Source organism: Paroedura picta, chromosome 2 (assembly GCF_049243985.1).
Source record: "Paroedura picta isolate Pp20150507F chromosome 2, Ppicta_v3.0, whole genome shotgun sequence".
Classification (NCBI taxonomy): Eukaryota; Metazoa; Chordata; class Lepidosauria; order Squamata; family Gekkonidae; genus Paroedura; species Paroedura picta.
This window is the reverse complement of record NC_135370.1, coordinates 145,072,681-145,501,620: the sequence shown is the minus strand read 5'-3', so window position 1 is coordinate 145,501,620 and position 428,940 is coordinate 145,072,681. Positions and strand designations below refer to the sequence as shown.

The window sequence follows — 428,940 nt, the reverse complement described above, 5'->3', positions numbered from 1 at the left end:
CCTCAGAAGGTGAGGTTCTCCTGTCTGGCACCCAATGCAAATTTTTGCCCAGGTCCATTCCCAGAATAGCTCTGGACTCTATTACAGGGAGTATTCAACTCAATTGGCCAGTCCACACCACATGCCTACACCACAGCTGCAAAAGCATTCCTTGCCTTCTCCACCAGCTTAGGAGATCAAGTATTTGGCTGGTATCAGAGAGCATGGTCCTACAATATCTGTCCTCTGCGAGGGACCAGGCCTTTGCTGGCAAAACAATGACAGGCCCCCTAGTGGCTATTTCCTTTCTGCTCAAGGCTACCTGGACCCATGAGCCTCTTTCATTGCTCACAGGGCCACTGAAGGTTGGCAAATGCTTTCTCCTAGGGTAGCGATCCCCAACCTGTGGGCCGCGGACCACATGTGGTCCATCAACCAATTGGAGGTGGGTCGCGAAGGACGCCTTCTACCCCCCCCCGGCCCTTTACTTCATCCCCTCCGGCCCTTTACAACACACTTCGGGTGTCATTGTCTCCCATCACTCCCAGATGGGACTATCTCGTTACAGAGAAACAAGCTCAGGGTTCCCATTGATTTGTCATTGTCATGAGTTAAAATTTCCATGAAAATAAAATGTTCCTTATGTTCATTGTTGTGGCGTGTCTGAAGGGATGTTTAAACATTACCATAGCGATCAGAGAGCGTTAGGGCAGTGGCTGAGAGTAGAGGAGTAAACTACCCCCCCCACTGGGCCTCAGTAAAATTGTCAAGCACTGAGTGGTCCCCAGTGATAAAAAGGTTGGGGACCACTGTCCTAGGGGACCAGATGTCAGAGACCTGTGACTATCACCATTCTGTCTTGACTAATTCGGCTTCTGTGCAAACTTTTGCGGGTTTGCATTCAAGGCAAAATTATTCAAAGCTGCCTTTGTCCTTGCCTTTTTTTTTTTTTTTTTTGAGTCAGAGGGGGGGGATTGGCCCTCATCTCCTGGGAGGACTGCTCTAACTATGTGCTGATGTTTCAGATATAAGCATTGGAGACTCTGACGTGTGCCTTCTGGGAGACCGCAGAAGGATGGGGAACTGGCACAATGCCAGTGTGGACTCTTTCGGCCTACTTGGCTGTTGGACCTTGCTATCAGGGTTTCCCTTTTATATGACCATTCCTCACTAGGCTTTAGTTCTCCAGCATCCTGATGGCTGGCTTGGTGGGTCTGGGCCTCTCCCCTCCACCAGGGAGTTCAGAGATCACTCATTTAGATTGGGGCAGCCACCACTGTTGCTGGACTGAGGCTTTCTCCATCTCTTATACAGCCAGATGGAAGTCAGCTGCTTACAAGACATACATTCACCCAGGTCAGAAGTCTGTATCGATTTGCAGGCACAGCATCATCCACTGGGCTGGGATCAACATGCTCTTCTCAGGCTGGGGCAGCACAGGAGGGATTCTTGTAAGTCACCTGAATTGGAACCAGAGGGATGTGCTGGGAGTCACTCTCATTGGTTTCTCTGCCATGGGCCATCAAACACACTGGTTATCCAGCTGGGGGGGAGATTACTCAAATTCCCACAAGGGTCAGGGCTAGGTACAGACATCCATTGTGGACTTGTGGACTCTCAGCAACCCAGCACCACCTTTTTTGGGTCTGACTTGTAAGAGAGGCAGTTTTGGTGGGGGGCCGCTGCCCAGGCAAAGTGGATGTGGCGAGACATAACGTCATTCCTGTGATGGGCAAGGTGGTCATGACCTTGAAGTGTTGCCAGGTTTACCATATGGACCTCTCCTTTTGTCAGGAGCATTATTCAGGCTGGATGGAGTGCACCTGTCTGAGAGGGTCAGGACATGTGTTTATAGGATTGGCTGTAGTTCTAGGAGCTTTGATGAGAGCTGAACAAGATCCCTGGGTTCCTATCCAACTCTTGTGGAGGTGTCAGCATGGCGCTTGATCCATTTCAGAGGAAATTCTACCTGTATGTGCCTGTCCCCCCCCCTCCCATCTTTGGGGATCCCCTTTATTGGAATTGCAGTCAGCAAATAATTTGGTGATGTCACCCTTGAAGGGCTGTTGTTAAGCCATGTAAGTAGCTGAGGTGTACCTGTGTGCTCTCTAGTGGCATCAAGTGGTAATTGGAGAGATTGCCGGGAATTCTGAGCCATGTACTCTGCAGATTCCCTTGCTTATCGTGGGCAGTTTTGTCCCAACTAACAGTTCTGTTCTTATTTCACATTTGGTACATCTGCCTCAGTGCCTTCCTGCCCTACCCTCAGAGCTGTGTCCACACATGCATTCTTTGTTTCTTTTAATTAAAATAAATTAGAGTGGCCCTGGAAAGACCAGCTAGCCTGATGCAAACATATGGTCCTGGGATCTTGATTCCCTAAATGGTTGTCATATTAATCTCTTAATCAACTGCTCCCAGTGTCTGATTCTGTGCTTACCTAAAAAGTTCTCAAACTTCAGAAGCTGCAATCATAATAACCTTGTTTTTAGTTATGAGAGTTAGAACCACTGAATGTCATTAATTGTTTAGTGTTACTCTTCATGGCTTTTCAACTTTGAAAGGTCTCAAATCAACCTGCAAAATGGAAGCATTCATATTAATTAGTGTTCTGAACAGTCTCTGGTGGAATTCAGACATTCAGACTACCCTCCCAACTTCTCTGGAGGACAGAAGAACTCGAGGTACATTAAGTGCTTTTGTGTACCTGTAGGTAAGGTTTATTAATACTTATGCTACTTAAGAAGAGCCTCTTGTGGCGCAAAGAGCCTCTTGTGGCGCAGAGTGGTAAGGCAGCCGTCTGAAAGCTTTGCCCATAAGGCTGGGAGTTCGATCCCAGCAGCCGGCTCAAGGCTGACTCAGCCTTCCATCCTTCCGAGGTCGGTAAAATGAGTACCCAGCTTGCTGCTGGGGGGTAAATGGTCATGACTGGGGAAGGCACTGGCAAACCACCCCGTATTGAGTCTGCCATGAAAACGCTGGAGGGCGTCACCCCAAGGGTCAGACATGACTCGGTGCTTGCACAGGGGATACCTTTACCTTTACCTTTTATGCTACTTAAGAACCTTAATCATTGTCATGGCTGTTCTAGAGTTAGCATCTATTCATGGCAATATTTCCTACCGTGTCCCAGGACTGATTTTTTCAGAAGACAACAGTGGATAGAGATGTCTAAAGCAGGGGTAGTCAAACTGTGGCCCTCCAGATGTCCATGGACTACAATTCCCATGAGCCCCTGCCAGCGTTTGCTGGCAGGGGCTCATGGGAATTGTAGTCCATGGACATCTGGAGGGCCGCAGTTTGACTACCCCTGGTCTAGAGGAACAATGCCGATGAGGATTCATTCTTATGAGCGGTGTCTCCCATCAAGTGAGAAACATCACAACTGGGAACAAGAGGACTGATGACATCACAGATAAATGCTAGGTTACTTCAGCATCCTTCTCTCTAAGATCATCTTTTGCTGGGAAGTGAGCCTGAATGTTCGGTGACTCTTCCTTCCAAGAAAGTATGCTTTGGGTGAGATCATATCCTTGTGGGTTTAGGAGGGAGGGGCCACAAAGTCAAATTAATTATTAGGGCACCAGTTATAAACTATCTCCCAGCTAGTGTCGACAAGGAACAATGGCAACGGTGTGAGGGCAATTCAGATGAACCTATCGCTCTCTCTGCTGTGGGCGGGCTTGAAACGGCCAGAAAGGTTGCATTTGCACAGGTGAAATGTCTCACAAGGACTGTTTATGCACTGGGAGCTTCACCGCCCCAGCTCTCATGCAGGAGAACAAAGTGGGGGTGGATGAAGTGCACTGGGCCAAATGCTCCCCCGTGTGGGTGCAGGAAAAGGTGGGGCAACCTGCCACGACTAAAACTCCAACCTGCAGCCCATTATGAAGCCTTCAGTGCATAAACGGTCAGGGTGGAGCACAGATAAAATATTTACATTGAAATGGACAATGATACCTGCTTAAAAAAAAAAAAAACACCGTGTCACTTGTTGTTTATTTCCAGAGTCTGTCCAGACCAATATAATGTTGATTGGAAAAACTGCAGCATGCTGAACAAAAGCAGAAGGTTGAAAGCAGTTGGCAAACCCTGCTCTTTCACCAGATTCTTTAAAAGCCCACAGCCTAATAGTATAGCAATTGCCACAGCAGGAGCATCTGTAAGGCTGCAGTCCTAAAGCCATTTCCTCACATCAAGCTTGCCTTACAATAAACAGCCTCAGGATTGTGCCCCCAAAAGGAAGAGCATTACAAATTCCATGGGCAATTCAGAAAAGCAAGGCCTGCGGGAAACCGGTGGGGCACTGCTGTGTCCTAAACACACCGAGTTGGATCTCACAACTGCCTTCTGCCGAGCAACACATCTCGCCTGTAGGGAGAACTCATGCTCCAGAGGAAGGATCGAAAATAGATGTGCCCCAAGTAATGATAGCAAGGCAGGGCCCCCCTCGCTCATGCTCACTCCCATCTTTAGACACATTTAGTGTTCACCCTTCACATGTTGGGTGCAAGAAGAAACAGAGATTATTAATACTTTTTAACTTTTATTCCCTCTCGCACACACTACCAACCTCTATGAGGTTGCTTCCAACAATAAAAATATAAACAAAATACAACTTGCAAACAATAATGTGTAGTATGTAAACATAGTATGGCAAGAACTAGTTAAAATGTTGTGATGATAAACAGGGCCATCAGAAGAAGGAGGGATAATACGTAAGTAGAAGGTATAAACAAACAGAAATGTTATTGCCTGTTGCCTAGGATTTCACAAACTTGTTGGTGTACAAATCATCATAGGAAGGGAGCTCCATAATTAATGTGTCACCACTGAAAAGGTCTTTCTTTGTTGGGTCTGAGCAGACCTCATGGAAATTGGGATTGGGGGGGGGCAGGACCCTGGCAGCAGCCTAGGTTGGCCAATGGCACTGTAGCTAACCCGATGGACAGAACTCAAGTTGGGCCTAGAGCCCAGCTTTGGTCCACCTCTTCCTTATTTGTAAAAGCTGCCACCTGGGCCTCGCATTCAGTTCTCGCTCTCCCTCCCACTCACCCTCATTTTTGGTGGTCATGGGTTGTGTTTTGGTTTACTAGTTCTTTATATTGACCAGTATGCCCAGCATTTGGTTGGCTCTCACTACCAGGTGGCAAGGGAACCGCGGAATGGCTGACATCCATGCAGAACTATGAACTATGAACTCTACAGGCTCCCCCTCAGCAGGTGGCCTGTTGGGGCGGGATTTATTGGGCAGCAAGCAAATCACCTGGTATAGAATCTGCCTTTGCTTTGATAATGTTCCTGCAATCGTGTTCAATTAAAACTGTGGTTAAATGTTTCCCAAATTGGTTTTGTGATGTTATCTCTCCTCCTTTATCTTGCCCTTGCTCCCTGCCTTGCCCCTGGGATAGCAAGGTCCAATAGAGGCTGTGGCTTCTGCGGGGATCACCAAGCACACCCGCCACCTCTGCTTCGCGCCTTCCGATTGGGCCCTCACCCAGACCGGCCCCGCCCACTCTCCGCCCCCCAGACCCTTAGCGAAATATGATACTGTTCACTGAGTGGTTAAAGATAGCAGTTTGAAGTGGTTGCCGGAGCAAGACTTTCAATACAGTCAGGATGTGTTCCCAGAATTCACGCTGGCAAATGATCTACCATTTTGCACTGATTACAGTTCCAAGCAGCCATTAGAGGAAGTCCCACACTAACACATGGCAGTAATCAAGACATCCCAGGGTGTAAATACATGTGGCCAGGAAGGGTTGCAGCAAGGGAACAAGGCAAACGGGTCTAGGGTGCTCTATTCCACAAGGGAGGTCTGAACAGAGGTGGATCTCTGCAGAGGTGGATCTAGCTGCATCCCCAAGCTGTGAACCTGCTCTCAAGTTAGATCCCTTCCACAGCATTCCAGTCACATCTGGACTCAGTTCCTAAGTACTGAAGAGGAGGAAGAAGAGGTTTTATATCCCACTTTCCTCTATTTTAAGAAGTCTCTAAGCAGCTTACAATCTCCTTTCCCTTCCTCTTCCCACAACCCGCAACTTGTCAAGTAGGAGGGGCTGAGAGAATTCTGAGAGAACTGTGACTGGCCCAAGGTCACCCAGCAGTCTTCATGGGGAGGAACATCGAATCAAACTCAGTTCTTCAGACCGGTGTCTACCACTCTTAGCCACTAAGCTGCACTGGCTCCCCTTCTGGTCTTCATCCCACCCACTTTCATCTCCAGGCACTTTTTGAGGGCATCTTTCCACTCATCTGAGCAGGCACACCCATTTGCTACATAAAGACCCATTATGCACGGGGGTTTTAGCGCACATTCGGGGTGGAATGGCGGCGACTAAAATCACTGATAACGCACGGAGCCGGCTGCAACCGGCCGCAGCTTCGGTGCATGCCGCCGAAAAAGCCGCGTCAGTGAAACGCGGAAGAAAGCGCAGCTACCGGGTGACCGGGGCGCAACCAGAAGCAGCGCCCGGATCGCCGCGTGCATAATCGGTTACTCTGGGTTTTGCCGCCGTCGTGCCCTGCCCCGTACATAACCGGTATGCGTCGCGTCTTCCCCCTCCGCGTTTTCCATGTGACCCGAAATCGCCGTTTCGGCGGCCGTGCATAATGGGCCAGATATCTTTCCTAGTCAAGGTTTACAATGACGGAGCTTATAATACATGATTCCTAGCTAAATGACCACTGTCCAAGATGTTTAATGGTTTCTCGTGAAGCATATAAGATGAGCTCCTTCTGATCTAGGAGTTTGTAATGTGGATAACGTGTTTCATCTGAATGGGACATAATAGATTTATTAATTTCTTAACTTTATATTCCACCCTGCCTCGAGTGACATTGAGGAGGAAGGAACTCGGAAGTTCAGCTGTACAATAAAATAATGTAAAAATGGTCATTATTTATTGTAGTGCACAATTAAAAACAGAATAAAAACTGCATAAAAACTATACTGAACTAACTGCACATATGACCAAATGCGTTTCGACCCTACTGGGTCTTCCTCAGTGGTCAGAATTGTAACAATACACTCTATATAAAATGTCTAAACTCATTATAAAGTGTAGCTGAGTGGTTGAATGGGATCTGTACATTATGGCTCCAACCAATATATGTAAATTTTTGACTTTTTGGAGACCACCTCCTATGGCATATGCCTAGGCTCACCACTCTTCGCTATTATATAATTCTGTGCTGAGAGTGGATCTCATGTGCATCAGGAAAAAAGCTACAATAAATAATTACCATTTTTACATTATTTTATTGTACAGCTCAGCTTCTGAGTTTCTACCTGTAAAGGTTGGGTTGTGTTCCTTTTTGGGTTTTTGTTTTGAAATCGAGTGACATTGAACCATTATTATGAAAAGTGCAGAGTACTGAGAAACTATTCTCTCTCTCTTTCTCTCTCTCTCTCTCTCTCTCTCTCTCTCGTGCACATACACACAGACTTAAGGTTAACTTATAATAGGTTCAGATCAAAATTCTTCACATAGCATATCATTCATTTAACAATTCAGCTTGCATAGACAACTGTCTAAAAGGATTAGACAAAGACACAAATATCTATTGCCATTTTCCACAAATTGCAGAAATGAAAGCCCCATAAGAAAAAACTTTGTGCTGCCAATTATAAGAAGTCTCCCAGTTCTTGTACCTGAAATTCTTTTGGAAAACAGGCACCAACACCAGGTTGGTGTTCTTTCCTTCCAAGGGACACCTGAGCTCCTGCAAAGGAACATGTTTCCAATACTGTCTGTTAGGACTATTCTTTGTTGACAGATCCCTTCTCTTAATGTGGTCTTTGAAGCCACCTAGGCCAGAAGCCATCAAACCTGTTGTATAGTAACAAATTCTGTAACTTCATTAAGTACAATGGGAAGAATTGGTTTCTTTTTTGTTCTGCTGTCAATCATTGGGTGATCTTGAGTTTTAGTGCTACAAAAGAAGATTAAAATTCTCTCTCTCTCTCTCTCTCTCTCTCTCTCTCTCTCTCTCTCTCTCTCTCTGTACCTTCAAATGGTTGTATGAAGTACTACATGTGGCTAAAAAAATGTGGCTTTCTAGCATGGCCTTGGGTTTTTGTGAAGGAGCCCCCAAGTCCCACAGACTCAGCAATGACCCAAAGTTATCCAGAATGGATTTGACATGAGCCACAAACTGGTTGCTCATCTTCCAAATGTTTGCCATAAGACAGTCTTTCTACCTATAATAAAAGTTTCACTTGCAGTCCTTGAAATGAATCATTCAGTAAAAGCAATTAGCAGTGGAAAGGCACTAGACACTTGTAATTATCTAAATGCTTTCCCATTAACCATGTGTGGGAATAAATCTCCACAATCAAATTTGTTGGTGAATGCTAATTGCAATCTAGTGAATAACATTTTCTCTCATTTGATTAGGTACGAGAATTCCACTCTTTCACAATTAGATTGCAGCAGATAGCTTACATTTGTTTTTGTTTCTTTTTTAAAGATTTTGATCACAGAGAAAATGAATTGTGACACCGAGACAGAGGGAAAAGCAGCTTTCTTTCCGACAGGAGAGGGTTACTCGGGAAAGCGGCTCAGTTTGTGCATGTGTAATAGCACCATCTGTCGTGCCACAGTGGAACTACAGCACAAATCCTCCTGGTCAACCTGTTCTATTAAATGATCGTCAGAAAACTGCTAGCTCTGAAACATAACGGTTAACAGCTCCAATAACAAGTCAGTTGGCTTGAGAATTTCAGGCTTTCAAACTTTTGGGGGGAGCAGGATTTTGTGAGCCAGGTTCCAGAGATAATTAGCACTCTCTGGGGAGATGTTTCATATATTCTCCTTCTGCTGGCTCATTATATAAGGAATGCAGCATTGTGATGTTATTTTGCACAGATGTGACAGACATCCATCTCTCCATTCCATTATGTTCTCATCTTTCTGAGAATGCAAATCCATGCCACGTCACTTCCACACTTCCAAGCTCTCGGTGGACACGCAGGCCATTGCCCCAGCACAAAGTTTGCTGAGTCAACCTGCAAGAAGTCCGGCCTCCCAGTGCCTGGAGGATGGGGAGGACTCTTCCCACATGTTCCGTAGCCTGGGAAGTGATTAGTTGTCTCGGGTCGCTCAGCTGGGGTGGTATCTGCAAGTGTTGGCAGGAGTGGGAAGGCTGCACCGAACAGAGCCCAGGAAGGGCAGAGCAGGGCCAGACACCACCGGAGATGCTGCCCACATGCATGCACCCCTCGGCCTCACTGCCTCCCCTCAACAGAGCGAAGGTGACGAAGGAAGGGAGGGAAGGGAAAGTATGGGGGGAGGGAACAAACCAAAAAAAATAATGGCCCGGCATCAAAGGGGAAAAACAGGGGGAAAGGGAGGGGGAAGGGTCATAGAAAAAGAAGGGAGGGGACAAAAGAAGGGCAGTCTTCAGGTTAAATTGCTGTGTTGGCACTTGTGATAAATAAGTGGGTTTTGGGTTGTAGTTTGGGGACTTGGTCTCTAAAAGGTTCTCCATCATTGCTCTCACCCATTACCTTCTATGTCCCACCCCACCGAACCCTAAAAGGGTTAAAAGTCTACTTGCTGCCTAGCAGCAGCATCCAAAAATCTTCATGGCACAAGGCCATGTACTTCCGCTTGTGTTTGGACAATTTAAAAAAATTTAATTGTATTTTATTTAGGTGCTGTCAAATACTCCTTTGTTGTATCCCTTAAGCACAAAATAGTTCAAGAATACGTACATATTTTCAAAAACAAGCATCAAATGTCAACAAGTCTGTCTTTCTGCCATTTTCATCTCCAGCAATTCTTTGCCATTTTATGAAACTTTTTCATTACTTGTCTTTCGTTTTCTAATGTATTTCTTTGAAGCTGTGTTCCTTCCCTTCCTCTCCAGGGCAGAAGAACACATCTCCAGCTTTAAAGAAAATGCAGAAATTGCACTCTCTGCAACTAAATTACCCCCACCCCCACATGAGGACCGAATCTCATCTACCCCCCACCCCTACACACACAACACCTTAAGGCATCCATGGGAGCTCCGAGAAGCTGCTTCACTCTGTGTTGTCTTTTACACTGTGTAGTCATAATTCTGTGAAGGTTCATGTCAATACTACAGAGCTATTCTTTTATTTACAGCCTAATGAATCTAAAGTTATATATATATATATATATTTAGCAAATACACAACATTTATAAGAAAGGAATAATCCAACACGAATAATGGACATTTAGATAATTTAAGCTGCCTAACAGTACTCCATAGTTTGCCTAACAGTACTCCATGGGGTTTGAGTGAGTAACTTGCAGGAAGTAGGTGAGAGTTTCTGTGGGAGACCAATGACCAGCCATATTATTCTGCCTATCAAATGAATTGGGGAGCCAGTGAGTGTACTGGTTAAGAGTGATGGACTCCAGAACTAGGTTGGATTCCTCACTCCTTCGCCAGCAGCCAGGTGGATGACCTTGGGCCAGTCACAGCTTCCTAAGAGCTGTTGTCACAGAGCAGTTCCCTTAGAGCCTCTCTCAGCCTCACCAACTTGACAGGGTGTCTGTTGTGGGGAGAGGAAGGGAAAGGTGTTGGTAAGCCGCTTCGGGACTACTTTCAGTAGTGAATTGCGGGATATAAAATCCCAGCTCTTCTTCTTGGTTTTGAATAGATTGGCTTGAGCCTGTCCTTTAACATGATACAACCATATAAAGCTACAATCATGGGATCATCTCTGGGAGAATTCAGGCTGATGTGAACACAGAGTCTATATGTACTAACTGTATCGATCTAGGCTCTCTACTAGTGATTGGCAAGGTCAACCCAAGAGTTTCTGATAACCCAGACAATTATGAGATTTGATCCCTCCCTCCCCCCCCCCTTTACCAGACAGAAAAGTGACTAGGATAGTCCAGTTCCTCTCTTTCACTATAAATGACCTCTCAAGACTGTTGTGAAGATGAAAAGAATTATATATGTTGCATTGTGTCCCTGCCCTTGCTGCCTTTGCATTGTGCCCCTGCCCTTGCTGCCTTTCTTCTCTTCATTCATTCTCTTAAGCCTCTCCCTTGACGGACCAAGCCTCCCAGGAGTACTCCGTGGGGCTGAGTCTGTCCTTGAGGCATTCCTTTCCTCTCCCACCTCACAAAAGACGAGGCTGGTGACTGGGGGGCTTTTCCCTAGAGCAACAAAGTGTGCCCACCCTTTCTCCTTTGCAGCCAATGTGAACTAGATCCAGGTGAGGAGCCAGCTCTCCTTGGACTGGGGAGGGAAAGGGGGGCACAAAATCCAGCTCCTCTTGGGAACTCCATGGCAAAAGACAGGGAAAGGGCCCATGTTGGAAGACATAAGTTGCCCAATACCTAGCTGCAGTTATGATGCACCGCCTAGGGCTGCTACTTGACACCCTTCCAGGGCCCAGGTAGAAGCCCAGTGGAACCAGCACAGTGTTTAGGGGGGGTGTAGGTTTGCCAAATCCAGGTTGGGAAACTCCTGGAGATTTGGCGATAGAGGCTGGGGAGGACAGTGGGGCATAATGCCATTAAGTCCATTCTCTAAAGCAAGGGTAGTCGGCCTGTGGTCCTCCAGATGTTCATGGACTACAATTCCCATGAGCCCCTGCCAGCAAATGCTGGCAGGGGCTCATGGGAATTGTACTCCATGGACATCTGGAGGACCACAGGTTGACTACCCCTGCTCTAAAGCATCCATTTTCAGTAAGGGAATTGATCTCTGTAGTTGGGAGATGAATTCCTGGAAATCCCCAGGTCCCAGGAAGAATTTCGATTTATATATAAGTTGGTCTGAACAACTGTAATAAAGTTTGACTGACTGACAAAAAGAATGGTGGAAGTAGGCACCATTTTGCAAAAAATAAATTGGAAAAAGGGGAAGGGAGCAAAGCATCATGGAAGACTGCTGCCCTCCGACTCTCCATGTGGAAAACGTGGTGAATTTTTATTCTGGGAAATGAGGGGAGGAAAGCCCAAATGTGGAAAGCAAAGTGTCAACTTGCAGTATCTAATGGAATTCCATTCTACAGTTGTGGTTTTCTCCTGTCTGTTCGTGGCTTGCATTTTCCACTTCCATTCCGCCTTGCCTCCCTTAAAAAAAAAGAAATCCGAACATGTACAATATCATAATGGCAACCTAATGTAACAAAACCAGGAAATTGCCCCCTTTCACCCCCCCCCACTTGTTCTCGCATCTTGCTCTTATTGTCATCCGCCTCTGTTCCCCCAGCCCTCTCAGGAGCAATGCAAATTCAAAGACAGCTTGGGAAGAATGGTGCCTGCTTGAACCTTTGTCTTAAGTGTGCCAATTCAGGCAAGCATTTTGTGCCATCTATTGCTTCCTCCCCCCGCCTCCATATTATTTTTTTTAACTCAGTTGTTTTGTTAGGATGTTTATTTTATTCATTTATTTATCATACTTCTATACCGCCCTCCCCGGAGGCTCATGGCGGTTTACATTATAACAGAGAACCATACATGTACATCGATAACCAACAATTGCAACCAAACACAACACAGTATAACAGTAAACAATTGTAGTACAAACAGGTCCAGAGCTTGTTGATGGGATTCTGAGTGGGGGGGGAGCAGGGGCCCTTGGTCGCTGTAGATTACGTCTGGTCTCGGCCAAATGCCTGGTGGAGGAGCTCCTTTTTGCAGGCCCTGCGGAACTGTTTAGGCTCCGTCAGGGTCCTGATCTATGTTCCTATGTACTACCCTATCTATGTACTATGTTCCTGCATAGTAACACAAGTTACTATGTGCTTAGAGAAAGTTGTGGGAGGCTGCTGAATGAAATTAGCAAGGCTCCTAGCCTCCCTGCATGAAATTGACCAAGGCTCTGTTTCTCTACATGAAATTTACAAAAAGTGTATTGCTGAACTGTCAGTCTTGCTGGAGATTGAGACAGGGAGGCAGTGTGTGCTGTGCTCGTGCTACTTTGGAACTGCATTGTAATGCAATCATATTCAAAAATGTTTTAAATACAGTGGGGAGTGGTGGATGGTGAGCAGAGACATAGCATTGGTCAGATCTCATCATTATTTTGAGGTGGGAAACAGTGCAGGAAGCCATTGTGACTTTTAAGCTTCCACTTTCAAAGGTCAAGGTAAAGGTATCCCCTGTGCAAGCACCAAGTCATGTCCGATCCTTGGGGTGACGCCCTCCAGCGTTTTCATGGCAGACTCAATACAGTTACTGCAAATTCCCTCCCAAGGAAAGTCGGGAAATTGTGTTTTCTTGGGATTCACAGAATGCATGACAGGCATGGAGCGTGTTCGGCACTGTGCCTGAATTGTGAGATTTTAGTGTAAAAGTAATGAAATTCCACGGAGATTTATGAGTGCTGCTGTGAAGCTTTTAGTGACTGCGGAAATACTTGGGTAGTACTTCTCTTCACACTACATCAAAAACTCCTACATAGTGTACCTAATGTTTCTGTTGTGCTAAGCATCCTTCTCATACTTCTAGTGTCAGTGGCAAGTGCTAAACACAGCTTCTCAAAGCTCAAACTTATAAAAACATCCATACACTCAACAATGCTGCAAAAGAGACTAGCTGGTCTGGCAACTATATCAATTGAACTTATCCGAGCATCGGCACTTGACCTGAAAGAATTGGTGTCAAAATTTGGGAAGGAAAAGGCATGCAAAAGATTTTGATATGCCTGAAATTGAAACATTCAATACATTTAAACGTTAACATCACAATGCATGGAATTATTCAAAATTATTTATGAATTGTGTGCTAAAACTAGTTTTAATTGGAGAAAGAAAGTCAAAGATTGTTGTATTATTTATTATCACAATTTTGAAAAAATAGCAATTTCAAATTTTGTGCTTTTCACTCTTTTAGGAAATTGGTAAGTGTGTGTGTGGGGGGGGGCACAAGTAGTTAGCCTTGTCTAGGGTGCAAAAAAAAAGAGCTTCTTGTGGCACAGAGTGGTAAGGCAGTGACATGCTGTCTGAAGCTGTTTGCCCATGAGGCTGGGAGTTCGATCCCAGCAGCCGGGTCAAGGTTGACTCAGCCTTCCATCCTTCCGAGGTGGGTAAAATGAGTACCCAGCTTGCTGGGGGGTAAACGGTAATGACTGGGGAAGGCACTGGCAAACCACCCCGTATTGAGTCTGCCATGAAAATGTTAGAAGGTCAGACATGACCTGGTGCTTGCACAGGGTTTACCTTTACCTTTACCTTTTTAGGGTGCAAAAATGCCTGGCAGTTACCCTGTACACAACTCATAGGCTGCCACAAACATCCATGCCCCCAGTTATTTTTTTTAACATCCAACCTGATGAAGAATTCTGGAGAACTCCAAACCTTGCACACATTTTAGGGTTCCCATGCTTGTATTTTTTTTTGTTTACAAGCAGAAGAGACCTTGCATTGAATAAAATACACTGGGTACTTTTTAAAAAGGACTTTCTCTTCTGTCTAGGTGCCCTGACTCTAACATTTGCCCTAAAAATATTCCTCACAAACTGAAATATCAGGTTCCTATTCTCAGCATTCCCTCTTGAACCCTAGCTGGACATTCTCTCCCCCCTCCCCACATACACACACACACACACACACACACAATAATCGACACACCATGGGCATGAGGGAGAAGGACATATGAAGTTGACTTATCCTGTTCCCCTGTTTGTTGACCTGCATAGCCCTCCAGATTAACTGGGAGGACAGAGTTAACAGATCTCCACAGGGATAATTAGGTGGATCTCAGGAGGTAACAGCCGGGGGACCCCTCTGGTAAATTAGAAGCGCCATGGCAGCACTCCTAGATAGCTCTTTCTATTAGAGTGGAAAATCAAGAAATTCATCCACTAATTCTTTTGCTCATAGAAGCGGCACGAGAACATTTCATCTTCCCATGTAGCCTCTTTTCAGTGCTCAAGGATCAGACTGATTTCAAATTCTCTCTCAGTTGTTGCAGGGTACTTTGAGTCAATACTGAGATATGGTTTCTGGAGAACAGTGGTACTAAAAATTGAGGTATCAGCCTGCTCAGTGGTTTTCAGGGTGTGTTTTTTTCCTTTTTAAACAGACACCAACTGCTCAAGCAAAAGTTCCATTTCCTACTCAAAGTTAAGAGTTTTCATCTGAAACCTTGTTGTCTGTTAACTTTAGATAAAAGGCAGATGGATAGTGACAGAAGTACTGCATGCCTTGGAAAGCCAAAGCTTTCATAAAATCTGACATAACAAATGAATTATGGCTAGCCGGGCAGAGCTATTTTTAGAATTACACAGACTTTCTTTCCAGTTATAAAAAAGACTGACCTGGATTATTTGGAAAAAGGAAGAGCATCTGTCTAACAAACTCTGTTTGCTAAAGTACAGATTACCATGTAGTTTAACTAAATATCAAACAAAAATGGCCTTTTAATGTATGTATACATGTTGTAAGGGTTTTCTTCCTCACTTTAGTGCCTTCAGATGTCTGGCTGCATCTGTACTGAAATAAGAACATGAAGATGAAGTGCAACTAATGGAGAAATGCCCTGCTCCTTGAACAGAATCTTAATGGAATGTCATTTACTAGGTGATGGTATTCTATGAAAGGAAAGGACATATTTCTCCAAGCTTGTTGCCAACTCTACAGTATTCAGCAATCTGTTAACACAGGATCTCTTTAAATAGTAATTGGTACCTTTAAATGTAGATAGGACACCTGGGGAAAACAGCCCAAGATTTAGGCTGTTTCCACATTGATCATTTACACCAAGTTCAGTGCTGTTGAGAATTCCCTCCTCCCTCCCCCCACATACACCTGTTTCCTACAATATATTTGACCACCAGCCAGGGCATCCCCATATCTTTGCAGTAAAGTTCTGGGAAGCCCAGATTGCTGCCATGTGGATGACAAACTCTGGATTTTCCCAGCATTCCCTTCCCTTCCCATCCATGTTTGTTGCAATTATTGCAGCTATTTCCTTTACCTGCCACCAGGAGGCGTTCTAAAAAACTACAATTGAATATTGCTGGAATGATCTATTAACCATTTCCACACAGTAAGCCTCTATTAAAGGGGTAATTCTCCCCACAATCCAGATGGCAACCCTATAAACCACAGCTATTGATTGCATTCATCTGGAAATAAAATCCCAGGAGCAGAATATGAAGCCAATTGTTGTTGTTGTTGTTGTTATGTGCGAAGTCGTGTCCGACCCATCGCGACCCCATGGACAATGATCCTCCAGGCCTTCCTGTCCTCTACCATTCCCCGGAGTCCATTTAAGTTTGCACCTACTGCTTCAGTGACTCCATCCAGCCACCTCATTCTCTGTCGTCCCCTTCTTCTTTTGCCCTCGATCGCTCCCAGCATTAGGCTCTTCTCCAGGGAGTCCTTCCTTCTCATGAGGTGGCCAAAATATTTGAGTTTCATCTTCAGGATCTGGCCTTCTAAAGAGCAGTCAGGGCTGATCTCCTCTAGGACTGACCGGTTTGTTCGCCTTGCAGTCCAAGGGACTCGCAAGAGTCTTCTCCAGCACCAGAGTTCAAAAGCCTCAATTCTTTGACGCTCGGCCTTCCTTATGGTCCAACTTTCGCAGCCATACATTGCAACTGGGAAGACCATAGCCTTGACTAAACGCACTTTTGTTGGCAGGGTGATGTCTCTGCTTTTTAGGATGCTGTCTAGATTTGCCATAGCTTTCCTCCCCAGGAGCAAGCGTCTTTTAATTTCTTTGCTGCAGTCCCCATCTGCAGTGATCTTGGAGCCCAGGAAAATAAAATCTGTCACTATCTCCATTTCTTCCCCTTCTATTTGCCAGGAATTGAGAGGGCCGGATGCCATGATCTTTGTTTTCTTGATGTTGAGTTTCAAGCCAACTTTTGCACTCTCCTCCTTCACCCGCATCAACAGGCTCTTTAGTTCCTCTTCACTTTCTGCCATTAGAGTGGTATCATCTGCATATCTGAGGTTGTTGATATTTCTCCCTGCAATCTTGATCCCAATATGTGACTCCTCTAATCCCGCATTTCTCATGATGTGCTCTGCATAAAAGTTAAATAGGCAAGGCGACAGTATACAGCCTTGCCGAACTCCTTTCTCAATTTTGAACCAGTCAGTGATTCCATGTTCAGTTCTCACTGTTGCTTCTTGACCAGCATATAAATTTCTCAAGAGACAAATAAGATGCTCTGGTATTCCCATCTCTTTAAGAACTTGCCACAATTTGTTGTGCTCCACACAATCAAAGGCTTTAGCATAGTCAATGAAGCAGAAGTAGACGTTCTTCTGGTACTCCCTAGCTTTCTCCATGATCCAGCGTATGTTGGCAATTTGATCTCTAGTTCCTCTGCCTCTTCGAAATCCTGCCTGTACTTCTGGAAGTTCTCGGTCCACATATTGCTGGAGCCTAGCTTGTAGGATTTTGAGCATAACTTTGCTAGCATGAGAAATTAGTGCAATGGTGCGGTAGTTTGAACATTCTTTGGCATTGCCCTTCTTTGGGATTGGAATGTAAACTGACCTTTTCCAATCCTGTGGCCATTGTTGAGTTTTCCAAATTTGCTGGCATATTGAGTGTAGCACTTTTACTGCATCGTCCTTTAAGATTTTGAATAGTTCAACTGGAATGCTGTCACTACCACTAGCTTTATTGTTGCTCAGACTTCCTAAGGCCCATTTGACTTCACATTCCAGGATGTCTGGCTCCAGGTCAGTAACTACCTCATTGTGGTCATCAGGGATGTTAAGCTCGCTCTTGTATAGATCTTCTGTATAATTTTGCCACCTTTGTTTAATCTCTTCTGCTTCTGTGAGGTCCCTACCATTTTGGTCCCTTATCATACCCATCTTTGCATGAAACGTTCTCTTCATATCTCCAATTTTCTTGAAAAGATCTCTGGTCCTCCCGATTCTATTGTTTTCTTCTATTTGTTTGCACTGTTCATTTAAGAAGGCATTCTTATCTCTTCTAGCTTTTCTCTGGAATTCTGCATTCAATTGGGTGTATCTTTCTCTTTCTCCCTTGCCTTTCACTTCCCTTCTCTCCTTAGCTATTTGTAAAGCTTCCTCAGACAGCCATTTTGATTTCTTGCATTTCTTTTTCTTTGGGATGGTTTTAGTTGCTACCTCTTGTACAATGTTGCGAACCTCCGTCCATAGTTCTTCAGGCACTCTGTCTATCAGATCTAATTCCTTAAATCTATTTGTCACCTCCACTGTGTATTCGTCGGGGATATGATTTAGTTCATACCTGAGTGGCCTAGTGCTTTTCCCTACTTTCTTCAATTTAAGCCTAAATTTTGCAACAAGAAGCTCATGATCTGAACCACAATCAGCTCCTGGTCTTGTTTTTATTGACTGGATAGAACTTTTCCATCTTTGGCTGCAGAGCACATAGTCAATCTGATTTCTGTGTTGACCGTCTGGTGATGTCCATGTGTAGAGTCGTCTCTTGGGTTGCTGGAAAAGAGTGTTTGCTATGACCATTGTATTCTCTTGACAAAATTCTACCAGCCTGTGTCCTGCTTCATTTTGTACTCCAAGGCCAAACTTGCCTGTTATCCCGGTTATCTTTTGGCTTCCTACTTTAGCATTCCAATCCCCCATGATGATAAGCACATCATTTTTGGGCGTTGCTTCTAGAAGGTGTTGTAGGGCTTCATAGAACTGATCAACTTCATCCTCTTCAGCAGCAGTGGTTGGGGCGTAGACCTGGATCACTGTGATGTTGAATGGTTTGCCTTGGATTCGAACTGAGATCATTCTGTCATTTTGGGGATTGTATCCCAAGACTGCTTTTCCTACTCTCTTATTGATTATGAAGGCTACTCCATTTCTTCTGCGAGATTCTTGTCCACAGTAGTATACCTGATGGTCATCTGAATTAAATTCACCCATTCCTGTCCATTTTAGTTCACTGATTCCTAAAATGTCGATGTTCAGTCTTCTCATTTCTTGTTTAACCACATCCAGCTTGCCTTGATTCATGGATCTGACGTTCCAGGTTCCTATGGAATAAAAATCTTTACAGCATCGGACTGTCTTTTCGCCACCAGTTACTTCCACAACTGAGCGTCCTTTCGGCTTTGGCCCAGCCGCTTCATTCATTCTGGCGCTACTCGTACTAGCCGTCTGCTCATCCCCAGTAGCATATTGGACACCTTCCGACCTGAGGGGCTCATCTTCCAGCGTCATATCGTTATGCCTATTGGAACTGTCCATAGAGTTTTCATGGCAAAGATACTGGAGTGGTTTGCCATTTCCTTCTCCAGTGGATCACCTTTTGTCAGAGCTCTCAGCTATGACCTGTCCGTCTTGGGTGGCCCTGCACGGTATAGCTCATAGCTTCACTGAACTACGCAAGCCCCCTTGCCACAACAAGGAAGCGATCCTTGAAGGGGGATGAAGCCAATGGTTATATTCAAATCCAATAATAATAATAATAATAACAGCAACTACTACTACTACTACTACTACTACTACTACTACTACTACTACTACTACTACTATATTTTTATAGCCTGCCCTTCCGGGTTGGATCAGGATGGGTAACAACAAGGCACATACAAGTAGTAAAGTTACATTGATAACAATTAATATTCTAAAATGAAAATATTAAATTATATTATTAAACCACCTTCATTCAATCCTTTTAAAGGGGAACTTCATTTCTGCTGGGCGGTGATTGTTTTGTGGATAGCACTCTGCTGTTTTGTGAGGAAGGAGGCCAGCATTTTCTCAGTGTTAATTTCCTGGTCTCAACCATGGAACAACTTTGTCTTCCAAGCCCTCCAGAACTGTTGAAGGTTCTGAAGGGCTCTGAGATTATCAGGGAGAGTGTCCCACTAAGACCTCTTCCACATGACCAATTAGGCTCAGATCACGAGTTGTTTGCATGTGTCTTTCCCCCCCCCCCAGGTATGTATGAAATAGGGCCCCTTCCAGCAGGATCCCAGGCCCGTCCGAGCTTGGTCCCTCAGTTGCCCCGCAGCAAGGGAACGTGGAGAAATTGACTTTTCCTTTTTTGCCATGGGATCCAACAAGGTATATGTTGGGGCTGGGCCATGCGTAAGCGGGAAAGGTCAGGTTTCCCCAGTTGGCTGCCATTATTCCCACCCCCCTATAGCATCACTCATGTCATCCTCTCCTGCAACCTCCCCCTGCCCTTTCTTTTTTAAAGCATACTACAGGGTGGGATGGGTGATAAGCACTCACGCATCTCTCCACGCCACCTCAGTCCTTTTTTGCCATGGGGTCCAATGGGATGTATGTCAGGGCTGAGCCATGCATAAGCGAGAAAAGGAGTTTTTCCCCAGTTGGCTGCCATTGTTCGTACCCCCTGTACCATCACTTCTATCATCCTTCCCCGCAACCTGCCCCCCCTTTTCTTTTTTAAAGCACGTGAGGCTGCTACAGGATGGGTGCTCACAGGTCTCGTTGGGCTGCCTTGCTCCTTCCCCCTGTTTGAAAATTTTTTTAGCAAGTATTATTGCATAACTAGGGGCAAAGCCCGTTGTATTCAAGAATACAACGGGCACTAGAGCTTGGCAGTGGGAAGAGGAAGGGGAGGAGTTGTCCAGTCTGTAAGGGCATGGGGTTGAATGTGTGTCTTGTGGGGGGGGGGTTGTGGTGGCAAATGAGGCCATGGGTGTGGAGATATGGGTGTCAAGAACCTGTGGTGTGGAATGTTCGTTGAGTGTGGGAGAGGACTGACCTTTGGGAATTTTGGCATAGTGGTTACAGATGAGCTTTCCAGAGCCATGTCCTCAGATATGTGAAGGGAAAATCAGACTGGAGACTCTTCTTAGGGGAAGATTACATGGCAACCAATTCCTCCCAGTTCTGCGTCATTTCCCTTCTTGTGTGAATTAGGCCACATTCACCGAAATGCCCCTCTGCCCTAATACACATGGGGTAGTCACAGTACACAGGTGTCCACCCTTTTCCTTTTTTCCCATTTTTTCTGTTGGTAAAATGTTATGTGCCCACATGCTTCTTTCATGGTTGCTCCTTAGAAGAACGGATTTTTGTACCCTATTGCTTACTACCCAAAGGAGTCTCAAAGTGGTTTACAAACACCTTTTCCATTCATCTCTCCACAACAGTCAACCTGTGAGGTGTATGGGGTTGTGAGAGATCTGAGAGAACTGGGAATGGGCCGCAGTGACCCAGCAGGCCTCAGGTGTCTCAAAGCATTTTCCAATCGTCTTCCCTTTCTCTCCCCATAGCAGACTCCCCATGAGGGAGGTGGGGTAGTGAGCCTCACAGGGAAGATGGCAACCCTAAGAGGAAGACTCTCTGTGCACAGCAGTCTTGACCTTAGTAATTTGGATTTTGAAATCCCACCTCCAAACCTCCAGGAATATTTCCATCCCAGGGGTAGCCAACCTCAGGGTGGGGCCTGGAGAGCTCCTGGAATTACAGCTCACCTGCAGAGTATAAAGATCTGCTCCCCATGCAGAAAGGGCTACTTTGGACAGGGTTGTAGTAGAGAAGAAACATTTAAGGCTTCCCACACAGGTTGAATTGAAAGACTTGAGGCCTACTGCACAGGGTTGTTGTGCAGATGAAACAGGAGACAAAAGAGCCAGTTTCTTCTGCAGAATAATGCTGTGCAGTGACCTCAAATCTGCAGAGAGTTGCAAAGAAGAAAGACACATGGCTTGGCTGTATCTAACCCCCGGGCAGAACAGTATTTTAAGTGAGAGGGGGCTTTTCTGTGGCCTCCCTGTCAGGCAACTGTTTGGCCGAAGGGGAAAGTCCCCCCCCTCAAAAGGAAGGCCCTCAGGCTCCCCTACATTGCTCTCTGAAAGAAAATGCCTCCCTGCCCTCAGTCAGGGCCTGTCAGAGGCTGCTTCACAAAAGGCCTGAAGGGGGGGGGAGGGCGAGGGGACCACTCTGCAGCCTCCTGCCAGCTCTGTCAGGATTCTGAGGCAATTTGCAGTTGGACTTGACAGTTAGGACAGTCTTGGGGTGGAAAGGGCTGGTGCAGCCTCTGTTCTCATTCCCCTTGGCAGCCCTGCTGACCTCCTCACCCTGCGGTGGTCAGGAGCAGACTGGCAGCCAGACTGGGCTGGGTGAATGGAATTTTGGTCTGTCCTGGTAAGGGGCCGATTGGAAGGCACTTCGCGTGCCTCCCCATTGGCCACTTGGTCCTTGAGTGGCACTTGGAAGGGCGAATCAGGAGCCGCTTTGCGGCTCCTGATTCGCCCCTCCGAGTTTTTATCACGGACAGAGCCCGCCCTAACTCCTCCCCAATAGCCCTTAGGGCTTTATTTAACCGCAGGAGCGGTTAAAGATAATGCAATAACAGTGTTTAAAAAAAATATTTAATGCTCCCCGTGGCTCCCTCACAGCTCCACTGCATGACTCCACCTTGCCAACCTGGAGCTGTGCTCTGGATCTGTGGGAGAGCCATGGGGAGCCAGTTTTTAAAAATCCTCCCCCCTCCCTGCTGCCACTTGAAGTGATAGCAGGCAGTGTGAGCTTGGAGTCTGGGAACCCCTGCCCTCACCAGGGGTTTGGCAGCTCTATTTGGTAACCATGTTCACAAGTTATGGTGAACACACATACAATCCATGTACACTCTATTCTGATTTATAATGCGTTGGCTGTTTCCTATAGACAAATATATGCACATACACACAGGTTGCTTGTTAAATTGCTACAGTGTCATAATGTAATAACCTTTTAATTTTTTTAAAGATTTCAGACTTGGACAAAAAAATTTTAAGGGCGGGAACTTTTCACTTCTTGTCCCTTAGGCATTGCATGTTATTTTATCTGATGTTATCTGCCCTGAGTCTATCTGAGAAGGGCGGGTTACAAAAATAATTGTTATTGTTGTTGTTATCACAAAGCCATATCCCTTTTGTTACTGTTTATTTGGTCTACTACAATTGCTCATGTTTTAAAACTCTCCTTCAAAAGTATGGCAATAAAGGAAAGGAAATAGGATTGCCAACCTCCAGGTAGAGTCTGGAGATCTCCTAGGATTCCAGCTGGTCTCTAGGCAATATAGATCTGTTTACTTGGATAATATGGCTACTTTGGAAGGTAGATTCTATGAAATTATATCCCACTGAAGTACCTCCCCTCCCCTAAACCCTACAATCTTCATACCCTACCTCTCAAATCTCCAGATAATTCCCAACCTGGAGCTGACAATCCAAAAAGGAGAAATGGTTCACCCTGAGCCAAGCAGAATGTATACATTGGCTAAATTGTCATATTAATTAAATTTATTCCATACAGCTTCTTGACTTTTGGGTCACAGACTTTTAGATGCAAAATTTCAGATTGTTTAGTGCAGAATTCCAAATCCTTTTAGATATTGTGAATATAATGATGTGAAAAGCTAAAAAGACTATATTCATGAATTAGAACTTTGCTGCCAGTGCAGATTTGCTGGTTTTTCCCCTTCCTGGATTGCCTATAAAACAACCTACCATCAAGGCTGGCTGAATCACAGGACACTTTCAGGCCAAAGTTAAGCTGTCCCTGATTCAATTCAAAAACTGAAATCCATGGGACTTGCAAACACAACCTCAACTATGTCCAGTAATTTTATAATTTGCAAAATTTACTCCATACAAAATAGGAGCAGCAGAATCTTTCCTGTGAAATATAACAAGCCTAGACTGTGTCTGATTTTCTCTTTGCAATGGAATAAGCCAAGAGCATGACTGAAGCGAAGTGGCTTTCTTATAAAATATTTCCCAGTGTAATAAATCATCCTCAGCCTCAGTAAACATTAATATACCTCTACTTAATGGGGTCTTACAGTTTCCACCCGTGAAACTCACACATGGTAATTTCTTAGAAGGTACCTATTTCAGCTGACGCAATATTGCTTTTCGGTTTTTATTTCCTTTTTCTATACTGAACCCATTCATTATCCACTCCTACACATGCAGCCAGCTAGGTGACCTTGGGGGTCATGCCATCAGCCTGGCGGGGCAGGCCTTCCAGCAGGTTCTGCAACATGAGGGTGATTTTTCCTCTCTGCCTTGAAGCTTGCCTGATAGCTCCCCAGTTGGGCCTCTGCATTGTTGTCCCTCTGCTCTCTCTGCCCACGCTTGGGAAAAGCCCTCATTTTGCTCCCTAATATGCAACTCTGGTTCTGTGGGAATGAATCTGGGCAGGCAATTTCCAGAAGAGAGAGGGTGTCTGGAAAGCACCCACATTGCACTGTGTGTGGGCTGGTGTGGGATCTCATGCTTTGATGTATATTTATTGGCTTGTACATTTCGGTGGTGATTGATGTTATACCTGACAAACTGTTTCTATATACTCTGGTTTGCAGGGGGATGGTTGTGTTTATTTAAACTGCCTTGCTTTGAAGATCTAAGGGGATAACCCTATTGTGGAGAGTCCCTGGATAGTGAGAATACTGTTCAACTGACATGCTGAGTGTGGCTGTCTGGAAAGGTGTCAACACAGCCCCAGAGTGTTTGGTCATCTTGTTAATTTGCTCAAGAATGAGACGCCTCATTGAGCTGTTGCAAGTTAAGAGTCTTATTTGAAAACTCATCTCCAAGTTTAGCCTGGAATGTCCAGCCTGGAGAAAAATGTAAACATATGAATTTCCACTTATTTGCTGCTGCCCTTGGTTAACTGTATTCCTGTTGTTTAAGAAGTTATTTTCCATTCCTTCATGCTTGAATTAGTTGCTGAAGTTTAGTGCCAATGATTATTTGTAAAGACATCTGTGCTAGTACTCTGCTTGCTTTTGAACATGTAGTTTTTGATCGGGTAAGGGGGGACATAGTTGTTTTGTCCTGGAAGCATTGTGTAACAAATAATAGTTTGCTGTGATGTAAACCACACATATCTGCATAGTTGGTGCAAACTGGAAAACCACACCTTAGCCATGCCCATTTAGTGATGCCACTCCAATGCATTTACCAGTCACAATTCTCTCAGAACTCTCTCAGCCTTACCTACCTCACAGGGTGACTAGTAGATTTGACCAGTAGATTTCCTCACTGGGGGCCATTTCGCACGGCTTCAAAGTAGCACAATGGTTGCTATTTGGAAACGCTACTAATTTGCCATAACCCACGACGTCGTAGACAATCTGCAACAATCCTGAAACCAATCAGCAAAAAGCGCTTCGTTGTGGCGCTTTCAGGGGAATCCAGAAAAGTGGATTCACCCTCCGGATAGCGATACACTCCTGCAACCAATCTGCAACAGTAGCGCTAAAGACCTGTGCGTTACCATTGTTGCTGGTTCTTCAAAGTCCCTCCCCCTGGCTCTCTCCTCCAAACTTCCGGCGAAGCGATCGCCATTTTTTTTTCTCCGAGCGAGCGGGGATAAACGCACCGGCGAGCCTCTTTCTGTTTAGAGGCTTCCCTGGCTTCAGTCCTTCAACTTTAGTCACTAAGCACAAACCACTGAAAAGCCCGTTTGCTGAAATAAAGTCCCTTTATTTTTTACAAATAAATTCAGCCGAAAATCGGGCCCGTGAGAGGGGGGGGGATTTTTTTTTTATCACTCGAGGCAGCGTGCAAACGATCATACAATCAAACGACAGCTCACATTAGGCAGCTGGATGGGTCTCTCCGTAGCAACGAATCTACCTAGATTCGTTGCTATGGGTCGTTTTTTTTTTTAAACCTTTCTTAAAGGGAAAGGGGCTGTTTGGGAGCATGCTAACGGCTGCCCATTGGCTGCTTGACGGCCAGGGGCGGGACGAGCTTGGCAATAGCGCTTCCTTTCTAGCGATTTCTGCCGAGACCGGAAGCCTGTGGGAAACGCTAAAAAACGCAACTGATTCCACTACAAAGGCAGGTATGCATAACGACGAATTCCACTATTTTAAATGGCGATTTTTCATTCCGCAAACAATTTGCAACAAAGATCCCTGTGCGAAAAGGCCCTGGTTTTTGATGTTGACAGGCAGCGCTCCAGCCAAAGGAGATCAAACATGTTGAGCCACATGTTTTTCCTTTGGGCTGCATTTCCCTCTTTTTCCAGTAAAATCAGAGCCCAGTAGCACCTTTAAGACCAACAAAGATTTATTCAGGGCGTAGTCTGAGAAAGAGTGCTTGCACTCGAAAGCTCATGTCTTGAATAAATCTTTGTTGGTCTTAAAGGTGCTACTGGGCTCTTGTTTTATTGTGCTACTTCAGACCAACCCAGAAACCCATTTGATTCTATCCTCTTTCCCCAGGTTCTGCATCAATACCCACTGGCTTTTCTAAATAATTGGCTGGGGGTTCAGAGCTCGATTAACTGTGCAGCTGAGTCCTTTGGCTAAATTTGGACGACTGGAGTCACAATCCAGTTTTCTGAGAATGGATCTAAGTGAGGAATACTGTACTGTATGGAGCTAATTCATTGTTATAGCTAGAAATGGGGAATTGAAATTTTTCTGAAAGTGAAAATTTTCTCATCCTTTAATTTTCCATGATTTTTTTTTCATTTCTAAACATTGTGCAATGAATGTAATTGATAATATGCTTGGGCAAATGTAGTAGTTGTTAAACTGGAAATCTTCAGGTGATTATCGCTGGGATTTGAGAGAGAAAGTACATGAATGTTTTATTGATCTGTAAACAGAGGTGGTGGGCAGAAACCCTGTATCCCTGTTTACCTATATTGTCCCCATACCATAATCATTTCCAGACTTACTCCAATATAAACCTATTGACTTTGACGGGTTTAGACTGGATTCAAATGTGTAGCCATGTTGGTCTGAAGTAGCACAATAAAAAGCTCACGCCCTGAATAAATCTTTGTTGATCTTAAAGGTGCTACTGGACATTGGTTTAGACTGGAGTAACTGTTCAGCCCATTTCGCACCTAGCGATCCTGGGAAAAATGGTTGAAAGAGCTGCCGTTGGAAACCTGCCTGGGATGGATCTAGGACTGAAACATCTTCCAACCTGGCCATGGGGTAGAAACAATTCTAGTCGCCCTGACAGACTGCCTCCCTCAACAGTTGGACCAAGGTGGGTCAGTGCTGCTTGTATAATTAGACCTTTCAGCAGCATTCGACACAGGCATCATGTGCTTCTAACTCACCATCTCATGATGGATGGCAGCCCTGATTCTCCCCCAGAAACATTAACCAGCTGCCTGGAAGCAGTGACGAGGTGGTACAAGCAGAGTCATCTGAAGCACAATCCTTTTAAGATGGAGGTCCTATGGCTGCGCAGGAAAGGAAGCAGGTTTGCCCAACCTGGACGGTGTGCAGTCATAAGCCGCTGACTTCATCACCAATCTGGGTGTGATCCTGGATGCTTCCCTCTCAATGGAGGCCCAGGTCACAAGAGCAGCGTGGCTGGCTTTCTACCACCGGCACCAAGCCAAATTACTAGCACCTTACTTGGCCTCGGAACATCTAGACACAGTGATCCCCGCAATGGTCACCTCTAGGCTAGACTTCTGCAACTCGTTCTATGCAGGCCTACCCTTAATTTTGATCTGGAAACTACAGCTGGTGCAGAACGTACCAGCTAGGGTCTCACAGCAACACCATGGAAGTCCCAAATCCAGCCTGTTCTCCAACAGGTGCACTGGTTACCAGTCGAATTACAGAAAAGGCTTAAGGTTCTGATAATTACTTTCAAGGCTATACACAGTCTGGGTTCCCCCAGTGTACCTGAGGGAACCACCTTTTTGCTCACGCCCCTCAAAGAGCTCTGCACTCCACCATCTCCAACCAGCTAGCAATCCCTGACCCCAAGGAAGTCCACTTGTCCTCAACCCCCACCTGGTGGAAAAAACTCCCAGAGATCAGGGCCCTAACAGAACTAAAATAGTTCTGCAGGGCCTGAAAAAGAGAGCTCCTCTACCAGGCATTTGGTTGAGGTAGACTGCAGCTAACAACATCTATGGGACCCCGAAACCTCCCTTCCTCTAACCCATACAACTGAACTGACCAACCATGGATGTTAGATTGTTTATTCTGTTACAATGTTATCTTTTTTGCTTATTATTATTATTATTAGTGTTGCCTTTCGTTCCTTGTAATCACAGAGTTTGATGTATTGTTCTTGTTTACGTGTCATGTTTACAGCCCTGAGCCTTAGCAGAAGGGGTATATAAATGTAATAAATAAATAAAGTAAAATCTCCAGTGGATGAGACATGGCGGTATATTTAGAACCTTTATTTGGTCTATTTTAATTGAGCCAAGAGGAATGATGGAGTAGAAGTATTTTAATAAATACTTCTAACTTAATAAATACTTTAATAAATAAATTTCACAATAGCACTTTCGCCTGAGTATAATTTTTTAAAAGTAAAATATAGGTTGGGGATCGGCAGTGGCAGCTCTGCGGGTTTATCAGTTTATGTACATAGAGGCTGAAAGTGACATGGCACTTCCCTAGGCAGAAAGAGGAAACACATATAAATATGTGTTTAAATAGCCAAAACTATGCAAAATGCAAAAACTGTGTTTGGAATAGGCTACTAAAAATGATCTAAAAAACTGATTGAAGCAAATCTTCAAAATAATCTTCTTACTCATGACTGGTTTGCAGAGGGAGCATTTTATTCTTTCATTTTACATTATGACAAGTACATCGGTTATGAATTTGTTTCATTTCACTTTATCAGATACAGACATATATTCCTCTAGACCCAAGTCTTACGCAGCACACACAATTTCAATATAATTTCAAATATACATTTAAAATGCCCCTTCATTTATTAAACTATATTGTAAAAAGCCCACTAGGTGTCACTGCAGATGTTTAGCAAGTCAACTATCCTTTGAGGAAGTCTTTCCAACAGGAGGGATTCCCCATTCTTTAGACTTTAATGAAAGCTTTGGGCGACCAGGGTCACATTGGGGGGGGGGGGGGCCTCTGGTCCAGAGGCTATTGGGAGCCCGTTTTTTTCCCCATTTCCCCACAGCACTGTGGTGCTTCCATGCACCACCCTGTAGGGAAGTGGAAGTTTGGGTCTTCCCAGCCCACTCACAGTAGTGCTCACTCACAGTAGACTCCCTTCCTCCAGTCCCCTTCATCAGTCATTTTGTCCTAGCCACCAGAGTGCTAATTAAAAAAAAGTAATTGGGTAGCATTATCTGTAAACCGTGTTCCACGGTATAAATAAAAAGCTAAGGGGTGTGGGGGTGAGCTCTGTCCGGGATGGGGGGGGGGCAATGATTGGCCCCTTGGCCCCAGACTGACAAGTGGAGTGGCCAACTGCGGCGGGCCTGCTCCAAGGGACACACTGAAGCCAGGGACTCACAGGGGAGGGGGATGGGAGGGGGATGGGAGGGGGATGGGAGGGGGGGGGCTTCGGCATTGCCCTGGGAGCAGCCTCCAAGGCCCGCGCTGAAACTGGGGACTTGTGGGGGAGGGGGGTGGGCAGGGGAGGATTCGGGGGTGAGGGCTGCCCCGGCCCCTTCAAAGCCCATCCTTATGGTGGCTATCGTTTTCTAGCAGCATTCCCATAGGATTAACATCTGTATTAAATTTAACAAGAAATTATTCACCTGTGACATTTGTTTGTTTTTTAGCTGACATGGCAACCAACACAATTAAAAAAAGAAAATAGCCTCAGCAAGTGAACAAAGTGGGAGTGTAGTGGCACCTTTAAGAGCAACAACATTTTATTTGTTTATGAGTTTTCGTGTGCTTGCACACCTCTTCAACACAGCTACCCACCAGAATCTACCCTAATAGGTGCAATTCTAAGCAGAGCTACACCCAGAGATTTCAATATGGCATATTTACTCTGTCCTTAGTACACACGCATAAGGCCTAGTTTATACATCAAGCAAAAAAATAAATGGTGGACTCCTGACATTGGTCAGCGGACAGTAACAAATTCAGATTTTTGTCAAGGTGCTATTTTTAATACTTCCCCATTTTTAAAAAATCTCCCTGCAAGAAAAAGGCAGATCAGAGAGAAAAACTCCAGCTTGCTATGCTAGTTTCTACTTGCAGGGTGGAGTTTACCCTTTCCTCACCTTACATAGTGAAACACTCAAATCACTTACTTTCACTTGCAGTAAGGACCTTACGTTTTTACTCCACCGTCCATGGGTGGCCAAACTGTGGCTTTCCAGATGGCATGTGCTGGCAGGGGCTCATGGGAATTGTAGTCCATGGACATCTGGACAGTCACATTTAGGTCACCCCTGCGTGACACTCTTCCACCTCCTTCTGTGGACCTAGGTACAACAGGTCTGAAAATTTAGTTCAGGATTTCCCACAAAAAAGCTGAGTGCATCTATAGTTCCATTCCATTTGAGTTCAGTGACACCTTTAAGACCAAGAAAGTTTTTAAGCTTTTGTGTGCATGCTCACTTTGTATTTTTGGTATCTGATGAAGTGCAAGTGCACAGGGAAACTTATACCTTGAATACAATTCTGTTGGTCTTAAGTGCCATTGGACTCAAGCTCTGTACCCACCCGTGTCTTAAGAGTCACCACCCATTCTGCTACCTCAGAAATGTAATACCTACAGATGAGAACCAGTCCTCCATGGCTGTGCATGGGGGAGGAATCCCCTTTGACGTTTTACCAAATGCAAGGCCATACCCGCCACCCCACCCGTCTGAATGTGCAGCCCGATCCCCCCCCCCCCGGGACATTTTGGGCACCGAAAGCACTCCAAGGCAGGAAGGGAATTCCCAAGAAGGGCCGCGGTGGCCTTGAAAGGGCTTGGCCGTGCGCAGGCGAGCAGCTCAGGCGTTGGAAGGGGAGCCGCTTCAGTGCCTGCGCGCAGTCCAAAGTACTTTCCCTTCTGTGGAAAAAGCCCGAAGTTTCCAGCGAGTGACTGGGAATTCCTCAGCGCCAGGCCGGGCTCCCTCCAGGGCAGGACCAGACTCGCTCGCGCCCTCTCTGTTTGACTGCGCTGGGAAATTCCCAGGCGCCCCAAGCTCCGCCCCGCGCAGAAATCCCCCGCGGCCGAGGCGGTATAGGGCAGCGCCGCCCGGCAGCGCCTCTCACCACACGTCGCGCACAGCAGCAGCAGCCGCCGGAGAGCAGCGCCGGGACCTTGTCGCTCGCCTGGGCTCGCTCGCTCTAGTCTCGCGCAAACCGACGGTGCCATGTTTACCGCCCGCGCCGTGGATTATCCGATGGATTACACCATGGAGGGTCACCCTCGGGATCTGCTCAAGAAGGACCGGCAGCTCAGTCTGGTCCAGGACGATCGCCACGACAGCGGCTTGGACTCCATGAAGGACGATGAGTACGACCAGCTCGTCCGGGACCTGGAAGACATTCGCGTCCAGCCCAAGGAAGCCTGCACGGCCCTGCAGAGCGCTCCCTGCCCGCCGGCCCAGGCCTGGAAGCAGCAAGTGACCGAAGACGGAGACACGTAAGTCGTCCGCACCCGGCTGCTGCCACTGGCCTCGCCGAGGCTGGCGGCACCTCGTTTCTCTCGGGCGCCGAGTTGGGCGATGGATGGGGAAAGGAGGTCGCTTGCATTTGGAAAAGACGCCATCCCATTTTAAAACGGGGGCGGTGGTGGTTGCATTTTAGCTCTTAAAATGGATTTTTTTTTTTAAAGTTAGCAGTCCTGAGGTTGTGTGCAGGAAAAAGAAATGCAAACAAATCCCCCTGGGAACTTTTTTGCGCGTAGCAACGTCTGCAGGAAATTCAGTCTGGCCTTGGCCGTTGCGCCGTCAGAGTCTTGAGTAGCCGTTTAGCAGCCAAACTCGATTTTTAAAAACGGTTATTGGCTATTTTAAAAGGTTGCAGGCTTCACAGGAGCTTCTTCAGGCCTAATTGGAACCATAGTTGGGTTTCGGGACCATCCCAGATAAAATCTGAACCAAGTTCGAGTCTGGTGGCACCTTTAAGGCCAACACGGCTGCACACCTGGATCCACCGATGGGGAAGGCGACGCGCTGCCGACTGACAGGCAACCCCGAGAATTAATGGCCTCCCAGACATTGGGCTCAGACTGAAGGAGCCCTGCCTAGGATCGCCGTGGTCCATTATTTGCAAACCTTCCCCCAACGAATTGAGAGGGGCGGGTGGTAGATAACAAGAGGGGAGAAAAATTAAGATATTAAATAAAAATACAACCGTCAGCGCTTTGCGGGGTTGCTGGGGGAGGGAAGGTGGACGGGGGGGGGGAGGGCTTTGATGGCGGGTTACATAAAGCCCGGGGATTTTTGCAGCGCTGGGTTTTTCCCTCCTCCCCCTTGGGCGGGCTGCCAGGGCGAGGGGCCGGGTGTGCTGGCGGGGGGCGGGGCCTGGGGGTGTGCGGCGCCGAGCAGGGCGGAGGGGGAAGCGCGCTGGAAAGTCCCGGGCGCCGTGCCAGGAACACTCAGCCTAGAACAACACGGCGGAAAATACCAGGCGGCGGCAGCACGCGGCCTCGAAAACTCCAGGCTTTCGAAATCGCTTCTGGCTGATGCACCAGTTCCTCCGCCCTGACTCCTCGGGAACAAAGGGTGCTGGGCGAGGGGTGTTTTTTCCCCTGCTGGTCATCATAATCATCGTTGGGTTTTCCCATTTCTTTTCTTTTGCAGATTTCTCCATCTGGCTATTATTCATGAAGAAAAGCCCTTGAGTTTGGAAATCATTCGCCAGGCAGGATGTGACAAAGTCTTCCTGAATTTCCAGAATAAGCTAGGCCAGGTACTTAAATGAGATTTAAAAAAATGTTTGGGTCACTTGAGCTTGCCTGAGGTGAGGTGTAGACTGAATGTCAAACACAGACTTGAGAACTTCCTCAAACCAACATTTAAGGATGGTTTATAAATTCAGGACTGTATTTAATGCAAGAACTGCAAGCACTCCACAGCATTGTTTCTTAACATTAGCCCATTTCTGCCATGTGATTGTCTGCTGTTATGGCTGTGCCCCTTCACTCGCCTTTGTATGGCTGGACTTCTAACAGAATCTGTTGGGGGTCTGCTTCTTGGCCTTTAGTAGCCTGAAACCAGGCACTGTGGTATTCAGAAGTGAGATTCTGCATAGCTGCCCAAGTTTGAGCATTGGCCAGCAACCCCCCTCCAAACCAACAAAGATAATATGGATGCTGGATTCTCTTGGCGGTGGCCTCCTGAGGAGCAGGGATGCAGCATGTGAAAATCCTCAGTTTTGGACAAGCACAGCAGCCTAATATATTGGAGCCAGCTCTGTGGCTTGATAAATTCTGGTTGTTAGGAATGTTTAGGGCATGCAATAAAGCAGCTAGCCCTGCATACGTATACAAATGAACACCTGTAGAAGCAGCGAGGAGGAAGGAAGTCAGGAAGTGACTGAAAGAGGGCTCTTGGGTTCAGATCTATGTCTAAAGGGGATTTCCTTGCTTGCCTCACAAATGACAATTCTTTCTCTCTTTCAATTTGTAGACACCAATTCACTTGGCCCTGATCACAGATCAGCCGGAAATTGCTGAGGCTCTTTTGAAAGCCGGATGTAACCCAGAGATCAGGGACTTCCGAGGAAACACACCTCTGCATATTGCCTGTGAACAGGGATCTCTGAGAGGGGTTGGTGTTCTCACACAGCACTCTCCTCATCACCACCTCTGCTCCCTCCTCCACTTGCGCAACTACAATGGTAAGCACAGCCTCTGCCTTGAGAAATTGCATGTTACGGTTAGGGCAGACTTCTGCCAGCTCATGGGGTGCTCCAGCTGGTGGCCTTGCCCTGTGGCCTTGTTTGTCAGTGAGCTGGTTGGCTGCTTGCTTATGTGGAAGGATGACCATAGCACAGGTTCAGCCAGGAGTAGTTTTCCTTTGCATTAAATGATGAAATGTTTCTGCAGAGTATTAATTTTCTTGGTGTTGTATTTGCTTCACAGGGCACACGTGTCTTCATTTGGCATCTATTCAAGGGTACCTGGCCATTGTTGAATGTCTCCTGTCCTTAGGAGTGGATGTCGATGCTAAGGTAGGCATTGGTAGTTGCTAATAAGCAAATTGTGCTTGTGGGATACAGAAAAGGAACCACTGTACCATCTGCCAGCACTAACCAATGTCCCTTTTTTTGCCCCCTCGATAAATAGGAACCATGCAATGGTAGAACTGCCTTGCATTTGGCTGTGGATCTGCAGAACGAAGCACTGGTGTCACTCCTGTTAAAACATGGTGCAGATGCAAACAAAGTCACCTATCAGGGCTATTCTCCGTACCAGCTAACTTGGGGGAGAAACAACTCTGTCATACAAGAACTGCTGAGACAATTTACCACAGTAGACCTACAGATGCTGCCTGAAAGTGAAGACGAAGATAGCTGTGAATCAGAATCGGAGTTCATTGAGGATGAAGTAAGTAATTGGCTCTTCTCTCTGAATGATGAGAGGCCAACTTCTACTTTCATTTGTGGGCCTGTAAGTGCCATTGATTTGCTAGGAAACAAGCCTAAGACAGAACATCCTTTGGAATATATAGGGAGAGTGCCTTTTATTTTTTGAAAACACACCAGTTAACAGAGTTAATGCCTATCACTCACAGACCTAGGAACGGAAGACTCTCAAATCAAAGGAAATGTGGTCAATCAGTACAAGTTAATCTAGCATTTCCTTCAAAGGAAAATTGGCTTGCCTAAACTCTAGTAAGGAAATTTTCTAACCATTTAAAACTATGTGCAAATTAAAAATGTATGTGAAAAATTGATTTCAAAGGAAGCAGATTCTGTGCTAGTTTTTTTACCTAATAAATGAGGAAGCAGAAGATCACACACCTTGCTTAAACCCCCAAGAAGGTTTAGCAAAGTGTGTTGTCTTCTCATTTTTAAGGGGCTTTTATTGTCTTTGGAAATACCTAAGACTAAAATGAATGCTTGAACAGGAGTAGGGTTTCTTCCCTAATCACTGTCTAAACCCTGAAATGAACTAGGGGCTCTTGGTCATTTAAAATTCAAACACTGATGTTAAAATGTTCTAATATAAGTAATTAATACACTGATATCCAAAATATAATCTGAATGTGGCTGAAGTTAATAAGATTATTGCTGCTTGGTGTGTTTTTTCCAAGCCACTTGCTAACTTTTTTTTTTTTTCTCCTCCTTTTCTAGCTCCTGTATGACGACTGCATTATTGGAGGACAAGTTGTGCCTTGTTAGAGCAGAAGAGTTGCAAACAAAATGTGAACAATTACTGAACTATCACACTGCACAGTGTAGAGCGTGTTGTTATAACAACAGGTATCACAGTTCGAGCATGAATTGTGGTTGTCAGGCACCTGGAGAAATCGGGGCTCATTTGCACCAGAGAGTTGATTGTCCAAATAGACGAGCAGAATGAGAACCAGAGAGTCCAGCCGCATACATGCTCAGTGCTCCGCAGAAGGGCTGGCCAAATTCTCACCGTCCTTGGGGAAAACATTCCGTATGCATCTGGCAGGCTGATGAATTGCATCCCAGAGACTGAGCTCAGGTGTGCTTTGTCCTGCACAGCAGGCAAAGGCATATTGTGGCCCAAAGGATAACCTGTTGTCCACCCACAGGAATAATATCGTACTGACTGTATATGGTCAGATTTTATGCCTTACAATATGTATATTGTGTATATATTGTAAATATTGTGAATAGTTTTTGGTATTTGCAATATGTATATTTATTTTTAAAAAATGAACAATGCACTGGATTGGTGGAAATCTTTCAGCTGAATCGTCTGTTCATTTTTTCCTCTTGGCAGTCCAATTAGAGAAAAACACCATCATTCTCATATTTTCAGGAAAGCTCCTGAATTAATTGTCCAGGGCAGGGGCCGGAGGTGGGACAACCATATAACCATTTGTATGAGAATCTCCACCCCCCCCTTCAAACCCCTATGTGTGTTTGAAAATTACGCATGCAATGTGTTAGGGTCTGAGGGTATCATCCAACCAACTGAAGCATTAGCATTTCCCTCTCAGTGGGGGAAAAATAAGGCATGTGCTGAAGTCCTTTGTTAACACCAGTGGGGCTTTGGGAAGTTTATATTTCATTTGCTCTCAAAAGAAATGGCAATAGTAATCCCTGATGCCTTGTAAGTGCTAGTTTCACAAAATCGGGGTGGTGCTGGATCAGATTATTGGGTGCTAAGGACAGCTGACTGATTTGAATTATAAAACATGAAGTATCTTTCACACAACCAAAACCTCCTCACATGAGGTCTTTCCCACAGTTTTAGTAAATGGGGTGTCATCAGCTTAAAACTAGGACTTTGAAATATCCGTCATGAGCACTTGAACAAGATCTCCTAACTTAGAACTTATTCATAGAAATCCCATATGGAAGTGTAGTAGAAACTAAATATACACATTTAATGTAAATCAGGCCTAATTATCAGTTATTCTGTGATTGTTACAATATAAATCTAATGCTCTAAACCAGTGGTCCCCAACCTTTTTATCACTGGCGACTGGTCAATGCTTGACAATTTAACTGAGGCCCGGGGGTGGGGGTAGTCTTTTGCCGAGGGATGTCGCTGCTTGAGTCCCTGCTCCACTTGCTTTCCCACCGGTGCCCCTGACTTTCCACCGCCCGCTGGGGGGCACTCCCAGCAGCAGCTGCACAGTGCAATGCCAAGGGGGAGCCCCAGCTATGGCGGCCGCTGGAGAGCACCAAAGGTGAGCCGTCAGCATAGTGGCAAGGCGGCCCCTGAGGCAGCAGCCGGGGAGGAGGACGATGAGCCATGGCCAGTTACCGGTCCCCGGACCGGGGGTTGGGGACCACTTCTCTAAACCACCCTGAGCCCTTGGGGAAGAAATTGAATAAGTAAATAATGAGTTACTGTCAGCCAAGACTTCCAAGCCACTGATTTGTAGTTGTATTTGAAAATACAATGACAATGGATTGTCTCTCAGGCCAATTCTGGATGATGGTGACCACACTGGGCTGCCATCAGTGTGTCCCCACAGGGACACAATTCAGCAGAACATCTGATCCCCTACTGAAATATTTCCCCCCAGGAAACACAGTTGCGGCAGACAGATTTCGCTGTGCAGGGGGGTTATTTTGCAGGAAGGTGGGATTATGTTCCACATACCTGTGAGAGCCTGGGTGTCACTATTTTAGCTTTCTTATTCATGTGGTAGCTTGCCCAGAACTGTTGCCAAGGATCACTTGGTCTTCAGGGCCACCTTTTTAGGTGGCACAAGCAACCAAAGAGCAGAGAGGACAGGAAGGATCTGTAATCCAAGCAGAGTTCATTCTTCGAATCCAATTTAGTGCCTGACTAAAGCACAGGAAACGGCAAACACCATCTTGAAACCATTGCACTTGGAAGAGAAAGGATAATAACTACCCCTCATTCAAGTTGTCTCCCAGCACAATGGCTGATCGTGTCCATACCTTTCATGTAGGAATGAGAGCTTCTTCATTGGACCTTTTGGCAGAAGTGTTTCAAATCAACTCCCAAGTCATAAGTACAATAGATAACAGGAACACTGGCCAGAAGCATAGGCCTGGCCACTCCATGAATATAGTGACATGTGCCCTGTCAGACAAGACATCCCTTGAGTTGAGCACATTGTTTCACACAGTGGTCAACCCATTAATCTTGAGGTAGAGTCCAAGGTCTGTTATGTTGGTTTTTCAAAGGGTTGCTTCCTCTGGCTATAGAGGTTCCCTTTATCACCAGTACAGATTTTTGCCCCATGAGTTTTCCTAACCCACTTTAACTCACTGCTTCCACTAGCATTGAATTCCACATGGACTCTGCTGCTTTTCCCCTGACACAGCTTTAGTAATCCATCTTCTGGCTCACTACAGAGAGAAGAGCTGGTTTGTTGTACCCCACTTTTTACTACTCAAAGGAGTCAGTGGCTTACGATTGCCTTCTCTTCCTCTCCCCACAACAGACACCCTGTGGGGTAGGTGAGGCTGAGAGAGCTGTGGCCAGCCCAAGGTCACCCAGCTAGCTGTATGTGGAGGAGTAGGGAATGAAACACGGTTATCTAGATTAGAGGGTGCTGCTCTTAACCCCTACGTCAAACTGGCTCTCTTTGTATTGTTGGTGCCCAAACACCCTTAAACTGACCTTCATTGCCAATCTGCTCAATAAAATCAAAGGTAAGCTGATAACATATTTAGTTTTCACTCTTTCATACATGCTAAATAATGCACTTTAAAACTGGACTTTATTTGTGCATGAGAAAAAACAACTTGCAAACAATCTCTACAGTGGATTAAAAATACTTTAGTAAAGCGGTGGAAGCACATGGTGGAATTTCCCTGTTGATTGTAGTCATGGTTGTAATGCTTCCTGTAGGGGTTCTTAGTTAAGGAGCCATCTGATAGAAGATAACTTGTTTGGGCTGCTCCTTTAGCAAAGACTCATGGTGTCAGTGCAATTTGTTAGGGGGGGGAGCAGTTCTAGTCAGATCCATATCCTGGAAGTGTCTTTGAAGATATGCAAAATGATTGAATCAAGAGTTTGTAATGCTAGCCTTTAAAAGGGCTTGTCATAGTTTTCAAGGGAAATGTTCTTGGACTCCAGCCACAATTGCTTTGAATGTAGAATGCTGAATCAGAAGACTTGTCCATGTTACTTTGCAGTGGATCTTGACTTTATGGAAATGATCACAGACATTGTCATTCTGAGTCAGGGGTTATTCCCTGTCCTCCCTTTCTTGTTTGCCAGCATCATCAGAAGTCATGCTTCCATACTTCCTGGTGGCAACCATGGATGTTAATCCGCTGAATTTGTCATTCACGTTTTTAGTTAGTTCACTTTTATACTTCCATTCCCTGACCTCAAAGAGTTCAGGGTGGTGCATATCCTTCTCCATTTTATTCTTACAACAACTTTGTGAGGTGGGTAAGGATGACAGAGAACGAGTGACTGGTTAGTGTCCAAGTGGGGATCTGGACCTGGGTTTCCCAGATCCTAATTCAGCATATCACCCACACAATTCTGCGGATTCCAAAAAGAAGCAATTTTGCTGCCCTCATGCAAATAAACTCACTGTGCATAAAGTTGCTGAAATAGAATACTTTGTTTTGAGTCTTGTATTTCCAACTTTGAAAAACTGGGAATGTATTGCATGAAACGGTGCAGCAAGAAGAAATAAAAATATAAACCATTTATATTCCTATTCAAGTATAAGCCAAAAAGGCAAACCACAAAATAGAGGAAGTGAAGCCTGGACTCTCCCTAGAGGCTATCATACTTTGGTCATATTATGAGAAGATAAGATTATGAGAAGATTATGAGAAGAAAAGAATAATGCTAGGGAAAGATGAAATCAGGGGGCGAAAAGGAAAGCCCAACATGAGTTGGATTGACTTAATAAAGGAAGCTGTGGCCCTCAGTTTGGAAGACCTGGGCAAGGCTGTCAACGATAGGATGCTTGGGAGTTAATTAGGTCCATCCTAAATCAGAAGCAATTTGAACACGCTTAATAAACACACACAAACACACAAGTATAATAATTTCAAATATATCCTGACTCTAAAAAGTAAAACCCAGAATCATTTTAGCCTTTCCTACCTGCCTTGTTTCCTATGCTAAACTCCAACAGATAATCTGAAGACCCTGTGCCTATTGACAGGGCACCAAAATGGGGAATTGCACAAGCAAGGGTTTCTACACACTCAAGGATTCTCCAGATCCAGACATACAGAAAAATATTATTTTATAAATTAAAAGAAAGGAAACGGTCTGATAAGTATTCAGCAAGCTCATAACGCTTCAGGAAGCATGTTGAGGGCAGTCTAGCATCAAAGGGTGAACTGGAAAGAAGAGAGGGACATCGTCCTGTTCGGGGATTATAGCACCCTTTTACAACCTTTTGACAGTAGAGAGCCCCTGAAATAATTTTTCATGTTTCAAGGACCCCCGAATATGATGTCATCTGGTCACACCTCCGTGTTACACCTCCTAGAAGGTACATGTCATCAGAGGTGACATTATCACCTGTGTTAAGAGATAGCTTGAGGAGGACTGGGCGGGCAGAGCAACAGAGTATAGTTTAAGGTAGGAGTAGATGTGGAGGAGAGCCTCTTGTGGCGCAGAGTGGTAAGGCAGCAGACATGCAGTCTGAAAGCCCTGCCTATGAGTCTGGGAGTTCGATCCCAGCAGCCAGCTCAAGGTTGACTCAGCCTTCCATCTTTCCGAGGTGGGTAAAATGAGTACCCAGCTTGCTGGGGGGTAAACGGTAATGACTGGGGAAGGCACTGGCAAACCACCCCGTATTGAGTCTGCCATGAAAACGCTGAAGGGCATCACCCCAAGGGTCAGGCATGACCCGGTGCTTCCACAGGGGATACCTTTACCTTAAGATGTGGAGAGATGTCCCTCTCTCAGGCACTGAAACCACAAGAGAACTCACACCTGGGAGGGGGAGCAATGGAAGCAGCCAGTTTCCTAGCTTGTGGCTGAATCTGTTAAGGCAGGAGGGGAAATGCCACTGACCCCTGGCCAAGTTTCCCTGGAGGGCCTTGGACCTCTAGGTGGGAATCCCTGGCTTTTAGTATCCTAAAGAAGAGGCATACATCCTTCATCTTCAAACACTTTCATACAACATAGGAAGAGAAGATAAAAATATTTGTGTACCCAAGTTCAGGGCTGGATGAACAGCTTCCTATCCACTCCAAATCTCATTGCACTACAACATAAGACTACTAGATTCATAGTTAGCTATAAACTTAGTCTTATCATATTGCTATGATAATTTCAAAATTTATCAACCCAGTACCCAAGAAATATTCTAACCAAGTTTACATGAGGAATTTGCCCCTGGACAACCTCTCCTTGTTTACGGGTTTTAGTGCAGCTTCCAGCACTGCTTCCAGTGACGTCTGAAGTAACCCAGAACTCTCTAGTTAGTAGCACGAGTTTTTGTCTAGTTTGCTCCACAATCAGGGAGATTGCAAAATCGCGATTTCCCTCCTTTTGTCATGCTGGAAGTCAGGACGCAAACAGGAGCAAACCTGTCTGGAGGGAGAAATGTGCAACAGTCTTGGTAGTGTTTTTGCCTGTCTTCACACCTGCTCTACTCTCTCTATTTCCTGATTGAAATTGTGATGCAGCAGCCCTCTCCCTATTAGATTGGTGTCAGTGTTCTTTGTTTTAAATCATTATTGTTAACACACAATCGTTGGGGTCCAATTACCATGGCCAGCCTATCACAAATCTACCCAACCATTATACAAAGAATTCCGAAAAGGGATTTAAGGAAATGTTATTATTGTGGTATAATCCCAAAGCAACACAGAGTGCAAGTTTCTTCTTTAAAAAAATGTTTTACTGTTGTGGCATTTCCCCACAGGGGACTTGTGGGGAGAAGAAAGTTTAAGTCCCCAAAAGAACCCCTGTGAAGGGATTGGTGGCTTTCATTGATTGACAACATGCACAGTGCCTGCACACACACCTGCCGTGTGTGTGTGTGTGTGTGTGCATTCGTGCACACATGCTCTGCTAATCTGACAGCGCAATGCTAAAAACACTGCAGTAAGTACCACTAAACAGACTTGAGAAAGATTCAGTGTAGACCAATTTAGGTAGGATTGAGCCTTTGAATCTGTATGAATGGATCGAATCAATGGCTGAAGTGTGCATCTTCCCTCCCTCTTCCTTGAATTAGTGCACATGCCTACATTATTTCCTAATTATTTCAATCATAGAAACATAGAGTTGGAAGGGACCTCCAGGGTCATCAAGTCCAACCCCCTGCACAATGCAGGAACTCACAATTACCTGCCTACCCACAGTGACCCCAATTCCATGATCACCCACCCCCACCAAAAATCTCCAGAATCCAGCCTGGCCTGGAGGAAATTCAACTACCATCCCACAGTGACGATCAGCAATTCCCAGGGTATGCAAGGAAATGCCTCAAGAGACAAACACTGACACATCCCTTCCTGCCCACCCACTCACAATCTGCCTCCTTTCCTAGTCTCCCAGGTTCATCAATAGGGAGGTAGAACAAAAGGAGAGCAGGAACAGCCTCTTGGCCCCTCTGGGAAGCTTATACCCTGAAAGGATTGTTGGTCTCGAAGGCGCTACTAGTCTCAGGGCTGCTAGATCCCTGATGGCCACTGGCGGACAACAGGATTGCTAGCTCCAGGCTGGGAAATTCCTTTAGATGGGGGAGGGGCTGGGGAGGACAGGAGCGTAAAATGCTACAGAGTACATCCTCCAAATCATCAATTTTCTCCAGAGGAACCAATCTCTGTTGTCTGGAGCTACACTGTAATTCTGGGAGATCCCCAGGCTCCACCTAGAAGCTGGCATTCCCAGATGGACTTGAACCTAACTGTTCCACTGCAGACCAACACGGTTACCCTTCAAAACATGACCCCTCAGTACTTTCCCAAATCATTTGGTAGCACAGGATGTCATCCACAGAAATCCCCCTAGAGTTTTAACAACTGATGTGCACAAAATACCTTTGATCACTGCAAGAAAATGGAAATGAGAATAGCAAGGACGTAAGATGTTTCTTGGCCATGTGTTGCTAGGAAGCCATGAGTAAGGACTTTGGGGGAAGTTTCTGCAAAGTTTTTCATCCGTCAGTGTTTCACGCTGACAGATTCTGTTGCAATGCCGTTAGATCCTTCCTTTTCTCAGGAAAGGTAAGGAGGAGAAAAGAAACAAGTTTTGTTTTTAAACACACAAGAGAATCTGGTAAAGGAAAGATTTACAACTGTGTGTTTGTAAGAACCAGTAAATACCTTTGACATACAGAGGGGAAAAGAGGAAATTGGGAAAAGAAAGCGCCGTTCTTAGGAAGTTGGGAAATCCCCACTGCCTCTGTTCCGAGTTTAAACTATGAGGAAGCCTTCTATGAAACTTCAGTCTGGGCCTCTGGCGTGGCAAAACTCACAACTTCTTGATTCAAAAAGCCACATGTGGTGGTGTTCTACACGTGCACAGGGCTTCCCCCTACTGAGGGAACAGCTTGTACCATTATTCATTTAAAACATTTATAAGCCTGTCTTTCTCCCAGATAACTGGAGCCTAAGGTGGAGAAACACTCTCTCTCTCTCTCTCTCTCTCTCTCTCTCTCTCTCTCTCTCTCTTTCTCTCTCTCTCTCCCCCCCTCCTTCCCTCTGGTCCCTGAGGGACCCTGCTTCCAGGGGGATTGAGGAAAGAGCTTCAATCCACAATACAATATTTAAATAATCATGCAATACTGCATGCTAGCCTTTGCTGTGGTCTGTCTGATAGATTTGGGTTGTGGTATACTAAACAACCACTAGTTTAAGTTGCTTCCTGCAGACTTTTTTGCACGTTCTCAGAACTGTGTAGGCCGGGTACAGAGAATAGGCAGCCCTACTCCTCTTAGAAATTAAGTCCAGAATATTGTTGTTGTTGCTTCTTTCTTCTTAGCCCAGATTTTTTCTAGATAACCATGTCTGCTGATGTGCCTGTTCTTCAAGAATCCCCATTTTGGCATTCATCTGTGAAGCTTTGAGTATCACTGCGGTCCTATTCAAAGATCTGTTGACTTAGTGCTGCATTGCAAGAGCAGCCAAAGTTGAAGCCAAAAAGCTTCATGTTCTGCTTAAGCAAATACCTACCCCTTGCTCTCAAATTTTTTGGTGTCTTGTTAGGCTGGATTTTCCAGTGAAAAATGGGAAGAAGGCTGGTGATTTCCCCACAGTCTACTTGTTTTCCAGTTTAGACAGCTCTGTAGCAGTTGCTACACACAAATGGCTTGCAATCATGCACATACTTCCCCCCACCACACACTCCCGTTTTCTTGGATTACAGTGTACTATTTGTTTGGTGATCAACAGCTTACATTACTGTTGTTGTATAACTATCATGAGACTGCCCATGATTGCCCTGTTCTTGGGCCTTGTTGACATGTGTTTATGCTATCAGCCTCACTATTCATGCCTTACTCCTTTCCTATCATAGGAGGATCTGGTTGCAATCAGCACAGTGGGTGGTGAGTTATCTGGAGTGCCTTGCTTTGATATTTGTCACTCCCAGGCATGGGATCACATTTGTCTTCAGGAAGTAACTTCTTCTCAGTACAAGGTATAATCTGAAGCCCATCATCCAGGGAAGATACAAACCAAGAAATTGTGAAAACGCTTATGCTAAGGAGACAAGTTAATGCGTTTGTCACACATTTGTAGTATTTTATTTACTCATCATCATTATAAGAATACTAGCAAGAAAGCCCATTGGAAGCAAGAATGCAATGGGCACTAGGACCCAGGGGACACCAGGAGGTGTAGATCTCTCTCTCTGTCTCTGTCTCTCTCTCCCTCTCCCTCTGTGTCTCTTGGTGTGCCTTGCAGCAGAAGGCATAGCAGGTAACTAGGGCTCATTCTTAGGAGGGAAGGAGGGCTGGTATGCAGTTTGGGGCAGCTCTCTCTTTCTATCTCTCCTTCTCTCGCTCCGCCGCAGCAGGGACAGCTCTCTCTGTGTCTCTGTCAGCGGCTTGGGGCAGCTCTGTCTGTGTCTCTCTCTGCCTCCCTCGCAGCAAGGGCAATAGGAGGGAATGAGGGCTTGTGTTCAGGCTGGCAGGGCTCTGTGTGTCTCTGTCTCTGGTGTGTCTGAAATCTGGTCACCTTACTCTTTGTATATGGTCTGATTCAGAGCCTAGGACCTTAGAAATCACAGGCAAATGTTAAAAATCATGTTAGCAAATACAGTGGTACAGTACAGTACAGGAATGTGGCTAGCGTCCAGGGAGGGAGGGTGGGAGCTGTAGGGGCAGGGCCCTATTCCAATTTGGACAGCCAGACACATTCCACTTCCAAGGCTGTTTCACAAATATATAGAGAAACCATGGATAAGGATCTATCTATCTGAGCCTCTTGTGGCACAGAGTGGTAAGGCAGCAGATATGCAGTCTGAAAGCTCTGCCCATGAGGCTGAGAGTTCAATCCCAGCAGCCGGCTCAAGGCTGACTCAGCCTTCCATCCTTCCGAGGTCGGTAAAATGAGTACCCAGCTTGCTGAGGGGTAAACGGTAATGACTGGGGAAGGGAATGGCAAACCACCCCGTATTGAGTCTGCCATGAAAATGCTGGAGGGCGTCACCCCAAGGGTCAGACATGACCTGGTGCTTGCACAGGGGACAACTTTACCTTTCTATCTTTCTATCTTTCTGTCTGTCTGTCTGTCTATCCATCATCACCCACCATTCCCAGACTGGCCGGCTCATGGCGGTAAAAAAAGTAAAAAATCCCCACAATAAAAATCCCTACAAGTAAAAAATCCCCACAATAAAACATAAGAACCTCCAAACCTTAAAAGCAACAAGAGTGGCAGCAAATCCAGTCCCCCTGCCCTTATAGAATCATAGAATCACACACATCCTGTGCTTGGGGGGGGGGGAATAAGTGGGGAGCTTGATGTACAGCTTATTACCAAATGGAGATCTAAGCAGCTATGAAGATTTTTAAAAAATATATTTTAGTGAAAGTTGCTACTACAGTGTTGGTTTTATCTCTCACACCTTCTCTCTCTTTTTTCCCCTCAATTTACTCCACTTCTCCCATATGCTTGAACCTCTCCTGTGGATGCATGTGAGGGTGTGGGTGTCTTCGCATTCTGCAACAGCCATTTTGCAGTCAGTTCCATCTCCTGTAGCAGCCTTTTTGTAGTTTCACCCACCATCTTGTAACAGAATTCTGTGTCTATGTAGACCCCTGTTTTAGGGCATGACCAGGCAGGAGCTCCCTGTGCATAGGCATGGTAGCAAGGCTACTTAGGAAATCAAAACTGTATGTCCTGTTAGCCCCGACCTTCATTCTGTCATGTTTGTGGACTTGTGATAGGTCAAGGCAGGATGAAACACTCTCATATCTAGTCTGGGATGTGGGTGTGTGTCAAAACTGCTGACACCAGCTGATCCAGTCCTCCAAATCAGAGCTATCTGTATATGCCCGGAGTCAAATTAGGAAGCAGTCTTTGTGAAGTCTCACATTCAAGTTCATGGCAGCGACTTCTGATTCCAAATCTAGCTGAAGACTATTGTAATAGTTAAGCTATTATAGCCTTTCTAGGCCTCAAATTATTTCCAGATTGACCTCTGACAGATTTACTTCAGCCTAGATTTGCCAAGTTCTCCCTGGCCACTGGTGGAGGATAGGGAAGGGTTGAGAAATTCCTGGGGATGGGGCCTGAAGAGGACAGGGACTTCAATAGCCTACAATGCCATAAAGCAGTTGTTTCCTCCAGGACTGTTTCCACACCCACAAAAAACGGTGCAATGACCACCCTAATATTCCGTGGAATCACAAGCACTTTAGCACAGAAATCTTGCTATTCAGGTGCAGCTCTGAATAAATTCCCTGTTTGCTGTGCAGTTTGCAAATGTTGTTAAATCCGGATTCCTCCCCTGGGAGGGGATTCTTGTTGACATAGTAAAGTGGAAGCTCAACAGAGTCGAGTTGGTTTCCTCCTCCCTTTCCCACCTCAAATGATGACATATCAAATACAACCAATGTTCTGCCTCTCCTCCTGCCCTCTCCCCTCCCCTCCTCTCCAGTGTTTGGTTGCCTTAAGTCAAGAGCTGTCAGATTTCCCCAAAAGGAATACCTGTGACAGTATCTGTATGAAACAAAGCACAAGAGCCTGATTTCTAATTAGAAAATCTCAGAGGGAAGATAGGATCAGATTCACCTAAAAGGGGGAGTCCTTCCTTGACCAGTGCAATAGCGATTTTATTTATTCGTTTCATCCTTAATATACATGAAAAATAAATTAGAGAACTATCTGAGAGGAAGCATTTTATTCTGGTGTGTCATCCCCCCCACCCCCACATACTGTATCTTCAAGACAGGGTGGAAAGCACAGTCCTCTAATTATTCTAGATGGCCCAGCAATTATAAGCCCATCAGCTGTGGTGTGCAGTACACTCTCTCTGCCTCATAACAGTTCACTGAGTGCACATAAAGGGAAGGATGTTGCTCAAGGATAATTGCACACGAGACACTATACTGTACTGTACCACTGAATGATAGCATTTGCTAACATGATTTTTAACATTTGCCTGTGATTTCTAAGGTCCTAGGCTCTGGATCAGACCATATACAGAGTAAGGTGACCAGATTTTAACATTGGTAAAGCGGGACACCATTGACCAGGAGGGGGGGGGGGTTCTTGATTAAAAATTTAGTCTATATGGAGCAACAAAAAGTTTCATAGAAGGCATAGAATGCAAAAATAGTATTGTAATATATATATATTTTAATTTCAATATAAGTACAATTTGCCAGGTGCCCCCAGATGCCCCTCCAAAAGGGGAACAATCTGGTCACCTTAACAAAGAGGGCATGAAGCTAGGAGTTGTCAGTTGCTCCACTGTTTTCCCAAGGGAGCTGAACCAGGTTTCCTTCCGCATTCACAATGCAAATGACATACCAGCAAATCAGATACTGTTTCCGTTGCCTCTCTTGCTCTCTTACGTTCAAAAAGTGCTGCATCGGCAGTCTGCAGTTAATCATTCCTTTCCCCTCCTTTTAAAAAAGAAACACAATAAGTTCTAAAGTAATGGACAAATTTTTTTTTTCATGGGGGTGGTGGAAAATACATTTTAATCTTCTGCACTGAATTGTTAGATGCCTAGGCTCACTGGTGTTTCCCAGGCCTATCCATTCCACCCACTTACCATCTGTACTATAATACTGCCTCCCACACAGTCGCCCAGAAGTTTCCTAAAGATAGTGAGTTTCTCAAATACAAAGTTTGCCTGACTTATATTGCACGGCGTAAGTCAGCACATGACTCTACCCCACACAGTTTATGAAATCCAGGACAGTTATTTCAATAAATGAACTCCTCTCTAGCTGCAAGGAAAGCTATTTCATAAGACTCAAAGCTAAGCAAGGCTTCATTGTACCAGCTGAGTCAGGACATGTAGGTTTCTAATTCTGAGACCTAGATTTCTCTCACATGATGTGCCAGGGGAGGAGGACTATGGTGAGTGCCTACCCATGCTTGATGGCCCATCTCAGGTTGGCTTTCTCCAGTCACATGTCTCTGATGCCTCACAGGGAACTTCTGCAGGGTACCGCCTGCTTCTGTACCCTGCTCCTGTCTTTACACACAACTCCAAATGTTCTGCGTTCAAAATTCACATCCTGGGGAAAGAGTTGATTGGTGTCCTTTCTGGAAGAATCCTTTTGTAGATAGCCTCCCTCCTCTCTGATCAAAGACTGATCAAAGACGGTCCCTCTCATGGTGAAAATTTTGCTGGATGCTTTATTATTTTTACATGTATTGAAGTTACAATTAAAACAGACAATCAGTTCTATTATGTCAGCATAAAACAGCTCAGGGTCAGATTAACCTTGATTGACCTAAATAAATAACTCTCAGGGGAAACTAAAGTCAGCGAAATGAAACAGGAAGGGAATAGAATTATTCAATAAAATATCTAAGAAAGTATTAATTGTATGAGATTTTTTTGCTATGCTTATTTTCCCTTGGACAGCTAATACACATACATTGGAAATACTGTTTCATGCATTGGCAAATCATTAGATTCCCAGAGCCAGACTGGTATAGTGATTAGGAATGTGGACTTTTTTTACCATTGAGAAACCCTGAAACATTCCTCAGGCTTTGAGAAACCCTAGACGTGGAATATGCGGAATATGGTTGGGGAGCATAGCGGTGTACACACCCACCCAGGGACCCTCCCACCCCCTCCAGCCCCATCACTGGCCATTTTGGGAGGGGGATCGACATGACCATATATGGTCATATCCTCGGGTAAAAGTTTTAACAACATTTTAAAAGATATATATAAAAATTAACTCCCACCCATTCGGGAAACTCTTCCAGAGCCATCAGGAAATCCCAAGGTTTCACAAAACCCCGTTTCAGAAAGGCTGGGCTAGCAAGAAGAGGCCTTGGACTCTTGCAACGCAGGCATAGAAGACAATGACAAAGGAGGGGAATGAAATACAGAATTTAGGAAACCTGAGATGGGAAAACCTGGTAAGTTTTAAGTTAGACAGAAATTGTACTTTCATTTTGTTTCTTAATTTCCATTTGTTCCCCTTCCTTTGTGTAACTTTACGATAGGTTTTGAAAAATCTAATCCTGGCCCTGTGAGACTTGGTAAACTCATTTTCTCCCACAGCAGCTCCATTCCTGCTAATATATGGGAACGGTGGAGGAGGAAATGGCAGCTGCCTTACTAGAGACAAGGAACTTGTCTGGTTCTCGTTCCTGGGTTGGGAAGGGACTTTCCCTGTCGCCCATACACCCTTGCTGCTGAAATTCAGGATTGTTCTGTAGCAGTCTGGGAACAGGACAAAGAGCGACCCCCTCCTCCCTGATGCTGGCAGTTCTTCTTAATATCAGAAGATCTGGCCATCACAGCTGAAGTTATTCCAGACTCAAGGTCCCCCAGCTGGCTTCATGTGGGGGAGCGGGGAATCCAACCTGGTTTGCCAGATTAGAAGTCTACACTCCTAACCACTACACCAAGCACATGGAGCAGTGAGGGAGATGGTCAACACCCACCTAGCTAGCCAGATCAGTCAAATCAACCCTAGTGATCAGATGTCACAGTCAGATCCAATAATCTTCTGTGTCAAGAGGATTCCATTTTTACAAGTGAAAATCAGAAGGAATAAATGGACCTTGAAAGGTAACCATGGAGACGAAAATAACCAATAAAAACCAGGATACTGAATATAATAAAGAAGTATATGTACTTGTATATGTAAATTTGCAGACACATTAAAATATGAATAAAATCCAGTCAACATTGAAGTAAAACATCAGATTCCATGTGCTGGCAGAGGCTCAAGGGAATTTTAGTCCTTGAACACCTGGAGAGCCACAGTTTGGCCACCCCTGGCATAGGTTACTTCTGTGTAGGGGTAATTTCCTGTTTTTCTCTGATAGCCATTGTGAATGTCTGTACTGTGGCAGAGATCTTCTCTGCTTTCCCTCCTACCTGCCCTCCCCAGCACCCTTGTCCCAGGCAGGTTTTTGCCTTACAAAAAAATATTGTAGGAAGTGTGGTCCTATAGAGATAAAACATTCCAGTGGGTACATTTCTGAAAGACTAAATTGGTATACTAACTACCAGGACTTTTAAAATAGAACAAAATCCCCCCCTTGTGGGGAGTAGCAGATGAGAGAGGAAGTGCCACTGGGTGTAGTACAGGATGTGTGTGGGGAGGTCACACCTTCTGCTCCATGCTTTCCTAAATCCACCTTGCAGACAATCATCCATACTAAGCAGGCTCAGTGGAAAAAAATCAAATTGGTGCTGACGATCATTGACAGAAGCATAAGAATGCTGTGCATATGCCAGAATCAAATTTACTATAACTAGGGGTAATGTGGAGCATGACTTCCATGTGGAAGCAACTACAATTTCCAAGATACTTCACAGAAGTTAATGTTCAACTACAATCTGGTAGGTAAGGGTGAACGGACTGGAGCTTTAATTGGTAGAACTTGCATTTCCAGTTTATTCACACGGATCCTATTGTGACCGCTGACTAAAGAAGGGGAAAAACGAACATTCATTCCAGTTGGATTCGGTGACTCAACCAGGGAATCTCCTCCAATTTCCCTTGTGAGGCAAAAGAAATTTCAAGTGAAGAAAGGTCATGCGAACAAGGGGAAATCCAGAGGACTGCTATGTTCATGGCACTGGACTTTGATCCCAGACAGTTGCCGCCTGTGCAACCAAGACTTTGTGGCTCATTTTCCCCAAGTGAGATCTGACAACATCTCATATGACTACATCTCTAGTTTTGTCAGGCAGATTTCAGTGGCCAAAGGTTATGCTGCTATGTAGATGACACAGTCTGTGGTTTTAAATTGTATTGTTTGAGAGGTATTTTTTCCTTGCCAAATTAAGTTGCTAAGATCTAGTTTTACATTTTTGATTGTTTTATGATGTTCTGCTCAATTACTGAGCAGGGAAAATATGAGTTCAAACCAAAGACTGAAATTCTCCCCACTAATATATTCAGGAAAATCCCACACAGGGACTTACCCTTGCATAACTGTAGGCAGTACAATAGTCGAAATAATTCTGTAGAGTAAATAAATAGCTGTTTGGAGATTTGAAAGTCTCAGATGCCAGGAGAAGTATTCACAAAGTTTGGAGTTTTGAATAAGGTGACCAAATAGTCCCATTTTTGGAAGGACATCTGGGGGCAAATTGTAATGTAAAATTTTTGTTGCTCCATATAGACCAAATTTGTAATCAATAACCCCCCGGTCAATGGTGTCCTGCTTTACCAATGTTAAAATCTGGTCACCTTAGTTTTGAAGATCTTCCTCAGCCTAGCCTCAACCAAATGCCTGGTGGAAGACCTCCATCTTACAGGCTCTTCAGAACTGAAACAACTCTGACAGGACCATTAGCTGCTTGGAGTTCTGAAAGTCTGGCTATGACAAAGGGAAGTATTCAAAAAGAGAAAATATTATTTGTATATCTCTGTACAACTATAGAACTATGCCCCAAGATGAATTTTAAGGTCTTTTAATTCTACCATGTTGGTGGTCTCCAGCCTGAAAGGAGTGCATCTGGCTTCAACCAGGGCCAGGGCCTTTTCAGCTGTGGCACCAGCCTGGTGGAATGAGCCTGCAAAAGGACACTCTCCCACCAGGCCTTTGGTTGAGACCAGAGTAAACTAGTACCCAATAAAATCTGCAGGCCCCCCTCTATTCATTCCTCCACCAAGTCAGAACCCAGTTAAAAGATCATACTGTCCATGAAACAGTCTAGGAGGCAGATCAACAAATCAATGAGGGAAAGAAATGGAGAACCACAAGTTTTTAATTATATCCCGGATCCTGGCTTGGGGCAGTTAACAACATATAAGTTTACAATGAAATATTATCAGTTAAAACAAACAGTGAAAACAGTTAACAGTGAAAAATATAAAGTGCTGATAAAATCCTTAGGAATCCATAACCACTGGCCCCTGCTTACTTGTGAATAATGCTTCATTCTTTCTTATTGGCTCTTGTAGGAAGGGGCCAGTTCAATGATGTTCTATAGTTCATTGGTCCCAACGAAATGCCTGACAGAAGTGCTCCATTTTACAGGCCGTTCAGAACTGCGAAAGCTCTTGAAGAGTCTGCAGTTCATCTGGTAACTAATTACACTACGTTGGGGCCAGGACCCTGGCCTTGGTTGAGGCCAAACGTACATCTTGGGGGCTGGGGATCACCAGCTGGATCGAACTGGCAGAGCACAAAGCTCTATGCAGTAGCTGTAGTGATATAATTACCAGAATTGCTGACAGATTTAATTATTTAAATGAATTACAATTTAATCAAAAGCCTGTAACTTTCACATCAAGTACAAGCAGATCTGAAAGTTGATAAACCTATCTATTTTTCTTTGTTGAAAGCATTACCCCCAAAAAACCTTCTTTGCTATATGGCTCATTTTCACCCATAAGGATACAGAATCTATGGCTTACTTCTCACTAGTCACAAGTGAGGCCATTTCTGCATGAGGAATCTGTTCCTGGACAGCCTTCAAATGTTGGTGGGTTTTAGAGTCCCCTTCACATGACATCGTCTGCATCCCAAGGCTGTCCAGTAGCTGGGTTGAGTTTTGAGCATTTTTAACTCGTGATTTTGGGAATCTGGAAAACTGGATTTGCATCCCATTGCTGAGCAACCAGTGAGCAACCAGTGATAAGATGGTATGGAGGGGGAAACACACAATAGTCTTGGCAGCTTTGTCCCACCTTTGCACCCTCCCTCTCCTCTCCATTTCCTGATCTGAGTAATTTTTTTAAATGGCGCAGTCCACGTTGCAGTGCAAACACAAACATACATTGTCAAAGGTAAAATAAAATCTTCTTCGAAGTGTCCACAATCTTTCTGGGATCAGGCAGGCAAAACACAGACCCTTTTCTGTTTTCTGGGGGTGGGAAATAAGCTGGGAAATAAGCTGGGAAATAGGGGTGGGTGGGTGGGTGGGTGATCAATCATTCTTCTCCCAATCAAACAGGGGTCTGAGCACCTTGTTTTTAAGCCAATTATTAACACAAAATGTCTTTTGGGGCTCAAAGGACTATGCTGAGCATTTCAGAAATCCACCCAGACAGAAATAAAGTCCCAAAGAACAGGAATCCCAAAAGGAGGGGGGAATGCTGTATAATTCTGGCATTTCTCCATAACTATGTGGCAGTGCTGCTTTTTATTTAAAATGCATCTGTGTTGTGGCATTACCATATAGCAACACAGAAATGCCTTTCAAAAAAATTAATTTCAGGTCTCAGGGAAGGGGAGAATTGCTGTGCTGTAATTGGCGGTTTTCTTTGACAATCCAAGGAGCAAGGGAGAAGTTTGACTTGTTTTCCCTTGCAGCCTCATTAAGAGGCAAAAAGCCATGACAGGTCAGAGGGACAATGTGGGAGGGGTCTCCCCATGAGGAGGGCCGCAAACACGAGATTTACCATCCCGCATTTGAAAGCCTCCATGCAGAAATGGTCCCTGTGTCAGAGCTGTACTGCCTTATATTACAGCAGGTGGCTTTGATAACTGAATGTGCTTTCCTGTAACATAGTTTAAATAGTTATTTTCCATATTTTCTGAGTATATAAACAAAGCAGCTTGTAAGACCTTAGTTAAAGCAGTTTAAAACCAATAGAAAGGAGCATCAGCACTAAAAATATTAACATCATCATGTACACCCTAAAAAAGCAGCCATAATGCAGTCCAGACTGAATCTGTCAAAAGAGCAAGTTTAAAGTGGGTGAACTGTTCAAATTATCTACATGAAGGAAACATCATCTAGAAAACTAGATGTAAGGGATAAAAACTCAAGCCTAGATTTCTGTTTGACATATTATTGATTTTAAGCCACTCTGAACATCAGAGAGAGTGGCATATGCCCTTTTAATGTGTGCATATATCTTTACCTCTCTACATGCAGGGAGTTCTTCTTGTATTCTGAAATGATACCACTCAGATTCACTCTCTCTTGGGTTGTCATTGTGAGGGCCAAAACTATACATCACACAGTCCTTGGGACTGCTATCAATGGGAGCTATTCATCAAACACACATTGTGAGTTCCATACTGGAAACCAGTTCTCAGGTATGCAGGGGCCCAATTTGGCTATGGACTATGGTGCACAGGGAGAGAGTGCACATGCCTTTCCTTTCACATCATTTTAATGACCCAAAATGAATCTGGAGGCCCTGGTTGTCCCATTTACTGACAGGGCACACATAGGTTCCCCTGGTGAGGCAAATGATGGTTTCTCTGTGGGGCTGCATCAGGTCAGGGAAAATTGCACAGACGGGGACGGCTGAAGCACCCTTTCTCTTAATGCCATGGTTCTAACCCAAGTAGGGTCTCCACATGACTAGGAACGGAGTTCCAAGTACAGACTGAAATATCTTGTGGTGGATTTGAATACAACTTGAGGACTTTGTAACCTATAGTTGGTCTCTGAGAAGTCAACCAAGTGAGGAAAATGCTTTGCATAACCGAAGCACAGTTATACTGTGACGCATAGTTTCTAGTTAGTACAAAGGCCAACAAGCACATGATTTTCTGGCTTTGTATTGTCTGTTCTTGTAAATGGCCAGGTGGATGAAATTCTGACAGGAACCAGGAGATCATAACTTTCAGGGAAAGCCAGGCTGAAATCATTCAAACTGTTGATCGAGAGGAAACCAGAGACTGGAGAATTATCTGTTTGCTGGGCTGCACAGAAAGTCCTAACTCACAGAATGTGCATAAATCGACCTGGGAAGGCCTGTGTTACTGGGCTGCAGGAGCCACCTTACTGTCTCCTGAGTTGCCAAGCAAAAGAGTTCCAACAAAGCAGTAGTGGTGGCACCAAAGAAAGTTTACCTCTACCATTATAGCATCAGCTATTTCACAGCCAGCCAGTTGTCAAAGGTAGCTCAGCATCTGCTGATGCATAAATCAAAACCTTTACTGTCCCAGGCACAGACAACTATGATACCTTTGTCAAGTTTTTTACTAGTAAAATATTGAGAATACATGCTGATGTGGATGTCAGCTGTATCAGACGCTGCCTGGTCTATTCATAGATCAGGTTTCCAGGATGTATGTTGACAAGGTCCTGGGATCTGGGAAGGCCCTTTTTGTTCCCCTGCCCATCCTAGCTGGTAAAATCATGTAAGACCCACATCAACCCTCCCTCCCTTAGCATCTGTTATAAACCAGTCACTAAGGGCACCCTCCCTCAGGCTATCAATACTTATGCTATGCTTCAGTTCTGTCTTTAAGATTTCTGTTTGGGTTCAGACTTCTACAATCCTGGTTTATTGACTCATGTTCCATTTTGTTGATTATACTGACTCACTCCGCAATCCACCTTGAGTCCCTGTGAGAAAGGTATAAATAGATAAGTGTCTTCCTTTATTCCATTCCCCCCATACAATTTTAGAGGTAGGAAATACCAATTAGGATGGAATCTGTTTCTTGCCCTTGGCATAAAATGCTGGCTTTTCAAAAGAGGAACTGAATAAGTTGAACAGTGGAGCACTGCTGTACTGTGTTTGAAAGGAATTACCCTTAGGCCATCAATTTCCTGACAAAAACAAGCCATGTTATTCTCTGGGAACAGTTGCAACAACTTATTATGTGTCATCCTACACAGAGTTATAGCCTTTTAAATCCATTGAAATCAAAGGGCTTTAGGATGCCACTGCAAGTTTTTCCTTCTTCTTTCTAAACTTTAAAGCATCGCATTAATCAATGGTGGCCCATTTGTTCCTTTGTGGAATGGTATGGTTAGGTATAGCTTGATTCCATCAGATCTCAGAAACTGAGCGAACTGTATTTGGGTGATGCTGCTTCCAGACATTCAAGGTATTTGCTGAGAACATCAGACCCCACCCTACTGTTTTGCTCCATGAAGGGTGCAGTACAAGGCAACCTCTGCCAGCGTTAGGGATTTTCCTGCCAGCATTCCTCACTGCCCTTAGCTGAATGGAGTGAGAAGATACAACCCATACTCGGGAGAGGCTATAATGTGGGTTGATTTGTAGCACCATGGAGACTAAGGGTGTGGAACAGGAACTGGAATGCTATGGTAGCTTCTTTCTCTCCTTTCAGGAGCCTTTTGCTTCCACCTATATTTGGGTTATTGAGGTTGAGTAAGTTTCCAGATAGTTTTGTAGAGCTAGATAATCAGAGGCAACTGGCAGATGCAGCAATAAAACCTCACTCTCTCATCCACAGTTGATATCTAACACATTTTGCTGGATGCTTTATTATTTTTACATGTATTGAAGTTACAATTAAAACAGACAGTCTGTTCTATTATGTCAGCATAAAACAGCTCAGGGTCAGATTAACCTTGGTTGACCTAAATAAATAACTCTCAGGGGAAACTAAAGTTAGCAAAATTATATCCCGGATCCTGGCTTGGGGCAGTTAACATATAAGTTTACAATGAAATATTATCAGTTAAAACAGTTAGCAGTTAAAAATATAAAGTTCCATTTTTAAAGGGGGCTGTTTTCAGGTATGGTTTTGTGGATAGCTGCTCCTCACTCCTACTTGTTTCTCACCTCAGATGTCTTCAGGGGGGGCTGTCACATGGGGGGGAGTTGGTTATGTTACATGAAAAGAGGGGCAAGGCAGCCTGAGTGATAACAGGAGTGTTGGGAAAACAGCAACAGGTATGCCTGAGCACCTCAGTGAATATGATGGAGGCATGGCTGGAGGATTCAAAGCAGGCAGGGCAGGATGGAAGGCATCCTTGGGCATGACTGAATCAAATAGTTACCTGTCAAAGCAAATATGCTAGGCATTCTGATTGGCTATAGTGCTACTCTGATTCAGGCCTGTGTGTACGGTTCTTCTCAGGCCTTAACTTAGCTCGCTTCCACATAGAGCTTTTGCTCTGGTTGGCAGCCAAACTGGATATGTTCCCCCCACTCCCAGCATTGTTTGTCTACTTTCCAGATTTCCCCCTCCTTTGCTTCATTCTTTCTCAAACCCGCTGTGCTATTAGATAACCTTCAAAGAAGGTATGCAGACATCTTGATGGAAAGATGTACCCGGTCAAACTGCCAGCCCATTTCATTGCCATTTCATTGCCATTACCACCTTGTTCTTGCTATTATGCTACACTCCAACAGAGGGCTTTTAAAAAACTCAATACTTGCTATAATGTTATAACTCTACAAAGATTAAGCAAATATCATTTTTAAAAAAAGCTCTCCAAGGGTATGAGGGGCATGGTGGGCTCACAGAGATGACCAAGGAAAACAGAGGCCTGCCTTCCCCAATTCAGATTCTCTATGGCTGCTGTGAAAGCAGAGGCATAATGACAGCACGCCTGGTAATTGTTGCTGTGTGGAAGTTACCCTAGGAATGTCTTATTCTTAATTACTGTTTTCATGACAAAAGTCGTAAACAGATAACCATCAGACACTAAAAGGTTTCATGACCTGAGTGATAATGTGATTTTACTACAGTCACCAAAATTTAGCCACCCACAAAGATACTTGTTTGTCTTTATCTCTTAGTAATCAAAAATTAGCTTCTAGATAGACAGAGTCCTGCTTAATGGAGGAAAAATCAACTCAACTTTCAAATTTGAAAATTCAGAGCAACCCAAAAATAATATGATCTATAGCAGTGGTCCCCAACCTTTTTATCACCGGGGACCAGTCAGCGCTTGACAATTTTACCGAGGCCTGGGGGGGGCAGTCTTTTGCTGAGGAATGTTGCCGCTGCCACCGCCTGAGCCCCTGCTCCACTTGCTTTCCCACTGGCGCCTGACTTCCTGCTGCCCTCTTGGGGGCACTGCCAGGAGCAGCTGCGCAGTGCCGCACCGAGGGGGAGCCCCAGCCATGGCGGCCACTGAAGAGCATCAAAGGTGAGCCGGCGGCAGAGTGGCAGGGCAGCCCCCGAGGCAGCAGCTGGAGAGGAGGACAAGGAGGAGCCGCGGCCCGGTACCGACTGATATACGAACCGGGACCGGGGGTTGGGGACCACTGATCTATAGCATCAATTGGGCGTAGCTAAATATGTAGCTAGGAATTGTCTTGGGACCACTTGTAAGCCAATCCCTATGTACACAAAGCATCTTAAGTATTGGTCTATATGGTTGGGAACTGTGAATCCTAATCCATGTGACTGGTGGAAGATGTGTCAGTATGTCACAAGGAAGTCCATGTAAGACTGGGCATTTCCAAACATCAGAAAAAATAGTGTTACACTAGCTGAATGGTGTAGTGCTAAATATTATCGCACATCTCATCCTCTCCTCACCTTTTCTCTGTCTCTCTCTTGTCTGCCACCTTTTCGCGCTTCTCACCCTCCACAACTGCTGCTGGAAATGGCGGAAGAGAGCAACGTGCTTTATACACAACTCTCTTCCACCTGTCAATCAATCCAGGCAACCAATCCCCTTTCTCCATGTTTTAAAGGTCTCACGATGCTCGCTTTTTAAAAATTCATACTTCTCAGTTTAAATGCCTATGCATCTAATCATAGATGCATAGTACTTTTGAATGCCACCCCTTATGGAATCACAAGTCTTGATACTTTAAAAAATGAATCTTGTTCCTGATTTGGGGGGAGGACTTTTGAGAGGCATACTTTGTATTACAACTTTGGGGATAAATTATTTCTGGCATTGCCTACATGCTTGTCTGCCTATTCATTCCTCCAGTAAATTAGCCATTTTAAAAAAGATATTCCCATCCCCAAGAACAAGGGAGAGGGAGGTGGGTGTGAGGTCAGGACGAGGCAGGTGCCTTTAGTGCATTTGAGCTTCCATACCTTCCCTCTGCTGGTTACTCTCCCATAGCTAGCGCTAAATAGGCTGGGGAATCCATGCGATTCCCCAACTGGCACTTTAAAATGGAGGATGTAGCCAGCCAGTTACTGCCCAGAAGCTGGAAGTTAATGACATCATATAGAGGGGCCAAGACTATAACCACTATGTACCTTAAGCATTTCACTACATTTAACGGGTGCGAAAATCTCCCGTACCATTTCAGCTTGGGTAATTATTGGTCTGTAATTTGAGACGGTTGGATTCTAGTCCAACTGCTGCTCTATTTTTTGATTTAAGATTATCATTGCTGGGATGACAGAAGTAGCAAATAGGAATAGTTGCAGCACATCTCAGGAAAGGAACTCAAGCCCACCCCACATTTCCCAGTGCATTATTGTCCCTCACTGAGTCAGACAGGTCACCATACCACCTTCTGTGGCCTGATTATCCTGGCTTCCATTCTGCTTTGCCAACACAGTCCATATCTATCTCTTCTACAATACAATACAATACAATACAATACAATACAATACAATACAATACAATACAATACAATACAATACAATACAATACAATACAGTGTTCCCATCAGATAAGACACCAGATCTGCTGTGTGCAGCTGGATGAACACTACGAGTGGGGCTTAAGCCCTACTATTGAGAGTTTGTGGGTTCTTCTGATCACAGAGTTTAAAAAGTGATGCTAAAATGTGGGTTCTTCTGGGTGGTCTGTCTGTGCATGGTGTGTGGGAGGGGATATTGGATGTGTTCCATGACGTCCACTCAGCAGTGGGTGTAGGAATGTGGCACTTTCCTGACAGCCCCTAAAGTCATTTTATTCTCCACCTGACACTTCTGTATTTCTTTTTGTTTCAGAGAAATCCCCATTCATCACTCAAGCAATGCCTCTCTCCCATCAGTCTTACTTCTGTAGGACATTAAATGTATGTTGGGGGATTTTATCACAGAGTCATATGACTGGTTCACAGCTGTCAAGCAACAACTGACTCACCTTTGCCCACTTTATAAAAAGGAAATGCAGATTAATAATGCTAGACTGAGTTAGTCTGAAGTTCACAAAATGCCTTCCTGCTTCCTCCTCATTACTTAAAGTCAAAAAAGATCACTTTGCTAGATTTAATTAACTGAAGGACAGATGGTGGCATAAAATTGTTACTACTTCTTGAGTGATTTTTTAAAATTAGAACGTTGAACACCAAGCAATTATTTATTTGTGGTCTGGGACCTGCATATCTGAGGGATCATCTCTCTATATATGTCCCTGAGAGAATGCTTTGATTGGCTACAGCTAACCAATTTGTGTTCCCCAGCCCCAAAGAACTATGGCTGGCCTCGACTAGGGCCAGGGCTTTTTTGGGCCTGGGTGTATTATGCTTCGTGGAAAACTTGCAAAAAGACTACCAAAAACGATGTCTTATTTTCCAGTTCTTAACGTGGCACTATTTTCGCAGCGCAAAACCCATTGTGTTATTTTTCTTTTTGTATTGCAAATGCTGGCCACCATTCTGGCAGCATTTTATGTCACTGCATTTATCTCACTGCCTCTGGCAGTGAGGCTTCTGAAACTAGTTGATGGTGATTTTTCTTGTGTAATGACACTGAGAATGGTCTTTTTGGATGCATAAATGTCAGCATATTTTTGGTCTTCTCCCCTTTGCTGCTCGCAGCCCTTCATCTACCAATGGGAGCTCCAACGCCTGCCGCTGGTACTCTGCCTTTGTCAGCGATCACATGAACCTGCCATTTGCCCTGGCAACCAAGATGACTGTATTGCTATGTATATTAGTAGAAATTACCCTGTGGTATTTATGGCAGTTCCTCCTTCCATGAACGCTCCTGAGACTACAAAGCTCTACCTCTGATCAGTGACTGGGGGGGGGGGGGCTTGAGGTTCCTGCTGCTGATTTCTGCTTCCTCAATGTCAGTGATCATGTGAACATGCAATTTGATTCAGTCTCCTATTGCCCATAATAGCCCAAGGATAGTCTGGTGTTCTGCGTGGCTTTTTCTTAGGAAGGAAGGATCTTTACCTTAATTCCAGGTGGCTCTCTGGCAGCCACTTTAGAGCAATTTCCCCCCAAAAGCAGTCCCTGGTAGTTGGATTTCTGCAGACCAAAGGTCTCTCTCTTAAAGATACTGGCTTGAATTGAAATTGTGGACAAACTAGTTGGAATGTTAATGATGTTGCTTAGCAACATAATTCCCTCCTCAAACTCTCATTCCCCTACCGTAGAAACTTTTAAAGGTTCACAATCACTGAAAAAAAACAAATGCAGTATCACAGCACATGCATAAACGGGAATGTTTTTAAAACATTTATTAAAAGGACAATTTAAAAGGGTTGGTGAACTGACTGCGTTGAAAAGTGATACATGCATAATAGGCCCTGGCCTCTGCCTGGTGGAACAAGCTTCCAAAGAACATCATGTAGAACTACCAAAGTTCTGCAGGGCCTGCAAGATGGAGCTCTTCAACCAAACTTTCAATTGAGGCCAGCACACATGAGGGGGGGTGGGAAATAACATCACATAGGTCTCCCTTGTTGGCACACCATCTCCTGCTCCTTTGTATAAACATTAATTAATTTATTAATGACTGTGAGCTGCCAGTTTACCCTAAATATATTTGAATATTTTATAAAATTTTAAACTATTTATTGTTTGATTTTATACTGTATTGTTCTTGTCATGATATACCCTGCCCCAGGATGCCAAGACAAAGAGTGACAGGCTATAAACTCACCCTGAATTTGTCATACAACTCAGAGCGATCGAAAGAGATATCATTATTAATCCAATATTTAAATAGATCCACTGAAATTATTTTAAACAATTCCGTTTTACTGAGCTGAATGAAAAGGATTTCCATTTAATGCCAGGAGGATGATTTGGAAAACCAATCCTTTCTTTAGAAAGGGGACATTTTTACATTGTTGCCCAAATTGTTCATGGAATTATGAAATCTTGCAAGCTCCAAAATGAACTGGCATCCTTAAATCTATGGCATACTCCAAATTAGATTATTATTTAGGATGTTTTCATTTATTTTGTTTCCTTTAACACATGGCAAGATGGCAGGCCTCAGGGTGGCTGTCTTTGGTATAAATGGAAGGGCTCATCTCCAAGGAGCTATTTTAGGCTAACACAAATATAGTGTGATTAAAAAAAAAACGTTTTAAAGGTGGAATAGCAGTTCACCTAGCCATACTGCAAATTGCTTCTGAAACTCCCCATAATTTGCTTCTGAAACTCCCCATAATCTAGTCAGGTGGGTCTATTGAGAAAGAGGCTAAAATGTTTAAGGAATTAATGGTTAATATTAAAAAGGAAGGTTTATGGATTTTTCCCATTTAGTAAAAAAATGGCAGCCAAGAGGAGCATCATTGATGTCTATAAAATCATAATAGCTTGGAAACTATGAACAGGAAAGAGTCACTTTTGAAGGGGAAAAAACCCCTCAGAGTCATGTGTTAAAACTAATAGGCAGAAGGTTGAAAACAGTTAAAAGGTTTATACACCATGAAAAATAACTTATGGATGTCTTTGCCAGAGGAGTTTTGGTGGGCACCAAAGCAAATACCTGTGCTGACAGACAGAGTGATGGAAAGAGAGAGAGAGGAGGTAGAACTAGATCAACACACTGGCAAGAGATGTGACCAGGCAAGGGACAGAGAGGAACATTGTTTTGCATGAATAAACAAGGAAGTAGATACGGTTCCTGCAATGTGAGGCAGTGTGTCCTATTTCATACAAAGACCAGTTGATCAGACAAAAAGCTGCATCCACAAAATGCCTTAGGCAGCTGGTTTTACTAACTGATATAACATCAGAGGGAGGTGAAGTTGGTGTGCAGTCAGATATCAGGGCCATTCCGCACCGGGATCCATGTAGCAAATTGTTTGCTGAACGAAAAATCGCCATTTTAAATAATGGAATTCGTCGTTATGCATACCTGCCTTTGTAGTGGAATCCAGTTGCGTTTCTATCGTTTCCCATAGGTCTCGGCAAAAATCGCTAGAAAGGAAGCGCTATTGCTGATCTGTGTCCCGCCCCTGGCCGTCAACCAGCCAATGGGCGGCCATTATCATGCTCCCAAACAGCCTCTTTCCCTTTAAGGAAGGTTTAAAAAAAACACACACACACACAGAGACACCCGTTGCAACGAATATGCGTTGATTCGTTGCAACGGAGAGACCCATCCAGCTAGCAGGTGATGTTTGACCTACCGTTTCATCGTTGTCACGCTCCCCCCCGAGTGAAAAAAAAAATCCCCCCCCCTCATGGGCACGATTTTTGGCCAAAAACAGTGTGAAAAATAAAGTGAAAATAAACCAGCAAACGGGCCTCTGCGATGCTTGTGCTTGGTGACTTTAAACAGAGGGACTGCAGCCGGGGAAGCCTCACTGGGTAAACAAAGGCTTGCCGGTGCGTTGTTCTTCGCTCGCTCGGAGAAAAAAAAAATGGCGATCGCTTCGCCGGAAGATCAAAGGAGAGAGCCAGGGGGAGGGACTTTGCAGAAACCGCAACAATGGTAACGCACAGAACTTTCCCGCTAGTGTTGCAGATTGGTTGCAGGAGTGTAGTGCTTTCCGGAGGGTGAATCCACTTTTTGGGATTTCCCTGAAAGCGCTACAACAAAGCGCTTTTTGCGGATCGGTTTCAGGAGTGTTGCAGATTGTCAACGACATTGTGCATAATGGCAAAACTGTAGCGATTTCAATTAGTAACCATTGTGCTATTTTGGACGAATGCGGAACGGCCCTTAGAGTGTTCTCCTAGTTCAATGAAACTGAGGGAGAAGGAGAGCTCGAAGCGAGCCTTGGATCAACTCACCTGTCTGGCTATTAATGCAAAAACCTGGCTTGCAGCTTCTCTTGTGTCATTTTAAGCAGAGAAATAGAGGAGGAAAGCCACTCCTTGTGCAACCTCTACGTTCTTTGTTCCCCTCACACACACAAGATTGCAGCCCCTTCCTCCAGTGGCTTTTTTTTCAAGTCTCAGAGGGCAGCCTTGTTGATATTCAGTGGAGCAATGGTGTAATATTTCTCCCTGAAAATACCATGAGAATTACTCAAAGCACATATTGAAAAGAAAAAGAAAAAGAGTATAGCGTTTATGGTAACTTGTGAACAGGGTTACTGTTTTATATGATATACTAGGGGCAAAGCCCGTTGTCTCCAAGAATACAACGGGCGCTAGAGCTTGGCAGTGGGAAGAGGAAGGGGAGGAGTTGTCCAGTCTGTAAGGGCATGGGGTTGTCATGTGTGTTGTGTGGGAGGTTGTGGTGGCATGGTGGCAAATGAGGCCATGGGTGTGGAGATATGGGTGTCAAGAACCTGTGGTGTGGAATGTTCGTTGATTGTGGGAGAGGACTGACCTTTGGGAATTGTGGCATAGTGGTTACAGATGAGCTTTCCAGAGCCATGTCCTCAGATATGTGAAGGGAAAATCAGACTGGAGACTCTTCTTAGGGGGAGATTACATGGCAACCAATTCCCCCTAGTTCTGTGTCATTTCCCTTCTTGTGTGAATTAGGCCACATTCACCGAAATGCCCCTCTGCCCTAATACACTTAGGATAGTCACAGTACACAGGTGTCCACCCTGTTCCTTCTGTCTCCCATATTTTCACTGTTGGTAAAATGTTATGTGCCCACATGCTTCTTTCATGGTTGCTCCTTAGAAGAACAGATTTTTGTACCCTATTGATTACTACCCGAAGGAATCTCAAAGCGGTTTACAAACACCTTTTCCATTTGTCTCTCCACAATAGTCAACCTGTGAGGTATGTAGGGTTGTGAGAGATCTGAGAGAACTGGGAATGGGCCGCAGTGACCCAGCAGGCCTCAGGTGTCTCAAAGCATTTTCCAATTGTCTTCCCCTTCTCTCCCCATAGCAGACTCCCCATGAGGGAGGTGGGGTAGCGAGCCTCACAGGGAAGCTGGCAACCCTAAGAGGAAGACTGTCTGTGCACAGCAGTCTTGACCTTAGTAAGGTTTTTAATACTGTTTTTTAATTTGCCAGGCCAAGGTTATTTGCCAGTTACTATTTCAGTTACAATGTGTCTCCAGACATTTACTTGTTCTCTATTTAGTTTCAGGCTGTAAATATTTATTTAGATCTCCCTGCACTTTCCAGACTCACAGGACTGATGTTGGTCTGCCTGTCTGCGCCCCAGAATACAAACAGTTGCTGATAAGGGCTGGCCATAACCCATAGGCCAGGAGGGACACTCCTGCACCACTCCCTACCAACTGCAGGCAAAAATGGCTCATTTGAAGGCTGGACTCTGAGGCATTGTACGATTTTGAAGTCCCACCTCCAAACCTCCAGGAATATTTCCAACCCAGGGGTAGCCAACCTACAGGTGTGGCCTGAGGAGCTCCTGGAATTACAGCTCACCTGCAGAGTATAAAGATCAGCTCCCCAGGCAGAAAGGGCTACTTTGGACAGGGTTGTGGTAGAGAAGAAACATTGAAGGCTTCCCACACAGGTTGTTGTTGAATTGAAAGACTTGAGGCCTACTGCCCAGGGTTGTTGTGCAGAAGAAACAGGAGACAAAAGAGCCAGCTTCCTCTGCAGAATAACGCTGTGCAGTGGCCTCAAATCTGCAGAGAGTTGCAAAGAAGAAAGACACATGGCTTGGCTGTGTCTAACCCCCGGCCAGAGCAGTATTTTAAGTGAGAAGGGGCTTTTCTGTGGCCTCCCTGTCAGCCAACTGTTTGGCCGAAGGGGAAAGTCCCCACCCCCTCACAAGGAAGGCCCTCAGTCTCCCCTGTGTTGCTCTTGGAAAGGCCTCCTTCCCTCAGTCAGGGCCTGTCAGAGGCTCCTTCGCAGCAGGCCTGAAGGGGGGAGGGGGAGCACTCTGCAGCCTCCGGCCAGCTCTGTCAGGGTTCTGAGGCAATTTGCAGTTGGACATGGCAGTTAGGACAGCCTTGGGGCGAAAAGGGCTGGCACAGCTTGTCCAAGCCTCTGTTCTCATCCCCATTGGCAGCCCTACTGACCTTGTCTCCCTTTGGTGGTCAGGAGCAGACTGGCAGCCAGACTGGGCTGGGTGAATGGAATTTTGGTCTGTCCTGGTGAGGGGCCAATAGGAAGGCACTTTGCGCGCCTTCCCATTGGCTGCTTGGCCCTGGATGGACACTCGGAGGGCCCAATCAGGAGCCGCTTCGCGGCTCCTGATTGGGCCCTCTGAGTTTTTATCCTGGACAGGGCCCGCCCTAACTCCTCCCCAGGTGGCCTTACTCTTTTATTTAATAGGACCCTGTCCTATTTAAAGATATGTTTTAGTTTTAATTTTTTAATAGAGCTTTAACTGTTAGCCAACTTAGTGACCCCTCTTATGGGGCGGAAAGGCAACCTACTATTTTTGTCAATAACTGAAACTGCTGATTATTTATCTGTCCTCTAATTTTTAAAAAATACAAAATATATTTGCAAGACCTATGATTTATAGCAGCTATCAACTGCTTTGCCTTGTGCTACAGAAAAAATATATAGTTACCCAATAATTATTGTCAACAGGAATAAAGTTGTAGGATTATGATTTGCAGCAGGAAAAGAGAATGAAATCTGATGTTTAGTATCAGGTTTACAGTCTTTACTTCACCCCCATCCCCATCTCCCATTACATGCTAAGCTATGTTTGAGGAAGGCTCAATACCTCCCAGCAGTTGGTCTTAGAGATCAGTGGAGTTTCTACTATTTCCTTGCAAAGAATTACTTTTTGCCGCCCTTCCCTTCCAAGGGAGAAACTGCCTTGTCAGACAGCTGCCAACTCATCCCTTCGTATAATTTTAAAGTTGTCTGCCAGCCTCCAGCTACCATAATTAGCATGTTGGCTCCTCAATAAGTCTATTGATTTGTTTCCCACAGTGAGACCTGGGATCAGGAAAGAATGGGAACTGCCTTCATTATTTGCTTTTACCATCCACTGGCATCTATACAGGCATCCCATTCTAAAATGCTCCATTACGAAATATACCTCTGGGTTTCCGGAACTCTTCAGTAGGAAAACTCCATTTCTGGTCCTGAAGAACCAAAGATTCAGGTTTCCAAATATCATCATGGATGTTCCAATCAGGAGATCTGCCTGTCATGATGTGACCTCAATGTCAACAATGAGCATGTGTGAGAATATATATAAGGTGCTCTTCATCTAAATGAACTAAAATAAATTGGACTGTCTAGCAGTAGTTCCTCAAGACTAACTAGCTCAAGGCCACCCAGCTGGCTGCATGAGAGGAGGAGTGGGGAATCAAATCCGGTTCTTCAGATTACAGGCCGCTGCTCTTAACCACTGCACACACTGGGGAGTGTCATCAGAGCAATAGTGTGATATGGTCCTTATGTCATAAGGCGGCAACAATAAACTTATTTCCTTACTTACACTTCCAGGGCGAACCTAAGAGGGAAGTCATTGCATCAATATGATGCCCTAGTATTCACCAGAAATGGTTTTGTTTTTTCCCTTCTGGTTTTAACTGAGTTTTTGGTGGATCCTAGAACATTGCGTTGACACAATGATATCATTTCCAGATTCACTCAGGGAGAAATGTCACACCATCACTCCACCAATTATTCGGGAAGGAATCCCCTCTCCCCCCCCCCCCACACACACACTGTCCTACTGAGTGGTGGTTGGGGCTGCTGTTGGGAGGTCTCCCACTGTAGCAGGAAACCTGGCAGCCCTATGGAAGAATTAAATGGAAGATAGAAGCACCATGTCACCCTGAGCTCCTTGAAGGAAGGGAAGGATAAAAATGTGACAGAGACTGATAGGTGAGCTGCAGAGGAGCTGGGCCAGCAGGAAGGGATCTAGGGCTACAAAGTTCTGGGGTCACCTGGAGGCTGGGAAGAATATTGCTTCAAAATACCAGGCACGTGGGCTGCTGAATGTGAGGAGTATGGTCTGTGTAATGGGAGACAGAAGAGATCTTTGTCTGGGGGCCTATGGTAGCTCTCAGTAACCCTTTGAGGTAGTACTTTGCCCCAAAGTCACCCAAATATTTGAACTTGGTCTTCCTTAGCCATTGCTACACTTTCTTTGACATGCCACACCATGGGTGCTCTTACTTCCCAGGGTTGGCTCCATGGAAGAGTCCACCCATAAGCCATGTAAATTGCACCACATCATAAGAAAGCCCAAGTCACATGTAAACATGAAGCTGCTTGCTATTGAGGCTTACCATAGTTTATTTTGTATACTCTGGCCAGCAGAGAGTCTCAGGTCTTTTACATTACCTGACTGATCTGCTTGACAAAACATGCTGGCTACTGAACCTGGGGCTTTTGTCATACTGAGCAGATGCCCAGCCACTGATTCAAGACCTCTGCCCAATGATGCAGCTAGAGAAAAACATGTTAATATGTTTTGAGAAGCATCAGGTGGTGTTTTTTACTTAAAGAAAGCTACAATAATATTTTGAACACTCAGACTTGACACTTGTATGAAAACCATCTGCTCTGAAGCAACACACAGAAAAGTCTGCTGGAATTCTCTGGATGACTGCCAGGATGCTCAGAGCTTACAGACTGGAGCCAAGCATTTTCAGAGGTTGAGCATGGTTGTAAGGAAGAACCTGCTGGGGTAGCCGCTTTGGACTAGTGGCGGCTGGAAAGATAGGATCAGCTTTCGTTCTGCCCAAAGGAGAGCCAAGGATGGGATTGTGCAGGTCAGGCCAGCTGCACAGCTGGCAAAAGAGGAAATCCCAGGCAAGCTGTCTCACAGATACCTTATAGAAGACATCAACAGGAAGTCACGTGAGCTTCCCAAGGAGAGTGGGAAGCAAATCCTGGGAACTGTGCCAGCAGAGACCAGGGACCTGGATTGCCGGAGGAAACAGAGACACACAAACAACTCTCGGTAGTCTTTTATAATGTTGGGGGTCCTGAGGTATTACTTTTCTGGGAGCAGGTTTTTAATTGAAATTGGAAGTAGTTTTTAAAAGTGGTGGTAAATGTAGGGTCTGCCCCCATGCTGTCCCTAGAGAAAATATGAAATTTTGCATGGTCATGATTTGATTGATGTGCCAAAGCCCTAGGCCAGGGGTAGTCAAATTGCAGCCCTCCATATGTCCATGAACTACAATGCTGGCAGGGGCTCATGGGAATTGTAGTCCATGGACATTTGGAGGGCCGCAGTTTGACTACCCCTGGCCTAGGCTGTGTCAAGGTAAAGCAATGCCACAGCATTGCAAAAAAAAACAGTAATTGGATATGTATATTTAGAAGCCCCTCATAATTGGAGGTCCTAAGCTATTTATGGACATGATTTGGACCAGCTCTGTTCCCAGTACCTTTTTGACATGCTATATGCATTTAATAAATGCTGAAAACCACACAAGGGGTCTGCTTGTATTAGTCATGTTAGTCTGCAGCAGAAGAACGAAATCAGAACACCTTATTAAAATGACATTTTCCAGCTTTAAGTTTCCTTTGTCACACCTGCTGGGAATCTGGATTTTTATATGGGTTAAGATTTACCTCCCATTACTTTATCTCATGAACCTTTAAGGGTGGGTTTTAATATCCATCCATTGTGTATTGCATGCAATCCTATGCTCATTTACTCAGAAGTAAGTCCTACTTCATTCCTGGGGATCTACTCCCAGGTGAGCATGCATTAAGCTGCAGCCTTGGCTTGCTGAGAAAAGTTCATGCTGTATCAAAGTAGTTGGCTTTTCCAGCTCCCACAGCTTCAGGCATCCATTTTTACTATCGATCCAACGAGCTGGCTTCTCATGAAAAGAGTCTTCATATTTGTTCCAATGAGTCTCAGCTTGCACGATTGCATCAATCAAGCCCGTCAATTAAAGAAATAAAAGCAAGCTTCTGATTGAAATCTGTTCCCGTGGCTACACGGAATGTGTTCCTCCCTCTTGGGAACATACTTTGGAGCAGAGGAATGAAACATAAGCCAGCTGTTTACAGAGAGACGATGTCATTAGATCCAAAACCGTTAATGTTGGGAATTTCCAAGACTTCTCACAACAAATTGTCCCCTTCCTTTCCTCTTTGTTCTTGAAAGAGTCCTAAATGCACCCAGTCCCTGCAGCAAGACGCCAATGCATACACAACTGTCTGAGCAGCACGCTTTTCTTCTTTGGTACAAACATTTAGGGCCTGAAGTGGGTGGTTGTGATTTTCCAGACCACTTGCAGAATAGAACAGGTGTGTGGAGAGGGCAAATCACCTGGGGCCTTCCTGACAGCAGTGTTGTTCAGCATTTAACTCATCATGAAAGTGGCTCCTAACCGAGCACTTTGGGGATGGGTGTTCCCCATGAGGTGTAGTACCCAGCACCATTGCCATGTGTGTCCCACTGCCTATTTTATTCACCTCCCCAACTCGACTGTGCATTTTCCTTTTGCACAGTATCATTATGCTGGGATAGCATCAGCAAGCAACAATTAAGGAAAGCCCCTTCCTCCTCCTCTGCAGCCTTCACACACTTAATAATGTACTTTTAATGCACTGGTTATTTACAAGTGGATTTTGCCATTTCACAAATTATAGCACAAAGTCCATGATTCAACAGACACTATTCAGTATATATGTATGTCTCTGTACTGATTTGATGACTCCGTTCCTGCCTGCCCATGCAGTCTTCTATTGATATTTCTCTGTTTGTGCTCTTTTTTTTAAGTGGCTGATTTTTAAAAAGTTTAGGCACCCCAAAATGGCACAGAATGTGTGTGTGTGTGCGTGCATGTGTGTGCGCGTGTTGTGGGGGTGACATATGGACATGGAACAAATCTTCCATAAGGGGGGGGAGAAGTGCAATGAAAGAGTTTTTGAAGAAAACTTTAGTTCAAAGACGGTTTGCAAACCTCCAAGGAAAACCAGGCATAGATATGTAATTGAAATTAAACAGTGCAGAAGCTTGCAAACGAAAAAGAATTTGGTTTGAACCAGAACCACGGCAATAAGGCCATCTGGAAAACATCATGAGGAAGGCTGTATCCTTTGACAAAGAATTATGAAGGAATTACTTTTCAGGACAACACATAGCGGGGTAATTGTCAGGAAGTTAAGATGCGTAGCAGCCAGTATAATATCCATAATTTCATAGTCTGTGCTTAAAATAGTAACAACAGGGAGGGAAATATTCAAATAATTTGATGTGAATAAAACCCTAGTTGGAATGCCTCAAGCAAACTTGCGTACAATTAGTTCAGTCCTACGCCTTCCCTCGTCTGTATTCCCTGAGAGATCAAGGCCCACTTCTTGCCTTATAGGATTGAAGTTCAGTTGCCTCCTTGTTCCTCCTGTGGAAATAGACAGGATGGAGCATTCTCTCTTTCCCAAGTTCCACCTTCTCTGATTTATTTATTTATTTTCAAATTTTTAGACCGCCACTCCCAGAAACAACCGGCTCATAACAGCTGGCAGAACTTCAGTATAAGTACAAAACATGCCAGTGCAAAAAGTTGAGTTTGGAAGTGCTTAGTAAGGAGAGGGAGAGAAAGGTACTGAGGAAGATCTATCAGGAAGGCTGAAATCCTGACTTGGAAACACTGACCTTGTTTTTAAGAACTGTGTGCAGACTGGTTTAGCTTGCTCCGTAATGAGCGTACATTCCACGTGTGCTTAGAACTCTCTCTTTTAGTGTTATACAACCTGTTGCAAAGTCAACCTGCAGCACTTCAGATAGACTCTTGGGAACCCTGACTAACACTGGGTCAGGCATTGCACGTTTGGCATTTAGGAATAAGGAGAGCTTGCGTCATTGGTTTACGTTTCATTTAGACTGCTGAAACAAACCCGCTGTATCCCCAAACTCCAAACTGTGGCTTGAATTTGCATCGCTCCGGGCTTACTGGGAGTGTCCCCCTTGATGTTATTTTCAAGGCCAAGGAGAAATGGTATTTTATGTATCCATTTGGACACTCACACTCTGAGATGTTGGATTCCCCATGAATACAGACTGGACTCGTGACATCACACGGAAGTAATGGACCAATAAGTACACTCAACTGGCATTGTAGCTTGGCTTCACTTGACTGTTTCCCCAGACTGGGAAATTTCTGCCTGCCGAATGTGACTTTTTCACTTCCTTGCTTCTGTTGCAGTCCATGGAAACAATGTAGTGAATCAACCACTATACTTTGACTCTTTCTTTTTGCTTTCAAAAAATCAGCTATATTGTAAAACAAAAACATTCTATCCAGACATCCCATTGCATATCAACAAAACCAAAAAAATTTATTCTCTTCAGTCATTGTTTTTTTCTGGAGCTTTCCCACTTAAATATTTCTGTTTTCTGTTGTATAGAAAGCACCTACCCACCACCACCACCACCAGCAAGTTTATCATCCAGGAGCCCTCAGCTTCAGAGTCCTGTCCCTTCATTCTGGATCTCAACCATTGAAAAATTAGCCACACCATACAGGGAAACAGCCTGCCAGCCCAGCCCTTGAAGCTCTTGGGATATCTATTGTCATGGGCCTGACTTGGATGCCTTGTGCCAACACAAACTCCTACCAGCTGATGCCTGTGAATGTTTCACTCTCCTCCTAAAGATTTAAACAAATCAATTTCACCCAAAATCACTGATGGAAGCAGCATACAACAATATCAGTCCAACCACACTTTGTTCTAACTCAGTCCAGTCCCCCCACACTCAGGGAGCAGTTCTTGAAACATTTCTTTGGTTTGGGCAGATATCAGAATTGGAGTAGCATCAGGTATTATTGTATTCTGGACACAGAAGAAGTGTGTGTCCCAACACAAGTGCAGGACAGTAAAATGCAAATGTGTCTTGAAGAGGAGTGCAAGGATAATGACACATAAACACATACAAAGCACACACATTCCACAACAGTCCCATCCAGTCCAAAATGCTCCATCCACCATGCTGGAGTAACAGAAAGAACCATAGAAATCCGGGGAACAAACCAGACAGTGAAGTGACGGTTAACCCACAGACTTGCATTTTTTCTTCACCATTCTTGCTAGTGGGCAGCCCCCACAGTCATAATGGAGGGGCCCTCCTTATACACTGTAGAGAAAACATTTTTAACACATGCTGCACATACTAGGTGAAAGGTACAAAACTACAGCTTGGACATGGACAGCCAGTTATAATTTATTTGAAACAAACACCCTCCAAACAGGGCGAGACGGTTTGCACAGCTGGAACACAAGCTCAAAATGACACACCCATCCTCGTGGAGCAAGCTAAAAGAGAGAGATAACTGATAGGAGAAACAGTGCGAATGCCCCTACTGTTAAAAGTGTCTGTTTTGCATTACTGCTGCCTGACCCTGATAGGAAGTCAGCCCTCTCTTCCTTCTTGGGGAAAAGACATAGGGAAAGAAGGCTGTTGGGAAAGTCCCTGGGAAATGTGCACATAAGGGTACAAAGACAATGGCCACAGTGCACAGCCTGGGGAGATGAAAACACTTTCATACAGAAACTCACAATTCTTTGCTCATTGTTTCCTCGCATCTCAGTTCAGGGGAGGGGGGACTCAGATGATTAATTCTTCTGTCTTAAAGCTTGAAGGTTCTTTTACTGGGTAAATGGCATTCCACCAGGACTTAAGCACCTGTTGTTAGCAATATGGTCTCCATGGGTAATGACTGGAAAGTAGAGTCACCTGAAATAGACCTATCTCCTGATGGGGGAATTAGCAATTATAGGAGACTATATGCTTTTGCAAGAGGAAAGCAAAGCCAAAAACATGCAGAGGAGCCACCTGAATAGGTGTTTAATTACAGATGGGAGCTTGACATTGCTGGGGTAGGCTTGGATGGGAATTTGAACCAGGTATATTTGTATATTTGGTGAAGAGGAACTAAAGAGCCTCTTGATGCGGGTGAAGGAGGAGAGTGCAAAAGTTGGCTTGAAACTCAACATCAAGAAAACAAAGATCATGGCATCCAGACCTCTCAGTTCCTGGCAAATAGATAGGGAACAAATTGAGATAGTGACAGATTTTATTTTCCTGGGCTCCAAGATCACTGCAGATGGGGACTGCAGCAAAGAAATTAAAAGATCCTTGATCCTGGGGAGGAAAGCTATGGCAAATCTAGACAGCATCCTAAAAAGCAGAGATATCACCCTGCCAACTAAAGTGCGTCTAGTCAAGGCTATGGTATTCCCAGTTGCACTGTATTGCTGTGAAAGTTGGACCATAAGGAAGGCCGAGTATCAAAGAATTGAGGCTTTTGAACTCTGGTGCTGGAGAAGACTCTTGTAAGTCCCTTGGACTGCAAGGCGAACAAACCGGTCAGTCCTAGAGGAGATCAGCCCTGACTGCCCCTTAGAAGGCCAGATCCTGAAGATGAAACTCAAATACTTTGGCCACCTCATGAGAAGGAAGGACTCCCTGGAGAAGAGCCTAATGCTGGGAGCGATTGAGGGCAAAAGAAGAAGGGGACGACAGAATGAGGTGGCTGGATGGAGTCACTGAAGCAGTTGGTGCAAACTTAAATGGACTCCGTGGAATGGTAGAGGACAGTAAAGCCTGGAGGGTCATTGTCCATGGGGTCGCGACGGGTCGGACACGACTTCGCACCTAAAAACAACATATTTGCTTTGGGTAGAGCATGAAGGAAAAGATGGGATTACAAGACCTTCTAGGGCCAGCCATAGTCTTGGTGTGTTGGGAAAGAGAAAGATTAGCAATCAGGGCCCCTGCCCAAGTCAGCTGCAATGTTACCTGCTGGACAGAATGGATCCTGGATGAAGTATACTTTTTCCCCATGACTGCTTGCATGCAAGTATTGGTACTCAGTCTCTTGGGCTGAAACTGACACATCCTTATCCATCCATTGTTCCTATTAATATTTGTGAAACATCCCTGGGGGTGGCTGTCCGAGATGGAATAGGGCCAATCAGGGTGCAAACAGTGAAGCTGGCCGCATCCTGATTGAACCTCCCTCTCCAGCTCCCGCCCTCCTTGCCTAGACACTAGCCACTTTGCTCTCAGATGCCTGAGAGAGAGACACACACTTGACACGTTGCAATGGAGAGACCCATCTAGCTGGCAGGTGGTGTATGAGCTGGCGATTCATCGTTGCCACACTCCCCCGAGTGAAAAAAAAATCCCCCCCCTCTGCATGGGCACGATTTTTGGCTGAAAATAAAGGGAACTTGCAAACGGGGCTGTGTTGTGCTTGGTGACTTAAAGCAGCTCTGTGGAGGGACTGCAGCCAGAGAAGCCTCGCTGGGTGAATGAAGGCTCACCGGTTCGTTGCTCTCCGCTCGCTCCGAGAAAAAAAATGATGATCGCTTCCCCGGAAGATCAGAGGAGAGAGCCAGGGGGAGGGACTTTGCTGAAACCACAACAATGGGAATGCACAGGTCTTTTTCGGAACTGTTGCAGATTACTTGCAAGAGTGTAGCGCTTTTTGGAGGGTGAATCCACTTTTGGGGATTTCCCTTTAAGCGCTACAACGAAGCGCTTTTTGCTAATTGTTTTCAGGAGTGTGGCAGATTGTGTGTGATGTCGTGCATAACTGCAAATTAGTAGCATTTACAATTTGCCACATTCCTGCTACATTTAACCTGTGCGGAATGGGCCTGAGCATCCACTCACCAGTTATTTCCTCCTGCACAGCCATGCATTTGGTGGTGGCATGGGGCCAAGAAAGGGGGGAGCCAGTGCCCAGCAGTGGCCTTTAAGTGCTGGCTGGAGTCACTGCTGGGCAGATCATCAAAGGGAGGGCAGGAAGTGATGCCTGGCTCTTGTGGCTCATTCTGCCTTTGGCGGCTGGTATCCCTCCCTTTCCTAAACTCCACCTTCCCCAGGCTCAACCCCCAAATGTCCAGGAATTTCCCAACCCAAACCTGGAAACCCTATAAAATGAACTGAAATAGAAGCTGTAGAGCACAGAAGCAAATTATACAATTTTTCTTCAGATTCTTACGAAGTCTAAAGGGGTGGGGGGAGAGTCTCTGTACACAGAGACATCTGCTTCTCTGTATCTTTAATCTGTGGTTCATAAGCGGCAATTCCTATACCATCCAATAGAACAGGCATGCATTCATTACTTCTCCCACTAAAGACATAGACTGGGGAGATCTCATTTAACTGTACAGAGAGATCACTATCTGTTGTCACAAAGTAGGAAAGATAGCACTAAAATAGAAGCAAGCAATGTCTGTAGTAAAACTGTTGCACAAATTGCGGGTTTGCAGAATTGGCTAGAATATCTTATGTAATAATCTGGAATGTCTATTTTTGGTGTTTCCTGCATCTCAGACACTTGAGGAAAGTGTGGGTCAGAGGGCTGAAGAAGTGAAGACAATGAACTTGTGGTTGCAGAACAGGGAGTAATTGTAATGTCACCCCTTTTGAACCTCCAGCCCCCAGACTACACAACTGTTCCTCAGTGTGGGTCCTTTGACCGACCGCAGGAATAGCAAGATGTTGTGAAAAAAATTATGTAATCTTTGGTCAGATTATTCAGTACCAGTTTGTAAATTACATTTCCCCCCCTTTTTTGTGGGGCAGCTCACATGGCCATAACAGAGGAGCCTTTCTTTATGTGTGAAAGAAGCTTTTTATATTTATGGCAGGACATTTCAGGTGAAAGGTGTGATATTTAGCTCTGAACTGAACACACTGTTAGAGTTTCTGATGTTTTACCTTTGTTTGAGAGAGGAGGAGAGGCAAAGAAGTACATTGGGGAAATAACTGACTGGATAAAGATCTGCAACATTCCTCATGACTGCTTGCTTTTTGATATTGTCTCACTTAGGTCTGCTTTATACATCAGTTTTCACTTTGATAGACTCAGCTGGAAAATGCTTCCTCTGTGATTGCTCTGTGTGGGGATCATGACCATTAGCTCCAGTTAAAAGCCAAGCCATGGAGCTTATGAATTGATTTTTAGGGGAGACCAACTTACATTCCTCTGGTCTCTATATTACTGTGGCATGAATCCAGATGGCTGGGTCAGCCATGAGCTAAGCTGAGTTAGTCAAAAGCCTTTTTTTGTCTGTACTCAGAATGAGGTTGTCAACGCTAGCAGAGCTAAGTCCTCCATCCTGGCCTGAAGCCAAAGAGAAGTCTAAGGCAGGTGAATTATCCAGGAGGACTTGAAGCTGACTCACTGCCACTGTCTCAGTCACTTTGCCCAGAAAGGGTAGATTAGAGGCTAGGCAACAATGTGCCACATAATTTTTCTGCAGCGATGGTTTTTAAAATAGCAGATGAAGAACTGCCTCTTCGAATGGCCAAGAAGAGATGCCCTTACTGTCTGATTTATAAGAGACACTAAGGATTTAATGAGGTGGTTGGTCTTACATTATTTTACCAGCCAGACTGAGCAAAGATCCAGGGTACAAATAGTGACCTTCACAAATCCTAGGATTTTGTCCATACCCAGCATGGAAACTGAGTCAAAATGATCCATAAATGGCCCATGCAGTGTATTAGGTCTTTCTTCTGCTATACAAGTACCAGATCATAGCATATTCTTGATATTTTATCCACTAAGAACTTGGCAAAAGTATCACAGTAGAGTAACTTTCCCAGGAAGGTGAGCCTACCCCCCCCCCACACACACACTTTTGTTGACAAAAGTACAACTGGGAAATACACACCATACCAGGTCTATGGGATAAAAGATCTAAAACGTTTTAATGGGATCTAAAAAGATAATAATTTTAACTTTTTATTATATTAAGGGATCCATCTGATTTGGTGGAATATAATAGAACATAATATAATACAATGGTAATATAACAAGAATTATTATTATTATTATTATTATTATTATTATTATTATTTAATTTATATCCCGCCTCCCCCCGGAGGCTCGAGGTGGGTCACATAAAAACCAATCCTCTAAAACAATAAAAGTACAATGAAACATAATACAATTAATACAAAAGTTAAGACAAGAATGGCAGCAAAATTCAATATAACTAACCCAATTCCACACCCACTAAGAAGAGAAAGGGAGGGGGCAGATGACAGACGCAACCGTCACATTTGTGAGGGGGGGCTAGATCTTCTTGCTGCCCGGCCTCAACCGAAAGCCTGGCGGAAGAGCTCCATCTTGCAGGCCCTGCAGAATGACGACAATTCCCGCAGGGCCCGCAGCTCTTCCAGGAGCTCATTCCACCAGGTTGGGGCCAGGACCGAAAAGGCCCTGTCCCTGGTCGAGGCCAGGCGAGCTTCCTTGGGACCGGGAATGACCAATAAGTTAGCCCCTGCAGAGCGTAAGGCCCTGAATGGCTGATTCAGAGCAAGCAATTTTTGAGAAACTAAGCACACACTTCATATTAATTAGTATGCATTCTTTGTTGCCAAAGGAAATAAAGTTGCCAGAGGAAATAAATATATTTCTGGAAACATGTCATTTCAATGTAACCCTATGCAGAATTACTCTGGTCTATGCCCATAGCTCACAAGTGTTTCTGTGCAAGACTTTTGCCTCTGTGTGTGTGTGTGTGTGTGCATGTGCGCTAAGTGTCATCAACTCACTTCTAATTTATGTCAACCCTATGAATTCACACTCTCCAAAATGCCTTGTCTTTAACAGCCTTGCTCAGGTCTTGAACTCAATTAAATCAGTCTATCTCATCTTGAGTCTTCCTCTGGTTTGGAAAGGTAAGTGTTCAGTCATATGAGCTCCCATATTTAGTCTGAAGTGACAAAACCTACAAATCCCCCCCACACACACACACACACATCTGATAATTGTGAGATGGTGGCCAAAGCAGGGAAGTTCCAGGCCACAACATCCTTCCTTGAGAATCAGAGTTGCATAGCGGTTAAGAGCAGAGGACTTTAATCTAGAGACCTACAGTTGATTTCTCACTCCTCCACATGCGGCCAGCTGGGTGACCTTGAGCCAGTCACAGTTCTCTTAGAGCTCTCTCAGCTCCACCTCCTTCACAGGGTGCATTTTTTTGTGGGGAAAGGAAGGGGAAGGTGTTTGTAGGCCACTTTGGGACTCCTTCAGAAATTTAAGATAAAGTTATCTAAAGCCACTGAATCCATAACCAAATATTTCCTCAGTTTACCTGTTGAGTAGTAAGTTCACTGATTCTCGTTAGACTATTCTCTGTGACATCAAAGGAGCTAGAGAAACAGTGAAGCCTTGAATCTGCATGACGCTCTCTGATGCTCAAACAGGTTTTTCATGCTTAGGACCAAACAGCCAGCAAATGTGAATAACCCAGACTTGTTATAGCATCAGAGCGGATCCACCAATGGCTTCAAGAGAGCCAGGACAAGTAGACAGGGCATAGGTAGAGGAGGAAACAGTAAATGTGAGCACTTGATTTATGTCTCCCTCTTATTTTGTTTTGTCAATAGAAGGCCCTTGCCTAAAAGGTAAAGGTATCCCCTGTGCAAGCACTGAGTCATGTCTGACCCTTGGGGTGACGTCCTCTAGCGTTTTCATGGCAGACTCAATACGGGGTGGTTTGCCAGTGCCTTCCCCAGTCATTACCATTTACCTCCCAGCAAGCTGGGTACTCATTTTACCGACCTCGGAAGGATGGAAGGCGGAGTCAACCTTGAGCCAGCTGCTGGGATTGAACTCCCAGCCTCATGGGCAAAGCTTTCAGATGGCTGCCTTACCACTCTGCGCCACAAGAGGCTAGTTCTCCATTAAAAAGTTAGAAATATTCTAACTTTTGGACTATTTCCTGTGAATCTGGACATCTAAAAAATACCAGTAATTCATACAACTTGTTCTACATTGGGATAGTATGAGTTGTAGCTGGATTACAAACAAAAGAAAAGGGGGAAACAGTTAACAAGACTGCTCTTGTGCAAGATGCCTGAGCAATGACCTAGTCTGGTGAAACCTTTCCATATATCTGTTGAAATCGTTCCTAAGGGTTACACCAGAACTGGTCCTGAGGTGGGGGGGGGAGAGACCTAAATAGAGCAATGGAAACTCTGGGAGACACCTGTGAAACCTGGGACATTCGTACCAGGACAGGACAGTACTTAGTTTTTAAGGCCACCTTAGAACACAACAAGCTGATGAGTTATGTTTCATTTAAAACCTGCTGGTGTATACGATAGTATCTTCTGTGACATCATGCGCATCCTGTTCCCTTTCTGTGTCTTTATATTCTAGTGGTTTGTAAACTATAATGTAAAAAACTAAAGCAATTAGAAGGCTGCCACTTAACCCAGTCTTAATACACGTGTTGGATTCAAGGAGAATATAAACAAGGAAACAGACATGCACTTAGAGATTTTTTTAATTGCTCTTTTGTTTTTATTCTTGTACTTGTAAAGTAGGGCAGAAAACAGAAGACACACATAGAGAGATGAGCGTGAAACAGGTCATATATTATGACTTGTCATAAAGAAGGCGGAGACAGCAGCTGTTGCTGACTGCCCAGATTCTAACAGGACACACCAACCATCCTGACTGCTTGATAACCCTGGAAGGAGTAGCGTCTGCCCAGATGGTTCATTCCCACAGCCTCTTGTCTGTTTCTCCATTTGGGGGAGCTGCTCTGCTTTGTAAGTGGCCAGGGCCATCTGTCAATATACCTGCCCGATGTTAAATGATCCATCTGGGATTAGCAACAAACTTCCAGTCGCTTATGAGGAGGAAGACAAAAGCCCACACTATCTGTCTGTAGCACATGAAGGAAACCCCTGGCTTCAGAATCTCTTCAGCTGCACTGAGACTGCTGGATCAGGCAACATATGACCATTTCTATTTTGCTTCTTTAATCTGCTTCCTTTCCATCCTGATCTCAGCCTGGTGGAATGAGCTCCCAGAGGAGATCAGGGCCCTGACGGAACTTGAGCAGTTCTGCAGGGCCTGCAAAAGGGAGCTCCTCCGCCAGGCATTTGGTTGAGGTCGACCAGAACCACCACTTCCAATTGCCCCCTCCCCCCAAGCCTCCCTCCTACAACCATCACTGCAGACTTGCCCACCCCACTGGGCCATCAGTAAGCATTGACTTATTGTTCTCCCCAATGTTATATTGTTCATAATGTTGTTATTGTTATTATTGTGTTATTATAAATTGAGTTGTTTGTATTGTTCCTGTTTGATGTAAACCAGCGGTTCTCAACCTGGGGGTCCCGACCTCCAGAGGGGTCAATCCACCCCTTCAGGGGGGTTCTGGCGGCAGCCTCAGCGATCCAAAGGGGAAGAGGTTGAGAACCGCATTCTCCTGAGAGCGTGGGCTGTCTTGGAGGACTGGTGGCAGCAGTGCAGCAGATGGGGCTTGGCACTGAGCCTAGCCAGCTGCTGCTGCCACTGCCACTTGTTTCCAAGGCCGCCCATGCTCTCCTGAAGGTGGGGGCGGCCATCTACTGGCACAGTCCCTGGGGGCGGGACTATGGACGTCATGTCCATAGACATCTGTTTGAGGGGCCATGCCATCAGATATTTCCAGATCGAAAAGGTTGATTCCTTCCTCCTTCAAAGCAAGGGACGCTATGGTCACAACTTTCAACACCTAATCACAAGAAAACCTGCTCAGTTGTCCATTAGCCACAGCAGCCTCCATGAAACCAGGCCAACTAACCCTACTACTATTCTGTCTTGCAACCCAGTTAAATACTGCTTCTGTTTCTCCAGATTAATTACTGTGCACACATATGATTTAAACATAGTAGTTTATTGCAGTATAAGCAGAGCCTAACCAGGTGATGGTACAGTTATGATCACATAGGGAGAAGGGCACTGTGAAGAGGGAACTATGGGAAAAACTCACTCCACTAACTCTGCTTTCTTTGCAGTTGTTGAGATCAAAGCCAATATGGTTAAGATAGCTTAAAGTAAGAAAAGACTCCTTGATCATTTGAACACATGAAAACACATTTTATCAGTAGTTATGATTCCCCCATATGGCAGTTCAATATTACTGGTGTTTTGATTGATGACTATAAGTAATCCTGAAGTATAAACAGGTTCCTTTTATGTAGTAAGAGAAAAAGTGCCACACAGGATACCAAATATGGATAGAAAATTCCTCTCTTATTCAGTTGCAAATCTTAAATTTTAATTAAATAATTTTGTATTACATGATTAACTGTACCCGCTCTTTGAGCGGTATCATATTTGGTTAAAGGCCATAGAGGCGGAGAGTGGGTGGGGCTGGTCTGGGTGAGGCCCCTCAGCCGGGAGTCCCCCCCCCACAGGGAGCGGTGGCCACAAACCAGTAAGCTGCTGCCTCCATGGTGGGGGGCTGGGGAGGGCTTCCCCGGGCCCGCGGAGCACAGAGGCAGCGGGTGCGCTCCGAGGGCCCAGGGGAAGATGCAGCTTCAGTGGGGGGAAGGGGGCTGAGGAGGGCTTCCCTGGACCCTTGCAGAGGCAGAGGGTGTGCTCTGCAGGCCCAGGGGAAGCCGCGGGTGGCGGGCCCAGGGGAAGCAATGGCTTCGGTGGGGCAGGAGGGGCTGTGGGTGGCTTCCCTGGGCCCGCAAAGTGCACCCGCTGCCTCCCTGGGGCGCTGGGTGTGCTTAGCGCCAGGGTGGGCATTTCAAAGCCCATTCTTACGAACGGGCTTTGAAACCTAGTGTTAATATATTTAAGTAGATACTTTTTAAATGAATTAGATCTGTGAGCTATAGCTTAACTAACCTACAAAGGGAACATTTAGGACACTGACTAGTAATTTCCTCCAGGCCATATACCTAAATTTACCAAATGTGCAAAATTATCGTTATATAGATGTGCCAACAAATGCAAAATTTTATTCAAATGCAAAACTCTAGAGGTTTTTTTATGGGATATTTGTTCCCCATGGTTTCTAACATGACTTCTCCACAGTGCATATTCTTTGTAAGCAACGAAACTACTTTGAGCAAGAGAAGTAAACTGGCCCATGGCCACAAGTGTAGCTTTAATTCCTACATGCTTGAAACTAACACTAGAGAAACTGGCTTGGCAGCAATACTGCTTAATTGCTCTTTGTATATCCTGGGCAGCAGCCAAAAAGAGAAAAGATAGCACAAAGTTACACATATTTCAGGTTGGAGTATTGCCAGTGGAATACAAGGGCAGCACCATATATGTGCTTTCTTAGGATACAGGAGAAGGAACAAAACGAGCCTGAATTTCTTGGAGGAAATGCACAATACCCCCACCCTCTGTAATTAACAAGAAAAACACAGAGAGTATGACATTAGCTAACTTTAAGACTACCCATGTTGATCTGTTCCAATAATAAATTATTCAAATGGCAGGACAGAAAAATTGTTGTGAATATTTTTTTTATTCAGAGAGGAGAAAAAGAAATACTACACATTACATATTCCAGAACTATTTGAAGAAAAGATAAGCATAAAGCTGGCATTTGACAATACATATCTTGTTCTTTTTTATCACCTTAATGGCTTTTTTTCCAGAATTTGTATTTTCCCCAAAGTTAGTGTATACAGTCTAAAAATTGATTATTTCTTTTCAGCTCCGTATCTACAGTACAATATAATCTTATATAATCTTATATTAGACTCCATTTGCTTCTGAATTCCAGTGTTGGTTTATTGTGCATCAAATATATAAGTTTTTTCATTGTACCATATTCTATCATTTTCTTTAACGAGTTTGTAATGTCTGGTAACGAGTTTGTAATGACTTTAACAAGTTTGTAATGTCTCTTTTTTCCATCTTGATACATAAAAAGATCCTAGAAGCTGTTACCATATATTTAACAACCTCATTATACATTTTAATATTATTTGGTACCATATTAAATGACATTTGGAATCTAGCACAATTTAACGTTCAATATCTTTTGCATCTCATCATGAATCATGATCCAATATTTACTTGCTTTCTGGAAGGCCTACCACATATGATGATGCATTTCTATTCTGACATTTCCAACATTTGCTATTATAACTCTTAGTGCTTCTTGCTATATCTTGTGGGGCAATATACCATCTTAAAAACATTTTATACTAGTTTTCTTTTAGCATTTGACAATCAGTAAATTTCAACTCATTAGCCCACAATCATTCCCATTGATATTTATATTTTCTTCAATGTTTTGAGCCCATTTTATCGTATGATCATACTTATTCTGTTTCAGACTTATACTACATTAACAATTCGTAGATTTTGTCTAAAAGACGTTTCATATCACCCATCACCAGTTTTTTTATAAGCAGTTTTTTGTCTCATCTGACCATCTTCTTTCCTACATTATCCTTTCCTACATTATCCTTTTCAGACTGTTAATACTAAATTAGCCAAAGTACATTCTTTCCTTCTTTCTTGGCAATTTGCCTTTCTTTTATTTTTTCTTGTTGGTCCATCATGGTCAATTATCTTTCTTGAACTTACATAGTAATGAAGCATGTCAGAAAATTAAAGCATGGGGCTTTAAGCAAATAAAATATTTTCCATGTTTCTTGACATCTTAAGGGAATAATATATTGTGAAATTTGTTAATTAACATGGAATATGTTAAGATATTTTGGAGGTTTGTGAATCCAAATATACCCCCCTTTTGATCCAATAAAATCTAAGACATTTTGAAAATTCCTTTTCCACCTTTATTAAGATTTATGGATTGATTCCAATAAATCTTAAAATAAAAATGCCTTCCAGAGAGTTAATGAGTTAGGTCTGAGCTGTAGCTCAACCAGTCTACAAACGAAGTGCACATTTAGGGCTCTGCCTAGAAATTTCCTCTAGGCTGGAAACTGGAAATCATATTAACAGAATGGTTATAGCAGACCTAGAAAAGCCCAATAGCTATGTTGTACTTGCTTGGTAACACCGTCATAATTAGGCATAGACCAACTATTAATAGTAGGCATAGACCAACTATTAAAAGAGTTACTTCTTTAAAGCATTTCATTGTGTTCATAGGAGTATGCTGCTCTGTGTTTTTGTACTTCGTTCATCTATGATTTATACATATAAAGTAATTAACTTTTATTATTTAACACCCCATCAGCAACAAAAGCCTAGCAGGGAAACAGATATTTTCCCCTTGATTAAACCGCACATAAAGCACAAGCACCCAGGTGGATCAGACCAGAGGTCTATCTAGTCCAGCGTCCTGTCACACCATGGCCAACTTGTTCCTCTGTAGGGCCAACAACAGGGGATAGACCAGCCTTTTTCAACCGTTTGACCACGGAGGAACCCCTGACTATGGAAGAATCCCGGACAGACCCCGGTTGGGAATCCCCAGCATAAACGGTGAGCCCATCCCTTGATGTTGCCTCCTGGCATACAGGTATTGGGAAACTGACTACCTCTGGACATGGGGATCCTATGGCTAGTAGCCACTGATAGACTCATCTCCCATGAATCTATCTAATCCAATCCCTTTTTAAAGCTGTCTATGTTTATGTCCATCACTGCATACCAAGAGAAAAGTGTGCCCTTTTCTTAGGCAACTTAATGAATCTTAAAATTGTAGGAACATGATAAAATTATGGTATGTCACCTAGTATAAGTAGACTTGTGTTAGATTAAAAGGTACTTTTTGTTCCCATATAATAACCCTCCAGAAGTTGTATTCTGGAACACTGCTGACCCCCCCCCCCCGACCCCCCAAGAGCATGGGAGGCTACAGAGTGAGGGCGAAATTGTTCATATATTCAGGAAGTTTGGGGGTGACAAATTTGGATGAGTAAGAAAATTTCTTAAGATTCCCAGTTTCAAGAAAATTATATAATCCCCTAACAACATAGGAAGAGGGTACGGATCATTCAGACATTTCAAAAACAGAACAAGAAATGGGGCAAGAAACCTGTCCTAGCAAATTAGTTTAATACCAGCTCCCCAAGTAGCCAATTTGCATCAACTGTTCTTCAAAGCAGGAATCACTTTCAGTTCAGTTGAATCACTGCAGAATAAAAGCACCCCTGTATTAGGAGCAAAGTTTACAATGCAGCAAGTTCTCAAATCATGTAGAAGGCTTCCTCAGGCTGAATAGCCAAAGAAGTATTTAAAGGGAAGATCATCATTGTGAGGACAGCGTTAAGCCTTTAATTCAGTTGGTTTCAGTCCTCATAGTAATGGAGATTCAATCGTACCACCTCACATAAGAGGATGCTGTACTGTTTCCTCCTGAGAGGAGATAGATGGAGCATGATAGCAGGGTCCGAGTTAATTGAATTCAGCATTCCAGAGGTAAGAAGGGTACATCTGCCCATCAGTCTCCAATTCTGATATATTTATTTCCTTTACTATATTTCTCACTGGAATTAACCCTAAACAAATGCTGAGTATACAAACTAAGCTTATTGTTCCAGTTTGGTCCTTGTAAACACTTTTATTATGCTATATGCTAATTTGCTGCTCCCCTCTGCCTATATGAATGGACTGGTAACTTCCATTTCAGTGTATATGAAGAATTGTGCATGCGCAAGAAAACTTATGCCTTGAATAAAGCTTTGTTGGTCTTAAAGGTGCCCCTGGACTCGAATAATGGAGAAAGTTCTTGCAGACTAATTGAGAATATAGAATCATAGAGTTCGAAGGTACCTCCAGGGTCATCTAGTCCGACCCCCTGCACAATGCAGGAAACAACTACAACTACATGCCTTGTGCAAACTCTTCAGCTACACAGAAACTTGCTTTGAGAAAAAACAAATGGGGAACACTCTAGCACCTTGCCAAATCAGTGACAAACAAGAGCTCAAAGTAAAATGCAAAAATTTCAAAACGCAATTTGAGTCGTTGTAACACAGCCCTCAATCTGTCATGTAGACAGCACTCTTAATGCTTGTTTGAGGGAGGGAAGGATCCATTATTTCTTGCAGCCCAACATGTCCTTCCATAGCAATGGAAAGAAGTTCAGGGAACTTCAGAAGGAATTTAATTTTTTTGTCACTTTCATGTTATCTCTGAATACTAATAAAATTAGAACCAGGATATCAAAAAGAGCTGTTATCCATGAAGAACGTTGAACTTGAACTTGGGGACAGGATTCAGATGCCCACTTTGTTATCAGGCACAGCCTTGGGCCAATCACTTTGTTTCAACTTAACCCACCTCACAGGATTATGAGGAGGATAAGTGGGAAAGAACACATATCTGGAAGGAGGCAAGATTTTTTTTAAGTGATTTAAATTGTGATAGACAGGCTAGGTTCCACCTCTCTCCAAAAGCAAACAATGAGAGGTGATGGAACAAAAGGGGGGAGACTTTAAATCAGCAGTTAAAAAAAAAGTTAGGGGTGAACAATAGCCCAGCAGACAGCTAAAGGGCTGAGGTGAAAAGAGGATTTTTCTGATTGAGGGAGATTGTATAGAAGAGCTCCCTGGAACAGGCCGAAAATAGTAAGTGTGAAACTTAAAGGTCTCACTTGTAGGAATAGGATCTTAGCTTAAAAGTTAATGGAAGAAAAACATTACTTGTTTAATGAATTATTTAAAAATCACTTAGAATGGTGAACCCCTTCTTTGGACACTCTTTTCATTATTATAATAGACTAGCTTCAAAGCCCATTTAAAAATAAATGGGTTTTGAAAGGGGACGGGGCCCGGGGGGGAAGGAGGGTGGCTTTGAAGGGGGCGGGCCACCCTGCCCCCGCCAAGTTGCCTGGTTCCTTGCGGGGCTCGGAGTCAGCCCCAAGGCCTGCGGGAAGTCTTTCCCAGCCACCCCCTTCCGTGGTGTAACCCGGGGGGCCAGGGGAAGGCTCCCCCGGCCACCCCACTCCCCAGCATTGGGCCAGGCTCGGCGCGGACCTCGGAGCAGGCACTGCTCCCCAGACCACTGCCATCTCCACGACTCGGGTGGCTTACCTGCCGTGGCCGGCGGGGTTTCTGCAGATTGGGATTATGGTGAATGGCAGAGAGGTCAATCGGAAGGTGTGCTGCGCATACCTCCCAATTGGCCCTGGACTGACAAGTGGAGGGGCCAATCGGAAGGTGCGAAGCGCCTTCCGTTCTGCACCTCCGCTTGTCAGTCAGGGGCCAAGGGCCCAATCCACGGAGTTCGATTCCAGACTGAGCCCTCCCTGACCCCCATTTTATTTAATACCGCAGAGCGGTTACAGATACAAACAGGATCATGCCTGATATGTATATTAATATTGTAGTACAATAATTTTTTTTAAGTGATCCTAAATGGCCAGTGAACAATTACCCAATTACCCTCCTTTCAATCATGAGTAAACTCTAAGTAAGGCATTTGCTGGATAAGCTTATTGCCTGAATGCCTGATCAAAACCTTTTGGTCCTTGAAACAACTGGTTTCTGCCCTGGTTAATCTACCCTGGATCACTGTGTTACCCTCACTCAGAAATAGAGTGGTTGGGTAGGGGAAAATATTCTCTGCTTTCTTGAATCTGAAGGGTGCCTTCAATTCTATACCTAAGAATCCTCTGTGAAATAAGTTGAATGTGATCAGAATACTTTTGCTTGTCCACAAATTACATTCTTCCACCAGCAAATTCAGTATAATCCTCTGAGTAATTTAACACATAAGATTATTTCAAACTGGAGAGTTGAAACAATTTGGATTTTGGCTCCTTATTCCATTTTTGAATGATCTAGCTCCTACTCTGCAAAGTGGTGGATGGATGATTTCCTAAAATTGGTCCTCGGTCTAGTTATTATTACTATACATAAATGCCATCTTGCTCCTAGAGGGATCTTAAGCATGTTTCATGTGCATTTGTATCCTATTGTGAGACCAACTTACACCATCTATTAATTTTGAAAAATCAAATATTGTGTCAATTCAAGTAATGATCTGCACTGAATTTTAGAGGTCTCAAAATTGTAATTGATACAGCCATATGTTTGGAGATAGGGCAATGTCTTTTAGAGACCAGAGCTTGGCTCCTAATCCTGAAATTTTGGCTACAACTCCGTTATGGTTCTAGAATCCTGTTTTTCATACTTAACATCACAATTACATCACGCCCCCAAGACTTGATGCTCACCCCACAGCAGATATTTAGAAGAGCTGTAAATGTTCCTTATTGTAAAAGACTTTGTCCATGCACGGTCAGAAATCCCATCTTTTGCTTTATTGTGACTCCAGTGTTAAACTGCAGGATTCTTTAATTCTGCATAACCTTCATGGATATCCTGATGAGAGGCTTATTTTCTATCTTCCGTCAAACCAGTGCTATTCTATTAGTTACTTTGGAGAATGGTATTACCTAAGGAGAAGCATAAGGTAAAATTCATGGAGAACTTCTCCCTTTGTAATGCTAAAATCATACTTGTTTTCTTTCATTTGTTATAATTTATGCCAGTAAATCTACTGAACTGAACCATTGTTTCTTAGACTACTTTCCTCGCTGTTTTATTCTTAGTTTTGATTAACCCTGTGGGCTGCTTGTCTAAGGGAAAGAAACACACACAATTTAATCTCTTAGTCTATACACATTACAGGATATGTTAAAGTAATGGCTTTAACCAACATGTACAATGATACTGGTTAGATATCAGGGGGGAAATGTTAACTGACAAGTGTTGTTCAGCAGTGGAATTGGCTCCCTAAGGAAGTAGTGAGCTCCCCATCACTGGTGGTCTTCAAGCAATGGCTGGACAGATACTTATGCTGGATGCTTTAGGCTGATCCTGCATTGAGCAGTGGGTTGGACTAGATGGCCTTTATGGCACCTTCCGTCTTTGATTCTATGAATGAATGGTGGCAGAGTTATTGGAATAATATTTAAGTTCCAAGCCCAAAAGCTATGTATGAGGGCTGACTATAAAAGTGGGTTGGGCTACCCTGTCTGTGGATGTCTCTGGGAGAGAGAAGACCTGATATGTGAGAAGGTCATGAATCTCTGTAGATTTTAAGTGTGGCAAATATGATGCCCTGACCTACATATAACCCATAACCTGAAGAGAGGCGGTCTAAGGTGGGTAGGAACTCTGTGGATAAAGAAGGAGCATCACATAAATATTCACCAGATTATGATTACAAATTAAGCAGATGTGATTCAGAAGATGTGGCATGCTGTTAAAATTGAGAATAGAATCTGCAGTCTAATTTGAAAGAACAGTAATTAACCCATTATTTTTCTACATTCATCATTAAGAATCTTCTGGTTTAAAGATGGCAGTAAATTCATTTCAAGTTATCTCTGGAAGTATATTTTGAAAACTGCTTTTGCAAGAATGTTCATTGCCAACATAACACTGAAATCTGGTCACAAAATCACTGAAATGTTAAATAATTCAACAACGGGCAACAAAAAAGGACAAAGTTTTCCAAAACCTCTGTTTTATTGTACAGAGTAAAATACATCATTTATAGCCCATAATCCAGATCCATTAACCAAGTTCGTTTTCACCAAACTTTGTGGCCTGAAGTCACATAATTAGGAATTCTAAACAGAGCTAATCTCTCTCTGCTAGAGCAACAAGGTGTGTATCAATCTCTGCTTCTGTAAGGATCCTAAAAGAGGGGGAAACATAAATAAGTTTATTCCTAAACTCAAGTATCTGCACAGTTAGGAAATTCACTTAAGTGTTAATATAGGTGATACTAAAAAGGATGAGATTCTCCAGATGGGGTGTGTAAGGGGGAAATCACCAGCAATCACAAAATCTGGCCAGCTACCAAGGACAGGCAAAATTTGAGATTCCTATTTCAAAGCAATTATCAATTCCTTGCTTCTGTATGTAACAGACATGCCTTGTAACAACCTAATAATACAGTAATTCTAAACTTAACTTGTGATTAAAACCACTATGAAGAAGTTGCCCACCCTCTAGCTCAGTCCTGTAACACAAGAAGCAGTTCTCAGATCTTTTCCAAAATTTGCTAATTTGTAAATGCTTTACTGGAGATGCCAAGGACTGAATCAGGGACATTATTCAACAAAGTATGTGCTTCCTGCAAGGATTATGGAGAAAACCTATGGTTTACTGAAGATGCAGAAGAGCACAGGTTTAATCTGTGGCACATCTGCTAAAGCAGTGGTCCCCAACCTGCGGGCCGCGGCCCGGCGCCGGGCCGCAAAGGCCATGGCGCCGGGCCGCGGCTCCCTCTCCTCGCCCCCCCCGCAGTAAAAAACTTCCCAGGCCGCAAGCTTGCGGCCCGGGAAGCTACTTACTGCGGGAGGGCGGGGAGGGAATCAGGGCCGGGCCGCGCCCGTGCAGGCCGCGCCTGCTCGGCCCGATCCGCGGGCGCGGCCCGCGGGTGCGGCCCGATCCGTGGGTGGGGCCCGCGGGCGCGGCTGGGCGCGGCTCGTGTGTGCGGCCCGCGGGCGCGGCCGGGTGCGGCTCGTGGGTGCGGCCCGCGGGCGCGGCCGGGTGCGGCTCGCGGGCGCGGCCCGAAGCATGGGCGTGGCCCGCGCGGGCGCGGTCCCTGCGGGCGCGACCCGATGCCCTGCCGGTCCCCAGCCTAATAAAGGTTGGGGACCACTGTGCTAAAGGATATATGGTCACAGATGCTATACTAGACCCTGGAGCAGAAAATACTCAGCAAGATGTAGTAGTGCTGTGATTCAGAACAGAGCAGCTCTATCTGTTTGCGCATTCATTTGAACTGCAGCCCATTCCCACCATCATGTCATGGGAGTCTTAACAATATGTACCAATTTGTAAAACTTGTATAGTATGATAAGTAGCTTTGACTACTTTTATCTGGTCACTTTCGTCTCCTCTATTAACTCCTCCTTCCCCACCTTCAGAACACTTATTACATGAAATGCTACAGAATAGCACCAGAGAGTGAGGAAACACCACTGGGTAGGATCAAGTCAATTTTAAAACTGTTACAGCCCCTGTCTCACATGGCTTTTGCGCATAAGCACAAAATCACCAGCAGAGCCTTTTCCAGCAGCAGAAAACCCTCACTGGATCCCACTAGCTGAAATTGTATCTGAACTATTTCCAGGAAAGTGGGAATCAAAGTGAATCTTTACCTGAATTTAGGATTTTCAACTGTGACAACTCCTACTTCTATTTCAGAAGGTTTGAAGTCAATGGACAATACAGTAGAGAGACACGTTATTGCTGTCTAGAAATAAAAGTATACAGGGGAAAAATATTAGGAAACACGAAGTCACATTTAATGTATAGATATTTCTCAGACTTTGTGAATTTTAACATGATATTCTGTTCGTTAATTTAGGTTCACATTTCAACCCAACCAAAGATGCAACAGAAACAGTAAACATTTCTTCCTCTTGTTCACCTCTATAATTGCCCTGCTAGAAGTTCTTTAAGACATAGGAATTTATTGTCGGCTTCTTCTGTGCCAAAAATCATCCAGGGCTCTGTTAATATATTTAAAAGGGCTTCCCAAAAGTATTACATCTCATACCATCATTCCCCTATATTATAAAGACAGTAGCATAAATACAGGCTAATTATCTCCTACAACAAATTGTAACAGATTAATCCTAACCACTAAGATGGATTTTGATGAATTCTGCCGATCATATGAGCATGATCACATCTACAATTAAAAACATCTAGATAATTATTCAAACATAAGCAAGCTGTAACACAGCCCAATAAGAGCTAGCCTTAGTTTTACAGGAGTAGCAAGATTCCATTGGAAATCATGCTTTTTGTAATTACTCATTACAATTAAAAGTGGGATCTGTAAAGCCAATTTTACATGTTCAACATCAGCAGAAACAAATTCCAATAATAAATGAGAGGTGACTGGTTTTTTTTTTTAAGATGGAGAAACATTCCCACAAGGCTTTTCATGTTGGCACTTAGCTCTGGCAATCCAGAACATAAGAAGCTACTGACAAGTATGAACAAGAGGAAAGTTCACTAACTATCCCACCAGCATTGCCCAGGAGCACCAGCACACATGTGAAATAGGGTAAAACATAAGGCTTAATTATTTTGGTGAAAATCTGCATAACAGCCACAGGGCTACAAGGATAACTGCAGGTTAATGTTGGCTGCTTCTGTTGCCAAGTCTTCTTCAGTTTCATAGAAATGAAGGCCAGAACATTTTGCTATGACTTCATATTCTTCTTCAGTAACCCCTGATCAAAATGAATCCACTGTAACAGGGGTCCCCAACCTTTACGCACGCAGGGGCCACATTAGCGTGTCCAGTGCCTAAAGAGGGCCGCGTCTTAAACAAAAATGTAACAAAATTATTAACATACTTATTTAGATTAAACATTCAAAGAAGACATGTTAACTTTAATGCAATCGATTTTGGAAAAATATTTTACTGTAGAATCCTTTTATTTAGCTACACATGCTTACATAGGTATAAACTGCACAGAGCTTTTATTCCAGTCCCAGGTCGATTCAGTCCCTGCCCTCTACACAGAATGCGATTTCCGTTTTGATTTGGGGCGATTTAAATTTTCCTTCTGCAGCAAGGAGGATTGATCCGGAGCAACCCTACCATTATTGTACGATATCTTAGAGTGCTTTTAATGCTCAATATATTTTAAAATCGCATTGTTTTAAATCTGGGCTCCCCTCCGTGGTAGAGAACCCATGATTGGCCACAGGTGGTCATGAGACAAACTTGCCTTAAAGGAGAAGCCCCTAATTTCTCTCAACTTCTGTCGGTCTTGGATATTTTTCTGCCTTCTTCAATCCTCTTCCCCCCCCCCCCTTCAAGAAAAGAAAGGATTTTTTCCACCCTCCTCTGACTTCTTGGATCCTCTCCCCCCCATCAAGAAAACAAAGAAAGAGTCTCCATTTGCCCCCCCCCCTTCTGAGCCTCCCTAACCACATGCAGAACACTTTCCTGTTTCAATGGGAAGGGGGGGAGAGGAAGACTCGAGTTCAAATCGATCTGAATTCAACAGGATTGACAATGGAATAAACAAAGTAAGAGCAGACTGCCATAGTTAGTGTGATTTTTGTTGCAAAAACATTGATTTTTAAAGAGTTTATCTTGTTCGCTCACACCTCTCCTTGATATATTGAGTAGCTCTTGTGACAGGATTCAAAGTGCCTTTTAATATTGTACTCCTTTAATACTGAGACAGTTTCAAGACATATCAGGCAAACTGCGTTCTCCTTGTTTAAAACAAAGAAGTACTCAGTAGTCCATTTGTCAATAAAGACACTGTGCTCAACTGCATTTTTTCGTTTCTTTGAAACAGAACTCCCTTTTACAGACATCTTACAGTGTTTTTAGTAGAGCAGCAGTTACAGAATTTCTGTGTTATCCTTGAATAAATAAAAATATGAGTAGTATAATTTTAGGGGCCTAACACCTCCCTTTTCCATTAAATCCACTTGACTCTAGCTGCTATTAGCTGAAGAGTTTCAATTCAACCATGACAAAGAAGAGAAGAGACCCCTGCTCCCCCTATCTACTACAGCAGCGGTCCCCAACCTGCGGGCTGCGAAGGCCATGGCGCCGGGCCGCAGCTCCCTCTCCCCGCCCCCCCCCCGCAGTAAAAAACTTCCCAGGCCGCAAGCTTGTGGCCCGGGAAGCTTCTTACTGTGGCAGGGCGGGGAGAGGGAATCGGGGCCGGGCCGCGCCCATGCTGGTGCGGCCCGCGGGCGCGGCCCGATGCACGGGCATGGCCCGCGGGCGCAGCTGATGCGTGGGCATGGCCCGCACAGGCGCGGGCCGTGCCCCAATGCCCTGCCGGTCCCCAACCTCAGAAAGGTTGGGGACCACTGTACTACAGTTCTCAGAAGCACTGGGCTATATATACAGGCTAAGGACAATTTTTTAAAAATGTATTGTGAATCTGGCCTACCAGATGGCAGAGTTGCAATCCTAAGTACATTGAATACAATGAGATTTATTTCTTAATAAACACAGTCCCTTGTAGTTTAAATATATACCTACTAATGCATTTTAATGTGTTAAAAATTGGGGGCCTCCAAAAAGGGGCAAGTAAACAGAAAGAGTGAATGAGGGCAGCCTTCCACCTGAAACAGGGGGTATATCATTAAGCTGGCTTCAAATTATATGCAGGGTACAGATACTCATCAATGCTTGCCAGCCAAGCCTCAATCATGAGAAGTAAAATGGCAGCCAGAGGGAGGGGAACTTGATTGGAGGAAGATGTGAGAAGGAGAATGCCATACGCTTTCCTGCTAAAAGAGTACTCAGGAGCCACTTACTGGTTCCTGCAATCACATCACAGATATATAAAAAGACTCCTAGCTGGAGTGAGGAAGGGAGGAGAGGCAGAAGTAAGCAAGGCCAGAAGTGAGAGCAACTACTGCTTGTGGAAGGAAGAATGCTTTTGCTTGCTGCAGCAAACTCACCAGGAACTTTAGAAGCCACTTGCTTTGATGGGTGGAGCCTCTAGAAATGTTCAGTATGTAAAACACTTTGTATCCTTTTTTTTGCAAAAATATCAGGCCTTTTACTGTCCTTTTCCCGTCTTTTTTTGCAAAAACAAACCTGACGTCTCCTGAACCCATTCACACAGCGACTACCTTCCTTATATAAATACGTAGCATCAACATGGTAAGGAAGCGCATTTACCCACCCTGGCAGGGGCACATCTTACCATCGCGTCCCAGGCCAGAAACTTGGGTGTGACCATTGATGCCTCCCTGACAATGGAGGCGCAGGTCAGGAAAGTAGCCGGCCAGGCATTTTTCCATCTTCGCCAAGCTCAGCTACTAGCGCCCTACCTGTCCCCCGAACACCTGGCCACTGTGATCGATGCAACGGTCACCTCCAGATTAGATTTCTGTAACTCGCTGTACGCGGGCCTACCCGTCTCTGATCTGGAAACTCCAGCTAGTAGAAAATGCAGCTGCTAGGGTCCTCACCGGCACACCTTGGAGGGCCCACATGCAGCCTGTGCTGAGGCAGCTGCACTGGTTACCAATTGCTGTCCGGATCCGGTTCAAGGTTCTGGTTCTAACCTTTAAGGCTTTACGCGGGCTGGGACCCACATACCTGAGGGACCGCCTAGCGCCCTATGCCTCCCGCAGGGCTCTGTGCACTGCGAGTGAGAATCTTCTGGTCGTTCCCGGCCCTAGGGAAGCACGCCTAGCCTCGACCAGGGCCAGGGCCTTTTCGGTCCTGGTGGAATGATCTCCCGGGAGAGCTGTGGGCCCTGCGGGCCCTTTCAACGTTCCACAGGGCCTGCAAGATGGAGCTCTTCCGCCAGGTCTATGGTTGAGGCTGGGGCTGCTGTGGTACATCGACTGCTTTCCCCCAGGCTTTTTCTTGAACATCGTTCACCTCCTTCTCCTCCACCCCCCCTTTTTTAGGAAGGGGGGTAGGAAGGGGATCTTATTATTGTGCCGCCATGTTGTGACATTTTAAAGTCTTTTAATGGGAGTTTTAATGGGGTTTTAAGACACTGTAACCCGCCATGAGCCATTTGGGAGTGGCGGGAAATAAATCAAAATAATAATAATAATAATAATAATAATAATAATAATAATATTCAAGGAGAGGGGAAGTTATTCAAGGAGAGGGGAAGTTAAAAAGCTAAGTGGTATGGGTGCCTGACATTTGCAGGCTAGCAAAGCACTTAGAATGGCCAAAATGCTATTATGAAGGATAAGAACAAGAGGGGGCTGACTGAAGAAAGCATGGAGACCAAAACAAACAATGTTGCTATTGTCTTTTTTGCAAGAAAGGGACAGGATGAGCAGCAGTAGATGGTGCCACTTGAGGCAGGAAGAACAGTATGGGTCTGAGGGAAAATGCCCTGCGGGTGATAGTAGCAGACAAGCAGGTTGAGGGCCTCACAGAAAGAGGTTGGGGGCCACATGCAGCCAGTGGGCCTCAGGTTGGGACCCCTAATCTAAACATTCTATGTCCAGGAAGGTGTTCAGAAAAGGTGTGTGAAGAGGGAAAAAGAGCTACTTTCTGGGACTGAGTCAGTACAAACCTCTTCATAGTAACTCTGACTGTCTTCTACAGCAGATGAAGAATTTAACAGACCACGCCTATAGGTAGCCCCAATGTGTTCAAAGTATATGTAAAGTTGCAAAACAAGTCTGATACACTTCTATTCACTTACCTCCACTGTCTGTTCAAATGTCCAGTCCAATTTTTTCTTCACTTTCTTCTCCAGGAAGCTAGTGGATTCTGTCTGTTTGACTCCTGCAGCCGTAGCTTTAAACCCACAGTAATAGCCCGCTGGATCACACTTGTACACTTGAGGATTGTTCTCTTCATCAACACCAATCAAAATCATGCCTTTGACAAAGAAACACACTGGTGTTTTTTTCCAGAATAAATTGTAAGCAAATATTTCAGATGTTTAGGGAATACCTGCATTTAAACCACATACTTCTCTCCTACCTGGGGGTGGGTGCAGAGGTGATTCTAGAAACTGTCTTGCATATATTCTATTATATCCTATCATAAATATCAGGCAAAGGGGCACAACACAGGCCACTTGATGATACACTGTTGAATGTGCACCCCACCCAAACACGACATATGTGTCAGGAAATAGAAACACTGACTTTTCTAGACCTAATTTTCACAACGTCAGTTACAAAAGTGAAACAATTCTCAATTTTCAAATCATTTGTATAGTCCAGGCTTTCTCAATCAGGGTTTTGTGAAACCCCTGGGGTTTCCTCATAGCCCTGGAAAAGTTTCCTGAATAGGTGGGAGTCAATTAATTTTTATTGTATTTTTAAAATTTGCTAAACATTTATTGGGTGATATGACCATATATGGGCATGTTGACCTGTCCGCAACCCCAATGGCCAATGAGGGGCCTGGAGGGGACGTGAAAGGGAGGAGTCTTTGGTAGGCATTTACACAGCTATGCTTCCCAACCACATTCCGCATGATAGTGCCACTTCTGGGGTTGCTTTAAGCCTGAAGAATGTTTCAGGAGTTTCTCAATGGTAAAGAAGTTGAGAAAAGCTGTTATAGTCTCCTTTTTCCCAAAATCTGGATTTCTTAAAAAGCCAATATTCAAATTTAGAAGAAAGGTGAAACCTAAAATACATTTGAAAACATCTAGTATTTTAAAAGTATATGGATTTGCAACAATTTTTTAGGCAATGGAACTCCCTAGGAAATGCTACTTTTCTTTCTTCTATTGCACATCCTGCAAACTTAAATGGATAAAATCAGATTTTTAGAACTCTTCTTTCTAAATCGCATATTGTAGATCTACCTCCCTACAACACAGAGGCTCTTCATTCAAAGTCCAAGAATAAGCATGCTTTTCAGTTTAAGTCAAACATAGCATAGTTCTTATATTTGTATGCTGCCGCTCTTAGCACAGCCAGCTCATGGTGGCTCATAACAAGATTGATTACAAATTTAAAATATACAACTTAAAGTAGTAACCCTCCCATATGCACCCACTCCCCTAACTCTCCCCCCCAGATGACCACCGACAACCCAAGACAACATGGTGTTTCCATTGGAGAGTAACAGAGGAGGGACCTAAGATCTTCCTTAATCGACGACCTGGCCTCAACCAAAAATCTGATGGAAATGTTCCATTTCACAGGTCCGGCAGGACCCACAGTTCTTCTGGGAGCTCATTCCACCAGACACTGGATAAGGCCAAAAAGGCCCTAGCCAAGGCCAGGGGGATTCTGCACGGGCCAGGGATCACTAATCTATTAGTACTTGCAGAGCGCAAGGCCCTGTGTGGGGCATAGGGAGTTAAGCGGTCCCTAAGATACACTGGGCCCAGACTGCGAATGGCCTTAAAGGCCAGTACCAAAACCTTGAACTTGATTCAGAATCCAACAAGCAACCAAAGCAGCTGGCTCAATGCAGGCTGGATATGGGCTCTCCATATTGTTCTGGTGAGAAACTTAGCAGCTGCATTTTGCACCCATTGCAATTTCTGGATCAAGGACAAGGGAAGGCCTATGTAGAGTGAGTAGCAAAAAACTAATCTGGAGATGACCACTGCATGGATCACTGTGGCCAGGTGTTCTGGAGTTAGGAAGGGTGATAGTAACTGTTCTTGGGATAGATGGCAAAACACCAGCTGGGCTACCTTTGTGACCTGTGCCTCCATTGATGGGGGGGCATCTATGATTCCTGGCTGAGTGCAAGATCTTCAATTGCACTCCATGCAAGTTAAAGACTTGCAAGTTCGGGAAACCTTGAATTAAGCTTCAGTTCACTGTGATAGCCAAATACAGATAGCCTGCCTCTCCCACTGAAAACCCTGAAGCTTGACTCAAACCATTCCAAACCTTTCACTCAGTGTGCAATGAGAGGAGGCAGGCAAGCAATTAACTACAGTAATAATCTATGCTGGTGCCAGTCATAGGCAAGCCTGAATACTGTGATTTCAATCAGACTTTTCCCCGAGGCAGGCTACTGTCTGGTTGGGTGGGAGGTGGGGTTTATCTCCACTAGGATATTTGGTCTTCATTGCTCTTGGGTTTTAATGGGGGTATTATCAGGGAATAATGAAAGCTGTTACCCACCATGAACTGTTTGCTGGAGTGGTGGGCTAGAAATCAAATAAATAAATAAATAAATATGCACAGCAGCCCTATCTTCCCAAAATTTCAAATTATTTTTAACATATTTTACTATACTTACAACAACCAAGAGGCCTCATTTCAGCATTCTGTGTGTAGACTTGAGAAATATCTGCAATCCGCTTACACAGCATATCCACTGGAATATCATAGCTGTACTTGTATTTCCAGTTTGCAGCCTCATAGCGGGCTCTCTGCACCTGGGACCTGCTGTCCGCTGACACCAAGAAAAGGAACTGAAGTCATTTCCATGCTTCATTCAACAAATTATTAAAAATAAATGCAATTAAACCTGAATATAAAGGTGGGGAACTGCAGAAAGTACATTGCCATGCCCAATACAATTAATAAATCTACATTTTAAATCCCACTCTTTCAAGAAACTCAATGAAGCTGATCTCCAGTATAGAAACTAGCTAGAAACATGCCTATTTAGCTTCAGACAGAAATACATTTAGTGCCTCCAGACTTTCCCCTTGTCTGTGTGATTTTAAAATATTTTAGTACACAGCTCAGAAATATCAAAGCATTTTGCCATTTTTGCTACCACTGTAGGTGATTTTAGTACCTGTCATGCCTGTCATTACACATCCAATATTTTCAGTTATTCTGAATAAGTGAGTTACTGTGCTAGAATCCAGCAGCTTGTCCTAAGGGATGAAACAGAAAAATAATATTAAATGGCACATAATATGGAACTAGCCTTGTTGATAGGGCTTGCTTACTTATATATCAGCCATTGCAATAATAAAAATAACCAATACCAGAAATAGATTGGGTTGGAACCAGCATGCATTATTTGTTAGACTAGAGCCTTTTTGTAACCAGAAACATGCCAACAAGACCATACTGCCACCTTTTTGTATCCGAATTTGCATTACTCCTCATGCAAGGCTTTGCACAAGAAAGTACTTGAGAAAAGGGCTCAACAAGTACTGCAGAATACCTAACACTATTACTTGCACAAGTGTAACTGTGCTGAGATCCTATTCGTGCATCAATGGATCCAACCAATTGGGAGAACAATAAAAGAGGGAGAGAACAATTCTATAGAAGTCCGGGAAGTTCCATTCCCTTCCTCTCCTCGGCATAACCACATTACTATTAATCCAAAGTGATCCTGAGACATTGGGAATCAGTTTTCCTGGCGGTTTAGGCTGATCCTGCACTGAGCAGGGGGTTGGACTAGATAACTACATGGCCCCTTGCGACTCTGATTCTATGACTACTGATGGAGAAGAGAAGTAGAGGACGCATCTCAATCCTTGCACCCACTCCAATAACTAAAAAAGTTTTGGCAAGTTATAAATGTGTTTCTCCAAAACGTACGAGTTCCAAAGAACTCTATTTCCAATCCAAAAGTATAGAACATGGCAGATAATAATTAACAATAGGAATAGGCTGCCTAAGGAGGTGGTGAGCTCCCCCTCACTGGCAGTCTTCAAGCAAAGGTTGGATACACGCTTTTCTTGGATGCTTTAGGATGCTTTGGGCTGATCCTGCGTTGAGAAGGGGGTTGGACTAGATGACCTATATGGCCCCTTCCAACTTTATGTTTCTGTAATTCTGTGAACAATCAGGATTACCACAAAGGAGAAATTAGGTGTTCACATTTAGGGATGGCCACGAACCTAAAAACCAAGTTCAGGGCACCCCTCAAACCGACCCAAAGTTCTCTACTTCAAAGTGTGTGGGGGGGAGGGGGAGCAAAACCAACATATTTAATGGCTTGCAGACCTGACAGGCAGTAGCTGTTTCACCAGTTGGCCTAGCTTCCCCTCGCTCACAGCCATTTCTTTCTCATCTGCAGAACCCATACCACTTACCTGTAACGTTTTAATGGTCTTGAAGAGCTGAACCAAGCCAGTAAATGTTCAGGGAAGGCATTGTGCAAGAAGCACAGGCTCTGAGACTCCAAGATGGTCCAAGTTCATGCTGAATTTTGGTTTGGGAGTTGGTTCATGCCCATTCCTATTCACATTATGGGTATTGCCATGATATTGCTACTTACAGGTACTTTCTTCTGTGTGACAACAACCGCGCAGTCCTTCCCACGAACTGCTACAGATGTAAGGCCACCCTGGTTTATGGCCTTAAAAGCATACTCTAAATGGTATATTGAAAACAGTCACTGGTTTGGCAATAATGCTAAGATAACAATAACATCTACAAATTGAGAGCTGATTACTGATGCACATAGCAACACTTGGAGAACTATCTACACTGTTAGACAACTTGAAAGCAGTGCTTAAAAACAGCCAATGTATCACAAACTGTTTTTTAAAAATATTTCTCTGTTGTAGCATTTATGACATTCAGACTACCATCATTTTCACTTTTCCCACATTAACAGAATTTATTTGCTAATTTAGCAGTAATTGCCTATGAAGGATTTAATGAAGACTGATATATTTTCCATCTGCACACTGAAAAGGCCTCAATACTTAATCAGATCACTTGGAGGTAAATGCTTATTTAAATTTATCTCCTATTATACACAACTCATTTAGATTTCATTTTTGTTTACTTGGGTTATTAAGAGTCTATCTTTCTCACTGAAACTCAAGGCAGATTATACAGAGTCAGTACAATCAACAGGATGGGAGATTCATAAGAAACTGAATGGAAGCAAAGCGTAAAAATACAGAAATCACAGTGTAGGATTCTATTTACAGCAAGCTACACACAGTAGTAGAGACGACATCTCTATCCAAGTAATATTGTAAATTGTTCTATGCCATGCGAGCCTATTACCTGTTCAAATAATTCAGTTTTGCAGTTTGCAGAAAGCTAGGAAAGTGGGAGCCTTCCCGACCTCCTCAGGCACCCCATTCCATAAGGTGGGGACAACAACAGAGAAAGCATCTATACAAGCAGTTGCTGATTTTGCCCATTTGCAGGTTGGCAGCCAAAGAAGCCCCTGCTCAAATGAGCAAAGCTGTTCTAACAGAACACAGGGAGAGTGGGGGTCCTGCAGATAAGAGGGTATAAGGCCATGAAGGGCTCTGCATGTGCGGCCAGTACCTTAAACTGAGTCTGGTAACAAATGGGCAACCAACAGAATGACAGAATGGGACTAGTGTGCATGCTCTGTCTAGCTTCCGCTAACAGATGGCATTCTGCACCAACTGGAATTTCCTAATTGATTTTAAGGGAAGCCCAATGTTCAGCGCATCACAGCAATTCAGTCTTGAGGTTACTGTGGTATGAATCCAGGTGGCCCGATCTGCCATGACAAGGTAAGGGGCCATCATATGGGCTAGGCAGTTGCATTACTTTGTTTCTCCAGCAATAATGATGGATCTAGTATTAAGGCTTTTTACCAAACCAGCATGGATTAGGTAAACTCTGTCAAAAGTGGGAGCAAAATCCCCTTCAAGAGCTCAACCTTATCACCAAGCATTGTCACCAACTTTCCAGGGTTTTGTTTCACTTTGTTTTATCTTAGTTAACCACAGCAGCCAGGCAGCTATTCAGATCTCTACTGCATCACCAAGACGGTTGGATAAGAACACACAGAACTGGGTATTGTCAGCAACAAACTCCCAAACTATGAATCATTTGACCTAGGAGCTTTGTGCAAAGATTAAAACATATGAGGGACAGAGCTGAACTCTCTGGAATCCCACAGGATAGACCCCATCAAGAGGATAACTGGTTTCTATCAGCAACACTTTAAACCCAATCTGTGAGGAATGGTTTAATCAGTTCCACGCTCATCCCCAATATCTACTTCTGTAAGCAAATGTCTCAGCAAAACAGCATAACTACTATATGGAAGACTGTAGAGACATCCAACAAGAATGACAAGAAAGCCACTCAGATGGAGGCCATTGCTTTTTCTTCAAAGATGCCACATATGTAGGTGCTTTAAAGTCTGTCCAAATTTTTTATAGACTCAAGTGGGTATCATGTTTGTCTGAACCCGCAGAACCAATTTAGAGCCCAGTGGCACCTTTAAGACCCACAAAGTTTTATTCAAGGTACTAGCAGAATAGCCTGTTGTAATTTAAAATACAATGAACAGTAGGCTTTTCTCCCCCCACCCTGGGCAGGCCTGCTGAGGCCTAGAGGCTGCAGTGGGCCTTCTCAGGGTGGTGAGGGGGGAGAGCGCTGGCAGGGACTTATCTCCTCCCTTTCCCCGTGCCCTGGACAGGCCCATGGAAGCTTGGAGAGGCCGTGGTGGGTCTTTTTGGGCCGGGGGAGCACAGCCTTCCCGACCCCCCACTGGCAAGGCTCCCAGGCCCTCCCAGGCCCGGCTGTGGTTCCAGGTCCTCCCCCATCCTCTCAGCTCGTGCTTGGTATCTGCTTTACCTCTTGAGGGCAGTTGAGTAGAGTGGGCTGGCAGTGGAACGGGATGTGGCCAGGAGTGGGACAGCCTGCATGATTGGCTATTTCTTGGATGGCCAGCCAATCAGGTACACAATGAGTCCCTTCTCCCACTATCCCTGTCTGGCTTTATTTATGGTACAGATGAGCTTTCGTGAGCATGCACAATTCCTCATATACAATATTGTATCCAAGGAAGTGTGCATGCACATGAAAGTTCAGACCTTGAATAAAACTTTGTTGGTCTTAAAAGTGCCACTGGATTCTAAATTTGTTCTCATATTTTTAGATAGCCAGCTTGGTGTAGTAGTTAGGAACGTGGACTTCTAATCTGGCGAGCCGGGTTTGATTCCACACTCCCCCACTTGCAGCCAGATGGGTGACCTTGGGTTCACCAAAGCACTGATAAAGCTGTTCCGACCGAGCAGTAATATCAGGGCTCTCTCAGCCTCACCTACCTTACAGGGTGTCTGTTGTGGGGAGAGGAAAGAGAAGGCAAATATAAGCTGCTTTGAGACTCCTTCGGGTAGAGAAAAGTGGCATATAAGAACTAACTCTTCATCTTCATATTATTAATGCAAACCAATGTAATATCATGGCTGAGATAAGTGAGTGGCAAAAGTATTTTATCATAAATCCTATTATCTTTTTACTTGAAAAGTTTCTTTGAAATCTATCAACAGGCACACAAATCTGTTTCGCTTATACCAAATATACCTTGGTGCCACACCAAGGTAAAGCTTCAGAAAAATGCCTTGGAATACACACCAAATTTTCATGGTCTCGGACAATTAAGTATACAGAATATTTCTAACCTTACTCCAAAAGTCATACATGTAACATAAATTAAACATATTCAAATCATACTGGGTATTTCTATGCTCCTATTTACTAATTATGGTAGACTATAATTTAGAGAATGAACTATATATGGTAAACTTCCCATAACCCCAAGGCAGGGACTAGTCTGGATTGGGTGAAGGGGGGATTTTTTACCGCTGCTGGAGCTTGTTGAATTTCATTGTATTGCAGTTTTAATGGGGTTTATTGGACACAATGTTATTACCCACCACAAGCAGCTTGCAGAAGTGGTGGACTAGAAATTAAAGAATAAAATACAGTTTTAATGACAATGTCAGGAGTTTATTTGCAAAGCCCTTTCAGTGCTATATTTCAGATGTTATGAGGAAGAGCTTCATCTCAAAATGCAACATGAGGTCTTTAAAACTGCTGAAATAAACAGAATAAGATCAGACCTAGTAGGCACTTTGCACAAAAGCTGAATATTTTAAAGTACTACCAGATGTTTTGGAAAACCAACTGACTACTTATGGAATAACCAAACACCTACTGTTGTTCTCAGCTTTATCCAAGTGCTAAAACTGAGAATGCCTGGTTAAAAGTTAAAAGCCACACAAAAGCTGTCCAGTGAATGCCACCGGTTACCTCAACCTCTTAATATATTCCTCTGAGACAAATTAGTTCATCTGAGGAAAGCTCTACATAGGTGCCATCTTGCAAACAGTAACATCAACAGCCACTTGTACTGAAGCATTCTCTATGGTCACTATTTTGTGAAATGATCACCTGACGAAGCCAGAAATTGTTCAGGAAAGCAGCTTTTGTAAGAGGAGCAGAATGACAACAAAAAAGGGGGAGGGAATATTAAGTTAAAAAGAAATTTTATTATGTTATTCTACTCTTTTTACTGCAGCAGTTTCTAATTCTGTAATTTAGTTTTCATGCACTGATTGCTGTATGTACTACATTGCCCTGATACTCAACCAAAATGGTGCACTATAAGTAACAGTCTCAAACTCTTTACCTTGAGAACATTAATATAAGTAAGAGTCTGACACTACTGCGAGTACTGTCATTAAATTTTGGGAAAAACAAAAGTGAAAGGCATAGAGTAAGTACTACTTTGAAAAGTTATTAATGTTAAGAGATTACAGTGCCCATGTTCTCCCTAGCATCTAATGGCGTCAGCATATGCCCAACAGAGATGGATGTTTCACTTTCGCTTTTGAGTTTAGATAGCATTCCCGTTAAGCGTTGCATTGCGATTTTTGACAACGAGGGGATCTAACTTGCATGCGTGGCGCTATTACTGCTCCCCACCACCACCACAGCGGTATGCTGCACCTCAGATGCTGCCTCTCGAGACACAGAGGCGCCGTTGCCACGGTGTTTCCAAGCACCGCAGAGGAGCAGGAGCATCCTCCCCTCTCTCTGCACCCATGCCCGAGCACAGCGGCCCTGCACCATGACTGGGCGGTTCTTCTTCCCAGACACTCACCGACTTGGTACAGGCGTCCCTCGGGGGAAAAAATAGTGATATGCCGGTCAAAGCCGGCACTTGAACCTCGGGACATGGCGACACAGAAAAAGGGAGGAAACAACGAGAGAAAAATATACAGTCCGCGGACACGCCGGGTAGAGAATCCACCGCCACCAACCGAACTGTGATTAATGGAGAAATACTTCCGGGGTCACAAGCCCCTCACGCAGGCGCATTCGGCAACTATCGTCCTAAGGAGCGAATGAGTCGCAGCTTCATTTCCGGCTCGCTTCGCTCCTTAGTCATTGTGTATAATGCGCAGGCGCAAAAGCGAGCTCCCGTGCTGTTTAGCAGTCGTTACTTTCTGAGCATGCGCATTCCCCAGTTTCTCGAGGTTCCAGACGCTTGATTCAAAGTGCCAGCATCTGTTTTATCAATGGCGCATGCGCGAGTCTTACTTTCTACCCAGCCGGAGAAACATAGAGAAAAAAAATGATTTTAACACTTTGTAAGATTTATTTGAGCATGACTGTCAATCTGTTATTGTTTTTGCTATACAGCTAACCTCCCTGGAATTTCTTTCGTCAGCCAAAATGTAATCAAAGCACTCCCTTCTGTTTTGTCCCTTTTGTTTTTTGCAAGGACACCCTTTTGGGGGCAGCGATTAGTGTTGATAGGTCCCTTCTTGGCACTGGCAGGGGTCGGGGGAGGTAAGATTGCCAGATCTAGATTGGGAAACTCCAGGAGATTTGGGGACGGAGCCTGGGGACGACAGGGATTTCAGTAGTCCAATGAAGTAAAATCTACCCTCCAAATAATCCATTTTCTTCCGGATAACTGATCTCAATATTCTGGAGATGAACTGTAATTCTGACCGATCCCCAGATCCTACCTGGAGGCTGGCATCCCTAGCAGTGATAAGCAGAAATTAAACAGGCTTGGTTCCTGCTGCAGCATCCTCACACTGGGAAAAAGTTCTGTGCAAGATCTACTGTGCAGGTACCAAAGGCACTAGGTGTGCTGCCAGAACAGAGGGTAAAATTCTAGTTCAGTGGCACCTTTAAGGCCAACAAAGTTTTACTCAAGATGTACGCCTTCATGTGCAAGCACACTTCATTTTTATTGAGACAGTAGTTTCCAGTCCATACGTATAGATATGGTAGCATACAACATAATGAAGATGTTTAACAAGGGAGTGCTTATTACATATGAAGATAATACAAAACTGGGAAGGGTAGCAAAGCTGGAAAATTGGGTTAAAATGTATTTCGTTGTAAATGTAAAGTTCTGTATTTAGGTAGGAAAAAACATGCATCATTATAGGATGGGGGAGACCTGACTTGGCAGTAGTATGCGTGAAAGGGATCTATGTAGACCAGTGGTCCCCAACCTTTTTCAGGCTGGGGATCAGGGAAGGGGAGAGGGAGGTGAGCCAGCACCCGGAAACCAGCAGGCGCTCCTCCCCCCCGCCCCCACAGCGCAGCGCTTGCTGCGCCGGGAGTGATCGGCTGCCTCCTGGCGCAGCGAGTGCCGCTCTGCGGGGGGGGGGGGGAGGTGCCTGTGGCCACCCCCCCCCCCGGTGCCCATAAACTCCCTGGCTGCAGAGGAAAGTGGTTCTGCAGCACCCTGCCAGCCCGCCACTCCGGCGGCCTGCCAGCCCAGCCAGTTGCCAGGAATGTTACCCACACTGCAGCCAGGTAGGCCGCGGAGGCCACCAGTCCTGCAATGCCCTGACCAGCTGCAGATGAGAGTGGTTTTGCAGCAGGTTTTGTTTATATTGTTTATACTGTTATATTGTTATATGGTTACAACTATTTGTTATTATTATTGTATGGTTATTCACATGTTATAGACTGTTTCATGTACTGTTCTTATGTTCTTATGTAAACCACCCTGAGCCTCCAGGGAGGGCGATATATAAATATAATAAATAAATAAATCTCTGACAGCAGTGTGTACATATTACTCTTGTATGGCTGCAGCAATCTTCAATGCTCTAGCCATCAAATCATCTAAAACTACAGAGCCTCTCTTCCAGGTTCATGCTGTTTTTCTTGGCACACTACCACCTGACCCTCTACAAGGGGTGTTGCAATAAGCCAATCTCCTTAAAGGTAAAGGTATCCCCTGTGCAAGCACCAGGTCATGTCTGACCCTTGGGGTGACGCCCTCTAGCGTTTTCATGGCAGACTCAATACGGGGTGGTTTGCCAGTGCCTTCCCCAGTCATGACCGTTTACCCCCCAGCAAGCTGGGTACTCATTTTACCGACCTCGGAAGGATGGAAGGCTGAGTCAACCTTGAGCCGGCTGCTGGGATTGAACTCCCAGCCTCATGGGCAAAGCTTTCAGACGGCTGCCTTACCACTCTGCGCCACAAGAGGCTCTTACCAATCTCCTTATTTTATGCAAATAATCAGGAATATGTTGTGAGGCTGGATGTTTTCAATGTTCCACGTATTTATTCCTGTAAGAAGAGATGTATGCTGAATACCTGAAACTCTGAACAGGAAAGACTAGAGGTCTTTGAAACATCAAGTACTCCCTGCTTCTCAGCACCATGATTAGAACTGTCTATGCCATTATGGAAGGCAGAATGTATATATTGCCTATATGTTTGTGTGTTCTGTTGGATGCAGCTGGGGACACCTGCCCAATACCCCTAGAGAGTCTGGGGAGAGGATCCAGTTAAGCACCACCCCAATCTTCCAGCTCATTTACTATTTCCTACATAAGGAAATTCAGGTGGGGAACAGGCTGAAATACTAGAACAAAGTTTGAGTCTATTGGCACCTTTTAAGGTATTTTTTTTCCAAATACCAATACTTTTTAAGCTGTCCTTCTAATAATGTCACTTCATTTTTTCATGTCACATCATTTTGTGATTATCACAAATCACTGGTAGACATACAGAAAAATGGATCCCCCATTATATAGTAATAGCCATTGTGTTGAGGGACTGCAGTGAGAATGAAGAAAGAGGAGAAATCACTACCTTCTTCCTCTTCCATAAGTAGAATTCCCATTTATGCAAGAGTCAGATCAAAAGGATTTTGCTCCCACCCCACTGCAGCCACCAACCGGTGTAAATAGTAGTCCACTTAGGAGAAGGGAAAATTCAGAAAGATTGATCACCGTCAGTCCCTTCTGCTGAGGGTTTGTGTGACAAAGGCCTTTTGTACTAGATCCAGTGTTGGCCTAACCATTAAAGGACTGCACCAGAAGCTAGATCTGTATTCAAATATTCCCTCCGTCCTGAAGTTCGCTGGGTGACCCTGAGCCCATCACTATCTATCAGCTCTAACTAACTCATAGGCTTGCCACAAGGAGAAAAACTGGAAGGGAGAACCATGTATGCTACTTGGAGATGCCTGGAGGAAAGATGTAATACAAAATGTAATAGAGAGGTGGAAAATGAATGGATGTACAGTGTCTGGCTTGTTTAAAATAACAGAGCTGCAACACACACCATGTCAGTTTAGAAAAATGGATTGTTTATTTCAGTTGAAGACAAAGCCATTTTGTTGGCACTTCATAAGAAGATCTTTCCAAAAGACAGTCATCATATGGAATATGCCATGTGCTACCTGTAGTCTGCACAATGGTATCGTATTTCAGTACAGGCTGGGAAATATAAAGAAAGATTTATGTTTTTTTTACTTTATATAACAATCCAAACAATACATATTTCCTAGAATATATCTCCCCTCTTTTCAAATACTAAAAAAAGGATAATTTCATTTAGAAAAATTTTAAAGTTTTATGCCACTTCTCCAGACCTGCTCAACAAATTATATGGTTTGATAAATAAATCTGTTATTAAAGGAATAAAACTGATGACTTTGAAGGGGGTCAGTCAATAAAACTTTATTCCATATTATCAACTCAACCCTTTTAAAGTTAAAAAAAATTCTTCAACACTTGATGATGCCCTTTTCTTTGGAGGTCTGAACTGAGCAAAACTTCACCTTGAGTTTTAAAAGTTTTTCTCTCTTACAGAGTACAAGCAGGAGGGGAAAAGTCAATTGATTGCCAGCCTCACCCACCACAGCTTCACAAATGTACATGGTAGGCCTGGCTAGACACAATGAGATAGTCAAATCTCTCTCTCTCACACACACACACCCCTCTAACTAGACAGGTATAATCTTAAAGGGAACAGAATTTTGGAGGGTGGAAACCCTAGGGAAAAGAAGCTTTCAGGAAAAGCTTCTTTGACTCAGCCAGGAGAAGGAGAAAGAGATGATAAAGTGCCTGGGACTGAGAGGGAGGGGCATTTTAGTGTTCATTCCATCAAGGTGGACAGAACTCTTACTGAGGTCTGCTGGAGGTGGCCACTGCCATGTGAAGCTTCAGGGTACTGGGGAATCTTTTAGAACAACTATAAACTAAGCTAAAGGGCCTTCCTTTAATATCCATTACAGCATATACTGAGGAAGGAACAGAAGAATGTTCCTTGCTCCATCTGTGGCTGTGCTGAGAGTACACAAGTGGGCACTTACTTTTTAATAAATTATTTGTAACTTTTAATTCTGGTAGTGGTTTTCTGTACCACACTAGACCTCCATTGTTCTGGACATGCCATTTTTACAAGGGGCGCAAGAGGGGGAGAAGCAGTCAGTGGGCACGTGGCTAGTTCCCCAGTGGAGCACAAGACAGTAAGCTGTCCCCATGGGTAACCAGATGCTGGATAGCAGAAGACAAAGAGGTGAGGCCTCAGAACTGGGAAGGGAAACCGGGAGCCCTGGTTCTCTCAGTGGGCAATTCCTATAAATGCCAGGTTGTGGCTGTGGCTGAACCAAGACAGGGAAAGAAAAGATGTGAAAGCCAGGTGTGTGGCATGTGTCAGGCGAACTTTGCATGGCCACTGATACCCAAATGCCTTGGAGAACATAGAGGAAAAAGGCTTGCAGGGCAGTTTTGCCACAAAAGGTAAAAAATTATTCCCCCACCCCAATCAAGTTCCCCATGTTAGGGCGCCTATCAAATATACTATCAGATACACTGTCATGAAAATATCAAACCAGCTTATTACCACTAATACTACATTGTTGTTAAACTGATTAATATAGTGAAATGATACCTCAAACGTGATCCTCTTTCCTGGTACATAATTAGAAAGCACCATCTGATGTCCACGCTGCCATTTAAAGAACAGGCGTCGAGTGAGATTGTCAGGAAGGCAAGCTTTGTGATCGCGTAACAGATCTCTGGTAACAAACCTACAGTGACTGCCGGAGTGAAGAGTGGCATACAGCAGGAAGGGATCATCTTCAGACCTTCAGAGAGGGAAAGGCAGAGTCATCAGACACTGCAGAGCTTAGGGAACTGCTATAGAACAATATTTTTTGCTGTCATAAATTACATAACTATTCTTGACTTTTCCTATTCACCAAAACATTAACATTTTAAGAAACAGATTCGGACTCAGTTGGCAGTTTCCAGATATTCTCCGCTTCCCACTGCAAACTGCTTATGTAGCTCCTCAGGGTTTCCTATCCCCAGAGGCAGTGTTTCATGGAGGACAGTAGGCTGCAGTGGGAAGCAAAAAGTTTCTTTTTGTTGACAGAAAAGTTAGAGCGCCCTCCTAAGCAGGTCTACTCAGAATCCAACTTGGGTCTACTCAGTTAGGACAGGAAAGCATTTTTAGGATTGCACTGTTAGTCTGGATCCAACCCACTAATTTGAATGGGTTTAGAATGGAGTAATGCCACACGGGTTTGCACTGTTAGAAAAGTAAGTGCTAAATTCATCTGGACTCCTATATAGTGCAAATAAGTATACAAAATATTATTCGTCTGTGGCAGGGGTGTCCAAACTGTGGCTCTCCAGATGTCCATAGACTATCAGTACCATGCTGTAAATGGAAAGAGGGGATACACAGTATACAGAATCGGAAAAGAGAGGGCACGGTGGCTTTGCCTCCTTTTTTTTCTTACAATTACCATGCTGACAAGGGTTCACAGCAATTGTAGTCCATGGACATCTGGACAGCCACAGTTTGTCCACCCCTCCTTTATTGTACAGCATCTTCTGCAATACTTTCCACTCCCCAATTCTATTTGAACACAGGAAATGTAACTGTCCAGCCATTAGGCCAAAAAAACTGATATAGTACTTAACTGGATCTAACAATTCCGCAGGGCCTGTAAAAGGGAGCTCCTCCGGCAGGCATTAGGTTGAGGTGGACCGGAAACAACATCTCCCACTGGGCCTCCCTCCCATGAAATCCAGCACCTGAACCAACCTAATCATGGGTCCATTTGCATGTTACAGTTATACATTTATTGCTCCCACTGTTTATTATTGTTCAGTTGGTATTTATGGTTACTGGTTTATTGTTCGATTGTTATTTATGGTCACCGATTTCTCTGTACTGTTCCTGTTCTTTTATTTTTTACGTGAACTGCCCTGAGCTTCATGGGAGGGCAGTATATAAATGTAATAAATAAATTAAAAATAATCAGTACAAAGATGGGCTTCTTAAAGCTGCCTCTCTTATGCCCAAGATTAAACATAGCAACCACACTGCAAACTCTTAAAGAAGCAACATGGTGCAGAAATGAAGGTGAGAACTTCGCAAGCAATCATCTGAAAGATCAAATACTTCATTATTCCATTTCTCTCATTTTCTCTTTTATATCCATACACCATTGCTAGTGGAATGCCCAATGATGACAATACAGTTCCATGGCTTAAATGTTGTTTTTGATTAGCTTCTGTTTGATGTTAGGACCAACCACTGGTTCTGCTTGGAATCAACCACATATACATTTCTGGTCTGGAAAAATGGCTACAGTTAATTTTCAACAATACATACACGTTTTCCGTGAAGAAGATGTCTGCTTTCTTCTGGACAGCATCCATAGTTTTTCGGTCCCAAGAGCGAGTTCTGTTCAACATGTGTTTACGCCCCAGCACAAGCAGTCGCAGATTATGATTTGCCAAGTGAAGGACAACATCTAGCAGCTGTAAAAAGAGGGGAGGGGGGAGCAAACACCCGGAGAACTTATGATACTACAACCAGAAAGACGTTTTTTTTAATGCATAGACTTCTTTCTGCTATCTTTTCTCTCTAGCATAATATCTAAGATTTATGAGCTTATCCTGCAGCCCAGCTGTTTAGTAACACCTAAGGTGAATATTTTGAGAATCAATGTAGGTATGTATCTTACTCCACTGACTTGTCATTGAAGCAGTCTCTCCACCCCTGGCATGCTGTTGCCTCCTCTGCCCCTTTACGTTTTCATCATTGCTAAAAAGATCCAGTGGTTCAGGGAACACTGTATTGAAGCTGCAGAGCTGACCTGAGGTTGGTCATGGGTGAGGTAGGATAAGAAAGGGAAGGAAGCAGAACTGAATCATCGAAAGAATGGGCACACACCTGAGGCCACCTTAGGTTGCCTTTCTGCCTTAGGCAGGGTGAGGCTGTCCTTGCATGAACTGAGTGCAACCTAGTATCACTTGTCACATCAGAGAGAAATGTGGTCTAATGGCTGGAAAGTCAGACTGGAATCCGCAAGTTTCTGAAATGGCCACAATGTTTATTCTTTCCCCTGGCACTGAGCATTCCAGCTCCTCCATTTATTGTATCTCAAACATGTCTACAATTCCATTCTGTAGCCCCCAACCTTCTGCTGGCATTCTACCTTCATAATTGCTTTCCCCCTCCCTTTAAATATATTTCCTGTTTGAGTATACTTCAGGGTATGACCGGGTATGGCATAGCTCAAAAGGGTCGCTGACCCTAAATATAAATATGAAGTGCCTATATGTAAGATCCAGGCAGGGGAGACTGGGACAATCCATAAGGGGGTTGATAGCATCTAGTGTCCCATAAAGCAGAGGCAGTGCAGTGTAAGATGGTGATTGTCTGGGGTGGGAAACTTCTGAAATAAGGAAGGGAATCTTCCACAAGGAGCACTGAAGGAAGGGGAAAGCTTCCTTCTTCCAAGATTTAAAGGGGAAAGGTTTGGCCACACACAGAACAAGAGTACTGTTTTGACAATCTATAGTGTGGGTAGGGCTAACCCTTCTGCAGAAATAATCAAAAGATGGTGAAAAAGAATAACAGTCATTACAGAAGGGCTGAAAACTATCCTACCTGCTTATTAAAAGAAAGGCAAAACAAGATTGTTAAACCCCCAAAAGGAAGCATAGTAGTTTGGTTTTAAGCAATTGAAAAACCACCATCTACCCACTTGTTACTCATCTAATGAACTATTTTAGCTAAATTAGGCTTGAATAGGACTGTGGTGGTCTATACTTAGCTACACTGTCTTCAGTGCAGAGAGGTTTCCTGTCTGGTACTGCTCCCACACATAACTGTTTCAAAACAAATGTATATGTGACAGATCACATCTTTTTACTCTAAAGAAAACTGAATATAATACAAACTGTGAGGATGCTGCCAAAATGCTTGTTTTAAAATGTGCAGGCATCTCAATGTGTGGAAGAGACGGAGGAAGGGTTCCAGTATGTTAGGCACTGAGATCCCTACTCACTAAATCTGGCTTTCTCAACCAGTGTTTCTTGAAACCCTGGGGTTTCTTGACAGCCCTGGAAGGGTTTCCCAAATGGGTGGAAGTTAATTAATTTTAAAATACATTTTTAAAATTAATGTTTATTAGGTGATATGACCATATATGGTCACATCAGATTACCCACCCCATCCCAAAATGGCCAATGATGGGCCTGGAGGGGGTGGGAAGGAGAAGGGCCCCAGGTTGGCATGTACCCAGCTATCTTTACTAACCATATTCTGCACAACTGCGCCACTTCTGGGGTTTCTTGAAGCCTGAAATATGTTTCAGGGGTTTCTCAATGGTAAAATTGTTGAGAAAGGCTGCAATAAATAACAGTTTATAAGCTTTCAATAGTTCGGACTCTCTTCATCAGAGTTTTGATTCTTAAATGTTGAGATCCTGGAAACCCACAGGTCTTTAAAGGGCTACCAGCCTCAAATCTAGCTCTTCCACTGCAGACTAACATGGCTACCAACCTGAAACTAAAATCACTGTTAGGTGCTTAAAACAATAGATTTATGGTGAAGACTGGAAACAAAGTGGCACAGTTAGCATTCATCTACTTCTTTTAAATTAGCCAGGTTAGATTGCTGGACAAAAACTTGGAAGACCTGTGTTCAAATCCTCACTTTGACATAGAAGCTTGTTGTATGATCTTGGGCCAGTCACACTCAGGGTGGTTGTAAGGATAAAATGGAGGAGAGGAGAATACTGTATGCTCAGGGTATATGAATGAAGAAAATTTATTGTGGATAAAGGCAGGGTATATGAATGAAGAAAATAATAAAATACCTACAACAAGCATTACTGCATAGTTTCCTAGAGACATATTAATTTGTCCATACATGTCCACAAGCTTCCATCCATTTATAGACCAATTTTCCCAGGACTGCCAATTAAAAGTGCTATTGAAATAGTTAGACTCACTCCAGCTTTTTTTAGTTGGTCTTGAAGATTGCAACAGAATGCAGAGGAGAAACTGAAAATTAGAATTCTGGGAAGGGATAGTCTCATGGTCAAGAGTAAGATAAATGATTAAAGAGAGTAGCTTGAGTGAACAACAATAGTTGGAGTTTAATTGGAGGAGACCACTTACATGTTTAGAATTCAGTTGTCTAGATTAGCGGTCAGGGACTGCCTCCGTGGTGAGGGGAATGCTGACGGCCTGGGTGCTGCGCACGCGCGGCAGCTGCGCACAAACGCACAGTTTGCATTGCCGGCGTCCCAGCGGCTGCGCCTACCTCTTCCCCTCCCTCTTGCAGCAAGAAGCTAGCCGGGCCCGGTGAGCTTCTCGCTGTGGGGAGGAGGAGGCAGGCGCGGCTGCCGGCAGCCTGGTACCGTGGCCTTCGCGGCCCGGTACCCGGCCACAGATCGGGGGTTGATGACCCCCGGTCTAGATGTCATAGAATTTATTATGTATCAACATAGAAAAAGCACAGGATTATATTATTAAAGCAAGGTACAGCATCCAAAAAATCTTAATTCTTAATTCTTAATAACAGCCACTAAGAGTTAAATCACATAATGTACTTGTGCATCATACATTTTTTATAACAAAAACCTTTCTCCTCAAAACATGGGAACATTTCTTAGATGGGAATTCCCTAAATACTTACTACAGATTATATGACTCAGTTAAAAGGCCACTCACCTGCTCAAACTATCATACAAGGAAGTCACCTTAAAGAGCAGTCACCTTTGCTGCCATGAGAGTGATTCAAAGCACTTAGCAGTTTCCTGTCAAATAGCCAATGAGTGACTGTGGCTGAATGGCAGAGCACGTGCTTTGCATAGAAAAAGATTCCATGCTGCTTCACATCTTGTTATAGGAATGGTTGTGCAGAGGCTGTGAAAAGCCCAGTGTTCTGAAAGGCCCCAGCAAGAGGCCATTTCACTCACACAGAAATTTCCTGGTGAGCTGCAACAAGGAACAAACAAAGCCAAACCCCAGCAACTCTGCCAATGCCTCTTGGGCCACTGGGGTCAGACCTGTTAGCAGCAAAGGCAATCGTCAGCTCACCAACTGCCTACTCCTGCACTGCTACCACCTGACAAAATGACATGAAGATATACAAATATCCATTTTTTGGCACTGCTGCTGCTGCTAGATCAATCAGTAGCATTCAACATTGTTGATCATGGGCTATTAAGCCCACTGCTTAGCCAGTGTGTGAATTTAAGGTGCTGCCCTCAAATGGCTGCCATCTTTTCTCCAAGGCTGGGGAAAGAAGGAGACGTTATGGGAGAGAACCTCCCAGCAGTAGGCACAACTATGTGGAGTCCCACAGGGAGCTGTTCTCTCTCCGATGTTATTTAACATCTACATGCGCCCCCTCGCCCAGTATGCTGATGACACCCAGCTATTTCTTCTGATGGATGGCCATTTGTCAGTACCCCAGATTCTTTGGCCAGATGTCTAGAGGCTGATCTTATTAACCAGTTAATGGTTAATGCTGGGCCTGTACGATGGAGCTGTTCCGCCAAGCCAACACTTGAGGCCTAGAGATAATACCAAAAATATGATGACCTTGCTGCGTGAAAGTCCACCACTTAGACAAACTCTTCAAAAACTCTGTATGGCCTTCCTTGGTCCAGAAACCATCTAAATGTTCCTTGTAAAGAGGTGGCAGCCGTAGTTTTTTAACCAAGAAGAGAAGAAGAAGAGTTGGTTCTTATCTGCCGCTTTCCCCTACCTGAAGGAGGCTCAAAACGGCTTACAGTCGCCTTCCCATTCCTCTCCCCATAACAGACACCCTGTGCTGTGGGTGACGCTGAGAGAGTGCTGATATCACTGCTCAGTCAGAACAGTTTTATCAGTGCCGTGGTGACCATGTGGTTGCATGTGGGGGAGTGCAGAATTGAACCTGGCATGCCAGATTAGAAGTCCGCACTCCTAACCACAACACCAAACTGGCTCTCTTGGGTTAATTATTTAATTTAAAAACCTTTAATGTTAGCATTTTAAAACCTAAATTAATATTTAATTTAACTTTGTATTTTGAACTTTTCTGTAAGCCACCCAGAGCCTCTGGGGAAGGGTGGGGTATAAATCCCAAAATACATTAATTAATTATCATCATTCTCATTTCGTCCATTCTCACAACTCCCAAAGATTAGGTTGAGTGTATGGTATTGGCCCAAGATCACTTACTGAACTTCCATAGTATACTGGGCAATTTTAACCTGGGTCTCACAGATCCTTGTCCGATGCTCTAGCCACTACACCACACTGGCCACAAAGATGCACCTGAATTAATAGTTTGACCCTGACCTGGGTTTTGAACCTGAATTTCACATGGCTCCATCTGATTAATTTGCTGTTGTGTTTTAGCATTCTTGGCCATCTGCAAGTACTCTTTTGCCAAATCTAAAGTGGAAATAAAATGAGCAGCACCATTTGTTCACCTTTAGCATAGGATACACATCAGGGACTGTCACCTTCAATTATTTAACTTGGAGAAAAAATGGTCAGGTGGAATCAGGTGTAGGATATATGAGGTAAACGGATAATAAAACTGAGGTAACTTTGTATTCATGGAAATACTAAATAATTTGTTGCCAACAAGTGTTTCTGCTATTCTACAAAACTCTGAAGAGAAAGGCTTCCTTTTCAGTTTTTGCTTAAACACTCAAGGATAGGTTTTTGAGTTTCACTGACAAGTAAAGTTTAGAAGGCACATGCAACCAAGTCCCACAAATCCTTCTTCAAACAGAGACAAGGGACCACTCTTCTTTTCTAGACATAATAGTCCTTCCTAACTGAGCAGGGATCAGTTCTTTTTACCAGATGCTATTTCCCTTTTTTGACTTGAATAAGAATCCTTCTTAATCAACTTAGCCTGCTTCCTAGTCCAAAGTCAGCACTTAACTGTTTCTTCTTCAATTGCGAGTCTCTGTCATTCCTTAACTGACTTTCTCAACAGAATTCTCTTCAAACAACCTGCCACTAAAGGTTCTCAGACTATTAGGCATTAATCCTTGACAGTCCGTCACACTCAGTCTTAAGAGATTTGCGTGAAGCTACCCATACATGTGTATCTCTTGCTTTCTGTTGTAGAATGTTCCCCTAAACTGTGCTATACCATTTGGAAATGAGATGGCTGTAGCTGCTCATTACTCACAACATACCTAGTGAAAGTTGCCCAGCCTCTGCTCAAGCCTGGGTTAGTGGGAATCAACTTGCACATGTGGTTCTTGCTTGATGTTGCTTCTTATGCACTAAAACTCACTCAAAAATTAAGTGGTAAAATCAGAAAATAACATGTTTGCTTCCAGTTTCCTTCTTTCTACCTCCAATATGAACAAACCTCAAACAAATAAAAAGCCAGGTTTCTTGAATAAACACAAGTTTAAGAGCTCTGCTGAAATTACAGCTGTTATGTCAGTCATTACTCAAATATTCCCAAATATTCCATGAGGTCAGTAACACCACTGTGTAGGTGGCAACTTTATTTCATTATTTAATTTCATTATTTATTTCATTATTTAGATCAGTGGTCCCCAACCTTTTTATCACTGGGGACCACTCAACGCCGGGGACCACTCAACACCTTTTACTGAGGCCCGGTGGGGGGGGGGTAGTTTACTCCTCTACTCTCAACCATTGCCCTAGCACTCTCTGATCGCTATGGTAATGTTTAAACATCCCTTCAAAATAAGATACAGACACGCCACAACAATGAAGTGTGTTGTAAAGGGCTGGGAGGGATGAAGTAAAGGGCCGGGAGGGGGGGAGAAGGCATCCTTCGGGGCCCACCTCCAATTAGTCGAAGGACCACATGTGGTCTGCGGCCCACAGGTTGGGGATCGCTAATTTAGATTTCCATATCGCCCATTTCTTTGCAGCTCTGGGCGGTTTATGGTGTCATTTATCATCAAAGGCAAGTAAGAAGGGAATGCTTGCCCTTCATCCCTGCAAAAATCAATGGCAAGCCCAGCAAAACGTCTCCTACTTCTGCAATTGCTCCTCTCTTTCCTCACCAAGTAATCTTTACAAGATCACGTTGCCCTCTAGCTTAGCGATCCCCAACCTGTGGGCTGCGGACCACATGTGGTCCATCGACTAATTGGAGGTGGGCCGCGAAGGACGCCTCCATCCCCCGGCCCTTTACAACCCACTTTGGGTGTCATTGTCTCCATCACTCCCAGATGGGACTATCTCGTTGCAGAAAAACAAGCTCAGTGTTCCCATTGATTTCTCATTGTCATGAGTTAAAATTTCCATGAAAATAAAATGTTCCTTATGTTCATTGTTGTGGCATGTCTGTATCTTATTTTGAAGGGATGTTTAAACATTACCACAGCGATCAGAGAGCGTTAGGGCAGTGGTTGAGAGTAGAGGAGTAAACTACCCCCCCCCACCGGGCCTCAGTAAAATTGTCAAGCGTTGAGTGGTCCCCGGTGATAAAAAGGTTGGGGACCACTGCTCTAGCTAATATGCCTGTCAGTTTTTCACTGCCATACTCAATTTTAGCTGATTAATAATTGTCTTATCTGTAGCCTACTGGAGAATGCCAGTCAGATCTGAATAAACTGTTGCTGGGTAAAACTAGTGTTTGTTGTGCCTCTGACTTCCCGGAATGAAGTATGACGACAATCTCCATTGGAAGAATGGGTCCCTTAAAAGAGCTGAGTTTAGAGGGGAAACATCATAGTCATCTCCAATTTTGCTAATCTGAACACCGGCCGCGGCACTGCGGGCGCCGCGGACTAAATAAAGCGGTAAGGGGTTCTGGGGCGGGATGTGTCCGGGATGAGGAAGGGTCCGGATTGGATCCTTCCTCCGGACAGAGAATCGGAGGGACCAATTGGCAGGCGCTTTGCGCCTGCCGATTTGTCCCTCCGATTCCAAGCCCCGAGCAACTGTGAGCCGCGCGCAGCGTGGCTCGCAGTTGCTCCTTTGCCGGCGGCCTGACGTCAGAGCGCGGCTGCCGGGGGCTCCCTGCCCGGCAACCTGATGCGGCGAGAGGCGCAAAGCGCCTCTCACCACGTCAGGCCGCCGCCTGAGAGAGCCGCCGCCGCCGCCAGACCGCCGCCCGGGGGAGGCCCCGCAATACTGTGAGTATCTAGCGCCCGCCTCAGCTCCAGACGCGCCACAACAAGCCGCTTCCGCCTCCTGAGTCGCTGCCGGATGCGCCGCCGCCGCCACGGGACATCGCCCCCTCGGCCCGCCCAGCCAGCGCCGCCCACCGGAGGACGCCTCAGGACCGCCACCGCCAGCGACACGCTTCAGGAGCCCCCAGCGGCGGTGCCACCGCCCTCCACCACAGCCTGCCAGCCTACCGCACTCCAGGTAGGCCACGAGCCCCGGCCCCACAGCACAAACCCGGCCTTGCAAAGCCAGCCTGCAGAGCCCCACCGCCCTCATGGCGTGCCCTCCTAGCGCCCACTGCATTTTGACTGCAGTGGGCTTTTTTACTAGTATAATTTTAAAGTAAGTAAACAGCCATCATATGAACCAAACTGGATAATATTGCCTAGTAATGGAGAAGCCCCACAAGCGCATTACCTTCTCTTGATAATAAGAAAAACACAGCAGCTCCAAGCAGTTCATTCTAGCTTGACAAAAATGTCCTTGCCTCCAAGGTTGCAGTTCAGAGAAAGCATGCTGCAGAAACACACTATCAATTTGAAATCTGTACAAGTAGCTATAAGGCTCGTTTCCCCCTCAGTTTCTTCTAAATCCCCCCTCAATGATCTGGTTGTGTAAGTACACTTGGATTCTAACCTTTCACAATGGATTGCACCACACCAGATCAAAGCAATGGAAAAAACAGAGTTGTACTTCCCTGTATCTGTTGCTCATCGAGGATCTTCTATGAAGGCACACATGGGGACTATGTTTATGAGCGGGCCTGCGACAGAGATGTCTTAATAGCTAGAAGTCTTAAGTGGCCAAAAGAGCCCTCTTAACCCTATTGGGGCCCAAAAACCACACAAAAAAGTGCTTTGTACTTACATAAAACAAGTGTTCTCTTATGAAGGAATAATAAAGCTTGTCTAACATCTAAAGCGTATGAAGTCCTTTCATTTTCTGAACTTAGTGAGGGAAACATGCTGGCAAAACAACCTCTTGTGAGAGGGAAACTCAGAAATGACTTTTGGGAGAAACTGGGCCTAAGAGCCACTCACTTGGGAGAAATTTTCAAAAATGCTGGGTTTACCTGCTAGATCACTAGCTCACTAACTCTTCCAGAGGAATTAACAGCCGCTAAAAAGCAGACCTTCATGGATAATTCAGCCAAAGTACAGGTAGCTGAAGGCGCAAATGACCTCAAAATCAGGTGTGTCAAAACAACTGATAGAGACCACCGAGGAACCAGTGGTTCCCATGGGGGACAGAGATTGAACAGGCCTTTTAGAAACCTCTTGGATATATATAGTGTTCAGTTTGGAACCATGCAGAACCTGGCCAGCCCACAGTTCTGTATCTATCTCTCCTTCAGAAATTGAAACCAGAGGGGAACGGACTCAGAGAAAGGGTCTTGGGTAGGACCCACTACTACTCGGAGTTCGTGTTGGATCCAGGATATGAATGAATGGGAGTACGGCACTAAGACTCAGATTTGCACCTCTCCTTATTCTTAGACTTGGTCCTGGATCTCTTGGCTAACAAGATAAGCATAGTTGGATGAATGAAAAACAAACAGGGGTGACCAAACTGTGGCTCTCCAGGTGCCCATGGAGTACAATTACCATGAGCCCCTGCCAGCATGACGTTTGGCTACCCCAGCCCTAAAATAATTTTGAATGTTGGAAGAGGAGGAATAGGGAATCCTTCAGACTACTAGTTTTTTTCTGCAAGGATCACCAGACTTTTCTGAACCTATCCTCCTCATTTAGGCTCTTGGGATATCCATTCACAGTCATCCCTTATGAGCAATATAGGAAGTAATGATTTATTCAGGTTTTTAAAACCATTTTTCTGAACAAGTAACCTACATTTTTTTAAAGGTTATGTTCTGGTTCAACAGCAGTTCAGATTCCAACTGAGTCTGTGGTTTTCTAATTCAGATTTTGGTGGCACTTCCTGAATAAAACTGAAATTCAAAGTTGAATAATGCCACTATTCTAGCTTATCTTGACACTAATAGATTTATTTTCCATTGAGTGATTTAAAAAGTGTTCCATTAATACTTTCACACTTGTGTCGTGGGTTAATAACACATGAACGAGGGGAACCACCAGTAATATAGGTCTCAGCTTGGGGTTTCCTGACCTTAAACTTAAATTTTAGCTTTTACTAAAATTCCTTGCATCCTTATACACTGGTGAATACCATAAGAGTTACAATCTTCATTAAAATAATTGTTATTATCACTGTTAGGAGAAGTACATTGATTTAGCATTACATTCCCCACAAATGTGTGTTATATTATGGGTAAGAGGCAGCTAGCTTCTTTTGGTCAAGTTCTGTTCCCAATGTAGATAAGGCTCCACACCACATTCCCTTGCTTTATTATCAAGGGTCATTTGAGGTTCCATGAAGCTGCTGCTGTGTTGAGGACTGACTTTCAAAAGATCATTTTGCTGTGTTCAAGATCCTGACACAGAATCAAATATCTACAAATGATGTATTTCATTTATTTTCAAGGAAATATGCCAGATGTTTCATCTCAGGTTAGTAATGTGGATAGTACAATCCACTAAAATAATGCTGTTGTATGTCCTTCATTCAACCTATACAAAAATCTAAAATGTTTAAGCCCATGTTGATTGTGCCCAACCACCAAAATCGGACCTTGAATTAGGATTGCAAACTCTGGGTTGATAAATTCCTGAAGACTTGGAGGAGGAGCCTGGGGATGAACCTCTGAGGGTATGCCATGGAGTCCACCCTTCAAAACAGCCATTTTCTCTGGAGGAATTGATACCTGTCATCTAGAGATCAGCTGTAATTGCAGGAGAACTCCAGGTCAACCCTGCCATAAAGAACCATATTTTCCTAACTGAAAATCCATCTGTATGGTGTAAATGTTACCAATAGCACCAATATCGCATTCAAAATGAACTCAAGCTATGAACAAAATTAATGTTTATTTTTTATCACGTATTCTTATTTAGGCATTCATCAAGTCAGGGAGAATTTACTTCAGTTCTGCTTAAACAGAATAAAATTGAAATGGATAAACAAAGCTATTATTAACATGGGAACACTGGAAAACGTGACCTCTGACATCCCTTCTAGCCACACCCAAGGATGCATGTGTTATGGCTGTCATGAAATCAGGAGGCAAAGTCCTAACCTGTGACAACTAGCAATTAAATTAATTTGGAACACGTAAGGCCCACTTTCCCCCTTTACAGCACTTGATAAATAATGTCTAAAATTAAAATATCACATTGTACTCAAAAGGAGTTTGACAAGTATCATCATCTCTAAATTGTAAACAGTGAAAAAGATCCGATATACTGAGGGCAACCGTAAGATAATGGGCACAAGCTTACAAAGTTGTGTGAAATCCTAGTCATCTTGTTTCAAAGATGCAGTAGAACTGGACTCATCCACAATATCACTGAAGGAGATAAATAATCATCAATCAATCAATTTTTCTAACCTGCCCTTCCAATACAGCTCAGGGCGGGTAACGACATCATTACAAACAATCATCAATTAAAAACATAAAATCATCCTCTGATTTACCCCCAACTAATTAACCAAACAGACAAGAGGGTGTCCAGGGTTTCCAGAGCAGATCTAAGCTCTTAAATCTTCCCTCAATTTTCAGTAGTGAGGCCAGCAATTCCTTTTAGTCTTTCCAAACCCTGACCGTAGGTCTGGTGGAACAGCTCTGCATTGCAGGACCTGCGGAACTGGTTAATGTCCCGCAGGGCCCTGATCTCTTTGGCCAGAGCGTTCCACCAGGCTGGGGCCAGGGCTGAGAAAGCCCTGGCCCTGGTCAAGGCCAGTTTCACCTCCTTTGAGCCAGGAATCCTGAACATATGTGGATTGTCTTAACATACTTTAGGGGATGTAAGAGAAAAGAGAGGAGAACTTGAAGGAATCCTCTGAGATAGATTATAAGAGCTCTTGTGTTGTAGTGGTTAGAGTGCTGAACTAGGACAAGGGTTCAAATCGCTCCTCTTCTTTGAAAGATGACCTTGGAAGATAAAGTGAGGAGAAGGAAAATGGGGTTGGACTTACCTGTAACTGTTGTTCATTGACATCTTTCTGTGCAAACACACATTGGGACTGCACAAGTGCAGGCCAGCCACGAAAAGTCATTTCAAGCTTAACTCCTATAGCGGGCACTACCACGCCGCCACCGTGCACATGCACGCGATTTCCCACCAGAGTGCACATGTGACTAGAGGCGGAGCACCCCCTTACCCTTGGTTCTGAACTGCTGCCGCGAGCCCTGGTCGGGGCGAACCAGCCAAGATCCCAATAGGGACGGAGGGAATATGTGTCTGCGTACGTCAATGAACAACTGTTATGGGTAAGTGCAACCCCATTTTCATTATCCATCTTGTTGTGCAGTCCCACATTAGGACCTTCACGCGCTAAATACCTGAGGAAGGCAGGTTGAGCCCTTAAGAGAATAAGGACTGCAGGATCACTTTCCGAAACTCCGAATCTCATCTGTCTTGGAAACTGATGACGTAGTGCAGTGGCTTGATAAATGTCAATGACATCTTTCCCACCTTCTCCGGTGTGCTTAGAGCTGCTTTCTAAGTGCTTAGTCAATAAGATGCATCATTTCCAAATATTGTCTCATCCTGTCCTTAATCAATAGCTGAAGGGACAGATCCAGGCAACATGGGACTTGCCCACCTGTTGTTTTCTGGGTGACAGGGAGCTAATAATTTCATAAGTCAGGGAGGAATGTGAATCACCTCTGTTGTAACTCTACCCTCAGTACTATATAAAGATTTCCTTTATTGAAATACAGAATATTCAAATAAATTGATTCAAATAAATGCAGAAGATATCATTGATGTTATCTGCAATCCTACTTTTTTCATTTCACATGGAACACACACTGGATTGTATTTTAACACCTCACTCGGTTAACTTCCTGTTAGATAATAACCTGCAAAAAACCCACTTCTCCTGTCCACCATTCTGAGATTAGAGACAGGATTTAGTGTTGGCTGTGCACCAATTCTGAGTTGTAAGAAATATATATCAGGTAGATATATGCCTACTCTGCTGCCTGCATTTATACTCCTGGACTTGCTGACCCCTTAATATAAAGGTAAAGGTATCCCCTGTGCAAGCACCGAGTCATGTCTGACCCTTGGGGTGACACCCTCTAGCGTTTTCATGGCAGACTCAATACAGGGTGGTTTGTCAGTGCCTTCCCCAGTCATTACCGTTTACCCCCCCCCCCAGCAAGCTGGGTACTCATTTTACCGACCTCGGAAGGATGGAAGGCTGAGTCAACCTTGAGCCGGCTGCTGGGATCGACCTCCCAGCCTCATGGGCAGAGCTTTCAGATTGCATGTCTTACCACTCTGTGCCACAAGAGGCTCTTGCCCCCTTAATATATTTACTGCTAAACTCAATATCAATAAGCCTGGTAACATAAAAGATCAAAATGCATTTAAAAATGCCTTCTGTCGTGAGACAGGTCATCTATAAAAATGACACGTATTTATGCATTACTGATTGCATTTGTAAACCATTCTCGGTCTATCTTGCAAGCATAAAATGCTACAGCAAAAGTAAACTGTATCACAGCACAAGCAAACGGTCTCGGTCGCTTTCAACTTCTGCAATTCTAATGCTTGACTTCCACACCAGTCTGGCACCACCAGTTCAGTGACTGTAAATTCTCACAGATGAGTATATCTGTGGTCTAAAATCTACATAAACAGATGCAACAGTCTGCCTTCCATGGCCGCAAAGTGTTACATATCAGCATAACAAATCAGGAGGATTTATTATTATTATTTATTATATATTTGTATAAGAGAGAGAGAACTCTCAACAGTACATGCATGTCTCCTATCATTCGTAAAGATGCCATGAATGGCCCAAGGGGCTTGGGGGAAGGCAAGAATTTAGTACAGTTCTAGGCTGCAGCTATTCCCTTCTCACCTCACAGAAACAGAGAACAGAACTACTCTTTAATATCATAGATACTTTCTCAACCCAGACAGATTGGCCCAAGCTGCACTGCATCAGTTAAAATAACCGTTGATGAACCGAGTTAACACTTAAAAAATTATGCTGATGCCCACATCCCGCACAAATGAGAGCAGTATTCTGTATGTAGACAAAAATTAACTTTGACTTATTTTAAATCTGCATGCAGATGTCCTCTAATTTACATATGAGAAAAGACAAATGCTTCCCACCCACTTTCCCAAACCGCTTACATTTTTATTCAGTGAACATCTTCATTATCTTAGCAGCCAGTATACTTTTGCATCATTTCACCGTGTTTTAATGAAACTGGGGAGACGAGGGCCCGGGGTGGAGTTTCCCTTTGGCACAGTCTCAAGCTTTACTTCTTAACCTGACCTGCTAGAAGATAACAACAAGACAAGACAGGACAAGCAGAGTTCCTAGCACTTCATAAAGTACAAAAGGAGGACTGGAATCCTTCCTTGTTTAGCACATGTAACAATCTATGCTGCCTCCTTGTGGATAAAACAGGAAATTACTAATTAAATTTAATTGCCACTAATGCTAATTGATACAGCAATTATCATGGCTTTCACACAGAGATTTTGCTCTGGTTTGGTGTCCAGAGCAGTGTTTTGTTTTTGTTTCTGACACCTGTACAACTCTATCTTGTCTCTCTCTCTACCCACCCAGCTGTAATCTTTCCTAAACCAGGTTTGGTACACAGATCATAATCAAAATGCATTTATAAGCCAGGAAAGTGTACATTTTTGCAGGTTCGGGCAGTATCAGAATCATTTTCCCATTTTCATTTCCCTGTGACCGCTAGTTCCACTAGAGAGCATTTAAAAAATATGCTGTCAGTTCACATACTTTTAAAAAAGTCACTGCACAGATAGGCCTTTCCTCCTAATAATGCCACAGCAAAAGGGGCTAGTGTAGCGATCCCCAACCTGTGGGCTGCGGATCACATGTGGTCCGTCGACTACTTGGAGGTGGGCCGCAAAGGACGCCTTCTCCCCCCCCCCCCCGGCCCTCTACAACACACTTCGGGTGTCATTGTCTCCCATCACTTCCAGACTATCTTGTTGCAGAGAAACAAGCTCAGGGTTCCCATTGATTTCTCATTGTCATGAGTTAAAATTTCCATGAAAATAAAATGTTCCTTATGTTCATTGTTGTGGCGTGTCTGTATCTTATTTTGAAGGGATGTTTAAACATTACCATAGCGATCAGAGAGCGTTAGGGCAGTGGTTGAGAGTAGAAGAGTAAACTACCCCCCCCCACCGGGCCTCAATAAAATTGTCAAGCGTTGAGTGGTCCCCAGTGATAAAAAGGTTGGGGACCACTGGGCTAGAGGGTTGTTATGCTTGTTGCTACAGGGTGCAACAAGCATAAAGTAAGACCTGGATAGTAAGTAATTATTGGATGGAGCATTTGGAGGGGTCAGAATGTAGAGGCAGGAAATGGCAACCCGCCTCTGAATATCCCTTGCCTATCCTCTGTTCTCCTGGCTATATTATTATTTTTTTTTAATTATTAATTATTGGATTCGTTTCCCGTGGCTATCAGAACTGTCTCGCGGCGGGTTACAACCATGAAGCATATCACACACAACATACGATTAATAGTAATAAATAAATAAATAACAAATACAAAAAATATAAACCTCTGTTGACTGTTAAATAACCTCTGTTAAGTAATCATATATATAAAATCTATGGGTTTGATTCTATGGAAATTTTTCACTAAAGGAAGGGGAGAGACTTTCACCTACACCCCCAATAAAATAAATAACAGATTTTTGTCGAGTCTGTTATGATTGTTGACTTCTGATGCTTGTCCCATGGGGGGGGGGGGCATTCCCCCAGAAACAGCATTTCAGGATGTATTTTGGGCTACGGTGGAAATTTACCATGGGATCCAACTCACTAGGTTAAAATAAAATGTAACTATAAACTAAAACTTAATTTTCTAAACACTTCTAATGTTTTGTACTAGTCTAATGCAGGGGTGACCAAACTGGCAGGGGCTCATGGGAACTGGAGCCCATGGACATCTGGAGAACCACAGCTTGGCCACCCCTGGCCTAATGCATATGAAAGTTCAAATGAGGTCCCAAGACAAGTGCTAGAAATAGGTGGGCTGAGACTGCCCTAAATTTCTCCATGAAACAATTATAAAAGACTGGGAACAACTATTTAACAAGGCGGCATGGCACATGAATGACACAGCAACCTTTGTCAAGCTAAGCAGGTATGAACTAGTCATACTACGTAATTGTATTGATACTGTTCTTTACCACCCCTCCTAAGAACCCCATAAACAGCCTTGAGTTTCGTGATGCAAGAAGGGGATATTACAAATACATAAAATACTCTTAGGTTGACATGATAGTTATGATGAGGAAGTGTTAATGATTTAGTATTTTGAGTCAAAGAAAAATATATATATGAATAAAACAAAGTTATTCCCAGAATTAAACTTGGTTGGTTTTAAAAGTGTCACAGGACTCAAACTAGACGAACACAGCTACCCACCTGAATCTCTATATGAATAATTTTTTTTGTTATCTTACCTGTATATCAGAAAGGCAATACTTTTCCTTAATATCATTCTTTATTTATTTACTTTAAACTAGATTCTTAAAATATACTGTTACCCCTTCCCCACCTGGTTGACGCAGGTTAGGATTATCTTGGAAGTTAAGTAGGATCAACGGTGGTGGGCAATGGCGGGCGGCACTGGCAGCCTCCACGCCACCTCCAGATTGTTGTGCGCCCGCATGCCGCAGTTGGGGTCGTGGCGTTACGGCGGTTGAGAACCGCTGCACTAGATGTTACCAGTTCACTGACCCCAATGAAAGGCTTGGCAGAAGAGCTCTGTCTTACAGACCCTGTGAAACTATACCAGTTCTGACAGGGCCTGGATCTTCTCTGGGAGCTCATCCCACCAAGTAAGGGCCAGGACACAGAATGTTCTAACTTTGGTTGAGACCAGATATAGTTCCTTAGGACCAGGGATCACTAACTGGCGGAGTGTAATGCTTTTTGTGGGACGCTGGGCCCAGACCACAAATGGATAACAACCAAAACCTTAAACCTGATCCAGAACTCAACTGGGAGCCAGTGCAGTTGCTGAAGCCCAGGCACTATATAGGCCCTCCAAGGTATTCTGGAGAGGACTCTAGACGCTGCATTCTCGACCAGCTGCAATTTATGGAACAGGGATAAGGATGGGCAAGCATACAGTGAGTTACAGAAGCCCAATCTAGAGGTGACCAATGCCTGGATGACTGTGGCTAGGTGCTCAAGTGCCAAGTAGGGCACTAATAGCTTAACTTGGCTAGATGGAAGAATGCCAGCTAAGCTACTTCCATGACCTGTGCCTCCATGGAAAGGGAGGTGTTGAAGATCATATCCAAGTTCCTGAAGCGTGCAAGTTCCTGAGTGTGCAAGCATCACCTACTCCGGTTCCAGGCATGGCAAGCACACTTCCTCACTTGGTCCCTTCCTGCCCAGCCACGGGACCTCTATCTTTGAAGGATTGAGTTTCCCACAAGTCTGCTTGAGCCATCCTGTCACTGCTTCCAGGCATTTAGCAAAGGACTCTGGGGGTGATTCCAGGCAGCCATCTATCTGGAGGAGAGCTAAGTGTCATCTGCATCTTGATGATACCTGAGCGCAAGCCCTCAGACCAGCTGGGCAAGAGGGCGCATGAAGATGTTAAATAGAATTGGGGAGAGGACTGCTTCCTGTGGCACTCCACACAGGAACTAGCAGTGGTGCAACTACCTCTCCCCAACAGCTACCCTCTGTCCAGGAGATCAGTTACTGGATGGCCATTCTCCATATCCCAGCATCAGCAAGGCAATGAATTAGAAGCTTGTGTTCAACTATGTCAAACACTGCTGTAAGGTCTAGCAGTACAAGCAGCACTGCCCCACCCCGATCCAATTGACACCAGAGGTTATCCATTGGGGCAACCAGTGCCATTTTGACCCCATGGCCAGACTGGAAGCCCAAGACTGAAGCATCTAGGAATGGCAGTAATTGGTCTGTGGCTGCCCTTTCTACCACCTTCCCTAGGAATGCGAGATGTGAAATGAAACTGTAGCTGGTGAGCTCTCACGGATCCAATGATGATTTCTTCAATAGCAGACAGACCACTGCCTCTTTCAAACCCTCTTTCTCCCTCCTATCTTCTCATTGCTTGTTTTTAATAGCCATTAGGGACAAGGAATATGGATGATCACTAAACTACAAGCTAATAAAACTATCGAAAGGTTAACATCTTTTAGCCTGTTCTCCCAATGAAGAGTTAAAGCAGATGTTCATTTAAAAAACTGCTAACAATAAAAAGACTCCCCCACATTGACAAATAGGTGATCTTGTAACATCATAAGGACCAAATATAATGACATAAATCTTTGTAAACATAATTGCTTAAAGGAGGGCAGGAGATCCAGCAATTTAAGAGACACATGGGTTGCAACATGACACCAAGAACAAAGGACAACAAGGTCCAGACAAAAGAAGCAGCAATCCCATCAGAGAAGGTAAAGTCAATTCCTAACAGGAGATTCCCAAGATCAGCAGAAACTGCCATGCTGGAATCTATACACAGATTCAACACTACCAGACTGGGACTTAGTACAGATAAAGGGAGGCTAGCTGCTCAGTACAGAGAAGAATTATTCCTGTGTAGAGGCTCATCATCAGAGGCACTGTTCACCCTGCACTTCACGTAGGCATCACTACCAGTATCACATCCATGGGCTCCAGTTCATGCAGTCTATTGCCACAAGACATTTGTTATTCCAGAAGGATAAAATGGAAGATAAAAGAACAATGCAAGCAGCTTTGGATCCCCATTGGAGATAGAAATGAAGTTAAATAAAATAAAAATAGGTCTCAGTCAATCACAGTCAAACGCTGATAGCTACTAGTATTTGTTTCCCTTTACCATTATTGACCAAGGGGCGACTATATTGCTGTTTTGCTGGTAGAGCTGTAAGTTACCCCTAGGGACACTTCAAAACATGTGACTTCTAGAGGTTCCATAAGAAAATCCTAAGGGACAGCCTATTTCTATCTCCAATGGTGTTTCATCAGACTGGAGAGAGGTGAGTAGTGGGGTACCTCAGGGCTCGGTGCTCGGCCCGGTACTTTTTAACATATTTATTAATGATCTAGATGAGGGGGTGGAGGGACTACTCATCAAGTTTGTAGATGACACCAAATTGGGAGGACTGGCAAATACTCCAGAAGATAGAGACAGAGTTCAACGAGATCTGAACACAATGGAAAAATGGGCAAATGAGAACAAGATGCAATTTAATAAAGATAAGTGTAAAGTTCTGCATCTGGGTCAGAAAAATGAAAAGCATGCCTACTGGATGGGGGATACGCTTCTAGGTAGCACTGTGTGTGAACAAGACCTTGGGGTACTTGTGGACTGTAAACTAAACATGAGCAGGCAGTGTGATGCAGCGGTAAAAAAGGCAAATGCCATTTTGGGCTGTATCAACAGGGGCATCACATCAAAATCACAAGATGTCATAGTCCCATTGTATACGGCACTGGTCAGACCACACCTGGAGTACTGTGTGCAGTTCTGGAGGCCTCACTTCAAGAAGGACGTCGATAAAATTGAAAGGGTACAGAGGAGAGCGACGAAGATGATCTGGGGCCAAGGGACCAAGCCCTATGAAGATAGGTTGAGGGACTTGGGAATGTTCAGCCTGGAGAAAAGGAGGTTGAGAGGGGACATGATAGCCCTCTTTAAGTATTTGAAAGGTTGTCACTTGGAGGAGGGCAGGATGCTGTTTCTGCTGGCTGCAGAGGAGAGGACACGCAGTAATGGGTTTAAACTTCAAGTACAACGATATAGGCTAGATATCAGGAAAAAGTTTTTCACAGTCAGAGTAGTTCAGCAGTGGAATAGGCTGCCTAAGGAGGTGGTGAGCTCCCCCTCACTGGAAGTCTTCAAGCAAAGGTTGGATACACACTTTTCTTGGATGCTTTAGGATGCTTAGGGCTAGTCCTGCGTTGAGCAGGGGGTTGGACTAGATGGCCTGTATGGCCCCTTCCAACTCTATGATTCTATGATTCTATGATTCTATTATTAACAGCATTGTCTGCAAAATGAACAGCTGCAGGAGAGCACAGGTCATGCTGAAAGCCATGTGCTCAGTTCACATGGGTCAAAGATGAGGCTCACAAGCCTAGCCATTGCCTCACGTAAAACGTGACCAAGCATAATCAGCAACATCCAAGACTGACATGGTAGGCAGCTGGGGATTCTCAGAAAGCATTTCCCAGTGGTAGAAAATTGTGATTTACTTTATTTTATAATCTGCCTTCTCCTGTGGAATTCAACACATTAGCACACGTGTTTAGATAGATCTGCAGCCTGTGTCAGAAAAGCCAATACTGGAGATCTGTCAAGATAGAATTCCTTTAGGCACTTCAACTAGTTTTATGCCTTAGATTGCAATGTTAGTGCCAAATTGGATGAGACGCTTGATATCAGGAAGCACTGTGGAAAAAGAAAATTACATCAGGACTCCAGCACTGGAGTTGATGGATGGTTTAAATCTTTCTCTGTGATCCCCCTCTTCCCCCAGAATTATTTGACCAGGTAGGAGTATCTCTAAGTTTTCCTAACTGCGGGAAAACAGCAGCTGGACAGGGTGGGGAACAGTACCCATACCCTCACAGCTGTAATCTTATTTAAAACGAAAGCAAAATTTCTAACCAAGTAAGAGATTGATTTATGATGTGTGTAGAGTTGCCAGGAGATCCGAGGACTGTCTGGCGGCCAGAGGCAGTTTGCGATTATCTGCTTCCGCATCATGATCACAAGTGTTCTTTGGACGATCTCCATCTAAATCCTTGCAGGTCTTGCTTCCAAATCCTAGGGGGCAGGAAGGTTGCAGCCCTCCCTCATGGCCTCCCCCCCCCCGCACTGGGGATGCTGCTGTTTGCTTCTTCTCTGATCCCCCTTTCAAGTTAATACTAGCAGAGAACTAGACATTGTGCAACTCCTTTTAAATTCCCCCATTGTAATTTTTTTATTCAGCGATATGAGGCCACTAATAATCTCTCATCACTAAACTCATGCCATGTGCCCAAAAAATTAAAATTTAAAAATGAAGGAAAATGGAGCTTGTGCTCCAATGAAGAGGGGAAGATAGCAGAAGGTGCAGAGTGGGCAGAACTAACTCAATGAGGGTGTGGGAATTACATTTAAAGAGCAGCAAAAGGGTGCAGCGGGGAAATCTGTAGAAGTCTGTATGTCTTTGAATTACTTTGATCTTGGAAGTGAAATGAGAGAAAAATTGGTACAAAATCACCCTCAGAAAATTAGGGGAAACAGTGACCAGAAAGCAATCTGAGCACTGAAGGGAGGGAAATCAATGCAGAATGACAAAAGAAAACCTGATGGACATGCACAGTGAAAGCAAGGGGGAAACACCTGGCTTATAATAGACCTGGTACCAATGCCAGACCAAGGTGAGCACCAGCTTTGTGAGTCCTTGTAGCAACAGGTAGATATTTGGATGTCTGTCTCCCACCTAAAGTGTTGACTACTTGTTAGCAAAATGGATTCCTTAAGGAAAGCCATGACCTCACCTTCTCCAAAATGAGGCATTGCTCATTCCTAAACCAACTGACAAGTTGACAAGCTAAGCCAAGATCGAATAGGGGCTGACAGTAGACATCTAAGAAGGGTGTTCTCCAAAGGATATTTTCTCCAAAGAATATTTTCAGTTATTTGTAAAAAGGATGTCTTAAAAGAAATGTCTTAATTGCCATCTGACATTGGGGTGAGTGGGGAGCAAAAAGCGTTTTTAAAATATCTACGACCACCATATAAAGTACACAAATGACATTCATCCTAGTTAGTTTATTCCTTCAATACCTTGTATTGTCCTTTAGACTCTTAGCAGAAAGGAAGGGGGGAAAAAAACCTCAACATAATATAGGTTGTCATAGGAACCATCCACCCAACAATGACTCACCAAGACAACACCTTGCTTTATACAACCAAAAGTGACGTTTTTGCTGCCACAGAAGGACTTCTCATGCAAAATAAATGCAAGCACAACTTTCCCCACCACACAGGGATTTCCTCTTCTGAATATTTGCTTTGCTACTAATATGGACAACTAAGATCCTTACTTTGCAAGTAGCTGTGCTACAAGGTATGCAATTATCTATTTTCTGACTACTGCCAGGTTGGATAGTATTATTACTACATTTGTTAAAGTCATATTGGCAGAAAATGGTCAGACATGCCTGGCCTGTTGTGGAGTGTAAAATCTGAATTCCCCCCGGGAAGCAACCAATAGTAGGGAGGGAGTCCATAAATGTACATGGCTCTGGCCCCATTGAGAAAATGTCTCCTAATCTCCAGATGAACTTAAGGGCTGCCCAAACTTTGAAATGTTTAAATAATTTTAACTGTTATTTCCACCCCTGGAAAGAAACTGCTACTAAGTATGAGATATTAAGCAAACACATGAAACCAGAATGAACTTTTTTTTGAGTAGTGAAAAACTCACGGGAAATTATATAACTAGTTTCTGTACACAGGGCTTCAAAACTCTAAAATACAGTTCTGTCTTATATCCTTATTAGGCAAAAGGTGACATTGTGCAGGAAAAAAGAACTGGTTAAGGATTAAGATTAAGAAATGATGGGGAAAAATGTGCCTCATCTAAGAAGCAGCAACAATATGATGCAGCATGAGTCACTTTCGGGGTAGGATTCTCCATGCAAAAACCAGGAACCTACGTAACTTGTGCAAGTACAGCCCAGAGGCAACATATTGTAGTTGCCCCAACAACAGCTGATACACACAGAGCAACTGAGGCACTACTGTTTTATTCCTCTCATGAAAAATGCAGTCTACAAAGTATTAGGAAAGTTTTGTGGCTTTTAAAGAAGAATGTTAAGTGGCAGCCTTGCGCGGGGCCCCGGGGCACCTTCTCCCGCCACTCAGTTGCAGCGGTCCGTGGAAACCGGGAGGTTGCGGACCACTGGTCCAGCCCATTCGACCATCCCTGACTTCCAGGACCTCATTCTGCACCAGGTTTGAACATCAGCTTCACAATCATATTTGCTGGGCAAACAGGCATAACTTCAAATGAGTTTCTGTTGCCCCCAGGCTGGGGGGCTCAGTTTGTGGTGCTTACTTGGGAGTCAGTGGGCACAAATTGTTTCATCCCCTTTTTAGAGGCAGCATCATTGCTAAGGTTGGGGTGTGCTACTGTACATACACCATTGTTGACACTGACAGGTTCAAAATAGAGAAAGCAGTGCACGAAGGTTGTATTTTTTCCCACTTCCTTTTTAACTTGTGTGCTGAGATCATTATGAGACTAGAATTTAAGCCCGCTGTAAGATAAATACAGTGGGCACTAGCGGGGGCACAGGAACAGCCTGGCTGCGTCTGTGACACAGTGAGGCTGTTCCCGGGGCTCCTGATTGGGCCCTCCGAGTTTTTATCCCAGACAGGGCTCGCCCTTTCTCCTCCCACACTGCCCTTAGCATTTTATTACTACCGCTCCCCAGGAGCTGTTTACAGTTAAACTGAACTCAGAGAATCTAACACTGGATTGGATGAAGGAATATAAATAATCTTCGGTATGCTGATGATACTACCCTCCTGTCAGAAACGGAGGAAGACCTAGAACAGCTGATTACAAAGGTCAATCAAGTAACTAAAAAATTTGGCCTTTTCTTAAACACTATAAAGACAAAAATAATGACCACCGCAAAAAACAGACATGTCGCAACAACAATTGATGGTGAAGAGATCGAATGCATTCAAGAATTCATTTTTCTTAAATCACAGCTTGACGTGAGTGGAGATTGCGGTATGGAAATAAAACGTTGAATTGCTCTGACTCACTCAGAAATTATTATTATTATTATTATTAAATTTATATCCCGCCTCCCCCCAGAGGCTCGAGGCGTAAGTCCCTGCAGGGGGCGTAGGGCGATAGGCAGTCCCTCATATATACTGGGCCCAGACCATGGATGGCCTTGAAGGTCAAAACCAAAACCTTGAACCTGATCCGGAAGATAAATGGTAGCCAGTGCAGCTGCCTCAGCACTGGCTGGATATGTGCCCTCCAAGGTGTAGTCGTGAGAGCCCTAGCAGCCGCATTTTGGACCAGTTGCAGTTTACGGATCAAGCCCAAAGGCAGGCCAGTGTAAAGCGAGTTACAGAAATCTAATCTGGAGGTGACCGTCGCATGGATCACTGTGGCCAAGTGTTCAGAGGACAGATAAGGCGCTAGTAGCCGAGCCTGGTGGAGATGGAAAAATGCCTGGCCAGCTACCTGTTGACCTGTGCCTCGAGTGTTAGTGAGGCATCCATGGTCACCCCCAGGTTTCTGGCCTGAGACGTGATCTTAAGTTGCATCCCGACCAGAGAAGGCAAGCGCGCTTCCTGGTCTGCTCCCCTACGGCCCAAACACAGGACCTCTGTCTTGGAGGGGTTGAGTTTCAGGCGACTCTGCTCAAGCCATCCAGCCACTGCTTCCAAACATCTGGTGAATGGTTCCGGGGGAGAGTCCGGGCGGCCATCGATGAGGAGAAAGAGCTGTCATACTGATGGCAACCCAGCCCATAACTCCGCACCAGTTGAGCCAGAGGTCACATAAAGATGTTGAATAATGTGGGAGAGAGCACCGAGCCCTTTGGGACCCCATACGGGAGCCGGTAAGGGCCCAATAATTCCTCTCCCACAGCTACCCTCTGTGTCCGGTTTTGGAGGAGACGGCTCGCTAGCAGCTCGTGATTGACCACGTCAAACGCAGCCGACAGATCTAAATGAACTAGCACAGCAGAGCCGCCTCGGTCAAGCTGGCGACGGAGGTCATTCAACAAGGAGACCAACACCGTCTCAACCCCGTGACCAGGATGGAAGCCAGACTGGTATGGATCAAGCGTCGAAGTATCTTCTGGGAATGCTAGGAGCTGGTCTGCCACAGCCCTTTCCACCACCTTACCCAGGGACGCTAAGTGCGCTACCGGGCGGTAGCTTGCGGGGTCATGCGGGTCCAGAGATGGTTTCTTGAGGAGAGGGCACACCACCGCCTTCCTCAACGCCTCAGGGAACTCCCCCGACTGGAGAGAGCAGTTGACGATGTCCCTGAGCTGATCACCTATCCGTCCATCACTCCCCTTAAGGAGCCAAGACGGACCGGGATCGAGGGAGCAAGTGGTCACCCTCATCCTCCCTAGCAACCCGTCCACTTCGGATATTATGAGGTTGAACTAAACATGGAAAACAAGAGAAGAATCGATTCATTTGAATTCTGGTGTTAGGGAACGCTTCTGCGGGTTGCATGGACAGCAAAAGTCACAAACAAGGGAACACTACAGCATATAAAGTCTGATATATCATTGGTAGGCAAAATCATGAAACTCTGGCTCACTTACTTTGGCCATATAGTGTGATCCAACTCAATGAAGAAAGCGATTATGCTAGGATTGGTCAATGGAAAAAGGAAACCAGGCTGACAAAGAATGTGGTGGTTAGACACGTTTGGAATGAACACAGGCCAGAACACTGCATTGCTGAGGGTGCAGGATTGAGGATCATGTCGGCGGCTGTGCCATTGGATCACAGTGTTGGACAAGACTGAATGGCTGACAACAACTGTACAAGTGGCCATTTCAGAACTCATTCTTGACAAAAGAAACTGAAAGCTATGTGCCCAATACTAGATGTTTCTGCCCTCAGTGCAACAGGTCTTAGTAACTGAGCTGCTGACTAACAGCCTTCCTTGCATTTTCTGATGAAACATGCTTCTAGCCCTCATGATGGCACATATATATTTGAAAATCTGATGGCCAAAATACAAAGGGAAGTGGAGGTGGGAGATGGTTGAGAGTGCAAAACCAGTTCATTTTATTTTTTAGCTTCTGTCTCCTACCCCTCATCCCCAAATCCATAGATTAGTTTTTAAAAATCTGCTGCCAGTTCAAAATTTTCTAAGTATATAGATATAGATTGCTTGCTTGATTGGCATGTGTTTAGTGTAGACAGGAGATCCGACGACTATAGGATTGTCTAGCCATCAGGCAAGAAACATTTAGAGGTGGTTTGCTATTGCCTGCCTCTGCATATTACCCTAGATTTCCTTCAAGGTCTCCCATCCGAAGACTAACTAAGATCATCAACCCTGTTTAACTTCCAAGATCTGATGAGATTGGCATAGAGATACAGAAAGTGGAATATAAATGAATCAAATAGGTACACAGCTCAGAAGCATCTTTCTGGCTTGATGTATTTTGGACAGTTTTCATCTCCGTTTCTTAAAAGAAGAGCTTGGTGACCAACAATAATGCCATTGCTTAACAACAAAAAGGATTCTTCAGACACATCGCTCACATGTGGTATATCCTTATCCATTGTTCCTCTTAATATTTGTGAAATAGCTTGGGGGATGGAACGAGTCCTGAAAGCCAGTTTGGTGTAGTGGTTAGGAGTACGGACTTCTAATCTGGCATGCCAGGTTCGATTCTGTGCTCCCCCACATGCAACCAGCTGGGTGACCTTGGCTCGCCATGGCACTGATAAAACTGTTCTGACCGGGCAGTGATATCAGCGATCTCTCAGCCTCACCCACCTCACAGGGGGTCTGTTGTGGGGAAAGGAATGGGAAGGCGACTGTAAGCCGCTTTGAGCCTCCTTTCGGTAGGGAAAAGCGGCGTATAAGAACTAACTCTTCTTCTTCTTCTGGGTGTCTGAGTTGGAATATGGCCAAAGCTGGCCGCACCCTGATTGACCCTGCCCCTACAACTCCCGCCCTCCTTCTCTGGACGCTAGCCACTTTTCTCTCAGATGCCTGAGAAAGAGACACAGAGAGCCCTGCCAAAATGCAAACGGGCCTTGCTTCCATGCTACAAGCAAGCCCTGATTACCTGCTAGCCGTCCCAAACTGCTAACAAGCCCTGATTACCTCCTATGGCTCCTGCTGTGAGGGGGGGAGAAAGACAGCCTCCCGAAATTGCAAACGAGCCTTGATTCCCTGCTACAAATGAGCCCTGCTTACTTCCTATGGTTCCTGCTGAGAGAGAGAGAAATCTGTGCCTGTCAGTGTCCCCTGGGTCCTAGCGCCCACTGCATTCCTGGTTGCAATGAGTTTTCTTGCTAGTATATTATAACTACTGCTCACCCATGCGGTAGCTGCAAAGATGCTAATTGACTGGGAACGTCTTAAAGATAAACAGCTAATTTCCCTAAATTTCAAAATTGGACAGAATTAATTTAATTTGTTTGAACCTGTCCTGCATTCTTGCAATTTCCCCCACTTCTCATTTGTATATGGTACAGCAAATTTCCCAACACCTTTAATGTTACACAACTATTAAATAATAAGGATGTAGCGAAGTCTGTATTGTTGTTCAACCAGGAATTCACCTTACTTGGATCTTTGTAACCCAACCTTTTATCTTATGAGAAAGAGGAAAAGGGAATTTTTCATATCTATTTAGTCTGGGAAATATTTTTAAAATGTAGCTGTCAAAACACAAATAAAGATTTCAACTACAAAGACAAAAAATGTTACTGCTTTTATAGGTTTCGGCCAAAGTCATCTGCAGAGACAGAATCTGAATTGTACACTACCAAACCCTAATGACCCCCCATATCTAACAGCATTAGGGTAACTCGGCAGCCCTAAGCAGAATTACACCCATCTACCTCCATAGAAGTCAAGGGATTTAAAACTTTGGTCATGACTGCAGTGCAAGAACACTGCATGTAAAGTGTCCCTTGAATGGAGCTAGTATTCATGCTGACTACAGCATCCTTCAAAAGGCAGGATTAGACAGCTGTTAAGGGAGAAAGAATCTGTACTACCCTTGCCTTACTGTTACAAATATTACTATAGAAGTTAAACTAGACTCCAGCGCTAGTTATTACTTATTACAGGGACATTCCTGTTACCTACTTAGGCCTGAGTCATCTGTCTCTGGAGTAACGCCGGATTTGCTTCCTCATGAAAATCCCACACTATGCCTGTAACATCTGCGGAATGTACTGAGGCACGTGGGTTACCCAAGTGATAAAGGGTTCTTCCCAAACCAGCAAAACTAGGGATTTCCTTTCCTATTCTTCTGTGCTCTTGCCTAACTAAACAATTATGGGATCATGTTTAATCCACTTTAACTCAAGAAGTTAATGCTACTATGAACTTTGTAAAAATACAAATGACCAGGCCTCGGAGGAATATGCAAAAGTGAAACTAAATGAACAAGTGTCCAGAAAGACAAAAAGTGTGTGAGCAAATGATTGGTATAGGTCAAAAACTGAATTTCTTATAGAAACAAAAAGGGTCATTGCAGAGGAACTTAGGGGAAAATTTCCAAGGTAGGAATTTACAGTTTCTAATCTGCTAAAGGGAAGGGAAGGGAAGAGACGGAAGTGGTTCACACAAAATATGGAGGTCCAGGAAGAGGCAGGAACTTCCCCGACAATCTGGCTGACAATGGTAAGTTTTGAAACCAATTGGTTTTCTGGGGGAAAACTAACAGGGGAAGTTTTCTGGAAAGTTCTCCAATTTTTCTTTAAAAATTTCTAATGCCCTCATTATCAAAATGAATCTGCTAAATGATCTCATTCAGCATATTTATTTTGACATATTTAGTAAACAAAAATGTAAAAGTATCTAAGTGTGTTTCAATTGGTAAAATACAGGAACTGAAATACTGGATTGAGAAGGAACCAGCTGTGATTTGAAAAGGTGTACTTAAACAGTTTCCCTGCTCCTGTCTTCAACCATTTTATATTTATCAGGATCTCAGAATTCCCAAGCTTCCATTTTAGAAAAGCAAGTCTCTAGCCCCTTTTGTTGCAGCAGCCACTTTAAGCTGACAAGTGAGAGGTGTTTTCCCCCTTTCTCCCTTCCCAGTTGTAGTAGTGACTGTTGCTGGGCAACGGATACGGGAAAACTGTTACGTGGAATCCCCGTTCCTGCAGAGGACATAACACAGTGGAGACTCCACACAAGCCTTGCGTAGCCTAGAAAACACCCCTGTATCACCGGCACTCTCCCTGGTATCACTTGCATCACTCGTTCATTCTCTATCAGACTGGTGATTACAATAGCGATTCCATCATGCAAGAGGAGATACCTAGCTGGGAATGAAAAACCATCAACTGCAACTTTAAAAATACCACACTTGCCTAACAGTGGGCAAATGGCACCCATTCATTGTCATTAACTTCACAGAACAATGCATCTTTAGAAATGGAATGTTTTTCAGGGGGAAAATAAAGCACTGGAAAATTCCTCATAAAGTTTTCCAGCACGTGTCTTGGGTTGTTTTACATCATTGCAAGGAGATGCCCCGAGTTGTCAGACACTTTATTGTTATAGTCATATCAGTCAGACTGTAAGGTAAAGGTAAAGGTATCCCCTGTGCAAGCACCAGGTCATGTCTGACCCTTGGGGTGACGCCCTCTAGCGTTTTCATGGCAGACTCAATACAGGGTGGTTTGCCAGTGCCTTCCCCAGTCATGACCATTTACCCCCCAGCAAGCTGGGTACACATTTTACCGACCTCGGAAGGATGGAAGGCTGAGTCAACCTTGAGCCGGCTGCTGGGATTGAACTCCCAACCTCATGGGCAGACAGATTCAGACAGCATGTCGCTGCCTTACCACTCTGCGCCACAAGAGGCTCTTTTCAGTCAGACTGTATTTACAACAAAATTCTGTTTATTCTAGCCAAATTCATTCCCTATTTAAATGTACATTAAATATGACATTGTGTTTCAGCGTGATTTAATTGTTCAATTTTCACAGATACGGAAAGCAAAATTATATGACAGCAGCTATTTAAGCAGGGAGTTAGTAACAAATATTTTTAATCAAGGATCCCTCGCTTATTGAATCCTTGGGCACTGTGGAATTTTGAGAACATGTAGTGGCCACCACGAGAGAGTGGAAACCATCACAGAACAGCTGATGTGGGGGCTCAGTCCAGTAACAGAACACTGGAATGTTCCACAGCAAGTTAGTAGGGTGTAAGCAAGCCTAATGCTTATGATGGAAAGTGATGTGACTGAAAAGATTTCCTGCTCTAATGAGGCAGAGATAAGCAGGACTGGCTCCAAGAACCAAGATCCTCAGTTAGTTTGAGGATCACCATATTAACCTAACAAGAGAAACCTGGTCTATAGCTATATTTGCACTAAGGATGGGCACACACCAGAAAATTCTGATTTGTTTTGGGATTTGGGGTGTTCCTGAACACCAGAAAATTCTGATTTGTTTTGGGATTTGGGGTGTTCCTGAACCGAACCCTGAAACGAGATGAACCCCCCATCCAAATCAACTGGTCTGGTCCCTTTTACTTTTCCCCACTTAAAAGTGGACCAAAATTTGTGTGTGTGTGTGTGTGTGTGAGTGGGCTTGTGGCCATTTCAGGCTGACAGGGGAGAGGTGTACATCCCTCTCCTCTGTCAGCCCAAAGTGGTTGCAAACCAGTTGGCCTCCCTCCTCCTACCAGTTATGACTCCACAGAGGTTCTTACAGATCCAGATGCTATTGGAAAGAAAGAAGAGACATAGGCAGGTTTGTTATCCTCTTTTGGCAATATTCCTCCAATGGAACAAGATGTTTTAATTAACCATCTTTAAATTTTACAGAAAATAGTAGAAAGAACTATTTGCTGAATGAGCCCCTGGCCAGTATGTCCTCTTCTGAATCAAATGAACAGGTCTCTATAACTGAGGACCCTCTGTTCCAAAATTCAAAGCACACTCCTTTGGAACTAGTTATTTTTAATTAATCCAGGAAACCCCGATCCTGGTGCCTATGTCTGACTGTTGAGTTCTGCAGAGTCTGCAGTTCCATTTAAATGACTGTCTCCAACTCCTGGAATAAAAATTTAATCTTGAAATACATCTTGGAATAATAGAGGATCATGGAGTTAAATCTTATCTATTAGAGTTCCAGAGTATTTTGATTCAAGAAACTATTACTCTACCAGGTTTCATTGCTCATGTAGTGGATGCTAACCCTAGTTCTTCTAAAGACAATCCTACGTCAGGACTAGCATGCTTAGTTTCGACAGCACTAAATTACTCTCGTATAACTTATATTACCACTTCACAGTTTGCACTCACAGTATTGCTGCAGTTTCAACAATACTGGGGCAGGTCCCCCCCCAAACAAACACAGAAGGTCAATATAATGTGTAGCAAGGCCCTCAAATAGGCAAACAGACAGCATTAATAGGCTTCAGTCAATCACTCTGCCTGCCTTCCTTCTTTCTCCCCCCACAGCCAACATTTTATTTTAAACTAGCTTCAAAGCCCGTTGCTAAGAACGAGCCTTGAAAGGGTCCCCTCCCCTGGCCAGGCAGCTTAAGGTGGCTTTGGGCGGCAGCACACAATCAGATCAAGTGGGACTTGCGGAGGCTGGGCAGCTTGTTAGTAGGGCCGGGAAAGAGCTCCTTAGTAGGTAGTCAGCAGGCTGGGAGGACCTCGTCAGTGGGCCCAGCCTAGCAGGCCAAGAGGCCCTCGTTAGCAGGCCCTGCTTAGCAGGCCAAGAGGCCCTTGTTAGCAAGCCCTCCACCATGCCCCTTGGCCCAGGGCCCTATCCCTTTACCTGGTGCTGGATCCAGGCACTGAGGCATCTGAGAGCAAAGAGGCCATAATCCAGGGATGGAGGGCGGGAGCTGCAGGGGCAGAGCCAATCAGGGCAAAGTTGGCTGCACCCTGATTGGCCCTATTCCAACTTGGACAGCCGGACACGTCCCACTCCCTATGCTGTTTCACAAATATATAGAGGAGCAACAATGGATAAGGATAAAATAAAATTGCTTAGGATGAGTGGCAATCTAGTTGTGAGTCATAACATATGTTAAAGCAGTGGTCCCCAATGTTTTTGAGGTTGGGGACTGGCGGCAGCAGGGAGGGCGATTGCCCGGCCGTGCATGGCGTGCATGCGCCATGCGCAGCCAAAATAGTGCATGTGTGAAAGTGCCGTGCATGCGCAATTTTGGCCGTGCATGGCGCATATGCGCATGCGCGGCCCTGCTTCCCGCTCCCCCCCTCCCACAGTAAGAAGCTTCCCGGGCAGCAAGCTTGCGGCCTGGGAAGTTTTTTACTGCGGGGGGGCAGGGAGAGGGAGCCACGGCCCGATGCCAGGGGACCACTATGTTAAAGGACAGCACAGGGGGCATCACTCACCACAGATCTGGAGGCTTCTACCAGGATTTACAAAGGCTGAGGCCCACACTACTAAGCCGCTGTGGTCTAGCTTAAAAACTTCAGGAACAAGATGAGCAAAGTAGTGCCGTGCAGACCCCTGCTTCATGAGGCCCTACATTTGGCCAGTACTGGCATGAATCCTAAAAGCCTAGCCTTTGCTCAACCTGGCTTGCACAACAGAGTTTCGTCAGCCTTCACTCCCAGCCACAAGGCCACAGAGTAGGACAAGAGACCCTGCAGATGTAAAATCAGATTTGGCTGGTCACAGCTTCAGCTTCACTCACTGATGCCTAATGCTGATCCTTCAGAAATCTTCATTTAAGCAAGACAGAAGCATCTGGTGCACCAGACCTTGGGTAAGAAACCCTTCTTTTGGCTTGTATAGACAAGAGAACAGTTTGTACACTTCCTGTTTTACCTCACAATTTTGGAAAGTACCCCCACATTCTGATCTAATTACTCAGATAGTCTATGAATGCACTTTATGTCCTGTTCTCAAAAGAACACAGTTTAACCTAATGTTTTAATATATTTATATATAAACAATTATTCTCTACAAACAAATTTTACTCTCATTTCTTTGACAATTTGGAATGGAGGTTCCTTTATACAACAGCAATGATTGTTTTCTACCAATGTTTTGGGATTTGGGGTGTTCCTGAACTGAGCCCCCGCCCCCCACCCCCTTTGTGGAATTAAAGCTCATCATAGGCCTTTAAACTCAAGCCCTGAAATACTTGAACACTGAACAAGATGCTATGTTAAACTGCTCACACTATTTGAAATTTCAGATTTTAAAAACTCTATTAAAAATCCCTGACATCCTTCCAATTAGTCAGAACACCTACCTTCATTTTTCTGGGCTTCATAGTTAAGAAGGCTAATACCAAAATCCAACTATTGTCATGTTTACCAGTGCAGTTCTATGCAGAGCTAAACCTTTTAAAGCTTATTGACTTTAATCTATTTAGAAGATTGTAACTCTGTTTAGGGTTGTTCCATAGGTTTCCCTCTCATGGCTAGTTCAGACCCACATAGACACTCTACGCGCAGCATGCCCACATTAATGAACTGTGGGTTCATAGGTATCATAAGCTAACCTAATAGGTCAGCTAGACACACAATGAGGCCAGGTGAACTTCCTTAGGGCCAGGAACCACTAACAGATTAGTACCTACAGAGCAAAGAGCTCTGTGGAGAGCATAAGGAATCAGAGAATCATAGAATAACAGAGATGGAAGGGACCTCATGGGTCATCTAGTCCAACCCCCTGCACTATGCAGGACACTCACAACCCCATCACTCATCCACTATAACCTGCCACCTCCTGGAGCCTTCACAGAATCAGCCTCTCCGTCAGATGGCTATGTAGCCTCTGTTTTAAAATTTCCAAAGACGGAGAACCCACCATCTCTCGAGGAAGCCTGTTCCACTGAGAAACCGCTCTAACGTCAGAAACTTCTTCCAGATGTTTAGATGGAATTTCTTTTGAATTAATTTCATCCCATTGGTTCTGGTCCATCGCTCTGAAGCAAGAGAGAACAACTCTGCTCCATCGTCTATATTAGAGATCCCCAACCTGTGGGCTGCGGACCACATGTGGTCCTTCAACTAATTGGAGGTGGGCCCCGAAGGACGCCTTCTCTCCCCCCCCCCCCCCGGCCCTTTACTTCATCCTACCCGGCCCTTTACAACACACTTCGGGTGTCATTGTCTCCCATCACTCCCAGATGGGATTATCTTGTTGCAGAGAAACAAGCTCAGGGTTCCCATTGATTTGTCATTGTCATGAGTTAAAATAGTGAATATTTTCATGAGTGAAAAGAAAATGTTCCTTATGTTCATTGTTGTGGCGTGTCTGTATCTTATTTTGAAGGGATGTTTAAACATTACCATAGCGATCAGAGAGCGTTAGGGCAGTGGTTGAGAGTAGAGGAGTAAACTACCCCCCCCACCGGGCCTCAGTAAAAGGCATGATAAACCGGTGATAAAAAGGTTGGGGACCACTGGTCTATATGACACCCTTTTAAATACTTGAAGATGGTTATCAGATCCCCTCTGTCTCCTCTCTAGGCTAAACAAACTAAGTTCCCCCAACCTTTCTTCAGACATCTTGGTCTAAGGAGATAAGCAGTCCCTGTGACAGGCTGGGCCCAAGATGATTTCTATCTTCAGCTTCAGTCCATGGATTCATTGCCATGCTTATTTAGCAGTAAAATATACATACAGAGAATAAACAGACACACTCATCCCTTTTATAAAGAACCACACAACCTCTTAGAAATAGTAAAACAACACTTACAGTTTGAGAGGGATTGTATTTGGAGGAAATTCTGGCAACATTAAGTCCATCTATCACAACATCGAAAGGAGGCTGCTTATTCACAAAGCTCTGAAATCCTTCAAGTTCCTACAAAAAAATTAAATGAAACAAATACAGCACAACCGGATCACAATTTTGTCATTCTGTCTTAGCATATATATCCACATATCTGTTACACATAATATATTTCTAGTAAGGCCTTGGAGGAGGAGCATGTCTCATGGCTTATGTGCCACTCAGCGCTTAACACCCACTTAGGGTGGTTGTCCCGCACCTGAGTGCCTCCTCCTTCAACCGGCTTGCCTGTCCGTCCAGCATCCAGCTAATCACCCCCATCCCTGACCATCCCCTCCTCCTTGCACTTCCTTCCAAGGGTCAGAGGCTGCAGATCCCTGCTGCGTGAGAGCTGCCCCTACTGGTGAGTTCCCTGCCTGGGGCCTCCAGCCTGCAGCCTTCCCAGGTCCTGTGGGGAAGGCCATCCACAATTAAGAGAGACTCTTTGAAAGTTTGTTTTTAATCATTCTTTTATCCTGCTGCAGATGTAAAAATTTCCCTTATTCTCAGAGTAAGCTGGACAGGCAAGATACAGTACCTCCTCTATAACTTCTTCAGTCAAAGTCAAATAATAACTAATAGAAAAAAAGATTGGGACAAACCACACAGAGCCTAGAGATGGGAAGGTTGTGAATAAGCAAGAGAACATGTAGGAATTGGAGTACTAGAAGCTAGGGGTCTGGCCATGTCAAAGAGGGATGAATTTCATTTGCCAGTCTGAAGCCATTAGCCACATGGACATGGGGAGGCAGACAAAGAGAATCTTGCAGGGCTTTTTTGGCTTCACAGTTTATTACAAGGGGTGGGGAGGAAAAAATAAATCTATACCCAAAGTTACAACATGAAGGAGTTGTAATTTGCCAAGGCTTTCTACCATGGGGCAAACATGGGTAATTTTGGGGTACTTTAACATATATTTGGGGTCTTTACAAAGGGAATAAGATTTCTTAACCAGCAAAAGAATTTTATGCAATCAACAACCCCAAATCTTTCCCTAATACACTATCTGCCTATAAAGGAAAACTGAAAAGGGAAAACAAAAGCATAGGAGTCGGGGTGTATGTGTTGGCACTGAAATGTGAGAGTGATGAAAATGCAATCTTTCTGAAGATGAGCTAGTTTGACAATATATTCTTGGTTTGTATTGTGGAGCAGAATCTTCCCTTTTTGCAGGGTTGTTCCTTCGGGAAAATTCCAAAGTTAGATATGTGGCTGTGACTGGGCACCTACCAGGATTACACAAGGGCAACAGCCTGCCTATCCAGTTAACATATTATCTATCGCCTTATGCCCCCAGCAGGGCCTTACACTCTGCAGGTACTAACTTGTTGGTGGTGCCCGGCCCTTGGGAGATTCACCTGGCCTCAACCAGGGCCAGGGCCTTTTCAGTCCTGGTGCAACCTGGTGGAATGAGCTCCCAGAAGAGCTGAGGACCCTGCAGCTTTTGTGGTTCTGCAGAGCCTGCAAGACGGAGCTCTACCGTCAGGTGTTTGGTTGAGGTTCGGGCATGGAAGATCTGAAGGGCCCCTCCAGGTTCAGTTCTAGTGCACTTTGAACAGCAACCCTGGACTCTCCCTGAGTCACCAGGAGGGGGCTGTGGGAAATTGGGGAAAGAGGTTTTTGCCAACACATTTGTTTGGACTGGAGGGTTGAGAATGGTTTTTGCTAATTTTTATGTGGAGTTTTTATCTCTTATTTATGTAGCCCACCACAAGACGGTTTTGCCAATAGCAGCAGGAAATAAATCCAGCAATAAAAATTATTTATTTATTTATTTATTTATATTTTTATACCTCCCTTCCCTATGGCTCTGGGCAGTTTGCATAAAACATTTTGGAACATTTATATAGAACACTATCAATATCAATATAAAAATAACATACCAACTAGAACTAAATAAATCTATATTTGATTCTGACTGAAGAAGTGGTAGAGTGGGTGCTGTTTCTTGCCTCTTAGGTCCTTGAGGAAAATCATTTGCATGGTAGATGAAGGAGCTACCTTGTATTCCTTTATACTCTTAAGAGAGACTCACTGCCATTTTATGTAAATTTAATACAGACTCCATCTACCATTTCTAGGCCCATGCTGAGATGCACATATGTATAAACTGGGGATCAAAATGTTACAAGGGGGTGAGGGGAATCACTATGCAGAAATGTAGTTCTGAAGGAAGGCTGAGCTAGAAACCACAAAGTATTGACAGTATTTGATTAGTTATTCTGCCTAGCAAACATTTTAAATGGTTGATTTTCATTTATTTTTTATTTTATGATGTATTTTATTATTCTTGTTTACATTGTAAACCGGTTTAAATTCCTATGCAGTGTAAAGGTGGCTAATAAATTAAAAGCTGTCTTTATAAATGCTGCATTCACTAACTGGAATGTGCAGATTAACCATAATGAAATTGGACTAGCAGTGTAAAGCAACAAGAGGAACTGCCCGGGTTGTTATTTCTTTTTTAACCATAAATGCAAAGCTACCATCTTGAGAACATAATGCCGTCACACTCATCAATACCTGATAAGGGTGCATGTTGTTCTTAGTTTTTACATTAGTCATCGATGTGAGTCATTCAGCCACATTACATCTCAAAATCTTATTTTCAACCCTGTTCTTAGGTATTTTAACCAGGTCCTCGTCAGCTAATATTGTTCTGGGAACTCCCTGGTATTATTATGCAAAATGCATTGTGCAGGCTACTACAGTTTACTAAGGTATCTCTCCTGAAATGAACCCTTCCAACTCACAAGTAGAATCAAGCCCTAATTATGCATGGCATTTCTTATACCACCAAAAGAAAGCAGAATCAGACGTTTTGCTTGTGTTTGAGTGAACCTGCTGTGACTTGTTGCTGACAAGTACATATAACAGTCATGTACAAGTATCACAAACGCAGAAAACGTAGCAGCCCTGCTTCTTTCCCGCTGCCAAAGCCGGGACATCGGGGGGGGGGAGTCTTCGGTGTGGCGAGAGGAGCACGCCCGCCACGTCAGACATGCGGCTGGCCTGCTCCTTTTGTCGCGCTGAAGCAGAGACCTCGGGGGGGGGAAGACTTCCGCCCCATCTACCCAGCCTGCCCCCCTCCCCGCTACCCTCCACCGTCGCTTCCACGGCCCCACCCACCCACCCACCCACTCTTCACCACCCATCGCTACCTCCCCCTCCCCTAACGGGACCTTTCCCCCTTCCTCCCCCCCTGCCCCGCCCCCTTTCAGCCCACCGACCTACCTCCCTTCCTCCCAGCATTCACTCCTTCCTTCCTTCCTTCCTTCCTTCCTTCCTTCCTTCCTTCCTTCCTTCCTTCCTTCCTTCCTTCCCATTCACCCACTACACTAGCGCCCGCTGTATTTTGGGTACAGCGGGCTTAATATCTAGTGGGAAATAAGGCTGCCAACCTTAAGGTGGGGCCTGCTGCAGATTTTCAGCCCAAAGTAGATAATCCTAACAGAAAACATGGCTGTTAGGTACCAGAATTTGGGTGTTGGGAGCTGTAGTACTTATATGTATATAAATTATTTTGCAGGAAAGCCTGCCAGGCTTGCTTTTACAGGTTTTAGGAAGCAGGCAAAAAATTGCAAGAGGGTTTAAGTGAACTCTTTTTTGTAATTCTGACATTGTGTCTTTGATTTTACACCTAGTTAGAGCTTTGCGTTACATTACCGGGATTTTTTAAATTGGAGTTTTATACTGCCATTCTCCCATGGTGGGCCAAAGGCAGTAGGGGCCTCTTCTGAGCTACACTAGAGACCTAAGAATAGCCCCTCCCCCAGACTGCTGTCACCCCATCAATGCAGTAGCTGCCAGCAAATAGCAACAGGCCGCATTCCAGTCTAGGTGTTCCAGAAAGCTCAATTAAAATAGCCATGTTCCTTGGAAATGTTCTTAAGGAAAACCTGGCATCAGATAAACAACAAGGTAGCAGAAGACATAGTGTAGATATGGCTGCTATTTTAGTGGATTTGTTTTAGTAATGATCCGTGTGAGAGTTGGCCTAAATTTATTTTAATTATTTTTGTCTAAAAGGTGCTTCAGAGGTCTTTTAGGAAAAATATATGAAATATCCATCCTTCCAGGTCTCTCTTGGCTACCTTTTTCAACAAAAGAGAATATCCATGAAAGAATGACAGCAAACCAAGACAAAAATACATGGGACTAAAAGAAAGGTGCAGGAAAGCCAGAAAAGGAAGGGAAAATGGGTTTGGGAATGCAAGGAGCAAGAAAGAAGGTGAAAAGGAAATTGGCCGAATGCAGAAAGGTGGTAGCTGCAACACAGTCCAGCGATAGTTATCAAGAAAGGGCTTGTGGCATTATCTCTAGTGGAGCCTGAAAACTGTAGATTACTTGCAGTGGAATCCAAAGTAGAGTTGCACCTTTCTAAGTCCATAGAAGGCAATGGTCCTAGAAGTGCGTAACTCCGCTTAGTGCGTCATAGATGTTTAATCACTTGATAATTTTCACCCATTACACCTATCCTGAGTAAATATCTGCTGCCTGCCAACTGCCACTTGCTTTCTTTTTAGTTGGCAATCACCAATCTGGAAGTAAGGTGTTCTGTTGACAATTTTTTAGCACGTGGTTTCTCTATGCTGTCACCAAGATGGGCATTAATTTGAACTTATAATTTAACATTTCCTGATTTGTATTTTACAATTTGTTTTTGACTTTGCTTAAGACCTTTGGTCAGAGAGGTGTAATAATAAAAAGGAAAGGATAATTTTCACTCAGTTGCACAATGACCTTAAGCATGCACTTACATTCAGTCCTTCCTTACGCAAGCTAGAGATGAAATGTTGACACGGTATCTGAGAAAGTTTTTCCTCTATGAATGCTATACTCTAATACACAGCATAGTATTTTGAGACCCTGTCTCAACAAATACAGCACAACTGAATATTTTGTCAGCTCCTTCAGAAGCAAGAAATTATTCTTTCGATGCTAAGTCTGAGCACCTCCCACAATAATAATTACTGGCTATGATTCTAATGAAATACAAAGATACAGGCCTTTGATCTGAACAAGGAAACTAGAGGGAAATTATTTGAATTAATGATTCATTAAGCTGCCACTGCACCCCTTTGGCTAAGTCACAAATTGCTGCAGGGCAAAAATTAGCTACTATTTCATTATTTCCTTTTTGGAATGACAGATTTTAAAAACAGGGTTTAATTAATAGTTTAATAAGGCTAATAGCAATGGGTAGGTGCCATTGCCTTAGCTTGCAGTAGCAATAGATAAAAATTCAGATGAGCCAGGGATTACTGGGGGTTCTGGGGTCTCAACCTAAAGAATCTGCCTAGCCGTTCAAGACCTTTTCAGGAACAGGGGAACAGACTCCAGGGAAGCCTGGCATCTTGCATTTCTCAGAGTCCCCTGACCCATCCTGCTTATTCTTACTATTTTGCCTTTAGGAACAATAGCAGGTTAAAAGGCCCATGGAAAATGTGCAACAGGATTGCTGCTTTTCCCAAGGTCTTGGTCAGTCTCTAGGTTACACCTCTATTTGAGAAAGAAACAAATTTAATCTTGTATCAAGGAAGATACATAGTAGGAAATGTCTGTTCTGCCACCTGGAGGCAATTTTTACTGCTCAAAATTGTACTGGGGTCAAGTTCACAAGCCTACCATGAATGTGCTAGGCATCTAAAATGTGCAAGGAAGAGAACTTTGCATCTGGTTTTAATCACATTTTTAGCATCAGTCTAGGCATTCAAAGTTGGGAAAAATATTTCAAAACACTTTAGAGCTCATATCAGATGTATGCCAAAACACAAAGTTTCTATACACAAAGTTACCTTACATTTCAAAGCCTGCAAACATATATAGGGCCAAACAGATTCTGAGGTGATAATGAAATGCATGTTTCAGCCAGCCTCTCCATGAAGGAAAAACAATAGGATGCAACACAACATCCAAAGGCAAGGCTGAGAAGGGAACAACATCTTAATGTCTTTAAAAGGGATTTAAAGCCTTATCATGCAATCTTAGGTTAAAGAAACAGCCTTACTTTGAGCAAAAGGCTTTGTGCCTTGGGCACACAATAACATAAACCCTGTAAGTCAGGTGGGGCCTGATGATATCATGAGTGGGGGTCATGAAAGGGGAGCCTGGCTATGCCACACTGAACGGCTGTACCAGTAATACTTCCATATTATCACAAAGTATCACTATGCAGTCATTTTCATATGCCTTAAATACCACATGGAATTAGCAACTTGCTAAATGCAAAATTTTGTTGAGTTTTTAGTCCTGATTACCGAGTCCCACATACAAATTACACATGTAGGACTGACTTATCAGTAGTTGGCACATAGAACTTTTAGAAGCAACCATAACTCTGCAACAGAGCATACCATGAACTATCTGGGGGAAAGTGATTTGCTTATGATCCTACTAAGAGTCCTCTCATTTCAATGAACAATGTGCCTACATTCTTATTTCAAGAGATGCTGCAAGGAAGGATTCAAAAACTATTGGGAAAGCTCAGGCAGCAAACCATTAATCAATGCCTCAGTTCCTAAAAATGGAAGATCCCAAACTCACACTTGTCTGCAAACCAATTCCTCCAACCTGACTATTATATCCTAATACGATCAGGATAAATGTGTGTAGTTACTGTGCAGTGAAGGAAAGCACTCTGTTTTCAATCTTGGCATTCTGAGAATTGATTATACTTTGTGCAGATTTATTTAGATCCGCCCAAAAACTTCCACCTACCCCTCATTGACAACCAGGGGAGGGGGCTGAGGATTGCCCAGGCAATATGCCCTCCGCAGCCATTTAGGCTTCTGTGGTAAGGTGCTCCTTTTTCTGTTGTGAAAGCTTCAGAGTTAAGACCTGCCTCAGCATTATGTCTCTCCAGTCTTTGTCCTAAACTAAGATTGGAAAGGGGGGGGGGGAGAAGACAAGAAGTTGACAATGGTTTCACTTGTAAGTAAAGGCACTTTGCACATGCTACGAGGCATGCTTTTCACGGACTCTGACTGATTGCACTAAGATGGTTCACAGTTAATGAATAAATCCAGATACAAACTGAGTGAAATGGAATTCATTTTTTTTGTTTCACCCGCATACACTTCCACACTCCCATGGAAAATTGCCCACTGCAAATAGAGCAAAGAATCACAACCTCAAAACAGTACAGATCTCAGACTAATTTTCTGTCCACTTCTCTCTCGGGACAATAAAGAGGGCAAGCTGTGAGAGGGATGCATGCAGTAAGGCTGTGGCAGTGCACTGAGGAATGCACCGGGGTTTTTAAACAAAACCTGTTTGCTCCAGGAAATTTTGATTCCTTGCCGCAACAACAAAACCCAGGTATGGCAGCTGGCTTTTCACATGCTCTACTCCTGATTTTCTGGGCAGTTAATCCATAAGCACTGGGATTGGTTTGTAGATGCTTTTCATGCATCCTCCCTCTGCATTTTCACAGTTGTGGAAGTCAGTTTATTTTCTTCTACATGTGTCTTTAATAAGAAGGACTTTCAAGGGTGGGTGTTGTTATCACTGGTGTTTTAGGGAGCATCACAGCACGCCTCAGCTTTCAAAAGGCAGTACAATAATGATATAATGCTGGAACAGTGTCACAATAGGCTTAACAGTTTCTCTAAATTCCCAGATTGCTCCCCCCCCCCCCCAAGGCAAGTCTCTATTACCTTTCCATTTTCCTCATATCCTCAACAAGGGGCTGGACACAGAATTAAAAAAAAATGAAAGCTGGGAAGTCAGAGAACCTGCTACTGTTACAATGTCTAGCCAACATGTTCTTTGCTCGCCTGGTTTCCTTTTTCTACTGACCAATTCTAGCATAATTGTTTTCACCAAGGTGTTGGATTGCAAGATATGGCCAAAGTAAGTGAGCTGGAGTTTCATGATTTTGCCTTCCAGTGATATATCAGGCTTTATGCATTCTAGTATTTCCTAGTTTGTGACTTTTGCTGTCCACGCAATCCACAGAAACCTTGTCCAGCACCAGAGCGCAAATGAATCAATTCTCGTCTGATTTTTTCATCGTCCAACTTTCACAGCCATAAGTGGTTATTGGAAATATGACAGATCAGACTAATTTACACTTGGTAGTCTGGCTTCTGTTCTTGCTTTTCCATGCTCTGTTCAAGCTTATCATTGCTGAGTGACCCAGAGCAATTTGACGTTTTATTTCCGTACTGCAATCACCGCTCTAATCCACTTGTGATCCAAGAAAAATGAATTCTTGAATGCATTCAATCTCTTCACCATCAATTGTTATTGTGGCATGTCTGTTTTTGCAGTGGTCATTATTTTTGCCTTTTTAATGTTTAAGAAGAGGCTGAACGTCTTGCTTTCTTCTCCACAACAGTCTAATCATCGAAAAGTCGGCTGAATGCATGTGGGAGTAGGCAGGATAAAGAAAACTGACATAAGCATTATGCATGAGGAGAAAGGTAACTTGGAATCAGCTTCCAGAAAAACACACTGGTCACAAAAAGGGGTCACCAAAAAAAAAAAAAAAAAACAAAACAGGTAAAAACCAGGGAAATAAACAAATGCATGTAAAAATTAGGAGGTAAACTAAAGCACTACAGTTCCAGAATCAGTGGTAAACAGTTAATTAGAAATTTAGAGCACTTTAATAATCTCACATTTAATTAACTATAGCTGAGAAATACAGCAGTTATTATACAGGTTAATAATACTTCTTATTGTAGTATTACATTCCCACTGTATAGGAAAAAATACACAGTGCCCCAAAAAGTAGGCATACATGGATGTTATTTTCACTGAGAGTGGGCTTGTGTTTGTGTCTCACTCTCTCACTTAAACACACAGCAAAAGCGATGAGATACAATGTGTTGTTCACAGCGTAGCCACTTAGCAAGGGGAATGCAAAACATATTTTTTAAAATGAGTCACTGCGGCTTTGATGGAAAGGGCACATGTACATTTGTTTGATAGCAAATGCAGATTAGCCTGTTAGGAATCAGAGGCAAGCAGAGTTTTTTTAACTATTCTCACAAAACGGTGCATATACAGAAGCCCAAGGATACCCAGGGACCTTGTCTAAAACAACTGAAAGAGCAGTTCTTAATGTTATGCATGAATTCCAGAGGATAACTATGTGTAGCCTGCTGAAGTGAATACATACAAAAAATCTTGTGATATCTTAAAGATCATTTACATTTTCATGGAATAAAATTTTTCTAAACAAGCATTGAAATAAATATAAATTATGCTGAAATAAGATTTTGTTAGCCTTTGAGACTCCTGTTTACTTTGGTTATATATAAAAAACTAGTAATCAAGCCCGCTGTACTTACAATACAGTGGGCGCTAGATCATGGTCTCGCGGCCGGCGAGTCTGCAGGCCGCCGGCACGCGGGACATGGCGGCCTGACGCGTCTGCCGGCAAGGGAGCAACTTGCGAGCCGCGCTACGTGCGCTCGCAATTGCTCCTTTGGCGGCAGGGCGGGAATCGGAGAGGCTGATTGGCCCCGCCTGCCGATTGGCTTCGCGCCTGCCGATTGGCCCCACCGATGGTCTGTCCGGAGGAAGGGGCCAATCGGCACCCTTCCTCATCCTGGACAGAACCCGCCCTAACTCCTCCCCCCAAGCCCTTACGGCTTTATTTAGTCTGCGGCGCCCACAGCGGTGCCGCGGGCAGGGTTAGGATAGTGCTAACTCAGACCCAAGGTCTATTTAGTTCATCATTCTGTTTTCTAGTATGGCCATCCAAGTAAATTGAATAGTCTAAAAAGCAAGCACATAGAGGCCGAAGCCTTCTCCCTCTTGCTGGCACCAGCAAATGGTATTCAAAGGTACAGTGCCTCTAAAAGTGGAAGTTCTACTTAGCCATTGATAATTTTTTAATCATGATTTTTTCCAATGCCTTTAAAAGCCATTTAAATTAGTGACAGTTCTATACTTCTTTTGCCTGAATGGAAACAGAAATGGGAGCTGCTTTCAATCAGGGACATAATGAGTTAATACATTAAAAGTACTTCTTTGCATGGCTTCTGGTTTAAATAAGAGGGCTCCAGCATTTCTTGAGTAAGCATGCACATCAACAAAGGGAAGAGTAATCAAAATTTAATATGAGCAGCAAAATGTCAGCAATCTTCAGTAGCATCTTCCTGAAATTCCCCCATGGCCAAAGTACCAAGTAATCACAACGACCTCACAGCAAAGAGCACTGTATGTGCCCTTGCTGTCTTACAAATAAACATTTCTATTTCTCAGAAAAAGTAAGTACTGCTCTTCCAACTGAGTCAACAGAAGCTAGAACAAACACCATTACAATCCACTAGGATGGCAGGCTTCCCAACTCCAATACAGCAGCCTCCAGCTGAATATTTGCAACGTGTAACAGGATGGTAGACAAGCAGTTCTGTGTGAAATGCACTTGAATGCTAAAAAAGGAACACATTTCTAGAGATGTCTTACTGGATTTATTGCTGATCAGATTGTCCTTATCATGCAGCAGATGCAAAAAAATTGTGCAAATAAATAATGGAATCATCCACAAATTTGTCCCTGGAAAGCTCCAGCTATGCTTATGTCACTAGAACATTTCTAACAATGAACAATTCTTGAAATGTATAATATAATCCAGAATGCCTAGTATAATCCAGAAGACTATTTACCTAACACTTATTGGGGGTGGGGGGGGAAGATATACACATTCACAGAGAAGAGGTCCATCAATGGCTGCTAGAGATTATGAGCAATGGGAACCTCCACATTCAGAAGCAGTAAATCTCTGAATACTAGTTCTGGAAATCAGCACCAAGAGGAGGTCTTGGCCCCTGTGCCCTTTGTCCTGTTTGTTGGTCCTTCAGAGCAACTGGTTGGCTTCTAAGTAAGACAGGATGCTGGACTAGATGGAACACTCCTTTGATCCAGCGGGGATTTTTATATGCAGGCTACCTAGCAGAGCTTAACTTAATTATATCAGAGGACCAATTAATTTGCAAAACCAGTCAATGAGTTGTTACTGGGGAGCTCTAAAAGAAAACATGTAAGACATAATTTGACATTTACCCCTTCCTGCACCTGGTGTTCAGGGTCAACATGGAGATTCCCCATTTAGTTATCAAGTTTAATACTAGTATATAGGTCTATCCCCCCTATTCCATGACATTATCTAATTTTTGTAAAGCCTTCATCACTTCATGCACCAATTGAGGTGTGAATATGTATTTCATTCTGTCCACTGCTACACTGCTTTCAAACTTGTTCAGGACATAGTCTCTTTGCTACTTTCAGCCAGGAATGTTTTATAAAGAAAATGGTAGAAATTCTAAGGGTGGCCAATACTATACTACGAGCAGCCAATATGTACAAACCTAGCCTTAGCAATAAGGGTCACCCTCTTCTTTCTCAAAGCCTCAATACCTCTACATTCCCTGTGTTTGTTCTTCGTGTTCCAGACTCATCAAAAAAGCACACTTCACAAATGCCAAACCAATCCATCATGTAATGCAATAGTTCACCAAGTATGCTGTGAAAATCTGTGGTATTCTGACTGAACAGCAGAATATGTGTGGCATTCAGAATCAAGAGGAAAGGTGGGGTGCAAATATTTTCATACGTACAACAGCAAATATACATTATTTATATTCTATAGGGCATCTCAACTGTTCAAGTCACAGCACGTACATTATGCCACTAGAGCATACATAAAAGCCTTGTAAGGTCAGCCAGTATGAGATTTTTCTGACATTTCAAATTGAAAGCCTAATGAAAATAATTGCTTGCGCCTTTGCTGCAGTGACTAAAAACGTTGTGGCAGCACCCATAAAGATCAGTGAAATTTCATTACTTTCACACTAAAATCTGATTCAGGCGCACCACTGAATGTGCTCTCTGTTTGCCACGTGTTTTGTAAATCCCAAGAAAGTGCCATTTCCACCCCTCCCCCGGGAGGGAATTTGCAGTAATCTAAAGCGGAAGCTCAAAAATCATATTGGCTTCCTCCATTGTTTCCCACCTCAAAATGATAATGTTTGAGATCCAACCAATGCTGTGTCTTTGCCCGCCCTCCTCCACTCTCCACTGTTTTTTAAATTTTGTTTTTGAACATGATTACATTACAACACAGTTCCAAAGTAGCACAAGCATGATACACTACCTCCCCTTCCAGCAGGATTCACTGTTCAAGGGAACACTCTTTGTCAATTACATGGAGGGACATGGAGACTGGTCAGTTTCAGGCAGGAGTCTACCAATGTTAATTTCATTTGGCACCTTGTTAGTTTTACAACATAATGTAATGACAATTAAAAAAAAATAATAACAGCATGCACTAAATGTAGGGAAGGAGGGAGAAAATTAACGATATAGGAGTAGGGTAGCTGACAGATGGCTGCCTTGTGAATGTAGTTGGTGCACAGGGTTCTAGGGAAGGAGACAGTAGCCACTTTTTCAGCTCCACCTTACTTTTTAAAAAGAATTGCCCAACTGTAAATCTCCTAACTGTGATCTTGGCTGGTATTTTTTTTAAAGGTGCAGGTACACACATTGATTCTTTATTTTGTTTTCTTTTTCAATAACCTCAGGAGTTTTTCTACAAGCCTGGTAGATCACTCAGGTTTGTAAAAACATCTTCCCTTTCCTTTTCATTCTACGCTCTAGAGCCAAATTGAGAATCAGATATGCAATGTGTAAAATATTAGATGATGTAATGTTCCTATTTTAAATATCAGCATGAATTATATTTGTAATTGTCTCTTTGTCAAAGAATTTACAAATAGCAATGCACTCAAAACGTTACCAATGGCCTAAGCTTATGATTCGGAGAAAGATGCTTTCATTCAAATTACAATATTTATTCTTTTGGGACAGGATTAGAATCTTTGATTTGGTCATGGCTAGCTTGCTGGGGGGTAAACGGTAATGACTGGGGAAGGCACTGGCAAACCACCCCGTATTGAGTCTGCCATGAAAACGCTAGAGGGTGTCACCCCAAGGGTCAGACATGACCCGGTGCTTGCACAGGGGATACCTTTACCTTTTTAGCCATCATTAATGTTATATATCTGAGATACATCAGCACCATCTAGTGGCCATTCCTTTCCATTCCAAACAGACCTATTAATGGTTCAAATCAGTAACTCCTAATAGAAGACCATTTTCATACCGCAAGACAACAGATCTGAGGAACCCAGTGGCTTTCAGACAGAATGTTAGATCATGGTTTTGCATTGCACAAATTAATGCCGGCTGTGTGATTTTTTCCCCGTTGCCATTACATCTGAAACAGCAGTTGCCTTCCAAATTAGAACTGAAAGCATAATTTATGGTGGGGTAGATCAGCACTATAAGTTAAGAGGCAAATAAGCCATAGAGGCAAATAAGTAGATCAGAATGCATATATTAATTTTTGCCGCTTACCTGGGGGGTTGTTTTTCTAAATGCATCTGTCCCTTGTATCACATCCTTTATTATTTTTTCCTTGAGAATGTTATATTCTTCAGGGCTCAGATTAATATCTTCCAAGTACTGATTACAAGAAGGGCACTGTCCACTGTAATATCAATAGAACCATAGACATCAGTGGATCTATCAGATGATCATAAAATATCACTATGTGAAATTTAATTTCAAGAAAAGATGACAAAAGCAGAATTCTACTGAAAGCGCTGCTTGCCTGATAGAAAAGGCCTTTGAAAGAACAGAGTATATAAAATACAAATTTTAAGTGTTTAAGAAAAATGAACTGAGCCATACATCGATTCATTGCTAATTCCTCCAAATTTCCAAGATTTTAGTTATTAACCAAGGTCAGAAACAAAGTTCCACTGGTCCTAATGTCTGATTGTGCATTATTTTTAATGGATATTTAGCTAATAAGGAACTGTTCCAAGTTCACTGAACCACAAGCTAGAAAATCAACTTAATTTCTATGATAAAAATTAGGATGATCAAAATGGCAAGAAAAAAAGACTAGGGCGCATAGCAATATACTAAACTAGAAAGATGAATTTGGCAGGTGACGTTCATGATATCTTGAAACACATTTATAAACACCAACTGCTTGACCTTAAGCTTTTTGCTGAGAAATAATCAGGAAGTATACAGAAAGCACCATAAGAACCTAGAGAGAGCCCTGCTGGATCAGTCCATCCAGGGGTAGTCAAACTGCGGCCCTTCAGATGTCCTTGGACTACAATTCCCATGAGCCCTTGCCAGCAAATACTGGCAGGGGCTCATAGGAATTGTAATCCATGAACATCTGGGGGGCCGCAGTTTGACTACCCCTGGTCTAGACCAGCATTCTGTCTCGCACACTGGCCAACTGTACCTCTGGTGGCCCAACAGGGCATACAAGAATATGAGACTTATTTTACATGCTGTGGTTCTACCAATTTACAAAACATGATTTTATTCTCTGATCCTTCTTACATCATTCCATAACTGAGGTCTAGTTTTCACAAAGTGCATACGTGCTGGTGAACTGTCTTCCTGGATGTTGGTCTTCCTAGTCTTCACTTTCCTTGCCCCAGAGAGGTCAATACGTTTGCTCAATATTAAACAGCTGGGTGGTTTTACATGTAATCATTTCAGTTCTGGTTTAGACCACTTGAATACTGAAAGGTATTTCTATCGATACTTACCGAGGTATGTAATAAACAAAGAACATATGATAATGAAAACAAAAGATAAAAGGAAGCTAATTCTAAGAACTATCTCAATATTAGATATGATACTGTGTTTTGAAGACTATTTTTATAGTCATTGTCATGCATGTTTTACCTATTTCCAATTTTTTTAAAATATAACAGCCCAGAAGCTTGAAGTCAATTTTGGTAACAAGGAGCAAACTAAAAAATGGGTTTCTTTCAGAAACATGATCGGCATGATCGGTAATATGATGTGCTCTAGTTATGTGTCAGATTGGAGATTCATCATCAGTTTGCACCCTGTGTATAATGGATTCTAAATCAGCATATGTACTATTACACCTTGAATTAAGCAGGAATCTCTACAACATTCAATAACTATTTTATAAAATAATTCAGAATCATTCAGAATCTTATGTTGGTTGAAAAAAATCTTATGTTGAAAAAAATCTTGCTTGAATCTATTATAATGTAGATTGTTACAGTGTACTCTTATTTGTTCCCAAAAAGAAATCTCAGAATTACCAGTGTGCAATTTATCAGAAAAATGACATGCCTAACATAAATCTGAAGCTACGGTCATGAATGGTTTCTACTGGCCCTTAAAATCAAAGCTTAAGAGAAAAATATAACGTACAGCTTTGAAAAAAGAAACATATTTACCTATTTTTTATGGTAGTTAGGTTTCCTTTCCAGTTCTCTCCAGGAAGGCTACAAAAGATTCCACAAACATTAAAATCCAGTATAACAACTAACCACAGGTAAAAGTCAGGGGGAAAGAACATCCTATCAGTTCAGACACATTAAGGCCGCAATTCTTTCGCGTATTACTTTTTATTTTATTTATTTCTTATATTTTCGCCTGAGTATGGCCCTTTGAACATCATGAGACACTTAACAAAATGTGCTTAGGTTTTATTAGGTTTATGATATTTCTATTTTTCCCTCCAAGGAATTTAGGCTAGTTTATATGGTCTCTCCCATTTTTTATTCACAACCAACCCATAGGATGAGATAGAAAGGGCAGCCCAGCAGCAGCTGCTGAACTACACTGCTGAGTGGGCATAGTTCTCACCAGTCCAAGTTTTAGTCACACCACAATGGCTTTCAAAATCAAGATGTGTGGCTGCAATCCTATGCAAAAAATGTTGTGCAGTCATTATTAGCTCATGCAAAATCCAAAACCAAATAACAAAATGCAAGTAATACCTATTTATTGGACCAACCAGTGCTATGCGCACCTACTTGATCTTACTTTAAGGTGTTCCGTATCTGAGGGAACTTTATTTAAATGCAAATATAAAAACAATTAAATCCCTAATTAAATCCTTAATTTAATAAGGGTGGCATATGCTAAGTTATGAGCCTCTTGTGGCGCAGAGTGGTAAGGCAGCCGTCTGAAAGCTCTGCCCATGAGGCTGGGGGTTCAATCCCAGCAGCTGGCTCAAGGTTGACTCAGCCTTCCATCCTTCCGAGGTCGGTAAAATGAGTACCCAGCTTGCTGGGGGGTAAACGGTCATGACTGGGGAAGGCACTGGCAAACCACCCCGTATTGAGTCTGCCATGAAAACGCTAGAGGGCATCACCCCAAAGGTAAGACATGACTCGGTGCTTGCACAGGGGATACCTTTACCTTTTTTTATGCTAAGTTAGATGGCTGGCAGCAGCCCAGCAGCCCCAGGAGCAGAAGTGATGTCAGGCTTCATGAGCTGACATTGGCATGCTGACTGGTCCTCTAGAAATTCTATGGTATTACCACAGAATTTCTAGAGTACCTGCTGACATCTGAAAACCTGGATGTGATGTCAGCAGGTAGCCTAACATCACTTCCTCCCCCCACTCTTTCTCCTTCTGGCCCAAGAGGCAAGGGTGGGTGAAAGAACCCTACTCTGGGGGACTGCTCACCCAAAGTGGGTACTCGGCAAGCCTGCTTCTGACACCCAGAATATGTTTCAGTGATCAGAAGTATTTCTGCAAGATGCCTGATCTTTTAGTTCAACATCCATTTAAAAATATTTATTGTAGGCATTTGGTTTTTTAAAAAATATTTATACCCTGGCCTTCCATTTGGCTCGAGGCACAAGGATTTCAACATGGCTTGGAAATTACTTATTATATGCTGAAGTGTTGACAGGCTCTATGAAAAAGATTTACAGTGCAGTCCCAAGAAGAATCATGCCCTTCTAAATCCACTGACTTCAATGGTCTAAGGATGGCACTCAGCCAGCAGCTGAGCCCTACAGCACTCTTTTTTTTTGGAATATAACAGCCCTGGTGATAGAACCCAAGGGAAGCAGACTGACTCTATGACTCTATGACTGATAGTATGTCTGTATGATGCAAAGAGACAATTTAACAAAATGGGAAAGTGGTTTAGCTTCCTCATAATCCCTTCCAACATGATAGGAGAAAAGCTCCTCTTCTCTTACTGGTGACTACTCACATCTCCATAGGTAACCTTGTCTCACACGTGGAGAATCAGAGACAAGATTTTGCTATGCTCTGTATGTCAGGCACACAGGCAAAAGGTGAAGGAATCTAGTAATGTGGCATGTTTGGTTATTTCTTAGCACCAAGAAACAATATTTAAGGTTAACATCTTTAAACAGCCCGTGGCGCCACGGGCGGGCGCCACGGACTATATAATTCGTTAAGCCCCCTAGAGGTGGGCTTTGTCCGTGATGAGGAAGGGTCCGGGTTGGACCCTTCCTCACGACAGACAATCGGAGGGACCAATCGGCAGGCGCGAAGCGCCTGCCGATTGGTCCCTCCGATTCCCAGGCTGAGCAACTGCGAGCCACGCGCAGCGCGGCTTGCAGTTGCTCCCGGTCTGACGCTGCGGGAGGCGCGAAGCGCCTCGCGCAGCGTCAGACCGCCGCCCGAGGGAACCCCCAGCAGTCGCGCGAAGCGCGGCTGCTGGGGATTCCCTCCTTGCCGGTCTGATGCTGCGGGAGGCGCGAAGCGCCTCGCGCAGCGTCAGACCGCCGCCCGAGGCAACCCCCAGCAGTCGCGCAAAGCGCGGCTGCTGGGGATTCCCTCCTTGCCTTGGAAGGCCCCCCCTCCCTCCAGCTCTGGAGACAGACAGGACGTCCTCGGGAGTCCCGGCAGCCCCTCGGAAAGATCCAGCTCTGACAGAGATTCCGCAAATGCTGCTGGGACCTCCATGGCTTCAGATTCAGCAATGAGGTTTGGCGAACAGGACGGGGAGGTGCTGGCGGTGCCTGACGAGGCCCAGCTGCCTCCCTCAGCGGTGATGTAGGACCCCGAGGGAGAGGTGGGTGGGGAGCAGATGGCAACCCCCCTTTCAAAACCGCACGAGGCAACCCCCCTTTCAAAACCCCTTTTTATAAAGGGGCTTTGAAACTAGTTGCTTATAATGCTCAATCTGTTGACGTCCAAAATCAGGCTGAACCATCTTAACTAGCATCAGATATACAGTCCACCCGGGTGCCAACATATGGGAGTAGGGAGTAAGTACCATACTACCTCATACCTTTATAATCCCACGTTCTGCACTGCCCACGCTACAGTCGATTGAGCAGTCTGTTATTTGCATTGTCCTTCAGTTTAGTACTCCTATTGCATTCTTCACTGTATATCCTATACTGTATGTTCACATTACTGCTCATAGTGCCGATCAGTTTTGTACTATTTATGTCGTTAATTCAGTGTCCTATAATGCAGACTTACAGTTTGCCCCAATCTTTCTGTACTCTTATAATCTATTTTCAGTCACAGTGAGAAAGACGGGCTATAAATAAGCTAAGTAAATAAATAAATTTACCTTATAAACCACTGCCTGATGCTCTGCATTAGTGCTTCTCCAGGATATACCTGATTATCTCTTAAGAAAGAGAGGATTTGAACGAGTTTGGCTTTCCAGTGGTCATCCTTCACACTTTTGCCAACGTCAAAGAATGCCTGTATGGTATCCAAGTACGGCATCAAATCGTTTGCTATCATCTCATAAAATAGTTCACATGCCAGATCTAAGTCCTGGTTAATAAGGGCACCCTTGATGCAATCCCCATAGTTTCCTTTTGAAGGGGTTATGACTTTTTTCATCTTCTCCAGAAGAGACAACCCCTCCTTCCAGCGTTGAGAACCACTCAGACCTCTGATGAGGAGACTAGAAGCTGATGTTTCTAGAACCTTATATCTGGCTTTCATAATGTCATGGATATCATATATCTCTTCCACATTGTTCTGAGCAACGCACAGAGTCAAGTATTTCACCAAAATAGCATAGCTAATATCCCCCTGCCGATCAGCAAGGGCAACAAGCAAGGATTTAGCCACATCTAAGGGACTACGGTGAGCAATCATTTGTTCCAACATCAACTCTTCAAACTTTCTAATTGTTCCAAATTCTTCTTTCATCTTCCCCCACTCCTCCACACTCAAAGGTTTTTCTGGAGGACGGAGGATCATCTTTTTAGAAGAAGTGGGTTTTGTTATATCTGCAAGAGAGTCTTGAGTCTCTGATCTCCTTTTGGAAGCTCCAGCAGCAAACAGGTTGAAAGGGCGAGGAGAGAAATTGTATCTCCCAGCTCTGTTCTGGCTTATATCATCCTCTTTTTCTCTAGATTTTAACTTTGGAGTTCCTTTACAAATTATTTTGGGATCCAAGGGTTCTGCAAACTGAGGTGATGTGGTACAAATTAAGCACCCAAATACAGTAGGTAATTGGCGAAGATGCAGAATAGGACAGAGCATCTGACATTCCTTTAATGATGTGTGTAATAACCAACTGCTCGTTTGGCAAAAGAGTGCCATGATAACAGAAAAAATTGCAAGAAAGAAACAAATGTCTTTTGTAGTACAAAAGAATATTGAAAATCTTCACAAAACTTGAGACAAGAGAGGACAGAAGTCACTTGTAAAATGAGCAGTCCAATCTTGTCAGAAGAATCAATACAAAAAACAAGCATTCTCTTTCCTCAAAAGGCCGAAGAACATCTGCTGAAGTTCTTTCATCTCTCATGAATACAAACTGCAAGTAGTACAATCATGTGAAATATTAATTAATTAAATTAATTAAAGATTAATTAAGTCAGGTCAGGCTAGAGAAAAGCAAATAAAACTTTGTTGGTCTTAAAGATGCCACTGGACAACATTTTTTCCAATGAGTTTACATTTCTACAAAGCAACTCAAAATTTTATATAGATAATTATATAAGCACAATTTTAGCAAGCTGAGAAAGTCTTATTACCCATGGTGCAACCAAACAAGATTTCAGGAACCCCAGGGGTAGGCAAGTAGCTCTTCTGATCTCTGACTGATAATATTCAAATAAGAAGAACAAGAAGCCACTCATCTACCGCTACCCTGAACAGTACAATGCAAAGAGAGGTACATTTTAATGTTACCCTCTCTATGGCTTATGGGACATAATCCTGATGATTTTCACCACCATTCGAAAATACTTTTAAGTTTCATGAGACCCTTTGTGTGGCCTTCAATCACAAGGGAAGCTTTCCATTCACAAGTTGGGGACTAACTCGGGAGATCTTGTTAACCTAATGTCATTAGAAAGGTCCATGTTTCTGCTAGGAGACAAACTGTTGGTGTTATGAATTAGCAAAGTCAAATGACAAAGCTATTGCAATCTGATCATTCTGGGTCTCAGAATGCCTCAACTTGGCTTGGTTCACACTTGTAGGAGAATGAGGTGGTAATGAGATGTCAAACCCTTCAGGGACAAAATGGACTGCACCACTTCAACCTGCAGAAAGTGGGTTCCTACTTTGGATGTTGCATCATATTTAAAAAGTATAAATATGAAAACACCATAGCAGGAATACCCTTGCTCACTGTGCCATTTTTCTTTGTTTATGGAGATCTTTTTTTTTAATTCCAAAATGTGACCATCTGTGATTATCACCTCATATCCAGCTGATGTCTTAATAGGGATGCCAGTTTCCAGGTGGGTCCTGGGGATCCCCCACAATTAAAACTCCTCTCCAGACTACAGAGACAAGTGTTCCTGGGGAGAAAAGGATACTTGGGAAAGTGGGCTCTACCACATTGCTCCCCAATGAGACCATTACTCTATACAGGCTTCATCCCCTAAGGATCTGGCAGCCTTACCTTCCCATCTCCTGCTGGTGACCAGTGGGGACCTGGCAACCCAAACTCTGAAGAAATGACTCTACTTACAATTTTGGCCGTTTTTGATTGCTTACGTCTTCCTTAAAAGAAATCATTACGAGCCGGCTAGCAACCGCACAAACTGCAATCCTCTGATCTCACTATCATTCAGTGAACATTCAAAGATAAAAGGCGAACAAACCAAGCTCAGAAATGATTTTGATTTCTATTCCCTCGCACGCTTACATTATTATCTCACAGATTGTGCAGACAATCACCGGCACTCTAATCCACTCGCCCGTAAAAGCGGGCCAAACTCTCGGCATGGCACAGAAAACGTTTTCCGGAAGCCTGCCCCCACAGAGGTTTCTGCCACTTGTAGTACTTCCTTTTTCGAAGCTTTCGGCCAATTGAAGACCTCTTCCTAGGTCGGCTGACTATTACCCGAGATCTCCAGGACCCAATGAAAACGGGCAGGGGTTACTACCTTTGTTGACAGTCTATAATAGCCATTTATTGATATTGAATAAAAACTCTGTTGATCTCTGGTCTCAAATTTGGTTCTGCGGCTTCAAACCAATACGGTTACTCGCCTGAATCTATAATAGCCATGTTGTTTAAGGGCACCTGTGCGCGAAAACCGTTGCCCTTCCGGCCGCGTCTTTTCTCCCGGTAGGTAAGATGGCGGCGGCGCAGAGGGGAACACGTCACGTGATGCGGGTGCCCTGGTCCGGAGGTTCGGCGGTTAGTGGCGGTGAAGGGAGCGGGGCAGTTGGTTGGCTAGGGCGGAAGCGTCGCGGGATATGGATTGGAAGCAGGCGCTGAAGAGCCGCCTGGCCGCAAGCGCCGACCGTAAGTCTGTGCGCGGGGACAGATGCTCTTAGGTCGCGCTTGTGTGGCCGCGGGGGCCCTGAGGAGGGAATAGCTGACCGTTGGAGGAAGGCTCCGGGCCTGCAGTGCATGTGGGCCTTCGCTGCTCAGGCTTTGGTTGGCTGGCTCCGTGGTGCTGCCTCCAGGAAGAGCCCTTTTCCGTGCGCTTGTGGGCTGCTGCTCTCAACCCGATCCCACCACCCCCACGCGCAGGTGCTGTTTGTAACACCCGCCCCCCCCCCAAAAAAAAAAGTGTTTTAAATAGTTATTTTTGAATGCATAGTGTTTCTGTGATTAGGAGTTATTTTTTTAACTTTTAAAACAGTGGTTCCAAAGCTTCCTTCCCCTACCCCACTGCACAAAAAAGTATTATTTAGACTAGCATTTATATATCTATATCTAATAACAATAAAATTCTGAACCATAGTAATTAGTCACACATTAATTCAAAATCCAAATAATACTTTTCAGTTTTAGAACTTAATCTAGTGATTCCAGCTTTTCAGTGTCTGACAGGCATTTAGCCAGAATCTTGAGCACCACAGTTAGGGACTGCTTTGCTGTTCAGTAAATTCTTAATGTGATAGATGGACTTGATGAAGTTATATCAGTTTCCCGGTGTCTAATTTAAAGTAAGCAGGATTTTTCAGTCACCACATTTAGTAATCTGGAGTTCATTTCTTTGCTTGAAGAGAGTTGAACAACCATACAGAAACCATGTTCCACCAAATATGATCCTAGAAATGCAGCAAGGAACTTCTTAACCACTGTACATTGGGCAGAATAGGGATCAGAAATTTCCTCTGTATTCCACCTCCATTGCCCCCTGCTTCCCCCTTGATCCTTTGCACCTCTCAGATAATCCTATCACCCCCCAGGAGAAAATGTCTCCCACTTTGGGAACCACTGTTTAAAGTGACATTTCTACTGCCTAGGCCCATTATCACGTTGATCTTAGTACCATTACTTAGAAGAGTGGTCTGGTTTTCCTACCCAATGAATCACAATTTCCATACAATTTTTTTTTGGCCCAGGTTCAATACTGTATAAAAGTGGGCTTTCCCAATTTACATTTCTGTAAAGTTTGAGGTTGACTCAGCCTTCCATCCTTCCGAGGTCGGTAAAATGAGTACCCAGCTTGCTGGGGGGTAAACGGTAATGACTGGGGAAGGCACTGGCAAACCACCCCGTATTGAGTCTGCCATGAAAACGCTAGAGGGCGTCACCCCAAGGGTCAGACATGACTCGGTGCTTGCACAGGGGATACCTTTACCTTTACCTTTAAAGTTTGAGGAAAGATTGCAACAAAGTCTCAGTGATTGCCCCTTGGGCAGAAAAAAATTGAATTTTTCTGGTCCTGCCCACATGGCAGTTTTTTCCCCTCGGTCTTGTTCCCACAGTAACTATCCACCCCTACTTAGGGTGTGTGTGTCATAACTGGCAACTGAATATCATTATATCACTACTAGAACATTACAATAGTTTAATTTGGGTATAAGCTTTTGTGTGCATGCATACCTTGTCTGATACATAGAAATATTTTCCCCTAAGTCACCACTATTTCTACCACTACTACTTCTACATCACATCATCATTTATTGGCTGCCCCTCTCCTCAAGTGGAGAGAGAGGGCCTTGAATTTTTTTGGCCTTGGAAGCATGACTGGACACACACAGTTCTCACAGCTCATGTCAACTATATTTATTGCCCAATCACTGTAGCACTTTTTGACAATTACCTCCCCCTCCACATCCCTCTATGTTCAGGAAAACTTTTTCAATGTATCTGATGTTTCATGTTCATGCCATGAAAGTTTGTACTCAGAAAGAAACTTTGTTGGTCTTAAAGGTGCCTATGGACTCAAACTTTGTCCTGCTGATTCAGACCACAGAAGCCTGTCCCCATGTGGCAAACAAATGTGTGATTGTAAATGTTTGCAGGATGCTAAAACTGTAATGCTGCTGGTTATAGTGCATATGACGATTGAATGAAGCCAGATTAAATGCTAACAGAAGTTTGATCTGCAGTTCTCCTAACTAGCTATTTGCAAAACTTGCTATTTTAAGACAAGACTGTTTTCCTCTCTCCTACTTCTTCATTTCACAAAACTACACACAAACACCTTGTTGCTGCTTCCTATTTTCCAAGCTGGAAGGAGCACTCCAAAGCTATTTAGCTTTCTACTTCAGACCTAAACATTTAGGAAAGGCAGTCAAGTGATGTTCTTTCTCTGTGGGGTTCTCAAGCTTAAGTTTATATTTTACAGCTTTAGTGGTCAAAGAACAAAAGTAGCCCTAAGTTAAAGTCACCGTATATATAAGAGTCCATGTGATATACAACAGTAACTGTTCTTTATGGAAATGTCAGTCAATAAACTTTGCTATGTCTACAAACTGTCTATAGAATGTATTCATATGGGTAGTAAACTGATTCTGCTACCAAAGGACTTATGTTTCTCCTATCATTTCTTCCTATAATCAAGCACAAGAGAGGCACCAGCTGATTGCAGTCATCTCTGTCTTGTTGAATTGTATATCAAATTGTAACTTCTAACATCTTCGGGTGATTGTATGCATAAAATGATATATACAGATACATCTAGAGAGAGCGACAATGCACTTGGTTCCATAGCACTTGAAGAATTAAATGTAAGATGGATACAAGTGGAAAAGGGAATATTTTAATATAAATTTTGGGAAATCCCCTCCTGAATGGGGCAGCCTTTCTTTTTTCATATATTCAGAGTTTACTGAGATTCTAACAAGAGAGGTTTAAATTTGATTCCTTGTTTCTCAGAGCCTGTTGCTTGGCAAGTTACTATGGCATACAACTGTAAATTTTTCAGTGTAAGAAGCCACTGTAGCCTGTACTGGAATTACCAGTTCCTCAAGCACGATTACCAGTAAACACTGAAAGTACTTAAAGGTAAAGGTAAAGGTATCCCCTGTGCAAGCACCGAGTCATGTCTGACCCTTGGGGTGACGCCCTCTAGCGTTTTCATGGCAGACTCAATACGGGGTGGTTTGCCAGTGCCTTCCCCAGTCATTACCGTTTACCCCCCAGCAAGCTGGGTACTCATTTTACCGACCTCGGAAGGATGGAAGGCTGAGTCAACCTTGAGCCGGCTGCTGGGATCGAACTCCCAGCCTTATGGGCAAAGCTTTCAGACAGCTGCCTTACCACTCTGCGCCACAAGAGGCTCTTATAGTACTTAGAACTAAGCAAATAGTTTACCATTTTTGTGGAAGGTTTAGGTGTTATTAGTATTAAGTTAAATTAAGGATTTCCTCTTCCTGTAGTTTTAGTCTTGGCTAGAGTTGGATTTTTCTGTGATATAAAGAGAAAAGTGAATTGAAAGAGATATACAATGTACATAATATGAATATGTTTGAATATCAGATGTCAGAATGAACTACAGTTCATTGAACCAAACATGGTTAGTTTTCCTTTTCTGCTGCATTTAGTTTCAGAAATCCTTGTTTGACTACTTCCACTGGCAAAGGCTTTTCAACACTCTGCAGTCCTGACATAGTGATTCCAAACTAGCTGGGATTCTTGTATTTAACTTCTTGTATGATAATAACTGACCAGAATTCCAACTAGGATTTACTAGCTGGACTGTAGTTCTTGTTAAGATTCCTAGGTTGTGCGCTCTCTGCTTACCAGTTTTATTGGGGAAGTCAGCATTCAGACAAGAGCCTCTTGTGGCGCAGAGTGGTAAGGCAGCCGTCTGAAAGCTTTGCCCATAAGGCTGGGAGTTCAATCCCAGCAGCCGGCTCAAGGTTGACTCAGCCTTCCATCCTTCCGAGGTCGGTAAAATGAGTACCCAGCTTGCTGGGGGGTAAATGGTCATGACTGGGGAAGGCACTGGCAAACCACCCCGTATTGAGTCTGCCATGAAAACGCTGGAGGGCGTCACCCCAAGGGTCAGACATGACTCGGTGCTTGCACAGGGGATACCTTTTTACAGCATTCAGATATTAAGCTGGAGTTTAATCAAACTGTGCTTCAGCATGACAGCTGATTGCATTCAGTAAGTACAGGCTCACTATAAACAAACTTTGTAGTAGTTTGTAGTGGATTGTTTCACTTCAGATCATTTCATGTGCTCCCTGATTGGTTCTTTATTTTGTATGCTAGTTGCCACTAATAAGGCTCATGTTCTGTGCCACAATAACTTTGTAACTGCTTAGGGAAATCTTTCAAGAATAGATTGAAACAAATTATTGCAGGTTATGTAGAGGAAGTGAGAGATCAGTTTTGGAGGAAAGGCACTCATGGGACGTGGCTAGGAGGAAACATATGCTGCTCTGAGGAAACAGGTTACAGAGCTTGAAGGCTGAACAATAATTGTGCAGGGATGTATGTATATTGAACATCAATTTGTCGGTCCACAAGCCAAACTGTTTTGACTACTGATTTGGTAGAATACTATTGAGGCAAGATGGAATCATTTATATGTGAAAGTGTGTGGTCTTAATATAGTTCATATAAGTAAAGTGTAATTCCTCCTGTCTTGTGTTAACTAGCTAAAAGGAGTGATCAAGAGCTGAAGGATGAAGAGATGGAACTGTTTACAAAATACTATCTGGAATGGAAAGGAGGAAGAAAAAATGCCAGTACTTCCTACATGAACATCCCTCGGTTTTATTATAGGGTAAGTGATAAGTGATGAATTCATTACTTCCGTAACTATTGCAGATATGTTAAAAAAATTTTTTAAAGCCCTGCCTCTTGTACAGAATGAACTGTGACCAAGCAGTCAGTATCATTCAAACCAATTCTTCCCTATTGTGGAAGTGTAATATGCATGAACTTTCATATTTCCAAACCTCTACGGAATGCAGGAGTGAATTGGTTCGTATCAGCACAAGATCCCTTTGACAAAAAAACAAACAAAGAAGAAAGCTCTTCCTCCTCTCCTATATAGATCTTGGTTTTGAAGGTATTTTCTTCTTTGTGTAAAAGTATTGATTTAAACCAGCAGGTAAATTATTGCTGAAACACTGCCTGTCTTTATAGCCTATAGTTTTAACCAGAAGAGGCAGCACTTGATGGTTTTAGTTTTCCTTTGCTTGGAAAAATAAGAGAAGAATTATCTATTCTATGGCCCGACATAGGTGTGAGTTCTTCCCTCTAAGTCTTCGTTGTATCAACCCACCAAGTGGATCCCTGGAGAGCTGGTATATACATTTTCTAAATAAATAAAGACAAGTTGCTCTCCCAGGAGGGCTTTCTGAAACTCTGGCAGTAAGTTTTGCCTACGTTGCATGATGTTATGGGGCAGTCTGGCACACACTTAGACCTTAGCCTTAGCCTTTTTCTCAACATGGATTCCTTGGATCGAAATTGCAGGCTGCTATTTATTTATGTATATTTATTTTTAATTACACAGAATCATACATTAGCAAAACATCACAAACATAAAATCACTTAAGTAGCTAGCTATAGACAACCTCTGTATAAAAGTAGATCTGGTTAGAGAATATAATATGGATTGGAAAGTTTTGGATTCAAGATTTACTTCTGCTATGAACTATGGTTTATATCACACAAACAGTATACAAAGGATTAGATCTAGACCAAATTTTCTATCAGTGGAATGGAACTTTCCACTTTCTCCCCTTCCACCAGTTACCCTGAAATGTTCCTCTTCGAAGAACAGCGCAGAGGTAGTCTGTAGTGGGAAGAGGAAATTGGCAGAAATTTCTATTAGTGGACAATTGAGACTAATGATGGCTTTCATATTGTTCCTGAATTTCAAACATCAGTACTTTTAGGAGTAAAACAAATTATGTCATACAGAAAACAACAGTACAATCCTATGCAGTCTAAATCTATTGATTTCTGTGGACTTAGATTAACTACATAGGACTTAATTGCAAATGTCACAAAAGTTCTCACTTTATTTTCTCCCTGCTGTGTTCTCTGTGGGGGTTTTGGGGAGAGGGGAGGATTCAGAGATTTAATAATAATATGAAAGTTAAAAATATTTAAAACAATAATTAATAGAATATATTTCATTATTTATTTACCACTTTTATACCTTGCCTTTCTCCCCCAGTAGGAACTTAAAGTGGCTTATGTTATTGTCTGCTTCTCCTTTTTATCCTCATAACAAGTCTGTGAAGTAGGTTAGGCTGAGAACTTCCCTGGCACAGCAGGGATTCAGATCTGGGTCTTCCAGCTCCAGTCTGACATGCTAATCACTGCACCACGTTAGCTAAGTTAATAGGAAATTTTACTGTTTAGTAAATACCCATATAATAGGGCATATATGTGATATTGCCTTGTATGGATTCAGGCCATTAGTGCATCTAGTCCGGTACTTTGACTTGAAATGGTGTTCCTGTGTCCCAGGCACTTCTGGATCTTTCTGTTATCTAAAATTGTGTGACTGATAACTGTCTGCATGCATACTGCGTCTACTAACAACTGAGTTATGGTCACTCTGGTTCTAAAGCTTTGGCTGTATCATGCTGAATTCCTATTTATATTTAAAAATATTGTTGTGTTGCTGTTCAAATGATTATACCACTTTTCCTCCTGCTTTGATGGGCTGGCACACAAGTGGTGTCTGTCCTGTGTGGCTGGATTTGTTACATGTTATATTTTTGCAGTATTTCCTGCCATGGTTTCTTTTTTTCCCTTTCTTTTTTGGAGTAGCAAGGATGAGTTGATGCATATGGGGACAGAATTGAACCTCAGAGTGATTCAATGAGGAGAAAGTACCTGTTACACTAGAGGGAAGCTCTGAAGTTTGTGTTTGCCCTTTAGTGTTGGGATTTCAAAAACTTCCATGTCATAGGCAGCTCTGTTGGGGTGCTGTCCTCTGTTCATCACATCCAGCATCTTTCATGATGGGCTCTTGGGGGATTCTTCTCTGTTGCCCTTCTTTATGGAAGTGATACTGCTGCACATCAGTGATATTGTCTGCCCCTTTTGCAGACACACACTCATGTTGTGGGTGCAAATCCCTCCTTGACACTGGACCCGGTCTGCAGAGACAACTTTGCCTTTTTTCTCCAGGAACCATTGCCAACTGTCATGGAGAGAGAACAGCCTGGCAAATCCAAATCATCTGGCCGGGCCCCTCGTGGACCCACCTGGACTGATGAGGAGACCAGAGTCCTCTTGGGTCACTGGAACACTTTGCTGGTCCAGCGCCGAGTTCAAAATATGCCTAACAACAGTGATCTCTATGCTGTACTTGCCAAGAAGATGGCTGAGGAAGGATTCCTACGCACACGAATCCAATGTAACAACCGCATCCGTGACCTTCGCAAAGCCTACCGAAAGGCAAAAGATGCAATGAGCAAGGCAGGATCCATGCCAGTTCGCTGCCGTTTCTTTAGGGAGCTGGATGAGATCTGTGGAGGAGAAACAGAAACTGTCCCCTCCTCCATAAGTCAAACAATGAAGCTCCAGTCCTCCACTACCATGGTTCAACCAGGACCATCCTGGGAACCTGTACCAGAAATATCCTGGAAGGTGGAAGAGGACTCTGAGTCTGAGGCAGCCTTTGATGAGATCAGTGATACCACACAACCTATGCAGGAAGTATTAAAGATTAAGGTGGAATCTGAACTTGAGGAAGCCACTGTTTTTCAGTTGCCGTTGCAGCCCATTTCCTCCTCATCCTCCAGCACAGTGGCACTTGCGCCTGCCTTCGAGGAGGAGCAGCAGTCTGCTATCCAGGAACCAGGCATCTTCATGCCTTCCAGGCCAGCTGCTGCTCAAGCTGCACAGCTATCATCTCCCACCTACCATTTGGAACAGAGTTTGAAAATGGGGATCCAGGACAAAGCTGCCATAGGTGAGTGTCCCTGTTAATTTTTTCCAGAACTCATCTGGAGAATCAAGACTGATTCCATTTCTCTTTGCTCTGACCATTTCACTTACTAATACATGGAAACAATGTTGGCCCCTTTTCTCTCTTGAAATTCTTCCCCTCCCCCCGACCCTGCCTGTCCAGCTTACTTGGGAAAATTTGCTCATCTTGGTCACATCTTTGAGCTTTGCCTACTGGCAGTCCTTAAAGCTCCACTGAGTTGAGCCCCGAAGCCCCTGTCTCTCTGGTTTTCAAAGTAACTTTTAAAAGGGCCCTTAATTGTGAATTGGAAGGCATTGCTGCAAAGTGACCAGTGGCAATGATTCACTTGATGCTGAAGTGATCCTTCTTTGCCAAAACTGGCTGTACATATAAGTTGTAAGATGATGGCACTAATACACTTTTTTACCTGCCCTCTGTTTGCTGACCATAAAGACATTGCTTTCTGAATAGATTGATACCTAAACAAAGACATAGTAGCAGTCACTTTCAAACCCTGGAGAAAAAGAATGCATTGTTATAGTTTTTTACTAAATACTTTAACTCTTTTTTCTTACCTTTCTGTTTTCCCTGAAACAGGAAGACCAAGACATGACTCAGAGACTGTGCAAAGGCCAGCCATGGGCAGGAGGGCGCAGCTGAGGGCTAAAAGACGCCAGGCCAGGGAGGAAACCATCAGTTGCCTGCTTGAAGAGCTAAGGGCTGGGAGGGAGGCCATGGACACGACATTCCGTCTTTTCCTTGAACAACAACGGTCATTTCAGAACAGCATCATCCGGGAGATGCGACTGGCAAGGCGAGAGCAACGTCGGGCTGCTGAAGCAGAGCTCCGAGCCCGTCAAGAGGAATGGCAGCAGCAGAGAACACAGCATGTCCTGGATGCTAATAGAACTGATGCTGAGATTGTTCGCTTCCGCCAGGAGCTCAGTCTACTTAGACACAATTTTGTGGAGTTCTTTTCAGCAACAAGACCTTCCCCTCCAGTGTCCCAAGTGAGGACACCCCCTCTTGCACCTACCCAGAGGGAGAGTCTTGGCCTGTCTGGAATACATGGGGAATGCTTGACTCCTACAGTGTCCCAGGAGTCTGCGCCTCCTCCAGTCCCACATGTACTTGGGGCATCTTCAAGGGGAAGAAGAGGAAGGCCAAGGAGACGTGGCGGTTGTACCCGGAAGCAGTTCCACAGAGAATAATCACAGGGTGGCTGAGCTGGTGCTTTTGGTGGGCTTCCTGTGGAATTGGTGCTAGACAACTTAACTTTCTACCTCTTTTATTTCTGCACTGATTGTCTTCTTTGATTTTCAGTACTTAAAAAAAATAAATCAGCTTCTAAATACTTTTTAAAATGTACTTGAATATAATAAGTGTTATGCCTCACTGCTCAATTTAATCTTTATGGTCATTTTCACTGTATGGTTCTCCAAGAATTCTGTGATCTGTTTATTCTTTCCCCGGTAATAAATTTTGTCATATACAGAGTGATGCTATATGTGTATTAAATAGGTAGACCTTTCAAAAGCAAATAGAATTAGGAACTGAGTTTTATTTATTTGATTTGATTTATATGCCAAAGCAGCTACAGTTGGGAAGATTACTCTTACCTCAATTCAGGATAGTTAGCAGTTTAAAACATATTTGCTCACTGAATGCTTCATCTCAAAGTTCTTTAGGCTTTTATGGTTTGGACTCGATGGCATGTACTTATTGAAGCTTTTCTGCCCCTTCTTCCTCACCCCATCTGCTCAGTAGCCTTTCCCTTATAGCATGTGACTGCAGTGTGGAAAGATACTGCTAGAAGGTAAATTAGCAATGGCACTTGCATGTGCATGATATTGCTGTCTGTTTGTACAAGGAGATCCTTGGGTTCAAGCCAGGAACATAACAGTGCTGCTAAAATTTTAAAATACAACCTGCTACCAGACTTTTTGTATAAAGCATATACTAGAAGTGACAAAAATCAGCAAGTCGTTCGTTTTACATATTTGAAGAATCATGGATTAAATTAGGTTCGAAAATTATCTCACACACAAACACAAGATCACCTACTCAGAACTTAAGGAAGGTTTCCCAGTCCTCCTTGGGGTCCAGTTTAATAAAAAGTAATAAAATGTTGCCTATTGTTATGCCGTGTTATGAGTGTGGATGATTTAAATTTTCGCTGATTCTAGAGAATCAGATATTAAAGCATTTTTTCTTATAATTGCAGATATCTTAAACATGTTTTAATTTTTAAATTCTTGCTTGATTTATTTATTGAATTTCTATGCTGCTTTTCCAACTGAACTATACCGTTACAAAAAATAAAAGCTCCGAATTTAGTAACCCCAGCTAAAATCACCCCCAATCAACCAACCAACCAACCTCACACCTAATCCCTCCCACAACTGCCAATCGGAGGAGGGGCAAGATCTTCTGTCAGTCCAGGCTCAACCAAATTAACACTTACAAGAATGCTTTTTGTCCCTTGTAGAAATTACCCCAGTTGATATACACATCAAGGACTGGCAATGTGCAAATATTAATACAGAGCAAACAAGTATTTGGGGCATTCCAATACTTGGAATCTAGTCCATGTATACCGCAGTCTAGAATAAGACCCACACTTGTAAGAACAAGGAGGAATAAACTTCTTAAACAGAAGTTATTTTCATTTAATAAAACAGTTTGCAGAGCAGAATGGGAATTACAGAAAGGAAAATGCACATTGATAGATATAATACAAAACTTTTCCCTAGAAAAACTGTCTACCTCCTTGAGAAATAAAAATAAGGGTGGAAACAAGGCATGGGTCTGCTCCTACAGAGAAGGGGGGTGGTTTCTTCACCCCAACAAAGCAGTGTGGAGAGAATGTGAAACCACCAGGAAGGGGAAAGGGCTGGACTGTAGAACAAAGAAGAACAACATTTGAGTCCAAAGGCACCTTTAAGACCAACAACGTTTTAGGTTTGAGCTTTTGTTTGCATTCATGCTTCCTCAGACAATGGAACAAGAATCATAAGAGTATAGATATTAGGAGAGAGTAAATTAGGAGAAAATTAGTAAACAGCATCATGACAAATATGCAGCATGATAATGAAGATCGGATAGTTCCTTGCTAGAATAACAAAATCAGTCCATTGGGTTTAATTGTCATTGACAAAAACATAGGAGAAATAAAAATGTTAATGATTAATGACAGAACAGAACAGAAAAGTGAGAGGCCAGCCAAGAGGCTGGGGTAACAGTATGTATTCCAAACGGGATACAAAACTGGGATTGAGGCGTAACTCTGTATACCTTTTTGCTAAGGAGAGGTTGGGGTGTTGGCATCAAAATGTGGAAATAATCTTTCACAGATAGTAATACAATTAATAGAAGGATCTGTTTCATTTCCAGTATATAGTTTATTTGTCTTATATTGTGTATCAATTTTTGGAACTAATTTTGATCCTGCCTTTTTAATTAATATTTTTAATATATATTTGTAATAATTTTGTATGGGGTCCTTCCATTATTTTTGTTACTTGCATTCAATGTAAAACTATGTTTTGAAAGACTCTGATGAAGCCTGCATGGTGAAACACATCGGGTCTTTGTACAATAACAATCCACTATTACGTGGCATTTTCCCCTTTTTGTTCCGTTGGTTCATTGTTGGGTGCAATCCATTTTTCATTATCCTCAGCTTTCTCAGGATGCCTTTTCTTTTTTTTGTCCCCTGCCCACAAATGTGTATACACCAAGCAGGGTTGTCAGGAAGCAGCCTCTCATGAGGGGAAAATTTGTAAAAGTGTGCCACCCTGTGCTTCCAATCCTGTATGTTTGTTCAGTTTGCTGCATACACAATAGAATTAGCTGCATAGAAATACTATAACAATCAAAAGCAGTTCATGCCTATTTACCTCCACACCTTCTTAACCCTCTTTATTTTCCAAATAAAAGTGAGTGACTAACCTGGTTGTATCCACTTATTTCAACCTACATATTTAATTTTATTATTGAGAAAACGGTTGGGGAATGGCAAGAGAGGAGAAAGGAGGAATTAAAGCTGTAAAACGCTCCAATTTCCCCTGGTGTGAAAAGCTTTAGGGAATGCTAGACGTATAGGAGATAACTGGTTTATCCATGAGTTCTCCAAGGATGCTTGGCTCGCTCTGAGCTTTAGTTGCTCCTTTATTGAGGGCAATCAATAGATGTGAGCTGCACATGCTTTGTTGGCATTTGGGTAATGGAAGGGAGCTTTAGAGTGTATCCAGGGATTGTGCTTGGAGTTTAAAAAAACTGATTGCAAACAACAGACAAGTTTACAAATAAACTTCGTCTCTTACAAACATCTGGTTTCATGCAAAAAACTGTGATTTTAACAAAATGTATCAAGAAATCTGAAAAGAGACAATGGACACTTGCATGTATTAGGCTACCAACACTTGTAAGTGTTACTGGATATGTATATACCACCTGCACACACATGCTGGATGTAGACTGCCACTTGTGGTATTTTGCTGTTCATCATTAGTAAATGGAAATAGGACGTCATGAAGCTTGGATCCTATTTCAGTCCTTGTCATTGACCACTGCAAGTGGCAACGGGGTTGTTTTGTGGATGTAGAATTTCCTTATCAGTAATGTAACATTGGCCAGCAAGAGATGAAGAATCACACTTGAGGAAATTACCAGAGTGCAAGCATTCCTGTAGTAAAAATGTAAAATAAAACAAACATGGGTCCATACCTGCTGTTCAAATGAATTTGCAAGGAATTAATTGTAGTTAACAAGCTCATTTCAGTGGGTAATAGGGGGGAAACTAAGTTTATGATGCCAAGTTTTAATGTTAGAAGAGGTTTAAAATGTGCATGAGTACATATTTATAAAGGTATGTTAAGCAAACTGAGTGTGCACAGTTTTGACTCAAGCACACATATGCATGTTAATAGAAGTAAAAGAATACATGAACAATATTTGAGAAGGTGACACTTTAATCTCATATTTTTATTTTGTTTGTCCTTGTATATTAAAGCAAAAGTAGTCTAACTTCATGGACTATATTTGTATGGTATTTGTTTAATAAGGTTCTGCCACTGCAACTAACTCTTATCTTTTTTTAGTTGCCAGCTGAAGATGAAATTTTATTGCAGAAATTAAGAGAAGAATCTAGAGCAGTCTTTTTACAGAGAAAAAGTAGAGAGCTGTTAGATAATGAGGAACTACAGGTAAGAAAACATTAAAATTGTAAAGATTGGTAATTTTAGAGCATGTAAGTGGTTACATGATCTTTCCCTAATGAGTCTAAATCCCCCTTTAAGAATTTGTGGTTTCTGCTGGACAAACATCAGACACGACCAATGGTGGGGGATGAAGCAATGATCAACTATGAAAACTTCTTGAAAGTTGGTGAGAAAGCTGGATCCAAGTGCAAGTAAGGCTACTGCTTTTTAAAATGCTTATTCTAGTCTACTTCGTGTACAGTTTTTAGTTAATTAGACAAGCAACTAAACTGCAGGTTTTTGAGTTTTGATTCTTATGTTTATAGTTTATAGTTCTTATGTTTTTTAGCTCCATAGCAGGGTTTTTGGAGCAGACTACAACAGCAGTTTAGTTAAAACTTTGGCAAAATGGAACAACTAAATTTTAACCTTAGAATAAACCTGTAGCAGCAAGATTTCTGCTGACTGGATTGTAGTGGTGCTGAATCAAATATGGGATTTCTTTCCCATATAGACCAGGAGGGTTTCTACTCTTCCTTCTGTCCGTCAAATATCTCAAAGGAATTATTATGTAGTACATTTTTTATCCCATCCTTCCTCCAAGGAATTGAGGACAGTGTATATTTTTCTCCCTTCAAGTTTTCATTGCTGTTGCTAGTGAAAAGTTATGTGTGTTAGCCATACATGACCATTTTCTGCACACTTTCCTTGTATTAAAAAAATTCCTTTCTAATGTGCTCTGCAATATGTTTGCACTAGCTCCCAGGGACATGGTTGTCACAGCTGATGTACTGACTCTCCACCCTCCCTTTTTGTTAGCATACATGTACTATCATTTTAGCATACATGCGCTATTCAGTTTTGAAGTCAAGGTGGAGAAAATTCTCCTTGTGGAAGCAGACAGTGAATATTTCTCTTTGTGCCATTCCAGCTGCAGCCATTGGTAGCTAGTAGATGGTAAAAGTCAGAGATTTGTTCCAAACAAAAACAAAGTTTGAGTCCATTGGCACCTTTAAGATCAACACAAATTTATTCAAGGAATAAGCTTTCATGTGCAAGCACACTTTTTCAGCTACAGGGAAACAGAATTTCCTTAACCATTATATTTAGATAGAGAGACGCTACCTGTATAGGTATACAGTATGGGAAGTTGTTTACACACTGCTTTCTATATGGAGCTGCCTTACCGTAGTTTTATTTCTAGTTATCACCACTCTACAGTTTTAAATTGTGAATCGAGTCTGTCTTTCTTCAAGAAAAGGTTGTTGAGTAAGAAACTGTAGCTCCAGGCTAAACTGAACATAACAGAATTTTGTGTGTATTAAGTACCATGAAGTTACGTACCACAGGATGGCCTGTGAATTAATTACTCCAGTACTTATTAACAGCCTTGCTCAGGTCTTGCAAACTGAGAGCTGGGGATTCTTTTATTGAGTCCAATAGAATTGTAGACTCCATTTAACTAGGATGTGCCTTTGATACAAACCTCTGATGCTTAAGATTAGCTCAAGACCAATTGGATGTTATACAGGAGATACACGGCTCTGGGAGAGAGGCTTAACCATCTTCTCTGCACTGTTTCTCCCCCAAAGAAATTGTTCCTCTCTCTCGTCTCCACAGCCCCATATCTAAATTAACTCTTTCCACTTGGCAGTTTTTTAGTGTCAAACAATGAGACTGTTCATTTCTTAGTTAAGGTATCATTTGGCCCTCAGACAGGGAAATCTTATTGGAAATACATTGTTATAAGTGTAGAATTTTGAGATTTGTTATGTAGTTTTTTTACATATGTGCTAAAAGTCTAAGAGTAGTGATGAGGAGTTCCTCAATCTCACTGCATTCCATATATTTCTGTGATTCGCCTTCTCATATACTAATGGGCCACAAAATAGAAACGCAAAGGCATCCAAACCTATCCCTCACATTGCCCCCAAATAATTACCATGATTTAATCGACTGTAGCTTTGAACTGCAGAACTTCAACATGATTACTTTTTCTGTTTCACAGGCAGTTCTTCACAGCTAAAGTCTATGCTAAGTTACTTCACAATGATCCATATGGAAGGATCTCTATCATGCAGTTTTTCAATTATGTGATGAGAAAAGGTGGGTTTGTTTCAGATCCTGTGATGATATGTTTGCAATAATTCTAGAACTTTCATAGCAAGAAGATAAACAGTTTACATTGCTGGACAGTGGACTATAGGATTTAACAAAAGTGAGTGTACTGGGTTTCATTTTTCTAACATGCAACCTTTTTATTACCATAGGTGAAGGGAAAAAATATCCTGGAAATTTGTTTTTGAGAGTTTAGAAAAGAGAAGAAAGTCTGTCAGAAATTCCCTTGAATAGTAGATCAAAAGACACAGGTCAAAACTGAACAGAATATTTTGTATAATTATGTGACAAATTAACATTTCTTTTGGGCCTAGCAAAACTTGTCTAGAGGCTTTTGGTATAGGCTGTTACTTTGTGTAAAAGGAGTGCCAGGTTAGAAGTAACAGTGAGCTTCTTGCGTACTGTTTCTGACCTGAGTTGCATATTTGCCACATATTTACACAGCAAGTTGTGCTGCACAAGCCAAAAACTGGGTAAGAAATACCTTCCTGCTTCCAATGCACTGTAAAGAAATCTCCTGTAAAGTGACATCATGCCTGCTCTTGCAAATCTGGTTCTGCTCATACAGAAAGAGATGGGGGTGGCACACAGGCTTGGCTGCTATCTAAGAGCTGCCAGTTGATATCATCAATGCACAAAAACTGCATTACTTTAATGTATGGCATTCGGAGCTCAGGCTCCAAATGTACAAATACAGATGACATCTGAATGTAGTTAATGTAGTGACCTCCTTAGACATTGTACCATAAGCTAACAGGAATGTTTATGGTCATGGACACTATCTTTGTATTAAGCTGGAAGCTTTTTAGATGCAATCTCTGTAATACTTAATGGCTTAGATCCACTGTTCCAAGAATCATCTTTCTTGGGCTGGAAAGGGAATGATGATCAGAGCTTTTTATGGTTCCACCAAAAATCTCCAGAATTCAGCCTGGCCTGGAGGGAATTCACCTACCATCCCACAGTGGCAATCAGCAATTCTCCAGGTAAGCACAGAAGGGCCACAAGAGACAAAACCTGGCAAATCCCCTCCTGCCCACACAATCTGCCTAAGTTCATAAAATCAGCATTTCTGTCAGATGACTATCTAGCCTCTAGTCAAAAACTTCCAAAGAAGGCGAACCCTCCATTTCCCAAGGAAACCTGTTCCACTGAGGAACCGCTCTGTCAGGAACTTCTTCCGGATGTTTAGCCAACCATTGGTTGTGCTCTGACCCTCTGGGGCAACAGAAAACAATTCTGTTCCATCTTCTATATAAGACAGTCTTTCAAGTATTTGAAGATGGTTATGCCATCACCTCTCTCCAGGCTAAACAGACCAAGATCCCTCAGCCTTTCCTCATACAACTTGGTCTCACCAAATCCCTCACCATCTTCATATACCTCTTCTGGACATGCTCCAGTTTCTCTACATCTTTCTTCAGTTGTGGTGCCCAAAACTGAACACAGTACTCCAATTGAGGTCTTACCAGAGTGAAGTAAAGCTTCTGTAAAGCTCTTGGGAACTTGAGCAGGTACACTTCCTTGGGAAGTGGCGGGTTCTCCTTCTTTTTGAGCAGAGGCTAGATAGTCATCTGACAGAAATGCTGATTTTATGAACCTAGGCAGATCTCATATCATCTAGACACTATACTTCTTTTAATACAGCCCAAACTCAAGTTTGCCTTTTTAGCTACTGACTTACACTGCTGACTCATGTTCAGTGTCTGGTCTACTAAGACTCCCAGATCCTTTTCACGTGTACTACTGCCAAGACAAGTCTCTCCCATCTTATATTGGTGTATTTGGTTTTTCTCACCTAAATGAAGAATTTTACATTTATCACTACTGAAATTTATTTTAGCCCAGTTTTCTAGCCTATCAAGATTATCTTGTATTCTGATTCTGTCTTCTGGTGTGTTTGCTACTGCTCCCATTTTAGTGTCATCTGCAAATTTAATCAGGACCCCCTCTGTTCCTTCATCCAAATCATTTATGAATATGTTGAACAACACAGGGCCCAGGACAGATCCCTTCGTCATTCATCTCCTTCCTCCCTCCCTTCACTTATTGACCTCTTTTTTTCCAATTAGAACTCAAATTAGCATAAATAACACCATTCTGATTTATTTTAATTGTTTAGAAAGTAATATGCATATGCATGTAATGTAACTGTTTTATTTAGCTTTGTGTGTATCTGCAGAATGTTCTCTTATGAGAATTTAATTCATTATATTAGGAAATCTTACCAGCACTTCCATGTGTGTTCTTTGTGTATGTATTATATACTTAGTGTTATCTTGTGCTGCCAAGTACAGTATTTGCTGGCATATAAGACTACTTTTTTCCCGTGAAAAACATGCCTCCAAGTGGGGGGTCCTCCTATACACCGGGTGCACTTCAGTTGGGATAGACATAGCTGCCCATAGTACTGTAATGTGATGTAACAAACTCTATGTTTTGAGTGGAAATGTTGGGGGGGGGGTCGTCTTATACGCCCAGTCGTCTTATACGCCAGCAAATACGTATATTATTTGTCTCACAACAGATTTTATCATAATATTTCTGTTTTGGTTTGACAGTATGGCTTTACCAGACAAGAATAGGCCTCAGTTTATATGATGTGGCTGGGCAAGGTTATCTCAGAGAATCAGTAAGTAATGTGTGCTCATCTTGGAATGTATTTATCTGGCATAATCATATAATTTGATTTCAGGCCTCTTAATTTGAGAAGGAAAAAGGTAATGTGGTCATATTCTGTTTATAGTTAATAAATATATTAGCCTAGGAAATAATGCTGTGCTGAAGCTGTTTGATAATGCAGTATTAAAATTATCTGTCGAATTAGTATTTCTGTTCATGCATCATTCACCTTGGAATGTTTTACTAGCATAAGTACCCAATTAATTCCAGAGAAAGTACAGCTCAAAGGAATGTTCAGGACTATCTTGTTAATTCCATTGTACTGAGCTGGGTGGGATCCTATTTGACAAAACATCAACATCTTCACTTTATCTTAAGTTATATTGTGCTTCTGGTAGAGAGGCCTCTCAACAAACATTAAATATGTCAGGAAGGATATTGTATATAGGGCTGTGTTTGGCGGGGGGAGAGAGACAACAGCAAGGCTTGCACAAATATGGGGTGGTTGTTTGAGCTGAAATGTCTGTCTATGCAAAGAAATAACTTCTCCATTGGGAGGCGAATCACCAAAGGATTGCTAAGTTTTAGTATTTTTTAAAGGTCAGCACTGGCTAGTGTTTGAAGACTTCCAAAGAATACCAGGGTTGTGACATGGAGGCAGGCAATGGAAGCCACCTCTGAACATCTTTTGCATTGAAAACCCTACTGGATCACCATAAGTCATCTGTGGCAGCACTTTTCACCCCCACCATTTTCTAAAAACCTGGGGACTGCTCTAAATTTGTATAAACATGTTTCCTTTCTGTAGCTGGAACCATTAATTGGTTTTTTTTCCAATCCATACTCTGAGCTCTAGTTCAGAGTGAGATATTTGATTAAATAACCAAAAATCAGCTTCATGGGGATTAAACATGTTCCAGGATGTGACATGGAATGTTAAGTGATTAGTTAAGAGGTGAAGTAGCGGAAGACAAGAAAAATGACCTGCTCAAACTCCAAAGAGCTTTACAGAATCTCACATGAGAAAACCGGAGTGTGGGGAGAGACTTTCTAAATAGTCTCTCTCCCTACTCCTGCATCTGCAGTTCCTTGCAGATCTCCAACTTGTGACTTCTCCAAGTTAGTCACCTTCAAAGTAGAGTGCCTATTAGTAGGGCAACAGAACAGGATTAGAGTTTCTGCATACTTGTCAGATTGCTTGGGTGAGCAGGAAATTATTCATTTGTAAATTTAAAAAAATGTTTAAAAGCAACATTGTGAGATCAGTGAATGTTCTAGCAGACATAGAATGTTTGGGAGAGATAAATATGAGTTAAGGAGGAAAGAGAAGGGAATTTAAAACTGTCAGGACGTCTCCAGGAGCCCCGACCTCCTGGATAAAGAGTGGCATGGTTGCCCGAGAAGGCATCGCCTCTGATGCTGCAGAGGTAAAGGGCCAGGGCAGGGGAAAGGCTGGGGAGAATGCTGCTGCTGCTGCTGCCACCACAGCTGCAAGGGCCCCCAAGTTCAAACAGGCACAGGAGCACCAGACCGCTGCCTTGGCAGCACACAGATGGCAGACTCTGGAGCTGGGACCCTCAAAGGGGGAAAGCCAAGACTCGAGTCTCCAGGATGGAATGGGACACATCCTCAGGGTTGGGGCTCAGCGGAGAGAGTGGGAAGGGCCAGAAGGTTCCACATTTATCATCCTACCCCTACAACCCTCCAGACCCACGGGTAGACTTATCTGGCCGAACACTGAGAAGGATGAGGGAGCCAGGAGTGGCCTGAGGTGGGGAATGACAGTCTTGGAGGCAAACCTGGGAAGAGAGGTAAAGGACAGTTCAGGAAGAAGGGTGGGGTTTATGTAAACTTGGTTGGGCTAACAAGGGGGGAGGAAGAGGCATAAAAAGGATAAAAAGGAGGAAGGAGAGGGACAAGGGGTGTTGGCGGAGAAAGTAGTGTGCAAAAGGAGTGGAAGGAGCTGATAAGTTGATACTGAACAGAACAGGATCTGGACAGAGGCAATCAACTCCCAAGCTGAGGGGGAGGGGAAACGGCCTGAAGATTCTAGCCTGGAGAGAGATGAGGAAGACTCTGATACATCTTCTTCATCAGGAAGTTCAGCTGGGAGAATCAAAATTAGGCCTTCTGGCTTCTCAGCCAGATTACCTAGTGTAACTCCAAGAATGCAAATAAAGCAAGAGCCTGCTGGAGACACCTCTAAACCTATCCTGCATCTGTCTTCATTTGGGACAGGAGGTCCTGAGAAGCCCCAAGTCCAGAGGGCTTAAAACCTCACAAAAACAAAAATAAAACAACGAAAGATGGGTTATGAGGTTATTCTTAACTGCGTGAGTGTGAAGGAAAGTACTGGGTCAGGAGGAATTTCACACACTCCACAGAGAGAGTCTCATAGTCTCTTGTTTTAATAACTCCCATCATTCTACATTAATAGGAATTCTACTAGTCAGTGGCTTAAATATAGCTCAAGACCAATTTTAGTTATCTTTTTTTCCATATGGAGTTAGTCGAATACAATAAAAACCTGTCTGAAACCTGGTGAGAAAACATTAGAGATCTAGTTCCACAATAAAAGGACAAGAAAGTGTTTAGAAGACTAAGCCGAAGACAAAGACTTGACATACATATTATGAAATACAAAAGAAGTATGAAAAATTTCTTATGAAATCATCAATAAAGTTTGATTTTTCTTGTTTTATTTTCCAGGACTTAGAAAATTATATCCTGGAACTTATCCCCACTTTGCCACAGTTGGATGGTTTAGAAAAGTCTTTTTATTCATTCTATGTCTGCACTGCAGTCAGGAAGTTTTTCTTCTTTTTAGATCCCCTTAGAACAGGTAAGTTCATCTACAGCCAACTTAAAAAGAAACCCCTAATTATGTCGAATATAGGAATTGGTTGTCTTTGTGCTGAGAGCTTTCCTAGATTTCAGTTCCTCAGTCTGAGTATTGTAGTTATTGCTCCTCATTATCACCAAGGGGCTTTTCCGGAGCACAGCATTCATCCGCAGGATTGAGCATGTGAAGGACTTCTTGTAACATGCCTGTTGACTGAATGCTTGGGCTCTCCAGTATGCCCTTTTAGTGGTAGGACAATATACCAGGCAAATAATTGCACATAATAATGTTGACTTTGCATCGCTTGTGTGGAATCAAAATAGCACTGCATCATTTAATCATCTGCTGATGCAGAATCCTTTGAGAAGAGAAACAAAGCTGCACAAAGGCTGAGGTGCTGCCCTTACAAAATCTAGAGCAAGCAGGAGACTCCACTAATCTTTCCCTTCATAATTCATTAAGGGCTAAGTGGGTGGAGAGTGGGCGAAGCGCCTTCCGATTGGCCCATCATCAGGACAGACAGCAATTCTAGACAATCGGGTGAGGGCACAATCTAGGCCCTCACCAGGGCAGGCTAGAAAGCAACAGGGAAGCAGCAGGACACCGTGAATAAAAATGGAGGCCTTCCCCTCAGGCCTAGAAGCACACCCGGGTGTGCTTCTAGGCCCGAGGAGAAGGCCACGCTGCCGCCGGGGAGAAGGGGGGGAAGCAGGCCTTCCCCCACCGGGCCCAGAAACGCCGTACCTGGGGGCAATGCCACCTCTATGTGTCTGCTGGGCGGCCACGGCAGGGGGGGCCTTTCAAAGCCCGTTCTCATTAATGGGCTTTGAATCTAGTTCTTATTATAATACGCAATAGCATAATCCAACCTGCTGTAACTAGCCATTGGGTTATCATACTAATTTAATATATTTCTATGCCACCTTTCCACCCAACTGAAGCTTCCCAAGGCAGCAACGTTCCAAACAGTAAAATATGTTTAAGAGCATTTAAAATACAAATATATATAACAAATTTTAAACAATACAATAAAATATTTGGAGAGATAAAAGCACACAGATAAGAGGGCTAATAAAAGCTAATGAGGACATCTCTACCCCCCTCCCTCCCAATGTCTTTGCTGACTGGCAGAAGGCAATAATATAAGGAGACAGACAAATTTTCAGCACAACCATGAAGGCTTTTTCTCAGGTTGTCATTCATCTAGCTGCCAACAGTGGGGGGATCCTAAGCAGGGCCTCTGAAGGTGCCCTAAGAGGTCGGGTGGGTTCATAAGTTAGTAGGCAGTTCATAATATGTGAGGCCTCAGTCATAGTTAGCATAGTTAGCTAAGGACCCTGTCAGAGCTTTCAACTTTCTGGAGGGCCTGTAAGACGCAGCTTTTCCGCCAGGCATTCATTTGAGGCCAGGCTAGGAAGAACTGCTCCCTCCCTGTGCAATCTGATAAAGCCTCTGGGGCATATCTGTAGCTGCACCCGGGAGGATTTGTTACTATTAAGATTTGGAGGCCGGGGTTGGGTACGGTCTAGTGATTTCATCCTGCTGTTGTGTTTTTACCACTATCTTGGGTTTTATTGGGATCTTATTATTTTATGGGATTTTAGCCAGTGTTTCCAGGAGTGGCTGTCTAAAAATTTGAAAATAAATAAATAAATATTGGTCCCACAAGATTTGGCTTTAGGGCTATATTTCCTTTTTTGCTATTGTAGGCTCAGCAACAATCTTGAATATTCTATATTAGAACTATAGACTAGAACCCAGCAGGGAGTTCCCATGGATGAAAGGATTTCCATCTGTGGATTGTGGCTTTCTCATCTTCCCTTTCTGCCACAGCCTAAAATACTCTTTGAAATGCTGCTCCCCAAGGAAAATGCTGCAGTGGATCCAATCTCTGGGTTTTGCTCTGTTCAATACCCAATTGAACATATTGGAGCTGCTCTGGAGTTTGGTAAAAATAATGCATGTTTTTCTCTTTTGAAATTCGATGACCACCACCCCCCAACCTAGTTTTTTTTTTTATAGTGGTGATGAGGAATGTGGGGTCTTCATCAGGATTAGAGGAATACCAGTGAAAACACTGAAACCATACAAGTATGAGATTTTCTGTTTTTCAAAGAAAGGGGAAGTAATTCCACAGGAAGAATAACTTTTTGATCAGTAGGAAGCTCTCATTTAATTATTTTCCTCCTGCTTTTAATTATTTTCCTCCTGCTTGTGAAGGGCTAATGGCTAAATAACTTGTGATTTGCTCTTTCTTGACTGATGGGAAAGTTTTGAAAAAAAATTAAAATTCATGTTCCCATGCAAGCTTCTTGGAAATAGAGTATATCGGGCCTTGCTGTAGCCCCAAGCATACCCTAGCCATTCACTCATTGTTTTTCAGTAGCCTTCTCATATGCATTTTCTTGATAGAGAGAGATCAATGCTGTTCTTATTGGCCTAGGTGGGATGTGCATAAACACATGTAAATTATTGTTAATTATTTAAACTTTTTCCTTCTAGGGAAGATAAAAATACAGGATATTTTAGCCTGCAGCTTCCTAGATGACCTACTCGAAGTAGGTGTTTTGGTGTATACTTTTCGTTTTTTATGCCCTTGCTACATACAAGGAGCTCTAACTCATTATTTCCATGTTCTTTCAGTTACGGGATGAAGAACTTTCTAAAGAAAGTCAAGAAACCAACTGGTTTTCTGCTCCATCTGCATTGAGGGTTTATGGTATTTATTTATTAGTTATATTTATAGGCCGCTGCTCCCGGCCTGCTGGCTTGCGGTGGCTAAAAGCAGATAAAACAATATAATAAAATACATAGAAACTCCAGTCCCAAAACAAACTGAAACCAACCCCCCTTTCCTCCCCACCAGTCTGCCTAGTCACCCAGGATAGTGTTACCAGAAGGAGACACCAGAGGAGAGGCAAGATTTCTTTTCAGCCTGGGCTCAACCAAAAGCCTGGTGGAAAAGCTCCCTCTTGCAAGCCCTGCAGAACTGTTAGCATATATACATTATAATTTGGATCCTATAAATTCAACCTCTGATGGCAGCATTCTCCACTGTGTAAAATAGTTGCTGGGTTTTTTTGCCCTTGTATGTGTTAAGCGCCCTGGCTTTCTTTAGTCAGGCTGCCTTGTCAAGGGACATTTGCTGTTCCTGTCTCCCACTGCTGGAACTCCTAAACAGCTCTCCAAACACATTTTACTTGTGAGTTCTTGTGAGTTCCAGGGAGTACCACAGTGGGAATTTCCCCCGGAGGCACTGGGAGGTGGGGGAGGGGGAGTCTGGAAACAGGAGAGGAGGGTGGGTTTTATTTATTCTCGCCACCATGGTAAGGTAAAGGTAAAGGTATCCCCTGTGCAAGCACCGGGTCATGTCTGACCCTTGGGGTGACGCCCTCTAGCGTTTTCTTGGCAGACTCAATACAGGGTGGTTTGCCATTCCCTTCCCCAGTCATTACCGCTTGCCCTCCAGCAAGCTGGGTACTCATTTTACCGACCTCGGAAGGATGGAAGTCTGAGTCGACCTTGAGCCAGCTGCTGGGATTGAACTCCCAGCCTCATGGGCAGAGCTTTCATACTGCATGTCAGCTGCCTTACCACTCTGCGCAACAATAGGCTCATCACCACCATGGTAGTGGGGGGTTAATATTTCTTTTAATATTTCTTTTATGTGGGGTTTTATGTTTTTATCTTTGTAACGTGCCATGAGAGGGGCCCCTAATAGCAGTGGAAAATAAATCAAGAGAGAGAGAGAGGAGAGGGGTAGGGAGGTAGTGAGGTAGGTAGGCTTACAAACAATTAACCAGACTTTGTAAAAGTAATTAAAGATTTATGAAATGAACTAAAAACAGCTATCAAGTACAGTCTTACCAGGTCCAGATAAAAAGAAAATAACAAAACTGACCGTCTAGCGAATATACTGCATATCTGTGTTGCGGATGACAAGTCTCTTAGGAGCTTTAGAAAGTAATATAGCATAGAAGCCCAAACAATAAAATGCAGTAGCATAGCAGCATTCTAGCCTAGCAGTCAGCCATAGCAAAGCATATCCCTTCCTAGCCTATAGTCCCAATTATAATCCTTTGCCCCGTGGAGTTGGGTGTTCTCTCTCAGCCAGCCAAAGGTCTTCTCAGGAATCTTCACGAAAATAATGGACTTTGTTTCTTCCAAAAGATGCTAGGTCCTGCTCCTATTTTTGCCCTCACTTAATTTCTTTTTCAAGGTTGACTCAGCCTTCCATCTATCCGAGGTCAGTAAAATGAGCTTGCTGGGGGGTAAACGGTAATGACTGGAGAAGGCAATGGCAAACCACCCCCCGTATTGAGTTTGCCATGAAAAAGCTGGAGGGCATCACCCCAAGGGTCAGATATGACCCGGTGCTTGCACAGGGGATACCTTTACCTTTTACCTTTTTACTTCCTTTTTCATCTCAAGATCAGCCTCAAGGGTTTAATCAGGTGAGCGATAGTACACCCCCACTTTTAAGTAACTCTTGGGGGCCAGTATTTCCACCCATATCATTTCTGTTGGGGGGGGGGTTAATTCCCCTGACGTTTTCTAATTTATTGGATTTTGATGTACAATGCAACACCTCCACCAGCCCATCCCTCTCCCTCCTGAGCATTCTACAGAGCATTCTATAGCAGGCTCGTTATGCCTCCTGGGCCTTCCATTACCTAATTTTGCTCTGCATTATTTAAATGTTAGATGCATAAATAATACTGTTGTTTTCAGACACAATTCTCAAAATGTCAGCATTGTCAATGAGCTATTATTCTGAAACCCTCCTGAAGATAACAGTACTGACCTACCTTTTGGGACTGTTTTAAATATGTGGATAAGGGATTATAGAATCAGAATTGGAAGGGACCTCCTGGGTCATCTCGTCCCACCCCCCGCACAATGCAGGACACTTACAACCCTATCGCTCATCCACTGTAACCTGCCATCCTATTGTTAGGCATTTCAGCACCAAAGCCTGAGCCATTGTAATCTAAAATATTGTGGCTTTGTATCTAGAACTAATATCTTTTTTTCTTCTCCCCCTCATCCCTCAGGCCAGTATTTAAATCTGGACAAAGATCACAATGGCATGCTTAGCAAAGAGGAACTATCTCGTTATGGGACAGGGACTCTAACCAACATATTTTTGGACCGTGTCTTCCAAGAGTGTCTAACTTATGATGGGGAGATGGTACTGTTTTGTCAAAGCAATGTTTTGTTTGGGTTTTTAAGTCCTCCTGTTTATAAAGGCTGAAACTTGAAATTCATATACATTGACTGGAATGAAGGCTAAATTATTATTTGAATAAATGAAATCCCACACATTGTGAATTCATAACTGGCCTAGCAGCTAGCTGAATAAGACATTGTTGTGATGGGGAGGACAGGGGACTCTTCACTGTTTGCCTCCTATTAGAAAAGCAAAAAATCAGCATGGAATTTATGAACTATGTGTGCACAAACTATATAATTGCCTAAGTCCTTACCCTGCTAACATTTATGTAATTTGTGTCATTAAACCCAGTCAGCTAAATGGGCATGGTCTGCCTACCCAAACTGACTGTACAGTTGGCTTATTGTTTTGGAACAATGCTGTGGTCATTTTTGAATAAGGTTGTTCATTTTCTTGTAAGGAATTTGTCCAAATGCATGCTGAACTAAGACTTAATAGCTGACACTAAGAACAGCAATGCATAGTTTTCGTTCTCTTCTGAATTATCTAAACAGTGCCAGAGCTGTGGTAGGATTCAGACAAGCAGTAGCAAGTTGTCTTCTCTTCTGTTTTAGCACATTTGGTCACATGCCATATTTCATCCAATGGCAATTGAATGAATGATACAGGGAATATTTTAATTGCCTAACAAAGAATGTGATAAGCTATTGTTTGAAAGTTCAATAGATTGCTCTTTAATGCTGTTGATAAAAATCTATGGGTATGCTTGTCTGCCTAATAGCTGGCAAGTATTTTCTGCACTCTTTTCTTCCCTCAGCAACCATTTTCTGTTTCCTGCTGTCTGTCAGTGAAAACTTAACTGCTCCCCTACAAGGAAATAGCCACCACTTATGTTTTGCTTGCAAATCAATTTAGAAAGAGGACTATAATAAACATGATTGCATCTGCTTTTAGGACTACAAGACGTACCTGGACTTTGTACTTGCATTAGAAAACAGAAAGGAACCTGCAGCTCTGCAGTATATTTTCAAGCTGCTTGATATAGAGAACAAAGGCTACCTGAATGTCTTTTCCCTTAATTATTTCTTTAGGGTAAGTTCCTTTTTGTAGAGGTAGCAATTTTTTTTTAGACATGTGTTGTTACATTCAGTGTGCCTGTACTTAAAAGACCAATGGGCAATTACTTTAAATCACCAGCGCTCCATGTGAGCGGTTTGGCACCTTTCACGGAAGGTATAAATGTTTACAATGCTTTTTAAAAAGAGTTCAGAGTATTTTCACCATGAAGAAAATACTTTGTTATGATTTAATTGTAAATCTGATTTTCTGAAAATTGAAATTTTCATCAAAATTAACACTTTTTACATCAAGACTTGCCTGAAGATATGAGTTGATAGTGACCACTAGTGATTATTATCTGGTTGCAGTTGATCAGAGCACAGCTTTTCAAAAACATTTAATATTGCTTTACTGCTTTCTTTGTAAAATTCTATCATTGATTGAAAGAAATGTTTCATCCTATTATAAAAGTAAATCTTGGCTATGGTTTCCTAATGCTAGTAACCAAGGGCTTCATACAGTTGCAGTGATCACTGAATCAGCATGTCACAGATCTGCTGATTCAGCTGTTAAATAATGATCAATATTACACCATGACAGATACCATTTTAACTCCCACTGCCAATAGAAGTGTTTATCAAAATGAGATTCTTTTCCTTTTTTATTTTTGTTTTTAAAAAAGCCAAAATGCTAGTAGGAATATGCCTTTTCATGATTTTATTGTCAAATCCAACACATTTTATTCAGATAAAATCAATAAAACCACTTCAAAGTTTTGTTTGTGAAACCAACATCCACTTTTTATTGATCAAATCCAGTTCTGTGCCTATTAAAGGAAAGTATTCTGCTGATAATGTTTCAGGGGTAGGATAATTCAGCTGAGAGTTTCCAAAAAAATCTGGAATACTTTCAAAGCTTTTACAGTAAGTGCTCTGCAGGCTTAAAATCCATCCAGAGCTGTGTTCTTTTAGCAGCATGGAACAGATTAATTCCTCTGTAACAAACATCAATTGGCCCTTCATCTTCCAATTATTTTTGCTTCCAGCATACACTTTACACAGTTCATCTCAACGTCTGGGTTAAAAGCTTATTTTAACAATGAAGCATGCTGTCTGCCTCAGTCCTCCTTTTCTTCAAAATGGGCTAGGAGGTAGAAATTGTTGCACATGGACTGAACAGATGGTTGGCCCTTTTGGCTTTGATAGTGCTGATCACCTGTTTGGGAAGGAATTAATTCAACCCCTACCTTCTCTCACCCTGCCTTCATGCCACCCACTTCTCCAAATAGCAGGGGTAATAGTTCAATGAGAGAGCACATGGTTTGCGAGCTAAAAGGACTCAGGTTTGATATCTCCAGTAACAATCTGTTTGCTAGTGTTGAGGAAGACCTCTGCCTTGGAGAGCAACAGCTAGTTAAAGCAAATAGGATACATATGGTAAGGCATCTGCATCTTCACACAACAGTGTTGTCAGAATTAACTGTATATACCTTCTAGCTGCCAGGGTGCAATGATCATATTGCGCTGACAAGTTAAGATACATCATCATCATCATCATCATCATCATCATCATTATTATTATTAATTTGATTTGTATGAATAAATAATATTGTTCACAATATTTCAATACAAATACAGTACATTAAAAACTATTAAAATTCCCCATTAAAACCCCATAAACAATGACTCAGTCACAATGATGGTGATTAAGAAAAAAACTATTCCCATACAGGCCTACTGGATGAGCAGAAGGGAGCAGATGGATAATTGGGCATAGGGTGGAACAATCTGGGGAACCAGGCCAGTCTAATACTGGCCTCCCCCTCTGGGGAGAGGGGCTCAATCTTAGCCCCCGGGCCACCACCCAGCCTCAGACAAACACCTGGCGGAAGAGCTCCGTTTTGCAGGCCCTGCGGAACTCAGAGAGCTCCGACAGGGCCAACAGCTCTTCCACCAGGTAGGGGCCAGGACCGAAAAGGAAGGGACATAATTAGTTATAGCAGTGACATAATTAGTGGAGATTTAATCAAGGGAGCTTGTTGTTCTTAGCTTATTTCTGTATTTTGTACAGGCTATTCAAGAACAGATGAAAATACATGGACAAGAGCCAGTTTCTTTTCAGGATGTCAAGGTGAGAGTTGTAATAAAAATATATAAGTCGTTACTGGATCTTAAAAATATTTTTTTTTAATGTGAGTGCACCTGTACCCTTATGTTTGCTTCAGTTTAACTGAAGAATGGGTCATTGAGTTGCAACTGGTGACCCCATCCTCAGGATCATTCCAAGCCAGAGCAGCAGAGGTGGGTTGCCAGTGCCTTCCTCCACAGAGCAGCCTCTGTATTACTTGGTGGGCTTCCATCCAAGTAGTAGCTGTTGGCCCCCCAGCACTGACGAGCTGAGGACAAGACTGGGCTATCCAGGCTGCTAGTTTTGATAAAAGGGATATTTGAAGCATACTTAACGGTATTTGTCAATATTTTTTTTCTATATGTTTATACTTCTAAAAGGTTATCAGCCATTTCCCAAGGGTGCCTTGAAGAGCAGGATTCGGGCATTTTAAGTGACTCTACCAGAAGAGTCTCTAGTTTTCAGTTCATCTGTTAAAAGTATCCAAGAACTTGAAAAAAACTATTTGCCATTCTTATTTGTATTAATTGTTGCTAGCTGAGACAATGATCTACAGTCCAATAAACCTTTATTTTGCAATATTGTTCGAGATTATTAGGATTTACTGGTTTTCTTATTATCGGCACATGAAGCTGCTTCTTTATAAAGGTCAAGACTAATGAACAAAATGGCAGTTGATGTTGCAAAAACTGGTGGATAGCATAGCAGTTCATCACTCCCTCTGCTTTCCATTACTAGTCCTGGTCACCTGTGAACAGTTGACACATTTTTATTTACATCTGATGCCTCTGGCGGAAACAAGTACTTGTGGTAGGAAAAAGCTCCACCATCGATAAGTGGTCACTGAATACAACACGGTATTTTGGTTAGCTTAGGCTGAGTGCCAGTGCACATAATGGTTATAAGAAGCCTCATCAAATCCACTCCAGGGTGGCGGATAATGTATTAATGCCACCATTTGCATCAAGCTGTTTTCTCTTCATTTTTCCCCCCTGCCATTTGCAAACAAATGGCTTGCCTGCCACCTTGGGTGTTGCCACATAGAGCTATTTAAAGCAGCTTGCATGAAGATACTGTCCTTTATGCACTGTTGCATCTTCCAACAAACAGCTGATGTACATAGGAAGTTTTCTTGCAAAAGGATTGGGGGGGATAGTTATTTATTTTATTTCTATACCACTCTCCCTTCAGGCTCAGGGTGGTTAACATATAACAAAGAGGAAGTACGTGGCAACATACAAAAAACTTGCCCATCTCACTACTATACGGAAATGAAGAGACAACTTGGGGACAGCTGGCTGTGGAGTGATTCAAAGTAGCTGTAATATATACTTATTTTATCGACTATAATAATAGACTTTGAAAGATATGCTTATGTTCTTAATTGATATGCCTCTTCTGAAGATAGTGGCTTGCCTAATAGCCACTGTGGCTTAGCAACAAGGTCCCATTTTCATCCTTCGTATTCTAGTAACAGGCTCCTTCAATACAGGCCATCATTGCACTTAAGATTTTTACTGCTCCTAGAAGGCAAGTGTAAAAGTACTCTTGAACTGTATAGTTTCACATTCCTTTTCAGTAAGGTCATTCTGTACTTCTTTATCTGAGCAGTGATATGTCAAAAGTGGAAGTAAAAATTTATTTTCTTACAATCCAAAATTTATAATTGAATAATTATGCTAATGCTTGTGTTTTCTAGGATGAAATATTTGATATGGTGAAGCCAAAGAATCCTTACAAAATCTCCCTTCAGGACTTAATCAACAGTAGCCAAGGAGACACTGTCACTAGCATTTTAATTGATCTTAATGGCTTCTGGACTTATGAGAACAGAGAGGTTCTTGTAGCAAGTGATAATGACAACACAACAGATCTGGATGATACATGATTTAACAGGAGTAGACTGTATCCATGGAGATATACCCAACTGTTACTGTGACCATTTGGAGAGAAGATATTCATTGCCTAAATCCATAAAGCTACCATGCAGCCCCAGATGGGCAAAACTAAAGCTTTGTAAAGGGATTGTATAATGAACATTATATGAATCCTTCCCCAAATGTCTCTGGCAGCTATTGTCTTGTTTTAAATAAAGTTAAGTTGCCTGGCAAATCTTTATTGAATTATTTCTTGAATGGAGGAATAGCACACCACTTTTCAGTTAAGACAACTTATATCTGAATTTTTTTGTGGTTTAGAACAATACGTGATTGTGTCTCTCTTGAACCTTTGCTATACAAAGACTAACTTTTCCTACTTGAAACAAGCAGTCTGCAACTGTCATTTGTATTTAATGCCAGATATATAAATTCACTGAATTACCAGCCTATAGCCTGTGGTAGTGGAAAGTGCCATCAAACTACAGCCAATTTATGGGGCTGCAGCCTTCATAGGGCTGTCAAGGCAGGATATGTCTAGAGGTACTTTCCCATTATCTGCCTCTGCATATCAACCCTGGACTTTCTTGGTGTTCTCCCATCTAAATATTAACCAGTGCTGACCCTGCTTAGCTTCTGAGAGCTGACAAAAATCAGGCTAGCCTGAGCCATCCAGATCAGAGCAGCTTACAGCCTAATTCTAAAGAAATCACAAATGTTAAGGATGGCATAGTGATCAGTTCTTGTCAATCCAAATGTTCACAATTATAATAAAGTTTTCTTTTATTCAATGCCGCAAGATCTTACATATACAGGGTTTGGAGTCATACCTGGGTTTCTACAGAATTTGTACGGATGGATATACTGAACATAGAACATTTCAGGAAAACCAACTACCATCAGTTATATCTTTTTTGTGACTCCACTGTGTGCTATCATCTGTTGGCTTAGAAGAATTCCAACTTCATCCTGAGTATTTCAGAAAGCGTGTTGTGCCTATACTATAAGAATGACTCTTAGCAACAGTGATTTAAAATTATATTAAATATAAAATTTTAATGCATTTACAAGAAACACTTTTGTATCATTTGCATACACAAAAAAATATTAAAGGTAAGGCACAGCTGACTAGAGCAATTCCATGACGGTGAGTCCATACTCATTCCATGTAGCAAGAACATTTTGACTAGGAAAAATTCTAGATCTGGACAATCAAAATATTCAGTTCTTAACGGTGACATCTTAGGCTTGTCACTGTATAAAGATACCACACAGAGACCTGACACACACTAGTTTAAGGCTGACTTGAAATGAGCATGATTCTCTCGTCAAAGAGGGATGCAAACTTTAGAATTAAATAAAATAGTTGCAACTATCTTTAGTTAAAGCTATTGTAACATTCTCAAATTAAGCAAAACTTCTCAAAGTATTCCTCCTCTGAGCACCTGCCAAAAATGATGACAGCAAGTGGGTGTGTTCTCTGCCTTTCCAGATACATCAACTGGTGTCTTTTTTTTTCTCCCAGGCACTGAAGAACAGGATAGGTGTGCACTGTGCTGCTGCCTCCAAGCCTCCACATGTTTTATACAAGTGCATAGGTTTTTAGTAAAAGGACTCAAGACTAAATTAAATTCATTAAGTGTGTTTTTAAAAATATGAATTCAGTCCACCCATTCAAAGCCTCAACACAAACAGTTCAGGCACAACGTTTTTGTGAAGGCCTTCTGCATCCTGCTCTATATACCTACAAACATTTGTCCTGTGGTTGTTTTGTGAAAGATTGTCCTGAAGAAAGTGTTTCCATATAACAAAGCTAGAATACCTTGCCATCTAGAAAACTGCTCTTTATTTCCATAATAAGCAAATCTTATTTAAATGCAATACAAAAATTAATCCCTGTCACTAATTTAGCTTGGTTTTAAAACTTAGGCTGGGGGCGGGGGGATGCAGAAGTGTAACACCAATAATGAATTTAGCAGACTTTAGCCCAGCATCATAAATAATACTTTAAAAAAAACTTTTCACTCCCAGTATTCATCAAGTTCAGCACCCATTACAGAATTTTACAAAGTAGAGATACATTGTCATTTTGAATGCTGGAATCTCAGCGGAGTTTCCTTCTCAGCACAATTAATAAAGCCAGCATTTACAGACAACTGACTAGATGGCCTTGTACATTAAATTTCTTTCTGCTAAGCAGTAACAGTATGCTTTAGGGAAACCAATAATAGGAGAGTCCTTTACAAGACAACAAAATGGTCTGATAAACTCATCTAGAAAAGAGTTTAACAGGTACCAAACAAAGCCAGGTTGCTAAAAACTGTATGACTGAAAACACATGCAATAGTGGCAATTAAACTAAGTCACAAAGATGCCTTGTGAATTAGTTCGATTTAGTCTAGCAGTCTTCCACCCAAGTTTCCTTAAGTAACGTCATCATAAATATATAAAATCAACAAAGAAGCACGGTTCTCTGTCCACAACTGTCAACAAGGCACCAGATGTTCAGGAAAAGACATTTTACTTGTTCTGCATAGATAGAGAAGTTAGTTTAGGACCAAATTATTTGCATGTTACAATCTAATAGACAGGTTAAGCAAAATGCCTTAGCCTTTTTTAGACAGATGGTGACTGAAGAGACATTAATCTTCCCACCAAACTATCCTTTTAAATAAATTACATCCCACTGAACATGCATAAGACAGACTTACAAACTTTGACAAGTAACATGGAATTATTATGCAACGTTTTCATTCTAAGCAGACACTGGAGTGATGTCCTGTTTACTTTCCACAATAGGTGGGCAGTCACCTTCAGTTTCAAAGTTTAGATTGACAAACGTATTACAGGTTGCAGCCTCTGGCTGATCAGTCTGAACAGGATTCCCTTCTTGCACCTGGTTCTGTGCCTCCTGATACCTTCTTTCTGCTTCCTCGGACATTTTGTTCTCTTCTTCCTCCTCTTCTTCCTTAAAAACAAATCAAATTTGTATTAGATCCAAAATGTCTGTTGTTAAATATAGTACCAAATAACATTAGAATGGATAGTGAACTTAAGTATATGATAAAAGCTGCAAGGATTCTGTATGCATCAAGATGGAAGGAAACTCTACCAGATCTTATGGACTGGTCAAATCAAATGGCTGAATATGTGACAATGGCAAAATTTACATATCTGTTGCACAACTGACTAACATCAGATTTCAGAAGCAAATGGAGTACTATTCTAGACTATATAGATCAGTAAAATGCAACAGAATGAAATAACTTATGGAAATTATAATTTTTTATTTATATTCCTGCCCTTCCAATACTTCCAATTACAATATTATGGATCTTTCTCCTCCTTGTTTCTCTTTCTAAAAGCTGTTTTCTAGAAAAAGATTTGATGTGTTTTTTCTTCACTTCTATTCTGCATTATAAAATAGTAGTTTGATATCTTTAAGAAATAATAATTCTGTAATAAGCAATGTATTTCTAAAATAAGATTTCTAATTTAAAACAACCCTAATCCACACAAAGTAAAACCTACATTCACTGCATTTTCTCCTACAATATTCATATCAAATTCCTGAAAACATTGTGCTCATTTAACTTTGTGTCCATAGGTCATATTAACCCCAAGTTCACTGAAGGAAGTCTTTCTCCACCCTGAAAAAAGTCATCATATCCAATTCATTTCTTCTAAATTCTGGTAAAGGAACAACTGAAGAAGATGTTGATACTTAACAGCAGCAGAATGACATTCTGAGTTTGTTCTTCGCACACAAATATTTAATGCTGAAGTGTGTACTGACTGAGCAGTGATATCAGGGCTCTCAGCCTCACCCACCTCACAGGGTGTCTGTTGTGGGGAGAGGAAAGGGAAGGCGACCGTAAGCCGCTTTGAGCCTCCTTCGGGTAGAGAAAAGCGGCATATAAGAACCAACTCTTCTTCTCCTAGGCCCATTATGCACGGCCGCCGAAACGGCGAATTTGGGTCACATCGAAAAAGCGGAGGGGGAAGACGCGACGCATACCGGTTATACACGGGGCGGGGCGCGACGGCGGCAAAACCCAGAGTAACCGATTATGCACGCGCCGATCCGGGCGCCGCTTCTGGTTGCGCCCCGCTCACCCGGAAGCTGCGCTTTCTTCCGCGTTTCACTGACGCGGCTTTTTCGGCGGCATGCACCGAAGCTGCAGCCGGTTGCAGCCGGCTCCGTGCGTTATCCGTGATTTTAGTCGCCGCCATTCCACCCCGAATGTGCGCTAAAACCCCCGTGCATAATGGGTCCTACAGACACCCTGTCTGAGACTACTTTGCTCCAAGATTTCCCATTTTAAAAAATTATCCTGACAAACAGATTAAGGGGACAGTCAAAGCAACATAACCTAGATTTGCATGCATTGGCAGAAAGAGAGGAGAAACTGAAACACCACTTTCAAATACATATATTTTAAAAAATCAGGCTAACATGTTGATAATGCCTGTACTGACAAAATATACAGAGAGAAACGCACCTCTTTCTTCATCCTGTAGTATTCATCTATAGCATATTGGTATTTTGGCGTGCTGATTCCCAAGACAGAGGCGATCTTTTCCCCAAGGAAATCACACACTAAATGAACAAAATTTACGCATATTTAAGCAAGACTAAGGAGTGCCATTTCCTGCTGCACACCTTAAACGCATGCACACATACCCAAGGGTCAGTGTTGCAAAGATGTTACCTCTTTAGATTACAATTCCCTTTTTGAAGACTTATTTAAACCCAAACTGACCAGCTAGTCAAGCCCTTTATATCTGAGAGGTTTGCCCAGGCTGGAAGCTGCCAAAAAATATATTTTAAAAATTCTTCTTAGAATGCAAGACCAGATCATCTTAGCTCCATTTTTATATGTTGTTAATCGTAAATCACAGAGGTACCCTTAAAATGTTTGGAGGCAGTAAATCTCTCAGTACCAGTAATATCAGGGGACCAGTTTGGCCTCTATGTATCCAAGGCAACTGGTTGTCTACAGATTGAAAGTTGACTAGATGGTCTGCTGGGTTGGTCAGATCCACAGCTCTTCTTATGTTCTAAATCCCAATACCATTATAACAGTAGGTTATTTGGGCACTCTGTGGAGCTTGGTCTATGTGCTGTGCAGACAAGGAAGTCATGTAAACTCAGTTCCCATTAAGGAAGAGTTTGCAATTAAGTCACTGCCCTATACCCCTGGCTAACTTGCCTTTATAATGAAAATTTTTAAAATCAAATCCAGTTTATCTTCCCGCATATTAAATTAATTTATACTATGCTGTTCTCTTGCATCCTATTAAAAATATTTTGAAAATCTTTTCTCTAACTTATACATTCTGCACAGTTCATTCCAAATTTTCTCCAGCGACTCAGATTTGCATGGCAAGTTTTTTTTTAAGGAAAATAGACAGTAGTAAAGTAAATAATAGAAACCTAATTTGGTATAATAATGCTGAATCCTGTACCTAATTTGTAAAATTAGAAGGAAACTGTAGAAAATAAAGACTAAATGAAACAATAGCCCATTTGTACTGGAGCAATGGTTCTGGGGTTGCAGAATGCCACATTCACGATTATCTTAAACTAGAAGAGCCACATGACTAATATATGTCCTAAATGACAACCTATCTAAAATACATACACACACAATTATATAAAACTGCTTGCATCCACATGATTTTCCAAGCCCTTTACTTCTGTCCATAGTGTAGGGCCTACAAATCACCCATCCTCCAATCTCTCCAGCAGCTACTATCTAAAACTTACAACACCAAGCTCCACTGGGCAACACTCTTGCCCATTTTCGTGAACCAAGGGGTTGGTGCCATATTTGGGAACGGTGCATGTCAAAGAGGCAGATGTAGCTCCCAAGCCTCTGATTATCACTATACTAGATTATGCTGAAGAGTGTTGTTGTTGTTAGGTGCGAAGTCGTGTCCGACCCATCGCGACCCCATGGACAATGATCCTCCAGGCCTTCCTGTCCTCTACCATTCCCCGGACTCCATTTAAGCAGTAGGTGCAAACTTAAATGCTGAAGAGTAGGCACTAAATTATGCTAATTAGGTCTGCACAACCACTTTGTGCACAGATGCTGCTGTAAACTGGGAGTTTCCCTGCTTCCACAAATAATAATGGTACAATTCTGCACATCTTGAGTTTTCACAACCTACTTTGCTTCAAAGTTTTAGAAACCATCTTTACAAAGCATACTTTGATGCCATAAAGACAGGCAAGTGTGGATTCTCCTGCCCAACATGCCAGCCATTTTCTCTACCATGGTCCCTGCAGCAGCCATTTACCCAGAGGTCAATGACATAATATAACAATACATCACTATCTGAATTGCATTTAAAAACTTCCAAAAAAACCTACTGGTGAGGGAGGTATGACAGCTCCGTGGACTAGGAAAGGGAAAAACATAGGGAAATCCATGATCTGAAAGCTCAGTTATCATTGAGCCACACTGGCAGCCTCAGAACAATGGAACCTCCAAATGAAAGCATTATAGGTAGACCAGCCCTAGGTAAATTGCATCACTTTGTAAAAATGGGAGCTGCCACCCTTTTACTTCTTTCTGATGGTTAGCAATGAAATGTGACAGGAGTTTTTTGCATGTCAATATCCATTAAAAGGGACAGAAAAATTAAATAAAGTTTTCCCCCACACACATTCAGAGGTACACATACTCACCACTTCACAAAATTTGGCTTGCACAATGTTTATATCAGGGGTAGTCAAACTGCGGCCCTCCCGATGTCCATGGACTACAATTCGCATGAGCCCCTGCCAGCAAATGCTGGCAGGGGCTCATGCGAATTGTAGTCCATGGACATCGGGAGGGCCGCAGTTTGACTACCCCTGGTATGGTTAAGCTAAATCAGGGGGTCCTCAACTTGGTGCCCATTGACACCTTACATAGCAGCAGCCAAGTGTTTTCAAAAAGTGGACGGAGCCAAATGGGTCACTTTTGCTGTACAGGTTCTGATAAGCTGTGCAGATTAAAGTAATGTTGGTTTACTGGCAAAGGCCACTACACTGTTGGTTTTAAATCTGTCTCCCACTCCTTTCTTCCCAATGTATTCTTAAAAGTACCCTGCCCCCCTGTGGCAGCCATTTCGTGGTTGCATCCACCACCCTTTCTCAGAATTCCAAAGGGGCCCAGAGGTTCAAAAGGTTGGGGACCACTGGTCTAAATATACAAATGTAATAAATGAATACCTGAGAGTGTTGATGTGGCAACTCTTAACATATGAAACCATAAGTAGGGCCCCCATGTAAGTGTTGCCTGGGGGAAAAAAAGTAAAACATTTAATTGTAGCTACACAGTTGACAATATAAAATAAGTTAAATGCACTGCTTTGTTTTTCATGACTTGAGATTATCCTTTGACAATGTGCTACAAGACTGAATAATCAAGCAAGAATGAAGTTTTAGAATTCTCACCACTCAGTGCACAATGCTTATACTTTAATTCAGCAGAATGGAGTCTCAGACTTAGATCTGGGGAAATCCCCAGGTATGAATCCTCATTCTGCCATGCAAGCTCAGTCTAACCTACCACACGGGCTTGTGTGAGTATAAAACAGAAGAAGGAAGAACATAAGCCATCCTGAGTTCCTTGGAAGGGGACTGGGACAAAAAATGTACAAAATAAAGTAACAATTCATAGACACACTAGATTTACTCTGGAAAGCTCTTACATATAAACGTAGTCAATATGCTGTCCATACAAGACTGCTAGCTACTCCAATTGCTGATATTCTCAAAATGGCTTATATAGCTTTTGGCTTGTAGAACTGTGAATCACAAGAGGCATCTTTCTACCCAGATGATGAAAGTACAAAGGGCAAGTGTTCCACAAAAATAGAATCCAGTAGCACCTTCAAGACCAACAAGGATTTATTCAAGGCGTGAGCTTTTAAGTGCAAACACTCTTCCTCAGACTATGAACTACCATCTGAGGAAGAGTGCTTTGTTAGTATTAAAGGTGCTACTGGACTCTCATTTTGTTGTGCTAATTCAGACCAACACGGCTACCTATTTGAAAAATAGAAACTGTAAGATAACTAACAAAACCACTCCAAATAGCTTGAAGAGTGTTTAAGGATGAAACTGTTCTCTAAATTTCTTATGACTTATTCCAAAGTCCCAAAACATCTTTAGTGCACTGTTGATTACAGTACCCACACTCCAAGTTTATTATGTGCTCTACAGTTAGAGAACTACCTCCTATGCAAGACTGTGCCTGAAATAATGCACATGCTTTAGATTTCATCTTATTATAATGGATTGTAGTCAACCAATCACCAGCTCAACATGTGCAGTTTTTCATTGCGTTCTCCTTCTCAACAATTCCTTTTGAGCCACATGAACAAAAAGCTATGCAAGTTCCCACAACCTATGCAGCTTTTTGTCCACTCAAGTCATGAGGCTCCAGACATAATTTTCCCAAGAATAAAAGAGGACTGCTGGGAAAAATCTTCCAAGCTAATTCTACTGCTGCTCTGTTCAATAATATCCAATTAATTCAACTTAGGGTATGTATTACTGCAGTGGTCCCCACCCTTTTTATCACTGGGGACCGGTCAACGTTTGACAATTTTACTGAGGCCCGGGGGGGTGGGGTAGTCTTTGCCAAGGGATGTCGTTGCCTGAGCCTCTACTCTGCTTGCTTTCCCGCCAGCACCTGTGACTTCCCACCACCCACTGGGGGCACTGCCAGCAGCAGCTGCGCAGTGCCACACCAAGGGGCAGCCCCAGCCATGGCAGCCACCGGAGAGCACCAAAGGTGAGCCAGTGGGAGAATGGCAGGGCAGCCCCCAAGGCAGCAGCCAAGGAGGAGGATGAGGAGGAGCTACGGACCAGTACTGACTGATCCACGGACCGCTACCAGTCCCCAGCCCGGGGGTTGGAGACCACTGTATTACTGTATTTACTCAAATTACTCCCATACTACAGTTACTCCATTGGCTGCCCATTAGTTACCATGTTCAATTTAAGGTATTGGCCATCACATACAAAGCTCTTTGTGGCCTTGGACCCTCATCAGCATACTCTATACTCCTACACCATACCATACAACTTTGCTCATCTGCCTTGTATAGGTGCCATCATACATATGGACAAGATCAACATACACGTTAACTTTCTGTAGTGGTCACGACCCTGTGAAATCGTGTGTCTGAAGACATCAGGAAGGTTCCCCCACATGTTTAAGGTTTTGGCAAACCTAGTCCTATTATACTGTTTATTCAATATCTCTTCGTCCTATTGATTGTACTGACTTACACGGTGTAATCTCCCTTACATCTCAGTGAGAAAGACGGACTATAAATAATAAATACAGAAATAACAGCATGTGCAGTCTGAATAAATACAGAAATAACAGCATGTGCAGTCTGAACATTCCTTTGGTTTACACGGAAATATAGTGGTACATGTTTTCTTGATATGTGAAAACCTGATTTCAAGAAGTGAAGAGACAGACTGTGCAAGTCTTGGCACAAGAAAATGTTCTACCAAGTCAAACTCATGTAAAAAAAAAAGGAAAGAGGGAAAAAAATAACTGCTCTTTTGGCACAAAAGCACTCCTGTTAATTAAGTACAATGTTTGAAACTGCTTTAATGGCCACAATTTTTTGTGCTTGTTCAGCCTTCAAGAGATCTGGAACAGATGTTGTTACAGGTGAGAAGAAACAGACCTTTAGAAATCAATGTGTCAGAGGTCAGTTTTTAAAGCAGCAAACATTAATATTGGAACAAATGATTTTGCCAAACTGCCATTAAACAAGTAGCCACAATGTACAATGCTTACGTTACAATAATAGAACAAGCTATGTAAACATGTATACTGGGCGACCAGAAATCTAGACTATAAGTCTAATATTTAGAATCCATTAATTAATATGAATCTATCTGGATTATTCAGTGGCAAAAACAGATAGAACCAAAAGTAGAACCAAAAGAACACTTCTATGCAAGTATGGAGTATCAAATGCCACAGGGTTGTAAGTAATTTGTTTTTATTGTTTACAAGCTACAGCAAACGGGTCTTTCCAAACAGAAGCATACATGTAGACGCCTCCATATAAAGTGTCTCAGAGAGGCTTGGAGCACCTATAACTACGTACTATATGAAGACTTGGTTTCAGAAAGCAATATTGTGAAGTTTCCTGGAAACAAATTGGTATTCATATGATGTCTGCAAGGAAACAGAACTGAAGCCTCACCCACCCCAAGGTCGGAATGTCTAAAGGTCCATTAATGTTAAGCTTCAAAATGTTAAGATTCTGAATGTCTATTAGAAATGTTAAGTTTACTAAAACAAATTTAAGCAGCAGATGCTAGTCTTTTTATATTACAACTGGAATAATGAACTATCAACTGAGGGTGATCAGAAAACAGACTATTTCCCTGCACAGAAATCTTACACTTTTGCCAAGACATAATCCTATTCTTCTGCAAATCATGTATACTGGTGGGATGCATAGAAGACACCCTAGAGAAGTACAGTCCTTCTCCTGATGATGTTATTAAAAGACAGTTTCTCCTCTCCAAGAAGACCACATCCAAAGCTAGAAACGCCACGTAATAATTTCATATCTTCATTACAAAACGTAACATATTTGGGTCCACTTTTTTAAAATGTTAATGAATTCCTCTACAAAAAGGAAGAGGGACAAATTATTTTCCCATGTGCTCTGAAAATAGTTGCACAGTAACATTTCTCTCTCTTTCTAACCTTCCTTATGCCATAATGTAGAGCAACAGCACCTCTCCCTGTTTTGTGGGAGAACCACTATTCAGAGGGAAGCCACGCTGTGGCTTGTTATTTCAGAACACATCTAAGGAAAAATCTGCTGTACGCAGTAAAATGCTTTCTTCTTGTGATTGATTAAATAAACACATGGTATTATTGGAAGAGTTCTGAATATTGTATCCTAGTTTTAGGTTTCTGCTATACACTTTCTGCAACACAAGTACATTTACAGAAGTATCGCAAAAACAGTGTCCTGTTAACAGTCTTTTCCTTGGGGCAGTTCTATACCGTAAACTCAGCTCTTGGAGAACTGAGTAGTTTCACACACCTCATAGTGGTCCTGCTCAGGATGCAGAATTCACTACAAAGGAAAGCAAGTATCCCCTGGGGGTCGTCCGAGTGAATGCGTGTTTCAGGAGTTACTGGGAAAGCAAAAGGCAAAAGAGTGACAGGATTTTTTTTTGGGGGGGGGGACTAATAATAAGAGAAAGACAGACACTGGAGGAAAGAGAACAAGAAAGAAAGAAGAGGTAGGGGAGAAGGGAAGAATCAAAACTGGAAGCAATGCAATGGCTGCTCCTGCAATTTTCTTTCACTTGTATGTATAAAATAATAATTGCCTCTGTTTACTTGTTAAAATAAAACAAAATCAGAATAGATGACAAACTAGAACAGATTACAAACTGAGGAACAGATCACATATCATCAAGGGAAACAACCTACTGGATCAACAGAAGGCAAGAGATCTTTCCTCTCCTGATGTTCATCTTCCTCTTCATCTGTGCTATATTCTTCCATGGTTTCTCCACTTGCAAAGTGAATGACCCTTCTTGGCATTTTCTTCTTTTTTCCTAAGACTCCAAGTTCCACATTCTCAAAGCCTCTGTCACCATTCGCATGTAACTAAAACAGAAAAAACAAATATCAAATGCAAAAATATGCAGAAAATAAAAATAAAAGGGAAATGCTTTCTAAAGACATCAGAATCTCTCACGCTCATTAAAATGTAACTTCCTGAACTTTTAAAATTGGTTTCTCTCACCAAACAAATAAATTGTGAAGTAAGAATTTTAAAAACGGTAAAAGTAAATCTTCCAAAGGAAGTAGATAATGTGAAATGTTGTATTTTTCAAAACTGTATTACTTTTTTATAATTAATTTTAAACTGCACTGAGCCGTATGGAAGGGCAGTATAAAAATCTAATAAATAAATAACTGAATCTTTTGCTTTTACAGACAAGTTTTAGGCTGCTAAATGATTTCTACAATTTGTTAAATTTAATGATTTTACGTTATTTTATATTTTAATTTGAAAAGTGCCTCAAACAGAACGGCAGAAGATACGTTTTCTATGTTCCTTAGCAGAATCATATTATGAAGAATCAAACAGTTGCATATTAGACCCCCAACTGAAATAATTCTCGTACCATACCCATTCCAGGCTCTAAACAAATACAGAGAGGCATCATTATCAACTTCATATCCATATCACAGGCAACATTGTCCCTTTGCTCATAACAAGGTAGAGGCTATTTAGTAAGCAGCAACAGACGTGTGATGAAACCACTAAAATGCTTACCTGAATTCCCTAATGTGGTTCCTTTTCAGTAGTCTACTAAAGTAGAACAGTTGCTAATTATAAAAACCAAACCAAAACCTAGGGCATTATCGCACCTGTTAAATGTAGTGAAATGCTTACCTAATGTAGTCCGGTCCCTCCATATACCGTTGCCAATATCCAGCTTCTGGGTAGTAACTGGCTCGCTACATCCTCCATTTTAAAGCGCAAGTCGGGGAATCACAAAGTGGATTCACCAACCGATTTAGCGCTAGCTATGGGGGAGAAGCAACCAGCAGGCAACCAGCAGAGGGAAGGTATGGAGGTTCAAACACGCTAAAGGTGTCTGCCTCGTCCAGCCACGCACCCACCTCCCTCTCCCTTGTTCCCAGGGACAGGAATTTCTTTTTTTAAATAGCTTACTTACTAGAGCAACAAACAGGCGGGCAAGTGTACAGAAATAAAAGATTTTTTTTCAAAGTTATAACACAAAGTGTGCTTCTCTAAAGTTTTATTCCCCCCCAAACAATCAGGAATGAGATTCATTTTTTAAGTATCAAAGAACTCATGATCCCATAAGGGGTGGTGTTCCAAAAGAGCTATGCATCAGTGATTCTATGCATTGGCGTTTTCAACAGAGAAGTATTAATTTTTTAAAAAATCATAGGCATCATAGGACCTTTAAAACATGGAGAAAGGGGATTTGGTTGCCTGGACTGATTGACAGGCAGAAGCGAGGCACATATAAGTTAAATTGTTCTCTTCCGCTGTTTCCAGCAGTAGATGGAGAGGGGCTGGGAGGTGCAATATGATTTAGCGCTGTGCCATTTACTAATGTGCGGAAATTGCCCTAGGATCAAAATAATCCAGCTCAGGATTACAGAAATGAGTAAATATCCAGTTCCCAGATAGATAGGCCTGAGTTTCAAAAGACACAGAGTTATGTCAGTGCAGCAGAATATTGTTGTGTTAAAGGAGCAAGGAGCAATCAATAATTTACCTGGCACCTCTACTACATACTAGAACCAACATAACTTGCTCCTTCTGTACCACTGCCAGATATAAAGAATTAATCAGGATGACAACACTCCCATGAAGCAGCATTCAGGCCGTGGAGGGCTAGAACAAACCTCCATCCAGCCTTTGTTGCACAAAGAGACCACTGTTTATACTAGTTACACTCCATCTGGAACCCACAATAGTTGTGTTTGCAATTATCATCAACCTAAATAACCAGATTAATTTCCCTCCCTGGCATGAGGTTAGGGTTGCCACCTCCGGGTTAGGAAAAACATGGATACTTTGGAGGTGGAGCCTGCAGAGGGTAAGGTTTGGGGTGGGGAGGGACTTCAATGGAGTATAATGCCAGAGAGCCCGGCTTCTAAGCAACCATTTTCTCCAGGGGAACTGATCTCTGTTGCCTGGAGATAAACTGTAATTACAGGGGAACCCCAGGTCCCACCTGGCATCCCTACATGATGCTGACAGCTTACAGACTCTTGTGGTTCATAGCTGTTTCAAGGTGGAAACCACCTATCAACCACAAGCCCCATCAGGCCACTTTCCTGAAGCACGAGGTTAAGTAACATATTTGGTAAAAATGCTCAGAAGAGACATAGGTAGGCTCTGAGTCACTGAGACTGATTATGCATGGCGGCAGCCACGCTGGACTGCCGCCATTCCAGTGTGCTGGGGGACAAAGCCCCGCTGTCCCGAGGACACATGCTGGCCACTGCAGAGCAACGGCCCCACATACACAACGCGGGGCTGGAAGTGTTGGTAAGCTGCAGCAGCGGCTGAGGGGAGGACCGGGGACAGGGGACTCCGATGCAGGATGGTGGGGAGCAGCATGCTGCTCTCCCACCACGGTGGGGTGGGGGGTTGCCCCTGTCGGCTCCATGGAGCCGGCAGGGACGGGAAGCATCCCTGCAGGGATGCCGTAGGTCGGGGGAGGAGCTGGGCTGATTATGCATGGGGCTCGGGCAGCCTGGCCCTCGCCTGTGCCCTCGGGAGTCCCAGGACTCCGGAAGAACCCACGTTACGTTAACGTGGGTCTTCCAAGGGGCTGGGTCCTGCCTGGTGGCAGTGGCGGCGTGCATAATTGGGGATTTACCCCAATGCCCTGCCACTGCCAGCACGGGTGTTCCAGCCTGTGTATAACCGGTCTGAGTGTTATTATCAATCTTGGCTGAACAGGATTGCCAAATGTAACCCTGGCTATTCAAATTCAGCATCTGAAAGTTACTTGAACTGCACATTAAACTTTAAATTAATCACCTGAAAGACTGTCTCCCAAATTTCTTGTAATTTTTTTAAGATTGGGAAATTGCTGTTCTGCCCCCTCACTTAACTGCTGTCAGCAACTGATTATTTATTTGCCCATTATTCTCTTAATGTCAATACATTAATTGTACACCAAGGGCCATTCCGCACAACTTAAATGTAGCCGAAGTCTTACCTTTTGTAAACGCTATTAATTTAATGTTCCGCATAACGTCATAAACAAACCGTCAAACTCCTGCCAAACTCCAGCAACAATCGGAATTTTATAGCGCTTAGGGGAAAATCCAGAAAAGTTGATTCCCCCGAAAACAACGCTATACTTCTGAGCACAAGCCGCAACACATCAGTGAAAGACATGTGCGTTCTCAAAATAGTGGTGGAAAGAATGCCCCTCCCTAGCTCTTGTCCCCAAAGTTATGGAGATGCAATTGCCATTTCCCCCCCCTTAAATCGGTGAAAGCAACGCATAAGCGAGGCTTCTTCAGCTGAAGTCCTTCCACAGAAGTGCTTAACAGTAAACTAAAGCTCCCTTCTGCAATTGTCTTTAAAGTTTCCGAGCACAATACAGCCTCCTATTCACCACTGCCCATAATTTCGGCCAGATTTTTTTTTTGTTGCTACTGGTGTTTTCGGGTTTTTTAAAAACAGTGTTTAAAGGGAAAGGGTCTTTTTGGGAACACGACCACAACAGTTCATTGGCTGTTTTGTTTGATTGATGGCCAGAAGTGCAGAAAAATATTGCTTCCTTTGTTGCAATTCTGGCAAGACCGGAAACCAGTGGGGAATGAATAGACCGCTACTGGAACTTCAATATTCCGCTGGAATTGAAGGTGTGCGGAATGACGAAATTCCACTATTAAATATAGCATTTCTGCATACTGCAAAAATTTAGCAACATTGGTCATTGTGCGGAATGGCCCCAAATGTTTCCCATGCAATTCAATCTCAATAAATCCAAATTGTTGTTTTTTCCTATTTATCTCTGGAATCTGTTAACCATTTTCATTATGCTTTATGTTAATTTATTCTCACACTCTACCTCTACCTGTAAGTTTGAACTAATTACAGACAAAGGTATGATAAAACTGAAGAGAACATGGCATCATGCCTCTACTTTAGCCATCTTTTGGAGGATATCAGGCTCAGCAGAAGAGGTCAGTTCCTGATATCACCAGTCAAAGAGTTCCACGTAGAGGAGGTACTTCCCAATTCTTGTTATACCATACCCTGGAGAGTCACTACCAGCTGAAGTAGTCAATACTGTGAATCTGTGATCTGATTCCGTGTAATCTCACAAATCCTTTATTCTGAAGATATCATTTAGAGTACAGAGAATATTCCTGGAACGGTAACAAAGTTGAATGAGGAGGAATTGTAATTAGTTTCTATTTTGTTTGTGGCCTTGGAGTTATATTCCAAGTAGGCCCTGAAGTATAGATTTATATAAGAAAGTCAAAAGTGAAATCACTTCAATTTACTATAAAATATATCTAATTTATTAGTTTTTCACAAAAGTATACATAAAGTTTTTAATACTAGCAAACCTGCTTCATTAACACTCTCCTCCAATCTACTATTTTATACCTGAGTCAGTAAAGAGGCCTACTAAACCTACATATTCTAATCACTTGTCATAACAACTCTGAATTCATATTACCCAGAAAGTACAGTTCTGACCAGAAGTCAGAAGAATGCAAAACAACTTTCCTCTGCAAATATCTAATCAACAGTTGCTTTGGAAGCATTACACAACACGTTAACACATTAAAAAAATACAAAGGGGGGGCCTCCATGTTTGCGTCTTGTGAAAGGGAGCACAAGTTAAACTATATAATACCAATTTACATTTCTTTTCCCATGTCTGTACTAACAATTGTAACTTATTTAGATTGTAACAATTTATATTATCAAAAAGAAATCTGACAATGTTCCAGGAAGCAAGAAAAATATAACAAGCTATATGATGTGATGGGTCAGGTGACATGAGTGTCAGCTTTAGCAGTCCTTTTAAATGCCTTACATGTTGTAGGGCAACTGCATGTCAATATCACTGCCAAGGTTTCACAATCAGCTGAAAGCAAAAACCTGCCTTCATTTAATATTGAAGAGACTGATTTGTAACAGGTGTTTGTTTACAAGATGAGCCTAAAGGAATCAAGACAGCTCACATGCATATGTGATGTGGAAATATATCAAGGGATACCCATCTGCTTAATGAGAAAAATAATTGGCATCTGTAAATTCATTCATATTTACATAAAAAACTGGGCCACTGGTTAGTTTATTTTGCACAAAATGCTAATGTAAAACTTTAATTTTTACTACTGAAATTTCTGGGTAACAGTATTGAAAAAACCCCATCCACCCCAGGATTTGCAAAACAAATAGCATACAGGGGAGCCATTCAATAATTCCTTCTGGAGTAACATTTCCTTCACCCAATGGCCTAGCTGTTCTGTTGGGGAAGAAGTTCATGACATATAGCCCACAAAACGAATAAGTTTGACTAGTTAAAGAATGAAATGCTTACACTACCGGTAACTGCAATGCTTCAATACTACACTTTCCCATTGTTCAAACTCAAATCATCAACCGTGCCATAATTCCCATGGGGCATCTTCACCCTTTGAAGGAAGGTGCCCAGCTAACAGGTGAGCAGTCAAAGAATTACCAGCAGTTGTCATAAAACTCCATCCAGACTACAAAGAGGCTGAATCACTTTGAAGCACAGGCGCACAGCAGAAGTAATCATTTTACAGCAGAGGGGAAATCTTCCCTGACTCAAAGGTACTTCTTAAGAACAGACAGTGGGAATTACGAGTTAGTAAGAAATGCAAAGAAACATTAGGAGAACGAGCTGTTTGTTTGTTTTTCCCCTTCGCGGTGTGTCCCTTCTTTTCGAACACCTCCCCCCTCAAGTCCAAACAAGAAGGAAAGCCAGACAAGTAGGGGTTTGGGGGAGAATAACAGGTATTAAGGCATGCGAATTCGTTATTTATTTATAATTCGGCTTTTATACCATTCTTCCCCACTAGCGGGCTCGGGCGGGTTACAATAATGTCCAAGACAGAATAGTGTGAAGAGCGGTCAGTTTCAGGGGACAGCCGGGCTGGTGTGCTGCAGGGAGATCCGCGTCCGGGAGCGCCTCAGACACTACAAAGATGTCCGGGGTAGGCGCTTTCCAGAGTCAACCCGCATCGAATCTAGCTGTTTGCACGGCAGCTTACAGGCCGGTCCCAATTAACGTCGGGCCTCTCGACTCAGGATCGCGCAGCGCCGAGCCGCCGCGCACCGGGGACAGGGAAGCTCCGGAGAGGTACAAACGCGGCAGCGGAGACCACGGAAGGCAGCGAAGCGGGAAAAGACGAAACCCCGAGCGGAATGACCCCCCCCCCCCGTTTCCCCTGGCAAGGGACGGCCGGGGCCCCAGGCGTGGGTGGGGCAGAGGAGGCACCGCCGGAAGACTGGCTGTCCTGCGGCAGGAGAAGGAGGAGGGGGAGAGGCTCCGGCGCGAGGGACGTACCTGCTCCTGGTCCATGGCAGCAGCGGCGGTGGCGGCGGCAGCTGGGGCGCAGTACAGGGTAATGGCGGACAGCCCCTGCTCCATACTCCCCGCTGCTCGACGGGAGGGGAAACGAGCCGCGCCTGCCGGTGAAGAGCTCAGCAGGCCCGCCCGCGCCCTCCTCTCAGGGCCGGGGCAGTGAGCTCATAGAAAGGCCGCCCTCGCCGTTGCTAGGATACCAGGCAGGGCCGGTGCCTCGCGGCCCCCTAGAGGCAGAGCGAGGAACGACGGCGGCGCGTCGCAGCAGCAACGCCTCGCGGCTTCCCCGGCGCCGCGCAGACCGGCTGTGGGCAGGTGGCTCAGGCCTTGCTCGGGTTGGCTTCAAGGAAATGCTGTGGGCTCTCAGCTTAGAGGAGGGTTTGTGGGCAGGCCTCGCAGGCCGCTGGGGGAATCTGCACCCTAAGTTGGTTCAGTGTTTGTCGCCTACCTAGGAGGGCTCAAAGGAGTGTCCTTCTGAGGACGGGGAGGAAGGGTCGAGTAAACTACCGTTCCCAGGGTTCGTTGGGACGCTGTGTGGTGGCTGTCAGGTACCTGCAGAATGAATGCTCAAAAACGGCATGAAAAATCACATCACCTACAAACAGCTAAGGCCAAATGTGCAGTTAACAAGTAAACTGCTTAAAAAACCTTGCACAAAAATACTGCATCTTAGCAATAATCAACTTGATTAACTGCACATGTGGCCTCAGCTGTTTGTAGGTGATATGATTTTTCATGCAGTTTTTGAGCATTCATTCTGCAGATACCCAACCTGGCTATCAAATTAACACTTTTATTGTGGGGAAATGACCGTGATTTATTAACAGCACATAATACTGTGCAAGTTACACCGGGAAAGTGTAAAAGCTATATTTAGGACTTTAGTGTCACATTAGCAAGTAAGCTTTCTACTTCCCCTGATAAAGAACTCGAGGAAGGGAGGAAAATAAACGAGGTACAATAGCTGTTGATTGCAAACATCTTCCTTTGGAGCTCAGGAACTGTTCTGTAAATCTAAGCTAAGTATTCCTCTGATTAGGAACTACTGGGTTATTTTACTTACAAAAATAGAAGCACATCTTACATGACATATTCATGTAGGTACATTTAACTTAATGCAAACAAATTAACTTCAAAAAGATTAACTTGCTACAGCTCCAAGCCCAGCTCCAATGATAGAAAAGAGAGGTCCCTAGAAGATGAAAAAGAAAGTCAATCAGCCAAAGAGGCTCAACATGAACGAGGAGGGAGGGGGTCAATTGCTAAGTGTCCCTGCATGGGAGAACGCTTGTCACCCTTTCCCTCCTGGATATTCTACATCTACATATCTACATAGAGTTATAATATCAAACACTCCTCAATGTTGCTTTCAAGAGTTTTAAGTTTCAGCTTCTCTCATAGTTTTTCAGATCAGTATTTTGGTTTGATCAGGATGCCAGCCACCATTTCTTCTTTTGAAAAGTACTTCATTGCTATTATGCCCTTCCCAGTCATGCACTAAGTGAATCTTTACACCAATGTGCCTAATGCTTGCAGCCATTTTTTCCCCAATTCAAAAATCTTAATGCAGCTCTGGTTGTCTTCTTTAAATTGAATTGACTTTTGATCAACTCCAAAGTTCTTTAGTAACTGATCTAACCACAAGTGTTCTGCATGCTTTAGCAGATGTTTAGACTCTGTGAAAGACAAGCATACTGCAGTTTGCTTTCTACTGGCCCAGGAGATTGGTCCACCTCCATACAGGAACAAGGACTCACTTGTTGATTTATACTCCAAAATCTCCTGCCCAATCTGCATCTGTGTAACCAACTAATTTTGAATTACTGCTAGATGGCAATTTTAGTCTCAAATTTAAAGTTCCTTTTAGGTATCTACCCATCCATTTTATTGCTTACTGCAACCCACTCTTCCTAGGTTCAATCGTCTTCTACTAAGGATCCCAACACTGGCTGCCATATTGGATCTGCTAGCGCTACTTAGATATAGAAGTTTTCCTGTAGCAGTTATGTACTGATTGTCTTTAGGTAAAGGCTCATTTATTTCAGTGTTCTTAAGAAAGTGTCTCTAGTTTGAGAGAAATAAGCTATTTTCTTCACTTTCAGTTTGTATGCCCAGGTACAGAAGAAACATTTCCTGGCTCCTTAATTCCGACTTGTCTGTTTAGGCACTCTAGCACAGTCATAGCCCAGAATAAAGTCATCACTGTATGTAAGAATAAATGTATAATGTCCATTCTTATGTTTAGTGTAGAGACATGAATCCTCTTTTCCTTGCTTGAAATATTGTGTTATGAGACTTGTAATTTTTCATACCAGGCTGCCTGATTAAGTTGGCAGACTAAATTTGTTTGGTTGGAGTCTATAAAACCTTCTGGTTGCTCCATGTGCAGTTCTCCCCATGAAGAAATGTTGTTTTTACATCTAAATGTTTGACCTGCAGCTTTTAAGACTCTGCTATGCTCAAAAGTAATCTTATTTACAATGTTTTAACACCAGTGGAAAGGTTTCATTGGAGTCTCACTTTCATTAACTTAATCAATGAGATCCTTGCAATGTATTTTGTGATTAAATGCTCCACTGTTAGCCACTTATTTTTTATTTTGAATTATACAGTAATTTTCTTCTGGTCAATAAGTTTTTAAAAATTCCTTTATATGCCACATTAGGACTATCATGCTTTTGATTTTTAAAATTGTGTCTCGCTTGTGTGGTAGTTCTGTGTCTTAGGAAAAGTTAGCTGGTGGGCTCTCTGACCTCTGTGGCCTCTTTTGTTGCAATTAAAGCAATGCAGCAATTGGTTTCTCCCCCCCCTTTCTTTGAGTGTGATTTGCTGATTCAAGTTTTTTCTTGAAATTAACTTGAGCCATTTAACAATAAACCGATTTGAACATTCCTTCCACAATATCTTTTTGTACTTGATTGAAAGTTTTTGTTGGTTTCTTTTGACTGCAACTGTACACACTCAAACACAGAAAAATCCTCCAAAGTTTAAATAAAAAATTTGCCTTTTGTTCATCAATGAGATTAAAACCCCAGATTGAAAACACCCGCATCAGTTCATATATATTGTTCACTATGTTACATTGATATGTAACTGTTTCCAAAATTTTCTTATCCATACAACTTGTGATTTAATACTTGGAAACCCAAAAGACTCTTCTAGGCTTTTAAGCTTTTTTTTTTTTTTTAGCTATCTGGGAATTTTCAAACATGAAAGTGTCACTGTCATCTACTGATCTCATAGTAACGGTCTTCACAATTCCATTTTTGATTATCTAAGAGTCCAATTCCTTGTCTTTTCCATTGGCTTTTGGTCTAAGATTCCAGCAGTTGCTTTTGTTTCAAGAACTATATTAAATCTTTTAAGCCAACTTTTATAGTTCTCAACAGTGTTAGGATCTCCAAACATCTGTTTGATTCAGCTAGCCTTATCACAGCAATGTGGAAAACAATGGAGAATTTTTAAAGATAAAATAAGAGGGGGGGGAATCTTCGAATCAAAACCTTGACGTTCTTTTTAAACAATAAAGTTAGTCTAAGTTTCTGATAGACTCTGGGCCCATAGCCTGTTGATAAATGAAAAAAAAATTTGCTTCAGAAGCATAGAAGCTTTACACATTATCCCTGATCCTCCACATTTCCTGGTTAAGGGGAGAATACTGTTCAAACCGATTACAAGGATGATGTGACTCCAGTGGTAACAAGAGAAAGAAATTTTACTTACAAAAATAGAAGGACATCTTATATGACATATTCATGTAGGTACATTTAACTTATTGTGAACAAAATAACTTTAAAAAGGTTAGCTTGCTATAGCTTCAAGATTAGGTATGAGAAAAAAGAGGTCATATAGAAGGTGAAAAGAAAGGCAAGCAACAGCCAAACAAGTTCAACATCTAACCAATGAGAAGGTAGTGGTCAATTGCCAAGTGCACCTGAGAGAGAGAATTCTCTTAAGCCTTTCCCTCCCAGATCCTCTTGCACATAGTTACAATATCCAATAGAAACAAAGGTAAGCCCGTTTCTGGAAATACAGGGGGGGCAGAAGTAATTGCAATCCTAGTCTACACTCCATTCAGTTGTATAATCTGTTATTACCCAGTTTGAGGAACAAAAATATTTGAAAACTATTTTTTAATATATTATTTCCCTAGATGTGAACATGAGCCATTTCCCCTTCCTCCTCACATACCAGCCTAGCAGCATCCTAGTACTCTAATGCTTATAACTGTATGAATGAGACACCTAGTGACAAAATAAAAGCAATAGGCTTCATGCATTTAGCCCCTACATGGCTGCTTTTTCTCTAACACCCTAAAAAGGGCAGGACAAAATATCCCAGTTTGGGGAAAGAAAGTGTTTATGTTAGTATACAACAGTATTATCATTGTTACTTGGTTGTTATTTTGCCCTGGCTTAAGCAAGTTCTGATCAACAGTAATAATCTAAAACAATCATGGTGCTACTTAAAATACATTATTAAATCAAAGAATGTGAAATGTATCCCCTCTATTACCAGAAGTGGCAGAATCACAGAAAAGCTTTTCTAGTTGACATTTCTTTACTTGGGTGGCAGCAGCTGTTCTGTGGCATCAGCATCAAATTGGGATAGACTAAACGCTTAAAGCAAGAGGAGGTTATACCAGTGATCACCATAATATCCACATCCTTCTTCCCTAAAACATCTCTAACTTAAAGCAAAAATCCAATCCCAGTTTTCTTCTACCTCATAAGAGCAGGAAGTACTTCAAAACAGGCCAAGTGGTAATTAGAACTGCAAGACACACACCCTCTGAAACTGCAGCCACTCTCATAGGAAGATGCTTGGCCAGCACTGGGTGACTAGCCCCAGTCTTTTAGCAGACATTGTACAGTGGTATCTGCTATTTTGTCTTTAAAATTCAAAAAATGCCCACAGGTTCAACAAGGTCAGGGACTTCTGGATTAAGATATCCCAGAGCATTTCCAAAATGACAAGATTTCAGTTGCATGGAACTGTGTCTGAGGTCACAACGTAATTAACATGTTTTTTGTTTTATGAAAAGTTATAAGTTTATTCAAAACAAGGGAAAAACAGTGCTCCTTGTCTGTCATTATAATACTTTGTCCATAGCCTACTGGCTAGTACCAGATATTCTCTAGCTACTATTTATGCACACTTCAATTAATTGGGGGGAATGTAATGAGACACTGTTAACAGACTAGATGATTTGTGTATAACCACTTTGTTGACTGTGATTAACAGGACAGAGCCTAACTGTTTCTGATCATGATTCTTCTTTTTGTTAAGCCTGACTTGATGCAAACTGGCACAAAGCCATGCATCTGTTCTACAGAGTTGCCATGGATACATGATTATGCAAATTTTAATCTCATGCAAGTCCACAAGAATTTACTCTCATCATTCTCCAATGGTAGAAACATGCAATTACTTTACACTGCAGCTTTCTTTGCAAATCACTTTTAAGCTAAATGAAAGTGTTCAAGTACATGCATTTGTTTATAATTTTATTGTTTTAAGCCTATTCTTGTTCAGTGTCTTCAAACACTTTCAGTGATTATATCAACTCTGGAAGGGGGGGAATATGTTCTGTATCTTGGTACTAATACAGCACTAAATGGCTTAGGATAACATGCAATGTCCCTTGCACCAAACATAAATGATGAATGGCCCATTGGGTAATATCAAAAGCATTTAGCCTAGTTAATGTTTATGTCATATCATTTTAGAAAACTGAGGGGGCAGTTCATGCTGAATAATAGTTTAGTGTATCGTGAACAGGGAGGAGACAAGAACAGCCCTCTTCAGGACATGGTAGGTAAACAGTCAGATAAGTGACTTCAAGAACAATATCTGTGCACGAGATAACTGGGTTGTATCCAAAAGAGGGTTCCTCTACATGTAAGAGAATGCTTCCTACAGGAGCAGCATTTCAGAAGTCATTTGGGGGCAAGGAAGAAACAATTTCTTCCATCTTTTGAAATGACCTGTTGAGCCATCTTCTTATTTAGCCAAATAGGCAGTGCAGGTCACAAAAAGAGGCATATATCAGTTTCTTAGCTCCCCCCCCCCGCCCCGCCAAATAAATGTCACCCTGACAACAGAACTTGAAAGTCAGACCAGCACATATCCTAATTCAAAGAATATATGGGAAATATCAGATCTTAGCCAAAAATCTGATACTAGATTGTGAGTCAGAAAGTACCAAATGGGCTATGTGAAAGACTGAGGAAGTCCTCTAAAAGTGCAAAATTATTCCTAGAAGAGCGTCAAAGATACTAGCTTAGAATGTTCTGGATTCTGCCATGCAGAACTAGGAGAATGGAAATTTTGCTTAAAAAAAATACTTGAAGAGGTGCCCAACTGGAAAAAGTAGCTCAAAAGTAGAACTCGCATCAAGGAAAGAAGAAAGGAAAAGCCAATCAACAGCATTTTGATAGATACTGGAGGTAGGTGAGCACTTTCAAAGGCTTATTTCCTTTCTAGAAACTTATCCCTGAAGTCCATTCAAATCATAATTTTTAAAAGTCATCATTTACAACCACGTAAGTTTATTTTACAGTATATATGTGACATATTGGCATTAACCAAAGATCTGGATTGTTTACAAATATAACCACTGCCATCTCAGGCAATTAAAAAGTTCCTCTAAATATTAAGTTTGTACATGTTCTTCATTTTAACTTAAGAACTCTTCATGTAACATCAAAATTAAACAGAAAGGAACTAGTTTAAGCAAAAATATAACCACTTTCTAGAAACAAATCTAGAAACTCTCAGAATTAAATTTTAGAAGTATCACTGGCTGTATTAATACTCTCCTCCTCTGTAGGAAGGAGATTAATTCTTTTAGTGGTGTTCCAGCAAATATGATTAATCAAGTCAGTTTATTAAGGCTTCTTTTACATGTTGTTGAATCCCATCATGCCTTTCATGTTTCCAGCAGCACCCTGTTGAAACTGCCGCATCATTGACTGTAACCCTGCCATGCCACCTAGAAGAACAAATGTGGAAACTAGAAGTTAGTGACAGTATCACAGTTTGAGAAAGCTTCATAGCACAACACACAACAGCCCTCCCGTGCCACGTGACAAAGCAGGATCTGACAATGGTATGCAGGCCTGCTCTTCAACAGCATACTATCTAGTGGGCATGCTCACTTTGACATGTATAGTACATCTTTGGATACTTTAAAAAATCATCCAGCAATTGTGTCTGTATGGTCTTGGCATGAGTTTACAGCAATCCAGTCATGTACTACTGTGAAATCTCCAAACAGAATTAGGGACAGGGCACAGAATATACCAGAGCTGTTACTCATTTTGTGGGGTCCCAAAGACTTTGGAAAGTCATGATTCCCTTTACCATATGTTCTGATTTGAAGATGCTAGTCCTAGTTAGAAAAATGCCCCTTCCCACAACTTCTAGTGCAAATAACTTGGGAAATAGTAATAGAGACTTAAAATAAAAATTTGGGTTTTGTGAATGTATTAAGTGCACAAGAACAGATTACATATTTAGTTACTCTGTAAGGCCAGGTAAACTGTAAAGCTTTTAAAAAAATAAAGCACAAGGATTCAGCTTTTAATCAAATACAGAGTAAAACTAAATCAGTCTCTTTCTTCATGCACCCTGTCTGGCAAAGATTAAATGCATTTCTGAGAGCTTGTATCTAATGATAAGCATCTAGAACAGACCGGAGATGATGGCATAACTTCAACTCCATTGCCCGACAGTCTCTCTACCTCCACTTATAGGAAGTCTTGGGCCTGGCTTTGAGAACATTCTAGGGACTGTCAACATTAAGCCTGCTTTAACTGGCATGGCGCAGGAAGTCATATGTGTCAAATCTACTAAATCATAGTCCCAATTGCACACCTTAGGTCAGAATCTGGATTTGGTATTCTAGATTAGCCCAGTAGATAGTTGGTATATGGAGGGGGGTGGGGGGAGAAGGATCATTAATGTTCTTGTCCTAGTCAAAAGTGCCAGGTGGTGATGCATAGACTATAGACTAAACGTCTTTTGAAGCAGGGGACCAATTTAGTTATCCTAGTGCCTAACAGAAATGTATAAATTCCAGGGTACTAGTCTAAAGGACTTTTCTGTTGACATGACTGGCAATTCTGTTTGACTCTTAGACATTCCCTCCTGCTAGCTAGAGCCATATTGGCACCCCAACATACTGGAACTGGAGAAAGTGGAACAGGCTGAATATAAATGAAAGAAGAGTAAACAAATCTGACTACAGGCAAGAATCCACTTGAAATCTGTGATGGAGAAGCTATTTCTCTATCACCACTATGGTTTCTCAATTCTGTTCTGCAGAATATTTCCAAAGTGTGAAGAGGCTCTTAAATATAGAGAGAACTCCAAGGTGACCTATCCAGAGTCCTTGGATGCTTGTTGTGTAATGCAGTGGTCCCCAATCCCCGGTCCAGGGACTGGTCCCAGTCTGTGGATCAGTTGGTACAGGGCTGTTGCTCCTCGTCTCCTCCCCAGCAGCTGCCTCGGGGGCTGCCCTGCCACTCTGCCGCCGGCTCACCTTTGGTGCTCTCCAGTGGCCGCCATGGCTGGGGCTACTCCTCGGTGTGGCACTGCACAGCTGCTAGCAGCGCTCCCCAGCGGGTGGCAGGATGTCAGGGGCGCTGACGGGAAAGCAAGTGGAGCAGGGGCACAGGCGGCAGCCGTGATGTCCCTCAGCAAAAGGCTACCCCCCCTGGGCCTAACTAAAATTGTCAAGCATTGACCGGTGCCCAGTGATAAAAAGGTTGGGGATCGCTGGTGTAATGTATACCAATCATGGGTCCATCTACATGTTGCGGTCACAAATTTACTGTTCACACTGTTCATTATTGTTCTTTTGTTATTTATGATTACCAAATTCCTCTGTATTATTCTTGTTTCTATGTTTCATGTGAATCGCTCTAAGCCTTAAGGGAGGGTGGTATATAAATGCAATAAATAGATACTAAGCAAATAAAATCACTTGCAGGCATTCCTATTTAAACTGCAGATTGATTACAGTGTAAATTGCAGGATTAGTGCTGCCCCATCCTTCTATGTTGGATCATTTCCACTGCTGCAGCCTGAGAATGCTGACAGGTGTGGCTGCCACCATTACACTTGATCCTTACTTGTGCTGACTGGTAACATTTAGAAGGGAGGGATTGGAACATGGGTTGCATTGGGAATGCAATGAATACTGATTATTCCTAAAGAAAGCTTCCTCGACTCCTATCAATGTTGGATTACGCTTTGCTTTTTTTTCTTTCTGTCTTTTTGGGGGATAGTGCAGTTATTATCTCATTAACTCTGGAACTGAAAGTGTCTTAGTCATTGTGATGAACAGCTTATGCCAGGAGTTGACCAGGGAAACAGTGTTGATTCTTCTATACCTTTCATCTAGTAATGAGCTGTGACACAAAAGCTTAGAATGAAATAGTTTTTAAAGATTTAAGTCGCCAAGAAGGTGGTGGGCTGTACTGGATACTTCTTCATGGTTTCTTCTAGTGCTCTGTGATTCTGATTCTGAAGGTGTTACTTGACTCTATGTGGGTCGACATCCTAACATTGTCTGTTGGTGACCCTGGTTTATTAATCTTGTTATCCACATAGGACCAACTGGTTTAATATTAAATGCAACAATGGTCACAGAACACCATTTTGTCTTTGTAAAGTTGGCCTCATCCAGGTCTGAATAAAGTCAGTCTCCCAGAAGTACCAAAGCTGTAGAACAAAGCAGCCTACCGAATTCTTTCTGAAAAAAACAACGATCTTAGGACTCATCAACATACAGATTATATGAACACAAAAAGTTCAGGTTGCTAAATACACAAGCATAATTCTCTATTGGCTTTTTGAAATAAGTGGGAAATGAAATAAATTACCCATATGATGAAGAACTCTGGGATCCATCATCTTTGCCATTTGTTGGTTCAATTTTGCCATCTGGGATGGATTAACGTTCTTTGACATATCACCTCCTGAGAAGGGGCAAAAAAGAAAAGTAAGGGCAGAGGCAAACACATGTACTGAAGCATGACAGAACTTTATAAATGCATAAATTCAATGCTTTGAAAGAATATAAAATTATCATGAATTACTATTGGTATTCAAGTGGGTAGCCATGTTAGTCTGAAGCAACAAAACAAATTTAGAGTCCAGTGATACCTTTAAGACCAACAAAGTTTTATTCAAGATATGAATAAAGGTACAAAAGCTCATACCTTGAATAAAACTTTGTTGGTCTAAAGGTGCCACTGGACTCTACCTGCACTGACTGAAGCGCTGTACATCAGTCAATATTAAGAACGTAAGAGCCCCCCTGTTGGATCAGACCAACAGCTCATCTAGCCCAATAGATCTGAATGCGGAGGTTCCCCTCAAGTCACTATGCCTAGTAGTCATCGATAGACTTATCCTCCATTAATCTATCAAATCTCTTTTAAAGTTATTTATTCTTGCTGCCATCACTAAATCCTCTGGCAGCAAATTCCACATTTAAATCTCTGTGTAAAACAGCATTTCCTTTTGTCCGTTTTGAACCTACTGCCCACCAGTTTTATTGGTTGCCCTCAAATTCTAGTATTTTGGGAGAGGGAGAGATTTTTTGGGGGGGTCAAGTCCCTCCACTTCAAGTATCATGCATAGCCACCTTTAGTCATCTTTCTCAGAGGAAAGTTGTTCCAACCCACTAACCAAATGATCATTACATCACTTGACCACTACCAACCTCCTAATATTGACCATTACATCACTCTCATGTTCACTTTTGAGAAGAGATTATTATATTTTCAAAGCCATCAGCTACATCTCAACCTCTTTACTTTGCCCACGTCAATGATAAAAGAACTTTCCAAAAAGAATTGTAAAGAAATGTTACTATGGTTGCAGGACAAGCAAGGATTATATGTATGAATTCAGTTATAGAGTTTGCCCATTTTTATCATGTTATTCCTTTTAAGAAATCAATCCATAAGCACAGAGCAAGCAGCATCAGTATTTTCCAATTAGCCTAGAAGTGATATTTGCATTCGTATTTGTACCATATTGTTTTTAATTATGTTTTGTAATGGCTTTTGGCTATATACACTAAATGTTATCGTATCAAAGTGCTATTTCAGTTACTAAGCTACTAATTGTTATAAAATCTCCTCAAGCAATTCAGTTGTTACATACCTTTGAAGAGTCCTTTGATGCCTCCCATCTTTTTCACCATTTGTGCAAATTTTGTGTACTGCGTTAGGAGTTCCTGAACATCTCTTGTTGAAACACCAGAACCTCTTGCTACTCTTTGGATTCTTCCTGGTTGTTTACTGAACACTTTGGCCCCATCTGTACTATCAAGTTCTAAAATCAAAAGAGAAGAATCCCCTCATTTGGCACCATTCAAATGACTCCGTGTTTTGCTAGTGATTTAGCATCACAGCTTGAATCCCAGGTAGTGTGCCTTTTCTCACTTTGGGAGCAGGCCCTTAATGCAACAGCACCATCCTCTGACACCAGGAGCTTCTGCTCATGCCCAGCCTCGTTTCAGTAAGCCCCAAAGCACCCAGCACCAGAGGAAAGTATGGTGCAGCAGAGGACCAGCTCCACTATGGACAAGACAGACACCAACGGAAACATGCATTAGGATCCAAGCCCCTTTACATTTATGCTTCCGATAATACAAGATACAAAACCTTTTAAAAAGTTATAACCATAAAATAGACAGTTTATCAAAACGTACATAAAATTTCTATGTAATAATCACCACATTTAGATTTTAGTTTAAATTCTGCAGGTAATCATGGTTCTGTTCACCAGGAGCCTTTCATTATAATGCAGCCCAACACTGATACCCCTGTTTTAAACTACCATAGACTTTACCTTGATCATTCATACTGTCCATTATGGTCATCAACTTTTTTAGCCTTGCCATAGATTCTTGTTCATTGCCTTTACTCATAAAGTCTGTTCCAAAACCAGGAATCATGCCCTACAAAAATATAACAACATTAAATACTGCTTTCAAGTGCTTTGCAGTGTTTTTAATTCAAGCTTTAAATGTGCCCAATATAAGGAAAAGGGAAACATCATTTTCTAAGCTGATAATATGATGAAACTTCAGCCAAAATTACCAAGATTTGACTGAAGGGTCCCATTTTCATGATGTTTTGGAATTGTTCATACATATCTCTCAATGTAAATTGACCTAAAATGCAACAGAAATGGTAAAGCAGGTTACAAATATAATCGTTTAACCATGCCCTATTTCTAAATTTGTTCATGAGAATAAGTTACTCAATAGCAAAATAGTTACATTTTTTGACAAAACTTACCATGTTTTAATTTTTCTATAAGTGCCTCATTGTCATCTAATTTCAATTCATTTACTTTATCTATCAATCCTTCAATATCTCCCATACCTGGAAAACAAAAAGACATGGACATAATCAATTTAATATTAAATATTGCATTTGTATATCACCCTTCCCCAAGGATTCAGAGTGGCTCACAAGAATTATAACCAGAATAAAATTGCTTTACAAAATTCTAGATGAACATTCAGAAGAATTGCTGTTTTAGTGCATCAAGAGTTAATACATACCAAGAAGTTTGCTGATAAAAGGTTGTGTTTTAAAAGGTTCAAAGTCATCTATGTGCTCTCCAGTACCAATAAAAATGATTGGACTTTTAGTGGCAGCAACTCTGCAATGAAGAAGTTACACAGAAAGTCAATCAGGAACAGAACACATGAATAAATAATTAGGAGCTGAAAATTTTGATACTATTTTCATATTAAACTATTCCATTATTTAAAGAGCCTCTTGTGGCGCAGAGTGATAAGGCAGCAGACATGCAGTCTGAAGCTGTCTGTCCATGAGGCTGGGAGTTCGATCCCAGCAGCCGGCTCAAGGTTGACTCAGCCTTCCATCCTTCCGAGGTCGGTAAAATGAGTACCCAGCTTGCTGGGGGGTAAACGGTAATGACTGGGGAAGGCACTGGCAAACCACCCCGTATTGAGTCTGCCATGAAAACGCTAGAGGGCGTCACCTCAAGGGTCAGATATGACCTGGTGCTTGCACAGGGGATACCTTTACCTTTACCTTTATTTAGAACATTAAGCTATATGAGTTTATCCACAATCATATGTCCATGGTCCATATAGTCTTACATAAAATTAATGGCTGCTTTTAGTGTCACATGTCTGCTACTTATTGCATAGTGAAACTGTCACTGTCGCTAAGCAGAAAAATTGGGACCACATTACAATGTATTCAGTAGAAAAGAGAGGCATCCACCCCAAATGCAAGACACACTAAAGAGATTAAGCCAAAAGGAAACACAAGAACAGAGGATGCAAAGGGCCAGCAGAGTCTGTTGGTAGGTGGAAGTATTTCTTTGGCCAGTTGGCTAGCCCAAAGTTCACCTGCAGTTCCTTCTCCCCACACTTTCTGGAAGAAAGGAACTGGACTGAGCCACCAATTGCAATGGTCTAAAAGAGACTGTCTAACTTGTTACGTAGTGTTGAGGAATTTGATCTGAACTGTTCTAAGCTGCTTCAGGAGTCAATTATGGTCGAAAGGCAAGGCAAGTCAAATCACAGGCAATGACTTGGATCTCATACCTCCATTTTGCTTGTGGCACCTCTTTGCCAATCACAGAAGCAATCATTGCATAGGAGAGCAACTTCTTCAAAGTCACTGGCCAGAGCACAAATTACCTAGCACCCAAGGAAAATACACTGTACAGCAAAATAATTGCTTCTGCAGTAGACAAAGAAGAGTCCATATAAAAAGAAGGCATAGGATCCAAGCCAGTGTCTCTGAATACATTTTCCCCAGAGGACAATGTTCAAAATATTAATGGATATAAAAACAAAAATCAGGTTAGCCAAATATTTTCAGAGACATGTAAATTTATATAAAGCTCAGTGTTTGTAAACTACGCAGATAACTATAGAATCTTGTGGAATGATACTTACGCACTGAGAGCACCACCTCCCTTTGCATGGCCATCAAGTTTTGTCACAATCACAGAAGCGACGTCTACTTTATCTTTGAAGGCTTTTGCTTGAGCTTCACAGGCTTGACCAATAGAGGCATCCATTACATAAACAATATTATCTGGTTGCTAGAAATGTTTATATAGACAGGAGAAAAAACAGTTAAACTCTCCTCTCTTTACAAATTCCTTATACTTGAGGCTATGCCATATAATTTTATATTTAGTTCTCCAAAGGAATTCAAGAAAGGAATTTTCATCAAAATATTATGGATTACTGATAAACAAAAATAATATGGATTTTTATGTTGCTTACAAGTAAAACTGGGTCATTTGATTCCCACATCCAAGCACGAGGACATGAGAATCAATGAATGCATTAAACAAGGTTTTTCATTTCAGTTTATATTTCTCTTCCATATGTAACAGGCTGCCTCCATCCTTGCTCAAGTCTCAAAGTATGGACAATACCTCATTTTTCACAGCTGGAACACAGAAACTGCATGCTGAGACAGGCAGAGCCTTACAACAATCTCCTATCCTAGTCAACATTGAAGTTTAATTCTGCCTCAATTGATTCCCCTCAACCAAATTCCTTCACCAAGACAGGCTCTGATCCAAATAGTGTGCAGATTTGATCATGATTATTTGATCTATTTCGACACAGATGTTAACAGCATTCCACAAAACATACAGATACAAAGAACAAAGTTTGAGTCCAGTGGCATCTTTAAGAGCAACAAAGTTTAATTCTTGTTGTAAGCTTTCGTATGTATTTACATACTTCTTCAAATACATCATACAAAAACTGGTGGTCTTAAAAGTGTCACTGGACTGAAAATTTGCTCTACTGCTTCAGGCCGACATGGCTGCCCACTTGAATCTAACTCAAGTTCAAGTTCATTACATGAATCTGCTAATCAGCTTGTATATGAATCTACTGGACAGCAACAGTTCAAAGACAAAAACATTTCTAGTAGGCAATCAGGACACCAGCATGGCTTAATTAATTCTTTACAGGTATATGTTCACACTTAGCATATTGTTCACATTTATTACAGCTCATATCTGCTATTAGCAAGATAACAGGGCTCAATAAAACAGGTATTTTACCAACTGTACAAACTCTAAGAAAAAGAACATTCTTTGTATTTACTTACTATGGCATTGGCAACTTGCAACATTTCTTCAAAAAGAGAGTCTTCTTGCTTGTGGCGACCACTTGTATCAACAATTATTATTTCAAAATTCTCATTCTTAAATTTTTCGACACCTTCTGATGCAATAATAACAGGATCCATCTCTGTGTAACTATTACAAAGAAAACACTAATTTCATTTCCTTTATTCTTAAATTTTTATTCCGCCCTTTCCTGAAGGCTCAGGGTGGATTCTAATCCCAAGATTTACTTTGTATGAAGACACTGCGGGCTAGGAGAGCTAGCAGAATAATCAGGTATATGCCAGCCTACTTTGGGATCTCAGACACCAGGCAGTTTTAAGAAGCAATTGCTCATCTCTCTCTCTCTCACACACACACACGTACGTACATGTATGTGCTGCCTTCAAACTGCAACATATAATAACGAAGGGAAAGCAATGCTGGAAAATGAAAAAGAACTTTGACAGTCATCCTGAGACCCTACTATCCTGTTAAGCAGCAGAAATGAAGTGAGGAGCAGAATATTTTAACAAAAGCACTAGGCCATGCATCAAAAAACTGTGATGAATGCAGAGACTGTTTTATTGTCTTTCAGGGGTTCTAACCATGCCATCATAAGCTTAGTTACAACTTCTAGGTCAGTTAAAGAGAAGAACTTAGAACAGTTAACTTGATTTAGCAAAGAAGTAAGGAATCAGATAATTGGTTCATCATGAGAAAATGTTAATCACTATATGGGGGGGGGGGGGGGAGAGAGAGATCAGGAATGATGAGGTAATACATCCTGAATGGATTGTCACCACCACCTGATGCTGGTTGGCCAGAAAACTACAATTGGGCTAGCTTGGATTCTGATAGACTAAAGGCCTCAATGATGATATGCTGAGACTGCAATGGACAGGAACACAGAGGATATTGAGCTGAAGTATTTCATTCTGGGACTGTAAAACTGTGCCATTTAACACAGACTTCAAAAGTGCTAGAAAGTTAAACAAGGTTTTCTTGCTTTCTTTGCTGTGCGATTTTGGAGTTGTGGGTTGCCTAGAAATAAAATTATTGTTTGGAACATTATAATAAATCCTGTATCTATTTTACAAGGATTGTTTTCTTGTGCATATTAGCTCTGGAGACCCACGGGATTCAGGTCTGGACTCGACAATGTGGAAAAGCAGAGAAGCAGCACAGTAGCATCCTGACACGGAGGCCTATGAGAAACCAAACAAGCTCCTTCCTTCAGATTTCTAATAACAACTAAGTTATTAACTTCCTCTATTCCACCACAAAGAGAAGGTTCAAAAAAATCATGGTCAACAGTGTAAAGGGTTAAGTGTAGAAGTTTGTTGTTTCACTCCTTGAGTATCTATGTATATCATCATAAAATATGTCAATTTTTAAGCAAAAATAGGTAAAGAAACATACCTCCCATAAAATGGAATCCTTGCCTTTGTTGCATTTTGTTTTAACTGGTCAAAAGCACCTAAGGAACAACAGTATGTTAATCAGTCATGTAGAACAATGCACATTTTGCAAAAACTGAAGAGCTAAAATTCAAAGTGCTCATTTACCTGCTCTGTAAGTGTCTGCACATATCAAACATGTCTTCCAGCCTTTCCTCTGGTAATAATATGCCAACTGTGAATGTTAAAAAATCCAAAAAACTATAACAGCTATGTAATATTAAAAGTCTCCAAACAGCATTGCAAACTACTGAAAATATAACATAATCACCAATGTAGTGTCTTCAATATATCCCCCACTGCAATTTCACAAGCATGTTTACACAAGACTTTAAAACCAGAGGCTCTGACTTAACAAGCCACATGCAGAACTGGCTTTTCTACAACAACACCCAGAAAAGCTGTTTCAGAGAAGTTCGAATATCCAAACAGCATGGAGTGTGACATGGAAGCTCTCAACAGCACAAACAGAGCAACAAGCATGACACCATTTGCTTTTGGTGTACAATTATGGAAAGGCCATTCACAGGCCTAGGCATGATTCAGACATAATCATGCCCAGGTTTGCAGCTACTAAATGAAGGAGCATATAGTCTTGCTTGATCTTTGGTATCAGCCACTTTCTTCTCCCAGACAATTAGTGATTTCCATTTCTGTAGCAAACCATAATTTGCACCTCTCTACCAAAGTGAGATTCCAATATGAGAACAGAGTCTGAAATCCTCGTTTACAGGAAAACAGAAACCGTAGCTATGTAGTGAAAAGTGTCCCCAAGTCACAGCTGACTTACAACAACTCCACAGGGTTTTCAAGGCAAGAGACATTCAGAGGTGGTTTGCCACTGCCTGCCTCCATGCCATGACCCTGGTATCCCTTACAGATCTCCCATCCATTTCAAACCATAGCTTACCACTCTGCATGTTCACAGAGCATTATGGTTTGCCGAGGAAGTAATTACTTTACAGCATGTGGAAGAGGGAATGATGGCTTATGCAAATAAGTCTGAAACTTCCACAGTGTCCTGCCATTATGCATGGGCTATGTCACACAGTTGCCCACACCTCAAGTCTTTTCATATAAATGTGTCATAAAATTTTATTGGGTTCTCTCCACAGCCACAAAATTACACTTAAAATTACACAGCATAATACACTACCTTTGAACAGGATGTTGTCTTGCCACTTCCCTGCAGTCCTACAAACATTATTATGTTCTGTTTTCCTTTTGTCGGTGTCCAGGCTTTGACTCCTGGATCTACAAGCTGTAAAGCACAAAGTATACATGCACACTGAACAGTGGAGTTTCAGAAGTACAGAATAGCTGCCAATATGCAGAGCAGTTGACCCAGAATGTTTGGAAAGTCTTCACATTTGTAGATTGCGCATGATTTCAGTATCCATACTGCAACAAATTTATTTTCAGTTTTATAAACAAGAGATCAAAACAACAAGGAAATGGACAGTTCAATCCCATCCTGTGGTACATTTGCATCCTGTAATGACTGGAAGATACAACTTGTCTGGTGAGGGGAGAGCTAGACTTAAAGCTTCTTCTAACTTGCCTTACTCAGGTACAGCTATGCACTAATACTAACTAAACAAGGCAATTCCCACAGTTGGTAAGACACTGTTAGAAATGCTGGGTACCCTGACCCCATAAAAGTTGTTGTTGTTGCTTTTATTATCATTATCTATTGCTGTATCATTCCCCTAGTGCAAGCATATAATACTAATATCTGATGTCTTAACAGCAGAAGTTTGCTTGAGGGGTTGACCCTGCACCACTATTAGCAGCATTATGCTCTACTCCTGCCACACTAAGCAAACAATCCTCAGAGTTCTCAGCTTCTCAGTCTCAAATGAATGATTCAGCATAACGTTCATGACAAATACCCAAACACAAATCAGATTGCACACATCCCATTTAAAACAAAATACTAGATTAAGAGTATGACCTATGCAACACGTAGAACCAGTTATTACTTGAGAGACGCCCATCGTTATCATGGAGAAAATGACATCCTGAACTGCTACTGACAAGACAGTCTTGGCATGAATGCTGAAGTCCCGCAGGACAACCAACCTAGGGGTTCTCAACACCACCCCTGAGACTACCTGTCAAGCTCAGGCAGAGAGACCGGGTGGGGCAGCAGCCCACAGATTCCCAACCCTGTATCTCAGTCCCAACATCAAAACCAGAAATGTCCTTTATAGGGCACTGTGCTAGGGTAACAGTCCTTATCTATTATAGTGACACCTTCTCCTCACCAAACATGTACTGATGTATCACTGAGTACCATGGAGGACACAACTTGAAGAAGTTAACCACTCCACCCCACCCCCCCACCCCCAGAACAAGTCTCAGTGATACATGCCAGGTTGGCCCTCTCACTCAGAATTAACACATGGATGGCTGCTGCTTTTCTTGTGACTTATCTGGCCATAGGCAGATTTTATGGCCTGGTGGTTGTTGATATGGTTACACAACATTACTTTGGCTGGAGGCAGCAGAAATAGCAGCAGAAAGAGCAGCAGCAGTCTCAGTTGTTCCTCTACCTGGCTTGCTCTTCTCTCACCATTTCTCCCTCTACCCACAAATTCTGGCACCATCTCTCAAACTGTGGTTTGGCATTATATTTGACCTGAGTTGGTATGATTTGTGTAGAAGACCGAAGACTTTGTATTAGTCTACTCAACAAGTAAAGAACAGTCAGGCCAGAATGAAAGAGTCCATTTCAATCATCAAAAAATATATATATTTGTTTCCAAAAGAACTGGGTCAAAACAAATCTTACCTCATTATGCAAAACAGGCAGCTTATTTTAACATCATGCCTTAGAAAAAAGGCAAGTCCCAGTAATCTAAGGATGATTTTTCCATAATTGCTCATATCAGAACATAAACATGAAGCAGGCCATAGGAATTTTTTGGACTTCAAGCTATCTTGGATTATATTGTTGAAAGGCAGGGTAGGAAAAAATGATTGTAATGGATAAGAAAAACAAAAATCCTAAACTGAGCTTACTCCTCAGAAGAAGCATTAGGATTCCTATGTATGTGTCATACATTTTACCTTAACCAGTTCTTTAAAGACAGCATGCTGGATCATTTTCCTCTTGTTGAGACCTGAAGCCATCTCTTCAAGATCAATAGCAGATCTATAGGTAATACATAAAAGCCAACATAAGACAAAGTTGTAACCTATGTACACTAACCTAAAAGTTACTTAATTTCAATGGCCTCTAGTAAACCAGCTAATTATAATTAGTGTTCATAAAGTATGAGGAAATAACTTAGTGCCAGCTTACAATCACTATGTCAAAAGATTTTTACGTGCCTTCATAATCAGAAGGCAATAATATTCATTCACGTATTTTGAGGCAAACCTGCATCAATATAGTTTTGTCAACTTACTTGACATTTTCTCTCAGTTGTTTCACTAATTTAATGTTGACATCGGCTTCCAGTAATGCTGTGCATACTTCTTTTAACATAGCATTTAAAACCTTTTAAGAAAAAAAATAAGGACATTTCAGAAAAAGGCAATCTACACGTAAAAACTTTGGCAAACCCACTTATGGTAGAATCCTAAGCAGGTCTACTCAGTGGGGCTTACTCCTAGAAAAGTATTTTTAGGACTGTATATTGTTAGGCCCCCCACTCCCCTTTCTGAACCTAACTATAAGCAGATTAAATTTAATGTTGACGCTAAATTGAATGTGCATTCTTCCTGTTTATCCCTATCACCCCTTCCTTGTGCTCTTTTATCTTAAAATTTAGGTTACGGTATCTTTGGGGCAGAACGCACATATTCCTAGAACAAAATAGGTACAATGATCATGCAGAAACCAAGGAACATAGAAATTAATGTCTCTAATGATGAGACGTATACAAGGAGTGGGGAAGAATGTGAGCATAAGGATAGTTCATACAGTGCCAAGCTGCATCAACACATCACCATCTGCCACTAATAAGGGTACAGATTTCAGAATACAGAACAATGCAAGTGCATGACTTTGTAAATGGCTTCAGGAAGTCCTTTCCCCCATGTAATGAGTAATTTTTAATTTTAACATTATTAATAATTTGCTCAATTTCAGCCTCATTACTGCAACATAGGCCACTTTTTTTGTTGGTCAAATGAATCATGGTAGTAAAGAAACCCTGATAGTATTTTTTGCCTTGTAACCAGCATTATAACTGTATCACAAATGTGAACGTTACATACCTCTTCATTGATAATGGTAGCATTGCTCAGTGAGCGCAATGCTGAGGTTATTTTTCTCCCAAGATCTGCTAAAACCATTTTGGCGGCTTCAAAGGCAATTCAAATGTGATCTGTAAAGAAGAATTAGAAGAATAGTAGATATTCCTGCTGTTCCCTCTCACATATCATAAAACTGTTTTCAGAACTAGCATATTACTTAATTTTGCATAAAACATAAGAGTGCCAGAGAAATATATACCCTGGAACCTACTGATACTGCCATGTTTCATAGACAAGAGATGCTGCAAAACCTCAACTTTGAAATAAGAACTCCGACAGATTATACTGCTTGTGGACTGGAAACTAAATGTGAGCAGACAGTGTGATGTGGCAGTAAAGAAGGTGAATGCAGTCTTGGACTATATCACAGAGGCATCACATCAAAGTCACAAGATGTCATAGTCACGCTGTATACAGCACTGGTCAGGCCACTCCTAGAGTACTGTGTACAGTTCTGGAGGCCTCACTTCAAGAAGGATGTGGACAAATTTGACAAGGTGAAGAGAAAGAGGAGGATGATCTGGGGCCTGAGGACCAAGCCCTATAAGGAAAGGCTGAGGGACTTGGGAGTGCTCATCCTGGAGGTTGAGAAAGAAATGACTGTTCTCTAAGTATTTGAAAGGTTGTCACTTGCAGGGCGACTGAGAGCAGTTCCTGTTGGCAGCAGAGAATAAGACCCAAGGTAATGGCTTTAAACTATATGTAGAACAATACCAATTAGCTATCAGAAGAAAAATTCACAGTCAAGTGTAGTTCAGCAGTAGAATTGGCTGCCTAAGGAGCTGGTGAGCTCACTCTCACTTGCTGTCTTTAAGCAGTGGCTGGACAGACACTCATAATGGTTACTCAAGCTTAGACTGATCCTGCATTGAGCAGGAGGTTGGACCAGACAGCCTCTATGGTTGCTCCCAACTCTATTTTTCTATTCTATGATTCTAAATACAAAGTCACATATTACTGCCCCAAAATCTTTTCGCCTTAGATTTTATATGTGAGTCAGAAAGCTTCCCTCCTTTGTAATCACTGAACAATAACGGGAAGATTGGATTAGAAATATCAGAAAGCATAGCATATGTAATTGTTCTGTTAGATATATCAATCATAATCAATGAAATGAAACACCAATATGAAAATATTCATGCTACTCTTGTGATGGAGCACAACACAGTCTTTCCTTACTGATCAGCCAGACCAAATTTCTCATCACTCGTGGCAACCCTATTTGGACCCCCACTGCCCTACATCATATAGTCTGAGAAACAAGTCCCTGCTCATCACAAGCTTGCTGTGTGCCCTTGGGGCAGTCATTTCTCACCTGAGGAGGCTTAGAGGAAAAGTGAAGTACACTGAGAAAGAATGTGAACACATCCATTTGAGAAAATAGTTGAAGCGTTAAGCCACGTCAACTCAGAACTATGAACAGCTCTCATTTCATCTCAGCTTTTATCAAATAGGAAACTGCACGAGCATCTATTCATTTTCCTTCTAGTGAAAAAAAGCTAACAATCTCTGGAAATCACAATTGTGACTTCCTTCCCTGTTGACTGGCATCTCTATATGCTTTCCTCCCTTTATATCAGACATACATGTCATTGTAAAGGACCTAACAGGACTGTTCACTATCTTTAAATAGATGATGAGCAGTGGTACGCCCGTTGCTCAAAAAACCATCTCTGGCTCCGCAGGAGCTTGACAACTATCACCCCTTTTCGCATCTAGCATTTCTGGGGAACTTAGTTGAAAGGGCTGCTGCGGACCAAATGTTTCTTCCAGGAATGTTGATATTTGTTCAGCACTTGACCCATTTCAGTCAGGCTTCCGGCAAGGACATGGGGCAGAGACAGGGCTAGTTGCCCTGACGGATGATCTCCGATGCCAGCTAGACCAAGGCGGGTCAGCACTACTCATACTATTAGACCTGTCAGCAGCATTTGACACAGTAGATCATGAGCTCCTACCTCACCGCCTAGCCGATGCCAAGATATGGGGAACAGCCCTTAAATGGCTGATTTCCTTCCTCCGGGGTTGCAGACAGAGGGTAGCGATAGAAGAGAGATTATCTAACCAGCACCAGCTCACATGTGGAATCCCTCAAGGAGCTGTCCTCTCTATCTTATTCAACATCTTTATGCGCCCTCTGGCTCAGCTGGTGAGGAGATTTGGGCTGGGTTGCCATCAATATGCGGATGACACCCAGCTCTTCCTTCTGATGGATGACCGCCCTGACTCTCCCCCAGAACCTTTAGCCAGATGTCTGGAAGCAGTGACAAAATGGATCAAGCAGAGTCGTCTGAAGCTCAACCCTGCAAAGACGGAGTCCTATAGTTGGGTAGGAAAGGATCATGGAAGGAAGCGCGTCTGCCCAACCTGGACGGTGTGCAGCTCTCAGCATTTTACCACCTCCACCAAGCTAAGCTACTAGCGCCCTACCTGGACCCAGAGCATCTAGCCACAGTGATCCATGCGACAGTCACTGTCATGGCCCAGTCATGGACCACTGTCATGGTCACCTCTAGACTAGACTTCTGCAACTCGCTCCTCACTCTACGCAGGCCTACCCTTATCTTTGATCTGTTAACTACAACTGGTGCAGAATGCTGCGGCCAGGATCCTCACCAAAACATCATGGAGATCCCACATCTGGCCAATACTCCAACAACTCGGCTGGCTCCCAGTTGAATTCCGGATTAAGCTTAAGGTTTTGGTAACCACCTTTAGGCCATACGCAGTTTGGGCCCGGTGTACTTGAGAGACCGCCTCCCTGCCTATATCCCCAAAAGAGCCTTGTGCTCTGCCACCTCCAACTGGCTGCGGATCCCTGGCCCCAAAGAAGCACGGTGGACCTCAACATGGGCCAGAGCCTTTTCGATCCTGGCCCCCACCTGGTGGAACGAGCTCCCTGAAGAAATCAGAGCCCTGCCCGAACTTCCACAGTTCCACAGGGCATGCAAATGGGAGCTCCTCCACCAGGCATTCACTTGAGGCTGACTGACTGAGAACATCTGCAGCCCCCCCCCACACACACCCTTCCATGATTTAACAAATTTGATCTCCCCAGTGTTGTTGTTATTTATGTTGTGTTATAAATTGTTACTTGGTTGTTATGTTGTATTGAAACTTGTATGTTATAGATTATTATAATGTTCCATGTAAAATTACATAATGTTCTGTGTAAACTGCCCAGAGCTGTAAATAATGGGCGGTATAAAAATCAAAATAAGTAAATAAATTCTGACAAAGTGAAACAGAAGAAAGAGAACATGAAAGCGTAATACAGAAATCTGCACATGACCTTTACTTAAATAATCACAGCTTAAATTTGACACATCAAGCAACTCATTTTGAGAAAAATATACACTACAGGATGATTGTAGCATCTGGCACTTGAGAATCAAGCATCCTGAATTCCTTGACCAGAGCCCAACCACTGTCTCTACTTATACAGAAGTAGCTCTGTATAGGAATAGTTAAGAACAGAATTGGTTGCAAGATAATTATAAGTACACAAGCTGAGAAATACCCACACATACTAGCTACCCAACCAAATTCATCCGGAAAAGGAAATCACAGCTGGCACTGCAAACTGCAAGACACACCATTTAGATATTCAGAAAAAGCATCATGAGGCCGCCTGTCCCCAGCCACTGCTTACAGCCCAGCGGGGTTGAATTTCAGTCTGCTGTCAATGCCCTCTTTCATCCCTGGACTTTGTAAAGAAAAAATGAGAGAAAATGTCTGCAGTGCACGACTTCGAGAAATTGAACACGAGTGTAGGGAGAGAAGTACCCAGGTCCCTCCAAAAGCTTGAGCGCCGTCGCCGCCAAGAGGCTCCTCAGGACACATTATGGCGTCACAACAGCTGCTCCGGCGGAATCGCGGGGCCCGCTGTCCAGCCGCTACAAACTGGCCAAGGCGGCAGAAGCCAGCTGGAGGCCCAGCGGGAAAGCAGCGGCCGGGTGGAGACGCCGGGGGTCGAAACAGCGTCCCGCCCCGCACAGGAACTCACCGGGAACAGAGGAGTTTCGCCTCTGAAGCGGCGGCCCGGCTCGGCCTGGCCCGCCGCGAGGGCCACGCAACAGCGAGCCTCGACGCTCAGGGCCGCCCCGCAAACCCGTCGACTGGAGCCCAGACGAGCCCGGCAGCTCCCTCAGCAAAGCTCCCGCCGGCCGAACAACCAAGGCGAGTGTCACGTCACCACTGCACGGAGCCTACGGAGTTACCATTTTCCTTTAAAACACCCGCAACTTCCGCTTCCGGGGCATCTTTGTAGGCCCGCCTATCTCATGTCAGGCGTGAAGGAAGAAACGGAGTGGACAGCTCACACTTCGGGTTCTCAGTCGAAAGCGCCCATAGAAAGAGGAGGCAGGATTTAGGATTCTGTGTGAAAGTAAAACCCCGCTGCTCAATGGGGATCGTTAGGCTGAGGTGGCTGCTTGGTACCGGTCCCTGCCAGAACTGATGTAGGAAGATTTTGTTTTGCTTTTAATATGACCCTGAGTTTTTGGAGCATAAGCTAACATTACAAATACAGTGGAGCACCTTTAAGGCCAACAGAATTGTATTCCAGGTATAAGCTTTCGCATACACTTCCTCCGATATAGTGAAATAGAATCCTGTTATTGTTTCACTGTGTGTGATGAAGCGCAAGTGCACTCAGATTTTGTTCTGCTGCTTCAGACCAATACGGCTACCCGCTTGAATCTATTACAAATTGGGCTTCAGTCGGGAGATCTCCTGGGCTTCGCCGTTGCATTTTTTGTCGTTTTGCAGGTTTTTTTACGGGGGGAGGAGGTCCTGCTCTTACCTTCAGTCATTTTTATCAGAAGAGGATTTGGTGGTTTCCAAAAGCTGAAGCACAGCTAGCCTGTAAATTAAGCGTGGGTCCGCGCGGGGGAGGGGGGGAGTCATTGGCTCTGTAGCTATTTGAGCAGTGATTTTATTCTTTCATAGAACACTCATCGGTAGAAGTTCTACAATGAAAATGACTCCTTTTCCCCGACTACTTCATTTGAAAATTTGGGTTTTTATTTTCAGTTCTCGACGCTTTTGCTCCGCACCTTAGCAAATCCTACCGGCTACACTTTAGGTCGCGGCAGAGGACGGCTCTGAAAGGGGCGGGATTCTTTTTTTTCTGCTATCCTATCAGGAAAAGAGAGGGGCGGTGTCCGCCTGCTTGAAATTTCGCGTATAGGCCCGGAGAGAGAACTTCACGCATGCGTAAACAGACGAGAACCCTGTTCCCGTGGTTTTCGTAAACTCCCGCCTTCGGACCTGTTATGTACGAAAGGCTGGGCGCCCAAGCATGCGCAGTACGAGCAAGCTGATAAGGATGGATTTTTCCTCCGCTCGCCTGGCTATTTTGAAGGTGCTGGAGGGTGTGCGCGCGGAAGAGGTGCCCCGCCTATTGCATTGGATGAGAACGTCCAGTAAGCGACGTTCCCTTTCTTGTTTTTGTACTTACCTGTTGCAAGTGTTTGGGGCTAGGGGCTCGGGTTTCGTGTATTATCTTTTATACCTTATTATTATTATTATTAGTTTATTGCTGCTATTAAACCGTTTTATTTTGTGCGGTTTTATGTTTTGTGGCTGTAGTTTATCCTGTTGCTGCTGACACGTTTTATAATGCATTCTATTCTAAATTGGGTAGCTTTGTCCGGTTGTTTGGCAGTTGGACAGTTTTTATTTCATTTGGAAGGATGGAAAGGGAATGTTTTAGAGGCCAGCCCAAAGCAGAAATTTATTGATTTAATGGGACTTACTTTTCAAAAGTCTATTTAGGATTGCGGCATGCAAGTAGATTAACCTTTCTCAACTTCTTTACCATTATGAAATCCCTGAAACATTCCTCAGGGAATGTTTCAGGGAAACCCCAGAAGTGGAGTAATGCAGAATATGGTTGGGAAGCAGAGCTGTGTACATGCCCATCCCAGGCACCTCCCTTTCCCACCCCCACCAGGCCCATCATTGGCTATTTTTAGGGGAGGGGTTGTGTCAACATGACTATATATGATCATATCACCTGATAAATGTTTAACATTTTTAAAGTATATATTAAAAATTAACTCCTACCCATTCTGGAAACCCTTCCAGGGCCATTAAGAGATTATGCTGATTTTTCCCTCAGCAGGCTTTATTGCTCTATGTTTAATACATTGATTTTAATACCACAACACTTCTTGTTGATCTAACGAAGTCCATTTTTTGTCAACTTACCTAGAAATGAAGTTAAGTAATTTTCTGGATCTGCTGTAGGCCTCTCTTTTAAATGAGTGCAATGTTTACTGATCCCCAGTCTCTATGAGGCTGGTTTTAGTGATGTTGCCTATAGTAAATCAACTGTTTCACATTTGTGTTTCTTAAGAATCTTTGGGTATATACCATCTGGACTGGGAGACAAATTAGTTGTCAATCTGGCCAGTGGTGCTAGAACCACCTCTCTCGACACCCTTTCCAAACACAGCAGCTTGAGCCCCACATTTTCCAGAGTGAAAACAGTCACAAAGGATTTAATCAATTTTCTCCGCTATTTCCCTATCTCCTTTCATTCCTTAGTCATCTGAAGATCCAGGCGCCTCTCAAGCTGGTTTTCTGCTTGTGATATATTTGAAGAAATCCTTACTGTTTGTCTTGATGTTTTTAACAATCTGTTCCTCAATTTCTGTTTTGCTCATGTTATCAATTTATGCTTGTTTTATTTATTTATTATTTCATTTTAGCCCACCTTTCTTGCTGAGACTGAAGACAGATTTATGAACTACAAAAACAACACAATTGAACAACATAAGGCAACCAATGAACACTGAAATAGAATTAGCATTGCAAAATTAGACGACAACGTGGTGGGGGGAAAACACATTTAATGTATAACATACAATGCAGAAAATGAATTCAAAGAGTAGAAGGCAGCAAAACGAAGGAAATACAAGCAAGAAACTATAATCAAGTTTCTTTTATAAAAGCCTACTCCTGAAACATGGTATTTTACTACTGCCTCATTACTTTCTGCTCACTTCATTCATGAAAACCTTTTGAATGAAGCCTTTTTGCCTTGTATCATTAACTATATGCAAATACTATTTTACACTTTGCAGTGCCTTTCTTGAGGTATTCATTCTGCATGTGCCTGATTTATTTCTATATATGTATTCCACCCTTCCCTGAGGACTCAGGGTGGACCACATCAGTTAAAGATATAATTGATATATACAGAATACAATTCGCCATTTAAAACTTAACCTTTGAAATTCTAAGATATAAATTAATATTACATTAGTTAATTGCACAAAAGCCACCTTTGGAGTAAAATGTGACATAATATGCATGCTTGATGGTTAGTTAGGTAGATGGTTAAAAAGCTGCTGGGCATTTTCAGGGTGGTGGCTGGAAGTGCTGCCCAGGACTCCGTGCCTCCCTCCGCTGCCCTGAAAGGCTCGCCAAGATCTTACCAGGCATTTTCGGGGCAGCAGCAGCAAGTACTGTCCGGGACTCCACTCCTCCCCTGCTGCCCTGAAGGCACGTTGAGGCGGCAGCGAGCCTTTTCGAGGCCAGAAAAACCTCCCTTGGGCCAGGGACCTCCAACAGATTAGCACCCATAATACAAGTATTTTATGAGGGAGAAGGATCTTAACTGAGCCTGCTCCAAATGTGACAAAGGGGTGCCTAGTTGCTTCCTATCCTTACTCTGATTCCTCTTTGATTAAGCTCTATGGAAGCAAGATTAAATTATCCAAGCATTACCTCAGTGTAACAATTCAAATACCTGGATAATTGCTGCAATTAGGATTTTATTGCATACCCCCAGTTAGAATATTTCAGACAGAATTAGGGATTCTTCTTTTGATTCTTATTTATGTATATTTATTATTAAGCTTATGTACTGTTCCTTTTCACAAGCATGATCAGGGTGATTTACAGCAGTGGATTAAAACAATTTATAAGACTTAAAGCCATAAAAACTAACAAAGCCCCCTCCTTCAATCTGTCCTGCAGAGTTAGCTATAGGCACAGAAATATATGCCACTTTTATTCCTTGTGGAATAAAAGTGGGGCACTCTAGACTTTTAGCAAATTATATAATAACTATATTTGTATATATTATAGAAATGAAGTGTTCTTCCTATGCAGGCCAGGGCGACATGCTCATATTTCTCCCCCCCCCCCCTTTCTCAACCAATCCTTCCTGCCCCCCTTTCCCTTCTCCATCCCTGCTTTTAAGCCTGGCAGTGGTACCAGCTGTGCCTGCAAACTACTCCAAGCTCAGAGCAGCTCCCAGTGACAGGTGGGTCTGAAGTGGTTCCCATCATTCTGTGTCACTGCAGCTGGGCTTGGAGTGTCTCCCAGTGTTCCATGCCATCCTGGCTAGGCCCAGAACCTGGTGTTTCACATGGCGGTGGCTGGGCCTGGGGCCTCTCCAGGAGTTCCCTGCTGCCATAGCCAGACCAAGAACATTCCCTATTGACCAGGAGTGACTCCAAGTGTTCCCTGCTGCTGTGGCAGGGCCTGGAGCAGCTTCACAAAAACAGCAGGTATGGTTATTTGAAGGGATCTAAACTTACAAAGTATTATTTTTTTTACTTCTCTGATTTTTCTGCAAACCTGAAGAGAGGTTTTCCAAATACACAGAAAAATCTGTTTGGGTAAGTATGCCTCCTTTCTGAAGATTTAGATATCTGCAGATAGGGGGCATACTTGGGAATTAGATAACAGATCTTACTGTCTTTCTGCATCTGAGATGAGGGCAGGTTATTGCCTCTCAAGAATCCCTGAGCATACGAACCTGAGGCTGAGGAAGAGGTGACTGGAAGCTTTGGTGGTGCCTTAAAGCAAGCCACCTCAAGCTGAGCTCCTCAAAGACAGTGGTCTTGTGGCTGGGGAGGAAAAAATCCAGACCAGTGCACCTTCCCAGACTGGACAAGTACAGCTTTCAATTGTATAGACAGCCTGGGTGTAATCTTTGACGCTTCCCTATCTGTGGAAGCTTAAATTCTGAGAATAGTGCAACTGGCATTTTCCCATCTTTGCCAAGCTACTAGCACCCTAACTGGCCCTGGAGCGCCTGGCCACGGTCACCTAATTACCATAACTCACTGTAGGATAGTCTTCCCTTGTCCCTGCTCTGGAAACTTCAACTGATCCAGAACACAGCCACAGGGGTCCTCACGTTGGAGGGCCCACATAAGGACCGTTCTCCAGCAGCTGCCCTGGCTCCCAGTTGAATTCTGGATCAGGTTTTGGCATTAACCTTCAAGGTCATTCATGTCTGGGACCTGTATATTTGTGGGACCATCTATCTGAATATGTTGCTTGGAGAGCACTTCAGTCAGCCAATGCCAACCAGCTGGTCCCCAACCCCAGAGAAGTACACTTGGCACTGGCTCCTGCTTGGTGCAGTGGGGAGATCAGAGCCCTGATAGAACTCGCAGTTCCACAGGGCCTGCAATACAGAGCTCTTCCGCTAAGCCTTTGTTTGAGGCCAGAGGAAATGCAGTTGGTTCATCTGATCTGGACCTTCCTCACCTCCCATGGGACTAGTGCTGTTAAACTTTTATCCTGTCTGATGTTTTGTATATTTTTATTGAATATTTATACTTCTGATTTTATACCAATGTGTTGTACATCACTTTGACCGTTTACGCACTGGAGGTTTCATGCCGGGCTGCAGACTAGCGTTTTAGTCGTGGCAGGTTGCCCCACCTCTTCCTGTACCTAGATGGGGGAGCATTTGGCCCCCTGCACCTCAACTGCTCCCGATTTGTGCTCCTGCACAGGAGCTGGGGCAGTGAAGTTCCCAGTGCATAAACGGTGTTTGAGATGCCTTTGTTGCAAGGGGTAGTATAGAAAGTTTAAAATAAAAAATAAGTAGCATTTTACAAGTGGGGATGGGTGGTGAATTTTCTTGTGCCTCAAGAAAGTATGTGACCCCACTTTTTTGCCCCATTTGCCTGGCTTTCACTGGTTGTGGAAAGAAAGGATAGAAGGCTGAACCTTTACTATGTCTTTCTGTAAGTACAGCAGGTGTCTTGCACATGGATGTTCTAGGGAAAAGTTACACTAAACAACTTTTTGTATAAAAGGAGGAGTCTGGGTTTTTGTTTTTTAAAACAATGTATGCACCCGTTTCAAACAAAATCATAGGAATCAGGAGCTGTGCATGCATGCTACCCTCATGATGCAAAACTTTGCCAAGTAGAAAGCAGTGTCAGACCACCAGATTCAGTAGATCAGTTAAGCTGAAGAGGCTTGTCATTGCTTTCCCTGCAGGCTTGAGATCCAAAGGGGAACAGAACTTGGCTTTTAAAAATGAAGCACATCCTGGGAACTTGAGCTCCCCACCCCCCAAATCCTTTAAGCAGCCAGATGGCTGACCTCTTACAGCTTTAAATGACTGGGGAGGGGTTGGCTATGTCTGGACCTGACAGTTACAGGCAGATGAGATAAACATAGGCTGGGGATAATATGGAGTGACACAGTTTTTTCCTGCCTTCCCATTGTAGCCCCTGAGACCTCCAAAATACTGGTGCTGGAGACTGAAGGGTACTTGTGGACAAACAGCCATATGGTCCAGGGACTGCAGGGATGAAGGGCTGCCAGTTGCATTTTTTGCTTCAACAAAGTACCATTGAAACAGGAAGGGTAGGGTGGGGTTGAAGCATCCCTACAAGTGACAAGCTGAGCTGGCATGTATCTTGTCCTGAGACCAGAGACTTAAATTCAAAATTACATTACGTATTACTAACATCACATTACAGTCATATTGTCCGAAATAAAATAAATTAAAAAGAAGGGATTGTAAGGAATGTGGATATAAGAGTTGAATTAGGTTAGCATGCATAGTGAGATTTAAAAAAAAACTATGTCCTTGTTGAGTCCAGGGTTTGTCATTGTTTTGAGTGTTCCTTTACAATAAAACAGCGACTTTGAGGTCCCGCTCCGGTCTCAGGACAAGAGAGTTGCCAGCACAGCTTGTCACTTGCAGGGATGCTTCCATGCTTGGGTGGAGATGGATGGGGCCAGCAACTGGGAGAGTGTCTGCCATTAATTACCAACGTGGGTAGTTTTATTTCTCCAATGTTTTGGTGAGCTACAACTGAACTCCAAAGGACTTATTAGTTGTTTTGGCAAAGAATTATCATATGGCATCATATGGCTTAATTTGGATATTATGACACAGTTTACTAATTTGCCACAATTTGCTTTTGCCTTATATCTCCACAATTATGATGGTGGTTCGTTTAGTCTGAAGAAGAATGCATGCACTCAAAAGCTCTTGCCTTAAATAAATCTTTGTTGGTCTTAAAGGTGCTATTGGACTCTGATTTTGTTGTGCTACTTTAGATCAACATGGCTACCCACTTGAATCAAACTTTATTTTATTACTGAACATGCATAGTACAGAAGAGCATGCATGACAGTTCCCCTCCCCCACATATCAATTTAAATGGTAAACTGAATGGGCCTGAAAGACTAGTCTTACAATGGAATATTGACAATGCCTTCTATTTAAAAATTTCCCATGGTAGCAGGAATGGGCTTATAATTGCTTCATTACCATCTCAATTTGTGCTGTACCTATCATGTGCCAGAAACAGGCTGAAGATGCCTTTGTATAGGAGACACATATCTGTATCTAATATATGCTCTAACTGCCTACAGATCAAACCCTGACTTGTGGAGTTTTAATCACATTAATATTTAATGATTATAGATGTCTGGTATATATTCCTCTTTCTGTTCTACCATGATCTTCTCAATCGTTATTCCTATATATTTTGTTTGAACAAGATATAAAGATGAGTTGTGTGTCAGAAATATATTAGACAAGCAACTGCAAGTTTTTGTCATTCTGGTCTTTCAAAGCCATTTTTGATGTTGAGCTTGAAATCTCCTGCATCCAGAGTATGCAGTCTACCACTGAGCAACAACAGCCTCTTCCAGTTGGAAAACTGCCAGTCCCCAGGTTGGGAAACAGCCCTTCAAACAAAAATGCGCCATCTCAAACCAAGTACAAATTACAGCTGTATTAAAAGTCTGCTATTTGATCACCTGCATGACTATTTAACCATCTTTGTTTTATAGATGACTTTGATGAATTTAGGTCCTCTAACGATGATGTTCTTCTCAGAAGTATTGCTGAAGATCTTCGACATTTTTTGCCCACGGATGGAATGCTTGCTTCTGAGCACTTTGCCATTAAAAAAGTAAGTTTTGCACTTTTTATGCAGTAGTAAAAGTACCAAGTGATTTTGTGTACTTCCTAAAGCTTTGTTCTAATGCTGACATAAATGGCCTTAGTAAATCACTCTCAGGACCCCTGTAACAGAGAAATGACTTATGTTTCCAACATAGAGAACTGCAAAGAATAAGGTTCACTGACCAAGGAAGCCTCTTTGCATTGATGTATGATATTCCCCAGACTGTTTAAGTCCAAATCAGTCCTGATGGTTAGACCTGGTAAATTTGATCAGCTCTTATTGTCTGCTGACATCTTTATTTTGCCCAGTTTTTGCAGTGATGTGGCTTATTGCCCATGATGGATGCATATATTACCAGTGAACTCTAAGCAACTGAAATATTTTTTCCCTAAAGACTGTCCTGTATGTCTGGATGAGATGGATCCTCTTGATTTTCTTACACTGCCACCTGAATGCACAATAGCTTAGAATGTAGGATAGACAATTCTAAGACTGTTTAGCTTGGCATGGGAATTTGAATCTGAATTTGGGTTGTATATTCCAATTGTATTTCATGATATGTGTAGTTGACTATCTGCTTGATATCATGTGGCTGTCTTCTTTCCTCTCTGCCTTCTCTGTTGAGCTTTCACTTCATGGATATTCTTCTTTGTGATCATTTCTCTGTCTTGTTGGATTACTGAGCACACATGCCTCTTCTGATATATAAGCTTCCACATGGAAGCTTCTTGAAATAGTTTGGGTGACTGCTCATGTAGTGTGACAGCTGCATAGAATACTTCCTATCTTTGCGTATGGTGGGAGTCCCTGCAAATGTCTCTCTGCTGCCTCCTGGAAAAGTTCAAATGAGCCATGCTGCTCTCTTTGGTACTATTAGTATTTTTCTCAGTAAAACACATGTACTTCAAAATTATATTTGTGTCTGTCCCCTACCTCCAACAGAAAGACACGACTTTACTTACTTACAGATATTCTGTTTTCTGATTAAGGGTGCTTTGATGATATTTCCAAAGTCTTGTTGATTTCTAAGGTGCTCTTGGACTCAAATTTAGTTGTTCTACTGCAGACTAGCATAGCCACCCTCTGAAGCTTTCAGATGCATTGCTCTTTTTTTCCTTTCCGGAATAACTGGAAATTTCAGTTTTTGCTGCCCAGAGCAAAAGTTTCCCTATCCTTCAAGAGCTGTTCTTCCCTCGCCTATGATAATTGGTAACAAGGGATGGGTGTTTGAATATATACCTGAAAATACCTTATTGGTATTCTCCAGATATATAAAGGATCAATATTGATATGTGGCATTCTCTATAATACTGGTGGCATCCCAGTCCTGAATATTCCCAGAAATATTTTGGAATTTCTGGGGCTGGTGTTTTAAAGCTCCTGATTCTGGGGGATAGGTGCTTTTAGTGGATTTCTTGGGCAACAGAGGGAGGGGAGTGGGAAGTGGCTTTTGCTTGGCTTCTGTGGTTTGACATTGGTTCTGCTGACCTGGGCTACCTCCCCTGTCTTCAGATGGTTTGGACTCTCTGTTTTCACACTAGATGCATTGGACTTGCCACATTCTCCTGTGGGTCTACTGGTATTCTTTGGTTTGATGTTGGTTCTGTTGGGCTTGTTGCTTAGAATCATAGAATCATAGAGTTGGAAGGGGCCATACAGGCCATCTAGTCCAACCCTCTGCTCTATGCAGGATCAGCCCAAAGCATCCTAAAGCATCCAAGAAAAGTGTGTATCCAACCTTTGCTTGAAGACTGCCAGTGAGGGGGAGCTCACTACCTCCTTAGGCAGCCTATTCCACTGCTGAACTACTCTGACGGTGAAAATTTTTTTTCCTGCTTCTGTTTCTACTAGGATGCTTTCAGCCAGTCGTTGCTTGCTCTAGTGTGTCTAACTATTCTTTGCCCTGGAAAAAGTGTGGAAACAATGGAGAAAATGGCTGGGGGTACCTGGTTCAGGAGCCCATAAAATTGGTTATGTCGTGATACTTCTGTTATTTGCCTGAAAAATTGCCTCTCCCCTCCTCCCCAGGAAATATTCCTCATAGTGAATAATGGACCTGTATAATTGAGTATAGCGGTAGCAGTAAAAGTGCTACACTCAATATGCCAGCAAATTTGGAAAACTCAATAGTGGTCACAGGATTGGAAAAGGTCAGTTTACATTTCAATCCCAAAGAAGGGCAACGTCAAAAATGTTCAAACTACCGCACCATTGCACTCATTTCTCATGCTAGCAAAATTATACTCAAAATCCTACAAGCTAGGCTCCAGCAATATGTGGACCAAGAACTTCCAGAAGTACAGGCAGGATTTCGAAGAGGCAGAGGAACTAGGGATCAAATTGCCAACATACACTGGATCATGGAGAAAGCTAGGGAGTTCCAGAAGAACATTTATTCTGCTTCATTGACTATGCTAAAGCCTTGATTGTGGCAAGTTATTAAAGAGATGGGAATACCAGAGCATCTTATGTGTCTCTTGAGAAACCTATATGCAGGTCAAGAAGCAACAGTGAGAACCGGGCATGGAATCACTGATTGGTTCAAAATTGAGAAAGGAGTTCGGCAAGGCCGTATACTGTCGCCTTGCCTATTTAACTTGTATGCGGAGCACAGCATGAGAAAGGCGTGGTTATATGAGTCACAAATTGGGATTAAGATTGCAGGGAGAAATATCAACAACCTCAGATCTGCAGATGATACCACTCTAATGGCAGAAAGCAAAGAGGAACTAAAGAGCCTTTTGATGCAGGTGAAGGAGGAGAGTGCAAAAGTTGGCTTGAAACTCAACATCAAGAAAACAAAGATCATGGCATCCGGCCCTCTCAATTCCTGGCAAATAGATGGGGAAGAAATGGAGGTAGTGACAGATTTTATTTTCCTGGACTCCAAGATCACTACAGATGGGGACTGCAGCAAAGAAATTAAAAGACGCTTGCTCCTGGGGAGGAAAACTATGGCAAATCTAGACAGCATCTTAAAAAGCAGAGACATCACCCTGCCTACAAAAGTGCGTCTAGTCAAGGCTATGGTCTTCCCTGTTGCAATGTATGGCTGTGAAAGTTGGACCATAAAGAAGGCTGAGCATCAAAGAAATTGAGGCTTTTGAACTCTGGTGCTGGAGAAGACTCTCGTGAGTCCCTTGGACTGCAAGGTGAACAAACTGGTCAGTTCTAGGGGAGATCAGCCCTGACTGCTCCTTAGAAGACCAGATCCTGAAGATAAAACTCAAATACTTTGGTCACCTCATGAGAAGGAAGGACTCCCTGGAGAAGAGTCCTTAATGCTGGGAGTGATTGAGGGCAAAAGAAGAAGGGGACGACAGAGAATGAGGTGGCTGGATGGAGTCACTGAAGCAGTCGGTGCAAACTTAAATGGACTCCGGGGAATGGTAGAGGACAGGAAGGCCTGGAGGATTATTGTCCATGGGGTTGCGATGGATCGGACACGACTTCGCACCTAACAACAACAACATAATTTTGAAATCTGGAGGTGGGGGTGTTGAATGCTAAACCGGTATTGGAGACTCAAGTAATCAGGAATACTGATAAGTATGTCCTCCCTGGATTTGAAAAATACTGATTTTCTTTCTCTGGCACGCATCCTTATACAAAAATCATGGGTGCAAAATGATGGTTTGGTGGCAGGGGGGCCGACACCACACACTTCGGCAAATGAGAGGCAGATATGCCTCGCACTTTAGAGGGTAAAGTGCTTCCCAGTAATCTTAAGTTCAAAATTCTAATGAAATGGAGAAGGAATTATTAATATTATTAATAGGCAGCTAATATGGATAACCGAGACAAGCCTAATCTTGTCAGATCTCGGAAGCTAAGCAAGGATTATCCTGCCTAGTATTTGGATGGGAGACCTCCAAGGAATATCAGGGTCATGAGGTGGAGGCAGGCAATGGCGAACTACCTCTGAAGTCTCTTGCCTTGAAAACCCTACCGGTACTGAAAACAGTACCTGGATACTCCACGTTTCCTGTTCAACTGTCTTGTTTTTTAAATCCTTGAAAGTTTTTACAGATTCAATACATGTGGAAAAAGTGGGCTCTAGTCCACAAAAGCTTATGCTGAACTACATTTTTGTAGTGTAAAATGCCACAGGACTCCCATTTGTGTTAGCTGCAACAGATCAGTACAGATGCCCCTTTGGATTATATCCAGGGAATGCAATTGTAAACTGCTTTGAGATTCCTTAAGATAAAGAAAAGTAGAGTATAAAAAAGAACTTCCTCCCCCTGCACACAAGCCAATTATTCCTGCTTATTGTCTGCTCTAACCTATTTTCCATATACCCTGTTAAACTCAGTAATATTTCTATTGAAATCCATTGCACTATGTTACAGTTTCTGAAATGCAAAACAGCAGTAAAAAATTGAGCTAATGCCTGAAGGGAAATAGGGAAGAGATTAAATTTTACAGAAATATGATACCGATTACACATTAAAGTAAGAAGTTATTAAAAAAATTAAAATGAAGGATTAGTAACTAGGTAGACAGCCTACGTCTAGAGCAGTGGTCCCCAACCTTTTTATCACCAGGGACCACTCAATGCTTGACAATTTTACTGAGGCCCGGTGGGGGGGGGATAGTACTCCTCTACTCTCAACCACTGCCCTAACGCGCTCTGATCACTATGGTAATGTTTAAACATCCCTTCAAAATAAGATACAGACACACCACAACAATTAACATAAGGAACATTTTATTTTCATGGAAATTTTAACTCATGAGAATGACAAATCAATGGGAACTCTGAGCTTGTTTCTCTGCAACGAGATAGTTCCATCTGGGAGTGATGGGAGAAAATGACACCCAAAGTGTGTTGTAAAGGGCCGGGGGGGGGGTGAAGTAAAGGGCCAGGGCGGGGAGAGAAGGCGTCCTTCACGGCCCACCTCCAATCAGTCAATGGACCACATGTGGCCCACGGCCCACAGGTTGGGGATCACTAGTCTAGAGGAAACAATCCAGAGATTTTCTTTTTAGTTACAGGAGGGTAGCCATGCAAGCCTGCAGTAAAAGAACAAGATTCAAGTACAGTAGCACCTTTAAAGGCTAGCAAGATTTCCAGAATATGAGCTTTCAAGTATATCTGAGGGAACTTTGACTTTTGAAATATTATATGCTAGAAATTTTGCTGGTCTTTAAGGTGCCAACTGAACTTTTTAAAGGGCTTTTTACAATACCAAGCCCACATGAGAGGCTGGTTCTGCACTTACATTTTTTTTCCTGTTTGTCAATCCTTTTGAGTTCAGATAGATCTGAACCCAGGTCTTTTGCCTCCCCCCCCCCCAAATTGAAATAGGCTGCATTCTACACTTAATTGTGTGGCTGCTATCTCCTTTCCACTTGATTGGGAAAGCTTAGAGCGGGGAGGGGAGCAGTGTTCATGAAGCTCCAGCTGGCATCGAAGGAATACGAGGCTGGACAGGGGTTTATTTCCTGCTTTTTGTCTCCTGGCTCTACAGCCAAAGCAAACGGGGGGGGGGGGGGATGGAGCACAAGGCAGCTTGTTTATTTTTCTTTTCCTGAACAAATAAGGGGGGAAAGACAATCCAAAATGCAAATCTCATCATATAGAAGTGTGGGCTTAAGCACAGTCGCTTAAAAAATGAGGGCAAAAATAAAACTTGCAAAGGAAATGGCAACCAGGAACCAACAGTCTTTGAACTGACGCCCTGACCAATCAGCAACAGACTACCGTACTACGTCAGCATCAGGAGGAAGTTAATCCAGCAAAACGCAGAGATCTACACTTTACAGGGGCTTTTGGAGTGGTTTTCTCAAATGTAGTGAGTTATATCTGCTCCTGGATATTGCAGGGGAAAGCTCCAATCTCTTCTAGGTGTGGTCACTCCCCTGTAAAGCGTCTGTGTAAAGAGGGGTTGTTAGGGATTCCTCAAACACAGCTACAGCATCATACAAGTTGGACCTTGACCCATGATGGCCATGGCCCAGAAAATGACAAAAGCATTTCAGTTTAGGTACAGGCTTCCCAAATCACTTCTCCATCTGCACTGGGCTTTTTATCTCCGGTGACCCTGAATTAATAAAAGTCATCTACACATTATTCTATTTCTATTTTGATATTTAGCTCTGTAAATTTTCCCTCTGCAACATCTATGATTGATCTGCAGTGACACTCCCTATCTCTTTCAGGTCACTTCACATCCTTCCAATTCCCAAAAGTGGAGCCACTAGACAGCTAAATCAAATAAAATAGCATATTAAAAATATTTGCTCAATATTTATGGTTCTTCTTCAGCTACATCAGCAAGCAAAGCCCACTGTCCATGTTGATGCATTCCTTTATGATGATGAAATTATTGATTCCTTATGTGAAGAAGGAAAGATGAGCAGAAATTACTGCCTAACTTGTGGTTCTCATCAGACAGCGCAATTAGGTAAGCATGTGATACACTCAGAGAAGTGTGTGTCTGAACAGTAGATCCCAGAGGTTTATGTATGTGATGGGGATTGAAGTGAAGTTGGAGTTTGCAAATACTGTGCTCACCAGCAGGAAAGGTATTTCCTAGATCCAAATGACTTTTGAACTGGAATACAATCTGAAAGTTGCCTGCTGTCATTGAGCACCTGAATATGACAGGAAACACATAAAAATTGTGTTTCTAAGTAACTGGGAAATTGTTCATTCAGTGCATCATAACAAATGTTAGTTGCCTTCCTCCTGTGTTAGAGAAAATACACTGAACATAAAATGCATGCTTGCAGCTTTCCATTCTTCCCCAAAAATGTACTGGTTAAAAAGGCTCAAGTACTGGCATCCATAGTATGGCCCATAGGCCACTACCAACCTGTGAACCCTTTTCATTCAGCAATCAAATAATTAAAAATGCAGCAAAATTTGAGGCTGCCACATATCCAAGTCACCGAAATTCAATAGTAACTTATCTACACTCATATCAATATTAAAATAGTGTGTCAGATCAATAGTAAAGAATGAAACGACACTTCAGTTACACTAATTGCTTAAAAAAAATCCTATGGAGCAGAGCGGCAGCTGCTTCCAATTTCCAAAGGGCAATTTAATTATAGTTTTTGTCTGACATCTGTCAATTTCACCTTAACAAACAAGTTCCTAAGTCAGGAAGCAACAAGAGGTCAGGCTTTAACCTGTACTTCATTTTATACACAATCATGTTGTAATTGTGTAAAATAAAATGATTCTAAACCATTTGCTTGATCTATAAACTGAGGAAATAATCAAAGAATTTAGGACTGACGCAGATTAGATGATACCTTGACTGAATCATCCTGAGAAAATTTTGCAGTATTGGAAGAATTAAACTACTTCTCCCTTCCCACATGGACTTAGGTTCCACCCCACAAGTAGTATGGGATCACTTCCATTGACTTTCTAACCTTCTATCTGAAGTCATAGCAGACTGTTAGGAATAGCTTGGAAAACATCTTCACATGGCAGGTATTGAGAGTAGTCTTGTCATACTCTCAATGAGTAGGACATGAAAATTCTGAAGGGAAGACATCTTTTAATCTGTATTTTACAGTGTTTGATCAGTATTCCAACAATACCTTTATTTTGTGCTTATTCCACAGAGTTCATTTCCCATTCATTTTCCCTTATGGAACTGAAATTCCTCTACTGGCATGTTCTACCTGATTTGACAGGGAAGGTTGTAGTTGATGTTGGCTCCAGGCTTGGTGCAGTGCTATTTGGGGTAAAACCTTATCTGGGAATTTGTTTTAAAAATGTATTAAGTATCTTTGATCTTTTCTGAGTGCTTTCGTTCATTTACTATTTTCTTGATCTGCAGATTTGATGTATTGATCTCCCTGGTTTAAATTTTTACATACAATAATGACTCTGGCAGTAGTGGACCTTATTCTTCAGGGTCAGAGGAGTGATTTTGACATTCTGCATTCTTTTATCTGTAAGCACTGATGCTATAGTGTATGCCAGTTATGTGGTATTACTACAGCACACTGTTATTTCAGTCAACTATTAGCTGGCCAAAGTGATGTACTCACCCACATTTTTTTAATGAAGTTTTGGCAAATTCAGCTAAAGTCAAATATAATCATTCTCCTTCATAATTAGACCTTCTTTCTGTTCAGGAATGTTATATACAATAAGACTTTGGAAAACCCAGGAAATTCTAGGCTCATTCTGCACATATATGATAGTGTACTATCAAAGTACTTTAGAAGTAAATGTTCCTGTTTTGCGCAGAAAAATCCAGGTGCAAAAGCACATTGAAAGTGCATTATCCGTGCGGAATGAAGTCTGATTGCATTTTTTATTATTTTGTTACCTTATTAGGCCAGTAACAGTAAATTTTGAACTCTCTAGTTATTAAGTGTCTTTTCCTCAAGGTTTTACAGCAGGACTATGGGACAAAGATTAGTGCACATTGATTTACATGGAGGTGGTCCTGGATACAGGTCTTAGGTACAGGTCCAAGGATCTTGAAAGATACCTCAGGCTTTGAAGTGTCACTTATAACTGACAATACTGGATTAAATAGACAGTGTCTGTATAAAGCAGCTTCATTTTTTTTAAAATTAGGCCCTTTATTAAGAAAACATAATAAAATGTACCCAAATAATATTTTTCTTCTTTAAAACTAAACATAAAGTAGATCAAACATATAGGCAAAGAATCATAGAATCATAGGATAACAGAAATGGAAGGAACCTCTTGGGTCATCTAGTCTTCCCCCTCCCCCTCCCCCCCCCCACACACATACAATGTAGGACACTCGCAACCCTATTGCTCATCCACTGTAACCTGCTACCCCCTCGAATCTTCACAGAATCATCCTCTCTGCCATATGGCTATCTAGCCTCTGTTTAAAAATTTCTAAAGATGGAGAACCCACCACCTCCCAAGGAAGCCTGTTCCACTGAGAAACCGCTCTAACTGTCAGGAACTTTTTCCGGGTGTTTAGATGGAATTTCTTTTGCATTAATTTCATCCCATTGGTTCTGGTCTGTCCCTCTGGGGCAAGAGAGAACGACTCTGCTCCATCCTCTATATTAGTGGTCCCCAACCTTTTTCAGGCTGGGGACCGGCGGCAGCAGGGAGGGCGATTTATCCTAAAATCAAAGCTAAGATGCAAGATACCTCAAGATAAAGTATCCATAAGATACACACACACACACACACACACACACTTTTCATCATATTCTTTGGCTTACTTTACAAAAGTGGTAATTGGCCATATTTTATCTGCAGACAGCTTTCTTGCCAGAAGGTTAAAAGGTTTCAGAAAGCTATAATAATGAAAGTATGAGTCAAGGATGGTGTATGATTTGTGAGTTTTCTTTCACAGGCTGGGGTTTTGTATTACTTGCCCTGTCAACCATTAACTGCAATGTATAGTATTCATAAGAGTTAATGCTTCAGATGCTTGTTAAAAATTCCTATATGTGAAACATTCACCTGGATTTTGTTAGAAATTCTGCTTGGGCATAAACTTTCTATAATTGGCCTAAGCTCTGTGAGCCTGGCACATGGCCCTATGTGAGGAAGGCCCCAAAGCAAATCCTACTGATAAATGAAAGAAAATATAATAAATAAAAAAATAAAATAAATACATTTCTAATACAGTTTATTTTTATGTCTTGCATTTAGGAAAAAAACTCAAACATTTTAATTTTATTCTAGGGCTACTTTTATAGTTCAGCATCTCAGATCTATGGAGTTGAAATTAATGCAGATTTTTGCCACTTCCAAGAAGTTATTGTTGCCAAATATCAACTGGATGAAAGAATAAAGGTAAATGATGCACATCTGGCCATTTGCTTTATTTTCAAAGAGACTGCAAGTTAGCCAATAGACCGGAGAGACACATCAACTTCTGTCATTCAGACAAGTAGCATAAAACCCTCACACAGCTGTTCTTCGAGGGAATATGGCTGAATCAGTTAGCTGGTTCTCAGCATGTCAGCAACAATCCTGATATTAGCTTTTTTTAAGTAAAAAAAAAGAAGAGTTGGTTCTTATATGCCACTTTTCTCTACCCAAAGGAGGCTCAAAGCAGCTTACAGTCGCCTTCCCTTTCCTCACAACAGACACCCTGTGAGGTGGGTAAGGCTGAGAGAGCCCTGATATCACTGCTTGGTCAGAGCAGTTTTATCAGTGGTGTGGTGAGCCTAAGGTCACCCAGCTGGCTGCATGTGGGGGAATGCAGAATCGAACCCAGCATGCCAGATTAGAAGTCCGCACTCCTAACCACTACACCAAGCTGGCTAGAGGAAAATACAGAATCGGAATATGAGTGAGGACTACAACTCAAGATGTAGCAGAGAGTGAGATGATTTAAGGAGTCCCATGGTTTTGTCTTTCTTTCAATATTTCTACTCTGGGTGCTATACACTATTGATATGTACTTACTTTGGGTAGTGCCTGTTCCGTGGTAACAACAATTAATGGCATGAGGGTAACTTGGATACGGCAGATGTGTTCTCCTTTACCATTTTGCCCTCAATTAACTCTCAGATCATGTTGCTAGCATTCTGTCTCCTTCCAATCTCATTATAACTCAAAATGTATCATCATCTCCCAGTGTGTTTGTGTGTAATGGCTTAGTCCAGAAATGAGTCAGTGGACCCTGAGGAGAGCCTACAAGAAAGATTGATGCAGGTAGCCCTTTTCTAATATGTAGGTGTTAGTGATGAGGAGTGCCTATGTCCAATGAGAGTCTTTCATGTTAATAAGCTGTACAATTCTCTTCTTACAGGTGCTTAATGCAGACATACATACCCAGGCTTTGCTTCTTCAGAATGCTGACGCTGTTGTAATGAATAATGTCTTTGAATATTTCCTTGACAAAGAGGAACAAGCCAGGTAAGCTGTGTGTCCTAGACATTTAAAAAAACCAGAAATACACGTTTGGCAATACAGCTAGCGTGTATTGTATTGCATATTCAACATGAATTTTTCTATTAAAATAATTAAAAAGTTAGAAAAGAGTTCTGAAATATACACCAAAATAAATTCTGAATGTTATTGAAGGTCATCTCAAAGATCCTTTTTTAGGCTGAGAAGTTATATATAAATCTTTTGAGTAAACTATTATTTTTCCATTTGGATCCAACAAGTCTTGTTTCTGTACTTAATGGACAAAGAAAACCAAGATCATCACCACAATTCTGAGTTTATATTTCGTCCCAGTGCCTTTGAAAATAGCCTTGAAATTGATTTTTCCTCCACTATGATATTCAAAGGTTTGAGATGTTGCCATGATGGAGAAACTTGTTTATTAGGAACCTAAAAGTTGACTTGGAAAAAAAAATTGTTCAACATGCAAATATCTTTAACCGCTCCAGCAGAGCAGATTAAATAAAAGGATAAGGGCTGTTGGGGAGGAGTTAGGGCAGGCCCTGTCCAGGATAAAAACTCAGAGGGCCCAATCAGGAGCCACGAAGTGGCTTCTGATTGGGCCCTCCGAGTGTCCATCCAGGGCCAAGCTGCTAATGCGCGCGGCTCCCCATTGGCAGCTTGGCCCGGCTGGGACTCACCGCGCAGACAGACCAGCCAGGCCACGCGGTGAGTCCTCCGGCCCAGCCTCTTCTCCCCTAACCAGGCACTTTAACGCTGGGGGGGCCCTGCCGGGTGGTTGGGGAACACCACGCACTTCTTCCAGCTCTGGGAGCAGCCTTGCCGTGTCACAGAAGTGGTGAGGCTGCTCCTGTCCCCGGGAGAAACCCGAAGGACGCGCCGGCTGGCTGTGGGGAGCCACTGAATGCCCTGGGGGGGGGGCGCCTTCTTTGACGGCGCCGTAAGCAACCCATGCACCCCCCCCTTACACTTGCCTTTCCTGCGCCGACTGCCGGCCGGGTGGGGGAGGCCTCACCCCAGCCAAAGGGGAATTCCCCTTTGCCCAGCCCGCCAGCACAACGACAAAGCACAAAGGAACGCGCCCATGCTCCTTGCCCTTCAACGAAGCCTGCGCCGCGGCTGCGAACCTTATGATGAGCCTAGGAGCCGGCCGGAGCCCGAAAGCTTCGGGGAAGGCTGCGGAGAGCCACGTCCCTGCTCCTTGGCCTTCTCTGAACCCTGTGACGCGCCCGGAGCCTGCCCGGGTCTCAAAGCCTCCGGAGCACCACGCCTGTGCTCCTTTGCCTTCCCCGCGGCCTCGGACGCCGCCCCCCCATGCCAGCCTTCTGTTCCTTTCAAGCCGCCACCTCCCCGTTCGTCCGCGCAGGCCCTTGCGTGCCTCTTCCTCCTCCCTGCAGGCCTCCTTCTCTTTCTCCTGCCGTCCAACAGGCGAGGCGGGGAACATGGCCCCCCGGGGGGCGGGGGCACAGGCTGCTAGTGCCCACTGAATTTCGCCTACATCAGGCTTATCTTCTAGTTTATTATAATCCTGTACATATAATAAAAGTTTAAAACATTGATAAAATCTCAGTTATTTATATTGTGTAATACAATCAACAATAACACATGAAAAATGCAAGGAACAAAGACCAGATGGGTTTTGACCCCCTATAGCAGTGGTCCCCCAACCTTTTTATCACCGGGGTCCGGTCAACGCTTGACAATTTTACTGAGGCCGGGGGGGGTAGTTTTTTGTTGAGGGACATCGCCGCCGCCTGAGCCCTTGCTCCACTTGCTTTCCCGCCGGCGCCCCTGAATTCCCACCACCTGCTGGGGGGCGCTGCCAGCAGCAGCTGCGCAGTGCCATGCCAAGGGGGAGCCTCAGCCATGGCGGTCGCTGGAGAGCACCAAATATGAGCTGGCAACAGAGTGTCATAACAGCCCCCGAGGCAGCAGCCAGGGAGGAGGATGAGGTGGAGCTGCGGCCCAGTACCGACTGATCCACGGACTGGGACTGGTCACCGGACTGGGGGTTGGGGACCGCTGACCTATAGTATACAAATATAATATTAGGGCTTTATAGGTGGGGAAAAATCCTGAAAATCTTTTAATATTTGTTTTAATATTTAATGTTACATTTTAATATTGTATTTTAACTTTCTTAACCACTGAGGAAGACCCTTAGGGGTTGACACAGGTCTGGCCTTTGTTCCTCATTTTTCATGTGTAATTACTGACAAAGAAGCTTGGTAGCAGTACAACAGCTCCTTCTTATAAAATCTTTCCAGTCTCCTTAAATAAGGCTTTGAAATGACATTTAGGTTTCTGCAACAATTATGTTCAAAATTATTGTATTTATTTTTTTTAATAACCTAACAATTTCTTCTAGATCCTGGGAATTTATCAGTCAAAATGTAAAAAAGAAAGGATCATTATTGGTCACAGTTCCAAGTCTTGCAGAATCTTTATCAGATCTTCAGGTGAGTAGCTGTATTTGGAATCTTTTTGCTTTCTGTCTTTTGATGTAAAGAACAATTTTAATTTAGGTGAAATTCTAAGGGTTTTGTTGCTGATCTGTCATTTGCTTCTTCAAGGAGGCATTGTCGTCTTACTCTTGCTCCCAAGGATAAGAAGGGTGAAGGTGATCAGGCTACATATTCAGAATTGACTATTAGGATTAATAAAGTATTTGTATCTGTAACTTGTCCTCTTCAGAAAGAAAGATCTTCTATTTGGGGAGTGGGCAGATTGTATTTACTTATTGCAAACCTGAATTTGGGTATTCCACTTTTCTTCTTTCTTGCTTTCTCCTCTGAGCTGGCATTTTTACAACTCTTACACTTTTACCTGCTGGGACATGTGGAACATATTGCATTTGCAGATAACTCTTTCTACAACCAGCTCATTTAGTGATGATGATAACTTTGGCAGAGTTAGCAAAAACATTTCTTCCAGGTGTGCCAAAGGAGTAATAGCTACACTGCAAACCTGTGCACAGTTATTCTGACCTAAATTAACTAGAATCAGTGGGCTTGGGGGAAGTTTGCATAGGAATTAGTTTGCTTGCACTAGAAGGCATAAGATCCATGAAATAAGACTCAGAATAACTGCATAAAATAACTAAGGTGCAAAAAACAATGAGATTGGATGACTTTGTAAAATCAGGCAACCCTGTAAAGGGGCCCTTTACTACTGACACTTAAAAACAAGAGGCTAAAATTAGTATCTGCAATTACTTATGGGGAGAGATAGGGAATTGATAGTTTCTAGACAATGGTGTCTACATAGAATTTCTAGCAAAACTAGTACGAATTTGTTTGGTACTCTTGCCACACCGTAAAGAGTTCTTTTAGAATTATAGAATCATAGAGTTGGAAGGGGCCATACAGGCCATCTAGTCCAACCCCCTGCTCAACGCAGGAGCAGCCCAAAGCATCCTAAAGCATCCAAGAAAAGTGTGTATCCAACCTTTGCTTGAAGACTGCCAGTGAGGCGGAGCTCACCACCTCCTTAGGCAGCCTATTCCACTGCTGAACTACTCTGACTGTGAAAATTTTTTCCCTGATATCTAGACTATATCGTTGTACTTGTAGTTTAAACCCATTACTGTACGTCCTTTCCTCTGCAGCCAATGGGAACAGCATCCTGTCCTCCTCCAAATGACAACCTTTCAAATACTTAAAGAGGGCTATCATGTCCCCTCTCAACCTCCTTTTCTCCAGGCTGAACATTCCGAAGTCCCTCAGCCTATCTTCATAGGGCTTGGTCCCTTGACCCCAGATCATCCTCGTCACTCTCCTCTGTACCCTTTCAATTTTATCTACGTCCTTCTTGAAGTGAGGCCTCCAGAACTGCACACAGTACTCCAGGTGTGGTCTGACCAGTGTCGTATACAATGGAACTATGACACCTTGTGATTTTGATGTGATGCCCCTGTTGATACAGCCCAAAATGGCATTTGCCTTTTTTACTGCTGCATCACACTGCCTGCTCATGTTTAGTTTACAATCCACAAGGACCCCAAGGTCTCGTTCACACACAGTGCAATGGGGACTAGGGGGCAATGGGGACTGGGGGGAAATGAGAAGTCAGTGAAAGAACAAAAAAAATTGTTAGAAGTCTGGCAAAAACGATTCACCAGCTGCATAGTTTTGTAACTTGCAAACATCCAGATTAAATCAATTTCAGGAAGGCCTATGACTCAGTTGGATAGCATATTTTTGCAAACAGAAGGTCCCTTTTCAGCCTATAGCATTTCCATGCCAGGGTGGTCAGCTGACAGATCGGGTGGATGCAGGGACGCTTCTTATACCTGATTTATTGGTAGATGGGCCAGTACTCAAATCTTTCAGTTTTCCATGGTTGTGTGTGCAGTTCCATGACTGAGTCCCACCAAGGATGCAGTTGCAAATCCTTACCGAGGTGTTCAAGCAGCCAGACATATTTTAGCCTTTAACAGACTTTAGCCTTTAACAATTCTATTGCAAAACTTACTGTTTGATTTGATTTCCTTTGTAACATGCCTTCTTCATTACTACACAGTGCTGTATATTCATAGGTGCAGATTCGCATATGGAAGGTTTAATTTAATATTTTTTAATTTTCATATTTTTTTCAGGTGGACATTCAGCTCAACCAGTGGGTAGAAGCAATGCCATTATTATATGATGCATTCTTGGAGGAAGATGCTGATAGAGAAGCACTTAAACAAATTTATTTGTATAAGATTCTATAATATAAATACTTATTCAAATTGTACAATTGTGGTTCATACCGCAGTCTTTTCTTTTTTAATATCAGTGTGGAGCCAGCAGCCCATTCTGGGGGATAAAATGAAAAGGCAGAGAAGTGTCACTCTTAATGCAAAGTCCATACTCACAGAACAAAAAATGCTGGTGGACTATGCTATTTTTGTATGTATTTTGTCTTTTTTAATTCTTAGGTGCTGAATATGATGATGTTTAGTTTTTATGTATATTTATGTCTGTTCCTGTTTTATGTCTACTTGCTTTTTATATACATTTATAGATATAGATATTAGATATTTTTGTTACCAAATTATGTTAACATTTTTGTAAGCCACCTTTATAGTAAACCAGCAAGGTAGTATATCAATTTTAAAATAAATATTCTGTACTCTAAAAGATGCATCTGCTTTTTTGACAAGAGTTTCCCCCTTTCCCTACTCCATATATCTAGTAGTACAGATGGCTTTCCAGGGAACCTTTTCTAACCGTGCCATTCATGAGCAACTTTGCTGTTGAGGGGCTTTAGGGTGTCAGCCTGATTAGGACAGAAATAATCTGTAAGAAGGGACCTCTTCCTTACAAGCTTGATAGCCTCTTGTACCAAGGAGAAATCTCTGGGGTTGGGGTGTATTATGAAAGGGTAGAATGTTCTTAGAGTAACTTTTACAAATCTGTGGATTACCAATAAAATTCTAAAATTCTATTCCAGGAAAAGTGAGACATGTTTATGGTGATCTGTGAGTTAACCAAAGGAAAACAACCCAGCTTCCATGTGATATTTAGTCAAGTTGTCAAAGGGGCCAAAATAGATGTTTTATATTCCCTGCTTACATACCTTAGCCTCCTTGTCCAATCTTTTGAAGTGATTGATCAAACACAGGCTTGGAAGGAAAACTTTTAAGCCTGTACTGTGAATTCTGATTGGCTTGGGAAAGAAATGACCCAGTGTGCAGAAGAATCTGTGAAACTATTTGATGAGCTTGGAATTCCATGTTAAGATGCTAACAACAAATGCAAGCCTAACCATGCTATGCCAGGATGGTGTGTCCTGAACCCAGTCATGAGACAGGAATGTTAAGACTCTGGTGTAAGCAAAGGGTTAGCTAGCAATGTAAATTTTGAGCATCAGGATTTCTGCCTATAAGTCTCCACCTACAAATTCCAGTGAATCTATTTTGGGAGTAAAAGAAGATGAGATATGGTATAGGCCTTCCAAAATAATTTTAGATTGATCAATCTTAAGAATTTGAATCAATCAATCCTGGTTTGAAAATCATAACAGGGAGTAGGAATGAAGCTAGACCCAATTTTAATACATCATAGAATCATAGAGTTGGAAGGAGCCATACAGGCCATCTAGTCCAACACCCAGCTCAACGCAGGGTCAGCCCAAAGCATCCTAAATATACATCAATTTCCTCATTGGTAATAGTCCTAGAAGATAAATTATGAGAGTTTGTCATTTTGTGATTGTTCCTTTGAAAAGGATATGCATATTTATCCCTATGCCTAAGTACTCTACTGAAATTAGTTCCAGATAATTCAGTACCTGAGTCTTAACCCTCAGTGTCTTAAGTCAGAAGACCTAGTCATGTTCTGAGCCCAAAAGTGGGTTTTTTTCTGAGTTGATAGGCAACTCCCATCTATATACATTATTCAGAGTGTAGTGGTCTCTGCAATGTGCCTGTGCTACTTTTTTGATTTACGTTTCCTAAGTTCATTAGAATTTTTTTACGGCATTGTTAATTTCTACAATGTGTTTTTCCTAAGCTTTCTAAGGGATATTTTTCTTTCATGGTCACCATGGTTTTATTAATTTCCTCATCATTTTTATCTACTTCCTATAAAAATGTCTTTATAATCAAAAGAATTAAATCAGAAGATAATTTGTTCAATATGGCACACCATATTCCTTTTATTCAAAACATGGAAAGGTGTTTCTGAATTCCTACTCCCTTGGTGATCATTTTATAATAATCAGAGAGAAAAGTATTATGCATTTATAGGGGGTTTTTTAGAGACATAACAGTTGGCCCCAATCCTAGTCTCCCATAGAAAAATTGCCTATACCAGCCAATATTTAGTCACTATTGTTATCAAAATAGGCAAAACCATAGTTAAAGTGAGCCATCTCCAAGAACAGTGATATTAAATACTTTGTTTTATGTAGAGTGACTCAGTGTGAACCACTCCAAACTCTGACGAATTAGCAAAGTAGACTGAGCTGAACAGTGTATCAGGAGGGACAAGTACTTTCTGTACTGAGGTGCTGCTCATGCAGACACAACCTAAGAACTTCACAGCAAGCCCACCTGGGTATTATGATGGACAAATGTTCAAGGCCTGTAAATTCTTGGCTGTGGTTGCAGTAAGAACTTTTGTCAGGTAAGGTTCTGAAGCATCACCAAATATTGCCTAGCAAGGCCACTGACAGATTCATTGCCTAAGTCCAGACCAACTGTAACTTCTTTTGCACAGTTCTGTCCACCACTGTACTGTCAATTTTACACATGTGCTTTTGAACAGCCTTCATGATAAATGGCAAGTACGGGATAAACTCGTGTAGTATTTCATATTTATTATTGTAGTACTAAATGAGAAAACTTGATAACTGTAACTAACACTTCACCTTTGCTATTTCCCATTCCCCAAGGCCCTTAATTTCCACATTAAGACTGTGGAGTTTAGTTCAACAGGTATGCTTAATGGAATTACCACTAGAGGGCATTCAAAACATTATGGTCAGGTTTTTAAAAAATTGCCCTGCTGGACAGTGACCTTTGCAGGGCAACTCTAGCATTTGCTTTAGTACTCTCTTCACTGAATTAATCTTCTTCTGAGATGTCCTTAGAAAGGGCAGAATTTGAAACAGGTTGCTGCCTTGCAGATTATATCAGACAGCATATTGATGCAGAAAGCCCTTCACGGGGCTTGTGATTAAAGGAGAGTAACATGACGCATCTCTAGCACATCATATTACTCTTTGACTGGGGTGAATTCAACAGTTTTAATGATTTAAAAAGAGGCTTTTTGTTCACTCCCAAACTGGCTTGTGTGGACTCATCTCAGACTGATGACAAACCTGCTCTTTGCTCTACCTCATTTGCCCTTAAGAGCACTGCTAGGAGCTTCGATATCCTGATTAACATGAATGGGCCTAACACTGTGGTTTGGCTTGACAAACCTGATGGGTGATCAGGAACTCCACAAAAGGCTTGATTGATCCTTGACAGTCTTAGAAAGCTGACACCCTTCAGCTTGTGGTAGGGACAGACACTGTTCTTGGAAACTGAATTTGAATTAAAAAACAACTGAACATTTTTTTTATCCTGGTTGGCTAAAACTTGGTCATTCTTAAGGTGCTGTCTGCCTTAGAAGTTTACACCCAAAGTTCATTGCTTCTGTATTTGTAAATAAACTGTTACAAACACATTGTATGTCTCCAGTGGATTCTCTTGTCTAAAGGAACTCTGCTGCTGGAATTCTCATTTTTCAGGGAAGTGGGTATTTGCTTAAAATATCTGTACTGAATTTGATTTCCTTTACGAGACTCCTATCTGTTACAAACTGTATTTCCTATGTTCCTAGTAACACTAGTAGTTCAGAAGGCACCTAAAAGAGTTGATTCCCCCCACCTCCTAGCTAGGTATTACTATGAATATTCAATAGTCTGTTCTCAAGAGATTTTGGGTCTTGCCTCTTCTAACCAAATCTTTTTTTCTGCCATAAGACAATCAGGACCTTGGTGGGTATAGTGGTTCTATTTAACTCTAGCAATCCTTTGAAGCTTATCCTCAATTCAAAGATCAATCAGAATAGGTCAGATAATCCAAAATACAGCTTTTCCTGTCCAGTATACAAAATATAGGGAAAATACTCTGTATAATTCAGGTGACACAGTTAATGTGGGAGTGGAACTGCCAGAGCTGGACTGTGTTTGTACCCTAGGACGCTCAGCATTATCCAGGGCTCTGTGTCAGTTGTTTGAAAAGTGTTCTCATAAGGCATAAAGTTCGAAAACCATGCATTTGTTTTTTGATTTGTATGATCTCTGATTAAAGAGACCATGTTTGTTAGTTCCTCTCTCCTTTGTTCTTTAATTGTATGCGTTTAGAATAATAGTGTGTTGTCATTTCACTCTGGTTTAATGCAGCATTAGTGGTTACCATGTCAGACTAGGCCTGAGGAAACATAAATTTATATTCCAGCTTTAAAGCTAACCTGGTGACTTGCCTCATGACCAGTCACCCTTACTTAGCTGGTCTACTTGGAATTTTGTTGTTCTAAGAAAATAGAGTTTGGGAGAACAACATACCCATCCTTGGGCTACCTGAAGGAATGGCAGAAATATGTGTTAAACAGAGAAGTAAATTAATGAGAGCACCTAAACTTATGGAGCTACCAGAGAAAATGACAGGGAACACCTTGAGTCCATATAGAAAGAAAGGTGAATAAAAGTTGCATATATAAAGCAGTAAGATTGGCAACACACATGTGGTCCTGGCAAACAAAAGCTTGTGTGTGTTAAAGGTGTCATTAAGTCACTTCCAGTTTATGGCAACTCTGTGAATTAGCCTTGTGGGAGTGGCGGGCTAGAAATCTGATAAATAAATAAATAATAACCTCCCAAATGTTTTATCATTAACAGCCGTGAGTCTATCCATGTCTGCTGCCTTACCACTCTGCACCACAAGAGGCTCTAGATTTGATCTAGAACCCACTTATTTATGTTTTTGACAATCCATGGTATCTGTAAAACTCTCAACACCACATTTCAAATTAATCAACTTCCTTCATTGTCCAGCCTTCACACCAATACATTGTAATGGGGAATACCATGGCATGAATTATCTTGACCTTTGTTGGCAGTGACAGGTTTATACATAAGAATTTTTTCTAGCTTCTTCATGGTTGCCATTCCCACTCTCCTGATTTCCTGGTTGCAGTCCCCTTTCTGTTGATGATTGGGTCAAGACATTGAAAATCTTCATTAAAACAAAATCAGAGCCTAGTGGCACCTTTAAGACCAACAAAGATTTATTCAAGGTGTGAGCTTTCCAGTGCAAGCACGCCTTGAATAAATCTTTGTTGGTCTTAAAGATGCCACTGGATTCTGATTTTGTTTTATTGTGCTGCTTCAGACAAACACGGTTACCCACTTGAATCTTTCTTCATTGTTAGCCTCAAAGTTGTGTAATTCCCCAATAGTCATTACTTTTGTCTTGATGTTCAACTGTAATCCTCCTTTGGCACTTTCTACATTAGTGTTCAACAGTACATTTCATAGAATCATAGAGTTGGAAGGGATCTCCTGGGTCATCTAGTCCCCCTGCACTATGCAGAATTTTCACAACCCTATCGCTCATCCATGCTAACCTGCCACCCCCTTGAACCTTCATAGAATCAGCCTCTGTTTAAAAATTTCCAAAGATGGAGAACCCACCACCTCCAGAGGAAGCCTGTTCCACTGAGAAACCGCTCTGTCAGGAACTTCTTCTGGATGTTTAGACGGAATTTCTTTTGAATTAATTTCATTCCATTAGTTCTGGTCCATCCTATTGGGGCAAAAGAGAACAACTCTGCTACATCCTCTGTATGGTACCCTTTCAAATACTTGAAAATGGCTATCAGATCCCCTCAGTCATCTCCTCTCCAGGCTAAAACAGACCAAGCTCCCCCAACCTTTTCTCATACGTCTTGGTCTCCAAACCCCTCACCATCTTTGTTGCCCTCCTCTGGACACGCTCCAGCTTGTCTACATCCCTCTTCAACTGTGGTGCCCAAGACTGAACACAGTACTCCAAGTGAGGCTGAACCAGAGCAGAGTAAAGCGGTACCATCACCTCCTGTGATCTGGACACGATACTCCACTTGATACAGCCCAAAATCCCATTTGCCTTTTTAGCCGCCGAGTCACACTGTTGACTCATGTTCAATGTGTGGTCTACTAAGACTCCTAGATCCTTTTTGCACATGCTTCTGCCAAGACAAGTCTCCCCCATCTTATATTGGTGTAGATGGTTTTTCCTGCCTAAATGCAGAACTTAACATTTGTCCCGATTGAATTTCATTTTATTCAGTTTAGACCAGTTCTCAAGCCTATCAAGATCATTCTGTATTCTGATTCTGCCTTCTGTTGTGTTTGCTACCCCTCCCAGTTTAGTATCTTCTGTGAATTTAATAAGTATCCCCTCTAATCCCTCATCCAAATCATTTATAAATATGTTTCTCCATCTTCTGCTTCCAATAATGTAATCGATTCAATTTCTATATTGGCCTGTTGATGTTCACATAAACAGTCGTCGTCTGGTTGCCTGAAACATGTGTTCACAATGAAAAAATTCTTGCCTTACCATAATTCTGTCAGTCATTCTTGTACTTCATTTCATCCTCGCAGCCCAAATCTTCCAACAATATTTGATTCTGCTTTGTTTCCTACTTTTGCATTCCCGTCACCTATGATTAGGCATGGGCATGACCCAAATTCTGGTTTGGCTTGGGATGTTTCCAAATGACCCATCCCTCCCAAAATGAGCCAGTCTGGTTCAAGGCTGTGTGTTTTGCTTCTCCCAAATGATTTTGTTCTCTCCCACGTGAATCGATTTTTCTCCTTCCTGTGCATGCCTCTCAGTTGTCAGCCTGAAAGGGACCAATGTTTATCCACTTGAGAGCAAACTTAATTGCTGAAATGGCTTGCGGCCATTTGGGGTTGACAGAGGAGCCAAACCCCCCAAACTGAGACAAACTGGGTGGGCAGGAAGAGATGTGCCAGTGTTTGTCTCTTGTGGTCCTTCTTTGTATACTCAGGTAATTGCTAATTGCCACTGTGGGATGGTAGATGAATTTCCTCGAGGCCAGGCTGGATTCTGGAGATTTTTGGTGGAGGAATCACTTGGGCATGAAATTGGGGTCACTATGGGTGGGCAGATGTGGGTTCCTGCATTGTGCAGGGGGATGGACTAGATTACCCTGGAGATCCCTTCCAACTCTATGATTATATTCTTTTCGCTTTAGTCCAGTTGTGTCATTAATAATAGTACTGTTCATAGTTGTCCTTTCTTCTTTTCTAGTAGCTGACTGAATACTATCCAACCTGGGGATTCCATCTTTCAACATTTATCTTTTTTTTGTTTTGGATGACTCATCATAGGATTTTTGAGGTAAGAGACTTATCAGAAGTGGTTTACCATTGCCTTCTGTGCAGTACTAACCAGAGCTACAAGTTGTCTATAATAGATTCTCCACCAGTGTTACCTACTGCTGCTGCTCCCCTGTAGCTATCCTTCAAGAATTCTTCTGCCATAATCACCCCTGGAACTGTCCATTCTCTTCAGATGATGTAGTTGTTGATCCTTGCAAGGAATGAATGCATCTTAGTCTGGTGTCTCAGCTGTGACCATTTTGTATTAAGTGACTCTGCTAGGAGTTTAGTTTCTTTAGATTCACTAACACACCCAAACCCCCTCACCATGTTAAGGTGTGTATCCAAGAGGGAGAAACAAAACCTTACTGTAGAACGGGAAGCAGTTCACATGCCACTGAGGTAATATGAGAAAGAAACTGTGAACTTCAGCTCCTGAATGAGAAAAAAACAGAATCTTGTGGCTTTTTGAAAGTTAAGATTGGAGGGTAGCATATCAAAGAAGGGTAGTACTGGGCTAGAAACTGAGCTTACAAGGTCAAGCAAGCTAACAAATAGGTAAATTCAGTTAGTATGCAGAGAACAACAGAAAATGTGATCTAATCACAAAACAATCCAACCAAAATGGGTTTGGCTGACTCTCAACCTAGTGATTTGATAAAGCAAGATAAATAAACTCTGATACAACTACTCTTTGAAGTGAGATAGCTATTCCCAATTCCTGCCAAGCCCAAATTTGATAGTTTCAATGTAAATTTCAATTCAACAGCTGCATGCTGGACTTGCCTTTTGAAACCTTTGTTTTGTTTTGTTTTGTTTTGCTCTGGTATGCCAACTTTGAAGACTGCTATTAAATATATTAAATTTTTCTTGCCTGATTTATGTCTTCTTGCATAGATATGTTCTTGTACAGAGGCAGTTCAAGGTGGCCAGTGTAAATTGCAAGAGGGCATTGCAGGCACATAAAGGCATTAATGCACTAATGTCCTGTAATTGTAACATTCATAGGGACAACCAGAGTTCTTTGCAGGGAATAATTTATAGATTTGCATCTTCATTGGATGGTCCATTGATGCTTGTGAATGGTATCTTCGGGGGAGGGGGTGTCTGTAAGTAATATAAACCAAAGCATATGAGGTGGAAGATTCATCTTTCCAGGATATGCTGTGGATCCTCAATCAAGCACTGAGGAAACTGGCAGTGTAGATGATAACCAATGATATTAGTTTGCGGTAGATCACTATATTCAAGTAACATATTAGAGGCAAACAGGATTTGGGAAGTATGAGTTAAGGCTCTCTGGTACCTGACAAAGGTACTTTGAGTCTTGAAAGTTCATACCCCCAAAATCTTGTTCGATTCTAAGGTGCTACTGGAGCAGAATCTAGCAGTGGTATTTTGTTGCTTCATTTGCTGGGTCCATCCTATAACAGGAGTCTAGTAGGTACTCTCCTAGAAATGTCTATTTCTGTTCCCCAGCTTTCATGCAAACTTCACAAATATTTATCATGTCCAATAAGAATATAATATCTCTGCTGGATCAGAGTCATGGTTCACATAATCCATATCTTGTTTCTCACAGTGGTTAATCAGCTGCTTACAAAGGCTTACAAGCAGCGCATGGATGCCAGATCTTCTGTTGCTGTTGCCCTCAGCAACTAGTACTCCTCCTTTGTACACAGACGTCCTGTTCAGCAGTTATGGCTAACAGCCATTGATGGACTTATATTGAGTCTTATCCCATTTAAAAACCATTCAAGCTAGCAACCATGCCTTCATTTTTGGCAGTGATTTTCATAATTATGAACTGTATGAAGAATATACATTATTTTGTCTTTACTAAATGTACTGGCACTGGCAGTCTTAAAGCAGAGGCTGAACAAAAACTTTCCAGAGATGCTCTGATCCTGCGTTCAGCAGGGGGTTGGATTAGACGGCCTGTATGGCCCTTTCCAGCTGTAAAAGTTTATTGACCTATTACCTCTCACCCCTAATGGATGCCCCAAATTCTAATGTTATGGGAGAACAGAAAAAAATTATCTGCAATATGCCCAATTTTATAAACCTCTACCATAATTTGAACCACTATGTGTTTTATTTTCCATCACTTTTCTAGCACAGACTCTTTCTCATCACAGCTACAAACACAAAGATGTTAATTAAGCGGTGTACAACTTCCTTGCTCAGTCACTGCCAATTAAAACTCTAATAGTATGGATGAGGATTTTCCCCACAGTAAACATCACTTTATACTTCCTGACATTAACTTTCATTTTCTACTTCGTTGCCCAAAAAAATGGTTTATGGGGCTTGGGGCAGCAGAAGTGATTTTGAGGCCCCTACCAGGACCCTCTAGATTTCCTGATGAAACCAGATCAACTGCATGGTGTTTTATTCCCTACCCTTCCTACAGATGCAGCCAGCTGGGTGACCTTGGACTAGTCACAGTTCTCTCAGGGCTCTCAGCCTCACAGGGGAGAGGAAGGGAAAGGTGTTTGTAAGCTGCTTTGGGACTCCTTCGGGTAATCTCTTCTTCAGCTCTTCTTCATCCTTTCAGCTTTCACCTTGAGATTGGACTCATTTTTACCCATTACTCCATTGGTTGCTTACTTTGTGATATTTTCATAAACCTAACAAGTAGTGTGCTAGCTGTATCACCATTTCCAGCTTCCTCATTTCCTTTTATATCTTATCCAAACTGATCTTGTGTCTGCCTTTTCTTCTCCCAATAACTCATGGGAGACCTGTCTCCTACTAGCTTCCTGGTGCCCATTCGCACAGCTCATCTGAGCCATCTTGGTGTAGTGGTTAAGAGTAGCAGTTTCTAATCTGGTGAGCCAGGTTTGATTCCCCGCTCCCCCACATGCACCCAGCTGGGTGACATTGGACTTGCCACAGCACTGATAGAACTGTTCTGACCAATTAATACTATCATGGCTCTCTCAGTCTCACCTACCTCATAGGGTGTCTGTTGTGGGAAGAGGAAGGGCAAGGGGACTATAAGCCACATTGAGACTCCTGGTAGAGAAAAGCAGCATGTAAAAATCAACTACTACTATTTCTCTTCTTCTTCTTCTGGCTTGCTGACCTCCACTACTCACAGATAAAGGATTCTTTCCTTAAGTTGTGACATCATGCCACAAGTCTTCCACAGTTTGGTGTAGTGGTTAGGAGTGCGGCCTTCTAATCTGTCATGTCACGTTCGATTCTGCACTCCCCCACATGCAGCCAGCTTGGGCTCGCCACAGCACTGATAAAGCTGTTCTGACCAAGCAGTGATATCAGGGCTCTCTCAGCCTCACCTACCTCACAGGGTGTCTGTTGTGGGGAGAGGAAAGGGAAGGTGACTGTAAGCCGCTTTGAGCACCCTTCAGGTAGAGAAAAGCGGCATATAAGAACCAACTCTTCTTCTTTTTCTTCTTCCTCTTCCCCCCCCCCTTGTGGTGTCTGCCACAGAAAATTATTTTCCAGTGACACCTAGCCCACACATTTAGTTGGTACTCATTCACTATTGGAAATGTTTCCTCAGTTCTAAAATCTTCTATAGAATCAAATAAATAGTTGCCAACTTTGGCTTGGGACAATTCTGGAAATTTGGATTGGTGCCTGGGGAAGGTGGAGCTTGGGGAAGAAGCTAAGTAGGGATGTGATGCTTTAGAGTCTGCCCTCCAAAGCTGTAATTTCCTCCCATGGGAACTGGTCTTTGTAGTACAAGGCAGGAATATTAATAAGAATCACTCGTTTTGACTCCCTTACAGCTGAAGTACAGGCCTAAACAACAAGCAGGTACCAGCCTTCCAAAGGTATACTTTACAGCCATCTTATATTTGAAGGAGAAAAAAATTATTCATGTAACCTGTTTCAGATTATATGCACAAGGCTTCAAGGAGTTATCTACTTATATTAATACAATAAATAAATAAATTAGTTCACACATATTCAAATATATTGTTAGATTAGAAGTCCGAACTCCCAATCACTACGTCAAGCTGGCTCTGGAGGCCAGCACAATGCTGTACAAAGCTGGAGGCCAATACAAGGCAGATGTTGGCTTAGGCCTCAATCATAGTCCTGGTGGAACAGCTCTGTTTTGCAAACCCTGTGGAACCTGAGGTCCCACAGGGCTCTCACCCTCATTTGGAAGAGGACTCCACCAGGCCGAGGCTAGAGCAAAAAGGCCAATTGGTTTGGGCCAATCTAATCTCCTTGGGGCCAGGGATCTTGAGCAAATTTTGCTCACTGGATCTTAAGGCTCTGTTGGGATGTTAGCACACATTCTATCTACAGTGCATGGTCTATATTTCTAGTCCCTTTGCTAGATTCAAGTCCAACAAGATTTTTGGGGGGAACGTTCTCACGCTGATACTGGTAGTTTAAAAAGTAGGAGACAAGAATCTGCTTGTGGAAAATTGGGGATGGGAATATTCATTGGGTCATGACCTGACCATAAGAATGTTTTTAATTAATATACCTTTGTTTGTTTGTTTCATAACTTAACTTTCTCTCTGACACAAGGTAAATTACAAAATATATTTTAAAAATCAGACAGTATAAGACATCCAATAAATGCAGTAGAACTAGAAATACAGAACTGGATATAATGTGAAGAAAAGAAGCCTTGGTAAATTGTGATATAATTCAGAAAGTGGATTACAAAGGTAGAAAACAATGCAATAAAAACAAGGTGATAATACAATAAACATTGTGATAGACTATAATCCTGTTCTGATACAAAACAACCTTCTTGAACTGTTCTATTGTACTGATGGGCCTGTCTCTTTATAAAAATGCCCTCAATATTTATTTTGCATGTTCTACACAATTATATAAGTGTAGGGCCTTCCTCATGTCCTTGGTCAGGTCATTCTATAAAGTGGGACCCAAAACATAATATGCGTCTCATAGGCTATTGCCTATCTTACCCATTTGCAGGGCTGCACTGTCAGATGTCCAGACTCCAGATGAAACTGTTAAAGCAGAACATAACAGGATAGGCAGGGCCATAGGTTTAAGGATATTATGACCTTTGTAAATGACAAACAAAATCTTTAATTGAAGCTGGTAGCCCAGAACAAGCACAATGATCAACCAGAAGAAAACAAATTTGGGAAATATGTTGGAGTCCAGTAGCTTCTTTAAGACCAACAAACTTTAATTCTGAGTATAGACTTTCATATGCATGCACGTTTCTTCAGATACAATGAAGGGAGCTTTTCCTCTCAAAAGCTTCTACCGCAAAAGCATTGTTGAAGGGAATTTTGATGCTTGAAAGCTCATACCCTGAAAATCATTTCAGTTTGTGATGTGCTACTGAAAAATCTTGGAATCACTTGAGAAACCCAGAAATGGCACAATCGTGCAGAATATGGTTGGGATGTGAAACATAGCTGTGTACATGCCCCTGTTCAGGGCCCCTCCCCTCCCTACCCCTTCCAGGCCCATCACTCGACATTGTGGAATTGGGGGGGGGGGGTGTCATGACCATATATCATCATATCCTCTGATAAATGTTTTAACAAATTTTTCAAAAAAGATATAAAAAAATAATTAACTCCCACACATTCGGGAAACCCTTCCAAGGCCATCAGGCAACCTCAGTTTCACAAAATCCTGGTTGAGAAAGCCTAATCTAGGTGTTCACTGCAGACCAACATAGAAAAATGGGGACCTGAATGTCAGTATTTCAGATCCTTGTCTGCCGCTTTTACCACTACATACCCCAGCATTGCAAGTATGTATTCTCAGAAAGAGTACACATTACTTTCAAGCAATTATACACAGGACGGCAAGCTTGCGGCCCGGGAAGCTTCTTACTGTGGGGGGGGCGGGGGGGAATGAGGGCCGTGCATGCGCGCTGCGCGGGGGGGCAGTTGCCCCGCTGGTCCCCAGCCGGAAAAAGGTTGGGGACCACTGATCTATACCATGTGGCTAAAAGCCACTGATAGACCTCTGCTCCATATGCTTATGTAATACCCTCTTGAAGTTCTCTGTGCTTGTAGCCACCACCACTTCCTGCAGCAGTGAGTTCCAAGTGTTAATTACTCCTTGGGTAAAGAATTACTTTACCTTCTCAATTAGGAAAGGTAGGAAGTCACTGCCAGACAACCTCCTTGTAGGTGACTTATCTCTTAAGTATTGTTATGCAAAGACTTGCAGAAATAGTAGTTTGAATTTGAACTCTGAAAGTCTAAGCATTCCAAAGAGCAAATGCTAACAATAAAGCATCTTGCAATCCCCTAGAGTAAAACACACTTTTTGAAGCTTTCCTGCAACTAAAGTCCGTTTTGTTAGAGATATAAGTATCCTGATTATAGAAAGAACATTTTAACTATGTACTTGCAGTGCAAGAAGAATTGGTGTTTATGTCACACTATCATGTTGATTACAAATGAACACAAAACCCTGTGTGAGCTGTATAACTAGTGATGGATATACACAACAAGATGATTAAGTTAAATAAACTTCTCAAGGCTGTGTCATAGCCTGGAGCCCATTTACTTTCAATCCCACTGTTGCAAGGGGATGGACAACAAGGGGAAAGGGGCCCAGTGCTTTTTTATGCATATGTACCAATTGAAGTGCATTGTTCACTAATTAAATAATGAGATTTAAACTGCTGAAGATAACACCCTTGTAATGGACCATGTTATTTGGCTGAGGTTCTTAAAGCCTTACCTAGCTGAAAGGAATACCTTAGGGCTGTCTTGCATTTTGACAGAATAAAATAGTTCAAATTCAGCTAAAAAGGCAGTCAAGGGGAGGAGGTCCAGATAAGATTGCTTGGACTTTGAAGAACTGATGAAGCAGTAGGATTAGTGATGCCTGCTTGTGGGCCTACCTGCTTTCCCCCCTACACTTAACCTGTGGATTTCATATATATTTTTAGGAAGAAACATCAAGAGTCTGTAGGGTTTTTTCCTGCCCAGAAAACTAACTCTGTACGGATTTTATGGAGTTTCCTACTACTTGGGAAAACTGGTAGCTTGAAACAGAATTAAAAATCCCAAATGGCCAGTGATGGGCCTGTTTGGAAATGTCTCCGTTTAATACTCTTTACTTTGTTTAAGATTCCAGTTAATGGGTGTTTTAAAACAATATACAACCCCTTCTGCATTTACCCGAGAAATTAAATACTTCTGTAATTTAATGTTATTTATCATGGACTATATCCCTCAGCAAAAGAAAACGTAGCAAATATAGGAAGATATCGCAGAATTTTAGATGTCCTTATGTTCTGGGGTGAGCAGCACTGATAATAAATTGACAGGCTAATATTTTAGTTTTCACAGAGGTATTTGCTCTTCTGTACAATAAAGTACATACCTCACTAAAACTTCTTTTACAGAGAAAATAAATAAGTATGCTATGGGTTTACGAAGCATTTTCAGTGGACATGATTTGTGATAGCACAGTATATGCTAGCATGGATTAGAAAATCATTTAAACATAGTATCTGTTCCATTTTGAAATAGCACTACCACATAATGTCTGTGAATTAACAAGCTGCTGTGTTTTAATAAAGAACTATATGTCAATACATCCCTTCTCTTCCCTGTTCTCTTTCTGTGGATCTCCCTTTTAATCCAAACTCCAAATGATAGTTACAGAAGATATTTTTAAAACAAAAAACCCTCATATTTTATTTTTTTAAATTTTCTTCTTTGTACACATACCTTCTGTATTTCCTAGCATCCAACTACATGTTTATCTGCCTTCTGAGTACCATGCTCACTACTGAAGACTCTTGTATGGGCTAGGCCTCCGAGTGCCTCGACACACTCCAGGCATCATTTCGGCTAGTAATTCAAAAATGGAGGATGAGTGTCTCATCTATTAATTAATAATGTAGCTCTCTTGTCTTCCTGTGTGTCACAAGTTGGAAAGGCGGAGAGCGGCCAATAAAGATGTAGGGGAAAGAAGTCGAAAGCTCCTCCCAACAGCTCTTCCTCATTGAGGCTGAAGTAGTAGATCAAAAACTTCCGAGGAGGCCCGGGGAAGAGAAAGGGCCACGGGAAGAAAGGGCGAGGAGGGGAAGAAGAAAGAAGAGGGGCGCTTTCTGAAATACACCCAAGCGCAAGGGGCAATCGCGTGACAAATCAGGTAGGAGGGAGAAGGTGCAGCCTTTACGTCTGTCTGGAGAGGGTCAAATGTCCCTTCCAGACCAATCGGGGACGGCAGAAAGGGGCACCCTCTGAACATCCTGACAGGAGGAAGCTCGTCCCAGCTGGCCGGAGGGGGGGGGGATCCCTCATTAAATATCAAACTGGAGGGAGGAAACGCGGGATGGGGCGGGGGGGTCCCGACAGTAGCCGAGCGAGAAAGCCGATAAGGGATCAAAGCGCTGCTGCCCCCACCCTTCCCCTTCCTCCCTCTTGGTTTAGCGATTCGGAGGGAGCGCAACGCGGGGTCCACAACCCGGTGGAGTCAGGTCAGAAGCCAGCGGGTGACGGCCAAAGCTTGCTGGGGGCAGATTCTCTTTCTCTCCCCCCCCCCCCCCGCCCTCCGAGTTGTCGAGCACGTTGTGTGTCGGGGGGGGAGGGTTCGCGTAATCGTTGTGGCTGCCGCCGCCTGCTGTTTGGCGTCATGGCCCCATTGTGAGGCGGCCTAGGTGAGGGGGGGAGAAGCGGGGGAGGAAAGGAAAGATCCACACACACACACAGAGCTCGTTCCGTCCCAGCCAAGGAAAGCGGCGCGCCAGGCGCACAAAACGGAGTCGGCGGCTACTGCCGGGGCTCTTCATTTTGTAAAAATTATCTTCTCCTCTCCTCCTTCCCCCCCCCCCTGTTCTCCAAAGCAATTAGGACGCGGGCGATGCCGCTGTTACACCGCAAGCCCTTCGTGAGGGAGAAGCCCCCCGCCGACTTGCGACCCGACGAGCACGTCTTCTACTGTAAAGTCACCAACGAGATCTTCAGGGATTACGAGTAAGAGGCGCAACTTCTTTCTCTTTCTCTCCTCTCCCTCCCCCCCCCCCCATGGGCTCTGGCGGGCTCCTTCGAAAGGAGCGCGGCGGCAAACGGCTGACACCTGGCCAGGACTGGCGGAGGAGGGAATCCCCTCCAAGAGGTCGGGGAAAGCCCCTGACCGCCTCTCTTCTTTGGGGCGGGAGGGGCGGGGGTCCCGGGGCCGGCTGCCCGCGCGCCTTCCGCGCCCTCTCCACCGCCCTCCCTTCTCCTTCCCCTCAGGGCGCGGGAGGAGGGGAAGGGCTGTTGTTGTTGTTGTTGTTGTTGTTGTTCTGTGGCAAGTGAGGGGGGCTGGCTCTTGCCGGGGTCCCCAGACCGCGTCGCCTGTCGGCGGGCTGTTGGTAGTAGGCCTTGGTGCATGTGCGTGTCTGTGTGTGCGTGAAACAGCCCCGGCGCTCCAGAGCCCTCCCCCGCGGAGACAAGGCGCGGAAACTGTCACGAAATCAACGGCCGCCCGCGCCGTTTAGGCCAGGGCTCGGGGGCTGAGGCGGCTGGGGCTGCCTGCCCGCCTGATGTGTGTCACCAGCCTCATGCTATTGTTTCCCCAGCAGCTGGAAGGATAGGGAGCAAAACGCATCCCTCTTTAGCCGCCCTGGCGGCGGCGGTGGCGGCTTCCCGCTGCCTAATTCATCTCTTTTAGAATTCGGGTTGAAAATCGCGACAGTTCCTTTTATAGGGCAGCTGCAGATATCAATAATGACAAAGCCCAAAGCCAACAGACGCCCAGTTGTTGAATTTTCCTTTCTCACTTTTGCCCCATTCGGGATTTTAAGCAGCGTTCTGTCTCTCTCTACTCCTGCGGGCAGGATTGTGCACCTGTTTGTAAGGCTATTGTATTTCTTAGTGTTTTTGTACCCCCCCCCAAAAAAAATTCTCTACAGCTTTGTTAGAGTTCTACTATCGATTAGGTTATAAGCGTTGTGAAGTGAAATAAACTGAACAACTGAATAACTTTCTGTCAATATTGTTGTTCAGTTGTGTACTAGACTTAAGGTATAGTAGAGGCTTGGCACCATTTTTCTTGCATTTAAAATGTTTTTGCCTCTGACCTAAACTGAAAGTGCATCAGCTGGTGTTCAAAATATTGCTCATTTAAGTGGCAGTGATCAGCCTTTTAATCAGTTAGAAGCAAGACTACTCAATCAAACTTTCAGCACTTCTGAACAGGCAATGTTTTTATGATGTTAAACTGGGGTTGCTAACTCTGGGTGAGAAAATCCCCGGGGATTTGGGGGGCAGATCTTGGATGGTGGGATTTGAGGAGGTGAGAGACCTCAGTAAAATGCCAAATAGTCCACCTTCCAAAGCAGCAACATTCTACAGGAGAACTGATCTATTTGTAAAGCAGTTAGATTAAGGTGGATGGCCATGTTGGTCTGAAGCAGCAGAACAAGGTTTGAGGCCAGTACCACCATTAAATCCAATAAAGATTTATTCAGGGTATAAGCTTTCATGAGGAGATGTGCTTGCACACAAAAGCTTATACCTTGAATAAAACTGTATCGGTCTTAAAAGGGCTACTGGAACCAAGCTTTGTTTTGGAGAGCAGTTATAATTCCAGGAGATATTCAGGGCCTACCTGGAGGCTGGCAGCCCTGTATTAAACAAAAGTAAACTTGTACTAAATTGCATAATTATTTTTAGCTTTTTTACATTTTCTGTGAAATACCTTTAATTACAATATCTATTTCCTGAGATTTTTTTTTTACATGGGTCATGCATGATCTTGGCATAATGTAAATGCTAGCATAGTGCATTACATTGTATGGGGAAATGATGTTCAGGAAAAGAGTTCTGATCCAGAACTCTTTGCGATAGTGAAGAAATGAGATTCTGTTTTCACTATTCCTTCCATTTGCCTACAACAATGAGGAGAACCAAACACATGCTTAGATTACTTCCAATTTTAAAAAAATGGGACACTTAAAAAAATGTGTGCCATTTTTTAAAAATTGGAAGTAATCTAAGCATGTGTTTGGTTCTCCTCATTGTAAGTGGACCTTAAAAGAACTTGACGCTGGCTGGTCTGTGATATTGCATTTTTAATAGATGTATTTTAAAGATATAATCTGTTTTTTGTATTGTATAAAATCAGAGCACACCTGGCTGTTTACATGCTTAGACTTGTCTGTAACTAAAACAGCCTTCATCTAGTGAAAGCATAAAGTGAAATTAAATAATGAGTGATGTTCTTTGCTGTTTGTACACAGTACTCAAGTACTGAATTGGAAAAAAAATCTTTGGTCTTCTAAGACTCAGTGTAAATAAGCTAAAGTGAATGAGATCACAGAACCTGTTCAGTGTCATAGGTCATCCCAGGGATAGGCGATATCTCAGATCATATGCACAGTGTTTTCTAACTTCATCACTGAGAGATCACTATGAGATTATCAGGATGGAGAAGTCTTGGGGCAAAGTGTGATGATCTCCAAGAAAGACACCATTAGCTTCTGCTGTTGAGATGGGATGGGATAAGAGAATATATCTTCCAAATAACTTTGAAGATTGGGGTGAATACATCAATACTGTGGATATATAATGCTTCAAAGTACAATAAGCTTTTCAGAGCTTCCAAGTATCTTCATAGAATATTTGTCTCATTTTAATACTGAAGCTGAGAAGCAGCCACCTTGTCCAAGAATGGAAGATTGGTGACTGGCTGGATGGAAGCTTGCCAATGTGGTTGGGGCCAGGGAGGGTTTCTTTCAGAACAGGCCTAATCTTTGATTATGCTAATAATCTGATAAAGCTGTTCTAACCAAGCAGTAATATCAGGGTTCTCTCAGCCTCACCTACCTCACAGGGTGGCTCTTGTGGGAAGAGAAAAGGGAAGGCAATTGTAGAGAAAAGTGGCATATAAGAACCAACATTGGTTTGTTTGTTTATTTATTTGCCTTATAGCCCGCCACTCCCACAAGGCTCTTGGCAGGTCACAACAATAAAGCCCCCATTAAACTCCCTAATGCAATACAATCTTCTAAAAGAGCCAACAACCCAAACAATCCAAATGGTGGTGACATTATACCAACCAGCTCATAACCCAAGGAGGGAGTAAGAATCACCATAATCATAACACTAAGAGGGAAGTGGAGGCGCTAGCCTCAACCAAAAGCCTTGTCAGAAGAGCTCCGTTTTGCAGGCCCTGTGGAAATCTGGTAAATTCCACAGGGCCCGCATCTCTTCCAGGAGCTCATTCCACCAGGCAGGGGCCAGCACCAAAAAGGCCCTGGCCCTGGTTGAGGCCAGACACACCTCCCGGGGGCCAGGAACAAATTTGTACCCGCAGAGTGCAAGGCTCTGTGGGGGTATAGGGCGTGATGCGGTATTTCAAGTATGTGGGTCCCAGATTGCGGAGGGCCTTGAAGGTTAAAACCCAAACCTTGAATCTAATCTGGACAGCAATCGGTAGCCAGTGCAGCTGCCTCATCACAGGGCTGGATATGGGTCCTCCAAGATGTACCAGTGAGGACCCTAGCAGCTGCATTTTGCACCAGCTGCAGTTTCCGGATTAGACGCAAGGGTAGGCCTGCATAGAGCCAGTTATAGAAATCTATTTTATAAATAAATAAATAATATTCTGGAGGTGACCGTTGCATGGATCACTGTGGCCAAGTGGTCAGATAGGGCGCTAGTAGCTGAGCCGGGCGAAGATGGAAGAGAGCCTGGCCCGCTACCTTCTTGACCTGAGCCTCCAAAGTTAGGGAGGCATCCAAGGTCACTCCCAGATTCCTAGCTTGGGCCACGATGACCAGTTGTGTCCCAGCCAAGGTGGGACAGCAAGCTTCCTGAACTGCTCCTCTGCCACCAAACCACAGGACCTCCGTCTTGGCCGGGTTGAGTTTCAGGCAACTCTGCTCGAGCCACCCAACCACAGCTTCCAAACATCTGGCAAATTGATCCTGGGAGTCCGGGCGGCCGTCCATCAGGTGATACAGCTGGGTGTCATCCGCATATTGATGACAACCCAAACCATAATTCTTCACCAGCTGGGCCAGAGGGCGCATGAAGATGTTGAAGAGCATGGGGGAGAGCACCGAGCCCTGCGGAACTCCACAAGGGAGTCCAAACGGGAGCCTTCTTATCTTCTAGAGATGAGTTTACATAGTCTATACAAAATGTGTGTATAAGTCTGCTGTGTGTTCAAGAAGCAAGTGTTTGCTGTAGGAAGAGACCACAAAGGGAACAAGCTGGAAACAAAACCAGAAAATGGGGTGATAGTGGGAATGGCAGAAAATGCACTGAGTCAACTCTAGGTGCTATTAAAGGAATCCTACCATTGATCTGTCATATTTTTATTCTGCCCTTCCATCCAGGGCATATTATTATTATTATTATTATTATTATTATTATTATTATTATTATTATTATTATTATTATTATTATTATTATTATTATTATTATTATTTAATTTTTAGACCGCCCTTCTCCCAATAGGTCTCAGGGCGGTTTACAACATAAATAGTTAAAACACAATAAAATCCCCATAAAAACCCCAATTAAAAGTTACATATAACATATAACATATAGCGGCGGTGGTCACAATTCTGATCTTAGTTCAGCCTGGTGGAGAGAATAATGTTCAGAAGAGGGTGGCACCAATACAATACCTCTAACCATGATCTCGGTGTTAGAGATCTCAATATTGGAGGGGATCCTCTGATGGATTAGTGGGAGAGCTGCCCTGGCCTCAACCATATGCCTGGCGGAAGAGCTCCGTCTTACAGGCCCTGCGGAAAGCTGGTAGATCCTGCAGGGCCCTTAGCTCTTCTGGGAGCTTGTTCCACCAGGTTGGGGCCAGGCCTGAAAAGGCCCTGGCCCGGGTCGAGGCCAGGCGAACATCCCGTGGGCCCGGGACAACCAGTAAATTCATACCCGCAGAGCGGAGTGCCCTGCGGGGGACATAAGCAACCAAGCAGGTAGTTTTCCCATCCTCTCTTTTATCCTTGCAATAACCCTATGAGATATCAGGCAGAGAGGAATGGAAAAATGGCCCACAGTTCTTGCATCACACTATTCTTATCTTCACCCAAGTGTTAAGAGGGGACTCCTGATCTGCAGTATTTTTCCCTACTTTACTGCTTTGTCTCCAGGACCTAGAATGCTGCCTGTAGAAAAGCTAGTCTGCTGTGGCTGAGAAGATGAGTTCCTGGGCTAGAGGATGCTCATGGATTATCTCTTGGCTATCTCAAATATAGATAAATCTATGGATGAAATAAACAGTAATGTTCACCTTTCTTTGCCTGTTTTAGTTTAATTATTTAAATCTAGTTTGGTCAAATTTGTACCAAATATAATATTTAAAAATAATTTGCTTTAAAATGTAAGTAAATTTGCACTTCTGTTGATGGAATTCCTGCTGAGAAGATAGAAATCCCCAAGTAGTTTAAAGTGCATTGTCAAAAGCTTTCATGGCTGGAATCAAAAGTTTGGTTTGGTTTGTTCCAGAATTGTGGCTGTGGTCTGGAAGTCCTCTAACATTTCCACCAGCATCTGTGGCTGGCATCTTCAGGGGTATGTCTCCTCTCAATGGCAACTGGCAAGTGTGGAATGATCATTATGGCTGTTCACTTGGCTGTTAACTATGGGATGTGTATGTGGCTGGAGTATCTTCTGATTTGTTGTTTTGATGTTAGTACAGGCAGCCAGGTATTGTTGTTTATTTTCAAACTTTCTTCCGCTTTGTTGAAATTGTATTTGTAGAACTAGCCTTAAACGGAAAGTGAAGGTGGCTCCAGGATTCAGAATCTAGACAGAATCAGATGAATTGGAAATCCTTTTCTGGCGTGCTGTCCTTTTATATGTTCTAAGAACAACTTAAAAACACAAGAAAGGATAAATAGCTGACAACTAAGGAAAGTGAGATGCCATTTATCATCTTTGTTATCACAATCAAAGATGGCATTTTGAACACCAATTTGGTGAAATATTTTTATTGCAAGCTGGTTCTTGGTTGGGTGCCAGGGCCAACAATTCTGTCCCTGCTACCAACCACTGTCTGATTGAGCTGTCAGATGTTCTCAAAGGTTTGAGGTTGGAGACTTCCAGAATGGGTCAGAGCAGTCCTATGCCATACCTGCACTGTGGCAGCTGGCCACTGTGTAACTGCAGCAGTGCTAGTCTGTTCCCTAGGTCAGTGGTCCCCAACCTTTCTGAGGTTGGGGACCGGCAGGGCATCGGGGCGCGGCCCGCGCCCACGCATCGGCCGCGCCCACACATCGGGCTGCACTCAAGGGCCGCGCCCGTGGGCCGCGCCCACGCATCGGGCCGCACCCGCAGGCTGCGCCCGCATGGGCATGGCCGGCCCTGATTCCCTCTCCCCGCCCTCCCGCAGTAATAAGCTTCCCGGGCCGCAAGCTTGCGGCCTGGGAAGTTTTTTCCTGCGGGAGAGGCGGGGAGAGGGAGCCGCGGCCCGGCGCCATGGCCTTCGCAGCCCAGCAGCGGGCCGCAGCCCGCAGGTTGGGGACCACTGCCCTAAGTTATGCAGTGGTAAGCAAAGAAAATCAGTGGCTTCAGAGTGTTTTCAGATTGTAACCCAGGTAGAGTCTATAGCAACCACACTACTGTGGTGAGTGGAGGCAGCTGTATGGGTGGCCCCTGTAGCCCCTGAATAACTCAATTCTGGACTTGAGTGTAGGAGGTTCTGTTGTGGCATCCAGCTTCAAGTGAAGGGAATGGGGCAGCAGGTTTGGGACCTTTGTTCTTGCTTACTTGTCAGTTGGGTCAAGCCTCCGGGGGGGTACCTGTTAGGGTCTTGAAATCGGAGAGGTCAGCCACAGAGTATGGACTTTGGTCTCTTCCTTGGTTGTTAGTGCTAACTGCTTGCCCACTAGTGCTAAGTATCCTCTCTATGTTCTTGTTGCGTTTTCTACATCCACATGGCAAGGAGCTCTGAGATTGGGTCCTTTGCCACATACCCTAACTACTGAGTTGTAAGATACCTTGGCTGCTGTTTTTGTAGATGCTTGGCCACTCTGGGGACTGAGGTGATTGGCTGAAAATCCTGAGCTCCTTCAAGCTTAGGGGGATGACTTCAGTTTTCAGTTCAATTGGCCACACCATGTTTTTTTTGTTGGTGTGACTTTCTTCCTTGGTAGCAGACATTCCTAGACTGAAGGGTTCAGGGAAGGAGCTGCTTCTGGTCATATCCACAATTGTGCTAGTGTGGGATTCCAAACCTTGGTTGTGCCAACAGATAGACGCCGTAGACCTCCACTGATAGGGCTGTACCATCATAACTGTCCCTTACGCTGGAGTATCTTGGACATACAGTGATGCAAAGATCAGTTGGCTCCCTGAATGCTTTCGCCCTCCCCCCCTTAGGATTGCACTGTAAATTCTAGATTTCCTATGGTTATGCACAAACCCCTTCTAATCTCCATCCCATTCCTTGGATCACTAGGGTGGAGGCTAAGATGAAAAACATGCCTCTGACATCGATGCTATACAATGCCACGTCGATCAATAACAAAGCCTCTACTATGCAAGCTTACTTTGCCGAGCATGGAGTGAACCTGGCATGCGTGACAAAAACCCAGATCAGGGAAAGCGAAACAGTCACCCTTAAATAACTAGCTCCTACTGGGTTCTCCATCAGTTGTGGAAAAAATACATTATAATCCAATAAAATAACCCCCAAACAGTAGGCTTAAGAAGTGGTCTAAACTGAATAAAATGAAATTCAATAGGGACAAATGTAAAGTTCTGCATTTAGGTAGGAAAAACCATCTACACCAATATAGGATGGGGGAGACTTGTCTTGGCAGTAGTATGTGCGAAAAGGCTTAGGAGTCTTAGTAGACCACATATTGAACAGTGTGACTCGGTGGCTAAAAAGGCAAATGGGGTTTTGGGCTGTATCAAGTGGAGTATCGTATCCAGATCATGGGAGGTGATGGTACCGCTTTACTCTGTTCAGCCTCACTTGGAGTACTGTGTTCAGTTTTCGGCACCCCAGTTGAAGAGGGATATAGACAAACTGGAGCGTATCCAGAGGAGGGCAACAAAGATGGTGAGGGGTTTGGAGACCAAGACATATGAAGAAAGGTTGGGAGAGCTTGGTCTGTTTAGCCTGGAGAAGAGACAACTGAGATTAGATGTTCTTTCCAGTTTGTTGGTCCCAAACAACATAGGGCTTTGAAGGTCGAGACCAGCATCTTGAATTGTACCTGGAAACAAACTGGAAGCCTGTGTAGGTGGACCAATATTGGAGTGGTATTGTCCCTGTGGCTCACTTCTGCAGAGTTCTGTACCAATTAAAGTTTCCATATGCTTTTCAAGGGTAGATATGTGAAATTTCTTGAAATTTTGGAGCCATAGAAAAAACTCTTGTGGAGAAAAATTGAAAGGTTGAGAAAAATTGGAATACATATAGTACTTACAAGCCTAAATCTATTCTATTGCTTTAAGAACTGAAAATATATAAATTAAACAGTAAGCATATAAATTGTACTGTTTAGAATAGTTATAACATTCAAAAGTATGAATTCTTAAGTTTTCTATAAACGTGTGACTATATTGTAGAGAGATAGACAAACTGCTACACTCTATGCTACCTTAGCATAGGTGTCTTTAGTTTTTATGATATGATAGATAGGGTAAAATAGAATTTGAGAACCAAAGGCACAAACATTGAAGTAAACAAAAGAATCACAAAATTATTTCCCATAGTCACTATCTGACTAGCAGTATATTTGTAGATCAAGCTAAACTTTATAATGTTAAATACATTGAATTTGTCAATAGTTAATATACATTATAGAAAACTGTGGATAAAGCTTGTCATATTTATGGAAGTAATTTGATAATTTGTTGCATTTGTCTAAAGTATGCACAGGAATTAACATTATAGAATGTGATGGGTTGTTTTACCTTAAATATAACCTTCTCTCAACAAGGATTTCTGGCACTGTAAGGAAGTGTCATAGGAATATTTCTGTAATGTTCCTCCAAACTTCCATTTTTTTCTAATGGGACTGGATAAAAAATACTTGAAAAGGAACAGAAGAAATATTTGAGGGGGCTTTTACATTTCTAATCTATTAATTGGCAGAATGACTAGTGACTGATTTACCATGGAAAAGAACAAGAGTCCAGTAGCACCTTAAAGACTAACAAAATTTATGCTAGGGGATGAATGTTCATGAGTCACTGCTCACTGAAGAACAAAATTTTAGTTCAAAGGCACCTTTAGGACCAACAGAGTTTTGTTCAAGGTGTAAGCTTTCATGTGCATACACACTTCCTCAGAAACTGGACCAAGAATCATGAGAGGTGTGAGAGAGTAAATTAGTAGTGAATTATTCATTCATTCATTCATTCGATTTGTATGACCACCGCTCTCGGAGACCAGCTTGTGGTAGTTCACAATAAAGGTATCCCCTGTGCAAGCACCGGGTCATGTCTGACCCTTGGGGTGACGCCCTCTAGCGTTTTCATAGCAGACTCAATACGCAGTGATTTGCCAGTGCCTTCCCCAGTCATTACCGTTTACCCCCCCCCCCCAGCAAGCTGGGTACTCATTTTACCGACCTCGGAGGGATGGAAGGCTGAGTCGACCTTGAGCCGGCTGCTGGGATTGAACTCCCAGCCTCATGGGCAAAGCTTTCAGACAGCTGCCTTACCACTCTGCGCCACAAGAGGTTCTAGTAGTGAATTAGTAGTGAATTATTCATTCATTCATTCGATTTGTATGACCACCGCTCTCGGAGACCAGCTTGTGGTAGTTCACAATAATTCACTACAAATCAATACATTAAAACCATTAAAATTCCCCATTAAAACCTCATAAACAATGACTCAGTCATAATGATGGCGATTAATAACTATTCCCACACAGGCCCACTGGATGAGCAGAAGGGAGCTGATGGATAGTTGGGCATGGGTGGAACAATCTAGGGAACCAGGCCAATCTAATACTGGCCTCCCCCCCCCCCCGAGGAGAGGGGCCCAGTCATTAGTAAACAGCATCATGGCAAATATGCAGCATGATAATGAAAATTGGATAGTTCCTTGCTAAAGTAACAGAATCAGTACTTTGGGTTAAATTATAGTTCACAAACATCCAGGGGGAATAAAAATAGATTCAAGTGGGTAGCCGTATTGGTCTGAAGCAGCAGAACAAATTTAGAGTCCAGTGGCACCTTTAAGACCAACACAGTTTTATTTAAGGTATGAGCTTTCGTGTGCATGCACACTTTCTCAGATACAATGTCGTGGAATGAAAGTAATCAATTCAAACTTCTAGGTAGTGTGTGAGAGCAAATTAACATAAAATGTTAAGGTTATTGATTAATGACAGACGCTGTCCTAATTGTGAAGTAATTAAAAGAGATTTTTTGCTAGTCCCGTCCATCTCTATGGAAGCATTCCCATAAATGACAAACCCTGCTGTGTTTGTTTTCCTGTCCGAAGACCAGAGCGATTCTAAATTACATTACTTACATACTTACATCACATTACAGTTCCATTGTCCCAAATGAAATGAAGAAGGGATTGGAAGCAATATAGATATGAGTTGAATGAAGGTAGCATATATAGTGAAATAAACCAATGTCCTTGTTGAGGCCTGGGGATTCCATTGTTTATACTCTTGTAATAACTTGCACCCACCTGAATTCTGAAGAAGTAAGCAGTGGCTGAACTCTACCACAAATTGTGTGAGTCTTTAAGGTTCTATTGGATTCATGCTCTTTTCTACTACTATAGACAGACTAACACAGCTACCCATCTTTATATAGTATCATGGAAAGATCATTACATGGAGATTATTTTAATTGGAGATTTTTTTAAACTGGGAAGAATGGTAACAAATTTAAAATGATCCTTCCTAGGTGCTTCTAGATCCAGAATGTTTTTATTTGACTTTGGGGCAGTTTTCTAGTTGACTTAATTTAGGACTGTAAAGTACTGACTTCTGAAAAGCTGAATTGTCAGTTACTCCTAGGCTCTCTATCCCAGGGGTCGTCAATCCCTGGGCCATGAAAGCCTCGGCGCTGGGCCGCCAGCTGCGCCACCCTCTCCCCCCCCCCCCCGCAGTGAGAAGCTCACTGGGCCTTGAGCAAACTGGCTGCTTTGGCGGCCACTTCACTCGCTGCCTGGCGAGCTTCTCACTCTGGGGGGGGGTAGAGGGAGACACAGCTGCTGGCATGGTGGGTGCAAACGCGTATGTGCGGAGCTGCTGCCGCAGCTCCGCACATACACACTTGCGCAGAGCTGCTGCACATGTGCGGTGCCCGGACAAAGGATGGGGGCCGCTGCTCTATCCCATTGACCAGAATAAAGGTGATTCCTTGGCTTTTAGAGGAACTGTATGGCCTTAGGGATACAAAGCTGAGTGTCAAAACCACCGTCTGGATTTAGTAACCTTTTTGTTTTGACAGTAGCTTTCAAAATGTTGTGGGAAGAGAATGAAGTTCCCAGCTCAGATCTTTTCTCTGCCATGAATGTAATCTAGTCTGATGCAAGCCCTTTCTTTGTAACTCATATCCTTATTTGCAGTTTGAATATTATACTGGGCTACCTTATCAGATTATTGTCAGTATTACAACGTAACATTGTGAAGGGCTTTGAACACTAAAAGGTTTATATAAATTGTGAATCAGTGCTTATAGAATTTATGTATAAATTAATTTGGGGGGGAACTCGACTATCATCTTTCTATAAATTATTTCCACTGGTACATTAGTAAGCAACCTGAACTATTAAATATGTACTGATTTAGCCAAATGTTAAATTGGACTTTAACAGGAAAGTGAGTACTGATTCTATTTCAATTTTCCTCTGAATCTCTCTGCCCCCCCCCCATTTTGTTTTCCGAGAGGGGGTTGTTTTCTAAAGCTTACAAATTCCCAGAAATTCTACGTTTCTAATAATAGCCAAATAAATCATGAGTAAACATTTTTTAAATGATATTTGACATCTTTGGGGTTTTCCCCCCTTCTGCAATTCTTGTAATGGGTCTCAAGAGTCATGGAGTGTTCAATTGCAAACTGGTACAGAACTTTATTTAAAACAGTTTGGTGTTACATTTTACTTTCAAGTATCACAGAAAAATAGACAAGTGCCAACTGATGCTTAGATATCCCATCACAATGAAAGTATATATGGCTAGTTTTACACTGTTATAACAGGTGACCACTGTAATGTAAACAGTGTCCAGACAGCTTTACTTTGGGGGAAAGAACAGCTTGTGGGTTTTAGCCAACCAAAGCTTGGAATCTAAATACTATAAAGTCCTGAATTCACCAGAAAAGTACTTATTTGACTTTCTTATCTGTGGGTGGTACTTGATGGACTACTCTTACTTATTCAGCTTACTAATTTTCAATTTTTGTTTGTTTCAGTGACTTTTTTGAACGAACCATTCTGTGCAACAGCCTTGTGTGGAGTTGTGCTATCACAGGCAAGCCTGGACTCACATATCAGGAAGCATTAGAATCAGAAAAGAAAGCCAGAAAAAATCTTCAGAATTTCCCAGAGCCACTTATTATTCCAGTTCTGTACTTGGTTACCCTCACCTCTCGCTCACGACTTCATGAAGTTTGTGATGACGTCTTTGCTTATATCAAAGACCGTTATTTTGTTGGTGAGACTGTGGAAGTACTTAGGAATAATGGTGAAAGGTAAGTTTCGTTAATGCATGTGTTTCTTGGCAGATGTGCTTGAAAGGGTTAATTTATTTGCAATTACTTTAATATGGTTTTACTGCTGCTGATCTAACTTCTTGTTTCCTGACTTAAGATGACTTTGACAGATTCACAAGTTCACTGGCAAATACATAGCATTATCCTAGTCAGTATGCTGCCTTCTTAGATCTGTTTTTAAGGGGGAGTTGATCGGTTTTATTGGGATTTTATCTGCTTTATGTAACCTGCCACATGTCTACGGAAAGTGGCGATAAAAATCAAATAAATAAGTAAGTAATAAATAGAATACTGAGTGACAAAATGTTTCCTTCTGCCTTCCAGTATTTGCTTTAATTCCTATTTAACTAGGAGATAGAAATGTAATTCAAATTTACTTGTCTCAAACTTGGATAAAGAGCAGAAACCAATTTTGCTTAAACTGAGGTTAGTTGTAGTGGTCAATGTTTTTTGTGTTTTTTTTTTAACTGCCAGGGACAGTTAGAAAAGTGGTATATTTCCCAGAGGAACAGGACCCTAATGGTACTTAAAACAGTTCCGCAGGGCCTACAAAAGGGAGCTCCTCTGCTAGGCATTTGGTTGAGGTTGACCAGGACTGACAACACCCACTGAGCCCTGAAACCTCCCTCCCAGGAATCCATGCACCTGACTCAAACCATGGATCTGTATGATTGTTGAACTGTTATTGTACTGTTGTTATTGTCATTACCAAAATACTTAGATAGATAGATAGATAGATAGATAGATAGATAGATAGATAGATAGATAGATAGATAGATAGATAGATAGATAGATAGATAGATAGATAGATAGATAGATAGATAGATAGATAGATAGATAGATAGATAGATAGATAGATAGATAGATAGATAACAATATTAATTATTAGGTAAATGAAGTAATCTAAAATTTGCAATAAACTTGTCTAAATGTATCTATAATTTGTAATCATAGCTAAAATAAGTACTTTGTAAAGCTGATAGCCCCATTCATTTCAGTTTGGCTGAACTGATTTTTATTAATGTTTCATGCTGCTGTGTGAAAAGGAATATAGGGTGGTCGTAAGCAGCTGTTGTTAGCCTGATTATCCATTTCCCCCAGTCTATTTCAGTAAAGTGACATGGAAGGCATGTTCTGTTATAAAACTGGAAAAGGCAATCCTATGCTTCCAGCTGTGATAGATCTGTAAATGCAGCTTTTAACTGAGTAATTTCTCAAACTGTACTACAAACAATTGTTCTCAATCACATGTTTATTTTTGTGTATTTGAGTGACATGCATGCCAGATGGAGACTTAAATGTGTTGAGAAGTAAATTGGCCATTATCAAGATCAGATTACATTAAAAAATCATATTATCCTTGTTTATTTAGGTCATCAGCTATAATACAGGAGGGGGAATTGCCAGTGTAGGTAGTTAAGCAGCGAAAAATCTCTTATATTTTTCTCTATGTCTTAGAAAAAATTACACTGTTTAAGTAGCAAACCATATCTTCTGTTTAAACTATTTACTTACCACTTGGATAAAACAAGAGGTGTTATGATTAATAACAATAAATGCAATTAATAGGTTTTAGCCATAAGGACTCACTTGAGGATTGATTGTTGTAATACAATATTGTTAACAGAGTGAATTTTATTATGGCTTATTCTGTGTACAGTAATATTGGCAATGCACTGTAGTCTTATATGTGGACTAGAAAATAAGCCCGCTGTAATCGAAATACAGCGGGCGCTAGTGAGGCTGTGGAGTTCGGGGTTGCGGTGGGGCCAGAGCATGTACCCGAGGCCGGGTGATGGGCGTCTGGCGAGGCGGCAGCGAGTTGTCTGCCCCCCCAGCCTGTGGCCTACCGGAGTGTGTGTGCGAGGCAGGAACGGGATGTGGGCGGGCTGGAGGGCAGGAGAGAGCTGTTTGCTGGAGTGTGGAGTGGCTCAGCGCAGCTCCTCCGGCGCGGTTGGGCCAGCTTCAGGTGGGCAGGGTGGGTGGTGGCGGCGCTGCAGGACGGTGCTCAGGCTGTTGCTCCTGGCTCCGTGGAACAGCGGGCAAGCGTTGTGCAGGCGGGGCGGGCGGCGCAGCTCCTCCAGCGCGGCTGGGGCAGCTTCGGGCGTCGGGTGGGCGGGGGAGCCGGCGCCACTGCTGCAGCATGGGGCTCAGGCGGCCACTCCATGGGACAACGGCCAAGAGGAGCGTTGTGCGGGTGGGGCGGTCGGTGGCTGCGGCAATGCGGGGGCGTCTTGTGGCAGTGGGTGACGGCACAGGCTGCTCCCGGCTGCGCGGGCCTGCGACGACGTGTCCCGTTGTTGGTCGCAGGCGGATGCAGTGCCTGCGGCTGCGGCATCTGGGTCCTCCTGGTATCGCGGGCAGGTGGCGACCTGGCCTGCACGTGGCTCGCAATTGGTCCCTTGCCGCCGGACTGACAATCGGAGGGCTCAATCGGCAGGCTGGGGGAAGGGGCCTGTCGGCATCCTTCCTCATCCCAGACAGGGCCCGCCCTCGGAGCCCTTACGGATTTATTTTATCCGCTCCGCTGGGAGCGGTTAAAGATACTCCTGTGTACACCTGAAATGTTTGTTGTACTGGATGTATTCTATATGGGGAAAGCTTTTATACACCTTTGTACTAGAGCAGTGGTCCCCAACCTTTTTATCACCAGGGACCACTCAACGCTTGACAATTTTATTGAGGCCCGATGGGGGGGGTCGTTTACTCCTCTACTCTCAACCACTGCCCTAACGCTCTCTGATCGCTATGGTAATGTTTAAACATCCCTTCAAAATAAGATACAGACATGCCACAACAATGAACATAAGAAACAATGACACCCGAAATGTGTTGTAAAGGGCCGGGGGGGATGAAGTAACGGGCTGGGGAGAGGGTGGAGAAGGCGTCCTTCGCGGCCCACCTCCAATTAGTCGACGGACTACGTGTGGTCCGCAGTCCACAGGTTGGGGATTGCTATACTAGAGCATTGTGCAAGAAAAGTGAAATTAAAGCCAAATTTGTCTGACTTGCAGTAGAGCTTCCAAAATCATGAACATTCCTGTAGGACCTAACTATTACAGCACAGCATAAACTCTTCAATGTGCACTTCCTCAAGTATTTGCAATACATAGCTTGTGGATGTTTGTATAGATTAGGTCCCCAACCTTTTGGCACAAGGGGGCCACATTAGCAGGCCCAGTGCCTAAAGAGGACCACATCTTAAACCAAAATGTAACAAAATTATTAACCTACTTATTTAGATCAAAAGTAAACATTCAAAGGTAAATGAAGAAATGTTAACTTTAATGCAATCCATTTTGGGACAACATTTTACTGTGGAATCCTTTTTTTAGCTATATATGCTTGCATAATCAGTGTGATTTTAGTGGCTGTTTTGTTAGCCAAGGGATTGATGTCCAATCAAGGTTTGTAATAGACACTCTTAAAATTCATGGAGAGGGGGAGTTAAGAAGCTGAGTAGTATGGGTGCCCGAGCTTTGCTGGCTAGCAAATCACCTAGAATAGCCAAAATGCTATTATGAAGTATATAAGAACAAGAGGGGGCTGAGAGAAGGAACCATGGAAACCAAAACAAACATTGTTACTGTTGTCTTTTTTGCAAATAAAGAACAGGATGAACAGCAATAGATGGTGCCTTTTGAGGCAAGAAGAACACTATGGGTCTGAGGGAAAATGCCCTGAGGGTGATAGCAGCAGATAAGCATGTTGGAGGGCTGCATAGAAAGAGGTGGGCCTCAGGTTGGGGACCCCTGGTATAGATACAACTTGTAGTATTTATTATGGAACTATATGTATTTGTGAAATGAAAGCAAGATAATTAAGGTAATGTTGCTGCATAGGTTAAGGTGTTAAATCTGCTTATTTATTTTTGCAATGTTAAAATACTGGATTGCAAAATATTTAAGTTACCTATTCCCTTAACTCAATTTGCCTGCATTCTAAAATGATTGAATATGTTTTATTTCAGGTTGCACTGTAAGATTCTGGAAGTTAAAGCACCGTTGCATCACAATGGAATGACGAATGGCCATGCCAGCAATAGAGATGGAGACACTATTGTCATTAGTGATAGTGATGACTCAGACTTGGATTCCAGTCCAGCACAAAATGGGTGAGGACTAATTTTGTATGTGAACAGCATGGATGCAAAAACTTCAAAAAAAAGTTTTCAAAAACACAATATAGTTATTTAATGCTTGGTCCCAAACTTAATTCTATTGTCTAAGTAGTAAGTAACTTTCATATGCTTTTGTTTATGCACCAATGTTACCTTAATTATCTTGCTTAATTAAATTATCAATTAATTAATTATCTTGCTTAATTAAAACACTTCCCCCCCTCTAATTGTGCTCTGGTTGACGATTTGAAGTTAAAACCAATGAGATAGTACCTTATACTTTGCAAGAATCATTCTGCATCTTAATTTAATTTCACTAAATAATCCTCAGATGTTTTTATTATGAAGCAATAAAATAAGTCTTGTTTTTAGGAAGGAAAAAGCCATAATTGATTCATCTTTGTTTAAATACAAAGTGAAGCCCTTAAAGAAACAGCTGTATGAATCTGTTACAGTCAAAGCATCTCAAATATGGTGAGTATTACTGACTATGGGCATACTGTATCTGTTTGCACATAAGAATAAAAGTAATTTCTAAAATTATAATAATAACTTTACTTTTATAGCCTGCCCTTCCCGGTGGGCTCAGGGTGGGTAACAACAAGGCATATTCATTTATTTGCTTTATATTTAAACACATCCCGCCTCTCCCGGCAGTGCCATCTCAAGGTCACTTACAGAATAAAACAGTAAAAAAATAACCCTTAAAACTTGATAAATGTTAAAACCAACATTCCCCAGCAATGTCCTAAGAACCATTCCCAATCAATCAAGATGGCAGTATAATCAACAATTTCTCTCATTTGACCCAGTTGTTCCATTCTCAAATCCGCTCTCTACAGCATTGGTACTGATGTAAACTCAGAGGTGCTGATCTTTCACCCCCCAGTACTAGCGTAAGGTGTGACCCCTGGTTCTTGACTCCAGGTATCCCCCCAGGACTCAACCAAGTTCCTGGCAGAAGAGCTCTGTCTTACAGGCCCTGCAGAACTTTGATAGCTACATCATGGCCCTTAGCTCCTTTGGGAGCTCATATACATATCATAGGGATACATTGATAAACAGGCATTAAATGTTTTAAATTAAAATAAATTATATTATTGAACCCCCCATCAAACCTTGTAAAGGGAAACTCAATTTCTGTTCGATGGATATTTCTGGTATATGGCTGTCTGCCTCTGTTCTGTAGAGTGCTAAGCCTCAGTTTATTTACCATATGAAAACTTACAAGAATTTTCTATTTTCTCTTGCACTAAACATATAGATCGGGCCAGCTTTGGAATGGATCACTTGATAACTGTATCACTTATTAGAATTTAAATTTATTTTTAAAACTGGATAAACTGTTTGATATTTTAGTGCTGATATTGGCGTAAGATCTTTAACAATGAAGTTGTATTGCTTTTCTTTTTGGACTGTACCATAGCCGGAGGAAGCATCTATTTTCTCGTGACAGACTTAAACTTTTTTTGAAGCAACACTGTGAATCTCATGATGGCCTTGTTAGAATTAAGGTAATCTAAGTGTGTGAGTTGAAATGTGAATAGATAAATGAACACATTTATTTAATGAACTAGTATCAAAGCCCATTTTAAAAATGGGCTTTGAAAGGGGCGGCAGGCATGAGAGGGTGGCCCGCGGCTCCCTGTGCCCCACAAAGCGGGCTAAAGGGAGTGGAAAGCCTCCGTTAACAGGGCTTTGCAGCCTGCTCCAAACTCCCCCCCCCCACTCCCTCCCAGCAGGAGCGTACCTGCGGGCCGCAATGCCCTGTCGCTGCCTCTCTCCTCGTGGGCGACAATGGAGGCCACAGCCACAAGGCTTCTAGCAGGCAAGGAGGGAGGGTGGGAGCTGGAGGGGAAGGGCCAATCAGGGTGGACCGGGACGGACAGGGGCCCGGACAGTCTCCTCCCAGGAGGCTCTTTCCCAAATATAAGGGAGCGAAATAGTGATTAATATAAAACAATATTCAGTTCAGTGCTTTGACATTGCAACTTACACCTCACCAAACTGGTCTCCGTATCTCAAAAAAAGATCATTGCGAAGCTGGAAAAAATATAGAGGAGGGCAACTAAGTTGATTAGGGTGTTGAAGCACCTTCCCTCTGAGGAAAGACTGAAGAGCTGAGACCTTTTTAGTTTAGAAATAAGATTACAAAGGGAGGTATGATATAGAGGTTTATAAAATTATGCATTGGGTGGAGAGAATTAACAAAAATAATTTTTTCTCTCTCCCCAAATACTAGAACTCAAGGGCATGCAGTGAAACTGATGGGGGTTCAGGATGGACAAAGGAAATACTGTTTTACAATGAGAGTGATTAAAATGTATAATTCACTGCCAAAGGATGTAGTGATGGCCACAGGAATAAATAGATTGAAAAAGGAATTAAATAGATTTGTGGAGGATAAGTCTGTCAATGGTTACTAGCCATGATAACTGAAGCAAATCTGTACATTTAGAGGTATTAATCCTCTGAATCCTGGAGCTAGGAGGCAACATCAGGGGAGGGTCTTGGCCTCTATACCCTGTTGTTGGCTGCTCAGTTGAGTTAGTTGACTACTATGTTAGACAGGATGATGGACTAGATAGACCATCAGTCTGATCCAGCAGTGCTCTACTTAGGTTTTAAATTGCAATCACATTTAACTATGAGCTTTCCTAAGTTGAACAGGTGTCCAGTTTCCAAGAAGTAACTACAGGATTGTAATTTTAGTTTGATTGAGACTGTAGATTTGTATAAGATTTCTGCCTTCAAGATGCTGTTGCCATTATCCATGGAATTTGTGTGGCACTGAGAGGAGAGGCAGAAAACGAAAAATTTTGACTCCCTTTTTCCAACACGTGACTGTTTATTCAGCCCTGAGACTCTGCTTTCTGGGGGTCAGAAAGAACTGCAGAAGCAAAGGACAGGGAGCAGTTCCTGTTGGCAGCAGAGGGTAAAACCTGCAGTAATGGGTTTAAACTACATGTAGAACGGTATTGGCTAGATATCAGGGAGGGAAAGTAATTCAGCAGTGGAATCGGCTGCTTAAGGAGGTAGTGAGCGCCCCCTCATTGGCCTTCTTTAAGCAGTAGCTGGACAGATACTTATCCTGGATGCTTAGGGCTGATCCTGCATTGAGCAGGGGGTTGGACTAGATGGCCTGTATGGCCCCTTCCAACTATGATTCTATGATTCAAAAGATAATGCAACAAATAAGCCCATTCATTCTATTGTTGGTAGGTAGGATCCAGCCCTTTACTTTAAAAAATAAATAAGTAGTTTCATTTATTTGCCCCAAGCAGTTCTCTAATTTGTGTATAGTACTGTTATGTTTAATAAAAACCGGAATTAAGTTAGAGGGTCCACTGGTGGTATTTTTTTTTTCCTATTGTAACTTTGCATTTGTCACTTTTTAGAAAATAAGAGTCCAGTCATTGAGCAGTCTGTCTCAGTGGAGCTTATTCATCGTGTTTAGTAGAATCCCAGATACCTCATTCTTGTGCAGTGGACTAGGACATATTGGTAATAGAATAGTTGCTGCTTTGGTCTTCTAAAGCAGTTGCTTATTATTCAGTGGATTCATGTAAGACTGACACAACAAATTTATTCTTTCATCTTTCTCTACTAAGGCAATATCAATTGCAAAGTTCAAGATAGCAGAACAGAATTTTTCCTACTTCTTTCCTGATGATCCACCCACTTTTGCCTTCAGTCCTTCAAGCAGGCGACGAAGGAGGCCTCCAAAGATGGCAACTGAGGATCAGGTAAGTATGCACAGCATCCATCTTCCAACACTGTCCATCTCCTATCTATGTGTATGTGATTATGTTCCTTTGTGCCCATCTACCAGATAATGGCATACTTCCCTCCAAACCACAAAACATCCAACACAAAACCCTTACCTCCCTCTCATTCTCTCAACTCCCTAACAAAATCCCAAGTACGCTGGACCTTGTCTCTGGCCAAGTGGAGCAAATAAATATGGGCAATAAATAAATATGGACAATAATGGGCCTCCCTGCTGCAATTTTAACAGCTGCTGCCTACTCCAAGAAGTACTATATGGGGATATCACCAATTGTCTGCTGATAGATTCAATTATTTATTTAATTGTTTCAGTGATTTTAACTATCTGTGTATTTTAACAATGTTGTGAACCTCCCCGAGATAGCAGTCCCAATAGAGGCAGTCTAGAAATTTTCTAATAAATAAAATTTCAAACAAACACTCCTCCCAAATAGGCAATCCAAATTGCAGAGGCATGCTAGAGGGGACAGATTGAATACCCAATCCTGCGGGGGAGCATAGGGTGACAAATGGTCCCTCAGATACGTGGGACCCAGACCGCAAAGGGCCTTAAAGTTTAAAACCAAAACCTTGAACTAGATCCGGGCCGCAACTGGCAGCCAATGCAGTTCCTTCAGCACAGGCTGGATACAGGCCCACTAAGATGTTCCTGTGAGGACCCTAGCAGCTGCATTCTGTACCAGCTGCAATTTGGTCAGGGACAAGGGCAGGCCCGCATAGTTACAGAAGTTTATTCAGGAAGTGATTGACTCATGGATTACCATAGCCAGGTGCTCAGAGGACCTATAGGGTGCTAGTAGCTTCACCTGATGGAGATGAAAAAACACCTGGTGAGCTACTTTCTTGACCTATGTCTGCATGGTCAGTGAGGCATCCAAGTTTCTGGCTTGGGGCGTGGTGAACAGTTGCGCCCCGGCCAGTACAGGCAAACACGCTTCCTGTTCTGCCCCCTTCCTACCTAGCCATAGGAGAGGCTGAGTTTCAGGTGACTCTGTTCAAGCCATCCAGCCATGGCTTCCAAATATCTTGTGAATGGTTCCGGGGGAGCCTGGGGGATCACTGATCAACATAAGGCTAGGGTATTATAATATCTTTTATGCAGGGCAACCCTTAATGACAACTCGTGTATTGACATTTCTATAGTTTGGTTATTGTCTGACATAGTTTTACTTACACCCCACCTGTTCTAATGAATTCTGGGTTCAATTTATATTGCTGGTTTGATGTAGAAATCCTTCATGAACTGCAACCTACATTTGTAAATCTGCCAGTATATATGTGTACTCTACATTTCTTCCAGCAATATCTCCTCAATTATAGAGGTACTAGATTTTAAGCCCATTTTAATTTTAAATAAAATGGGCGCTAGTTGGGCTGGGGGGGAGAGCCCGTCCCCGGCAGAAGCTGGAGAGAAAAGGGGGCTGGGGAAAGGAGGCTTCTGGTGGGGCCGGGATCTCCCTCGGGGAATGGGCGGTAGCCTCTCGGCGCAGGGAGTGCCTCGCAGCCGCGCAGAGCGCTCCTGGCCCCAGCTCACTTACCGGGCAGCTGGCGTCGAGGTGGTGCAGCTCCAGATCGGTGAAGAGTAGTCGGCTTGTCCCCGCGGCTGCCGGGCGTCTCCCGGGGCTCCTGCGGCAGCTGCGGCTTCTGGGGGCGATTGGCGGCCTGGCGAAGGGAGTAAGTCTGCTGGGCGTCTCCCGGGCCTCGTGCGGTGGCGGCGGCGGCTTTAGGGGCCGATTCCCGGCCTGGCGAAGGGAGTGAGTCTGCTTGGCGTCTCCCGGGCCTTGTGCAGCGGCGGCGGCAGCGGCTTTAGGGGCCGATTCCCGGCTTGTGCGGCGGGCTGAGGCGTCGGGAGGCGCTTTGCGTCTCTGGCAGCGGCGCGGCGGTTTGGAGGGCGGCAAGGCGGGCTGCTGGCGGCGGCGGCGGCGGCTTTAGGGGCCGATTTCCGGCCTGGCGAAGGGAGTGAGTCTGCTTGGCGTCTCCCGGGCCTTGTGCGGCGGCGGCGGCGGCGGCTTTAGGGGCCGATTCGTGGCTTGTGCGGCGGGCTAAGGCGTCGGGAGGCGCTTTGCGGCTCTGGCAGCGGCGCGGCGGTTTGGAGGGCGGCAAGGCGGGCCGCTTGCGGCGGCGGCGGCTTTAGGGGCCGATTTCCGGCCTGGCGAAGGGAGTGAGTCTGCTGGGCTTCTCCCGGGCCTCATGCGGCAGCGGCGGCGGTGGCTTTAGGGGCCGATTCCCGGCTTGTGTGGCGGGCTGAGGCATCGGGAGGCGCTTTGCGGCTCTGGCAGCGGCGCGGCGGTTTGGAGGGCGGCAAGGCGGGCTGCTGGCGGCCGTATGCGGGCCGCTGGCGACAGGAGGAGGCGCTGGTCCTGCTGGAGATGCGTCCAGCTCAGCGGCAAGTGGGGAAATGGCGGATGTGGGCGGCCAGTCCAGGGCGGGCCAAGTGGCCAATAGGGAGGCGCGCTACGCGCGCCTCCCAATTGGCCACTTGGCCCTCGAGTGGCACTCAGAGGGGCCCAATCAGGAGCCGCTTCGCGGCTCCTGATTGGACACCTCCGAGTTTTTATCCCGGACCGGTCCCGCCCTAACTCCTCCCCACCACCCCTTACTCCTTTATACAGTCCGTGGCGCCCGTGGCGCCACGGGCTGTGTACAGATATTCAGCAGCAGCCTTATCTAAAAAAAAAACAAGTGAAGACCTATCAGCAAGCAAATGAAATGCTTTTCAAGCAAATGAAATACAAGCAAATGAAATGCTTTTCAAGCTGGCGATGGCAAATAACAGTTTATTCCACTATCAACAATTCCTCAAACTTCCAAAACATCAAAACGAACTCTTAGGTATGTTTTCATTTTCAGTATCTTAATCAGTGATATAAGATACTCTTTAATCTTTCATAATAAGTCCTCTTTAAATGAATTCCTATCATATATCAGAAGGGTATGACCTTAATCCTATGGTAGTGATTACTACTAATGAGCGTTTATACTTGGTGATCCTAATATTTGTAGACCCCTGTACAGTGGATACCATAGAAACGTTTGGAGATTGAACCACATACATATTACCATAGGATTAAGGTCATACCCTTCTGATATGATAGGAATTCATTTAAAGGGGACCTATTATTAAAGATTAAAGAGTATTTTGCATCACTGACGAAGATATCGAAAATGAAAAAATACCCAGGAGTTTCTTTTGATGTTTTGGAAGTTTGAGGAATTGTTTATAGTGGAATAAACTGTTATTTGCCATCACCAGCTTGAAAATAATTTCATTTACTTATCTTAAACAGCCTTGTTTTTGCTGTATGTATATGTGTGTCCACAATTGTTTTAATGGGTTTTTATATGGGCAGATTGTGACCCACCACAAGCCACTTTGGGTGTGGCAGGTGATAAGTTTAAATAATAAATGAATAAATAAATCTTTATCTGTCGTGTTCAAAAGTTTGGCAATGGATCTCTGTTGGAAGTTCATGCTGCCCTGTCACTGTCCTTCAGAAGGAACTGTAAAAGTGCTCTATTCAGCATAATTTTTTTCAAGTTTATAAATTATCTGTGTGTTTTAGTTTCTGAGATTGTTTTTTCTTTAGTCAACAACTTCTCTATTGTAGTGTATTTTATATACTGATGTGCCTTATATAGTATAGCTGTTTTATGAACATTTTAATATATACGATGCCTTTAATTTGCAAAGTTGTGGAAAGATTTGGGCTTTCAATTATTTGCTCATTTGTACTTGTGTGTGCCTCTCCCCATTCTCATTCCCCATCAAGGTGAACAGGGTTGCAGATGAACCACTTAGTCTTAGTAACATGAGCAACGCCGTAAAAGAAAGAGTAAGACTCCAAAAAGAAAAAGAAGAAATGAGGATCACAGGTAAGGTTGATTTGGGAGGACACATGAATTTTCATAGATGTAAAATCATATCTTGACTTATGCTGGGGTAGCTGATAAATATCATAGGTACTTTTAGTGCATTATCTTCAGATAAAGAAACTGGTATGGCCTAGTCTTAACCATTGTTACTTGGAAATTAAGTCTCCAGTTTCGTTAAGCTATGCTTCCAGTTAATTAAGATTAGAACTCCAGCCATTCTGTGTGTGTGTATTATAGGCTGTTTCCTTGGCTTAAACAGTACTGGTCATTCAATAATTTATATTTACAGGTTACAAATATACAGAATTTTAAGAATTCTAGCCATATAAAAGTGTATTATAGTTTACACATATTTTAAACAAGTCCCAGGCATCATATTACTAGAAATGCTTCTTGGTGTCCAGGTGATTGAAGTAGTTTCTAGCCCTGTTTTACTTAAAATGAATTAATGCTGATTTGTGTGCCTGATACCTGCTTATATTTACGTCCCTTATGAATTAATATGATCAGAATGCTTGTACTTATTGTGTCTATTGTTATCTATACTGTCTACTATGACTGGCATCAGCTCTGCAGCAGAAGTCTTTCATATCACCAAATACCTGATCCTTTTAATTTAAAATGCTAGGGATTGAACCTAGAGTGTTTTGCTAGCAAAGGAAATAGGCACAGTCCCTCTTCTGAATTGGGACGGGGAATCATGAATTGGGAGGGGGAATCATGATACATTAGTCAGTCAGCCCATATAGATACTCTTTGCATGCCTTCTCTGTTAAGCTCAAGGCATCTTTCTGCACATAATTCTTGTTGCATTCTAAGCTATTTCTATCAGTGAAGTCAGGCAGAAGACCAGGAGCCTAGTGTGCATTAGAGTGCACCTGAAGCTTAGATTATACCCAACGTATTGTAGGTAAATTACAGAGGCTGATTGTCTACTACTACTACTACTACTACTAGTGACAGGATTACTGTTTTTACTCTCCTCAAATCTTCCCTGTCCAGTGTTTTTATAATATAGTCATCCATTCTCTCTTGCAGCCTCAAAAGCACAAATTATTTAACCCAGGGCTGCATTCTGAAAGCCCTGCATGTGGGACATTCCATTAAGTATAGAAACAGCTGCAGACTCTGGAAAGCAACTCAGTGTTGAATGATTTGAGTATAGTGAACACTTTTTAAATTACTTTCTTAATGGCTAAAAGGGAGAATTGAGACTTTTCTTGTTACCTATGGTTAATTCTTGTTTCTCCCCCTGCCCCAATAAGCAGGTACATAAGGTAAGAGGTAAGACTTCATAATTTTTGCTGGTTTTGATTTGAAGCCACTTGTTATTTGCAGAGCATTTTATGAATCAGAAGTTCAGTATAAAACTGAAATTCACCCATTTGTCTTTATTTGAAAACTAGATCTAGATATACTGTTTCTCTGAGTAAGGTAACTTCTTTTAAAATAAAAATAACTTTGCTTCTCTTGTATAACTTTTGAAAAAGAAAAATTAAAAAGGGAGAAAGCAAATGTAGTAGAATCCAAGAAGAGAGAAAGAGAAGATAAGGAAAAAAGGAGGGAAGAATTAAAGAAGATTGTGGAAGAAGAAAGGCTAAAGAAGAAAGAAGAGAGAGAGCGACTAAAAATAGAAAGAGAAAAGGTCAGAAACCCCCTAGTTTTTAATATTGGTAAATTTGAAATGGCAGTCAGAATCCAATTCTGCAACTGTATTTAGAGATTTCCAGCTGCTAGGAAATGAATCTAAGCAGCATCAGTGCTTGATTTCATATTGGTCATATGATTGTGTAAGAAGTGTCTAAAGACTGCTCATATTGCATCCCAGCAGACCTCTGTTAACCTTGCAGATGAGTGGCTCACTATTTAAAGTATTATTTTGTTGTCCAAAACTAGCTGGTGCAAACTAAAATTCTAAAAGGCAGTGTTAAGCCATAGGTTTAAAATTCCAAGCAAATGGTAAACTATATAGTGTTGTCATAACGTCTTGATATGAATACACATGAAGTTGCCTTATACTGAATTAGACCCTTGGTCAGTATTGTCTACTCAGCAACTCTCCAAGGGTCCCAGGCAAATATCTTCCATATAACCTACCACCTGATCCTTTTAGCCAGACATGCCAAGGATTGAACTAGGACCTTCTGTATGCTGAGCAGATGCTCTGCCACTGAGTTATGGCTATGATGAATGCTATTAAAGCTATTGTATTACCTTTGTGTACAAGGCATTCTCTGATTAGAATAGAAAGTGTTTCTAATAATTGATAGCTTTATCAGATACAAGAAGTAGAAGCGATAGTTTAACCTCTTGGATAGTAATTTTTGATGTAATTGCAGGAAAGAGAGAAGCTCCGTGAGGAAAAAAGGAAATACCTGGAACACCTAAAACAATGGAGTAAGCGTAGAGAAGACATGGAGTGTGATGATCTCAAGGTAACATTAACTTCAGGAAAGGTAGCCTATGGTTTGTATGAACCCATAAGGGATCTCTATGTCTGTGTGTGCTTTGACTTCTTTAAGTTTCTGCCACATCTTGTATCTAGTATGTTAGAGAAATAATGAGGAGGATCATATAGGTATCCTGCATGCTCAGAAACATGTCCCAGCTCTTTGAAATCTATGTAGGGATATATCTCTCCTCCATGTCCTTTTTCTATGACTTCAAACCTGTTCTGAAGTCAGAGTTCTAAATGCACCAAGAGTGCTAATGTTCATTTCTGACTTAGGGCAATTATAATGCATTCTCTTCCAGAAAGTTCCAGATATATGTTACAGGTGTAACTTAAACAGGAGTCTAGTAAATATTATATAGATGGAAAATGTGCAATATGACCAAGTAACTTTTTAAAATAAGAGAAATAATCAGAATGGTCAAATCACTCATGGATGCTTGGACGCTACTTAAATCTACAATAACTGAAGTTCAGATGTAACTCCTAAGTCAAATTAGGAGAGCTACTTTGAAATCTAAGAGGACAGTAGCATGGTTAATTGTCAAAGTCATAAAGGCCAGAAGGCTTCTTGCCTTTATGACTTCGACAATTAACCATGCTACTGTCCTCAGATTTCAAAGTAGCTCTCCTAATTTGAGTTTATCTTGTCCACATGTGGAATTGGAGCTCTGGCATTGGAAAAACAAATGAAAGTTAACAGTAAAGCAAGCAACAAAACTGAGCATGTTACTAAGACCATTAAAGTTACAAAGCTATGCATGTCATAGTGTTATAGCTGAAATATACAATAAAGGTTCAGTTGCTGTTTGTTCTTACATTGTAGGAACTTCCAATACCAACCCCAGTGAAAACCAGACTACCTCCTGAGATCTTTGGAGATGCACTGATGGTTTTGGAGTTCCTTCATGCCTTTGGAGAACTGTTTGATCTTCAAGATGAGTTTCCTGATGGTGTGACTTTAGGCAAGTTCTTACATGCTTATTGCTTTTAAAAATTTGTTTTCTGAAATACCAGTTTCTTGTGAATCATCTGGTTGTCTTTTCTTGTGGGTGATTTTCTGTACATGGACTTGCATGGTAGAGTCTCAGTGTAAATCTGGCCATATGTGGAAACTGCTCATTCAAGAAATGCTCTTATTATAATGATATTGCTGAAGATTCTCCTCTTCATACAGCTGGTACATTTGTATGCGATCTGGCCAAAAGCCTCCGTTTTGATGATGTAAACCATCCTCCAGTATAGCCTACTTGAACATTCATGCAATCTACCATGATCAGCAACCAGATTGACTCACTGGCCAAGTAGGCTAGGTTGCATCCTGCCCAGCAATACATGTGCCTCTGCCATGATTTGCTTTAGTCAGAAGCACTAGATTTATCTGTTGTCAAATTTAACTGGAAAGGAAAGAATGCAAGAAACTGGAATAGTACATTCTGTTGCATGTTTTTCACATTTTCCTCACTGCCAGAAGGTTGATTGCCACCATGCTTCTATGCCCTGTCAAATAGGTACAAATAATTTGTTAGCACCAGTCATATTTGTCATTGAAGCATGGACCTTTAACTAGCTATATTTATTTTTAGTGTATCTAATTCACTTTGTTTCTTATTATGTATCCTTACGGTCACTCTGATCTGGAGATCTGTACAGACAGATGCATGAATGAACAGAGCTTTTACATTTTCAGACATTCTGTTCATTTTGTTGGAGGGCATTGACAAAATGAATATGCTGTCCTATGTGAAAGTGTACATATTGCTGGACACATATTGGCCATAAACAGGGAAGCACTTCAGGTAGAGGAGCACCTTGCCTTGATAAGTAAATTGCCAGTTAGATGGGAGAGGATCACCTTTCAGGTGTTGTAAATTGCCATAGCAGTTTCATGAAGTGCATTTTGTCTTAATTATTCTTTACAGAGGTATTAGAGGAAGCTCTTGTAGGAAATGACAGTGAAGGCCCACTATGTGAATTGCTGTTTTTCTTTCTGACGGCCATTTTCCAAGCAATGACTGAAGAAGAAGAAGAAGTGGCCAAAGACCAAATAGTTGATGCTGAGACCAAAGGTCAGATTTCAATCATACTGCTCAAATAAGAGCTTTCACACTAACTTGCTTGCATGGCAATCTTTCTTCTATTAACTTTGCTTTAGTTTGCTCAAGTTTGTTTAAAAAGGAGGGCATTTTAGGCACAAGCTGCAGTGGTGAGCCTGAGGTTTTTGTAAAGACAAGCATTCTTACTATCACACACATATCAGGACTTTCAGAACAGTGTTATCTTCATGAAATGTCAAATTCCTCTGCTTTTATTTAAAAACTGCTTCAGTACCACAGGGTCCAAAAGGTATATGTGCTTCATCTCCAGACAAACGACATCTTAATTTGCCTAATTCTTTGATGGCAAGTACATATCCCTAGGCCCAGCCTTGAATGCTACTAGCACACACTTCATAGTCTAATTTAATTATGCCAAAGGGCACATTACTGAAACTAGAAAAGTAAATTTTAATTGGTTTTATTTTTGGAAACATAATGTCTTAAAGGTAAAGGTAAAGGTATCCCCTGTGCAAGCACCGAGTCATGTCTGACCCTTGGGGTGACGCCCTCTAGCGTTTTCTTGGCAGACTCAATACGGGGTGGTTTGCCAGTGCCTTCCCCAGTCATTACCGTTTACCCCCCAGCAAGCTGGGTACTCATTTTACCGACCTCGGAAGGATGGAAGGCTGAGTCAACCTTGAGCCGGCTGCTGGGATTGAACTCCCAGCCTTATGGGCAAAGCTGTCAGACAGCTGCCTTACCACTCTGCGCCACAAGAGGCACATAATGTCTTATGTGTTTATAAAATGAATTAGCACCATGATGTGTACACACTTGATTTCTGGTAAAAAAGGATGGATTTTCATCTTAGCTCCAGTTCTGGCTTCTTGTGTTTTGGGCCTAGTGACCTGTTGAATTAATTTTTGAATGCTGGAATGCATCCTACAAGATAGGCTGCACACAGTCTCTTAAGGCCAGAGTTGCTCATATGGTTGTACAGGCTGGCCTTCAGGGACATGTTACAAGTTCCTGAAGTTCACACTTGGATTGAAAGAAGTAGCTTTTTGCTTGAAGCAGTTAATTTAATGTTTATTTGTCATGTGAGATAAGATGAATGGCCATTTTGAAATTCATTCCATCTAGATCCCAGGAAATGTAATTCTTAACAGATAAAAAATAATGCTGCCAGGGAATTGTTTAGATCACAGCAGTGGCTATGTTCTCTCCAAAGTGTATTGTGGCACATGTCCATTGTTTTTTATTTGTCATCTGCTTGTAGAAAAAGTTATAGAATAAAATTTGGTACTCCCTACTCATTATTTGTTCTTATCCCATAGTTCTGATATAAAACTCTGTGTGTAGTAACTGTCTCTATGCTAAGGCACAAATTTTTTCCTTTTCCTTCCTCCACAAGCTGTTGGAGGAACAAGGCACATGGTGTTTGCCTATTCATGACAGAGTATTTCAGGAGGAGTATTTCAGGAAATTACTTTGGTTATGTGGATAAATACTTCCATGAGTTTCTTTCCAAGTATGAGAGCTACAAAGTTAGGGAGGTATTTTATTACAAATTGCTGTATATTTTCCCTGGTATTATTGAATAGAATTTTAAAACAAGCTTCATTATGGAGCTCACAAATTTTAGTCTCGTATTATCACAACATTTTATATACCTGTAATGCACTTAACACTGCTATTACTTTGGAATTCCTCAATAGGAAAGTGTATCTCTTCTTTGGAACCAACATAATCATAAACGTAGGCACTGTGGATATACCTTAAATTGGTGGTCCGCAACCCTGGTCCAGGGACCGGGACTGGTCCGTGAATCAGTCGGTACCGGGCCGTAGCTCCTCATCGTCCTCCTCCCCAGCTGCTGCCTCATGGGCTGCCCTGCCACTCTGCCGCCGGCTCACCTTTGGTGCTCTCCAGCGGCCACCATGGCTGGGCCTCCCCCTCAGCATGGCACTGCGCAGCTGTTGCTGCCAGCGTCTCCCAGCGGGCAGCAGGAAGTCAGGGGCGCCGGCGGGAAAGCAAGTGGAGCAGGGGCTCAGGTGATGGCGGCGACATCCCTCGGCAAAAGTTGTTCTTGCTAGCTCAGCATTGGTAATCTGTTGTGCCCAGAATGCGCCAGTGATGGTTCTACTTTACATAATGCATAATTATGGATTTGCTACTAAAGGATGTAGTGATAGTTTAGATGGCTTTAAAGAGGATTTGGGTATCTTCATAGTAGATTCATGAATGGCTATCAGAAATGATGGCTAAAACTCACTGCATGTTCATAGTGAATATATCTCTAAGTAATAGTTGCCAGACGCAGTGGGGGCACCCTTGGGGCCATTCTCCACTGGCTTGCGTACCTTCCAGAGCATCTAGTAGGCCCCTGTAAAAAGTAGAATGTGTGTTCTAGCAGACCTTTTTTAGCAAAGCAGAAGAATGTTGATTTGTTAATGTTGTCGTTAGTTTTTGATTCTTTCATAGACTTGAGAAGCCTCCATACATTACAAATTAATCTATGGGTACAGTATAGGGGTATGCATATAGCTAAAAATAAATACCCCCCAAATACCCTACCAGTATTTTTCAGGTATTAATTCAGCCAGATTTCTCATGCCCCAACCCCCCCCCCCCCCATTGTCTCAGGTATCCAAAATGCTGGCTCCAAAAATACTAGAAATATCCTGGATTTTTAGGGACCGTTGGTAGCTGCAGTTACAGAGCATTTTTGAAGGGCTCTGTCTCTTTAGATGTCTTCAGCATTTCAAGAAGGTGTTCACCCTTGTGCTGCTGCAACTTGCTAAAGGCATATAAAATGGACTGCATTTCTGTCTACATTCAAATGCCTTTCCTCCATTAGAGACAATGGTGGATGGGGGCACCTTTTTTGGGGACCCATAGAATTGGACCCCCTGGTCCAATCTTTTTGAAACTTGGGGCTGAGGAGAGATATCAGCAGTTATGCTGCAAGTTTGGTGCCTCAACCTTAAAGAACATCTTCCCCCCCCCCCCGAGCCCCAGATAACCCTGGATTGGTTTTCTGTTATAACCTATGGGGACCATTGACTATAATAATCCCCATAGGCTATAATAGAACCTTAAAAAGTTTGGCATTACCAAATCCCAATGCCTTACTGGTATTGTGATTTGGGAATATGGGGAAATACTGATTATTTTTGGGTTCATTATACCCAAACACCTCTAGTGCAGTATGGACATGCCTGTTCTCAGCTATAGCTTGCTGTAGTTTGGTTGGACTGAATTGGCCTATTCAGATGAATACAATCAAATGGCATTAAGATATATCTGTAGGAGCTATTCGGGGGACTTCATTAATTCTCTTCACATATTTGACTAAACAGGTTTTTCCCTGTAGATATGTAAAGCTCTGCTTCCTAGAAAGCCAGTTTGGTGTAGTGGTTAGGAATGCAGACTTCTAATCTGGCGAGCCGGGTTCGATTCTGCACTCTCCCACATGCAGCCAGCTGGATGACCTTGGGCTTGCCACGGCACTAATAAAGCTGTTCTGACTGAGCAGTGATATCAGGGCTCTCTCAGCCTCACCCACTTCACAGGGTGTCTGTTGTGGGGAGAGGAAAGGGAAGGTGCCTGTAAGCCACTTTGAGACTCCTTTGGGTAGAAAAAAATGGCATATAAGAACCAACTCCTCTTCTTCTAGAGACGTTCATTATTTCTTACAAACAAATAGTCGGACTATACCACTTTTTAAAAATTAACAAGGAACAGTTACTCTACTACTTCCACTCTTGGATTAAAATAGGAGTAGACATAGTGCTTTAAAGGCCTGTTAACGTAGAAGCTATATCTGTGAAAGGGTCATGGTTGCTTCCTTCCTTATAGTCCATAATGATTTGGAATCATCAACACTAAGGGTCCATGGTGCCCACCACCTTTCCTGGCTTCCACAAGTGTTTTTTAGAAAGTGAGTGGGAGTTTTGCCTAGGAAGGCTTCTGGATGGCCATTGGAGATTTGACTGGCTGTGTGGATTTTAAAAAATGTAACTCCAGCAGCAGCTGTTACCATAGCACAAGGATTTTCATTGCTAAAAATAAGCTGAGATGGCTGTAATAGCCATTTTGTACATGGTTTCACCTCCTGTGGAAGCCTTTTTGGTTGATTGATTGATTAGATTTTTACAAGAAAAGAAGAGGAAGGGTTCACAATATAATTCCAAAAGAGAATGAGGGAACCTGTCCCAAGGCTATATTACTGTAATATGTAATATAAAAATTTCCAAATAAATTAACAGTTTGACAATCTGTTTTTCAACATTTAATCACAAACCGTAATGGTTTCTAGATAAATGCTTTTCAATTGCTTTTCATCAGTGGTTGTGTCCTCCTATGATAATTATTATGAAAGCTTTCCACAATGAAAATTTATTTCTACCAAATTACCTTTTTCTACTTTTCTACTTATCTAATAGTATAAATAGGCAACTGGCTCACTGGTACCGGGAACAAATTGTCCCCAATACTGGTGAGCTGTTGGCCTATTTGTACTATTAGAATTGTATAATTGTATAAATTACATGTTACAGTAATATAGCCTTGAGATAGGTTCCCTCTTTGTTTGATTAGATTTTTAGCCTGCCACTCCCAAAGCGGTTCATGGTGGGTTAAAACAATTAATTAAAATCCACAATAAAATCTCAAATAAAATCCAGCATAAAGGTTGATGGCCCTGATCTGTGCTATATTGAAAACATACACTAAGTTGTATTTTGTCTGGAAGTGTTAAGTGTAGGTTTTTGAATTTTACTGCTGGATGATCTTATTGGTAGTTACATCTTGTCTACCTAAAGCAGCTCTAAAGTTGGGTTAATTAGTGCTTTCTGATCATCTACCTAAAATATGGAGTCTATTGTGCCAACTGTTTGCTGGGATCTGTGTTCATTTCTTTTAGTTTTAAACTGTGTCATTTATTATAATGACAGAATTAATAGAAGAAATGCAGTTGGTGTAGTTTGGTTTGCATGAACAGCTTTTTAAAAAGTATTTTCCATATTTAGCTTCTGCACGTGGTGTGTATGTAACACTCAATCTGTGTACTGTTTAAGAAGCTTTTAGTGACTGCTTGCATGCTTTCCCTGGTGCTTAGGTAGCATGCCTCTAATTGTTTTGCACTCAAGCTTATTTTAATATTGATCTTTATATGTTGTATGTCTGCGTTGCTTTAAAAAAAGGCTTGCTTGCTTGCTTCACCTCCCAGATGCAAGTGTTAATTTACACTAGAATAAAGTCTTTATTTCCTTAAAGATTTAACAGAGGCTTTGGATGAAGATGCAGACCCCACAAAATCTGCACTATCTGCAGTTGCAACTTTGGCAGCTGCTTGGCCCCAGTTACACCAGGGTATGTGTGGGTTTCACTTTTTTGTTATGTTTTGCTCTATTTTATAAAAAGTATATTTCACATTGTTTGTTGAGTACTGCAGATATGTCAATAATCTAGCCCTAATATATTATTAACTACAGGTTGCAATTTGAAAAACCTGGACCTTGATAGTTGCACTCTTTCTGAGATTCTCAGACTCCATATCCTAGCATCTGGAGCAGATGTATCATCAGCCAATGCCAAATATCGTTACCAAAAGCGGGGCGGATTTGATGCTACAGATGATGCTTGTATGGAACTAAGATTGAGTAATCCTGCATTGCTCAAAAAACTCTCCTGTACGTCAGTGTATGACTTATCAGCAGGTAATGAAGCCGAATGAATGTAACACGTTTCTATTTATAATAGTTATACTTTGCCCCATAGCACAAATACTTCTAATATGAAAGAAAATATTAAAAGAATAATAAGGAACAACCAAGGAATAAAATTAGCTGATAAAACTAATTACCTATACTTGCTTTTATTATTCAAAATATTTGAATCAGGGAAGATGAATGGGAGAAAAATCCAATCAAATGGAGGAAAAGAAACTTTTCTGAGATTTAAAAACCATAGTAAGCTTGGTCTCGGCTGAATTTTTATGTGTGGGAATGCAATGTCTCTGGTGCTCACCCATCTAACTTTCTCCACATTTTAAACTAATTGAAGCTCTGGTGATAACGTGTTGGTGCTAGCCAGCTTGGTAGGAATGAAATCATTAGAGCAGTGCTTTTGAACACCCATCTGATTTAGCTGTCCCTCGAAAGGCCATTCTTCAGGGTAATCATGGGAGTTTCAGTTCCAAGACTGAAGTGGCCCATGTCATCCTATGAAATTCACATGGTAGATCTTTTCAGGGTGAGGAAGTCGTACAAGGATGAAGTCAAGAAAAACCTGCTTTGGTCTCTTCGAACCTAACTAAATAGCTTAATATATTTTAGCATCAGCAATTATGTTAAGTGCTTCACGAAATGCCCAGAAGGGTTGCAGTCAGGCAAGATATAGCAAAAGTAAGAAAAGTTAGACAGGTAATAGGTTGTTAACCACAACTTTTAATTACAAGCTAGACAGGTGTTTTAATGTGGTAGGGCTTGCTCTTTGTTGTTCTATTTTCACTTGAGCTTATTTCCAAGAGCCAGTGGTTGAGATCCAATGAGCTACTTCAGGCACAAGTATTTCAGAATAAGAATGGGCATGTACCAGGACGCAAACCAAAATTTCCCATGAAAATGCCCCGGTTCATGCCTCCCAAACATTTAATGGGCCTTTGTCCAGTTTGGTTTGGTTTAGGGGTTTGGCTGGCAGCCATTTTAGAATGCTAGTAGATAGGTGCATGTGCCCCGCTGTCAATCCAAAATGGCTGCAAGGAATTTCAGCATGCTAGATAGTTTCCTTTGAAATGAGGGAGTGATCCAGCATGCTGAAAAGTACAGCCTACAGGATTTTCAGCTGTCAAGCTGAAATGGCTGCAAGTGATTTCAGCATGCCATATCCTCCCTTTGGGGGAGGTGGGACAAACTGGCACACTGAAAAGACTTGCAGCCTTTTGGGGGCCTCTCAGCTTTTAAGTTGAAATGGCAGTACATGATTTCAACCCACCATTTTGCTTCCCCCTGCTTCTAAGCAAGCAGAAGCGAAAAAGATTGGTGCAAACAAAACTGGTTTGTTTGGGGGGGGGGGGGTGTCTGGGTTTGGGTGTTCAGTTCAGGAACACTCCAAACCAAACCAGAGCTTTCCAGCTTGTGCCATTCGGAATTTTTATTCTCTGAACAGCTGATTCCCCTATCCACCGGACAAATTACTTTAAGGAATCCTTTCTAATTCAAAAATAGCAATGTGTAGTGCTGCTGGTTCAAGAAATTCTAGTTTCAGTCCCCTAGTATGAAAATTGCGCATTTCTTTGAGTCCTGGTCCATATGCAGAAAGGAAAACAGCTTTCAGGTTCAGATGAACAATGAAAGTTATTGTGGACATTATATAAGCAGAAAAATGTAACATGGAATGGCTCTATATTCTGGAATGGCATTACAGTTTTTATTTAAAAGGTTGTTGCCTTTTCCTAAGCGTAGATTTTGTCAGTAGGCTGTATGATTTAATTATCAAGATGCAACTTCTGAACTACGGCATGCCGTTGTCCAATAAAAAACCTAGCTATCAGTGCAAAGGGAGATGCTTACATTACTATAATAAGACATTAATCTTAATGTGAATTTTATTAGGGGAGAAGATGAAGATCCTTCATGCCCTTTGTGGGAAACTCTTAACTCTTGTTTCTACCCGGGACTTCATTGAGGACTCCGTTGATGTGTTACGACAGGCAAAACAGGAATTCAGAGAGTTAAAAGCAGAACAGCATCGTAAAGAAAGAGAAGCTGCAGCAGCAAGGTGAGCACAATACAGAAAGTTAAGTATGATTAAGTTGGATCTCCTGTCAGAACCATTCTTGTATCTAATAGTCAATGGCTTGCTCCTGTGCAATGATAGCAGACATGGCTGTAATTTAGGATTCTGTCATTCCAAAGAGCAACCCCCAGGTTTGTGGGAAAATAACAAAAATAAAAGGAGGACTCCAAAAGCAATAAATGTGACATCTGAGTAGCTTATACTACTCTCCCCCCCCCCCCAAAAAAAAAACCTTAGGGGTGGTATCCAAAGTGCCATACAAAATTATGTTGATGGCCACCTGGAGCAGACAAAGAAGAAGCTGGAACTGACTGCTGCTTGGTTCTCTTCCCTCACTCAACACTTTGCTGGTGTGAGTAGAGAGGTGAGTGGTCACGCACAAAAAGGGTGGAAAGATGGAGAAAAGGGAAGATTCAGTGGGAGAAGTGGAATTTTCTGTCTCCCAGGGACATTGCAAGTGTTCCTGTTAAGCTTTTAATTTTTGGAAAGGTAGCATCCAATATAGCCTATAATATTAAGGTCCTTTTGTCATAGGCCCTTCTGCACTCCCAGCTTACTTTAAATTATCAGAAGTTGAGTCAGTATTCCTGTAATTCAAATCCTGTGCCTGGACTCTGCACCTTTTTAAAAAATCTGATTTTCTCTTAGGATTTGTGGAGTGTGTTCTTGTACCCCAATGAAAAAAAAAGCAGATACTGTTGTAGCACTGTTTTTGTTCCTGTTTTTTGTGCTGTGTGGTTGATCTCTCCTTATTGGTCAGTTTTGATCAGGGTGTGTTTTTTGAAACTGAAGGAAAGAGATTTTTCGGGCCTCGTTTATTGTCGGGTAGCCGTGTTGCTGAATGTCTAGTGCTTCTCCCCCCTTATGTACTGCTAAGCTTTTAAAGTTTTCTCTTTTTTAATACAAGTTCAAGTGAACTCAATTGACCTTGCACTAAATTGTTAATGAAAACCCACAGAATAATGCAAAAGGTAACCCCCACCCAAAATTGATGATGCTTCAAGGAGACGAAGCAGATATCCACACTGCTTTTTTTGTGGCTGTCTACCAATGTTCTTCATTTCTATTATTATTATGAATTAAATTTCTTTACCACCCTCCCATTATGGCTTAGGACTCAGATCATCTCAAAATCTTTTACCTTTTCAGCCCTGAGTCTTTGGACCATCGCTTGCCCCTCTATCTACTGCCCCTCACTACTGTTTCATTTTCCCTAGGACTGGTTTTCCTTTTGGCCAACATTTCAAAGTTTTTGTTTAAATTTCCCTGCCAATGGCTTCTCCCTTAGTGATACGAGTTTAGCATTCTGCATACCTTACTAGCCTGATGTAACAAAATCAGAATCTGAGGAAGAGTGCTTGTACTCAAAAGCTCACATCTTGAACAAATCTTTGTTGGTCTTAAAGGTGCCACTGGACTCCGATTTTGTTGTGCTACTTCAGACCAACACAGCTACCCACTTGAATCTAGCTTGATGTAAAAAAACAACAACAAACATTTAAAAGATGAAAAAATAGAATGGTTAGTGGAGTTGGCAAACCTATGAGGGGAGGAAGAGGTCGGAAGGTATGGAGTGGGAGGACCACTCTCAATGTGGGTGGTGAAGTATCGGAGGACTGGTCTAGAGGCAGGAAAAGGGTGGGGACAAAAACTCCAACAGAACCATTATGCTTTTGAATGAAATTCAGCTTGGGAAAGAAGGAGGAAATTGTAGCAAAGCACTCTTAAAAAACCTGGAGAAACAGTAAATGGAGGGTGAACGGAACACTGAAAGGTAGAAAATCAATGCAGAAGAGGGGGAAAAAACCCAGTGCATGTCTACTTGGAAAGTGGGGTGAAATGCAGGAGGAAAAAAACCTTACGGGGATGCACTGTGAACCAGTGCAAAAAAGGCCAAAGTTAGTGAGCTTAGAAAAGTTTACCTATTTATGACTGACTTTATTTTGAACTAAAACCAATTCAGAGGGTATTTAAAAAAAAATCAGTATGTAAGTTTTGAATTAGTGAGCTGACCATGAGAATTGACTATATTAATCCTATGATTTATGCACATTTAATTCACATGTAAGAGCCTCTTGTGGCGCAGAGTGGTAAGGCAGCCGTCTGAAAGCTTTGCCCATGAGGCTGGGAGTTCGATCCCAGCAGCCGGCTCAAGGTTGACTCAGCCTTCCATCCTTCTGAGGTCGGTAAAATGAGTACCCAGCTTGCTGGGGGGTAAAACGGTAATGACTGGGGAAGGCACTGGCAAACCACCCCGTATTGAGTCTGCCACGAAAACGCTAGAGGGCGTCACCCCAAGGGTCAGACATGACCTGGTGCTTGCACAGGGGATACCTTTACCTTTACCTTTAATTCACATGTGTATTACTGTGCCATACTTTTCAGTACACTTATATGATCAGATGAAACAGTTGAAAGATATATGCTGAAACTAATAGATTGTATATGCTATTTAACTCTAGGATACGCAGGAGAAAAGAAGAAAAATTAAAAGGGCAGGAACAAAAGATTAAAGAGAAACTGGAAAAGCTGAAGGAAGAGCATAAAAATCCTGCAGTAGAAGTATCTGTTGGGTATGATCAGTTAATGTCTGTAATTATGAAAGCACTTAAATGTAGCCTTTTAATATACGTGGACTTTGTTTTTGATACATTGTAAAAGTATCTAGATAAACCTGATCTGTAATGTTGACAGGATAAATTCAAAAGATGAAAATGCACATATGCAGCTCTCTTTAACTTTATATTCCCTTTTATTCTAGCTAAAGGTAGGGCAAACTTTTAAATGCAATGTGCTTGTGCATGTACTCTTAGTTGGTCATTTACCACTGATTTACTGAAAGTGGGTTTGAATGTGAATCTGCCCGTACTTCTAGGAAATGTACAATATAGTAATTATAGTACATGTTTTCCTTGGAATTCTACAGTTGTGTGACAGTGATTACATGCAGTGCCTCTACCTTGTCAGTGGTACATTGTGTACCCAATACTACGTGACAATGTGCTGAGCAGATTTAATCCATATAAATCTTTGATTATGCACGGCTTGTTCACTACATTTTGTTGTGCATATTGTATCAGGGAGGAAGAACAGGAAGATCTTGATACAAGTACAGAAAGCAAGGAAGTTAAAATTAAGGAACAAGACCTAGATGTCACATCCGATGTGGAAGATGACATAGGAGCAAACAAAAAGAGGAAAGGAGGTAAATTGATCTTTATCTATCTTCATGGTTAAGTCTAGATTCATATGGTAATTACAAATGCGGCTTTCAGTGAGGGTGTGGAGATTCATATTGGTGCAACATTTTATGTTCCTGAGGTTTTAAATGGAAAGCTGTATTGCCAGAGCTTCTATACTTCTTGCTTTTCTGTCATGTTGGAGAGAACGAGAGAAAGAAGTTTAATTTAAAATTTGTTCCACTCTTAACTCTTTTCATCATGTTCGCTTCTTGATCCTTGCATCCCTAACATTTATTATGGTCCTTATGTTCCAGGGAACATATTCTTGATTATTCATCAAAGCAAGAATATTGTGAAGCTGCCTATATTTCTATATTTTCGCCTGTTATATTTAGGGCTTTTTTTTTTCTTCCTGGTTGTTAGCTAAATTTTTGTTTCTCTGAAGTGCTAGAGATCTCGCAGCTGTAGCAGTAAGCTCTGTGCTAATATAAGAAGGTTTAATAAAAATTATATTTGCCCTTTCTGCCTACATACATCTGCTGGGGAAAGGGTGGGGTAATTGTATCTGAGAGGTTAGTGCATCCCAACCTTGAAACAGGCTGTGGCACATCCATGACTAAAGACGTCTTCCCTGCATTATGATAACTAATGTCCAGGTGGTGGCTGGACAACTTCATGCATTCTTGAATTAAGTGTATTGGTTTGGTTCTTTTTAGTCTAGTTTCGGGCCTGGTTATGGGACTGAAATGGCCTTGATCACTCTGGTAAATTACCTGTGCTGGGGAACAGATTGAAAGAATGTGACTGATTCTCCCAGACTTCACAGGGAACATCAGCATTATTGATTATTGTATTTTCCTGGACCTTTTTTTAAGGCTGGAAATGGTGCCTCCAATCCTATCGAGAGATCTCTCTAGGTTGCAGAAGATGATGCTGGGTGACTGCTGCTTAGTCTTTTAACTTGTGGGTTTCCAGAAGGTGCCAGTTTGTCCCCAATGCTTATTCAATATCTACATGAAGTCACTGGATGAGCTCATCCTGAGATTTAGGCGGTGTTATCACCGGTATGCAGATGTCACCCAGCTTGGAAGAGGTGATTTCCCATATACAGCTGAAGGGAGGGGACAGGTGTATAACTCTGTGAAGAAATAGTAGTTTCAGTTCTGAAGGAGACAGGTGGAAGAGATAAGAATTACTGTGAATTGACTGTAACATCCTGAGGATCCAAAATGTCTGTCTCTGAGGATCTGATGTAAGGCAGTAAATCTGCTGCTCCAGATTACCTCTGTGACTCCAGCCTGTGCCCTACTTTTATATTTGTAAATAAATGGTGCTTACTCCATGTCTCATTGTAAACCTCAATAATTGTCATTAGGGTTGGGTGCTTCAGTGTCCGAAGCAGTCAGTGGTGTGGGGGGGGCAGGGAAGGCGCAGGCACTGGTGTGCAGATTGGTACACATGCACAGGCACAGAGCTCTGTGTCTGCGCGTGTGCACTGGATTGGTGCACCTGTGCCTCCCACCCCCCGTGGCGCTGGCTGCTTCGGGTGGGAACTGCTGCTTCGGACACTGAAGCACCCAACCAACCAATCAACCAAAATAGCCACATGAGTACTGTATGCCCTGTCAGCCATCCTCAATGTTGAACTGTTAGCAACCCTTGTGTATTCCAAAGGACACAGGGGGAGTGAGGGGAAAGGGTGTTTTCTGCTTTTTCACCCTGTCCTTGGCTTGAGAGAGAGAGTCAACCCTGCCTTCGTCATGAGAGAGGAAGCTATAGAGAACCAATCCTGGAACTTTGCACCACTTGGAGAAGTGGAGAATATGTAACAATATTATTTTCAGTCAATATCTGTGAACAAAGTTATTAGTGACACAACTTGGGTATGTAATGTAGAAGAGACAAAAGACATATATACTGTACAAAGGACATACATTTTCATGCTGTATGTGGATAATGCTACTGTGTGTATAGTCATTTTTTAAAACTCTTTTGTAGGCAGAAGAGGACAGAATGGCTTTAAAGATCTTTCAAGGCGAGTAGAGACTTCTGTTGAAAGGTGTGAGCCACTTACACCAGAAGAGGAAGAAGCCTTAAAACAGGAGCAGCAAACTAAAGAACGGGAACTTATAGAAAAGATTCAGAAAGCTACCGCCTGTACCAATATCTGTCCTTTGGGTCGCGATCGCCTGTATCGACGCTATTGGCTTTTTCCTTCTATTCCTGGATTATTTGTGGAAGAAGACTATTCTGGTCTTACAGAAGACATGCTCCTGCCTCGGCCATGTTCATTTCAAAATAATGTACAGTGTCATATTGTTGACAAATCTCAGGCAGCCACTAACAGTGCAGAGTCTATAAAGATGGAATCTACCTCCAATGGTCACCAAGATGTGTGTGCTGGTGCTCCTGTACAGGTGCCAAGACCAATACAGAAACCAAACCGGTGGTGCTTTTATAGTTCTCAGGATCAATTGGACCAACTCATAGTATCCCTCAATTCCAGAGGACACAGGGAGAGTGCCTTAAGGGAAAATCTTTTGCAGGAGAAGAACAGAATATGTGAACAACTGAACAATTTTCTTGTGGAAAAATTCCATTTTTCAGGTAAATATTCTTGGTTTTCCTGGGTGAATTTATCAGTTATTGTGATTATTACATATTACAATTTCAAGATAAATGTCAAGTTAGCTTCTTTCCTATGGAATTTTTCCTTATGTTAGCAGATTGAATTCATTTTCTGTATATAGAAACATGATTTGAGTATATTGCAAACTCATACAACTGAATATGGAAGATACTTCGCAAGAATAAAGCACCTTTATTTCCTGTATGTCCATTTTCTGACATACTTTGAAATTCTGTTACAAGAAAATAGGATATAATTGCTCCTATGTGTAAAATTATGACAAGCTGAATTTCATTTGATTTAGGCCACAAGATAGCCAAAGCAGGCTATGATATGCTCAGTCAATAGATGTATATTCTGTAAGGTGTGTAAAAGTACATAAATAAAAATGCAGTTATGCATTCAACAAATTCACATGGAATATTCTCACAGGGCATAATAATCTTCCATCTCCCCATTTGTACAGGCATGCAGCAAGATAAGATTATCAGAGGGTGGGAAGGTAGTGTGTACATCCAGCATCCTCCTCCAGTTATCCCTTTTTCTCAGGAGTGGGGCTGTGTTGAGATATGGAAGCTGTGCTCACAGACCTCTCACTTCTCCTAATGACACATAGAAACCTGCATGTGAACCCAGAGATGTAGGGGAGCAGCAAGTTTCTAGTAGTAGTTGTGGGCGTGTTTATGATAGTGTTCCTAATAAAGTCTTGCTGTGTTCAATAAATCATATATTTTAAGCCTCAAAACTCAGATGTTGATTAAAATGTGGCCTCAAAATCTGTTCTTCTTACCCTGATACAGTATTGGGGCAATAGTAAGACAGTATACTGAGCCATTATATTATAAACAAAAATATTAAAGTATTTAAATTAGTACATTTATATTATTACGAAGGCTGACAGAAAACTTGACTTTACTGGCTAAACTAATTTTGTAAAAGAACTATTATGCTCAAAGGACACAATCAAACTTAATCTTTATCAGTACTTCCCTATCTTTTGCTGTTACTCTTCAATTGATTTGTAACATCAATTTTTATAAACATAGTTTTCTTCTGGGAAGCCAAAGTGCTCTTGGAATTAAATGTATGGATATTATTTGCTGAGTATGGTTTTCTCATATAGTGCAATTTTAACTATTACCATTTATCATGTACCATTTAATGTTCATTTTTTTCTTTGGGGAAAAGAAATTGGCATTTGGTCTTGGTGATAATCACCACACCTTGTGAAAAAACAGTTAATGCTGAAGTCAGAATGCAGTTCAAAAATATATTTAGGTGGTATGCTTTTAGGCCAACTATGAAAAATATTGTTAAGAGTGTTGGCTCCTATTTACAGAGAAATCACAAAATGAAAGCAAGACATTATCAGGGCGAGGAAGATCGCAGAATGCCTATGACATATCTCTAATCTCTGCAGAAAAGCAACTTGAACTGAGACTCAGAGACTTTCTTTTGGACATTGAAGACAAAATTTACCAAGGAACTTTAGGTTCCATTAAGGTATCTTTTTACTTGTATTTTATGGAGGCATGGTACCTATAAACCTTCTTAGTTTATTTAAACACATTGACATCCAACAAAACATGAGTGGCCTGCAGTTTGTGGAATGGAACATTCCATCCTCCTCCTTGCAGCTTACTGAGTTCCCCTCACCCCCACAGGATCAGAAGACCCTCATGAACAGGATTGGGAGCAGAATCCATAGTGATATTAGGAATGTCTTTGGTCCTTCATTGATGATAGGCATTCCATCTGCAGAAAGTCAGTTAGATGTAAGCCAGAGTGGGTTTTTTGTTTCAAATAGTAAGGAAAAAATTGTCCCCCAATTAATTGTATGTGAGAATCCAGTAAAATAATTTTCATCTTTGGGGGTTCTGAGCATTCGCACATGGGACTGTGCTTGTGTAGGCCAGTATGTGCCTGTACGGAGGACCACTTGATGAACAATAGCTACAGGTAAGTGTGACCCTGTTTTCTATTTTTACAGGTAACAGACAGGCAGGTTTGGAGGGCAGCCTTAGAATGTGGACAATATGAGCTGCTAAATGAGGAGAACAAAGAAAATGGTATAACGAAAACTATCGCTGAAGATGTTGAGGAGATGGAACCTGATGATCAAGAAGGTGTCATTGTAAAAGACAGGTAAAACAAATATATGTTAAAAGTGATTATTTTCCAGTTAATACTGGAATGGCAGGCTTGTATTTTATCCATAGCTACATTTCAGTAATCTGACTGAAATTTAAATTTTAATGTAATTTATTAACTACAAGGATCAGTTATTTGTATTAAATATATATTTCTGTAGGAGAAAAAGGGTTGGTTCTTATATGCCGCTTTTCTCTACCTGAAAGAGTCTCAAAGCGGCTTACATTCACCTCCCCTTTCCTCTCCCCACAACAGACACCCTGTGAGACAGGTGGGACTGAGAGAGCCCTGATATCACTGCTCAGTCTGAACAGCTTTATCAGTGCTGTGGCGAGCCTAAGGTCACCTATCTGGTTGCACGTTGAGGAGCACGGAATTAAATCTGGCTCGCCAGATTAGAAGTCTGCACTCCTAACCACTACACCATGCTGGAAAGTCAGATTAATCAGAGAACCTACTGAGACCTGGAGTAGGGTGAAATTAGAGCACCCTCAAGTAGTCGTGATGCTATCTGGTATACAGCAACCATACTAACTACTAGAATGCCCATGTTAATATGCCAAATGCCTGAAGGCAGGAATGAGGTAGAACAAGAAGGTATGGCAGGACTGGCTCTTGCTTCTTGGGCCCAAAGCAGGGGTTTGGGAATGCAGTGAGCAGAGAATGTGCACAACTTGTAGTAGATGCAGATTCTGCCAGAAGAAATATCTGCAGATAATCCTGGGAACATTTCCAAATAAGAAAAGGAGGGAGAAGGTCTTGGGGTGGGAAGCAGCCATGTTGGAGGTAGTTACCTCACAAACATAGTCTTTCTGAAGGAAATTCCAATAGATCTTTATTGGAGAGCTTTTTAGCAATGAATGCTGATGTGAGCTTACATCTAATGGGGCAAGAACAATGAAGTTAGATTAATTGGAAAATTTCTGCTAGTGTAATTTTTTACTTATTCCCCTGCTGCTTACCTTTGACTGTTAGTCATGCTGTTCCTGGGGATCCCCTTGTCTCTTCTGTGAGCAGCATTTCAGGGGGCATTTGGAACTACAGCAGGATGGGGGGGGGGAGAAGGATAAGGAGCCAAGCCATTAGTTTAGAATCATAGAAACATGGGGTTGGAAGGGGCCACACAGGCCATCTAGTCCAACCCCTTGCTTAATGCAGGATCAGCAAAAGCATCCATGATAAGTATCTGTTCTGCTGCTGCTTGAAGACTACCAGTGATGGGGAGCTCACCACCTCCTTAGGCAGCTGATTCCACTGCTGAACTACTCTGACTGTAGAAAAAAAATTCTTGATATCTAGCCAGTACTGTTCTACATGTAGTTTAAGCCTATTACTGCAGACCCGATCCTCTGCTGCCAACAGGAATGTTCCTTGCCCTCCTCCAAGTGACAACCTTTCAGATACTAAAGGACAGCAATCATGTACTCTCTCAACGTCCTCTTCTCCCGGCTGAATATTCCCAAATCCCTCAGCCTTTCCTCACAGGGCTTAGTCTGCAGGCCCCAGATCATCCTCATTGCTCTGCACTCTCTTATTTATGGCCACATTCTTTTTGAAGTCAGGCCTCCAAATCTGCACACAGTACTTCAGGTATGGTCTGACCAATACTGTGTATGGCAGGACTATATCTTGTGATTTCGTTGTGATGCCTCTGTTGATACTGCATTCACCTTTTTTACCACCACAACCCACAGACTGCTCATATTTAGCTTGCAGTGTGCGAGTACCCCAAGATCTCATTCACACATCCTGCTACCCAGAAGTATATTTCCCATCAAGTATGCATGTTTCTCATTTTTATGACCCAGATGCAGGACTCTGCACTTCTCCTTATTGAATTGCGTCTTGTTCTCATTTGCTCTCTTTTCTAGCACCCTCAAGTAGTCTTGTTGAACTCTCTTTTCTGGGGTGTTCATTACGCCTCCCAATTTGGTGTCATCTGCAAATTTAATGGAGTCTCTTAACCTCCTCGTCTTTTATCATTGATAAAAATGTTGAAAGGTATCAGACCATACTGACCATACTGAGCCCTGTGGCACCCCACTGCTCACCTCCCTCCAGTCCAATGAAACACCATTGATAGCTACTCTTTGGGTACAGTTTTCTAACCAGTTCCCAATCCACCTAAGTATCTGAAAATCCAGTCTGCAGTCCTCTAGTTTACCCATTAGATCATCATGAGGAACCTTGTCAAAAGTTTTACTGAAATGCAGGTAAACAACTTCAACTGAGTTTTCATGATCTAGTAAGCCTATCACTCAGTCAAAGAAAAAAGTTGGTCTGGCAGGACTGGTTGGAGACAAATCCGAGGTGATTTCCCCCGGATTTATTGACGTCCTGATTGCCTGGTCCCAAATAATTTAAGAAAGAGGCTGTTTTTTATTCCAGTGAACTTGATGGCATCTGTGTTTTTTTTTCAAGACAAAGATGGTTGGAGATTAGCCCAGACTTGTTTTCTGAGACTTGTGTGACATGCTGCTCATTGAACAGTCCTTGATGATAAGAAATTTTGCTGTGTAGAAGCAGTACATCTTTCTCCATTTCAGGTTTTGTTTCTTAGAGTGACAAAATGTTAAAGCTGTGTTTGAAAAATAATGGCTGCAACTTCAAAGCTTCAAAAGTGTGTGCAACATCTGTTCTTTTAATCTGCTCTACCAAAACAGGCCACATCAGCATCTGGATGATAGGTTTTTAAAAGTCATTTTCAGGGTTAGGAGTTACTTTATCTTTTGATGTTAAATAAACATTTAAAGTCACTTTATTGCCATTAGAGGAGGACAGGATAAAATTCCATATTAAATTGGGTCTGCATGTACCAGGAAAAGAAAGAAGATAGTTTTAGTACATTTTAAAACCTTATACTTGAAGCTGTTACAGTAAAGTGTATGTGTATGTGTGTGTAAGTGTGAGATTTTAACAGTGAAATAACAGCCAAACATTAAACATTAAGGAGAATCATACAGTTTCCTTTTGGATTTGCTGTTCATGAAGTTTCTGGAGTTAATCTGAAAAAAGATTAAATTTTGGACAGTTGCTTTATGGATAATTTTGGAAGATGCCCTTATCACATCTGCTGTATTACTGACCACTCACTGCTTCTAATGCCACTTTGTGGGACACTGGTGGCAGCAGAATTTGAAATTAGGGCTAATCCTGCGTTGAGCAGGGGGTTGGACTAGATGGCCTGTATGGGCCCTTCCAACTCTATGATTCTATGATTCTAAATGGACAGTTCTGAGGATCTCCAAAGTTTACTAATTGTTCCTTTTAATTATTGTGCATGTAGTATTCAAGATATTGTTGGAGGGAATTCAGTTAGTTTCCAAATGCCTGTCCCTAAATTACACAGATGTGAGAATCTTTATATATTGTGCACTGCCATTGTTACATTGTAAAATGGAGTTGCATTTAATATCCTGAAGACATCGATATAAAAATACCAATTTGATCTTTTAAAGGATAAGTTTCCTATACAAATGTAAAACATTGTAATATGCGCACGTATTTTGCAACAAACACACATAGCTGGATGCCAAAATAGGTAGATATACTATCTATCATATCACATGTGACAGTATGTGTCCTGCTTATATGCCATTGATTATGCAGAAACTATATGAGCATCTGCTCAAGGTAGCTCATGAGGTGTGCATGCACACAAAAGCTTATACCTTGAATAGAACTTTGTTGGGCTCAACAGTATCATTGGACTCAAACTTTGTTCTGCTGCTTCAGACCAGCATGCCTACCCACCTGAATCTAACAATAATATGGTTACTGATGTAGAGATATGTGTAAGAAATGCAAGTTGTATGAAGTGGCCCTGCTTTTTCAAATTTTTCTTGGGGCACAATTAACTGCGAATGGGTACTGCAGAAACCTTGCTTGAAACAAATGTGAGATGCAGTTGGCTTGTTTTAGTGAGATTTGGACAGTTGTGGCCAGAATTCAGAAGTCACATTACCTTTTAATACATATGTATTATATAGTGAGTACAAGATGGGAGACAGTTTAGTAATGTTCTTAACTGTTGGTCTGATGTGCTTATTTCTTTATGAAGTGCTATTTACCAAATACCTAAGAATTTGCAGTGAATACAGTAGCTCTGTTGAGGTGTGATGCCATGATATGAATAAGTCTGGGAGGTGCTCAGAGTTGATGATGATGTTATCCATTCAGTTGTGTACGACCCTCGGCAATTCTATGGGAAAGTTTTCGCCATACATTTCTGTCAATGACTGCTTCTCTCAGACTTAAGGCCAACTATATCTTAACATGAAAGCATTTTACTTGTGAATGGAGGGTTTTTTCTCCTGCCACATGCAGACCTTAATGCAGTAGCAAGCTAAGGTCTTTAATTATTGACTCCATTCAGATATGTGAATTTGTCTTATCCCTAAATATATAAAACCAACAACACAGTGAACAGCATATGTGGCTTAGTCTAGGGGGCAGTGGAAATTGATAACATTTTAATGTCCTCTGTAGGTTGGTTGGACTCAAATCTGAACCTCCAAGTACCACCTCAACTAACGCAAGCACTCCGCAGCCTGTGAATAATGTAGTCCGCTACTTAGCAGCTACACTACTTCAAATACAGCAAGGCATTGAACGCAAGTTCCTGAAAGCCCCCCTTGGTAAGCACCAACTTCTAACACCATTTTACACAGGGGAAAGTGGGTCATGTCCAAAGGATGTGTGACAGATTACTTAGTTATAAGTGGATATGCACATTCTTGGGTTGCTCTCTAAAATGGCTACTCCATGTTTTGCTGCCTGGGTCATATAGTCAGTTTGCTATAGAAAAGAAGTAGACAGTTTGTATAGGTGTAGGCCATATGAGCCCAAGGTTCACTATTTTTCTGCACTATGAGTGTGAGTCAGGCAAAGCATGATTTGGTTCCAAATTTAGAAGACTTAAATCAAATGGGGTATGCCTATGTGAACCTATCCTTAAAGCAGACCGTTCCCCTCACAATAAGAATAACTTCTTTTTTTTAGTGGTTTTTGGGTGGTTCTGGAGCATGCTGCTGATCTGGAAATACCTCTAACAAGGAGTGTCTAACCACATCTTGCTAGTTTATTTGAAGAATTTTTTACTCTGTCTTTGTTCTTGTAGACTCAGAGTAGGTTATAAATTGTTTAAAAAACATCTTGAATAGATCAATTGAAAATGGAAAATATGTTGTGTTAGATAATCAGTAGTTGTACTCAATAACCCCATCTTACAGTGATTCATGAATGCTGACATTATGGGGACCTTCCTGCTCCTGATGCATACAGGAAGGTAGTTCCATAATACAAAAGCCACTGCAGAAAAGCTCTGATTGAGCAGGCAATGTTCAAACCTGCCTGCATGTTAGCATCTTAAGCAAGCCTTGAAGTGAGGAACAGAGCTGCTGTATCAGAGTATATTAGGAGAGATTATCTACAATATTATAGGATACCAGGCCTTTATAGGCAATAAAGCACTGAATTGGGTCTAGAAATGGGTAGCCAGTTCAAGCTGGTGGCATGCACACATTCTGGGTTGTCTTCAAGGGCAGACACACTTAGAGCATGGTACTATAACCGGGCTGTGAAATAACTGTGACAAGGATTAATGTAGCCATATTTGGCTGAGTCCAAATAGGGGGCTAGATTCCACACTAGATGAAATTGATAAAATAAGCTTTTTAGCCACTACATTGACCTGTTTATCAATCAGGAGGACAGAATGCCTAAACATACTAAAACTCCTGACAGAGTGAGGAAAAGATTTGTTTATTTATATTTTTATACTGCCCTTCCATACAGCTCTGGGCAGTTTACATAAAACGTTGTAGAACAGTTACATAGAGCATATAGCAATATAACAGAAAACTCATGACATAACATGCCAACTAAAACAGTAAAACAGTATTTTAACCAAACAATAACATTGACAATCCCTGGGTAGGTCTGATTTTTCAGTCGGGGGGGGGGGGGCGGGGGGAACCTATATATATTTGAGTCAGTCAGCCTCAAACAAATGCCTGGTGGAGGAGCTCCCTTTTGCAGGCCCTGCAGAATTGTGGAAGTTCAGGCAGGGCCTTTATACATCCTTGCCAGTTCCCACTTGTGCTCTTTAGTCTACCTGTTGGTTAAATTGGGTGACAATGTGTTAATATTTACAGGGTTAAATACCATTTTACACAGTTGATCAATGCAGGGTTTGATTCTGCACTCCCCCACATGCAGCCAGCTGGGTGGCCTTGGGTTCACCATGGCGCTGATAAAGCTGTTCTGATGGAGCAGTGATATCAGGGCTCTCTCAGCCTCACCCACCTCACAGGGTGCCTGTTATGGGGACAGGAAAGGGAAGGTGACTGTAAGCTGCTTTGAGACTCCTTCAGGTAGAGAAAAGCGGCATATAAGAACCAACTCTTCTTCTTAAGCGTCATCATGACTTAGAAGTATGCATAATAATAATTACACTGTAATTTGAATAATGATATTATAAATTATCATATTATATTAGGGATTTATGATGTGAGGGACTGCTAAGTATACAATGGAGTGGCTAAACCCTTTAAGAGCATAGGAGAATGCTTTACCATTTAATAGAAAGAAACAGGGATCCACTAGTGTTGTCACCCTCACTGTTTAACAGCTTCTCTCTCAGATCAAAACTTACTAAGGTTTATGTTAGTGAGAAGTTTCTATAAATATCAGAACAATGCTGCAATAACTTTATACATTTAACACTAGGTGATGCAGAAGAAAATAAAAGAGATCTAAAAGGGGATAAAAGGAGGAAACGAGAAGATGATCAATCTAGTCAGAAAGATGGTAAACTTATTAACATTCCTGTATATATAAACTCTGAGATTATTTTTAGTGTAACTTTCTCAGTCATGTTTCTTCCAGAATTCCTCTCTGTGGTATAACAAATACAGCTCTGAAATCACAGGATCATACACTAAATGTTCAAAAGGAATTTGATTCTGGTATATTTACCTGTAAAATATAGCAAATTAACATCACTTCAAATTTTTCCTGTGATTTGAATTGATAAGGGAAAGGGGAGGGAACAGTAGTTAACAACATAACTAGTTCCCCAGCTCTGTGGGATTAGATTTCATTTGATTTTGCTCAGTACTTTTTGTTTGATTTATTTTAATGTTTCAAGGTTCTTAATCATCTCCTTTTTGGTTTATGGAGAACATATCCCCCTTCTGTAGCCTGCTCCATCTTGTAGATTTTTTTTATCCTTGCTGTAGGGCCATGTTTAGAACTAGATATATAGATCAGTATGAAAGTGGCTGTTATATTTGCAGACTCTTTCCTAATAATCTCCAAATTGAAAATAACCTTTCATTGCTATATTGATGGGTTCATTGAATTACGCACCACAACCCCAAGAGCTCTTGCCTGTTACGATTCTAACAGTTAGACTCCTTCATGTATTATTAGGGTTATGGTCTGGTCTACAGCATTTTACATTACTTTAATTTGCCATTTAGTTGCCAGTTCATCCAATTTGGTGATGTCCTTTAAGAGCTCTACAGTTTCCTTCACTTTTCACCATCCTGAATAATTGGGTGTCATCCCAGAGTTGGTTACCTCTCTTGCTCACTCCTGGCTTCAAGTCATTTGAGAATAAATTAAACCATATTGGTTCTAGACCACATTCTTGAGGGGTCCTACTGCTTTCTTTCTTCATTCTGGGAGTTTTATTCTTCATCTTGCAATTCCTGTTCTGGTATTATTTTCTGTTTCATTGAATGGCCTGCCCTCTTATCACTTGGGCTTCTAAATTTATCGAGGAACCTTCTGTGAGGAATTTTCTGGTACAATCCCAAGTATATGATGCTACTGTTCACTACTGTCTACATGTTTGCTGATATGTTTGATAAACTCTGAAAAGTTGGTGAAGTAGAGCTTACCATCTGTGCTGCTAGACCAGATTCTCTGTCTAACAAAAATTGGATATGTTTGGTATGTATTATAATTGTTCTTTCCCCCCTTCCTTCTGTTATAAGATACTGGTGATAGTAGCCGATCACATAAAACAGTATTGGACCGGTGGCGAGAATCACTTCTAACTTCTGCTAGCCTGTCCCAAATCTTCCTTCACCTCTCAACGCTGGAGCGAAGCGTAATCTGGTCTAAATCTATCTTAAATGCTCGCTGCAAAATGTGCAGGAAGAAAGGAGATGCAGAGAGCATGGTGTTGTGTGATAGCTGTGATCGGGGATATCATATCTATTGTATCAGACCAAAGCTCAAGGTAACTGGATTTCTTTTAAAATTCTTATGTAGCCTTACATAGTGAGCAGGCATTTTACTAAAATATTCTTGCCCTTTGTTAGGCTGTTCCTGATGGGGACTGGTTTTGTCCAGAATGTCGACCCAAGCAGCGTTCTAGGCGTCTCTCTTCCCGACAGAGACCTTCTGTGGAAAGTGATGAAGACACAGAAGAACAAATGGAAGAGGAGGATAAAATGAGTGATGAGGATGTGGGGCAAAGTGAGGAAGATGACTACGAAGATGAATCGGATTACTCTGATTCTCAAGATGATGAAAAAAGGTAAATCAGCAGCTGTCAGCCATATCCAGAGTCTGGGTCCAGCTCTCCCAATAAGGAAATCTCCACATACTGAAATGAGTGGGAGTTCCCATTCATATTTTCGTACAAAACATGTACCAAGTGCAGTTTTCTATTGTTATACTTTGTGTTCATAATAACCAGGTCTACTGCTAAACATTTATGATCTGGAACTACTTTAATTCTCTATGAATATTTGTTCAAAAGTGAGTTATTCTGAGTTAGATGGGTTACCACCAATATGCAGATGACCCCCGGCTCTTCTTCCTGATGGATGGCCCAGAAACATTAGCCAGCTGCCAGAAAGCAGTGACGGGATGGCTCAAGTAGATTCGTCTGAATCTTAACCCTTCAAAGATGGAGGTCCTGTGACTGGGCAGGAAGGGCCCAAGCAAGGAAGCGTGCTTACCCACCCTGGATGGAGTGCAGCTATCAGTGGCCTGTCAGGAACCTGGGCATGATTCTTGATGCCTCCCTCTCAATGGAGGCTCAGGTCACGATGGTAGCATGGCTGGCATTCTACCACCTTCGCCAAGCCAAACTACTGGCATTCTAAAATTAGCCACACCTTTGTGTTAGTGATGCTTTCATAAAAGAATTGCACACATCTTCAATAAGCAAGTGAAACATTGATAACTAAACATTCATGAATACACACAATATATAGACACGCAGTAGTCCTGCTAAAGGAAACTGTAACTTCACCAATGCAATTCTCACATTTCAGAAACTAATATTTGTATAACTTCTTACAGCTTATCCAAATCAAGACAATCTCAGGTAAAACTTTCATTAAGAACGAGAGCAGCAAAACTTAATGTTACCAATCTGAGTCGTACAAACCAGAGACGAGTTACCGGAAGGTACAGTTCTCGAAGTCAACAGAATACACCTAAGCAAACTGGATCTTCATGTAAAGTCACTGTGAAGGGCATACGAAAGACAAAGTCTGCTCCACCATCAGTAACAAAATCATTGGGACTTAATAGCCGTACTACTCGTCAGAATCGAGGTTTGTTACAAGCAGATGCCTTCATTGAGTTGACCAGTCCCCGAAGACGACGCAGAGGAAGGAACACTGCAGATAATAGTCCAGACAGCAGTCCTTGTAGTTCTCTTGGCTTCAGAATTGTTAATACTACAAACAATGAACTGAAAACTCCTCAATTTTCAACAGAAAAATGTTCTCCCCAAAATACTGAGCCTAAGAGGAGGGGTAGGAAGAGACAATCTGCTGGTAAGTAAGTTCTTATTAAAATTGAGCTGAATCCCTCTTGGTTTCATTGGGCGATGTCAGATCTCGATAAATAGTAGAGCCATTACCATTGCTTTCAAACTCTGAGCAGCCTCATTCAAATAAATGTTTTTGTGTTTGCAAAAATAGAATTTGCCACAGCCTTGGAATCAAGAATATTGATGCTCTGTTGTAAAGGCCTCCAACCTTTTTGAGCCTGTGGGCACTTTTAGAATTCTGACACAGTGTGGAGGGTGCAGCCAGAAAATGACTACTAGGGTTCACTTTCAGTCAGACAGTGAAAATCCTTGTCCTGTGGTAGCAGCTGCTACGAAAGCAATATTTTTTTTAAAACCACATAGCCATTCAGAAGTTTTGCTAGGCAAAAGTCCTAACTTGCTCCATTCACTATCTAGAAATACTTTATGGAAATCAGGAAAGATATTGGTGGATCTTCCACCACTGATTGGCACTCCAAGAGCTTAATAACTTTATCATACAACTTTTCTGAATCAAGAGAATCTTTTGTCTCTGTAAAGGGAGAAGGAGAAAGGATAAAACCAACAAAGATTAAGACCAACAGTATATATATTCCTACTGTTATGATGGTCAGTTCTTAGTCTGACGAAGAGTGCTTCCACTCAAAAGCTCACGCCTTGAATAAATCTATGTTGGTCTTAAAGGTGCTACTGGACTCAGATTTTATTGTGCTACTTCAGACCAACACGGCTACTCATTTGAATTTCTCCTTCTCTGTAAAGGGAGAAGGAGAAAGATTACCTAGCTGAAGATGGACAGAAGATTAGACGTATTGAGGCATGCCAGTATACCAGAAATTTATTTGGTACATTTTTATCCTCCTGTTCTTCCAGGGAACTCAGGGTGGGGTATGCTGTTCTCCCTTCCTTCATTTTATCCTCACAACAACCTTGTGAAGCAGATTAGGTTGAGAATGAGTGACTGGCCCAAGGTTATCTAGCAAGGTTCTAAGGCAGAATGGGGATTGAAACCTCTAAGAATCCAATTTAAATTATTTATTCTGTTGCTTCAGTGGGTTAGCGGTTCTTGATATCTTGTATGGTCTTGTACAGAAACACTGACATTGCATATTTATCAATTGGTTTTATGATGCTGTTTTTTTCCCCAGAGTCCCCTCAAATGCCATTAAATAGGAGGAGTTCAGGTCGTCAGGGTGGTGTCCATGAACTGTCTGCTTTTGAGCAGCTTGTAGTAGAACTGGTGCGTCATGATGACAGCTGGCCTTTCATGAAGCTGGTGTCCAAAATCCAGGTAACTGGGCTGGGTTCAGAGCAATAAACATGGTCTTTAGTTGGCCTGCACTGCTGATTCAAGAGTAGTCAAAAATATGCAATTGGAAATCACATATTCTTTATTTGACTCCTGTCTGGAGCTAAAAATGTTGGTATGCCACACTAAGTATTACAATAATTATGTATTTTGCACATTTGCTTATTTAGTAGAAACATCTGAAAGTAGAAAGCTTACAGACTATCTGAGCTAATAGAAGTATTAATGCATGGATATTGATTTTAAAATAGCACTGTGTTGTGATGATAATGGAAGGTTTTAGTGCTTTTTCATTTTGGAATTACTCCAAGTCCATTGTCACCCCTTTCAATTCTTCCTGAAGTCTTAGTTAAACTGAATACTGCCCTACAAGTAAAAGACAGTGTTGTAGTGAAAAACATTTCATTTGCAGTTTCTGTAATAAGAAAGAATACAGTCACTCCTCACAGAAATGGGTGTTGAAGATAAGGACTCTTAGACAACCTGTTTTCTGCCACGTTGTAACTTCTTCATAATCATATAGATGATAAATTCAGGTGGGTAGCCATGTTGGTGTGAAGCAGAACAAAGTTTGCGTCCAGTGGTACCTTTAAGACCAACGAAGTTTAATTCAAGGTATACATTTTTGTGGGCATGCACAGATACAGTGAAACAAAATGTCCTCAGCCATCACATTTAGGTAGAGAAAGTGGGGGAGTTAATCGCCAGGAAGGGTTAGTTGCATGCATAAGAAATTGGGTGATTATAGCTGAGATTTATTTATTTTTATTCATTTATTACCACCCACTGACCAGGTTGTGGTGGGTTACAAGTAAAGGATCCCCAAAATAAAACATGAAATCACCCAACTCTTAAGAACAACAACAGTAGTGGCCAGATAAGTGGGGAGGTAACTTGGGGGCTTTCCGCACTCCTTCAAAATCGCACAATGGTTGCCAATTGAAAACGCTACTGATCTGCCATTATGCACAACGTCGTTGACAATCTGCCACACACCTGAAACCGATCCGCAAAAAGCGCTTCCTTGTAGCGCTTTCAGGGAAATCCCCAAAAGTGGAAAGCACTACACTCCTGCAACCAATCTGCAACACTAGCGGGAAAGTTCGGTGCGTTACCATTGTTGTGGTTTCTACAAAGTCCCTCCCCCTGGCTCTCTCCTCTGATCTTCCGGCGAAGCGATCGCCATTTTTTTTTCTCCGAGCGAGCGGAGATCAATGTACCGGCGAGCCTCCGTTTTGCCAGTGAGGCTTCCCCAGCTGCAGTCCCTCCCCAGAGCTGTTTAAAGTCACTAAGTACAAACAACAGAGAAGCCCGTTTGCTGATGTATTTTCCCTTTATTTTTCACACTGTTTTCGGCCAAAAATTGCGCCTGTGAGGGGGGGGATTTTTTTTCACTCGGGGGGAGCGTGGCAATGATGAAACGGCAGCTCAAACACATCTGCCAGCTGGATGGGTCTCTCCGTTGCAACGAAGCAACGCATATTCGTTGCAACGGTGTGTTTTAAAAAAAAAACCTTTCTTAAAGGGAAAGGGGCTGTTTGGGAGCATGCTAACAGCCGCCCATTGGCTGCTTGACGGCCAGGGGCAGGACGAGCTCGTCAATAGCACTTCCTTTCTAGCGATTTTTGCCGAGACCGGAAGCCTGTGGGAAACGATGGAAACGCAACTGGATTCCACTACAAAGGCAGGTATGCATAATGACGAATTCCACTATTTTAAATGGCGATTTTTCGTTCAGCAAACAATTTGCTACAAGGATCCCGGTGCGGAAAGCCCCTTGATGTTAAAAGGAGGGCTCATAGATCTTAATCACTCTGGCCTCAACCAAGTATCTGGCAGAAGATATGTGGGGCCCAGACCAAGGATGGCCTTGAAGGCAGTTAGGATGGCAGCAAATTAGCATACAGATACCAGAGTTAATGAACAGATGCAAGAATGAAGTTTGAGTCTGGTGGCACCCATAAGACCAACATAGTTCAATTTGGGGTATAAGAAAGGACTGAGAGAGACCTAGCATGTCTAGATAAATGCTCCTTCAGTTACACTGAAACAGATTTCTTAAATATTACATATTTTTAACATTTAAAGAATTCGCTTCAAAGTAACTGAAGTCTATCATTCCACACACGTTGGATAATGCAATTTCAATGTGCTACACAAAAATATAAGGGTAAAGAATATCACTAAATTAACTGAATTTCATTAAATTGTAGCTTGTTATTATAAAATGAGAATTTAGATTCATCTGGATTTGTACTGTGGCAAAAACATAGACTTCTGGAAAGGCTTAAAAAATAAATTGTGCAATGTTAAATGCAGGGGGGAGTGCAGCAAGGTCAGTATTAGATTCCAGAGATGGAGAAACTTGCCATCTGTTATTGGCAATGCAAAGAGCAGTCCTGGTTTACTATTTCATCATTTTCTGTTGAATTTGTAATTCAATCTCTCCCCTGAACATCAAGAGAGAACAATAAAAAGTACATGCACTCTCTGCATATAATTCCATACTTCATGTTTGAAAACTACTCACTCCTTTTAACCTGTTCACAGTGTGGCAAGACTGGAAATGTATTTCTTTTGTAATTGCTCCAAAATCTGTCTTATTTGACAAGCCTTTTCTAGAATATTTCAGAAGACATATTGAAAATATGTAACTGTGATTTGTATTTGAGTGTAATTAAGTGATTTGTAATTGAGTGATTTGAGAGAAATTGATGTAATTTCTCTTGATAATATAAAATGTAGATGTTTTAATTTTTTGACTTTTTTAATTGGATAACTCTGAATTATGAATTGTTGGTATTTTTTTCAGGTACCAGATTACTATGATATTATAAAAAAACCAATTGCCTTAAATATAATACGTGAGAAAGTAAACAAATGTGAATACAAACTAGCATGTAAGTGAAGATGACTCCTTTCCTTATTCCTCTGAACAAAAGTTCAATGTACATATCTTCTTGACGGCTTTATGATGCAAAGTTGATAATTCATGTTGACCACATAGGGTTTCAAGGCAAGAGATTAACAGAGGTGATTTGCCATTGCCCTCCTCTACATATTAACAGCTTTTCCTTGGAGGTCTCCCTTTCAAGTACTAATCTGGGCCAATCCCCCTTGGTTTCTAAGGTCTGATGAGATTGGGGTAGCCAAGACCATCCAGGTCAGGGGGGCCTTTATAGCAGTGAACTCTTATTTTCAGTCAGTGCAGTATAAACTGTCAGTGCACAATGAGAGTTTGGATGCTGGGACACTGGCAGTGGGTATTCAGGATACAGAAGAACACATGACTAAGCAAAATTTACTTATGAAAGGATGCAATACTCAGCCGGTTTTCAAAACCAGACAGAGTGTCTCTGCTTGACTTCTCCAGTAAAATCATTGTTTTTCCCTCAATATATGTAGGTTTTACAACCTTGCCTAACCTTCCTCCAAGGAACACAAGGTGGCATACATAATTCTCCTTACCTCAACAGCCCCATGTGGTAGATTATTTTGAGAGACAGTGATCAGGCCAAAGGCACCCTGTGAATTTCATGGTTGAATGGTAATTAGAGGGTCTCCCTTGTCCTACTGTTTTGTTATGACCAAACTACATTAATGTACTAAAGGGCTTATTTGCATTTTTTCCCTCCTAGCTGAATTCATTGAAGACATTGAGTTGATGTTTTCAAACTGCTTTGAGTACAACCCACGCAATACTAGTGAAGCAAAGGCTGGATCAAGACTTCAGGCTTTTTTCCACATCCAGGCTCAAAAGCTTGGACTTCCTCTTGCATCTGGCAATATGGACCATGCTGCTCCAGCAGTCAAGAAATCCCGAATCTAACTTCTTCTTTCTAAAGAGTTAATTCAACAGAATTTTATAGTTTCATGGGAAATGAAACCTCTAAATCATGCAGCCATCATATCTATAGAAAGCAATAACATCTACCACACTTTAGAAGTGTGGCCTGCACTATGTTCTCAATTTATTAAGCACTCAGGAGAATGTAGGAAAGATTATCTTTGCTACAGTTTTGTTCAGTGTCTGATAACTTTGATAGATGTGTATTGAATCCAGTACTGGTTTACAGTAGATTTTGTACTTTTAAAGACATTTTTTGTGTCCCAGATATCTTCCAGAAATATTTTTCTTTGGCATTGTCATATTTAGAATTTGTAAGAGCTGTAGTATTGTATTGTAAAGGCTCCAACTAGGATAAAAATCAGCTGCCCCAGTAAAAAATGTCTAGAGGTTGCTTAAGTGCATATTTTTGACACTACACGTTAGCAAGTACAGTTTTATACCTTTAAATTACTGTGCCAGTACTAGTTGGAGAAATTCAGTCTGACCTTACTAAGTAGATATTTATTTAGCATTCAGATTTGTGAATTTGTTTTGTATTTATAAAATTTTTACTATGAGGGTAAAGAATTCCTTATTTTTTTGTGTTTGTTTTGGTTATGTCTCTAATTATTAGGTATTTTCTTCTACCTGGCAGTTCTTCCAGCAAAAAAAATAAACTTTCAGACTTGTAAGTTTATTTGTACAACTTTGGAGCGTAAAAATAAAGTTTAAAGTTTTTCAAAATAGTACTTGTTTCTCTGTATATTAGTGGGTGTCCTGTTCTTGGATGAAGCTGTGAATGGATGGCAGGATTTTTCTTTAGTCAGGATCTTATCTTAAATGATAAAAAATGGTCTCATTTATGTTGTCTGATTTTCTAGTATGGACTCTCCCAATGCCTGTCATACTATGCTGTTCCTGTGTCTGAGCCACAGTTGCCTTATTTTCAAAATGTTTTCTAAAACGTTGTCAATTTAGCTAAAAGTCTATTTTTCAGAAATACCTGGATGTCATTTTCTAAATCTCTAATAATTCTCAAATGTTGAAAAATCTCAATAAAATTGCTTTGGCCAAAACATCTTGAATAATTTGTAAATTTGTCTAGATAGAGCAGATTTTTATATTGAGCAGTATAGTCTGCTGTCGTGCCCTCCATATATATTGTCTGAACAACGTAGTACAATGTAGTAATAAAGAGCTAGATTAGGATTGCTAGGTCCCCCCTTACCACAGTGGAGGATACTAGCTTTCAATTTGGAATGAGTCTATGCCAGAGAAAGACAGTGGTTGGAGAATGAAGTAGGAGAATACATTTCTTAAAAAACATGTGTAAGTAAAGACTTTGAGTACCATAATTGCTAAAATTTTCTCTTTATACCTTGGTGCTTTAAGGAATTATATAGACAAGTATTGGAACATTGTTTTGTTTTTGGGGGGGATTTGTGGCTCTGATCTGGAAGACTCATGATTCCATAAGGGGTGGGGTTCTTAAATGTTTTTATTATTATTGAAAATTTTACACATGAACAAAAATTTTAAAAGACACAAAACAAACTATGGAACACTATCACCAACACAAACACAATAACCCACAACAAGAAATGATGATAAAAGAGCCAGTTTGGTGTAGTGGTTAGGAGTGTGGACTTCTAATCTGGTGAGCCGGGTTTGATTCTGCGCTCCCCCAGAAGCAGCCAGCTTAGTGACCTTGGGCTCGCCACGGCACTGATAAAAGTGTTCTGACTGAGAGAGCCCTCTCAGCCTCACCCCCACTTCACAGGCTGTCTGTTGTAGGGAGAATAAAGGGAAGGCGACAGTAAGCCATTTTGAGCTTCCTTCAGGTAGAGAAAAGCAGCATATAAGAACCAACTCTTCTTCCACTTCTAAAATACCACCTCCCCCAATAAACAAAAACAAACAATGACAAAAAGCATTTAGAAAAGACCTCCAACAATCTACAAATCAGGTTTTCTAATACCACATGCACAAGGAAATCAAAATTTCACAATTATATCTTTCACTATACATTCATAATTATAAATCTGTCTTTAGTTAATATAATAATGAAATACATATTTACATCTATTAAATCTTCACTTTAGAATACATTTTACTCCTTTCTGATAAAGATGTACTCCATCCTTGTGTTAACTAGAAGTCCACCTAATTTTCTGAAGTGTTCTCATCCAAAGGGATTAATGTTTTTAGAGCTGGTCCTATACTACTTAACTACACCTAGAAATAAGGAGTATATAGCAGGAATACTGTAACTTTAGCAATAGGTTGTTTCCTCCCAAATTCCATTAAAGTAAAAACATGTAAAGGTATCCCCTGTGCAAGCACTGGGTCATGTCTGAACCTTGGGGTAAAGCCCTCTAGTGTTTTCATGGCAGACTTAATACGGGGTGGGTTGCCATTTCCTTCCCCAGTCATTACTGTTTACCCCCCAGCAAGCTGGGTACTCATTTTACCGACCTCGGAAGTATGGTGGTCTGAGTCAACCTTGAGCTGGCTGCTGGGATCAAACTCCCAGCCTCATGGGCAGAGCTTTCAGACTGCATGTCTGCTACCTTACCGCTCTGCGCCACAAGAGGCTCTAAAGTTATCCGCTGTGCAAGCACTGGGTCATATCTGACCCTTGGGGTGACGCCCTCTAGCATTTTCATGGCAGACTCAATTCGGGGTGGTTTGCCAGTGCCTTCCCCAGTCATTACCGTTTACCCCCCAGCAAGCTGGGTATTCACTTTACCGACCTCGGAACGATGGAAGGCTGAGTAGATAGGTGTAATTACCTTGTCTCAATAAATCCTTTGGAATACTTCATGTTTTGCTCCTAGGGCATACTAAATATCTAAACAATCTATAATTTGATATTTATATATTTACTTATTTACCCATATATACTTGTGTATAACTGAGCCTCTTGTGGCGCAGAGTGGTAAGGCAGCCGTCTGAAAGCTTTGCCCATGAGGCTGGGAGTTCAATCCCAGCAGCCGGCTCAAGGTTGACTCAGCCTTCCATCCTTCCGAGGTCGGTAAAATGAGTACCCAGCTTGCTGGGGGGTAAACAGGTAATGACTGGGGAAGGCACTGGCAAACCACCCCATATTGAGTCTGCCATGAAAACGCTAGAGGGTGTCACCCCAAGGGTCAGACATGACTCGGTGCTTGCACAGGGGATACCTTTACCTTTACCTTTTTACTCGTGTATAAGCTGAGTTTTTCAGCACAGTTTTTCACACTGAAAAGCCCTTGGTTTACACACAGGTATTTACGGTAATTGAAATAACAGCCTGCTGCCAGCTAGCCAATCATTGCATTGCATTTTGCAAATGTGTACTGCAAGCTGAGCTTGCTCTGGCAGCTTGTAGGACATCAACGGTTTGACTGAGGGACTCTGATCTTTTTTCCCCTTCTCTTCCTAATCACTTGTATGCTCCTCCATTGGAGGTCAGTATGGTAAATTCACATGATAATCCGGTTGAGGAGGAGGAAGGTGTCCATGTGACACTCCCCCTTGCTTTCTGATACTATGGATGGCAGTGAAGTCAGCGTTTTGTATGAGAATGACAACAGTGATGGTGATGATTGCAAACTCAGTCGATGCTGATAACCTCAAACCAGCTACAGCTGAAGCTATGTTTGGACATACAGGTGATGATGAAGCATCCAAGAAAAGTGCGTATCCAACCTTTGTTTGAAGACTGCCAGTGAAGGGGAGCTCACCACCTCCTTAGGCAGCCTATTCCACTGCTGAACTACTCTGACTGTGAAAAATTTTTTCCTGATATCTAGCCTATATCATCGTACTTGTAGTTTAAACCCATTACTCATAGAATCATAGAATCATAGAGTTGGAAGGGGCCATAGAAGCCATCTAGTCCACTCCTCTGCTCAACGCAGGATCAGCCCTAAGCATCCTAAAGCATCCAAGAAAAGTGTGTATCCAACCTTTGCTTGAAGACTGCCAGTGATTTGCTTGATTACTGAGCGTCCTTTCCTCTGCAGCAATGGGAACAGCATCCTGCCCTCCTCCAAATGACCTTTAAAATACTTAAAGAGGGCTATCATTTACCCTCTCAACCTCCTTTTCTCCAGGCTGAACATTCCCCTCAACATATCTTCATAGGGCTTGGTCCCTTGGCCCCAGATCATCCTCGTCGCTCTCCTCTATACCCTTTCAATTTTATCCACGTCCTTCTTGAAGTGAGGCCTCCGGAACTGCACACAGTACTCCAGGTGTGGTCTGACCAGTGCCATATACAATGGGACTATGACATCTTGTGATTTTGATGTGATGCCCCTGTTGATACAGCCCAAAATGGCATTCGCCTTTTTTACCGCTGCATCACGCTGCCTGCTCATGTTTAGTTTACAATCCACAAGTACCCCAAGGTCTCGTTCACACAGAGTGTTACCTAGAAGCATATCCCCCATCCAGTAGGCATGCTTTTCATTTTTCTGACCCAGATGTAGAACTTTACACTTATCTTTATTGCATCTTGTTCTCATTTGCCCATTTTTCCATTGTGTTCAGATTTTGTTGAACTCTGTCTCTATCTTCTGGAGTATTTGCCAGTCCTCCCAATTTGGTGTCATCTGCAAACTTAATGAGTAGTCCCTCCACCCCCTCATCTAGATAATTAATTGTTGTTATGTGCGAAGTCGTGTCCGACCCATCGCAACCCCATGGACAATGATCCTCCAGGCCTTCCTGTCCTCTACCATTCCCCGGAGTCCATTTAAGTTTGCACCTACTGCTTCAGTGACTCCATCCAGCCACCTCATTCTCTGTCGTCCCCTTCTTCTTTTGCCCTCGATCGCTCCCAGCATTAGGCTCTTCTCCAAGGAGTCCTTCCTTCTCATAAGGTGGCCAAAGTATTTGAGTTTCATCTTCAGGATCTGGCCTTCTAAAGAGCAGTCAGGGCTGATCTCCTCTAGGACTGACCGGTTTGTTCGCCTTGCAGTCCAAGGGACTCGCAAGAGTCTTCTCCAGCACCAGAGTTCAAAAGCCTCAATTCTTTGACGCTCGGCCTTCCTTATGGTCCAACTTTCACAGCCATACATTGCAACTGGGAAGACCATAGCCTTGACTAAACGCACTTTTGTTGGCAGGGTGATGTCTCTGCTTTTTAGGATGCTGTCTAGATTTGCCATAGCTTTCCTCCCCAGGAACAAGCGTCTTTTAATTTCTTTGCTGCAGTCCCCATCTGCAGTGATCTTGGAGCCCAGGAAAATAAAATCTGTCACTATCTCCATTTCTTCCCCATCTATTTGCCATGAATTGAGAGGGCCGGATGCCATGATCTTTGTTTTCTTGATGTTGAGTTTCAAGCCAACTTTTGCACTCTCCTCCTTCACCCGCATCAACAGGCTCTTTAGTTCCTCTTCACTTTCTGCCATTAGAGTGGTATCATCTGCATATCTGAGGTTGTTGATATTTCTCCCTGCAATCTTGATCCCAATTTGTGACTCCTCTAATCCCGCATTTCTCATGATGTGCTCTGCATACAAGTTAAATAGGCAAGGCGACAGTAAACAGCCTTGCCGAACTCCTTTCTCAATTTTGAACCAGTTAGTGATTCCATGTTCAGTTCTCACTGTTGCTTCTTGACCTGCATATAAATTTCTCAAGAGACAAATAAGATGCTCTGGTATTCCCATCTCTTTAAGAACTTGCCACAATTTGTTGTGCTCCACACAATCAAAGGCTTTAGCATAGTCAATGAAGCAGAAGTAGACGTTCTTCTGGAAGTCTCTAGCTTTCTCCATGATCCATCGTATGTTGGCAATTTGATCTCTAGTTCCTCTGCCTCTTCGAAATCCTGCCTGTACTTCTGGAAGTTCTCGGTCCACATATTGCTGGAGCCTAGCTTGTAGGATTTTGAGCATAACTTTGCTAGCATGAGAAATTAGTGCAATGGTGCGGTAGTTTGAACATTCTTTGGCATTGCCCTTCTTTGGGATTGGAATGTAAACTGACCTTTTCCAATCCTGTGGCCATTGTTGAGTTTAGATAATTAGTAAATATGTTATCTAAATATGTTAGATAATTAATAAATATGTTAAAAAGTACCGGACCAAACCCTGAGGTATGCCGCTACTCACCTCTCTCCAGTCTGATGAAACACCATTGACAACACTCTTTGAGTGCATTCTCTAACCAATTCCCTATCCACCTAACTATCTGAAAATCCAGATTGCAGTCCTTCAATTTATCCATCAGAACATCATGATGAACCATATCAAAAGCTTTACTAAAATCCAAGTAAACAACATCAACCGAATTTCCATGATCCAGCAAACCTGTTACTTGGTCAAAGAAGGAAACCAGGTTGGTCTGACAAGACCTGTTGGAGACAAATCCATGCTGACTTCCCTGGATCACCAAATTATCATCCAGATGTTTGCAGATCGCTCCCTTTAATATCTGCTCCATTATCTTCCCCACAACAGAGGTCAGACTCACTGGTCTGTAGTTTCCCGGGTCATCCTTCCTCCCTTTTTTGAAGATTGGAATAATGTTTGCTCTCTTCCAGTCCTGCAGGACATTTCCTGTCCTTAAAGAGGTCCTGAAGATGATGGACAAGGGTTCTGCAAGTTCTCCGGAAAGTCCTTTAAGCACTCTTGGGTGCATTTCATCCGGCCCAGGGGATTTGAACTCATCCAGTGCAGCTAAATGCCTCTCAACAACCTCTCCATGTCAACCTGCCACCCAGACACTATCTCTTAGCTACTGCCATCTCTAGATGTGCCTAAACCCTTTGACCTGTGGGAAAAAACAGATGCAAAATAGGCACTAAGCCTTTCTGCTTTCTCTGCATCCTCCGTTAGAGTTTGTCCATCCGCACCCAACAGTGGGCCTATTGCCTCCTTTACGTTTGCTCCTCACATAACTGAAAAATCTTTTCTTGTTACAGTGGGCTTCCCTGGCCAATCTTAGCTCACTCTCAGCTTTGGCCTTTCTGATGATTGATCTACAGTGCTTAGTAACCTGTAGATACTCTTCTTTAGAGCTCTGCCCTTCCCTCCATTTCTTGAACATTTCCCTTTTCTTTCTTAGTTCCTCTTGAAGTTCTCTGTTCATCCAAATAGGCTTCTTAGAGCTCCTGCAGTGTTTTCATCTTTCTGGGATAGTCAGGGATTGAGCATGCAATAGCTCTTGTTTGAGTAGTGCCCACCCTTCACATGCTCCCTTCCCTTCCGGCATTCTCGTCCATGGTATGACACTCAGCATGTCTCTGAGTTTATTAAAGTTTGGCCTACGAAAATCCAACATTCGCGTATGGCTACAAGTTTCCTTGCCCCCCCCCCCCACAATCTCAAAAGGAATTCTATGAGGACATGATCACTTCCCCCACTTCCTTCACCCCATCCACCAACTCTTGCCTGTTGGTCAGTATTAAGTCGTCAGCTAGGCAGGTCCGAAAGTTGCATCACTGAGGACGCTTCGCAGAGTTTGTTTCCCAGCACACATCTGGGAAATTGAAGTCACCCATGATTACAAGGTCCTGCTTCTTGGATATTTTCCCAAGCTGCTCACAAAATGCAGCATCCACATTCTCTCGTTGGTCAGGCGGTCGGTAGCAGACACCAACCACCACACTGTTTGTTTTTCCCTCGCTTATTTTCACCCAGATGCTTTCCACTGTATATATGCTCTCCTTCACTAGAATTTCCTGACAGGTAAGCCCTTTCCTCACATATAGTGCCACTCCTCCTCCTCTTTGATCTATTCTGTTTTTTCTGAACAATTAATATCTATCCGCTATTACATTCCAGTCATGAGAATCATTCCACCAAGTTTCTGTGATGCCTACTAGATCATACCTTTCCATCAGCATAAGAAGTTCCAGTTCTTCCTTCTTATTGTTCATGCTTCGGGCGTTAGTATAAAAGCATCAGAATCCTTGTACTTTTAGTTCCCTATGAGCTGGCCTTTCTGGTTGGGCTGCCCCCAGTTTTTGCACTTTTAAAGTCATTCATTCATTCAATCAATCAATCAATCAATCAATCAATCACCGCCCTCCCCGAAGGCTCAGGGAAGTTTACATGAAACAAAATGATACAGGCAACATCATTTATAGTAACAACAAGGTGATAACAATAACAATAACATTAACATAATAACAAAAACAACAATACTAAAGAATGGTGGAAACTATAAGGAGCCTCAGCTCAATTCTGAGACCCAGTGGGTTGGGCAGATTTGCAGCAGTCATAGTAGGAGGGGAGGGAGGCTTTGGGCCCAACTGGAAGTGATGGTTTAGGTTGACCTCAACCAAATGCCTGGCGGAGGAGCTCCTTTTTGCAGGCCCTGCAGAATTGTTCAAGTTCCGTCAGGGCCCTGATCTCTTCTGGGAGCTCATTCCACCAGGTGGGGGCCAGAATGGAGAAAGCTCTGGTAGGTCAAGCGGTTGATACCATATTGTTCTTGTTGACCCTCTTTTCCACTTACAGAGCTAGTTTACTGTTTTTCTTTGAAATAAATATTCAAAAACATTTAACCTACTGATGCATAGAATCACAGAGTTGGAAGGGACCTCCTGAGTCATCTAGTCCAACCCCTTGCCCTATGCAGTTCACTCACATCCCTATCGCTCATCCACTGTAACCTGCCACCCTCTTGTGTCCAGAGGAGGGGAACAAAGATGGTGAGGGGTTTGGAGACCAAGACATATGAAGAAAGGTTGGGGAATCTTGGTCTGTTTAGCCTAGAGAGGAGACGACTGAGAGGGGATCTGATTACCATCTTCAAGTATTTAAAAGGGTGCCATATAGAGGATGGAGCAGAATTGTTCTTTCTTGTCCTGGAGGGATAGACCAGAATGAATGGGATTAAATTAATTCAAAATAAATTCCATCTAAACATCCGGAAGAAGTTCCTGACAGAGCGGTTTCTCAGGTGAGCAGGCTTCCTCGGGAGGTGTTGGGTTCTCCATCTTTGGAAATTTTTAAACAGAGGCTAGATAGTCATCTGATGGAGAGGCTGATTCTGTGAAGGCAAAGGGGTGGTAGGTTACAGTAGATGAGCGATTGGGATGTGAGTGTCCTGTATAGTGCAGGGGGTTGGACTAGATGATCCATGAGGTTCCTTCCAACTCTGATTTTATGATTCCGTTGGCTGACATCTACAAGACAGCAACCTGGTCATCTGCAAACACTTTTGTTAAACACTATTCTGTGGACATTAGTACAAGAAGGGAGACAACAGTGAGGACAGCAATTCTATATTTGATCTCCCAGTTAATCGCACATACCATCACCACCTGGTAAGCCAGTTTGCCTATCTCCTTTGTGGAACTGCACAGAACAGTGATCATAAAAATTATGTTCTCTTACCTGTGAGTGTTGTTCATCTAGTTGTCTCTGTGCAAGCACACATCCTTCCCTCCTATCCTGCTGTGAGCTCTTTGATACAGCATCTGTCGGCTCATTGCAACAGCCAAAGAGCACTGAGGGAGGAAAAGGGGTTCCTTTTCAGATCACATGACTGTTAGGCAGGAAAGTTGCCTGAATGGCTCTGTCTGGGAAAGGACCCTCCTACTCTGTTACTAGGCTAGTTAGAAAATCTTCTGGTGGCTAGATGGACAACAGGTATAGGTGAATAACTGTTCTCATCTGTTGCCATGTGGATAGGGTTAGCATGAGCTGGTTGTGACTGGAAGACACCTTGACGATACTCCCAATGCCACCCTTATATTATGACTTCATTTTCTGTATTATAAAGCATTTTGTGGCTTCTCAAAAACTGGCAGGAAAACTAATAAGATGCACCTTTGGTCACGAAGTTCTTCATTTAAAAAATAATTTTTGACAATAGAATAATGCAACTATCCTGCTGTGTAGTGCTGCCTTGCTTTGGCACAGGAGGAGCACTTTGATGACTGGCTGTTAAAGGCATATGACTTTTCAAAAGGGATTTTATTAAATGCCTTCATTTTTGTCATGTATCCAACAAAATACATAGTTTCCTGTGCTACAATAAACCATGAGAGTGCTGGAGTGTGTTTTGTGGCTGCTCTTCTCAGAATACCTTTCCTGGCAGGTATGTGGCCTGAGTCTTTTGTAACTTAGCAACCCAATGACCCCCGAGACACTGTCCATGTGTGCCTGAAGCTGGGAGTTAAATATACATTTTCCTGCTTTTTATAAATGTGGATGCAATCAGTTGGCATTGCATGGTAAGCAGATTGTTTAATGTATGATGTTACCGATTTTTGAAAATTTCTGGAATTCTCCCCTTGGTTAAAAGTCTAATTCTTACAATTGTAGAGGTCCCAATGCACATATATAACAAAAGTGTTTGGACAAAGTCCTAAAAGAGAGTGGTGAGTTGTGAACATCACCTGGGGGTTGGCAGCCTCCCATTAAGTAATTATATTATGAATCCTCAGTGGGCACTTTTTAGATTTTGCAACCTTCTATAAATAGATTAGAATGTGAGTCTTTTTTGGAGGACAGTATGTATCGAAATAAGTGTTGCCATCATGAAGGCTTGGTCCCCTGAGGGAACAGTGGATTTTTATAACTAAACCATTTTAATTTTATGGTAAGGAAGTTTTTCAGTGCATGATATTTTTTGAAGCTGTTTGGAAATCCTATTGTGAAAGGCTCAATTATTTATTTGTAGAATGCTCATAGTATACAAGTGAAAAGTGATGTATTTTTATACAAAGCCTTGAGAGGAAGAGGTGTGTTATACACATGTAAAATAATTAGGATTACTGGTATATTTGATTTGTTTTTGACCTCTATTACATCATTTATTTTACTTGGTTCTTTGCCACAGACAAAACTGCCAGTGAAAACAACTACTATATCCATACATCGTTCTGGTAAGCATGGAATGGAATAAAGGGGGAGGGGAGCAGTGAAATAGTGTTCTTTCACTGAGGATTGTTACTTTGCCTTTGTTCAGATTTTTGGTGTTAATTGCCAGCCCTGGGGAGGGGCAGATCCCACGGTGTAGGGGGTGACCCTGGCCACTTCTGAGAACAGTTCAGGTTGTCTTTTGACCTTACTATTTACATTGTTTTGTCAAAATCTAGGTGTGCATACATTTGCAGAGAAGGAACTTAGTTCCAAAGTTTTAGGTACAATAAATGTGTAAGTCTTTAGGGAACCAGAAGATTTTTTTTATTTGATTTTGTGACAACATACTGACAGCTGCTACTCAGATTTCAAGCAGGCTTTCTTCAAAATGACTATCCATATAAATACAGCTTAAGTGCGGTGGATTATGATGAATCACAAGCAAGGGGGAACATCCGCCCTTCAATGTCTACAAGGAGCACAACCATTTAAAGGCTGGGAAATTCTTGGAATGTTGAAAGTACAGCTAGGAAAGGGCGGGATTTGGCGATGGGAGGGGCCTTGGCATGGTCCATCCTTCACAATTGCCACTTTCTCCAGGGGAACTGGGGAGCAGTTATAATTTTGGGACAGCTCCAGGCTCCACCTGGAGGTTAGCAACCAGGGACTGGTGACGCTCCTTACCCCCGGAATGCACTTTCCCCAGAATTTAGCCTGACCGCAGTGCTGAAGCATCACCGCGTCACTAGGACTAGCAAGGCAGTAAAAAGGCTACTCCGTGGTCCTGAAGGGAAAAAAATTGGTGCCGGTGCTCAGTGCTGACTGAAACTGAGTTTCGGGGCGCACTCTCCGCATGAAAAGGCGGGAACCCCCCCCCCCCCGTCCGACTCGGAGGAGGAAGCGCTGCGGTCGGACTGGCGCAGGTGGGCGGGGGTCCAGCCTTCCACCCAAGCGTCCCGCTGGCCAGGCGTCGTCCTGGGGTTTGGGGATCCTCCTCAGGGCAAGGGACGGCCTCTCCCCCTCCCCACGTCCCTCTTTCTCCGCAGGGCTGGGCGGGGCCGGCAGCACGTGGGGAGAGTAGGGGGCGCCCATGTGACCGGCCTTGCCTCCTCCCCAGCCGCCCGCCTGACTGACTCCCCTCCTCAGCTCGGCTCGAAGCGGTGGGCAAAGGAGCGCCGCTCAGATTTTCCTTCCATAGGCATCGCGGGCGCCGCCATCACCGCCGCCGCCGCCGCCGCAGGGACCCGGCATCATGGTAAGGGCCCGGTCCGGCCGCGGCTCCGCTGCTGCTGGCGTGCTGGGCCGGAGCGGCCAGGCCAGGCCAGGCTAGGCCCCCAGGCGGGAGAGGGGCTGCGAGGGCCCCGCGGACAGTGGCAGCCATTTTAGCCTAATTTTAGCCTCCCTTTGCGGGAGGGGGCGGCAGAAGCGGCCCCCTCCAAGTGGTGAGGAGGGACCGGGCAGGTGAATGACCTGCCAGGACGGCGGGAGACAGGCTAAAGCACGTATAGGTGAAAGGAGAGGGCCTTTGGGGGGGCCCTTTCCCGGCTTCTCTTTTATTCTGAATTTTATTTATCATTTATACTACCTCTGTGTTTTTTTTAACCGTCACTGCCTTATGTGAAGAAACACGTCCCCGCCCCCCCAAAAAAAAGAAGTGGGGGAAAGCGGTGTAGATCTGGACTTATGGTATGTAGGAAGCGGGTCTGGCCCTTTGTGTGGAAGGGGATGGCACAAATTGGCCAATTTGACCGCAGACCAGATAACGGGACAGGGCTTGTGTGTTCTCTCCCTGCGTCCTGAGTCGCCAGCTGGTGAAAGGCAGCGGCTTTGGAAACATTTCCCTCGACATTTCTTTGGATGGAGAGGATTCTTTTAGCCATGTGCCCCCCCCCCCTCCCAATAAGTCATTGCACGGGTTGTAATGCTGAACCGGGGAGGGGAGCGGGTTGGAGGCGCGCATTTGTCTTCCTCTGCTGCGTCTGTTCAGAGAAGGGAGACCAAACTGTATAAAGTAAGGGTTGGGTCCTTTTTCTGCGCCTGGAAACAAACGGATATATATGCCTTCTCTTTCTATTTGTGAGAGAGAATCTCTCCAAAATGAAAGGAAGGCTGAATCCACTCCGCCATAAGAATCAAGGAAGTCGTTTTCTCATTCGGTATTGAAAGGTTATATATACCGTCTTTCACTTATACTTGGGAATATAATGGCGGGAGATGATGTGTTCACCGAATTTTGTCGTGTTTTTTTTAAGACGTCTTTGGTGTCAGGAAGCCAGGGGAAACTACCCAGAAGAGCCCTTTGCTTCCTTTATTACAATGCTTTTGCTAATCATGAGAGGGCTGGGCAGGCACCCTTTCTTGGAAAAGTGTGGAGCTGTGGTTCGTTTACCATCCATTGTTTGTAGCTGATTTCCAGCTTATGGCTGGAATCTAACATATTATGCACATTTGAGGGGCATCTTTGCTTTCTCAATATCTACAGAGAAAGTTGTTCATATGACTGCTAAACCATCATTAACAAGTCTGCTGTATTGTAATATTGCTGAAAACCTAGCAAAGTGGGAAGCAATGCCCTGGCTGTATTTGGGCAGCAGTGAGTACTGTATGACTGTCTCAGCAGCACTAGATTTTATTTGGGGGGGGGGAGGGGGAGGGAGAAAGCTGGGCTCAGTTTTGTTGTAGAAGGAAGGAAAAGGATATTTTAAAAACCCTGTTGTCTTATCATTTCTATAGAAATGAGTTGCTTAAAATGTGCCAGTACAGTGTGATTGGTATTTTGTGTTTCTGGAGCAGAAAAACTTATGAAGCTTTGGGATGAAAATCTGGACAAATGGCAAGTTTGCATGAGAAGTAATTCTATAAGTAGAGAGACTGTTTCTACTCTGTATTAAAATAAAATGGGAAACTCATAAACAGCACCTTCAGATTTTTCCTATCTTATTCAACTACTTACATGAGTTTTGTGTAAACTCCTGAAGTGCAGTAGCTTTTAAAGATATTTTTTCTAGGTAAAGTATTAGCTAAACTGAAAACAAGACTAAAGCAAGTGTAATTATCAGGTGTTTTGACATACTGAGCTCATTCCAAATAATAAAGGTCTATGATGTAAGCAGAGACAGTTTGAAGCTGTTCGCTACAGAAATGTCACCTTTGCTTGCAAGTGTATAAATGTTATGAGATGAACCCACGGAAAAGTGTCTCCCATGGCACTACTGTAAAGTATAAAGGGCACCTTTGTCCAATCCGGATGTAAGAGTCATCTTCTTTTAGACAAGGCTTCTGTATGGCTCATTGCTATTGGGAGGAATTGTACATTCTGTTCTTGATTCCTTCCTCATGTAGTAACTGTACTAGAATATTTATAGGGTAGCATTAAATAAAATCAAGGAATTTTAAATACACAGCATTAAACCCGACACAATGCAGAAGACATTTCTCCTGCTCCTAAAACATCACTGGACAAAACTAGAATAATGACAGGACGGGATCTGAATTAATGCTGTGCTATTGATTATTTAATGGGAAAATCCCTTACATTTCTTGGAAGAAGTTGATCATATTAAATAGAAGTATGAATTGTCTAATGTTGTAAGAAAACAGAGGTTTGCTAGGGACTAAATTTTTGTCATCTAATTACATAATGTTACATTTATTCCTGATATGCTTTTTTGTTTGCTTGTAGAGTAAGTTTATTCTAGTGAATTGTGTTTCACTTTGTTTTGTAGGCTTCTGGAGTAACAGTGAATGATGAAGTTATCAAAGTTTTTAATGACATGAAAGTACGAAAATCTTCAACGCCAGAAGAGATTAAGAAAAGAAAGAAAGCAGTTCTCTTCTGTTTAAGTTGTGACAAAAGACAAATCATTGTAGAAGAAACAAAGCAGATACTAGTTGGTGACATTGGTGACACAGTGGAGGACCCATACACAGCCTTTGTGAAGCTGTTGCCTCTGAATGATTGCCGATATGCTTTGTATGATGCCACATATGAAACAAAGGAGTCTAAAAAAGAAGACCTGGTATTTATATTCTGGTGTGTAAAACAAAGGATTATTGTTAAAACAGAATTTATTGTCCAAACCTCAGTGGTTTGAATAACAACTTTCCCCCTCATCTGTAGGGCTCCAGAAAGCGCCCCTTTAAAAAGCAAGATGATCTACGCAAGTTCTAAAGATGCCATTAAAAAGAAATTCACAGGTATGAGCAGAAAATATTCCATAAGGATGGAATTTTATTTAAGAAAATGGGAGTAATAATGTTTAAACGACTGTTGAAGTAAGTGGGGTGCACATGTATATATATATTTGTGGGTGTTTTTTTCCAAGGTGGCTATATAAATAACTTTTCCAGACTGGAAGTCTGAACAAGTGTACCTTTTTTCATTTATCTCTTTCAGGTATTAAACACGAGTGGCAAGTAAATGGTTTAGATGATATTAAAGATCGTTCAACGCTTGGAGAGAAACTAGGAGGCAATGTGGTAGTTTCACTTGAAGGAAAACCATTATAGAAGGACAGACAAGTGCCATCTGGAGCTTCCATTTCTGCAGCTCATTCAATTGGAATAGCATTAGTCCTTTTATTTCACCCACGCGGACCCTGCACACCTGAAGGAGATATTATTAAATTAAGCAGTCTACCAATGATTGCCATTAGACTGTTTTTAAACCTGATAGTTGTATGTAGAACCCAAGGAATGCCTTTACATCATACTGTTGGCGAAAATTCATGATGTGGTATTCTTTGAGAATGTGATAGTTGATGTGGATAGACTAGACAAGCAATAAAAGGTTTAAGCTAATTGACTGCCTTTAAAGTATTGTCCAATGGTAGACACTATTCAGTATTATTTAAAGTTGCACTTGATTGCAGTTCCATGAGACTCTTGTGCATTCATACACCTCACCTGCCTTGACAAGTCTATTTTTTTTTGGGGGGGGGGGTGACATGGCGGCACACAACACTATGCATTTAAAGCACTTTTTGTAATGTTTGAATCTGTGCCCCCCCCAATGCCAACTCTGTAACTTTCATCAAACTCTTGTAGTACCTCAGACTTCTTTCCTGTTACATGCATAACTTTATAAATGAAGTGGATATTGGGATGCCTTCTGGTTTTGTGTTGAATGTACACTACTGAACAGGAGTAGGGATTGTCTGTTTACCTTGAAGTTTTTGCAGCGCTAAAAGATGTTTTGTAAAACATCAGTTTTAATGGCAATTTCTGTATTTTAAAAAGAGCCTTAAATGGAACACTGTTTTTGAGATCAAATATATTGGCCTCACAATAGAGAAACTTGTGGCTTATTACAGAGTGTTGCCTTGTTTTCACGGGAAATAGGACTGAACTATGTTAAACATTTTGCACAGCTTTTTAAATATTTCTCAAAAATACTCAAGGGTCTCTTAACTTCAGTAATAAATCTTTATTTCTGATCCTGTTAGAATTATTTGGGTAAGGCGACCTTTCCCCAAATCTCTGCTCTCCTTTATTCATTGTCACTTTTAAGTAACCATTGGGCCATCTTACATTGGAAATGTGCAAGGGAAATAGTGCACTGTTATTGAATGCTATCAAGAGTTAAGTATGTTAGTTTAATACTGAATAGACCACTTTCTTTTGTCTAGTCACAGGGTAATTTCAGTTAACTTTTTTGCTAATAGGACTGGAGAGCCCCTGCAACTAACTCTTGCATCAGGGACATGATTTGGCTGAGAGCCAAATACTACTCTCCTTATAGAGAATTTGATCTGCTCTGTGCAAGCAGTCCTCCGTTAGCTAGAGCTATTTATGGCGAACACATGCTTTTGTATCTTGTCATCAGTTCTCCACAAATGGCAAAACTGGACATGATTCTACTGGTATGCATAAAGGAACTCTGTTAGGCAGCCAATTGCTGCTGAAGTGTACATACCACTAGGAGGAATGCTTTCATCAGAGGGAATAGGACCTGAAAACTATTAAGATTTCTTAAAGAAGATGGCAGAAAACAAGCAAATTAATGTAGATGTTAGTTTGATGATATTGTTACTTGTATCTGGGAGAAGAAATAAACAATAGTAAAATATATGTATAAATTGATGTAATTTTCAGATGGTTGCATCGAGAACTTTTGACTATTTCAAGTTTTCAGCTGTCTCTGACTTACTAGAAGTGAAATGTATATCTTTTAGAATACTGAATGACCTGTGTTACAGAATTTAAGGCATGCAGATTCTTCCTAGGTATCTTGGTTTTGTAGTAGAAGGGAAAGTTTTAAAATGCTTTACAGGAGATGATTGGGAAGTGTCTATATAGTCTCATCTCTTTCAAAGATTCTGCCATACATACATCTAGGTCTACAGTATTTCCCTTCTAAAATTATGCGGTGATCTAACACTTTATTCGAGAGAACCCAAATGTTTTCAGATGAATGTTTAACTTTTAAAAATATACAGAGCTCTTTGTACCCTAACTGTAATGTAAAGCAGTCTTCCAGTTCATGTAATCCTTTGCTAGTAATGTCACTGGTATTTGCAAATTGTGTTGAACAGATGTCTGAGGCTTTAGAACTGAACATAGAAGACAGTTTCCTTTAAAAGTATGCCTGCTTGGATATTCAGACAAGCTTTACATGGATTTATGTAAAAATTAAGCTATGTTGATAGTACTGAATCCTGCATACCTCTGGTACAAAAGTTTTTAAGACCTGTTTATTGCTGAAAAGGTACTGATTAAGATCCAGTGCAGTAAACTATAGCTTGCTTTTGGAAATGCCACTCCAGAACTCTTTCTGCTTGGACAATAAAACAAATGAGAGACAGCTGGCATGTGTTCCAAACGGGCTGTCAGCTGTTGTTTTCTGTCACTGTGCAAAATGATGGCCTCATTGTGACTTGAAGGAAAGCTTCACAATCTGAGCATCTTGTCTCTTCCATTGTAGATGTGACATTGGGTGTCAGCTTCAGTTATCTTATTGATTAAAAGAATTTAAATAAAAGTTTTCATGATGGTACTGAGCATTTTTGCAGAAAATGCATTTTTATCTTAAGATTTTTCTCTGTTCTTTGAATTGTAAGTCAGTTCAGGTACAAAAGTGAAGGTTTTGAATCCAAACAGAAAATTAAACTAAATAAATGTAGAACTATAAGTGACTTTAGGGAACAACCTTGAACATAATTACTAGATTGGCATGAGATGCAGTATGTTAGTCCAAAAGGGGAAGGAATTCCAGCCCGCGCTCTGATCTTAATTTAAGTTCTGTGTCAGAGTTTTTCTTTGGTTGAGGATTTCCCCTCTAAGTTCAAAATGGATACATTTGGACTGTAATTGTATAACCTGATCATCATCGTTATAAATGGTCTAATGCTCATTTTTAGAAGATGAGAATATATTAACTATTTTGACAAATCTTGATATAGGGACCTTGATCTTCAGTGCTGCAAAAGTGGGATAGTGGTGATATGCATTATAGATGTTCACGTGTTCAGTCTGAAGAACTTTCATGTAAACAGATCTCTAAAATATATATATTTTGTTTTATTTGGAATATTTCTGTTTTTCAGAGGATATGTAGAATTTTTCTATTCTGTTCTCCAGAGTTTTGTTCAAGGCATCTACAATCGAAGTAATATAACAATATAAAACAGCAAGCCATTTAAAAACAAGCCAGATTGTAGATAAGTGATATCACCTTGAAATTTTTCTGTGGTTTCTTCAACTGAAGTTGCTTACTGAAAGGAACGTAAGTTTATGTTGTGATGCCAAAATGAGCAGTCTGTTTGTAATATACAAGTTTTTCTACTGACACGTTTAATGACCCTGCTTTTAACAAAATATGGTATTTGATTTACCTGTTGTCTTTAGTGGTGTCAGTCTACATGGTGTCTTACAAAGAAGTGCTGTCAAAAATATAGCTTGCTTTTGGGAGATAAAAGAATGGAGGAAATGAAGCAAGAAGAGTAATAGCATATAGCAGGATGAAAAAGAAGAAGAGTTGGTTCTTATATACCGCTTTTCTCTACTCGAAGGAGTCTCAAAGCGACTTACAATCTCCTTCCCTTTCTTCTCCCCACACCCTGTGGGGTGGGTGAGGCTGAGAGAGCCCTGATATTCCTGCTCAATCAGAGTAGTTTTCTCAGTTCTGTGGCGAGTCAAGGTCACCCAGCTGGCTGTATGAGGGGGAGCGCAGTTTCAAACCCTGCTCGCCAGATTAGAAGTCTGCACTCCTAACCACTACACCAAACTAGCAAGGGATGCTTGTGAACAGGTACAGTTACCAGTCTGAGTTTTGTATTAGATGGAGATAAGGGCTATGATTATGCCAACATCTTTATAAAAAATCAGTTGTAACGAGGGATTTGAAAGTGGCACTGTACAGAAGTAGTTTAAAGGAAGTTCCAGACATAAGAAGCATGGGAGAATGGATTTCATTGTTACCGGGTAATCTTAGAACTAAATTTAGAGGAAAACATAGGAGTATCATTTGGAAAGAACTAGCAGGTTCATGGGTAAGAATGAAAGGACAAGGGAGTTGAATTGCTTTGACAGTTCTGAATAGGGATGAAGAATTAGAGCAGGGTTCTCCTTTTGACTCCCAGACACCTTTTCTGGTGCCTACCAAGTTTTTTTAGAAAGTGGGTAGGGCTGAGTGGGGCTTTTGTCTAGCAAAGCTTCTGATTTGCTATTGGAGACTTGATTCCTGTGCAGATTTTTTTAGTAATGTTCCTTTAGTAGCAGCTGCTACCAGAGAACAAGGATCATCACTGTGTTACTGAAGTTAAACCGTGGCAGTCATTTTGTGTCTGGCGCCCATCTTGTGTGGCAGCCATTTGTTACTGGGCCTACCATTCTGTATTGGAATTCCAAAAGCTTCAAGACCCCTGGATTAAAGTATAATGAAAAGACAAAGGTTTACATTTGCTGTTTTACAGCTGATCTGTTGTTGTCTTTGTGCATTTGGTTGGCTTCTCCCTATTGCTGTTTCAAGATTTTTTTTAAAAAGTAGAATTAATATGTTTTAAAGTAAATGAGGAAGGGGACGAGAGAGAATGAGGTGGCTGAATGGAGTCACTGAAGCAGTTATCCTGCCTTAAACTTAAATGGACTTCAAGGAATGGTAGAGGACAGGAAGGCCTGGAGGATCATTGTCCATGGGGTCACGATGGGTTGGACACGATTTCGCACCTAACAACAAAGTAAATGCCAGAAAAATAGTGTTGAAGCAGCATTACTACTTACTTCATAGTAATTCAATTTCATTGGCCTTGCTGGATGACAGGCATACTGGTATTACTGATAGGAGCCTTGAAGATGAAAGAATTGTACAGTGGATATATTCCAGGGGAAGGAAAAAATGTATACTGCGAAAAGCTTTTGCTGTATTTAGTGTGAGGCCTTGGAATACTATGTAGTTGTATAGTGCATCTGGTTGGCTGCTGCATGACTCAATAGCCCTGCTTTCTGCAAATATTTGTTAATACAAATGTGATGGTAAAAAACATTTTAAAATGTTGATTACTGTAGTTGTTATAAAAAACTAACAATATAACTATTGCCTCCAATCTAGCTTTTATTAATAGCCTGGGTCTGAGAAGAACTTAAAAATAAACACAGAAAGCAAGATGTACCAATTGATGCACTTGTAGAATATTGTGAAGCATGGTTTATATTTGTTTTCAAGCATATGTGGTGAATATGGTCTGGATTGAGTAGTAAATGAGTTGATCCAGTGAGCTGTTGACAGGAGGCCTTGATAGTTGTGCATCTTATGTTCCCTTCTCAGTGAACCTATCTGACCATAAGGAAGTTGTTTGCTGCAGTCACAGGACTCATCTGGACTACAGTAGCCTTCAGGTCAGTGGGCTGCAGTGTGGAGGGGGAAGGACACAATATCAGCTTTTCTGTCTTTTCTATCTCTTGGCAATGGACCTGTCCTGCAAAAGGGGGAGGAAAAGGTGACTTTTCTTTCTCTTCCTGACCTCTGAGTCCCATTAGTACTGAAATCAAATTTCTGTGGGTTGGAAGGGACTTCTTGGGAGTTTTGCAGATTTTCTGCCTACATATTGCTGGTTCAACCCCAATATTTGGATGTATGCTTATTTGAAAGAACAGAAACTTCAACCATGATCAAGGAGAAAGCTGCTAGCATCATTTGTGTATCTGCACACATTGTGTAGCATGGAGAGATGCCTTAAATTATTTTGTCTGTAACTTCCTCACTGTGTATCCACAAAAGCAGGAACCCTATGAAAAGTCCACTGGACTGTACACATTAATTACAGAGCTATTATTGTGGTCATTGCTGTTACGATATTGAACTCTTCCCTATTTAAGGCCAAAGTGTTCTCAATGCATGCCTTTCTAATCTTAAAAGTTTGGTGGCACTTTTAAGGTTAGCAATGTTTATTTCAATATTGCTAGTCTTAGAATTTGTGAGCCTCAGTCTGGTTTACAGAACAAGACCAATGTCTTTTTTTTTTTTTTACTAAATGCTGTGAACAAGGCAAGAATGCAGGGTCATAATTATTTTAAAGCAGCTGGTTCTAGCACACTATCTGCATTTGGGCAGATAACAAAACTAGAAAAAGTTCAGTTATTCTCAAATGCTCTGAGAAATGTTTATTGCTTGATCGCTTAGTAAAGTCAATAGTTCCCGTGGTGGTTTTTCACAAGGGAAGCACTTGCTACAGATATAGGACAATTAGTTGCAGTAAATCAAAGCATTAGACTCAGATTGGACTATTTTTCATATCACTGATTTATTGGGTTGGAAGTGATCAAAATGCGCTTTTGAGAGGGTACTAAAACGCTAAAGCTCTTGTCATTTCCATTCCCTCCCCTTAGCTTCCAGTCCTTGTTCAATTATAAAATTATGCCCCTTATATTTGAAATTTACTATCTTAACTATATAATTTCTCCCCCACATACATAGAATAAAATTCAAGAAGCAAGATTATAATCAGCTTCTTGTCTAACTAATTTCATTCAAAGGAAATTTTATTTTAAAAAAACCATCAAATCCAGTTTATATCAGGAGCCAGAATCCACAGGTTCACAAGAAAGCTATGAAGCTAATAGCTCATTTGTTCCTAGCATGCATTTCACCTCTTTACAATCTAGCTCAATCTTGTTAGATCTCAGAAGCTAAGCAGGGTTGGCCCTGGTTAATTTTAGTTTTGAAAAAATACTTTTGATGATCATTTCAGCCTGCTTAGGGTTTTGCTTAGCCAAATTCTTTGGTGTTACTGGCAAACTCGCCTGCATTATTGTTCGTCTCTGACCCCTGCTCAATTTTAACCAGGTAAATAGCATCATTCATAATACAGACATTGGAGAGCATTGTCTACTCCTAAGAGAAATGCAGTCCTTTTTTTCCTTTGACGACCTGCACCTATGACAATGGAATAGCTGCCTTTAGTCTTATCATTGGATAAGCTTTTAAATGCCATAAATAACATTATTCATGGACAATATCGTTTCCCCAGATGCTTAATCATAGTGCTATACCTGCACTGGCCATCACTGGGCATATGCATGGATGTGCAGATATGTATTGGGGGGCACGGGACTGAGTTATTAGATGTCTGCAACAGTCCACCAAAATATATACATATAATCCATGAGCTTCTATGCAATCTCAAATTATTTTTAAGGTAAAGGTAAAAGGTAAAGGTATCCCCTGTGCAAGCACCGAGTCATGTCTGACCCTTGGGGTGACGCCCTCTAGCGTTTTCATGGCAGACTCATTATGGGGTGGTTTGCCAGTGCCTTCCCCAGTAATTACCGCTTACCCCCCAGCAAGCTGGGTACTCATTTTACCGACCTCGGAAGGATGGAAGGCTGAGTCAACCTTGAGCCGGCTGCTGGGATCGAACTCCCAACCTCACGGGCAAAGCTTTCAGGCAGCTGCCTTACCACTCTGCGCCACAAGAGGCCCAAATTATTTTTAATACTTAATAAAAGTCAGATATAAAATGCTTTAGTTTTGTGAATACAATTTTCCGTAGATCATCTGGTAATCAAGTGTTGAAAAGGCAATATTTTTATTTAAATGTTAGTGCAATAGCCTGTGTATACATAAAGTTTATTTTCTCATGTTATACATAAAATTATATACAGAGAAAAGTATCAAATGTACAACATCCAAATATATACTCACATAGACAGTATATTCTGACTTACACTATGCAGCCTAAAAAAAAAAGGGTAATAGATTGCTATAATCAACAACACATCTCCAAAATAAATTATATAGCCTTTCGGATTTCCGGCAGTTTGCCTGTTGGAAGGCTTTAGGGTTACAGTATGTAACTTGAAGATATCACAAATGGAATCCCAGTTTGTTGCAAACAGTATTAAAGTTATGTCCATAGCACCATCTACTGTCAGTTAAGAGGCTTGCAAGCTTTTATGGCTAATGAATTATTAGAGGAACTAATTCAATAAGGGTCAAACTAGAAATTATTTGGGCAGCAATGTGAACATATTGCACCTGCCTGTTCAGATGGAAAGTGATGTGTGTATGGGGGATTCCTTTTTAAAACAGATGAGAACATATCGGTGAAGTGAGCTAAATCACCAACCTTCCTCCACTTCATTATGCTGTGCTCCAGTGTTTTCCATTTTTCTCCTCAGTCAGGCTTGCTTATGGGAATGAAATTTTTTTTGAACTTTATTGAACATTTTATCCTGCCTTTCCAAAGAGCTTGATGCTTAATATTCATAAAAGCAATTTATGATACAATAGCCTAAGCAATATTGGATAAGCATCCAAAAGATAGGTGGCCATAGCATATGTAGTTTATCTTTTATATCAATTTTCTTTGAGTCTTTGTTTTCTTCACAAAGTTGAGTTGGCTCTTCTGGTTGAAATTTTCTTCACTCTGCCCCTGTTATCAGAGAATATGAATCCGAATTCTGGTCATGTGACTTGGATTCCCCGTTGCCTAATAAAATGCATTGTATGAAGACCTGCTGCCTGCAAGTGTGGTTTCCCAGGTCATGATGACCTATTGTGCTGTTGAATCAGGATTTAGAGATCAGCAGTTCCTGTTATAAGTGGTGCACTGACAGTCTGCTAGAGGAATGTCTAAATAGCTGCCACGTGGTCAAAGTGGTAGGTTTCAGATTGGGCTGGCTTGATTCATGTTCCACTGTTGCTTTGTTGTGATGCAGCTGCTTCCCTGTTCCTGAGGAAAGGAGGACAGATTCAAATATTTTTGAATACTTCTACAGTGGGCAACTCCTCCCCTTTATATTATTTCTGTAGAGTGTTGGCAGGGGTGATATATTCAGGTTGCCTTTAAGAACAGGAGTACAGACTGCTGGATTTTGTTCATTTTGTCCATTTTGTTCACCATACTATTTTTTTTTACACAGTGGCCAGTTGCCTAGGAGGTCCAAACAAACATGGCAAGGCCTTCTGATGCTGTCTCCTAGAACTTTGCTGCCTTGATACATTAGGGCTGCTGGCTGCAGCTGGTAAAGTTCTGGGAACAATTGGGAGTGTGATGACAGGTTTCCTGGTGGTACACTGGTAAATGATGTCACTTCCTGCACCAAACCATAAGTGACATCTCTTTTGGGTCACTCAACAATTTCCAGAAAATATAATGAATAGTTCTGAACAAATCTTAGAGCATGCATGCTGGTGAACCCCTCCCACTGCCCTGTGAAGCACAAGCAAGGGGGAAATGGCCCAACATGTATAGTAGCTAGTAGCCATTGATTAATCTGACCACATTTTAAAGCCATCTGTTCCACAGTTTAATTACTACTTGAGTTAAAAAGTATTTCCTTTTGTGTGCCCTGAATTTATTTCTCAACTTCATTAGTTGTTCTAGTTCTAGTATTTCTAGTATTACAGGACAGGTGGTGCCCAAGGTTGTGTTTGACCTCTCTTTATTACTGAAGTTGTGTGTGATATTCCTGTACTGCCAAAAAGAGATAAGCCCTGCAAGTCTATCACCTGGCCTGAACTGAAAATGATGTATCTTTTTATTATCAGCTGGTTGGCTTTTCTGGCTGAAATTAAGTCGATGGGATTTTTATTACTTCATGTCATTTTACATTCCTTGAGCCATTGATTTGGAGGTAAGCTAAAAATCTCTCTGCCTGCAGCTCAGAACATATAGTTAGTGCAGTCAAGATGATTTATGAATGGAGAAGCAAATCTTTATCCATGGTTCACTCCTTATATATTTATGAAACTGGCCTCGGGGAGGAGCATGTCCAGCTGCCCGAGTAAAAATCGGGGTGCAGCCAGCTTTGGGTGTGCTTGGCAGGCTGTGGGGAAGCAGCTCTAGTGGCGGGGAGGGGGGGACACGCCCTTCTCCGTGGCCTGCCAATTGCCCACGCTGCCTCCCTGAGGCAAGAGCGCTTCCCACGCCCCAGGGACTCCCCTACTCTGCTGCGGGTGCCTGGGGGGGGGGCTTTCCAAACCCGTTTTTATGAATGGGCTTTGCACCTTGTGTCACTTAATAATGCATAAACAAAATCAACTGAAGCATTGACCATATTTGCTTTAGTGCCAAGCCACCTCTCTTTCCCCCTACCCCATTTCCATTTCTTTTGTATCACTTGTGCTTCACAGTTGTTTAGAGCTGCCCAGTTCAGAAGTGGTGAATAAAAGTTGAGTCAACTCTTTGTTTTATGAAAAAACATTTGTAATTAACAAATTTGAAGCCATATTTTCAAGTGCTACTTCACAGATTTCCCTGAACTCCTAATTGAACTGATTATGAGGCAAGTGTCATACTCTTTCTTACCAATTATCTTTCTTTCTTCCCAATTCATGTACTTGAAACACCTGAAGCTTGCAGACAAGAATTACATGTGTTGAGGAGTTAGCCTCTCATTAAAGATAAAGGTATCCTCTGTGCAAGCACCAGGTCATGTCTGATCCTTGGGGTGAGGGCCTCTAGCGTTTTCATGGCAGACTCAATACGGGGTGGTTTGCCGTGCCTTCCCCAGTCATTACTGTTTACCCCCCAGCAAGCTGGGTACTCATTTTACCAACCTCGGAAGGACGGAAGGCTGAGGCAACCTTGAGCTGGCTGCTGGGATTGAACTCCCAGCCTCATGGGCAGAGCTTCAGAAAGCATGTCTGCTGCCTTACCACTCTGCGCCACAAGAGGCTCTCATTACTACTGTTTAAAAATTTCACCTCATGGTGCTGCAAAGTTGGAGGGTTGCAGTACCTCCTTATTTTTCTGTCAGGAATTCTGGTCTGCACTTTAATATACAACTGAGACCTTGACAACCATTCATGGAAGGGGATGTTGGTTTTCCCTCCAAAAAGGAAATGTACAGCATGCATCATCCCTAACATCAGCCACTCAGAGATACTAGGCTGTGTGTACTGAATGTGTAAAAAGTACTGGAACAGGAGAACAAAATGGATGTGTTCACAGGGGTGTTTCTGTAATTTCTATTGCACTTGTAACAGGGAATAAAGGAAGGCACTCTTTGTACCTGATAATCTGACCCACTCCAATTTCTGGACTCGCAATCGTGCATTAACTCCACTGTTCTGAATCACTCCTATGGCCCAGTGAGCTCATGCAATATGCAATTGAGCCATGGCATATTATAAATCAGATGTCTGTTGCTAGTTATGCCCTACTGATGTTTGTCTGACCTACATTTTTTCAGACACAGCCAACACCAAAGATTTTTACATAGTTGTCCATCTGCATTCTATGCAAAACAAATCTCCAAATGTCTGTCAACTTTTTATGCAAATGAAAGTCCTTCAGTGCACATGGATGACACAGCCAAAAGCAGTAGTGACTTATTTTCAGTGTAAAGAGAAACTGGAATAACAGGAAGAACTGAATCATAGGCTTTAAACTTCCACTGAATATGCTGTATTTGTCTCAGCTAAGGGCAGGGGATTTTGTTGGCACAAAGGACATCCTTGCAAGAGACTCCTCTGATAGCAGGTTGTATCTAGTGTAGCAGGTTGCCTAGTGATGGAACATGCCATCAGTAGCTGAGCCAAGCAGTGGGATATGAACCACTGGTTTTGAAGATTAACAGTGTGATCAAAAGCAAATCGACTAAAAATATCCACAGGTCATCCTTCCCTTCAGACTGAGAGGTCGAACCTACCTCGGGATTGTCAATGCTATTGTTTTGTTGAAATGACGTTCTAGTTAGCATGTTATATTATGATTGTTATCCATTATATTGTTATATGTTCTATATAAATGCTGTACAGTGTTTTATGTAAAACCACCCAGAGCTGTATGGAAGGGCAGTATAAAAATCTAAATAAATAATCTAATCTAAGATAAACAGGATTGATACTTGAAAGAAGAGTTGATTTTTATACCCCACTTTTCACTAACTGAAAGAGTCTCAAAGCAGCTTAAAATTGCCTTCCCTTCTCTCTGTACAACAGACAATTTGTCCAGTAGGTGGGACTGAGAGAGAGACAAATGTGACTAGCCCAAAGTCACCCAGCTGGCTGTATATGGAGGAGTGGGAACCTCCAAAGAAGATTGTAGAAGAAGGCAGTGGCAAACCACTTTGCCTCTCTTGCCCTGAAACCCTTGCTGGGGTTGCCATGTTAGTTGCTACTTCACGTACTTTACACACACACACATAAGAGTACAAGCTAGAAGAACCCAAAGAACCACCTCCGCACAGTGGTCAACAAGATGCCCTCTGGAAGGCCTACTACAAGCAGAGAATGAACGTCAACCTCTTCCACCCAGCAACTGATATTGAGAAATACAGTGCTTCTGAGCATAGATGTTCTATTTACCGTAACAATATTCTAGGCTTGTTGCACATCAGACTCACTCATATAGCGTGTGCGAACTGCAGTAAGAGCAATTACAGTAAGATAATTCCAGAGCTGCACTGGCTTCAATCAACCCATCCTGTGCAGCTTCTGGTTTTAAAAATGAGGCATTATTCATGCTGCTCATCCTACTATGTGACCAGCATATTTATAAAAAAAAACAAGTGATGGAGACAGGGTAGCAAAAATTCTATGAGAAGTATGGGGTGCTCCTTAGGCTTTCTTTACTGTGTAATTTGAAACAAGTACATATAGTTCTGACAGTGGCCCATTATGCACGGCCGCCGAAACGGCGATTTCGGGTAACATGGAAAACGCGGAGGGGGAAGAAGCGAAGCAAACCGCTAATACACGGGATGGGACGGGACGCAACAGCGGCAAAACCCAGAGTAACCAATTATGCATGAGGCGACCCCAGTGCCGCTTCTGGTTGCGCCCCGGTCACCCGGAAGCTGTGCTTTCTTCTGTGTTTCGCTAACGCGGCTTTTTCGGCGGCATGCACCGAATCTGCGGCCGGTTCCAGCCAGCGCCGTGTGTTATCGGTGATTTTAGTTGCCGCCATTCCATCCCGAATGCGCGCTATCCCCCCCGTGCATAATGGGTCAGTGAGATGTATCAACTGGAGAATTAACTTTGCTCACAAGCAAAGATAACCAGCTGCTGAGATACCAGGAAAACCAATTTGCTGCTATTCACATGTTTTACCAAATGTGCTATTCTAATCTTAAGCTATATTGCTCAGTTATTTTTGCATTTTGATCCTAATTAGTGCTTTGTGACAACTAACCTTCTCTACGTAACATTTGAGGAAATCTGTTTCAATGTGTCTGAAGGAGTGTGCATCTAGGCACACTCAGACTCTCAATTCTCTCTTAAACCCAGAAATGAATTTTGTCATTTTGAAGTGCCACTGGACCCAAACTTGGTTCACACATCTATTTGTTAAGCCCTGTATTTGGATGCTAATTTACTGCTATTCCCAGATTTTACCAACTGCCTCAATCCATCCATTTTCAGCTATAATTGCTCACTTATGCATCATGACTCTAACTAGCCCTTCCTGGCAACTAAAAAACGACCCTCACTCTACCTCTGTGTAACAGTTCAGGAAATTATGTTTCAGCGTTTCTGAAGAACTGCTTGCACATGAAAGCTGATACCTTGAATAAAACTGTGCTGGTCTTAAAGGTGCCAGTGAACTCAAACTTTGTCCTAGTGCGATCCAAGACGGAATTCCAGCGGGCTCAAGAGGGGTGCAACCGGGTTCAGAGCGGCACTGTGAATAACAGATACGGGCCTTGGGCGCCGACCCTACTGTCCTCTCCAGTCGCCGATCGGCCAGAGCTTCCCGAGTCCTCGAAGGCGCTTCACGCCAGGCCAGACCTGCGACACCGATGCCGCAGCGCCCTCCCGCAGACCTTTCCTCTCCCGGTATATAAAGCGGCCCCCTAGCCCAGCACTGGCCCAAAGAGGAGACGGTGAACTAGCGCAAGCTCAGCAGCCACCTCTGGGCCGTCCGCGGCCGCCAGTCCCCGCCTTAATCCCGCCCCTCTGGTCCGGCCTGCCTGCCTGCCTGCCTGCCGGGCTGGGCCTGTGCTTGCTGAGGGAGCGGACTGAGGGCTGGGAGCAGCCATGATGGTAGGTTCCGAGGGCTCTGCGGCCGCGAGGTGCTCGGCTGAGGGGCAGGGGCGGCGGCAGGGGCGGCGGGGCTGGCGGGCGACACACTAACCTTTGTGCTTTCTCCCTTCTCCGCTCCCTCCCCCCCCCCCATCTCTTTCCCCGGCTGATGCCTCCTTCTCTGCCGCCTCCGCCCTTTCTCGGAGCAGGAAGGCTCGGACGACGGCCCAGATTTCCTTTCCGAGGAAGACCGAGGCGTAAGTGCGCTTGCCCTGCTGCCGGAGCGGGGCTCTTGTGTTTGTTTTGCCCTTAGGGGGAGGCGGGGGCAAGCGGAGGGGCAGATGTGTGGGGCTCGCGGATCACTTCCTGCCTCCTGTGGGTGGGGAAGGGCCGGGTGCCTGCCTGCCTGCCTGCCTGCCAAGGGGGCGCGACGACGGCGCCTCTGGGGACGCTTCGTCTCCTCGCTAAAGGAGCCGCTTTGGCTCACTGCGAACTCCTGGCTGTCAGGGGTGGCTTGGATGCAGAAGAGCCCCGGGCTGCTCGCTTTCTGCTCCCGGCTGTGGAAAAATGCTCTTCTCTCTCTGGGACAGACTTTTTTAAAAAATGCATTTACTATATAACTAGCCTACGTTGCCCTTCCCTCGTAGGTGAACGGGGTGTTGTGGCGCGCCAATATTTCTGTTGTCGCTGTCAGGGTTGCGTCGATTTTAGCAATGTTTTTGTAGTAGCCTTCTTTTAAGTGTTGGATGTCTTTCAACGGAGTGTGTTGGGGTAGGTTGAGTCTCTTCGTTTCGGGTTGGTAGGGTATGTATGGTGGGGTAAAGCTCCTTTCTGATTAGAAAAGGCGTCAGTCGCTTTTGTGTTGTGTGAGATCTTTTGAGGCACTTGGAATGGGGTGTTTGGCGCTTCTTTGGGCAGGGAAACGTTTCCTATGCATTGAAGATCTTCATAAATAATTGGTGGTGGGGTAGTGCTTTAGAGAGCTCAGGAACAGTAAGTGGTCAGAAGAAACTGTTCTTGGGACAAAAGGCAAAAATCAAATCACAGGAAATTATGTAGTCAAGACCACAGTGGAACCGCTAACCAGTTAAGCCAGTGTAAACTGTTCTGCTTCATACCTAGCAGTCAACTAGCTTGCTTAAGTGGATGATTGGAGTTATTCCCTGGTGGTGTATGGGATGCTTTGTCTCAGTTAAAAGTTCTCACTGTAATAGGTATGTATACAAAATCATATCCAAAATTGATGATATTGGTTGAGTGCTATAGAATGCTTGTGATTGAAACTCTGTAGATGCTTCCTATCTCTGTTATTACCAAAATTGGTATAATTAAAGCAAAGATATACCTACTTAAGAGAGGGCGATCTGTTCTACAGACCTATGAGCAGTGTTCTGGGTGACAATTTAACAGGGTGATTCTATGCACAGTTAATGTACTTGGGTATAAGGTTCTTAGTAAATTATTTCCTAATTGTATTTGCTATAACTGTTGGTTCTGAAAGTCAGTTACTCGCTACAAATTGGTGTCTCCTTCTCTTGTACCTAGAGTTAATGGGATTGAAGTTGGCAGAAAGAATAATGAACTTCAGTTATATTTTCATAGAATCCAAACTGTCATGTTCTAGACTGCAGGGACTAGCATTATGATACTAGAAATCATAAAAGTGGAGGATTGACATAGTACAAACCCATTTTGAAGATAAGTTCTAGAATATTTCGAGTAATTCCCAAAAACTAGAGGATTATTCTTGCAATGATAGCCTAAGGTGCTTGTTTAAATAGTGTTATGTGGTGAATAGTTCCATTTGAATTAAATTTACATTTAGCATTTAGGTAATGAGAAGAAACTATAAAACACTATACATCACAAATGCATTTAAAACAAAAGACTACAAACAGGCAAGCAAGCTTCATTCATGTAATCCATTCAGGCAAGGCCAACTTGCCCCCATTCCAGTTTCACCAACTATAACAAGCCCCACTGAAATTGAGGAAAGCTGGAATAAGTGCAGAACAAACAAAAAAGGGTTTTGTGATGAGGAAAATAAATAGCTGGAACTACCTTCGCACAGTTTGGAAGGTGGATCTTTCACTATATTCTGAAAGGGAAAGAATGCTGTAGCATTCACCCTATGGCAGTATTGTTTAGCGGTCAGAGCAACTGGCCAAGACTAGAGACCCTTCAGTTCAAATCCCCACTCAGCCATGTGGGTCTCCAAGAAGCCATGAGCCAGCCATACTCAGCTTGACTCACCCCATAGACCTTGGAGGAATGGCAAGATAAAAAATTCATACAGATAAATTCAAAGTTTCCTTTATGAGAGTAAAAGATATTCTTGTAAACAGGAAAAAAGCAAGGAGAAAATAGGATAGAATCATAGAGTTAGAAGGGGCCAAACAGGCTATCTACTCCAACCCCCTGCTCTTTGCAGGATCAGCCTATGCCGCATTTCTGAATGAAAAGGTGGGGAAGAAGTGCAGGAAGATAGAGGAACAAAGAAGGCTACAAACATGAGTGCCAGACACTACTATCAAAATGGAAGGAGAAAGAGGAGGAAATGAAGATGCAGACAAACTATCCCCCACTGCAATGAAATGCATTTAACAAAGATTGGAAGCAAAACTGATGGATAAAAGAAACAACAAATGGAACTGAAAAATAAAGACAGCTTAAAAAATGAAAGTTATAAGCTGCTTTCAAGTTACACAGTATGGGAAAATAAGGATTCAGTAAAGGAGGATGATAAGAGCCTCTTGTGGCGCAGAGTGGTAAGGCAGCAGAAATGCTGTCTGAAGCTGTCTGTCCATGAGGTTGGGAGTTCAATCCCAGCAGCCGGCTCAAGGTTGACTCCACCTTCCATCCTTCCGAGGTCGGTAAAATGAGTACCCAGCTTGCTGGGGGTAAACGGTATTGACTGGGGAAGGCACCGGCAAACCACCCCATATTGAGTCTGCCATGAAAATGCTGGAGGGTGTCACCCCAAGGGTCAGACACGACTCGGTGCTTGCACAGGGGATGGAGACTAAAAATACAAAGGGAAAGAAAGTCAAATGTGAGGGGAAGACAAGAGGGAGTGAAATTGGGGAAAGGAAATGTCTTAAGAAATTACTTCTTTGTATGAAAAGGAAGAGTAAAAAGGTAAATTGAAGCCACCCATGCGATAGGGTTGTGATTGTCTTGCATAGTGCCGGGCATTGGTCTAAAGGACCCAGGAGGTCCCTTCCAACTCTTTATTATTCTGTGATTCTATGCAATTACTTGAGGTGGAAGATTTCTGGTAGCTTTCATATCATATTCCCATCTTTTAAAATGTTATTTATGGTCTGCTTTTCTCACAAGGACTCAAGGTGGATTATACAAAGTGAATCAGTGCAATTGACAAAGTGGGACATTTGATAAACAATGAGATCACATTTGGGCTGTTCATACCTGACAAAGAGATTTTTAAGTCTTGCAAGATTATACCCTGAAAATCTTGGTGCTTCTAGACTCAGATTTAATGCTTGCATATGTCTCTTCCATATTTCCTTCTCAGCAATTCCATGGGGCCTTATGGTGATTCTTCTCTCTTTCACCAGGAGCTCATGCTTATTCCTACTTTACGCCACCACACATCAATCAGCACAGGGGAGTCAGCCGCCTTGAAAGGCAATCAACTGGTTATCAGAGATGTAGCCTCTCTGCTGTCCTTTGCTTTTGCAGGATACCTTGGTTTCACCCTAGAGACTTTCCTGTATCAACAGAGGCTGTACACACAGATGTGTCCATGTCATAAACATATCACTGGCAAGTTGACAAGGGGATTGGTGAAGAGCTGTTTAGAAACAAAAATACATTATACATAATTCAGTTAACATAAAACTGTATTTTGTACTTTACAAGATACATTTTTATTTATTCCAATAATAATTACATGTATACTGCTGCACAATAAGGTATCTAGGTCCCTTTTCAATTGAGCAAGCTAGAAATATAGTAACGAAAGCTAGAAATCATCAGCAGTGTAACAACAACAACAATGAAAAACATAACCTGGACATAGCCTCCATGCCATACAGCATTATTCAGAAGTAACACAAAATAACAGCTTCCCTGACGAAGAAATAGATTTTGCATCCAAACCATCAGAATAGTCATTCTTCTACTCCATTTCAAGAAAACGGCCAGCATTTGCAGACAGACATGGGTGCAAATTTTCTATTTTCTTATATAATTCACAACAGTGAGTGAATGCTGCTGCTCACACACTGCATTATCATCAAGACAGGTTGGCAGTTTTCAACTATGTAAATATTTTTCCCCAATCAATTATTCTTAAGAATTAAGTGAGAATATATTGTTTTATTTGTTTTTAAAGGGGGATAGAATATCACAGGGATGCATAATGATCCAGTTTCTTATAAATTTAGTTAGGAATTCAGCTGCCAGGAGGCAACAGCAAGGGAGGATCTTCATGTTTATCTGCATCTTCATTTCCTCCTCTCTCTCCTTCCATTTTGACAGTAATGTCTGGCACTTGTGTTTCTAGCCGCCTTTGTTCCTCCATCTTCCCGCACTTCTTCCCTATCTTTTCATTCAGAGATTCTGCATGGAGCATGGGGTTGGAGTAGACAGCCTGTTTGGCCCCTTCCAACTCTATGATTCAATCCTATTCATCTGTATGACATTTTAATCTTGCCATTCTTCCAAGGTCTGTGGGGGTGAGTCAGGCTGGGTATGGGTGGCTTATGGCTACCTGGAGACCCACATGGCTGAGTGGGGATTTGAATCAAAGGGTCTTGATTGGTTGCTCTGACCACTGCACAATACTGCTGTGGAGTGGATGCCACAGCATTCTCTCCCTATCAGAATATAGTGATCCACCTTCTAAACAGTGTGAAGGTAGTTCCAACTAATTATTTACTTTCCTTACAGCAAAAGCTTATATGTTCTATATTCTATTACAGCTTTCCTCAATTTGAGTGGGGCTTATTATAATTAGTGAAACTCTGGAATGGGGGCAGGTTAGCTTTGTTTTATGTGTTTTTTGATGTGGTTTCCTTGTCTAGTGAAATGCTCTTACCTGTTAAAACAATTAGTATTGATTTTTGTCCCCCTTAAGTAAGAGAACTCTGCTACTACAGGTTCCTTTCACTTCAGTGGATAAATGGCTGTCATTAGGAAGTCAGAGACTCCAAGGTGTTACTGATATGAATGGAATGGTTTATTGAAAGGCACTTTTACAAAAGCAACCATGGGCAAAGAAGCACCAGAACAATGTATATAAAATGGGACGCAGAAGCAGGCAGTGCATAAACAGACAAGATACGAATCTACAGTACACTTCTAAACTAGTATCCAGAAGTGGAAACACTAAGTAGTGGAGAGAAACTATACACTATGCAGTGCAAATACATTTAAAACAAAAGACTACAAATAGGAGAACAAGCTTAAAGCATACAATCCATCTTGACAATTAAAATACAAATTGCTTCCATACTACGCTCCTGGGCCCCAAGCTGGAAAAAGCCAACCCTCATCCAGAGTCTTTATGCCTGTTCCTTGAATGGGACATTTCCAGGGCGGTCACCATTTCCTAGGGGTGTAGAAAGAATGAAGAAATAATTTCCCCCCTTTTTATTACCGCTGGGAGTTCAATCCCAGCAGCCGGCTCAAGGTTGACTCAGCCTTCCATCCTTCCGAGGTCGATAAAATGAGTACCCAGCTTGCTGGGGGGTAAACGGTAATGGCTGGGGAATGCACTGGCAAACCACCCCGTATTGAGTCTGCCATGAAAACCCTAGAGGGCGTCACCCCAAGGGTTAGACACGACTTGGTGCTTGCACAGGGGATACCTTTACCTTTACTTATACTCGCATATAAGCCGAATTTTTCAGCCCCTTTTAAAAGCTGAAAAAGCACCCTTTGGCTTATATGCGGATATAAAAAAAACCGAAAACAAAAAGCTGCCAGACTAGACATTAGATTGGGGGTGGGAGACAAGTATACTTAACTGAAGAAGCAGAGGCAGGAAGAGATGCAGCAAGCCCAGGAGGGACAGTGGGAGGGGAGGGGAGGGAAGAGCAGCGCCTCCTCCCCTTACTGCCTTAATGAGGCTAGTATGTGCTGTTGCTGCAGAGGAAGTGCAGAGAGCACAAGGAGGAAATGCCCCTAGAGGAACAGAACACCCAGCTAAGAAGAAGGGAATTGGATAAGAAGAAGGGAATTGGATATAAAAAGGCAAGGGGGTTCAGGGGGAAAGAGGGAGGAGGGGGGGTGGGAAGAAAAGGGGGAGGGGAGCCACAATCCAAACACCAGACTCGGCTTATAAGGTTTTCCAGCATTTTGTGGTGAAATTAGGTCCCTTGGCTTATATGCGAGTATATACAGGCTTTACTTTGGCACCCAGCGGTTAGAACATTCCTATAACATCTTCTAGTATCCCAAAACAATATGCCAGTTCGATTCAAGTGGGTAGCCATGTTGGTCTGAAGAAGAGTGCTTGCACTCGAAAGTTCACGCCTTGAATAAATCTTTGTTGGTCTTAAAGGTGCCACTGGACTCTGGTTTTGTTTTAATATATCAGTTTTTCTTATTGGTCACAATGCTGATCTTTATCAGAATAGTGGGTGTGCCTCTAAGTTTTGGAGATCTCAAGATTTTCTCAGTAATCAGTGGTACCTCTGGTGGCTTCGGAGGAGGACTTTCAGTCTGCATTCCTCATGCAGACACTCTTTGGTTCCCCTTTATGGATGGGACCTGGTTGCTTGTGATGGCGCTTTCTTATTGTATCAAGGAACTACAGACTTTTCTGAGTACCTCACTAATTCTTTGTCTTTGGCACAGTTGAAACAGCATTTTGACACACTAGTTTCTGGGCTCCTTCAGCAGACTTTACAGATTCTCCCAGAGCTGTTGGAAGAATCTTTACACCACTCCGTGGGGGCGGTATAAATAAAACACTGAGGAGTCTGGGGGAGGGCTCGGCCTGGAATGGGGGGGCAACGATGGGCTCCTTGCCCCCAGACTGACAAGCGGAGGGGCCCCGGCCTGATAAACAGAGGGCCCAAAAGTAATATTGTAATGTGTTTGGACTTTAGTTAGCCAGTAGACTATAACAGCTGCAATTTGTGGACCCTATTCTTAACTAAAGTAAGTTTAGTCCTAGTAAGAAAATAAATAATATATATATTTACACACATATCTCTCCTGTAAACTCTCCCTTTCATCCCTTGTGTAGCCTGGCTTTTGTTCAAGGTGTGAGCTTTCAAGTGCAAGCACTCTTCGTCAGACTAAGAACTGACTATCATAACAGTAGGAATATATAAGCAAAAGTTAATCTTATTAAATTAGTAAACTGTGTCCTATGTAGTATGCAAGTATACTTGAATACTGGTAGGTTTTTAAGAGTAATATATCCAATTTACACTGTCCCAAGTATCAAAAGTTAAATGCTAGCCATCTGTACTTTTTCCTTAGCCTGCTTTGATTTGTTGCTGGATATCCCCCAAAACAATTACACAGTTAAGTGCCAAACTACCATCCATTTCATAGGGTCCAGATGATCATCACGAACTGACTCCAAAGGGTGTATTAGTTCATATTGTGTTAACTGGGCTTTTTATGGACACAGATATAATAATAATTGTGTCATCTCCCCCTTTTATCTGCTGTAATCATGGGAAACAGAGTGCGAACATCGGAGTCTGTGCTCAGCCTGGTCCATGTGCGATATCCTTTGCGTGGATTGTTGATCCTCTGAACCGGCTCGAAGTGAGATTTCTGCAGAGTTCTAGGCATTTCCTATGTGTACACATATGTACTACAGCATTATAGTCATTTCCTTGGCATTATTAAATCATTGCATTATTGCGCTATCAGAAACTTCTTGGGAAACTGACTATTCAGGAACTTTATGCAGTTGTCAATTTTTTTTTAAGTGGTTGGAAACTACCCCCTTTTCTCATTTTACAGAATTTTATTAGCATGCTAAAATATAATCTGGTCTTTCTGGAATTAGCTATAGTTGCAGATATTTTCCCTTATTCTGAACCTGCAGAACTCGCTGACCTTGGGATCTGCCAAATCTGATAGCAGTGCATGTATAACTAACAGTAGAAAATGTAAATTCTCCATAAATTGATGTGAGTTATGGTAACGACTATGTTCTGGGACAGCACCGTGGCTTAGAGGGGGGTCGTCAAATACTGGGCTGCGAAAGCCTCCGCACCGGGCCGTTGCTGGCCGCACCACCCTCTCCCCCCCCCCCCCAGCAGCAAGCAGCTTGCAAGGCCTTGAGCGAATCGGCTGCTTCGGCCCGGCGAGCTTCTCACTGTGGGGTGGGGGGAGAGGGTGGCGCAGCTGCCGGCACGCTGGCAGGCGCAAATGCGCTTGCGGAGCTGCTGCACATGTGTGTTTGCGCCCCGCTGGCAGGTGCAAACACACATGCATGGTAGCTCTGTGCATGCGCATTTGTGCAGAGCTGCCGTGCATGTGTGGCGCCCGGGCCGCCAGCCCCCCCCCCCGCTGCAGGCGGTCCCCAGCCTGACAAAGGTTGGTGGCCGCTTTCTTAGAGGACTGGCATGTAAGCAGTATGACCCAGGATCTGTTTCTTTGATCTAACCAGTCCATCATGACCTTTATATGTTAGCAGTGGTTCTCAACCTTTTATTTTAAACATGCCAGCTTTTGGTTGCAATCCTTTTGATTCGACTACTTCACCCAGTCTCCCCTCCCCCAACCATTTTGTCAGTACTCATTATAGTGATTTATTAAGAGGCCTCTTGTAGAAAACTGGTATTACGCAAATTGCCATGCCTGATCTGTCCAGAGCTGCCTTTTTCAAACTTTTAACTATAGAAGAGCCCCTGAAATAATCAAGGAGCCCTGGAAGTGATGTCAACTTGCCTTGCCTCCCTGCCATGCCCTCAGTGACATGTCAAGTGACATCACTACCCATATTAACAAGCAGGCTCAAGGAGGGTGGATTGGGGGAGGGACAGGAGGTGTTTTAAGGTAGGAATAAGTGTGCAGGCTCTGTCCCCTCCTAGGCACAAAAACCACGGGAGAACTCACATGCTCAGGGTGCAATGGGAGTGTCCAGTTCCCTAGGTTGTGGCCAAGTCCATTAAGGCAGGAGGAGAAAAGCCAGCTCCTATGGACCCATGATTGGGAATCCCTGGTTTAGAGGATAAATATACTGATACAGAATCAGCAGAAATTACACCATTTTTGGTTGTTTCTGAAACATGTCAGGAATGTTACTGAGAGTTTTTCATGACTGTTCTTTCCTTCCTTTGTCTTAGTTGTCAATGTAGCTTTCTTTCAGGGTGTTGCTTTGCTTTGTGACCTTTTCTGCAAATCATTGTGTGGTGTTTTGGGTTGTCCATCTGTCTATTGTAGAACCATCTGTTGAGTCACTTTTCTTTGGAAAGTGTTTTTGGTTCCAAAATTTACTGTCTCATGCCTTGGAAGTTCTATGGGGTCACTATGAGTCAACTGGGACTTTGATGGCAAAAAAAAAAGACTGAATACATGCTTGACAGTGAATGGTAGCAGGAATCTTTCTGTTACCAGTGCTGCAATGAGAAGATGGGAGGTGGGTATGCCTGTAAGCTTGTACAGCAGACCTGATTCCTGAACCACAGAACCTATTACAATCCACACATGACTATGGTCCCCAGAAAATTCCAAATACGGCTCCCCCTACTTGCCATCCTTTTCTACTTATTTGCTACAATTTCCAGTGACAGCATGCTGAAATGGTGAAGGACAAGATTATGGGTTAGTCTCTTAGAGTTTGGATTTCTAGTGAAATAGCTAAAGGAACACCACTGCTCTGGTTTCCCACACTGTACTTGGAAGATTAGAAGTAGGCCTGTGGTGCTGATGAGTTTGTCACCACAGCTTATGCATTCCTACTCTTCCTCTATGGATTCAGAGGCACATGGTGAAGTTGGCACCAATTCATTCATCTTGTTACAGCCAGTCGTATTGTGAAGCTTCTTGCAACAGAGTCTCTCCTGGTTTTGTGAATTAATGGGAGAATAAAAGACTTAGTGCTGTTGTCTGTGAAGCTCAGTGAACAGGATTAGAGCAGAGACAGTTGGAAACAGAACCAGAAAGGAAAAGGGTGGGATTTGAGGGCTAGTGGAAAATGAGGGTAGCAGAAAGAAGTACAGGTGATTGGAGCACACAGGGAACACAGTTCTGTGTGATGTATGTATGTATGGGCTAATAGAAAATGAAGACCCTTCAAGAAATATAGTAACATTGTATTTCCAGAAGTGTAAATTTTAATTAATAGAGTGAAAGCCACTCAACACATCTAAATTTTCTGAAGAGTTGCAAAGTATGACATGGTGGCTTGTATAGCCACCGCGTTCTAAAAATAGAAACTGTTTTTCATTTTTGGAAGCTTCTGCTGATTCTCTGCACTGATTATAGCCCCTTTCTTTGCACCAATGTTATTCCTGAGAGTTTGTTGATCCCCGAGGAATGAAATTGGACAGGGGGTTAGTAAGTTGCTTCAAGGATAGGGGTATGCATTTGGCTAATAATACTTGCTAGTATTTTCCAGATATTTTTTCAGCCTAATATAAATTGGAGTATTTATTCAGCAATCCAAATTGAGGCTGCTGGATAGCTAGTGTGTTTAAAGGGGTTGCAGTCCCTTTAAATGCCTGTTTTCTTTCATTGGAAACAATGGAGGATGGAACATTCTTTGGAGGCCTGTAGAATTGGATCCCCTAGTCCAATCTTTTGGAAACTTTGGGAATTTTTTGAGGACAGGCATCAGCAACTATGCTGGAAATTTTGCGCCTCTACCTCAAATAGTCCCCACAGAACCCCAAATACCCCTAGATTAATTCTCCATTATACTCTAGGACAGTGGTCCCCAACCTTTATTAGGCTGGGGACCGGCAGGGCATCGGGCCGTGCCCGCGGGGTCCGCGCCCGCCCGCGCGGGCCACGCCCACGCTTCGGGCCGCAGGCCGCACCCGCGCATCGAGCCGTGCCCGGCCGCGAGCCGCGCCCGCGCAGCCCGGCCCTGATTCCCTCTCCCTGCCCTCCCGCAGTAAGAAGCTTCCCGGGCCGCAAACTTGCGGCCTGGGAAGTTTTTTACTGCGGAGGGGGGGGCGGGGAGAGGGAGCCGCGGCCCGGCGCCATGGCCTTTGCGGGCCGCGGCCCGCAGGTTGGGGACCACTGCTCTAGGAGGACTATTGGCTATGTTGTTAGTTGCGAAGTCGTGTCTGACCCATTGTGACCCCATGGACAATGATCTTCCAGGCCTTCCTGTCCTCTATCATTCCCATATTAGCTACAATGGTCCCCATAGGTATAATGGAGTTGAAAACATTCAGAAATCCCAAATATCTACTGAATACTATACCAGTATTGAGAAGAAGTCCCGCTTCTTGTCACTGACCTTCTCATCTTTCATATTTGCTGCTTTGGACCTTGATCTTTGAGAAGATGCCCCTCATTATTCCCTTTAAATGAGGTCTATGTAAAGTAATTGCATGCCAGCTCAGCTTCCCTCTGAGCTGTAGAGTCCTGGCAATTACAACACTGTACAATCACAACACTGTACATATAGGGGCTTGCTTATTCATTAGAGACCTTGAAACATAATAACACAGTTGTGTGGAATGTTCCTAGAGTGAATGCTGTTTAAATCAGGCCTTAAGTAGCGTTCTTAACCGGATTGTATTTCCTTGTAAACTTTACAAGATATTTTACGTGAATTTTCATTTCTTCATTATATCTGAGGATTTACTTGGAGCTGTATCTCTCGTAATGACAACTGTTGCTGTAGTATTTTTTTTTAAACTAAAGCATATGTGCAAAACTCTGAATTTAGTGCTTTTGTTTTTAGGTTTTATTAAAGCTGAGTTCTTTCTTTGTTTAGCTTAGACCAGTCAATGTAGATCTGCAAACTGATTCTGCCTTGCAAGTGGACATTTCAGATGCTCTTAGCGAAAGAGACAAAGTTAAATTTACCGTCCATACAAAGGTAAAACCGCTTTGGTGCGTAGCTTTTACATCTGCTGTCTACTCAAATTTTAGCTTGTGCTACATGTCAAGAAAAGTCTTACAGCTTGCCATGCAAAATAGCAGTTGTAAACATGCTATTTGGAAATTATATGTATACATTTATCTCCAGTTATCAAGGCATGTAAGCAAATACCTTTTTGTGTAAGCAGAATGCATGGAAATTTTAATGTGGGATTCCAGTTTGTTTTTCTGTAATCGGTCGACTATTCTCACATCATGCTGTTCTGATTTTTATTAAATTCTGCTTTGGTTATAACTGTATTCAGAAAGCTAATAAATTGTAAATAATACTTTAATTATTATTAAAAATACTGCTGCTTTTCTTAGTAATTAATTCTTTCAGTATTGTATATGTTTTAAAAAATGTAGTAAGGCTAAGTGACAAACCTTACTTTAATTTATGCTTTTCTTCCCATCTGTTTTGCAGAGTTCTTTACCTAATTTCAAGCAAAATGAATTTTCAGTTGTCCGACAACATGAAGAATTTATTTGGCTTCATGATTCCTTTGTTGAGAATGAAGATTATGCAGGTTATATTGTGAGTGGGTTTTTTTGTGTGAAGGATTGATAAGCAGAGATGTTCATACTTCCTCCTGAAACCTGATATTCACCTACCTTCAGAGGGATTCATGAAATATTACGATGATTGACTTTAAGAAACCACATGCTTTAAAGTTTTCTAGTGTATTCCTCTCTCCTTCCAGTTATTGCATCATCTCATCAGAAACTTTACATGGTTTAATATTTAATGTCTGTTTGAACTTGTAACACCAAGTATGCTGGTGAACGTGATGGTTTTGCTTTCAAAATATAATACTTAAATTGCTTGTTAAAGAAGAGAAAGGGCTGTGGCTCAGTGGCAGAGTATCTGCTTTACATGGAGGCTTCAGATTCAGTCGCTGATATCTCTAGAGCAGTGGTCCCCAACCTTTTTATCACCGGGGACCAGTCAGCGCTGAGGCCGGGGGGGGGTAGTATTTTGCTGAGAGCTGCCGCCTGAGCCCCTGCTCCACTTGCTTTCCCACCGGCGCCCCTGACTTCCTGCCGCCTGCTGGGAGGCACTGCCAGCAGCAGCTGCACAGTGCCACGCCGAGGGGGAGCCCCAGCCATTGTGGCTGCTGGAAAGCACCAAAGGTGAGCTGGCAGCAGAGTGACAGGGCAGCCTCCGAGGCAGCAGTTGGGGAGAAGGACGAGGAGGAGCCGCAGCCCGGTACCGACTGATTCACGGACCAGTACTGGTCCTCGGACCAGGGGTTGGGGACTACTGCTCTAGAGCAGGGGTGGCCAAACTGTGGCCTTCTAGATGTCCATGGACTGCAATTAACTTGACGCCCAGCCGGCTTGATGCCAGCAGGGGCTTATGATGATTGCAGTCCATGGACATCTTGAAAGCTACAGTTTGGCCACCCCTTCTCTAGTTAAAAGGATCTTGCAGTTTTGCTGTGAAAGATCTCAGTCTGAGATCCTATAGAGCTACTGCCATTCAGAGTAGACCATAGTAAACTAGGTAGACTGAGGGGTGGATTGAGTATTGTAAAGTAGCTTAATCTATTCTAGTGGATGTATAGGCCCGAGGCTTAAACAGTTTTTCTTCACTTGGAAACTTCATGATTATACATGGTTTTGTAAGGCTGATGCATATCCATGTTGGCAGTTGCTTTTTAATATACTATTATTAACCATTTTAGAAGGCAGGAGCATTAAAACAACATGTCTAAGGAAAAAGCAAATTATCTAGTATGAAAAAAATTTATATATAACTTTGTGGGAGTAATCGTTTAGAGTAGTTATGATTAAAAGGGTGGTTGTTAGGGAAGTTACAACCATGTTAATTAAAATGGGAGTACTGACTTCCTTTTTAGTTCCAAATATACTTTTCTTTTAACTAAAACAAAGTTCAGATGTTCTTGGGGCATCTGTTGGGGCTCAGGTGGAGATGTTTGTATTACACCATCATTTAAGTGGTGAAGGTAATTTTGACAGCCTTTATAACTTGTAAATGACATAGTATGGTATATTATATGGGGAGCAGAATTGTTTTGGTGAACCTTAGCTCCAAGGAAGTGGTAGTGTTGGTAGCATTGTTTCTGCTCGGCTTCTCATTATAGCCCTCCAGAATATCAAGATAGCAGCACAGTTATTAGCTGTTGTCCCAGGGCAGGAGTCCTGGTTGGCTCATTAATACTAATATAAGGGATTGAGTTGTCTCTGAGCTGGGTGAGACAGCACTTACTGTGCAGTAGCAGAACACAAGTTGAGTATTGGTCTAACTTTTGTGAAGTTAATAAGCATTTATGTGGAACAAGTTGTTTGTACAAGCTAAGTGTATTATGCATTAGGCTTAATCATTAAACAGTAGCTGCTTTCAGATGTCACAATTGGCCTCAATCTATGATGAACACAAGTGCAACTTCTTAAGAAGCTCCTTTTCTTTCTCTCTACATGTGGAATGTGATTGAAGATTTATGATGCCTCGTCACAGATAAATCCTGGATTGTGAGGAGGAAATAAACTGTAACTTGTTCAGGCACCTGCATTCAGAACTCACCGCAAACCGGAGTTTTAATGCTTTCAATATCTGGAAGCATTCAGTCAGGCTCATTGGAAGAAAGAAGAGAGTATGCAGGGGTAGTTTATGCCATATGAATATAGCTACTAACAAACCTAGCTCTGGATATTATCTTTTAGACACCGTATAATTATAAACACATTAATTATTCTTCTAGAAAATTATATTCAAAGTGGAGTGTATGAGCAGAATTCCTGGGTCCTTCATGAGACAATATACCTCCCAAATTGGTAGAAGTGAAGACCTTTGAGCAAAATACTCTTATGCTGCTTCATATGCTATTTATTTAAAGAAGGCAAAGATTCAAAAGTGGTTCTTGATTGTCTCATTTGACAGATCCCACCAGCACCACCCAGGCCTGATTTTGATGCCTCAAGAGAGAAATTGCAGAAGCTTGGCGAAGGAGAAGGATCAATGACCAAGGAAGAATTCACTAAGATGAAGCAAGAGCTAGAAGCGTATGTCCATATTTTATTACTTCAGATGGATTTCTTTTTGTGTGTGTGTTTTCTGATTTTTTGTGCATTCTATTTCACTTATTTCTATTATTGGTCAGATTGGAACATTCAGTCACTACTGTATAACTAGTGTTATCTGACAGATCTGAAGGAAAATATATACATTAATAATGTACCCAATGGTAGGAAATGTTGATGGGTGTACACTGGAAGGGTTTTGAATCTCTTTGTTATATTTTTATCCCATTCCTCTCCAGAAAAGTAAACATGTGGAATAGCTTAGACTTGAGACATTCTAAATTTCCCAAGGATGCTTTAGGACAGTGGTCCCCAACCTTTTTTTGGCTGGGGACCGGCGATTTCGGCTGTGCAGCACGCATGTGTGCATGCGCAGCCGGGCCACGCATGCGCGATGCGCGGCGCGGCCCTGATTCCCTCTCCCTGCCCTCCCGCAGTAAGAAGCTTCCCGGGCTGCAAGCTTGCAGCCTGGGAAGTTTTTTACTGCGGGGGGGGGGCGGGGAGAGGGAACCGGGGAGAGGGAACCGCGGCCCGGCGTTCTGGCCTTCGCGGCCCGGCACCGGGCTGCGGACCGCAGGTTGGGGACCACTGCTTTAGGAGAACATGTGTTAATCACTATCTCTCAGCCTAAATTATCTCATGAGGATAAAGGCAAGAGGAGGAGCCTCTGTATTCTGTGTGAATGTCTTGGAAACAGGGATGAATAAAAAGTGAACACTTGAATTTCAATTAGAGACATCCTGTCTACAGCAAGTTTATTGGATTGACTTACTTCAGTTGACACCCTGTCTTTCTGGTCTGTTTAGAGAATCTTGGTGCATCAATCATGCCAGTGACTATATTGTGTAGAAGATCTGTTATTGGCAACTTCAGTCCCCCCCTTCTCTTGTTGACTGCTCTCTACTTTCCTGGGGGAAGCATTTAATCACAAATCACCTCTGGTTGTTCGCCTTGATGGTCTCATTCAAACTGATGTGTGCTCTGTGTAGTGGCTTATAAGAATGATAGTCAATGATGCTGGTAGAAGATCTGTGGGTTTTTTGTCTTAGTTATGGAACCTCTTCACATCAGTTCAAGTAATGTGAGGGCATCGAATACTCAGTTGCTCAGGGACCTAAAAAAAATTACAGTCCAGTTTATGTGAAGGAAGGGAAAGCTGACATTTTGGCTGAGATTATAACATCACAAAGGGATAGGCTGAGATGGTATAGAAGCTAAAGGACCGAAGTATGAAGACTGAAATAATGATATAGGGTAAGTAACAGAAAAAAGGAAGTTTGAAGGAAAAAGGGTAGATAGAGAATGACCTCAGAAAACAGGAGAAAGAAGGCAGGAAACGGTGGCAAAGAAGTCCAGGATTGCAGGTGGGAGGCTGTGGGGGAATCTGTGAAGGACCTTTTTAGTAAAAATCATGAGGCAGTGTATTGTAGTGGGAAGTTCAGAAAAATGCTGAAAGAGTGACACAACGAGGAGCAAACAAACTGTAGTATGGGAAAAAAGGAACTTGTTCAAATAGTAAAAAGGGAAGCTAAGAGAAGCCTACTTTTGTCTGCTTGTGAAGAAAGGTGGGATAAAAATGTTTAAATAAATGAACTTATAGTTAAAAGTAGGATGGGGGCAAAATTAAAATTTGGGGCCTAAGGATGGGAAGAGATATACACTTAGGGATGTCAGTCCCCAGGTGAGACCTATGAATCTCCTGGAATTTTAGCTAATCTCCAGACTAAAATCAGTTCTCCTGGAGAATATGGCCGCTTTGGAGGGTGGACTCCATAGCATTACATTTCAGAGGTCCCTCCCCGCACCAAATCCCAACCACTCCCAAAGTCTACAGGTGTTTCCCAATATATACAATAGTGACAGTGGAGACTTTTATATGCACCTTTGAATTTTTTGGTTTTGCCAGCTGTGCCACAGTGTTTTTTCTTATGCTGATGTTGTAATCCAGGGGTAGTCAAACTGCGGCCCTCCAGATGTCCATGGACTACAATTCCCAGAAGCCCCTGCCAGCATTCGCTGGCAGGGGGCTCCTGGGAATTGTAGTCCATGGACATCTGGAGGGCCGCAGTTTGACTACCCCTGTTGTAATCATTTCCTGTGCCTGCCTATAATTATTTGCTAGCTCTATAGCATATCTAGACCAAATGGTTACAATAGAGTCCTGTGAATTCTAAGGGGATTCTGCCTGGGTGCTGATTTGAACTAACCCACCAATCCTTTATCTGCAGGCTTCTAATTTAAATAGATTGCTCTTCTCATAGAAATGCATAATTGTATTTTTTAAAAATTTCCTCCATAGTGAATATTTGGCAATATTCAAGAAGACAGTAGCCATGCATGAAGTTTTCTTGTGTCGTGTAGCAGCACATCCTATTTTGAGAAAGGACTTAAATTTCCATGTCTTCTTGGAATATAATCAGGATGTGAGTACTAAAATGTATATTAGCAGTACCTCAAAGCTACAGTGTAATTGTAATATTGACAAATGTATGCAAATGGTATTGAATTGAATTGGCCATTGATTCTGGACATACATAGTTATCCTTCTGTGGGAACATAAACAGGTTCTATTCTAAGCAAAAAGGCACAAATTAACTTGTACAGTAAGTACCATAATACTAACACCAGAATATGAGATAGCAACTCTATTACGATACATATTTGTACAAGGTATTTTGTGCCTTTTTGTGCCTTTTTGCTTCTGATACACATTTGTTGAGGAGTTATTGTAATGCAAGAATATCTTACATAGTTCGCACTGTGTAGACCAGTGATACACAGTAGCTTAGGAGCTGCCTGTGGCTAGTTTGAGCATTGTTCACCATAGTACCCCCCAACAAAAATTCCAGGAAAATGGACAGTCTCTTTAGATATTGGAACAATTTTGTTTTCACTATGAACCCGAAATGAAACGCTTCTATTTTTGAACTACAACACAGCTTGACCATGACAGTTGTATCAAGATTGTATACAAGTTCTTTGTAAGAGGCTGAATAAGGTAGAGAAATAAGGCATACCACTGTTTTATTCTAGCCCATAAAAAAGAACTTTTCCTGCTACTGGGAGGTAACTCTACATTGTCAGTGATACTCTGGTAATTAAAAGGGTTATATTATATGATGACTGTGAATATTTGGGTTGGTAGGCAGGACACACAGTAGTTATGCAGCACTTCTGGTTAATTGGAATTTCAGATGGGAATTTTACATGGGGCTATATGTGATCTATAGAGTAAATACCTCTGATCTAGACTTTTGCCTATTGACAGTAATAACTGAAAACTGGAGACATGTTTTGAGATAAAATTAAAACTTATAGCAATATCCGATATTGTTCAAGTTCATCTGTTTTCTGCCTGCTTATTGGATTCAGTTATATTCATCCTTGTGGATTTGACTGTTGCTTTGCTATACATGGAAAACTGTCTTCTTAAACTTCAGTATACAAAAACTTTTTAAACAATCCACAGGTTTTGTAGGCATAAAATAGATCCAGTGTATCACAAAATCAAAATACATGGAAGAAATGCAGAGTTGGAAAGAAATATTAGTATCTGATCAGCGGGGGATCAGAAAAGTCATTGTGAGGAGCAAAATACCAATAGCCGTGAGCTTTTGAATGCAATTTAAATGAATGCCTCTTAGTACAATTAATGAGTGAACATGCAGAAATGAAACTAGTATTGGAATGAGTTCCTAGTTAGACTTTCTGCCTTCTGTTCTAAGAAAGTAAACTTAAAAGTTCCTGACCCTAATTTAAAGCTTGTTTTGCATTTCAGCTGAGTGTTCGTGGAAAAAACAAGAAAGAGAAACTAGAAGACTTTTTTAAAAACATGGTTAAATCTGCTGATGGTGTCATTGTTTCAGGAGTAAAGGTGATTTCTTAAGCCAGTTTTAACTATCATGAAACTATATCACATCTATGATTTTCAAGTGCAATGTGATTTTAAGAGTTTGTAGTATTTAAACAATAAAAATCCAAGCTTGAATACATTAAAATGACACCATAGAAAAGGTTGCCTGGAGCAGATTGACCCTTTAACTTACAGGGCAGGTTTCTGATGGGTTGTTGCCTTGAAGGGGCTATTAGATTTGGTTTGTTCATGGGCCATTTTTAAAATTCTAATCTGTTCCTGATGGTGGCTTCAGTTGAACTGCCTAATATAATTTGCATCATTCAAATGTACAAGTTGGCATAGGGAATACCATTTCCCCCCCCAGATGGTAGTGGATTTTTGAAACTCTCCTAGGGAAATGCAGACTGCCATTTTATAACTGTATGACTCAGTTCAGACATAGCTTATTTTAATTGGTTAACTTTGTGAGACCAGGATTCATTATGCCTGCATTCAGACACAGCAGGAACAAAAGTGTGGGTGTGATAAAACTAATTTCAGATCCTGGTTCGGTGGACCCTAATTAACCACAGTTAATGGAGTGGCCTGCATGCAGGCAAACATACTAGCAATAATGAGTTCAGGTATCTCTTCTCTGCTTTCCATGTTCTGGATGCCATGAGATGTAGGCATTTACCCTTTTAAACTATACCAAATAATTCCTGTGGGCTTTGTTTCCTTACTTTATGCATGCTGCTAAACTTCCATGTGCTTGCAACATCCCACAATTGCTGTATTAGAATCACACTTTGGGGGCTTTACATACTGAAATTTATATTGCTCGGGTTCCAAGTAGCTGTGTATAGAATATTACTCAGGGATTTTCTGCTGTGAACCCTCCTCTTTGACCAGCTGCTCACAAAAGCTTACCTATGAGGCAGCTTGGGCCCCAGTTCTTGAAAAAGATTACCTTTGGACCTTAAAGAGCATAAGATCATACCATTGGATCATATCAGTGTTCCATTTAGTACAGCATCCTGTACTCTGTGGCCAACCAGTTCCTCTGGAAGTCCAACAACAGGGCTTGTGGCCTTTTCCTGCTGTTGCTTCCTGGCATTGGTATTCAGAGGTTTACTCCCCCTGAACATGGAGGCTCCCTTTTAGTCATCATGACTAGTAGCCACTGTTAGACCTATCCTCCATGAATCTGTCTAATTCCCCTTTAAAGCTGTCTATGCCTCTGGCCATCGCTTACATCCCTTGGTATTGAATTTCACATTTTAATCACTTATTGTGTAACGGTTTCTTTTTGTCTGTCCTGAATCCACTGCTCATCAGCTTCACTGGATGCCCTCAAGTCTTGGGAGAGCAATAGGATCACAATGTTTCTTTTTCTGTCCTGTGCCTGGTCCACTTGATCATTTTAGGAAGGGGTTATCTTGCTGGATTAGCAGCTCAGCTAACTGCATCCCTGAGTAAAGATTGTTTTATTATACAGGATGTAGATGACTTCTTTGAACATGAAAGAACATTCCTTGTTGAGTACCACAACCGGGTGAAAGATTCCTCTATTAAATCTGATAAAATGACAAGATCACACAAAAGTAAGTTGGCTGAATGGGAATGTAAGATAAGATGTATATAAATATTTTTAAAACAACATAATGTTAACATAAATGATGGAGAATTGCGCAGCCATTTTTGTTTAAATTTGTTTAATTTATTGACTGACCAGGTTATTATGACATTTGGCAAGTTTAGAATATTTTGGGAAGGTTATGGATAGTGTAGAACAAAAAAACAATGCTAGCTTTGAGAAGGGGTACATAAATGTGCCTTTGATCCACCAGAGTTTCTGAATATGGCAAGATTTCCAAGTGCACAGGACAATTTTCCCATCTCCCATTTCCAGATGCAGCCCTAAATGCCTCCCACCCAATTTGGGGGTGCTGCGGGAAAGTAGAGGTGAGAAAGTTGTGTTCTGTGTTCATGGAAGCACTGTAGTGGATCAGAGAAAGACTATGAGGTTTCATTCTTTCCTCCTTCTGCTCTCATCCTCTCTCTCCCTCTCTCTGTGGGGACAGGGGGAAAAGAAGAATTAGTGGATTCTGTCCTTAAGTAGGCACCTTCTGTACTTTTAAAAACTTGAGAGCTGTAGAAACATGGAATTTTAAAAAGGCTGGGTAGATTACAAGGAAACTAAGTGGTGTGTTTTCAACTAAATTCCATTACTGTATAAATTCTCCACTTCTCCACATGCAGCCAGCTAAGTGTCCTTGGACCAGTCACAGTTCTCAGAGCTCTCTCAGCCTCACTTACCTCACAGGGTGTATGTTGTAGGGAGAGGAATAGAAGGTGGTTATAAACCACTTTGAGACTTCTATGAGTAGTGAAAAATGGGGTACCAAAAACCCCACAGTTCTTTCTCTCTAGTTCCTTTGTAGGTGGCAAAAGTGGCAAAGCCAGGCTACCCACAATCAAGGTATATGTCTCTGCCTAATTATACTTTATAAATTAACTCAAAGGGCAAAAAATTGAAATGGTTTAGGTACTGAATATTCCCAAAGGGATGGGATAATCAGAGCATCCGAGGATCAGTTAGACCCATTATGCACGGGGATTTTAGCGCACATTCGGGGTGGAATGGCGGCGACTAAAATCACGGATAACGCACGGAGCCGGCTGCAACCGGCTGCAGCTTCGGTGCATGCCGCCGAAAAAGCCGCGTCAGTGAAACGCGGAAGAAAGCGCAGCTTCCGGGTGAGCGGGGCGCAACCAGAAGCGGCGCCCGGATCGGCGCGTGCATAATCAGTTACTCTGGGTTTTGCCGCCGTCGCGCCCCGCCCCGTGTATAACCGGTATGCGTCGCGTCTTCCCCCTCCGCGTTTTCCATGTGACCCGAAATCGCCGTTTCGGCGGCCGTGCATAATGGGCCAAAGAGAAGAAAATCAGCGGGAAAGAAATCCGCTTTTGAAAATGTAAATACTCCTAAAGAGGAAGGTTTTGAAATAGGATGGATTGCCAAATTATGTTGTTCCAAGCTTGTGGCTATTGATATGGAATATCTAAACAAAATAAATCCATGTTTTGCAGCCTCTACATATTATGCAGTAGTCTGGAATACAGGCTCTTCATACATTATTTGAATTTGGTTTGTTTGGAAAAATCATGTAGCATAATGAGACAAACTGAATCTTAACTGTCTAATTTTCTAGATGTTGCAGATGACTGCAATAGAATTGGCTCATCGCTATACACACTGGGAACACAGGATTCCACCGATATATGCAAGTAAGACTTTGAAAAACTGGGTTCCTCAGAGATTATTTTCTGTTTCAAATTGGAATATATTTTTGGGTAAAGGTGATATATTTTCTGTGTATGGTAATTATGGACAGGGGAAACATTTTTAATGAGGTATTTTAGTGTGCGCTTTCCTCATGCAAAGAAATTAAAACAACAGTTATCTCATTATTAGTAAAACATAAAAGCAGAGGGCTTTCTAAATATTATAATATCTTTTATTTCAAAGGACACAGAAATGTATGGGTTTTGCTGAACACATACACTATAATCAAAGTCTGACTTTTCTGCATTGCTTGTACCTGTTTTCCCAAAACTGAAGCAGTGTGGGACTGTGAACTGTCCACACAGTATCAGATAATGTCAAAAAGATCTGCTGGAGGTGTTGGTTTCTGACTCTCCCCTCCTGCAAAGGCCCTCAAATTCCCTTTGGTAGCTTCTGGGGTCCTCTATCAGTAGTATTTTGGGTTGCAGTGGGGAGGGGTCAAGAAACCAAGCTTCTGAACATGGACAGTTAAGGCAGAAGCTCTTAGTCTTGGTGAGCAGTGTTGCAGAATTCTTATTTTATTACTGACAAAGGTAATTATAGTTAGAATAACTACATTCCACGTCTGCTACATTGTTATTGTTTTTCCCGTTTCCCAGTAAGTAGACTCTCTTGGTGCAGTGGGGTTAACATTGCTTCATCTTCTGCATAGGCAACTAAAGTCTTCCCCTTACTGCTGACGGTAGCATAACCCTTTCACTAGGTTTCCTATTATTTGTTCTCTGCATTTCTCCAAATCCTTTCAGCTGACTCTTTGAGCCTCTGATTGTAGCCCGCTGACATGATTTCTAGTGTTATGGGAAGTGACATCTCCCAGGTTTTTAGTCTGATGCTTGTCCTGTCCAGTGACTGTTGTTTTAAATTGTAATATTCTTGAGAACCATCTCTTCGTGTGTTGCAAGAGTGAGTCTTTTGGTCACCTTTACTGCCGTTCTTTGTTCAGGCCAGTATAGAGACCTTGCTTGCTGCCCAAAGGTAAACAGTAGGCCTGGCTGCTTTAAGTCATAGGTCAGGCCTCTGCCTCTTCCAAAGCAGAATCAAATTGGTGAAGCTGGAAACGCGATATTTGGCTGCTATTGATAAGGCAAGTCCATAGTGCTTTCTGAGCACTCTTTAGCAGATGTGATACTGCTGTTTAGCAGAGGGCAAAGGAAATGCTGTCTGTAACATTAAAGTAAAAATAAATGGTCTTCATTAACAGCCCTGCATGATGCAAACCAAATAGCTAAGTCTTGCTGTGTTTGACCTCTATAAAAATCCACAACTCTGTTTATTTTTTCATATACAGAGTCAACTTAAACACCTGTGAGAGGAGCAAATGTCATAATTTGCTTCATTTCCTGAAACAAAGCTGAGACCTGACACAATGAGCAATAAATATAATTTCAAATCATATGTTTTGGGTAGACACATCTTGATTATGTGTCGAGACTGCTATTTATACTAATTAGTTTTGCTGCTCATCAGATACAGCCACATGCATAGGACAATCTGTGCATGTTTTTTCATATTGGATCTCTTGAAGGTAGAAATGAAATGACCTAAACCATTTTTTCTGTATCTCCTTTTTAAGATTTTTTCTGAAAGTATCGGAATTGTTTGACAAAACAAGGGTATGTATCATGAGAGACTTCTTTCCTATATCTAATCTGTGCTGATTACTTGAAATATCATTGTTGCTGTTAGTATCTGTGACTGTAGTTCAAAATTGTTAATTGCAGACTATTAATAGGAGTGTGCAAAATGGTTTCTTCAGCTATGTGAAAACAGATTTAAACATTCCTTTTCTGCATGCAGTTTATTCTTGCTGGTCTGTGTCCACGTTAAGACTCTACCATATTTAGTTATTCATTACGTACCTAAAAAACTGACGGAGCTTTAGAATTCTTGCAAAGCTGTCATACTGTTCCATGTAAAAAGAGGTAGATGAGCTGCTAACTTACTATACAGGAAGTATATGGGGCTTAGTATCGCATACAACTGTCGGTTGTAGTCTTCGGTCTGACCATTGTACACGAGTCCAGAATCAACATTCTAAGCCTTTATGTTCATTTATTTAAATCTACTTTTTGTCATTTTATTAATTGGAAATTGCTGGGGCCTACCATTCCAAAACCAGGCAAACTGAAAGAAACTTAAGGTGTGAAACACCACAGAGGTATTTATTGACCAATATAGTGTTTCAAATGCCTGCTTGTATGAGATAGGCAAAAACTGATGTGTTGTTTAAAGACATGTGGGAAAGTCAAATCGCTTTTTAAAAAATTGACTTGTTTTTCCTTTTTGGGACTATTAAAGCCCCCAAAATTTGGGATTTCTGAAAAATCCAGGATCCAAATTCCATACTGGTATACTGTGATTTTTCGGAAATACTGGATTTTTTTTCCTGGTCTGATAGACCTGAACTAAAAAAAGTGGGGGGTTTTGCACACCCTTTCAGCTTCAATTTTAGTTATCTGATACCTTTGACACTCCTTGTATTTCAAAGTAATTGCACATTATGGAGTTCTGATATGTCCCTTTTATATATTTAAAGTACATATCTATAAAAAAATCAGTTGAAAATAGAATGGGTACATGTGGAGTTTATTGAAAATATTGTAAAAGTACGGTCATATGAATTTGATACCACTTGGTTGCCCCTGAAATCATTTTATTTGGGTCTAGAAAATAGAAGCACGAGTGTCTGCTGATGAAGACCTTAAACTTTCAGATCTTCTAAAGTATTACTTAAGAGAATCTCAAGCTGCAAAGGTGAATATTTACTATTTTTAGAACTCTGTTTTATAAAGAGTAATAATAACTTGGAATTATCAGTTTAGAAGAGATGCAACTAATTAAGATTTTATCAGTTTATCTGGTAGAAACCGTATTGCAGAATACTTATATTAATGGCTTTTGATCCTTTGAGTAATAATAAAAACTGATTGTTCCTCCATCATATTTCAGCCATAGTAATTCCAGAGGTGTAGCATATTTCAGCCATAGTAATTCCAGAGGGGTAGCAGTGTTTAACCTCTTGTAGCAAATTATACAGAAGTTGAATAGCACATTAGACTATCAGTATTTATTTCAGAATGAGCTTTTTGTGAGTCAAGAGCTCACAGAGTATTTAACCAACCCTGTAAATGTACAGTTCTGTGGATCTAAGCAAATGAGTTCTGACTCATGAAAGTTCATGAGTCAGAACTCAGCCCTTAATCCTCTTCCATACTTCTTCTAGCTCTGTGATGTCTTTTCTGAGATACAATGCGCAGAATTGTACACAGTGTTCCAAATGAGGCCCTACCATAGGTCTCAACCTTTTAACCATTGAGAAACCCCAGAAGTGGCCCAATCATGCAGAATATGGTTGGGAAACATAGCTGTGTACATGCCCACCCGGGGGCACCTCCCCTTCCCACCCCCACCAAGGCCCATCATTGGCCATTTTGGAAGAGGTGGGTGAGTCAACATGACCATATAGGGTCATATCATCTGATAAATGTTCAACAAATTAAAAAATATATATTAAAATTAATTAAATTCTACCCATTCAGGAAACTCTTCCAGGGCCATCAAGAAACCCCAGGGTTTTATGAAATCCAGGTTGAGAAACCCTGCCATAGATCTATACAGGAGCATAGCAATATTGGCTGCTTTATTTTTAGACCTTTTCCGAATAATCTGTAACATAGAGTTTGCCTTTTTCACTGCTGCATCACATTTAAATAACACTTTCATATGACCCTATGACACTATCTTTTTTGCTTTCAGTTTTAGCAAGTTCATATCCCCTTACTTGAAGTTGGGATTTTTTGTTCCAGTGTGCATCACCTTGCACACCAACACTGAACTTAGCTTACTCTGTTGTCCCCACTCAACCAGTTTATGGAGATCTTTTAGGAGCTCTTCACAGTCAGCCATGGTTTTAACTAGGGTTGGGCGCTTTGTCTGCCAAAGGGGCCATTCGTGCCTGAAGCATCCAGTGCCATGGTGTGGGGGGTGGGGTGCCTTTCGGCGCACTGGTGCTACCACCCCCACGCTGCGGTGCTGGCTGCTTCAGGCGCAAAAGGCCGCTTTGGCGGCCAAAGTGCCCAACCCTAGTTTTAACTATTACTGCACTACTCACAGGTTTTGTATTCAGTTACTCCTAAGCAAATGAACTTCTGTCGTGGAAAACAGGTTGCATATGGGAAATCTGTATGGCTTGGTAAAATTAAATTTAAATCTTATGAAAACAAAAGTCTTACACTTACAAAAGTAACACTATCCCATCTTGTTGGGTGGAGATAAATTTTCCAAATTGAATATGTCTTGTTGACTTTGTATGGTGTACATGTTTTGTAGGACCTTCTTTACAGAAGATCTAGGTCATTAGTGGATTATGAAAATGCCAACAAGGCACTAGACAAAGCGAGAGCAAAAAACAAAGATGTCCTGCAAGCTGAAACTACTCAGCAGATTTGTTGTCAGAAATTTGAAAAAATATCTGAATCAGCAAAGCAAGGTATTTGAGAAGTCTTGTAGAGCTTTATAATTTGATGTATTTTCTTACTGTAGCCTTTCAGACAAATATATTAATATACATTTTAATTAAAACTACACATTGTATGCCTACAAAAGAGTAACTGTTTTCTATTATCTTTTCCTCAGTGGCAAGTCCTAAATTGTAAACAATCGCAATTAATATATATATTTAAATTTTGTTAAAAGTAAAATAATTCATTCATGCTCATTATTATTACTAGATCTAAAGCCCATTTTATATTGAAATAAAATGGGCGCTAGATGTCCGGGCCCCCCAGGCCCGAGCCCCAAAGGCTTCTGCGTTGCCGGGGCTGGCGGCGCTGTCCGTGGAGCCGCAGAAGCCTTTCTCCTCCCCCCCGTCTCGGTGAAGGCATCTGCTGGGGGGGGGGTGTAGCCCACGCAAAGTCGGCCTACCTGTCTTGTGGCCTGGAAGAGCAGTGTGTCTTAAAGTTGCTCTTTATGAAAACGCATTATCAGCACTGTACCAACTAATGGGACAGACTCTCCATTGGATAGAATGGAGGGATGAGGGCACTGTCTTTCGGAACCCCTGGAAGTGGAACCCATGGTCCAATTGTTGTGAAATTTGGAGGAGGGGGGTCAGAGGAGAGACTCCCAGAACTACCCTGAAAGTTTGGAGGCTGTAACTGAACCCCCACCCCCAGGCCCCAGGTAATGCAGAAAAGCTGGAATTCCCATTAAAGTTAATGGCGCCATTGACTTTAATGGGTGCTGAATCTGAATCAGGCTGGATCGGGCCCCTGGTGCACATGTCTAGTTGGTAGTACTATAGTGGTTGCCCAGCAACAGCCACTGAAGGCATTCATTTTTTAAAGTCACAGGTGCCACTTCATTTTAGGGAGTTTTTTAATTTCAGATTTTTCTGCAAACTTGGCCTGCTTTTAGTTTGTAACAAAGATCTGCCCTATTTATGGCTTCTGCCTATGGATATAAATATTGACACATTTGGCTATATTGAGTTTTAGCTTGCTCACTTTAATTACTCCCTTAAAATTCAGAAGTGTTTCTAGGTTCATGCTCTTTGGGACTTTTTAATTTTATTTGCCTTAGATAGGACTGTTTTTGAAAAGTAGAAGTTTGGACTTCAAATCTACTTCCAACTTTTTATTTCTTGCAGAACTCATAGACTTTAAAACTAGAAGAGTTGCTGCATTCCGGAAGAATCTAGTTGAACTGGCAGAATTGGAACTGAAGCATGCTAAGGTAGTAATTCTTGTTTTTTCACCACTTTTACCTGAAAATAAGCACTCAAAAGTAAAGGTGTATGAAGTTCTGGAAATCTTGAGGCCATACGGGAAATAACAGAGCTTTAGATTTTTGGGGAACCTGAAATATCTGCAAAACAAACCTAAGGATATATTATTGCCTTGCAGTGTGAAATGCATAACTTTTACAGACATTTTGCATATCATAATATTGTATAATTTGATAAGGTAAAGGTAGAGGTATCCCCTGTGCAAGCACCAAGTCATGTCTGACCCTTGGGGTGATGCCCTCTAGCGTTTTCTTGGCAGACTCAATACGGGGTGGTTTGCCAGTGCCTTCCCCAGTCATTACCATTTACCCCCCAGCAAGCTGGGTACTCATTTTACCAACCTCAGAAGGATGGAAGGCTGAGTCAACCTTGAGCCGGCTGCTGGGATTGAACTCCCAGCCTTATGGGCAAAGCTGTCAGACGGCTGCCTTACCACTCTGCGCCACAAGAGGCTCATATAATTTGATATGGTTACGTAATCTAGAAATATAAATACCTTATTTATACTCTTCATTTCTCCTCACTGGGAGGCTAAAAGAGGCTTACATCATTCTCTTCTGCATTTTATTTGCACAACTCAGCATGGCTGTCCCAAAATCACCCAGCAAACTTCCTTGGCTGAGTGGAGACTCAAACCTAGGTCCCCCAGGTCCAAGTCTAGCAGTGTCCCCACTATGCCACATTGGCTTATACAAGTAAAATTATGAAAGTACCCAATACATGAGATGTGCAAACTAATGCTTAACACATCTCTTAATCAACTAGTTTTGTAGACTCAGACAATCTTTTTTGGCATACAAGTTTTGTAGTAAATACTACTTTTGTAGTAAATTAACTACTTTTGTAGTTAAACTGATACACATAGCATATTATGAGTTGTTTGCTTATTTGTTCATTCAGTTTATATACTGCCCCTCGCTATGGCATCTTGGGGCAGTGAATAGGATACCATGAATCTACTGCTATAGCTAGCTTGCTTGTATTAAAAATTTCTTACTTATTTAGTAATTTGATTATAAATGAACTACATAAATAACTGTATTTCACTAATTCCCAAAGAGACTATTTCATATGTATTCTAACTAGTGATGTGGGTTTTCAGCAGAAATTGAAATTGAAAATTTTACAGGGCCCTAGAGTTTTTTCCTAATAAATTTAAATAAAACCTTATATTATATCCTAAGAGCAACAAATACTTGAACTGAAATACATTAGGGGGAGAAAGCAAATGCCCAGAATCCCTCCCCCATTTTTTTAATTTAGCTTTTCCAATAGAAAGGTAGAAACTTTAGAGCAGGGGTAGTCAACCTGTGGTCCTCTAGATGTCCATGGACTACAGTTCCCATGAGCCCCTGCCAGCATCTGCTGGACTACAGGTTGACTACCCCTGCTTTAGAGAACACTGAGCGGGTGGGTTAATATTTTCTCTTTTTGGAATTAGTGAATGCTTTCTAAGATGAGCTCCTCACCAGCAACATCTCACTGGCTACTCTGCACCTAAACAAAAGCCTTCTGGGACAGAACACCCTCTAGGGTAGCAGCCACCAGGATTTCACTCAGTAAAATAAATGGTCAGTCCCAGCAGTGTATCTAGCCTTTTTGGTGCCTGGGGTGGATAGTTAAAAAAAACAACACAACACTTTATTTTCTGCTATCAATTCATAAGTGACTAAAGGTGACTATAGGAGGGTTTTCAAGGCAAGAGACCTTTGGAGGTGGTTTGCCATTGCCTCCCTTCTTGTCAGCCTTGCTTAGCTTCTGAGATCTGATGAGATCAAGCCACGCTTGGGGCTATTCATGTCAGGGCCCCTCCTTTATGACAATTTCCACCAGTAATAATAGTAAAATAATAATAATGGCCAGAAAATAGATTCAGCTGGGTAGCCGTGTTGGCCTGAAGCAGCAGAACAAAGTTTGGTCTTCAAGGTGCTACTGGACCTAAACATTGTTTCAGTGTCCAGAAAAGAAATGCAGACAGTGAAAAATCTTTTATTTAACTGCATATATGAAGTTTGGTCCTGCACATATAGTGCTCAAGATTGCCCATATAAATTCGCTTCACTCTTAGAGAACAGGAAGTCTAGCCAATCCTAGAGTGCTTTTTGCTGTGCTCAGAGTTCTCTGTGCCTGAACTGGCTACAGCCCAAAAACTGCCTTTTTCAAATAAAAGGCAAAACATTCAGCTGGACGCATTAAGGATCTTTCTCAAGTTGCACCCAGGATAGAGCGCATCTCCACCCTGCCCTTGGTATGCCACTGCCCAGTCCACCCTAACTATGTGATCTTCCTGAAATCTTGTGCTGTTCATGGCTTCTGAGAGTCCACCAAGCATTTTCTGCATGATTTACGGCTAAAGAGAAAAGATTCTGCTTACAATCGCTGAGTCAGCTGAGTCTTTAGCTGTAAAGCATGCATTAACTGCCTGTTTTATAGCTAAAGAGAAAAGACTGTAGATGGTGTTATCATTTAGTAGACTGTATTTTATACTGTGCAAGACTAAACAAAGGCAGTGACACTTGTTTTGTTTCTACAGGGTAATCTACAGCTGTTGCAGAGCTGTCTGGCAGTGTTAAATGGAGATACATAAACCAGGATTCAACCTCCCATTAAAAGGGCTGCCTTCTGCTGTTTATTTTCATGACTTTAAATTGGCATTTATAACTTGATCGGTTTACAAAGGACACATAAACAAGCTCCTATTTCCCCCCTATTAAAGCATAAGCTCACCTGAATAATTCCAGACTATATGAAGCAATGGCAAAATTGTTATACATGCATATTCACCCTTGTTAATTTAATCATTGTATGCTCTTAATGTTCAGAAAACCAAACATTCATGGTCTCTTTTTTATGAAAGTAGCCAATATAATTATGTTTTTGTCAAGGCTAGTATTGAATATTGCTGCCACTCTTATTTTACTACTTTTTTGTAACTTCTGAAGTTGATAATTTGAAACAAATTGTTCCAAATGGATTAAATATTGCCACTAGATGTTTGAATATTGTTGTTATAAAGCATTGTCATGGTTATTCCACATAATGTTATCAAGCATCTTAACTTTTTTTTTCAAATAACAAAGCATTTCCTAGAAATTTTGGAGCAAACTTTATGTAATCTTTATAATAGGAACTTCAAAAGGAAAGCAAATGCATTAGTATGTTTGCCTTAACTTGTAGACTAATTCCAATTATTGTAAAATAAACTGTGAAAAGTGATTTTTTCTAAAATTCTGCAGTCATTGTATTATGTTCATTATTTCAAGTCTAGTGAATGCTCACTTAAGAGTGAATGTTGTTGATTTTCTTTTAAAAATCCCTAATTTAGTATCCTATGTATATCGATGCCTAAGGGTTAAGATCAGAGGGAGAGAGGCCCTCCTGACTGTGCCACTAAAGAAACCCATCTAGTGGGCATACAAGAGGGGGCCTTTTCAGTGGCAGCACCACAGTCATGGAAAAACCTCCCCGGGGAGGTGTACCCTGGCACCTTTGCTTTTGATCTTTAGGAGGCAGCTGAAAAATGCTTTACTTAGGACTGTTTGACTAATTTAGTTTTTATTAGCAGCCTAATTGAGATTTTAAACTGTTGTCTTATGTATTTTATAACTGTAAAATCACTGTATATAATAGCAAGCAGCCTTGACTGCTGCAAAGTAGAAAGGCAGCAGATGATTTAAATAAATACCACTCAACTATGAGCTTCTCCAGTTATCTCTATGGTAAGCACAAAGGAAGGAATATTCATAGTAGTTCTTTGCACTAAAACAGATCTTACAAAAGCCTATACCTCACTATTGTGCCCTTTTCTTGGGGAAACAGTTGTATCGATGTTGGCAAAATCTGTATCTGCTTGAGTATTTGTGTTCTGCAGGCTGTAAGTGTGATGGGTTTTGGACCAGATACTGCTTCTGAGGACCCCAGGAACTCTGTCTTTAATTTTCTTCAGATCAAAATACAAAAACCTGTAATATAGGTTAAATGCATTTGTTTAACAACTCCATTTCAAACTTGAGCTAATACTAATGGTGATTAATATAGTAGTCTTCATTTTAATACTGTAATGAAGTTACAGATTCCTACTCTAACATTTTAGAGACAGGGAAAGAAACTAGCATTCAAGGTTCTGAAGTTTTTGTCTGCTGCAGGAGGAAAGTTATAGAGGGGATATTTTATGGGAGAAGTAGGTTCAAAGTAGCCTAAATCAAGAAGACACAAGCACCAGGTCCAGGCACATATGGCTTTTAAGTAACGTATGTTGGACATAAAGGGGTTTACTTCTGGACAGACATGCAGAATGCACACAACTCTGCACAAGCTACAGGCAGGTGGCTAGCAGCAGAGTTAGTGAAAGAAAAATAAATGGGACAGTGCTTTATCAATTAATAGTGTGCTGCTTTCTATTCTACCTCCTCTAGTTGAATTTGGGGATTAAAAGTCCTAATAATAAAAATTCATTTACACAAGCTAAGTATTTTCTAAGGCGTGTGTGTGTGTGTGGGGGGGGGGGAGTAGAGGATAAGGGAGGAGAGGCTGCCCTCAAAAAGCTCTTCCACGCAGTGTTAAATGTAAAGGTGTCCTTGCTCTCATTTGCGCTGATCGCTGCGGGGAGAAGAGCAACAAAACGAGTCCGTTTAGGTCAGCCGTTAGAACGACAACGAGGTGCTACTTACTCTCCCTCGATTAAGATAAGGCTTAACTTGAAAGGGGGGCGGGGAGAAACCTCTCACTTTTTAAAGTGCGCATCTCGCTCAAACACTTGGGCAACGACCGCTTCGGCTAAACGGACCAGTCGTCCGGCGGAAACGCTGTGAGCGCCCGGAAATGACCTAAGCCGGAAGCACTACTTCAGTTGGCGGAACCGGAAGAAGGAGGGAAGCGTTTCCCTGGGACCCGGTCTCGAAGGCGCAATCATGAGCCGCTTGCGGGAGGAGGACGATCCCTATGTCATCGAGGAGCCCAGCGACGAGGAGCTGGCGCAGAGCAGGTCGGGGGGATGCGACTCTAACCGGGGGGGGGGGGGTGGATGGCCAGGCGTCAGCTCCGAGGCTGCCTCTGAAGTCGTCTCAGAAAACGAAATGATTTCTTTGCCGCCATCGACAGCTTTTTAAAAGACTCTGACAGAAAACTTTCTGACCTCCCTCCCGGTTCCTGTGGCTCCGGTGGCAAAGCGAGCAGCAGCAACCTGTTCGTCCCCTGATATGCACGACGCAGATTCCCTCTGCTGCCCCACTGACTGATGGATGAACCCAGTGGCCTGGGCGTTCATCGTCAACGAAAGGTGGCCACAAGTTCCGGCGGCGTCCTTTGCCCCCGGGCCCGCTTCGCCGAGCTGTGTCCTCCTCTTCTTTTCTTGGCTCAGCCGCTGCTCCAGATCCAGAGCCGCGGCTCTCGTAGAGGTCTGCTGTGGCTTGAGCTGAAGCATGCGCAGACAACGCAAGTCTATTGGGGGTGTGTGTGTTAATCCTCCCCTTAATTTTTTTTTTACTTTGAAGAAAGATCTATTTAGTCTGTCTGTTGCCCCAACTCATGGATTTAAGTATCCGCGGATGGCAATCTCACATGGCTAATAGTGACTGAACAACTTTGTTGTACTTTGTTGTACATTTGCAACTGCAGGTGTTTTATCAGTGTCCAAATTATTATGGCAGCATCCCCAGAAACTCAAAATAATGAGGGTGGCAATCTCATTTTTCTGTGATTTTTTTTTACAAGGTTGTCTCTCTTGGGCTTCCTAAGAGTTGCTACTCTATGTAGAGCTGGCTTTAGTTCCTTATTTGCCTGTGTATGAGACCTCTTGCTGCTTAAGAATTACTAACACTTTTCTGTTATTAAAACTTTAAAATTAAGAGTGGGGATGGCAGATCCTTATCTATTTTTTTTATTAAACTAGTGATGATGGGATTGGCATGACTGCACTGGTATCATGGTCTTGAATATTTCATCCCTTTTTAGCTCTGAAGATGAAGTGGATGTGCTTTTACATGGCACCCCTGAGCAGAAGCGCAAACTTATAAGGGAGTGTCTGACTGGAGAAAGTGAATCTTCCAGTGAAGATGAGTTCCAGAAAGAAATGGAAGCTGAACTGGATTGTGCCATGAAAAATATTGAAGGCAAATGGAAGTCGCAGCTTACAGGCAAATATCTTCAAAAATTATAATGTGTCTCTATTTGTTGCACTGGATTAAGCCAGCATGAGAGAATGGTTGTGTATCTCTGTTTATTATGTTGGATTATGCCAGTATTGGGCCAATTCTAGTGTTCACTAGTTATTTCCTTTGGGAACATAGAATCATAGAGTTGGAAGGGGCCATACAGGTCATCTAGTCCAACCCGCTGCTCAACGCAGGATCAACATAGTACGAGTCAATAACGGTAGGCCCCTAAATGACATCTAGCGAAAGGTGTTGTTGTTGTTAGGTACAAAGTCGTGTCCGACCCATCGCGACCCCATGGACAATGATCCTCCAGGCTTTCTTTTGAACTTGTCCATTGGGTTTTCATGGCAAAGATACTGGAGTGGTTTGCCATTTCCTTCTCCAGTGATACCTTACTTCCTCTAATTCCTCATGTTTATATATAGTTGAAAGAGTGATATCAAGAGAGTGGCCACTGTAGTATAAGATCTTGCTGGTATGCTGGCTAGGAAGCAAAGATCAAAGCCTTTGCACACCGATTTCCGCACCCCTAATGCAAATTAATTCCCTGTGAAAACTCATGGCTGATCAAGACCTTAAAGCATTACATAGGTCCATGTAGGCCTTTCCAGCAAATACAGTTTTATGGAACAAAAACAAACATAGGTAGATTGAATCATTTTCAGGTTATCTTATTTTTTGGGGTGAATTCTCTAGCAGTTTTTTCATGACAGAAATGCTTCCTTACATTAACTTCAGAGAATGTTGGTTGCTATGGTTAGTATCTACTGTTTTCAGACAACATGAATATTGGGCAACCCATGGTGTAGGTTTTACTTGTATTTAGTAAACAAAATTTTAAGAGTACCTTACATCAGTGGTCCCCAACCTTTTTCAGGCTGGGGACCAGCAGGGCAACTGCCCCGCCTGCGCATTGTGCATGCGCGGGCGCAGCCCTAATTCCCTCTCCCCCCCTCCTGCAGTAAGAAGCTTCCCGGGCTGCAAGCTTGCGGCTTGGGAAGTTTTTTACTGCGGGGGGGCGGGGAGAGGGAACCGCGGCCCGGCGCCATGGCCTTCGCGGCCATCCAAACAAGTGTGGTTTAAAGGTTAAATTCTAAGCTTTAGGTGGAGTACATTAATTTGAGTAATACAGAATTTAATTTATGTGTATTATTTAAATTTAAGGGGAAAATCCAGAAATGCTGAAAATTAACAGTAATTTTAGCCTACTTGGGGACCTCTCTGTATGATATGCCACAGACATCGTTGCGTGAGGGGGAGGGTCCACTGGGACATCTCATCCTGTGTATTACTTATTAGTTCTCTTTCAAGGTGGTGTTTGTAGTATTCATTTAAAATATTTATGCCCCAACTTATCTTTGCAAACTCCAGGTGGCTAACAAAACAGCAAATGTTACAGGACATGATGTTGCAAGTGTCCCACAAATTAAAATGAATGCAGAATTAAAACGGAGTTAAGAGGCAATACACGAAATAATCTCAGCTAAAATGATTTGTCTGCCAGCAAATGCCCTCTGGAATATAATATTCCTCTGTGACAGAACATCTTTTTTACCACTTAGGACATACAAATAAGAATTTTAGCTTGGATTTTACATGTACATGTGAACCCCCCCCCCCATTTGGCTACATTACTTATGTTTTTATTCCCCAGTGCTCATATTGATAAAACATATATACTCTCTCATTACATTTCTAGGGAATTTGAAGCCCTAAATGGTCTGGGACCACTGTATCTATGGGATTGCATTTTCCATTATAATCTCCAAAGAGCACTAAGATCTTCAGATCAACTTCTGCTCAGGGACTCCAACTCAAAGCAAATGAAATTAACCTTTATTTTATTTATTTATTTTTAAATTTGTATATCACCGCTCCCCGACAGGTCTCCTGGCAGTTCACACGATAAAACATTAATTAAAAATACAATAAAATCCCATAATTTCCCCAATTAACAATAAAACAATAGGCAGCAGTGGCTGTATCCTTTATATTAAATTTGCCTTGTTCAGCCAGAGGCCATACCGTCGATTCCAGTGAAAGTGGGAGCTGGTTTGATGGACCTTGGGGATCCAAGATTGACATCCCGGGGTGCTGCCCTGGCCTCAACCATACGCCTGGCAGAAGAGCTCCGTCTTGCAGGCCTTGCAGAAAGCTGGTAATTCCAGCAGGGTCCTCAGCTGTTCCAGGAGCTCATTCCACCAGGCTGGAATTCATACCCGCAGAGTGAAGAGCTCTACGGGGGCATAAGCAACCAAGTGGACCCGCAGGTAGGCGGGACCCAGGCCGTGTATGGCCTTAAAGGTTAATACCAATACCTTAAACTTGACCCAGAAACATACTGGTAACCAGTGCAGATGACGAAGCACCGGCTGAATGTGGGCACTCCAAGATGTCCTAGTGAGGACCCTGACAGCCACATTTTGTACCAGCTGTAACCTCTGGATCAAAGCCAAGGGCAGGCCAGCATAGATCGAATTACAGAAGTCTAGTCTGGTAGTGACCGTTGCATGAATCACAGTGGACCTAGACCAGGGCTGGGTTTTTTTGCCCTTGGTCCCAGCGCGATGGAATGCGCTCCCAGGAGAGATCAGGGCCCTGTGGGACCTCAATCCAATCCACAGGGCTTGCAAGACGCAGCTGTTTCACCAGATCTATGGTAGAGGCCTAAAATAACATCCACCAAGTAATGCTGGCTTCGCCACTGGGAGGAGGAGAGTTGGAAGAAGTTAAATGTTTTTAATTGTTGTATGTTACTTTATTGTTACCCACCCTGGGCGATATTGAAGGGCAGGATAGAAATAAACATTTATTATTATAGGGATAAAAACTGAAAAACATTAATTACAACCATTTAACAGCCAAGCTTGCCTAATGTTGTACTGCAGATATAATTTTCATAATTTTTGGTTTTATATTTAGTTATAGAAAAGTCTCCACCCTGCCTGTGTTGTTCAACATATTTATAAATGATTTGGATGAGAGATTAGAGGTGATACTTATTAAATTCACAGAAGATACTAAACTGGGAGGGGTAGCAAACACAACAGAAGACAGAATCAGAATACAGGATGATCTTGATAGGCTTGAGAACTGGTCTAAACTGAATAAAATGAAATTTAATAGGGACAAATGTAAAGTTCTGCATTTAGGTAGGAAAAATCATCTACACCAATATAGGATGGGGGAGACTTGTCTTGGCAGTAGTATGTGCGAAAAGGATCTAGGAGCCTTAGTAGACCACACATTGAACATGAGTCAACAGTATGACTTGGCTAAAAAGGCAAATGGGATTTTGGGCTGTATCAAACGGAGTATCATGTCCAGATCACAGGACGTGATGGTACCACTTTACTCTGCTGTGGTTCGGCCTCACTTGGAGTACTATGTTCAGTTTGGGGTACCATTGTTGGAGGGATGTAGACAAGCTGGAGCGTGTCCAGAGGAGGGCAACAAAGATGGTGAGGGATTTGGAGACCAAGACGTATGAGGAAAGAAGAAGAAGAAGAGTTGGTTCTTATATGCCGCTTTTCCTACCCGAAGGAGGCTCAAAGCGGCTTACAGTCGCCTTCCCATTCCTCTCCCCACAACAGACACCCTGTGGGGTGGGTGAGGCTGAGAGAGCCCTGATATCACTGCTCAGTCAGAACAGTTTTATCAGTGCCGTGGTGAGCCCAAGGTCACCCAGCTGGTTGAATGTGGGGGAGCGCAGAATCGAACCTGGCATGCCAGATTAGAAGTCCGCACTCCTAACCACTACACCAAACTGGCTTCCCCAAAGGTTGGGGAAGCTTGGTCTGTTTAGCCTAGAGAGGAGACGACTGAGAAGGGATCTGATAACCATTTTCAAGTATTTAAAAGGGTTTCATATAGAGCAGTGGTCCGCAAGCTTTCCATGGCTGCGGAACGCTGCCACGGGGTGGGGAGAGAGGGTGACCCAGGGCCCTGCGCATGCGCGGACTTGCAGTGCATGCACATTTGCATGCGGCAGGGCTGCAAACGGGCACGTGCGGCCGTTTTGTGCATGCACAGCGCCATCACCCATGCGCATTTGCGCCCACACCAGAAACGTGCATGCGTAGTGGCGCTGCCCATGCATGGCAAGTTCACGCATGCGCGTTTACGCTGCCGGCATGCCGGTCCTTCCCCCCTCCCCCCCTCCTGAAGCAAGAAGCTTGCCAGATCTGCAAGCTAATCGGCCGATTTGCTTGCAGCCTGCCGAGCTTCTCGCGACCTGGCGAGCTTCTCGCTGTGGGAGGGGGTTGGCGAAGAGAGGGAGCCATGGCCCGGCGCTGAGGCCTTCGTGGCCTGGTACCAGGCCATGGCCTGGGGGTTGGGGACCACTGATATAGAGGATGGAGCAGAGTTGTTCTCTCTTGCCCCAGAGGGATGGACCAGAATCAATGGAATGAAAATAATTCAAAAGAAATTCCATCTAAACATCTGGAAGAAGTTCCTGATAGTTAGAGCAGCTTCTCAGTGGAACAGGCTTCCTTGAGAGGTGGTGGGTTCTCCATCTTTGGAAATTTTTAAACAGATGTTGGACAGAGAGGCTGATTCTGTGAAGGCTCAAGGGGGTGGCAGGTTAGAGTGGATGAGCGATAGGGTTGTGAGTGTCCTGCATATTGCAGGGGGTTGGACTAGATGATCCAGGTGGTCCCTTCCAACTCTTATGATTCTATGATTTGTTAGCAACATTCCTAAGCATATTTTGCAGAACAAGCATGCAGGAAGTTTTGATTGGAGAGCTTGTAAAGCACACAGTTCCTGCAGACTGAATGTTTGGAATGTATTGCAGCTTGGGCTGATGCTGAGTTAACCAGTTCTGATGCATACAGTGTATTCCTTGTGACTGGCTGCTTTCAGTTGCCATAATAAATAAATAAACAGAAAGAAATTTCCAAGCTGGCTATGGCAAAAGCTTTATTCAGAACACATTCCTAGATATAAAACCTCGTTTTCGTATTTTACTTCCTCAGTAAACTTATTTCTTAATTGTTTTTTTTCTGGGATACAAACAGTCCTCAACCCACTACCTTATATTTTATATACCTTATACTTTATATTTTAAGCCATATAACTTGGGTCTATTAATATCAAAGGTCCATGAAGCTAACTATCTTATAAATCAGTGGTCCCCAACCCCCAGTCCGGGGACCGGTCCCGGTCCGTGGATCAGTCGGTACCGGGCTGTGGCTCCTCCTCATCCTCCAGCTCACCTTTGGTGCTCTCCAGCGGCCGCCATGGCTGGGGCTCTCCCTTGGCGTGGCACTGTGCAGTTGCTGCTGGCAGCGCCCCCCAGTGAGAAGTCAGGGGCATCGGCAGGTTATGCAAGTGGAGCAGGGGCTCAGGCGGTGGCAGCTACGTCCCTTGGCAAAAGACTACCCCCACCCCCCCGGGCCTCAGTAAAATTGTCAAGCGTTGACCGGTCCCTGGTGATAAAAAGGTTGGGGGCCACTGTTATAAATGACCCAGTTGGCATAAGGCTGCTGGAAGCACAAAAGTGAGGGTGTTTCTTTTATCATAATATGGGGGGAATGGCACTATTTAATGCATGTAGACATAGGACTGTTGTGGTACAACGGCTTAAATAAGGGGAAGTAAGGATCACATCCCTCTTTGTTTTGGGAGCCTCTTGGGTGGACTTAAGCAAACTTCTCTTAAGTTTTTGGAGGCTGCCCTGAGTCCTTGGGGAAAATCAAGTATACATTAAATAGTTTCCTAAGGAACTATCAGAGAATATAGAATCAAAAGATAGAAGTAACTTTATAGACAGGTACAAGGGATGTCAAACTGATGCCTTTCCAAGAAAATATTTAGATGTCTGATCTACTGTAGTGATTCCATTGTAACTACATATTTTGTGTTCAACTTTGTGACTAGATATGACATCTAGCGCTGGGCAGTCTGCAACTGTCACCACTTCAAAGTACTATGATGACATTTATTTTGATTCTGATTCAGAGGATGACGACAAAGTAGGTAAATATCCAATAACCAGACAATGTATCTTTTCCTCCTGTAAAACCATTCAGTTTACAGAAATGATGGCACATTGCTGTTGACAGATAATAAGGGCTTAATGATGATCAAGCTCTCAAAAGAGACTGCGCTGAATCACAAACTTACTTTTATTATTTAACCATCCAGTAGAATGTATGTAGCCTCTTTTTGTCATATTGAGCTCTTCACACAAATGAACCTCTCGCCTGTACAAAGCTAATTTAATTAAAGTTCTAGTGGGTTGCATCACAGATGCAATTTAGGCTGGACACAGTTATCCTTGTGTGGCTGAGAGTGCATTTGTCTGGAGGGATTTTTTATGTTTACGGTAACTTGTACCCTGAGAGGTTATGTCCTTTCCCCCACTTTTGTCCTTCAGCTGAAAAACTGCATACCCTGTTTCCATTAGTCACATGTAGTGTGAAAGTGAGTGGAATTGCATACACAACTGCCTTTCACAGATTATCTTTTACATACAGTTTCTTGGTTTTCCTGGCTATCTTGACAAAGGACACACAATGTCAAACCATAGGGAATGAAAAATAGGAGGACAGGATGGGGGACGTAGGGCAGATATTTAGCATATTATATGGTAAGGCAAGGGGTACTTCCCTTGTTGGAGAGAGTATGTTGGTGGCAGAATGCTTTAAGTTATTTTTTAAATGTTTTGAAGGTCAGGAAAAGATGATTCCTTTGTAGTATTACAGTTGTCCCATATCCCAGGTTGTGTTAATTTATACCTTAATAATTTTAGAATGATTTATATTGGCACAAGACAGCAATATAAGACACTTACTTTTGGTCCATCTATCTTATTATTGTTGGATCTTAACTGAAAGCAGCTCTCTGACAGTCTGTTAATTCAGTGGCACTAGCGCTGTCTGTCTGCCAGCCTGTTTGCTATCCTATTGAAGAATGCCTTATGTCCATCAGTTCATCCCCTCCCGCTGGGTTCATAAGAATGTCTCCTATTAAATCATTTTAGATTGTTATTTGAATACCAGTTATTACTAATGGAAACAAATGACAACAGTTTTTACCAAAAAATCTGTATTACTAACATGTGGAGCCTGATGTATTCTGTTGGGCTGTGCCCTCTCAAAACTGGAGGTGGAGCCGTGTATGGGTTGGGCTGCATTAATTCTTCTAGCTACAGATGACCCTTGGGAGGATTGGGTATTTTAGTTTCCACCCGTCTAGAGGCACAACAACAACAACAACAACAGAGGCACAAGTCACCAGTATAGCTCTGTACCCCAATTAGGCAGTGGCTATTCTGCTCTCCATGAAAGAACTAACAATCTTATGTATCAACCTATATTTACCACCTCTAAGTATTCACTCCCAAATTGAGGCTCTCTGGAAGGAAGTAGTCTTTTATAACTTCCCTCATAAACAAATATCCTACTGCACTGCCTCTTATAGGAGGTGATTTAAGCACCAGACTAGGGCACAAAGATGACTCACTGGCTAATAAATTTAAATATACACCTTCACCTGCGGAAAATGAACAGTACTTTCCATCATGCTTATCTCTAGATCCGATTGCTAATTTTGCTGGACTTTGTCTCTGGCGTGTTTTTAACAAAACTAAATCTTACAATTTTAAATGGCTCAGCTCCTGAAGACTACCCTGGCCAGTTCTCCTTCTGGACAGTATCCAGAACTTCTACCATTTACTATTTTGCTGTTGTCCCAGGTCTGGCAAAAAGAGTAAATAAATTTGAAATACTTTCAAGATCCGAATGTGATCACTTACCTCTTACATTATATTGCAATCCTGATAGGAACCCTGTAAAACTTAGGGATCTTACCTATCTAGACACCTCAATCGTACTGGGAAGACAAAAAATCAAATGAAGCTGCCAGTTAAAAGATAATGTATATGGGTGGTTAAATTCTCATCAAGCCAAACTGATTCATGCCAAATTGACAAACAACCCTAGCTACAATGACTTATACAAACTTTAAATCCTTAAACTTATACAAACTTTAAATCCTTTGCTCTCTAAAGCCAACTCAAAATACCACCACCCAAAGCCCCAACCAGCAAAATGGTTTGACCAAGAATGTGTGGTAGCTAAAAAAAATTTATTAAGACAACTTAATGAATTCAAACTCAATCCATCTCCTCAGCTAAAAATAAGAGTATTGGAAAATAAAACAGCCTTTAAAATCATTATTAAAAAAAAAAGAGGGAGAAGATGATGGAAAATTGGAGGATCATCATTGAAGCCGCTAAATCCAATAACACTGCAGAATTCTGGAGACTGACCTCTTCACACTCGAATCTCGATCCGCTTCTTGCATCCATTACTATTAGTGCAACTAAATGAATGCAATTTTCTCTGTTCTGTATAATGATTCCCCATCTGAAGTGTTTACACCTGAATCTTCTTTAGATATAATTCCTCAATGGCCGCAAGTCACCATATCTGAAATCAAACCACTGATACAAGAATTAAAATGTGGTAAGGCTCCTGGCAGTGACTTTATCTCCCCTGACCTATTAAAATCTAATATTGATTGGTGGGCCCCTATTTTGGCATCACTCTTTACATATATAGATCAAACTGCACAAATCCCATATGATTGGGGAATTGCCATAATTATACCTATCTTCAAGAAAGGCCTCAGATCTGAACCATCTAACTACAGACCAATTAGTATGTTAAATGTGATCTCTAAACTGTACTCTAAACACCTATGCCTTAAACCAGGGGTCCCCAACCCCCGGTCCGCGGCCCGGTACCGGGCCGCAAAGGCCATCGGAGCGGGCTGCCAGCGGCCGCGCCTGCCTCCCCCCCTGCAACGAGAGGGGGGGAAAGAGGCCTGCACGGCAGCCGGCACACTAGTGACACTAACGCGCACGCGTGGAACTGCCGCGCGTGCGCGTTTGTGCCCCCTGGTGGCCAAAACGCGCATGTGCTGCAGTTCCGCGCGTGCGCGTTTTGAGCAACTGCAGCAGCCGGGCCGCTGGCTCTTCCCCACCCCCGGAGGCGGTCTCCGACCAGATGAAGGTTGGGGACCGCTGCCTTAAACTATGCAAGTGGCTAGAACAAGAAAAAATCTTAGAAGATGAACAAGTTGGCTTCAGACCAGGGAGATCAGCTATGGATCACTGCCTTATCTTGGAATACTTAATCCATAAACATGTCACAACAGCTAAGGGCTCCCTATATGCAGCCTTCATTGATCTTAAGGCTGGTTTTGATACCATCCCAAGAAACCACTTGTGGGCCAAGCTGGCCAATTCCTCCATTGATAAAAGGCTGCTACATTTAATGGTCATGTTACATAAGGACACCAAATTGCAAGTGAGATTTAGTAACGAGGGTAACCTAATAAAACCAGTGAACAGAAAGGCATGAGACAGGGTTGTATCCTAGCCCCCTTTTTATTTAACTTCTAAGTTGACTCCTTAATCAAACACTTTCAGAACTCTGATATCTGTGCCCCTAAGCTGGACAATAAGAAAATATCAATTCTTATGTATGCAGATGACGCTGTGATCCTTTCACAAATCAAAATTGGCCTGAAATGCATTCTGCTTATTTTAAGCCAACAATGCAAAGAAGAACATCTAACTATTAACTATGAGAAAACCAAATAACGCACTATCTACAGATGAATCAGATGCTTTCTTCTTAACTTTTAAATGACTGGATTGCTAATAAAATGGATTGTAGTTCTGCTGTTTCATCTTGTTTGTTTTCTGACAATTGTGTGCGTGAACTTGACAGTTTCGCAAGAAGCTAAGAAAAAAAGGAAGCATAAACAGCGTCGAATTCCAACTAATGATGAGTTGTTGTATGACCCAGAAGAAGATAAAAGAGATCAGGAGTGGGTAGACAGGCAAAGGAGGAGGTAAGATGATTTATTTACCGCCATGGGAATACTCATAATTGTTATATTTTATTAGACCAAGTTGCTTAAATTTCCCACTGTGATTCCATTGAGCATATATATTATATATTTGGCAACAATGGAGATTTCCCATTTTGAGAAGTGGGATATAAATATTGTAACTCACAAGAAAGAAAGCCCTTAAATATGTATGGTCAAGTAGAACATTTGTCTGAATCTTTGATAATGCATGGAATGCTTTGAGGCCAAACTGCCACTCTTATTGGGGATGGCAGACAGCAAGAAACTTGGTCATTTGATTTGAATTTTATTTCGGGGCTCCATACTGTACTATACCATGTCCCTTTTCTGAAATGTCAAGAAACAGTGTCATGCTGCAGAGTTTCACTAGCCTAAACCCAATATTTTAATAGAAGTGAATTGGAGTAACTGTCCATACAATTGCACTGAATGTGTACTTCAGATGCCCAATGGTATTTACAGAAAATCCGAGTCAGTGGAACATGTTCTCCTCTTTTGTGAGCAACATAACCATCTCAGAGAACAGTGCATAATCCCTCTCGTGGGGGCGAGCAAGATTCACAGTCCTGCAACAATAGTGCACTTTCTTTTATTGGATCATAACCCTCAAGTAACTGAAGGCATTGCAAAATTCCTCCACGGGATTTTCTCCAAGTCATCTGGGATCTGAATCACCTTGTCTTTTATATAGATGTTTTGTTATGATTATGCCAATAAAGGTATTTGATTGATTGATTGGTATTTAGAGAAGGCAGGAAAACTGCTGAGGGAAAGCAGTTCCCACATCGTATAAGGTTCCTGATGGTCTTACTGGCTTGCCAGTAATGGAAATAAGAGTATTAAAATGGAGACACCATAACTGTGCTTTGGGGGGAAAGAATTTGATTTTTTCTTGCACATATGATTAACATGATGTTCATGGTCTTAAGGTATCTGATTATACTGCTGTATCCTGTAATTTGCCTTGAAACTTGGCTAGAAAGGCAAACTTAACAGGAAGGAAGGTTGGTTAGTCCATGCTAGTGGTGCAGGGTTTAGAGTACTGCAGTTTTTCATTAAAGATGTCTGAGCAGTCAGAGTAATACCCTTGCCTGTAAACTGAATTATTGCAGGTATCATAATATCAGAAGTGTACAGCCTGAAGGAAAGCAAGTCAGACTTCCAGCTATTCCAAGCAGTGATGCTGTTTTGAACTGCCCTGCCTGTATGACTACATTGTGCCTCGACTGTCAGAGGTAATTACTGAACCATAAGCTGCCTGTATGATATATGTTCAACCTCTATTGATGAAATAAGCAAAAATTTTGTTTACGCAGCCAAGCTGTAGCTTCAGTTGCCTTTCAACTTTCAGACTGGTCCTTTAAGAACTGTCAACTTATTCACACAATAACGGAGGCAACTATATCATTATGTTATTAATTCAGATTAGATTAGTTTATTAATCAGCCATAGGCCATTTCAAATAAATTAACAATATACAAAATCAGTTAAAATCAAGACATAAAACTGATAAGATCGTGAGAAGTTTAAAAGTTGTCAATTTAGTTCCTACATAGTAATAAAATATTGCACAAATAAAAAGGAACCATAATGATTGGGTTTTAATCCTAATTGCACAAAAAATGTTATTAATTCAAGTGGATAGCCGTTGTTGGTCTGAAGTAGCAGAACAAAGTGAGTCCAGTGGCATCTTTAAAACCAATGAAGTTTTATTCAAGGTATACACACTTTTGTGTATATGCACATTTCCTCAGATACAATGAAATGGGAATTATCATTCCATACATATAGGTAGAGAGCGGGCAGATTCAAGGACCAAACAGGAAGAGATTGGTATGTATTACTTTGCTCTGCAGACAGAGGAGACAACTCTACACAGCCAATCATTCCACTTCTAAGAAGATGCTGTAAAGATGCCTCCATGCTTGAGAAGAGATAAATGGATCATAGTGGCAGGGTCTCAGTTAATTACTTTCAGCATTAATCTCCAGTTGATCTCCAATTTTGACATTCATTTCCTTCACTATGCCCCCTTCCAATTAAACCCAAACAAATTGTAACTTTATAAACTTAGCTTGCTATTCCTGTTTGGTCCTGGAATCTGTTTAAAATCTTCATTATGCTGTATGCTAATTTGCTGCCCACCCTCTATCTTTATGTATGGACCGGTAATTCCCATTTCATTGTATCAGAGGAAGTATGCGTGCACACGAAACCTTATAACTTGAATAAAACTTTGTCTTAAAGGTGCCATTGGATTCAAACTATCTCATTTGATATGAAAGGTATCTTCATAAGTAACTGCTGCTGAAAGCAAACAGTGTTCATGGGGAGGAAATTTGTCTTTTTGCTTGCCACTGCTGAATTAATTATAAACCTTACACTTTCTGTCATGAAGTTCTACTTAAGTTTCATATCACATTTAGTAAAACTCTTTCTAATATCCAATGAAGCACAAAGTGCTTATGGTAAATTGTAGTCCAGTGCTCTAACCACTACACCACACTGATATGCTGTGGATTACAAATACTGTTCTAAATTGGCCCATTTTTGGCTATAATAACATAACTTCTAAAATGTGTCCCAGATTTTCTTCTCTCCTTTTTTCTTTCCTTGCATATCTCTTGGATTCATTCTGTACTCTTTGTGTAGTATTTTACCAGTTTGAATATGTTTGCATTTTCATCTTTATTTTTAGACATGAAACATACAGAACTCAGTACAGAGCAATGTTTGTGATGAACTGCAGTGTTATCAAGGAGGAGATTTTGAAATACAAAGGCCCATTGAACAAGAAGACAAAGAAAGTGCACAAGAAAATTAAACAGAGTAGTGAATCCGTTGCTGGCTTGGAAAAACCAGAGGAGGAGGAGATATATCACCCAGTAAAATGTACTGAATGTTCAACAGAAGTGGCTGTCCTGGATAAGGATGAAGTTTTTCACTTTTTCAATGTTTTAGCAAGCCACAGCTAAAATAGATAAATCATGTTTAAGATGGTCGTAAATTTTAAAGACCTACCTGATCTGTTGCCTATGTTATATTGTCTGTGTACATAATTAATAGAACAGTTGCCTATGTATTTAGTTTTTGCTCATCAGAATGAAAATGTTCTGTTTAAAACAAGATCAGGCCAGGTTCTATGTTCTGTTGTGTTAGCTGATAAGCCGTGTTGTAGGAAATAGTATCTGCTTTGTACAAATTGGCATCATTAAATTCAGTTCAAGGCTTTTTGAATTTGATTTTCCTATCTTCACTCACCCCAAATATGTCTGTGATATGTTTAGCTTACATCTTCCCAAGAGAAAACTGTCTCAAAGGCAATGCCTGAATTCCAAGGTTGATGCCACTTTGTGGCCCTGAATATTGCCCCATTTTTAGTAATAAATGTAAACAATACCTTCTTCCCTATGTTGGAACCTTGTGATTTTTCAATAGGAAGATAATTTTGAGGGCATAATTTAGTGTGTGTACTAATGATGTATATTAAAAAAAGCCTTGCTGGATCAGACTAGTGGTCCATCCTAGTCCAGCATCCTTTCTCCAAACACTGGCCAAACAGCTACAATGGAGATCCAACAAGGCATAGAGGCCAAGGCCTTCCCCTGTTGTTGCTTCTTGGCGCTAAATTTAGAGTTCTGGTTCCAATGTGAAAGGACGCTATAAGCTGTGCTTCATTCTTGGGTCCCTTTATTTTTGTCTTTTGTTCTCCTTTTAATTTATTATTAATTGAATTTTTATACCACCACTCCCCGACCAGCCAGCTCATGGCGGTTTACAGCATAATAATAAAATCATTAACCCCAAAAGATGGCAACTGTGTCCTCTTGCTTGACAGTACAACATACTAGATACAAATAATTTAAAAAAACAACAGTAAACAAGGTAGTGACAATACTACTGTTATTAGGCCCTCATTCCTCAGCTTGTCCATTCCCAGTTGCAACTAAAGCTGTGAATCCAGGGGCGATGGTTGGCCCTAAGGGGAGTCCAGATCTCACAGGGATGGGGAAGTACCCATTCTCATAGCCTGGTATTTAGCATTTTCAACCAAAAGCCTGGTGGAAGAGCTCCCGTCTTACAGGCCCTGCAGAACCCAAAGAAACAGGGCCCTTAGCTTGTCCAGGACTCATTCCACCAAGTAGGAGCTAGGACTGAAAAAGCCCTGGCCCTGGTTGAAGCCAGGCATCTTTCTGAGGGCCCGGAACTGTCAACAGATTCATACCCACAGAGTGGAGTTCCCTGCTGGGGAGCATAAGGAGATAAGCTATCCCACAGATAGGTAGCACCCAGGCCGTGGATAGCCTTAAAGGTCAAAAACAATATCTTGAACTTTATCCAGGAGCAGACTGGCAACCAGTGCAGTGGTCTCAGCAATGGCTGGACATGGGCCCTCCAAGATGACCTAGTGAGAACCTGTGCTGCCGCATTCTGTAACAGTTGCAGTTTCCGGGTCAGGGAGAAGGGTAGGCTTACGTAAAGTGAGTTACAGTCTAGCCTGGAAGCGACAGTTGCATGGATCACTGTGGCCAAGTGTTCACAGACAGGTAGGGTGCTAGTAGCTGAGCTTGGTGCAGGTGGAAAAACGCTATTTGGGCTACCTTCGTGACCTGAGCCTTCATGGATAAAGAGGCATCAAAAATCACCCCCAAATTCCTGGCCATTGGTGCAGATGTAAGCGGCACACCATCCAGGCAGGGGAGGTGCACTTCCTGGTCCTGTCCCCTTCTGCCCAGCCACAGAACCTCTGTCTTTGAGGGGTTGAGTTTCAGATGACTCTGCCTCAGCCATTCAGCCACTGCTTCCAAACAACTGGTAAATTTATCTGGGGGGAAATCCAGCCAGCCATCAGGGGATAGAGCTGGTGACACTCCAGCTCATAACTCCGGACCAGCTGGACCAGAAGGCGCATATAGATGTTGAAAAATGTAGAGGAGAGTATTGCCTCTTATGGTACCCAAGGGAGTACAAAGGGGGCTGACAACTCTTCCCCCGCTGTGACCCTCTGTCCAGTTCATAAAAAAGGAGGTTAGCCACTTTAAGGCTGTTCCTCCAATCCTTGCCTCAATGAAGTGGGCGTACCAATAACTCATGATCGACCACATAAAATGCGGCCGACAAATTTAATAAAATGAGAATAGCCAACCCGCCCTGGTCCAGCTGGTGCCGAAGATCATCCATCAGAGTGACCAGCATGGTGTCCACCCCATGGCCAGGATGGAAGTCAGACTGGTAGCCAGACAATTTAGCCTTGTTTTAATTAGTTTTTAGTCTTCTCTACAATCTAAGACTCAGTGCAAAAATCTCTCCCATATTTGGGTGGAGTTGGAATAGTATACATTTGAGTAGCTGAAAAAAGCTTTGGGGGACTTTTGTTAGTCTTTTATCATTTAGCCTGTAACTGGGGCTTCTGTTTTATTTTTGAAACGGTTGGGTTTTTAATTTGTTTTAGCTATTGTTTTAATGTCTTTTAATTATTTTCCCATCTGAGTGATTTTACTGATTTTTAATTGTCCGGTACAAGATATTTAGTCTCCTTTCAGTGATTTCCTACTTCTTTAATGTGGATGTTCCCATGGCTAGTAGATACCGAGGGAGCTGCCATATATTTGTTCAATCCTCTTTTTAAAATCTTCTCTGCTTCTGCCCATCACTACAACTTATGGCAGTGAATTCTACATTTTAATCACTTGTTGAATAAAGAAATATTTCCTTCTGTAGACATGCCATCTTTTATGTGGTCACACATTCTTGCCTCTTGTCTGAGGATTAGAAACTAAGTTGGGATGACACTGATAAAGTGATGACATTTTCAGGCCATGTAGATGTATACTGGTAGTTCAAATTGGAGGTATGAGCCGCTCCTCTGAATTTTCAGGTTATAGAGCTGCACTTTCACTGATTTCATTTGCTAAGAAGTCTGCAACTCATTCTCCCTTACAGGAAGAAGATACCTTTGACTCATGGGTGAATTCTGGCTTTTGGGACATGAAGCAGGAGCTGCTTGCGACTACCAGGGAGAAGCTGCCTCCTTCAGCAGTCCTTGCCACGGAAAGGGCTGCAGGGAAACTGAGGAACTCTGCCTCACAGCTTTTTCCTCAGTTTTCTTCCCAGTGCCTGTTGGGCAGATTTCTGCCTACCCCTACCCCCCACCCCCATTCCTTTGACAAAAGTTATCTTTTTCTACTGGTCTCCTCTCCTTTTCCTCATACGATTGTGTTTTAATTTTTTATGAGCTGCAGTATTTATGACTTAGTTGAGGTGATGGCTGTGAAGCTGTCCTGCAAGAAAGCCTATAAATCCTCAATGGAGATGCTTCAAGAGACCCCTGAAACTTCCTCAAATGCCTGGTGACACAAACAATGGAGTCCCAGATGGGACATAATCCACATAGTGCTTGTGCCTGCCACTGAGACTGAAGAGCTCTTGCAAAGTATACGAGATGCTTTGACTGGCAGCCACTGTCCAGGGTTGGAGAAGATTTTTCACCTAGTCTACTTTTAACTGGAGATTATGGCAGTTCATCCTGGGACCTTCTGCATGGCATGCACAACAGCGGCATGGCCTTCAGCTGGAAGTAATATAATGTGGTTAGCTTTGAAGGGACCATGAAGTTCCTCCTTATTTTTACAACCTGATAAAGTTGCCAGCTCTGGGCGAGGAAATACCTGGAGACTTTGGGGGGGGGGGGCGGGACTTGGGGCCGGAAGGCACTTCAGTGGACTATAATGGTATGGACTCCCTCCAAAGCAGCCACTTTCTCCAGGGGAACTGATCTGGGGATGAGCTATAATCCCAGGGGATCCCCAGTTGGCATCCCTACGACCTGTCAAGGCCCAGCGGTCAGCCCCGCGCAGAGAGGCAGCAGTGGAAGTCAGCGGCGCCGAGGCGACTGTCTCTTGCCGCTCCGCTGAACACAGGACACCGGGCTAGCCTTCGGCTGCAGCCCAAGGAAAGTTCGCCTCACCTGCCTGACGCGGAAACAGCCGTCTCGCAAGGCGGGCGGGCGGGTAGGCGGGACAGGAAACCGGCGACGGCGCTCCCTTCCGCCTCGGCTCTTTCCTGCTTGGCTTCGGTCGCTGGAGCTGCGTGCGTCGCTGTGGCCGGGATGGCGTTGGGCTCGGCCTGGAAGCAGATGTCGTGGCTCTATTACCAGTACCTGCTGGTGACCGCGCTCTACATGCTGGAGCCGTGGGAGCGCACCATCTTCAGTATCCTTGCGCGGGGCCCAGGGGCCGGCAGGGCGCGCGGGCGGGTGGCACAGGGCGCGGCCGAGCAGGGCGCCGCATGGAGACGAATAGTGGGAAGGAGCAGGGGGTAGCCTGGCGGCCGCCGGGCTCTTAAAAGAGCCCCAGTCCCGGGAGGCGACGCGAGTAGATAGCGTTGCGGGGAGAGGCGGCCGGAGGCTTGAGGAGGGGGTGGAGGGCTAAATTGGGTTGCCGGCCGTTGTGGAGCGGGCCTTTCTGCCTGCCTCTAGAGGGGAAGGGCATCGCTAATCGCTCAGCTTTAATACTTCTTGTTTAGTTGCTTATGGACTCCCGTTTCTTCCTCAGGTGACTTATATGGGGTCCTTATCCCCCCCCCCCCGCGCGATCAGAAGCAGGGGAGAAGCAAGGACTTGGCTGTTTGGGTGGTGGTTGCTGCTTAGTGATTCGGGGTGGGGGTTGGGTTAAGGTGACCAGATTTTAACATTGGTAAGGGGGGGGGGGAATTCTTGATTAAAAATTTGGTTATATGGAGCAAGAAAAAGTTTCATAGAACGCATAAAATGCAACAATAGTATTGTAATATATTTTAATTTCAACGTAAGTACAATTGGCCAGGTACCCCCAGGTGTACCTCCAAAAGTGGGACAATCTGGTCACCTTAGGTGTGGGTGGAGTATTGAAACGTGTTACAAGAAGGCCTTTTGAGAACAATGAAGTGCCAGTGGCCGTTGGGTATCATTACTAGGAATGTAAATTGACCTGCATTGGATTGCATTGAAACGCATTACAGCAAACATTGCAACAAAAAAAAAAATGCATCCGGGATTTAGAATGACCTCCCTTGGCAATCCTCAGGATGGAATGTTGGCTCCTGGGACAGCATAAGAGTTCTGCCACAGTAATAATGGTCTTTGGAACTGCTCTAGGCCTAGAATGATGGTGCCCAGAGTGGAATTTTGGTCCCTGGAATGGAAGAGCTCTGGAAGTGGAATCAGAGTCCCCAGAGTGGAAGGACAGTGTGTCGATATAACCAACGTGTTCTAACTCTGGGACTATGTAACTGGGCCTGTGGCAGCCACTGAACAACTAGGCCTGCTGTGGGCATAGGGCCTTATTGTGTAGCAGCCACTGGCAGGACCCAGTTGTGTGGGTACTGAGTCTCTGGTGGTTGCCACCATGGGTTTTTTGGTGATCCCTGCTCCATTGGAGGATGCAATTGGGGTGAGACCTTTTCCTGGGCTGTTTGGGTCTCAGTCCATACCTGTTTTTCTCCCTGCCCTCCAGGCTTTGCTTTATAGGAAGTGAGTTTGGAAGCAATAATGTGGGCATTCTTTTATTAAAACTACAGAAAAAAAGTTCTATTATTTTAGCAAATGTTAATTCCTCCCCTCATCTAGGTTTCAGATTTTTCTTCAAACCTGAGGCTTCCTTCAGATTTGCACAGAAATTCTCTGCCTTCTGTCCATATACTGGCTCATATACTTTGTGGAAGAGCTGTCCTTTTTCATAATCTCTCTCCTGAGCTCCAATATCTATCTGTTAGCTTGGTTTTTTCCCCCCATAAGAGAACAAGCTCAGAACACAGATTGCTCTTGTAGGGTTGAGCTAGAAGTCTATATGCAAAGGCCAGATGGAACAGCATAAGCAGTTGTCCAGATTTATCTGAAGCAAATGTAGTTTTGCTGCCCACTGGATGGAACTACCATGAATTGAAAACATCATTATATTGTTAGTGTAATCGCATAATGTGCTTTATATGAATTTAGGCAGATTGTGAGTGGGTGGGCAGGAAGGGAAGTGCCATTGTTTGTCCTTTTGTGACCATTCCTTGCACATCCAAGGAATTGCTGATTGCCACTCTAGGCTGGTAGGTGAATTTCTTCCAGGCCAGGTTGGATTCTGGAGATTTTTGGTGTGTGTGGGGGAATCACTTGGGCGTGACATTGGGGTCACTGTGGATAGGGAGGTAGTTGTGCGTGGCATGAGCGGCCGCGTGATTGCCCTCCCCACCACCGCCGGTCCGCAGCCTTAAAAAGGTTGCGGACCACTGAACTAGATGACTCTGGAGGCCCCTTCCAACTCTACGATTCTATGACCAGATCTACCAAGAGCACATATTTCCTTAAATTATTATACTTGGATTATGTTGGGACTTGTGCAATTGTTTCGTGGCAAGATTATTTTGTAATTTAATTTTTAGCTTATGGTAACTCTTATTCCCATCGCAGCAGGTAGATTTTTTTTAAATCTTTCTTTAAAAAATGGAGGGGGAACTACCATTACAGCAGTAGATGAAAATTCATTCTCTATTAGCATCAAGCAAGTTGGAACAATTCACTCCATTAATCTCTTCCAAATGTCAGTCTGCACATGTAGTGGTGGTGGTGGTGAAGAAAGAATTCTTCACTGAAGCATAGTCCTTTAAAAATTCTGCTTGTCATCATCAGTTGACTTTGATATGACCTGAATATCATGTCTCTCACTCTGTCAGTTACTACCTCTCAAACTAGATACTATAGAATAGTGGTCCCCAACCTTTTTCAGGCTGGGGACCGGTGTCAGCAAGGAGGGCGATTGCCCGGCCGCGCATGCCGCATGTGCGCTTGTGGCCTGGTAAGTTTCTTACTGCGGGGAGAGGGAGTCGCGGCCCGACACCAGGCCGCGGCCTGACACCGTGCCGTGGCCCGGCGGTTGGAGACCACCGCTATAGAACAAATAATCTGAGTGAGTTGCCATCTAGGTTAGCTGACAAGTATCTTGCAAATATTTATTTAGAACATTATGTACTGTCCTTCCACTCAGCCAGGATCCATAAGGTAGTGAACATTTTTTTTAAACTTCAAATATTTAAATAATTAAAATACAGTTACAAACAGTGATAGAATAATGCAGATGAATCTCGTGGGGAGGGAGTTCCAAAGTTTTGATGCCTCAGTGGAAAAAGCCCTTTCTTTGGTTGTCACATCTCTAGCCTCATAAATATGCATATTGTTTGTTTACTTACGTATTGCCCTGATGAGTGAGAGCAAAAAACTGGTGCAGCCTGTTTCCCTGTAGAGTAGGTCAGTAATAAAATGTCATATTGTACTTTGTCATCTTCTTGTGTCCTTGCTGTATCTCTCTTCCCCAGCAGCATTGCATTCTCATGCATGTCATTGCCTACTAGTGGTGATGAATTTGGTATAATGACTTATGGTGCCAACTCACCATGGCATACTGCCTTGATACTGACTAACAAAAATAATCATAATGCAAAATGACCACTCTACCAAAATTGTGTACTCCATTTGGCCATGGTAATGGGCAATAGTCACGGTTGCCACCCCATGTGGAATGGTGTATCCTGGGATACTTGGTTCTAGTCAATACGGAGCATTTGCTGGTGATAACTCGATACCTAGCAAACGATCAGGTTAGTTGAAGTGGTATTGTCAAATATTCACTCTTTGTGATTAGTAGTCAGCAGCTAGCAGGACTTCCCTGATAAATTTGGATTCTTGAGGACAATTGCTCTCTCCAAGATCCCAAACTCCCCCCTCCCTTTGTTCTTCCCCATATGGTTCCGGAGAGCAAGACGGATAGGAGGAGAAGTCTTATTTTTCTTCTGAAATGAGAAGAATAAAAAAAATAGTGGGAAGAGTAAAAAAAAGAAGGGTCCTCTCACCACTCAAGTATGTTTGCCCACCCCCGGTATTTAGAGATTTAATGGCACACTGCTGGTAGATCATGTTGTACTAATCTACCATGCCCATTCCTGTAGTTCCTGTGAGCTTTTGGCTGGGCAAATTTAGCATGCTGGTATGATCAATTAGATCCATAAAATGGGTTAAGGTAAAATGGAATTAGGGAGTCTTAAGTTTGCAGAGAAACTGAAATCTTAAAAAACATATCAAGGGATTAAGACCTTTTAAAGTTGTAGAAACTGCCCCTGTAGCTTTAAGATTAGAATGCCCATAGAGCTCTTAGTGACCATTTTGACAGTTGCTAGGCAACTACTACACTATTGCTGCTGAGCTTTCAGAGTCTTGCAAGGCAGAACAGAGGTGAACAAAGTAGCCCTAGAAAGGTTTCTGTCCGAACTGCCTGTCATGTTCCCTGATGGTAGAGGACTTGCTGGGGACAGGCCTGGTGGCCACTGAGCAGCTCAAATAGATTTCTTTATGGTCGGGATGGGAAGAAAGGGATGCACTAAGACAAATGTAAGTTGGCTAATAGGTGGAACGAAGGGAAGGAAGCATGAAAAGGCTGTAGGGGCTGTCAGGGAAGGAAAAGACAAAATAGTAGGGAAGGGGATATAGAGTAAAATGAGGTGCTCTCTGCAAATCCTTTTAGCATCATCCCCTTGTTAAGAGTCTTAACAAGCCCCACATGGTTTACTCCCCTTTGGGCCTAAATAAAGCCTGGTTATCTGAAACCTGCTGCCATCTCAAATTCAGGTCAAGGCTGTGTTTAGCTTTATGTGAAAAACTTACTCTTTTTGTTTTTTTTTTCTTGCTGTAACTCCTCTGTCTCCTGATTGTGGAAAGCAATTTTAGGATCTCTTTTTCTGTAGAGTAAAATATTAATAGGATTGAATGTAAATCTAACTGCTTCCTTGTAATAGTTCTACTCTGTCTATTAAGTGGGAAGGCTCTCTAGTTGGCCTACACTGTTCTGAAGCCCAAGAAGGAGGAAACAAATGAAAATATATTAAAAATGAGATAAAATATAATGAATTACAAAACATTATCTAATGTCCAGCAAAAGGTCATCAGAAGTTACGACCTGAGCAAATAAAAACATTTAATTTGATACCCAAAATAGGTACCAGGTAAAAGAGGGTAGGAGGGGAGTTCGATACAAGGTGCCTCAATGGAGAACAGTCTGTTTTTTGGTTTAGATCATACCTAAACCATATTAATTTGTAGTCGATGCCATATCCACCACTTTTTGTTCTCTGTAAAAAAAAACAACCCTACATCTGGCTAAAAATATGAAATGTGAATGAATGAAATAGGCCAAGGAAAAGATTAATCTCATCTCCAGTTGACTATGGCTGGCAGAGCAGATGCATGGTTTATCATTCTTTTCTGGATTTTCTTGCATTATGAATTTTAGTGCAGTGTTGACAAATGGTAATAGTTTTCCTTTACTGTCGTTCAGATTCTATGTTAGTGTCTATCCTTGGAATGGCACTTTATACTGGCTATGTGTTCATGCCTCAACATATTATGGCAATAATGCACTATTTTGAACTTGTTCAATGATAAAGAATGTCCCAAGCTAGGGGGCGGTCAGAAACTATGGGCGAGACACCTCAGACAAAATAACCACCTGCTATTAAGGATTTCTACAGTCAACAGAACAAGCAAGAAGACATGATGGCGACAACGTTGAAGACGAGGCAAGCAGTTGAATTACACACCCAAGGAATGCAGTATGTCCTGAGTGGTGATGGCATTTTCTTTTGGTTTTACAAAATTTCCTTGTATAATAATTTTTGTCTATGAACATTGTGATTGTTTGTACCTTTGATATCAGTATTTTCTTAACTTTGTGACAGTCTCAGTATTATACTGTGAAAGCTTTTCTTATTGTAACTTTTGAGTACATCTTAATTGCCTTCTATTTTTAACCAAAAAATCATTAATGGGGCTTAAAGGCTTTTGCTATTATATGGCTATATGTCTGTATGGGTATATTTCGAATAACACATTTTGTAAGAAAGTGTTTAGATTCATACAAAGTTGTGGATATATTCATTGACTCTTTCTTGCAAAACCATGTTTGTAAAGACTTAACTCAGGTGCTTCAGTTGGTATTGGGATTATCAAACAAGATATTTGTATCACTCTTAATTTGCTTTAACAATAAATAGAAAGCCTTTTGTGTGGGAGAAGAATGCAACCGCATAAAACTGTATGTACAGAACTATATGTCAAAGAATATACTGGGCTGGACCACTATGTGCATATAGTTTGGTTTGCATATGCCATCTAATTTTTCATGGAGTTTTGTGATAGCACTTTAATGCTGCTGTTAATAGTTTCCAACTGAACTGTACTAAGTAAATGTTTATTTCTCAAGGATTGTTAATATTGATTGAGTGAAAAGACCATGGCTGTTCCTGTTGTATAATCATGCTGACACTAAGGACCATTTATTAGTGTGTAAACAGTGTTCAAGCCCTTTTGAATTCTTAAAACCGAATGGCCAAAATATGAAGTTTGAAGTGGATGGGTTCAAACTACTGCAATAAAGGGGCTGTTTACTAGGCTGAAGACTTATCTTAGTTTTTATAGCTTTTTCAGATTTGTATTCTGAAATGTAAGATGGCAGTTTTTAAGGTGGGGCTAATTTTTTCTTGCAAATAAAAACTGAAAGAGTTCATTATACATGTGGGTGTCCCTTTAATTTTAGCTAGATACAGTCCTTTGATAAAGAAAAGTTCTAGATGCTCAATAAATGTATAATTTGGTGAATTTGGATAATGTGGAGTAGTGCTTGTTAAGCTATGTGCTGTGAAGTTCATGGTTCACATATTACCTCAGCTCTGAGCTTAGGGTTGAACTAGGTTTGATGTGTTCCCCACAGCCACTGACAGACAGGACAAATAATGCCTCCTAGGTCATGAGAATGGAGCTGAGGAAGATGTGTCCCTTCTCTCCTCATCCTGCTTTTATGATCAGAATTTGAGGACTCGTGACACTTTTAGAGGAAATTCTCCATGACAACTGGCAGCTTGCATATCACGGTGGAAAAAAGGGACAAATCACATGTAGTTTGGCCCTTTAACCATTGTCTTTTAAGCATTTGTATATTCTTACCCATGATTTACAAGAAGTAGGGTAATACTCATTTGCAGGATCATTGGATTATTTTACACAACCAAGTGTTTTTAACACTGAAAGACTTTAAAGAGAAGATTTGTAGGACTGTTATGTGCTGAACCTTCTCTCCTGACTTTGCCCTTTTAAAGGCACATTGCTATCTTTGAGGCTTGTGCCTGA

The 428,940-nt window shown here is 42.5% G+C and overlaps 11 protein-coding genes and 2 long non-coding RNA genes across 41 annotated transcripts; 9 read left to right on the top strand and 4 right to left on the bottom strand.

Annotated features, from left to right (window-relative positions):
- Positions 1 to 30,780: 30,780 nt before the first annotated feature.
- Positions 30,781 to 35,450, top strand: NFKBIA (NFKB inhibitor alpha). Its single transcript, XM_077323114.1, has 6 exons — positions 30,781 to 31,203; positions 32,366 to 32,474; positions 33,194 to 33,404; positions 33,649 to 33,737; positions 33,853 to 34,113; positions 34,863 to 35,450. The coding sequence occupies exons 1-6, from the start codon at positions 30,932 to 30,934 to the stop codon at positions 34,908 to 34,910; spliced, it is 990 nt and encodes a 329-aa protein (XP_077179229.1). The 5' UTR covers positions 30,781 to 30,931; the 3' UTR covers positions 34,911 to 35,450.
- Positions 35,451 to 44,015: 8,565 nt separating this feature from the next.
- LOC143828817 (uncharacterized) lies at positions 44,016 to 59,551 on the top strand. The gene is made up of 3 exons (XR_013227900.1): positions 44,016 to 44,048; positions 48,534 to 48,689; positions 59,340 to 59,551. It is a non-coding gene; the product is annotated as an uncharacterized LOC143828817 (long non-coding RNA).
- Positions 59,552 to 89,565: 30,014 nt separating this feature from the next.
- On the bottom strand, positions 89,566 to 105,552 carry PSMA6 (proteasome 20S subunit alpha 6). The gene is made up of 7 exons (XM_077323112.1): positions 105,339 to 105,552; positions 100,722 to 100,816; positions 99,279 to 99,360; positions 98,772 to 98,927; positions 96,253 to 96,431; positions 91,231 to 91,325; positions 89,566 to 89,756 (listed from the first exon to the last, which is right to left on the bottom strand). The coding sequence occupies exons 1-7, from the start codon at positions 105,412 to 105,414 to the stop codon at positions 89,699 to 89,701; spliced, it is 741 nt and encodes a 246-aa protein (XP_077179227.1). The 5' UTR covers positions 105,415 to 105,552; the 3' UTR covers positions 89,566 to 89,698.
- A 3,239-nt stretch (positions 105,553 to 108,791) lies between these two features.
- Positions 108,792 to 168,000, bottom strand: PRORP (protein only RNase P catalytic subunit). Of its 6 annotated transcripts, none has more exons than XM_077323091.1 (9): positions 167,826 to 168,000; positions 164,926 to 166,134; positions 161,805 to 161,852; positions 159,913 to 160,045; positions 146,467 to 146,574; positions 117,115 to 117,210; positions 112,139 to 112,287; positions 110,402 to 110,597; positions 108,792 to 108,942 (listed from the first exon to the last, which is right to left on the bottom strand). In XM_077323091.1, the coding sequence occupies exons 2-9, from the start codon at positions 165,915 to 165,917 to the stop codon at positions 108,814 to 108,816; spliced, it is 1,851 nt and encodes a 616-aa protein (XP_077179206.1). In that variant the 5' UTR covers positions 165,918 to 166,134; positions 167,826 to 168,000; the 3' UTR covers positions 108,792 to 108,813. The 6 variants fall into 6 exon arrangements, with proteins under 6 accessions (XP_077179206.1, XP_077179205.1, XP_077179207.1 ...); XM_077323090.1 differs by lacking the exon at positions 167,826 to 168,000 and adding an exon at positions 167,479 to 167,655; XM_077323092.1 differs by lacking the exon at positions 167,826 to 168,000 and adding an exon at positions 167,302 to 167,517.
- Positions 133,974 to 199,169, top strand: PPP2R3C (protein phosphatase 2 regulatory subunit B''gamma). Of its 9 annotated transcripts, none has more exons than XM_077323103.1 (13): positions 167,711 to 167,904; positions 172,632 to 172,759; positions 181,018 to 181,122; positions 181,216 to 181,328; positions 183,125 to 183,222; positions 185,796 to 185,866; positions 188,566 to 188,698; positions 191,201 to 191,256; positions 191,342 to 191,417; positions 193,753 to 193,889; positions 194,826 to 194,963; positions 197,001 to 197,060; positions 198,757 to 199,169. In XM_077323103.1, the coding sequence occupies exons 2-13, from the start codon at positions 172,667 to 172,669 to the stop codon at positions 198,943 to 198,945; spliced, it is 1,269 nt and encodes a 422-aa protein (XP_077179218.1). In that variant the 5' UTR covers positions 167,711 to 167,904; positions 172,632 to 172,666; the 3' UTR covers positions 198,946 to 199,169. The 9 variants fall into 9 exon arrangements, with proteins under 9 accessions (XP_077179215.1, XP_077179212.1, XP_077179218.1 ...); XM_077323102.1 differs by having other exon boundaries at positions 167,889 to 167,976; XM_077323101.1 differs by lacking the exon at positions 167,711 to 167,904 and adding an exon at positions 167,924 to 168,084.
- Positions 199,170 to 199,963: 794 nt separating this feature from the next.
- Positions 199,964 to 242,217, bottom strand: SRP54 (signal recognition particle 54). Of its 5 annotated transcripts, XM_077323110.1 has the most exons (17): positions 241,962 to 242,217; positions 237,917 to 238,026; positions 237,103 to 237,194; positions 236,762 to 236,846; positions 234,846 to 234,950; positions 233,798 to 233,864; positions 233,652 to 233,709; positions 232,232 to 232,382; positions 231,052 to 231,200; positions 229,675 to 229,775; positions 229,406 to 229,492; positions 229,205 to 229,278; positions 228,954 to 229,062; positions 228,264 to 228,434; positions 226,973 to 227,068; positions 203,437 to 203,534; positions 199,964 to 201,902 (listed from the first exon to the last, which is right to left on the bottom strand). In XM_077323110.1, exons 2-17 carry the CDS (start codon positions 237,992 to 237,994, stop codon positions 201,690 to 201,692), a joined length of 1,734 nt encoding a protein of 577 aa, XP_077179225.1. In that variant the 5' UTR covers positions 237,995 to 238,026; positions 241,962 to 242,217; the 3' UTR covers positions 199,964 to 201,689. The 5 variants fall into 5 exon arrangements, with proteins under 5 accessions (XP_077179225.1, XP_077179221.1, XP_077179223.1 ...); XM_077323106.1 differs by lacking the exons at positions 199,964 to 201,902; positions 203,437 to 203,534 and adding an exon at positions 223,614 to 224,076; XM_077323108.1 differs by lacking the exons at positions 199,964 to 201,902; positions 203,437 to 203,534; positions 241,962 to 242,217 and adding exons at positions 223,614 to 224,076; positions 241,742 to 241,764.
- Positions 242,218 to 243,217: 1,000 nt separating this feature from the next.
- Positions 243,218 to 266,100, top strand: LOC143830511 (uncharacterized). The gene is made up of 8 exons (XM_077323111.1): positions 243,218 to 243,381; positions 250,031 to 250,152; positions 256,418 to 256,556; positions 257,731 to 257,852; positions 259,802 to 259,912; positions 260,877 to 260,983; positions 263,346 to 263,436; positions 265,575 to 266,100. Exons 1-8 carry the CDS (start codon positions 243,258 to 243,260, stop codon positions 265,689 to 265,691), a joined length of 933 nt encoding a protein of 310 aa, XP_077179226.1. The 5' UTR covers positions 243,218 to 243,257; the 3' UTR covers positions 265,692 to 266,100.
- On the bottom strand, positions 260,900 to 280,746 carry LOC143830513 (uncharacterized). Of its 2 annotated transcripts, XR_013228509.1 has the most exons (4): positions 280,519 to 280,746; positions 277,768 to 277,812; positions 273,215 to 273,280; positions 272,947 to 273,056 (listed from the first exon to the last, which is right to left on the bottom strand). It is a non-coding gene; the product is annotated as an uncharacterized LOC143830513 (long non-coding RNA). The 2 variants fall into 2 exon arrangements; XR_013228510.1 differs by lacking the exons at positions 272,947 to 273,056; positions 273,215 to 273,280 and adding an exon at positions 260,900 to 260,997.
- A 55-nt stretch (positions 280,747 to 280,801) lies between these two features.
- BAZ1A (bromodomain adjacent to zinc finger domain 1A) lies at positions 280,802 to 342,496 on the top strand. Of its 7 annotated transcripts, none has more exons than XM_077323085.1 (28): positions 280,802 to 280,945; positions 281,640 to 281,769; positions 294,150 to 294,428; positions 298,420 to 298,563; positions 298,942 to 299,043; positions 299,996 to 300,083; positions 302,181 to 302,315; positions 306,129 to 306,231; positions 307,722 to 307,876; positions 308,571 to 308,666; positions 309,510 to 309,648; positions 310,606 to 310,752; positions 316,003 to 316,098; positions 316,221 to 316,445; positions 318,342 to 318,507; positions 320,988 to 321,098; positions 321,606 to 321,730; positions 323,706 to 324,314; positions 325,676 to 325,839; positions 326,327 to 326,481; positions 330,976 to 331,124; positions 333,217 to 333,297; positions 334,491 to 334,738; positions 334,821 to 335,038; positions 335,812 to 336,293; positions 337,438 to 337,580; positions 340,411 to 340,498; positions 341,237 to 342,496. In XM_077323085.1, the coding sequence occupies exons 2-28, from the start codon at positions 281,657 to 281,659 to the stop codon at positions 341,425 to 341,427; spliced, it is 4,752 nt and encodes a 1,583-aa protein (XP_077179200.1). In that variant the 5' UTR covers positions 280,802 to 280,945; positions 281,640 to 281,656; the 3' UTR covers positions 341,428 to 342,496. The 7 variants fall into 7 exon arrangements, with proteins under 7 accessions (XP_077179200.1, XP_077179197.1, XP_077179199.1 ...); XM_077323082.1 differs by lacking the exon at positions 280,802 to 280,945 and adding an exon at positions 281,119 to 281,273; XM_077323084.1 differs by lacking the exons at positions 280,802 to 280,945; positions 316,003 to 316,098 and adding an exon at positions 281,119 to 281,273.
- A 10,789-nt stretch (positions 342,497 to 353,285) lies between these two features.
- On the top strand, positions 353,286 to 359,240 carry CFL2 (cofilin 2). Of its 3 annotated transcripts, XM_077323080.1 has the most exons (5): positions 353,286 to 353,496; positions 354,975 to 355,074; positions 355,967 to 356,274; positions 356,362 to 356,438; positions 356,638 to 359,240. In XM_077323080.1, exons 2-5 carry the CDS (start codon positions 355,072 to 355,074, stop codon positions 356,748 to 356,750), a joined length of 501 nt encoding a protein of 166 aa, XP_077179195.1. In that variant the 5' UTR covers positions 353,286 to 353,496; positions 354,975 to 355,071; the 3' UTR covers positions 356,751 to 359,240. The 3 variants fall into 3 exon arrangements, with proteins under 3 accessions (XP_077179195.1, XP_077179194.1, XP_077179196.1); XM_077323079.1 differs by lacking the exon at positions 354,975 to 355,074 and having other exon boundaries at positions 353,306 to 353,496; XM_077323081.1 differs by lacking the exons at positions 353,286 to 353,496; positions 354,975 to 355,074 and adding an exon at positions 355,670 to 355,810.
- Positions 359,241 to 370,512: 11,272 nt separating this feature from the next.
- On the top strand, positions 370,513 to 401,925 carry SNX6 (sorting nexin 6). 2 transcript variants are annotated; one of them, XM_077323076.1, is made up of 14 exons: positions 370,513 to 370,668; positions 370,857 to 370,904; positions 382,538 to 382,642; positions 383,111 to 383,221; positions 385,589 to 385,710; positions 388,028 to 388,151; positions 389,507 to 389,602; positions 391,062 to 391,167; positions 392,779 to 392,854; positions 394,486 to 394,525; positions 395,580 to 395,666; positions 397,242 to 397,401; positions 398,560 to 398,645; positions 401,231 to 401,925. In XM_077323076.1, exons 1-14 carry the CDS (start codon positions 370,663 to 370,665, stop codon positions 401,282 to 401,284), a joined length of 1,221 nt encoding a protein of 406 aa, XP_077179191.1. In that variant the 5' UTR covers positions 370,513 to 370,662; the 3' UTR covers positions 401,285 to 401,925. The 2 variants fall into 2 exon arrangements, with proteins under 2 accessions (XP_077179191.1, XP_077179192.1); XM_077323077.1 differs by lacking the exon at positions 398,560 to 398,645.
- Positions 401,926 to 403,518: 1,593 nt separating this feature from the next.
- Positions 403,519 to 417,974, top strand: EAPP (E2F associated phosphoprotein). Of its 2 annotated transcripts, none has more exons than XM_077323074.1 (6): positions 403,519 to 403,681; positions 404,650 to 404,831; positions 410,736 to 410,834; positions 414,599 to 414,722; positions 415,856 to 415,978; positions 417,442 to 417,974. In XM_077323074.1, the coding sequence occupies exons 1-6, from the start codon at positions 403,608 to 403,610 to the stop codon at positions 417,716 to 417,718; spliced, it is 879 nt and encodes a 292-aa protein (XP_077179189.1). In that variant the 5' UTR covers positions 403,519 to 403,607; the 3' UTR covers positions 417,719 to 417,974. The 2 variants fall into 2 exon arrangements, with proteins under 2 accessions (XP_077179189.1, XP_077179188.1); XM_077323073.1 differs by lacking the exon at positions 403,519 to 403,681 and adding an exon at positions 403,716 to 404,145.
- Positions 417,975 to 421,774: 3,800 nt separating this feature from the next.
- Positions 421,775 to 428,325, top strand: SPTSSA (serine palmitoyltransferase small subunit A). Its single transcript, XM_077323075.1, has 2 exons — positions 421,775 to 421,954; positions 427,094 to 428,325. The coding sequence occupies exons 1-2, from the start codon at positions 421,852 to 421,854 to the stop codon at positions 427,195 to 427,197; spliced, it is 207 nt and encodes a 68-aa protein (XP_077179190.1). The 5' UTR covers positions 421,775 to 421,851; the 3' UTR covers positions 427,198 to 428,325.
- The last annotated feature ends 615 nt before the right edge of the window (positions 428,326 to 428,940 follow it).

Coding starts and splice junctions, on each gene's coding strand:
- NFKBIA (XM_077323114.1), top strand. CDS start 30,932: ATGTTTACCGCCCGCGCCGTGGATTATCCGATGGATTACACCATGGAG. Junction 33,738..33,852: donor GAGTGGATGTCGATGCTAAG/GTAGGCATTGGT, acceptor CTCGATAAATAG/GAACCATGCAATGGTAGAAC. Junction 34,114..34,862: donor CGGAGTTCATTGAGGATGAA/GTAAGTAATTGG, acceptor CTCCTTTTCTAG/CTCCTGTATGACGACTGCAT.
- PSMA6 (XM_077323112.1), bottom strand. CDS start 105,414: ATGTCCCGAGGTTCAAGTGCCGGCTTTGACCGGCATATCACTATTTTT. Junction 100,817..105,338: donor GGGACGCCTGTACCAAGTCG/GTGAGTGTCTGG, acceptor TATACCATTTAG/AGTATGCTTTTAAGGCCATA. Junction 96,432..98,771: donor AATGAGGCCTCTTGGTTGTT/GTAAGTATAGTA, acceptor TCTTTGTCAAAG/GCATGATTTTGATTGGTGTT.
- PRORP (XM_077323091.1), bottom strand. CDS start 165,917: ATGGCACTCTTTTGCCAAACGAGCAGTTGGTTATTACACACATCATTA. Junction 160,046..161,804: donor CTAACTACCATAAAAAATAG/GTAAATATGTTT, acceptor TTGATATTACAG/TGGACAGTGCCCTTCTTGTA. Junction 146,575..159,912: donor TTAGAAAAACAACCCCCCAG/GTAAGCGGCAAA, acceptor ATTTTTTTGTAG/GAACTTGAAGGATTTCAGAG.
- PPP2R3C (XM_077323096.1), top strand. CDS start 168,036: ATGGATTGGAAGCAGGCGCTGAAGAGCCGCCTGGCCGCAAGCGCCGAC. Junction 168,085..172,631: donor CCTGGCCGCAAGCGCCGACC/GTAAGTCTGTGC, acceptor TGTGTTAACTAG/CTAAAAGGAGTGATCAAGAG. Junction 172,760..175,131: donor TCCCTCGGTTTTATTATAGG/GTAAGTGATAAG, acceptor TTTTTTCTCCAG/GAACCATTGCCAACTGTCAT.
- SRP54 (XM_077323110.1), bottom strand. CDS start 237,994: ATGGTTTTAGCAGATCTTGGGAGAAAAATAACCTCAGCATTGCGCTCA. Junction 231,201..232,231: donor TGCAAGTTGCCAATGCCATA/GTAAGTAAATAC, acceptor AAACATTTCTAG/CAACCAGATAATATTGTTTA. Junction 229,776..231,051: donor GGAGGTGGTGCTCTCAGTGC/GTAAGTATCATT, acceptor TCTTCATTGCAG/AGTTGCTGCCACTAAAAGTC.
- LOC143830511 (XM_077323111.1), top strand. CDS start 243,258: ATGCGCAGTACGAGCAAGCTGATAAGGATGGATTTTTCCTCCGCTCGC. Junction 250,153..256,417: donor AGCACTTTGCCATTAAAAAA/GTAAGTTTTGCA, acceptor GTTCTTCTTCAG/CTACATCAGCAAGCAAAGCC. Junction 256,557..257,730: donor TCATCAGACAGCGCAATTAG/GTAAGCATGTGA, acceptor CTTATTCCACAG/AGTTCATTTCCCATTCATTT.
- BAZ1A (XM_077323082.1), top strand. CDS start 281,129: ATGGGGCGGGGGGGTCCCGACAGTAGCCGAGCGAGAAAGCCGATAAGG. Junction 302,316..306,128: donor AGATGGCAACTGAGGATCAG/GTAAGTATGCAC, acceptor TTCCCCATCAAG/GTGAACAGGGTTGCAGATGA. Junction 316,099..316,220: donor TTGGCCCCAGTTACACCAGG/GTATGTGTGGGT, acceptor TATTAACTACAG/GTTGCAATTTGAAAAACCTG.
- CFL2 (XM_077323080.1), top strand. Junction 356,275..356,361: donor GACCTGGTATTTATATTCTG/GTGTGTAAAACA, acceptor CCTCATCTGTAG/GGCTCCAGAAAGCGCCCCTT. Junction 356,439..356,637: donor CATTAAAAAGAAATTCACAG/GTATGAGCAGAA, acceptor TATCTCTTTCAG/GTATTAAACACGAGTGGCAA.
- SNX6 (XM_077323076.1), top strand. Junction 382,643..383,110: donor AATTTACCGTCCATACAAAG/GTAAAACCGCTT, acceptor TCTGTTTTGCAG/AGTTCTTTACCTAATTTCAA. Junction 394,526..395,579: donor AATTGTTTGACAAAACAAGG/GTATGTATCATG, acceptor ATTTGGGTCTAG/AAAATAGAAGCACGAGTGTC.
- EAPP (XM_077323073.1), top strand. CDS start 403,934: ATGGATGAACCCAGTGGCCTGGGCGTTCATCGTCAACGAAAGGTGGCC. Junction 404,146..404,649: donor ACAACGCAAGTCTATTGGGG/GTGTGTGTGTTA, acceptor ATCCCTTTTTAG/CTCTGAAGATGAAGTGGATG. Junction 415,979..417,441: donor TTGTGCCTCGACTGTCAGAG/GTAATTACTGAA, acceptor CTTTATTTTTAG/ACATGAAACATACAGAACTC.
- SPTSSA (XM_077323075.1), top strand. CDS start 421,852: ATGGCGTTGGGCTCGGCCTGGAAGCAGATGTCGTGGCTCTATTACCAG. Junction 421,955..427,093: donor GTGGGAGCGCACCATCTTCA/GTATCCTTGCGC, acceptor ACTGTCGTTCAG/ATTCTATGTTAGTGTCTATC.